Source organism: Sturnira hondurensis, unplaced genomic scaffold (genome assembly GCF_014824575.4).
Source record: "Sturnira hondurensis isolate 20B ecotype Veracruz unplaced genomic scaffold, ASM1482457v3 Scaffold0001221, whole genome shotgun sequence".
NCBI classification, from domain to species: Eukaryota; Metazoa; Chordata; class Mammalia; order Chiroptera; family Phyllostomidae; genus Sturnira; species Sturnira hondurensis.
In genome coordinates this window covers 1,874,011-2,350,376 of record NW_028073852.1, presented here as the reverse complement: position 1 = coordinate 2,350,376, position 476,366 = coordinate 1,874,011, and the positions used below count along the sequence as shown (strand labels likewise).

At 62.3% G+C, this 476,366-nt stretch overlaps 9 protein-coding genes and 4 long non-coding RNA genes across 25 annotated transcripts; 4 read left to right on the top strand and 9 right to left on the bottom strand.

The window, feature by feature from the left end:
- Positions 1–7,550: 7,550 nt before the first annotated feature.
- On the bottom strand, positions 7,551–38,922 carry USP36 (ubiquitin specific peptidase 36). Of its 2 annotated transcripts, XM_037064312.1 has the most exons (22): positions 38,830–38,913; positions 38,281–38,314; positions 36,536–36,694; positions 34,630–34,893; positions 33,889–34,110; positions 29,762–29,872; positions 29,060–29,162; positions 24,310–24,377; positions 23,759–23,829; positions 23,154–23,236; positions 22,222–22,333; positions 19,835–19,975; positions 19,380–19,480; positions 16,600–16,738; positions 14,344–14,997; positions 13,631–13,761; positions 11,385–11,918; positions 10,875–11,038; positions 10,576–10,677; positions 9,955–10,070; positions 9,512–9,673; positions 7,551–9,332 (listed from the first exon to the last, which is right to left on the bottom strand). In XM_037064312.1, exons 4-21 carry the CDS (start codon positions 34,880–34,882, stop codon positions 9,542–9,544), a joined length of 3,237 nt encoding a protein of 1,078 aa, XP_036920207.1. In that variant the 5' UTR covers positions 34,883–34,893; positions 36,536–36,694; positions 38,281–38,314; positions 38,830–38,913; the 3' UTR covers positions 7,551–9,332; positions 9,512–9,541. The 2 variants fall into 2 exon arrangements, with proteins under 2 accessions (XP_036920207.1, XP_036920216.1); XM_037064321.1 differs by lacking the exons at positions 36,536–36,694; positions 38,281–38,314 and having other exon boundaries at positions 38,830–38,922.
- Positions 38,923–39,172: 250 nt separating this feature from the next.
- LOC119003251 (uncharacterized) lies at positions 39,173–41,112 on the top strand. Of its 2 annotated transcripts, none has more exons than XR_005069914.1 (3): positions 39,173–39,339; positions 40,498–40,566; positions 40,907–41,112. It is a non-coding gene; the product is annotated as an uncharacterized LOC119003251 (long non-coding RNA). The 2 variants fall into 2 exon arrangements; XR_005069913.1 differs by having other exon boundaries at positions 40,493–40,566.
- Positions 41,113–45,255: 4,143 nt separating this feature from the next.
- On the bottom strand, positions 45,256–84,639 carry TIMP2 (TIMP metallopeptidase inhibitor 2). The gene is made up of 5 exons (XM_037064299.1): positions 84,199–84,639; positions 56,660–56,760; positions 56,001–56,109; positions 49,214–49,338; positions 45,256–48,028 (listed from the first exon to the last, which is right to left on the bottom strand). The coding sequence occupies exons 1-5, from the start codon at positions 84,326–84,328 to the stop codon at positions 47,831–47,833; spliced, it is 663 nt and encodes a 220-aa protein (XP_036920194.1). The 5' UTR covers positions 84,329–84,639; the 3' UTR covers positions 45,256–47,830.
- Positions 84,640–106,669: 22,030 nt separating this feature from the next.
- On the bottom strand, positions 106,670–114,209 carry LGALS3BP (galectin 3 binding protein). 3 transcript variants are annotated; one of them, XM_037064266.1, is made up of 6 exons: positions 114,104–114,209; positions 112,660–112,835; positions 111,964–112,152; positions 111,210–111,341; positions 109,711–109,963; positions 106,670–108,069 (listed from the first exon to the last, which is right to left on the bottom strand). In XM_037064266.1, exons 2-6 carry the CDS (start codon positions 112,712–112,714, stop codon positions 106,992–106,994), a joined length of 1,707 nt encoding a protein of 568 aa, XP_036920161.1. In that variant the 5' UTR covers positions 112,715–112,835; positions 114,104–114,209; the 3' UTR covers positions 106,670–106,991. The 3 variants fall into 3 exon arrangements, with proteins under 3 accessions (XP_036920161.1, XP_036920181.1, XP_036920172.1); XM_037064286.1 differs by having other exon boundaries at positions 111,964–112,155; positions 112,663–112,835; XM_037064277.1 differs by lacking the exon at positions 114,104–114,209 and having other exon boundaries at positions 112,660–112,894.
- A 6,172-nt stretch (positions 114,210–120,381) lies between these two features.
- Positions 120,382–128,817, bottom strand: CANT1 (calcium activated nucleotidase 1). Of its 2 annotated transcripts, none has more exons than XM_037064202.1 (4): positions 128,711–128,817; positions 122,822–123,472; positions 121,415–121,618; positions 120,382–120,851 (listed from the first exon to the last, which is right to left on the bottom strand). In XM_037064202.1, the coding sequence occupies exons 2-4, from the start codon at positions 123,408–123,410 to the stop codon at positions 120,481–120,483; spliced, it is 1,164 nt and encodes a 387-aa protein (XP_036920097.1). In that variant the 5' UTR covers positions 123,411–123,472; positions 128,711–128,817; the 3' UTR covers positions 120,382–120,480. The 2 variants fall into 2 exon arrangements, with proteins under 2 accessions (XP_036920097.1, XP_036920092.1); XM_037064197.1 differs by lacking the exon at positions 128,711–128,817 and adding an exon at positions 126,421–126,566.
- A 522-nt stretch (positions 128,818–129,339) lies between these two features.
- LOC118999613 (uncharacterized) lies at positions 129,340–132,493 on the bottom strand. The gene is made up of 3 exons (XR_005069150.1): positions 132,357–132,493; positions 131,685–131,845; positions 129,340–129,454 (listed from the first exon to the last, which is right to left on the bottom strand). It is a non-coding gene; the product is annotated as an uncharacterized LOC118999613 (long non-coding RNA).
- Positions 132,494–133,733: 1,240 nt separating this feature from the next.
- On the bottom strand, positions 133,734–135,269 carry LOC118999578 (uncharacterized). Its single transcript, XM_037064208.1, has 2 exons — positions 134,646–135,269; positions 133,734–134,365 (listed from the first exon to the last, which is right to left on the bottom strand). Exons 1-2 carry the CDS (start codon positions 135,227–135,229, stop codon positions 133,960–133,962), a joined length of 990 nt encoding a protein of 329 aa, XP_036920103.1. The 5' UTR covers positions 135,230–135,269; the 3' UTR covers positions 133,734–133,959.
- Positions 134,958–152,523, top strand: C1QTNF1 (C1q and TNF related 1). Of its 4 annotated transcripts, none has more exons than XM_037064219.1 (4): positions 134,958–135,050; positions 148,071–148,235; positions 150,357–150,493; positions 151,010–152,523. In XM_037064219.1, exons 2-4 carry the CDS (start codon positions 148,087–148,089, stop codon positions 151,558–151,560), a joined length of 837 nt encoding a protein of 278 aa, XP_036920114.1. In that variant the 5' UTR covers positions 134,958–135,050; positions 148,071–148,086; the 3' UTR covers positions 151,561–152,523. The 4 variants fall into 4 exon arrangements, with proteins under 4 accessions (XP_036920114.1, XP_036920116.1, XP_036920127.1 ...); XM_037064221.1 differs by having other exon boundaries at positions 134,967–135,050; positions 148,074–148,235; XM_037064232.1 differs by lacking the exon at positions 134,958–135,050 and adding an exon at positions 140,893–140,983 and having other exon boundaries at positions 148,074–148,235.
- Positions 137,799–138,158, bottom strand: LOC118999615 (uncharacterized). The gene is made up of 2 exons (XR_005069151.1): positions 137,973–138,158; positions 137,799–137,847 (listed from the first exon to the last, which is right to left on the bottom strand). It is a non-coding gene; the product is annotated as an uncharacterized LOC118999615 (long non-coding RNA).
- A 10,989-nt stretch (positions 152,524–163,512) lies between the features above and the next one.
- ENGASE (endo-beta-N-acetylglucosaminidase) lies at positions 163,513–172,114 on the top strand. 3 transcript variants are annotated; one of them, XM_037064189.1, is made up of 14 exons: positions 163,513–163,722; positions 165,310–165,377; positions 165,528–165,729; positions 166,489–166,637; positions 167,082–167,239; positions 167,729–167,877; positions 167,960–168,125; positions 168,827–168,930; positions 169,144–169,252; positions 169,455–169,645; positions 170,184–170,329; positions 170,755–170,860; positions 171,191–171,305; positions 171,447–172,114. In XM_037064189.1, the coding sequence occupies exons 1-14, from the start codon at positions 163,622–163,624 to the stop codon at positions 171,864–171,866; spliced, it is 2,184 nt and encodes a 727-aa protein (XP_036920084.1). In that variant the 5' UTR covers positions 163,513–163,621; the 3' UTR covers positions 171,867–172,114. The 3 variants fall into 3 exon arrangements, with proteins under 3 accessions (XP_036920084.1, XP_036920082.1, XP_036920091.1); XM_037064187.1 differs by having other exon boundaries at positions 170,752–170,860; XM_037064196.1 differs by lacking the exon at positions 163,513–163,722 and having other exon boundaries at positions 165,307–165,377; positions 165,532–165,729; positions 170,752–170,860.
- A 2,040-nt stretch (positions 172,115–174,154) lies between these two features.
- On the bottom strand, positions 174,155–420,057 carry RBFOX3 (RNA binding fox-1 homolog 3). The gene is made up of 15 exons (XM_037064176.1): positions 419,653–420,057; positions 360,027–360,165; positions 303,287–303,386; positions 265,081–265,120; positions 193,235–193,489; positions 187,693–187,830; positions 185,938–185,991; positions 185,093–185,185; positions 183,583–183,643; positions 181,625–181,678; positions 181,303–181,435; positions 180,674–180,713; positions 180,245–180,309; positions 179,141–179,219; positions 174,155–175,480 (listed from the first exon to the last, which is right to left on the bottom strand). The coding sequence occupies exons 5-15, from the start codon at positions 193,454–193,456 to the stop codon at positions 175,478–175,480; spliced, it is 942 nt and encodes a 313-aa protein (XP_036920071.1). The 5' UTR covers positions 193,457–193,489; positions 265,081–265,120; positions 303,287–303,386; positions 360,027–360,165; positions 419,653–420,057; the 3' UTR covers positions 174,155–175,477.
- A 31,233-nt stretch (positions 420,058–451,290) lies between these two features.
- On the top strand, positions 451,291–470,056 carry ENPP7 (ectonucleotide pyrophosphatase/phosphodiesterase 7). 3 transcript variants are annotated; one of them, XM_037064147.1, is made up of 9 exons: positions 451,291–451,543; positions 452,777–452,922; positions 454,505–455,131; positions 455,804–456,031; positions 456,140–456,167; positions 456,302–456,385; positions 456,781–456,869; positions 460,658–460,672; positions 470,047–470,056. In XM_037064147.1, the coding sequence occupies exons 1-7, from the start codon at positions 451,291–451,293 to the stop codon at positions 456,861–456,863; spliced, it is 1,449 nt and encodes a 482-aa protein (XP_036920042.1). In that variant the 3' UTR covers positions 456,864–456,869; positions 460,658–460,672; positions 470,047–470,056. The 3 variants fall into 3 exon arrangements, with proteins under 3 accessions (XP_036920042.1, XP_036920050.1, XP_036920032.1); XM_037064155.1 differs by lacking the exons at positions 460,658–460,672; positions 470,047–470,056 and having other exon boundaries at positions 455,804–456,025; positions 456,134–456,167; positions 456,781–456,893; XM_037064137.1 differs by lacking the exons at positions 460,658–460,672; positions 470,047–470,056 and having other exon boundaries at positions 456,781–456,893.
- On the bottom strand, positions 460,944–461,579 carry LOC118999518 (uncharacterized). Its single transcript, XR_005069117.1, has 2 exons — positions 461,509–461,579; positions 460,944–461,107 (listed from the first exon to the last, which is right to left on the bottom strand). It is a non-coding gene; the product is annotated as an uncharacterized LOC118999518 (long non-coding RNA).
- Positions 470,057–476,366: the final 6,310 nt, after the last annotated feature.

Sequence of the window (476,366 nt, the reverse complement as noted above, 5' to 3'; positions counted from 1 at the left end):
AACTTCTTCAGGGGAAGGTTTTCACCAAGCCCTGCCCATTCTGGGCGAACACACCTTTGAAGTGCCAGGCGTAACACCCCTCCAGGCAATACCCCTTCCAGAGAGCGCCTGATGGGAACTGCCCTGTAGTCTCACCTCCACCTCGCTTCCTCCCACCCCCATGGAAAGTAAAACCCCTTACTCCCCTCCTTTCAAATGCGTACATGAAGCTGCAAAACTTATCCCGGGAAGCATTTGAAATCTTATAAAACTTCTACAGGCTTGGGCATTCTTACGTCGACACAGGTTCATAATTGTATATTCAGCCGTTCAGTAAGTATTGGTTAGGGGGTGCCAGGCACTGTTCAAGGTACTGGGGACACAGCAGCAAAGGGCGCAGCAGGAGAGCCCCGCCCTTGAGGGGCTTCCACCCACGGACTGTCCCTAGCAGGGTTCAGAAGGGACTGGCACCCACACTGTCTCTGGGAGGGGAGCTGCTGCCAGGGAAACAGGATCCGGAGAGACTTCATGACATAACCTTCCCCATGGTTAGGGGTTGAATGGTGTCCCCCACCAAAGAGGTTGAAGCCCAAATCCTCAGTAGCTGTGAATTGTGATCTTAGTTGGAAGCTGGGTCTTGGCTGATGTGATCAAGTTCGGATGAGGTCATGAAGGTGGCCCTAAGCCAGTCACTAGTGTCTTTATAAGCAGAGGAGATTAGGGCCCTGGCTGGGTAGCTTGGTTGGTTAGAGCATCGTCCAATACACCAAGGTTGCAGGTTCGATCCCCGGTCAGGGCACCTATGTGAAGCAACAAGTGGAGTATCATATCAATGTTTCTCTCTCATCCTTCCTCTCTTTCTCTGAAAGTCAATAAATAAAAACTTTAAAAAGAGATTAGCAAACAGGAACACAGAGAAGGTGGCCATGTGAAGACACGCGCGGAAATTGGAGTGGTGCAGTCACGAGCCAGGAGACACGAGGAGTCACCAGAAGCTGGAAGGGGCAGGAAGGACCCCACCCCCCAGAACCTCCAGAGGAGGGCGGCCTCACCCACACCTGGGTTGCAGACCAAGGGCCTCCGGAACTCGGAGAGAACCATTCCTGCTGATATTTACTTATTTTTTAAAAAAGATCTTATTTACTTTAAAGAGAGGGAGAAAGAGAGAGAAACGTCAATGTGCGAGAGAAACATTGATTGGTTGCCTCTTGTAGGCACCCCAACTGAGGACAAGGCCTGCGACCCAGCCACCCTCCCTGACGGGGAATCGATCCAGTGACCTTAGGCTTTTCGGGTGGATGCTCAGCCCACTAAGCCCCAACAGCCAGGGCCATTCCTGTTTGTTTGTTTGTTTGTTTGTTTTAATAGTTTTCTTTAATTCTTTTTTAAAAGTTTATTTATTTATCTTTAGAGGGGAAGGGAAGGAGAGAAGGAGAGAAATATCAATGTATGGTTGCCTCTCGTGAGTCCCCTGCTAGGAACTGGCCTGCAACCCAGGCATGTGCCCTGACTGGGAATCGAACTGCGATCGTCTGATTCACAGGCCCGTGCTCAGTCCACTGAGCTGCACCAGCCAGGGCCATTCCTGTTGTTTTAAGCCACCCAATCTGTGGAATTTTGTCAGCGCAACTTCAAGAAATACGTGACATTTAAATTCTATAGCCGTGTGCCTGTATTACTATTTTAAGTTAATTTAAATAAACATTGTAGAGCGAACTTTACTTCACTGTAGGACTTCACGGTTTCCTTCATAGTCTCCCTCATGCTGCTTCCTGTCTGGTTCTTTTTTCTAGAACAAATGTTTTCATTTTCTCGCCTTTCTCCACCCCCATCAGAATCAGGGATGGGGGCGGGTGCCAAGCGAGAGGCACAGCTGAAGTCCTAGGGAGAAGGGGAAGGACACGTCCCCTCCCCACAGGAGCACCGACAGACACGCCCCCACTCCCCAAGTGTAGGAGACCGTTCTTCGTGGTGTGGGCCCAGCTCCCACTCGGAGATGCATAGGACCCATGCCCACGGACAGGTTCTCTGTGGGGAATCAGGCCTGCATTGCACCTAGGCCACTTTGAGTCTTGCTTTTTGCTAAAAACTCCCTCACCCGGGTTTGTGATCAACATTTACTGCAAAGTAACTTCCTAAAATCCGTGCTAAACCTTCCAAGGGTGAGTGTAACCCGTTCAACCACTTTTGCCTTTTCATTCGCAAATATCCCTCTTCTGCGATGTAATTATCGGCATTGGCTCCTTTGTTGTCTGTAAAAGGCAACCAACCACCTAAAGCAACCTGTGCCTGGTAAATGAGGACATCATGTAATGTGCCGAGAAACCCAATAAAGGCGGTCATGGCAAGGGCTACGGCTTTTGTTCCCCTTGAGAGAAAAGCCGTGTTGTCCCTTTTCCTCCACCGGACTCAGCAGTCCGAGTGAATGTCTCATTCCATCCGTAATGATGCAGACACTGCGGGCCGATGTCCGCATCACCCGAGGATGAGGAACAGGTGAGGGAGAGAAGCACGGAGGGCGAATGTGGAGAGGCTCAGGTCCACATGCTGCTGAGGCCGGCAGGGCTGACTCATTCCTCCAGATGACTTCTGCTTCCCAGAAGAATGTCTTCGCCAGGCCTGCCAGCCACCACCTGCCCAATTGTCGTGCTACCTGAGACCAGGATGAGAGAGTGACAAGGCAGGGCAGCGCCTGTTCTGGAAGCCCAGGCGCAGTGGGCCGACCCCAGCGTCAGGCTGCCACTGGATGCAGGCGCCCTCAGTAGGTACCAGGCGGTACGGAGCCGCGGCCTGCAAGCTGCACCCTGTAGGGCCGTGGCGCTCAGGGGAAGACAGTGCTTCTCGTGAGCAGGAAGAAACCGCAAACTGAATGGCTGACACAGGCCGGGATTGGGGCATTGTCTCGCTTTGAAAGCCCCCAGATTTTATTTTGCTAAAGCTTGCAATTTCTTCCCTGTGTGAGTGGCACTTAAAATCTGTTTGTAATGGAACTTGATTGTATCCAGCTGTCACCAACTGTTCTTGTGCCGCCCGACAGACAGCTGGCCACGTGCCACGTGGTTCAGGCTCTCTTCAAACAGAGGAGCGGAAAGAAAGCAAGGGTAGGGGGTCTCATGGGGTCTGGCTCAGAGCAGGCGACGTCGGGGGCAGCTGGTGCGAGGAGAATTTCCAAGGCAGTGCCATTGATGCAGGGGAGGGGGGAAGGGTGGCGTTCTCTGAGCGGAGTCCAAAGCCACTGCCTGACACAGCTTTTCCAGTTTGCTCATTCAGCAAAGGTTTCCTGGGTGCCTGTGAGCACTGGGCCCTGCGGGGACTGTGGCCAGTGGTCCCTGCTGCCAGCGGGAGGTGTCCAACTGTGGTCAGAAACCAGCAGACAAATGCCCGTAAAAGGGGAGAAAAGGGACAAAAAAATGATTACGGATCATTTCTAATACCGTAGGAGCCACACAAAGGTGCATCTCCACAGTCCGAACAGCCAGCATGGGACGACACAGGAGACACCTTCATCCCACACACAGCCGTGAGGAAGCCCGCGGTTATGGAGACCTGTGCATTTCTTACACGCAGTTCCCAGCAGGTACTTGGCCCGCTCTTCGGCTCTGCGTGCTGACATCTGGGCCAACCACAGTAAGAAGCCACCTAAACACGTACAATCTGCCGAAGGGACTGCCCTTCTGTGGCCGTGCTGCCTGCATGAGACAGGCTGGGTAGAAGGACTGAGTCCCACCCCTCCTTCCAATCCTTCCAATCACCGTCCTGCTGAGGGAGACCGACAGGGGGAGACAGCAGTGGACACAGGTAGGCCCAGCCGCCGCGCGGGGATGAGGTGGTCACACTGGCGTCAGTGTGCCGCAGAAGTGGCGTGGCCGACCCGAGTGCCCACAGCTAAATCATGGCGGCCCCCAACAGGAACGCAGGCCTTCACCCCCCGTCTGGCCCTCTGTCCCCAGTAAGTCCTGATCCCCTGGCCGGCCGGGCTCCACCTTCTTCCTTGTGCAGCGAACAGCAGGCCGCAGCTTCTCCTCGAGGAAGCCGCCGCCCGAGCAGAGGCTGTGTCCAGAGCAAACACGCTCCTCACCTGGGCACGGGGCCAGGGCCTCTGTCCTCCGCTCCCAGGTGCCTCCCAAGGGTGGCAGGACACTGCCGGACGGCTGCCCAGAGGCCTTCGGGGGCGTTCATGGCAGGGGAGGCAGAGGGGTCCACCTTGCCAAATGCCACTGGACAGGCCATGCGCGGACAGGCGGTGGGGGAAGCTGACATCGGGGCTGCTTTGATTAGGGCTTCTTCTTGTCTTCACAGATGGTCCGGGTGCCAGGACAGCGGGGCAGAGAGCAGGGTCACTGGGGGTTAGAGAGCCCGTGAGGAGGCTGCTCAAGCCCAGGAGGACCAAGAGCCAGGCGGTGGGGCAGGCAAGACCAGGGACTTCGAGAGAGCAGGGTAGAAAGATGGGACCCTCATCACTAACGTGGGGGAGTCCCAGCCACAGAGGGACACGAGGAGCAGGACACAGGGCCAGGTGGACAGACAGGGACACCGAGCAGCCCACGCACTGGCCAGGAGGACACACTGACCGGTCAGCAGGGGACACTGATGGGCCCTGCCTGCCTCTGCAGGTCCTTGGAGCCGCGGGTTCAACATTTAGAGACAGAAAGAGATCAGAGTCCTTCTGGGACAGGCGTGAACAGTGCCACATCCCGAAAAGAATGATCAGGCCCATGCCGGTCAGATCTGGGACTTGGGCCACTGGGTGGAGCGATGAGGGGGGAGGCGGCTGAGGACACCGCGGAAGGTGCGGAAGGAGCACCCTGAAGCTGACCTGAGGGCGGGGACCCCACATTCAAGAACTTTTTCAGGGTGGCAGACACTGGAACTGACTCACGAGAGAAGACGGGATCACCCCTGAGCAAGGCCCCCCAAGGAAGAGGGCCAGGAGCTCAGGCTGGGGGACCAGCCAGACATGGGCTGCCTCTTCCAAGCCCACAGGAGAGGTCCCCACCCCTGTACATTGGACATCCTTCCCAAGTTCCTGCCCCCTCTGACCACTCCCTGTGAGTGACACCCCAGCAGCGGCAGGGTCTCCGCCCACTGGGAACACGTTAGAAATTCACATTCCTGGGCCCTGCCGGGCCTGCTGAATCAAATGTCTGGGGGTGGGTGGAGCCCAGCGTGGGCTGAGGGACAGGCCAGTGCAGGGGACTGGCCACAAGGTCCCCAAGCTCAAGGGAAACCCACAATGCCGAGGACCGACCAAGTGCTGGCACCATCTCTCCCCTACAGCCACCAAGGAGACGGCCACTGCCTGTCTACCCCGTTTTACCTGTGTCCTGTCTACTCCAGGGCTGTCCAGGCCACGGGGACTCGGCAGGGACTGCGTCCTAGCCTTCCTCACTCCACTGCACCTCCAGCCTTTAACTGAAGGTCATGTTCTCTGCTACAGGGGCCCCGATGTGGGGCCCAGAGCTAGATGAAGGCCCAGCTGGCTCTCTGGGTGTCCAGACGCCTGGACTTTCTGTGTTTTAAGAATTTTATCTATTTACTCTCAGTGAGAGGGGGAGGGAGGGAGACAGGGAAACAGCAATGTGCAAGAGGTACATTGACCTTGTCACCCCCTGACTGCCGAGCACGCCCCACCCCCCACACTGGGGACCTGGCCCACAACCCAGGCATGTGCCCTGACTGGGAATCGAACCAGCGACCCTTCCTTCCGCAGGCTGGAGTTCAGTCCAACTGAGCCGCGCCAGCCAGGGCTGGCCTTTTTCTTCATCAGAAACTCGGAGCTCACAGCCACCTGCTGCTCACACCTGCGGTTCTGCCCGGGTTCCCTGTCTGATGTAACACAAAACACCTCGGGCGTGGCTGAATTCTTGCCCCGGAATCCGAACCCGTCACACACCCAGTGCCCTCCCTGATTCCAGAGGCCTGTCACCGGCCTCTCTGGTGCTACTGGGCCCTACCACTCAAGCCCTGCCCAGGCTGGAGGCCACCTCCCCCAGCCCTGACCTTTCCATCCCACCTGCTCCCCCCACTCCTGGATCGTACCTCCGGCCAATCAGTGGCCTGGCCTCCACGGCTGCAGCTAGTGCCAGTGGTGCCTGTCTGGGCTGCAGCCTGGAACGCGTGTCCACCAGCCGGTTTGACAGGTCACCCTCACCTGGCTTCGCTCCACCGCCACCTCCCAAGCCTTCCTGTACGCCACCACTGGCCTCATGCCAAAAAGCAAATCAGCCCAAACAGCCCTGCTGAAAATAAGGTGGGAACTCGCTGCATCTCCACAGAGGCCCAGTGATGTGGTCCGAGCCAAACGATCCACCGAAACACACCTGTCTGTGCCTCCGGTCTGGCGACAGACAGGGCCGCTCCAGTGAGCCTGGCTGGCTGGTGCCTGCCTGCATCTCTGCACTCTTCAAAGCGTCACTTCACTCACCACTTTCGAGGCCACACCCGAAAGCGGGTCCTGGCCTGGAGACCATGGGCCCCTTGCGTCTGTACCCTGTCCCAGCACTTTGGAAAACCAGCGACATTAAGAGCTATGGTCATGCCTGGACGATGCCGGCCGGGTGCAGGGCCCTGCCCCTACGCGTGGGGTCTTGGAGCCCCAGGCAACCCGTTCCACCTGACTGGGGCAGGCACCTGGCCTGTGGCCACCAGAAGCCCCACCCGGCCCCGCCGGGCACGGCTCTGGATGGGGTCCTGTGCCGCTCCACCTCACACAGCAGCTCCTCACTCCACTGTCCTCGTTTTGAGCTGTCTGATCACACCCCCTGGTGACAAGAGTCCCTGGATTTGAAGGTGGGGGGGCCACCGGCGGGAAGGGGCCACAGGACTGGGGCAACGGAATGGCCAGTGCGGCTGCTGTGTGTCACCCACTCACGGGTGCTGCTTCTCTGGGCCCTGCGTGACCTCCTGGGACACGAGCTCCCAGCCAGACCCTGGACCCCCCCAGCAGAGACGGCCATGCCAGACTGGAGCTGCAAGCTCCACGTGAGTCCAAGTTATATTCCTGCGTGGCTAGAACACTCCAGAACACACGGAAACCAAGGCGCCTCCGCCTGCCCCAAGCCCCAGGCGGCTGGGCTGCCCTTGAAGGGCAGGGGCACGGGTGTGCGCCGGCCAGCCGGCCTTCCTCTCTCCATCACACAGGTCGGGCAGGAGGGGCCACACTGGGGCCTGTGTCACTCTTGCCAACCATGAGGGACACATGCAGCTTTGAGAAACTTATTATTTCTCCCTCGTCTTTGCCTGCAGAAACCGAAACAGGTTTTGGCAGAAGGAAATCCAAGCGCGCCTCGGAGCAACACCGCTGCAACCAGCCCCACCTGCTGGAGCCCCCCACCCCTCCGCGAACTTCAGCGAGTATGTTATTCACAGTTGAATAAATCTCCTTCCCCTCAATTAACTCAAAGCTGCTTAAACTTTCCCACTGGAGAGCCCAGGGCGCCCTCCCCCACCCCCATCACGGATGGGTCAGGGGATGTGCAGCCCGCTGGTCATTGTAACTGGGGAGGGCAGTTTGGGGCTGGCGTGCACCTTTTTAAAAATCAGAGGAAAAGAAACAAAGACACAGGCAGGACTCACAAAAACTCGGTATTTTATTGCACCGAGATCTTGGCCACAGCAGGGTCTGCTCAGCCCCCAAGTGAAGGTGCAGAGCGTGGGGGCACAGCCTGCACACAGCTGCGGGACAGGGGACAGGGGACAGGGGACAGGGGGAGGAGGCCCCTCCCACAGGCCCGGCCCCCACTCTGAGCTGAAGATTAAATGGAATCCAGACCCTAAGTCAGCCGAGTCGCCACGGTAATAAAAGCTGTAGTTATTTACACACGTGTTCACTTGTGTCTGTGTCGCCCACAGTTGCAACTGGGTCTCTCGGCCACCCTTTCCTGTCCATGTGGCTGACGACACCGTGGGAGGGGCAGGCCCACCTCTGAAGGCCGTAAAGGCTGTGGAAAGCCAAGGCCGGGGCTCGGCATGGCCCACAGGATAACGACACACTTCCTCAGGAAAAGGTTTCACAATGACGTGGCCGAGGAGGAAGGGACTGGTTCCCAGGAGGGCGGGGAGCACGGGGAGGGGTGGGGGCAGTCCAGGAGACAGCAGGACCTTTCCCTCCACGCTGGACAGTGCAGAGCAACCCGGCCGGGAAATCAAGGCCTACGTAGTGGAGGCCTGCACCTCGAGAGGGACAGAGCCCTGCCCACAAAGGCACCTGTCTCCCCTCCAGCAGGGACAAATGACAAAGCACGGGGCACCGGGGGGCCTGTCTCCCACCAGGCGGGGCTGACAGGCAGAGACCAGGCTCCTGAGAAAGGGCCAAGGCTCCCGGCAGCGCCCGCACAGCCCTGCTTGTCCTGCCCTGGGCTGGCGTGGTCATCCTCACCTTCTCAGGAAGAACTGCCCCATGAAAAAGTGAACACACCTCCTGTATAAAAATGCAACACTTTTCCACTACCACGGAGACCCCACAGCAAGGGCAAGGCTGTGGGGAGGAGGGCTGCTGGGCCACACCAGGGCACCGGCCGGCCTCAGGCCAAGGAAGATGACCGTGAGGACGGTTCCACGTGGCCCACGGTCCAGCGCGGTGCACGACGTGCCCCGAGGAAGGGGGAGGACACGGCAGCCGAGGATTTCCCGTAATCGTTGGTTTGCAAGTCCGCAGGCAAGGCTCACCAGACAGGGAGGTGCTTCCTGGGGTCACACAGCTGCCCAAAGTCAAAAGCACGTGCACAACGGGGCGTGCGAAGCACTGCTGACAGGCTCACGGGCTCCGCAGGCTCCATCGGAGTGACGGGTGCAGTGAAGCAGTGAGGGAGGAGTCCGCCCCAACACCCCCACCTGGATAAAGACCCCCGGCTGCCATGGCTGCAGGGGGGGTTCCGGAAAGGCCCTCAGAGCAAGCAGCAGCCGGGCGAGCAGACGCATCAGCATGGCGGTCCAAGGCCCCAGCCCGCCCCAAACAGGAACCTGCTCCCAGGACAGGGTCCAGCTCCCTGCAAGGGCCAGAGGCGCTAGCCGGCCGGGCTCGGGCTGGTTTCCGCGGGTGGACAGGTAAGGCATACAGACAGGGCCCTGCCTAAGGGACAGGGAGGGCGGCAGCGCCAGCCACCAGGAGCAGAGTGCAGTCACCACCCTCCCTGGCTCTCCCCAACAGCCCGGACCAGACGCCCCATCCAGGCTCCCCGAGGTGCTGCTGCTGGCCCCACACGTGGCTGTGTGCTTTGTCACGGGCGTGCTGTGCTGCCAGGGGTCCTGACCGCAGGGGCTGGGTCTCTGTGTGCGTCCCCCTGCAGCAGCTCCCAGCGCGGGCACCCAGCCGCGGAGTCAGCTCCCAGGAACGGAGGCCGGTGTCCATGAGTCTGCGGGGCAAACGGTGCTCCTGAGAAAGGCCACGGGGGGCCCTGCACCCGCCCTCCCCGCACCACCCAGCAGGGGGCCATGCGGGGCCTCAGCCGGAGCTGGAAACCACAGGGCTATGCTCAGTGAGCAACCGCTGTGCGTGCGCTCCGCACCCCAGGCCACCTGCACACACACTCACACCCGAACTGACCACCTGGAGAGCAGCAGTTCAGCGGCGGTAGCTGAGGCTGGCAGCCTTGGCTGGGTGAGTCGCAGACCAAAAGTTCCGTCTGTTCTGAAGCTTCTGGAAGGCATTGAAGTTTCTCTTCTTCTCTCTCTTGAACTTCTTAATTTTCTTTTCCTACATTGAGAATCACACGTATTGCAAATACCACAAAGGGCTGTCCCTGGTCCCAGAGCTACTGTGTGCAACAAGACTCACCCCTCATGTGGCCTGTGGGAACCCCGCGTCACTGATGAAGGGGTGACCAGGGACCCAGGTGCTGCCCGTGGCTGCACAGCCTGTGGACTCGGCCACCAGGCTTCAGTCTGGCCCTCGGCCACTTCCAACTCCCCAAAAGGCCAAGCCCCCTCTGCCCCGGGCTCCCCAGGACTCTGGCACGCGGCCACAGTCAGACCCACCTTCCCACGGTCGAACTCCTCGTCCCAGCTGTCGGTCACGGCGGAGGCGCGGGCCAGCCTGCTGTCTCGAATGGCGTCCAGACTGATGGCCGACACTGCGCCGTTCCAGGTCAGCACTGCAAGATGCGCACCCGTTGGCCCCATGGGTTTCCAGCCACCCCGCCCACCTTTCCATCTTTGCAACAGTAGAGTGTGCAGGGGGACGGTGGTTAGCAAATCACATAGGTTTCGAGTGTGTGATTCTGCAAGCCACCATCTGCTTACTGTGCCGTGTGCCCGCCGCCCAAAGTCACAGCTCCTGTCACCCTTCCTCACCCCCCATGAAGTGCCCTTGTTTAAACCCGTGCCCTCACTTAACAAAGACCTCTTGTTCTCTCGCAGAGGGCTTCCCTGCCCCCCCCAGCAAGGTGTGCAGTCTGCGCTCTCCCGCCCTGGGCCCCGGGGGAAGCCCCTCGGGACCTTTCCGCAGACAGACCCGCGGTGCCACTCCCGACCCTGCGAGGCAGCCGCGGGGCAGAGACCTCTCAGTCCTCCCTCGTGCCTGTGGGGCGCCGGGCTCGCGCGCACAGCCTCCTCCAACCCTCACGCCCAGCAGGCCCGAGGTCCAGCCCCCAAACGCACCTTTCTTCCCGTAGGCCTGGCCCAACGAGCACCCGAGCAGCTCCCGGAGCACGTCGCCGCTGCGCTCTGGGTGGCAGGACACCAGGGGGGGCTGTCGCAGCCCTGCAAGCAGGGGCACTTGGATGTGCACCAAGGCCCCACCAGGAAAGACCCACCCCTGCACTCAGAGCAGCCCCACAGCTCCCTGGCCCCACAAGAGGCTGGGCCCTCGGGTCCCTAAGAGGTGACAACCCGCAGCACCTGCCTCCTGAAAGTGCCAAGCTGCTCGCAGCCCCCCCCCCACTGCCCAGTGCACAAACCTGAGAGGTCCCCAGGGCCCCTCTGCCTCTCATCCCCCCCGCCTTCCGGGGGCTCCTCCTCCGCTACTTCCTGCCGAGACTGCGGCTTCCCTCTCCTCCTTTTCTTTCTCCTCGGAGATGCTGCAGTGGTCCCCGGCTCAGGGACCTCCGAGGGAGAGCAGCTCCTGGGGGGTCAGCATGAGCCGTCAGCTCCCCCAGAAACGAGGGTGAGACTCCCTCCTCCCCGAAACGCTCGGGTCCCCACCCTGCAGTCACCCCACAAAGTGCCACCCCGAACCTGGCCTGTGGGACGAAGCCTGCTGGCCGTCCACGCCACAGCCAAGCATAAGGACGCTGGAGACCCTGGCGGAGGCGAGTCCCGCAAACTGGGTGATGCAATCACACAGCCAGTGGGCCGGGTCAGCGACCACCCACCCACAGTGCCAGCAGGTGAGGAGGGCTTCGGTTCACCTGGGCACGGGCGGGGCCTTGTTGGTGGGAAGGCGGGGCTGTCTGGCTCCTGGCTCTCACCTGGGCCGAGGTGGGTGCTGGGGAAGGCAGGCTCCGCGGCCAGCACCCCGCACTCCCTTCCGCTGCCTCTTCTTGCTCGAGGGGGGGCTGTCTGTCCTGTGTCCCGCTTGCCAGCCGTTCACAAGGCCCTGGCCATTCACTGGCTGCTGTCCATCCTCTCCCTCCAATCCCGCCGCAGGCGGCTCTGCCCAACATTCCTTCCTGCGCTCGGGGCTCCAGTGCTGCCCCTCCAGCGGGGGGCAGGCGTCTGAGTCCTCTGGGCGCTTCCTCTTCCTCCTCTTCCTCTTCCCGGGAGGGGCCACCGCTGCCTTCCCCATCTCTGAGCCCTGCCCCCGAATCTCTGCCAGGCGACTCCGCTTCTTCTTCGAGAGGTTCTGGGGGGACTCGCTGGCCCCTGGCAGCTGGTGTGGAAGGGCCTGGAAGCCCCCGTTGACCTGAGGCAGGGGAGCAGAGGTGGGCGTCCGGAGAGGCTCAGGGCTGCTGGGCTGTGTCGCAGAGCGGGGGCCGAGGGGTGGCTTCAGATGGCTGGGTGACCTGGGAGCAGGTGGAACAGGCCTGTGAGGACGCTCACGCAGTGGGGACAGCTATTCTGAGACGCAGCCTGACCTCAGCCCCCGCCCTCCAGCTGAGGTCTCCCCGGTAAACCCCAGTAGGTTAGAGAAGACAGGCAAAGGACACAGTTTGGGTCTACTGAACGTCAAGGTGAACGAATGTCATTGCACACCTCTTTGTTTCTCGTCACTGGGCTGTTCAAAATGTCTTTGCAGACTCCAGTGTTTTCAAGTTTCAATACCAGTATGTCAAAAGGGAAGGCTTTGCTGAGCAATGAATTTCCAACCCTCAAACCTCGAGACGGTCAGGCATGGGCAGGGAGCCCACCGAGGAAGGCCAGCATAGGCCCGCACATTGTCCGCTGTGGCCATGTCCCAAAACGCCACGTCCAGGAGAACCGGGGAAACCGATTCACAGGCGGGGCACACAGCAGGATGAGTGAGGAACGGCGGCCCCCGTCTTGCTCACGATGGGACCCGGGAAAGGCCCACTTTCCGCCCTGAGATCTCACCCGCCAGTGACCGGCCAGAACGCCTGTCTCACAAGATCTCCGAGTAAACGGGGCCATTATCATCACCGTCTAAACCAGAACAAGCTGTGGTGGCCACGCAGACTGCACTGTGTCTTGCTTTCTGGGGCCAAAAGTCAAGGTCTAAATAGCCAATAAATGCCTTAAGTATTTCTGCAATGTGCAAAAATACTGTGCTAGAGACCTGGCTGAAAGGGCTCAGTGGACTGAGCACTGACTGGCCTGCAAACCAAAAGGTCGCTGGTTTGATTCCTAGTCAGGGCACATGCCAGGGTTGTGGGCCAGGTCCCCGTAGGGGGCCCTTGAAAGAGGCCAATGTTTCTCTCCCTTTCTTTTTCCCTCCCTCTCATCTCTCTAAAAATAGATTAATAAATGTTTTTTTAAAACTCTCCTATGACAGAAACAGTAAGTGTGAGCCGAGGCAGGGGCGCACACCCGTACCCAGGGCCCATACTAACCTCACCCAAACCTCCTCATCCCTCGTGCCCCCTCCCTCCCACCCTTCCCGGCTGCCTGAGGCCTCCGGCAGTCCCGTGAGACAGCCTCTTTCTTACCCACGACTCTTGGCCTCCCATCACTCAACATGCCAGGACAAAGGTGAGCACTGTGGGTCTACCAGGCCAGGAGGGGACCTGACTAGCCAGGGAGGGCGTCCACTGGGGGCCGGAGCTCCGGCAGCACCCACGGAACTGCACCCCTGCTTGAGATGCCAGCTCGAAGCAGACGGTGCCAGGGATGGTCCCCACCTGAGAAGGCCCCAGGGAGCCAGGAGACAGACCCTGCCCCACTCAGAGATGCGCCCCGGCTCAAAGGCCCCAGAGTCCATTCGGGGTCTGTCTGGAGCTCCAGCCCTTCTCTCCTCCAGGCCCTGTCGGGGTAGGGGAAGGGACACAGGACGGTTCCACTCCCAGCACACCGGTCAGCACGGGCGTGCAGCGGGCAGACGGAAAAGGAACACGAAAACACAAAACCCGGGCCTGAGGAGACCACACCGCCTCCGAGCAGCTGGCGCCCCCTGACCAGGCGGAGCCCGAGAGCCGGGCACACAGCGTCCTGTCCCTGTCCAGCCGCCAGCGCCGGCCTTCCGGGGAGCAGGCCGTCGAGCGAGCGCGCGGGCACCACGGGAGAGAGAGGCGCCGGCCCCCGGGGCCGAGCCCGCGCTTACCTGCTGGGACCGGCAGGCCGGGTGCAGGCAACGGCGGGGAGAGTGGCTTTCCTGGGGTAGGTGAAGTCGGAGGGCGGTGGGAAGGGGGGTGCGCGGCGGTCAGTGCCGGGGGCCCTCCGCAGGGTGCTGGCCTGCAGTTATTGACATAAATAAAAACTTGGTGGTCTAAAAGAGGTTGCCGTGAGGAGGGGAAATCAATGTAAAATAAATAAATAAAACAAACAAATGAAAGAGTCCAGAAAGCAGAATGAGGGGAGAGAAGGAGAAAAGGAGGGGTGAGGGGTGGGGATGGTAGAAGAAGAATCAGAAGTGTTTTTGGTTAGAAACAAAAAGGAAACGAGGAAGGAAATTCCAACAAAACCCGAGCACGGCCGTCCCACCACGGAGCTTGGCGCCGCACACGGGGGCTGCGGTCCTGTCCTGAGGACGCCCCGGGCCTGGCGCTCCCCACGGGGCCGGCCCCACCCCAGGCCCTCCCTCCGCGGGTCCCCATTTCCTCCACAGACGGGCGGGGGGTCCTGCTGCCCACCCCACGCCCCGTCAGTGTCCCCGCACCTGCGCGGGGACAGCAGGAACTGGAGGGCCCTGAACCCCCTCATCCCCAGACGCCACCCGGGAAGGCCCCAAACAGCCCGACCCTCCAGGGGCCGGTGTCCCGCTCCCCAATCCACAGCCTCCTGACAACGGGGGAGGCGAGACGCCCCCACACCCACCTTCTTGGCAGAAAGGGCCAGTTTCTTGGCTGGTGGAGGAGACATGGCGGGCTCCATGGCGATGTTGCTCAGGATGGGGGACCGTGGCTTCGCCACCTTAGAGTCATCCCCCGTCGGCTGTGCTCTGGGGGGGCTGGCCATGGGGGTCCTTCCCTGAGAATCACTGAGGCGGGCAGCCCCGCTCCGGGGGGCCGAGGGGGGCCGGGGAGGGTCGCTGCTGGCTGAGTGATCGGGGCTGGAACTGCTGGAGTCCCCCGTGTCGAGGGCGGTGGCTCTGAGCCCGTGCCCGTTGACAGGGGTTGTGGCCAGCAGCTTGGGTGAGGTAGAGAGGCCAGCGCCCCTGCTGTCCCAGGAGCTCGGCCTGCGGCTGTCGTGCCTGCCGCCGCTCTGGGCACTGGCACTGTGGGTCCCCTGAGACGTTCTGAGGTGGGGCTGCTGGGGAGCTGACTTCTTGACCTTCTTTCCAGGCTCGTCCAGAATGGTCGGCTGGGGTGTGGGTGTTTTGGAAAGTCGGGGGGAAGGGGACCCCAAGGGCGGCTTTGGAGGAACGTGTCCATTCTGAGGCTTCAGGCCTGACAGGTTCCCGTTCCTGGACACGGGCACACCCGTCTCTTCGGTGGTCTGCAGCTTCCTCACCGTTGCCGGGTCCGGTCTCTGAAAGACAGCAAAGCAGGGGAGGCGGTCGGCCACTGGCGTTCTCCGGGCAGGAGGGTGTCGAGCACAAGGACACTCACGGGCACGCTGGGATGACACTGACACTTCTTTGAACTATTTCACTTACGGTGCACACCTCCATGTAAGTGTGTGCCTTTAGCATCACCTTTACCATGACAGCAGTGTGTTTCCATCAAGGCCGAGAAGCACAAAAACGCGTAAAGAAACAAAAATTGGGCAGGTTCCATCACTTGAACGTAACCACTGATGAACAACTGGCATGTTCTCTCCTTCCAGGGTCTGGTCACACGGGGCACCAGTCGGTCTCACCCGAGCCCCACGTGACGCCCTCAGTGACCACCAACTGCAGTGCCTGCCACCTCCCGTCTCATGGTAACAGGAACTCACTAAGCTCCCTCCCCAGGTGTCCCCGAAGTTAGAAGAACCACAAGGGGCACCTCGTCCTCCCCTCCACGGACTCACTGCAGTTGAGACAGACCTTCCACGCCAGCAGCTCGGTGTTCAAAAAAGCCCCGCCCCGCCCCGCCCCCAGGCCCCTGCTTAAAGACTATTGTTAGGAATGGAACCACCGGGTGTCCTGCTCGAGAGCTGAGACCCGTGCCTGCTCACAGCGCTCGCCATGCTGCAGGCTCACCAGTGAGGGTTTCTTTCTCAAAACATTTGACAAGGGGATAGGCTCCCATCCCCTCGACACTGGTGTCCTCTGCACCGGCGACAGAGTGATTTTAAGTCACTTGAATGAGTCCTTCATGTCACTCGATATGAAGAACTTTGTTAGTAAAACTGAGCTCAGCTTTTTTAGTAGAAAATGTCAAATACACGCAAAAATAACTGCAGGGGTATTTCCTAACTGCTAACATTTTGCTGCATTAGCATCCCTCTCTCTCTCAATATATATATATATATTTTTTTTCCTCTAGCCGTTTGAGTGAATTTTAGACGTGATACCTTTTCGCCCGAAGTGCATCTGGGTGGACCCCCGAGAGTAAGGGCGTTCTCCTAACACAGCCACGAAGTAACAACTAAATCGGGGGTCAGCACTGGTACAAACCACTCACACTCCCAGTGTCGCAGCGTGAGGGCAGCCCTGGCAGGGTGGCCCGGTGGGTCAGGGCGCTGTCCCCTACCCCAAAGGTTGTGGGTTTGGTCCCTGGGCAGGGCACAGGCCTAGGCTGCCGGTTTGATCCTCCATTGAGGTGCCTACAGGGGGCAACCGATGGAGGTTTCTCTCTCTCTCTCTAAAAATCAACAAACATGTTCTCAAGTGAAGACTTTTAATGAAGAGAGAGGGGAAAAAAGTGAGGATAAAACACTTTTTTCCAGGTGCTTGCTCAGCGAACCTATCACTGTGCTTCTGCATGGCAGCTGGTCTGAGATGGGGACACACTGTGACTCAGTCTTGATTTGCTGGGTCATCACTGTCCCCCCTCCTGCTCAGCCGGTGTCAGCTGATAAACAGCTTAAGAGAGAACCTGGAGAGAGCAGACAGTCTGCCCCTCCCACCCCGGGGCCAGGCCCCACCCACGGAGACCGGGGGCCCCACCCTCCCTGAGCAACAAACCCGTCCCGTCGATGAACTACCTTTGCCGTCAGCGGGGACGAGCCAGCCCCATTGCTCACGCTCCTCTTGCCGTGGTCCGGAAGGACGCCAGGGCGGCCAGCAAGGGCAGAGCCCGCCCTGGAAATGGGGCCCTCGGAGCCCTTCCTGGAGCCCGGAACCCTGCGCAGAGAGAACACGGGCCGGGCTGCCTCACACGGCACATTGCAGAGTCGCCGTGAGAAGGGGTCAAAACAGACGACAGTCAAGGTTACAAGTCTGTTTAAAAAAAGGGCGGGCGGACTTCCGGCCAAGACGGAGGTGTAGGCGGAAATACTGCCTTCTCGCACAACCAAATTTAAGGCCAATAAAGATTTAGAAACAAAAACACAACTAGAACAGACAGAAAATTGACCTATAGTGAACGAAGTCCAGTCCGACAACAATGAACCATTCAGCCAGAACCATTCATCCAGACCAATGAGAGGGGCAGAGTCGGTGGCCAGGGGAGAGGGTCCCGACAGGAAAAGGCGGTGGTTGGCAGACCCAGGCGCGGGGAGGAAACCAGCAGACCCAGTGAGACACACAAGGCGGCTGGCTGACGGCGGACACACATTCACACACCGGTAAGCCCGGCAAAAAACGGGCACAAGAAAGACTGTGCAATGCGGGGCCCCATCGATGGGAAACAAAGCCTAAAAGCACCAACTGAGAAAACTTTCAGGGGTTGAGGTGCCGGGAGAGACTCCCAGCCTCACAGGAGAGTTCGTTGGAGGGACCCACAGGGCCCTAGAATGTACACAAGCCCACCCACCCGGACACCAGCACCAGAAGGGCCCAGATTGCTTGGGGGAAGAGGCAGAGGGGACCAAAATCCGAGAGAGAGCAGAGCAAGTGCCACTGTTCCCTCTCTGACCCCGCCCCCACATACAGTGTCACAACCCAGAAACTGGGTTGCCCCCCACTGGTGAACACCTAAGGCTCCGCCCCTCATACATAACAGGTACGACCAGACCAAAAAATTATGCCTCAAATGGAAGAACAGATCAAAGCCCCAGAGCCAATACTTTAAAGAGATCAAGAAATTGCCAACCTATCAGATGCACAGTTCAAAACACTGATGATCAGGATGCTCACAGAACTCGTTGATTCTGGTCACAAACTACATGAAAAAATGAAGGCTACACTAAGTGAAATGAAGCAAAATGCGCAGAGAACCAATCGTGATGGGAAGAAAATTGGGACACAAGTCAATGGAGTGGACCAGAAGGAAGAAACAACAAAACAGAAAAGAAGGAAGAAACAAGAATTCAAAAAAATGAGGAGAGGCTTAGGAACCTCCAGGACATCTTTAAACGTTCCAACATCCGAATTATAGGGGTACCAGAAGGGGAAGAGGAACAGCCACGAGTGGAAAACATATTTGAACAAATAATAAAGGAGAACTTCCCCAGTCTGGCAAAGGAGATAGGCTTCCAGGAAATCCAGGAAACTCAGAGAGTCCCAAAGAAGTTGGACCCAAGAAGGAACACACCGAGGCACATCATAATTACATTAGCCAAGACTAAAATGAAGGAGAGAACTCTAGAAGCAGCAAGAGATAATGGGAGACAGTCACCTACAAAGGAGTACCCATCAGACTGTCAGCTGATTTCTCAAAAGAGACCTTACAGGCAAGAAGGGGCTGGGAAGAAGTATTCCAAGTCATGAAATCCAAAGACCTACATCCAAGATTGCTCTATCCAGCAAAGCTTTCATTTAGAATGGAAGGAAAGATAAAGTGCTTCTCAGATAAGGTCAAATTCAAGGAGTTCATCATCACCAAGCCCTTATTATATGAAATGTTAAAGGGACTTATCTAAGAAAAAGAATATAAAAGATATGAACAGTGAAAGGACAGCAAACTCAGTTATTAACAACCACACCTCAAACAAAAGCAAACCAAGAGGACAGCTAGATCAGGAGCAGAACCTTAGAAATGAAGATCACATGGAAGGTTAGCAACAGGGGAGTGGGAGGAGGAGAAGGGGGAGAAGGTACAGAGAATAAGTAGCATAGATGGTAGGTAGAAAATAGACAGGGGGAGGGCAAGAATAGTAGGGGAAATATAGAATCTAAAGAACTTGAGACACCTGTACATAAAGGGGGGGAATGGTAGGGGAGGGGTGTGCAGGGTGGAGGGGAATGAAGGGGGGAAATAGGACAACTGTAATGGCATAATCAATAAAAATATACTAATAAATAAGTAAATAAATAAATAAAGGGAGGGGATGGGGGGTGAGAAACGCAGCCAGAAAGAACCTTGACCTTCCTAACGCGCCTCTGAAACCCTACGCGACCCTCAAACCCGCGACATGGGCTTGGCTAAGCAGGGAGCAGATCGCAGTAGGAGCTTCCAGATCGGAGTCTCCACGCTGTCGCCGGTGGGCCAGATGCGCCTGACAGGCTCCTCCAGAGTCAGCAGCAGGGGCGCGGAGCCGCGGAAAAGCCTCCAGTCTCCGGGCTCTCCAGCCCCCAGGTCGGTGAGGACCAGCCCCAAGAACAGGCACCATCCAAAGGAGCCCTGCTGCAGCGCCGACCCCTGCACCCCCCGCCCCCCCACTGAGCTGCCTCTCTGCCCACAGTGGAAGTGTCTGTCGGCCAGCCCGGGTCTCCGCTCGGGGGCACTAAGAGAATAGGTGACTTCCCCATTCCATTCAGTCACCTCAACGGGGGGCGCTGTGGCTTTCACTCAACAGCCAGGACACCAACCTCGCCCACAGCTGGTGGGACTGGGAGGCCTGGCTGCTGGGTGGGGCGGAGGGGCAAGGCGGGGCGTGCCTACCGCAGGTAGAAGAGCACGTAGGCCTGCTGGTTCAGGACCACCTTGATGTTGCTGGAGTGCACCAGGGAGTCGTTCATCTGGTACCACTGCCCGTTGCTGGCCTGGAGCAGCGCAGGTGGGGGCGGACAGAACAAACACGGAACGCTGCAGAGCCTTCCCAAAGAGGAAGGACAAACCTGCTGCTGATCGCCACCCCCGCCCCCGTGTGTGTGTGTGTGTGTGTGTGTGTGTGTGTGTGTGTGTGAGTGACACTGGCTGGTTGACTGGCGACGAAACACCTAATGCTGTCCAGCTCCGACGTGACCCCGTGGTGTGCTCTGGGTGCCCTTCCACCCGTGCCGGGAACCGAGCTTTCCCTTCCGTGGGGCATTTTGGCCGCTCTGGTCAGCGGGGCATCCCCCACCGAGGCCCTCGCTCCGGGCAGAGCCGCCCGCCAACCTCCCCACGCGCCGCACCTTCACGTAGCAGTAGTAGTGCCCGGCGTGGCAGCTGTAGCCCGAGTGCACCAGGACGGCGTAGAGCCCGTACAGGACAGGCTCGCCGCTGCTCTGCGACATGTACGGGCGCACGTTCAGGAATTCCGGATAGCCCACATCCTGTTCGAAAAGACAAGCAGGCGGCGATTAACATCCACCCGCGAGCAGGAGGGCCTACTTGCCCTCTGTCCCTACTGGGGACAATGCCTGACTCGGGTGCCCTCACCACCTGGGGCTACCGGGCACGCGGCCATGTAGGGGGTCTCCCTCAGGCCACCCTGAGAGACCGGGGCAGGGAGTGCCGTTTTCCTGAGTGAGGAGAGTGACTGACTCCCCGCCCTGCCCGCCTCCCACAGGGCCAGCACTGGGCCCAGGGAGGAGAGGAGGGTCGCAGGTTCGGATCTGCTGGAGCCAAGGTGCTGCCTCCACAGAGCCAGGGGCTGCAGTGAGTGACTGAAGCCAGTGGACCGGAACACAGGTCACGCCAAACTTATTTCAGAAACTGGCAGTTTTTCATGGGAAGGTATTTTTTAAAAAGATTTTATTTATTTATCTTTAAAGGGGAAGGGAAGGAGACAGGGAGAGTAATAGCAATCTATGGTTGCCTCTCGTGAGTCCCCTGCTGGGAACTGGCCTGCAACCCAGGCATGTGCCCTGACTGGGAATCGAACCCTGATCGTCTAGTTCACAGGCCCACGCTCAATCCACTGAGCTACACCAGCCAGGGCGTGGAAGGTATTTTTTTTATTATCTTTCAGTAAATGGCAGGAGAGAGCCGCCTGCGCACCTGCTGATACACGCGTAGGCTTCTTTCTTTTACCACAGCACGATTCACATGGTGCGCAGTGCACGGCTCTCGGGTGCACGGTGGGATGAGAGTTCACACATGCATTCTGTGACCCACATTCCTATCACGAGGAGCCATCGATCCAAAAAGTCCCCGTGTCCTTCTTGGTGCCCTAATCTTGACCCTCCGGATTGACTTTTGCCAGCACGGACTCGTCCTGCTGGTCTGACCTTCAGCTGGCTAGCAGCGCACGTCGCTCGCCCCGGCCTCTTTACACCAACACGGCGTCTGTGGCTCTGACCTGCTCATTGTTCCCCTGGTGCCGCCCGACTCCCAACCCCAGAAGCCAGGACACACCCTAAGCTCTCGAGCGAGTGCCAGGGGCCCCAGGGCCAACTCGCCATGCTTCTCAAACTGTGCTCCGACAGAAAAATGGTCCCACCTGCTCCTCGGGCAAGTCCACGAGTCCCTCACTCACTGTTGGGTGGGTGTACTGTTTCCCACCCACCCTGTGTGCCCAGCAGGGCACAGTGCCAAGTGAGCTCATAACTACTCGGAAAACAAAGGACTGAATGACTTCCCAGACAAGTAGTTTTATACAATTCTTCACAATAAATTCCCCTCTGGGAGCCAAAATGCTACAGAGCTTTGTAAAGGCTCCGAGAAGGCCTGCAACCAAAAAGAATTATCGGCATTTCCAAAACTCAGCCGAGCTGAGAACGCTCTTTTTCAAAGCACAGTGTCCCCACTGCATGGAATATTGGTTAAGGACATGCTGGTCAGGCCAGCCCCCCACCGCCAGCACCACAGGCCGTGTGACAGTCCAGTAACTGGGCACAGAGCCCTAGCCTGCTGTGCAGCAGGACGAACGTTAAAATGCCACCGTGTCGCCCTGGCTGGTGTAGCTCAGTGGATCGAGCGCAGGCCTGTGAACCACACGACCACAGTTCGATTCCCAGTCAGGGCACATGCCTGGGTTGCAGGCCAGTTCCCAGCAGGGGACTCACAAGAGGCAACCATACATTGATGTTTCTCTCCTTCCCTTCCCCTCTAAAGATAAATAAAATCTTTAAAAAAAAATGCCACAGTGTGAAAGGTAAATCTCACTCCGCATTTCACAAAAGCTATATTACGTGAGTATGCCTGTTTCAGAGACAAATGGGGCGTGGAGGATCAGAACTACACAGTCCCACATTCATTTATTTATTCCGCTTTAAAAAATGTTGCATTTGTTTATTCTTAGAGAGTAAGGGAGGGAGAAATAGAGGGAGAGAAACACCAATGTGTGGTTGCCTCTCACATGTGCTCTGACTGGGGACTGAGCCAAAAACCCAGGCATGTGCCCTGACCGGGAATTGAACCTGCGACTTTCACTTTGCGGGATGACACCCACCCCACTGAGCCGCACCAGTCTGGGCCATTACACTTCAGGAAACCTGGACCTTCCACGTCAGGAACACCCCAAGCACAGGCAGAGGTTGGGCACAAAAACCTAGTAAGATGTGGTTCTTGAACTTGACTGTGTGTGGCGATCACGTGGGAAGTTCGCAGCCATGCAGCCCCCTCGGCGGACACCCACCTTGGTGATCTTGCCGCCGCTGAAGTTGGCGAAGCGCTTGAGGGAGAGGGTCAAGACATTGGAGGCCCTGTGGACAGTGAAGCGCTTGCTGGCGGGCACCTTCTTCTTGCACCTGAGAGAGGAGGGTGGGGGTGGCAGCTCATGTCCAGGGGGCTGTCCTCACACCACTGTGCGGCAACCCCAGGTCGTCATAAATGCCACCTGTGCCTCCTGCAGCCCCCGCTGCCACAGGGGACGAAGGACACCCCCAGCTGGGAGCTGAGACGCACGAGCAGGGACTTGAGGCTCACGCTGCGGACGAGAACAAGGGCGAGCGGGGCAGCGGCAGGGCAGCCGGGTGAGCAGGGCCGCCCTGCACGGGAAGCCGGCCCGGGAGATGCCGGGCGAGGGCAGGCGGAGGGACGGACAGCTCCCAGGGTGCCGGGGATGGGCGGGGGCTAGGGCAGTGTGTGTGCACCGAATGGTCAACCCAGGAGGCGGCCCTACAGAACCTATTCCTTATGGCTTTCGAATGACCTACACATAGAGCTCCCGGCAGGCCCACACCGAGGCGGCCCAACCCCCACCAGGTGGGATCAGGCTGCACCTGCTGCTGTGGGAAAGTGCTGAGGACACTCGGGAGCCAGAGGCTGCGGAACGAGGTCACCTCAGCGGTGGCCGCATGCACGCCCCTCTGCGCCCGGTGTCCTCAGCCCAGGGCCTGCTCCGTGCCTAGAACAGCCCCGGGAGCACTGGGGAAGTGTCGGCCATGGAGACCACCGCCCGCACTTCTCTGCGTCCTGGACTTTTGGATGGAAGGAGTGCAAACGGAACAGAGGAGTGGGGGCTGGGTCACCTCCGAGGGAGGTGGCCGGGAGCAGGGTCAGGTCAGGTGACTTTCTGGTTCTCTCAGGCTACCCTGGTCTTTTGGCCACGAGCGAAATGAAACTTACTTGGCACACATGTAGGCGTTCTCCCCACTCAGGACATCAGGCTTCACGAACAGCTCCAGAGCACGCACGATGTTCGCAGCTTGCTGAGGAGGGCGGAAATGAGCACCAGAACACGCAGCGGAGGCAGGCTCCCTCCAGATCGCCAGATGGGAGGCCTTTTTCAGGCCGAGGCAGCAAATCACGGCACTCGAGTAAAAACTGGCCCTCGAGCTGCCGCCTTCCGGGACTCAAACCCCTTGCCCAGGAACAGGGGAACCGGCTGTCCCCCGGGGGACAGTCCTCATTCCACCCCCATGGAAGAGGATTTGGCAGGAGGCTAGGTCTGCTCCGAGTCTCAGGCTGCCGGGAGCTCTGCCGGCTACAGGCACAGCCCGGGCCCCACCCAGCCTCAGGACACAACCACACTTCACTTTTTAAATGGGGGAGACATGCACGGAAAAAGGGCCAGAGGGAACGATGTGACAACGGCCGTTCCCACTCTGAGGCACAAGTGCTCTAAGTATCTTTGCCTCGTCTGTTTGGATCCCGTGCCCTTGCGGGGGGCTGAGGTTTGGGGTGGTCATGCCCCGCCCGGGGCCTCCTGCACACGCCACGGTGCTCCGTACCCGGATCTCCAGCGCCACGTCCAGGTAGGGGTCGTAGGTGTCCGAGACGCCCTTGCACACCGAACATGTCACTGCCGCGGAACAGAGAGGGGTGGGCGGCTGTGGCCAGCTCCGCCCGCTGACCCGAGTGTCCCTGGCTGCCGCCCAGGTGTCAGAGTCCTAGAACTGGGAGGTCCTCTCAGCAAATAGCCCCCTGAGACCCTGACACCCGGTGAGAGAGTTCACAAGCAGATGCACGTCAAACCCAGTGTGGCCCAGAGACGGGGCCCCGCCTGGGCTGCCCCGTGAAGGACAAAGGTCCCATGCCTGAGGGACTGAGGGAGTTGGGGGACAAACCATGCCACCCTCTCTCCACACACGCCTGATGCTTTGCTGAAAACTTCTCCCAGGAGTGGCGTGCCCTTCAGGCAAAGCACGGGGCCAGGACGCAGCTTGGAGGCCAGGCCCCAGGCCTGGGGGCCACCAGGGGGCTTCCCACCGGGAGAGAGCCCGCCCAGGTGCCTACTCTCAGCCCGCCCCGTCAGCCTTTCGCCTGGGAAGCCCCCACTCACCACGCGATCTCAGGTAGCCTCCGAAAATCTGATGGACTAGGGTAGTGGCCTGCGTCTGCCGGTCCAACCTGGGAAGGAGGCCTCGAGGCTTCAGGCGAAGGACAGGCCACGGCAAAGCAGGGCCAGCACCCCACCCACGCCCCTTCCATCTGGCCACCAGCTCAGCCTGGGCCTGGTGCACAGAGCCCGGAGCCCACAGAGCCCGGAGCCCGGAGTGGGCCCCCCTCCATGGCCAGGAGCCTGGCGAGCTCAAGCTGAGTCTCAGCAGGACCCCTGCAGTGCCTGGTGGTCTCCCCACAACCACCCCCTTAAGCCTTCGGGATCTCCTCCATCCCTTTGAGAAGATGACCTCACCCCCTCCCCCTGTCCACTCACTGGCATCAGACCTGAGGGTTACCTCCACCTCTTGACTGGCCACACCAGCCTCTTTTCTGGGACAAAATTCCACTTTAGTAAGACAGCAGCGGTCCCAGGTGTGGGCTCAGGGTCAGGCAAACCTGCCTTTGAATCCCCCAGCCAGCTTATGAACTACAGGACGCGGAGCACAGCCCTGGAGCACAGCCCTGGGACACCACTGATCTTTGTGTGAGGAAGCTTCTGGAAGCAGCACACCACACGGCCTCTGTTTCTGGCTTTCACTTGCAGCCCACTGAACCCACCCACCGGGTTCCTCAGAGCCACCATGACCCCCCAGGACACTGGTGCAGTCGGGTTTAGCGACTCCCCAGGGAGCTTTGCAGCAGCGCACAGTGTGGCCCACCCCCCACCGGGACAAGTGTCCCCCCCACTGGCACCTGCCCCTCTCTGCAGACCCCTCTAGGGACTCCCGAGCTGGGGCTCCTCTCCGTGTGCATGCCGTCCAGAGGGCTCTGCACACCCACGGGCACATGCACGCACCACGGCCTCTGCTCCCCGTGGAGTGCGCCGAGGGCACCTGTCCCACCCTCCCGTCCGGTGCACGTGACTCCGATGGCAGGGCCACTAGATCCAGGCCCTTTGCCGGGGAAACAACTCCAGAACACATGGGGGATGGACGGAGTCCCCACATTCTCACTTGGCAAAGCCAGGAAATGAAAAATGAATGGCCACCACCTACTATCGCCACCACTCGTCAGAAGGGACACTGAACTCCAGCAACTGGCAAGGCCAACAAGGCCACGAGCGGCCGAAGGGCGGCCCCCGTGATGCAGCCGCTGCCAGGTCGCCCGACAACGCGGGCTGGAGCAAGAGTGTAGAGAGCCACCGAGCCCCCTCTCAGGACAGCCTGGCCAGAGACGCGCCGACGCAGCATCGTCGGAGGCAGATGCCGGGGCCAGCTCCCAGCAAACAGCCTTATGATCCCACGGCAGCCGCTGTGCAGGCTCAGGGTAGGTCCAGAGAAAACTGAGCAAGGGAGGGATGGGGACTGGGGGGGGCCGGCGACCAGAGGGGGCCGGCGCGTCACAGCAAGCCCCCCCCCCCCCCCCCCCGGCCCCACGCTGCACTGAAACCCACAGAGTGCGTGGCTCTGAGACTCTGGGCACCAAGACGCAGCCGGGGAGGCGGCCTGGAGATGGTGGCTCTCGGGCAGAGGCGGGCAGGTGGGCTCCCGGGGAAACTGGGTAGCGAAGGGCAAGAAAAGTAAAGGGGAACTCGGGTCTGAAAAGCCATGAAAATACGCTGCCATCCAGCCTGCTGCCTTCACGACGGAGTGCACTTCCCCGGGCTGGCAGGAGGGGGCGCCTGGGCTAACAGCTGGGCCAGCCCCCAAATCCACCAGACAAATGAGAACAGCCTGAAAAACCAGAAGCAAACACCTCATTGGATGAAAACCCTGAAAACAAGCACAGAGCAGAAGGAGCAACACAAAACTCCAAGCGGAGGCTCGAGCATTTGGGGAGATGAAAAATGACCAAGAACAAAACATCTTAAAACTAGAAATAAAAGAAGAAAAAAGAGAAAGTTAGCCCCAATTGGTGTGGCTCAGTGGACTGAGCACCCGCCTGTGAACCAGGGGATCCTGGGTTCAATTCCCACTGAGGGCACAGGCCTGGGTTGCCGGCAGGTCCCGAGCTGGGGACTTGAGAGGCAACCACACAGTTTCTCTCCTCTCTTTCTCCTCGCCTTCCCTTCTCTAGTAATAAACAAAATCTTCTCTAAAAAAAAAGAGAGAGAAAGTTAATTGAACTCAGGAAACGTGTGGGGAAAACAGCCAGCTCAGACACGAGGGCCGAAGCACTCACTAGCTGCCCGGTGGAGAAGAGACCCGGATGACAGCTCAGGGATGGGCTGTGGGGAGGCGGCAGCGGCCAGGCCCGGGGCCGCTGCGGACGGGATGCAGGTGCGGGCAGGCAGACGGCGAGGCCTGAATGCGGTAGCGCCCGGTCAAACCACACACAGAACTGGCACACAAGAAACACCCCCAGGCTGGGCCCAGTGTGAGAGTCGCTTTCCAATCAGCGGCAATGCCAGCAGAGCAAGGTCACCTTCCCTGGTGACGGAGGACGGACCATGTAAAGTTCGCAAAGAAGCCAGGTCGGGGGCGCGTCCCACAGCCCGACGGCGTCTGCCTGGCTTACTGCTGAGCGTCTCCAGGGCCGAGCTGATGGGGGCGCAGTGGGGAGGGGCGGGCCTCAGCCGCCTGCCATAGAGCTGCCCGGTGGGGACGCTCTCCCGTCCACAGAGTCCCACTTGGCCTTCAGCAGTCACCCCCTGTCCCTGGCCAGCTGCCTGGTATCCGGGAGAAGTGGCCAGCGGCAACCGGCTCTGGCCATTTCTAGTGAAGCCACTGGACTGTGAAGAACAGAATCAGGTCCTGAAGGCCTCTGAGCCAAACATCGAATGCTAACATCACACAGCCAGGAGCTGGGACTGGCCTCGGGCTGGGGGACCAAGGCAGCCCAGCCCGGTATGGGGTGGGCTGTGGGCTGACCTGGAAGCAGAGGGAGGGCCCGATGTGGGGGGAACATGGACAAATCTTGTCTGTTTCAACAAAATAAGAAACAATGGGATCAAGAATTAGGAGTAAACAGGTCCTCCTAAATACCGAAATACACGAGCAGAGACAAATCACGCAGAGAAGGAAACACAGCCAACACGCTTCACGCAGTTATCGTAAAGCAAAACAAAACAGCCAAGCCAACACCATCAGTCACGACGACCCCCATGAAGGGGCTGAACCTGCTGATGGAAGAGGCAGGCTTCTGGACTGGCCCACAAGCCAGCCAGACTCTCCTCAGCCAGGAGCACCGCACTCCACAACGGGGCGGACAGAGGCCAAGCTCGAAGCATTGCCTGGGCCACAGGAGGGCGCCTGCGACACCAGCAGCTGCCAGTCTCCAGGAGACCTGGGGGCTGAGACTGCCTAACCGCTGCCTTCACAGGGCGGGCAGCAACTCCGGGAAGTGCGGGGGACGGGCCGAGACCAGGGGACACGCAGCAGCGGATTGGCCACCCGGGGCTCACAGACAGACGCACAGAGAACTCAGGCCCAGCCCGGGCACGCCCTGTCACAGCCTCCCAGAGAACGTGCTCCGGGAGGTCACCAGGAGGCCCCAGGAGCAGAAATACAACACTCGGCTCGCAAGTTCGAAGGGACAAAGCAGAAGGGCCTCCCACCCGCCCACTGAACCGCACACGTCAGTCTGTGCGGAGCTCACACCTGTGCCCGTCTCTTCTCTCCCTCACTGCAGACCAGTACAAGTTTCCTCATGAATGGGCCTCAGCAAGAGTCCACCCCCCTGCACAGGGCCCAGTCACGCCTGGCTCACCCGACAGGACCCCCATAGCTCCAGCAGCGCCTGCACCCTGCATGCACCATGCATGGCTCACCACATCTACCTACTGCTGGAACCACAAACCTAGACCCCTCCCCGTGCTCAGCCCAAACCCCAAACTCACCCATCCCACCCTTCTCCTCTTCCCTCCCCGATTCTCCTGCCTCCAGAGAGGCCGGCTCAGGGGCCTGGCACAGGGTCAGGGCTAGTCAGGTCCTGAGAGCTCCCAGGTGGCTCCGCCCACTGCACAGCCGGGCTGCACCCACCTGCAGAACAGGAAGTCACACCCCTACCCCACCTGCCTCTGTGGGCCTGCCGGCCCAGCCACATTCCCCGGGAGGCCTCCTGCTGCCGGAGAGCTCGGAGCCCCTGGGGTGTGGGAAGGACCCTGGGCACAGCTCCTTGGATCCCTCCACAGCACCGGGGAGCCAGAACCGCCCAGCTCAAGCCCTGCTCCCAGCCTCGGACTCCGGCACGGGCCACGGAACGGGACGCGGTTCCTGCTTGTTTGTTTTGTCTGAACCCACAGGCCCAGGCATGATACAAACGCCTTGGTGACTGACTGTTTCACAAAAGGTCCCAAAGTTGTTAATGTGTCACAAGCTTTCAAATGTGAAATTAGGAAACGTCACTGGATGGACTGATGCCTCAAAAATGACCCACTCCCTACCCACAAACATTCCCGCACGTTTTCCCACGCTCTCCCAGAGGCATCTGGCCCCTTCTGCCTGTCCTCTGCACCAGACCAACAGGGCAGTTTCAAGAAGATGGGGAACCTCCATGGTGAAGGCCCCAGATCAGCTGAAGCCACCGCCCGACTGGGGTGTGGGGACAAAGTGTGGCCACCCCGCCCTGGGCTTGGGGCAGGGGCCGGAGGCGCCTTCCCCGGGGAAAACATGCACCCTTGCTGCACTCCGGCAGGTGCAGGGACCCCAGGCAGAGGCTGAGGGCCAGCGGCGCCCTCAACGTGGATGGGTGGCGAGGGAGGCACGTACTTGGCACAGCCGCCCAGGCAGGCCCTCTGCATGGCGTCCACGGTGTACCGCAGGAACTCGTGTGCGTCCTCCTGGCTGCCGAAGCGGAAGTGCCGGGCAATTTCTGCGGAGGGAGGGGGCGGCGGTCAGACGGGAGGGGGCCTCTGCAAAGGGCTGGGGAGGGGAAGAGCTCCGAGCAATGATGGCCCCTCCCGGCTCCTGGGGCAGAGATTTCTGCAGTGACACAGAGGGCTCCGACCCTCTGCACCCAGCAGCGGGCACGGATGCCCCAGGATGCCCCGCACTGAGACTCGGAATCCACCACCCACCGGTGTTCCCAGAGCCAGCACAACACTGAGGGGTTAATGCTGCACCCCATGTGAGTCCCCAGCACCAGCCACCTCTCTGCTCTGCTGGGTGGGAGGGACGCCCGACCTGGACAGCATGGGGTCACCAGCAGGGGAGGCCTCCCACGGCCCAGCTCTCCTCCTGCTCACAGGCCCATGCAAAGCCCCCCTGCCCCCAGCCTGGCTGACCCCACTCTACAGCCGTTCCCATGGACTCTGGCCACAGCAGTCAGGAAAGCACAACCCCTAGCTGTGCACTGCCAACGGCACCCACCAGGTCACCATCCTGCGAGGCCTCCGGGCGTGTCCCCCTCCTCCACCGCCCCCTCCCCTGTCCCGCTGTGGAGCCAATGGGCAGGAGTTTGGACCCACTTACTTCTCAGGTCTCGGATGAAGGACACGGGTTTGATGGCGTTGCCGCTGTTGGCAAAGGCCTGGACAATGTGGTTCTGCATGACGCACAGCATACAGAAGCCTCCTTGGTGGCCTGAGAGAGGGACAGGTGGTGACGTGAGGGCACCCCTCCCACATGACAGAGAGAGGGAGCTGGGAGGGCTCGGGGAGCCAGAGGCCCAGGACAAGCAGACAAGCGCAGTGCAGGGTGCCCGCCAGCTAGGGATACCACCCTCCTGTCCCTACTGCCAGAGACCTCGCTATCCCGGACAGCCCTGTGGCTGTGTCCTCATGTGCATCTGGGACCTGTCCCGGAGGGCAGTGTGTCCCGCAGTGCTGAGGACACGGCTGTCTTGCACACGGCATGGCCTTTGCAGGCAGACACCACTCCTAACACCGAGTCAACACTCATGGCCGCTCTGCCTGGCGGCAGCTCCGGTTACCCGGTCCCCTAGACCCACCTCGACACCAGCGACGGAGCGGCGGCACACGTGAGCCAATCCTGTGATCCACCCACTCGGGGTCCCTGGAGGGGCCAGGCCCTCAGTAACAAAGGAGACGGTGGGTGCCAGGGGCTGGGGGGGGGGGGCAGTGAGTGTTCCTCGGGGACAACTGCACAGCAGCGTGAACATGCTGCATGCCGCGTGCACTTGGACACGGGACTCAGCGTGGGCCGTGTGTTTCCATGTCTTTAATGTAACGTGTGTGCGCTGACCGCGCCATGAAGAGCTTTACTTTCCTAACGAAACACACTAACCAGTGTCTGTACAAAAACGAAACACACTAACCAGTGTGTGTACAAAAACGAAACACACTAACCAGTGTCTGTACAAAAACGAAACACACTAACCAGTGTCTGTACGAAGTGCCCCCCAGGAAGGACGCCCACAACTGCATGCTTGGCCGCCTTCACCAGCAGGCGGGCTCCGGGCTTCCCGCTCAGAGCCCTCCCGACCCTTCCAAACACACCCTTCCGCTACATCTGCTGTGAACCAGAGCAGTGGGGGGTGGGGGAGGCGCAAGGTCAGGCAGGGCGTGCATGGCACCGAAGATAACCTGGGCCCCCAGGGCTGGACGCCGCTGTGGACGTGGCTGCCGCCTGCGCCTGTCCTTGCCGTGTGAGGTGCTGCCGCCTACAGCCTGGGAAGCGCCATTTTCAAACAGGCCGAGGAGCACTTCCAGCCAGCACTGCTCAAAACAGGGCTTCCCAAACCCCTGGTGACACACAGTCCTAGTTATGAATGTGTCAGGGTGAGGCAGGTCACGGAGGTCTCCTTCCGCCACCTGGGGTCGCCAGGGCCCCTCGGCTCCCACGCTGGCACCTCACAGACCGCTGCTTCCATGGGCTCCTGGTTTCCCCACAACGGCGCTTCTCTACAGACCCGCTGGGCAGCCCACTGTTTCTAAGGCAACGTCAGGCTGTTCCCCAAAGCACAGAGGGTCCTCAGTGGGCTCTGAGACTTCAAGCAAAACACGCAACTAAACCAGGCTCGCCGGAGGCCAAGGGCGACCTGCCTGGGCTGTGCCCGTTCAACCCAGGGGGACCCAGAAGGTCTCCCTGGTCCGTGCCCTCCAGCCCACCCCCACGCCAGGCACCACCACTGGGCGCGGCGTCCCACCAGGGTCATCGGCACCAGGGGACTGGTGAGGGCATGCATCTCTCCCAATGCTTCTTGGCCTCCAGGGGTTTCCTCTTCAGGAAGCTGCCTGTCCACGATTTTTATCTATTTTTAAATTACTCATTGTCTTCTCCTCGTCCGTTCTGTGGTTCTTCACTTATTCCTGGCACTTGTGCTTGGTTTCTGCGCCCCAGGTCTTGCCACCCACCCTGGGGCTCCCCGCTGGCCTTTTAATTTGAAGAATTCTTCACAAACACAAGTTCTCGACGACGAGCCCTGGCTGGCGTAGCTCAGTGGATTGAGCGTGGGGCTGTGAAGCAAAGGGTCGCCGGTTCGATTCCCAGTCAGGGACACATGAGAGGCAACCACACACTGGTTGCCACTCTCTCTTCCACCCTCTCTCCTTCCTTTCACCTCTCTCTAAAAACAAATACACAAAATATTTTTTTAAAAAAAGTTCTCGATGACGAGGGGGCAGTGGAGGGCACCAGCGTCTTCAGGCGTGGCCAGCGCTGAGTCCCCGCCCAGGGTCCCACGAAGTTTACCCACAGTCGTCACCTTGGATGCCAGGTTCCCGGTCCTTTGTGCGAGCGTGTGCCACGGAACGGGGACTCTATATTGTTCTTACATGTGAACCCAAGTGGGTTTTTTAAGTTCTGTTTATTTGAAATGGAGACTCACATATCGCGTACGTGAAAACTGGCAGGTCAACACCACATTTCCAAACACATGCCCCTGGGGTCTCCGTATGTTCCATGAGTTGTGTCTCTCCGTGACCCGACACAACCACGCGACCATTTCTCCACTGTCACAGGAAGACCTTGGAGTTGGGGCCCTTCTTCAGAAGTGTCGTGGTGGTCCTTGGTCCTTCACTTTTCTTTGCCATCTAGACGTGAGAGCCGGCTGCAGCCACGTTAACGACATTCGCTACATTCGGTGGGGGGAACCAAAGCCTGCACGCCCGCGAGCCCTCTGCGGCACCTGCCTCCGGGCAGGCAGGTGATCCCGGACATCTGTCGGTGAGGGTGAATTTAGGTCTCTATACTTCGTATCGTTTTTGTGGCTTCTAGAAATTGTTTTATAGCAACTTCTTCACCTGTTCTGTGCAGAGAAATCTAATTACTTTGTGTGTATCGATGTCACCGATCCCGTAGGGCGGCCCACTTTCTAACCTGTCTACAGATGCCTTCGCTTGTCTGTGCAGGAGCGTGACAAGAGCGTCACCCCTCCGGCCGGGGCCGGCCGTCTCGGAAGGAAGTGGTGACCACGGCATCCTCGGTTCACCGCTCAGGTTAAAGGGCAAGCTTCCAATACTTTTCTACTTAGATGCTGTCCTGCGGGTTTTCCTGTATCAAGAAAAACTCCCTTCTGTTGCTGCTTGGCTGGGGGTTTGGCCAAAAGTGCTTTCTGGCTTCTACTTCCAGGCGACTCCTCTATCGCTCTGTTAAGATGGTAACAGTCACTCAGACGGTGAAGTGGGCGCCCACTCACAGGAACACACTATGCACCCAGCCGGCCCTGTGCAGCCCATGTGGTTCAGGTAAGGCCAGCAGCGTTAGGAGGGGGACAGCGTGGCCCCCGTGCAGATCGGGCATGGGAAGTCCCAGGAGGCCAGGCGGCGTCCTCACGGACGCGGCACTGGAGGCAGACCCAGCAGGCGGCCCCATGCTGTGTTCTCAAGCACCATGCTGCACCCACCCCACCCCACCCCACCCACGGGTGGACCCTGGGACGCTCTGCGGTGGAGCACCCTGGCGCTCCTAAGACAAACACACTTTGCTCACGGTGCTTGAAAGGCTATTGAATTGGCTGGTGTTTTGCGCAATCTGTGCTCGTGAGTAAGAGGAGACTGTGATCCCTTCTTCTCACCTGCGCTGTTCTCAGCCTCCAGCTGAACCTCTGGAACACGCAGGGCTGCTCTTTCCCGCTCCCGGGAGAGTGTGTGAGCCACGGCAACCATCTCGTGCTTAAAAATCTCATAAACTCACCCGCAAACCATCTCAGTCTGGGTTTTCTTCATGGGGAGACTCTGAACAACCAATTTACTCTCTTTGTTGATAAAACACTGGAATAGTAGGTGTATAAAATGATGGAGACATGTACAGGGCGGAGCAGAAAGAGGTTCACAGTTGTGCACACGCCAACGGTTTTACTCTCGTACTGTCCCCTGTTGACGACTGTGCAGCTCCCCCACACACGCTGCGAACCTGCACTGCCCCCTCTGTGTGTGTGGGTGTCCTAGGAGAACCCTGCTTTCTGTCTAGGAGCAGTGTTCCGGGAAGAACACTGCCCCACCCTGAGTGGGTGGCTCATTCTCACGGCCTGCCGCAGCGGGCACACTGAAGTTCAGTTTTCAGTGGTTACCAGGCGTCCTGAACTTCACCCTGAGTTCCGTCCAGGCCGTGCGTGGCAATGCCGCCTGCGCATGGGTTTGTGTCGGCAGCCGGCTGCAGCCCCGGGGACGCAGAGCCCACCCCCGGCAGCCACTCACAGTTGCGTGCGTGCTCCCTGGAGAGCAGGTAGTTGGCCAGCGGCGGCGTGTAGGTCAAGCACTGCACGGTGGAGTTCAGGAAGCACGTGTTGCCCAGGTTGTGCAGCCCGGCACCCACACGGTAGACGCGCTCCCACTTCAGGGACAGCCGCTCCACAGGGAACAGCACTTTCTGAGGGGCGGGGACACCGTCACCACCGCTGTCACACTGGTGCTCGCTGCCTGGGAGATGGGAACAAAGTGGAGACAGCAGCAGTCTAGGTGGGGCAGACCACAGACGCACACCGCGCACGCACCCGTCTGGGCATGGCCCCCGAGGCCGACTGGTGTCCCATCTCCCGGAAGTGTGCCAAGGCCCAGCAGAAGGCTCGCCGTCCCACGGACCCTGCAGACTGCGTGGGCCTGGGATTCGGGGCCCCTCCACGGCTGAGGGGGGAGAGACTCAGGGGGCCCTATGTGGCCCGCCCGCTTCTTTCCTGTTTCCAAGCCCCCGCTGGACCTGGTTAAATACACGCGCGCCCAGGGAATCTAAGGACACGGATCCCTCTTGGACCAACCCCACATCATCACTTCCACAACTCAACCCACGGACCGCACACACTCAACCCACGGACTGCACACGGAACCCACGGTTCTCCGACCACACTCCACTCCCGCCCCTCCTGCCCGGTCAGTGTTCCATCCGCCTACTCCGTCAACACGCAGCGTGGCCCTCTCCGCCAGCAAACGACGCACCCATACCCTGTCTCCTGGCCGGTGGCTCCTCCGCACTCTTGTGGCGGCCGGCTCCCTCCGCTTTGGGGTTCAGCAACACGTATTTGCTCTTCAAGGACTCCAGCTGGTAGGAGAAGCTCTTGCTGGCCGGCTCAAACTCGATCTTCTGTAAAAGGACCTTCTTGGCCGAGGCAGCCAGGAGCCTCCCCAGCTCCCCATCGTCGGCCGAGTCCTTGCGGCCGGGTTTCAGGGCTTCCTTCAACTTATCGACGATTGGCATGGTGCGCGTCACTGCCGGGACAAGAGGGGACACAGAGCAATGAATGACCAGGCCCCAGGGACAAGGCGCTTCTCGGAAAAGCCCCACTCTGGTCTCTATGGACACCAGCCACATGCAAGCTTCCCTGGGTGGCTGCCAAGCCTAGGGCGCATGAGATGTGAGGGGCCCTCGGTGGCCACTGCAGCCCTTGGGGCTCCTCTCAAAAGGAGGGGCTGCCTCCCCCAGCGCACCAGACAGACGGGGGCCCAGAGCTCAGGTGGCCTTGGGGCACGCATCTCCCCCACAAGTGACTGTGGACTTTGTGCCAGGTGCAACTTCCTCTCCAAAGGTGCCCATGGGGTCCCAACTCAAAGCCAGGGACACCAGTTCTCATGAGACCCTAGGTCACACATCCGAATCCACGTGACAAGGAGTTAAACATGGCAGGTCAGAGGGACACGCCTGTCTGCCCAGATCCACATTCTCCGAATGGAAGGCCGCGGGCCACACAGGACCACTGAACACGTGGAAGGCGGCTGCACCAAACTGACGTGCTGCGTCCTAACGTGCACACAGGATGCGGAAGACTCGGCGTGAGAATGCCGACGCCCAGCAAGTCTCAGGTTGCTGACATGGCCCTTTACGGGTGCAGCTCCAGTGAATGAAGACAGACTGCGGGCCCACCCTGCGCCTGCAATTACACCTGGAGGTGCGCAGGGGGCGGGGCTTGTGTGGGTCACCTGCGGAGGAGGCACGGAGCCACGGAGCCGGAGCCGGGGCCCAACAGCAAACGCAAGATGCCTCGACAGAAGCAAAGTGACAGCACGGCCCCGGACTCTGGCACATGGCCGCCTGTATGCTCCGGGTACGTGCACCGTGCCCTCCACTGGTCTCTCAGTCCTTGCGGAGCAGAGACAAAAACTGTGCCCCAGGTGGGCGTGATGTCCGTGGGCACAAGCAGCCCTGGGCAAGGGTGGACACTGGGGGGGCAGCCACAGAAGTTGTAACAAACAGGAAACCCATCGCCTCTGATGGCTAAGTCATGTGGACCACCTCTCCCCCCCACCCCCGCCTCTCCCCTCACACCCCAGGGGAAGCTGGCAGCTCCCTGAATCACTGTGGGAGAAACACGCCCCTTACACCGGTCGCTCCTGTCAGAAGAACGGTGCCCCCTACAGGGCCCCAGCGGCCACAGCAGCACCAGCGAGTCGGGTGCGCCCCAAACCCCGCTCCAGGGAAGGGCCCGGCGGTTTATCGCTGTTAAGCATGATTTCATACATGGGCCAAGTCTCTGTCTAGCAACACATCTGCAGAGCACAGACTTGTAACACTTATGTCTTTAAATACTTTTTTAAACCTTTACTCGAGGACATGTTTTTTTATCGCTTTTAGAGAGAGAGGAAGGAAGGGAGAGGAGAGTGAAAGAGAAACACAGATTGGTTGCCTCCCAGATGTTCCTTGACTGGGGATCAAACCCACAACCTTCTGGTGTACAGGATGGCGCTCCAACCAACTGAGCCACCTGGCCTGGGCATAAAACTCATTTTTGAAGAAGCACCTCTTCTTTGAATTGAGGAAACAAAAGCAGGTCTCTTTGAGGGAACCGACGAAGAGTCAGCACACCGAAAAACGGAGGCTGGGTCACAGGCAGGAGCCAGAGCCCATGAGGCTCACCTGGGACGTGTGACCCTGGGCACGCCCCTGCTGCAGCATGGGGTCAGGTCCTCGGCCAGATGGGGCCGGGTACAGCTGAGCTCGCAAACACGCGTGCTCGTCTCTGGCTCGTTAAACCACGGAAGCTGCAAGCGTGCTGTCTGGGACAGGAGTCAGAACCTGTGGGATAAAGGGCACCCGTGAGGCTGGCTCTCTTCCCACTGTCTTATCAGCGCCACCCGGAGGTGCGGTGTGGAGCAGGAAGGCCAAACACCAATAGGGAACAGTCTGCCCCAGGGCTGGGGAACAGTGGCAGCGTGGACCCAGAAGAGGTGGGAGGGGAGCTGAGTAACCAGCTACAAACCAGTTATCGGCGTGATATGAAAACACGCTGCCTGCCCTACCTGTAAACTTTTGTGTTAGTGACAAGACCAGGGAAGGTGGGAACGCCCTCCCCCCAACCACGTTTTCCAGGCAGCTCCAGTCCAAACGGCACTCCAACGAGAAAGAGGCAATTGAGAATGACCTCCCGCTTTCAGATCTCATGAACCACTGGACCACCCTCCCCCCAAAAAAAACGTAATCGAAGGGAAAATGAGCATCGCCAAACTTTCTCTTTGCTCAGCATGGACTTGTCCCTTTGATCACCGCCTGCGATCACCGTGATCACAGAAAACTGAGGCGCTTTAAAACCTTTCAGTGCGAAGATGTTTGGACACTCACACGTGGAGAGATGGGCTTGGTGGATGCCTTGTCCCCTTACTTGGTGTCAACAATGACTGCTTTGCAGGGCCGTCCCAACTCCTCTCCTGTCCCCACAGGACTTCACAGCAAGTTTCAGGTACGTCCTGTGCCTCACATCCCTGAGCACAAGCTCATCACCACCAAACACAGGGAACCCCCCCCCGCCCCCCAGTGTCCCTGCTGCAGTGAGACTCGCACGGCAGTGGGGACAGGCAGTGGGGACAGGCGAGCACTTCACCCTCGACCGACGTGAAGGGCGAGTGCCTGGGAACCGAGCAGCCAGAGGACGAACAGAACTCGAACAGAAGTCGGGAGACCCAACCCAATTAACCCCGAGTAACTCAAAGAGCACCCATCCCATAGCCCACCTCTCCCAGTGGAGTCAGATTTTGGACAAACATCATTTTTCCAGTTCTGATGGAAAGCTCAACCTCCACATCATCAGCTTCCCCTGGCACAGTAAGCAATCATGTAAAAATGATTTCTGAGGTGTGGGAACACAGAAAAGGATGTCCTCCTACCGCCAGCACTTCCTCCGATGTGCAGGCTCCACAAACACGCTTCAAAACCGGGGAAGGAGGCGCTCAGGTGTCCCCCGCTCCAGTAAGGCTCCTCTCCTCCGCGTCCCTTTCCACCCCCGGAGTGCTCGGACACGGCGCCCTCGAAAAGAACGCCACTCTGTGCAAGCGCACTGGCTTTCCCACCACCGAGCCACTGCACTGAGACTCACAGGGTCAACCACGTGCAGGCGGGGAGGGGCCTCGGAGGGACCTGGCTGGGCCTCCCCGGGGCGCCGGTAGGGGGGCCTCCAGGCTCTACCGCAGAGCACCAGTGCCCGGCAAGCTGCGCGTGCCTCTCCTCCGAGGCCCGATTCTCGCATTCCTTACAGAAAGTCTCTTTCTGAGGATGCTACTCTAGCTAAGACCGTAGGGGAGACCCAACAGTACTTCATCCAAGCAACGGTACTTTAAACACCCACATGCCCCGTGACCGCAACGACGACCATGAGGAAGGTTACCTACCTTCTCCAAGGAGGAGCCTTCTCCATATCGCTTACTAAAGGTAAACAAATTCGGTCTCAGCTCTGCTGCCCAACAGAACAGAGCCCCCAATTTTGACTTAAACCATTTCAGAGCAAGGCCAGATCCTGCGTAAAGGATGCTTCTGTGCCTAACGACTGTGCCCCACAGCGACGCAGGCCACTGCCTCCTGCCCGCCTGGGCTCCTGTGGGGCAGCTCTCCCTTCCACCTCGGCTCGGGGTTCGCGGGGGGCCGCAGAGTGGACCAAGGGCCTCCCCGCGGATGGCGCAGCCCCGGGCTCTGCCCGTGGACCCGGGAGCCCTCACGGACACGCGCCTACGTTTCCCCGCGGACCCCCGAGCCTCTCGCGGACCGGGCGGCCCTAGACCCTCCCCGTGGACCCGGGAGCCCTCACGGACACGCGCCCACGTTTCCCGGGATCGTCCCCCGGGTACGCCCGCGACGGGCCGCAGTTTCCAGCGCAGCAGGCCTAGCGGGGACGCGCAGCCTTCCCTTGACTCTAGCACCACCCAAACTCGGCCCCATCCTACCGGGCCCTGGGCTAGCCCGTTGCAGCCCGCGGCGCTGGCGTCTGCTCGGCTCGGGCCCCGCACACTCACCATCCGGGCCCTTAGCGCTTCACACACGTGTCACGGCGACACTTAAAGGTACCGCAGCCCGCTGCCCGTGCTGCAGAACGCAAAAAGTTCCGGAGAGCTTTAAGAGGAGGGGCTAGTTTCAGCCCCACTCCCTGGGCCCGCCCACAGCTTTACGCACCGGAAACGTCACTTCTCCATCCTGCGGCCGCGCCATCCTACGCGATGGCGCAGGCACGCATAGCAGAAGCCCCGCCCCCGGCCGGGCTGGTTCCCGCAGAACACGCGAGACTCTCACTTCCGGGTCCGGCGCGCGCAGGGCGCGGGGGGCTTCCCCGCCTGGGGCTGTGTGCGGTTGCCCCTCAGTCTCACTGCTTTCGGGCAGTGATACGAAGGGCTGGGCCTCATCAGGGCCTTCAGTGACCGAGACAGGCCGGCGCGATGCGGACAGCCTGCCCAGGAAAGGTGGGGGTGCGAGCGAGCCCTGGGCAAACTCCCTGACCTTTCTTCCTCCAAAAGGTCATCCCGTGACGACTGCTTAAGGCGTTGGTTGAGAGAATGCAAATACGCACTGCTTTTGCAATACTGAATATTGTATAAAGATACCCGTTTTCCTTGAAGCAGCTTCATTGGCCTCGGGCAGGTGGAGAGAGCAGTTCCTAGCCTGACCTCTGGTGGTATTCTCAGAGAAGCAGAGGGTGGGAATAAACGCTTTTCCCGAAAGGCGAAACTTGTGTACACAGCCCTATGTGCTGTGTCTATCTTCAGGTCCCTCTGTGGTCCTTCAGGTGGGGAGTGGGGACGGAGGGAGGAGTGTCCTTGGAACAGCCTGCACCATGTAATCGGTGTTTTTTGGAAAAGCGAATGAGCAGAAACAAACCCTTAGGAGCCAGCCTTTCTCCCCTATCTGAGAGCCCTTGGTGTGAATCGTCCCTGCGGCGTGAGACAGCGATTCAAACAGGCAGTCTTCACTATTCCGGGCCTGATGCAATGTGTGAATGAGTGATTAAAGAGTGGGGGGCAGAGAGGAGAGGGTGCAACTGGCGGAAGTGAGTAACTCCGGTTTTATTCTAACTATGTCCTAAGTAGGATTTTTTTTGGACACTTTAACTGCGGGCCTCAGTTTCCTCCTCTGAAATAATGATAATGTTCAGCATCTCTTTAATTCTGGTAACAAAACCGACAGCATTTACTACCTTGCTGAGGAATACCCAGCTGGCCCCTTTACCCGCACAGTCAGACTTGATCCTCCTGGCAAACCTACCAAACGATATGGTTTGCATCTTACAGATGCAGAACTTGAGTGTGCAAGATCCCAACAAACAGGTGGTGGTGATCTGAGGGTTTGACGCAGGTGTCTGAAGGCTCCAAGTTCACACCGTTACCTCCGGCTCTGAGGGTTAACCTGGAAGTTCTTAGGAGATGTCAAGGAAATAGCCTGAAAGGCCTGCAAGCTGCTTGGGAACATTATTTCCTAGGCGTTGGGAGGGGCCTTTGGCAGCCACCCTCCCTCGTTCACATGGGCCCACGTGAAAGTCCTTCCTAAAGGGCTCAAGCTGAGAGGTCGCTTGAAAAATGCACGTTAAAACCACCATGAGGTCTGCTCCATTCCCTCTAGAACAGCTGAAATGAAAAGACCGGATGTTGGAGAGAACGGGGAGCTCAGAGACCCTCCGTCAGACCGCTGCGCCGGTAAGATGAAACAACCATTTGGAAGCTGACGTGCAGGTTTCTTTGAAGCAACAGCTGTACTTACCGTGAGAGCACATCCAGTGCTACTGTCACCGCCACAATGGGGGCGGGGGCTGGCACGCGCCAGACGTGCAGAGGCGGCCCTCTGGCCCTACCTGTGGAGTCAGGGCTCCGGGACGTGCCTCCTGGACAGCCCCCTGGAGGTCCCCGGAGCACCCCACACTCACCATGCCCAGAAACAGCGCCGCCCCGCCCTCCCCACACCACCGCTCCATTTCTGCCCACGCGGCTGTGGCGCTGGCGCTCAGGGCAAACGCTTTCCCTTTTCATCTCTTTCCAGGCCGCCTCGTGCGTGAACCAGTGTCCAGGCTGCCTGGCCGCTCGGGCACACTGGCCAGACTGAGGGCAGAGGAGAGCAGAAGCAGGGCCATCCCTTCCCCTCTGCTGAGAGGGGTGTTTCTGGCACCGGCCCGAGCCTCTCCCCACGGCCCCTTCCCGGCCTTCAGGGGGCATCTGCTGCCTCTGTCCCACCATCCTGGAGGTGCGAACAGCTTCCTGTGTGCCCTGGTTGGCTGGTGAGGGAGTTTCTTCTGTTAAGCAAAAACAAAACTGAACTGAACTTCCAAAGCTGAAAGTCTTGAAAAAAGTTTTATTGAGCCAAAAATGCAAGGCGAAAAGACTGGTCTTGGGGCATGGAGTGCAAACCGCCAGCTGCCCAGCCAGGTGGAAAAAACAAGCATTTTTCCTCTTGAGGCAGGGGGAGGAGGGAGGAAGATGTGAGCTGGCTGAAAGAATTTGGCGACAGGCTAACGTAGGCAAATGGGTGGGAGGGGTGAAGTGGAGCCAGCCCGGGCAGCAGAGTCTGCAGAAGGTCATCTGCTATGTGACACAGCCGGCCAGAAAGCCCCGTGTGCACAGCAAGCAGAGGGGCCTGGAGTTCAAGGGCTAAGGAAGCCCGTGGGGATGGCGCCCGGACGTTAATTTGAAGTTCCAGCAGATGGAGGAGGAGTGTGGCTGCGCCTCTGTCAGCTGGTCCCCAGCCAGGAACAGACTGACAAGTCCTCTTGGTCCCTCTCTAGCTGCTGTGGTATAGTTCAGAGTATCTCAGAATGTCCCCCCCGTGTCTCTTGCCAGGATGTGGCCACCCTCAGCCCGAACCCCGCTGTAAAGGCTGTCCAGGGTGGGTGTGGACCTGGACTGATAGGGACAGAAACCACAGCAGCTACTGCCTGCCCAGCCAGCACTTCGGGCTCCTGTCCCCTCACTGCCCATGTAGGTCATCACGGAGCACATTCTGCTCCTTCTACCTCACATGTTCCTGACACCGTTCCCTCCCTTTCATCCAGCTAGAGCTCCCTGCGTCCTCTGCTGTGTTATTAAATGGAACCACACCCCTGGATGCTGACGGGAAAGCCAAGCTCCTCTGCTTGGTCTCTAATGGCCCCGGGGGCTGGCCCCTGCCTGCCTTTCTCCCCTCATCCCCAGGCACTCCCTGCCCTGCCCTGGATCCCAAGTGCCCCCCAGGCCCCAATCAGGCTGTGTCTGCCCCACGCTCAGGTTTGCCTTTGGCCTAAAATTCCCTTTCCCACTCACCCTTCAGCCAGGTGATTCCACCTCTGGAATCACCCCCTTCCAAGAAGTCTTCCTGGATTTCCTCTATCGCTGCCATAGGCTGGTACTGCTCTGGGCTGGCCTGCACATCCCACTTAGACATTCAGTGGGAACATTCCCTGCACTTCTTCCTCTCTGACCACAATTCTTAAGGGCCAGCACTGCATCTCATTCACCTGTCTGTGAGTGTCAGGCAGGTGTCCCCACTGGATGGGAGACATGCGACCCGAGCCCCGTCTGCACAAGAGGCTCTGTCATCCTCAGCCTTGCTGAGGAAGGAGGGCAGGAAGGTGGGGTGCTGAAGAGCTGGGCCTAAGAGTCTGCCCCTGCCTGGGTTCAAACCCCAGCTGCAGGGCCCGTCTGGGCAACCAAGTGACTCCCTCCCATGGCCTGGTTTCCTTGTCTATCAAGCGAGGGAGATGAGGACCGATTCGGCAGGGCTGGCAAGGGCTCCAGGAGATGGTGCATGTCACACTCGGGACACCAGTCTCACCCTGCAGCGAGTGTTCACAGCGCCCAGGACTGCAAGCCCTCCTGGGATGACTTCCTCAGCAGAGGCCTGTGGAGTTTGGGAGCAGAGTCTCCTGTGGGGGGGCCGAGGGGTGCAGATCGTGAAAGGAGAGGGGCAGGACCTGCATGCACAGAACGGCTACCCCGGCGGACCCGAGACTGGTCTCCTCGGGAAGCCTGCTCATCACATACATGTCTGGGAACCTTGATTTTGGGAGGGGGCCCCCAATCCCGGCTCACAGGCCCCCGTGTTTGTGACGCTGGACACAGGCTTTCCTTCTGGGGGTCAGGACTGTGCTATATGCTAAGCAGGGGGCGTCTGCCTGTGTGACCAGCGCCCCATCACAACCTGGGGCCAAGTCTCTGACCTGCTCCCTTGGTGGGATCTTGCTCCTGGCCCTACCTGCGCCCCTGACCCCACTTGAAGGGGCAGAGCAAGATGCGACCGGCCCAAGGACAGCGCTTATGGCTTCCTCAATTTCGGAGTCACGCACGCAGCGTGTTGCCTCTGCGCCCCTCCTGGACCCCATCCTCGAGTGCTCCTAACACCCGCCCTCTCCCTGTGACCCCCACCTGGCCAACACCCCTGCCCCAGTCTGCAGACTCGATTGTGATCTTTCTCGTGTCTGTGTCTGAGAAATATTTCTCCCAGTTGTTTCCGCATGGAAGCGTGCAGGGTTAGCTCATGTTTCTGAAATGTCGCACCCACCCCCCACAATCAGCTTGGTTTGGGGAGGAGAAAATCTGCTATTACGACTCAATTGTTTGCCCAAATCAAAGCACCGCCTCTCACCCCAAGGTAGTTGGCTGGGGCTGGGGGTGGGGGGGTGCGGCGCGTGTGACCAGGTACGTTGCAGGTTGGCTCAAAGCTCGAACCCAGACTGGCGGTCGGCCTGGTCACGAGCTTCGAAGTCTTAATGCAAAACCTATGGCAACAACAAAGTGCCTGTCATAAAACTGACCCCAGCAGAGTACACGGTAGTCCCCTGTCTGGGTCCCATTTTTTACAGAAAAAGTTTGATCAGGTAAACACATCCGTTAGTAATGAGGGGGAAAGACGGCGCTCCCCAGAGTTCGCAGTATTCCAGCCAGTCCGGGTGGCCCTCCCTCCCTCCCCCAGCCCCGTGTCTGTGAGGAGTTCCAGCGAGACAGCTGGCTGTCCTCCACTGTCCCGTGCTGTCCTCTACTGTCCCAGTCACCACTCTTTCACAGAATGAGCAAAAACCGAGTGGGGAGGAAGTGTCGCGTGGACTCCCTAACACCCTGGTCACCCGGGATGTGGGTCTCCACACCAATCCCTCTGTTTGCAAAGATCAGGAAAATTCAGGGAGTTGCTGACACCGGCTCATGGGCGCATAAAGACAGACATACCATCCTCTCATTTGGGTGCGTGTTTGCAAAAGTTCCATCTGAAAAATCCACGTCTGACCTGAGTACAGGAAGTAAGTGAAAGGTGCAGCACCCATGCAGGCACGCAGTTCGCAGCCACCCCAAATGCGGCCTGCGGCCTGGACGGGCACGGATGCCAAATGAGGTCACTTGCCTGACACCTCGCGTTTTGGTCTTATTTTTCTCAGAGGCCGCTGTGAGCCATTCCCCCCGCCCCCGTATGCGTCACCGTGCAGGAAAACAATTGAGTGTCCCTGCAGTCATTAAGTGGATGGCGGGTGATGCGGCAGGACACAGACATTGGGGATGCCGTCCTACTAACTCTCGCTGCTTCAGAACGGCATTGGAGAGTCTGTCCTTGCAGGTGAGGCCAATTCTGCACAAAACGGGAACCCAATCCTCGGGGTATCCCCGGAGGAACAGATTCTACCCACAGGCCAGGGTTCAACTAGATCACGCAAGAATTTTCACATGGTGACTTGCGATATACGACACCTGGTTCAAGTTGAAATCACGATGGAGTGACCTCTCCCAGCACGGGAGGAAATGTGGGGGAGGGAGGGAAGCCCACATAACAGGAGTGACCCCGGGGGGCAGGTGCCACACACGCCCCTTCGTGGATCTCCGTTCAAACCAGTACAGCACTAAGGTCAGCGGCAGCGCAACCCTGACCAGATGTTCAAGGACAGCTGTGGGCTCGCCTTCATCTCTCTGGTGGGGCAAGTCGTTGGGGATGTTTTTAAAACAGTTTTTAGTTTTCAGACACAGGTGCTGAAGCATTTAAAGGTGTACCTGTACTGTGTCTGGAACATTCCCTGCCCAATAATCTCGGGCAGGGGGGTGGGGTGCAGAGGGAAGGCACAGGCGTGCATCCTCACTGTGGGAGATGCAGGGTGGGTGCCAGGCTCTGCTGGGGGGTGTGTGTGTGTGTGTGCGCGCGCGCAGAATGAAAAGGGCCCCTCCCCATGCTATCGTCTGCCAGTTTAGGAAAGTCCTGTTCACACCGCCTGCCTGTCTCCGCCACACCCTGCGCTGGCCTCGGATTCCCAGGCCAGGCCCTCTCGGGGGCGGAGCGCTTCCCTGCCCCTCCCCCAGGGCGGAGCCTCCTCGCGTAGAGGTTCCACTAGAAAGCAGGGGCCCTGGACAACGGACGCAGCCACACAGCGAGGGCCAAGGCTGTTCGGTAATACTGTTTATTGTCCACTGACCGAGCGACTGCTCCAGAATGATACAAAGCATCAGAGACATGCGCAGTCTGCTTGTCGACGCTGAGCGTCTCGCACGGTTCCCAGCACAGGGAGGTCTCAGACTTGGTGTTCCAGCAAAAACACATCGCCCCAGATTTTTAAAAATCCAAACAAAACAAACAAAACCCACAAAGCTTTAAATTATGGCAGCAAGCCCTGGCATTTCTTATTACTTATAAAGCAAAGGTTTGAAAATAACTACAATGTAAACTTGATTGTAAATATCTCCAGTCGCTTGCGTAAAGACAACGGAGGGAGGGAAGAGAAGCGCACTCAGTGTCTAACGTAAATTCACAACGCCGCGTGCAGAGCCTTCTTCCACCACATGGACACCGCGGCTGTGCACGGCGATGGGGGTCCCACTGGCCTTGTCCCTCGGCCGCCCCTGGGCGCTTCCTCGCGGCTTTTTCCTGCTCAGCCTGGCTAACAGACCAATGTGTGTGGATTAAATTACAAAGGCCGTCTTTCAGAACCAGACCTCGAGGTCCTTTTCTCTGCGATACCTTGAACCAGAGAAGAGATGGGAGGCGGAAACAGCAACAATCACTCAAAAGAACTCAGGGCAAGAGCTGGAGGAACCGCCGCCCTAGGCTGGGGCCATGCCACACTTTCCACGCTGGGGCCCAGGCTGCCACCGGCAGGAACCGCGAAAGGAAAGTGCAAGTCTATCACCTACCGAGGGTAATAAAAGACACAGCACAAGTATGATTACAACTGATGTCAGAGACCAACCGAAGCATCGGAAACATCAGCAGAAACAGGAGTAAATGTTACATTTTGGATAACACCATACAGGAAGCCGACGGGAGGGGCGGCCGGAGCACTCCGAGGGCCGGTGTCCTGCTCACACTGCAGCCGCGCGGTCTGGCCCCAACCACACTTCACAGACTTCCTACCACTGCGCATGGCAGATGCCTGCGCCCTAGAACGTGGGCTGGTCCCTGGCTCTTCTCGTCTGCCCTGGGAAGGGAAGTCATCAGGGTCTACACTGACCAGGTCCCAGCTGGGCACAGGGCTGCATACCACTTGGGGGTCAGGGGTCTTGCAGGCGCCCCGGGGTCCCTGCAGAAGAGGGCAGGCTTGGAGGGCAGTGACTTTGGAAGCGGTTTGCGGGGGTACCCTCATAGGCCAGCAGGCCGGCCTCCGTTTAGTGGTGCCTGTGTGTGCACGCACATGTGTGTGTGTGCCTGATAGTCACCACACACTCCAAACAGCTGGGCCTTACAAGGAGGATTGAAAAGGAGATTCAAACTCTGTTCTTACTGAGCAGTCTCTGCCTATCTTAACCCCAACGTTGCCAGCAGCCGAAAATTGCTCTCGGGCAACAGAAAGGTCCCCAAGCTCCCTAGGAAAGAGGTTTCTTAACGGAGACATCTTGGTGTGGTGAGGGCCACCAGCAGAGGCCAGTGCACCTGCGGGGCGGGTCCGTGCGCCGTCTCAGAAGCCATCTTTAGCAAAATGAGACGGATGCCTCTTAAAGCCAACAACCGCGTCCTGGGGGCCCAGGAGGAAAGGAATTTCACCGAAGCCACCTGTGCCGAAATTCGTCCCTCCCTGGGTGGGACTTCACAGGACACTTAGCTAACTTCCCGCCTGGAAACCCAGGCCCAGGGACTGCCAGTCTGGGGGGGGGGGGCACAGCAGGACCCGGCTTTTGAAGTCCCCAGGGCACGCACAGAGGCCACACGCTCTGCCCTGCAAAGCCTGGTCTCAGCATCAATGCCAGGGCGAGGGAGCAGGAGCAGGAGTGACTTCGGGAGCTCAAGACTAAGCTGCAAGGGCAGCCACTTGTGCCCCAGAGCACCTGTCCCCCTAAGGGTTGGGGAATGTGTGTGTGGGCGGGGTGGGGGCTGCAATGACTCGGCTGCAGTGGGAGTGGTGACATCCCAGAGGGAGGTGCCCCCTGGATTCTGTGGATGAGCAAGAGTCACTGGGGCTCCCTGGGGAACAAGCTGCTCCTGGGGCACAGGAGTCGCAGGTGTGGAGTCCGGTCAGCCCAGGGGTGCCAGGGGCGGGGGACGGGCACCCTAGGGCCAGTGGTGTGGACACTGCAGGAAACGAGGGACATGCCCCTGTCAAGATGAAGGGGCCTGGTAGGCCTGCTACACAGTCTTGCAATGACCCTCGAGTTTCTGCAAAATGCACATCCCCAGGCTCTGCCCTGCCCAGGCCAGGGTATGGGGGTGCCCACGAAGTGCCGCCCGCCCCAGAGTTGGTGCAGTGCCAAGGCCGGGCCTGGGAGGAAGCCCTCGTCCTGGCCCTGCCCGCAGCCCGGGACCGAGACTGAGATGCTCGGAGCCCCGGCTGGCGCCACCGTGCAGGACGGGCCTGTCCCTCTGGGGCCACAGCGGAGTGTGCAGGGAACAGGGCGGGGCGGAGACGACACTGACTTAGACCCGCTGGGAGGACCGCTTTATTCATGCTATTTCCAGGAGGGGGTGTCAGAGCTGGACCAGTCTGCACTCTCGGAGGCTCTTCAGTCGGCCGCGCGGGGCGCCGTGGCGCGCCTACGGGTCCTCGATGTCCAGGAACTCCTGCTTGGGCGGCGCCGCCCCGCGGTACCACGCACAGGAGCCGTCGTTCCTCTTGATGCAGGCGAAGAACTTGGCCTGGTGCCCACTGATGCTCTTCTCCGTGACCCAGTCCATCCACAGGCACTCGTCCAGGGAGGAGATGTAGCAGGGGATCATGGGGCAGCGTGTGATCTGGGGAGAGGGGTGTGCAGCGGGGCTCAGTGGGGACCGGGGCCACGAGGGGGCACGCCCCGGACCCAGCAAAGCACCGGCACGGGCGGCCAAAGGCACTTTGTTGAGTGGATGACCACAGGAGGGCGGCAGGGGGAGCCGGGAGGGCACGGAGTGGAAACCAGGACACCCTGTGCGCCCCCGGCCACTGCAGGCGCTGCTCCACTGCGGGCCTTCTGGTCTACCTTCTCGGAGCACAGCAAGTGATGTGGCCCCGCCCACCCTCCCGGAGTGAGAGTAGGGATCAGCACAAAGGGCCCGAGTTTCCTGCAGAGAGCTGGCAGGGAAGGATAAGCTGCGTCCCGCTCCCTCCCAAGGCCACTTGGGCTGGGGCGGCGGGGTCAGGAAGCAGCATTTGGGCTGAGGAAGCTGGGTCTACAGGAGGAGGGAAGCTCCAAGCCCACGTGAAGAGCTTGTTTTTGATTTGGTGTTGGGCGCAGAGGCGTCTGCTCAGCATATGTCTGCTCAGCGTACGTGGGGCTGTAGGTCAGTATCCCGTCTCCAATGAGCGAAGGGCTGGGCTGGGGACGGGCGGAGGGCCACACCCTTAGTGCTGAGCACCACCGGCCTCGCCCAGGGCCTCCCAGACCCTCGCTCACGCGCTGCGGTGAGGCAGGGGGGCGCCCGGCACCCAGCAGCATGTCCTGGGATAGGCAGGGTGGGGACGCCAAGTCGGCTCACCTCCCATGTGTACACAAGGGCTGATGACACCCTTACCGGGCTGCTTCTAAGAGCTCTGTAAGACGGGGCCTGGGGTTCCTGGCGTTCTCGGCACACAGGCCCCACCTTCACAAGGACCCTTCACAGAGGACCCCTTCACAAGGAAGGGGCCAGGGCGCTGGCTAGAGGGTAACACATGGACTCTTACCCAGCACAGGCTTTACCCTGCACTGGCGTGGGAAGTGCGCACGGCCACAGTCTCCCCACAAAGTCCTTCCACAAGAGGGCTCCCCTTCCTAGAAGCCCTGGGCCCCTGCCCAGACGGGGCCCCTGCCCAGACGGGGCCCGGGGCTCTGCCCCCACCAGACAGCCCGGGCTGAGTTGGGCCCCTGTGTATTGAGTGGCCCCACAGAGCCGGGCACCGAACTCTGCAGCCCACCCAGAGGCAGCGGGGACGGGGTGAAGCCCAGAAGGAGGGCGGCTTACCTTGCACTCACAGCCCATCTGGTACCTGTGGTTCAGGCTCTTCTTCTGGGTGGTGCTCAGGGTGTCCCAGGGCACGATGAAGTCACAAAGGGTGACGTGCATCTTGCCATCCCCCTCGGCCTTTCCTGAGGAGAGACAGGGATTCCCGAGCTCAGGGTGGGTCCTGGCTACCTTCATGCTCCTGCTGGCCTGCTGCACCAGGTGCCGCTCGGGCATGGGAGGTTTGGTTCCAACGACACCGGGTGCTAGGGCCAGGTTGTGTCCCCCAGATTCGCAGGGTGGAGCCCTGGCCCCGGCAGCTCAGGAGGTGATGACAGTGTGTAGGGACAGGCCTTTAAAGAGGCAAATTTGTTAAAATAAAGTCACACAGACAGGACCAAATCCAGGCCTTAAGAGCCGACCAGGACACAGGCACACACAGAAGGATGACCCTGTGGGGACACGGGGAGAGAACAGCTGTCTACACACCAAGGAGAGAGGCCTCAGGGGAAACCAACCCTGCCAACACCCTGACCTTGACTTCCAGCCTCCAGGACTGCGAGGGAACAACGTCTGTGTGTAAGCTGCCCGGGCTATAGTATTTATCGCAGCAGCCCGAGCTGACGAAGATGCCACGGATTCCTTATTCTGCGTGTGGAAGAAGGCGGGCTCCCTGCAGGACACTTAGAAGAGGCGCGAGAACTGAAGAGCAGACACCGCCCACTCCCTTACGTAGCTGAGGTGGTGATACATTTCCCTCCCACCTTCTCTCCCACCCACGTACTGATGTGAAAGGTCACGTCACGGGTGGGCAGGGTGTACTGTCTCCTGTTTTATCGTTCAGCAACTCTTTGTTCACAAGCTTTTCCTCCACTGGATGTGGGACTTGGAGTTCCGGGGTTTCCCGTGACTGCTCGCAGAGGCCCGTGCAGGCGGAAGCACGGTGGCCTGACCCCCTGCGCTGGGCAGAGGGCGGGAAGCTCTCTCTCTCTCACACTCGTGCTCTGTTTTCACGGGTCCTTAGTTTTGAGAACTCTGTCTCTCCTTGAATCCATTCGGACTCTGTATGACATGTCAGGAGAGGAAATGGACCGAGAAGCAGGACGACTCCTACAGCAGTGATTCTGCGCCCTAACAACTGAAAAAGAGAAGCATTCGGTGGCCTTCACACTTCCAAATTAGATATTTGACTTTTCCCCCTAGACCTGTAGCCATTTCCTGTGAGTTCAGGGCATCTGTGGAAGGCGCACCACCGGGCAGATGGCAGTAACTCACCCTCCGCCCTGGTCCCCTCCGGTACTTCCTACCTGCAGTGCGCTGCGCACCGCCCCACCCCCGCCGCCGGCTCTGCTTCCCTAACTCCCAGAGTCACGGCTACGGTCTCCTGGGCCGGCCTCAGTGCCCACAGCCCGTGGGCCCTTGTCCTTCTCACACATCTTGCCCCCTCGCCACATCCTAAGTACAGGCTCCCGGCTGTGTCTTAGTCCTTTGCTAGCCACAGCTCCTCGCACATAGTAATTGCTCCATAAAAGTTCCCTGACAGCGACTGTGGCATCTGGTCCGACAATTTGCTTCATTATCTCCGTTCTCCATTTTGAGCTTTTCACCACCAATTCAAGCTTCGGCAGACAGGAGGCAAAGGCAGGGCGAGGACGTGGAGCACAAACCGCATCCTTTCAACCGTCTGCTCGCGGGGCTAACGTGACCTCTGGAGGTCGTGTGCAGGTGCGGGGGCGTCTCAGAGCGTGAAAAGGAGACCCCTCACGGGACAGGGAACTAACACCTGCCTGGGCGTGCGGGACGAGGGTATCTGTTACAGCGTTCTACTCATGCCTGCCTTGGAGGAAAGCGAAGTCGTTCTTGGATACAGACAGGGATTAACTAAAATTTGTAACTGAGGATGGCATGTTTATTTTTCCTTTTGGAGGAGAGGGCCATAGAAGAAAATTACAGGGCTGACTTTCTAAGAACGCCCCAACAGGAGTGCCCGACTCACCACGGGAAGGTGACTCATCGCCCTCGAGCCGGTGGGCTGCCTCGAGCCGCCGGGTCACTCCCAGCCCCGTGATTTCTGGTTAGCCTGTCCTGACTCTGGGAGAAAAACATGTAGAACCTGTGCTTTAGAAAGTCCACACAGGGTTCGACCCAGGGCCGTTACCAAGCCCAGAAAAGAAGTTAGATCGGAAAGGTTCCTTCAGACTGGGTGAGTCAGCCGCGTCAGCCGCGCCTCGGGACCAGTGTGTCCATGAACTGAGATGCGTGCATGTCGGTTGCTGGCTTCCAATATCACACGTGAAGTTGGCCGAGGGGACAAGTCCAGTTATCGAGTGAATGCGTCTTCCGGCGTCTTGAATCTGACGGCACACGTAGCTACAGCTTGGCGGTTCGGTCACCCAAAATGTGGGTGTCACACTTATAGGAATAATGAATTGTCTTCTCATTCAGACTGGGGACAATAGGTTCGTGTGTGGGGACAGCACAGGACACAGACATGTGACAGAGACAAGTGGAAATTCTTAGGCTTTCTGTACTTGGTTCTCACGGCTTCTTTTGGACACAGAAACCCCACTTTCAGACGGAGGACTGAGCAAAACAGATCCTCCTACTGTGTCCCCCAAAAGAAAGAAAACAAAGGGACCCCCAGCCAAGGGGTCACCACCAAGTGGCGACACCACTTCTGCCCTCGGCACTTGTCCCGGACCCACACTTTCCGGGCGGGCCTGCGGGTTCCTCACGGGCTCTGAGGTGTGTGGGACAAGGACAGACTGAGCCACCCACTTAGTGCGAACACAGCAACAGGGCATGCTGGGACCACCTCCCGAGCCCCTGGGCGAGAGGCCTCTGGGCGAGAGGCCTCTGGGCGAGAGGCGGGCCTGACGGACCAGAGAGGGCCCTGAATACGGACATAACTGCCTCTGTAGGGGAGGTGCGGGGCCTCGGCCTGGGCCTGGCCCCTGAGTGGGCGCTGGCAGCTGCCTGGCCCTGCGGCCTTCGACCCGGAGCCTCGAAGGTTCTCGTTAGAAGCTGGCTCTCAGTCCTGCCTACACCCCGAACTTTTCCGGAAAGCTTTAAAGACGCTGCCACCGGGGCCCCACTCCTGAGATGCTGCTGGAATTTGGGTGCGGTAGGGCCCGCGCATCAGGAGCTTTGCTGGGTGGTTCGGGCGGAGGGCCCCGGCCAGGTGTGGGGCCGTGAGACTGTGACAACCCGGACAGAATGAACGAGGTAGCAGAGGGGGGGACCCCGCAGCCAGGCTGACCGGAGGCTACCTTCTGGCGGCACCATGCCTGGCCGTGAGACCCAGGCCGCGGTGTGCAGAGGAATGCCCGCTGGCTGGCGTCGCGGGGAGGGAAACCTGGAATCCACGGTGTGGACACTCCCGCCCAAGCCGGTTTTAAGCTGCCAGCGCGACGTCCACTGAAATTTAACAGTCAGTGTGTGGAAGTGGGCTCGGCGCCCACTCTGTGTCTGGGGTGTGTGGCCGCACCGCCCTGCCCCTCAGCCTTCCCACCTGGAGATGGGGGGTCACAGCGGCGCCCTCCTCACCGAGGGGTGCTGAGGGTTAAACAGACTCAGCAGAAAAGGCACCCGGACGGCATCAATGCCAGGAAAGGGGCACTCTGATCTCGAGTCACGGCGGGTGGTGAAGCCTGTCGCAGATGCCAGACCTGCAGCCCCTGGTGACAGATGGGACCCCAGCCCTTCCTCCTTCAGGGCTTCCGCAGAGCTGCAATTTGGCCAGGCAGCCCCTAGAGGGCGGTGTGGGGGGCTGTCGTTTCACAGGGGCCGGTCCTCACTGACCAGCACAGAGGACAAGGAGAAGCCGAGCCCTGGATTTGCTGCGGCAACAAGTTCCTAGCCCCGTGGAAGTTCTGTCTCCTTCCTCTTCTCTGCAGATCGTAGTTTTCTCCTCATAAGAGTAATAGGTGCGGTAATTTGCAAAACTGAGCCAACACAGGAAGAGAAAAGAGGAGACATAAGTGGTGATAAGACGCAGGCTGAGTTCCGCCCACACTGTTTCAGGCACGTGCTGAGCGTCCCTGCCGACCCCTGGCGGGTCGCCGCACCTGCACCGGCGCGCTGGCAACCCCCTGCCTTTGCCCCTCCCGTGTTCCTGCGGTGGCGCAGTCAGGGGTCAGGGCTCTGCCTCCCGACGAAGTCCTTCTCTCCGCCGGGCGTCACTCTCCTTACAGAAATAGTCGTCGCTGAGACCGGAAGACGGAGCGGAAAGGCAGCTGCTCCGGAACGCAGTCTGGCAGTCCCCCGAGCGATTAGACACAGTCGCCATATGTCTCGCAGTTCCACTCCCGGGCATCTGCCCAGGGGGGTGGAAACGCACACGTCCACACAAAGGCTTGTGCGGGAGTGTCCACGGCGACACCGTTCGCACTCGAGGGGAGGTGGAAGCCGCCCCACGTCCACGAAACGCCCGATGGGGAGACACGGTGCAGCGCGCCCACTCAACGGTGGGATGTTCTCTGGCTAGAAAAAGGCATGACGTTCTGACACCCGACACAACGCACAGGGACTTTAAACACAGAGCAGCGACCGAAGCTGGACACAGAGGGCCACGTGCCAAACCACGTGACCCCGCAGTGTGAAGGTCTGGAACAGGGGCTTCGCAGGGTCAGGGCGCCGGTGGGTGGTTGCTGAGAGCCGGGGTGGGGGTGGGGAGGAGGCTGGGCACAACAGCGAAGGGCACAACGTTTCCTGACTGGTGACAGGCACACACCCCTGGGTCAAGGCCAAAAAGCACTGAGTCACACATCGCCAATGGGCAGACTGCACAATGTGTGAATTTTATCTCGGGAAAACTGTTATCGAGCAGCTGTCGGAAAGCGTAGGATGTTCAGAGGTGCCCATAAAAGAAGGGTAAAAACCTCCCATCACCCCAGAGGGGAGGAGCCAGAGCCCCGATGTAGCAGCAAAGCCACCACGGAGGCAGGTGCGGGCGTGAGCACCTGGGGGAGGGCAGGAGGGATGACCCGAGGCCGCATCCCAGAAGTCTCCCTCTCGCAGGCACCGGCAGGCACTCGGCCAAGGTCAGCCCCTCCTCCTGACACTACATCAGAGTCCTTGCACCTGCAGGGGTCTGTCCCTCTTTGCCCGTGACAGGCACTCACTGAAGCTCCATTGCCGAAACACAAAACTTGTCCTGTCTTCCCTAACCTCTTCCCCTGTGCCTGCCCTGCCGTGCGGCCGAGGGTAGGCACTAAGGGCACCCGCTGAATATGCGCCGAATCTCAAATACTCTCAGTGCAGCAAGGCGGGGAAAGGCACGGACACCCTACACAGAAGGAAACCGAGTCGTGGAGATTTGGATTTGGAGTTCGTTTACACGGTTGAACTTATACTGTGGAGCAGAACACGGTGCCTGTCTCTTCCTTGTGCTTGAGGCTGGATCCGACCCCACTCTCCCCGGGAGGGGCCAGGAGTGGTCCTCGCTGACCAACACAGCGCCAGCCAGGCCGGGGCCACCAGCCACACAAGGCTGTTCGCAGGACACTTAAACCAATGGACACGAAGTCACATCAGAGCCCAGGTCTTCACAAGGCAGCACACAGCACTTGCGCCCGCCCTGGGAGCTCTGTTGGGCCAGCAGGTCCCGAGTCCGGGCGGCTCTGCCCCCAGGGGACATTTGGTGACGTCTGGAGACCCCACAACTTGGGGGGAGACGATATGGCAGTTAGCAGGTGGAGGCCCAGGACGCAGGTCAGGGTCCTGCGCTGCACAGACAGCCCACGAGAGGAAGGTCCACAGACTGAGGTGAGCCCCCCGCCATTCCCGGGGCACAGCCTGGGGCAGGCAGCAGGGGCAGGAGAAAGAAGCGAAGGGAAATGCTTCCGTTTAAGAATCTGGTATAAACGAAGCAGGTGTGACAGTGACCCAGGGGGTCCACCGGACAGTGGAACATGCTTCTGCCCTACAGAGGCAGGAATCCCGGCCCCCGCTGAAGCGCAGAGGGACCCGGAGTGACGCTGGCCAGATTCCAGAGGACAAACCCTGCGGATCCCACTTAGAAGCGTCAGATTCACAGAGACAGAAAGTAGGCGGTGGGTGCCGGGGGTTGGGGGAGGGGCAGGGAGTGGTGTTTCGTGGGGACAGAGCTTCCGTTCGGAAGTTAAAGTTCTGGAGGTGGCATTGGTGGTGGTCGCACAACAGTGTTGATGCGCCTGATGCCACTGAACTGTGCGCTCAAAAACGGTGAGCCCTGGCTGGTGTAGCTCAGTGGATTGAGCGCGGGCCTGCGAACCACACGATCGCGGTTCGATTCCCAGTCAGGGCACATGCCTGGGTTGCAGGGCAGTTCCCAGCAGGGGACACAGATAAAGATAAATAAATAAAATCTTTTAAAAAAAACGCAACCTAGAATGGACCATTAACCGTGTATTTTACCACAATAGAAACAGAGATGCGAACACAGGAGCTGGGAAGGGGCGTGCGTGCTGACACACAAGGAAACCCTCGTCTGCAGCTCTCAGACACGGCCGCAGCTCTCCCTCCCGCCTCCTGCCTGCCGGGGTCTGCCCAGCACCCCCGCAGCCTCCCTTTCAAGAACCAAAGGCCAATCCTGCAGCGTGCCCCCCACCGAGCTCAGATCCCCTGCCAGTCACTGTTTCTTCCCACCAAGCCCCCCTACCCACCCCCCCCGCCCCGCTGCAGCAGCAAGGCAATGCCCCCGGAAGGAGGGCAGGTGAAGGTGCACCAGGAATTCTGGGAAAAGGCAGGGGTGCGGAGGCTCCCCACTGGCCGCTCCCCCCCCTCCGCACCTCCTTGTCCGCACCCACGCACGCACGCACGCACGCACCTGCAATGAGGTACTCCTTCTTCCCTCCGACGTCCAGTGAGACCCCGCAGATGGCGGAGGAGGGGGCCGTGTAGATAAACTCGATGTCCTTGTCGGGTCCCTTGAACATCTGGAGGACAAGGAAGAGGAAAGGTAAGCGGAGGGCCTGTGCAGCCAGCGGGGTCCGTTCTGCCCAGGACTGGCCGGGGGTCCCACCTGCACTGAGACAGGGGCAGGAGACCCACATGCCAACCGCACGGCAACGCTCAGCAGCTGCTCAGCAGCGCTTAGTGTGGCGCTGTCCGCAGGCTGGGGAGACACCGCCGCCCAGAGGGACCCCTCTTGGACACCACTGTACTCTCCATGCTACCAACCAGGTCATTTCAGAACCTCTGCGAGGGGCCGTGTGTCTCTGGTGACTGTGCCCATCACAGAGGACCGCTGCCTTCGAACCCCACCCCATGAGAGCACGGGCCCAGAGGGGCATCACAGAACGTTCTGCAGACACCCCTACTGTCTGCTCCAAGGATGGCTGGACTGTGTCCAGGAACCCAGTGGCAGCCCAGGACGGGGGTGGGGGAACACTGCCTCGTGGTGTCGGCCTTTGGGGACCCAGCCCCACCCCCCGCCCTCCCACAGCTCGGCCTGCCCAGGGGCAGCCCAGCGACCGGCCCCCTTACCTTGATCTGCTTGATCTCGTACTCGATCCTCTTGATGGGGTTGCCGTAGATGTCATTGCCCGAACCCACCTCCTTCTCACCGACCACCTTGGCCCTGATCACTGCAACGCAGAGAGACGCAGAGGTGAGCTGAGCCTCCAAGCCTCCGTCCTGGCTCCAAGAACAGGGGACGGGCAGGAGGCGAGGGGCACAAGGACTGAGGCCCCAGCAGAGTCCTGGACGCTGCACTGGAGCCGAGCGGGCAGGCCAAGCAGTAGCACCGAGACACCTCCCGGCTCCTGGGCGGTTCAGCACAGGGCCCAGCAGACCCCTAGGCCCGCTGCCGGTTTTGGGGTGGACACTGACTGGAACAAAGCCCGCTGTGGCCCCTGGGGCTGAGTGCCTTGGGGCCTTCCCATGCTCTCCCAGGTGCCCGCCTTGGTGGCTGGGGGAGAGGGGAGCAAACAGACCAGCCTGGGGCCCGGTCATGAGTTCGGATGCCGAGACTCTCCCGTCTGCCACCCATCTGCCACCCACTGGAGAAGGCCTTTCCAGGACGAACTAGAGGGCTAGGGGCCCACCTCCCAGGGGCCCCGTCCCATGTAGGTCTGGGGGCTTGAATCTAAAAGCTCTCCCCTGGTCCACTGCCTTCCTCATCTGTCCTAAATGGGTCCGAGAAAAATGCCCTTCGGACGGGTCTTTGGAATAACATTCTGTCTCGAGCAATGGAAGGGGCAGAGCATTTTAACCGAAAGGGTGCTGACTGGGTGTGGGAGCAGTCACCTGGCCCAAGGGACACCGTCCAGGAAGGAGGCCAGGAGGAAGGACGATCCTGGGCCAGGACGCAGGACGATGGGCAGGGGAAGAGGCCAGACCACCCCCCCAGCCCCTCACAGGGCCGGGCCCCTCGCTCCACCTGGTCGCCTGAAGGCAGCCCATGCCACGGTTCGCACCGCCTGGGCACAGCCGCCCCCTTCCCCTCAGAGGCTCGCCAGCTGGTGCCACAGCTGTTTTAATGGCTTTAAAAGCTCTGCCTTGCAAACTGCACCTGTGCAATCTGGGGAAGTGTCCCCCTGGTGTGGATGTGAGGGAAATTAGAAATAAGGAGCAGACAGCTCCCCGCTGAAGGGAGCTACCTCCATCCCTCCTGCCGCCCCAAGCAGGCAGCTCGGGTCTCAGGAGCCACTGGCCACGGTGGCCTGTCCCCACAGAGCAGGGAGGCCCAGGCACCTGGGTCTGTCCTCTGTGCCCACCGCCCTGGACCCCAGAGGGGCCCTTTGAACCTCGGCCTGGCACCAGAGCCCCCCACCAGGGCCCCAGCACGCCCGCCCAGGCCAAAGCCAGTCGTTTCCTCTGTTGGAGCTGAGTCATGACCGGTCCAGGCCACAGGTTCCTGTTTCCCAGACCAAGCCAGGCCCCTACCTGCAAAGTCACATCTAGGAAGCGCCACCCGGTGGGCCACCCCCGAACAGTGGGCTCTGCTCTTGGTCGCAGGTCACCCCGTTTCCCACGCCCGCTCCCACCCCCAACGCCAGGCATCTTTTCATAGTCCCATCCCTTCCGGCTCAGCCACGTCGGCTGCTTGCTGCTCTGTCTGAACTAGGAGATGCTCTGCAACCTGGTGCCAACCACGGCTATGCCAGCTGCCCCGGTGGCCCCCACTCTGCAGTTCCACCGGTCGGCAACGTTCCCCCAAGCCTGGGCCTACCCCGGGCTGTCCCCACCTCTGGACACAAAGCTCCCTCCTATGTGCCTCCCTTTCCACACTGCCGGGAGAACATCTCATTCTTCAAAACCTGGCTAGAATCACCCTTCCCCGTCCCTCCCCACCCGGGAAACGCCGCCCTGTGGCAGGCCCTGCACTGCTCGGCCTCCCCGCAGAGCGCACGTGTCCACCTGCCTGCTCAGGGGCCTGGTGCCCCCAACAGGCCCGGGTCAGCTCCTGTCCAGACGGGAGGAAACGTGTGCTGGACCTGCGGCAGGTGGGTCAGTGGCCGGGGGAGGGTTGTCCAGGGTCCTTCTCACCACCTGCCTAACCTGCACCTGGTGGCCGCCACACCGCACCCACAAGGGTTTCTGCCGATCCGTCATTGTAGCAGAGTCACCACCTTCAGTTTTCTGTGGCATCGTCACCAGCTCATGATGCGAACGAACGGGGGGGTGGCTGGGGGCAGCCAGAGGAGACAACGTGCTGGAAGGGACAAAGCCGCCGGCCGAGCAGGGCACACCCGGCTCTGCACCCTCGTCAGGACTCTCGGGACCTGCTCTCCAGAGGCCCGCTGCCCGGCAGTCGCCTGAGACACAGCGGGGGTGCGACAGGAGCCACCTCGCGGTGGCCGGAAGAGCGGCAGCAGGGAGGCTCTGGGGCACTGGCTGCGCTTTGGCCTGTGCGTTTGTTCTTCTCCCGCAGCGGCCCCTGGCGCACCCAGGCGGTCCGAGGATCGCCGGAAAGGGGCCCCACACACCGCGTGGGCTCAGAGAAGGCCACCGTCCTTGCTGAGATGAAGCCCTGCGTCTGAAACGCTGACACGACCCCCGGTGCCTGCCTCTGTGGGGCGGGGTGAGGACGGGGTTCATGGTGTGTGTGACACGCAGGTGACGTGCAGCCATGTCTAGTTCAGGCCGACAAAACGGAACAGACTGTGGAGGGGACCGAGGAGACCTCTCCCTCCCCAAGTGACAGCTGGGTCCCACTCGCCTCATTCCAGTCGGCTCATACCCAAGTCTGGGTTCCTCACAGCTCCGGGACAGAGCGCTTACTTTGGGGGCTACAGACCACGCCCCTGCTTTCTGCAAACTGTCAGCCCAGGAGAGGATGTGGGTCAGCAGGACCCCAGCTCAGCTGGTCCGAGCGGAACAAGAATTCAGATTCTCCGGGGTCTCCCTGAACCCTGCGTAGGAACCTCCTCCCCACTTTGTAAAATGAGAGCTAACGGGAGTCGAGTTAGACAGAGAAGGGCCAGTTCTAGGGAAACCACCCCGAATGCATCAACACCTTCCAGCCACAAAGGAGAGGGCTGGCCACACGTCCTGATGGTGCCAGGAATCGGCCATCTGGGGTCAGCACTCTGGGTGGGGAGCGCACATGCAAAGCTTTGGAAACGGACTCATCCCAGCCTGAGGATCCCGCGGGCAATGGGAGGAGGTTGATGAAGGAGTGAGGGAAGGCAGGGGTGGCGTCACGCTGGCCCCCAGCCAGCTCTGACCCTTGCCTCCCAGATGGTCTTCTACACAGAACTCAGAGCTCGGGTGAGGCTGCCTCTCAAGGGCACACCGGACAAGCACAGGCCCCGCACGTGGTCCCGAGGCTGCAAGAGGGGAGGTGTGGGTGGTTCTGCAGTCACAGACCCCGGGAGCACCCAAGTCGGGCAGGACGACCGGTGATGGACAGAACATGAGCAGTGCTGTTTCCAGCTGCCAGCAGTGGGTGGGAAGGGAGACAAGGAGAGCCCTCCAGTAACACTCGGCGTGTCCTGCACCCAAGGTGCCCGGCGTCCCCGGGAGCTCCAGGGTGGAGTCCTCACGGGGTCTCAGGATGCTTATAGAACGGGGCTGGGAAAAGCACAGGGACGCGAAGAACCTTCTGGGAAGAAGTCAGAATCCAAGTCAGATCCAGACACATGTCCACTGAACACCAACTGTGCGTTGGGTCTGGTGTTGGGGCCCGGGGTGGTGGATGGGCTCCTGTCCTGCCCCCCACCCCTGCCCCAGAAGCGGCTGCTCTGCCCCACCAGCCCCCACCACCCCACTGCAGGAGCAGTGAGTCTGTACAGGTTTGGGTTCTGCTTTGCTCCCTGGAACGATGGCCTCTCCCTGGGCTGCTCACATTTTGTTTTTCCTTCCTTCCCTTCTGCTGCTCACACAACATCTGGGTTTGAGATCAAGGGTAAGCCACTGGCTGATGCACTCGCCGCCAGACGTCCGCTACTGGAACGCACAACCACCCCCTCCACTCAAAGCACACGCAACCACAGCCCCGCCCCCACCCTGGGCCGAGGACACCACATGAAGTCACTTCCCCCAACTAGGAGCCTGCAAAAACAATCCCCCATGCAGCAGCCAGATCGGGGATGGAAAAGAACAGGGCGGGTGGAAAGTGGAGACCACGGACGGCGGTCCAAGGAACCCAGGCTCCGTTTAGACTGCGGGAGGCAATGACCGCCCCGGGAAAACCCAGCGGGGGTCCAGACGGCCCGCTGCTGTCCTGAGGGGTGGAGACTGTGAGGGCCCTTGCTGGAAACCTCAGGTGTCCCCAGCACATGATGTGGCCTGGGCCAGCTCAGGCCGAGATTCATGTCTCCCTGCCCGCCTGACACCCACCCACATGGCTGAGCCCTGCCCTGTCTGGGGTCGTTCCAGGGGAGCCGCAGAGACGAAACACAGGCTGTGCGGCTCGCTTCAGTGTCTTTATTGTCCCACCACAGGCCCAGCTGCTCTGGGGGGACCCCACGTGACATTCACAGGAGTGGGCCCGAGGGACTTTCCTGGCAGGCACGTGCTCCCAACCCCCAGGCCAGGTGAACCTGTGAGTGTGGATGGGTGACTCCCAGTCACGCCCTGCCCCCAGGCCCGCAGCACGCCTGGCTCCCAGCCCCCACGGCCTGCAGAACCAGGGCTGCTGGTGGAGGAAACAGTCACGTTCACCCAGACCACGTGCGAGAGCCCCGGGATTCGGAAAACACCCGTCTCACGGAAGGCCTCGGATCATCTGAGCCCGGCGGGCTCGCTGACTCAGCCCGGGGGGGCTGGCCCAGCGCCCCAGTGTCAGCGCCGGCACCATCCCCGCCCAGCCCACCTCCTGTGGCCTCCAGTTCGGACCCAGGAGGCGCAGGTGGGCAGGGACAGGGTGCTTTTGAGTCTTGGTCTCAGTCCTTTGGAAAATTCCCACAGGTCACAGCAGGGAGGGGGACAAAGGCACCTGTGATGGCCGGCACATTTGCCAAAGCCCCTGCTGGCCCTTGTCTGAGTGGGGGGCTGTCCTGACGCCGCGACTGGAACAATGGGCGGCCGGGAGCGCTGGGGGCCTCAGTTCGAGAGCAGGGGCAGCTATGTGCGGTCACAGGGTTCACCGGCCGTGGAGAAGGACCGCATGCTTCTTAGCTGCAATGGTGCAGACATGCTTTGCCCATCCTGAGGTCCATTCTGTGACTCCAGGCAGATGACTCAACAACCAGTCCAGAGAGCTTCTGAAAGCAGTGACTTTCTCCCGCAGGAGACCCAGCATGGGGGGGGACCCCGGGCTCCCTGGGGGTGCCCAGCTCTGCTGGGGTCCACACTGCTGTCTGCACCCCAGAGCAGGGGAGCATGGCCATTCCTGCCCTATGACCGGAGAGCCACCGGAGTCCCCAACAGCCTGCAACCAGCTCCCACGGGTGATGCTGGGGAGGGGGGCCCCCACCCCTGGATTACTGAGGGTCTCTGCTCACAGGTCACTAAATCACCTCTGGGGCTCTGGGGGCTCAGCAAAGCCGGCTTCTCCCCTTCCCAATGGGACTGAGCCTGCCCTGTGAGCCAGTGGGCTGACCTCACTGTCTGGAAGGGCTGGCAGCCTGGAAAGGTGCGCATGGTGCACACGGACCTGCCCTGATCCCGGGTCCGAGGCCGTGCCCCTGAACTGCACGAGGAGACCAGTGCAGAGGGGCAGCCGGGGAGAGGTCACGGGGAACGAGTGCCGTCAGAGCTGGCCCCCAGCCTGGCAGTCGGTGGGAGTGTCCGGCCCCACTGTCTGCCCGGCCCTCACCCCTTCCCAGGTGCCCTAGTGCACGTGTCCAGGGGGCTGTCCCTGGGCACTCAGCTCAGCCTCCCCGGCCTCCACGCTGGGCCCCTCGGTCAGTGATGGCACAGACCTCCTCCAAGTCCACTCCTTTTAGGGAAATGAGAAAAAAAAGAGGGCTGTCACTTAGTAATTAAAAACAGCCCTGTGCTGTTGGGGGGAGCCCAGGGCTTCCTGTGTCCCTGCAGGGGCTGTGAGAGACCAGACCCACCTCCGGTCCCTGCAAACCTCCCGTTCCCAGGAACCAGCTGCTGTCCCTGTGCAGGGGCAGGGCTGTGCCGTGAAAGCAGGACTCGGCCAGCGGGACTCAGGCCCCAGCTAGAGATGCTCAGAGCAGATGGGCTTTGGAGTCAAGGGTCAGGCAGGTGGGTGATGGGGTGCAGCCCCTCCCTGGACCATGCCGCCCATGTGCCAGGGACCTAGGGGTTTGCCAGGCCTGTTGGGTGCTGTTGAAGATTCTAGCGCGTGCACACGTGAGCTGCTGTCCACTGGATGCCCGTCTCCATGGAGACCAGCTCTCCCATCTCCATTTCCTGTCCATTTGCTCCCCACCCCCGACCTGAAGCAGGAGGGGCGGGTCTCCGCCCAGCGCCGGCTCTGCCGAGTGAGGCGGCAGCTCTACCCCCACCGCCCTCGCTGCCCTCCCGGATCCTGGCACGACCTGGCGCCGGCCCCGGTGCCCTCCTCCCGGCTCCATGCAGGCCCAGCGGGATCTCATGCCAGAACCCTTGGTCACACAGTCCCAAAGCCTTGGCCTCGGCCCTTCCCATTCACGTGCCGCTGAATCACTTGAAAAAAATGTGCCCGGTCCTGGGAGGGTTTGCTGAGAACAGTGCGGCTTTGTGGAGGGGCCGCTGCTCTCACTTCCTGCGCCGAGGCCAGAGGGGCAGCCATGCTCAGCCCGGCAGACGCTGAGCCAGAGCCAGAGCCCACGAGCGGCAGGGAGGGGGCCTGGACAGGCACTGAGGGGTGACCCTGAGGCCCCTCTACCCTCCCCACCCACGGGCTGTGGGAGGGTCCCAGAGAGGCTGGGCGGGGGGGGGGGGGGGCTGGTGATAANTGGGGGGGGGGGGGGGGGGGGGGTGCTGCCCNAATCACTTGAAAAAAATGTGCCCGGTCCTGGGAGGGTTTGCTGAGAACAGTGCGGCTTTGTGGAGGGGCCGCTGCTCTCACTTCCTGCGCCGAGGCCAGAGGGGCAGCCATGCTCAGCCCGGCAGACGCTGAGCCAGAGCCAGAGCCCACGAGCGGCAGGGAGGGGGCCTGGACAGGCACTGAGGGGTGACCCTGAGGCCCTTCTACCCTCCCCACCCACGGGCTGTGGGAGGGTCCAAGAGAGGCTGGGCGGGGGGGGGGGGGGAGGCTGCTGAAAACCCAGGGGCAACACACCACGCCCACGCTGCTGCCCGTGGGCTGAGGCCTCGGGCAGGGCTGACACCCGGCAGCACCAACTGTGGGTGGGATTCGGAGACCAGCGGTCTCTGGACGGACCCCCATCTGCTGCGCTTCTCAGTCAGGAGGCAGAAACGGGGAGGAGAGGCTGGAATCTCATTGTCCACGGAGGAGAAAACCCGCGCGATGCAGGACCCACAGACGGGCCCTTGGAGCTGCCCCGGGCAGTGCTGGGTGTCGGGTTGGCCCTGGGCTCTCCAGGCCAGCAGGGCAGAGCCCAGACCGCCCCCTCATGGAGGACTGGAGGAGGCTGCAGGCAGCAGGTGGGATGCCGTCCACGGCCGGCAGCCTCTTCCCGGTCCCTGGAAGGACTACTGAGGACCTCCAGACTTTGAAAACCTGTTTTCCCATTATCTTACATTTCTGGGATGCTGGACGTCACCACACACTATGACCATGCACCTGGCCAGGTCGGGGAGGGGACAGGTGCGACAGCCTGCCAAGCAGCACAGGGAACGCAGGGTCACGTCCTAAAGCAGACAATGCCCTCGAACCCAGAAGGTGCAGGAGAGGCCCTGCCATCACGGGGTGAACTGCTGTCCCTCACGCTCCTGTCCTGGCGCCACTAGACACCAGTAGCCTGCACCTGCCTCCGGACTGTGGACGTCAGCGGCACCCGCAGCCAACGTTGCTGTCCCCGACAAACTCCTTGGACAGACAGGGTGACCCATGTGCCACCACATGGGCTGCAGACACCTTCCCGAGTCCCCAAGGTCTGGGCAGAAGACAGAGCTGCAAGGAAGTGACCACGCAAGGAAGGTTCTAGTAAATGCAGAGTGAGATGGGAAGACAGAAGCTGCCCAGATGTGGAAGCAGAAGCGTGACACCTGTGGACAGCCCTAGAAGTCACGGGAAGGCGACCCGTCGGGGAGGGCCTGAGAGGCGCTTCCTGGGACCCAGCCGTGTGTCCGGGGTCCCTGCAGCCACCGGGGCTCTGTGGAAACCTCCCAGGCATTGCTCCCCAGGACCCTTGGCACCATGGTCCCACCGCGCCCAAGTGACCAACAGGAGCAAAGGGAGGCCCCTCACAGAGATGAGAGTCACGGTGACATCCCCTGGAGGACCGTTTTAGGGGGGCAGGTCCTGGGGGGCTGTTCCACCCTCCACCCCAACTGGCCTGGGCAAAGAAGCACCTGGTGCCCCCTTAGCCTTCAGTGGGCAGGTGGGAAAGGGCGTGGCACTGTCCTCGTGCCAGGGGACAGTGTAGGTGTGACTGTCCGGGCAGAGGTGAGTCACCCTGTGAGATGTCTCGCCGCCCATCCCCCACACCTACTTTTAGCTCGCGAGCAGCCCAGGCGGGGCAGCTCCTCACCCAGAACCCGTGGGCCACAGACAGCCTTTCCGATCGGACATGGAAACAGCTCCTCCAAGACAGCCCCCAGGGCGAGACGGGAGGACTTCGTCACTCGGTGCCGGCGTCCCCAGTGGCTCTAAACCCGGGGATCCCACAGCACCCTCCTGGCCCGAGGTGACCCCACAGTGGCAGACAGGAGTGGCAGGTGGCCTTGTAACACAGGCTGAGCATCAGCCAAAAGCCAGCACCCCCGCCCCCGGTCATCGTCGTAACACCAGCCCTCTGGGGGACACCTGCCATCGAACTGCTGGGCCACTCCGCCACCTGCCCCATGCCGTTCTGGGAGCAGGTGCCACGTGGCGCCCAGGCTGGCGGCCCTGGCTCTGCGTTCAGAGGAAAACCATGGACGGACAGTGGAGGCCCACAACGAGAGCTGCCGGAGGGCTCCTCACCCAGCCACTGACTCAAGAGCCCACACCGCCGTAGGGTGGGCTGCTACGGCCCCGGCATGTTCGAGGGTTCTCAGTTCCCCTCAGGGACACGCCACTGGTCAGTCCCCCACATCTCCCTACGTAGCCCACACCACCCCGTCCATTACACATCCCCCACGACCCCCAGGGGAACCTCAGTCCCCTGAGTCCCACGTGCAGGTCCCAGCTTGGTGCCCAAGCCTCCCAAAGTCACGGCTGATATGCAGCCTTTTGACCCAAACGCCCTCGGGATGTGTCCTCTTTCTGGGGACAGACACAAAGCAGCAGCCAGGCGGCCACGGATCTGCAGCCACAGGATGACACGTCGCCACAGCAAAAGCAGGAACGGGGGCCCAGGCTCGACGGGGTGGACGGGGCCCACGGAGGGTTGCTGAAACACACGTGAGGTCACACCCCATCCTCTTCACAGGGTTCAAACCCAAGCAAAACCCGAGGAGACAGTGCTTCGGGGCGTGTGTGTGTCTACACCGACATCCACGTCCAGCTGTGGGGAAGCAGGGCGACCCCAAAGGGGATTGGGCGAGCACACAGTTGCTCACTACTTTGTCTACAAAACAGGCATAAAGGAGACTGTTCCGGAGGCAAGAACGCGAGCGCATCTGGACTGAGGACAGCGTGCTCCATCTCCCGGGAGTGCCAATCCAGGGCTCCCCTAACTGTGGCTCAGGGCCCAGGCCCGTCCCCACCCATTTTTGCCAACAAAAGCTTCTTGCGCCTCAGCCACGCCCACTCATTTACATGTCTGTGCTGTGGGGAGTGGTGGGGACTGCGGCTTGCAGAGCCTATCCGGTTCTTTGCAGAATAAGTTTGTCTCCCTCTGTCCCGGTCCCATGCAATTGGCAGATAAAACCCTACCCAGTGCGGGGTCTCCATGGCCACCCAATGAGAGGTAGGCTGGGGTGGGACAGCCACCACTGGCAGCCGCAGAGGGTCACCGACTGGGGATGAGATGCTGAGGACCATTTCCCTGCCTGTCCCCTCCCCTCCTCCTCCTTTCTCTTTCTTCCTCTTCTTTTTCTCTCTCTTCCCTCCCCACCTCCCCCTCCTCCTCTCCTCCCCCCACTTACCAGTATCAGTTGGGGAATACTACTGAGCAATGTCCTATCAAACAGCGTTGGTTCGAAAGGCTAAGAGGGTGTCAGGGAAACCTCTCCCTGGGTGCCTCCTCCAGTGGCTGAGCAGCCTGACCCTGGATGCCCCTGCAAGCCCAGCGTTTATTGGCCTGAAACACCTGAAGGGCTGAATCTACCTGGACTTCCCATCTGTGCTTGTGGCTCGGGGACGGGCACCTGCACTGCCCCGGCCAGACCTGTCACTGCACCCACGGGGGTCCCCCGTACCTGCGTGAAGGAGCCCTGCCGAGTGGGGCCGAGTTTTGAAGGCAAGACAAGGGAGCGGGCGAGGGGCCCAGTGGCGCAAACACGGACCTCACACACCGGGCCCCGGTTCCGGCACCGGCCCCGGGCTGTATTGACCTCGGCTGGACGTGCGCCTCTAACACACGCTCTGAAACTCCTGCAAGCGTTTCCGGGCTTCTTCGAGAAACTGCTTGTGCAACTTGTTCTGCTCTGAAATTTGCTCTTGCCAGTCATGGGTCATCTGACTGTGCCCGCTGTCATCGTCACTGGTGCTGCTGGTGGCCGGGGGGGAAGCGGGACAGCGCTCGCGTGCCCTTTCCTCCTCCTGGTCCGGAGAGGAGGCAGCCTGGCTCGGAGCCGGCCACGCTCTCATCTCGGGCCCACGCTCGGCCTGGCCACGGGCTTCCAAGCACACCTCTGGGGCCTCAAGCCATTCCAGCTGCGCTGGTCTTCTCTGCCCCGTCTTCTGCTGCTGCCTCGAGGCCACCGGGCCGGCTCTGTGCGCCCGGCCCTGCGGGTCACACTGCAGGGGGGGTGTGCCCAGTCTGGGCAGCCTGTTTTTGGACGCTGTGCGGCCCCAGGGCGGGCTCTCCCCACCGACCAGTGCTCCTGCCTTGGGGGATGACGGGGCCTTTGAGCCCTCGAACGTGAGCCTGACCATCTTCCGAGAGGCGTGGTTCTCCAGCTTGCTCAGTGCCGTCTGCAGGTTGGTTCTGGGTGACGTGTGGCTGGCGTCCCCCTCAGCCACACGCGCGGCCCCTCTGCCAAGCCCCAGCTCCATCTCCACATCCGCCGCCCACTTCTCCCTCCATGCCTCCCCTCGGCACCCGTGCAGCTCTGAGGAGCCCCGTTCTTCAGGGGGGCTCGCCTCCCACCCCGGCCTGGACTCGAGGTGCAGGCTCAGGTGTCTTTTCAGCTTTCTGTTCATATTAAACAACTCCTCAAAGGCTGACTCCAGCTCTCTCTGCCACCTGCTCTTGCCACTGGGCTGGCACAGGGATGCCAGGGGTGAGGCTTCCCCCCCGTAGGTCCAGCCGACTGGACTGGACAGCTGTGCCAGACTGTCCACCTGAGCTTGGGGACATGGACCCAGACAGTTGCTTTCCAGGCCTGGAGCCAGACAAGCCGTCCTCCCTAGCTGCCTCCTCCGGGGCCAGGGGATGTCCTCCTCCCTTTCCCCCAGGAGCACGGCCCCACCCGCCGCAGTCCGGAGCCTTCCTGCAGCCAGGCCTCTGCTCACCCAAGGGTCGGCAGGACGGCAACCACCGTGGTTCTTCCTGGAAGACCCCCCAGTCCCCCGATGCTTCTCAGGACGGCCCGGGGGCGGATGCGGCCAGCAGGTGCCTTTGCCAGCCCCCTTCCTTTCCACGCCCACCACTGTCCTCCGGAACTTGGTGCGACAGGGCTTCGGCCTGACCAGGTCTCCTCTGCGACACTTCTCTCCTCTGCCGGGCGCTCTCTGCTTCTCCCAGGCCCTGGGCTGCCCCGTGGCCCCTCGTCGGGCCGGCCCCTCTGAGTCACGTTTACATTCCTTGGCCCAGCCTCCTCCTGCCACTCCTAACAGGTGGGCTAAATGCAGGCTTCCCAGGCCCGGAGCGCGCTGGTGAGGGGCCCCCCACCCCTCTGCCCACAGCTCCTCGGACAAACGCTGGGGCCGCTGGCTTTTCCACTGCTTGAGGTCCCGTCTTCGACGCAGAGCAAGGCCTCCCTCCTCTCCGGCCTGCAGCATTCTCTGCCTCTGCCTGCACAGCCAGGCCGCGTCCTCGGGGTCCGGAGTCGGGCGAGCGGCTCTCTCCGCGCGCCTTTTCATGGCAGAGACCCCAGCAGACGAAGCTTCGAGGCAAGCCGGTGGGAGCCGAGGGCACAAGGGGCCGAGAAGCCACAGGTGCCAAGGCTGTTCCACGTCACGCCTTCAAGGGCAGGAGGACACCCGCCGCTGGCCGGAGAGTGAGCAAGGCCCTGGGGACAAGGCACAGGGGCCGAGTGAGGGCCAGACTCAAATGCATCCCTGTGCCCTCTCCCTCCACACCCGCCCCCAGCGCCCGTCCCCCACCTCCCGGTCTCCGCCTCGCACACCTTTAACAAGGCCCTGAAGGGCCGCTGTCTGCAGCGGGGGACACCGGTCAGGCCTGCAGACACAACCAGAGAGGGAGATGCTCCTGACGTCTCGCGGGCGGAGGCCAGGGGTGGCGCCGGACACTCCGCTGGGCAGGGCGGCCCGCGGCGTCGCGATCCCGGCAGGTATCTGGCCCGAATGTCAACGGTGCCCAGGCGAGACCCTGCCCCGAACAGACACGTGCAGGCTCAGGCTGGGGGTGAAGGGGTGCAAGTGACGGGCAGGGTGCACACTCATACGTGAACTGACAAATGCAAGAGGGACTGAGTGCAGGGGTTTGCTAAGCAGGGTGTGTGTGCAGGCAGGGGAGGTCTGTGTGGGGGAGGCTTGGCAGGGAGGTGCATGGGTGCACGCCTGTGCAAGCCGTGTGTGTGTGTGCACACTCGGTACTAGAATCCAATGCAAACCAATCAGAGAGCCGCTATTACTTCTGTGTTCACGCCCCCCAACTCTTCCCTTGCGTGATCATCAGAGGAATCTTTGGGCCATCAGCAAGGGACGGGGCTCTGGCCTGCCCAGGGCACCTGCTGCTGAGGTCAGAGACCGCCAGCTTGTGGGCCACGGAGCGACCCCCGGGGCCAGCTGCAGTCCGTGGTGCTGCCCCTCCCCAGTCCCACCCGGTCTGCGCGGAGCCGGGCTAAGCCCAGGAGCCCAGAGCCCGGCGCAGGCAGCGGCGGCACCTTGTCTACAGAACCGCCACCGTGAGCTGGGCAGCTCCACTCAGGGCACTTGTGTAGAGTCACCTGTGCCGTAAGGAGCTATGATCGCCCTGTGTTCACAGGTGGGGAAACTGAGGCAGGGAGCAATGGAGAACCTGGCCACACAGCCCGCAGGTGGCAGAGACAGGCCCCCTGCCACTCGGGTCGACACGCACAGAGGCTGTGAGCAACGGCGGCCGGTCTCACTGGGAAACTCCCAGTCTGCCCAGCGCCCTGGCGAAGCACAGAGGGGCCAGAACGTGGGCACACCACACTCGGCGACCGGAGTTTCTGACAGAGGCGCCGAGGCCGCCGAATGGGGGAAGCGCAGGTGGACATCCACGCACAGAAAAGATGAATTCAGGCCCTTATGTGACCACAGACAACATCGTCCACCCAAGGACTAACCCGAAGGGGTCAGAGCCCTTAGTCCAAGGTCTACTACTATAGATGCTGGGAAGGAAAGGAGGTGCGCCTTCATGACCCTGGCCTCGGCAAAGGCTTCTCAGAGGCAGCACAGGAAGCACAAGCAGTAAGAGAAATGGGTAAACTGGGCACCACCAAAATCAAACACCTCTGAGTTTCGAAAGCCATCGCGAACAAGCCAGACCACGAGGCACAGGGAGGAAGGGGACAGCAGCAGGTCGCGCACCCCGCGAAAGGCCCGCGTCCAGGCCGCACCCCGCACTTCCAGCTCCGCCGGGAGGGGACGAGCAGCCCCATTCAGACATGGCGCAGGGTCCAAGCCCTGGCCAGCGTGGCTCCTTCGGTTAGAGGGCCGCCCCATCCCACACACAGGAAGGTCACGGGTTCAATTCCTGGTCAGGGCACATGCCTAGGTTACAGCTTCGATCCCCAGTTGGGGTCACCTCCCTCAGAGAGACTCGGGTCACCCCCCCCCCCGAGACCCAGGTTCCCGTCAGAGAGTGGGGAAAGGAACGGCACTCACGCCCCGGCTTGGGACGCAGGACAGCGAGAGGGCACCATGGGTGCAGGCCGCCCCAGGCCCACGGGCCTGCCATCCGGTCTCTGCAGTAACCAGTGGCCCATCCACAGACAAGCTCACCTCACCCTGTTTTCTTCACACTCGCCACCTGGTTGGGCCAAACACCCGTGAACTCACATGCTGCCCCGGACCTTTGTGGGGGGAGCTCCGGGGGGTGGGGGGATAAGGTGCAGCTGGTCCGAGCACCACCCTCTGAGCAGTGCAGCCGGGCATCGGGCTCTGCCCTGTGCCTGTGCCCTGATTGGCCCCCCTGGCCAGCTGCACCCCCTGCACCGAGAGCCTCCCAGCCAGGCCCCACACCCACGCCTGGCCCTCCTCCAGCACAGAGGCTCCAGGCACCGCTGTAGTTCAGCTGCATCACCTCAGGCCCTATGCCAGCAAGTCTCCACGCATGTGCACAGGCCCCTGCACCCTGATCACCGGAACTGCTCAGTAAATGCAGACTCCAGGGCCCTGCCCAGGACTGGTCCTATCCCAGGGTCTGCAGGGGAACCCAGGACAGTGCTCAGCTAACCAGCCACCACCAGGGGCAGTCCCTGGACTGGGGCGGGGATGGTCCTGCCCGCACGTCGCGGTCTGACTCCCCGCACCCAGCAGCACGCAGCTGCCAGACCCCCTGCCTTCCACATGCCTGCACCCAGGGCCAGGCAGCACCCGGCACCCAGACTCCTCTTCCTCGACTGGACACCCCCAATCCCACCCACGAATCCCCAGCCAGGCCTGGGTCCTCCTCCCTCCACCCGTACCCCCTGACCTCTGTCCTGACCCCCGCAGAACAGGGCAACTGCACTGGCCTCAACCCAAGGCCCAAAGACTCAGCGTCCAGGTGGCACGGGGTGGTGTTTTTTTCCTGTGAAACATACAAAAATAGCTATAAAAGGGCTCCCATTGGCTGGCGGGGCCAGAGAGAGCACATTTCCATATAATTAAAGCTCACTTTCATATGTCAAGTTCATTGCCCCTGTCTCTGCCTCCCAGGAGTCCGCCGAGCAGACAGTGTCTGGCCTTTCTGGGGAACTGGGGGTCACCTTTAGGGCTGCAACACAGGGAACTGCCGGAGGATTTAAGACGTATGGGGGTAGGGAAGCCGTAGAGGACAGAGTCCCCCTAAGCCAAATGGCGCCAGAATGTAATCTGGGTTCTCAAGGTCGGCCTTTGGTAGCTTCCCGTGTCCTCCTGGGTGTGACTCTGTCTGGGGCCAGTCCGGTAGCACCCACCCTTGTCTCTTGGGGCTCCCCAGCTGCCCCAGACTGGCACCCATACTGAGTGGCCTGTTGCAGCTGCACACAGGAGTGACGGAGCCTGGGCACGGCGCCCGTCCCCAACTCAGCTCTGGGAGTGTGGAATCGGACACCCGCAGGGCACGGTCACCCCTGGGAGCCCGGCCCCAGCCATGCTGCCGGAAGGTGGCCCGCCAGCTCAGACCTGCAGCAGGCCACACTCATGCCAGCTCCAAGGAGCCCAAGGTCACAGGGAGGCGCCCCCAAGTCAGAGGTGAGCCCCCAGGCCCAACCGCACAGGTGCAAAGTAGGGAACTGGGGCACAAAGCAGCAAGCTGACAAGGGGCTGGGGCTGCTGAACCCAGAGCTGGCAGACGTGCGGCCATAGGAAGAGCCCCCGCGATCTTCACCTGAGTTGTCAGGAATGCCTTGTAGAACGAGTGGGGGCACAGTCCGGTCCAGCCCAGGCTACGCCAGTCAGACCTCACTAGACACCCCAGGCCCCCGAGGTGCCGACACCTGAGAAGCACCCGCCACTTCCCTCCACACGGGACGAAGTAACTCAGCGCGTCCCAGGAGCGACGCCCCGGCCCGTGGGGACGCTCGGCCAACATGCAAGGACCACGCAGCGCGAGACAAAGGATGGGTCCCACACGCAAGGGGCTGACAGCCAGCCGCGTGTCAGGACTTTCACAAGGCAAGAGGGGCGGACATCCAGCAACACTCAACTAGACAACGTCACAGGAGAAAAGTCCCAACATCAAAACACAGCCACACAGTGCCTAGCAGTTAACAGGAAATACACACTGGATGATACACCAATCACCTAAACGTCTAAATAAGGACACACCTGACAGACGGAAGCTGTGTCTCCCCAATCGGGGGCGGGAGGACGGCATGGTAAGGACAGGAGGAGGGGCTGCAGCCCCAGGGTCCGGATGACTGACGCTGAGAACACAAACAAGAAAACCTGGCATAGGAAGAAAAATCCTAAAGAACCCAGACTGTTTTAAGGGGGGCCGGCAGGTGGCAGAAAAGTCTGGGACAGCACGCCGGGATGGTCAAGAGTGTTAACTGTGTGACCTGGCGTTTCCTAACTCGGGGAGCCTCAGTTTGCTCCCCTGTAGCACAGGAATGATGGCAGCAACACCCGCCTACACAGATGCCAGCGCTCATCGCCATCACAAACACCCAGACGCCCAGCACGCCGTTTGAGAAAGACGGTGGTACTTACCGTGCGTGTCTCCAGATGACGGAGCTAGACCACCGAGGGTGCATCACAGAGAGGCAGGAATCGGTGGGATAGAAAGGAGCACTTCCTACGGGGTTGTGTTGAAATCATTGAGCTGACTTGGTAGGTACTGAGACACCCATCACTGGAGGCATCCAAGCCAAGCCCAGATAAAACAAACATCAGAAACATTCTTAAACTCCTTTTCTCTGAATTCTAGCCTCTAAAAATACACTTTGTGACACCCAGGGCCTTGGCTTTCGTCCACTGCTTGACTCCCAGCTAAGTTTCCAAGTGGCGGGCAGTCATAAGCCTCTGGGCTATGGACAGGCTGCATCGGAACTGCCTGGATGGGGGTAGTCATGGTAGAACACAAGCCTGGCCAGCACCCCCCCCCCCCGCAGATTTTCCACCTCCGATTTGGGCGGGGCTCATGAGTGTGTCTGTGTCCCCATCTCCTAATGCACAGACAGGGCCGGGACCATTCTGCGAGGCCCAGGCAGCGGGGCAGCCAGCCTCGCGTGACAAGCACAGGCTTGCCACGTCTCCATTATCCCCTGGGCCCGCTGCACAAAGACACACAGGAGGCACAGACTCCACACTCAGGGAGACACCGGGCTGCCAGGTGGGCGGCTCATGGCTCATGGCTTCCTAAATGTCCTCGGCCGTATTAGTCATCAGCGTCCCCCAGACCTTAGGGAGCCCAGGAATGCCGCCTGGGTCAGGGTCCCCACTACCTGCAGCTGTCTTGCTGCACGATGGCTCCCCTCCCCCTCCCCCCTCCAAGCAGCCACATCCGCCCCTAACGCCAGGCCACCACCCTTCCAGATCAGGGAGTTCAGAGAGTCCCGGGGCTCAGGCCCCTGCAAGTCCGCCTCCCGGATGGGCGACCTGGAGGCCCTCATCGGCCCACTTCCTACAGGCCGCCCCAGCTGGCACAGACAGCAGCCCTCCCCACAAGACGGCGGCAGGGGCACAACGGGAGCCTCGTCCCCGGCCCCCTGCCTGGGTCTGCGGGGGCCCGCTGACCGAGGTCCAAGGTCGGCTGGACCTGCAGCTCCTGCCTCTACCAGCAGCCAGCGTCTGCCCAGCTGGTGACCTGTGGCAGGCCGCTGCCATGGCGACGACAGAGCTGCTGTGCTGTGACCTCAGAGCAGGGGTGAAGACAGGGGCGGTGACGAGCCAGCCAAGGCCGAGCACCTGTCAGGGCGCCTCCAGTGGGTCCACTGGGCCCCAGGACACAGCTCCAACAGCTAGGGTGCTGGGCGAAGGGACAGCCGACACTGGGCAGCATGCTGGTCCCAGGGCGTGCCGGAGGAGAGCCCTGCCTCGAGCAAGTCCCCCCCACCCCGGCTGGCAACAGTGTCCCTCCTCTTGTAAGCTGTCACACATCCAGGGCAGGGCTCCCCAACAAGGCCTGCCACCCCTTCTCCCATGGGGAGAGCCTCTGTCCCCACTCGGGTCAGGGACATGTGCTCCTCTGGACGCCACCGTCGGGCACAGCCAAGGGAGGAAGAGGTCAGGAGGAACCCTGGCCCGGGCCACTGTTGTCACACCAAATAAGAAACACACCCGCCCTCGTCTCTGACCATGAAGAGCCGTCATTAGTGGGAACAGGATGTGGCCCCGAGAAGTCAAGGCAACCCGTCTCGTGGTCTGGTTTCCTGAGAGGCAACGGCGGGCACGTGGCGACTGTGGGCATCCTGGGGAGCCCAAGTTTCAGAAGAGCGGTCCTGGAACTTCGTCTGGGGCAGGAAGGGCCCTTGGCAAGGTCATTCGGCCCCTGACCCGGTATGGGCAGGGGGCATCCCTCCCATGGAGGTCTCAGGTGAAGCCTGTCCCCCACACTGTTCCGCGTGCCTCTTCCGGGCCCTGGAGACACTGAGTCTGCACCGCTCTTCCCCCAGAGAGAGCCCCCTCCGATCCCTCAGCCTCTAGTGTGGTCTCCAGGAGCAAGCTGGGGTGGGAGGGGGCAGGGAACAAGGCTGTTTCTGGACTGGAGACATTTCTCCCCACGCTGCTTCCGGGTCCCCATTGTCTGCAGTGACAGCCCACACAGGTGCCCCCTCCACGGTCGCCCCCTGAGGTGCCACCGCTCATGCCCAGCATCGGGCGTCTGGGCCCACGCCTCTCCTTGCTGCACTCAGACCCCCTCTTGGCAAACTCTAAATGCCAGCTATCCCTGCGGCTCATCGCAGAGGGAGTCGGGAGAAAGAAGGTCTGATTTCCACTCACTGATCCGAACGGTCTACACGTCCGACAAACTCCACACCGCTGCGCCCGGCAGAGTGTGTGAAGCTGCGGTTTACCCGCCCCTCCCCAGCTGCTGTCCTGGAATGGGCATTTCGGACGTGTCCCTGAGGTTGACAAGACGAGACAAACATCCCAGCGGCAGAATGCCTGGGTGTGTCCTTACCTCTTTCTCTCAGAAAAACCCCCAGATACAGAATTCCCAAATTCAGAGGGGAGACTGCTTGCTAAAGCCCTTGATGGGTGCCGCCAAAATGCCTTCTAAATTGCGCAGGTTCCAACAACACATACCTGTCATCAGGCCTGCCAAGGACACGGAGCTCTCGACCAGATGGAACACACAGGAAATCTGGAATGTGACGTCCAATCCCGTTTCCAGTGCCGGAGCCAGGCGCTGCTCCTGACACCCCGGGCACCAGCCCTCAGCCTCGCGACCTTGGGCGCATCACAAGCTGTTCCCGGCCAGCAAACAGAGGACCCCTGCCTGCCCGCCCCCGAGTCCTAGGGAACGTGACCGTTCCGCACTGCAAAGCCCAGACAATCGACACCAAGAGAGAGTCGGTGCCTCTTTGCCTGGTGGTGTTTTTGTTGTTGTTGTTGTTTTGGTTTCTGGTTTTTATCCCTGCTTTCCAGAGCTGGTGCCTGAAAAGCACAGAGCACCCTAGGCTTGTTCCTTCATCCCCGCCGGGGTCCACTGGCCAAGGGGCCCAGTGTCCCAGCTGAGAATCGGGGACTGGTGGTGCCCGTCAAAGCTCCGCCCTAGCGCCACCCCACCTAAGAGCTGGTTTCTGCCCGGCAGGGTCAGGCTGGCCCCCGTGTCCCAGAGACGCTGGAGGGTCAGAGGTGAACCGTGAGCAGGGCTGGAGAAGAGCCCCCGGGAGAGAAGCCTGCGTGTCTGGGAAGCCGTGTGTCCCCACAGCCGCCCTGCTGCAGGGTGGACCCAGTCCTGACACACACGCTCTGCTCTGACCAGATACAGACCCGGAGCCCACAGGTGACCGTCACGTGACCACAAAATGACCCTCCAGTCGGCTCCGGGGGCAAATGAAGCGCTGCCTCTCAAAGGCGCCTGAGACCCCAGCCCCTGAGACCCCAGCCCCTGCCCGGGGGGTTGCAGCTGGGACGCCCAGCAGCCACGTGGCTGTGAGTAAACCCTCCACCACCGGAGCGGCCAGGGCGTGGCTGGAACACGCCACGTGCAGATCGTGGACAGTAAGAATCCTACTCAGGGCCGGGGTAGGACTGATCACTACTGCGCCACGCCCCTCACGTCATGTGGCCCGTGCGGAAAGCCCCCCACGTCCCTGAATTCAGGGGCGGAGGGAAGAAAGGCCGCAGACAGAAGCCAGGCTGGCACAAGCCAGGCTGGCACGTTGCAGGCGGGACAGAGAACAGCGCCGGCTGGGAACACAGCAGGGAGGCCCAGCTCCCTGCCCCTCGTACGGACTGCTCTTAACGAGCCCTGGGTACAGCGGCCACAGGTCTCTCAGATCTCCGTCCAGCATCTCAAAATTCTACCTGGGCGGGGCGCGACTGACTTCCCCAAAGCACCTCCCGGGCTATGCATACTTGACGCATTCCCTGAAATTTACTCAGTGTTGGCTGTGGCACGGCCACGAGAAGGTCAATCCTGCTGACACAGAGGAGGACACCGAGGGCCACAGTGGCCCAGAGTCGGGGCTCAGGACCAGTTCTGGCTGGCTCCAAAGCCCGGGCTCCTCCTCCCAGTACCTTCCTCCCTGTGGGTCCTTTCTCCCTGAAATGCCAGGCCATCGCTCACCCTGCCCTCACTCCGTGCAGGCACAGTTGTCCAAGTGCTTTCTAACCAGGGCCTCTGACAGACCGGAGCGGCCCCAGGCTTTGCCGAGTCTGTGAGGGTGCCCTGCCCTGACTGGGGTGCCAGGAACGCCACCTCCCAGCCCCTGGGCTCAGGGTCACAGGCTGAGAAAAGGTGGGCAGAGCTGACAGGGGACTTAAGAATTGGAAAATTTTAGCTTAAGTGATGGCTAATAGGCTTAGTAATCAACGCAGGTAAAAGCTTTGTTCCAAGAACTGAAGGTGGGACCCACCGGACTCCAGGAGACCTCCAGCAGTGCCCCCTTGGAGCCTGGAGAGGGCTGCACGCAACCCGGGATGATAACTGAGCCACTGGGCTCCAGGGTGAGGTGACCTCTGCCGGGGGCACAGCTTAAGACCACTGCCCAGGTGAAGAATGATGGAGTTTTCTTTTTCAACTCAACTCCTCCCTGAATTTCAAAACCCTGGTTTATTCCCAATCCACCCTTGTAGGCCAACTATAGAAACCCTGGCCTGGAAAGAGAAGGGAAGATGGTCTGTCAGGGTGCGAACCCGCCATCTTCTCAGACCGCCGGCCATCTGAGTAAAGCGCCCACAGAGATTCAATCACTGTGTTTACTGGGTTTGGTGGTGACGGGCAGCCCAGACGCCGGTGTCTCTCCTGGTTTCGGAGCCACTGCAGTTTGGGGTCAGTCTGCAGGCGGACACCCACCCACAGGCACCACTTGGCCCGGAGCGGCCCTGCTGTGAAGGAGGGATGGGGAACCAGGTGCAGAGTGACCCCGCCGCCCAGAAAGCTCGCACGTGCCGCGTCCTCCTGCCGCAGCCCAGGGGTCAGCAGAGTTTTCCTCCAGGACCGGAGAGCACCTGGCCAGGCCCTGTGGCCTGTGCTGCAGCTGGATACCGCTGCCGCAGCCTAAGAGCAGCTGTGGACTCCGTCGGGGGAGGCTCGGCTGCTCCCGGCAGAACCTGGTTTACCGAGATAGGGTGCGGGGCGGCTGGCCTGCCAAGCCCCGGAGGGCCGGCGAAGTCTCCCCGAGGCAGCCATGGCGTGCCTCTGGGTGTTGGCAACCCCGGAGGACCCAGCCCCGCTGGGAAGGACTCGGCAGAGAAGCACCTCCCAAGCCTCATCTCAAACACACAGATAGCCTCGCCACGTGTCCCCCTGGATGTTGCTCAGTCGTGGCAGCTGCGGTGGTGCACCCCTCTGTGAAAACCGCTGAAGTGCAGAGCCACACGCGTGCCAACGGCACCTCGTAAAGCCCATCAGAAGCCCAGCCTGTCTCCCATCGGGGACAAGCCCCCACCCATCTCCCCATCCCCGTCCCTGAGGCCTTAAATGATGACGAGGCTCACAGGTGCGGCACAGAACGTTTAGAAAACGCGGATGAACAGAGGGAAAGAAGACCACCCCTGCTGAGAGGCGGGTGGGCCATCCTTCCAGACCCCCCTCCGTCCCGCCCTTCGACTGTGCCTCTGCAACACGCACCCGGAAGGGGTGCAACCACCTGGAGGAGCCAGGGACTTGGCCCACGACCAGGACTGAGCCCGTGCTGGAAACCGGCGGCCATTCAGGCCGAAGCTGGGCTTTTCGCTCTGAACACTTTTCTGGGTCACAAACAGCCATCGACGCCACCGTTTAAAAGGCCTGCTCACCATTCTGCTGCCAGGACAGAGCGTAATTTACTGAGCTCCTCTCCAATGGATGGGAAACCCTCACGAGCAAGGCCAGCCCTCAGGCACCCCCCCAACCCTGTGGGCCCCCACCCTTCACCCATCCGAGCAGTGGACCACCCTCCTCTCTGACATTTTAAAACCTGTTCTTACTCTGTTCGCTAACAGGGCAACACTGAGCAGGTCACTTCCTCACCCAGGCCTCTGCCTGCTCATCCGTGAAACAGGGACAGCAGTGGAGAACTAACCGAGCTGACATTGGAATGTGCAGAGTGCAGCCCCAAGCCCTTGGCGCTGAGCGTGACAGCTGTGGTTGCTGTCCTCACTGACAGCAGTGCTGGCTGTCCCAGCCCCAGCTGCTTCTTGGCATCCCTCTCAGTGATATCAAGACCCCCTGAGCATCCCCGTGACAGCCACACTGTCCCCCAAGGCTGTGTGAGGACCACAGGTCCAGCACAGGGTCTCGGGGATGGTCCACTGATAAGGCAGAGCCCCGACATTTGGTCCCAACCGCCCTCTCGGGTCTCCCCATTCTCAGCCCTCCACTCTGGCCTCTTCTGGACCCAGAACTCCCCCTCGCCTTTGCCTAGGCGGTCCCTCCCCGGAGCACACCTGGGCACACACATGCTGTCCCCACTAACACTGCACTGGGACGCAGCCTCAGACCTGGGGTTCTTCATGCACCCCAGCCTTGTTCCCCAACTCTGCTTTCCCTTTTTTCAAAGACCTTCCTACCCACTCGCCCTGGGTCCCTGTTTGGGGTGCACATTGGGACGTGGAGGAAGTGTCCAGGATGGACACCTGCGTCCAGCTCCTAGCAGAGAGGAGCCTGTGACATTTATACCACCTCATCATCACTGCTTACTGCCCCCATCTTCCCCCTCCTCTCATCTCCTCCAAGCTCCCTCCCCCTCCTGCTGGTCTTTCGTCCCCCAAGCTGCCGAGGCCCTCCAGGCATCTCTCTCAGCTATTTCATAACCCAAGGGGTTCCTGGCCCCACAGTCCCTCGGGCATCGGAGCAGGGGGTCTGCCTCAGGACTAGGGCGGCTGCAGGCCCCCCTCCCCGGTAAGCCTAGAAGCCCTGTGTTATCCAGGTGCCCAGATGTCACCACAGGTCCTCATCCGTGGGATTTGCCTGGCCACCCAGCAGACAGCAGAGAACAGGCAGGGACCAAGGCCACGCGCGGCTCACGCACCACCGACCAGGGCTGGACAGAACACCCTGAAGGACAGAGCTGCACCCGCTCCTCAGACCACAGACAGGGAGGGCATGGCAGGGGGGAGGGCTCCCATCCAGCACCTGCCACGCCCGCCGCACGGCCTCCCTGCCCCCAACACAGCTCTTTCCTCCTCCGGCCTCCCAACCCCGGGAGCTGCCAGCAATTCACCGCCAGGCTCTCTCTTGGGAGACTGCATTCTCATAAGGACACTGCCCAAAACTGAGCCCGAGAGCCCCAGTCCCTTGCACGGCCCCTCCCCAGCCTCCCACCCAAACCCTGTGTCTGCAGACTCCAAGAACGCATGCCACAGTGGGTCGTGGTTCCTTCATTAATTATTTGCGCAAAGCACACTGCACCTGACGGACTCTATACCTCGCCCAGCGGGGGTGGGGCCTGGGGGTCCTGCCCACGTGGACCCTGACCCAGGCAGGTTACACCCACTCCCCTCGTGAAGGCAGGGATACTGCTGCTGCTTCCTCATAGCCCTGGGGCAGAGCCGGCATCTCCGTAAAGATCAAGCCCAGGATGCACAAAACACAGACCGATTATGCGCTCAGCAGGCAGGCGGCCACCTCACCCGCCCCGTGCACTGGAGGTCCGACTCAACGCAGAGGACTCTCGTTTGCCTTGCTCTTCCTGAGCATGTGTCAGGGGACGGCAGGGCTGTCCTTGAGTGCTTGTGTGTCTTCCGGGTAGCACTGTATGGCCCCCATCGGTGCATGCAGAGAGCTGGCTGTTTGCCCTGGCAGCCGGCCCTTCTCCACCTGGTGCTGGAGACCAGCAGGGGGTTTGCAGAAAGCAGTATGTGGAGGCGGGGACATCCTGAGAAAGATGGCACCACAGGTGCCCTCGTGGGGCAACATGGCTTTGGGCATCGCTACCCAGACCAGAGGGGGCATTTTATTCTCCAGCAACTGGCCTGGGCACCAGGCCCCTCGGTGGGCAGGGCAGCTGCGGGCTTTCTGCGCTGTGGCCCTGCCTGGTCATCGGCACCATGGAGAGCAAAGGACTCCATCGGCAGAGGGAGGCGCCAGCAACACATCCAAGCAGCTGCCTGCCTGTCCCCCTTTCGTGGAAAGGACGGAGCAGGGGCTCCCAGGAGTCCAGACCTCCTCTTACCTCCTCCCCTTCATTGGAAATATCACAACTTCAAATCGACTCTTTGCAGACCACAGTTCCAACCCCCCCCCCCAGGCACCAGGGCGAGGAGGGGGCTCCCAGAGACCCTCACACGAACGAGGGCAGAGAGCTGCTTCTCAAGCCGTCGCCTCTGGCAGATACCAAGCGCGTTAACAAACCCGAGACCCGCCGACCGTGAAAGACACCGGTATGCCACATTAGAGGCCAGCCTCCAGCATCCCCACAGACACCAGGCCACCACCCTTCCCCAGACCCCTGGGCCACTGCTCTGGTGGCGCAAAATCATCTGCGGGGCTTTGAACTCTGCCAAACCGAGGGCTGGGCCACACCCCCTGCAGCTGCAAAAGCAGCTGGCCCTGAGTGACTTTTGAAAGGCCCCAGGCAATTCTGCTCTCGGCCAGAGTGGTGAACCAGATGAAGTCATGAACCTGTCCCACTCGGAGCAGAGGTGACAGGGAAAGGCCACCGCCTTCCTGTGAGGTTCCCTCCAGGCCGTCCAGGGCCGGCACGGCGATGTCCGGCACTGTCTCCCTCCAAGCCGACTGAGCACAGCAGGGCTGCGTGTGGGACAGACAGGGCAGCCCGGCTCCAACTGCACCCTCCTAAAATTCTGTCCAGCCAGACCTGGGAACGAGGCCTTATTTGGAAACGGGGCCTTTGCTGATGCAACTCAGTTAGGATGAGGTCGTGTGGGATGTGGGTGGGCCCTCGTCCAATGAGAGGTATCCCTAAAGGAAGAGGGGAATCTGGACACACGCACACACCGGGGAGAAAGCAATGTGGGGACAGAGCTGAGACTGGCATGCCGTGTCTATCAGGCAAGGATAGCCAAGGACGGCCGAGGCCCCACAAGCGGGAGGGAGGCCTGGGCAGGATTATCCCTCGAAGCCTCCAGGAGCCAGCCCTGCGCACACCTGGAATTTGGACTTCACACCTGAACCGTGAGAGGGTCGGTCCCTGCTGTCCTCCCCCCCCAGTGCTGGGCCATTTGTTCCTGCAACCCCAGGGGGCTCTGCCCAGCAACTCTGGCATCTGCAGGCCCCACTGGGCCTCTGGGCAGGGATGCGGTTAATAGTTTTGGCCGATTTTGATGCGATAATTTGGACACAAAAACCAGGAGGTCCAAGCAGAGGACAGAGCAGCACACAAAGCACGAAGGAGACTCCAGGCCTCCTGACACTCCCTGACCTTGACCCCTGGCTGCCCTCCATCCAAACCCAAAGCAGAAACAGCCCCGCCCCTACTGACCCTGAACAAGCACCAAGCGGTGGCAGGGCAGCGCTAACCAGTGGCCCAAGGCCCAGCCCCTTCCCACTCACTGCTGCCAGCCTGGCCTGGGGCTCTCAGGACCCGTGATGCCTCCTGGCCTCAGTGGGATTCTGCCCCAGAACTCGCTGGTCAGAGGCTGATCCTGGCTCCTCCCAAGCAGGAGCCCCTCCTCCCCGCTCCAATCACTCCAAGCACCAAGAGACCTTCCCCCAACTCCTCAAGCGGGCCCGCAAGCCCCATGCACAGGTGGCCGGAGCCATGTGATGCCCACAGGTAGGAGCACCTTGGGCAGAGGCAGCTTAAAGAGCCAACTGGGGTGCAGCAAGGAGCCACGGGGACTGGGGAGCCCGGGGCCAGGGCTGACAACGAACCCAGAAACTGCAGGTGAGGGCACCCCCTCCCCGCAGCTGGCTGTCAACAGGATGCTGGGCTGGCTGAGAGGCAGGAGCAGAAACTGCACCTGTTGAGAAGCCCGAGGGCCTGCACAGGCCCACCTGTGGTGCTGCTGTCCTTCTGGTTAACCCGAACTTCCCCGGGAAACCTGGCTGGCCTTTGCCAGGGCTGTTGAGGCCTCCAAGTGCATGGAAACCTCTGGGTGCCAGCTGGTCCTGCCCACTCCTGCTGCCCTTCCGTGGACCAGAACAAACAACTGGGCTCCTCCGTGGACCAGAACAAACAACTGGGCTCCTCCTCCTTCGCTCACTCCCACCTCTGCAGGGCAAGGGGCCCTGCGGGTAACAGACATTACCTGCTTAGGGATCCTTAGTAGCCACACAGCCTGCACCCCTCCCCGCCCCTTCCAGTCCCCAAAGTGCCCAGTTCTGGTGGATGTCCCGAAAAAGTAGTCACCAGCACCAAGCCACTCAAAGACCCGCCTTCCTGTCCCGCCCTGTATTCAATGCCTCCTGAGCCTCACACGGAGCGAGAAGCCGGCCCTGGGGCTCTGCAGACCTGGCTCTGCAGACCTTTCTGAGCATCCCCTCTGAGCCCAGCGCCTACGCGGGGAGGGAAGCGTCCATCTGACCCCACTCAATCCAACGAGCCCCCAAACAGGGCTGGTGGGAGAGGCCTAGATAGAGAAGCCATTCCCCACCCGGCCCCACGCCCAGAGGAGCCCAACTGCCAAATCACACGGGAAAGTTTCTTCCTGGGGTCCCCGGCCCTCCAGCCCACCGAGGCCAAGGCTCCCCTCCACTCACACGCGCTGTGTCCCCCACTCTCTCCGCCTCCCACCCCCGCCCCGCGCTGGTATCCCAGGGCCCTCTGCCTGCCAAAACCCAATCCGTTCGCTGGCTCCCTTTTCTGGGGCTGGAGCTGCAGCGGAATTTCGGTGGAATTTTGAGGTCGAGAAGCATCTCGGCAGAGAAGGAAAGAAAGGGCGTGGAGGAGGGGGAAAGAAAGTGCGATTTTGGCGTCAACTTGCAGGACTGGAGAAGGCGCCGTGGGCCGGGGGTTACGGGCTGGGTCCCTCCGCAAGAGGCCGGCGGGCGGGGCGCCTGAGCACCCTCGAGGGGTCCCGCACTGCCCGCGGGAGCCGTGGGCACCCACAGGGCCGGGGCGGCCGTCGTCCTTACCTACGTCTGCATTGCAAAACGCCTGTTGCGGGTGCACCGGGGAGCAGCTGCAGGCGTCGGCCCCGCGGAGCAGCGTCCCCAACAGCAGGAGGCAGAACGCGAGCCGCAGGATGCGGGCCGCGGCGCCCATGGCGGGCGGGGGGCGCGGGCCGGGGGCGCGGGCTCGGGGCTCGGCCGCCGCCGCCTGAGTTCGGGGCGCTCCCCTCTGGGCGGGCTGAGGCGCGCGGTCTCGCTGCGCTCCCGGGCGCGCCCTCCGCACCGGCCCCGCACTCGCACACACAAACTTTCTCGGGCTGTGTCCGAAGGTGGTGGTGGAGGCGGCGGCGGGGGAGAAGCTGACGCGCGGAGAAGAAAGCGGTGGGAGGCGGCGAGGCGAGCGCGCGCGGCCCGTGTCCCGGTTCCTCCACAGCCTTCTATGGATGTGTGCGCCGCGGCCTCGGCCCGAGCCGGCCTTTTATAGTGCTCGGAGGACGTCGGGCTCCGCCGGCGGCCAATGGGGCCCAGGGAGCTTCGGAGGCCCCGCCCCCGCGCCTCCCGCGCCTCCCCGGCCCTCCCCCAACCCCGCTTTTGTTGTGCCCAGCGTGGGGGCTCGCCGCCGCGCACCTGGCTTCCCAGCGGCCCAGGCCGCACCCCAGTTGCCTCCCAAATCGCCAGAGGTTGGGGCAGGGGTGATAGGGGCGGACAGCGCCCAGTGGGTCTTGACTCAGGACTTGGAGGTGCCCACCCCATCCACCACCTCTTCCCCTTCCCCTCCAGCTTGGTATGGGAGGTATACACTACCCCGTTCCCTGCCGCCCCTGGGGTCCCCTGGGATCCCCTGGGATTGAGCAAAAGGGGTGTGAGCTTCAGGGCAGAGGTCACCCTGCCTCATGGGTGTCGACCTTGTGAAACTTGCCAAGGATTCCTTTTTCAAACGGAGGCCTTTTAAGTGCACTTAGTCAGTTTACTGACAGAGGGGGAGTGGTTACAATGAACAAAACAAGATTTTATATAAACTGGCCATATTTTTGACCAGCCAACAAGAGCCAGAGGGGTGGGCCCAAGAGCTTGGGAGGCAGTCGGATTGGAGGAAGGCATTGGCGGGGCTTGGCTCACAGTTCCCTCCCTTATCCCACAAATGTGGGAGCTGAAGGACTCTTCCCGAAATTCTCCTGTGTTCCAGAAGGGGTCGAGTACCTTCGAGGTGTGGCGTACGATGAGGTGTGACCCCGGGGACCCTGTCTGCCTGTCACTGAGCCTGCCCAAGCCCCTCTGCGGTGGGCAGTCACACGCAGGACCTCCTTCTTGCCTGCAGGACACTTCTAGTCGAGTGGGGAGGTGGAAAGGGAAGAGAATGACACAATTAAAGACTGACTGCCTGCTAAACTCCGCGGGGCTGACGAGATGTGAAACTGGAATCTACTGAAGGAGCGGAAGACTGTTTCCTTCTGCTTCTGGGCGCTTCAAAACAGACAACTGGGAGAAAAGTTAACAGGGAAGGATGTTTCGGCCTCCGGACACACCCACACTCACCTTCTCGGCTTTCGCTCCTACGGAGTAGTGTCACACGCTCTCTGCTTAGCGCCAGAGGGTGTAGTAAGGGACCAGAATTCAGGGAAAGGGCTGTAGCTCCGATCTGGCTCCAGGCGGAGGCCAGGGTCACACGCCCTGCCTGGCAAGACCGAAGAAGGCAGGAGGGCGTGGGCCTGGGAGCTCTGGTGGTGGTCGTCGCAGACCCCGCCCCCGTGTGCTTTCTGAACACAGCCTGCTGGACCCAGATCCCAGCAGGACAGACAGGAGGATGGGCCCTCAGACCACACTCCCAGGCCACTGCTTCCCACCAGGAGCACTCACCTTGACCGCTCCGCCGCAGACTTCCCCTCACAGAGCCCAGCAGGGCCGGCCACACCCCGCCCTGCCTGCACACCCCCAGCGAGCCCCTCCTGGGCTTGGCTTGGCGGAGTCCACCTCTTCCAGGGTGAGGAGGAAGTGTTGGCGCCTCCTCCAGCCCGCCCCTCCTGTGGTAAACAGAGTCAGGATGACCTCACAGGCCTGGGCAGGCGGCCCTGCCAGCCAGGCTGTCCATGGAGTTCAAGAGGAGCTCCGGAAACGCCTCCTCCTGGCGGCTCACTCGCCCAGTTGGGAGAAGCTCCGCTTCCTCCTGAGCCCCCAGTGTTCTCTCCCTGGAGGCAGCTAGAGGGGCACTGAAGCCCCCACACTGCTTCCGGCAGGTTCCGGAGAGCCAGATGTTCCACATGGGTGTGAAGCTGGCCCCACACACGCAGGGAGCTAGGCCCGAAAGAATGGGCATGTTTTGGGCAGGTGGGGGGTGGGGGGCATCCACGTGTCTGGCTGTCCTGAGGTTTCTGTGATTTGTGATGAGCGGTCCTGACTTGAAGGTCACAACCGCCCCCCCCCAACTCTGGGCATCAGACTCGTGGCCACAGAACTCAGGTGGTGCTACCAGCCCAGTATCTGTCCCCAGCGTCCCCGGGCGGGGCTGTGAGCCATAGGACATCCTGAAGGGGACCGGAGGGGCTATGAATGACCCAGCCGTCTGTCCCGTGAAGATGGGCCACAGTGCGCCACACAGCCCAGGAAGCACCTTCACGAGCAGCGCTGGGGATTCTACAGCACATTTCAATTTTCGTTCCATTTCATTAATTTTATTATTGTTTTTATCCTCACCCGGGAACATGCTTACTGATTTTAGAGAGACGGGGGAAGGGAGGAAAGAATTGTCATTCGATTGCCTCTCGTACGCGCCCTGACCACAACCCAGGCTGTGCCCTGACCGGTAATCGAACTCGTGACCTTTTGGTTTACAGGATGACACTCCAACCAGCTGAGCCAGAGCTCCTTAATTTTGTTATTAATTCGCTTTGGCCAGGGCTGGCCTCTTAGCCTCGGCACCAGTAACCTCTGGGCCAGAGCATTTCTGGCCAGAGTCGTGCTATGCTCTGTAGGGTGTTGAGCAACATCTCTGGCCCCCGCCCTCCAGATGCCGATAACGTCGCCTCCCAGTGGTGACGGCTCACGCAAGTCCAGTTGTGGCGCAACCTCTCCCCGCTGGGGCGGGGCCGGGGAGGGGAAGCCAAGCCGTCCTGGCTGACCGGCCTACGGGATAAAAATCTTGGGGCGTGAGAAAAGCAGAACACAGAGACATAAGTAAGTTTTTGTGCATCTCAGCCTGTGTCCTGGACACACCCGTGTGTCCACATTGGGTCTCAGGGGAGACGAGGAATGGTAAAAAGATTGTTTTTTAAAAAAGGGTCCATGAGTAAAGAGCATGCATAGTATTTCATTCATGGTGAATTAAACATACGCACAGCCCCCGCTGGTGTGGTCAGTGGGTGGGAGTATCGCCCCATAAATGGAACAAACGGTCCCAAGTCCAGTTCCCAGTTGGGGCACATGCCTAGGCTGTGGGTTTGGTCACTGGTCAGGGCACATGAGAGGCAACCAATCCACGTTTCTCTCTCAGATTGATGTTTCTCTCCCTCCCCCGCCTCTCAAATCAGTAAACATGTCATAGAGTGAGAATTCAAAAAATTAAACACACCCATGGATCTACAGAGGTGTATCAAAAGGTGTTCACCAGTTAAGTGGGTGAGCCCTGGTTGGTGTAACTCAGTGGACTGAGTGCCGGCCTGTGAACCAAAGGGTTGCCGGTTCGATTCCCAGTCCGGGCACACGCCTGGGTTGCGGGCCAGGTCCCCAGCAGCGGGCAGGTGAGAAGCAACCACACACTGATGTTCCTTTCCCTCCCTTTCTCCCTCCCTTCCCCTCTCTCTAAAATAAATAAAATCTTTTTTAAAAAGTTAGTGGGTGACTCCAGATGGTGGGAGCTTAGGTGGCAGGACAGCGGGCAGCCGCACTGCTGCTCGGGCAGGGAAGGCCACCTCAGGCCACAGCCCAGTCCCAGAGAAGACCGTGCCTGGGGCCCGAAGAAGGGGGCTGCCCGCCCTCCCAGCCAGCGCTATGAAATCCGGCTCCCGCGGCAGCTCCTCAGGCCCCTCGACCACCTGCCTGCCCACGCCTCGTGCCCCCATCGGGCTTCCTTTTGCTGCTTGGGTGGCTGTCCTTTATACCGTCCCTAGAGCCTCTTTCAGAAGGTGGGGCTTGGCCTCTCTGCTGCCTGCCTAGGCACCTGCCACCTCCCCTCCCCTCTCCAACCAGGCAGGCACACCTCAGGGGAAGGCGGCTTTCAGTCGGGGTCTCCTCCTTGCAAACCTGTCTGGACATTAACCCCTGCTCCCTGACATGCCAGGCCCAGGCAGCCATCCCCACTCCAGCCACGATATCCTGACCCAGGCCACTGTCACTCCGGCAAGAAGGGAGGGAGCGAAGCTGTCCTGGGGGCCAACGGGGAGCCCTTGGAGTCATCAGCCCTCAGCCTGAGGGGACAGGCACATGGGAGCCCAGACAGCAGGGCTGAAGAGTGCCCAAACACCTCCTTGCCGGGGTTGGGGGCAGGGAAGCCTTGCGGACCTTGGTCCACGTGGACTGGGACAGGACACTGCTCCTCCTCCCTGGGACACAAGGGGCCCTGTCCTGCGTGGCCCCCCTTTCAGGCGTGCAAGAGGGTTCACGATTCCCATGGGGGCGCCCTGTGCTCTGCCTTCCTCCCCAATTCCCACTCCCTACCAGCCCGCCTCCCACGCTCCCACACTGGACTCTCCCTGGACCCTCCTCTGGACCCCACTCCTGCGGAGAACAAAGGAATCGAGAGCCACAAGCGGGGGCTCCTTGCTGGCCGCTGCTGAGCGTTTTCTCATGCCCAGGCTATTTCCTCTTGGCCCTGGGCATGTGGTCATGTGCTTCCTTCATGGGCGGGTTGGGGAGCGGCGCCAGGGAGCGGAGATGGGAACCCAGGGCTCCTCCATCCTGGGCTTCCAGGAAGCAGCCTCAGCTGGCTTCTGCGGACCAGGGGGTGGCCAGGGGTGAGAGGCGAGGCACCTGGGGCAAAGGCTGCCCAGCGTGGCAGGACTTTGTGGAGGCTGAGCTCCCCTGGTTTCAGGTTCCCCTCCTTGGGAGCTGAGCGGCAGGAAGCTCAGGTTTCCCACCCGCCCTGCCGTTCTCCTCTTCCTTGGGTGTTGGGAGTGACGGCCCTTGGCCATGATGTCATCGCCTAATCCAAACAGAAGGGGCTGGCTTGGCGGTGCTGGCTGGCGGCCCCTGCTGAGTGCTGCGGTACATTTCGTTTCAAGGCTATGATTAAGGCAGTGCCCGAGAATATCTTCTCTCTCCTTCCCGCTCCCCAGTCCTGTTTTCCTTTCTCTCCTTCTTCCAGGTCTTCTTCCCCCCTCCCCCTCTCTCCCATTTCTCTCTTCCCTGAGATGCTTCAGGGATCACGAGGTCAGCCCCAGTGCCAGCAGCCCCAAGCTCCTCCGATCCCCAGTCCAGGTTCTTGTCCCCTTCAGATGCCAAGCCGCCTCCCTCTCGGCCCAGCACTGTGACGGGCTGTGGAGCCCATGGGACACGGATCAGCCCCTAGACGTCATCCTGTGGAGTGTGGGGAGGGGGCGAGGGACAGAGCTCCTGAAGGTCCTCCTTCATCCTGGGGCTGAAATGCCAGACAACAGGAAAAGCGTGGTTAGGGGCTGGCTCTGGTCATCATGAAAGAGATCAGAAGGCAGCAGAGCCCTGAGAAGTCAAGGACAAGCTCGCTCCTCGGAAAATGACTTGCCAGGCCCCGGCCACCACGTGCAGCTGGTTCCGGAGTCTGGGCGCTGGTGCACAGACCCCCTGTGTTTGGCACTGCGCTCACTCCTCGGCATGCAGGCAGCGGCCCTGTTCTACAAGGGGGGCCGGAAGGCGGGGGCCTGCTCTCTGGGGACCGTGTCTCCCCAGCCCGCCCAGCTCCTAGGGACAGTGGGGCCCTGCGTGCCGTCAGTCCTACCCCAATTTGCTGTTTGTCTCCTCTTCCGTGGAGTCCCTGGTTCTGTCCTGGAACTCCTGGGCCCTGGGAACAAGGCTGACGGCTGTCGCTGGGTCCTCTACTTTGCTTCCCCTCACAGACATTGCCTGGGTGCCCACGGGGTCCCCTGCCACATTCCAGGTGGAGTCCGACTGTGGCCTGGCTCCTTGGGGAAGGCGGGGGTACCCTCTGTGTCCTTGAGTCTAGCTGGCATCCCCTGCCTTCCCCACTGTGGGACACAGGGCCCTCTCCAGCCCTCCTTCCACGTGGAGCCTGGGTGTGGCAGAAACCCCCCTCACCTAGCCCCAGGCAGCCAGCCAAAGGTGGGTCACTGTTGACTTCTGTCCCAGGAGGTGCCCAGCTATGTCCATGTAGAGATAGGGTGGTGGGCTGGGATGGGAGTAAAAGACAGAAAACTGTACTTGAACAATAATTAAATAAATGGGGGGGGCAGGGAGAGAGAGAGATAGGAAGTGCCCCTCAGTGGCCCCAGGCTGGATTTTCCCTTGTGACGAGTGTGTGTCTCACCATATGGTCTTTCCTGTAAGTCAACCCTCGGTCCTCATTCGGGTGATTTGGCCCAGGCCTCAGAGACCAAGAGTGCAGGACCGCCTGCACGACCATCAGCCCCACAGATGTCGCTGGCACCAAGGGATAAGAGCGAGTGAACACAGGGAGCTAGGCTACTCATTTAGCTTTTATGAGGGGGATCCCGCAAAACTAGAATTATCTTCTGGAGGGTGCACCCCTCGTAGTACAGGCTTCCCCCACTAGCTGAGTGTTCTGGGAATCCAACTGGATGAGTGCGCCAGCTGGCATGGTTGTGAGAGGCTGAGTTCGGCTGCAGTGAAATTTTTTTTAAGACTCTTTCCACGCACGCCTTTGCCCATTTTGTAATGGGTGATTTATGAGTGCACCCGCCCACACCATGCTGAGCGTTCAGCAGCTTTGACCAAAAACGGCATGACCCCCATGTCCTATCCTCCCTATTCACCAGTCTCGTCGGGAGCGACTTCTTTTTTTTTCCCCAGATGAAAAAGTCCTTAAAGGGAAACATTTTTGCTGATGGGAAAGAGACGAGACCAAAAACAGCCAAGGCACTAAAAGGCACCCAATCAAGGAGCTGAGACCACTTTGAGCCGTGGGAAAACACATCCCGGCAGGTGTATTGCAGCAAATGGAGACGTTTAAACATGTGAGCATAAAACGACACACTTTTTATAAATAAATTCTGGGTTTGGGGGCTCCTCCGCCGCCGCCCCTGTATTCATGAAGATTCAATCCAAGTCCGCCACACTAACCTAACAAAAACAATAATCACTCAGAAACGATCAGCAATAACATCACACAAAAGAACTGGGGGATACCGAACCCGAGTCCTGAGAGTCCAGATGAGGTCCAGTCCGGGGGGGGGGGGGGGGGGGGGCGCNGGGGGGGGGGGGGGGGGGGGGGGGGGGCGGCCCAAGTCCTGCGAGCGGGAGGGAGAGGGCGGCCCCCGGAGAGCTCTTTCTCGCCACAGGCTGGCTCGCCCTCCGGAGGCATCGTCCATGGCTTGACGCCCTCTGCTTTCAGGCTTCGTGTGGTTGCAAAGTCCTGCTGATCTTGCACAATTTCTCGTAAACACGTTTTTCTTAATTGGGGTAAGCACATGTTGTTTTCCTCGGTCCCGATTGGTGCGTGTTGCAGGCATCGGCTCTGATAGGCGCGCGCTGACGTCAGCCCCGAGAGGCACGTGGTGTCAGAATCGCCCTCTGAGACGGTGGCGTTACCTATCAGAGAAGCACGTGTGGGCTGTCACGCTGCACTGCACACGCCAAGGGCCTGTGTCACCCCCGGGTCACGGCTCTACTGCGCATGCTCTAAACACGGCTTCGTGTTCTGCTCCCACGCTGCTTGCTTTCACAGTTACCGTTTTCCTATCTGTCTTCCCGGTGACTTGGAGGGAACGCGGTGGCCCCTTCCCTCCACAGCTGACTGCAGTGAGGGTGCCTGGTGCAGGGCACCTGAGAGGCCAGGGTCAGGGGAGCGGCCTGGCATAGGTGAGACCTGAGGTCGTGGGCACTGGCTGCGTGAGGCCTAGACGTGGGCGGGCCAGCCGTCTGGGATGGGGGCAGGGCCCAGCCGTCCACATGGCCAGTCTGAAGGTGAGTGGTGGTGACGAGGCAGGCAGCAGCTGTTGCGGTGACTCACTGCTGGGTCCGGTGATTGGAAACACATGTCCCCAAGAGGCGCATTTGTTACCGCGAGCCCAGGGTTCTCGGACCACATGGAAGTCTGCAGGGAGAGCGCCCGTGGGGAACGCTGCAGGGGGCCTTCCTGTCTGCCGCTCGGCTCCTCGATCCTGTCATGTTCCTACCTGCTGCCTTTAAAAACAACTTTTGGTTATGAAAGTTGGTGAACGTGTTCACAAGGAGAGGGAAGAGTACACCACCCACCCCCGACCCCTGTATAACTTCGAGGTGACTGACGCCCCCAGGTTCTTTCTATCCACACCAGCCCCTACCGGGTGATTCTGCGGCAGACGCGGGACCTTGCAGTTCCGATGTAAATGGTGAAAGAACATTTTCTTGGAGGTTTACCTTCTCCTCTGCCTGGCACGACGCCCTGTCTGAAGGTTTATCTTAGCATGAGACCTTCTCCCCTGCCCTTCCCTTCTTCCCCACAAGCAGCACCCAGAGTGAGGCATCGGCCTGGCGCCGGCTGGGTGACTCGGGCACAGTCACTCAGCCTCCCGTCTCCGCGTCCTGGTTTCAGAGGCGGGGTCCCTCCAGGAGTGCGTCCAGAGGAGCTCATAAGAAGAAGGTGTGTCACCGTCAGGTCCCGACGATAGTGCTGACGAAGGGGCCAAGAACCAAAGCAGGTCATCCTGCTGGAAGCTTCTGCAGCCAGGATTCAAACCCAGATCTGCCAGACCCCAAACTTGTTACCTTTCCCACCTGCCACATGCCCAGTCAGCACAGTCTCCGGGTGCACCGAACCACGGCTGCCCAGTGACGTTTGGTCACGAACTTGGAGGTCCCCCCACCCCTGAGACACCAGGTTTGGAGGAGAGGTCCAGTCCCAGGGACACACTTTCTCTAATAAGTCCAGGTCCTAGCGAGTGAGCAGCAAAAGGGGGCCTCCCAACCCCCAGGAAGGGGGCGGTGAGCAGGGGCGGATGAAGGCTGACCTTCCCACCTGGGGTCAGGTGCCCTTGGTGTGACCCAGTCTGGACCTCCAGGTTGTGGGGAGCAAACACCCGGATGAGGCAGTTTTATGAAACTGGGTGTTATTTAAAGGGTTCGGGGAAGGCGTGTCACTCATGCACACAAACTCTGCCTGGACGCGGGATGCGGGAATCCCTCAGGCTAATTCCGCCCTTAGCCCCTCTCCCCACCCCCCACCTCCCATGACTCCTCTCAGCCCTCACCCTCTGCCTGTTTCCTCTCCCTGCTCTCTCCGAATTTCCACAGCGCTGCTGGCCCTTTCAGTTCCAACGCCCTCAGCCGGGTCCTCCTCCTCCAGGCTCGCCCCTTGCGGGTGCAGCTCAGATGGACCAGAGGCTGTGTGTGGCCTCCGGCACTAGCTGGGCAGTCAGGGCCTGGGGTCGGGAGGACAGGCTTGCTCAGAGGGGTGTGGGAATGGACACCCCTTGAAAACAGTGTCCCCCAAAAGAAGACAGGTGAAGTGAGGGTACAGTTGGGCCCTCAACTTCCTGCCAGGGAGACCCTTCAGCAGTGGGAGAAGGCCGTCAGGGTCTTGGCGCTGAGGGCTGGCCACACCCCTTGGCCTGATGGCCATCGGCTTCAGAGAGGTTTGGTCCACTAGGAGGGTCCTGTGGGGCCCCATCTCCCAGGACCATGATGCCTCGAACCTTGGTGGGAGACAGAACCCTGTTCAGGGCCCTGTGGTCCTAACCCTGGCCCTGTCCGTGACCATGTGTCCTGGCAGCTGCAGAGGGCAGTGGCCACTCCAGGCTCGGACGTCACCTGGAAGGCATGTCTGGGGCTGCTACTCTCTAGTCCGCTGCCAAAGAAAATATTTTCTGCAGGTTTCTTTCGAGCTGAGAGCGAAAACACGGCACCAGGCAGGAGGAGTGGGGGAGGGAGGCCTCCCTCTCTCCAAGAGTCTGGAAGACACAGGGACAACACGGCTCAGGCCCAGTGGGGCCGGGTGGGCGGCGGTCCGGGGTGGCCCAGGCCCGGGGCCGGGGCAGGCCATGGGGAGGTTGGCAAAGTGCACGCTCTAAATAGGCAGACGAGGTGACTGCGGCCGAGCCTGTACACTCCCTGCGAGGGACACTCCAGAAACGACCTCTTCAGGGGGCCACCATGAGCTCCAGCTGAAAGTCAGTGAACAGAGAAAGGACAAAACCTTCTACAAAGTGCAGGAGCCAGGGTGAGTTCCGAACGTTCGGATAAACAAGAAGAAAAAATGTAACCAACACTCGGACAGACAGAGCCACGTTAATACACGCTCATCTACCGTCCAGTTTTTAACTGTGCACAGCTCACACACACAAAGCCAGTAACACTGTATGCATGTGCTGTTCTGTAGCTTGCCCTTTTTTAAAAACAAAAAAACCAAGAAGGTACCTGAGCATTTTCATGTCACTGAATCCTTCCCTACAACACTGGTTTGACATCTGCATGGGGTTCTGATACCGGCTGTCCCCAGGAGGCAGGGTGAAGTTGCCAAAGGCAGCTCCAGGCTTCATGGTCCTCATAGCTCCCGGTCCCCCAGAGCAAGCAGGTGTCCTTAGCCGTTACTATGGCAAAATACTCGAGGAAGGCTCTGATTGGTCAGGTGTGGATCCTAAGCCCCTCTTTGAACCAATCATTGTAGCCAGAAGGATTGAGGGCTTTGATTGGCCAGGCCCGAGCCACATGCCTATCCTGTAGCCAAGAGGAGGCTGAGGGAAGGGATGCTGAGCAGAGGGGAAGCATGCAGTCCCCAGACTGCAGACCCATGGGAGCTCTATACATTCCTGTGGAAGGAATGTCCAACCAGACAGTGGGGCTGAGCCTACGGCCCAGGAGGCGTTGCCCTAACGCCGAAGAGGCTTGCAATGTCGGGGAGACCCCCAAATACACAAAATCCAGTTAAAGAAGCACTACACGCCCCCAAAATGCAATAAACACAACAGGAGGACTTTGCTGCAGGAAGGGCCTGGGTTCAAGTCCCATTTCCACTGTGACGTTGGCCATCTCTCTACTTCTCTGGTGTTGAGCTCTGTCAGCCACAGAGCAGAATAGTGGTGCCTAGCACACGCATGAGAGCATGGTGAGAATTCCACCTGCTGCCAGAAGCAGAGCCCCATTCAGAGCACCTAGCGGGTGTCCGGCTGGCACACAGTAGGTGCTTGGCAGATGGTAGTTATTGTTATGAGTACTAGTATCTGCAACGAAGAGAGAGATTCTGATGCATAGAACGGCTGCTTGGGAGAGGCTTCAGTGTGGACAGCAGGTTCTCCATAGTGAAAGGTGGAAACGGCCAGACACCCAACAGAGGGTGGCCGGATAAATGGAATGCACTCCCTCCGTTGCGGGGGACTGTCACTCGGCCAACAGAATGAAGTTCTGGGTGGCTTTGGTGCATCAAGATGTTTACCGAGGTGATGGTGGCAAGTCCTAAGCAAGGTTTGACAACCTCCCAAAGGCCAGCCCAGGCTCCAGGAGAAGGCACGTAGAGAGCCGCTCCCAGAATGACCGCACAACTGGTCCCCCTGGCGCTGCCCGGGAGCGTCGCCAGCCCAGGCTGTCACCTCACACAGCTCAACCGCAAAGAGTGGTGGCCTTGAGATTCTCACTCGGGGCTCAGACCCAACACCTCTGCTGATTCCCTCGACTGACAGGTGTGACGCTGATTTTCCCGCTCCGGCAGGGAACCCCACAGGCTCCAGCTGCTCGGGGGTGCGTGCGGGTCTCTGACACGCCCCTCACAGGACACCATGGGCGTCTTGCTAGACAGGGCGTAGGGGACATTTTCTTCAAGCACAACGTATTCACAGGGGAGGGCACAGGTCTAAGAGTCAAGCTCGATACACCGATGCAAAGTGAACACGGCGGCGTGACCACCATCCAGAGCGAGAAACGAAACATCACCGGCACCCGGAACAGCACTCCCCACAGCATCCCCACCAGTCACTGCCCAGGTTAGACCTCGGTCCTGACCGCCGGCACGGGAGGGCTGCTTTGCCCGCCTCCGGGCTGGGTCAGACCACCCCAAACACACGCCAGCATTTCAAAACCTGTCCGGTCACTTTTGCAAAGACGGCTTTACTTACATAAAATCACGGTCACGGCTTAGTTGGGTTAAGGCATTACTTCCTCGCCAACGGGTCATCCGCATTCATCTGTACGGGGGTGGCCACCGCAGAGGAAGGGTGACTCGGTGGCAGGCATCTTGTCTGTCAAATCGCTCAGCCTCCCAGAATTGGTCCTGACAGTCCCCTCTGCTGGGGAAGCAACCGGAGCAGAACTGAGAACAGGCAAAATGGAAGGGCAGGTTCCGGTTAGCCAGGGCGGACGTGCCAAGCCCCGTGGGCGGCAGTGAGCGAGGAAACCGCAGCGCACTGACGGCCAGGCACAGCCGGCAGAGCCCCCTCCCTGAGTGGACACTCTCTGGGACTCCAGTTTTGGGGTCCCTGGGGTGAGATGTTTAAATCATTCTTCTTGGTTACACTTGTCAAGCTAGTGTTTTATTTTCCGTGAAAAGCAAACCAAATAGGGGTTCAACTTCAGAACAAGAGCCAGTTTTCTGGAAAGATGGCTATGTGTTCTTCACTGGGCCCATTTCTCGCCGACGGGGGAAGGTGGGTGACCCCCATTCTGAGTCCGGCCCTAGAACTGGGCAGCAGCACCGTGGGCCCGGGGGAGAGAACCTGGGCGCCCATGCCCTGCGTTGGGGGGCAGGCTGCAGGGCGACCTGGCTGGATGTGCTCTTCCCAGAAGCGCTCTGAGAACACACGGCTCTCACTTTCCCGAGGCTTTCTGCCGCCCTGCTCAGCGAGAAACCGAGTGTGCCAAACCTCCGTGATGGGGCTGGCGAGTGGGAGGGTGTTTGACTTCTGAGACGTTAACCTTGAACAAAGAAAACAAGAGGGACTGCGTGTCTCGGGCTGAAGGCTTTTACCGTAACGAGGCCGAGTTTGCTGCCAGGAAATACGCTGATGGCGTCAGAACACCGAGGCGCGCCTCCTTCCGGCTGCTCCCCGCTGCCCCCGGCCGGCCCACGCGGTCTTTCTGTCCACGGTTGTGCCCAGGACACCTCCACGGCCTGGCTGTCCTGGCAGATAGGGACTTCCTTGCCTTTCTTCTCGTCTTTTTTCCACCAAAGCCGTGTCTTGTGGGGAGTCACTGCAACACGGGTGGTGTGTTTGGGCTTTGAAAACAAGAGACAGTGAATGAACCCCAGCAGGTAGGGAAGCAGAGAAGGCAGGGCGGTTACGATATAAACACATAGAAGTCCTGGAAGGATAGCTGCACCTGTTCTCATTTATGTTCTCTCCAGGTAGGATTCGAAACACAGTGTCACCTGCTGCGCCGAGCACTGAGGGGACAGAAATGTCAGAGGCCTGGTCCCTGCTCCTAAGCCACTTGTTTAATCAGGGAGACGGGTGTGCAGACCATCCCTACCATAAAATAGGAAAAATTGATATTTTCTACAATAACCTCCTATACTGGTTAAGATATCACAAGTAACTTTGGCCCTGGCTGGTGTGACTCAGTGGACTGAGTACCGGCCTGGGAACCACAGGGCCACTGAATCGATTCCCAGTCAGGGCACACGCCCGAGGTGTGGGCCAGGCCCCCACTAGGGGGCACAGGAAAGAGGCAACTGCACATTGATGTTTCTCTCCTCTTTCTCCCTCCCTTCTCCCCTCTAAAAATAAATAAATAAAATCTTTAAAAAATATTATACTTATCTTTGCACAAAACACACACAGTCTCTAACGGTAAACTTAAGAGTCCTCAGGGAGGACCAATTTGCTATCAAGGCCCTCCCCTCCTTCATGCATCTGCTTGTCTCTCAAACTGGGCTGCCTCATGGCCACAAAACGGCTGCCAGTGCAGCCAGTGCACCCAGGCTCCATGTTGGCCCATTCAAGCTTCCTTCTTCAGCCTCCCACCAAGTCCTGGACTTTGCTATGGAGTGGTTAGTAGTGTAACCATCTGGAAATGGGTCCTCCACGCCCTGATTGAGCTGCCCCCACGGATGATGTCATGTGGAATGAGGGTAACTGTTCTTGGTGAGTCCTGCTCAAATTGCGGACATATGTGCAAAATAAAAGATTTCATTATTAAGTTTGGGGGCAATTTGATATACAGAAATGGATAACTACAACAAGACTTCTGGAAAAGAGGTTCAGTCTGCCTTTTAAATGCATGGGATGTAGCTGGAGCCCCCGCAGCCATTTTGGCACCATGCGGGAAGCCAGTGTGAGAATGAAGCTGGTGCTACAGGAGGGAGAAAGGTCAGGTGGCCCTGAACCTGGTCCTCCAGACATGGCTGAGCTGCCGGCTCCACTGCCCACGAAGCCCACCCAGCGTCTCTACCTCCCGGCTGACACGAACGAAGCCAATGCCTTCGAAGTCTGAGCCTTTCTCAACTGAATTTGCTACTCACCCCACCCCCCCAAAGCATCCCGACCCACGTGTCTGCTCTCACTAACAGGGGCACTCGTGTGGTTCCAAGGGGAGGGAAACCCCTCCATCAGGGACACTGGAGGAGCGACTGTGGCCGCTCTGTGGGACTGGCCTGGGGAGGGCCGGGAGAGGGCCGGCCCCATGGTATGCTGCCGCAAAACCTTCAGGAAGCCAGGGCGAGGGTCCGGGTAGGGGGTGTGGAGAAAGGCACTGCTGAGTGGCTGTCCCCAGGTGCCACGCTCAGCACTACACGGGATAGAAAGAGGTGCTGGACGCCACCCTGCTGGGGAAAGGACTGCAGGAGCAATCTAGCTATTGGGAGTGACTTTCCCTCCCCTGCCCTCTCCTCCGCTCTGCTCCCACAGACCTGGAACCTTCCCCGCCCATTGTCCCCAACTGTCTGGCTGCACAGAGGGCCTAGGGGTGGGGGATGTGGGAGCTTCTAGGCCCAGGTGGCGCGGCAGCAGCACAGCTAGTCCGCAGTCCACCGCCTGGAACGCATGCCTCTCCCTGTTTCTGCCCGTCCTTCTCGGCTGGTCCCCACCCGGGCTGACCTCAGCCCATCCCACCCTGCAGGCCAGCGAGGCCGGCCCTCCCCCACCTCCCTTCTCACAGCTGGTAGTTGTTACAGGCCCGCAGATGTTTACCAAGGGGAGGCTCTGCATCTTCCCTCCTCTGGCACGCAGATTCTTAAAGGGGCCCGGCTGGTTTTCCTCCTCCCGGGCCTCAGGGCCCCTCCCCCCTGGATCCTTCCTGGGGGGCATTCTTGTATGGAGAGCAGGTGTCAGGATGGAAGTGGCTGGGGACAGCAGGCTGACAATTGCCTTGGCGGGTGGCTGGCCCCTGGAGCTGTGGTGGCTGGACCGCCCTGAGGGGCTCCTTTCCCTCCTGGGACAGTGTTTACCCCTCACCCCGAGCAAGCTCAGGCCAGGCCCATTTCTGGGGGACACCATGCTCAGGTTCTCCCGACCAGACCCTCCCCTGGCGGGTGAATAAACACAGACACCCCGAGGTGTGGGCTGCCTGCAGCCCAGAAACACCCCCTGTGCAAAAATAAAGTCCTCCTTCAAAGAGTGAAGCCTTCAGGCATTTTCAGAAAGTCTCCTCCCTGCAAGAGACCAGGTGGGCTGCCTCTGCACAGGGGGGCTGGCCAGCCCGCGGGGTGGTCAATGACAGACAAGTCCTCCTCACCGTTTTCCAGGCCGGGCCCCTGAGGAGGGCAGCCGGCGCCTGCACGGGCCTGCTCCCTGCTCACCCTCCCGGACCCCAGTCAAGGCAAAGCCTTAGGATTGTGGCAAAGCCGGAATCCCGAATGTGCGACATTGCCTGGAACAGGGAGGGGCTGGGGAAAGCTGGTGGCAGGCAAGAGCTCCGCAGTGACCACGAAAAAGGAATCAGCCCCCTGCCCAAGGCTGATGTTTGTCCTCCACCCCAAATTCACGGTCCAAAGCTGCCCCCTGGATGATGCTGTTAGGAGGTGGGGCCTCGGGGAGATGAGTAGGTCATGGGGGTGGAGCCCCCACAAATGGGGTTAGTGCCCTTGTTAAAGGGACCCAGAGAGCTCTTTCTCCCCTTCCACCCCGGGAGGGCACAGCGGAAAAAGACAGCCGTGTGCACTAGTGCCCCACCAGACACCGGGGCTCTCGACCCTCAACCCCCAGACTCCAGAACCGCGAGGACTATATTTTTGCGGTCCATCAGCTCTTAGTCCGAAGTGCTGTGACGGCAACCCGGGCGGAAGAAGACATACCCTGGCCATCAGGACAAGAGGGACCGTGGCCTGTGCAAGCCGACCTCCAGGCGTCCCATCGGGCAGTACAGCCTCTGGAGAGAGGGCGTGGTATCAGGACCCACTTTACAGAGGCCGAGCTGAGACTCAGAAAGGCAGAACCTCCCCCTGAAGGTCACACCGCAAGGACGCAGGGGCCAGGCCCGGAGGTGGCTGTAAACTGTCTGTCACCATCTTTGGTACCGGACCCACCTTGAACTCACGGGTCAGTCACCTTCTCTGTGTGTGGCTGCAGAGTGAGCAAGCAGCAGCTGTGGCCCAGGGGATGCTGCAGGGGGAGCAGGGACTCAGCTTTGGTGGAGGTGCTTTCCAACAGGTAGGGCATGGGAGGGAGGGCGTGGGAGGGCGGGCTCGCCTAAGGCCTCCCTGGGGAACTGTGTCCCTCCTCCGGCAGGAGTGGGAGCGGCCCCAAAGCACCGTGGGGAGGCGAGGAGAAAGCCACCCGCCCCAGGAGATGGCCAAGGTCAGAAGCAGCCCTGGTTACCATCGCCACCCCCTAAGTCTTTGTGTTGTCAAGGCAACGCTCCTCCCCGGGCTACCCAAGCCCATATGGGGTCTGCTGGGATTGAAGCGCAGCTTCTTGCACGTGGCTTCTTAGGCTGAGCTGGGGGCTGGTCTAATGGAGAACAGCTGCTCACACACCACACACACACACACACACACACACACACACACACACGGAACCCTAAGGGGCCGTCCTCGCTGGCCACCCCCTGCCCAGCCTCCCTGCCCCCACGCGAGGTTCTGGGGGAAAGAGGCCTTGTGACGACGTCCCCCATGTTTGGAGCACCCCTTGCCCAGACACCTGCCTTCTCCCACCCAGCCACCTCCCTCCTCGGGGTGGAGTCCAGGGAGCCAGCACGGAGAGGACCCCAGAATGGGGGGGGGGCTGTGGTATTGCGATGCCATAAAAAACGCGCGTTAGGTTTTTTTCTTCCTGGTTGCTGGTGCAAGAGCTTCTAAACCTTCCAGAATTTTCTGAGTGATAGGGGTGAGTGCGGCATCCTTTGGTCTGGGTGCCTCCCCGCCTGCGACCACACCTGAGTTTATGCTAATGAGGGACCCTGGGAGGGTTCAGGCCAGCTGCCAGAGGGCCAGACCGGTGTTAAGGAGTTTGGAACCTTCAGCCCTACCCCTGACCTCGGGGGCAGCCAGTGACGCTTTGTGCCCCCGGAGTGAATGGGGTTCCTGGGGCTCGCCTGCACCCTCCCGCGCCCCCCACCCGCCACTCCCCACACCTCCCCCTGGGCATCTCTTCTATGTGGCTGTTTCTGCATGGAATCCTTTTTATGTCAGACTGCCGATACTAAGTCAAGGGTTTCCCTGAGTTCTGGGGTCGTTTTGGCAAATGACGAGGCCTGGGAGGGGGCTGTGGGAGCCGCCCTGGGCTCGCCCTTGGCGTCGCAGGTGGGGTAGTCCTGTGGGAGGAAGCGATCAGCGGAGGGATCAGCGTCCGAGAGCTGGGCAGTGGTGCTGGGAACGACGCCCCAGACGGGGTGTCAGGAGGCAGAAAAGCTCTCCTTCGTGTTGGAAGCGCTGCGCCTGCGCAGGAGCGGACCGCGGGCTTCGAGCGCTCGAGGGTCCTGGGGCTCTGAGAACGCAGGCTCTGACTCTGTGGGCCCGGGGCCCGGAGAATTTGCATCACCCGCGAGTTCCCTCGGCGTGCTGACGCTGCCCACCGGGGACCCCACTTCGAGAACCACAGGCTCACAACGTCTGAGCCGCAGCCGCCCTAAGCTGGTCCGTCGTCTCAAAGCTTCCGGCTCCCTCCAGTTTCCACTCCAAACGGGGTCGCGGGGGTGAGGCTGCACACAGAGGTCTGTGCCGACCTCTGGTTTGAACACACCGGCAGACTTCCCTGACTTCCCTGCACCAAGGCGGGAGGGCCGACCCGTTCTGCTCTGAGAGGCGCATTCGCTGATCCGACCTCCGCAGTGTGAGCATTCGGTGCAGTGCGGGCAGAGACCCGAGCAGGGCAGGCCACGCCCTGTGCGCGCTTTATTACAAGGGACGTGCGGAGTGTGTCTCAGGCCGGGGCGAGGCACCTGACTCGGCAGCAAAAACAAAAAGGCGTTTCTAGAGCCCTTGATTTCCCCCAAATGCGCGCGGGCGGGGGGGAGGGGGGCAGCAGCCCTGGCCCTGCTGGGAGCTGGTCAGCTGGTCAGAAACTCAGCTGTTCGAGTTCCTTTGAGCAACAACCCCAAGATCAGGGCTCCTCCCGAGTGGAGAGACTTGGAGGATGCATAGGAATTAACCTTGTGAAGAGGAGGAGAAAGAACGTTCCAGAAAAAGAGGTTGTGTGCCGTTCTAAGTACAAAAAGGGTTCCTCTGTTAGGGACACTCTGGCTGTTCACCCCTAAACTGAGGTGACCCACCCTGCGGTTTGCCAGGTTAGGGCCCTTCAGAGAGTCCCAGGGAGTGGTGGGGGCTCCTCTCACTGGTGACACTGAGGGGTTGTTTTGCTAAAATTCCAAGAACAGATTTGCTTTTTGTTACATCAGCCCCGGCTTCCATACCAGCTGTGGAGCCAGGGCAGAGTTGGGGACAAGGTGGTGCCCAGGTGGGCCCTGTAAACAGGTGGTGGCCCAGCAGGTCACCTTGACTCCTGAGGTCTGGCCCTGGACCTGTGAGGGAGTGGGTCTGGGTGGGTGTAGCCCCCGGTCTGTGGTGACTGGCGACGGCAGCCCTGGGACGTCCCCCCGCAGCCCCTCCTGCTCCTCCCCTGCAGACAGGCCTGGCATCCGTGCAGCCCTGGTTTGGAGGTGGCGGTACAGGCTGGGGACCTGGACCCGTGCCCCGGCAGATTTGAGGCTGCATCTAGGGCTGGGTGAGGGTCTGGGGGGCTGCAAGCTCCGGTGAGGTGGGCATGGGCAGCTCGCGCCTGGCTGTCCTGCTGAGCGAGTTCCCATCAGAAGCCAAGTGGGGCTGCAGAGACTCGACCGCACTCTTCCTGCCTAACGCTGGGCCGTGCCCTGGGGCCCCAGTCCTGGGGCCCCTCTCCCCTCTGGACCGACCGACCTGCCTCCCCAAGGCCCCGTAGTCCCGCCAGGTCAGCAGCTCTCCCCTTGCCCAGCCCCCGTCCTGGACACCTCCCTCCTTTTCTCTCTTGAGACCACAGCCCACGGGGGTCACCATGGCCAACACCAGGGCTGCGTCCTCCCAGCCACTCTCCTTCCCACTATGCGCCATGCCATCCTTCCTGCCGCTGCCAGTCATGATCTTCTCTCCTGCAGGCAGAGACCCCAGGCCTCTGGCTCCTGCCCAGCTCACCCCAGGGGCCTCCACGGGAGCCTCTGCCCGGCTGGTCTCGTGCACACCTGGGCGGGCACCCGGGCGGGGGCGGGGGATTGTGAGGCGCAGACAGTGGGGCACAGGGATGGGGAGCCCGAGGCAGCTCCACATTCTTTCCAGCGTTTTGCAACCACCACAGGCTTGGCTGCCGGCTCCTGGAACTCCCGCCCCCACCCCCGTGACGTCCTTTCAGAAGATCCGCTGCTGCCACATCTAACCTTTTCGGTCCAGCTCTCACGGAGGCCCAGGGCTGGCCACCCTCTCTCAGGGGCACATGGGTGCAGCACAACAAAGTCACCTCAAATTCCAGGCATTTCACGGAACCACAAGCGTGTCAGTGGCCAAAACCTGGGTGTGGGGTCAGAGCGGCACAGAGAGGCATTTGAAGGGCTCTTGGGTCCTGAGGGGCATAGTGTTTTCAGTGCCAGAGTCCCTGCGGGTCCCATCCCCCAACAGGGGCCCTGACATGGGTCCCGTGCTCCTCACCCCAACCACGTGCCCCCCAAACCAGTAACTGTGGCTGAGAAAATGGGGCTCCTGTGGCCCCTTCCTGGCCTCTCCCAGGGGTACTCACCATGCAGAGTAGGGGACCTGCAGACAGAAGGGGCCAGGCGGAGAGTGAGGGACAGGCAGCTCTGGGGGGAGGACGAAGACAGGCGTCTCGGGGTGGTCACAGGGGCTGGGGACAGCCCTAGGGCCGTTCCCCAGAAGGCCCCTCCTGCAGCACCAGCTCTCACCGGTGGGCGTCAGGAGGCTGCTCTGGGGGCGTCACTCTGCCCCTGCTCCAGACACAAGGGCCTGCTCTGCGGGCTCTCCAGGTGGCCTTGGTGGCAGGAGGGAGGCTTTGCAAGGGCCCCCCGGGCCTCACGGCCGAGCAGCTGCTCTCTGACGTCCGTGCCTCAGCCCCCACCTGGCACCTTGTGAAGGGACTGGAACCTGGCACCAGGTGGGGCAGCCATGGCGACCCTTCAGCTAAGGAATCGACATTTACTGATGGTTTAGAGGGGTCCTCCTCATCCCCCACACTGCCCCTGCTCATCACTCGAGACACACAGTGGCATATGGATAGGAAGGTTGGGACAAATTCTAGGGTGACAGCGACCTGCGTCTCATGACACGGCACTGCCCGTCAGCTGGCCCTGGAACACCTTGTACCAGTTACTGCCACCCCCCCCAACAAACAAACACCCCACCCAAACCCGCCTTTCCGTCAGAGGCGCTGGCCCAGTTCCTGGCCAGTCCAGCCGTGGCCTGGAGCACCAGAGCGGGGCGTGGGGCAAAGGCGTGATTCCGGTCCCTGAAACTCCAAGCTCTGCTAGTTTAGGGGGTTTGACATCCAACAGGGAATGTCTCCACCAAGAGGCCCAGGCCACGCCCCGGCGTGGGGCTCCTCGCACCCTTGGGTGAGGAAGGACGGATCGAGGGCTGTGCTGTGCTGGGCCAGCCTGACCCTGACCCTGACCCTGACCCTGACCCTCGGGGAAAGTAGCCGCCACTCAAGGGCCAGGTGCGGGGACAGAGCTCAAGACGCCTCGGGGAGGCTCCTCAAAACAGAGCCAAGGCCCCCCCCCCCCAGGGCTGCAGCGTCCCCGCAGGGAGCCAAGGCCCTGCGCGGTCGGGAGGAAGGTGCCGGTTCCCGACCGGCCTGTCTTTGCCGCTGAGGGGCTGGTTGCAGGCTGGGACCACACACCGGGTGGAGAGGCAGTGCCCAGGCCCTCAGCACATCTGCATTCTGCCCACGGTGCCGCCTCCGCTGTGTCTGCTGGGTGTGTATGGGAGCGTCTCCTTTCTGCTTTCTACCCGAGACAGCGGTGTTGGGGGTGGGCAGCAGCGCAACTCAAATAAAGTGACTTAAAACCCCTGTCCACAGGTTTGCCATGGAAGTGGCCGCGATGGTGGGCGTGGAGCTGGGCACGGAGTCTGAGGCTGGGGCCTGGGGCCCGCTCTGGGGAGGGTGGAGCTGCACTGGGGGGCGGGGGAGGGGAACGAGGTGTGTCTGCCTTTGTTTCTGCGTGCCCCTGGGAAAGGAAAGTGTGTGTGCGGCAGGCTCCCTGCCTTCCCTGCTGCCTAGGTCCCAGCCGCCCTCCCACTGGGTGGGCTGTGTGCCGCCTCCGCTTCCGGCCGGACCACTCCAGAAGCTTGTTTTCTGAGCCTCTGGCCCAGGGCGGCAGGCAGGCCTGTGGCGTGAGCTGGGCCACTGGGACGCTCCGGCCTGGGACCCTGTGCTGGGTGTTCATCGTGAAGGAACAGGGACAGTTGGGAAGGCCTCCCCTGCCCTCGGCGAGGCGGCCTTCGGCACCGCGAAGCTAACAGTGTTACTCTAACGGGACGTCCCCACAGGACCCCAGGGGCGGGTCACCCTGCCTGTGTTTGCCTCAATTCCGAGGGTCACGGTTACATTTTTACACGACCTTTCCCCCCCCACCTACCCCGTTGCAGGTTTCTTATTCGCAGTCAAGTGCCTCGCTGATGGGCATCTAAGTTGTTCCCAAGTTTTCACCTTTCCAAAGAACACTGACGGGACAGTCCTCGTCCCTCATCTGTGTGCACGGGCAAGGATTTACGGAGCAAACGTCCGCACGCCTGCCGTTCCTTCCACCTGGAGCAGGCCCTCCCCCCCTTTCCGGACACCGGCTGCTGCTTACGCCTCTGCACACAGTCCAGGGTGACTCGGTGCTGGCCTGCGCCCCCCACCCTCACCCTACCCCCGAAGTCACCCCACTTGGAAATACCTAGGGCGTGTCTCCTTGTGATCGCTCGCCTTGCCCTCTCTGTGAGGACAGGGGCCCCTGGGGCCCAGCACACCCAACACCTGGGCGCGGAAGGGCCTCCAGAGCCCCTTCTGTATGAACGAGAGAGCCTGGGGACCATGACGTGGTTTTAATGATCGATTGTCGAAAGGAACAACAGAGGACCCAGCGAGCGAAAAGCAGCGTGGGAAGTCCAGGGGCCACTCCGCTCCCGTCCTGGGGCTTCCCAACTGGCAGCAGGCAGGGCGGCAGGAGGGCGGGGGTTCCTGGCAGGCTCCGCCATTTCGGTTATGCTCAGAGAGATCAGCGGAGGCAGGGGGCCCCCTGGAGGCCAGTCGTGGGATGGAGGTGGGAGAGGAAGGAGCTGGGCTGGGCTCTCTGGGCGGGGCCTCACTCCTCCTTCCCGCTGTCTGTGGGGGCAGGGGGCAGCCTCCCATCTAGTTCAGGCTGGAGGAGTTGGTCAGGTAGAAGGGGCGGACGACCACTCGGAAGCTGCGGAAGGGCCCTTCCGGGCAGGGGAAGAAGGAGGCTGCCCTGGAGCCGTTGCCGTCCAGGACACTGGGGATCAGGGCCTTCCTGTCCCAGAAGTCGGTGACGTCGGCCACGAAGCGCCCCCCGCAGAGCATCAGGGCTTTGTTGTCGTAGCCGATGGTGGGGTCCGAGTAGCCCGAGTTGGAGAGGCCCAGGACGGGGACCTCGTCGGAGGAGCAAGAGAACCCGTAGTCCCAGCAGCTCTGGACGGTGGGCAGGTAGGAGGGGGACCAGGAGACTCGGTGGGCCTGGAAGAGGAAGCTGGGGTGCGCGGGGGTCTTGAAGGAGTCATGCTGGTTATACCGGTAGCTGTAGGAGCGGTAATAATCGTAGCTGTCGGTGTCTTGGGGGCTCTTCTCCAAGGACGAGCTCCAGGTGGCCGAGGTGTAGAGGCGGGGCTGGTAGGCGTCCTCCGTGAGGTTCAGCCCCCCTTGCTGCGCCAGCAGCCGCAGGGGCACCGTGTGGAACTGCAGGGCCTGCAGGAGCCGCGACTGGAAGAGCGCCCGGTGGCCCCAGTACAGGCTCAGGTTGAACTGCAGCTGGAAGAGGTCCTCCGGCGGCATCATGGGGAAGCGGACCTTCTCCAGCAGCCCCTCCACGTCCCTGCGGCTGGCCCCCGTCTCCTGGCTCCAGGCGTCCACGGCCGTCAGCAGGGCCACCTCGCTGGTCACGGCCAGCTCGCTCCTGGAGAGCAGGTCGCGGAGCAGGGCCGTGGGGACGCGCAGCCAGGCCTCGGCCCCCGTGAGGGCCTCAAAGTTCCAGGCCAGGAACTGCACGCACAGGCCCTCCAGCACGGGGTCCCGGGAGGCCAGCGCGTAGGTGTAGAGGTCCAGGGCGGTCAGGAAGGAGGGGTCCTTGGGGAGGAGGACGGCGAAGAGGCTGGAGCAGTGGTGCTGCAGCCGCTTGGCCCCGAAGGCGGAGGCCAGCTTGTGGAAACACTTCACGGTGGACAGGGAGATGTCCACCCTCCGGGAATAGAAGTACCTGTGGGGGCGGGGCGGTGGGGAGAGCTGAGAGCCTGGCTCCACCCTGCCCCCACAGGACAGCAGGTGCACCAGGGGCGGTGGGCCCGCTCCCCAACACGACCATCCCCTCCGTGTTTGCCAACAACCGGCTGACATGCGGGGTGCTGGCCATTTCAAGAGGCATTCGGTCCTCATCCTCCACTCAATTTGCTTCCTGGGCCAACACACATTCTGATCTTGAGTTCACTTAGTATCACAGGCAACAACGAGGAGGCAGATCCCAGGGCCCTGGAGGCTGACGCTTCACCTGTCGGCGTACAGAGGGTCCCCACCTCCTGGTCTCCACCCGCTGCATCACCACGGACATCGTTGCTGTCATGCTCACTCGTGGTGTGAGCTCTGCAGGGTCTGGGGTGCCAGGACCTGCTGGCCATCCAGGGCACTGGGGTCATCCTGTCCACCCTTCTGCCATCACACCCCGGGACAGACTCCGTAAGCCCCGTGCTGGGAGCCCATGGACACCCCTCCACCCCCAGCACTCCCCAGGGCCCAGTGCTGATGCTGGAGGCATGCCCCTGCCCCTCCCAGCCTTCACTGTTGCCCCGCCCCCCGCCCGCACACGGTGAGGCCCTGCCGTGCCTGCCCTCGGCCCTCGCCCACTTGCACGGTAGCCCCTGACCGAGGCCTGCAGGGGGCTACTGTCCCTCCCAGGACAGTTCCAGGACAGTGGCTTGGGGCCCAAGCCTTCTGGGCACTGACCACCACTTTCATCAGCAATATGCCCCACTGAGGACCCTGCAAAGGCGGGTTGACAAAGGGACAGGGGAACAGTGCAGAATGTTTTTGTCACTGCTTCTTAACTCTCACTTTGGGCCTGAGAGGCTGCTGGCAGCGGTGCAGCCCCCCCAGCTGGTCCCCCATCCCCAGGGCTCCTGCCTGCTGTGCAGCCTCCGGCAGGCACCCAAGGGGTGGGAGTAGGGGTCCCAACTGTCCCTTGACCCTGAAAATACCCTGAAAGGCAGAAAAAGAGGACCAAAGGCTGGGATGGGGGTGTTAGTGACCCTGAGAAACCACAGAAACTGGCAGAGAGCCAGGTCACCGGCTGAGGAATCAATGGCGCTGCCGAGCATGGCCGTGGGGCGAGGGGAGGGAGCGTCTGCGGGCTGGCCCCGGTGGGGAGGGGCCTCCTGAGGCCCTCTGGGGCCCAGATAGGACGCCCAGCTCACCACAGCCTCTCTGCCTTGGCAGAGAAAGGGGAGAGAGAGAGAAAGAGAGTGCATCCCCCCGAGCTTTGCGGAAGGGCAGACACCCTGGGCCCAGAAGGCTGGCTGGGCCCCTGCCTCATTCTCAGATTGTCCTAGAAATAAATCCCATTGGGATGGCACAGCCTAGCGACCAGACTTGTACACTCGGCTGGAAAGAAACCACTCTGATCTGTTTCAATTGCCATCATCTCCTCCTGGAGATGGAAAGCTGGGTAAGTCATAAGGAGGAAGAACAGTTTTTACTACATGCAACTTTGCTAAGTCCATGATTTCAAAGCACATCTCCTAGGAGACCCCCCTCGTGGTGACAGAGTGGACACTGGAAAGCAGGGCCATCTGGCCCGGAGCCCTGGGGACACTGCCCAGTGCCAAGTCCTGGCCCCGACGGTGCTCACCTGACAAAGTCTCTGACGACAGGCAGGCACTCGATGTCCACCTCCATGGTGACCAGGCTGCCTGGCTCCTTCCACAAGCCCTGGGCCTCGGGGTTGCTGGCCAGGATCAGCCTGTGGGCGCACATGCGCAGCTGCTCGGCGTCCTGGGTCTTCACTATGATGGACAGGTCGCAGCCCCTCTGGCTGTCAAAGATCCCCTCGAGAGCTGCGGGGAGCTCGCTGGACAGGTCAAGGGTGTGGACGTCTCTGGTTTCTAAGGAGGGGCAGAGGGAAGGCACCACGCTCGGGGCAAAGCTCGCGGACCTGCGGCGGGCCTGTCCCTTGCTTCCTTGCTCTGTGACCCGGAAGTACTTTTCCTCCCTGGAGTCAGTTTCTTCCCTTAAATTGTGGCCTGACCTGCCTTATCTACTCAGAAAGGCTCCTCGGGAGATGAGGGAAGGCTGCCCTGGAAGACAGGATGACCTGGCCCTACGTGGCCCAGGGTCCTTCAACCAACCCGTCAGACACCCCGGGTTAACTCATCTGCTCCCCATATTCGGGCAGCCCCTCCAGGTGGGGGATTTGAAGCTGCTGACTTCCAGAGGCCAAGTCCCCCGGCTTTTAAAATCCCAGCCAATCAATCGATCGCTCTGATGTGACCACAACCTTCTCCCCGGCGTGAGGGTCTGAGACCCAAGGCCAGGACTGCGGGTCCTCAGCAGGCTCCTCGAGGGGCCGAGGTGGTTAGAGGGGAAGAGCCCCCCTACCCCCTCCCGAAGCCTCCTGGCAACTACACCCCTCTGCTTCGCCTCTGCCCACACAGGTTTAGACCAGTCCTGACCTTCAAGCCAGGTGGGCCCAGCGCCCCCTTCCTCCTCACCCGCCCCTGACTCTCAGGCTTCTTAGGGGTCCCACCGCAGCTGCTTCCTGTCCTGCACCCCACCCAGCTTGAGCCTCCACTTCACTGGACCTGGACGTCCTGACTTCCCCTGGGGGGCCCCCACCCCCTGCCTCCGCCTCAAGGATGCACATGTTTCCCAGGTCCCCTGTGCCCGTCCAGGAAGAAGCCACCGGTGGGCATGAGAGACAAAGACCAGCCCTAACACTCAGACTGGGGGCTGATACCCAGAGCAGCCTGGGCCCCTGCAGGTGGCTGGGCTGCCTGTCACCAGGCCCCTCCCCCAGGAAGAAATGCCCCAGCACATTCGGCGTGCGGTCGGCAGGTGAGGCGCTGCGTAACCACAGGCTTCAGATGGCAGTGTAAGAGAGACTGAAATCTGTGGACGCCACTCACTGCCCGACGGTCGGGGCCCATGGAGCATCTCTGAGCAGGTCCTGGGAAGGGCTGTGAGGCTGGGCTCTGCAGGCTTTCCACCCTCTCCTGCAGGCGGGTGTCACTGCCGAGCCTGTGTGCAGGTGTGTGATGGGCCTGGAGGGCTCCCTGGAGGGGCGGGGATCGGCGTGACACTTTCCAGGGGCCCCGCACTTTGGGGGCCCAGAGCGGGGTGAGCCCAGCGCACCGTTGCTGCAGATGACGCCAGCGTCCTGGCTGTGCCGGCACATGCTCGTCAGCCAGCCCAGGGATGAGCAGTTGGCCAGTGAGGGCTCTGTCCCTGTGCACTGCACTTCGTCCAGCATGACAGGGCCGGTTCCTGCGGGGACAGTAAGGACAGACACTGGAGGGCGGCCCCGAGACCACACCGCTGCCCGGAGGAGCCTGGCAGACAGGCTTGCAGACTGCACCGTGCAGGCACGGACGCCCCTCGGGGCCCCGAGCCCCCAGGCACTCTGCTCTGCCCCCTGGTCTTTGACGAGGAAAGAGCGGTGACAACCTCAGTAGTGTTGCTACCGTGACACTGCGCCATGAGCTGGCCTTCCTTCTGATGAAGTCTGCCTGCCTCACGGACAGTAACTTACCCACAATCTCGGTTATGCCCCTTCTTTGAGACTCGTGGCCACCGTGCCCGGGGCTACCTTCCCACCCACAGATTTCCCTTCTGGGGTTAGTGGCTTCAAGACGGTAAAGGCCCAGCGTGGGGCTTCCGGGCTGAGGGGAAGGGCTGAGGCTGCTCCCCGCAGTGATGCACCCTGGAGCCCGGTCCCAGCTATGGGCAGGGTGTGTGTGAGCTGGGCGGCAGCCCCTTCCCAGCCCTGGGCTTCGTGTGGCTCAGGCTGTCTGCCAGTGTGGAGGGAGAGGGGACCCTTATTATGGCCCCGGGGGTGGTCCCCCCATGGGACCAGCTGCTTGGGAAGAATGGGGGTCGGCAGGCCTACCTGGCCCAAAGGCGGCTTGGCCCAGGGCATCAGTGGCGTTCTTAAATCCCAGGGCTCGGCAGACGACGCTGGCATCCAGCAGGTCCCACAGGTTGTCACACACAGTCCCCCACTGGCCTTGGTAGAAGATCTCCACTCGGCCCTGGTTGGTGGCTTTCCCATCGGCCAGCCGCATGTCACCATCGTTCATGCCTGCAGGGCCCCCAGGGAGCACAAAGGTCAGCCTGGGGGTGGCCATACACCAGGCAAGGGCTGCTGGAGGGGCATGCGGGTGCTGGGGGCACAGGGTCCCCAGAAACCCAGGGAGGATATGCAAGGTGCTGGGAGAAAGTGGGTCCCAGCATCACCATGTGCTTCCAGGACTCTGCCTGCTGCCCCCCTGGCTGCCCCTGCTGGAGCCGACAGGTCATAAGGCGATTCGCACGCAGCTGGGGCAGCAGGCCTCCGAGGGTCCTCCAGGAGGAGCAAGGCCTCCAGGCCTCAGGGGTGAAGAGCAGGTGGACAGGCGCCCAGGGCACCAACCTCAAGTCCCCCGGGGTTTCCTTGGTGACCCCCAGAAGGTAAAGCCACACGACTTGGGACAACTGAGACGTCAAGCAGGGGAGGGATCCCGAGCTGACCCCAGGGACCTGTGCCAGGCAGAACGCTGCCTCCATCTTCTGCAAGGAGGCCAGAAAGACCGCGGGCGGCTCAGCTCACCTTGAGTCCCTGCGACCAGCAGCCACATCCAGAGGAGCCGAGGGAGGGCCATGGCCCCTCTCACCGCAGCAGGAGATGGTGGAGAGGGAGGTGGCAGAGCTGGACGGCCCTCAGACAGGCCTGCCCCCTCCAGTGCTCGTGATGCTGTCGACGGGGCAGAGGACGGTGGGCGGCTGGGGGTGCGGGAGGGGGGTGAGTGCCCAGATGAAGGGGGGGTGGAAGTGTCCCCAGGCAGCAAGGACAGAGGACATAGGAGCCCTCCTCAGAAGACCAGGCCCTGGGCGTGGCTGAGGGTTGGGGCAGCTGAGTGGCCAGGGCTCTATCTGCAGGGAAAAGCCCGGCAGGAGCTCAGTGCTGATAAAGAAGGGTGGGGAGCAAGAGCAGGGAGGAGGCCACGGAACCCGACCAGGAGACCAGGGGTGTCAGGGGGCTGGGCAGTTGGGACAGCTGCCAGGCTGGCTTGTGGGGGGAGGGTGGGGGAGTGAGAGGGGCTGAGGCTCGTGTGATAGGGGCAGGAAGCGGATGGGGAGGACGAGCCCCCCAGCTCGGGGTGGACCTGGCACACCACCAAGGTCAGAGTCCTTAAGAGGTAGAGGCAGGAAGAGGCTTCGGGGTCAGCCGGTGGGAGGGAGTGGGGGGGGCTCCCAGTTTTCATCCTCAGTGCCCCCTTTCTGCCCCAGCCTGCTCCCGGCCCTCGCGGAGCCCCCCACTGGGAGGGGCCAGTCACTGGTCCTCTGGTTTTAGTAGAAATCCTGTGACCAGGGACAACTTTCTGAGGCCCAGCAAACAGCGGACAAGGCCTGGGTGGCCCCGGGGCAACCGCCTGGCCCTCTGGCACGCAGACTTGGTTCACGTGTTCCTGGCGGTCCCTGGGTCAGGACCGCTCACATGTTCGAGGCTCATGGAGTCCTTCCTGTGACCTTGGGCAGCTGCCTGGTGAAGCCCACCTTACAAGCGCACGGGCTGGAGCTGTCACCAGCTCCTGTCACATGGCTGGTGACGGCAGGGGCGAGGGTGGCCAGCTGTCTGGCGTGCTGGGGCCTGTCCTGGTGTTAGCGCTACAGGTGCCATATTTTGGGACACGCTCTCTCAGCCCCAGGTGAACCAGACCGTGTGCTGCCCTCTGCACCCCCCTGGCAACTGCAGCCACCAGGTCCACCCCCTGGGACAGGCACACAGGGCCCCGGACAATTGGCCAGACAAGCACCGACACACTGTGCGCACATGTCCCTGCCTCGGGGCACCTCTGTGCAGGTCAGGAAAAAGGGCTGGTCCACTGGGAAGCGCAGCCTGCAGGAGTCCCAGGGACAGGCGTGGGCTGGGTACCCCGCGCGCTGGTACCCGGGTGCCGTGGGGAGGCCCCGTGGGCTTGGCCCCCATCGCGTGGCACTGTGAAGGGGGAGGAAGAGCGTCCTTCCCGGGAGCGAGGGGCACAGCTCACCTGGGGGCCGTGAGGGCCGTGGTCCGGGCCCACCTTTCTGCCTCAGGCTCTCTGCAGACTGCCCTCCAGCCCGGAAAGCCCGCGGGCAGCCTGGGCCGGGGATGCTTCAGGAAACAGGCTAGTTTCGATTACCAGCAACCACGTGACATAGGTTTCTTCTTGGGTTGGCTGCCCACCAGCCCTGCACACTCCCTCCCCCCCCTCTCCGCTCTGATGGCGGGTGATGGTGTTGGCAGCCGCCCAAGGAGGCCGTCTGGTTGACTCCTCCCCAGAGCAGGACGGCTGACAGCCACTGTGGAATAATGTAAACAGCCGGCCACCCCAAGGCAGCCCAGGGCAGGAAGCAGAGCAGAGGGGAGGCAGGCGGGGCGGCGAGGCCGCGGGCTCCCACCTAGCACATCGGGCCAGCAGGCTGGATGCCGCTGGGACGGCGGCTCACTGGCGAGTCGGCCCCACTCCAAGCTCCTGACATGCCTCCGTTCATGCAGGGGCCATGGTCGGTGAGGCTGCAGGGTGCCGTCCGGGTGGGGGCCCCCGAGATGTAAGGCAGCACACCCAGGTCACTGTCCCCATGTCTCACCCCCCGGGTGGGGCAGGGGCCAGATCCCCAGGGCACACAGGCTGTTCTGCCCACCTCCCACCATTCCTTCCCCCCCAACAGAAAGGCAGCACCTTGGCTGCTGCTTGGGGAAGCATTGCTCTCTCCCTCCCAGGCCCTGCGGTCCCCCTGGTGTGAGCCGGGTCGGGTGGCCCGGAGCCCTGCAGGTCCCTTGGCTGCACGCTGGTGTCAGGAGGGGCTGAGCCAGCCAGCCAGCGTCAGCTGCAGATCCATGGAGGGTCGCTGCAGGGAGCAGACGGCCTGGAGCTGCAGGCGCCGCAGTGTCCCAGACTGTGTCCCTGACTGTGTCCCAGGCTGTCCCCAACTGCACCCCATGGAAAATCCTGGGTGGGGGAGCCATCGAGGGCAGAACTGAGGAAGGGACACCAGGCCCCGAGGCTGCCCCTGGGTGCAGCTGGCCGGGGGTCGCAGTCAAGCCCTGGCTTCCAGGTTAAACGGGTAGTCGGGGTCCTGTGCTGCTGCCGTCACTTGGCCTCCCAAGGGTCAGGTTGTCCCCAGCCCACTGAGTCAGTGGCTCTCCAGCTGGTCTACAGGACAGTCACCTGGGAGTTTTACGAGTTCTGCCCAGTGCCCAGACCGTGAAGTCACGCTCTCTGGAGTGGGCACGATGTCCTCCCGAGCCCCTGCCCCAGACCCTGTGGTGTATAGGGACACCTTGCCCTGCCCCCGGCCACAAAGCCCATGCTTCCTTCCGGTTTTGGAGTTCTAGCTCTTAGGCGTCGATCTGTGGTTCACTCTGAGTCACCTTTGTGGGTGGCGGGGGACGAGAGTTCCCACCGTTTGCTGTCCTGTTACAGAGCAGAGTTGGCCCGAGCCTTGCTCAAAGGCCGCCTTTGCCCCTCCCACTCACCCGGCCCTGGTCACGTGCGGGCCTGTTCCCGGCCCCCTGCTTGTTCGGGGTGTGTGTCCGTCTATGCGGACGCCTCGTTCTACATCTAGAAGCCAGACAGCGCGAGTCCTTCAACCTCGTTTCTTTCTCAAAACATACTTCCCGTCCACGAGGACCGGTTACGATGTTCCACTCATTGGGACCTTTGTTATTTCTTTCGTTTGTGTTTCCCAGTTTCAGCACGTAGATCAGGCACATACGTTGTTAGGTTCGTATCTGTTTCATGTTTATGTGCTATTGTAGATGAAATTGTTTTAAACATGTTCCATTTCCAGCTGTTCACGGCGGCTACACAGAAATACAGTTAATCTCTGTGTGCGTACGGTGTATCCCACCGCTCGGCCAAACTCAGCTGTTAGTTCTAGTGGTTATTTTTTTGAGGGTTTCGTAGGGTTTTCTACCCAGCCAGCCCTGTCACTGGCAAATGAAGACAGTCAGACTGTTTTGGAATCCAAGGGACTCTTCCTCTTTCTCTCCCGGTCCCCCCGTCTGGCGCCCCCAGCAGGATGGCCGGGGAGTGAGCGGTGGAAGCGACCCTGTACCAGTTTGCCGGCCTCCTGGAGGTGGGCAGCGGTTTCAGAACAAAAGTGGGTGGTGGGGGGTGGCAGGAGCGGGCGTCCGGCCGAGGCCCCACTTTGGGGGATGCAGGTTTTCCCCACCGAGTTCCCTTCTTCAGGTCCGAGTTCCTCTCATCCCCACTGGGGTGAAGTCGTTGTCTGTTTCTCAATCGGGACTGTGTGCTGGGCTTTATCACACGTTTTTTCTGTAGCTTTTGAGATTATGATATGGGTTTTCCTTTTTAGCCAGAAATATGGTGATTATATTGGTTTTAGGACACAAGGCGAACAGTGTACGAGGGCCGCCCAGACGGCACCAGCCACGCAATGTGAAAAACAGACACATTCGTTGAAGAAGATACTGGAAACACTGTACACAGGACAAGGACGCCTCAGTCCCCTCCAGAGTGGGCACCTTGGGACCTCACACAGTTCTCCCTGCGCCATCAGCTGCCCCGTCCTCTTTGCCTGAATCCCAACTATGGTCTGAAATCTCTTCCCTCTCAAAGGGGATTTTAGTTTTGGAAGAAACCAGAAGTCACAGGGCACTGAATCTGGACTGTAGGGGAGCTGAGTCACCTGGGCGACTTGGTGTTTTGCCAAAAACCCTGCACGAGGTGGGACGCGTGAGCGGGCGTGTTGCGATGCAGCTGCAGGTCGCCCGTTGCCTGCAGCTGCTGAGTCAGCCAAATCGTTTTCCGCCGAGGACTTTACAGCCTGACATAAAATCCAATGCAGATGCGTTGCTCTACTTGCTCCGCCACCTTGACCATGACGGCCACACAGCGCCCATGCCCACTCAACAGTGTCTACCGCCCCCACTGACCAGTGCAGCGGAGCCGTCACTGCTCACACACGCCCACTCCAGCCCACCCCCCTCCACTGCCAGCTTACACGGATGTCATGCAAACCGTTCTCATTATACTAACGATGGTGGGCTTTTTCCAGACAGACCTCGTGCTCTGGAATAAACCACACTTGGCCGTGAGGAGCTTTCACCTTCGGGCACTGCTGGACCCGGCGGGCCAAACAGCTGCCTGTGTTGGTGAGGGCGCGGCCCACCTCTGCCCTCGCCCGCTGTGGCGCCAGGCTAGCGGTGCCCCCGCGACCGAGCTGGGAGTGTTCCCAATGCCCTGAACTGTGACGGGTCTGTGTTGTCTCAGCTTCGCTTCTTGCTCGCAGGTTTGGTGTGCTTCACCAGCAAAGCCACTGGGCTTGGGGTTTTCTTTGTGTGAAAGAAGGTATTTGAGTTTTGCTTTACTCAACTCTCTGAACAATTTTGTTAAGGGATAATTTACCTTCAAATTTACCAACTTAAACTGCGCAAGAGGACAAGATGAACACTCGGAAAGCAGTTAGCCTTTCGGTATTCTTTCTGCATGCTGGCCCCGGGCATGCAAGGGCAAGCCATTGCCTGTGCGAGCCTGTGCGAGCCAGGACTCGATGCCAGATCCCGGGGGCTCCGAGTGTGGGCCCCCCTTCTGCGCCCCCCTCCTGGAACCGCCTGGAACCCCCTGTCCTCCTGCTCAGCCCAGGGACACCATCCAGGCCTCTGTGCTTGCCCTCCCTGCTGTGCTGGACGTCGCCGGTCCCCTCCCCGGCTGTCCTGCTCAGGCCCCCAGCAGGCTCTAAATGCAGGCCACCTCAGGGGGCTTCAGGGAAGGGGCTGTTGGCTGCTTTCCCTCTGGGGAGCATGCCCCCCTCCTTCCCCAGGCTCAGACGCTGGCCTTCCCCTCTCCTAGGCTCCCAAGGCCCTGCTTTTGCTTCTGTGACTTGTTTCCCGAGTGCGTTGGTTCCACAGCTCGCTTCCATTCCCCTGTAACTGTCTAAATACAGTTTCTCTTATAACTTGAAAAAAGGGAAGAAACTACTCACAAAATGAGGGGCCTGCAGCCATGACCCCCAGGCAGAGGGGCCAGGGCCAGACACCGCCTTGGGGACAGGGGTGGGCTCCCAGCTCACCTGCTCCCTCCTGCCTCCCAGAGGCTGTGGTGAGGTTCACTCGGGCCAGCCGAGTGAACGGCTGGGGGACACCGAGCAGGGCAGGGACAGAGGAGTGGGTCTAAGGGTCAGGAGGAAGACAGGGACACTGGCCTCTGTGACACTGCTCTCTCCTGGTCTCCTCATCCTCATGGCCATTTCTGCTCCAGCTCAGGCCCCTGCGGAAGCGGTCCCTCCCTGCAGGGTCCCCTCGGCTCCATATTGGGACTTCCTAGGACTCTGTGTGCCCTCTGGGCACAGTGGTTCCCACTGGCTCAGTAGACCTCCTGGGCCCTCTCCCGGAACTCCAGCTGCCCCCCTGGTCTCCCAGGGACAGGGGACGACGATCCAGCCCCTCAGGTGTGTGGAAGAACGCCGCGTCCCCCACAGCTCTGCTGCTGCCTCCCTTCCACGCAGGAGGGCATCGAGGTTGAGAAGTCAGGTCACCTGGCTGAGTCCCACAGCTGGCAAGGGCCCGAGCCAGGATGGGGGCTCGGGAGTGGCGTCAGAGCCCACACTCTTACCCACGGTGGCCCAAAGAGCGCCTCCAGGAAAAGCTGGACTCGGTGACTCAGTTTCCAGGAAGGCTCCCCTGGTCTGCGCAGGCGGCTGCCCCAGGGACTCTGTGGCACCGAGCCCAGACCCGACGCCCTTCAGTGAGGGGTCTCCCGTCCCCCGTGCCCGCAGAGCCTGGGTGGGAAGCCAACACAGACCAGACAGAACTCACAGCCCCGCGCTTTATTGTTCACGGGACTGCGGCTCCGGCCAGGCGCTCAGGCATCGTGGTCACAGTGGTGAACGTGGTGGGCAGGGCGGGCGGGAGGGCGGCTTGGCCTGGCTGAGGCATCAACATTAATGTCTCAGAAAGGTCTCAGCTTGGTGACTGTCCCCAGTCCTCCAACCCTCCTAATTTTGCCTCTGCACTTTCAGATGCATGCAATGCTAACAATGCCATGGCCGCGGATCCAGGGAGTGGGCTAGGCAGCCTGCTGGGCGCCGTCCAGAAAGACGCATCCAGGCAGCCCCATTTGGATGTGCGGCGGATGGCGGCCTGTGCTCTGCTCTCGCCGTCTGCTTGGCTGCAGGAGACACAGAGGCCCAGCCCTGCGAGGCGGAGCCCACCCCACCGGGGTTCCCTCCCAGCAGCTGTGTTCAAGGTCCAGAGGGGAGACGTCTGCACTGCAGGCCCCTGGAGGGCTGGGACAGGCCCTGCACTCTCCGGGGGTGTGGCAGCTTCCGGGCAGGAGGCCCTCCTCCGCCTGGGTCCTGGCCGACCTCTGTCCCATGCCCTCTGGAGAGACCACAGGAACCAAAACAAGCCAGAGTTTGTGGGGGGTTTCCTGGGCACTGAGGCCCCAAAACTCCCAGCAGGAAGAGAAGTAAAGGGCAGGGAGAGAGCACAGGGCCTGGCAGGCCTCGTCCCGCCTCTGGGCAGAGGCACCCAGCTCCCAGGCTCTCACTCAGGTCAGGCAAGGTTTTACCTTCGCACCCCCTGGCCAAGGGCTCACAGGTGCCAAAACACCTGCTTTATGCCTGCAGCCACCTAACCCCACTTCCCTCGTGTGCGAACCAATTTGCGAACCTCGGACCTGGCTCCTTGTGATAAGATTTGGTGATTCCCTTCTATTCGCAAAGAAATTGCTTTAATTAAATAAGTTAATAATTAAAACTTCAAAGAGCTATGGAGCCATAGAATTTTCCTGCAGGGAGAAAATGGAACCAACCTCATGAAATCAAGACTGTTTGCTCTGAGGCGTGGGGAAAAACCGGTGGGCTAGAGACCCCGCGACATCCTGGGGGCGGGGCGAGTTCCCAGAGGCCCGCCTTCCCTCACAGCCCAGCAAGGTCCCAAAGTGAGGTTCGTGGGGAAGGAGGACGCGGAGGTGACCCGGAGTCCCCGAGGCGCGGGTGCACTTCAGAGTGACTGCGGTGTTCCCAGAGGGGCGCAGTGCTCGACACTGACACGCAGCGCGGGGGCTCAAAACTGTTTACTGAACGAGAACAAAGGCAAGGAAGGGAGGGAGGTCAGACGGAGGGAGGGCAGGGCCCACACCACGGTGCCCGCAGTGACCAGCCTCCGCCGCCAGGCGGCAGCACAGAGGGCCGTGCGGCTGCAGGGGACCGCCCCGCTCTGGCAAGTCCCCACTCGGCTGCGCACGCTGCCCGCTGGGGAGGCCCCTGAACCGGACGCACAGCTCGGAGTCCCGGAGAGAAAAAGAGCAAACACAGGCCAGAAAAGGGCAGCCCTCTGCGTTTTATAAAACCTGAGTCCCGGTGCACAGCAGCTTCCACCATCCACCCCTGGCCTTGTCTGATGTCTTAATTTTTTAATTTAAATAAATTCTATTCCTTCGAACTTCACACCGCCGACCTTGGTCTCCGGCAGAAGGATGCGCCCGTCGAGCGTGAAGGCCATGATGTAGGTGGCGACGTTGCCACTGTCCTCCTCGGACTTGAGGGCCACGATGACCTGGTCGTCGGTGTTGGGGACGAACTTGAAGGAGGAGAAGCCGTGCGTGGGCACGACCTCGCCGACGCGGCGGACGGAGATGTCCGTGAAGTCCGGGCTGGCGCTCAGCAGCAGGTTGGTGCCCCTGTGCTGGTCGTCCTGCTCGCTGTAGCGCTCGAGGCTGGCGCGGCGCGGCAGGAAGAACCAGCGCTGCAGCGTGTCGCTCCAACAGGCAGACTCGTGGATGAGGTAGCCTGGGGGCACACGGCAGGCCCTCAGGGCGGTGGTGGGTGGGGATCGGCCCCTGCGAGCACTGTCGGCCGTCACCACCCAGCTTTCCTGTGGGTCCCCCTTTGCACTATTCCCGCCCAGAGAGTCAGGGATGGACAGGGCCTGTGGAGGCTCTCCTGCCTCTGGGCCCTAGTCCCCTGGAGCTGCTGAGAAGCCACTGCCATTAGGTCTGTCTGCCCTCTCCGCTGCCCTGGCACTGGTCAGAGCATGCAGAGTGCCCAGGGCAGGGCGCCAGAGGGACCAGCGAGGCTGACCTGGGACTGGGTGGGCAGTGCCTCTGCTCTCCCACTGGAGGAGGAGGGGCCTGTGTGGGGATCCTCGGTCACGGCCCCCCAAGCCCAAGGCAAGCCAGGCTGCCTGAGCATCCTGACTCCATATTGCAAACCATGACTCTCGGGAGGCAATGGGAAAACCCGGCCCTGGAGGACAGCAGTGACTGCGCTGTCCGAGGTGGGCGGCAGGGCCGTGAGTGGGGGCAGGTCGATGGGAACCAGGCTGCTAATGCCCCTGGGCCCGCAGCTCTCACCTGGTGGGTGGATCCCAGCGGCGGCACGCAGGGCGTTGTAGCTGGACACCCAGTTCTCGTGGTCCACGCTGCCCCGGAAGCCCACCACCTTCACCCACTCCGGGTTCTCATTCACCACCTCCCCCGTGGTGGTGGTCCACTCCTTGCCCAGGCCACCCACGTAGAGATGCTCGTCCTTTACCGCCAGCCACTCAGCTTTGAAGCCTGCAGACACGAGGTGGAGAGGGCGGCCTGAGAACGTCGCCGGCCCTGTGTGGGGCCTGGCACCCTGGGTGGCAGGGGTCACCGTGCTGGACTTCACTCGGGGCAGTGACCAGAGAGCAGACAGGACAAGCCAGCTTGAGCTCCACCCCCAGAGGGCCAGCAGCCAGCCACCCCCTTCAGAGCAGACCCCACGACCATTCACGCAGGGCAGCCGGCACCTGCCGCCTGCCTGTGGTGCCCGCTTCACTTCCTCGCTCCCTGATCTCCAGGGGCCATCACGCTGGCCTCTGGCCACTCAGCCCAGAACAGCTCTGCTGGGACATCCAGGTGAACCAACGTGAACCACCTCTGCCACTGGTGCCCGCTGCCCTCGGCTCTGGGAGGCCCAGCCTGCCTCTGATCAGTGCCCTCTGGCCCTGACAGTCCCATCTCTCCAGTGCCCCCTTCCACCTTGGACAGTGCAGTGGACTGGAGCTTTCTGGGAGGCTCCAGCCCACAGCAACTGCGGGCACACGGCAGCTTCGGTTGGCTCTGCCCCTGCGCCGCCACCCGGCTGCCTGCTGTCAGAGGCCCTGGTCCGCTGGACTCCCTCCCGGTTGGCTCCTGCCCACTGATGGCAGGGACCCTTTCTTGCGAACAGCAGGGCTGTGGGCCCAGCGTCCACCTGTGTGGGGCCCTGGCTCACACGGCCGCCCCCCCCGACTGGCTGGGCTCCTGGAAAGGAGGGCAGGGCGGGGCGCGTGACCCTCCTCCGCAGACACAGTCCAGAGGCAGCAGTGTGACCCCGAGCCCTGAGGGAAGGCCCCCAGAGGGTGTGACCCCAGCGTGCTCTTAAGACACCTTCTAGGACAGGAAAAGGAACTGCCCCCCCACTCACACACACACACACCGTTGAGAGGAGCCCAGGGCGGCTCGCAGCAGCCCTGAGACCTGCCCGGGGAGAGCGCCCTGTCCCACCAGGGATGGGCTCACATGCCTGGAAACTGCTCTGGTCTGGGCTCTGCCAGGCCGTCTCCCTGGGCCGTGGGGCTGTGGAGCTGTGGGGCCGTGGGCAGGGTCGGGGGCACACGCTCAGGAACCATCCCTCCTGGAAGCATGAAGGCTCTTCTCCAAGCAGTGCAGCTTGGCCAGTGACAGCCACCCTCCACCAGAGCCTGGCCCTGCCCCTCCGCCAGACCCAGGACACGGCGCCGGCCCACTCACCTTTGCCCGTGGTCCCGTCGCCGTCGGGCAGGATCACCCAGGGCACGGCCTTGGTGCCCTCGATCTGGTAGACGACCCCCGTCCGGTCGTCCACAGAGTAGAGTTTCCCGTTGAAGACGATCAGGTCGGATAGCTCCATGCCCCGCCCCTTTTCTGCCAGGTGGGACTCCAGGACCCTGTGGCCTTTGTCCCACTCCACAGCCACCTTGTCCCCACTGTCGGACAGGGTCAGGTAGCCCTTTTTTAGGTAACTGAACCAGGTGTTTTCCTCCTTGGCCTTCGACTCTGTGTCCAGGTCGGCGATGAGCGCGATGCGGTACCGGGTCCCGCCCGGCGCCCTCTGTGGGGCGGACAGGGGGTAGGTGTCATTGTACCGCTCAGCGGGCATCTGGCTGAGCCGCAGGTGGGGGGCGCTGGGCGCCGGTGGCCGGCCTGGGGCTGGGCGGTGGGCATACAGCAGCCAGAGGAGGGCAGCGCCCACGAAGGACGGCAGGATCACCTTCCAGCGGGGGCGGAAGCGGGGGTCCGCGGCCTTGGTCATGGACGCCAGCACGGGAAGGCCCCCCACTCCTACCCAGAGGGTGTGCATAGACTCACTCCATTCCGGGGGTGGGGGGTCCAGCAGGTGTGGGAAGGAAGAGCCAGCGGGACCTGTGCACCCAGGGAGGGGAGAGAGGTCACGCCTGGGAGACACAGTGCCTTCTAAAGAGGGGCCAGCCGGCCGGAAGGCCACCTGCCCAGCGTCAATGGCGCTGCCACAACATGGTGGCCACAGTTCCCTCCTGGGCCTAACTGAGCCCTGACCCCCAGAGGGATGTCCCTGTCCCCTCCCTCGAAGCGAGATGAGACGCCATCCAGAGCCAGACGATGGTGGCCCTGCCCGGCTGCAGGGACCGGAGCCCCGCAGACGCACTCTGCCATCTCAGGGGAGGGGGTGGGCCTGCGATTCCATCAAATGCCACCCCAGCTGGGACGTCCTCCCTGCAGCTCCGCTCCTGATGCACCCTCCAGCCCTCCCCGGGCCTGTGCCCACCTGCCCCCCCCAGCTCTCACACAGACGTCCGCAGTCTGGTCTGCGTCCGGCTCCCACGACAGTGCACGGGGTGCCTGCTCTGCCCCCTCCCCCATCAGGTTTCTGCACTCTCCATTGAGAACGTGAAATGAGTCCCAGCCAAACAGGTGTGGTTCTGTGTGGAGCAACACCTGTCCTCTGGCACCTCCCTGCAAATGCTAGGAACTGCGGGCCGGAGTCCAACAGCCCCGGCCACCTGGAGCCCGGCGCGTCAGCGGGCTGGCTCCAAGGTCAGCAGCTCCCCTGGCTCAGCCCCTGCTTGTCCTCGGTGCAGTGCCACCGTTAGGTGGCGACCCCCAGGAATGACAGCCCCCGGCGTGGCCACGGCCACGGTGGCTTCAGGCCAGCGTCTTGCTCTGGGGCAGCCACCGTGCCAGAGTGGACTCAGGAGATCACCGCCCGAGGTGGCTCTGGCTCTGTCCTTCAGCCTGAGAACCTGCCCAAGCAGGACCACTGGGCACAACTGCCTCCTCCCCAGGACAACCCAGGCGGGATGTCAGGGGCAGAGGCTCGCCACCGCTGGTGGTAGCCGGGCAGGGTGAGGGCATCTGGAGGCTCCATGCCACCCCAGGCCACAGGTGTGTGCCCTGGCGCTGGGTCCGAGAGTGGGAACCATAGCAAGCCCACTGGGAAGCCAGCCCCGCCCCCTGCTTCTGGGCAGATTTCAGGTTTGGCCACAGGCTCGGGTGTAGGAAAGCTGCCTCTCAGGAGCAGGCGAGGCGTGTGGGACCCGCTGCCCGCAGGGCGCCCCTCCCCCAGGAAGGGCTCCGTGTGGTCGCAGAGCTGGTGGCTGTGGCCTTCACGCTGGCAGATGGAGTCCCGGCCCCATCAGAGCTGCCTGGCATCCAGCTCGGCCCCAGTCCCCACTGAGCTCTGTCCCACGCCCCCTCAGCCCCGTTCACAGCTCTGCCTGGCCTTCTAAGGCGCGCCCTAGATGTACGATTTCAACCCAAGTCTTCCTGCCCCCCAAACCGACCGACCTGCCCCCAAATCTCCGCCTTATCCACAGCTGCCCATGCCAAAACTCTCACCAAAACCCTCGGAGACAATCTGTCTGGCAGTCACATTGCCCCTGAGTGCAAGTTAAGAGCCGTCACTGCCTCCCAAGCCCAGGAGGCCCAGCCTTGCCCTCCTTCCCCAGCCCAACCCCATCACAGGCCCTGTGGCTCTGTCCGCTGGTCCCCGCACGCTCCCATGGCCCCTTCTCACCAAGGGCCGGGTGGACGGAGGGCCTCCCTTAGCTCAGTGCTGCCTCACGCTCACCCCCGCAGCCACCACCCTGCTAGGCGAGTCCACGGGACCGAGTCACGGGCTCTCACCGCCCCCATCCCCCCCAGCACTGAGACCTCACCCCTCTCCAGCAAGCAGCCCCTCTCCCTGCAGGGCTGGCTCTCCCACCCTCATGGTTGCCTCACCCTCCCTCTCCAGGTTTTTTTAAATGTCAGTGCCTCAGAAAGAGGTGCCGCAGTCATAGGTGACCATAGTCACAATCGAGAGGCTAAGGGATGTTTGATGACAGAGCAGGAAAAGGCAGGTGACCACAGAGACAGAGATTGGGGGGGGGGACGCGCCACCACCCAGAAGCTGGAAGTAGCAGGGACAGACCGTCCCCCAGAGCCTTTGGAGGGAACACAGTCCTGCTGACACCGTCACTCCAGCCGAGGGGACAGTCCTGGGCTCTGGGCCTCCAGAGGGACGAGAGTGACGGTGCTCTTCTCGGCCGCCCAGTCTGCGGCACCTCCCAAGCCCTGTCCTGGTGCCGCCTGTCGGGACGTGGCTCCGTGACAGCAGTAGGCGCTCCCCGTGGACTCTGAGCTCCTGGGGGGCAAGGCCCTGCGGGGTCTGGGGCGGGACACTGGGCGGTTCCTTTCTGTTTGTTTAAGAAAAGAAGGGCAGCTTGGGGACAGTGGCTTGAGGACAGCGAGGCTCCCCGGGCCTCCAGGAGACCCCTTCACTCCACCTTCTGAACACCTTCCCTCTGGGCTGTGCCCACAGGACTGACTCCGACTTAGCAGAAAAGGACATTTCCAGTCGGACGCCCACCACCCCAGGCCAGCTCCACACCTCCGGCAGATGGGGCGCTGCCCGCTGGAGGCCTCGGGCAGAGCGAGAGTTTGTGCTTTTACTTAAAAAACAAACACACAAGAACAAAACCTGCCAGGCACACCCCCCAACGGAGGGGGGCACGGGCGGGATGGACGGAGCCGGCCCCAGCAGCGGCCCACCCTCCCCCCCACTCCTCGGTTCCTGCTCTCGCTTTGCTGTCGTGACTTTGTCGGCAGGAAAATGAGGTCAAGGTGCCTGCCCCCCTAAAGCGCCCTGGGCTCGCAGGCAGCCAGGCCCAGCCGCACAGGTGAGTTCTCTCCCTGCCGGACACCCCCCGGCCCAGCGCCCCCGCTGCTTCCTGCTCCAGCAGCCGCACTGCAGGGCCACCTCCCTGCAGGGAGGTCTGGAGACCTGGGCGGGGCAGGCAGGGGCAGCCCCTCCACCTTCAGTTACCAGTGAAGACAGGCGCAGACACCCCTACCTTCCCGGGCCATCCTCGGGCCTGCCACCAGACTACCCAAGGCTCAGACGAAAGGGGACGGCATAACCGACCACCTACAGCAAGAGGGCGGCCTTCTCAGGTGGCCTTCAGGAACAATCCGCACAGGCGGCAGGACAAACAGGCTTATGGGGCTCCTCCCTTCCAGGATCTGGGAGGGCGGGCACAGCTCACAGATCGAGGAAAGGACCCCCCCAACCCTATGTTCCCCGCCTCCGGGACAAACGGCCCTCCCCTCGCAGGCCCCCTTCCCTGCCCCTTAGGAAGGCAGGCGTCCGGCTGTGGTCCCGGCCGAGCTGGCCGCCAAGGTGCACCTCCTGCTCCTGGAGGAGAGAACCCGACCCCTTGGCCTCCATGACTCTCGGGAGGCCCAGGCCGCTGCCCGCGCTGTGGGAATGCTCTCCGGGTCCCGCTCTCCGGGCATGCTCTCCGGGACAAAAGTCCTCACAACGGGGCAACGCCTTGTCTTCACACCGCCCGCCTTGGGGCCCTGTGCACCCCCCCCCGCCCCGCCCCCTCCCCCGCCCCACGTCTGAGATAGTCTGGTTTTGAAAGAAAAAACACTCGTTCCCAGCCGACCCCTTATGGTTGCCACGACAATCACCACACTGCTGGCCGGGGACTCTGAGGGAGGCGGCCAAGTGCGTTTGTGGGAACCTGCGTGCCCACCCTAAAGTGGCAACCTGTCTGCCCACGAGTGGGGGGCAGACACAGTGCTAGAGCAAGACCTGGGCCCACTGCACCCAGGTATCCTTGCTCCTCAGGGCTTGGAGGCCTGGCGGACTAGGTGCACGGTGGGGCCAGCCGCCAGCGCCCTCCAGGATCAGCAGCTTAAACCAACACGCTGACTGAGCTGCCGTGAGAACAGGGCGTGAACTACCGCACATCTGGGGTGCGGCGGCTTTAGGGGGAAGAAAGGAGACTTGTAGTGCATGGGAGACATCAAATGATCGCATCAATTGTGAGGTGCACCAATTGCACCTCTGGTGGGGGTCATGTGGGGACAGGGGGTGGCACCTGCACACCCGGAATGTGACTTCCTGCACCACCCTGTGATGGACAGAACGTTGCGGTGGGGTCAGGTGGGTGTGCAAAAGGGCAAGAGTGAGGAGAGGAGGCCCTGTCCGCAGGCCCCGTGGGGACTCTGACAGTGCCTGGACACGCTTCACCTCGGGCTCCCCCAGGGGATGTGCTGGGCTGGCTGCCAGGGACAGGACACCTCCAGGAAGTCCGGAGGGGAGCAGGCTGGCCGGCTAACGTGCCTGTCAGCAGGCGGGCAGGGCCTGAATAGAAGGCTCATTGAGGCTAGGAGGGAGGGGCCCGGGAAGCCACCGGCTGCTCTGGAAGAAGCCCCACCTTGTCCACAGGCTCTGCCTGGACTTTTCCTTCTACTGAGAGGCCCATGGGTGGGGCCGGGGGCTGGCAGAGGGTCTGCAGCGCTGCTCCCCTCACAGGACCCCTGCTGTGTGGCTCAGCTCCAGTCGGGTGCTGGCCCTAACCCTGAAGAGCCCAAGCAAGACCCACTGCACGCCAGCAGGCGTGCTCCCGAACGCAGGCTTTGCTGAGAACATAGAAAAGCCGCCAAGCACAGGCTGCAACCAGGCAGGGACAAGGACGGGCGCTGGTGTGCAAAGGGACACTGCTCTCCTAGGGGGCCCTAGGGTGCTTGGGAGAAAGGGGAGTGAGTGCAGGTGCGAGGGGCCCACCAAGCCGGGGACTCAGAGGACGAAGAAAGTCTCCAAAGAGCAGGGTGAGAAAGGAGGTGCTGGTCCCCAGGGATGAAAGGATCCCATCCAGGCAGAGGGGTAAGGGAGGGCAGAGTGGAGAGTACTTTGGGTGCAAAAAGAAGGAAAGTGGGCTGTGCTGAGGGAAAGGAGAGGAAGGCTGGGCTGCTGCAGATATGCAAAGTGCCCATCGGATAGGGGGGGCACGCTAAGGGGGCAAGAGGCGCCCCCACCCCTCACAGGTCGGAGAAGGGGTACTGAAATCAGAGGGGGCGGCAAAGGGCTGTCCTCAGGGTTAGGTGTCCCACCCTACACAAGTCCATCAGGGTCAGAGGGCGCGGGAGTCCTCAAGTCGGGGGGGGGGGCTGTCCGCCACTAGTAGGAAGAAGGGGACAGGTCCTCAGAGTCAGAGGCGGGTGGCCCACTGCAGTCACAGGGAGAGCCGATCTGCGGATCTGGGGCCCTATCGGTCACATGGTGGGAGGCGGGAGCTGGGCGCGGGACGCGGCAAGGTCGGAAGGCGGCAGCAGACGGGCGCAGTCACTCACCCGGTGCGGACTGGCTCCGGGGCCCGCAGACAGCGCGGGCCTCGCTGCAGGCAGGGCCGTGTCCGAGCGGGCGCCGACTTCCGCCCGGCGCGCTCGCCACGCCTCCGGGCAACACGCTCCCGGCAGCCTCTGCTCTGCGGCCGCGCACCCGAGGCTGAAGGGCCTGCTGGGAGTTGTAGTTTTTGTTGTTCATCCAGCGGGTCTGAGGCAGGCGGCAGGGAGTTAAGGGTTGCCTAACCCACGGGCCGCTAACCCCGCATTAATCAGGAACGTCAGCAGAGCAGAAAGGGGAGCGGGACAGGGGTCGAGACTACTCAGGAGGGATGTTATAATTCCTCCAGCTGAAATGATAGTGCCTCTTGCCTGGGTCCTTTTTTGACACCCTCATTCTCAGACACCCCCTCCCCCTTGGGTCTTCCAAGCGCCCTTCTCGGAATATAGATCAGTTTGCAAAGCCAAGGTCAGGGCACAGGTCTGTCCGCTGGAGCGCCCTGGGCGGAAGTTCCCTTGACTCAGCAGTCAACAAAGCCCTCCCCAAATAAGGTTCCCTGATTCATCCCGTTTCTCCAGCGCCCGAGCTGTTTTAATGGAATATGGTGAAGACAGGCATTCCTGCCTCTCACCCCCAAGTGTGGCCACGGTGCTCCTGTTAGAAATCTTGGGGAAAAGCCTGGTCGTGTTGGGTGTCACACAGGAGACTTCCGCGCGCGTGCAAACATCTCTGGGTCTCTCAGGAGCCTTTTACTAAAGTAGCAGATGCACAGAAAATTTTCTAATTATGTAAATGGCGAAATTATGTTTCTCCCTGTTTACAGTGAGAAACCCTCCCTCCCTGTTCTGCCTTCCCTCCCCAGAGGCAATCACTGGTACCAGTTTCTTGTGGTTATTCTTACAGACATTTGGTGACACACAAACAAATCATAAATACATATATTACATCACCTTCTAAAAACCAGATGGAAAGGTGCTGGACGCCCAGTTCTGCATTGGCGCTGGGGCGGGGTGGGGAAGAGGACAAACCTTTGCCGAAATTAATTTATGTTTCCCATCATGCTGAAGTGAGTTCCCACCACACACCGTATATTACTATCATTGTTGTCAATCACTCAAACGTTCATTTACTAAGATACCTAGATCTTTATATGCTTTCCAGCTTAAAAAAATAAAACCTTGAGAGCTCTCAGGTGCTCCTCCTGGCTCCCAACTGCCTTTCACCCTGGGAGGTGCCCACAACCCTGAACGAGGTGACTCTGAACAGTGTACGTGCCTATAATAACTTTTACAAAAATGAAACAAAACTGTGTGCAGCGGAAGCGAGATCCTGTTGCCCCACAGGGTGGGGTGTGTTAATATCAGGTGTACCAGTTTTACCAGCCCGTTGGCCCAGGTGTCTCCTCGCTGCCCGATCACCGAACAGGGTGCGCCCTCCTGACATGCTTGGTCACGTGCGTCCCTTCTTCCTCGCACGCCGGACACCTGTCTCCCCGCTGTGTCTACGGAATAGCCCGTCCCCTCCCCATCCATAGGCGTGCAGCGCCCGTTGGATAATAGCTGAAGTTTCCCAGCACGCGCCTCCGCCTGGGGGCTTCGGTTGTGTTGGGTCGGTGATAGTTCATATCTGCTCCAGTACCACTGTCCGCATTAGTCCCTCTTTGTAACAAACCTTCACAGGTTGTGGGCCCCCGCACCCACCCCCGTGGCATCCTGACATCCCAGCCACCTGCCTTTTGGGGTTTTAAACGGAATTGTTTTCGGTCTGGAGGGAGGTCGGGCGAGGATTGAGGTTTTCATGGCTCTTCCACCGAAGAACACAGTTTGCCTTTCCATTTACTCGGGTCTTTCAATAATGTTTGTAATTTTTCACCTCCCAGTGTAGCTTGCTCCACCTGGTCCTTTCCACCTCGGCTCCTGCATTCTCTGAGGAGCGGTGGTCCCACTACATGGAGGGACTGTCCCTCGTTTTCCCTGGCCCTCGATGCCCTTTCAGGGCATCTGCGATCCTTCTGCATTATGGCAAGGCCTTGGACACGTCCTTGGACTTGTGCTGTGGACACAGCTGTAAGTGTGTCTGTGGGACGAAGCCCTGGAGGAAAGAGGACTGTCAAAGGGTGTCACATCCCCCCGTGAGCCAGCTTCCGGACACTCGGGGCTGTGAAATGTGCTCCTCACTGTCAACAGTGACTCAGCGGTCATGGACTTCCCGGTGACTTTCGTTCTCCGAGTCTTCTTTGCGTCCTGGAAGACCTCGCCAGGGCCTTCTCTCGCCGGAAGTCCCCTTCTCTTGTTTGCGGCTCTGCGTAAAAGACCAGCGATGCTTTGCTGGAGTTACTCATTCACGCGGTTACTCACCCACTCATTCACTGCACAGTCCAGGGCTTAGTCTCGCGCCGTCCGCCAGGGGGCCCTCCCACTGTATTTATTCAAGAAAACTGCCTAACCCGCCCGTCCCTGCCCATCTCCGTCTTCACTGAAAGTCCTAAAAAGGCCTTCCCCTAAGAGGGGCAGAAAAGCTGAGAGATGGAGAAACCGAGCCACAGGCACCACATGGCCTGACTGGAGTCAGGGAGCACGTGAATGGCGACAGTGACCTGCAAATGTGGTCTCTCCCCCAGGGCTGCCCGACTTTGCGCGAAGCGTGCAGAGGGGACGTCCTTGGACAGGCTTGCGCCCCTCGGACGGGGGTCTTCTGCTGGCGCGAGGCGCGGGACTCAGGACATCAGCCTGTTCCGTCTCTGCCGCCGCCAGTCCCCATCCCCACCTGCCCCAAACCTCCGGGACCACGGGTGCCGCTGTCCAGGAGCAGCGAGTAGGGGCCAGCGGCCAGGGAGGCTGGGCCTGGCTGCCAAATTTCCATCTCGGCTCCTTCTCCGAAGCTCCGCGGAGGCTGTCCCACCCCCGCCCCTTGGCAGCGGGACCCGCTATCTGAGCCTGCCAGTGGCTGCCCTTCGGGAAGGAATTCAGAAGTTTGCCATACCAGCCTCTGCCCCTGGGGGGCCACTGCGCAGCCCGGCCCGAAATAGCTGGGAGAGGCAGGCCACTCGGTCACGGTGGGAAAACTCCCGGGGCCGCTAAGGTCGGGCGGTGCTTATCTGGAACTGAGCGTCTCACAGACTGGGACCAAGGTCACATAGTTTTCTGCAACGATGAGAAAACAGACATGCCCAGGGAGAGAGAAGGAACTGGCAAACCCGAGGGACACTGGGTGTGCTCCCCCCGCGATTCCGGGAATGTTCTTCCCCCCGGGTCTCGGGGCTTTACGTCCCATGCACCGCCCTTTTCCTGGGAATTCTCCGGCCGACCCTGGGGTTTGGCCCAGGCCCCGGGTGCGGGAGGTGTGAGCTCCTAGGGAATTCCAGACCTGGGGGGGGGGGGGCGGGACTTCATCCTTCTGCTCAGCCCTGGCCTCTGACCCGTCGGAGGCTGATGAAACCTCCCCCAGGCCCCGCGCCGGCTTTGGCTGTCCCTGCGGCTGCTGTTTGTTCTGCTGCGTTTTGCCCTGACTCCTGCCCCACTGCTGGTCAGGACTCTGTCCAAGGGGAAGGCATTTGCGGAGCCGCTCGGCGCGCCGCGGCCGGCCGCGGAAGGGAGCCGAGCTGTCCGCGAGGCTGCCTGTGGCCGGCGAAGTTTCCCCATCTTTCCTGCTCACCATTTTAAAGCAGTAAACGAAGTTGATGTCAAAGGGCGTTTAGGGACCTGGCCAGCTCTGCGTTCGGGTGACGCATTCTATTTCCTTTACCAAAGGCGGACTTGCATTTTTCAGGAGCCTCGCCGGGGGCCTCTCTCTCTGCCTGTTTGCCTGTCGTCCTGAGATGGGGGCCGTGATAGCGCTACCCAAATGTCCTCAGACCCCGTGCCCCGTTCCCTCGAACTTCCCCTGAGCCCTTTGGCCCTCCTGGATGCCCTGGGGAGCCCTGGAGCTCGAGCCCCACTTCATTCCCTCCCCCAGGTTCTGCTTCAGGAAAGCCTGGAACCCCACCTCTAATCTCCTGGGAGCTGTGGGGGCTGCACCCCGGTGGAGGGAGGGAAGAAGACGCGGTTACGGTGAGGACGCGGGGGCTCCGCCTGGGCTCCAGCAACCCCTCCTCAACAGCGTGAGCGAACCCTCCCCAGGGGCCTCCAACCCGCTGCCCTTGGGCCCACACGGCCCAACAGAAAATCATAAATTTACTTAAACGTTTTGAGGTGCTTTTTCGTGTGTGATTATGTGTTGTGATCTATTTAATATGTGGCCCAAGACAACTCTTCTTCCAGTGTGGCCCAGAGAGGCCAAAAGGTCAGACACCCCTGCCTCCAAACCCCCCAAATACAAGAAGCTCTGACACCCTGGTTTGCCCCTAAACTTGGCACAAACTGCATGCCACCGTGTGACTCGGGCTGTGAGAGAGTGGCCCTTTCTGACCCAGCACAGGAAATGCAAGCCGCTTGACGGAGGATCCTCAAGCGTCCCGGGACAAAGGTCCTGCCTCTCTTGAGGTGTCTGTCCCCTGGCCTCCCCACTGCAAAGGCTCTTTGAGGACAGGGTCCCAGGGGAAGGCGGGCCCCTGTGCCGGGCCTGGGTCGTGTCGACGGGAATGTCCCTTCTGTCCTGCACCGGACGAAGATGGGCTTGCCTCTGGGTCACCCCGGGACGACGGTCTGGCCCAGCCTCAGACCCGGGCCAGGGACTGAGAGCAAGTCTCCAGCTTTCTAACACTTGGGAAAGAGCGGCAATGCTGGGCTTGTGGCTGCTGCATCTTGCCAGAGAGCCCGTGAACTTCGCCAGACCCACTCGGGGCGGGACCGTCTCCTTGGCTGGCACGAGCGGGAGGCAGCTGCTGGGTCTCTACGGAGGGGTCACTAGGCTCTCACGCCCAGAACGCCCCCTCTTCTCCCATTCCCCCATCCTCAGCCTGCCCTGGCAGGAAGGGGTGCCTGGCGGGTGTCAGGCACGAACACCCGCTCTGGATGTCCTTCAGGGAACAGAGGCGGGAAGGGTGTTCCAGGGCGGGGGGAGGGAGCTGCAGACTCCTTGTTTTACCCCAAACATCCCAAACCAGCATCCCAGGCTTTACCCCCACCCCCACCCCCCGTCCAGGTGTGGCCAGAGGGAAAGGCCCTGAGTGGAGGGAACAGAAAGGGCAGGTGTGACGTCAGAGTTGGTGGGAGAGGGTGTGGGAGCAAGGGTTTTGAAAGAAGCAGCAAAGAAAGAAAGCTGTTATCACACCAGAGCTTTGTTTCTCTGGCCAGATCCTATCTGTTCTCGTGACATGCTAAGAGGCCAGAACAAGCCGGTCTGGGGCTTGTTTGGGGATGGAGACCAGCCCGTGGGGGGCGCAGTTCCTGGGGGCCCCGGGGGCAGCTAGAGGGCCTCGAGGTGGGGCTGAGGGACTTGCTGAGAAAGAACTTGGGTACAAGATGGACAGAATGTCCGACTCTCCTCCCAGGGAACGAGACTGGGAAATGCTTCCCGCCCCCCCCCCAGCTCCCCCCCCAGCACACACAGTGAGCTCCGGGAAACCTGACCCCCAGCGAGGGGTTTCCAACCTTGGGAGCTGGTGGAAGCAACAACCATCGACCATCGTTGTCCCAAAGGCACGCATGCGACCCTGCACTCTGCTTCCGGAGTTCACAGACGTCCCCAAAACTTCTGTGGCCCCTGGACCCCAGGTCGAAGCCCTGGTCGAAGGCGTGCCGCAGGTCAGCCACCGCCTAGGGACTCCATCCAGCCTAGTTGGCTACAGATGCCCCCCGAGCTCCTCGCATCCCAGCCCCCTGCTAGCAGACGACTTGGGCCTCCCAGCGCTCCTTGTCCTGGGCTCCCAGCCACCCCACACCTGGGCAGACTTCCAGACACCTGGAGTGGCCACCCCAGTCCCAGCGGCCCCCCAGGGGCAGGGGTCCAGGAGGAAGACAGCGAGGCCCTTCCTCCCCGCCCCCCCCCTCCCCGGGCACACACACAGTTAATCCTTGGAGGCTGCTGTTTGGATAGAATGCACAGGGAGCTTGGGAGGCTGCGGGCCACGCACATCTGGCTGGGCTTTGCTCCCTGCGCGTCCATCCTGCTTTCTTCAGCTCTTCCTTTGCTTTCGAGAACCCCTGTTTCCGCTTCTGGCCAGAGAGAGAGAGAGAGAGGGAGACTGGGAGCAGAGGAGACCAAGGTGCTGGGACGGGACTGGCTGCTGCCTGCTCGGGTCTCTCCCTTTCCGGGCCTTCTCCCTGGAGGGCTTTTTCCTTCTTCCCTGCTCTCTCCCTCGACAAGTCTGTTCTGCCCCGACCCGGCCCGGGGGTGGCTCCGCCGAGAGATGCTGTAGGAGGCAGTGCTGGGAGAGCCCGGAGGCCGAGGGGAGGACGCCAGCTGGAGGTAGGTGGCCGGATGGGGACCCGGCCGGGTGGGACCCAGCGCTGCCCCGCTCCTTCTTGTGGCTTCAGCCAGAGCAGAGCAGACACCTTGGCTGCTGGCGGGCCAGGAGCCCAGTGGGAGGGGCCCCCGGTGGCACCGTGGCAAAGGGCAGAGAGCCTGGGAGTGGTGGCGAGAGGCATTTGGCGCCCGTCCTTCCGCAGCAGGGGGAGGGCTGAGCCCCGGCTCCCTCTGTGGCAGGGGCAGGGGCTCTGTGGGGACAGACACAGTCAGGAGCCCCTGAAATGTTTGTGGGGCGTTTCTCCTGCTTCACTCCTGCCTGGCACTTTTCTGAGGGTGTGACAGGGAACAGTACCCGAGGCTCCCCCCGACCTGTGGGGAGCCCCCCTGCCCCGCCTACATCAGCTGGCAGCCCGGCTTGCTCAGTCCTGCCTGTGGCCCACCTGGACCCCACGCGGGCCAGGAAACGCCGACTCCAGGCTTGGTGTTCCTGGAAGGGGTCCCTTTTCTAGGGACACTTCCAGCTGCTGTCCACACTGCTGAGAGTGGCCCCTGGTCTGGGGCCAAGTCCCTGAGCCGCCCCGAGCCCCTGGACGGCACACGCCTCTGTGTGCTGACCTCCTGTGTCCTGCTCTGCTCTTCCGGGGCGCCCGGTCGGTGCAGGGGTGCCCCCCACCTGTCCTGGGCACCCGCGCGCTGTCCACCTGGGCCCCGGACAGTGCCAATTCCTGGGCAGCCCCCCTGTGTTTTGTGGACACCTGCAGCCCTGCTGGCCCACGGGAACAGGGAGGCAGCCGCCCGAGGGGACTCCTTTCTGTCTCTTCTGTCACTTAGTTCCTGAGAGCACAGGCAGCTGGGCACCCTCGGAGCATTGAAAATGAGCATCCTGAGAAACTGAATTTTCTCAACCTCTGGCCAAGTCCTGGGCCCTGCGGGGAGGATGTGAAGTCCTCAGAGACTGTGAGGCCTTTTCTTTTTAGAGTGGAGGGAAGCGCACAGCCAGCCCCTAGGCAGGGCCACAGACAGACACACTTGACTGTGGTGTGTGCTACAGGGAGGGGCCTGCTGTGGCCAGGAAGGGCCTCCTTCCAAGGCCTGCTCAGTGGCCCTGCCCACGGGAGAGAAGGGAGAAAATGTGGGTGCAGCAGAGATGGTGGGGGGTGCAGACAGTGGACCTGACCCCTCTCCCCCCTCCTCCCCCCTCTCCCTCCTGCCCTGAGAGCTGAGCGGATGACCCCAGCAATAGCTACGGTGACAAAAATAATGGCAGCCGTGGGTGTGAGCGTGAGTGTGTGTGTGTGTTACCCGCAAGCAGGCCCAGAGCAAATGGCAATTCTGAACAATTCCAGCCATGGTGCTTTCAGCCCCGAGAAGCTCAGAGAGGATCACATGTGGCCCAGAGGGGACCAGGGATGCAGGCTTGCATCTCTGTGCCCAGGGAAGGGCTGGGACCGGCTCGAGGACGCACAGCTGGCCAGGCTGAGGTTGGGTCCCCAAGCTTCTCGTGTCCCAATTTCCGCCCTCCCCCAGCTGCCCCCAGAGAGAGTGCTGGCACAGGAAGGCAGCCAGGTTCTGCTTCCCAGGGACCCTTGCGCTCTCTTCTTGCTCGCTCTCTCCTCTCTCCATCTCGAGGCTCTCGCAAAGCCACGCAAAGCACTCCTGGTACCCAGCGGGTCAGGGAGACACAGGAGGCCGTGGGTGGGCTCCACCAGCTGGAGGACGCTGCTGCGTGTCCGGGGCAGGTGCAGCCAGGCCGAGAGGGGCGCCTCACAGGTGGAGGGTGAGAGAGCTGACGTGGCCCCGGGGAGGGCGCAGGCGCCTCCCGCCTGTGACGGCAGGGCCCGTGCGGGGCGCCAGCACAGCATAATTTCTCTGGAATATGCTTCTTTCTGTTGTTCTCCCTGGTGCTACTCCCTCAACCACCCTGGCTGTAATGAGCATGACTCACAAACCAAACATTCTGGCATTGAACTTCACCCATCAAAACAAAGATGAAAAGAATCTCCTGGATCTGGTGGTGCCGCCGGGCGTCCTCTCAGGGAAGGAAAGGAGCTTGTCCTTGCGCTCTCGTCTTTGGGGGCCGGAGAATTGTGGGGGCCCCTGTCCCTGGGGCTGAGGTGGCTGTGGCTTCAGGGCCTTTGGGGAGGGCTGGCGGTGACAACTTGCAAAGGAAAGGAAGGCCGAGAGGTTCCAGTCCCCGGCTCTGCCTGCCAGGCCACGAAGGAGAGCAGCCTCGTCTCCGCCCAGAGGACCCCGGGGCGTTTGACCGAGGATGACAGCCCCCGGCCCAAATTCATCATGGCGCAACTACCATGGGGGCCGGGGGTTACTTATTTATGTTTTCCCTGTTCAGATCTGCCTCCTTGAAAAGTCCAATGAGACGAGGTGCTTCCCCGGCCCCTCCCACAGTGCGAGGGATTCTCAGCCACTGGAGAATGAGTGGACCAGACCCGTCAAAGCCCGAATGGGGCGCTTCCTTCCCCTCCCCAGGGCAGTCCCCAGAGCCTGTACGGTGAGGCCCAGAGGTTGGGGCTCTCAGGAACCCGCCGGGGTGTGTCCTGGGGTGCTTGGCCTGCCAGGGCCAGGTTGCATTTTGAACCCACAGACGTGCCCAAGCCCGACAGATGGGCCGTTCCCTCTTCCCATAGCCCGAGGCCAGACTTCTGTGCTGTAGCCTCAGACCCTCACCTTCCTGTCCCTCAGGGACGCGCCTGGTGGTGCGAGTAGCCGCAGGGGCTCATGAGCCCTTTCGGGACATCGGTAGCTCTGGGTCCTTGTCACCAGTGCAACTGAGAGAGGCCTGTAGAATGAGAGACAGGCATGGCTCTTGGCCTCCACTGCAGCCCCCGTCCTTGCCCACGCTTGCTTTCCAGAGCTGGGCTCAGAGCCGGGTAAACGTGGGCGCTGGAGGCCCCCACTATCCACCTGGGCTGTTCCTGGCCTGTCCCAGAGGCCCCTGGAATCAACCCCTTCTCAACTGTGGACAGGGCTGGCCCGGTCCAACTGGGGCGTCCCGCTCGGTCTGGGATGGTTGTGCGGACGGCTGGGAGCCAGGTGGGGCCCAGCGCCTTCCTGTCAACCTGGCTCCTGCAGCAATTTTCCTGGAAATGAGCAGAGCGGAGCAGGAGGCTCCGGGCAGGCAGGGAGCACAGGAACCAGGCCGACAGGCAGGGCGGGTGTGGGGGCCGGGGAGCTTCGTGAACTGAAGTGCCCGGTACCCCGGGCTGGGTCCGGCCTTGCTGGGGGCCATGGCCACAGCCACTCAGGAAAGCCACTCTCGGTGGAGGGCCCCGGGCTCTTTCCTTGGGTTACACCCTGGCCCCAGGGAGGCCCCCTAGTTCCAGGCCACCCCCTGCCTGGGGGACCAGGGAGAGAAAAGGACCTTACCTGGGAAAGCTGCCAGCCCTGGTGGCTTCGCGGGTGGATGCTGTGGGGCTGGCCCTGCCCCTCTACCCTGGGGGGTCTCTGGGGCTGCTCTCTGGGGCTGAGGCCCGGGACGTGCTTGGAAACATGTGGGCCGTTTCTCCCTGCGAACAGTCAAGTGGGAGCTGGTGAGAGATGGCGGGATCGGGGTGGGCTGGAGGTGGCCGTGGGGCTCTTGGATCTACAGGCACCAGGACGCCTCTCCCCCGTGAAGGTACCGTTGTGAGCCTGGGCTGAGGAGGTACCTGTGGGGGGGCAGGGTCCGGTGCCTGCCCCCTTTCTGTCCCATTCCCCAGTCTCCTGCTTCCTGTCCCCTCCGCAGGCACCCCTGCTGGGGGTCCACTCTGCTAGGGGAGACCCCCAACAGCGCTCTGATCAGCTTCTGCCATCGGAGGACGTTGGCGGTGGGACAAAGCCATCACCACCCTTGCACAGCCTGCTCCTTCCCCTCCTCCCATCACCAGCGTGAGTTCTGTCCCCCCTGCAGAGGCAGCGAGGGCCCTGGAAATGCACATTCGACGGCCATGCCGCCGACACCCCTGACATTTTGAGGGGTACTCTTGGCGATGCTATGCCTCAGTCCGAAGGACTGAAACCCCAGTGACCGGCGTCCCTAGAAAAACCGGAGCACCTGGCAGGGAGTGGGCACTCAGTAGCCCGCTGGTCGAGTGAAAAACGAAGGGACGAGCACAGGGCCCAGCTGGCGGGAAGCTGCTCACGGCCAGCGCACAGCTGCTGCTCCAGGTGGAGTGAGGCTGGCAGAGGGCGCCGCCCACCCGCAGGTGGTCTGGGAGCCCACCCTCCCTGCCACCGTTCTGGAGTCGCTCGAGGGGAAGCGTCAGACACCCCTGGGTCCCACCTGAGCTGCAGCCCCTCCCCCTTGTGGGGCCGGAGTTCCTTCACTCTGGACCCAGTTGCTCACCGGAGAAACTGAAGGTCGTCACAGTGAGAAATGTGATGAAAGCAGCGTGCCCAGGGCCAGGCCCTGCCCCTAGTCGGAGCAGGGCCTTGGGGTCTGCTAGAAGGAATCTCTCAGACGAGGGGGTGGCGCCTGGCCATCGACTCCCGTGGCCGTTCTGCCGAGCTCCTGACGCCAGCTGCCAACGCTTAGCTGCAGGGCCAGTCTCGGGGCCACAGCCAGCTTCCTGCAGCAGCAGGTGCCCCCGCCGAGTGCCGTGCCAGGGACAGGACGAACGTCCCTGCTTCCAGAGGCCGTGTCCTCTCCAGCTGGGCATCAGCCCCGGGCTGGTGTGCGCTCCACACGGCCCCACGTGGGCCACGAGGTTGCCTCAGCGCCCGAAGCCCCTCCCTCCTGCACGTGGGGTCAGATTCCCTGGAACAAACAAGATGCTCCCTTAGTCCCAGGGCGGGGCTTGTTTGTCGTTTTCCTAAGTGGAAAATAATGTGGATTTAATGGGCAGAAACACGCGGCTGTCACAGGGCTGAAGCCCAGAGCAGCCCGGGTGAGCGCACGGCACCCACCGGGTTTCCATCGCCCAGCGGGGCTGGCCGTTAGCAGCCAGGTGGGTGGTCTCGGGTCTCTGTTGTGGAGTGTGTGTTTGTGCAAACACGTAGTTACACGAGCGAGAGTTTGCAGCTGGCCCTTCACTCTTCGCCTCTCCAAGTCGGTAAATAGGTCCTGTGTTTACAGAGGTCCTGTGTTTACAGAGGGCACCAAGGGGTGCTGCGGGCAGAGCAGCCCCCCACCCCACCCCGCACCGGCGTCACTCACCGACTTACCGAAGTGCGTGGCCTGGCCCGCAGCAATGCCCACCCTGCACCAGCCGCGGACAAGGGCAGAGGCCTTGGCGTCTGCACCCAACTCCGCCTGGTTTTCAGCTGCTCTTTGTCTGGGGGACACGCCCTGGTTCCTTCAGCCACACCGTGTCCGAGGGGTGTACGGGCGGATTTCGGCCTTGGCTGATGGAGGCGGGGGGCTGAGCCCTCTCCCCATCCTGGGATTTTTCTGAGTGCAGAGGAGAAGGCATTTGCGGAAGGGGCGGCTCAGTGGCTGCACCAGCATTCCATGTTCCTGTGGCATCTCACAGTGTGCCTGGCGTCCCTCTGTCCCCTCCCCATCCCCCAGGTCACCCACCCTGAATGAGGGAGAGGTTTGCGCAGGCTGGCTGGAGGCCGGAGCACCGTGCGTGGGATCCTGGAGGCATCTCGGATGGATGGCCATTCTGCTCCTTGGGGACCCCAGAGACCAGTCTGTACTGGACGCCAGGGAGGGGACTTCCCAGAGCGGGTGGCATGGGGCTGGAGTCTGAAGAGCATGTTCAGTGAAGGAGGTGGCAGGGGACAGAGTACTTGGCCACATGACTGTGCTGGGGACTTCCAGGGGCTCCAGATGGCTGGCGTGAAGGGCACGTGTCCGGGGAGGGGAGGACAATGGGGCCAGAGGTGAGGCAGGACCCAGAAGGAGAAACTTGGGGTTGAGAAGTTCCTTTATTTGCGAGGGCCTCCTTCCAAGCCGAAGTTTTTCGGATCCGCCGCTTTGAAAGCCGCCTCTGGTGAGGACTTGGGAGGCCTGACGGGAGGTGGGAGATGGCAAGGAGCAGAGGAAGAATCAGCGGGTGGATCGGAGGGGAGACCCATGGGAGGGTCAGAGCTGACAGGTGGGGCACCGACCTGCATGAGCGAGAGCTGTGGGGGCAGGTACGGTGGGCGCTGGGGAGTAGGATGGTGAGTTAGCCAGCGTCCGCGGGCCTGTGACTGAGCGGAGACATGGCCACCCGAGGGCTGGGGACCTGGGTCCAGCGCAGAGCTCCCCGGCAGGGCCTTTTGCACAGAGGGCGCGTTCTGCCCACCGGGCCATCTAGGAGGGTCCGAGAACATCTCCATCTTGTTTAGTGCAGCTCCTTTAGCCCCATGGGCTCGCGGCTGCTGCTTCGGGGGGCACAGACCCGGGGCTCGCAAGCAGGTGGGGCGGGGACAAACACAGAGGAGCTGTCCAGCGCCATCACGCGGGAAGTGACAGGCAGGGAGGGTGTTTGGGGAGCGAAGCTGGGCGCCGAGGACGGAGACTGGAAAGCCCCTGTCGCTGAGGGGGCATTGGGGGTGCCAGACGAAGAGGCCATGGTCAGCACATGGGCGGTCAGTCCATGGTGCTCGCAGACGACGGAGGCAGAGCAGGCTGGACGTCCAGGGACGTCGGCAATCTCAGCCCCAGCAGGCTGGGCCAGGCCGGGCTGGGCCCAAGGGCTGATAGGGCGCTGAGCTGAGTGATATCTTTGGCCTGGACGCCAGCTGGCGTGGGACAGAGGTCCGTCTTCCGTCAAGCTTCCTCTGCAGATGGCCACACAGTGCTAGGGTGATGTCCAGGCCCCAGGAAACCAAAGACGCTGGTTTCTGAGAGGATGGGGTGGTGGGGTGCAGGCCCTGGAACCCCAGGTTCTTTCCTCCCTGTCTTGGGAGTGGTCAGCAACCTGAGACTGTCTCGGCTGAGGGGCCGAGGGCTGGGCAGGCCACCGGCAGAGCGGGCTCATGGGGCAGCCCGGGCCGTCACTCCTCTTCTCTCTCTCTCGGTTGTCCGAGCTGCAGCCAGCCTGCTGCCGGGGCCTGCAGCTGGGAGGTGACGCGGGGACAGTGCCCAGTCAAGGGAATCTTTGTTTGCACGGGGACGGACCGGGAGCTGAGGGGCTGGGCCGGCTGGCCAGGCTGTGGAGACCTGGCGCCCTGTTTGCAGGGTCTGGGCCGGAACTTCCACTGAGTCCTCTCTCTGCTCCAGGTGAGCCATTCCTGGCCGTGAGTGGCCCGAGGAGAGGATGGAGATTTTAGGGGGCGGGGGAAGTCTTGGCCCCTGGTTCCTCCACTGTTTCGTCCCAAGACAGACCTCACTGCTGCGTGGGGAGAGGAAGCCCCTCCTTGTCACTGGACAGCCCCATCTCTATGCCTGGCCACGGGCCTTGAGGGTAAACAAACAAACACCCAAACCGTAAAAAGTAAACCCTCCCTCCTCGAAGCCGGAGAGCAGCTTCCTGGAGAAAGAAAGCGGGGAGTGGCTATGTGTGTGATGGCGCCGGGCGCCCGACTCGGCACTGCCCCCTCCGGCTGCCCGACCCGAGTTCCTTGGATGAGGGGTCCCCTCCTGCCCTGGCCCTCGGACTACAAGCCTCGGGGGGAGGGAGGAGGGTCTGAGACCAGCTGCAGACGGGGAAATTCCACGTGGAAGGGGATCCAGAATCGGTGATCAAGTGCCGCCTGCCCCCTGCCTGTTGTCGGCGCTCGGTCAGTGGACACCAAGTGGGACAACCAGGGCCAGAGGGACACCCCAATGTGATACCTTCTCCTTCCTGGGCACCTGGGCTGTCAGACTAGAGGGGGTGGCTCAGGTTTCCACCCCAGGTCAGAGGGTAGTGGGGAGGGGCAGGGGGCAGGAGCAGGGGTGTGGTTGGGGGGCAGCCAATGCCGTGTGAAACAAGGAGCCACTGGATGCTTAGCCTTGACCTAGAAGGTCAAGGTCAATTGCACCTTGACCTAGAAGACCTCAGGTCGGGGAGAAGGTCCTGCCTGAGGCCGAGCTTCCCTGGGAGATGCAGGTAAAATTTGGTGTGTGGGGGGATGTCCAGGCCCTAGAAAGGCCAGAGGCATTTGTGTTGGGTGGACTGAGGTGTGGGACGCAGGCAGAGCTTGGGGCACGGGCCGGTGGCAGGAAGAAGAGACCTTCAGGAGACAGTGCAGAGGGCCGGTGGCTGAGATGACATCGTGGGCGCAAGAGAGGAAGGAGCCGGAATGAGTCCCAGGTTTCCGGCTGCCCTCCATGGCTGCCCCCTCCTTCCTCCCCGGCTGGCCCCACTCTGCAAGGACAGCTGTCCGGGACAGCTCTCTGCCATGACGGGAAAGCTCCTCTCCTGCCCGCCTCTCCGACATGGTTGCCGCCGGCCGTGTGCAGCTATTGAGAGCTTGGGACCCGGCCAGTGTGACGGAGGAGCGGAAGTGTGGGTTTTGGTGAATTTTCGTTTGCAATGCAATAGCCGCACATGGCTTGTGGCCATCCCACGAGACAGCACCAGCCTGGACTCAAGGTTTGCCGCTCCGAGGGGGGCCATCAGCGTTGGGGGGGCGTGGCTGTCTCTTTCGCTGGACGGCGGGCGATCCTTGGGAGATCACGAGCAGTCACTGGCTCCTGACGCCACACTGTGCCACGTGAAGTGAGGGCATCAGGCGAGCCAACGCCCAAGCTGGATTCTCTGCCGAGGGGACACTGGCGAGCTGCACCGGCAGCTGACTCGTCTCCACACCGTTGCTAATCCAGGGAGATTCTAGGCTTTCTCCCTCTTGGAACAGCTGGCTGCCTGACAAAGCCTGAGGAAGAAGGGAAGCATGTTTGTGAAATGCTTCCGTCAAATGGCACTGGGCCGGGCGTGGCACCAAGACAGACTGCAAACATGTGGTGCCTGAGCTCTGGGAGGTGACTGTCAGACCCGGGTGGGACTGTGTGGACATGGGCGGGGCCAGCGCCGATGGGATAGGACCACCTGCTGGGAGCAGGACACTTGGCTGGGTCTGTGCGTACCATCTCCTTAAAGTGTGCGCCCTGGCCCAGGCGGGTCTGGGAAGGCACAGAAACTGTTAGCTGGAAAGCGTTCTCAGGCGTCCGCCCTTCTCCAGATCCCGTTGTTGACCCCATTGCCCCTCCTGGTCACCCTCCTCCTGTGATGGGAGCTGGGGGCTGGTGGGAAAGGTGGAGGAGAGGAGGGCAGAAGGGCTAGAGGTTGAAGAGGCGGGTGGGAGGGCAAAGACGTTCACGGGATTGCCGTGGAATCTGGCACATGAACTTCTTCACAGGGTTTGGGAGAGGCCCGCCTGGAGCTTGAGTCATGTTGGAATTGACCTCAGATGCCTTGACCGCGAGGCGGCCTGGAGGCTGGACCACATGGGTCCAGATTCCCCGAAGGGGGGGGCCCTTCCCCGACCTGCTCTGCTGAGCAGGGCGCGTTCTCAGAGCCACCTTCCTGGGGGCGACCTCTCCCCGGGTGGGGGCCAACTTTGGTGCAGATGGCCCATGGTGGCCTGGGGCCAAGTTGGACGTTGGGCAATTCTGGGATTCAAGGACAGAGTGTGGCGGCGCCGGCGCTGCTGCCGGACTGGGCGAAATGGCCCTGAAGGTATTTTTGCGGAAGGAAAGGCCTTGTTCTGGGTTTGCTTTGGCTTCCAACGAGGAGGTTCCTGGGGAGGCCCTCCAGCCCCTGCTGCCCCCGCTCTGCCTACCCCTCGCCTGTGTCTGGCTCTTGGCTGGGCTGTCACCGGCTTCCACCCCACTGACACCGTCACCCCCAAGCCAGCGGCGCCCCGGTCCCCACCTCCTCCGATCAAGGTACAGAAAACCCCTTTTCCAGACTAGGAAGAGATGCGCCAGCCTGCAAAATGGCGGTCGATGGGGGGTGGAGCACCGATTCTCGAGGAGGAAGGGGCGGGTTTCTGCTTCCCAGGGGGACACGTGGCAAGCGCTGGAGGTGTTCTGGAGGTCGCAGTGGGGGGGGGGCGTGCTGATGGCATCTGGTGGGGGGGCCAGGGACGCTGCTGAACACCCCACAGCGGAGGGGACAGCCACCGCAGCCAAGAACGGCCCCGCCCCCACGTCCGCGGTGCGAGGCTGAGACATCCCACAGACAGACGCCCGAGGGAGCTTCCACTTCCTTTCATTGTTTCCTGCTTTTCCAAAATGAATTAGTTTCCCGTCTCCCAAAAAAGTTTAAAGAAAAGAAAGCCTCTTGGCTTTTTAAGGGCCGCAGGCTCGACATTACAAAGAAACAAGTAATTATTAAGGTGCCAAGGGAAAATAGGAAGTGCAGACACAGGGAAATCCACCAATTCGGAGAATTCAGTTCGACAAATTCTCGCGGAGCAGCAGCCTAGTTCCGGTGCTGCAGGGCGCTGGGCCGGCCCAGGGCGAACTGAGGGTGACGGGGGCTCCTTCGAGGAGGTACCACGGGCTGTGCAGAACCCCACGGCCGGCCGAGCCTGGCTGACGAGGCAACCCGAAAAGCGAGTGTGAGGAGGAGGAGGGAGAGGGCCGGCCAGGTGAGGGTCCAGGAAGACTGCGGGGAATGTGAGGCTCCTCCGAAAGCTGGGTCTCCCAGACCTGACAACAGTTTGATGGGATCTGAGTTCAGACGCCCCCGCCCTGCCCTGCACCTCCTACCCCGCTTCTCTGGCACTTAAAAATTGGTCAGTCTTATGCTAATCAACTCCTCACCTCTGTTTCCTCGATTGTGAATTGGGTGTGATGACGAATGCACATTGCCCCCTGAGTGGAGTTGCCGCAGGTTCCCCCGAAGCCTGTGATGAGGTCAGGCGATTACTGAGGACGAGCTTGCAGAGCGAACCCTGATACCGGGGCAGAGTCTGCGCCCCCAGCTGCCTGCCTGCCCAGCAGTGCCCTTGCCCACGGTCGTGGGTCCTGCTCGCCCGGTTGTTAGAAGGAGAGAGGAGGAGACAGGGTGCTTCTGGTGGGGGTAGGGGGGACAGGGCAGCTGGCAGCTGGACCTGTGCCAGGCATTGGGGGTGTGGCTGTAACCTGGCCTGTGAGTGGTCCTCAGACCGGCTGAGTGGGCAGCATCCGGGGCCCTTTTGAAAATGCAGAGGCTCACAGCCCTGCCCCAGACCCCCTGGGGCAGAATCTGCATTTTGACAAGATTTCCCGGGTGGTGTGTGTGTGTGTTAAAATTCGAGGGGCAGGGAGTTGGAACACCGGTTGAGGGGTGCTCTGTGTGCAGCTGCAGGGGAGGGAGGAGGAGGGCCGGGTGCACCCTGCCAAGGAGCCAAGAAATGAGGGGTAGGTGGGTAGGTTTGCGGACGGACTGAGTTCTAACAGTCACTTTATACTCAGATGCACGCACATCCACGCTGCCTTGGTCTTGAGTCAGGGCTGCTCCAAGCAGGCTTGGTCATTGGGAAGGTCTCTGGGCCCGGCTGCTTGGTTGGTAGAGAACTTGGAGGTGGGGGCCCCAGCTAATCCCCTGCAGTGGAGGGGTGGGGGTCATGCAGAGGTGTGGGTGACTTCGAAGAAGGGGAGTTGGGGGGGCAGCCTTGCCGACCCTGAGTCTGGTGGGTCACCTCTGTGTTCTCTGCCGCAGGCGCTGGTTTCCAATCTCAGCACCCACCCCGCATCCTCCTGACTCGGCAGGGGGTCTCTGCAGAGCTGTAACGGCCCCCAGTATGTGGCATAGAAGGCAGAGCCGCGCCCCCAGCAGCCCGGTGGAGAGGGTGGGAGGAGGGGGCCCACGGCTTCCCAGAAGGAGCCTTCCTCTGGGTGGAAAGTCACTTGCAAAAACAGTAATCTGCCTCAGTGGTTCGGTTCCCCGAAGCGTCGCCGTGGAGTGAAAGGAAAGACCAGATGGGGGACTTGGGAGGTTGTTGCCTGCTCGTCCCACTGGCCTCTCAGTCACTGCCTGACCCCCCACCCCCGACAGGGCTGCGGGTTTCTCACGGGGCAGCGGAGGTGGCTGGCCTCAGCCCTAGAGGTCCTCTGAAGTGTCAGACGGTGAGCACGGTGAGGACTGACCGCTGTTAGCTGGGGGGACGCCCCAGCTGCAAACCAGGGGTGTCCTGTCTGTTTTAGGCCCAAGCACTGCTGGGCCTGGGCCTGACATGCTCTCTACATTACCGTATTTTGCCATGTATAACACACACTAATGTTTCTTGGCCCGACCTTTCAGAGAAAAAAATCTTTCATTTAAATTTTTAATTCAATTTTTAATTTACTTATATTTAGAAGCAAAATCATTATCATATCCAGAGTATTATTTTGCATATGGATATCATTGCTACTTAGAGTTCCACTTTTAATGCATAAGCATAAATAAAAGAATTAAAAAACCGTTAAATAGGTACAGAACTCACACTACCGATGCATAATGCACATCCTTATTTTTCCCTCAAAAATTTAGGCAAAAAAAGTGCGCATTATACACAGCAAAATACAGTAGATGCAGCAGGACGCTCACTGGTGCGCCCCCTGGTGGCCGCAGGGCAACGTGTAGCCACCTGCCTCCCGGCTCATTTTCACAGCGCAGACTGGGCAGAGTCACTGGACAGTGACCACACAAACTCGTCGGGATTTTGCTCATTGTCCACTAGGGACAATAAGTGACCATTCCTGGAACCCAGGAGCTGAGAGGTCTGTTCCTAGGAGGCTAGGTGGGCTGCGTGCACGTGGGTTGCGTGAGTGCGTGCGACTGTGTTGAGAGTGTGCATGTGCCGAAGTGTGCGAGTGTGAGTGTGGATGTGAATGTGCGTGTACAGAGGGTGTGTGTCAAATGCACATGTGTCAAATGCACATGGCAGTGTATTTGAGTAGGTGTGTCAAGTGTGTACATGCTTGTGTGAGTGTGCACATGTAAGTGTGTGCGGGTGTGTCTGTGCGTGTGGGTGTGCCCTGAGGCTTGTGTGTGTGTTGTGTGTGAACATGTGCATTGCATATGTGAGTGTGTTGCCTGTGTGAGTGTGCGAGAGCGTGTGTGTGTGTGTGGCTGCCCCCCTGCAGGAGCTGTGGCTGGGATACCTCCCAGTGCCGTGTGCCTGGAGGACGCCTGGCTCCTCCTTGGTTTCCCGGTGGAGCCCCCGCCCACGCGCACTCTCCGGGGCCTCTCCCAGCAGGGCACAGCGGACGATGGGCTCCCGTGGACCCGGACGTGCGCTGGCGTGCTGCCTGCTGCTGGCCTTCGCCTGTGGGCCGGCGCTGGGCCACCTGACGCCTGACCTGCGGGACCCGCGGGAGCTGGAGGGGACCCAGGAGCCGCTGCTGGACCACACTGACAGGTGAGGCTGCCCGAGCGGCTGCTGGAGGTCCAGGATTGCTGGACGGAGCCCGGGGTCCAGGCGGCCTGGGGTCCGGGGTGGCGCTGCCCCTCGGGGTGCATCTTGGCTGAGGGGCTGCCCTCACGGAAGCTGGGAGGGCTGGCGGGCAAGCCCTCCCCCCTCCCTGCCCCGGGCACTGCATCCGAGCCTGACAGGAATGACGCAGCCCCATCTGACCCTCGAGGAATGTGGATCTGGGTGGAGCTTTGCAGCCTCACCTTCGACTAAAGGGCACAGCAAGCCCCCCACCCAGGCTCCGGTGCCTCCATTCCTGCTTGGTCCTCTAAGGAGGTCTGCTGAGCTCCCAGGACATGGGAGCAGGGACGAGGCCGGACCCAGAGCTGGGCCCGACGACCCTGACCTCTGGGTCACGTTGCAAGATGGGGCAGGAGGGCTGACACCCGCTGACAGGAACAGCATTCCCGGAAAAGTTATGGAATTTCTCTGGACAGCAGTTGCGATGCAGATGGCGGGTTATCTGGGATGTTTTGTAGGGACACACAGAATGCTTGGGATTCCTCATGAAACTGTCATGCATCAAATGTGAGGTCCAAGACACCCGGGTGACAGCCTAATGCCAGTTTTCTCTTTCTTCATTATTTTCGAGCCCTGGGCTGACTTGATACCCAAGCCTTTGGGCTGTCCTCAGTGGAACCACACAGGATTCCGCGGTCTGCCACTCCCCCCCGCCCAGCCTCCTCTCCCTCCTTGTTTTCATTCAGCAAACACGGACTGAGTGCCTGCCGCTGTCCTGGCTGTCTGCTAGGCACAGTCCCTGGCCTCCAGCAGCTCTGAGGCTGTGGTGGGGGCAGTGAGGGGGCCCCATGACGCTGGGGGAGAAAAGCAGAGGGGCGCCTGTGTCTTGAAGGACACATGGAGGCCTCCCAGGTGCAGAAGGAGGCAAGGCCACCCCTGCAGCCAGGACAGCACACACACAGGTGTGACCCTGCAGTACCGGCAGCGTGAGGGCTCTGAGCTGGGGTGGAAGGATCGGGAGCTGGAGGGTGGGGATTGGGAGAAGCGAAGAGTCTGGGGGGGAAGGGTCTGTCCCAAGCTTCTCTGACCTTCCCATGGGGAGAAGCTCCCCACCACGGCTCCCTCTCATGGGGGGGTCCTGGAGAGGTTCATGCTCAGTGGAGTTCTGGAAAGAATACTGAGGGGCGGGGATGCGTCGTCATGGGGGTGACGCATTCCAGGGGAGAAGCCACCACGGCAGTGGCCCACGAGAAGGGACGAGGGCCCAAGGGCACCAGCTCTGGAGGCACCTGAGCGTGGCTGGGGCTGTGTCCTCAGACCTCCACCCTCCTTGGAAGGCAGCAGCAAAGCCAGAGAAGCATCCAAAATGTGGCTGAGAGTCCTGTTGGGGATGACCGGTGGTGCTAGGAAGCTTTGGAAAGAAAGGATTCTAGTGGCAAAGTGACAGTGACAGGCCACACCACAGAGCTTGTGGAATCTCTGGGTGGAGACTCCTGGCGAGAGTGGGGGGTGCAGAGTCCATCTGGGAGACCGGGGCTTTTGGGTGGGGGAATTTAGGGTGTTGACACCCACTTCTTGGACTGCCTGGGTTTGCAAGCAGGAGTGGGGTTAGATGAGGAGCTGGCCGGTTGAGAGGGGCTGTGCCACCCCCAAGCGGTCCCGCTGCAGCCCCAGAGCCTGGGTGCAGAGCCCTGAGTGAGCGTGCGAGCAATGCAGCACGTTGCCACAAGGGGGCAGCACGCGGCCGTCACCCTCCACCAGGCCCAGGAGTCCGTCTTCCAACGTCAGGTTGTAAACAGTGTCTCCAACGCCTGCGGCAGAAAGGGACCCCAGAGATGCAGTCGAACCCTCTCATTCCCAGCGAGGCGGCCTCACGGGGCACCTTCTGGAACCCTGGATGCACGAAGGGAACGGCCTGTCGCGGCAGCATCTCACGCGTCCGAAGACCTCCTCCTGCGGGGCCCTTCCACCGTGGCCATCGGTGCCACGTCTGTTCCCATCCCTGCTGATGGCTGTTACGAGAGGGCAGGGGGCTCGGCTCCTCGGAGGGTCCCGCAACGGCTCCGACAGCACGGGGCTCTCACTGTCACGTCTCTGTTCCCTTAGGGCCGAAGAGGAGCGTAAGTACAGCCCCCGGCCGGACGAGGAGCCCCCCGCTACTCAGTGCTACCGATGCTGTGACCCTGGCACCCCCGTGTACCCCGCGGTGCCGGTGCCGCAGATCAACATCACCATTCTGAAAGGTCAGGGCCCTCCCCCGGGGGCGGGCCTGCCGCATCCCCGTAGGGTGGGTGGTGGGGGCCTTGGGGTGCAGGGCAGAGGCAGACTGTCCTCACAGGGGTGAGAAAAGGAAATAAGAGGGGAGCTTGGACCTCGCCTACCTGTGTCCCCAGGACAGGCCCCTGGGGTCTGTGTTTGGAGGCTCTGTGCCGCCCCGCCCCCAGCCATCTGCACGTGGAGGCCCCACCCACAGCAGGTAACTGGGTGCGGCCTGCCCGCAAAGCCGTGCTGGGGGGAGTGGCGCCGGTCGGGGTCCCAGCGCCCCCCCAACGACGGCAGTCCTCCACTTTCACCGAGTGGGCCCCAGCTTGGGCGCCGCGCCTGCTGTTTGGACGGCCTCTGTGTTCCCTATTCTGGGCAGGTGTGGGGGGGGGGCGCTTTCCAGAAGGAAAAAGAATGATTGCTTCCGATTGAAAATAGAACCCCCCCTGGGGCTGGGTCTGCTTGCTTGACGCCCCGTGACTTCCTGTCCCTTTCAGGTGAGAAGGGTGACCGGGGACTCCGAGGCCTGCAGGGGAAATACGGCAAGACGGGTGCGGCAGGCGTCCGGGGCCACGTGGGGCCCAAAGGGCAGAAAGGCTCCGTGGGGGCCCCCGGGGACCGGTGCAAGACCTACTACGCGGCCTTCTCGGTGGGCCGGAAGAAGCCCCTGCACAGCAACGACTACTACCAGACGGTCATCTTCGACACGGAGTTCGTGAACCTCTACGGCCACTTCAACATGTTCACCGGCCGGTTCTACTGCTACGTGCCCGGCATCTACTTTTTCAGCCTCAACGTGCACACCTGGAACCAGAAGGAGACGTACCTGCACGTCATGAAGAACGAGGAGGAGGCGGTGATCCTGTACGCGCAGGTGAGCGACCGCAGCATCATGCAGAGCCAGAGCCTGATGCTGGAGCTGCGGGACCAGGACGAGGTGTGGGTGCGCCTCTTCAAGGGCGAGCGCGAGAATGCCATCTTCAGCGACGAGTTCGACACCTACATCACCTTCAGTGGCTACCTGGTCAAGCACGCCGCGGAGCCCTAGCCGCCCGCCGGCGGCCCCGCCACCCCCACTCCCTCCCCACGCCCACAGTCCCTCGTCCGGCACCAGGCCGACTCCCCCAGCTCTTCCCCCAATCTGGGTTACCCGGGTCCCCACGTCCCCAGCCTGGCATTCGGCAGGAGGCCCTTCACAGGAAGGGGAGGGGAAATGGCCGTGTGGTTCCAGGTCTTGCTGTCTCTGGAGACAGAATCGAGGGGGTGGGGGGTCTCTGTGGGGAGCAAAGCTCAGTAGCCCCGAGGCAGAGCCACACACCCTGGCATGGCCTCCATGCCTGTCACCCCAGCATCAGCTTCTGTCCCTCCTCTCAGACCCGTCGCCCACGGGAGGCAGCAGGCCTCTACCACCCATGACGATTAGATGACATGTCCTCGGACCGTGCCCCTCCCCCCAGCACATGGTCTCAGACTCCTCTGTCCCAGAGGGCTCAGCCTCCAGTCCCCCTGAGGCCCTCCCCCAGGCCTGCGACCAGCTCCTAACAACCACCACACAGGAGCAGGGGAGAGCCGGAGGGGCTGGAAGGCTCCCCTCTGCCTGTCTCAGGGCTTCTGTGGTGCTCAGTCCCTGACGCCGGGGAGAAGGCACGTCCCAACGAGTGGGGTCAGAGTCCCCTCTCCAGGGTGGGTGGGCTGCTGCCGGGACTGGTGCTGTGGCCTGCGGTCGACTTTGGCCTGGCAGCCCTTCCTGCCTCTCAGGAACGCCCCGGGCTGGTCACTCTCCTGCCTGCCTGAGCCCCTCCAGGAGGCTTCCCTCCCACCACCAGGTGGCCTTGTCCTTGGCGGGTGCCTCTGCCCGCCCTGGGCCTGGCCGCAACACGCCCCACCCCCTGAAGGTCTTCTGCCGGTCAGATGCTGGGACCTGTGCCCCATGGGGGCGCCTGCTGCCGCTTCCCGCTGTCCTGATGTGCTCTCAGAAAACATTAAACTTGGAACTGAGTTTCAGCATCAAGGAGGCCTCCTCCGTCTGGTCTCTGAGCCCGTGGGTCCCCGCCCCCAAGCCCCACCCACTGTCTGGGGGAGGCCCCAGGGCCTTGGAACCCCTGAGGCGCAGGTTGGGCCTGAACTGCCTCTTTCTTCCTGGGACACGTTTCCTGGGCTCGGTCTGTGTCTAAGGGTCAGGCGGGATGTGGATGTGGGCAGCTGTGTCCGCTGCCTGGGGCTGCTGTGACAGACCTCCGGGAGCCCGACGGGGTCCCGGGATGCAGATGAACTGTCTCACAGCTCTATCGGCCAGAAGTGCAAAACCCAGGTGGGGGCCGGGGGCCTCCCCGCCCAACCCCCCAGGCCTGTAGGGGAGGGTCCCCCCTTGCTTCTCCCAGGTTCTGGGGGCCCTGTGGGTTGTGGCTGCATCCCTCCAGTCTCTGCCTGGGTCAGTCCTCACATGGCCTTCTCTGTCTCTCTCTAATGTCCCCTCTTTTAAGGACACCGGGCATGGATGTAGGGCCTGCCCTCACCTGGGATAATCTTTCAAGATCCTTAAGTTAATCATGTCTGCAAAGACCTTATTTCCAAATAAGGTCCCATTCACAGGTGCAGGGGACACAAGTCAGCCCACGTGCAGGACCTGCGGCTCGGACACAGGCCCCCTCCCTAAGCCCCGTTCAGGCCTGAGCGGTGAAGGGCAGCGGCTCCTCTCCTTCACTTGCCAGCTGGGCCCGAGGCCAGGGCCCTCATCCGGCGGGCAGCAGGCGGCCCAGGACCTGCCTGCTCCTTCTGGGGCCGGGCCGGCTCGAGCTGACCCCGCAGTCCCCCTGTCTGGAGGACAAAGGGCGTCTCGGGCCTCCACAGGGGCTGCTTCCTGCACGGCAGGGAGCAGACGGAGTGTAAGCCCCGCAGGTGCCTGGGGAGAATGTGTCGGCTTCGCCCAGGGGTCCACCAGCTCCCTCTTCCAGGGACAGTGACATGGATCGTGTGACCCCTGTCCCACTGCTGGCCATGCCGGCGTGGGACTGGAGGCCATGCTTGTTCTGGGGCACACCCGCAGCCCCTCTAGGTGCCCCTCACCTTTGGGGCTCTCCCCGTGCCCCCTGCGCCATCTTCCACCTGCATCCTGCCGGCATTCCCTCCCTGCTTGCTCCGTCTCCACGCACCCCCACTCCTGCTTCTCCGTGGGCAGCCCTCGTGCTCAGCACTGGGGACATCAACATGAGTGAGGCATGGCACTTGCTTCCAGAGGACTTTCTGGGACTTTGGCGGCCACGCGGACACCGGCCCCCTCAGGAGAGCGGTGTGCTGGGCACCGAGTGGTCTGCGCCCTCTGGCCCCTCCGCGGCGCCTGACTTTCACAGGCTCCTTCCCCGTGTCCTGGCCCCGCTGGGAAAGAACCGACTGAGCAGCAGTCCCCCGGGGAAAGGCCTGACGGACTCAGTCGCCGCACAAACATCGGTGTTTAGGCAGAAGGCCTTGCAGATGGCCGGTGACTCAGTCACAGGGAACGGCTGCTTACGTTAGAACTCTCGAGAGTCTCTGTGACAAGGGTGGGAGCAGTGGGGAAGGTGCTCCCGTCCTCGGGGGTCACTGTGGCTGTGTGTCCGTGCTCGGCGTCATTTCCTATGAGGCTCCCCGGAAGCGGAGGGCACAGTGGCCGGATGGCGAGCTTGTTGTATTGCATCAGAGTAGCTGGGACAAAGTGGGACCTTCTTGCCCAGACCACGAGAAAACTGGAAAGTGACAGGAAGAAGGAAAACCAGATGGAGAAGGGTGGGGTCGGACCCCGACCTCAGACCACGGACGAAGACAAGCTTGAACTGGCTCGAAGGCCCAAATAGGGGGGCTGTCGCTATAAAATCCTTAGGGAAAAGCCTGGGCATGAATGACCGTGACCTTGAATTTCCTAGGCAAGAATTTCCTAGCTATGACCTCACAGGCACCAGCCGCAAATGACAGGAATGACAGTTGAGTGAGACATCACTGAAATTCCAGACTTGCTTTAAAGGCACCATTACAAAATCGAGAAGGCAACACAGAACAGGAGAAGGTATTTGCAATCGACCATCTGATAAGGGTTGTATCTAGAACGTATAGAGAACTCTTGCAACTCAAAAATAAAGAGACGGCTCAATTCAAAGTGGACGATGGTTCTCAATAAACCTTTCTGCCAGGAGGGGACACAAATGACCAATAAATGGCCAGTGAGAAGATGCTCAACAGCATCAGTCACCAGGAAGATGCAGCGAAACCACAATGAGGTACCATGTCACGACCAGTAGGGTGGCATCGCCGAGGTGACCAGGGTTGGCAAGGGTGTGGGGAGACCCGGGCTCCCAGACACTGCTGGTGGGGAGGTGAGCTGGGGCAGCTGCGGAGGAAATCGGGTCGGGGCCCCCCCAAAACGTGAGACAGGGCTGCGGACACCCAGGTGCAGACCCCGAGAAGCACAACACGCCCCCGCGCGCACTGGAAGGTGAAAGCTCCCTGCAGCACTGTTCACAACAAACAGAATGTGGAGCTGCCCCCACATCTGTCAGCTGATGGACAGACGGACGGACAAACCTGGCCCCTCCATAGAGGGAATGACACTCCGCAATGAAGAAGGACAGACCCCCGCTGCACCCTGGACAACCTCCGAAACGTCACGTTCAGCAAAGGGTGCCCGTGGCCAAGGGCTGCACAGGGTTTGATTCGAAGTGAGGGGCCGGGACAGGCTGACCGCAGCCCTGGAAAGGGGGTGGGCGGGCTCCAGGGCAGGGCAGGAGCGGGCGAGTGCGCATGGAGTGCTGAAAGGCGCCAGGCTCTTTTCGGAGGGGTGCAAATGCCCTAGAGTTGGCTGTGGCGGCGGCCGTGCGGCTCTGTGGATGGACTGAGAGCCACCCGCTCCCACGCTGTACGTGGACCAACTGCGAGGTATGTAAATTGTATCTCAGGAAAGTCGTTACAAAAAAAAAACAAGCCGCAGGCAGCACCCTGAGCAGCACCCACCCCGATCTGCCTCCTGCTCCAACAGCGTCTGCCCTGCACAGACCCAGGGCCACCCCTCCCACCTCCTTTCCTGTCACCCCCTTCACAACCACCGGGGCCACCCTCGGCCTCCGAGACCAGCCAACGCCGGTTTTTGACCTTAACCCCCGACTGCTGAGCAACCGTGAGCTCCCCGGTTTGTCAGAATTATTGCACCCGGGGGCCCACCCACGGCCTGGCCTGCCTGCATCTGCCGGCTGCCCACACCCACCTCTCTCTGGGCTCTGCGTCCACCGGGAGGCTGTGGCCCTGGAAGCAGGGGGGGCACTTCTTCCCCGAGGTGGCCCAGGAGGTGCCCAGCGGCTCTTGAGGATGTAAAACTGACGAGGCGGCTGCACCCTCTCCCAGGACATGCAGAGGCCGTCCCACAACCAGGGGGCGACACTCAGGACGCCAGGGAAGCCACCGGGGTCCCGGGGACCTGCGCCGGGCCCTCGTGCTGCCCGCGAGACCCCGCAGCTCCGGGACTTCCTGGGGAGCCACATCCTGGGTGACAGGTGAACCTCATCGAGAAGATGGGCGACCGCCTGGCTCCCTCCGCAGGCTGCCCGTCCCCCGGGCCGGGCCACTGTCTCTTCCACGGGCTCCCCTCCAGCACCACGGGAGCCTGTGGCGCCCAGAGGCCCCTCCGTGTCCCCTGGTGTTTGGCTCCTGCCTGAGCCTCTTCCTGAAACCACGAGGCAGCCTTTTAACCAGTCTGGAGCCTCTCCCTGGTGTGGATGAACGGGAAACAAAGCCTTTTGCAGGAAAAAAAAAAACAACCAAAAAGGCACACAAATGCCTTGCCCTGCTCCGCTGAGGTCTGGGGCGTTCGGGAGCTCTGGAAGGTCGACCGCTGGAGCCAGTCTGGTGATTCTAGGCCAGGCTGAGGATGGGGCCAGGGGCCGTGAGGCGACCTGGGGGTGTCAGGGTTGGTCCTTCCCAGAGCATGACTGGAAGGAGTGCACGCCAGAAGGTGGCGGAGCGGTGTATTTGAAAGGCTGGAGAAGAATAACCACCAATCTCAAGCTCTAGTCTTGAAAATATTGTTAAAAGTGCAAACATTTTCAAGCAAACAAAAATCGGGAGTTCGTCACTGGGAAACCTGCTCTATATGACAGAGAGGGCATGTAAAAATGAAGACAAGCCACCGAAATGGTAAATTGGCTGGTCATTCTGTGTGAATGTTGCCTGCGCGAAAACACAAGCGACGTCTCGGGAAACATGAGCTCGGGACTTCCTTGGACCCGTGAACACAGAGTCACCACGTGACCCAGCAGGCCCGCCCTGGGGGCGGAGCCAGGAGAAAGCAAAGCGGACGCCCGCACGGAAACTGGTGCCCGAGGACCCAGGGCAGCGAGGTGGCATTTATGTGAGGAGCGGGAAGTCCACAGAGACCGGAGGCCGATGGGCGGTCGCCCTGCGCCGGGTGGGGGGCGGGCATCTGCCTGGACTGACGAAGTGCTCAGAAACGGCACTGAGGTGGCCCTCCTCTGCGAACGTATTGGACACGGAGTGCCGCGCTCCAAATGGCTGAGCCGCGGTATATTTTAATTGTACCTCGATAAAGCCATTCTGAAAAGAAAGGAGGGAAACCAGAGTACAGACTGAGGAACAAAACCAGAAAGCATTGAGGAAAACAATACATTTAAAACCCAATCTACCAGTGATTGCATTCAGTGTAAATGGATGGACTAATTGCTCCAATTAAAAGGCAAAGATTATTATACAAAACTAAAAAAAGCCCTGGCTGGTGTAGCTGGATTGAGCGCGGGCCTGTGAACCAGAGGATAACGGTTCGATTCCCAGTCAGGGCACAGGCCTGGGTTGCAGGCCAGTTCCCAGCAGGGGACGCATGAGAAACACATTGGTGTTTCTCTCCCTCTCTCCTTCCCTTCCCCTCTAAAGATAAATAAATAAAATCTAAAAAAAGAAAAGACCCAACTATTTACAAGGCAGTAACTAAACCATTGGAATATAAAACGATTGAAAGTAAGACAGTAGAAAGAGGTCCTCACCCTGCAATATTGACTGAAATAATGGCGAACGAGGTCACAGTTAACACAGAAAGCACTGGGAGCCACGGGGCAGTTTCAGGATGGTCCCTGGGTCAGGTCCCCAGGAAGACACCGGCCTGCACGCGCCTCGTGGCTCAGCCAAGGGGGTCCCCGAAGGCAAACGTGGGGCACTCAACAGACTGAACACCTTAACCAACCCCACCACTAACTGGTAGGTGAATCATATTTTCATCCATCAATATATGCATAGAGGATTTGAACAGAATGGTTTTAAAAAACCTAACTTAAGCCCTGACTGGTGTGGCCCAGTGGATTGAGCGTGGGCCTGCAAACCAGAGGATCAAGGTTCGATTCCCAGTCAGGGCACATGCCTGGGTTGCAGGCCAGTTCCCAGCAGGGTTGCATGGGAGGCAACAATTGATATTTCTCAATGGTTGAAATTCATTGAGAAATAGGGGTGAAATATATTGAGAAATATCAATGTATTGTATTTCTCAATGGGGGTGAAATACATGGATAGTTCTCTCCCTCTCTCTTTCCCTTCCCCTCTAAAGATAAAAAAGTAAAATCTTAAAAAAAAAACAAAAAAAAAACCCAACTTAATGGTCACACACAGAACACTGCCTGAAGAATTCACAGTCTTCGGGTGAGCCTGGACTATTTCCTAAAAACTGATGATATCTTAACCATACGGAGAGTTTTACTGTCAAAGGGCAGAATGACACAGCATTTATTCTCTGAGTACATGCAGTTATGCTAAAAATCAGTGACAAAAATTAAATTAAGGCTTGGAAGTTAAGAAATATACTCTTCAATAACACAAGGATTAAAAAAATCAATCACAAGACACCCTGGCTGGTGTGGCTCAGTGGATTGAGCGCCGGTCTGCGAACCAAAGGGTCGATGGTTCGATTCCCAGTCAGGGCACATGCCTGGGTTTCGGGCCAGATCCCCAGTAGGGGGCGTGAGAGGCAACCACATGTTGATGTTTCTTTCCTCTCTTTCTCTCTCCCTTCTCCACTCTCTAAAAATAAATAAAATCTTTAAAAAAGACAACTTACAGTATTAATTTAGGAGGAAAGGGAGGATCCAAATCGTCTTAAAAGTATAAAATAGAATCTGGCATTAAAAAGCTTTCCGCAAAATAAACTTCCAGGCTCAGCTCATTTGATGAGTAAACTTTACCCAATATTTGTGGAAAAAATAACCCTGATCTTGTACACACTCTTCTAGAAAGAGGAAAAGGGAACATTTACTGACTTGGTTTTGCCACAATCTCATCCAAAACCCGATGAGAAGATGGCAAAAAAGGAAAACTGGAGGCCACCTCACTTGGGAACATGGAAAAAAGTCCTACACGCCCCATGGGCCATGACGGGAAAATCTTCCTAAAAACTGCAGAATGACCGGGGTCCATGTGAGAAAAATAAAGCCAGACCCCGACGCTAAAACAAAAATAACTCTGGGGGAGCTGCAGATGGGAGGGCGAAAGGCAGCCGGACTCTGAAGCATGCCAGAGGACGGAATATTCCGTACTCTCCTGACTTCGCAGTAAGAAAAGACATTTTGAAAAAGATACACACGTACTAACCCTAAGAGAAAAGGCGGGGGAATTCGACTGCAGCCGCACTGCGGACTGTTTGGGTCTGAGAGGAGACAACAGAAATTACGGGCTTCGTGGAAGTGCCCGCATAGAAACCTGGGGGCGCAGTGGGTGATTCCAGGGGCAGATGTGGCCCCTCAGCGCCCTTCAGAACAACACAACATAGGGTTAAATGTAAGAGAACCCAACGGCCCCGTTTTGAGACCAGGAAAAGGACAGCAAAACATTGTACATCCAAAGAAAATAAGGGGAGAGAAAATGAAAGCCACAGAAAGACACAGGAAACACACAAAAACCAACAGAGTCCAGTGCTGGTGTTTTGAAAAGGCAAATAAGACAGACAGTCCTTCACCAAAAAAAACGTCAGGAAGAAAGGAAAGAGGACACAAATAAACAACTCAGAATCGGAGGGAGGCAGACCCACGAGATTAGACGCAGCCGAAGACCTCAACGAAACACACCCTCCTGTAGGAAAAACACTCATTAGCGACGCTGGCCCAGGAAGAGAGGCAGAAAATCTGAAGGGGTCGTGAGCCAAAACGGAAGATGGGATATTGAAGATCTACCCTCAAAAGGCCTCTGGAAGTTTTACAGGTGAAAACAACAAGGAAATAAATAAAAGAAAAGCAAAGACAACGGAACAATTCTTCACTAGAAACCAGGCGAATATCTTCACAACCACAAAGTGGGCACAGCTTTCGTAGGCAGGAGAGAAGAGCAAAACCTGAGAGGGCGCTGTCCGTAAACTTGGCCCCGCCAGAACCCGTCACGCCTGCACCGCCCAGGGCCTCGGGAGAGTCCCCGGGTACCCAGCACGCGTGCCGGCTTCACGTGAGGAGGTGTGAGGCCAGACCCAGGGCGTAACCCCACACACTTCAGTGAGAAGCGGCCACACCGTAGAATGAAAGCCCCTGAAAGGTTGTCGCAGAAGAAATAAGCCATTTCTACGTGGCCAAACGACACTTCCCAACAGCAGGGAGACACCTCCGTGCACCCAGCAGGCGGGGGCAGAATCGTAAAGCTCAGTAACGTCAGTGCTGGGGAGGCCTTGGGGTAACCGCGCTGACCCCAAGCTGGGGAGCACAGCTGGGGAGTCCCCCTGGTTGACAGCTAGTGGCTAACGGTAATCACCCCCCCGAAACTGAAAATGTGGGGGTGATTACCGTTAGCCACTCTACTCCCGTTTCTCTCTGTAAAGGAAAAAAAAAAACATGTACCCAAGAAGGTTCATACAAAGATGTCCATTTTAACATTTAAAAAACAAATGTTTGCTATTTAAATATCTCCGATAGGTCTATGGGTAAGTAGACTGTGATGTGTTAAAATGATAGCAGATTAAATAAGAGTAAAAATGAACAAAGTATAGCCATATAAATCAATGTGTCTTCATTTTTAAAAAAATTAATTAGTTGATTTTTAAAAAAGATTTTATTTATCTTTAGAGGGGAAGGGAAGGAGAGAGGGAGAGAAATATCAATGTGTGGTTGCCTTTCGTGCGTCCCCTGCTGGGAACTGGCCTGCAACCCAGGCATGTGGCCGGACTGGGAATCGAACTGCGATCGTGTGGTTTGCAGGCCCGTGCTCAATCCACTGAGCTACACCAGCCAGGGCTGTGTCTTCATTTTTAAAAATATTGCTGGGCAAAAAGCAAGAAATAATTGCAAAAAAAACCAGAATAATTTAAGCAATATGATACCTTTTTTAAAAATAAGTTTTTAAAAAAGATTTTATTTATTTACTTTTCAGAGAGAGTCGAAGGGAGGGAGAAAGAGAGGGAGAAAAACATCATTGTGTGAGGGATACATCAATTGGTTGCCTCTCATAGGCCCCCATTTGGGGAACTTGGGCCGCAACCCAGGCCTGTGCCCTGACTGGGAATTAACCCTATGACCCTTTGGTGTGGAGGCGGGCACTGAGCCCACTGAGCCACACCAGGCAGGGTGGTACTGTTTTTATAAACACAAACAAGGCTGCGTATTTTCAGGTACATACACGTGTGTAAAGTATTCTAAAACACTGGAGGGGCGCGAGCCAGACCGCTGGTGTCGGGGTGATTAACTGGTCTCTGAGGACAGGGAGGAGGCAAGGACACCAAGAGGGAGGTGGCAAGACACTGACTGTGTCTGCAGAGCTTTAAATAATTAAGAGGAGGAAATGAATGTGCTGTGTGTGCAGTTAAAGGAGTAATACAGGGACCCAGCAAGGGCCGGCGTCCTGGGCTTGCCACTTGTCATGGAGGTCTGGCATTTATCGGGGAGGTTCGCCACTTGCTGCGAAGGAGCAGGTCTGCGGTCACAGGTGGAGGATGTGCAGGGTGTCGGGCAGGTGCCCGGGCACAGCCGCAGGGGGTGTGAAGGGGCATCTGCGGGAGCCCACGGCCAGCCCAGCACTCTGTCCTTCATGAAGCCTTTGTGGGGCACTTACAAAAGTCTAAGACATTTCAAAAGTCTTAGAAGTGATGTCTGCTCGCACCCTAGCTGGTCTGAGGCATCTCTTTGAGGGAAAGAAAAGGGAGCTGTATCGTAGGAGGAATGCACCGAGAGAGAGTACGCTACGAAGATTGTGTCCCAAATGATAGCAGGCTATTGTTTTGAGAAGTTTTTCTAAACCCCCGTATTCCCCATCATAGCTAGATAAGCACCCAAACAGTATTGGCTTAAATCAGACTGGAGACTAGTTTCCTTACATTAGAGGCCGCACACACAGTCCAGGGCAGCGCAGGGATCTGTGCTCTCAGGCACCCGGGCCTCCTCTCCTTGTTGCTCAGTGATCTCCCCATGTGGCTTCCACCTAATAACCTCAAATGGCTGCTGTGGTTCCCACCATCATATCTTCGCTCCCACCTGGCAGCCAGCAGGAAGCAGGAAACACAAAGTGGAGGGCATGTCCTTCTGTTTTGCAGGCACACCCAGACTCACTCATGTCACTTCCATTCTTGTCTGGCAAAGCAGGCCTGGCTACCATGTCAATTCTCAGCTGTCAGGGCTGCTGGGGACATTGTCATCTGGGCAGTCAGCAGGGGCCATAGGGCCCAACTCCTCCCTGCCCGGGGAAGGTGTGCAGGGTGACCGTGTCTCCCTGCTCTCCTAGGTCAGAGGCCAGCCTTCTGAGAGGAGCAAAGGACAGAGGCCCTGGCCTATTTTTCCCCTGCAGAGACCAAGCCGGCCCTGAGGGCCACCTAAGTCTAAGAAGGTTTTCGTTCTGAGGATGAAATGTTTACTTACTTACTTTTACCTCCAAGCCGCCTGCGAGCCTCCCGACCACCTGGTTGGATGCAGAGCAGGTGATGATGACTCCACACCCTCTGTGGCCCACCGAGCGCCGCCGGCGTGGGCTCGGGACCCAGGTCTTCGTGATCTCTGTCCTCCCCGGTGTCACTGTCTCCTGCGCCTCCCTGACCCTGACCAGTGTTCCCGGCAGTGCGGCAGGGCGCCATTCCACAGCCTTAGTCATCTTCCCACCCTCGGGGTTTATGGAAGCTTGGGGCCTCATAAGGTTCCGAGTCTACAACGATAATAAAGACACCCACTCCACTTGGCGTGGGCAACAGCTGCGGACCAGCTGGGACACTCCCAGATGCACAGAGAGGCGTTGGGTGAGGAGAGAGTGAGCCGGCCCACGCTTGGCTTCATGGGGCCCAGCCTCAGTCTGGCCTCCCAGGCCCTGTCCTCCTGGCTGCTCAGGCCACCTCCTGTCACCTTCACTGTGTCCAAGATGCCAGAGATGTGCCATCTCTGAGACACCTCCAGGCCTGGGGCCCTAGGGGGCCCTGCAGAGCACAGGTTTGGAGGTGTAGAAAAATGGGCGCTGCAGTGGAAAGCTGTGCATGGTAGACTTGCCGCACACCCTTGCTGGTCTGTGTTCTGGCTGCTCAGTGTCATTTTCACAGTGTGCAAACTGACCTGTCCAGGGGTTTGGGACCCTCTGAGACCCCACTCTGTGGAAAAACAGCCTCTAGTTACATAATTATTTCAATACTTTTGATCTATAATTGGGTCACTATATCAATGGTCTTTTGAACAGGTTATGACATGGCTGGGTCCTTTGCTAATGAATAGGATAAAATCTTTAACACTTGTCCACATGCATATCTAAATGAGAACCACGATTTCACCTTTTTGAGAGTGATCTGTGACTAGGGGTTGGAAGAACTGAGTTTTGACCTAACTTCTGGGGCTTACAGACCTCGTGACCTTCGGGAGACTCTCATCTGAAAAAGGAAGCTTGTGAGGGCTGGAGAGTTCTTAAAACAAGCTCAGCGTACCCTGGCTGAGACTCCACCCCGCCCCCGCCCCGCCCCCGTCCCGCCCCACTCAACGAGGCCCCGCCCCTCCGTACAAAGTCTGGGCTGCGAGCGCACCGTCCCACAGCTCCAGCTCCCCGCGGCCTGGGCCCAGTTGAAACCTGGCATCCGCGCCGCGCCGTCTCATTGGCTGGTTGCAGAGCGGTCCCTGGGACTGCGATTGGCTGTCGGGCGAGCCGGCAGCGTCATGGAGGCGCCTCGGGCTCGGCGTGAGCCCCGGCGTGATCCCCGGTCCCGGGAATCTCCGGTCAGCGAGGATCTTCGGAAACGCCGGCGGCGGCGGAGGAGGTGTGCGGGGGCGGGGCAGGCGAGCCTGGCGGCCCTGTTTTGCCGGGGCCCGGAGGGCGGGCAGGGAGGCGCGGGTGCAGGACCGGGCCCCGGACCCCACACCACACCGCCTGTCGGCCGCAGTCGCCGCCTCGGCAGCCAGTCCTCCCCGGGAGAGACCGCCCTGTGCAGCAGCAGGCGCCCACAGGGTCTCGGAACCCAGGCGCGACCCCCGAGGCAGCCAGACCCTCGGCAGTCTCCTCCGTGCAATGACTTGTAAAGCCAGCCTCCCCGGCCGTGGGTCTAGGCAGAGAATCCTAGCGTGGCATTTGAAATCGGGGTGGCCGGTGCCACTAGGGTTGTTGATACAGTGATGTGCACGCCGGGCTGGGAGAGGCGGTGCGGGGAGCAGGGACTGTGACCTGGATCTCTGGGGAGGAAGGGGTGGTGCCCGGAGTGGAGACTGTGACCTGGATTTTGGGGGAGGAGGGAGATTTCCGTGGGTGGAGAAGGGAGACAGGGTGATCTAGTTTGAGGGGTCAGAAAGGGCAAAGGCACAAAGACCTGAAACATGTGAGAAGGTGGCAGTTCTGGGCCGGAGCTTCGTTCCCGTTCCCCGTTGGGGCGTTTGCTTACCTGGGCTGTAAGGCACGTGCGCAAACGTGGCCACCTTCTGGAAAGAGCACGTGCAGCTTTGATTTTAAACCCCATGAAGTGAGACGGGTGGGTGTTTCAGACGGGACAGACGGCACGAGGAGGGCGGTGCCCTGAAACTGGAAGAAGAGCTGTGTGGGCCGGCCGCATTTCCCCGGGAATCTGTCCGCTGGGGGCCCGGATCCCCGGAAGGTCCAGCTCCGTCTTCTGGCATGGCAGACCCTGGAGAGGGAGCTCTGCCCAGAGAAACGGAAAGTGGAAGTGGGGTGTTGACAGGCGATTCACTTCTGCTGACAGACAGGTGGCCTTGGAGGCCGGGAGCTAGAGATTCACACCTCTGAAGCCTGGGGCGTGAATGGCAGCTTCTTACTGATGCTCTAAAAATAGTAGCCATCACTTTTAAGAATGAAAGCGGTTTAATTTTTTATCCAGCTTTTCCCAACTTAACGTCCCAAAGGCGTTCTGTTTCCTAGAGGGACCCTCCACGACAGCCCCATGTTGCGCCCACAGCCGCCCTCCCCCGGGGAGTCAGGGCTCTGCAGAACACACTGGGGAAGCGAGGACGGGGCAAGGAGCGTACCCCTGCTCCCTTAGGCCCTTAAACTGCCTGGTTCTTTGCGCCGCCCGGCTCCTGGGCTACACCAAAGCCAATGAGGTGTAGATCTGGTCTCTCCGGGGCGATGTTTGGGTGGCTGTTTCAGAGGCTTGGTGTTTGCCCCCAGCGGGAGGGGTAGCGGCCCCCTGACGGTCCAGGCAGAGGCCCAGCCTGTCGCTTGCACAAGCTGCTGTGTGTACTTGGCCTGCTGCATGCTCCCACGGTCTGCATTAAAAAGCGTAAGCCAAAGAATGTCTGCCCCCACGTGCGTAGATGGGGCCTGGTCCACTTGCTTCTGCCCGTTCTTTCTCTTTACCTTTTTCTTTAGAAAAAAAATTTGAAACTTCCTCTTTGCTTAGAATCCAGGAGGATCAAGAGGAAGCCGTCTTTCATGAAGTTGTCAGTTTCACCCCGGATCCTTTGCCGGGTAAGAGGCCGAGGTGCTCGGCACTGTCTCCGAGTTCACTCTGGGGGCTTCCTGGCGGCACTACCCACTTCCTGCCTCAAGCTCTCTCTCAGTTATTGTTAGAGGGTCATTAATTATCCCATACTTGTCACTGCTTCCTTTTCTGACCAGTTAGATATTATGACAAGGACACCACCACTCCCATCAGCTTTTACTTATCCTCACTGGAGGAACTCTTGGCGTGGACACCCAACGTGGAGGACGGCTTTAACGTGGCCATGGGCCCCGCCCAGTGTCGGCAGCCCCCCCTGAGCAGTCAGCGGCCTCGGACCTTGCTGTGCCACGACATGATGGGCGGGTACCTGGATGACAAGTGAGGACACGGGGGGCACCACCCACTTTCATTTTGTGCTTGTTTTCCGTGGGTGGACAGGCCGGAGCAGGGGTGCTGCATGGCCGAAAGGGCCCTGGGTGGGGTGCTCAGGCCTGGGTGCCTCATCTGGAAAATGGGGAGGGGGCAGCCACACCCCACCCAGTCAGCTCTGAGACCCTCGGATTCCGCCTGCGCCTGAATCTGGCGGGTTGGTCAGGACACGGCAGCAGCTTCCAGAAACTCGGCTCTTCTACTTCTTGCCGCTGCTTCCTTACTGGAGCTCTGACTGCACCTCAGCCTGTCTGGCCCACGCCCCGCCAGGGGCATTTCCCCCAGGGCTGCTGCTGTATCAGCTCACAGATCTCCTATGACTGGTGAACGCCCTTGGACACAGCAGCTGTGGGCAGGCCTGTGTCATAGGTGGCTGAGGAGATCTCGGAGCCTTCCGTGCGGGGACGCTGCCCTGCAGGAGTTGCGCACTCGGAGCAGAGCGCATTGCCTGGAGCCCGTACTCTTTCCTTCTTTGGGGTTCCTCTGGGCACTGGCTCTGACAGAGGGCCTGCCGGGCCCGGTGGACACATTTCCCTAGACACCGATCCTCCCAGTCGCAGCACGGTAGTGCAGCCTGCCTCGTGCCCCAGTATCTGCGTGGCGCCTGGCGCGTGCAGGCTTTTGGTTGGTGTGGGCGGACGGGACCTGGAGGTCACCATGGCTTCCTGCTGCTTCACGGGTTCTGACCTGGCTGTGTTTCTCCACCAGGTTCGTTCAGGGCTCGGCGGCCCCGAGTGCCTATGTCTTCTACCACTGGCAGTACATCGACATCTTTGTGTACTTCAGCCACCACATGGTCACCGTCCCCCCGGTGGGCTGGACCAATGCCGCCCACAAGCACGGGGTCTGCGTGCTGGGTAAGGGCCAAGGGTGCATCTCTGGCCCAGCCAGTACCTGCCAGGTGACTCAGCCACAACAGGGCTGGGCTCTGCTTCCAGTGAGCATTGCCTGGGAGCTGCCTTGGTAGGCTAGTGACCGTCACTCCCTGGAAAGGACAGTGACTGTCTTCAGCTTTGTGGGCCATGGGTCACTGCTGAGCTGCTGATGAGACGGCAGCCCCCATAGGCAACAGGGAAGCAAGCCAGTGACGGCCGTGCCGCAGGACAGTCACGTTAACAGGAAGGGATGGCTGCTGACCCCTCCGGCCTTTGCCGGCATCCGGCCCTCTGCTGGCCTGTGTGTGCTGACTGCAGCCGGGCCCTGCCCCAGGGGGTCTGACTCACAGCCGGTCACAGGGATGCTTCGGACAACGCTGCAGAGCCGGGAGCCCATGCCGGACCTCTTCGCTGTCCCTCCCTCAGGTACTTTCATCACCGAGTGGAAGCCAGGTGGACAGCAGTGCGAAGCCTTCCTGGCCGGAGACGACCGCACGTACCAGGCAGTGGCGGACCAGCTGGTCCTGATGGCCCAGTTCTTGCACTTCGATGGCTGGCTGGTCAACATTGAGAACACTCTGAGCGTGAGCACGGCCTTTCTTGTGCTGCTAGTCCTGCCCAGGCCTTGCCGCTGTGGGCTGTCCCTCCACTGTGTCCCCGTCCTCCTCGCCTGCACCCAGGCCCACTTCCTGTGGCGGCAGCTGGAGCCACCCCTCGCTGCCCAGGCAGAGCCGGCTCCCCCTCTGCGCCGCCTGGGGAAGGAGCTTCCCCAGCACTGTGTCCAGAAACTAGGGTGGCTGAGCTCTGCCGCTGGCTCCTTCCACCTCCTCTGTGTTGCTTGGCTTGGGCGGCCGGTGGGGCTTCTTCTCATGGCATGTGATGTTTTCCTGACCTCTGCGTCTGTGCCCTTCCTGCTTCAGAAAGGGCATCTGGCTGGAACTTGCCTTGGTGGCTGTGGTCGAGGGGCTTCCAGGGCCCCGGCCGGCTGTTTTGGTGGGATCGGGTGTCCTGTCCGCGCTGCCAGGCACCCCTGGGTCTCACCGAGGGTCCCCTCTCTGTCTGCCTGTCTGCAGCCAGCTGCTGTGGGGAACATGCCCCGGTTCCTTCAGTACCTGACCACTCAGCTGCACCGGCAGGTCCCTGGCGGCCTGGTGCTCTGGTACGACAGTGTGGTGACCAGCGGGCAGCTCAAATGGCAGGACGAGCTGAACGAACGCAACAGGTGAGCCTGCAGGGCGGGCAGCGCTGTCTCCCCGGCTGCCCCGGGGAAGGGGCAGGCCCTCATGCACCCTTGCCGCCCGCAGGGTGTTCTTCGATTCCTGCGACGGCATCTTCACCAACTACAACTGGGGGGAGGAGCACCTGGAGCGCATGCGGGGCCAGGCCGGGGAGCGCCTGGCCGACGTCTACGTGGGCGTGGACGTGTTCGCCCGGGGGAACGTCGTGGGGGGCCGCTTTGACACCAACAAGGTGGGCGGCGGCCTCCGCGCCTCCCGCGTGGCCCTGTTTGCTGTGGGCCTTGCCTTCCCGTTGCACCTCGAGGGAAAGGCAGGCGGCAGTTACTCTTCACAGGGTGGGGAAACCGAGGCACCGCGCGACATCGGTGACCCAAGGCCAAGCTGCTCGCTAACGCCCTGACTTGCACCCATTTCTTCGGTCAGGCGGTACTTTCTATGGAGGTGCTAACACGTCCTTTAACCGGCAGCTCGGCCGAAGGACCCAAGTGAAGCGCCCCCCAGGGCAGGGGCCACTGGTGTGAAAACCAGTGAGGGTTTCCGGCCAGAGGGGTCACGTGGGCGGCGACAAGAGACGGGGGCGGGGCACCGGCTATGGGATAAATGGGGAGTCAGTCTGCCTCTTCCTGGCTGCCGTGGGGACGTTCTCACTAACGAATTGAGTGAAAGTGAGTAAATTCATCCAATAACTGAAGCTTCTCTCCACGCCCCGTGAGTCTGATAACGTAATGGGAGGTGTAGTGAGAGACAGGTACCCCATGAGCACCCCGCCTGTGGACCTCCTGCTCCCTAGGCCAGTGTAGCGCCCACTTCTGGTCGTCTGTGGCGCTACAGGGCGCGAACCTGAAAGCTGAGTAGGGCTGGGCAGGAGGGGGCAGCTCCAGCCCCTCCCTGGCCTCCCGAAGCACCCAGAGTCCTTGCCTGCTGTCTCCCCAGTCGCTGGAGCTGATCCGGAAGCACGGGCTCTCAGCGGCCCTGTTTGCGCCCGGCTGGGTGTACGAGTGTCTGGAGAAGGCGGACTTCTTCCAGAACCAGGACCGGTGAGTCCTGCCCTGCGCAGGGCCGCGCGCGGGGCTCCCCGACCTTGCTGCCCCCCCCGGGGGAGGGTCCCGGAGACCAGACGCTGCCTCACATTCGGGCCCAGGGCTGCAGTTCTAGAGGGGGTGTGCACGAGCCCTGTGTCTGGCAGTGAGCCCGGGGCGACGGGTCCCCACCCTGGACTTCAGCCGCAGCTTCCACGTGTTTCTCTGCAGGTTCTGGAGTTTGCTGACTCGCTATCTGCCCATGCACAGCGTCTGCTCCTTGCCCTTTGTCACTTCCTTCTGCCTGGGCATGGGGACTCGCAGAGTCCGCTATGGGCAGGTGTGTGTGTCCCCACACCGGGTGACTGGGGCTGTGGGGCTCCTGACAGAGCCACGTGGTGGTGAAGAGGCTGCCCTTTCCCTGCGTCTTGGGGTCTCCCCTGGGACAGGTGGCAGGGGCCTGGGCATCTGCGAGGGGACGGTGGTGGTTCCCCTCCTCCTGTCAGGTCGCGCTGGCCTCCAACCTGGCATTTGTTCTCCAGGAGGAGGCCGTGGGGCCCTGGTACCACCTCGGCGCCCAGGAACTCCAGCCTTTGTTTGGAGAGCACAGGCTGGAAGGGGATGGACGGGGCTGGGTGAAGACGCAGGTCTGCTTGGCCGATGCCTGGAATGGGGGCAGCTCCCTGCTCATCCGGGGGGTGATCCCTCCCGAGGTCAGACACGTGGCTGTGAGGTAGGTGTGTGAGTGAGGAGGAGCCAGGTGGGGGTCCCAGTGCCTCCCATTGTCAGAGCCAACCCGCCTAACCGGGCAGAGGGGCGCAGGGGCCAGAGGGGGATGGGATGGGACCGAGCCTCGATGTATTGCTGTAAAGAGCACCTAACACACTTTGCCATGTGAACCGGTTTTGCGTGTACAGTACAGTAGTGTGAACCTTGCATGCTGGTGTGCAAACAATTTCTAGCCTCCGTCTCGCAGAACTGCGACGGCCCTATTGGAGGCCGCCCACATCCACTTTCCGTTGCTGTGGTTTTGACGAGGGCAGCTTCCTCGTGTGGGCAGGATTTCGGAACTGAGACTTTCGGCCAGGAGGGGATCAGGCCTTGGGGGAAGGCCGTCCCCAGCTCGGGCAGGACCTGGGTGGGGTTAGCCCCTGCCTCCCACGCGCCCTTTCCTGGAGGGAGAGCGTGGCCGTGCGGCCTGGAGCCCCCCACCGCCTGGGGGTTTCTCAGCAGTTTCTCTGTGGTCTTATCATGGGACCATCCTCTTCCAGGTTATTCTCCCTGCAGGTCCCCATGCCGCCCAAAATCTTCCTCTCCCTGGTGTATAAGCTGGAGGAGACAGCCAAGGTCAGCGTTGCTCTGGAGCTCACCGCAGGGGACGAGGGCAGCTGTGACATCGGCATCTCCACATTGAATGGTGAGGGGCGGCCTGGGTCCTGCCTGCCTCCCAGGCCTCCCCTTCACGGGACATCTCGGGGAGGGGGAGTCCCACCTGGGGCCCGGGGCGTGTGAGGTGGTCACTGAGGTCCAGCTCTCAGCCAAAACCTCTGCCCCATGGCCCCCTTGGGGAGGGGCCTCCCGCTGGCCATGGCATTGACAGGCAGGACATCCCCCCGGTCAGGGAGAGGCCAGGAGGCCCAGGCAGCGGCCTTTCTTGGGTATCTGTCTGCATTCTTGCATTCCTCTCCTCCACTGGGGTCTTCTTCCCCTGAGGCCTCCGCCTGCCCTGGCAGGTCACGGTGCCTGTGGCCACAGGGAGTCTTGCCCAGACCCTGGGCCAGGGCCCCCTGCTCTGCTGTGGGTTGTCCTCTCTCTTAAGTCCCGTGTCTCCTCCCCCAGCAGAAACAGGCTCCAGGCACAGTCCCCGACCTCTCCGGGTGCCTCCTGCCAAGCTGGCCAGATGGACAGCCCGCTGTGGCCAGCAGCTCGCTGGGGGCTGGGTCCAGCGGTGAGTCCCTGTTCTTCCCATGGAGCCCCCCACAGGGCAGCCGTAATGTGGTGGGCGCTTGTGGAGTGAGCGATCCTCTGCTGAGAAACCCCAGAACTGGAGGGTTGGCAGGGGCCCGGTCTGGCCACCCAAGTTCTAGGTAGCCCCCAGACGCAAGCCCAGGACACCCCCTGGTGGCGGCCATGGTTGTGCCCAGGTCCAGGGTCCTCACTGACCCAGGGGCCCATTGGGGGATGGGTCTGCCTTCCCGCTGTGGCTCCGGGCCCCCGAACACCCAGCTTGGATGGTTCAGTGCCGAAACGGCCCCATGACTGGCCTGTTTGCCTCCAGCTGCTACGAGCTGAGCCTGCGAGACTGTCTCCTGAGGGACCTCTTCATGAGCTTCACCCTGCCTCCGGGCAGCCAGGACGAGGAGAGCTTCACCTGCCGCCTGGGGGAGGTCCAGGTCAGGCGTCCACAGGACACCTCGTGGGGGCTCGGCCGAGGCGGCCGTCCTGTCTCCGGCTCAGGGAGGTGGGGTGGGGGTGCTCAGGGCGCTCCCCGGAACCCCTGTGGGCTCCCTGCTGAGCCTTCTCTCTCCCGCCAGGTGGTGGATGCGTACAGCCTCCTGAGCCCTCTGCCCCGGGTGCAGGGCGTCTCCGTGTCTCGGACCTGCTGGCAGCAGGCGGCCCCTGAGGGGGCAGGCCCTCAGCCTGGGCTGCGGCTCAGCTGTACTCTGCACTGGTCCTACCCCCTGACCCACGTCCAGTGCTTTCGGATCCACTGTTGCCGAGGGACAGGAGGTGGCCCCTCTGGTGGGGGGCCACCGGGACTGGAGAAGCCCACGTTCCTGGGCCTGGCTTTTGTCAACCAGTACCGCGTGGTGGACCTGGTGGTGGCAGAGGCTGGGCCGGGCCAGGAGGGCCGAGTGGAGTTCCTGGTGGAGCCCGACCCCAGGGAGGGGTTCCTGGTGCCCCAGGCCGAGTGGGGCAGGGTGGCCGTGCTATACTCCTTGCCCAGCACCTGAGTGGACACTCAGACCAGCTCCCTCGCTCGGCAGAGGCCCGGGGTGCTGTGGCTTTTGGGGCGGGGGACACTGGGAACAGGGGAGCTGAGGAATCGGTTTGCTGGCGGATGATCCCCTGAGGTGCGTGGACCCCCCACCCCCGGCCTTTGTCCAGTCCCTCTTGGTACTACACAGTTCCCAGGGAAAAGTGAAAGGTTTTGGGAAAGTGGAGTCCAGCAAATTCCATAAAGGGCATTTCCTAGTAGGCTTGTGCTCAGAATGGCGACCTTTCATTCCGCAGATGGAACAGTTAGGAACAAGCTTAAATGAGTGGGGAGGCTTCGCAGCAAGACCCCAGGGACATTTCTGAGGGTGCAGGCTCCCAGCAGAGGCCCGGTGGGGTGCAGGGATGGGGGGGGGGGGCGGGTGTTGCAGGGTGCTCTTTGGAGATGGTGCCTGCTTCCCGGCCTGCCTTGTGTTGTGCTTTCCCCATTTACTGTCCCCTGGGCTGGGCCCACGTCCTGATGCGTCGCTCTGGGCTGGTGGCAATGGGTGAACCTGGTATGTGGGCTGGGCCCAGCCTCCTCAGTGAGCGAGGGTCCAGGCTTGGAGAGCAGCAGGCCCAGTAAGGCCTGGGGGCAGCCCAGCCCCCCTCTACCACTCGGGGGCTCCCTAAGTGGGTGCTTGCAGGGGGCCTCCTTGTGTGCCGGCAGCAGCCTCCACGTGGCAGCCCTGCCTCCCTCCTGTCTCCCGGCACCTTCCTCGCTCCCTCTGAGTGTTGGGGGTGGCCACAGCTCCTTTCCAGGAGGAGTGACAGTGAGCTGGGGATGGGTCCTCCAGCCACACTGCCCCCCTGGTGACAGCTGGGCCACTGTGGTGGCCCCCCGAAGAGCCACCCCCCTCAACCTGCTTCTCTCCAGTGCCTGAGGGGGGACAAAGGCCTTGTGTCTCTTGTTCTTGGGACCGCTCACTCAGGACTTCCAGGCTAGTGATGAGATTACTTCCCCATCTCTATCGTCCTGGGCCTCTGCTGCAAGACAGTGGGTGGTGCTAGGGGCCAGGACCCTGTGGTCACCTCCCAGCGGCCATGGGTCCCAGCTCCCAGTCAGTAGACTGGACTCTGTGCTGTAGTGAGGGCAGGAGACCACCAGGTGGCAGTGCAGTTGTGGCTCCACCAATGGGCTTTGGAACAAGTGCCGGGTAGGCTAGCAAAATAAGCCTAGCAAAATAAGCCTCGGGGACACACGTGGAGGGGCTTCCGGGGCGACGACACTGGCCTCCACCTCCACCTTCCCTACCTACCTTCCCAGGTGCCCACGCTCCTCTTCCACAGCACAACACGGCAACCTCACGTTCCCCGTCTTTCCTAATCAGGAACGTTGACTTTCCACGCCCCGCATGGGCGGCACCGCCAGCGGGGGAGCAGGGAGGACCTCCAGCAGGCCAGGAAGCTGCCGCGGCGGCCCGGCTTCTGTAGGCCCCGCCAGGCCCTGCCGCGCGTCGAGCCGGTCTCTTGTCCTGACCCGTCCAGGGGCTCCTGGGCTGTGGGCGCCAGTGGGTGGGCCGGCAGGGCGCCCAAAGTGGGCAACGCAGCTGGAACTTAATTCACGAAGGCCCCTCCTTTCTAAATTGCCAGTTGCCCCGGATATTTTATGCAGAGGAGGGAAAATTTATAGTGGCCATTATTTTCTCATAGTCTGGTGAGCAAGCAATTAGAAGGGGGCTCAGCAGAGCACAGGATGGTGGAGGCAAGCCATCCTGCTCCCTGGGAGCAGGGCCCCCAGCCCCACTGCCAGTCAGGGCTCGTGTGCAGTGGAATTAATACGTCGGCGTTTAAGCCTGTGTCCCGCTCCACCCCACAGGTGTAATTGCTCTGAAATAAATTGCCCAACCCTATGAAAATGAACTGAAGTCTGAGGCCCCGTCCCAACCCCCGAGCCCAAGGCTTTTAAGTTCTTAGTTTGCAGTCTGCTGCTTCCCCCTCCCCTTCCAGGGTGGTGGGATGGCGGACACGCTTCTCCATGCCAGCCCTCCAGGAACGGGGCTTCCCAGTGGCTGGAGCCCTGAGGCAGCTCCTCAGATCAAAGCTTGGGGGTCAAACCTGTGGAGCTGGTGCTGGGGGCTGGTAGTCCCCCAAGACACCGACAGTGGCCCCCACTGCCACCCACTCCCAGGTCACCCAGCCTGAGGCCAGACAGGGCTATGGCGGCACAGGCAGGAGAGGATGGAGGGTTAGAATCTCTCCAGATTCCCCTCTGGTGCCCTCCACCCTCTGCGCCGGGAGCTACCAAATCAGAGAGTTGTCCTGGTTTGAAGAAAGAAATCTTTATTAATAATCTTAATAATAATACTGTCGATTTGAATGGTCACACCTGGGAAGCATACAGAATGGTAAGAAAGGAAGTCAGAGCCTGGCTGCAGTCCTGGGGGGCCGGGGTGGGGCGGACGCGGCTGCTGTGAGAAAAGGGCCCAGCGGCAGGGGCTCTGGACGGGACGGCGTGGGCGGGCTCTGTACACCGGACATAGAAAAGGAGACTCGCTTCGGGAGCTGATGCAGAATACAAAGTGAGGTGTCGGCCTTTCCTGTCTGGGTTTCAGGAGACAGTGGTAGAGCCACGTCGGGAACCTGGGTTTTTCTGGTATTTTTTGCTGCTGTCCCGACTCCGGCTACCTGCCTGGCCAGGGGCTTTCCCTGTTACCTGCTGGCCAAAGGCCCTCCGGCCAGGCTGCCCCACTCTCCCCATTCCGGCCTGGCCTCCAGACCCCCAGGCTCTGACTCCCAACCCCGAAGTGCAGGGGGACACTGGACTGTCCCAGCAGGTCCCCTGAGGTCAGCTGTTCCTCCCACAGACCAGGCTCAGGGCACCCTCCAGACAGGGAACTGGCAACCACCAGTCAGGGACCAAGTCCTTGGCCTCGAGTCCTTCACTGTCACGTTCTCAGGTCCTGGCTGGGTAGCCCAGGGGCCCCCTTGCGTGGAGGGATTCGTGCCTGGGGGCCCCCTAGTTCTGGAACCACATCAGCCCTTGGTGTTGGGGTCGGACCCCGGGGCTGCTGGCTGCACAGTCTCAGTGGCCCGCGAAGCCTTCCCCAGGCGTGCAGGACACGGGCGTTGGAGGCGTGGCATGAAGGGAGCTGGGGCCCAGGGAGCGCGGCACAGGGTGAGTGGACACGGCCGAAGCCAGAGCCCTGGGAATGAGAAGCTGCCCCCCTCCCCGTGCCCGCCCCGCCCAGCTGCCCTCTCCACTGGCACAGTTGGCTGGCAACAGAGGTCAAGTCCTGCTGGCCTGCTATTCCCCGTGAGGCCCGAGGCCCCTCCTCCTCCGGCCCCACACTGCCTTGGGAGTGGGGGCCGGGAAAGGAAGACTGAATAGAAAACGGAGGTCCCCCTCTGGCTTGCCCCCTGCCCCATCGGGAGGGGTGCAGCGGCCATCTCTGCCGGGCAGGGGGCTGCTCCTCACTGCGGTTCCCGGGCACGTGAGACCTGGAGGTGGTGGATGCATCTTGGTTTGGTTGGCTTTGTGTTGCTTGGATCTTAACATCTTTTTTTGTTGGGTTTTTTGTTTTGTGATTTTTTTGTTTGTTTTTTTGTTTTTGCCCTTCGCGGTCCGAGACGGAGACAGCAGAAGCTCTCACTACAACAGAAACAGAAAGCACATGCAGTTCCGAGGAAGTGCCTGCAGGACAGGGGGGTGGGATGCGCCCTGCAGTCCCGGCACCCCCCCCCCGCCCCCGGGCACCGTCCCCCCAACCCAGCTCTCCGGACCCATCGTGTGGAGTGAGCTGCAGTTACAGGGGATGCGTGTCCTCCGGGGCCGAGGGTGGCAGACAGGTTGACAGGTGGAAGGTGGAGGTCAAGACGGGGTGGAGGGAGGCGGCTGAGAAAGTGACGCTCTGGGCAGTGGGTGGGTCCGCCCCCCCAGCCGCGTGGAGCCCATGCCCCGGCTGGCAGGCACCTACACCCAGCTGGCTGTTGGCCCCTGGAAGCCCAGCTCTGGCACCTGTAGAAGCCCGCTTGGGCTTCTTGGCCCCTGCCACTGCTCCCTGTAACGAAGGCGCCTGGTCTGCCTGGGTGGGCCGTTCCAGAAGCTCCCCTGGCTGCAGCCCCCTGGCCAGCACCTCCCCCCAGAGCCCTTCAGACCTGAAAGCCTGTGAGGGCCTGGGGGCAGAGCTAAGCACACGGTGCCCTCTAGGTGAGCAGGCGACACCGGGACGCTGTCCCGCCCTCCAGGTCCGGGCGAGCCTACCCCCACTCCTGCCCTCCAGCCAGGTCTCCTCCCTGAGACAGGCCCCAGCCCCGGAGGGGAAGGAGGTGTCGTGGCTATGGCTACGGTACAAACACCGAGGCCAGGCCAGCTGGGACCCTGCCTCACGGGGCCGTGGGGCACTGCAAGGGACACAGAAGTCAGGCACCGGGCTGCCTAGTGGGGACATTTCTTCCTGCACTTTGGTTTCTTGCAACAGAGGCTGGCGTGGCTCCTGCAGACGGGCAGGAAATGTCAATAACATTTTATCAGCAACGTTAGTTTTGGCTAGACTGCCAAACGGCATGGACGCCACCCCTGTGACTTGCTATGTGACGGCAGCCCTGTGGAGGCCGTGACCCTGCCGACGGCGGGGAGACCCNGGGGGCAGAGCTAAGCACACGGTGCCCTCTAGGTGAGCAGGCGACACCGGGACGCTGTCCCGCCCTCCAGGTCCGGGCGAGCCTACCCCCACTCCTGCCCTCCAGCCAGGTCTCCTCCCTGAGACAGGCCCCAGCCCCGGAGGGGAAGGAGGTGTCGTGGCTATGGCTACGGTACAAACACCGAGGCCAGGCCAGCTGGGACCCTGCCTCAGGGGGCCGTGGGGCACTGCAAGGGACACAGAAGTCAGGCACCAGGCTGCCTAGTGGGGACATTTCTTCCTGCACTTTGGTTTCTTGCAACAGAGGCTGGCGCGGCTCCTGCAGACGGGCAGGAAATGTCAATAACATTTTATCAGCAACGTTAGTTTTGGCTAGACTGCCAAACGGCATGGACGCCACCCCTGTGACTAGCTGTGTGACGGCAGCCCTGTGGAGGCCGTGACCCTGCCGACGGCGGGGAGATCCTGGCCCCCAGCACCCTGGGGAGGCTGGCTGGGAAGGCTTCCCGGGCCACGCTGCTTCTGTGGCTCTGCAGACCCCAGGGACAGCGAGGGGGCCACCCGAGAGGGTGCGGCTCTATCTCTAGCTCTCCAGGAGAACCCTCTGCCCGGCCTAGCCCCTGCCCCTGGGTGCACACCGTACCTGAAATGGCTTAGGGGGTGGGGCGGGCACAAGGTCAACAAAGCCAAAATGGGGGCCGAGGTTTCAGACACACAGGGGTAACCAGGGTCAGAGACGCGCGCCACTGGGAGGGGGCAGCTGGCTGGAGGTAAAGCCTGTGGAGTTGGGCGGCGCCCTGTGCTCCTGGCGGCTGTGCCTGGCTTTGGACTGCTGGGTCTGGGTGTGCTAGACAGTCTGTGAATGCGGTTAGGGGCCGGGCCTCTTGCGAGTAGGGGGTGAAGCGGCTGCACCCTCCTCGGCAGAGGCTAGCCTGCAACGTCAAAGATGAAGAACAGCCAGTCAGTACCGCCTTTGTGTGTGTGTGTGGGGGGGGGGGGAAGCAAAAAGAAAAAAAAAAAAGGAAAACTGAAAAGAGAAACAGCTGACTCCTGCTGTTTCTTCCCCCACCAGGGTCTGCCCGGGGGGCGAGTGGGTGTGGTGGGTGTGACCACAGGAAGGGCCCTGGCCTACTTCCCAGGTCCCGGTGGGCTCGGGGCTGGGGGCTGGGGTCTGCGGCCACCCTGCTTCTGGATGACCGGGTGTCAGAGGTCGCCTGGGGCCTCTTTGGGCTCAGGCCTGGCCCATCACTGCCCCTTCTTCCTCTGGGGAGGAGTGAGCGAGAGACCCGCCTCCTGGGCGCCCCTGGGGCTGCCGTGGGGCAGGGCTGAGCACCTCTGATCACAGAGGTCCCGGGCCTTGGCTCCATCGGGACGGGCTGTGCCTGCCCGCCCGGCTCTGGGAGCATTCTGTGGCCACCGGGTCCGCTCCTCTGTCCCTCAGGGGGACAGCTCCTGGGCACTCTTGCTTCCCCTCCGGCTCTGGGTCAGGGAGGCCCTGGCAGGAACCTCCTACCCACCCACCAGTTTTGCCAGAAAAGGCAAGAGGACAGCGCCAGAGAAAAAGGTCCGGGGGAATAGGAAATCTTAAAAATAATAAAACATACGAGGGAACCCTCTGTGCATTAACGCAAGCCTTCAGCTAGCAGCTTCGTGGACGGTGGAGCTGATCCCGGAGCCAAGGGGCCCGTGAGCCGCAAGCCGCAGGTTTGGGGCCTCCATCTGGGAGGGGTTGTGGGTCCCCCAGAGGCCTGATCCCTGTGGCTACCAGCGGTTACCATGGGCTGCTTGGGGTATCTGAGGCTTGTTAAACATCAAAAAAGACAAAACAAAAATCAGGAGGAAGCAAAACCAAAGGAAATGGGGAAAAATCCGTATTGACTCAGAACCTCCTCCCTGCTTACCCCACCAGCCGCGAAAACTGTTTTCATCTTTGAAGCTGGATGTCAAGCTAGTGAAAAACTGATGTGAACAGCCCCTGGGGTTGGGGGGCAGGGTGGGCCCAGGAAGCAGACCGCGGGGTGCAGAGTGAGCTGGGCCGTGTGTGCTGATGGCTGGCCGCACACACACACACAGACACGCAGGGGCACCAGGGGGCCCCCACGGCTCCCCGAAGCCCACCAAGGAGGCTGGGAGGGCAGCCCCACCTCTGGGAGCCAGAGCATGGGTGACAGACAGCCAGTGGCCCTCCTTCCCCACCTCCACAGGGGAAGAGGCACGGCCGGGGGCAACAAGGCACAGAGGGACCATGGCACAGACACACCCACGAGGGGGAGTGGGCCCTGCCTGCCTCGGAAGCTCTGCTGGGACGTTCTGTGGGTGTTCCCGTGGGAAGGGAGGGCCTGGGCAGGCTGCAGGCACTGGCCCCGAAGGCTGAGCCCTTCCACGGTGCTGCCCAGAGGGAGGACCAGACAGTGTCGCTGGGCAGCTGACCGTCCATCTGACTGGGCGGACCTGCCTCCTCCTAACTCCACGAAGGCGCACAGGGGCTAGTCCCCGTCCCCTCCACCCCCAGCTCAAATCCAGGCCTTGGTACCTCCAGCCATCAGGCCCGAGGCCCTGGTCTGAGGTTGGAGTGGTTCCCCTGAGGGCCTGCCCACCCATCCCGGCCACAGCGCGGCACCCTCGTCCTCCTGGCAGGGGCCAAAGGCCGGGCCACCTGGCCTCCTTACCATGGTTCCAATGCTGTAGGTCGCTGCGGGGCCGAGGGTGTGGTGGTAGGGGTCCGCAGCGGCGTAGACTCGGCCGTAACTGGGGAGACAGCACAGGGAGGGGTGCAGGGCGAAGGGGCAGGTGAGGGTGGCAGCAGGTCTCCCGCCTCTTCCCAGACATTTCCTGAGCATCCTCCCTCCAGGCCCCTCCCCCGAACATCACCCTGCTGCCCTTCCCGCCTGTTCGGAAAGAAGTGTCTGGAACACAGCTGGCCACCCTCTTAATACATCCACTGTGCTGATCCGACGGGGGCCGGGGGAACCTGTTCTCCCAGGTGCCACGTGGAAGAGAAAAGGTCCTCACAGGGCTCGTTTGGAGGGGAAAAAACCCTGATCCCCAGAAAGAATAGGGCAGAGCTCAGGAAGGGGTTCAGATCCCGGAGACGTGCAGGACGGCGGGGACTTCGTCCCTGGAGGCGGGTGGCACAGTGTCCCCTGGATGATCTTCGTCTCAGTTTACTTTGTGTGTGAAACACCAGCTTCTGAGGGGACAGGGCCGGGCTGCGGGGCCTGCCCTGCTCCTGACAAAGCCTGGGCGACCGAGGCCCTGTCGGAGGTGTGGGTCCCGGAGGGGGCATGCCGCCTGCCACTGGGAGGGCGGGCCCGGTGTCCCTGGGCCGGAGCCAGCCCCCGGGCCGCTCCTGGGGCCCCCAGGACCCGACCACAAAACACACGCTGCTCTCCCATGTCCCGGGAGCCGCCCTCCCCAGCCTTGTCACACCCCTGCGAGGAGGCGGGTGGGCTCCGGGGGCCCTTCCTCTTTGGTGCCAGAGGGCCTCAGATCTGGGGGCACCGAGAATGGCAGGGACTCCAGATTACCTGCCCCCTTGGGGCCTCCAGAGCAGCGGGGGAGGAGCCGTCTGCTACCTGAGAACCAGGGGTCCACAGCCTCCCCATCATGCAAGCAGGAAATGATTACAGAAGTTGGGGGGCCTGCTGTTTTGGGGTCTCCGAGCCCATTCAGACCTGCTCTCCTCTATCCAGACCCTGCACCCCCCAGGAGGAGGTGGCCCCAGGCCTCCTGTCCATCACTCCCCTGCCTCAGACCCGCTGTCCCCGCTGTACCTGTCACTGTAGGCTGCTGCTGCCGCTGCGGCCGGTTGAGCGTATCTGTAGGCTGCATAACCTCCCTACAGGGTGGGGGTGGGGGAGAGACGCACAGGGGCTTAGCAGGGAGGCGCAGCCTCTCAACCTGCACCCGCGGCCCCAGGGATGTGGGGGAGCCACGCACTGCCCCCTCACACAACGCTCTGCACAATAGGCGGGGCCTGCCTTTGGCCCACGGGGCTGCCGGGAGACCCCTCGCTGCTACCCCCAGCGGGGGCTCCATGACCCAGCTCTGGCTGTGCAGGGTCCCCAAGGGTGCAGTGCTGCCGCCCCTCAACCCCCCTGTGGGTTCTGAGAACAGGAGTTGGGGGGACCGTCGGGGACACGCTGGCTCTTCCTGCCAACAGCCAAGCCCGGGGCCACCCCCGCCCCCGGGGCCGCACTTACGTAAATCTCAGCACCGTAAAAGCCGTCCTGATACACGACCCTGGAAGCAAACGGACAAGAGAGTGGTGGGAACGCTGGGGAGGTGGGGTAGGCCGGCTCCGGCGTCTGCTGAGGAGGGAGCGGGCAGGGTGCCGGCCCTGCCCACGGGACTGGCATTTTAACGAGCGTTCGCTCCAGCGCCCTGTTTCGGTATAACAATAGGGTAACACCCTTGCTGGTCGGCTCCTTTCCCCCCCCTCCCGCGAACCCAGGGGCCCTTCTCACCCCCCTCCCCCCACTCCACCCCAGGCTGTGTCCCCCCCTCCCGTCGGAGGAGGATGCAGCCCCAGGGAAATGGTCCAGCGAGGGCTTGGAGAAGGCCTCCACTGCACCCCAGGGCCAACCAGGGTCCCGTGAAAGCACCGGCGGGGGCTGTAAATGGCCCCTAAATGCAATGGCCTTCGGTCCCCCACGGCAGAGTGGGGCACTGCATATGGCGAGGAAAATGCAGTGCCAAGGTGTGGGGGTTCCCACAGGCCCCGGCATTTCTGGAAAGGCTGCCCGAACCATCCCGCTGTCCCAAGGCCCCCACCCCACACTCCCCAGGGCCTTCTCCATGCTTTCCTCCCCGAGCGCCCGCCCGTACTCACGCTCCATAAGTTGGGATGGGGGGCGGGGGCGGCGCAGCCCGAAACGTGTTGTACACGGCCCGGCCCCGGCCCCGTAGGTGTGCGCCTCTGTAGGCAAGGGCCGTGCCTGTGGTGGGGTAGGGGAACCCCGTCACTGCAGGAAAGGGGGCGAGAAAGGGGGCCAGGTGAGTGTGGGCTGGACAGCCCGGCCTGGGAGCAGCCACACCCACCGGCCGGACCTGCTGGACCCCAACCACACCGCCCGGCCACGCCCACAGACCACGCCCTGGCCACGCCCAGACCACACCCTGGCCACGCCCGGTTCACCCCTCCCGGCCTTTACCTGCATAGAATTCAGGCCCGTAGACTGCGCCTACCACAGGGTTGAGCTTCCAGCCTAGAACAGAAGCAAAGATTCCAGTCACCGTCTTCCCCATCCTCTCCCCACCGCACACTACACCTGTACACTGGGGAGCCCCCTCTCCCCCTGGGGGCAAGACCCCTTGCCTCGGTGGTCTGGGGGGGGGTGCTTCACGGGGAGGGGGCTAATCGCAGGGGCTGCCCACCCACCCGCCTGGGTGTGGTCTAGATTCTCCCCAGAATTGCGGCCCTTCCCAGCCTGCCCCGGGCCTCCCATGACAGGGGCACCTGTCCCAGCACACTGGGGCTCCCTGGGGTCCCCGATGTCTGCGGGAGAATGAAGAAGGGAAAGTGGGGCGTGTTATGTAAATGTGGGCATGCCCCCAGCTGGTTCGAAGGGTTCCGGAAGCTCGACAGAACCCAGTCGAGGGAGGGCTGTCTCCTGTGGGCCCCTGGCTGCCTTCCCCGACGGTCAGAGGCTGCCCAACGGAAGCTCCGCCCCTGCCTGGAGCCCCCTCCCACCTCCTGCGAGTGTCCTGGGACCAGCTCCCACTGTGCCTGCCCCCAGAGCAGCCAGTGGAAGGCGCCTGGGGAGGAAGGGCCTTTGGATTCTGTTTATGGGGCAGGATCTGCTGAGCCCTCTCCCTCGTGCGACTCGCTCCGAGCCCACCCACTGCGGTAGGGGGTGGGTAGCCCACCCACCATTGCACAGATGAGGACGTGGGGCTCAGAGGGGCAGCAGCCTCGCACCACAGAGCTGGTGTGTGGCAGGGCCAGACCCCAATTCCTGGCCACTCCCTCTCTCCAGACTGGCTGCTCTGGGGCCAGCCTTCCTCTCCTCTCCCACCAGGGGCCCCGGTGCACAGTCCAAGGCCTCTGGGCTGGACCCCAGCGGGCTTCGGGTTGGCTCTGGCCCCAGGGGTCAGGACAGGGTGCCCCTCCCCACTCTCTCCACGAGCCAGCGACCTGCCTTCCGTCACCGGCTCTGGGACGCCACTGCAGAGATGTCTATGCCTGATTGCTACTGCTGGGGTCGGAAACCCACACACCTCAGGGAAGGGACTCCCCACCTCCTGGGACGACCCCCACTGGTCTCGGTGAGAAGCTTCCTTGGAGCCGAGTCCCGGCGGCAGCGACCCGAGCCCACCTCCCCCGGCTTCTGCCCCAGCGGCTCTCCGGGTTCACCCTGGGAGGTTGGGCTGCTGCCTCACACGGCCCGGCACCTCCACCCGCCCACTCTGGGGTCCCGGAGCCTCTGTCTGTCCCTCTACCTGTCAGTCTCGGCCCATTGCAACTGTCGGGGCCCCCAGATGAGAGGCAGCCCAAGACCCGCCTGGGTGGCCCCTTCTTCCTTCTGTAAACAGTAACACTAACACCAGGTCAAACTAGGGGAAACTTCGGCGAGTTCCCCTCCACTTCTCCCAGCTGCCTGTGCTCGGCCCCAGCTGTCGCGTCCTCAAAGAGGACAGGCCCATCTGCTCACGGTCAGGTTGGCAGAGAACTGCTTGGCTGACACACACAATGGGCCAGCAGGACTTCCTCTGGTGGCCACAACCTCTCAGCATCTCCGAGACCCCGGGGGGACTGTCCCTGCCTTCACCATCACTCACTAAATATGGAGCGTCTCCCGGGAGCCCAGGTCCTCCTTAGTGCTTAGAAATAGGAAACAATCAGGAAGCAGCCACCACCCCACTGTGCCCACAGCCTGTCCGCGTGGTCTCTGGGTGCCGTGCGAGCTCAGGAAAGCCTGGGAGTCTCTCCAGCTGGGTGCCCGGGGGTGGGCCTCCCCAGCTTTCCTGCTGGCCAACTTGGCTGCTTCTGACAGGAGTGCTGGGGCCCGGGGGGGCCCGGAGCATTCATGAAGGTCAGCCCCCAGCAGCCCGGGATCCGTCCAGGCCTCTGTCAGCCCCTGCAGCCTCCCCGGGGTCCTGGGCCCCTTACCGTTGGTGTAGGGGTTTGAAGTCTTCTTGTTGGTCATGACCCTGGCTGTGGCGTTATTGACCTGCCCAGAAAGAGGGAGTGAGAGGGTGAGGGGAGCCTCGGGCCCCTGGGGGCCATGGGCCGCCCCAGTCCTTCCCTGCACTTCTCCATGGCCCCCTTGGGGTGGGGGGAGACGGGGGGTCGAAAGGGAGGGCCTGGGGCACCCAGGCCGAGGCGCAGGACAGCCCCCGCCCGCAGCCTGGCCTGCGAGCTGGCCTGCTCTCCAGCCTGGCCTCCTCTCCTGGCTGTGCCACCCGCCTCCGGGAAGCCTTGGTCATTGCCGCTCCCAGCACGGGCTGCAGCCTGGCCTGGCCCCAGACCCGGGCCCTCGGCTCAGGCGCTATGTCCAGACTCGCTGGCTCCTGACCTCCCCTGGCAGTTCCACAAACCAAGCCCCAGGCTCTCTCTGGCAACCCAATGTCACCGGAGAAGCTGCTCTCAGGCCAGCTACAAGAACTGCCCCCAAGACGGTCTCCAGCCTGGGCGGCTGTAGGCAGATGCCCCCTAGCTGCAGGCACTGAACTGTCGGCCAGTCTGCCCCATCCCCGAGGCCAGAGCTTTCTGAGGGGGGCCCTGTGCCCACGGGGACAGGCCAGTGAGGGAGGGGCAGGTGGGGACCGAGGGGGTGGGTCCTACTCTCCAGACCTGAGCCCAGGGCACTGGACGGGGTGGCAGAAGGAGGAGACGACCTCTAGCAGAAGGGAGCAGGGGCGGGGCAGGGGTGGAAGGGGAGGGGCCCAGTGTCAGCCCCTAGGGCCTTGAGTGCCACTGGGTGCTGGGCTGGAGCCTGGCCAAGGTCAGTGCCTCCAGTACTTCCCCCTTCGGAAACCCTCCCCATGACCCCTCCCTGCCCTTCCTGTGGGCTGGGACAGCTGCTGACCCTGCCCTCTGAACCACCCCTGGCTGCCCTACTGTGGGGTAGCCCAGCCCCCAGACAGCCCCGAGCCACAGCCCTGGTGAGGGACAGGGAGGAGCAGGGATGTTGGGGGCCTTGCCTCCTCTTCCTGCTGCTCCCCTGGGCAGGGTCCCATTCTAGGCCCTGGCCACTTGCTGCTGGCCCTGTGCGGGTGAGGCGGAGGGGAAGCTGCGGTTGGCAGCATCGGGTGGGGAGGAGTACTGGGCCCTCCCAGCGGCAGGCCAGCGGAGGATGGCCGTGGTCCTCAAAGCTGCCAGGCCTCGCACACGTGATTTCTGGGGTCCTCCCAGTGTCTGTCTGCTCCCTCAGTTGTGGGGCTCTTTTTCAGGAAGGAGAGAGGAAGCAGGGCCGGGGGGTGGGGTCCTGGGGTGGGCTTGAAATGTAGACCCACAAGGTGGCATGTGACAGGCTGGGGCTCTGGCCTCTGTGCGGCCCTGCCCGGCCCCTGCCCAGCCCGCCCCAGGGACCCCGGCCTGGCGCTCACAGGACAGCAGGGGACCTGGGGTGGGGGCTGGGGTGGCGGGCGCCCCTGCCCCGGCACACTTATCTGAGCACCTCAATTTTCCGTCCCTCTACGATCGTCCCATTCAGCTTCTCCCGGGCTCGGTCAGCATCTGAGCTAGTTTCAAAAGTTACAAACCCAAAGCCCTGTGAGCAGAGAGGGACAGACATGGAGAGAAAGACACAGGATGAGAAAAAGAGAAAAAAGGAGGTACGGGTCGGGGCAGGGGGAGGGGGAGAAGGGAGGAGAAAGAGATGGGGGTGGGAGTCAAGTCAACGGAACTGGAGGAGACTCAGGCAGTCCCGAGGCCTGTCCTGGGAGGTCCGTCCTGGGGCCACCAGCGGGCACCCAGGAGGGGCGTGGCCCCAGGTGGGGGCAGCCTTTGGCTTGGCCTGGTGGGCCTGAGCTCACCAGCCGGCCTCTCCAAGGGGAACAGGTCAAAGCTACAGGAGACACTGGCCCTGCCAGGGTCCGGGGCTGTCGCCCTCACTGAAGGTTGGGTTAGAGGGCCTGAGCGGGGCAGCCTGGTTGGGTGGGGCAGTGTCTTCCAGAGCAGAGAGCAGGGCCCATCTCAGCTGGGGCGCCTGCCGCCCCACAGCCCCACCCCCAGCCTCAGGGCTGACTCCCAGGCAGGCCCTGCCCCCAGGAAGGAGAAGGACCGGGGAGTCCCGGCACACAGAGAGGTCCTGGCAGCTCAGAGAGAAAGAGGCGTCGGCAGCAGCAGCAACCACAACACAGAGAGTGGGGGAGGGGGCGGAGGAGGGGAGTACAAGCACCCGTGTCACTCAGGGGTCCTCGGGCTCGAAGCTCTCCAGGAAGGAAACGCACATGTCACACGTTAGCCTGGCGGGACCTACAGCCGGCGCTGTAATGGTGGCGGCCTCTGGGCGGCACCCACCTTGGAGCCCCGCTCGTTAAAAATGATCTCCACGTCTAAAATTTTTCCGAATTGCTGCGGAGACAGAGAGGGGCGGGGGGACAGGAGATGGCGGCGGGTTAAGGCAGCCTGCTCCCCGGGAGACCCCGCACCAGGGCGGAGTCTGGCCCTCCGTCCCGGCCCCTCCGCCAGGGCAGGGACAGGACAGGCTGTCCGCGCAGCGTGAGGGGACAGAGGCACCTTCCCCACCTCCTGGCAAAGAGAGCTTTCTCTGCCAGGATGTCAGGCTCTGCCACAGGCTGCTGACAGGCCCCCCGATCCACACTAGAGGGAAAAGACCTTTCCACAGGTGGGTGCTGAGGGGGGCAGGAGCCCCTGGAAGAGAGAGCGCCCAGAAGGCCTCCGTGGGTCGGTGGCCTGTGCCGGGTGGGGCCGGACCCCAGGCCCTGCCTGAACAGGACACACTGGCACTGGCCTGGGACACATGGGGTGGCCCCGTCCTTCTCACCAGCTCACAAGACTGACAAACTGTGACCAGGCCCCCAAAATGCCAGTGAGCTCCTGAAGGGCCCGTCCCGGGGCCTCCGGATTATACACAGGTGGGGCTCCCCTTCACCCTGAAATATCCCAGAGGTGGGTGTCACAGGGCAGCAAGGTGGCATGCAGCCAGCCAGCAGTGCCGTCCCCACCCTGCGGGAGAGAGGAAGGTGGTGCCCCGGTGGGGGGGCTGGGGGGGGTGGGCACATGTAGATGCTGGGTGAGGTGATGGGTCCCGTAGGGCCCGGGATACCCGCCACCCGGCGGGGCCCCAGGCTCCAGGGGTCCGGGCCCAGATGATTCTCAGTCCTACCAGCTTCCCACCAAGTCTAACCCCAAATCCAAAGGCCCCCGAGGAGGGGAGTGGATATCCAGGGCAAGGTCAGGCGTGGGTGCTGGGCCTGTCCCCGACGAACCCACCTGAGGTGGGGGTGGCGTGGGGGGCTCAGGGTCCCGGGCCCACCTCGCTCGTGGCAGAGGTCGGGGGGGATGCAGGGCAGGCAGGAGGGACAGTTCGGAGTGACGGAGGGTGGGGGGCAGCAACACAGGTCGGCGCGTGTGTCCTCCGTGGTGGGCGGTCGGGACCCAGGGGCTGCCCTGCTCGGGGCCACGCACCTGGCTGCTGCCCACCTGCCCGTCCACATTGTGGCCCAGCACCCAGTGTGCGTTGGCGCCTGCCAGGGGGTCAGTCAAGTGACAGGATAAAGTGATCAAAGGACTACAGGGGTCCCTGCCGGCAGCCTCTCACAGCGCCTGGCTGAGGCCCTGCGGCGCGGAACCCGGAACAGGCCGAGGAGCCAGGTGGGACGTGGCCTGGCACCTGTCCTGCCCACGGTGTGCTCTCCGGGAGCCCCCACGCTGGCACGGAGAGGCTGAGTGCCGCCCCAAGGCACATGGCAGTGGTGGCGGGGGTGGGGCAGGGGCTGGGGGGCTGCTGGGCGGCCAGGAGGCCACCCTTCCAGGTGTCCTGAGGAGCCCAGATGGCCTGGGCCCCTCGCCGCAAATTGATGACCTGACAGGCACCGGCCTTGGCCTCCCTGTGGAGCCTGAGGGACAGGCGGGCTGATGTCTGGAGGGGGTGCAGGGGTGGCACCCTGCCACTGTGCCACCCTCATCCCTCCCTCCTACCCCATGGGCTCAGGCCAGAGCCGGCTGGACCAGGAAGCAGGAGGCAGTCGGGGCGTGAAACCAGGGGAGCCACTGTGGGCCCGGGCCGGGAGGGGGGCCGCGCACACTCACCCCGAACATTTGCCGCAGGTCGGGGTCCCTGAACCGGAAGGGGATGTTGGAGACGTGAAGCCTCTTGGGCTGCTGCTTCTCTGTGGGGTCGGAGGGGTGGAGGGGCTGGCTGTCCGTCTGTGCCGCCTCGTCTGTCTGCTGTGGGGAGACGGCCTGGATGTGAGGGGCCCCCTCAGCCACCACCCTGTGGAGGGGCTTGTGTACAGACCAGGCCCTCCCAGCCCCTCGGACCCACCTCCCTTCCGGGGGCAGAGCTGCCAAGGTGTCTGGGCGAACAGCACGCGGCACAGCAGCGCCACCTGCAGACCCCCGCCTGAGCTGCGCCCAGGAAAACCAGCGCAGGGCCAGGCCTCCCTCGCCTGCTGTGCCCCCACTCCTCCACGAGGCCGAGGACTGACCACAGTCCCTTGACTCCGTGGACTGTCTGGTTCTCGAGCTCCCGGGTTTGCCCTTTTGCCTGACAGGGGCCCTTCTGGCTTCCAAGGCCTGATGAGAAAGTGGACATTTCGGAATGCACCGCCAGGCGCACACACCTACATGTAGGGGTACTGCCCCCACCCTGCGGCCACGAGGGGGCTGCCTCAAATTCTAGCCCCTCGCTGCTGCTGGGCACTTCAGCGGCCACTCCCTCTAAGGCTCCAGGTGACCAAGATCCGTCCTTCACAGCTGGTCCCCGTTTTGCACCCGAACATGGTTTCAACAGGGGGCCTCCTGGGGGCTCTGGGGCCAGGAAGCAAAGCTGCTGCTGAGGAGGCCCCGCCCCCCGCAGCTCCCCAGGAGGACGGACCGGGACGAGGCCCCGAGGTGGCGCGAGGTTGGGGTACTGAGCGGGTGGCCTGTGCCTGGGTCCATCCCTGCCGAATCCCAGTGCGGAAGGTCGTCAGCAGGTGCTCCGTCAACGCCGGCTCGGTGACCAGTGGCTGCTGACTGAGGTGTCCCAACAGCTTGCCATGAGCTGCTGCCACGGCCCGAGGCCACCTGTATGCCAGTCACAGCGCAGAACTGCCGAATGCCAGCCCTGCTCCAGGACGTGTGCCCAGGAGCAGCCCTCTGGCGAGGCAGGGCGGAGCCCTAGTGTCCAGGAGCTGTGCTCAGAGGGGACGGGGGGGGGGGCGGTGGCCAGAAGCCCGGTTCCCTGCCACAGGTTCCCTCGGCCCCCAGGTCCCCTGGTGGGCGGCGAGCACGGCACCGTGAGGATAACGAGTTGAGAACGCCACATTTGCTCCCTCCTTCCCTTCCCGGCTCCATTCTGGCTCCTCTCCAGGGTCCTCTTGAAATCAAGGCCCCAGCACACTGCTCAGACTTGCCCCCGAGTCGCAGGGTCAGCGCCCAGGCCACGACCCCCACAGCGGGCAGGGGGGCCCTGGCTGTCTCGAGGCCACGCGGAGCCTTCCTGCTGTCTGAAGGGAGGGAAGGGCAGGTCCTCGAGCCTGTGCTGGAACTTGCGAGAGTGGGCGGCTGTGGTCTCCCGTGTGTCCTGAGGAGCAGAGGCGGGGGGCTGGCAGCAAGAGGTGGGAGGCCGCTTTCTGGTGGGCATCTGTCACTGGCAGCCAGAGGAGTGCTGACCAGTACAAGCCCCGCCCCCTCGGGGCCGGACAGGGTGAGGCCGCTGTGCTCGAGGCTGAGAAAATGGAGTCCCCTGGGCGGAGGCTGGCCCAGGGCCACCTGCTGGCTAGTGGCCAGGGTCCCTCTCTGAACTCCAGAGCAGCTGTCTTCAGAGGCCATCCTTTCCAGGGCTCAGCCATGAGGCCTCTGCCCAGGCTCCAGGGCAGCAGGTGCCACAGGAGAGGGCTGCCGAGCGGGACCCAGGACATGAGCCGGGGACACTCGGGAGAGGCCCGGAGGGCTGTAGGAGCTTCCTGTCCACACGTCTCCTAGACTCTGCGTTCCGTGTTGAGAAGCGAGTGCCCGGCATGGGGTTGAAGCCGCCGTCCCTTCGAGGCCTGCGTCACCCAGGCGGCCACCCCTCGCAGCAGCTTCGGTGCCAGCAGGTACATGTCCTTGGAGCCCTCTGTCCGGCTGTGGAACGGACGTGTGCCCAGAGGTGGGCCGCTGGAGATGCAGGCTCTGTTCTGTGGGGATCAGCAAGGGCCGCCTCGAGGGGCCATCTCCTGACGTGCCCTCTGCCCAGCCTCCTGCCCCAGGTCCCCTGCTGTCCTCCTGCCTTGGTGCCACTGTTTCTTGCAGAGAGCAAGCCTGCACTAAGCCCCCGAGGACTCATCCAGGCATCAGCGATTCCTGCCGAGGTCTGGGGACCGCCCTCTAGCTACCGAAAAGTGTGGCTTTTCACACAGCGCTCAGGGTGGGCCGGGTGCCCTCTGTCACTGTCACACACCCCCACAGCCCCTGAATTCCATAAGCCCACACCCTCTCCGCTGCTCCTGGGCACTGGATGGGGAATCCAGGTGGGAGAGGGACATGCAATGCTGACTTCAGGCCAGCAGAGGGCAGTGGCTAACCCAGCCTGGAGGCCCGGCTGGTAGAGGAGAGAGGGGAGCCCTACGTGGGGAGTGGGGGGAAGGGCCAGAAGAGACTGAGCTCACCAGGTGTGAACAAGATTCAGATTCCCCCCAAACCCTAAGGGGAGCCACTGGGGTTCGGGGTGGGGGAGTGCTGTGCAGACGGAGCCACGGGTGGGGCCAGGACACCAGTGAGGAGGGCGCCCTTGGCCCGGAGCGCAGCTGCACGGAAGCAGATAAATGGGCTCAATGACTGTAAAACTGCGAGATACGCCGAGAAGCCCCAGTGTGACGGCACGCCGGCCACCCGGGGGGAGACAGAGGCCTTCTCACCATTTATCACACTGGCCCAGGCAGCCCGGCCGCCCTTCCGGGGGCTCCCCGCACCGCACGCCCTCGCCATTTTTTAAGCCTTCAGTGCGTGAAGGCAGGCAAACACGAAACCACGCCAGTGACGCAAGGTGACCCCTTCCCTCCCGAGGCGGTCTCAGCAGCTTTGCTTCCGCGTCCCTGCATCACCTTGGCCTTCACCCCCACCCCCACCCCCACCTTTCCAAGGCGGGGCGCGGCCGTGGTGGGCTCGGATGGACCCCAGATGCTGCCCTCCCCATCCTCCAGGAGCCTGAAGCTCCCTTCACCCAGCAATGGGACCCCGCGGCAGATGAGGAGCTGCGCCCTGTTGCTGGCAGGCTTGCTGATGGCGGACTAGCTGAAGCAGGCCTTGCAAACCTCCTGTCTCTGCAGCAGCAGCGCACCCCCCGCCCCTGCTCCTTCAAAAGCTCCTGGATTCTTGTGCGATGGCTGTCGGCCGATTGCCGGACACGCTCACCCCCGTGAGTGGGCGGGACGTCAGCCTCGGAGGAGGCCTTTTCTGCCTGCAGCCTCCAGCCCTCGGTTGAGGAAGGCTTGTTTCACACGGGGCACTGGGCAGCCCCCTCCTTGGGCAGAGTGTGTGTCCACTGTGGGCTCTTTCTGAACGACGCCACCTGCTGGTCTCAGCTGCCACCGCACTGGTTCCGTGGGTGCCGCTGGTGTCCTCTGTTTGCACCCCACCAGCCGGAGGCCCATGGCAGGGCCTCCCCTGGGTCTGGAGTAGGGGCAGACTCATCGCCTCTTCTGCCTGTCCGACCCGGAGCTCAGGGCTGCCAGCTAGGCCAAGGCGGCAAGGCAACACAGGAGTCAGTACTCCAGGACCAGAGCGCTCACACCCTCGGCGGCAGCTGACGTCTCACGGGGCAGCTACTGGCCTTTGGCTGCCTGGTGACTTCCGTCTGCAGTGCTCATCTGGCCCAGGGCCTCCAGAAGAGCATCCTGTCCTGGTCCCCAGATGGGGGTCTGCAGACCCTGACCCTTCGCAGGACCTGAGGAGCCCCGGGCTGAAGGAAGGTTGCTCAGGCTGCCGCCCCCCGGGCTGGTGCTGGGCCAGAGCAGTGGGCCTCTCACCCCCTCAGTGGGGATTGCTCTTGGGGACGCTGGGTCCCCTCAGGGGCCTTGGGCTCTCAAAGCCACAGAGGCCGCAACTGGCCCTTTCAACTTTTGTGTCCTTGGTTGGTGGGACCCGGTGGCCGTTGCGGGGTAGGGCTGGTCACTGCTTCATGTACCCGGTGCCCAGTGCACAGCAGGTGCCCCCCAGATGTCTGGTGATTGACGGCAGGGGCCCTGCTGTGGAGGAGGCCTTGGGCTCCTTCTGCGGTGTCGGCACCGGCTGTCATGCATCTGATCCCCTTGTCTCCTAGTGATGAATCCCTGGCTCACTTGAGTCGGTGAGCAGTCATGAGGCCTGACCAGATGCCCCCTGACGGCTGACATCCCTCAGAGCGGCTGCCATCGCTCGCGGCGGGTCCCTCCTCTGGCTGTGCTCACCTCTTCTCCGAGCACGCACAGGCCACGATTGGCGTACCAAACCATGTGCAGGGCAGGGGGAGGTCTGGCTGTTCCCAGGTCTGTGACCCACACACTCGGCTTTGTCCATCTGTAGGAGCTCTGGGGGCGTCTCCAGGAGACGCCGCACCAGGGACGGCAGCGCACAGGAGTCTCATGGCTTGGTGCAGACTCGGGCCGGGAGGAAGGGCCTGGCCGAGCCCCGAATGAGGGTCTGTCCAGTCCAGCCCCAGGGCTGGCTGGGCTCTCGCCCCAGAGGGCGCGGATGGTGCTGCCCACACAGGGAGGGCGGAGACATGTGGAACCGTGTAGCACCTTGGGAGCCAGACTGGATTAGGGGAGGGCGGCCGGGGGGGGGGGCTCGGTCGGGGTGCACCCACCAGGAGCCACCAGGGCACTGCCTCTCCTGCGCAGCTCAGAGCAGCTGGCCCCTCGCCCAGCTTGGCCAGCCAGCCCTGGGGACGAGCCAGCAGGGATGACTGCATGACCCCCTGGCTCCAGCTTAGCGGTGGGGGTGGGCACCTCAGGAATGCACTGAGGAGCGAGGGAAGGGTCAGGGCGGCCGGTCTCCTGGAGGGCTGGCCCCGGGGCATGGCCACTCCTCACCACACTCCTTCTGATCGGGAAAGTGCAGGGCTCAGCCCTTTTCCCTCAGAGCTGCACTATTACAACCACATAATTGAAGCTATCTGATTGGAGGGCAGCCAAGCAGGTAGGTTACAAGTGATTAGAAGTGATAGGAATGCCTGCCACAGAGGCGGCTCTGCGGCCCTGGCCCCCTCGCCCGCTGCCAGCCCTGCCGCTTGCCCCCGCGACACCGGGGGAGCCCAGGCTGCCAGCCCAGCTTTGGCCATTTCCCTTGCTTCCCATGAACAGGTCACTGGCAGCCGGGGACACGCTCTGTCTCCCAGGTGAGGTGACAGCTGGGCTGAAGTCTGGCTCAGGGAGCGGAGTTGGGGGGCGGCTGCAGGTGGTGGGCCTGCTTCAGGCCCGGTGGCTGCCCACCCCACTGTGCCTGGCTGAGCAGGTGCCACCAGAAAGATGCTTGGTGTCAGGGGTGAGCAGCTGCAGGTGGGTGGGACGATGGCTGGGACCCCCACTATGGACCCTGACTCTCCACCCACAGGCTCGCCTTGCCACCCTGAGCCATCCCTGGCGGGGGGCCCTGCTTCCTGAAGCCTCGGGTCTCGGGGGCTCCTTACCGGCACGGTCTGGGCCCCGGTGATGGGCTGCGTGCTGGCCTCGGGGCCCGGCTGCTCGGGGTGGGTCTGTGCTGGTGTGTACAGGGTCATGCCGTGCTCCGGGGGAACAGGGGTCTGGCCTGAGTAGTCCTGCGTGGGGTGCGGTGGGGGTGGGGCATACTCGGCGGGGATGCCGTTCTGCGGTGGTGGGGGGTACTGGGCGGGGGGGTAGGGCTGGGCCATCGCTTCGGGCGGAGCCGTGGCGTCCTGGCTGCCCTGTGGAGAGAGAGAGAGAGAGAAGGCCAGTCAGACTCCCGGGGAGACCCAGCCCGGCTCCCATCTCTAGCCACTCCCTGCAATCTGGGTGCTGTGGGGACCAACAGTGAAGGGCATGAAAAGCAGTCCTAGAGAATGTCCCTCAGCCCCAGGGGAGGGACTGGGGTCCCCTGTGGTGTTGGGGGGAAGGTGGGCTGGGGTGCGTTCTGGCTTTTCCCACTGGGTGTCCTTCACTGTAGACGCACACCGAGGGCTGGCTGGCAGCAGCCCCTCTGGGCCGGCGAGGCACTTGCCAGCCTTCTGAGTGTGTCTGCAGGGGACAGCCCTGACTCTGGAGCGGTGGGGGCTGCTTCCTCACTGCGTGGAAGGGTCCTTTGCAGGCGTGGGCAATCTGACACGCAGGGCTGCTCTCCCCTAGTCCCGTGGAGGGGGCGCTCCGCGGGTGCTCCCCCGGTCCTCCGCCACGATCACCGGGCACGCTGGGTGTCTGTGTCCTGGTCTGTCTCCCCCGCCCCAAGACGGGCACTCCTCTGGAGAGCGTGCTGGACCCGCTCTAGGCACAGCCTCCACCCGGTCACTACTTACCCACCTAATGACTATGCACTGGGGGACAGGGGTCGTGACAGGCAGCCCCTGCCTCTGCAGGGTCTGCAGTCCAGTGGGGGAGGGGAGGGACCGTCAGACAGTGACCTCAAAGTCAAGTCAGTTGTTAGAGTGAAAGGTGCCCGGAGAGGCCTGGCCACAGGGGGCGACGGTGAGTCAAAGACCCTGCCAGGCCCTCTGCCACCGGCCCCAGCCTTGCCCCCTCCATGTAGATGGAGGTCTGAGGTCAACGCTGTGTCCAGGGCCCAGCCCCGCCCCCCCCCGCTTCCCCAACCCCCCAATGCCAGCCTCCATGGTCTCAGTGCCTGACACCCCTAACTTCTCCTGTCCTTCTCCTTGGTGAGGTCACCGGGTCCCCTCCCTCTCTGCAGAAACTGGGGCAGCGTCTGTGCTCCTCATAATGGGAGGGAAACCCGGTGTGCATGCACACATGAAGACACGCCCACAGCGCCCAGGTGTGGGAGCGAGGCAGGCCCAGAGGGCGGGAGGGTGGTGAGGAGGGAGGGGCAGGAGAACCAGGAGGGGACTGTGGGACCGCCAGGGCACGGCGAGAGGCGGCTCACGGAATCAATGGACAGATAAGTATTTGATTAGAACCTTCGCTAACTCCCATCTTCCCGGCGCCCCTCCTCCGACCCTCCTCCCCTCCTCCTCCCCTCCTCCCCGGCTTGGAGAAAGGGAGGTTCTTCTCCCCGAGGATCCCTTCTCACCCACCCGCCCTTTCCCACGCCCCCCTTCCCCGGGGCCCATCTGGGCTGAGTGACGGCTGCTGATCCCTCTCACTGCAGTGGATCCCGGCTGCACGCAGCGCCCCCCTCTGGCAGGGAGCCTGGGACACAAAGGTGGGGTCGCCTGGCGCTGCGAGGGTGAGGTGGGACAGCGAGGGCCACCAGTGGCACGCCCACGGTCGGCCCCTCTGAGCACACAGCGTTCTCTGCTTTTCGGACACGAGCTCCTTCCATCCCTCCAGCCCATGAGGCGGACATTGCTCCTGCCTCGTTTCATGGCTAACCGGACCTCGGTGACTTATCAGGCCAGGCCTGGAGCAACCGGGAACCTGGCCCCCTGCCCCACTGACACAACCGGGGCCCTTCACAGCAGGGTCCTGAGAGGGGCGCAGCATGCACAGGGGGTTCCAACCCCCCTCTGAGCCAGCGGGGGGGTCCTAGGTGCCTATTTATCCACCGAATGGGTTTCCCCGACGGCAAGTAGTCCTGTGCGATGGACAGTGGAATGGGTGAGCCGGTGAAAAGCGGATGGATGGACACACAGGTGGAAAGTAAGTGGGTGGACAGATGGACAGATGGATAAATGGATAAACGGATGGGTAGATGGATGGACAGACAGACGAATGGACAGGTAGGTAGATGGATGGATGGAGAGATGGACAGACAGATGGAGGGATGGACAAATGGATGGAGGAGTAGATGGACGGATGGGTAAAGCTGAACGGCCACGCCCGAGTCACACACCCACCGCCCCCTGCACACCTGTCCCTCCCCTGCCATGTGTTCACCTGGCAGAACCACTGAGACCCGGCCCTGCACTAGAGAGGCCTCCCTCCACGGCCCAGGCGGCTGGAGAAAAACACGGTCACCCTGAACGAGGATCACTGCGCACTCCCCTCAGCTCTCACACCCGGACGACGGCTCCAGCTCCGTCTCCTCCTCGTCAGCCCCCGGACTCGCTCCGCCACCCTCGCCCTCTCCAATTGCCGGGCCTCCTCATGCGGCTGTAGCGGCTGGGAGGGAGTGTCCGGCTCACCAGCTCGCCTGCCTGCCTCGTTGCCTGTCCTCTGCCTTCCCTCCTGTCCCTGGAGACGAGCGTCCCTGTTCCTATCTGGGCCCAGTCACTTCCACTGCAGAACGGGGACCAGTCAGTTCTTCCCGCCCATGCTGGCAGCTCGCACCCCGGCTGCCGTCTGCCCCTGCGGGGCCCCACCGCTCCACAGCCCGCAAACCCGTTCACGCACGCCCTGCAGAACCATACTTCTCGCACAGGCTGCCTGGAACCGTGGCCCCCGACCGCCCACCTCCTGTGCTCTCCCTCCCACGGGGGGCTGCTTCCCGGGCGCCCTTCGCGCCATCAAGGCCTCCACCTCGAAGGGCCGTGGACACAGAAGGGGGGTGCCTGACTAGAGTGTGGGGATGAGAGAAGACGTCCCGGGGATGTGTGTGAGTGGCCGGCCATGGCGCTGTGGGTGCCTCTGCCCAGTGTCTGCCATAGGCTGGGCCAGCCCCGCTCTGCCCCGAGCCTGAGAGGTGGCCGGCGTGGACCAGGTCCAGTGCTCTCCCCCGTGGCCCTGCTCTGCCCACTCCCACGGCAGCACTGTGCATGGTCTCCTTGAAAGTAAGCGAGAGTCGCTCTATCCCGGGGCAGGGGGCCCCTGGTGACCTGTTGGATTCCGATGACAGTGACACGGGATGACGGACAGACTTGTCCTCCCCAGGGACAGACAGGGAGGGCTCAGGACAGGATGGGCCGGCCAGCCTCTCTGGGAAGCCCCATTGCTCACAGCCTCCTCTCCGCTCCTGCACCCCAGCAAGCCCGCCCCTGGCACCAGGACCCCGAGTGCTGGCCCAGCACCTCCCCGGGCTCCGCCACAGCTGGTCAGTGGAAGGGGACAGGGACCCATCTGCTCGGAGGCGGGGCTGGGTGGGAGGACCCTCCGCCTTCAAGACCTGCAGCGAGGATCCCCCCCCGAAAGTGTCTCAGTGTCCCACACGACAGGCTCAGCCTTTGTTCCTGTGTCCCCTGCCAATGTGTCCCCTCCTGCAGGGTGAGGGGCCCTTGTGCGTGGGGGACAGTCAGGCAGGATGGGGGCCGCTGAAGGAGAAAGCTGAAGCAGAGTGTGCAGCCCACAGAGCCCTGCCCCGCGCTCCGGCCCCTCTGCTCACAGCCCCTCTGGGATGGTCAGGCCGATAGCCTCTCAGACGGTGCACGGGGGTGGCAGGGGTGGCAGGGGTGGGGTGATGGGGGTGCCGCATACGAGGTCCTGACTGCTACCAGTCCCGCCGCCGTGTCTGGCTGGGTTTGGTTGGGTGTCGGGGGAAGTGTCCAGCTGTGACTCTGGGCCGTGGGCAGAAACCGCCTGAGTTTTCTGAGCATCTCCACAGAGAATGAGCCCGACCCTGGTCATAGGAGACGTGTGACACTTGGGAGCCCAGGACAGAGCCTCGGAGAACGTCCGTCCACCGGATGGAGGAGGAAGCTGGCACCTGGGAGGCTGACGTGGCCCAGCCGCCCTGCAGGGGAGCGCGGGCATGGCCGGTGTGCTTGGGGCTGTGCCCGTGCGAGGGGGCGCCGAGGCCTGTCTGAACTCGGTGCCCGATGTGCACGGCGCGGCGCTGCAGCACCGGGCTCCAGCTCTCTGGGGCGCACCCACGAGCAGCCACCACTGTGTTTGGCTTGGGCTGCCATCGTGATGTCCTGGGCCACCAGCTAATGACAAGAGGGCCACCCTGGCAGGGAGCGCACAGGCGGGCAAGTCCTGCGGCTGGCGCCCTCGCCACGTGACTCTCAGCGGGGCTCCCTGCGTGCACCGGCGGAGGCGCCAAGAGGAAAGAAACGGTCACAACACAGTTCTCGAGGACCTGCTGGGGCCACCCAGGGGGAGGTCCTGGTGGGGAGGCTGGAGGGCGGCAGCCATAGCGTGGCCCCCCGCACCCCCCCCCCCGGGGCTCCGGCCTGCTGACTCGGTTGCTTCCTTAGCCCAGAAACAAGACACCTGCCCAGCTCAGTCCGCAGGTCCCAGGTGCTGGGAGGCCATCGCTGCCCAGCGCGGCGCCCTGAGGAGGAGGCCGGTCCTAGCCAGCAGAGGGCGAGTCCAGAGGCGGGGAGGCAGGCCCAGCCCCCTGACCTCCCCGAAAGACCCTCCCTGTCAGATGCCAGCCTGCGCCCCAGAAAGATGGGCAGAAAGACTCCCCGCTGCTGGACAACCTCAAGCCTCCCTTACGGGTTCTTCACAAGATCACCCCGAAGGTGTGCAGGGTTCGGGGGGCCTGCAGGTGAGCACTTCAAGGAGACCGGGGCGTGGTCTTTGGAAGCAGGGGCCCTGGTCCAAACGCCTCAGGGCAGAGCCAGGCTGCTGTCACGGAGCAGGGAACTGGGGTGTGAAGGCAGGGCCTCAGCACCGGAGCCTGCTGGAACATTCCAGAGCCTCAGCAGTGGCGGTGGCGCTGGGACCATGACAGCCCCCAGGGCAAGGGGCTCACCACTGAGTCTCGGCACCTGCTGTGGCTCAGACACTCAGCAGCTGCTCGGGAAATGCTGACTGTCATTGTGGCCACCACAGGCTGACGGCTACGGAGAGCCCGGCCCCGTGTTCCGGCAATACAGATGCGACATTTCCAGTCAGTGTCAACCCTGAGGACTGCATTCTGCTCCTGCCCCCCCCCCCGAAAGCAGCTTGGTGGGCATTCCTTGCCCACCTGCACGCGGCTGACCTGGGCTGGGAGGCTGCCGCCGACTGCAACCGCCGGACGCCGCCTGGGGCTGGGGTCGCCCCAGTCGGGCTCCCTGCACCCCCTGTGGCAGGGAGGAGAGGCCGAGGACAGGAGAAAGGGGGTGGCCGGAGGGACCAGACCTGCAGGGCAGCGGGTGGCTCCAGGAAGGGAGGCCCCAAAGCTGGGGGGCGAGAACCCACCTGCCCCTCCTGCCCCATCCCACGCACTCTGTCCCTGGCAGCCAGTTGAATCTCTTTTGTTAATTAGGGCTGTCAGACGGCTTGTCAACCCCTCAGGACTTTGTTCCTTCGGGGACTGTCAGGTCAACTGTTCTGCAGCCGTTGGCCCTCAGGCCCCGCCCCTCCTATATGAAGGCCTGGGGCCGGGTCAGCCCGGGGGACCTGGGGTGACGTCTGCTCCCGTCCGAGACCTAGAGGGGCTTCATGGGACATCCTGGCAGAGCCCTGTATGTGGGCANCCAGACCTGCAGGGCAGCGGGTGGCTCCAGGAAGGGAGGCCCCAAAGCTGGGGGGCGAGAACCCACCTGCCCCTCCTGCCCCATCCCACGCACTCTGTCCCTGGCAGCCAGTTGAATCTCTTTTGTTAATTAGGGCTGTCAGACGGCTTGTCAACCCCTCAGGACTTTGTTCCTTCGGGGACTGTCAGGTCAACTGTTCTGCAGCTGTTGGCCCTCAGGCCCCGCCCCTCCTGTATGAAGGCCTGGGGCCGGGCCAGCCCGGGGGACCTGGGGTGACGTCTGCTCCCGTCCAAGACCTAGAGGGGCTTCATGGGACATCCTGGCAGAGCCCTGTGTGTGGGCAGGACCCTGAGCCACTCAAGTTCACGATCCCACACTGAGTCCCAGGCTCTGTGGCTCCTGTGATGAGGAGCTGGGTTCCTACCACCCATCACGTCCCTTCACCCGCAACGCAAGTGTCCGCCCACCTCTTCTCTCTGGGCCACAGCCTCTCACGTCCCCCGCAGCGCCTCGTGCCTCTCCCACATCGGCGTGGGGCACTCGGGTGACAGTGGGCATGCGACCAATCTCTTGACAGCTTCCGCCCGCAAGACCCCACGGTGGAAGGACCACCCAAGACCCTGCTACCAGCAGAGACCTCACAAACCGGCCCTGGGCCTGGTCACTCCCCGCGAGAGTGAAGAAGTCCCGGGGGTTTCACAAGCTTTTCTCTCCCGACAGATGGACGTCCACGGCGACGGCCTTCTCCGGGCCTCTGTGTGGTGTCTGCCCGGCGTGCAATGCCTTTTGCTGAGAAGGGGTCCCTGTGCCTCCGCAGAGGCTAAGGGGGTCAAAGCACAGGGCACAGTGAGAACCTCAGTCCCCTAGGGCCTTCAGCTCTCGCCACCAACCTACGGATCAATGTCCCCCCCCCAACACAGCCCGCCAGAGCCCATCCCTCCGAGACTCCGCCCCTTCCTGCCCTGGAGGCGGTGCACAGATCGCTGCTTAAAGCCCCAGAAGAGGGAACGGGCTTTGTGCCATGGAGCCCCGCCCCCCGCCCCCCACGCTCACTGTGCGTACAGAGATGCTGAGGTGCGAAAACCCTGTTTTCCCGCCAGCCTCGCCTCCACCCGGCTCTCCTTCCTGCCTGGAGGAGTCAGCAAGGAGCTGCCCGGCTGATGGGGCTGGGGGCACCGGGGGTGTTGGTGAGCTGTTTGCTGAGCACCTACTATGTCCAGGGCACCACAGGGCAAAGCCAGGCCAGGCTCTGCACGGAGATTCGCTGTGGGAAGGGGCCTCTGCCCTCTTCCCACCGAACCTTGTCCTGGGGGTGCCAGACACCTCCTCTGAGAAGCCTTCCAGGCTCTTGCAAACCCCCTGGATGTCCACTTGACTGGACTCCTCCCCTGTCCCTCTCCAAGGCTCTCGGAGACACGGCTGAGTTCGTAAGCAGGTGTGTGCATGTGCACACACAGTATCTCAGGGGACCGGAGGACATCAGGGCCCCACTCCGTGGGGACGGAGGGAACATCGCCAGGGCCAAAGCTGCCTCCCAGGGCCTGGCGAGGACAACACCGGGGGACGGCGGTCAGGGTGACCTGCAGGGGGAGGAGTGCTGAGAACCACCCCCTCCCAGCGCCATCCCGACAGTGAGCATTGGACAGCGGCCCCCAGGTGGCCCTTGTGCCCCAGGACCCGCCTCTGCCACCCAGGGTCTGCCGCGGCACATTCATTAAGGAACATCAGCACCACTAATGGCCCGTGACCTCCATTTGGCAAATGGAGCAGGGGATTGAGCTCGGTGCCCAGGACACGAGGTGGGCAGGCGGGGGTGGGGGCGGGCACCGGGACGCACCCTTGGGTGCAGCCCACGGTCTGTGCCCCGTGGCCTCAGGCCCCAGACGTCCCGTCTCCCTCCCACAGTGCCCTGTGGCTGCGGCCGTGGGAGGCAGACTCTCATGAAAATCGGTGGAATGTAATTAGGGAGGTGAATTTTCTGGCAGAGAAGATTACATAACTGTCCCGCAGTCAGGGCCGGGGCTGCTGGGGCGGTGTGGATTCACCCTCAGGCGGGACAACCCCCCGGCGGCCCCTCTTCCTCCGGGCTGTTCTGGAGCAGGTGGTTTGGGGGTGTGCCCGGTGGGGGCCCTGTCCTCACACAGCGCCCCCTGGCAATGACAGTCACGTGCGGCTGCCCTGCGGTTGGGCGCAGCAGGGTTTGGACATGTGGTCCGTGGGTCAGTGGCACCCGCGCCTTGGGAGCATTAGGGACACAGGTTCCAGGGCCCTCCCGACCTGCTGACCAGAGTCTGCGACACCGAGAATGGCCCCTGCTGGTCACCAACCACAGACGCCTCAGAGGGGGCCTGCGTGTCTGCTGACAGAGTGGGAGTGAGACCCCTGGGCCCGGGGCCCTGGCTGGGTTTGCCAGCACCCGCAGGGCAGAGCCTCCATGGGGTGGGGATGCCAGGGGGCTCCCCTTGGCCCTGCAGGAGCCCCGGGGAGGAGCCGTTCCATCCAGAGCCTGCAAGATGGGCAGCAAGGGCCTGGTGACCGGGAGCTGGGAGGAATAGTCCTACTGTGGGCCTGGGCCTGGGAGGACGATAGCTCAGGGGTGTCAGGAGATAGTGGCCATGGGCGAGTGTGCATGGGGGAGCCCAGAGGGACAGCATGGAGGGGCTTGCCCTGGAGTCCACAGAAGGGTAGTCTGGGCAGCTCCAGTAATGGGGCCGAGCTGAGCCTCTGGCCCATGCCAGTGGGACGCTGAGTGCAGGCCTGAGAACTATGCGGGGTGACCCTGTCCAGCCCTGCAGACAGCGAGGTGGGGACGCCCTGTATGCCCAGTGGGGGAGACCCTGCTGCTGCCGACAGCCCTGGCTGCTGCCTCCCCTCCCGTGGGGCCCCACCTGCCTTGGGCCACCCCACATCTGTCCCAGGACACGCAGGACGCTACCTGGAAGGCCGGACCCCCAGTCTCACAAAAGGCCCCTCCCACGGCAGCAGTGCTGCCAATGGGGGCGTCCAGGCAAAGTGCTGGGCCCCCCATTACCCTAGTGCCCTGGGGCATGGGGGCCCCCTTGTCTGTCTCCATCCCCCCATAGAGTCCCTTGCTTGTGACCCTCTCCCCAGGACCAGGACCAGTTTCACATGTATCCCCAAACCCCGAGGTCTGGCATCAGGCCCTGCTCTGTCCCTGTGGCTGAGGCAGGAGTGACACGCAGGCAGGGAGCCCTGGGGCTGGAGGACCTGCATGCAGGCCTTCGGCCCCCAGACCCAGGGCACCAACGCCTGCTAAGAGCTGGGGGCAGGTGGCTCTACACCCATGGTCACTGGGGTCCAGCCCAGGGCCCCTGCTCTGCTTCCTCCGAGTGACGGTGGTCTGGGCGTTCTGCCACTGTCAGGGCACCTCTGCAGCCGTGAGCAGCCCTCACCCGGGGACCCACCTGCCGCCTGCTTCTGCACCCCCTCTTCCCTGCCCGTGTTGCCCCAGGGGGTAACTCTGCCTTCGCCCCACTGTGTCTGTTCTGCCCAGTGCCACCCGATAGTCCCTGTGGTCGGTACTCGGCCAGCAGCCGGCCATTGTCCACCCAACCCGAGCCACCTCCTCTGGGCCTCTCCGAGGCAGAGAGCCATCCTGGCCCAGTGGGGGTGTCCCCGCTGCACCCCTGCACCAGGAGGCGGCTGACGAGGCCAGCTCAGGAACTGGACAGATGCGACGACCGCCCTGTCGGGTACTGGGGGCTGCTGCCCGGGGAGGAGATAGGACAAGGATGGCGCAAACGGGGACAGGCCCTGGGCTGAGAGGAGGGAAGCCTGCGGGTGGTCAGGCCTTGGTCATGGGGCAGAACCTGTACTGAGGAGGCTGGTCCTTCCGGACCGCTGGTCCAGGATGTCCTAGGCAGCCTCTGCCAGGCTCACCCAGCCCTGTTCACCCGGCAGCTGGGCCTGTGCTGTCAGAGCAGGGGATGGGTGATGGGACCGTGTGATGGGACCCTCAGCACCATTGCTAGGGGACAGTGTTCTCAGCCAGGGCCTCTGCAGCCTCGGTGTGAGCAGGTGCCCGGCCCACGCCTGTCCTGGCAGCCAGGACCACGCCATGCCAGTCGCCTGGGCCGGCGCCGTCAATCAGGAGGTGCACTCAGGGCTGACGGCCACTTCCTGGGAGACAATGGGCAGGGCTGTCCTTGCGGCAGCCCGGAACCCCAAGTGGGCAATTCTCTAATGCACTGAAAAGCAGAGGCCCTCGGGTGTCCTTGAGTGGGGACACCCAGGGACCCTGCCCCTCACCAACAGGCCACTGAGCTCCACCCTGGGGCCTCCTGCAGGTTTAACAGGGACTCCTCCCCCTCGTCACCCAAGGCACCACAGACTGCTCTGACCACCAGCTGTCTGGCCCAGGATGTGCTGAGGTGTTTGCACATGCGTGCACACCCACTCCCCATGCTCACACACTCGCACATGCACATCCTGTGCACACTCACATGCATTCCCTGTGCACAAGTGTTCACACACAGGCTTTTGCAAACGCCCACAACCACATGTGCTCACCCCGTCCCAGGTACGCCCGCACACGCCGCCCAGCGCAGAGCAGCCTCAGCCCTTTGGGGACCAGGGCAGGTCGCTCTCTCTGTGGGGACACCTAGGCTCTGCCCACTGGTGCTGGTGGCGCCCCCTGGAGCCGTGGCGGCCCAAACTGCCCCCCTGTACTGCCACGGGTCCCTGTGGTGCGGCAGCTGTGCCCCAGCCGCCCCTCACCCCACCCCCGTCTCTGGACCCTGCCTCCACAGGACCCAGCACTCAGCCCCCACCCACGCAGGCCTCGTGTCCCCCCAGCCTGCCTGCCACCCTGGCCTCAGCACCTCGCCCCAGGCTGCTGGCTCTGGGCCCGTGGGCACGGGGGAGGGCTGGGCCGGCGGGGGAGGCAGGCCGGCTCCGCTTCCCACTTGGCACCCGCCTGGCTCATGGAAGAGGCGAGCGTGGACCTAATCTTCAGCTGATTAAATGTCCCTCATTAATGAGTTTCTTTAATTAATGAAGTTTTTGGGTCTGCTCCACTTGCTTTATTCCCGCCACACTCTGCCTCCTCAGCACAAAGCGGACCGTTTCCTCCCGGGTGATCGAGGGCGCCGTGGCCCTTCCTGCCGACGCTGCACTTTGCTGATTGTGCCTGTCAACTGGGGGCTGACAGCTCCATTTTTAAACATTTCTTCTCCAGGAGCCGTGTGCACACGCGTGCTCGCACACGCAGACGGGGCCGTGGCCCCAGTACCCGCTGTCTAGGTCATGGCCGGCATGCGTGTGCCGGCACACACACACATACACTCAGGGCACACTCACATGGCCGTGTCCTCTCTGGGGGACCAGGGTGCACATGACCGAGCACATGCTTTCACCTGTAGGACCCTCGTGGGTAGGCAACACACCTGTACACCTGTGTGCAACACACCACAACACAGTGCAGGCCCTCACTCCGTGCACGCTCACTCCTGAGGCCACGCACGCCCACACACCACGTCGCACATGTGCAGCTGCTGTGTGCACCCCATGCAACCCTCGCCCACGTGTGCACACAGAGCCCACGCCTTCACAATCCCGCCCTGCCACACGCTCACAACACGTCCACATTCTCACCACCCATGAGCTTCACAAACACCCCCGAACACAAACAGCCAGCCAACCCAGGCCAGGAGGGTGCAACTGGAAACCCACGTCAGGTGTGCCCTCCACGGAGGACCGCCGGAGACTGGTCCCCGGTCCACCTGCAGCCCAGGGCACGGGCTGGCGGCTGCTCGGCGGCCCGCCCTGCCCTGACCAGGCGCCCGCTCGGGGCTCCAGGGCCTGGGGGGCGATTTACTCACTTCCACAGGCTCATGAAAACCTCCCCGAATTAAAACTGTTTATCTTCTCCTGCTGACCAGGGCAAGTCTGTGCCCCTGACGTGGGGTGGGCGGGGCCCCTGCTCCACAGCCAGGCAGGGGGACAAGTCACCCTCTGGACTTCCCCATGGGCGGGGCTGGGACTCGGCTGTGACAACCAGGTGAAAACAGCTGACCGTCCCCTATGACAGAGATGGACCTCCCAGGCCAGGCACCAGCCGCAGAGGCTGAGGCCTGGGCGGGGCCGGTGCCCGGCCGTGACGACGCCTGTGTGGCCTGAGGACGTCGTACTGAGTCCTTATCCTAGTCGGACAAGGTGGCCCTAGTGGGGGGTCTGGGATACTGCCTGCAGCGACTGGCTTGAAGGCCACTGGGGACAAAGGTCTGTACTTAGGGCTGGGGGGGAAGCCCAGCGCCCTGCAGGTGGCTCGGGAGAAAACAGGCCACCCGGCCAGAGAGGACTCGACGGATGGCCGAGGAGCAGCAGCCACTGTGGGGTGGGAGTCGGGTCAGGAGGGTCAAAGACACCCTATTCTGTACTAAATGAGGGGAATGAGTGAGCTGACCACCGGTGCAATGAAATCAGCTAAAAGACCCCTAACAACCCAGGAAGTCAGAGTTGGGGTCAGTGAGACCATCTGTGGCCTGGGAGGACCTGGGGACCCATCTACGACTGCAAGTCACCTGGAGGCCGGGGCTGGGAGGCCCAAGAGCTGGTGGCAGAAGACAGAGAACCTGCCCGGGGGGCCAGGGGGCTCTCCCTACCAACCGATCTTGAAACCACAGGGAGGAGATGAACAGCCATGGTTTGTTTTCTTGTTTTACAGAGCCTCAGAGAGGCCTGAGGTCACAGGGCCAACCAGCAGGTTGGGGGGCAGGGGGTGGGGTGGGGGGGGCTGTGCACTCGGGGTCTCAGTGCAGCAGAGCCACCGCCTGTGCCCGGCCGGAGCTCCCCCACCTTCCTGACCTCCTGTTCCCTGTCTGTAAGGCAGGTGTTGGAGCAGAGCCCACCTGGGCGGGCGGGTGAGCCCGGAGGTGTCATTGTGGGTGAGCACCGAGCAGGCACGCTGCTGCGCGAATGCCCTGAACTGGGAGCGCACCCCCAAACCCCGCATGTTCATAACAGCTGTGCTGCCCAGACAGGCCAGGGGGCCCTGAGGGTCAGCGCGCCTGCCTCCGAGGACAGGGGAGGACTCGCACAGGACTCCCCTGGGGGCGGGGTCCACAGGTCTGGCGTCTCTGAGCACTTGGGGAGCGGGGAGGAGAGAAAACCGCGGTGCTCTTTTCCTTTTACGACGCTTTTGAAATACCGCCTGGGCCCAGGGAAATTAAATATCGCAGCTTTTAACTGGAGCCACACTGAAAACACAACCTGGCAGTAAATAAAAATTCGGTTCACCACCCTGACACTTTCATTTAAGAACCCTCCTCGTGCGCGCGCCTCATTTGTAATTATTCCCCAACACGGGGAAGGACGGGCCCCCCCCCCGGCCCGGTCCCCTCACTCCATCACCTCCCCCAGAGCTGGGCCGGCGGGTGACAGTGGCCCTGTCCAAAAGGCAGGAGGGTCTGAATGTGGCTCATTATGATTGAGATTAAACTGAAAAATCAATCTTTAATTGAATGTATTCTTTAAGCAGGCCCTGTTGCCCTTGGCTGAGCACTAATGGAATTTCCATCCCAAGCCGCCCCTTCTCGGCGGACACCCCTCCCCGCCCTCTGGACCCCCGCAGAGCTGACCGGGCTGCTGGTCACCCCCCTGGGGCTGCAACCCGCCTCAGCTCCACCCCGGGCTTTGGGCAGCGCCAAGGTGGCCGAGACCATCCTTGAAGGGACGGAGGGGTGGGGAGGGGTGAGCTGGCTGAGAGCTTGCCTCCCCCACCCAGACTGGCCAACAGGGACACCTGGGGTCTTTTGAAGAGGCCAAGAGTGGCCACCTCCTGACTCAGCCAGGGGCCCTCACAGAGGGAGGTCTGCACTGGCTGGGCGAAGGGACAGGTTCCCATGGGGCTCTGGAACCTCACCAGGGGACAAGTACGAGGACAGGGGACAGGAGGCTCCCAGGGACCCTGCAGGCCCCCTTTCCTGCATCTCTGCGAGAGGCTCCTCCGGGTGTCCCACAGAGCCTGGACCCCAAGACAAGCACTGAAATCGAGGGGCCAGGGGTGCGGCTGGCGGGCAGACCTGGAGTGAAGCGGCCCCTGGCCGTGTCTACAGGGGAATTGACATGGTGCTTCCTGGGACCTGCTACCACCAAAGGAACAAGACCCCTTTGCTGTTTTAGGGCAGCTGGCTGGGCCGGAGGCGGCCCGAGCCCTGAGACACGGTCCCTGCGCCTACACCTTGGCGAGTCCCCCTCCGAGTCACTCAGAGGCTCCAAGTCTGAGGAGTGCGCCCACCCATGTTCTCGCGTCCCGTCTCCTGCGTGAGGCTGGGCGAATCCACACTCAGCTCTCCGATCTCAGCGGAAGGTCACCAAACCAAGGCCTAGGTGCTACCTGGCGCTGGAAAGCCAGGGAAACACTCGGACTCCCGAGGAAAACAGCCCAGAAACCCCAAGCAGGGTCTGGGGCCCCAGTGCGAGGCTGTGTGACTCGCCCATGAAGGGGCACCCACTTTTCCCGGGGCCCGGCTGAGATTCCGATTCGGCAGAGTGGGGCAGACCTGACCTTCCCCACTTCACAAGAGGCCCCAGGGACGTGGCGGTCACCCCTGAGTTAACCAGGGAAGTTCTCCAAAGGCCCAGGAGCTGTCCAGAGGGTCACAGTGTGTGACCCAGTCTGAGGCTTGGACAAGGGTCCCTGGCGGCATCAGGGGCCCCGGCTCCCCGGCACTCTGCGACACTGGCCCTGTGCTGCCTGAACTGTGTAGGACAGGCCCGGCCGTTCTCACTGGGGACAGCTTTGCCCGCTTGGGGCCTGCTCAGCACTGGCCCTTCGTAGGGCGATGGCCGGGGACGCCCCTCCCACTTCCCTGAGGCCAGTTCCGGTTTGGGCAGCCTGTGCGCGACCCTGTCACCTCCTGTCACTGAGCCCAGTCACTGCTGACACTGGGCTAGGCCGTCCTGTGGGGCCGTCCTGGCTGTCGCTGCAGCAGGTGGAGCGGAAGCCCCCACCCCCACCCACCGGGTGCCAGCGGCACCTCCAGGCTGTGGGGATCAAAACCGTCTCCCGACACTGTCCAATGTCCCTGGGACACTCGGGGAGTTCTCTCGCTGCCCCGGGCCCCACGCCAAAACCGCAGAGTGGCTCCCATGGCGGCCTCGACGGACGGCGAGCAGAGAGTGAGTTCCCCCCTTACAGCTGCACTGAACTTCGGGGATGCCGTGACTGTCCTCCTCGGCACTGGCTGCACTTGAACCCACACCCAGGGCGTCCGCAGCCCCACGGCCGCCCCCTCCAGCAAAGCACGGTCAGAGCAAGCCCCAATCAGAGGGGCCAGACCCTTGAGGGGGAGACCTGGCCCCACGAGGGCCACCCTGGACCCAGCACCCTGGGGGGTCCCTGCCCTCCGTGTGACTGCGGACATGGGTGCCAGCACCTGTCTGAGCCTGATAAGGTCCAGGGCCCGTCTTCGTCTCTGGGCACGGAGGGGGTGGCCATGGTTTTGGTGGAAACGGTGAAGCGCACAGGGGGCGTCTGGGGACCCCGGGGTAGGAGGGTGCATTGGGCCTGGGGAGGGGGGAGGAGTTGGTGCAGGGCCCACACCTGCAGGTGCCGGAGCAGGCGAGTGTTTCGGCACTCCGGGGACTCACACCAGCCCGGTGGAGGCGTTTACAGAAGCCAAAACCGAGGCATGGAGACCATATGTGGCTTGGGGACGTCACAGCTGGGATTGGAGCCCAAAGTGCCTGTAGCGGCGGTCGAGGTGCTCAGGCTGGTCCCGCCTCTTCAGTGGGAGTGTCCTGGGGGGCCACTTCTGCAACCCGCCCAGGAGAGTGGTACATTGGTGAGACCCAGGCGGGAGGGGCACTTGGGGCCACCAGCCAGCCACTGACTCGACCCCAGCTCTGTGTCTGCCAGGGGCCGCGCCGGCCACCCACGTGGGTGCCTGGGCCGCGTCCCTGGCCTGTGATGAGGCAGCAGCCTGTCCTGGGCTCCAACAAGCCCTTGGACCCAGCCTCCCTCTCATGCTGACGGTGGTCAACACGAAACACGGCTGCGGAGGGAGATGACTCCCTGAAAAGGGACGGACTGATCCCCACCATCTCTCAAGGAATCACTGACCTGTGAATATTTCATTACCCAAAATGCTGTGCCGTCCATACAAAGCAGGCGCCGCTGCCGCAGAACCCGCGAGCCTGGCGGGGGCTTGGGGGGGCTCTCCGGGGGACCAGCCCCTGCCTGGGCCCCAGTCGGACAGCCCCTCCAGCTGTGACCCCCAGGCAGTCCTAAGCACCAAAAGGGACGGAGGCCAGAGGCCTGGCCACAGCCAGGGTGGCCTCTTTCCATCAGGGAGTACTGACCACCGACGCTCCTGGCCACGTGCCCCTGACTTCCATCTCCAGAGCCCCCCAGCCCAGACCGGGAGCCCGGTTCTGGCCGGGGTCCCTCCTGAGCCTCAGTTCTCTCTGGTCTCAGGCGGGTCTGGTCTAGACCCTTCCAGAAGCTCATGCTGACCTGTTCTCAGTCTCCGAGGCCCCAGGGGTGGGGGAGAAGGGCTTGGCCACGTGACTGCCAAGCCTTCTCCCTCTCCCGGGGAGGGAAGCTGGACCTGCCACAGGAGAAGAGCCCCGGCCCCTCCGCCATGGACGCCTTCTGTGGGCTTCTTAACCTCACTGAGCCCTGACTTGCTCGTCCGAAAAGAGGCCAAAACTCAGAGCTACCGGACACGTGACCAAGGGTGAAATGACGGGAAATCTGATCCCCGCGCCCGTGTGAACCAGGAGTCGGCCAACTGGAAGTGATCTCAATGGAGCACACTGGCTTTCCCAGGGACCCAGAGGATGGGGTGGGCCCCAAGGTGCACCGACACCTCGGAGGGCCCCGCAGGCTGGGATCCCTGGAGGACGGGAAAGACAGGGACCACCAGCTCCTGGATTTGTAAGACCGTGGCGGGCGGCAGGGACAGCTTGGGGCTTTCTCCAGGAATTTCGAGGAGCTGAAAAAACGTTCCTTTCAGAAACACTAACAAGAACCATCCCCCCACCCATGCTGCTCTGGGCTCAGGGAGGGTGGGCCCCAAAGCTGGCCTGCAGACACCAGCGGGTGACAGGGCACCACCACATTTAAGGCACCAAAAGAGTCGCTTCAGGGCCTCGAGGCTCCCCAGCCCCCAACAGGCTGCCAGGGTGCGAGAGGGCTTTGCTGTTGTCGCCGAGGGGCTGGTGTTTCCAAACTGAGGGCGCTGCGAAGGAGGTACAGCCCCCCTACCCGGGTCCTTCCTGGGGTGGGAGCGGGGGACGGGGTGCGGGGTGGGGCGTGAGCTCCAGGGGTCCTGGCCCCGCCCCCTTCCTGGTGGGTCCGCGCTCAGACGCTGTGGGGGGGGCGGGGGGAAGCAGGGCAAGAGGACCGCGGCAGCGGGGACCCAGGGCCTCTGCCTGAGGAGCCGGGGCAGCGAGGCGTGTGAGGCACGGGGAGGCAGGACCTAGGGGCGTCGGTGGAAAATTCCTGCAGAACATCGCACCAGCCTCCTTCCCTGCCGGCGGGCAGCCCCCGCACTCTCGGAAGGCTGCGGTGCCCGATGGCTCATGGAGCTTTCTCCCGCCCTGCGGGACGCCCAGCCCCAGCCCCAGCCCCCCCCCTGGGGCAGTGAGCGGGGTCCGGAGCCGCGGATCCCGCAGCGCGAACAGGGCAGGACAGCCGCCATGTCACTGTGCCCTGAGCTCCCACGGTGCATCTCTGCAGGCCTGACCACCGCAGGACGAGGGCGCCACCACGGTGGTGGGGAGCCCACTTTCTCAGGGAGGGCACAGCAGGGGAGGCAATCCCAGGTGCTGGGCACCCTGCCCCCTGATTTCGGATGAGGGCGCTCTTTCTGTGTTTCACATCCCAGAAGGGCCTGCACGCCTCTGCACACTGCACACTGGGGAGCCACCCCCAGACGGAGGCCTGGGGAGACAGGGGAGGCAGGAGACCCCGAAGGAGGCGGAGGGGAAGGAAGCAGGCGAAGGCTGGATGGGCAGCAAGGTGGAGGGGAGGCAGGGGGCTGGGGCAGCAGCTATGGAACCGGGGAAAGTGTGTGGAGTAGTGAAGGGATAGGGGGCGCGAGGCAGAGCCAGCTGAGCCCAAGGCCCCTGTCTGGGGCGCAGACTCCGGGCTCACTGTCTGTGGGAGAGACCGGTCCCGCTTCCATGACAGCCACCCCGGCCCTGAACTATTGAGTGTGCGCAGCACTCTCACTGCCAGCCTGTGCCTGCTTGGGGACAGTCCTGCCCTCCCTCTGAGGAGGGAGGGACATGAGGGTGCCCCCTCGAGGCTGGGGGGCTGCTGCCCCACACAGCACCCCTGCTTACTCTGCCTGCCCAGTGGCTGAGTCAGCATCTCACCTTCACTTCCCGCCCCTGCCCCGAGTCCCTCCCATTATGCAGAGTGGAGCTCATTCCAATTCTGGAGCAGGCTGGGGTGCGGGGACACAGCAGGCGATGAAGGACCAGAAACAGCAGACACCCTATTTCCCTGCACTCAGTCTGGCTTAGAGGTGCCAAGGGTGAGGTCAGGGAGGCAAGGGGTGTGGGCCTTCTAGAATGTGGAAGGAGCCTCCTGCCTAGCTGAAAGAATTTCAAAGTTCCCCCAGCTGGGAAACTGTCTTTCTCTGCAAGAAGCACGTTTTCAGAGCCCCTGGGATCCCTGTGGACAAGTGCTTCTCAGGAGCAGAGCCCAGAGAGGCACAGGGGCTTGCCTGAAGACACACAGCAGTTACGAGCACAGCGACCAGGCTCCTGCATTTCCTGGGCGCTACGTAAAACTGCCCAACAGTTTCACCTCGGTCTTTGAAGAAAAACAATGGCACCCCCCTGGCCTGCAAAGCTCTGCTGGCCACACTCCTGCGCCCCTCGCCAACCCTGCTTGGTGCTCCAGGCTCCAGGCTCCGGGGTCTCCTTCTGGTTCTCTGAACACACCAAGCTCCCTTTGCCTTGGAGCCTCCGTACGTGCTATTCCTTGTTTCAGCAATGCTGTTCCCCTCACTCACTCCAGGCCCAGCTCCTGCCAGGCCTTCTGCTGAAAAGCCACATGCACACCCACACTCACACACAGGTGGGCGGCACGTCCAGCCTCCCTTCTCCCAGGCCCATGGTGTTCTGTCTGTGCCCCCTGGCCCCTGGGACAGCCCCCGGGGCCTCAGAATTTGTGGGAGAGGAGGCCGCTGGGCCAGGTTCTCGGAGGGCCAGGAGTGGAGGTGCGGCAGACGGACATGAACCGCAGCGCCCCTCCCCGGGGCCCTCTGCCGAATACAGATTTCACTCTGAATACTCAGCCCATAACAGAGGGTGTGGCTGCCCCCGAGAAGCTGAGGACCCACCCCAGGACCCCAAACCCCCATGATTCACCCCAGGAACCACTGAACTCCACAGCACCAGTCCGATCCCTCCTCCTCGGGCAAGCCCAGCTCAGCAGAGGGGCCGACTCGGCCCACCCTCACACAGGAGGTCCCGAGCAGTGGGCTCCCAGCCCCATCAGATGGACACCTCGGAGAGAAGCCAGCATGAAATATTCATGCAGTAAATGGTGCAGTTTTGTCTGCATTCAGCCAACTTCATGTATATTTCAGAGTATTATGAAATGATAATGTGTGCCGGGGCCGGGGGCGGGGGGGGCAGGGCTGGGGTGGGGGGTGGGACACGGGGCAGGGCTGTGTGTGGGGGAGAGACAAGGGCAGGGCATGGGGCATTCTGGGGTGGAGAAGGAGAGGGCTGGGGGAAAGGACACCCCCAAGCCCCGTCCTTCGGGAGAGCAGACAAAGATGACCAACTTGGAACAGGGTGCAGAAGAGAATGGGGTGGGAGGGGGAATACGCCCCAGCTCCAAGGCGGGGCCATGGGCGCCCCTGAAGGCTGCAGAACCGCAGGGAGCCCCCCCCCTGGGCAGAGGCTCCCAGGCACCCTCCTGTCCTGCCGACTCCCCGCCCCTCGCCTCTCCCCTCCGCCGGCCAGAAAGCTCGGGTTTCAGCCGATTCAGCACTGGCTGCTCTGGGGGACTTTGAGCGGCTCTGCAAAGAGGCCCCCGCAGCCCTGTGGGCTCCCATCGCTCCACGCTGCTCCCATCCTGGCGAGCGGACACCGAGCCCAGCCCGGCCCGGTCCTCCTCTGGCCACGAGTCTGACACGGCGGCTGCGCTGGCGACTGGCCTGCTCGGGGTAGGGGCTGCGGGTCAGGCGTCTCAAGGGAGCTGCAGAGTTCACCGAGGGAGAGAACCAAGTGTTCTCTGGCCTCTGGGCCAGGGCTCAGGTTCAGGTCCCTCCAAGGCTGCCCTGGTCTCTGTTCTTCATCCAGTCAGGGCCGGTCTCCCAGGGTCACCGGCCAGAAGAGGAGCCCCTGGCTGTGTTCTTCATCCAGTCAGGGCCGGTCTCCCAGGGTCACCGGCCAGAAGAGGAGCCCCTGGCTGGGAGACTCCCATTCCAAGGGGCAGGAACCCCAGAGGACCGGTGTCCTGTGCCCTGCTGAGGGCAGGCGACCCTCCCCTGAGCCACTCCCCCGACTCCTTTTCCACTTCCCCAGCTGGGCAGGCCTAGGGCACTGAGGTCCGCTGGACCTGGGGTTGACAAACTGGAGCCCGCAGGACAAGGCTGGCCCACTGCTCGTTTGTGTAAATAAAGTTTTATTGGCACCTGGCCACACCTGTGCACTTGCCCACTCTCTATGGCTGTGTCCCTGCAAGGGAGCCAGGCACTGGGACGGGTACTGGCGGGGGCTTGGCCTGACCTTTCACCAGACTGACTCGCAGACGCCCGGCCCCACTTGGGCCCGTGGATCTAATGGGTTTGCTGGCCCCCGGAGCTGGACCGCAGGACTAGGTGCACCGGCTTGCTGGATCCTCTGCCTCTGTGGATGGGAATGGGCCCTCCGATGGAATCGGGGAGAACTCGGTGCATGTGGAGCGAGTGTGGACTCTGTGCCCTTGGCTGGTGGCACCTGCCTGCACCGTGGGCACCAGGTGAGAATGAGTTTCAGTCCTGGCCACAGAGCCACATTGTCTGGTCGTCAGCCTCCCCTTCGAGGGTGGCCTCCTCCCCTTCTATGTGGGCTGCGGAGGGGAGGGAGGAGCAGAGGGGCACCAGCCCCTGCAGGGCCTCCGGGACCGGGGGAGACCCCACCTTGCCACGAACAGTCCCCCCGCCCCCCCCTCGCCGTCTCGAGTCCAACTGAGGCCTGTTTTCCACCCCACCCCCCATGTGCCTGACCTCACGCTCTTCCTCTGCTCCGTCCTGGGCTGGACGGGCTGCTGTCCATCAGCACCTGGGCCCTGTCCAGCCTGCAGCTGGCCCTTGCAGCCTGAGAGTCGACGGACTCCAGACCAGCAGCCTTTCCGCTGGCCCTCGGCCGACGGTGTCCCTCCCTGTGCCACCAGCAGTCTCCTTCTCCTCTACAGGCCCTGAGAGGCCACCAAGCCCCCGTTCGCCCATCCCGCACCCAGGGACGGCAAGGTTCCCCCGGGGACCCGATTCAAGTGCAGGTGCTGACTCCACCTGGGCTGACAAACCAAACTCAGACTGAGAACTGGCTGGTGGTCACGTAATGCAGCACGGTGACCTCTGCGGACCCCGTGACTCAGGCTGTGCTGGAGCCAGCCCTCCCGTGTCCCCAAGAGCCCCACGAGAGCCATCCCCCAAGGGAGGCCGCCCAGCGGCAGGGCAGAGGCCGGGCAGGAGCGGTCCCATCCAGGCGGCCGTCCTGGGTCCCAACTGTCCACCTGCCGTCCCACCGGAGGCCGAATGCAGCCATGCCTCCTCCGGCTCGGCTCGCTCTGGCCCCGACTGTCAAGGGCACCGCCACCCAGCCCTGGGCTGCTGTCGCCGTCATTGCCGGTTACGTGATCGCATGACAGAGGACCTCACTCCCATGAGGTCCCCTCACTCCCGTGACCCACGGTGAGCAGATAAAGCTGGGGGATGGGGAGCACAACACGGCACCAGGTGGGGGGAAACTGTGTGCCTCCCTCGGCCAGGGTGGCCCCAGCACATGTGAGGGACAGGCCCCGGCACGTCCGCACCCGAGTCCCACAGACAGACGGCCAGCCCATGAGCACAGGGTGGGCACGCAGACCTCGGGCCGCCGGGCTCAGCGCCGGAGGAACCCTCCTCCGTCTCCTGGGCGAGCCGAGGCCTAGCGTCTGCCTGGGCAGCCCCCAGAGGCAGTGACCCTGGAGCCAGGCTGCCCACTCACCCTCAGAGCCTGCGGGCCACCCCTCTCGCACCAGAGACCTGTCTGGTCTGAGAAGGATGAGAAAGGGGCGGCCGCAGGGCCGGGGCTGAGACGCCCTCCCTCATCCTTCTGTAGCGAGCGCCTCCCGGGCTGGGCACGCAGCAGACACGTCAGGCCTGTGCCCTGCGGGGGTCCCCTGTCACTCAGGCAGGTGCTTCTGCAGACAACCTGACGCTATGAAAAGACAGAGGATGCATCCTGACCAGCGTGGGGTCACCCAGCCTGGGGCACTCAGGGTGGCTGCCCGGAGGTGGCTCAGCCAGAGCCTTGAAGTGACATAGGAAGGGGTCAACACAGGGGCCGAGAGAGTCCAGTCATGGAGGCTGGGTCTGCAGATGCTGTGCTCCTGGACCCGAGTGCGAGGCCAGAGTAGGGGGTGCCCCAAGGAGCCCCAAGAAGCAGAGAGAGGCCTGGACATGCCCGGTGGCCTGGTTCGTGCCCCACACCTGTTCCACGTGTCTGTACAGAACCGCCCAGTCCACAGCCTGGTGTGACCTCATCCCTTTGAGATAGGGGTCCTTCTGAACCTGACACCTCTCTGGGGGTGCGAGGGGGACATGTGGTTTCCCCCCAAAGCCTGAGTTTGCTCCTGCAGCTGCAGGGACAGCCCCTCCTCCACCCCCCCCCATGGGGTTGGGAGGCCAGGGCCTCCTGCAGGGTGGGCAGTGGTCACAGCATCACAACCCAAAGCTGCCCAAGGACACCAAGCTGCCACATGGCGGACCCTTTCCGGCTGGAGACACGAGGCAGACTGTAGCGAGCTCTCAGCCTCCTCCCCCATGGCCCCCACCCAGAACCGGGTGCCGGCAAGACCAGGGCCCACCTCACCGCTGCGTCTGCTGCCTGTAACCTCCAGGCCCATTAAACCAGCTGCGCAAACCTGGCTTCACCTCGAAGAGCCCGGCATAATGGGGCATTAGAACGGAATTGAATTTCCCTTTAATTACAATGGCACACAGGCATTGTTTAATTTGTAACCGGGAGTTAATGTGGTTTTCCCCTCCTGCAATCGGAGGGCTGTCTGCCCATGCATGTTCTTACCACAGGGACAGGACGGGCACAGGGGCGGGGGTCCCGCCTGGGGCCTACCCCGCGTGGTGCTGACACCCGACACGCCAGCCTCCCGCCCCGCCTCCCGCCTGCCCCCGGCCAAGCCCACCGCACGCGGGATGTCCGTGTGGCCGTCACATGTCGCTCGGCTCACACATGCATGAACTGTCCTAATAGGCAGACAGGGGCATAATTTTTCCTCTAGTTACATATTCAGCACTTCTGAGAAAATGAGATTTTAGTAATTCAATTGGACTGAGAAGAAGGGCTATAATAAAATGAAATTTGTAACAATCGTGCAGTTAAATTAGTTAAATGGAGAGGAAGGAGCCGTGGAAAATTGACCCCGCGATCTCCTAAGGACCAATCAGACATTTGAACTGAGTTGTGCTAACAAAGCCCTGGGTGTTGAGGGCGGTGAGGTGTGGGGGCTGGGGGGTCTACAGGCGTGGCGGGGACCGAGGGACGGGCAGGCCGGCAGGCAGAGAGCAGGCTGGGAGGACCGTGCAAGGCGGGAGGGAGGGGGAGCGGCGCCGGGAAATGCAGGTGGCGGGGATGGAAAATCCCAGCAGCGCACTCTCTGGATCTGGCGGTCCCCAAACTGCAGTGTCTGAGAGCGTCCCCTGGTGTCACCTGCAGTAGGAGTCAACCAGGGGACCTAGGCTTGTGCAAGAGAGCTGGTGGTGCCCCCGTGAAAGGGGCTGGCGGGGGGACGGCAACCCGGCACGGAGCAGCTGCAGCTGGCCGTGCGAGAGAAGCACCTTCCCCTCCTGCCCAGCCCACCTGCGGCTGCCTCTCCCCCACCTGCCGCCCCCTCAGAGCCTCTGCGACGCCTGATCGGGAGTCAGAGGCGTCCTGGACGCAGGCGGTGGCCAGCTGCTTCTGTAAAACAGAGCTGCTGCCTGTCCCTAACGCGGGGACACTGAGTTTCAAGGGGGGAGCAGCAGACCCGCCCGGGCCTTTCTGGGGCAAGGCCACCTGGCTCGGCCCTCGGGTGGGAGCTGGGTGTCACTACCAGGTGCTGACACAGGGCTTTAGGAGACCCCAGGTCCCTGAAGCAGGGCTGTGAGTCTGCGCTGCAGGATGGGGCGTCCTGCCAACCCTCTTTCTGCCTGGAACCAGATCTCTCTGTCATCGGAAATGCCACCACCCAGAGAAACACCCCACTTGGAGGGCCCAGGTGGGGCGGCGAGTTGCTGGGACCTGAGAGCAACGGCAGGGGGTTTGAGGAGGAGAAAGGGGGCCCACCGAGCCAGCCTGAGGGTGCAGCCCCTCCCTGCTGGTGCCCACACAGTGCTGGGCCCCACCGGTTTGGGAGAGGGGGCTCCGCTGGCCAGCCGGTGGGGTCTGCCTCCCGTCCAGACCATGCGAAAGCCTTGCAGACAGGGTGCCCCACTTTCGCCAGGGCCCACCAGATGCAGGCCCGGCTCCCGCGTTCACCGTTCCCCACCCGGGTTCTGTGAGCAGCTCCCAGCCAGATGGCATCCAGACAGGCTGGCCGCAGCCCACTCTGCCCAGGCCTCCTCCGGGCCTCTGTGCAAGTCGGACCCTTGTGCTGAGCCATGCAAACGGGCGGGGGTGCCCCAGTCGGACCTGCCCCTGCCCCTGGGCACGTTCCGTTCTAGAATGTCAGCAGCAGCAGCTTCCCGCTCCCCTCTGCCGACAGGGCCCCTGTGAGGCCATTGTCCCTGCAGCTGGGACGGCCGAGGGGAGATCCATGAGGAGCTGTGGGCATCAGGAACCCTCCCGTCTGGCTCTGGTGGGGGGGCGCGGGGGCGGGAAGGAAAGGGAAAGAGCAGGCCAGGAGTGGGGGCGTGGCTGGCAACCCTCAGGTGGCCCACGGCCCTGCAGGTACGGGGACAGGGGCAGGGACTGCCAGGAGAGAGCGGGTGGGGGTGAGGGATGTCCAAGGGAGGTCTGGTGGGGAGGGCGGACAGGACGGTTCTGGCCTCAGGACCTCGTGNAGGGGAGATCCATGAGGAGCTGTGGGCATCAGGAACCCTCCCGTCTGGCTCTGGTGGGGGGGCGCGGGGGCGGGAAGGGAAGGGAAAGAGCAGGCCAGGAGTGGGGGCGTGGCTGGCAACCCTCAGGTGGCCCACGGCCCTGCAGGTACGGGGACAGGGGCAGGGACTGCCAGGGGAGAGCGGGTGGGGGTGAGGGATGTCCAAGGGAGGTCTGGTGGGGAGGGCGGACAGGACGGTTCTGGCCTCAGGACCTCGTGTGCAGCCCCGGCCCAGCTCCTATGGGGCCGTCCCGTGTACCCAAGACCCGTGAGCCGGCCAGCCCTGCGTCCCCAGAAGGGAAGGCAGGTGGCTGGGGGCATGCCCACCGCAGGACAGCGGGCAGGGGCTCTCTCAGCCGGCCAGATGCCCTTCTGGGGGCGGGGGTCTCCGTTCCCGGAGTGAGGAGGAAGGAGCTCCGGAGTAAACCTCTTGGCTGTCTTTGGGAACGGTCACCTTTGCAGAGGAACACGGCACCACCAGCGGCCTGCAGGGCAGGGTCAAAACACAGCTGGTGCCTTGGCCACGGGACGGGAGCCACGGTAGTGGGGGTGGGGGGTTCGTGGGGTCAGGGTTCCACAGGGTTGGGGGCGGGAGAGCCAGGCGGGAGCCGAGCAGACAGAGTGGGCCGGGCACACCCTAGCGCTCTGGTTCCTCCTCTCCCAGCCTCCGTCTCCCTCTAGGGACCCAGCGCCCCCCTCATCTTCCGCGCTTGGCGCCAGGAGCAAACGAGCGTAATCCACCGAGGGAAAGGCTGGCCGCACCCTCCTCTTCCTGGAGCCGGAACTAAGTGTATCTCCCACATGGGCCCCAAACCCCCCCCCACGGCAGCTGCAGCCAGACCCCGGGGCTCGGCGGCTCTCGCCTCCCAGGCCGAGGCAGACCACTCACATCTCTCTCCTTGTTTCATCTCCCTATAGGGGGGGTGAAGAGAAAGCCACAGAAAGAGAAGAAGGGGGAGAAAAATCCAAGTTTCTCATTCAAAAGTTAATTAGTCTAATTAGGTCCTAATTAAGAGCCCCCAACACCATGCAGCTCACAAATGAACTGCGGTCTCCCATCCCCCGTGGTTCGTGTTGCAGGTGGCAAGGGGAGGCCTGGTGGGGGCTCTGAAGACAGTGGGGGGCACGGGTGGGGTCCCCCGTCTCAGGGGGCAGGCACGATTCCCCAACTCAGGCCTTCCCAGGGTGCCGTGGGTGCATCTTCTTGCGCCATCCCCATCCGGGCCCGTTCGCCGGCTCCGAGGGCTGCAGGAATTCTGGTTTGCACTCAGGATACCCCCTGCCCCTTCCAGGTTCTGTGGGCTTCCAAAAGATAGGGGAGGTCAGAGGTCACTAGGGGCTGAGTCCTGGCTTGGGGAGGAATCACACCCTGTAGGCCCCAGATTTACAGGCAGGGAAACTGAGGCCAGGGGAGATGGGGGAAGCGTTGCAGGTCTCCCTACCCAGCTTGCCCAGAGCTGCAGTGGGACTCAGGCACCACGGGTCACAGGCCTGGGCTTTATCCCCGTCCCTGTCCTGTTCCTCACAGACAGGGGCCGCACCAAGACCGAATCCAGACAGGACGCAGGATACCCAGCTCCAAGCAGACGCGCCGGGGGGGGGGGGGGCTGCCTTTCTGCATTCTTGGGGTCTCTCGCCCCAGCCACCCCCAGACAGGGTGCCGTACAGGCCTGCGGAGGGGCCTGCACTCAGGAAAGGGGGCCAAGGCAGGTGCCAGTGGGCCTGCCAGGAGGTGCTGGCCACCCCGGGCTGGGGTGTCGCAGTGGGCCCAGCAAAGGGGCCGCGGGAAGGGCTGGAGGGAATGATTTCTGAAGCAAGGTCAAAAGAATTCAGTAGGCTTAGCTCCCGGCCATGGAGTGTGGGTGGGGGACCCTGAAGCCACCCACGGGGAGCGGAGCCAGGCTGCGGAAAGGGGCGAGGGGGCTCCCAGGGGGAACTGGAAAGTCGCTGTGCGCTGTGCCTTCCAGTGGGTGGATTTCACAGCCTGCAAATTATTCCTCAATGACGTTGTTAAAAATAGTAAGGAGAAGAGACTGCAGTATCTGCCCTGTGGGGGCCCAGAAACACTCTCGGAAAGTGACCACGGGGACACCCAAGGAGCCGCGCTCCGGGCAGCGGCATGAGCGGGTCCCCCGGCCCGGCTGCCCACGAGGGGGGGTCTGGCTATGGCCACCTGGACAAGATGGGCACATGGCTCCCCGTCTTAGCCCCTCTGTGCCTCAGTTTTCCTCTCCTGTAAAATGGGCTGGTGGCCCGCATCTGGGGACGCGGGGGACTCACAGGAGAGAACAGTGCCAAGCACAAGGCGGCGCCTCCTCCCACCCGCTCTCTGGGGTCTCCAGCAAGAGCCCTCTGGGGAGGTGCTGACCCGCGGGACCACGGTGCTCAGGTGGGGCGGCTGCTAGTGATGCAGGGCCCCGGCAGCCTCCCGTGGGCCAATGGGCACTTTCATGGCCACTGCAGGCATGACAAGGCCCTGAGTCCCCCTTATAAACAACTGCACAGGCCCCTAAGCCCAAGCCTCCTGCCCTCTCCCAAACCCTGCGTGGTGCCCCCCAAATCCGCTCACAGCCCGGGCCGGGGTCTGCCTGCCCACCACGGGGAGGCCCCTCAGCAGGTGCCTGTCTCCTCACACTGTCTCCTGCCTGGTTTCCGATTCTAGATTCTGCCACTCACCCCTGACCACCCTGGAGCCAGGGCCTGGGCGGAGGGGCACAGGGGCCTTGTGAAGCTGCTTCCTGGCTGCGGGGTCCCCAGAAAGTCTGTTGCAGCACCCCGCTGCCCTGCGCACGGATGACACAGAGCCCCCCAAAGGCCCCAGCAATTTCCAAGGGGGAGAGAGGAGGGGGAGATGCAAAGGTGACCCCATCTGACTGAGGGGGGTGGGGTCCCTGGCTGGACGTGAGCCACAGGGCCACTGGGGTGGAGGTCAGAGCTGGACGCTCCGGTGCAGGGTGACATCCAGCCCCTCGGGGCACTGACCACTCTGTCCCCTGACCTCCCCCCACCGTCTGGGCCCCAAGGAGTGTGCAGGGCAGGGCACATGCGGTCAGGGCCTCCGTGCACACGCTCGTTCTGAATACTTGGAAATCGCATATTACACCCATTTGCATGAGCGTGGGTTCACATTGTTAATTTGCTTAGCAGAGTGTTTAAGATACACTGCGCATCGAGTGACCTTGTTTTGGCGATTCCCTCCCTGGATTTACTGTGTCTGGTGCCTTAAACAACCGGAGAGGCAGCCTCCGCCAGGCTGACCCTGTCCCAGGCCTGGGCTGGCCCCCACACTGCCATTCACACCCCAGAATGAGGCGCTGCTGTCCCCACGGACCCGCGGGGACACTGAGGCCCAGGATGGAGAAGTGCCAGGTCCCCGAGCAAGTGAGGGGCAGGCCCAGCCTGCCTGCTGCCGGACGCCCTGCCGGCCACGACCAGGGCACCAGGGTGGGAGAGGGTGGAGGACGGGCGTGCCCACCTCCAGCCCCGGGGAACAGGGCGGAGGAGGGGGCCCGGCAGGGACAGACTGCTGTGGCTTCCTCTGCCACCTGTCTGGTGGGAACATGAGCCGGTGGCCAGCTCACGTGCCTAGCTCCCTGGTCCCAGTCCCAGGCCACACCGGTGCTGTGGGCAGAAGTGCCAGCCCGGAGGGCCACCCCTCTGTGCCCACAGTCCCAAGCTCTTAGCCACCCTGTGCAGGGTTGGACGCGCCGCCAGACAGACACACCTGCCCCTTGAGAACCCACTGCCCGGAATGCTCTCGCCAGGCCACCTGCTGGGCCCTGGGACCCGGTTGCGTGGAGCTGGGGCCACCCAGTGTCACTTTCTGTGTGGGGACGAGAGCCCAGAGAAGCTGGGCCCTGCAGGAGGGGTGGAGGCAGCAGCTGCCTGCTGGCCTCAGGGGTTGGGGAGGGCACCCCCTCTGCTCAGGGCCCGGTGCTCAGTGGGCAGCCTCTCCCCACCCTCGGCCGGGCGGGGCGCGGAGGGAGGTGCCGGGGTAGCCACCAGGAGACAACACGGAAAAAGGTCAGGGGCCACCCCGGGCCGCCGGGGGTCCTTCTCCTCCTCCCCGGCCCACACCCGTCGCCACACGCAGGGCAGACAAACCTCTCCCATGAGGCCCCCTGCACGTCACACCAGCCTAGGCAAGAAACACTGGAGGCCGCGTGCGGTGTGAGTCCACATTCGTGGAACGGCCGGGACAGCTGAGTCCACAGAGACAGACCGGTGGTGGCCGGAGGCTGGGTGGGAGGGGGGGCGACGGCTTTGTGCCTGTGGAGTTTTTAGGGGGGAGGAAACCGTTCTGGAATAGATAGCAGGGTGGTCACACAGCGCTGTGAACAGACTAAAACCCGTTGGAGCTGTACACTTGACAAGAGTGTCTTTCACGGTTTGTGAGTTACACTTCAATGAAAAAAACCCACAGACACAAACTGCGTAGTTAGGAAGGAGAGAAGGAAGGGGGGCAGGAAACCGGGTCACACCTGACGGACCCGTCACTCCCCACCGGCCCCCTGAGCCCCTTTCTCCTGGGTCCCCTTCCCCGCCTGCCCCGAGCCTAGAATTGCCCCGCCCCTCCTCCGTGAGGCCCACCCAGGTGTGACAGGTGAGCAGATGCTTTCTCTGCCTGTGACCCCCCCCCCTGCTCCCGTGGATGTTCCTGGACCCCGCGCCCAGGACCCCTCAGGAGGCACATCCGAAGGGCCACCTGCCTCTGCCCTGGCCCCCTCCGCCATGCACCCCTCTGGCCATGTGTTTCTGAGAACGGCTTGGGGACACCAGGGCAGGGGGCAGTGCCCGTCTGGACCGGGGGTTGGGGGGGGGCTCCTGTCCCATCTACCTCACAAAGGAGCTTCTGGAGCTTTTATTTTGGGGACAGTAGGACCCAGGGGGGTTGCCTCAGGCCATGGCTGAGCTTAGCCCAGATGTTAAGGGAGAACAAGAGGTGAACAAGGGGCTAAGTCTCCAGAAGGGTGCAGCCAGACGGGCGCTCACCCTGGCCCGGCGGAGAGGCCGGGAAGGAGGCTGGAGGAGGGAGTGGGACCCGGGGTGCTCAGCTGGGTTGCAGCCAGGCCTGGCGCCTGCAGGGAGCTCCGGGCCAGCAGGGAAGGGGGGCCTTTCTCCGCCAAGGAGCCGGGGCCTGGGGCTTCCAAGAGCCGAACGCATGGCACTGGGGTCAGGGCCGTGGCCACCAGAGCCACTCGCCCATCACGAGTCAGTCCCCACCGTGAGCCAGAGATCACCGATTCCACAGGGACCCCTTCCTGTCCGGGGGGGACCGCTCTCCTGCCAAAGCTTCTCCGTGCACCCCACCTGATCCCCACAGCCCGCCCCGGGTCAGGCCCTTTCACCCCTCACCCAGGCCCCTGTCCTGGCCGTTCCCTGGCCTGTGGCCCCCTTTTCCATCCAGTTGAGTCTTTCTGACCTACAGAGCTGGTCACTGCCCTGCTCCAAGACCCTGCAGGGTCCCCGCTGCCCACTGAAAAAAGTCCGAATTCCTCAGCTCAGACTCCGAAACATCCCGGCCGTCACCCTCCCTCACGCCCCAGGTGCCAGGTAGTCCAGGAATCTGCCCTGAGCCCACTCAACTCTGTCTCCTCACGTAAACTGCTGTCTCCCCGAGGACTGTCCCGCCCACAGCCCCCTGCCGCAGGGCACAGCCCCGCCCACACCAGGCAGTGCTGGCTCCCCCAGCTGCCCTTCCCACAGCCCCGCAGGAACTGGCCTCACTCCTCCCAGACCGAGCTGTCCCTGCAGCCGCCGCCGGCCCGGTGGGACCCTGGGCGTCTGAAATGCGGCCGGTCAGTCCGACGTGGGATGAGAGTGGATGTTGCAGAGTGGGTTTCAGAGACTCAGCATGAAAAAAGAAAGTCAGATATCCCCTTTGCGTTTCGCGTGATTAAGGGTAGCTCTGACAACGTTCTGGGTTGGGTGGAATAACGTGTCCGTGACCTGTTTCCTTTCACTTCCAGAAGCAAGGCTACTGGGACACCCGGTGTCCCGTACGATCCCCACTGCACCTCGACAACCAGGGCTGCTCTGGGCCGGGGGAGGGTCCACTTTTCCCGGGAATATCTGGGCTTTGCAGGCCACGCAGTCTCTGTCGCCGGGGTGGGGTGGAGGCCGCCACAGAGGGCACGTGAGTGAGCGAATGCGGCCGTGTGCCAAGAAAACTTTTTATAAAAACGGATGGTTCAGCTTAATGATCCCGGCAGATCCCCGGCTTCCAGACTTTTGTCAAATGTATTTTTACAAAGGGGGAGGGTGCAGATCGACCCCAGGCACCGACCTTCACGTCCCCAAATGCGGACGAGGAAAGGGGGAATGGCAGTTACCGCTTTCCCGAGATCAAACTCGGTTTGAGACGCAGAATCCCAGCGGCTTACCTTCCTGAAGGAGACGCCGCATTTATGTTCTGAGCGTCCCCACTGTGCCGTGGGGCCGGCCCCTGCCCTCCGAGGCCGTGCCGGGGCTCTGAGACCCTCTCCGCAGGCGGGGCCCCAAGGCCACCCCAACCACAGCCCCCCGAAGCACAGCAGGTCCTAGAGGGGTGACGCGCCTCCTGCCACCTGCTGGTCTGTGCTGATCCTGATGCAGCAGGTCGGGGGGCCCGAGCATCCGTGGTCTCGCTGGCTCCAGTCTGCAGATGTTGCTCTGTGCGCAGAATTTTCTGCGATGGTGGGAATGTTCTAGACCTCCCCAGCTTGTTTCTCACGCCCCCAGTGAGCCCCGGCACCATGGCACAGCGGGAAAACTCAGGCGTGTGGCACGTGCAGAATTTATACCAGACTTCAGAGACCTAGCATGAAGCCGAGATTGCGAACCAATGGAGTAATAACATCCTGCCGATCACAGGGACGGTAACGTTTGGGAGGGACTGGGTTAAATACACTCTTGGAATTCATCTCATCTGCTTCTGCTCACCCCTTTTTCAAGTGGCTCTGAGAAAATGTGAACTTTCCCACTGGCTGGCACTACATTTTTGTTTGACGCACCACATCAACCCACAGCTGGGCCTGCCCGCTGGTACGGGAGCCACCCCCAGGCCCCCCAGCACCCACGGGCAACCCATCCTGGCCGTCCAGGGGCACCTGCCCAAGTCCGAGTCCCAGCTCCACCCAGTCTCCTGCCAGAACTGGACCGGCTCCCCCAGGGCAGGGGGATGCCAAGGACCACGCTCGGCAGGGCGGGCGACATGGAAGTGGGTGCTGCTGGTCTGGAGTAAACGTCGTTTGTACCATAAACGCAGCCCCCGCCGGAACCAACAGCGATTGGCCGGGCGGGCGGTGGGCCGAGGAGGGGCTGGCAGCCTGGGGAGGAAGTCAGGGGTGACTGGAAAAGCAGAGAGAAAATGAACACGGGGGAAAGTAGGCCAGGAGGGGAGGCAGGAGAGGCGTAGCAGCACGGAACATTCTAGGGGCAGCAACAGACTGGAAGGCAGAAGAGGGAGGCTGAGGGTTGGCTGGGAAGCACAGAGGCGAGTGCTGGAGATGAGGACCCCGGGGTCCCCAGAGGCCCAGGGCACCGGCCATGCCCTGCCCCTGAGGAGCAGGGGGCCCGTCTGCAGGTCCACTACGCCGCACTGCTTCCCGGGGTCTGTGTTGGAACGGGCTCCAGATCACAGACGGTCCCGCACGGCCAGGAACACGTGGCCCCTCTGTCCACAGGACCCCACCTTAGCTGGCCGGGGCCTTGCGGGCCTCCTGTCCTTCCCCAGGAAACTGATATTCTGCTCCGGCTGCCTGCCGGTGGACGTCCCCAGGACTGAGGGAAGGAGGCAGAGGGCACTCGGGCTGGGATCTGGGCCTGGCCTCCTCCGAGGACAGTGACCGTTTGCCATTCCCAAGCTGTGTGGCTCAGCTGCTGCCCCGCTGGTACAGTGGGCGGTGGGCACCTGGCTGTGCCCAGGGGCGGAGGGAGGCCACAGGCACTGTGTCTGCTGGCTGTGGGAGAGCCATGCTCTGCCTACATGGCAACCAAACCCCTGTCTTCAAGAGGGACAGGCAGGACGAGCTTTCTCTGTGTTCCACAAAACCCCAGGGTCCCCAAGCAGGTGGGCCCACTTCCCCGACTCCCTGGGGCCCTGGGGTTGGGGGGGACGATGGCTGAGCCGACAACCCCGAGTGTGTGGTTCTGGGAGGTGGGGGGTATGACTCCAGCCTTAGTCACCAGCCACGGCTCTGAGAGACGGATGCAGGCCTCCTCAGCAGACTCCGGCCCTGCTGACACCGTCCTGGGAGAACCAGCTGCTCCCCGCCCGCTGGGAGGACAACGAGACTGGCCCGCCCTTCCCCACCCTGAGGCAGGCACGCAGGTCAGGCTCAGAGTTGCTCCAGGACCGGCTGCACACACCCCGGGCAGCTGGGGGTCCGAGGCAACTCCCTGATGATCGGACATTGGGGCCTCAACACGGGCCCCCTGCCGCCCCTGCGCTGAGTGGCCCTCCGTCCGGGCCCAGGGATGGTGGCTCAGCCACCACACCGGGCCGTTCTCACCACCTGCTCCCTGCTCCGGGGGCCACAGGGAAGCCACTCATCCCTCGGGACAGGATACAGGGCAGGCCGCTTCCACTTCCCGGAACCCAGGACCACCCTGGGGCGTGGGGAGGGGTTGGGGGACACTGGGTACGCGTTCTGTGACGGGGCTGAGCGAGTGCAAGTCGCGGGAGGGCCACCGTGGAGTCACTGTTCCTTTGCACGGGGCCTAGGATGAGGCCGGAGGACGTAACACCCGTGTTTTCCTCGGCGGGATGGGAGGTGGTCTTGAACCTGGCTACCGGGCTCCTTCCGGGCTCTGCTCACTAGCAGCTTGACAAGTTAGCACGTTACTGACCCTCTCTGTGCCTCAGTTTCCCCAACTATAAAGTGTGCCTGGACCCTCAGCAGATTCCAGAAGAAACACGAGCCACCAAGGAGCAGACGGCCGGGAAGAACCACCAGAATAACCGAGTAGCTTCGGCAGCGCAAACCGTGCCAGGGCGGTGTGGCTCGGGGGGAGGCTGGGCGGCTCGGGGCACAGGCGGCTGACACAGTGCTGGTTCTCCGGGGTTCCCGCGGGGTGGGGAGCTCCTGGAGCAGGGGTGTCTGTTTAGAATGAGGGTCATGGGGCCTCAGCTACTGGCCAGGGTGAATTCTCCATTTCACAGGGTCATTTTAAGGACGCAGCTTGGGTGCGAATGAACCAGACCTCAACAGCGTGTACTGCTGGAGACGAGGGTGGACAAGCTGTGTCCTGTCCCTGTCCCTTTGCCAGCTAGGGTGTGCTCACACCCTGTACTCGGTGGCCATTGCGTCCCCAGAGCCAGCGCGTCTCTGCCAGGGTTCCTGCAGCCACACCTCGGCCACACGCGTGGCGTGCGTGCTCACGGAAGGCATCTGCCACGGTAACTGATTCTTAGTACTAGCCCGCAGATGAGCAGCTTTGCCGCCCCTCGGAGAATGACTGTTAACGGGGGCAGAGCTTCCTCGTGAATCTCAGAACAGACCCAGAGCCTCCGGGCCCCATACTCCCAGGGGCTCCTTCCGCCTCTGCTGGCTCCAAGGCACAGCCCATCCTGCACCCTGAAACTGGAGGGACACCCCACGGCCTCCCAGACACCTTCCTGGACGGCCACCAGGGCTACCTGTGACTTCACCTTGATTGAGAACACACAGCTGACAAGAGAGACGGCACCGGAAACACAGCCCCCACAGCCCAGGGGCTCGCTCCTCCCCAGCACCCCCTTCTACAGAATGAAGGCACCTGCTCTGCTCCCCTGTAGTGATTTCCCGGCTCTGCTGCCGCGTAGCGATAAGTCTCTTTTATAGGGCAGCGCCGCCTCATCACAAGTCATTACCACAACAAACCCCATGTCGTGGGCTTGGGGCTTTCCTCCACCGGGGTTCAGACGGGGCCCCACCAGGCATCACACTGATGGCCTGGACGTCCAGACGAGGTCCTCCCTGCCCTGAAAGGTGACCACTACCAGCCCCACCCCTCGCTTCCTGTGTCCCACCCCAGAATCCCCCCCAGGGCCAGGTGTGGGGCAACCAAGGCACTGGGGGGCCCTGGAAGGGGCCCAGGTACCCATAGGGAGCTGGGCTCGTGGGGACACCAAGGCCAGGCCTTGCGAGGTGTACCCTGAGTGAGGTGTCAGACCCCATGCTGCAGCTGGATGTCTCCTGGTGTGGGGGACCTGAAGTTGTCCCGCCTGTGGTTCAAACTCCGAAAAACATCAGCACCACCGAGTGGCTGAGAGGGCCACTCGGCAACGAGCGCCTCTACCTAATCGCAGGCTCGCCACGTCTCAGGGGCCCCGGCCCCAATCTGGGCGCCTTCAGGGTCCAGCCCTTGCAGCAGGAAAAGGTGGAGGCTTTCGCAGACAGGATGGAATTCCATTGGTTCAGGTTTTTCCCCCAGATTTCCAAACCCAGGTGGCTTCCAAAGCAGGCCTACCGGAGCCCCGCAAACTACATCTCTCGTCCTGCTTGACTCCCGGCTCCAGCTGGCAAACGTGCTGTTGAGGCCTGACCCCTGAGACCGAAGGCACAGCCTACCTACGGCACGGGGGCCACCGGCCATGGGAGCCTGCCGGGGACGGGGCGAGGATGGGGTGGGGAGCCCCACTCAGGAGGCCTGGCTGGGTGTCACCCCAGGCCCCTCCTCACGTGGCCTTCCCTTCCAGGGGACACAAGAGCCTCCGTCTCTTTCCAGATGTGGTTTGGGACAAACCAAGTCCCGCCCCAAACACCTGGCATCAGCCCTGCACCAGGGCTACCTGTGGTCCTGCAAAGCTGTGCCCCTCGCAGGGCCAGGAAGTGGCTGCATTCTGAATCTTTCCCATCCTGCTGGGACCCATGGTGCCCTACAGACAGCTGCCAAGGAAACTGGGTGCTTCTGGGCCTGGCCCGATGGCCACGCTCTCGCTGTTCCCGTGAGGACTGCTCTGCTCGATGCCCATTTGGGGACGGGATGGCTGCAAACGCTGCCCACTGGGGATGCGTTCCCCCAGCCCTGCGGGGGCTGGGGTGCCTTCCCCAAGGGTCATGGGGGTACCTGCACCACAGCCGTGAGCTCTGGTGTGACTCCATCAGGACAGCGCCACTGTCCATCCGGCGTTTTGTGAAGGCTGGGGCTTCTCCATCGGGACTCAGGCCTCTCCCCCAGCCTGGGAGGACAGCAGGGTTTTGCCTCTTCCCAGAGGAAGTGAATGGACTTGCCTAAGACAACACAGCCAACACGCTGCGGGTTAGCCTCCAGTCCTATTTGGGGCCTGGGATGCCTTCCTGCGGCCCAGGCGTTCCTGCCGGGGTGGGAGTGGGGGGGTGGTCCGTCCTTGCTCCAGGGAGAAGGTTGCTTCGCTTCACCTGGGACCTGGTAAGACCTGCCATCCTCAGGCCCCACCCCTGAGATGCCCACCTGATTCCTGCGGTCACAGACATTTGGGAGGTGCTGGGAAGCCAGCCTGCGACATGCACCCCGACCATCTGCAACCCACACGAGGACGGGGGGGTTCTGGGAGCCGGCCCTGGCCCAGGCCTGCACGCCTGCCCGCCCCTCCGTCGCTCTCACTGCCACTGAGCCGTGTCCAGGACTGCCAAACGTCACAGGGGGTCATAAGGATGGTGAGGCAGAGGGCCAAGGGCTCAGGATGGCAGGGCACTCCCGGCCACCTCCTGCTCCTGACTGTCACGCAGGCCCCCGAACCTTCCTCCGCAGTTGCTGACATGTTTGGCAATTCTGCTGTGTGGATCCTCATGAGAGCCAACCCGAGCGCCCAGCAGCTCTGGGGCTGGGGTCCTAGCTCAGCTCTGAGGCCCGCTTTGCCCAAAGCTCCTTCCTGGGCTCTCTGGGAAGCCCCAGGGGCACGAAAAAGACAAGGCCCCACCATCCAAAGGCCCAGCCTCACCTGGAACCTCTCACTGTCTCTCAGGAGCACGCACTTCTGTGTCCCTCCCCCCCAACGTCCACAAGGGGGAGGTGCAGGGGGCTGGGCCCACTTAGACCACCAGGCCCAGCCTGGCCCGGCCTGGCCTGACCATGGGCCTTGGGGGCACCCCTAGCTTCCATCTCCACACCCGCCCAGGGGACAGACCAGGCCCTATGGGAGCCTTCCCGCTGGGTCCAGCAGCCCCAGGACGGCCAGCCTGAGGCTCTCTGGCCTCGCCGTCCTCCTCCTTCAAACACCGGGCCCTCCAGCAGCCTCCAGGCCCCTGCCGACTCACGCAGAAGTTGAGGGCGCTGAAGATAAGGGAGGCAGCCTCACAGCCCAGCAGGGAGGGAGGGACCTAGGACAGGCCGGGAGGGATGGGCCGCCAGGGAACTGCAGCCCCCACAGGCTCCGGCTGATGTGGCACCGGAAACGCAGACCCGAGAGGCCAAGGGGCCTAGGGGCGGCAAAGGAATCCTTGGTTACCCCCAGCACAGGCCCAGGACCGCACTGACTCCGCACTGGGTGGGAGGGCAGGGCCCCCGCCCCCCACACCAGGGCCGGCGGGCAGGTAGCTGCCATGCTCTGTGCGCCCCTCCCGGCGGAGCATCCTGGGGATGTGGGCGCTCGGAGTCGCTGGGTTTCCTGCCCTCCTCACCAGCCGAGCTTCCTGCGCAGCCTCGCAGCTTGCAAAAGTCTGGCCCCAGCCCCCTTCTCGCCGGAGCTCTCCCGGGCCTCCCTCACCAGCCCCACCAGGCGGGTGGCCCGCCTCCCCGGAGGCCCAACGCGCAGTTCCCGCTGCAGCAGCGCTCGGTGTCCCCACCTCCGCCGCCGCCTCCGTCCATCCCCAGGCTTTCCCGACTCAGCTGGAGAGAGGCCCTGCTCCCCGCCACGCACCCTCCCGTAGCGAAGTTCCCTAAAGTGACCAGGGCACTGAGAACCCCCTCCTCCTCCCCTCGGGCTTCCCCTGAGACTCCTGGCCCGCGCCGCCNCCCGGGCCTCCCTCACCAGCCCCACCAGGCGGGTGGCCCGCCTCCCCGGAGGCCCAACGCGCAGTTCCCGCTGCAGCAGCGCTCGGTGTCCCCACCTCCGCCGCCGCCTCCGTCCATCCCCAGGCTTTCCCGACTCAGCTGGAGAGGGGCCCTGCTCCCCGCCACGCACCCTCCCGTAGCGAAGTTCCCTAAAGTGACCAGGGCGCTGAGAACCCCCTCCTCCTCCCCTCGGGCTTCCCCTGAGACTCCTGGCCCGCGCCGCCCCCTCCTGCGCCTTCGGAAAAGTTGCGAGAGACGCCCGAAACTATGGCCCCCAGCCCTGCGCTGTTCGAGCCCCTGGCGACCCGGTGCTGGGCCGTTGCTGCGTAGGGGCGCAGCTTCCCCCAGCGGGCCCGGGCGCCATGACTCGGGGAGCGCAGCGAAGCCCCAGCTCGACAAGGAGGCGGCTAAGTGCGGGTGTGGGCAGCGGCGCGGGGCCGCACGTGCGCAGGGCTGGGGGCCGGACAAGCCGAGCCGGGGGCCGCTTACCTGTGGGAGGTAGAGGAAGGCGGGTGGGCAGGGCATAGCGTGCGGGAGCATGCTGCCGGAACTGGACAGCAGGAGGCAGCCGGAGTTCGCCATGGAGCACCGCATGGGGCGGCGGGGGGCGCCCGGCGGCCGAGGCGGCTCTGCGCTCGCTGCGCGGCTCGCACCCTCGGCGCGTCCCTCCGCGTGTGCGCGCGCCCTGCCTCCTTGGCGCCCTCTCGGTCTCCTCCTCCTCCTCTTCCTCCTCCGGCCGCCCCCTCCCCCTCGTGGCGCTCCTTAAGATTGAGGCATGGAAGGAAAGCCGAGCGCCTCTGCCGGGTGCTCCCCTGTCCGGGCGGGGATGCTGAAGAGAGCGCGAGAATATGGCAAGAAAGGATATATGCGCGAGAAAATGGAAGAGGGGGCGCGGGGGAGGGAGTCAGTCACTTTGGAGCCACCGGCGCCCTGTCTGCAAAGAGTGGTGCGTGTGTGCGGGTGTGCGCGTGTGCGCGCGAGTGTAGCGGTGGGAGGGGGAGTCCCTGGCGTACTCCAACATCCAACGGAGCCCCGCGCGGAGGGAAGAGAATCCGGAACGACGGCACCACAGCTGATCCCACACTTAACCCCTCGCCCGCTGGCGGCCAGCACTCGCACTCCCCTACGCGCCGCGCGACCCCCCTTCTCCCCGAACCAGGCACTGCCTCCCTTAGGGGTCCGGAATCTGCCTTTGCCCCCCGCTCTGTGCGCCCGCCCCTGGGTAGAGTGTCTCCTCGGCTCTTTGGAGACCGGAAGGCGCTGGATCCCGCTTGGCGTTGGGAGAATCGCGGAGGGAGGCCGGCCTGGTGGCGGGGATGTCGGTGATGTAATGAGGACATCTACGCAGAGGCTTCCGCGCCGGCAGCGCTTCTCCCGCTCTCCGGGGCTCGGAAACCGGCTGGAGCCCCTGGGGATCAATCTTGCCTTCTGTGGGCCCCAGACCCCCTTGAGGCCTCCTACCTGCCACAGGCACATGGTCTTGTGGATACTTGATATGAGGATGGGTCAAGGGGCACAGGCTACAAAACGTCCGCCCCCTTCCTGCCCCCAAAACACACTGGACCTTATGTGCGCACATCCCCGGAACAGGAACGCACAGGAACCCGCCCCCTGCCAGTCAGCTCTGGCACTGGTCTCCGCTGTGTCTCTGCAGCACCACGGTGATGGGGTGTGTGTATGTGTGTGTGCCCCCATAAACCTGCAGCTTCGCCAGCCACACTCACACCCCTGGGCCTGCCACGAAGTGACACCCCACCAGGAGCAGCTCCAGTGAGCCTGGCCATGAGGGGGACTGACTGCCACTCTCGGTGGTTGGAGGCAGAGCCAGGAGGAGGACACCTGCAATCACTGTCCCCGCTCACATGAGCTTCTCCTGGGACAGGGCGAACCACAGATGCCCGGTGGCCATCCTGGACAGTCCTGTCCCACCCGAAGGCTCCTGTGATGCCCTCCCTCTCACTATGGAGGGGGCAGGGCAGGGCGGGCTGGTGATAGGAAGACCACCGGCCTGGGCCTCACGTGGGGGCCTCACGGGGGTCAAGGTGGAGAGCTGACCCCCCTTGCTAGGTGGGAGGTGCCCCGGGGGGCGGCCCTGGCACACACTAAGGGAGGGACACTTGACTGAGGACTTGATGGAGGCCTCTCCCTGCCTCCAGGCTGATGGGTTATTAATTCGGTCTCCTCAGAGAGGTGACCCCACAGCCTAGGACACGGGTGGCAGGGCCAGGCACCAAGGCCCAGGGGTCCAGGGCAGCAGCACTCGGCTGGGCACAGGCTCTGCAGACAGCGCTCCTGGGGGGTGTGGCCCCTGGACAGCCCAGCCCCGGCACCAGACGCACAGCCTGCCCCCCTCCCCATTTCAGAAGCACCTCTGCCCCCCCGCCCCCCGCCCACCTGCCTTCTCCCAGCCCCCCTCAGCCACGGCTGCTCCTCCACTGGAGTCATAGAACATTCTCCTTGGCCCTGGGCTCCCACTCGGCCCTGCCTGTGAACTGCTCATCACTCCCTGCCAGCTGTCACCACATAGCTACCAAGGTCAAGGCTTTATTTACCCCTCTGTCAGAGGACTGCCAAGCACACCCTGAACAGGGCCCAACACTCAGCTTGTCCTCACTGAGAACCCACCGGGTGCAGACACCCTCCCGGGCACTGGAGCTGCAGAAAGGAACCTCTCTATCCTGGAGTGAGCGTGCCGTCTGGTGGGGCAACCAACCCAGCAAACCAAGACTACAGCCTGCTGTGCTGAGACTTCTGGCTGCCCAGGGGAACAAGGGCTCAGACCCCGGGTCCAGGCAGGGGAGGTTTCCCAGAGGGACCCTGAGCTCAGCTCCTCGCCCCGAAGAAGCTGGGGTGGTGGCCAATGCCAGGCTGGTTTGGGCTCCTGGTCATCTGTGGGCCTCTCAACAGAGCCGCCTGCCTTCAAGCCCCATCGGCAAGAGCGTCGGGCCAGGGAGCATCCAGACACCCGCCTCCACTGGCCAGCGAATCAGCCCCAGGCTCCGGGGAGACTGGGGACAGCTCGGTGGGCAGGAAAGGAGACCTCCCGGGAAAGGGCCTGAGCAGCGTGTGTCGGGCTTAGTTCTCAGGACGGGGCTGCCTGTCTACGGCTTCCGTGGCGTGTCCTGGACTCAGGACTCTGAGGGGAGCCAGGTGCACAGCGGCACGCCGAGGGAGGCCGAGGCCCACGGCGTATCTTTAACGGGTCCTTCCCTGTCAGGAATCTCGCCCTCCTCACCTGGACCCCTGGTGCCTGGCACACGAGTGGCACCTTAGACGGTGGGGCACAGTCAGCCCTCTGGAGCCCCGGTGTGTCCTGGGCCAGGGTGGGCGACCCTGAGCGGCGGGTGGGGGTGCCCGGGCCCGGGGCTCTGCTGCCCCTGCTTCTGGGGTACAGGCAGGCTGTGCGCTGGGGAGAGCTGTCAGTCAGCACTAATATTCACTACTTAAAAAAAGAGCTGGGGAAAAAAATATCCCGTTCACCCTGAATCTGAGAAGGGCCTTGTTAGGGAGGCAGGAACTGAGCTGTAATTATTTCTGCGCTCCTGGGCACCGCTATAAATACCAGGCAAGGAGGCACCTCCAATGGTCCAGATGGTTCTAAGGCTTCGGCGAGCTCGTGGGTCCTTCCTGCCCCCACCCCGTGTCACCTTCCCCAGCAGAGGCCCTGCTGAGTGCAGGCGCTGCCCCCGCCACCCCTGGAAGGGCGAGGCCTGACTTCCCCACTGGCCCTGAGCGAGCCCACCTCGGAGACCCAGGCTGGTGCAGCCTGCCCCCCCCCGCCCCCCCCCCGCAGTCTCTGGTGCCTGCCTCCGGGACAGGAGACCTCCGGGAAGAGCAGGTGCAGAGAGTGTGTCAGGTGGCCTGTGGTTTTACTGTGAGGTGGGCAATTCTGTGGCCCGAATCTGGGGAGTGTTGCCCATGACGACACCTCGGCCCCTCCCTTTGGAGCCCCCAAGCCTGCACAGGAACACTCCTCAGTGGAAGACGGGGAGCTGTGGGGTCCGTCGGGGGAGGCTGGTGGGGGCTGAGTCACTCAGGGTCCCGGCCCTCTCTCCCCTTTGCAGAGTGCAGGCTGGCCCCCTGAGGTCAAGCTGTGTAGAGAGCACAGTGTGGAGCTGGCCACCAAGTCTGTGGATGCCGTGCCCTGTGCTTCTGCAGGGCCAGGCCACCCTGCGCCGACTCGAGGGTATTTGGCTAGGGGTGAGCACTGGGGGACCGGGGGACGGGGAGTGGCAGGATCGTGAGTGGGGTCTCCACCAGGGGTGTGGGCTAGGGTGGGCAGCCCCTAGTGTGTGTCTGAGGGCTGCGGGATGACCGAAGGCCAACCGCGACACCCACATCAGCGACAGAACACTCCCGGGAGCTCAGGCCCCCATTCCACGGTGGAGGGGCCGGCGGTGCCGGCAGGAGAGAGCCCCCAGTGCAGGGCTGCTCTCGACGCCTGGAGGAGGAGACACTGCCCACCTGAGGACAGGAGGGCTTTGGCCTGCTCAGAAAACGTAAGAGCCCCTCAGGTCCCCGAAGGTGGTGGCTCCCCTATCTTGAGCGCGGGGGCTGTTTTGTCGACACTCTGGTATGTCTGATTCTCCCAGGCCAGCAGGGACGTTGGCGGGGCCCTGCAAGGAGAATCAGAAGACAGTGCGCGAGAGGGCTGCCCTGGCTGACCGGCCACGCGGGAGGCATCCAGCCAAGGGCCCGCCCGCACTGGCCAGGCCAGACCTGCGAGGAGGGGGTGCCGGGGGTGCTCCCACCCTTGGGACCCTCTGCATTCCCAGGCTACCGAGTGCTCATCGACGCAGAGGGAAAGCCAGGCCGGCCCAGGCTGCCAGGGCTGGCACCCACGGTCCGGCTGGGTGGGGGCCTCCCACCTGCGGACGCAGCCCCCCAGCCCAGCCAACACCACCGCAAAAGTGAAAATCCGGCGAGCAAAGGAAGTTTATTTATCTGTTTAATTAAGAGGTGTTTGCCAGCCACATTCGGGTCCATCCGTCTCACTTACAACCATGTCCTGGCAAAATTAAACATAATAAATACAGGCAGACTGAAAGGAAAGGGCGCGCCCGAGATCTATGCATAGACCCGGAGCCGCTCAGGCCGCAGCCATGGGTGCATCTCCCCTCGTGGCCCAGGGGCCAGCGGGGGCGGGCACTGGAGAAGGGTTGTGGGCACTGGCGCACCTTGCTCTCCCACTTGGCACGGGTGCCAAGCTTTGTTTATTTTCAACCGGCCCCCAGGACGCCTCCTCGTTCGGAGACAGCACAGAGCTCAGCACAGAGCGAAACGCCACCTCTGAGGCCCGCCAGCGCGAGCCTGGCCAGCTCGGCCCGGGCTGGGGCCCTGCGGCTGCCACCTTGGGCAGCCCTCTGCAGGCTCTCCCTGCGCCTGGACTAGGGGCTCCTGGCGAGAAGGCAGCACGGCGAGAGGGCCTGCAGAGACAGCCCTGAGTTCTCTGGTGCCAGCCATGGCCAGGCCGCCATTCAGGATCCCGGCCCTGAACCCACAGAAACCAGGGGAGGAAGGCAGGGGCGACTTCTCTTTATTCTTTCCAAAGCCTCAAGAGACTGTTTGGTTAAGCTGCCCGGGGATGGGCGTGCGCGAGGGGAAGAGCTGGCGCTGTGTGGTTGTCATCGATCGCTGGCTGGAGCAGCCCCTCGCCCTCGCTCAGTGCCCTCCCGGGCTTTTCGGGGTGGCTGAGCGTGCCTCACCTCCCTGGGTCCTCCAAGGTGGAGGGGGAAGGTGGAACGATGTCTGTGGGGTATCTGAGGGCACTTCTGCGGTGCCAGAGGCGGCCCCAGGCCCCACAGGAGCGAGGGGCGGGGTTCAGGCTGCAGGACGAGCCTGGCTTGCAGACTCATGGGGTTTTGTTTTCCTTCCTTCCTCCCCGAGGGCTGGGGGTCGGCGGGCTGGTGCGCTCCTGTGGGCGTCTCCGTCGTGGGCCGGCGGCTCCCTCTCCTCACAGGACAGACCCAGAACCAGACCTGTTTGCGTCATCGTCCTGCGCAATCGCGTGGGCATTTCCGAATCACACCTGCCACTCGGTCTGTAGGGCAATTATCTCGAATTTCCTCTTTCCCGGTAGGCAGGAGGTTGAGAGAACACAGTAGGGCTGCTGAGCCGGGCGGTGGGGCCTAGGGGAGAAGCTGCCGAGGGCCGGACAAAGCCCCTCTGAGCGGCTCCTGGCTGATGTACCAGGCGGCCCTCGATCTCCAGGCTCCTCACCCCACGCCCGGAGCCTGGCCCACCTGCATGTCTGCTTGGCGCCCTGTGCCAAGACCACAAGTGACTACAGAAAAGAAAGCGTCCCGAGAGGCCCAGGAAGTCAGTACATGTGCTCGGAGATGGAGATTCAAGCTGTGACTAGCTCACAGATGAAATGCCCTTGGACGGCCAGGTCCCCAGGGCAGACGTGACAGATGGCAGCCTCGGCTCACACCAGGGCTCCAGTTACAGCTTTATCGCCAGCAGAGGGGGTGGGGCCAAGGAAAGCCCACACAACTCACTGCTGCGAGGCCCACTGGGGGGCAGCTCCCCCGAGCCCCGAAATTGACCTTGACACTCCCTGCGGGCTGCACCTCAGCACCAGGGACAGTACCAGCCACTCGCTCCTTTCGGGTCACCCCTCAGCCCGCAGGGGACAGGAGCCCTGGTGGCTCACCGGGAAGGGAATCTGGGATCACAGTGTCCAGCGCTGTGCCTTCTAGCTGGCAGCACAAGCCTTTGGGGACAGGTGCCGTCCTTTTTTTTTTCTTTTCTGGAAGCACTTTGCTGAGCGAGACCCTGACAACTCTCTGGGGAGCCCATTCAGGTTTTTATCAGCCTGACTGTCAAGAAATTCTGCCTCGTGTCTCACACAAACCATTTCCACCTTCATTTTATTTGGAGGAGAAAAGCCTTGAAGGGGTGCCGAGGACCAGGAGCTGGAGGCACAGCGGCGGGGGTCACCCCGGAACCCGCTGAACAAAGCTGGTGCTCCAGGGCAGGGGTCTAGCAGAAAGGGAGGGACGTATACAGGACGCTGCGGCAGCCCGGGACTCTCCCGTCGCTGTGACCGGCATGAGTGTGTGTCAGGTTCACTTAGAACTGAACTGAGGAAACCAAGTGTCCAGGGTCCCTGGGCAGGGAGCCATGGGAAGCTTGGCTGTCGCACCCCCCGGGGAAGCACGGAGCTGGCGGGGGCAGGGGTGGCAAGGACCCGTGGCCGTGTGTCTTCTCTCTTTAGGGAGAAGGCAGCCACGGAAATAGGAGGCCTTTTTATTCTGCCATGGGTCAACACAAGTCTTACTTAACAGGGAAACCGAGGTCCCTTCCTTCAGCCCTGGGTGAGAAGAGGCCACCCAGGGACAGACTCAGGGAAACCCTGTGGAGAGAGAGCGACGATCAGGGGGTAGCCTGGGCCCCAGGATATGAAAGGCACATCCCTCCCAACTTCTCTGGATCAAGTGTCTGCCGACCGCCGCGGCCCTGGTGCCCGGCAAGCGGGAAGGCAGCCTCCACGCCTCTGGAAAACCAACGCCATGGGACTGACACTCAGCGCTTCCCCTGCTCCTTCATGGCCCCTAAAACCGAAGCATCAGCTCATTAAAAGCTCATTAGGAGCCCGAGGCAATGACGCCCAGAGAGACAGTGCTGTCCTGGCAAAGTTCAGGGTCCGGGGGAGGCGGGGGCACCGTGTCCCGTGGCCAGGGCCGGCTGCAGACAGGAGCTGAGCGATGAATGGGGAGGTGGCGGGCGGTGGGCGGCTCTTCCAGTGGAACCTGGTGGGAACTGAGCTTGTCCCAGGACTCACAGGGACAGGAGGCCAAGGAACATTTACCTGCTGCATCACCTCCCCACGCCCCCAGATAGGAGCTCCTTTTGGGGGTTGTGAGGGCAGTGAGCCTGGGCAAGAAGGAGAGAGGGGCAGACAGGACCCCGGCCTGCATCGGGGCTGCCTGGCCGCTGCAGGGGTCACACTTGGGGGAGCCGCATGAATGGCTGCCCGCTGTGAGCACGATGCCGCTGTGAACGCGTGCTGCCATGTCTCACAGATCCCTCTAGACTGCCGAGGGCAGGGGAAGTAGGATGTCTCCGGTGGAAGTGCCAAGACAAGTACGGCCCAAACAGGAGGCCATTCCTGAGTCCCCACGGGGGGGGGTGGTGGTGGGGGGGTGGCCCCTGTTCCTGCCCGCTCTGGCTCCTGGGGAGGGGAGAGCCCTCTCTTTCCTGCCTGACTCTCGCACTGGGGTCCTGCACTGAGTTGGCCTCAACGTGACTCTCCAGTTCCAAGGTGTGGGGTTTCTGAGAATGCCCTGGCAGGGAGGTCTGGGGAGAGCTGGGGGCCCACTGGGGGCCCTGCGCTGCTCCCAGCTACCACCAGCCTCTCCTCCCGCGGAGAGTTGCTGCATTAGGATGGCGGAGCCGTCGGTTCCTTTTCTTACTTCCCTAGGATGCTGTGGCTTTGACTCCTGCTTGATTAATATACAGCCAATGGAGGCTGTATTTAAGGCAGCTTTAATTCTCTCAGGTCACCAAACTCGGGAGCAGCAAAGCTGCGAGGAGCCAGACCCGCAATAGATCAAACACAGGGACCTTCAAATCGCTCTGTGGCCCAATTTCTCATCACTGCCTCTGCCTGATAACCCTCCCAGCCTGGAGCCAAGGTCTCCCTTTCCCGAGGGTGGGGCAGGGACTGGACGCGGACGTCCACGGCTGAAGCCCTCCCGGCAGCCGGGAAGGAGAGCGGGAAGGACTCAGCACTTCAGCGCTGCGTGATCAGGCCTTTCAGCACCACGGACAGCTCCCGCCAGCCTCCGCGTCCAGGCGGCGCTCCGCCGCCTTCCCAGCCAAAACCGGATGGCGGTGGAGGACCTCGCTGCCTCGCTGGAGGTGGCCAGTGGCTAGCCCTGCGGACGGCCAGCTTAGACCAAAAGATGCCCCCCAGCGGACGCGGCCCCTGCTCACCAGCAGTCTCTGGCTTGGCTTCCCCAATCCAGCTTTCTCCTCCTCTGACCCCCGAGACCTCCCTGGAGAGGAGTGGGCTGCTCGTGGGACTGCCTGGCTGGTCCCCGGCTGGTCCCTGGTGCCCTCAGCTTCTGTGGGTCCAACAATTTCCCTTCTGGCTCAAGCTTACCCCCCAGCCCCCAACGTGCCTCATTAGCATCTCCTGAAAGGCAGGCTAATTTCTCTGCGGAGCACCTGGGTGTTCGCTGGCTTGGTGGGGGGCGGGGGCTGGGGGGAGGGACGCCGGTGCGGCTGCCATTTCCTCCGAAGCATCTTTCACAGACCTGGTCCGTGTTGCAATCCGGAGAGGCACCGCGGAGCAGCACAAAGCGGGGAGATTACACTCGGAAGCTGCACTTGTAAATTACCTCCCCGTGGGGGCGGGGAGCGCGCCTGCCCGGGAGAACCCAGCGCACAAAGCCACTCTCCTTTAAGAGCAGGATCTTCTCGGCTCCGACTCTGATCCATCCTTGGTGCCGCCAGCACCCCATATATTAGGAAGAAACGTTTGCATCGCGCTGGACGGAAGCCCCGGGCCTGCCCCCCTCCCCGCCCCGCCCCCGCACTGGCCCCTGTGCTTTTTTATTAGGATGGCCTCCAGGCCCAGCCCCACTGGACGTCTTCCCCCTGGCCTGCCTCTATCCACTTAAATACCTCATCTATAAATGTTCGCATTATTGCTACAGTTTCTAAGAGAAGGGTGCAGCGGTTAGAAATTAACAGCACATTTATAGGAATTCTATATGGCAATTACAGAATCATAATGAATCGGCCGCCACTTGGCTGAATGTGGGTGATTGGAAATCCGCGTGGGCAGACCAGCACGTTTACGGCGCTGGGATTGCATTTTTGAGAGTAAATGCCACGGAGAGGGGCCGTGGAGCCTGGATCTGGCTGGGCTCTTCTGCAGGGGACAGAGTGGCCTGTGGTCTGTTCGGAGGCGGTTAAGTGGGTGGCCAGTCACCGGTGGGGGCAGGCAGGTGTTCTGGACGAGGGGGCAGGACAGGGAGGAGGGCGGATGCCATCACCAGCAGAGCAGGAGGGATCACAGAGACGGGGGTGGACAGAGGTGCCCTGGACATACCTGCCATTCTCCCTGTCCAGCGGGTCAGTTCTCCTCACAAAAAAAAAAAGAGGTGAAGACGGCCCCACTCTGTGCGTGCTTCCCTGCCACAGCTGCTGCGGCAGAGGTGGACTTGGGCGGCTGCCTCCTCCTCATCTCTGCAGGACCCTGTCGTCCGGGTGGCCCACGGGGGGTTGTGATGAGGAAACTCTGACTCGGAGAAAGGGAGTTCCTCCAGGAACCCAGGCACAGCTGCCCCCTGCTTCTTCCAGAGTTTTCTCTAGGCCGGGTGCTCTCCGGCCCTGTGTGTGCGAAACGCAAGCTGGATTTTGAAGGCTCGGTGCAACAGAGTGTAAAATGATTTGTGTGTGTTTCAGATGTATCGGGTTAAACACAGCACACCGTTCCAATCCATCTCGTCGGCTCCTTCTTCCCCTCTCACGTGGCTGTGGTGGTGAGAGGCCCGCGCAGGCACGTGGTGCGCAGGCACTGGGCCTGCACTGCGTGGCTGGGGGCTCCAGAACCAGGGTGGTCTTCACCCTCCACACCATCCACTCACTGTCATCACCACTGCTTGTGGCTTGTGACAGTGCCTGGCTTTGGTGGCCTCTCAAGAAGGGACACAGAAGGCACAGCCATCTGAGTCTGTTCTCACAGTGGGGCCCAGGGAACACACCCCTGCGCTGGAGGGAAGCTCACACCGACCTGCGTTGACCTCAGGGGTCAGGCAGTGGGTCTGTCCGTGCGGCGGGGTGTCTGTCTGCTCTGTCCCAAGTCTGGGACTGGGGCTCCTGCTGGAGCAGGATGAGGCCACCAGCGCTGTGAGCACCACCCAGCTCGTGGCCTGCACACGTCTGCCTCCTGATCCGCCCGGGAGAAAGCGTCCCAGCCAACTCCCGATGCTCTCGGCTCTCCTGCATTTGGCTCCCGGGTGCGTTATTGATTTTCGTCCTCAGTGCAGGGTGAGAGGCCCTGGAGATTTCCGTTCCAGCGACCCAGGGCACGGCAGCAGCAATTACTGCCATCCTCACAGTGCTGTGGGCAGACCGGGTCTCCGGCACCCAGGCTGCATCCAGCCCTCCCAAAGGCGGGGGGGTGGGGAGGAGGAAGGGGGAGGGTGCTGGCCATTCTCCCCATCCCATGGGAGGGAGAGGCGGAGAAGGGCCCCAGGGCGAACCCCAGACCCAAGGCCCTCGGCCTGAGTCCTCACCCTGTCCTCACCCTGCTCTGCGTGAGGCACAGAAACTGGGTGAGCTTGCTGGAAGGCGGCAGTCCCATGCCTTCTGCCCCCCGATGCCCGCATGTCCTCATTTCCACGACCCTCCAGAGCAGGAAGTGGGGCGTACTCCGGGTTCAACGCCATCTCCCAGGACGGGACAGTGCCTCCCCCTCAGGGGGTGTGGGGGTCAGATGTCTTGGATACGGAGATGCTGGCTTTCAGCGGGTGCGCAATGAACCATGTTAATTCAATAAATATGTACGGAGAGCCTGCAAACGCCAGGCTCTGGTAGGCCCCTGCTCTCTGCAGTGGCCAAACGAGGCAGCCCGTGTGGTTCCCTCTCTGTGTGGCCAGGTGGACGGTTGGCCCTGCTCTCCCAGGCCTCTACAGCGAGTTCAGCTAGCTCTCAATTGTCTAAGCAAACGGAGTGGAACGTCCCCCCACCCCCGCCCAGACGGTTCCGAAGGTGCGGAGAGTCCACAGATAATTCCTGTTGGAATGTGGAATGCCTGACGTTTACTTGCGGGTCGCTGATCACTGTGCTCCCGGCTTGTGCCCTGGCTTGCCTGCGTTCTCAGACCCCACAGGCGTTAGTGGTGAGGGGTGGGCCCTGCAAGGATGCCGGGACCACCGGCCACAGGTCACTGCCGGGGGTGGATGGACGGACGCCCTTTGAGAACGAAGCCGTGGGCGTTGGGGCTCCTTCTGGATAGTCTCCTGTGGGAGGAAGGGCAGAGGACGCCTGCACATCGAGGTGCTGCCGGCGTGGGGGTCTGGGCGCGGGCGGGCGGAGCGGAGGCCTGGGGGCGGAGCTGGCTCCGCTGAGCTGCGTGTGCTGCCCCCGGGAGGCGGAAGCGGAGGCGCGTACCCGCCGGCAGCCCTCCCTCGGGGGCGCGCGCACTTTCTTCTCTGCGTCTCTGGGCTCCTCTCGCTGGGTCTCTCCCTCCGTGTCTGTCTGTCTCTGTGTGTGAGTCTCTCCAGCTCTTTCGATTCCTTCCTCCGCTGGTTCCACTTCTGTCTCAAGCACTGCCATCCCCAGGGCAAACCAGGAGACAGATATTTCTTTCAACAGGCACGTCTTCCATGCAGCTGGGGATGTCTAGAATTGTGAGCTTCGTGGCCTCTAATAAAAGGGGCGGAAGTAGACGCCCCTTTTTATGGCCACCCTGTCCCCCGCCTTGGGCAGGGAGGGGAGGCGAGGACACAGCAAACGCATCTTTCTGTGCCCTGTCTCTTCCGCGCCTCCCACCACACTTACTCGTCTCTGGGAGGGGGTCCTGCCCCTACACCCGGCAACGGAGGCGGCGTGGGCTGTGACGGGTCTGACTGCCTCAGCAAGCCATCTCAGGGTCTCGCTCCGAGTCAGGAGGGTGTGGGGGTGGCCGTCACCCGCCAAGCGCTGGGGGGGGGACGCTCGCTCATTCTCTGCACAGGACCAGGCCGCAAGGCCAACCCTCCGAGGGGCCGTGCTCCCCCCATGCACGTGGGGCAGGGCTTTAGCACAGGTGCTCCAGGGGTGGGGGCAGGACTTGGGGGGCCCTTCCAGTTCTCAAGGGCCTCAGTGCTAAGGCCACCATGAGACACTGGCACCTGCGTCCCGAGTGCCAGCTCCTGACACATATGGGCACATGACACCCCATGTCCCTCACACGACCTGCAAGACAGACAGGGGGCAGTCAACGAGACAGAGAAGTTAAGGGACCCTGCTGTCCAGCCTCTGGCCTCTCCACTGTGGTTTTAGGGACACCACAGTCCCTGCAGACCTCCGAGCTCCCCGAAGGCCAGGGAGCTGCCGTTTCCGGGGGTAAGATGCAGACCCCCTCCCGCCAACACGCTGAGCCCAGGAAGCTGAAAATCACCGACAGCCGTGCTGTGAGACTGTCAACCGAGAGCTGGTTTCAGGGAGACAGTGGGCCAGTGGGGCTGTCCCCAGGAACAAGTGCCACGTGGGACTTCATTCCCAGGGTGACTGTGACCCACCTTGGCTTCTCTGAAGGCAGAGGCAGGGTGACAAAGGGATCAGAAAAGAAACAGGAGTGGCCGCTGCGGCAGCCCAGCATGGGCTGCTCGGGGGTGAGCTGGCCACGCCATCCAAAGGGGCCCCACACCTGCCCTGCCTTCTCTCCATCTCCACCCCTACCCCTGACACGCAGCTACCACGCTGAGCGGCGCTCTCCAAGAAGGGAAATCAGCTCACTGGGAGTCCAGGGGCAGGAGAGGGCTGGCCATCTGTCAGCAGTGGACTGACAGACGCCAATGACCTCTACGGCTGGAACAGGCGACCTGGAACAGCCTGGTTGGGTCCCAGTTCTGAAAGTAATGAGATGCTCCTAAGTGACACCCTAAAGCTCTGATTAGCATTAAACAGGAGTGAAACCCCAGCTCCTCCCCCCACATTCGGGGCACGGTGGCAGCCCCAGGACCAGAGGCCGAGAGAAAGCACCCCCATGGGGGGGGAACGGTTCCCTCAGCAGGGTCCCTGAGGACTGCCCCGTCTCAGCTGCCCACCTGCAGGACAACGAGAACAGGACCCTCCCGAACTAGTGCCTAGACCCGGGGGGCGGGGCAGGGGCCCGAGCTGCCAGCCTGGTGGGAAGGCTGAGGGGCACTGGAGCCCCTGTGGGGTCACGAGTGCATGGGACGTGTGCTCTTTGCCTCGGCCAATCCTAGAGGGTCAGAGGGTGGGTTCCAGGGGCAGCCACACCCCCTCCCAGTTGGCAGATGTCATGGGATCGACTGTGCTCCTCACATTACCCTGAGTCTAAGAGCATGTACAAGGACAGGAGGAAGCCATCCCCGCAGACAGGACAACCGCGTGGGGGCTGCCTCGGCGCAGGCTGAGCAGGTGGGGTGCACCGGGGGCAGAGCTGTGGGGCTTCCACAGGGGGCCCGAGGAGGGCTGCCTGGGCTGGCCGGGCTGCCGGGGTTCACGGAGCTCATCTGTGGGGAACCGTCGGAGCCAGGAAAGATTTGCTGGGCTGGTGGAAGCCCACGTGTCCAGTCAATAATAAAAACCAAAAGGGGACACTGCACAGAGAACGCACCGTCTCTGGGGAAGGGATGAAACCCCAAACCGACCAGAGGGCTGGCTCTGAGCCCCCGGTGATGCAGAGGCAGATCCTGAGGTTCCTTCTTCAGGCCAAGGGGGAGGCCAAGGCCACAGAAAGCCCTGGCCCCAGAGTCTCTGGAAGGGGCAGCTGGGCCAGCCCCACCCCCACGGCCTCAGCATCCCCAGCTCTTCCAGTCCCCATTCGCACCCACTCCCCTCTCCCCGAGAGGCCGCCTCTCCCCTCCGTGCGGTTCTTCCCACCAGTCAAACAGCCACCCTGACCCAGTTCCGCCGTCTCAGCGGGAGCCCTTCCCTCCCGCCAGGCGCCCTCTCCTGCCGCCCAGGGCTGGACAGACGTCCTGGCCTGGCCCCAAAGTTAGGGGCCGAGAGAGGGGTGCTGGGTACTTCAAAAGGGAAAGTGGGGGAGGTCGTGAAGTCCGACGGGTGGGAGGAGGGGAATCAGGATGTCCTGCTTCCCGCAACACCAGCGACGCCAAACCCTGATGCAGAAACCCAAGCTTCCTGCCCTGAGAGCACGGTGGCCTAAGGGTGCCCGGGCTGCTGTCCCTGGTGCTGAACCTGCCTGGTGACAGTGAGGGGCCGCTCTCAACTGTGGGCTCCGGGGCTTCTGTCCATTCGACCCCGAGATTCCCACTGCCTCTCTCTCCCCACCCCCAGCACGTGTAAAACGCTTCAGCAAGTCTATCGCATTTTTACAGTATGACCCCCTCCTGCCCTTGGAGATGTTGGGGGCGGAGCCCCTTCCCCCACCTCGGGCTGCGCTCACCTCTCCACCCCTCACCCCTGCTCCTCCCCGCACGAGGCCTCTCCCCTGCACTTCCTGGTCTCCCCTCGCGGCTGGGGGAGACCCACGAGGAGCCCGGGGCAGATGAGTGCAAACAGCCTTGAAAGTTACTTCAGCCTTGCATCCCTCACCCTGCAGCTCGTCACCACCTCCTCGGCAGCGGCTGTCTCATCCTCCTCCCCCCCTTTGCTCAGGGCTGTCACCTCTGGGTGATGACACATGTCTCTGCAACATCAGTCGTCATCACGGGGAGCATGCCCAGGGTCCCCTGGGTGCTTGTGGAGACACGGCCAAGGGGCTCTTGGCACCAGGGTGGGGGTGAGCCCACAGAGGGGCAGCTCTGGGGATGGGAGGGCAGAGCACAGCCCCTGGGGCTCATCTGAGACCCCCTGTGCTCCTCCCTGCCTGGCAATCTGCCTGGACCGCTTGTCCCAGCAAACAGGAGACGCTGAGGACTGGAGCGCCTCGAGAGGGGCGGTAGCCCTGAGAACACGCGCAGGGACTGCAAACCCCTTTCCCTGGGGTGGAGCTTATAGCTCTCAAGCTTCCCCCTCCATCTTAGGGGGTCTGCACACCCCCGTGCTGTGCGTATCGGCGCTCCAGTGCCTGGCACAGGACAGCAGCTCCAACCAGGGACCTGCAGCAGACCACCCAGTGAGAGCCCAGGCCTCTGTCACCCCCCTGCTCCACCGCCACCCACCTCCCCCTCCGGCTTCGCCTCGTGGCTGTGGGAGGCTGTGAGCTGACGGAGCCTCCCCCTGGTGCACGGAAGATCGCTTCCTGTCTGCCTGGGGTTCGCTGCTGCTGCTGCTGCGGGGAGACCTGTGGAGCCCACTCAGTCGCCTGGCAGGCCAAGTTCAAAGGCCACAGTGCTGCCACAGACAAGACAGACAAGCGGCCAATGAGGGCACCGCTTGGCTTGTAGAACCAGAGAGAAGTCAAGTGCCTGTGAGCAGCAGGCTGTCCTCAGCCACCACAAGGGACGCTGGAGCACCTGGAGGCCACACAGCCTTGGGTCCAGGTCTAGGGCTGTGCTCAGGCCAGAGGCCGCTGGCTGCGGGAGGCCCCGAGGGCTCTGCGCCGCCACTTCAGTGCCTGCAGCAGGAGCCCCATCTCCTGCCCCACCGGGACCTGGGGCATCCCAGGTCGTCACCACCTCCTCGGCAGTGGCTGTCTCATCCTCCTCCCCCCCTTTTCTCAGGGCTGTCACCTCTGGGTGATACACCAGGGAACTTTGTACCTGGGCCGGGGGGTGTACACAGACCTGGAAGGCAGCGGACACACGGTCAGAGACCCCCCTGGAGGGGAGTTTACTGGAAGCCAGGGGCACAGGACGTCCTGACTCAGGTCCATCCCACAGTGGGTCCCTCGGGCTTGCAGACAGACACCCGTGGCTTGTTCCATCGTTTCTGAGCACAGGACACGGACGAGTGCACTCAGCACCAGGCGGAGCCCTCATGGGGCTCCCTGACTGGGGGCGGGGGCCGTGGGACCCAGTGAGATGGGAGCGAGGCGGGGGTGGAGGTTCCCACTGCTCTGTCAGGGCCCACTGGGCCCCGGTAGACCCGGGCGCGCTCCCGCAGGTGTCCCGGAACCCACCCACACCGCCTCTCTGACATGGAACTCGCTGGGACAAGGGAAAGGCACTCTGCCCAGCCCCAGCGGTACCGGGGGGTGGGGGTGGGTAAAAGCTCTCTGCTTTCACGCAGGCAGGACAGTGACACACACTTGTCAGCCATTGGTCCCCTGCTCGTTATCGCGACAGTCTGCAGGGTCCACGGTCGTTTTGACCTTGCGGAGAACACCAAGCTCAGGCTCCACGCCAAGCGGACCGTGGCCGGGGCCTACCAGGTGCAGGGTGCCAGGCTAAGAGAAGAGACCCCGGCAGATGCAGACTGGTCTGGCCAGCAAGGCGCCCACTGTCCAGGGCATTCGGAGCCTCTGCTTGAGGCTTCCATCAAGGCCACATGCTGCGCCCTGTTCCCCTTCGCCTGAGAGGCGCCCCACGTTCGCCAACTCAGGAATATGCCCTGGACTGGCTCTCCTCTCTCCCCACGTCCGCTGTCCCTCAGACCACGTCCCAGAATGAGCCTCTGGCCCTGGTCCTGAGCTCTGCTTTTGGGTGAAAAAAATCTAGATGAGGACAGCCAAGTTGTGAGATCTGGAGCTGCTTAGCCCAACAAAAAGAGCCACACAACGTTTTTCTTCTCTGATTTCTCTGATAGTGTTAGTTATTTTAAAATATTTGTTGGTTTGAAAGTACCTCCTAATATTATAATCAGTAGGGTTTTTCTTTAGTTCACAGAACAGAGCCCGGTATGGAAAAACAACCGTCTGGGATCAAAGGACGTCAGTGGGCCCAGGGAAGGGTTGGCCAGTCTCAGGGGCAGCGTGGCTCCTTCCCGTGTCGCTGGACCTGAGACTCTGGGCCCCTAGTTCAGCCCCGCTCTGGGCCAGACCCAGGTGGCCCCTTCTCAACACTCACCTCTAGGGGGGCCTGGCTGCTCCCCACAAGGAGCGGGGGGGCTCTTGAAAACTCAGCCCAGAAGCTTCCAGGTCACTGCCTCTGACTGGCCTAGAGCTGGGACCCGGGGTCCACGGGCTGTGTGGTCAGCCCACAGGACAAAGGGCACCGGCCAGAGGTAGGGCAGTTTGGGAAAAGTTCTCTTCTCGTGGGTCATGGGCCCCTCTCCCCCTTCCTGCCCCCAGCCTGAGCCAGGCCCCCCTTTGTAGGGGGGGCCATCTGTCCAGTCTCAGTGCTGCCCTCTGCAGGGCATCTGATTTCATGGAACTTTCCCCGGGGTCACTTGGAGATGCAGGGTCCCCCCAGCAGCCGCTGGCGCCACTCTCAGACACAGAAGCAGGTGGCTGGGAGCTGCATCTGGAGGGCCGAAGCAGAATGCGGGGTGAGCGGGCAAGTGCGGCACGGGCCCTGGGAGGCAGGCGGCAGAGGCAGGGCTCCCAGAGGCCAGGGGGGCCGGGCAGACGCCCAGCTGCAGGAGAGGACGGAGGCTCAGAAGAGGGTGACACGAACCCCAGTCAGGCGAGCGAGAAGCCTGCTCCGACCCCGAGGGCTGCGGTGGCCCAGGGGGACCAGCACCCTGCAAGTCCCTCTACAGAGTGGAGAACAGAGAACTGGCCCTTCGCCCTGGGGCCACTCTTCCTGCCATCTCCTCCTGTCCCTGGTGTGGTGGCCGAGGGTCCTGAGGTGGGGCTGTGCCCTTTGGTGTTCACCGATTCCCAAAATGGAGCAGGACCCCCAAGGCGAGGGGTGCTGGCTGGCCGTCTCCGAAGGCCCCCGGGGCTCAGAACCTGAGGGGCCCGGCCAGGGAACACCTGGTCCCGCGTCCCTGTGCCTGCTGTGAGGCTGGCACAGCCTGGGTGCCCCACGCAGGTGCCTGGCGTGGGAAGGAGTAGATGTCAGAGTTAACGGAGCGCTTGGCAAGGCCGTGGAGCAGTCCTCGGCGAGCTTGGCCGTCTAGCCACCCTGGGTTCTGGTGAAGGCGTTTGAGACATCCTGCCCAAGGTAGAGCAGAAATATCGGGAATGCGGAGCTGGGACTGGAAACCCTTGGGCACGGCCCTGCCGGAGGCTGGGGACCCCGCATTCTGCATGCCAGGGTGCCCAGGGGCCTCCAAGTATGGGCTCTCCTTCTCTGTCTCCCTGGTCTCTCCCCTCTGTTCATTTCCAGCTCCTTTGGATCTAGCCAGCCTCACCCTCTCTTGAAAAAACAATTATTTATGTAGTTGTACAATTAATCAATGCCTTGCTTCTGTCTTTTAAAATAACGCGGGTTCTGAGCTGGAGGCCGTGGGAGCCCCGCTGGCCTCACTGGCTGTTGCAGGAGGCGGCGGTGCGGCTCCGGTGGTTCCCACACCCCTCCGTTCTCACCCCTTCTCCGCCTGCAGCTCCAGGGAAAGCCTCCCTTAGTCCCTGCGGAGTCGCTCCCGCCAAAGTCAGCTGGCACGACCGTGACCGAGTGGACACAGTGGAGCCCAGACGGCTCTGTGGCCCCCCAGGTGGGACGCCGGTCCCTCCTGACGGCCTGGCCGTCTTCATCACACCCACGTCAGCCACAGCCGTCCCCGCCGGCAGCCTGAGACCCTGACGCCTGCAAACAAAAGCGGCTCCCCGAGCTCACTGGCATCAGCAATGGGGGGCCCCGGGGGCGGTCCCCAACCCATGGCAGGCTTCCCGCCTTTGGACGATTTCCAGCTTCCAGCCGGTTCCTCCACGTGGCGTCTTTGGAACAGCAGTCAGCTGTTGGCCTGCTCACAGACCGCCAGTCCCAGGCAAGTGGAGTGGAGGAGCCTCGAGGGACGATGCCTGACCAGGGGACGCCCCAACCTGGTGCCTGGGCAAGAACCGTTCCAGGCCGTGCCTCCACGCTCCGGGTGGCCCACGCACCCCTGACCTTGCTCCCGCCCTGCGCACCAGGCATCACGCGCATCCCGGCCTGGGCTGCCCTATTCCCAGCGTCCAGCACAAGGATCTGCATGTAGCATTTGCTCAATAAAATAAGTAAAAGGAAAGTGCCCGTGGACACGCAGCGAGACCTTGCGGAGGCAGGGCTGCTGCGGCCAGAGAAGGACGGCATTGCCGCTTGCGTGGACGGTGCATTGAGAGCCCTGCTTCGAACAGGAGGGGCCCCCGTGGCTGCCCTGGCTGCCACGACCCTCAACGTGCCCGGGGCTGGGGCCCTGGAAGGAGACCGATCTCTCGTCTGTGGCCTCATCTGACCTTTAGGTGACTGTAGTTTTCACCTTGCAGTCAGGTGTCCTGCGGTGGCTTATGATGATGTTTCAAAGACACCCTCCCTGTGTCTTGTCCTCCCTGTGTCTTGTCCTCCGACCCACCAGGTTTGAAGGCCGTGTGACGTCCCATGGAGTGGCGGCCACACGACCCACCTGGCCGTGCCCAGACAGCTGGACAGGTGGAATCTAGCCAGCAGGGCCCTTTCTCCTGCTATAAATAACTTCGTACTTCAGCCTTTTTCTTCCTTTGCACCATTTCCTGAGGAAATGGCCCCAGGCGTGGGACGACGGAGCCAACGGGCCCATACGGCTCCTCTCCGTTCCGCCAGGCTGCCCCTCGGGAAGATGGGGCCAGGGAGGTGCTGTGTGAGCCAGGGGGTGTGTGGGATGGAGCTTGCAGCCTGGGCTTCTGGGTGCCATCAGGACGCCCATTCTGGGAGGCTGTCCTGCCCTGCTCCAGGAGCAGCCGGCGGGACTGGGAGGAGGTGGCCCCAGAAACACAGGTTTTCCGGCAGGCGGGGGAGGTGGGGATGGGGGCACGTTGTCCCCTCCCAGGAGCAGGGCGCTGTGGCTGCAGCTGGGGCAGGGTGGGGCAGCAGGAGAAGATGCTCCTCTCAGCGCGGTGGGGCCCCCGCTGGCGACGCTGCCTGGCCAACCGCCGAGGCCACGTCTCCCCCACCCTCCAGAGCAGCCAGTTCCAAGTCCCCACTGCTGACAAGCCAAAGCCAGAGGGAGATAAATGGAAGGGTCCTTAACCCCAGCTTCTTCCCATAATTAAGTTTTAAAGTTACGATTAGCTGAACCCTGGTTTCCCTGAGCTATGGGATTGGCTCCAGGTGAACACCAGCGTGTGGCCCCAGGGTCTCGGGGACAGCCCACCGCCCAGCCACAGGGCCCCAGAGCAGGCCCCTGGCGGGGGCAGGTTGGGCAGACGCCCTGAGGTGGGTCCTCAGCCTCCAGCAGGGCCGTGCCCAAGGGTCTCCAGTCCCAGCTCCGCATTCCCGATATTTCTGCTCTGCCTTGGGCAGGATGTCTCAAACGCCTTCACCAGAACCCAGCGTGGCTAGACGGCCAAGCTCGCCGAGGACTGCTCCACGGCCTTGCCGAGCGCTCCGTTAACTCTGACATCTACTCCTTCCCACGACAGGCACCTGTGTGGGGCACCCAGGCTGTGCCAGCCTCACAGCAGGCACAGGGACGCGGGACCGGGGGCTCCCTGGCCGGGCCCCTCAGGTTCTGAGCCCCGGGGGCCTTCGGAGATGGCCAGCCAGCACCCCTCGCCTTGGGGGTCCTGCTCCATTTTGGGAATCGGTGAACACCAAAGGGCACAGCCCCACCTCAGGACCCTCGGCCACCACACCAGGGACAGGAGGAGATGGCAGGAGAGTGGCCCCAGGGCGAAGGGCCAGCTCTCTGTTCTCCACTCTGTAGAGGGACTTGCAGGGTGCTGGTCCCCCTGGGCCACCGCAGCCCTCGGGGTCGGAGCAGGCTTCTCGCTCGCCTGACTGGGGTTCGTGTCACCCTCTTCTGAGCCTCCGTCCTCTCCTGCAGCTGGGCGTCTGCCCGGCCCCCCTGGCCTCTGGGAGCCCTGCCTCTGCCGCCTGCCTCCCAGGGCCCGTGCCACACTTGCCCGCTCACCCCGCATTCTGCTTCGGCCCTCCAGATGCAGCTCCCAGCCACCTGCTTCTGTGTCTGAGAGTGGCGCCAACGGCTGCTGGGGGGACCCTGGGCACCCTCAGCCTGACACACGGCAGGCAACCTAGCAGCTGCAATCAGGGGGTGTCAGAATTCTTCTCTGAGAGCCCAAGGCCCTCCCGTCCCAGCTCATCCCAGGGCTTTCAAACAGCGGGTTTTAGGGCCCTGACGTGTTGCCCCCCAGGCCACGTGTGGGGCCATCTCCTATAGCATCGCCACGCACCATTTGGACACGGCTGCCCAGTTCTTGCTGGCGTGAATGAGCACTTTGCTTAATGATTTGTAATAAAAGCAGGCATCATCTTGGAGGTTCAAGTGTGGGGGAGCAGGCCCAGCGTCTGCCCGAGGAGAACGAGTGGGGGTGCTGGGGCAGAGGGGGCTGGCTTCCAGACTCCTGGGGCTGCCCATCCGGAGAGCCCAGAAGAGCAGAGGCTGGGGACCCAGGGCCCCCAGACCCCAGGCCCAGGGGAGGAAGACCCCAAACCCTCACTGGAAGGCTCTTACGTGAACCGACACAGTATTAGCTGCAGTTTGGACAGCTCCAACCAACCCAGGGGAAACTTTCAAAACACAGTTTATAGAGAACCTCGCCCAGTCCTGTTTGCTCTTTATGTCTCCAGCAACCGCTGCTAATTTGGAGACCGTTTGCCTTGGCATCTCTGCCTGCTGCCAGTCGATCATGGAGCCGCCCACTGGCCCAGGCTGAGGGGCAGGGTGACATGAGCCCTGTTCCTGGTCCCTGGTCTTCTTTCTCTTGTGCAGGAGCGAAGGTCCAACCATGCCCCTCCGAGTGCTCACACACCTGGGCCACCTCTCTGTCCCCACAACATCGGTCTGGCCCCTGGGTCTGCGGTACGCTGGGGAGCCCATTTCCCCGAGGTCTAGCTCCCCGGACAATGGGAGAGAGGTGCTCGCCCCTGGGCTGCTCCTCCCACCGAGGCCCTGGGACTCTGGCCTGGCCCGTGGGTGCCCGGTGCAGCCCCGCGTGGAGCCCAGCAGAGCTGGGCCGGGGAGAGAGGCCAGGGGCCCTCTGTCTGCTGACCTGCAGCCCCATCAGCCCAGAGACGCACTGCCCCTCTGGCCCTGTGCCCTGCCTCTGAAAAGGGGCTCCAGAAAGTTCCCTGTTCACACTCAGACAACGATACCTCCAATGCCCCCTCGCAAAGTCGTGTCCTGGCGTGGGAAGATGCGTGGTCAACTGGGGGTGGGTGGGGAGGACGACCGACCGGATGGAGTGGGGAGCCCTGCGGAGCTCCTGGGCCGGAGGCGCCCCCCCACAATCGGACCAGGCCCCACCCTGCCTGTGGAGACAGACTCCCTCATTCATTCCAGCGCGCAAAATTCCTGGAGCTGTGGGAATGTGGCAGTCACAGTGTGGGCTGAAACGAGAGCTAAAGGAGACCCAGTCAGGGCCCTGGAGGGGCCGCCGGTGGAGAGGAGATGGCAGAGTAAATGAGTGATGACAGCACCCCTAGCCAAGTGCAAGGAGATGCAGAGGAGGGAACAATTTCCCACTGTGGGGTGGTCAGGGAGGGCTTCCTGGAGGTGGTGACATCAACGCTGCCTCTTCCTGACATGCTGCAGTCTCTCATGTCTTCTGACCCACAGGCTCACTGTGAAGGTAAGGTGGGAGCCAGCTGGGGAAGGTGGGGTGGGTGGGAGGGGGCTGTTTTAGGAGGAACAGGCCAGGGGGAGGGGGAACCACGCAGATGTCAGGGTTAACTCAGGAGCAGCTCAGCCAGGCCAGACCGCAGGGCATGTGGGACGTGCAGAGGCTGCAGGGGTGAGGCTGGGGCTAAGCAGGCCAGATCTTGACCAACTTCGAACTTTGCGCTTGAGGCTAAGAATGTTGGACCTGATGGGGCAGGCAGTGCTGGGGGCGGGGGTAGGGCCAGGCAGGGCCTGAGCGGGGAGGGGCCTGAAGTGCACTGGGAGTGGGATGGGCAAGAGTGAGGGGCAGCTCTGTGGGTGCAGGTGGGCAGGCCATGCTGGCTGGCACTCACGGGACGAAGGAGGGAGAGCTGGTCAGGAGACGCAGGAGTTTTTGGTATGCTGAGTGCATGGCTCGTTGGATAGTGGGGGACAGCAGGGGACAGCAGAGGGACAGCAGGGGGACAGGAAGGGGACCTGGTGTGACCAGGGCCGGTGTCCCCACAGGGGTGCTGGTGGGAGCTGACATCTCAGGTGCGGTCTCCCAGACTGGGCTGGGGGCCACTGCTCAGGGAGGGGGACCTGGGAGAGGAGACCCAGAGGAGGGGTTGGCCTGGTGCAGCCCTGCAGTTTCTCCGGCTGCGAGGCCCTGCCGGAAGTGGGAAGTGGGGCCAGTGGGGGGGGGGGCAAGATGGAGAGGCTCCCCAACAGGTTCCCCGTTTCAGCCCCAGTGGCTCAGCGGGGGAACACTCCAGGCACACTCCCCAGGGTCTGGCGGGACGGGTTCCAGGAGGTGAGACCCCCCAGAGGAGCCGGCAGGATGAGCCTCCTACCCTGCCCCCACCCCAGTCCCCACCCCAGGTTATGAGGCCCAGACCAGAAAGATGCACCACCAGGGTCTGTCACCCAGGCCACAGCAGGGACAGGGGACTGGCCTGTGACCGCCAGGCTGGTGCCCACAGAGTTGAGATGCAGAGAGGAACCCTTCTGTTCGGCCCATGCGCTCTGTCCCTGGGGCAGTGGCCCTGGGGCTGGCCCTGAAGCAGAGGAAGGACTGTGCAGAGCAAAGGCGTGGGCACCAGGGGGACAGCAGGGCGCTGGTGGCAAAGGGCAGAGGCCTGGGGCACCTGGGCACATCGGGCCCCAGTTCTGCCGAGTGACTGTGGGTTCCCAAGGCTCTGAGCAGCAGGCCTGAGATGACGACAGTCCTGACTTCCGGTGGCCTTTGGTCCCTTCCCTGCGGCTGCCTCCTGCCCACCCCCTGCCTGGCCCGCTGCCCAGGATGAGCCCTACAGGCGCCAACTCTGGGTCGGACCCCCTGGAGGTGAGACTGGCTGTGGCCCTGCAGGGACAGGCTGTGGTGGGTCTGGAAGTGCCTCTCCATCCCGAGGCCCAGGGCCTGCAGGTGGTGGCCGGGCCCAGGGCAGGTTCTTCCACCCCCCGCTCCCCGGAGAAAAGCGCAGTTCCCACAGATTTCCAAGCCACCGCCGCCGACGGGTCCAGGATCCACACAGACAGACACACACCTAGCATTTCGCTCACCCAGCTCAGCCCATCGTCGCTGGAAAGACAGCTCTTCCACTCCCACAGCGGGGGCCCTTCCTGCCTCGGCCTTCCCATGGGAGCACGGCCCCCCATCTCCCTCGGCATTCTCTCCCCCGAGGTGCAGGGGCAGGAAGGAAGGAGGGAGGGGCTCCGCCCGACTGGGGCACTTCCTCTCCCCAGCGCCCCCAGCTTCCTGTGTTTCCAGGCCCAGAGCTCTGGGGCCCACGTTTTGTTCCCCATTATTCTTTCCGGGATCCAGGGGGAGGGAGGAAGGGAGCAGATAAGATGCAGGTGGGGGCTGGGGAGGCTGGGGGTGCAGACCGGAGAGAACCACCTGAAGTTTGCACTATCAGCTGCCAGGGAATCTGCGGAAGGTTCTTCCCACAGCCAGCTGCGCAGGGGAGTGGTGGGAGGAGGACTGTAGTGCGCCCCATGCAGGGCATTCCTGAGCCTTTGCAGCCCCCACCCCCGTGGTCCATGCCCACGGAGGCCACTTCGGGGAGTGTGGCTCACAGGCAGCCCGAACTTCCTGTCTGGGGACAGACCTGTCCCTGCAGCTGCCTGCTGGTGCAGACTGAGGAGAGGCGCTGAGGGACACACACGCTCAGGCACCGGGTGGGCTCACTGCGCTCTGCCACATTCCCACCCAGATTTGCCCGGAGCCGGGAAAGCATCTCAGCTGTCCACGCTTGGTACTTACCCAAAAATACACCATCATTTCGGAACTGCAGCTCCGAGGCCGGCTCCGGACTCGGCCGTGGGGAGGCCGGGGGGAGGAGCCCCGATGGGGCAGTGGCGCGATGGGGCAGTGGCGCGGGGGCAGGTTGGTGCTCCGGTCCCTGGCCTCCACGGAGCTCAGTTTACTGGCACTTGCAGCGGTCTCAGAAGTGCCTCACCCCCTCTCCCTCCCTCCTCCGGTCGGGTCCTCCCCTCCTGTGCTCTCCTCTCCGGTCAGTTCCCAGATGCCGCTCAGCGCCTGCTCCCTCCCCGCCGGCCCATCTGCGGGGCCCTGCCCGCACTGCCGGTGCCTGCACTATACCGTCCGGCTCTCTGCTCAGAGCTGAGCTTCAAATCCCGGCACCCAGTGCTCCCCACGCCAGGCATGGAGGCCCCCACGGTGTGTGTGGGGGGCCCGAAGGCAACACCTCTCAGTTTAATGGACCTCATGGGTGGGGAGGGGAGACAGACCCTTCGGCTAGAAAATCAGAGTGGGGGGTAGAGCAGAAAAGGGCTCAGAGCACGGAAGGAGGGAGCCGGCAGGGACCCAGCAGCAGGAGACCGGCCTGAGACCCCAGCCCTGCGTTTGGGAGGGGCTGCAGGGAGGGGGGTGTTGGCTCCCAGCCAAGCCAAGATGAGGCACCACCTCCGCCTGCCAGGTCAGGTGTGCAGAGGCGGGCTGGGGTGCAGCGGGGACACTGGGGGCATGTCTGTGTCCCGCATGTCGCCTGCCTCGGCGTTTCCCAGGCTACCCCCATCAACCCCTGTGCCATTGGGGTGAGACCTGGCGACCGTGTGCTGCAGGCAGCCGGCCTTCTCGGCTTGCTGCTCAACCCTGTCGGGAGCTGGCCGCCCCAGCCAGCTGGCTTCAAGCCAGTGCTGCCCATGGGCCCCAAGACAGCTAGGGACCCCGGCCCCAGGCCAGGCAAGAGGCCCCTCCGCCCGTCAGCCTGAATGCCAGACGCACCCAGTCTGTCACCTGGTCTTTGAAGGAGCGAAAGGAAACTATTCTTTCTAACGCCCTTAAGATTTATTCCAGTGAGGGAAACTGAGGCTGGATATGGGGATGGTAGCCGTATACACTGAAGAGTGACAGCAGATGTCGAGTATCCTGTCCCCCTCGGGCATGGGCTGGTGGCCAGAGGGACATATGTGCTGGTGTCTTCAGGCGGGGGGAGGACAGGAACCACATCTGATGAGCCCAGCACTTCCTGTCTGCAGGGTGGCCGTCAGCCCGGGCAGCCCTTCCCACCCTGCTGAGGCCAGCCATGGCCATGGTGGGGACACAGGAAGGCTCACGACTGGCCTTGGTGGGGGCCACCCCATCTGTGCCCCATCACCCTACCCCAAGGGGCCCTGGCTGAGCCGGGACAAGGGCAGGATGGGGAAGGCTGGCGTGGGCTTTAGCGCGGAGAGCCTCTGGCTGAGCGCCCTGGCTCCCCTCCAAGGCCCCGTCTGTGGCTCCGCGGCTGGGGGAGCCCAAAGGAGGTGCCAGGACAGAGGGAGTGAAGTCAGACTCCGAGCCTCTGGGGTTGGCATGGAGGCTGGTGGGCGTGGGGAGGGGCGGGAGGCAGGGGGCAGAGGGCAAGGGCGTGTGCCCATGTGGCGTGTTCTGCGACTGCCTCCCACAAGCCCGGCAAGCCCCGAACGTCGGAGGATGACGAAGGAGGTGCTCCACAGGCCCGGCTCCCAAGGGCCCGAGGAGCTTCGTGGCCCCCAGGGTGCCAAGGAGCCGGCAGACCCGGCCCTGCCGTTTACAGCCCTGCTCTGGGCTTCAGTTTCCGCCTTTCTAACGGAGGAGGGGACATCAGCCCTGGCCCCGGCCTGTTTCCACCATCAAGTGGGACTGGTCAGACGGTCAGTGAGAGCGTGAGTAGCAAAGCAGGCCTCGCCCCCTGGCACCCCCGGCAGTGACCCTGAAACAAGACATCGGAGCTGTGCCTCCCTGCACCTCCGAGGAAGGCCTGGCACCCTGCGCTTTTCAAAACCCAGAGCTTCAAGGACAGTGGGTGATCGGTGTCCCTGGGCCCCCCTCCCCCAGGTTCTGGGATGTCCCTCTCCAGGTCCTGGCTGAGAAGAGTGAGCAGCCACAGCCCGTGGATACAGAGCTCAGGTCTTGGACTTGGCCACAGGTCCCCCGGGTGTGTCCAGAGAACCCCAGGAAGCTGGGCCTTGGGCTCAGACAGCCCATCACAGACAGTCCTGGGGGCCCACCCTCCCTTTCCTCCCCACCCCGCTGGCTCCGACGGCCTCACCGCTTCAGTCGGATATGCCATCCCCACCCTAGGCAGCCAGCAGGCAGCCCCCAGAGGTCAGGGGCCGGCCAAACCGGTCAGGCACACAGCAAATGCCCGTAAATGTCGACGGGGGCTGGAGGGAGTTCAAAGGCACCGAGCACACTGAGCTGCCTTTCAGGGAGCAGCCTCCTCACAGAGACAAGGAAGCCATCGCTGCCATGGGCTGTGGCCTGCTGACCAGTCAAGCGCCCGTGAGCTCAGGTCTGGAAGGCATGGGGTGCAGGGGTTGCCTTCCCACAGCGGCTCTGGGAGGCGCGAGTGGGGCAACCTGCCCCCCACTGTTTATGCTGCTCGCCCCTCACTCTGTCTGCCAGGACCTGGCAATGCGTCTAGCAGCTCCCATGCATGAGCTGTATGTCTCCCGACACCATCTCAACTCCCAGGGGGCCGCGCCACCAGCCTCTCTAGAAAAACTGGCTCAGGTGGCCGGGCCTCCTGGGCACCTGCTGTAAAAACGTGTGCCCAGGCGCTCACACGTGGCAATGCAGGGGCCTGCAGACACGTAGCTGCATGCATACCTGAGGCACGCACAGCCCCCCCACACCCGCATACATGGGCACACGTACCCCCACGTACATGCCAACTCTGCCCCCGAATGTGCACCAATGTGGCACACGTGTCGGAGCGACCCCCAATTGGCAGGCCACTCCCGCACATGCCCCAGAGGCCTTCAGTTGGCGGCTGCACGGGGATCCCCAGGGCCCCAGCAGGGAGATGTGGCCCCGCACCTGAGTCGGGGGGTGTCGTCTGCCACCAACTCGACCCACGGCCCTGCAGACGGGGGTGTGAGATGTGGAGAGGACACGGCATCCTCCAATCGGAACGCCAGCAGTCATAAATAAATAATGGAGCAGGAGGAGGAGAGGGCTGGGCCGGGAGCAGGTCCCCCACCGGGGGCTGGGGGGCTGGGGAGGGATCCCACGGGCTGCAGGGACTCCGCTGGACGGTGGACACATTCCCCGCCCAGCGGCTCCACACTGCCTCCAGCGCAGCAGTAAAGCAAAACCGTGCTCTCAATAATTCAGCAGCAGGAGAGGGGCCAAGGGAGGAGAACCCACCTCAGCACTGAGAGGGCGGGAGGGAGGGAGCGCGGGTAGCGGGCGGGGAGGGAAGGCGGTGGGGGGAACTCGGCCCCCCTCGCACCTGGCGGGCTCTGTGTCCTGATTTAAAGCAGGGCTGGCAGACTCTCCTTCCCGAGCCGGCGGCCCTCCCTCCCCACAGAAGAAACCCCTCTGCAGACTTCCAGGTGAGGAGGGAATGCGGGCGCCCCTCCGTCACCAGCCGGCTGCCATGGCCGGAAAGTTTTTCCATGGGACAGCCCCTGACACCCGCCTCCGGGATTCCTCTCGCTGAATCTTCGCTGACCTGAGGCCACGCCAGGTGGGCTGTGTGTGTCCTCAGAGGGTCCAGTGCCTGGACCCTCCGGGGACACACATATACAACTGGATTTCAGGGACAGCCGCCCATGTCTAGGGTGTCCGCACCTCCAGCTTGCCCGGGACACGCCTGGTTTGCGCCACAGTCAGGAACAGCACCTCCAGTTTGGCCGACCCATGATTTGGTCACTGTTACGGATCTACAAAGTCACATGTTGAAATACCCTCCTAGTGATGGAGTGTGGAAGGGAGGCCTTCCGGAGGGCGGGCCCAGGATACAATTAGTGCCCTTGTGGGGAGGAACCCTGAGGGGCCTGGCTTCCGGCCACGTGGGGACAGGGCGGGGCCTGCGACCCGCAGGAGGGCGCTTGCCTGGACTCCGCCCTGCCCGCACCACCATGCCCGCACCGGGTGGTCGGGCTTCCAGCCTGCAGAGCCGTCAGAGACGAACTTCTGTTGGCCAAAGCCCCAGCCCCTCAGGTGCGTGCGCTGTGCTGTCTGTCGCAGCGGCCCGAGTGCCCGAAGACTGCCCCCCTAATTATGCTGAACTCAGTGTCAATTAAACCTCTGCTGGAGCGGATGGGAAACACCACCGTGTCTGAGCCACCAAAGGAGACAAAACCCGCCCCGCCCTGTGGAACTCCCCTGTGAAGTCGAAGACCACCTGGCCCCTGTCAGCCTCGCGATCAAAAGGAATCAGGCTCCGGCAGCCTGGAGGGCCAGGGCACGCGCCTGCCTGCCTGCCCTCCCGCCCTGCAGGCCAACGTCGGGGAGACCGGGCAGTTTCTCCTTGTTGCCGCTGCTGGCCCAGGCCTTCCCAGCACGGGTTTTGTCTCACGCAGATGCCGGGCTTCACCATTTCCCTCCTCCCCCCAGCCTGCCCGTGCTGCTGCCGGCACGTGCCGTGAGCAAGCTGTCCCCCCAGAGCCGGTGGGGCGGCGGCGGAGTCTTCGAGAGAGATGCGTGTCTTGCTCTCTGCGCCGTGACCCATCTCCGCTCCCCGAAACCGGATGATAAATTACTCTGGCCGAGCAGAACACGCCTGGACAAGCCTCCTCTCCAACTGTAATTAATACCCCGGGGAAACACAGACCGGGGCTTACGCTCTCACACACACACATGCACACGGGCCCTGCCGTCCTCCCAACCCAGCTCAGGTGCCTCCCGTCCTGCTGCTTCTGTGGGCGGCGCCGACCACCCCGCTGGGGAGACCCTGAAGACCCCACGCAGGCGGCGTGGGGGCCCCTTTCCCGTCCTTGGGATGCAGAATTAACCGTTCTGGAGCCGACTTTTCGGCAAGCTGGTGCCATGGAGCGTACCCTCAGAGGAAGTGGCTGTGGGTCTGGGTGACTTCTTGGTGGTCAATATTTGGGGGCACCTCCCCCCACCCTTCTTCTCCCCACCAGGACAGCCTGGCTGACACACTAGGCCAGCCACACCTGTGAGCAGGTATCAGGGCACTCCTGGTGCCTGACACTCCTGAAAAAGCTGTGCAATGAGTCACATGGTCCACGAAGCAGGACGGCCGACCACCCTGACAACGGACATGCTCTCTCAGGGGACAGGAGAGCCGTACCGGGCCAGGAAGGATCCAGTCCCTGTGTTGTGTCCTGGCCAGTCAGCCCCTTCGGTGTGGCAGGTGGAGGCACGGATGGGAAGGGCTCGGGAGCTCAAGATCCAGCCAGACAGGGACGCCTCCCAGTCCCTGGAGCAACGGGTCGAACGCTCTGGGGTCTCGCCTCGGCAGTGGGATCATGAGACCTGGATGGAGCACGGCCCAGTCCCATGTAATAAATCTCAGACATGAGATCAGCGAGGACAAAGGGGCTTCACTGCATCCCAGAACACAGTAGGACAACAGTTAGAGAAGTGAGAGTACCCAGCGCCCGACAAGGTAGAACGCACGATGTCCAGCACCCAACCAAAAGCACACGAGAAGCAGGGAAACGCCCCCAACGTGAGGAGGCAAAGGAACCCTCTGAAACTGACCCGGAACCGAGGCACAGTCAGAGTTAGCAGAGGAGGCCGGCGGGCACCACCATCGCCGTTTCGCTTGTTCCGGAAGTTAAGTGGGGACGGGGGAGGCCTGAAACAGCATGCCTGTGGAACCTGTAGACACGAAAGTCCAACGTCCGAGGCGAAAAAGTGCCTGGGACAGGGTCAGTGGTGGAGTCAACGTTGCAAGTCCATGAAATGTCAGCGGACTTGAAGACACAAATGGATCATTTTCTCTATTCTGAAGACCCAAACAGAGAAAAACAAGAACAAAAAGCAATTTAAGAAGTAGAAAAGAACATCTGTGAGCCGTGGGAGGACTTAGAGTCGCCTCCCGCCGGGTGTGGGCTCGGGAGCCCCTGAAGGTGGCGGGGAACGGAGGGACGTCTGGGAAAAAACGGGTGAAGTGTCTCCGAACCTGATGAAAACAGCGAACCCGGCGATCCAAAAGGCTCAGCAAGCCCTTGGAACGTGAAGAAAGCCACACCTCCACAAAGCGTAATCAGACTGCTCAAAATGAGTAACAACGAGAAAACATTCCCACTCAAGCACGTGATTTGTGTTCAGTAAAAACATAAAGAAACTCCCGAGGCAGCAACTCAACAATAAGAAGACGAACGACCCAATAAACACGCACCGAAAGGTTTGAACAGACACGTCACCCAAGAAGCTGTGTGGACACCAAACAGCCCGTGGAGCCATGCTCACCGTCCCTCGTCGTCGGGAGAACGCGCACCAGCACACGGCACTCGGGCGGAATGGCTGAAACTGTGGAGACGGCAGCCCCCAGAGTCGGCGAGGACGCAGACCCGGCTTCCCACACCGGGCGGTGGCGGGAGCGGGGGAGTGGTGCCACCACTTCGGAAACAGAGTTTGGCATTGGCTTAGAAAGCTAAACGTTCTTACCACAGGACCCAGCCGCCTCACAGCCGGGCGCTTCGCCCCAAGAAAGGGCAGCAGGCGGCCGGGAGCAGGCCTGGGTGCGAGCATTCTGTGCGGCTTCCTCAGTGACAGCCCCAAACTGGACACAACCCAAACCCCGTCCCAGGAGAGAACGGGAGACAGACTCCAGTGCGTTCCTAGCACAGAAACAACCGAGCAGAAACGGGAAGGAGCTGTGGACGGACCCGGACCCGGAGGACTCCGGGAACAGCGATGCTGAGTGAAGGCGAGCGACTGGAGCAAAAGGAGTGTGTGCGGCCGATCTGTGCATACGGAGCTCCTGGGAAGGCGACCGTTCCACAGGGACAGAGGCCGATCGGGGCTGGCCTGGGACGCGGGGGTTGGGTCCAAGGGACAGGAAACTGTGGGGTGACAGACGCCTCAGTGTCTTGATGGGGCAACGATGTCGCAGGTACGTCATAATTTATCCGATTGTACACTCTGAGCTGTGTGCAGGGGGCTGCACGAGCGCTGTAGCCCCTCACAAGCTGTCTGAAAACACCAATGCACAAAATCCGCGCCAGCCCGTCCCTGCGTCACTCCTTATAGCACAGGGGACATCTTTATCCCACAGACGCATGGGCCGAGGGCCCCTGGGGCTGCCTCCCAGGAAATAGAGCTCACTTTACAAAGAGGGCGTGGTGCCAGCTGCGATGCGTGAAGCCCCCTTGTGGTTCAGAGTGCTTGGATCAGAGCGGGCCACCAACGCACGCTGTCTGCGCTTCCTTTGTCCCCTTGAACAGTGGCAGAGACGGGAGGGCCACTCCCTGGGGACCCTGTCCTGCATCGCCCGCTGTGGGCGCCCGCAGCCACCTGCAGTGGCCCCCAGAGCTCTGCCTCGTGTTCCCAGTGAGCAGGGCCTGAGTGTCCTCTGCACACAGCCCCTCGTGGCCCTGTGGTGAACAGCTTCCAGGTCAATGCCCACTTCTGAGCCCGGGGGAGCATGCAACAGAAACAATACAAAAGACGTCACCAAAGTCTCCAGGGTCTGGCCCAGGAAGAGGCCGGGCGCCCCACCCAACAGGCTGTTTGGGCACACATGGCCCAGAGACCCCGGAGCCCGGAGGAGAAGGCCTCCGGGCACCTGAGTTCCAAAAACACTGCACTTTCTAATTCGTTCCAACAAACACACATCGGTCCTTTGACACGTTTTTCCCCAAAGTACAACTGCAAGTGAATCTATGAGGAAGATCAGGGGCCACAGGGGACAGCGGGTTGGCTTCGAGGAGCACAGGCAGGGACGGCTCAGGCCAGAGAGGCCCAGTCCCCCGTGAGGGTCAGCACTGGCGACAGAGCCGCCGTCCACTGCCCCCTCCCCGAGGAGACTCGGCCTCAGCGGGAGTCTGACCACCCGACCCAGCTGGACCAGGGACCCAGGCTGCCCTTGAGTTCTGATGGCCTTGTAGTTCCGGGGTGCGCACCTGGGCACTGAGTACCTGGCGCGGGGGGCGGGGCAGGAGGGTGGAGGAGGGGCAGAGGCCAACAGGGAACCCGCCCACACTGCCTCTCTGTCTGCAGATGCACCCCTGTCCCTTTATTTCCCCCCATGCCCCTCCGGCCCCCAGGCTCGCCTTCCTGCACAGGCTGGGCTGGCCCACTGAGGGCCTCGGACCAGACGCCTGACGGTGCTAAGCGAGCCAAACCTTTGCCCCATCTTCCCCTGCGAATGGGACCCCCAGGAACCATGCATTCACTGTCAACATCCCCCCAGATGTCCAACGTACTGGCATCTGTCCAAAACTTCTCAGGAGAGAAAAAGAGGAAGTCCCTTACCTTTTATTCAGCCAATGTCCCCCGAGGCACTGCGGGTTCCCTAGGAAGAGAAAAAGAGGAACAGAGTTATGGTCAGCGCGGCCACCACACAGCAGGCTGCGGGCCTCCCTGTGCTTGCCGAGGGGTCAGGTCAGGGCTCCTCTCCCCGGGAGACCCGCCTCTCGAGCTGTCCGCACAGGGTGCGGCCGGGGTTGGGGGGGGATCGCATTTTACTCAGTAGGCAAACACAGAGGGGAAGAGGACACCCAGGCTTGTCACCCAGGTTTGCCAGCTCGTTTCCTCTGGAACGCGGGATTGTCCTTGGCCCCAAACTCGAGTGACCCCTTTGCTCTTCCTCCCCATCAGTTTTGAGGTGACCTTCTCGTGGGGACTTAGCAGGCTGCGGACGGTGGCGTTCAGTCTCCAATCGGCCACCCTTTAGGGCTTGTTCCCAGGGGTCATCACATAAATTGCACATAAATCAAAGGGGGAGCAAGCGATGTTGCTCACCGAGAAGCAGCCCCCAAACCTTAAATGCAGTGTTTTGGGGTTCTCACAGACTCAGGGAGCAGCTTGGGGCCGACGCCGCCTGGCAGGGACCAGGCATCCAGGTGTTTCACAGCCCAGGGACCTGGGGCCAGAGAGACTGAGGCACCTGCCCGAAGTCACAGCGCTGATTTGGGGACAGGGACAGGGATCGCACACAGGTGTCTGGACCCCATCCTGCCCTTTTCTCGCAGGGCCCGAGGAGATCAGAAGTGTGTGTGTGGGCGCACACACGCACTCTGTCTGGACTTCAGTTTCCCTTATTCAGTTCACTCGTGCTCCACAACCTTAGGTTCACAGGTCTGCCGCATCTTTTTTACTGTGGTGAAATACGCATAATGCAAAACGTACCGTTTGAACCACGTTCGAGTGTACAGTCCAGTGGCAGTGAGGACAGGCACATTGCTGGGCGACCCGCACCACCACTCTCTGGTTCTTAAACTTTCTTATCACACCGAAAGGAGACTGCGGACTTGTGAAGCAGTCGCCCCCGCCTGCCCACCCCCCCGCACTGTGTCGGTTTTTGAGCGTAGCGTGAACAGGACACAGAAAGGGCCTGTTTCTTGAGGTGCAGGAAAGTCACCCTCACTGTCACCATCGACGTCACCCTCAAGAGCAGGTTGCTGCCATCACAGATTTTGCACCTTTTCATGTGCCAGGCACTTAGGGACAACGACCTTGTTCACCCTCACACTCCTGAGAGGCGGGCGTTGTTCCGACCACCCCGGTTTTCCAGGAGAAAACACTGAGTCCAGGGTGGGTGAACAAGGGGCGCCTCTGGGGACGGGGCAGCCAGATTTCCAGGGGCGGTGTCCATGGCTCGGGACCCCCTTCCCCACGGTTGGGGGCAGTGAGGATGAGAACCTGCAGGCTGGCAGTCTGCACAAATCCCCTCCCCCCATGCCTACCTGATAGTTTATACCCACCACCGTTACCAGCTGACTTGCAGTTTTTCCTTCTTGTTGACTTTTTTCTTGGTTTCTTTTCTTATAGTGAGTTTTCCTTCCAACTCAATTCAACTTAGCTCCCTGGAAATCAACCCAGCCAGCCCCAGGGAGCAGCCACGCAGCAGGGACTGCGGATCCCTGTCGGGCCAGGCAGGGGGCCGGCTGCTGCCTGGATGCCTCTGCCTTCTGCTCCCCCCTCCCCCCCCACACACAGGCAGGGGACAGGAGAGCCCTGAGGTCCTGATCCCAATGCCTGATTCCCCTAAACGGTCCCAAGTGTCCTTTCTTGGTCAGAGCAAAATATTCGGTGTGAAAACAGGGGGCACTGTGCTCTGTGTAAGGCGGGGTACTGGGGGGCCAGGACCATGTCCACCTCCCAAGAGCCTCTGCTTCGGAGAAGGCCCAGGACCTCAGGTCGGGCAGAAGGGCTGGGCGAGCCCGATGCCCCCACTGTGCCTGGCACTGGAGGTCCAGCCTGTTCTAGGGCTTCAGGCCAGCAGGCCCCCACACTTCCTGGACCGGGCTGCCGGAGGCCCAGCCGGCCTGGGCTGGAGCTTGCCTGGCGTGTTCCAGAGGAACAGTGACTCTCCCCTCCTCCTTCCTGTCCCCAGCATCCCCCACACTCCCTTTGTCCACCTGGCACACTGGCCCGCTGCCCAGTGGGGGGGAGGGGAGGAGGCTCCCAGGGTTCACTCCACAGGCACAGCTGAGTGCCTCCGCCTGTCCCTCCGACTGTGGGCAGGTGGGCAGGCCGGTGGGGCAGGAGGAAGCCGGGGGCTGATTCTTGGTCTGCCCACCAGCAAACATGGCTCCCAGCTGCACCGGGGACAACCCATCATGGTGACTTTTGCTGCCATGATCAGGTTTCTGGAGCTCAGCTCTTGAGGCATGGGCACTGGCGTTGAGTGTCCCTGGGGAGGACACTTCGGCAAGCACCAAGCCCAGCGAGATGCACTCACCAAGCTAGGGGTGGGGGCTCTGCCCAGACCACCCTCTGACGCCACAGCCTGGAGGGGAGTCTGCTGAGTGGCCAGACCGCAGCCCGCCCCGGGCAGGGCTTGCTGGGGAGGGAGCCACCCGGGGCAGTGCGGGTCTCCATCGGCTATGGTGGGAACCCCCATTGTCTGGCTCTAGTCACCTCCCCCCCCCATGGTGACCTCCACGGGTGCAGGTGTGTCTTAGAGGCCTGGTACCCCAGAGCCAGCTGGGGCCAACGCAACGGGGGACTGGAAGTTCGCAGAAGGAGTGAATTGGCCAGGAAACGTTTGCCTGGAGGGATGGGAACCCGACTCCTGTTTGGAAGAGCGGACTTGGGTCTTCCCAGAGTGACATTCACTCCTGGGGACCCTGGTCCCCTAGCAGGCCCTTTCTTACAGCCTCCCTGACGCTCAGTCCTCCTGGGCACCACAGTCCCCAGCTCGCACCCCCGACCCAGCCCCCTCCGAGGCCCAGAGCCTTGCACGCTTCTGTACGACCCTCCTCCGGAGCCTGCTTCCGTCCATATACCACTCCATCCAGTGACAGAGGCCTCCCCCTTCGACCCTGTTCTCTTCTGTCCACAAAACGCTCTGTTCTTCAGACAGTAACCCGCCGCCGGCCGCACTGCCGTGGGATGAGAGGCGCACGCTCGTTTGGAAAGCCCATTTTCAGTGTGGGCCGCGCGGAACGACTTGCCAGAAAAACGCGCCTACGGCGGGGACCCAGACCACCCCCTCGGCAGCGGCTCTTCGTTTCCACCGCACGAGGCAGCTGGGCTTTCTCCCTGGTCGGTCGGTGCTGAGTTCCCTGACTGTGCAGCGGGGACGGAAAGGCACGGCGGAGGTGGACCGCGCAGCCCTCCTTCACAACCCGAGCACATTTATTTGGTGCCTCGCAAGTTGACGCCGTGCAGTCGTCCTCGCCGGGAAGGATCTTGGGGCCCCTTGGGCACGGGACATGCTGCCCTAGGGAACAGGCTGAGCGGATCTAGCCCCGCCCCATGGAGGCCCCGCCCCTGCCACGGAGGCCCCGCCCCTGTGGAGGCCAAGTGGAGGGCACTAGGCAGCTTTAAAAGCCTGCCTGGCCAGCTCTTGAGTTACCGCTTCGTGCTCTCTCTCTAAGGGGAACTGGAGGTGAAGGGCGCAATTTTATACATAAAAAATTAACCGTGGGTGGCTTAAACACGATATTTGATAGTGATCGTGACAGCAGAACCACTTCGATTTCAAGGGCTTTTTTTCCCTTTCTCCTGGAAAGAAATTCACCTCTGGAGGGCAGAGCAGAGGAGGGGAGGGGACGTGATTTCAGGCTCTGGCCTCCAGCCCGAGGGAGGGACTCTAAATAATAATAACAAAAAAGTCAACATTTCAGCGCTTTGCAGCCCCCAGTGTGTGGGACTTGGCTGGGGCGGCCCAGGGACTTGACCCACTGGGGGGCCTTTGTCCCACCCTTGCCTGCGCCCCTCTGGCCCGGGCCCTGTGCGCCCGGTTCCCAGGCCTCGGGGCCCCTTCTTCCCCCTGCTCGCGGACCCTCCGACCTGGCCCTCCCAGAGCTGACCTTCCTAGTGCCAACTGGGGGCCGCGGGGGGCCGCAGCTGCTGACCACGTGCAGAGCACTGCGTGACCCCTGGGGTCACACGGATGGACCCTGACGACCACCCCAGGAAAACTGCTCTTTCCTGTTTGGGGTTCTTGTTTGTTTGAGTTCTTGTTGTTGTAAAATACATGTATCAAAAATTCCCAATTTTCACCATTTCTGGGAGTGCAGTTCAGGGCGTCAAGCACGTTCAGTTACCAGGCCGCCGTTGCCACCGCCCACCTCCAGGACTTTCTCCTCTTCTTAGAGTCACACCGTCCCCACTCAGCACCAACTCCCCACCCCCAGCCCCCAGCCCTGGCGCACGAGATGCTTCAACTTTCTGTCCCTGTGCGTTTGATGACTCTGGGGACCCCCTAGGAGTGGAGCGGCGCAGGGCTTCGACCTGGTGTGGCTGGCTTATTTCGCTGAGCACAGCGCCCTCCAGCGGGCGTCGGAATTCCCTCTGCTTCCAGGGATGAGCAACGCTGTGCCTCGCGGATGGGCCGCACCGCGTGCGCCCTCGGCTGCCCCACATCCGGGTTCTAGGCCACTCTTTAAGGCCACGGGAACCATCTGACTGGCCACCTTCCCATTTGGCTGTGGCCGCCAGCAAGTCCGGGAGAAGGACCCTGGCCCGGCCCCACGGCCGCCGCAGTCCCGAGCTCCAGAGCCGTGCGCCTGCCGGCCTTTTCCTGTCCCCGATCTCCCACCCATGGATGCGATCCCTTTTATTTTATGTGGTGGTGGCCGTGAACGCAAAACTGCCTCAGGAAGACACTGGGGACACACTGCCCAGGCTCACCTAGAGCTGTTCCCCCCGTAGCTCACTAGGCAGTGTGCCCCCCTCCCCCAGAGAGCACAGGACATTACAACTTGCTGGTCGCCGTTCGTTTGTTCGATCGTTCATTCATTCACTCAACAAACACTTCATGTGTCCGGCTGGAGGGGCACAGGGCCGCCGTCCCGCCCACTTTGGCCTCCTGGTCATCTTCCTGCTGGCGTCTGATTGCACTGAGGGGGCTGTTCCTTCTCTTGCAAACCAAAGGGCCCCCCAGGCCTCTCCTGGTGGGCAGCCCTCCTGGAGCCCCCGCCCCGAATGCCAAGTTCTCCTCAACACTCAGCTGAAACAGGGCTCAGGGGTGGCAACATCTGGGGGGCCATCCAGTCTCCACTTGGCCGCCGTCCCTCCTGCTTCTTTAACAGCTGACCGCCGCTGCGGACGGAGAGGCAGCCCGGACAGCGTTCTAGAGCCACCGCTGAGATGTGTGTCCTTGGCCGTGAGACCTTAAGGCCCATCCGCGTCTCTCATAGAGTGTCTCCTGAACCGTGAAGCTGGACCACCTCTGGAGGTGGGGACACGGCCCTGGGCAGAGGCAGTGGGTGGGATGCTGCCGGTTGACACTGCCCAGGAGTGACAGAGCTGCACCAGTTTGGGGGTGCGGGGGTCAGAGAGGGCGGGGCACTGAGGCGACACACAGGACAGGCAGCACCACGCAGCACGCAGACGATCGGCATGCTGGCTTCTTAGAAGAGCGCATTTTGCCATCAATAATTTAGACACGCCCTTTCTCCTCTGGGAAATGGGCAAAATCTCATTTCCTGAGCAAATCCCCTAAGAAGGCAACCTGTTCATTCCTCTAAGACTCTCAGAAATCTGTCTCCATCCACCTCCTCGCAAAATAAAAGCAGGTAGGAGGCCAAGAGGGCTGGAGGCGGGTGCTGGGAAAGCTGCCTGCGAAGTCAGGAGCCGGTGAGAGGTGCCGGCGGAATCCCGACTCCCAGGACCGTGGGGAGGCCCAGCCCGCCCCTTCTGCCTCCCCTGCTGGCCTCTGCGAAGGAGCCGACTCACAGAGAGCAGGGCTGTGCTGTTTGCATTCAACACAGCACCCGGAAAATCGCTAGGAGAAACAGAGAAACGCACTGCAGAGATTTCCATTTTGGGAAAAATCGTGGGTCGGGGTATGTGTGGCTTCTGCCAGCCCCTCTCCCAGGGAGGAGGAGACCCTGGGAGAAGGCAGGGGGTTAATGCACCACGTGGGCCTGCCTGGCACGGTCATCGCACCTCCTGGGAGCTACGCACCCTCCAAGCACCTTGGGTCACTCATCTGCAAAGTGATAACCGTACCTTCCTCTTGGTGCCCTTGTGAGGACTAAAGGGGGTGAGGACTCAGTGTGATGCCTCGCCTGTTTTGGGGAGGGTTTCACCCAGTCAAGGTGTAAAGGGTGGGGGTGAATCTTAAAGCCGGACCAAGATGGACTCTGTTCATTGAACCTGTGCTGTGTTCTCTGAGGGTTGGAAATGACCAGTCATTTTGGTGTCTTATCACACCCGACTAAGACAAACCCTGTGTCCCCCTACCAGGGGTGCCCAAGCTTGTGGTGTCTCTGGGCTGCACTGGAAGAAGTCTTGGGCCACACATTAAATCCATTGCGATGTGTGGTAAAAAAAAAAAAATCTCATCACGTTTTAAGTAAATTTGCAATTTTGTGCGGGGCCACGTTCATAGCCATTCTGGGCTGTGTGCGGCCCGCAGGCCACAGGTTGGACACCCCTGCAGCACCCATCCTTCTCCCTGCCTCGATGCACCTCCCGCTGTCCTCTTGCAGGGGGCCCCTGGGTTTAAGGGGTGACATCGAGTGCTTCCCCCGGGGGAGGGGGCGCAGCCACAGCTGAGACGCTGCCGGCTCAGCCTGGAGCCACCTGACTAAGCCTGCTACCTCTCGGCCCTGACCTCTGGGGACGAACACACCTCTGCTCACGTTATTGGTTCCCGAGCCTTCTGCTACAGACGGCCTCGGGAGCAAAGGGGGAGCACGGGCTCCCAGCACACCCAAGTCCTGGCCAGCATCTGCCCGAGATGCCGCCGACTCGCGGCTCATTTGCAGATTGTGGCTGTATCGGCAGGTCGGCTTATTTAATGACAGGTCTCGCTGTTTTCTGTTAGCACCGAGAGTCTTTGCTGAGACGGAAAACATGATAAATGGTGAATGTGTTTGCGCTCACAGCCCCGAGGCCCTGAGGCTGACGGTTGGGACTCTAAATAATAATAACAAAAATGGCTTTTGTCATAGGAGGGGTCCCCACGAGCCCAGTTAAGCTGGTGCATCGCGCGGTGTGGACAGACGTGTCGGGGCGTGTGTACCGGCTTCCGTGCTGGCCGGGTGCCCGCTGCGGTGGATTGGCGCGTCCGCACGGAGAGGCTTATGCTCTCAGCCGGCTCTTGGACGGCATCTGACTTAGGAAAACAACAGAGCGAAGGAAGGCGTCCCCCGAGAGGCCCCCTGGACACCCACCCCACCCTGGGTCCCCGTGCTTCCTGGCTGCTGGCTCAGCCTCCTCAGCCGGCCCCCGGCCCCAGGCTGCCCTCCGCGTGTCCCCTTGTCCTCCTCCTAACAGGGCCCAGACCACCTGCTCCGTGCCTCGGCTCCGCCCACCATCCGTCCTCCAAGAATCCCCACATGGAGGCCGCCAGCCGTGTGTCCAGGCCCCTCTGGACCCCATGCTCTGGTCACCTGCTCTAGGGTCACTGCCAACTCTACGTGCAGGACAGAGACCTGGCAGTCACCCCTCCTGAGACGCCCCCAGGCCCTACAGTTCCTTCTTCAGCCCATGGCACTGACGTGGGTCTGGCGCCCCAGGCCCTGAACCTCCCGGCATCCTCTCTTGTCCCCTCCCTCGTCCCTGGTAACCTACCCAAATTGTCCCCCCGAGTGCCATCCATTCTCCCTCCGCAACACCTTTGCACCTGAGTGACCCTCTCCACCCCCAGCTGGCCAAGGCCCTTCCTCTCCCCAGAGCTCCAAGCACCCTCCGACTTGCTCTTGGCCAGGTGGGACCGCTGCGTGGCAGCCCCGTCACATGCCGGGACATCAGCCCGTGGGCTCAGGGACGGTGCAGGACCTCGGCCACTCATACCTGGTGCCAACTCGCCTCCCCACCCCTGCCGCCCCGTAGCCCCCGCCCCACAGATCTGCTCTCTGGCCAGAGAGAGAATCTTCTGGTTCCCCAATGTCCCTGCTCATGCTTTGGGGTCTTCCCTCCCCCACCCCCCCTGCCTGGAAAGACCAACTCTCTCAGGTGCTCGTGTTCTTCAGGAGCAGGAGGCAGCGCGCACCCAGCCTCTCCAACACGGCGCAGGCACAAGGCATTCATTCAGGGAGCTGGGCTGAAGCTCTCAAAACCCGCGCAGACCCCAGTTCCTCCCTCCCGGGGCCCCGCCCTCCCAGAGGGGGAGACCCCAGACCTTCTTCCTCCACCACACCCTGCGCTCCTGGAGCTGGGAGCTCAGCGGCGCTGCTCTCCCTGCGGCCTGGGCCTCGGGGTGGGGTCGGGCTGCCAACCAGCCACGGGGTGCCGTAGGGGAAGGGAGCGGGGAACCGGGGACACCGACGTGTGGGACAGGCCCAAGCAGGACCTGGCGGGGCTGACAGACACCNCTGAGACGCCCCCAGGCCCTACAGTTCCTTCTTCAGCCCATGGCACTGACGTGGGTCTGGCGCCCCAGGCCCTGAACCTCCCGGCATCCTCTCTTGTCCCCTCCCTCGTCCCTGGTAACCTACCCAAATTGTCCCCCCGAGTGCCATCCATTCTCCCTCCGCAACACCTTTGCACCTGAGTGACCCTCTCCACCCCCAGCTGGCCAAGGCCCTTCCTCTCCCCAGAGCTCCAAGCACCCTCCGACTTGCTCTTGGCCAGGTGGGACCGCTGCGTGGCAGCCCCGTCACATGCCGGGACATCAGCCCGTGGGCTCAGGGACGGTGCAGGACCTCGGCCACTCATACCTGGTGCCAACTCGCCTCCCCACCCCTGCCGCCCCGTAGCCCCCGCCCCACAGATCTGCTCTCTGGCCAGAGAGAGAATCTTCTGGTTCCCCAATGTACCTGCTCATGCTTTGGGGTCTTCCCTCCCCCACCCCCCTTGCCTGGAAAGACCAACTCTCTCAGGTGCTCATGTTCTTCAGGAGCAGGAGGCAGCGCGCACCCAGCCTCTCCAACACGGCGCAGGCACAAGGCATTCATTCAGGGAGCTGGGCTGAAGCTCTCAAAACCCGCACAGACCCCAGTTCCTCCCTCCCGGGGCCCCGCCCTCCCAGAGGGGGAGACCCCAGGCCTTCTTCCTCCACCACACCCTGCGCTCCTGGAGCTGGGAGCTCAGCAGCGCTGCTCTCCCTGCGGCCTGGGCCTCGGGGTGGGGTCGGGCTGCCAACCAGCCATGGGGTGCTGTAGGGGAAGGGAGCGGGGAACCGGGGACACCGACGTGTGGGACAGGCCCAAGCAGGACCTGGCGGGGCTGACAGACACCCCGGACGGTGACCCTATGTCTCCTCCTGACCAGCCCCAAGCGTTTCCCAAAGACCGTTAAAGCCCAGGGCAGCCAGCTTCCTCCTTCCCTAAGTGCCCCGCCCCCCGCCCCACCCCCATGGGAGCCAGGGGGCACGAGGAATTATTTAACTTTTAATTACAGTCACTTAACAAGATTATCCAGCTGAGGTTAAAGAAGTCTGTCTCCCACGTGAAAAAAAGCCCTCTCGTTATCTATTTATATCCAGTATATACATAACCAGAAACGAATATTTCTTTATGGACCATTAGAGATTTAATGTTTAATTTATAGCCACTTTCTCTGGCGGGGTGTCCAGGCACAATGTCAACATTTTTAATTAAATGAAATTTCTTTTTATCGCAAAGAAGGTGATCTATTTTAAAAGCCACATCTGAATCAGTTGGCCGCAGCCCTGGGAAGCGGCACCTCTGGGAGGGGGCGGGGAGGAGGGCGCAGCCCTGGAATGCCAGGTCGCAGGCCGGGCGGTGGAGTCCGGCTGGGGGGCAGCTGCTGCCGGGCAGGTCCGGCGGTGTGGCCAATCTCTGGAGGCTCCTGGCAGTTTGCTGGGCACCTACTACGTGCCAGCCGCTGTCCCAGTGGGTGGGCAGGCCGACGTGCCTTTGTCCTCACTGTGTCAGGCAGGGCGTGGCTGTGGAGGACACAGCCGTGACGGGGGAGCCCCCGTATGAGGCTGCACAGCAGAAGGGGGTGGACGAGGAGCTCGCATGTGAGTCGGGCCGGATCCCCAGACCCACGTGGCCCGCGGAGACGGCGTGGGAGGGCCATCAGTTCTCCTCGGGGAGGAGAGCGCAGCCCCAGACGCGGCGTGGTTTTGAGCAGGCAGTGGGCGCTCACACGGCCAGGGCGGCTGCGCCTGCACAGGAGGAGCCGGCTTCGCTCAGGCGTGGCGCTGCGAACCTGGGATCTGGGGGGCTGCTCTTGCTGGAACAGGGTCTTTGGACGGGGCATGGAGTGGCAGCTGTCACCAACCCCAGCAGGTGGGCTGCGCTAGCCCGGTCAGCTCGGTCAAGTTCAAGGTAGTCCAGTGTCAGCCTGCTGGTTCAGGGTTCACGCTTAGACTGTCAAGGTCTTGGGAGGCCTCAGGACAGTCACTTCCCAGGATGCAGAGTCGGCAAAGCGTGTGTGACTTCGTCTTGGTTTCCCCTCGAGTCCCCTCTCCCAGTGGAAGGAGGTCGTCGGCCCCTGGGCTGGCAGGGTGGCATCAGGGTGCCCCTCTGGACTGCTGGCTGGATGACAGAGCAGAGGGCAGGGACTCCCCACGCTGCTCCCACCCCCGTGAGAACTTCTCTTCCTCAGGAGAAAGGGGCGGGGGGCGGATGACACAGCGGCGTCCACCCAGAGACTTTCTCCTCCCCACGGCCACGGCTCCTGGATTTACATTAGGGCTGCGGCGGGTCGGAGTAAATGGAGCAGGTTTGCAATTAGTTTTCCAAGTACTTATCTCATTAAAGTAAATGAATTATTGATTTGGTGACACTCCTGCTTTTAGTGAGTGGCGCGGGGCCATCCTCGCCGTGCGCCTTGGCTCCGGGAGCCGGTGGCCGGCACCAGCAAACTCGCTCTGTGCAGGGCCTGTGTTTGTGTTTGCTTTTTTAATTTTAATATTTCCTTCTCGTTATTTAGCTCTGTAATTAGAGTGGGTTCACATGAGAAGTGAAGGGCCGGTTTATGGGAACAGAAGCTCCAGGGACAGTGGGCTCGCCTCCCTGCCAGGAGGGGCAGACTGACGGAGGCGGAGGGAGAGGGGGAGCAGGGAGCGGAGCCCCCCTTGGGGCGGGGGAGGGGCGGAAGGTGCCGCCGTTGCCAGCCCGTCCACCAGGGCCTTTTCTCCCGGCCCTGGAAGCTCACGGCATTGAGAGGTTCTCCCCAGATTCCTAGAGGACAGTCGCCAGGAGTTTGCGGGGTGCCAGGACCTCAAGCCCCAGGTTGGACCCGCCAAGGGGGACAGCTGGGTTGGCAGCTGAGCCCGTACTTGGCTGTGGGGGGCAGAGGGGCAGGAGCCCTGGTCAGAAGCAGAGGCGGAAGGTCTGGAGCCGGCCTGGACTGGGTGTCAACCTGGGCTGCGTCCCTGCCTCCCGGAGTGCATGGCAGGGGCTTCCTGCCCTGGGGTCCTCTGGGGAGGAGGCTGTAGGAGGGGGAAGGGAGCCCCCTGGGGGTGCTGTCCCTGAGCCTTCGGGCCGGGAGGCCAAGCCAAGTGCTGGCCTCGGAACTCGAGGTCCCAGCCCCGTGGGCGCTGACTCAGCGTCTTCCAGAGTCCTCCTCCCCAGCCTCCATCTCGGCGGAAGATGGAGCGGCCCATTAAAGGCCGCTGGCTCACGCTGGCCACACTTCTGGCCACCTCTGGTTTCCACCCCAGCTCAAGTGCACACGGCCTTGCCCCCGAGTGCAGCTGGTGGGGACAGCGCTCTGGGGCGCAGAGTAGGGGGGCATGGGCTGCATCCTGCAAGGCTCCTTCTTTGAACGGCCGTGGCAGGACAGATGGTAAAGTGCCTGCATGTCACTCCCAGTGTCACGAGTGTCTGACCCCTGGCTGGGTGGGGCCTCACAGGCGGGTGTGTGGCTCCGTCACCCCGGACTCCCCTCTGGCACTGCTCTGTGCTCCTCTTGCCCCACCCCCAACACGCACTCTCGCGTGACCACTGCCGGTGCCCTGCCGGGTCAGGACCAGGACCAGACTGGCTGGGAGGGATGAGGGCTTGGGCAGGACCCGCCAGAAAGTCCTGGGGAGAGGTCAATTCGGGGGTGGGTCGGCTAAGGCGGGGAGGGGTCAGGCGGCTGAGCAGTGGGGCGGGGAGGTCGGCAGAGTCCACAGCAGGCTCGCCCAAAAGGCATCGACTCTCTGGCCCGCTGACCATTTCTGCTCAGTGAGCGCGGACAGCCCCGGGGTCACAGGGCTGGTCCAGGCCCTTCCTAGAGCTACAGCAGGGGTGCTCGGAGCCCGGGGGCAGGTGTTACCCCACCCCCACATCCCCCACAAGGGCAGCTATCTCCCCAGAATGGCCAGCCTGTGTGAGACTCCGAGTGGCCATGACCCAGACCATCCAATACATCCAGCTGTCTGGCCCAGACCCTGTCCCCATACACAGGAGGGACCCACCCAGGACACCTGAGCCTCACCTGGGATGTCACAGCCTCTCTCGTGAACATCAACTTACCGAATGATTCCCAGGAGCCCCCGGGGCCTGGGTGCCAGGGACCCAACAGAGAGAGACCCCGAAACCAGGCAGCCGGGCCACTTCCTTGCGCCACAGACGGCCTGGGAAACGTGGGGGCACGTGGCAGGGAGAGGGCTGCCCCAAGCTGGGCCAAGGCTCCACGGGGCAGGGGGCCCAAGTGGCCACAGGCTCAGGGAGGGAGCAAACTTTCCAAGCCGGGCAGCCTTGGGGCCAACCCCCAAGAGCCCCGGCCGATGGCTCCAAAGAGTTCATCAGCGGGAGGAGGCTGCCAGCTGAGCTGGTGGCTGCTGGGGGCGGTGACAGGAGCCAGATGGATTACCCCGACCTCAGCCCTTTGGCTGAGCTATGAGTGTCAGAGGCTGGAGACCTGAGCAAGCAGGTGAACCCTCGCCCTCCTGTCCCCGCCAGCACCCGGGGCGGAGGTCACTCTGAGAAGTTGACTGAGGCCCGAGCGCAAAGCCGCCCTTGGGCAAGGTCTCTGGACAGCGAGGCCTTGGCCACAAAGCACCCACTCTGACCATTTTCTCATCCCTTCGTCTCAGGGGTCCTGGCTGCTGCAGCCGGGTGAGCAGCCCAGTGGGACAGGGGAGCCCTGAAAGTGAGGCTGGTGCAGGTGGGGCGTCAGCTGCCACACCCTGAGAGCGTGCCCTTGGCTTGGGTAAGGGGACATGTCCTGGGCTAAGGAGGCACTCCAGAGTCTCAAGGGCCGTCCCCTGGTGGGCCTTCCCCGCACTGTGACCCGCGGGCTTGGAAAGGGTTACAGCTCTGGAAATGTTCCGGCTGGAGTGAGGACCGCAGCAGAGTCGAACTGTTTTGCGGTTTCTTTCCTGCGTCTCTCCCAGCTCAGCATTTTGGAAGGGGGCCAGCACCTTTAAGGAGCAATCCAAGCGAATGTGGGGATTTTATAGGCACTTTGTAAATTCTGTGGCTCTTTAAATTTATGTTATTTGCTTGGAGCCTGGAAAGGCACACAAACTTGCCTCGACTTGGGCCGGGTTCTCCGGGTTCCTAGCAGGGCCCTGTGCCCACCGGAGGACCCGCAGGCTCTACAGCAGCCCTGCCCGTAGCTGCCGGGGGAAGGCCTGGGGCAGAGCCGCTGTGAGTCCCTGTGAGCTCCCGCTGCCTTCCTTCCAGGCTGCTCAGGTCGGGTCCACCTGGGGGACAGACCGAGGACCCCAAACGCTGCCCTCCCCCTGCCTAGAATGAACGCTCCGGGAGATGCAGACAGTCCGATTGTCGCCCACACCTCCAGTGCCTAGAACGGTGCCCCACACACGGTGGAGCCAGTTTTGTAGGATGAACGTACACTCGGTACTCTTCGGGTAGGGGGTGCGGGTGGTGGTCCCCACAAAATGTGTCCCAGGAGACCTGGGCGCAGGGGTGCACACAGGGAGGAGCCACGTGAAGACAGGCCCAGGCAGAGATGGGGCAACGTGGCCACAAAGCTCCTGGGCCGCTGGAGGCTGGAAGGAGCCTCCGCTACAGACATGGAGGACAGGGGTGGGGGTGGGGGGCAGCGGCCCTGCCCACACCTTGCTTTCAGACTTCTGGTCCCCAGAACTGCAAGAGGGGAAGTCCCTGTTGTAAGCCACCCAGCTGGTGACAATCTGCTACAGCAGCCACTGGAAACCCGCGCACTGAGCCAAGGCTAACCCTGCAAAGGCCGCTTCTCCGAGGGCCTTCCCCAGCCCGCCCCGCCCCGCCTCGGGGCCCTACTCCCCAGCCCTCTGCAAATCTGACCCCACAGACAGCTCTGCAGCTGGTGATTACGCGCACACCTCTGGAGTGGGCAAGCTCTCAGGACAGGCGGGGCTGACAGTCACTGCTGCCCTGGGGGACCCTTGTCCAGGAGATGGCAGATCGGTGGCAGTAAGTAACAACGGCAGTGAACCCACAGAGCAGACGGCCACCCAGTTCTCCTGGACCAAGCAAGGGCCCTTCGCCCGTAGGAAGGCTCCCAGCAGAAGCAGATCCCTGGGTGGATGTGAAGCTGTTGAACTGAATGGCGGTTTCCTCCCCGCAGCCGGCCCTGGGGGAGACGACTGTTCACTGCCCTCCGTTCTGGGGAGCCACTGGCCCCGGGTCTCAGAGCCTCTCACTTAACGAGGGCTTCGGCTGCAGCTGCCCTATCTGTTCTCCCTGGTCCCCTTCCCAAAGCGTCTCTCAGGAGCAACTCATCAAAAGCGTTTTGAAAGCTCGGGTAAATGATGTCTGCTGGGTTGCCGGGATGCCTGCCATTCCAGGAACTTTCCAGAGCGCACTAGTGCACCAGCGAGTTCCAGAGCCCGGTTTCCTTTCAGACTCCAGGGCAGGGCAACCTCATTGCCCCCCAGCACACGGCTGTGTCACTCCCAGGGTGCCCCAGGCCGATGTCAGCCACTTTCCAATTCCCCGAACGGCTCGAGTCCCGAATCCCTTTCAAGAGCCCCTCTGTTTTTCCCTTCCTACCTCCACTAGGTGCATCCGCTCCCTTCCGGAGACCGCCTGCCTGGGGCGCCACAGGGAAGCCTGTGAACTGCTTCCCCGGGGGCCGCGGGCGGCCACGACAGCCTGTCGCCCCCAGGAAGGGCACGTGCACCGAGCCTCCCGCTGACTCCAGAGAGGTGACTCTGGGACTGGCCGGAGGTGGGGGCGTCCGCAGAGCTCAATGTCCAGATTGCTGAGCCAGCAGGAACTTGAAGTTGCTGTCACACACTGTCAGTGAGCACCGGAGCAGTGTCCCCGGAGAGTCGTCTCCAGCGGGGTCCCTGTCTGTGAGGACTTCCGTTGGGGTGCCCCCTGCCCCTGCAGTGCTGACTTTCGTGTGGCTGTGGGAAGCGCCTGGGACAGCCCAGGGGGCAGGAGCAACCAGCTGACCTGGCAGCCCAGACACGCTGGCTGCCCTCCTCTCTCTCGAGGACACCTTGGCCCTTTAAGGGACGTGTCCTGAGCATCTGGCCAGCGTCTTGTCTTGCTGTCCTCGGTTTCTGGTGGTGGCCTGCAAAGCTGGCCTCAGCCCGGGGACTTCATGGTTTGGTGGGACTGACTCTTCTGGCCGTTTCCTTAAGGGACATTCGGCATCCCTGGTGTCCCAGCTGGATGGCTGTGTCCCAGCTCTGTGTCCAGAGAGCCACACTGGCGAGTCACTTCACCCTTCGGGCCTTGTTGCTGTGTGTCTAAGCTAATGGAGTTGGAATGGGCACCTCCAAGGTCTCTGGGCTCTGAAACCTGTGCCCCAAGTCACCTGTCCCTCTGTGACTCCTTTTTGGGGAAGACGCCTTGTCTCATGGTCTTGGTGCTTGGGACCTTGGGCCCTGGAGAAGCCTGGGAAAGGCCAGGTGCGCAAGCCCAGAGGCACCTGGCAGATGAGGTGGAGGAGAAACTGGGGTGCCTGAGAGCAGCCACGGGCCCTGGTGGGTCTGGGGCCCGCCCACGCGGGGTCCTAACACTCTCCCCACGTCTTCCCTCCCCCCGGTTATAGGCTCGACCTGGACGCATCATGGACCCCCCGGCTCCAGGTGGCGTCTATCCTTCCTTCTCTCCACCGCCCCGTCATCCATTCTTCTCTCCCTATTCTTGGAAAGCCGGGAAACGCAAGTTCTTGCGCATGTGAGTTACAAAAGGATGAACGCTTGCATTCCCTGCTTCTGGGTCAGGGGGTGCACAGGCCCCCGCCCGGCCGCTGGGTGACCCCAGTGTCCCCAGTACCTCTCCTGACATCCGGTCCCAGAAACCTCCCCTGGCAGGAAGTCCTTCCCCGGAAACACTGAAATGTGCCCCCGATGGTTTCCCCATTGGCCTTAGCTCTGCCCTCTGGACCACAAAGGTCAAGTTCAACCCTTTTCTCCGAGATACACCCCTGGCCTTTCATCCAGATGGGAGCTGGCTGCTTGTCTTCCCCTGTCCCTGTTCCTGCAAGGTCAGGAGTGTCGTGGCCCCCGGAGCTCACCCCTGCAGCCTCTGAGCCCGCCCTCCTCCGCCTCCTCGAGGACCGGGAACCAGCCTGCTCCTCTGTGACCGGAACCGCTGGCTACGCCCTGGTCCACCTCTCCTCCTCCTCAGTCGGCCCCGCTGGGCACCAGGCCACACCCCCAGCCTGGCCGACTCTAGCCACTGTGATGACCCATTCAATGGTCCCCGCTACTTGCACAGGCCCACCCCCAGCCAGGAGCCCCCAGGGCAGGGGCACAGAGGGACACCTGGTTTCTGGGGCTCTGCTTCCAGGAGGTAGGAGGGACTCCCCTGGGGGCTAGGGGCCAAGCAACAGACTGGTGACAGATGGCTGCTGTCCTGGCAAGGCGCCCCTGACCCACCGGGGCTGGGCATTAAGGGCTGGCTGGCTGAGTGGGCAGGGGCTCTCTGGCCTGTGACATCAGGTCCAGAATGGTCTCTGAGCTTGTCTGCTGTGGCTTGGGCTGAGCTCGCCACAGCTGGCAGGCAAAGCCACCAGCAGAGACCGGAGGCTGAGGGCCGCCTCACTTGTGTCCTTTTTCGTTGGTCGTGGAATGGGCAGGGCCNACGCCCTGGCCCACCTCTCCTCCTCCTCAGTCGGCCCCGCTGGGCACCAGGCCACACCCCCAGCCTGGCCGACTCTAGCCACTGTGATGACCCATTCAGTGGCCCCTGCTACCTGCATAGGCCCACCCCCAACCAGAAGCCCCCAGGGCAGGGGCACAGAGGGACACCTGGTTTCTGGGGCTCTGCTTCCAGGAGGTAGGAGGGACTCCCCTGGGGGCTAGGGGCCGAGCAACAGACTGGTGACAGATGGCTGCTGTCCCTGGCAAGGCGCCCCTGACCCACCGGGGCTGGGCATTAAGGGCTGGCTGGCTGAGTGGGCAGGGGCTCTCTGGCCTGTGACATCGGGTCCAGAATGGTCTCTGAGCTTGTCTGCTGTGGCTTGGGCTGAGCTCGCCACAGCTGGCAGGCAAAGCCACCAGCAGAGAGCGGAAGCTGAGGGCCGCCTCACTTGTGTCCTTTTTCGTTGGTCATGGAATGGGCAAGGCCAGGAGATGTCTGTGTTCAGAGCACCTGCCTAGAACCCCGCATGGCAAGAACCTTCCGGCTCGCTGGGCTGCTGGGCCCTGGGAGGGGCAGCAGGAGGGCCGGCTGTGGTGGCCAGGGCACAGGCGGTGGCCACAAGAGGACTGAGGCTGACTGCAAAGTCCCGGCCCTGGAAACTGGCTTCAGAGCACAAACAGTTCAGGTGAGAGGTCCAGAGACTGACAGAGGGAGGCTGTGGGGTCCCACACCTCCAAGAGCAGAGAGAGCCCCCCCCACCGGCCAGGGAGCTGACCCCGGTCCCGGCCAGTGGGGAGCTGACCCCGGTCTCCCAGCCACGCAGCCTTCCGGTGGACCTATCTCTTCCAGGGCTGGTGACTCAGCACAGGTGTGCCCCAGATTAGCGTCCAGCGCCATGGTGGCCTTGAGAAGGGACAGTCGGGTGTCAGCAGGACTGCTGAGCTGGGGGGTTTCATCCCTGCTGACCCCAGCTTTCCTCACCAGCCCTGGGAGGTGGGTGGCACCGGGGCACCCCCATCCCTACCCCCCAATCCCCTGACGGCTGTCCCTGCTCCCAGGCTGCCTTGGAGAAAAGAGGGTCTCCATCCCCCTCCTCAGAAAAGCCAAGGGCCCAGTTCTTGTGCCCAAGTATGGAGACTGGACCCCAGCGCAGAGCCACGAGCATCACCCTACGACGTGGCTCCAGTGCCTGCCACGTACCGCCTGTTCCCACAGGGTGCAGCTTGACGTCACACCTTCCTGACCCCACCTCCAGCTGCTCCAGGCTGCGGGAGCCCCGTTGTCCCCGGGGTCCTCCTGGGAAGTCAGCGGGGGCCTCTTCCTGCCTGTGTGTGGTGGGCATGGCCCCTGCACCGTCTGGCCTGAACCTCAGCTCGGAGCTCTGCCAATGGCAGCCCTCGTGCTGCAGACACTACTCAACAGAGCCCCATCCCTGCCTGGACGACAGTCACAACCCCGGCCCTGGGGCAGGTGGCCCACAGCTGCTTGGCTGGAACGGGAGTAGGGGGCTAGCTGTCCCTAGCTGGCCCAGCCCCTCTGGGACGGATGAGGAGGCAGAAGCCTGGGGAGAGCAGGGCCAACCCAGGTCACAGGGCCACTCAGTGCATGGCCACCCCCTAGGCCCCTCCAGGCACTGTCACGTCAAGAAGAGGTGGCACCTTGAACCTCTGGCTCTGAGGGAGCGTTTTTTACGATGGCCGTAGCTGCCTTCACACGTCCTCCCGTGCATTTCTCACAGACAGCGCCTGCAATGCTCTGAGCTACTTATATGGCCATTGCACAGATGAGGAAACTGAGGCTCAGGGGGCAGAGCTGGGGCAAGAGTCCTGCTCTACCAAGACGTGGCCCACACTGCGCGAGGGGGGAGATGAAGGGTGGCGTGGGGCGGCTGCTGAGGGGCAGGAGGGTGTGAGAGATGGCCCCAGATCTCGGGACTGAACAGGAAAAAGACACGGAATTGAGTTGGCAGGACACCTGTGTCTCTGCTCCTCCAGGTTGGGCACTGTGGACGTGAGACCGGGCACAGCAGTCACGGAGAGAGCTGCAGAGCGCTCGGCCTGTCTACTTCCTCTTCTGACACCTGGGTCCTGGGACCTCGATTACGCTGCTACAGGCTTGGGGGTGGAGCCTGCATCTGTCCCACAGCCAGGACACAGAGCTGGTGCGGCGGGTCCTTGGGGACGCTGTGGGCGGAGCCAATGAGGGAGTACACCATCCTCTGGACACGTCTGGTGGCCTTGGGGACTGACTCTAGTCATCTGACCCGGGCCTCCCGTGCGCATGTGACCACAACCTGGCAGGGTTCGGTGTGGGGGGCGGGGACGGGTGTCTGCAGGGCCTGGACCCGGGGGGGCCCTAGTGGCTGTGTGGCCAGCGCTGGCGCAACCCTCCCGAGTCCATTGTGGCCCTGCCCAGCGACCAGCACCTTGGAGGATTGTTCTGGGAGGGTTCACACCGAGTGGTCATGGGCTAACTGCCCTCCTCCAGGGCTCTCAACACACCAAAGGGCGTTAAAATCAGTAAGTGGCCTCCAGCGGTCTTGGAGTAAATGCACGTACAAGCTTCCGCCCGCCTGGCCAAGCCCACCGCCCCTCGCGGGGCCCGCCAGGCCCTGAGGAGGGGAGCCATCGCCAGGGAAATAAACAGCCACTGGGCTGAAACAGTCGCGTCGACGCAGGCACGACCCATTAATTCAATTGTCGTTGAGCTGGTCCATGGACTTTGCTGAGACAAATACATCCGGAAAGGAAACAGGAGTGGGGCGGGGGCATCGGGAGAACGGCTTGGGGCCGAGGTCGAGCTCCTGCTTCATTTGTTTCTTAGGATAGTGCTGACCCAACACCCCCACAGCCCATGACGGACCCGCAGTCTGGAGGGGGACACCTGGGACACGGGAGGTGGGGGGGCTTCCCCACAAGCACACGGAGGGGAAGGCGACCGGAGACAGGGAGTGCAGGGTGGGCGGGTTCCACGCTGTGTCGGCTGAATGAAGTTGGACAGCTTCCAAGGGGCGATGTTTCCCCCCCAAGGAGATGCGCAGAGGCATTTCCTCTCAGAGAACAGCTCTTTTCTGCTCTCGGGAGCTCAATTTCCCTCGGAAAGAAAAATGGCTGAGTGGCTGGGACCAGTGGCCTGGGACCAGGCTGGTCTGCTGGCCTGGCGCATTCCACGTGGATTCAGCTGAAAGCCGGGCTCGCCCGGGCCAGAGCGGAGAAGAGCAGAGAGGTGTGGAGGCCAGAGGGTCCCCCCACTGCCTGGGTGTGTGGCCGCTGGTATGGGTGCTGAGCCGGGGAGGCTGTCTCGCCTGGGGGCTCCTGCCAAACATCACTGGCTGCCTGGCCCCGCCTGGGGGATCCAGCAGGGAGGGGAGGGTGGCCCGCACCTGCTGCCCAGGCCTCTGCCCCCACCTCCTTCCAGAGCTCGTTCCCAGAGGCACCCAAGCCCGTTGACTGAAACAAGCCGTGCGTGAGCCGGGGGGGCGGTGGGGGGGACCCTGCCCTGACCCTTGGTAGCTGTGTGGTGTGGGCGTGTCCCAGGCCAGTTCCCCCGACAGGTGACAGAGCTTCCCAGGCTGCCGTTTCCTGCCTCAGCAGGTGCCCCAGACCCACATCCTCACACCTTTTCTAGTCCGCCCCTGCTGGGCCACTGGGTGGCTTTCTGGTCCCTCTCTCTGTGCCGAGAACAGGAAAGGGTGGGGACGTAAAGCCACCGGACCCAGGCCGCCTGCGTGTGAGAACAGAGGCTAGAGAGGGAGCTCACCCCGCTGACCAGCCCGCCTGGGGCCTCGGTGCCCAGCAAAGGGGGCGCCGCAACCCGAGGACACCGGGTCCTGGTCCCTCCGCAGGCACCAGGAGACTGAGCTAAGCAAGGCCTCGGGTGGGGTGGTTCAGCTGACCTTGTACCCAGAGGCACCGAGCCCTGCCCCCACAAACAGCATCCCCTCCCCCCAGGAGACCCCAGGGTGTGCAGTGTCTGTGCGGAGGGAAGGAAATTGGTTTCTGTTGACTTGGGGGAGGGGGTGGGCCAGCAGGGGTGCAGCGCCCCTTTGTACCCCGGTTCAGTGGTCCCCCTCTCTGCTCTCTGGGGGCTCTGTGCCATGCTGGGCAAAACCCACAAGGTGGAAGCCCCACAACCGGAACCCTGGGCAGGGTCAGCTCTGCCAATGGGAGACCTGGGGAACAGCAGGTACCTGGGCCAAGCCAGGTCCCCCAGATCCCTTCCCACTGTGAGAACCAGCGACGCTCAGGTGTGTTCTGCGCCGCCGCAGTGAGGGTGGGCGGGGAGCAGAAAAGGGGAAGGAAGCCCCTGCTGGGGGGCAGGCCTCGCCGTGCCCTCCCATCTGCTCTGGGAAGCCCCCCGGGGGGGCAGGGCTTGCGGACCACTAGCTGCCTCTCCGTTCCTCGGAGCTACAAACTTCTGTGGTGGGGTCACTCGGGGGCAGGAGAAGCCTCCATGCTTCATGGCACCTGTGTCCAGGGGGTCTCTGCTCACGTGCTCACATGCTCACGGCAGGCGGAAACAGCCCCACATCCGCCCGTGGCGGAGCGGATCAACGAAGCTCGGTCCATCCCTGCAGCAGGACCTCACTCGGGCCCAGGGGACGAGGCACCCGCACCCGCTGCTGCCTGCAGGGACCCTGGACGTGTGGTGGTGGGAGAGGCCAGACCACACGCGGCGTGTGAAATTGCACGGTAGTTCAGTCCACAGGGGCAGAACACCGACCGGGGCTTGAGGGGGGCTGGGGGCTGCCTGACGGGCACGGGGTTTCCTGTTGGGGCAATAAGCATGTTGGGGGACTAGGCTGTGAATGCCACTTTAAAATGGCTAACGTTGCATCATGTGAATTTCACGTCAATGGTTTTTTTTAAAAAAGTGAACTGAAAGAGGAAATGCTCTGTAGAAATCAGACCGAGACACAGAAGGGGAGGATGGGCGGCGGGGGTCTGGGGCAGGGGTCTCGGATTTTTCCAGCCCGGTGACATTCTCACATCTCCATCTGGCCAGGAATAGGGGGCAATCGGCATTTTTGGTTTTTTGCCTTCTGCGGCTCCTTCCCCTCCCCGTGCTTGCAGGCATCAGCAACTCTGGTGCGCCCCAACTTGCTGACACCACTCGGCAATCTGCTCAGCTCTAAGAGGCGGAGACACCGGATCCACATGCCAGCATGGACATTCTCCTGGGTGGGCGTTCACCACGACATGCCAAGGGGCCGCCTGGGAAGGCCACGCCCAGGGGAGCCCCGGAAGCCACGCCTGGTCCCTGTGCACGTCTGCCAGACCTCCCTCAGCCCTGCCACCTGGCACTGGGTACAGCTTGGGGAGCATCTGTCCTTGGACCCCAGGCAGGTGTTTCCACCTGTTGACCAGCTTCCCTGCCTGCAGGTATCTCGGACCTAACACGTTTAAACCAAACAAATCCCTGACAGCCCGCCTCTCCTGACCTGCTGCTTCCGAGACTTTCCTCGAGCTACCTCCACTTGCTCAGACCCATGGCTTCCTCTCGCACCACCTGCCCGATCCACTTGGGGGTCCACCCTCGAAACAGATCGTGACCTCCACGCACCCCCACTTCCACGGTGACCACCGTGGGCCGAGCAAGACCTCCCACTTGGCCCAGTGCTCCTGCCCTGGCCCGTGACTCCCCATCTATTTGAAACAGCCCGATTGCTTTCCCCGAGAGCTGGGTCGCTCCACTGGGTCACACCACGGCCTTGCTGTGACCAGTTCCCAGAGGCCTGTTTCACTCAGTCTGAACAAAGACAAGGTCCTCAGCCCATCCCCTGCTCTGTCCCGTCCTGCCCCCTCGCCCATTCTGTTCCAGCAGGTAGGGCTCTCCCTGTGCCACCCACTCCTCGCCTGATCCCACCTCCGCGCATTCCCCACCCTCCCCACCCCTGCCCGGCTCCCAACAGCGCAGCACCTAGCGACAAGCCTGGCCCCTCTCCGCGCCCGGGAGCCCCCAGACCCGTCCTCCGTGTCTTGTTCTCCGAACCCTCAGCCCCTAGAGGGGTGCCCAACAGGAGTGGGGAATCAGCAAACAAGCAGAACTGATCGAAAGGGAATTGGAAAAGGTCTCCGGGCACCGCGGGCCTCCTGGGAGCATGGGCGAGTACACGGACACCCTCAAAGCAGAGAGGGGCAGCACTGTGCCCGTCTGTCGACCGAAGCGAGTCCTCCAGGACACTGGCTGTCCCACCCTGTCCCCCACCCCAGGCCCAGGTCCTTGAAAGGGCGGTCTCACACCCACAACCACTGCTTCCCCCACTCGCCTGCCTGCTGCCTGGCCTCCAGCCCCCCACTCTGCTCCAACTGCGGTTGCGAGACTGCCCAGCCTCAGCCCTCATCCATGGCACCTCTCGCATTACGGCCCCTCCACCACCCCGGAAGCCCCACCCTCCACACTGTGTTTGATGGCCCGTCCCAGTCCTGTTTCCTGGGCCCATCTTCACCTCCCTGGTCTCCCCAGTCCAGGGCTACACCTGACCAGATGGCCTTATTCTCCTCCCGGTTTCAGGTCCCCTGCACGCACTGACCCCACGCTGGTACGTGAGGCCCAGCAGCTTCCCTGATGCCGGGGTTCACCAGCTGTGGGAGGGCAGAAGACAGGAGCCACGCCTTGTGAAAGAGCAGCACAGATAGAGCAACTGGCTGGTGCCGTTCGGGAGGAAGGCGTGGGGAAGGCTGGTGCCGTGGGGAGCAAGGCGAGGAGGGGTCTGGGACGGGGCGGGTGCCGGGAGGGTGTCCACCCTGGGAGACAGCTGGAGAACCAGCCATGAGCCCCTCCCTGCTACCCGCACGCCTGGGAAATGATGCCACCAGAACCCCCAATCCCCGTCTCTCTGCCCCCCCACACCCCCGAAAGAAACCTTCTCTGGAGGCCAAGGAAGGGCCCACACTTCTCTGGAGGCCTGGCGCAGCCTCTCCGCCCACGTCGTTGGGGTCTCCAGCCCACGCTGGCACTTTCAGTGGAGGGGCGGGGGAGCGGGAGCCTTCTGGCTCCAACCTGGAGGCTCCGACCGCCCCCCTCGGGGCTCTGAAGCTGAAGCCAAGGGGAGGACAAGGGTGCAGTAAGTACCCCTTCCTGAAGTCCGGATCCCGCCTCTCCCCGGAGGTTAGCGCAGGTGCCAAGGCCAGTTTCACGGACCGCCAGCCGTGAGACTCAGCAGCCTCGCTGACCTGCGGAAGCCAGACAGCAGAGCCCCCGCCACCCGGAGGCGAGGACCCCAATCACACCCTTTCTGTGGAGCCCACGGTTTCCCGTGTCCTTCCTCACAGTGGGGGTGACAGTCCAAGGGGAGGGACTGTTCACCCCCAGGTACAATTTTGACCCCCTGACCCAGCTTCTGGGCTCAGAGGACAGGCCCCCGGACCCCGCTTTGAGGTCATCTGTGAAGTTGCTCCCAGCTCTCAGCCTCTGGTTTGGAGCTTCCCCCAGGAAGGGTTGTATTTTATCTTTATGTGTCAGGATTTATATAAAAAGGGGATAGTTCAACTCGAAGCGTAATGAGTTGGAAGAACAGCTCTCTAGTGGCTTACTCCTGCGAACACGGCATCAGTAACATTGATTGCTAAAAATAACCAATAACAGTGGGCGGGGGTGGGTGGCCAGGGACGGCGCAACCCGGTGAGGAAGCCCGGAGAGCAGGCGCTAATCACAGGTGCTTCCAGCAGGTGAGGCCCTGTAGGTGTCCAGGCAGCGTGCGTAGGAGGGGCAAGCACCCAGGGGTGCCAGGGCCTTCGGAGGCACTAGAGGCCAGCGGGGGGTGGGGGTGAGCCTCAGTTTCCTCACCCAGAAAACAGACATTTGTGATTCTCGCACTGAGCCAGTTTCATAGGACTCTCGAGGGGACGCCAGTCCATGGCTCACAGGCAGGTCTCAGCCTCCAGCCGGGCACCTAGGAAGCAGTTCCATAGGCACCGGTCACCGCCAAGCCCACCCCTGACACAGTCACAGCAGGCATTCTGGCCCCAGCGGTTAGCAGTGGGGTCTGGGGGTGACGCAAGTGACTCCAGCGGAGGGCCTGCGGAGGCAGGGCCCCTGGGAGGTCAGGGATGTTCAGGACTAAGGTTTGCCCCAATCAGAGAAGCTATGGTTTTGGACAGGCAGATGGACAAGTATAGATTCGGCGCATCTCATTTCCTTCCAGAGACTTCGTCTCTTCCTGGTGCCTGGTGGGGGAGAGGCTGCCCCGTACCTGCAAAATCAAGCCTCCCAGGGCCTCGGCGCTGGTTACTCTGCCCCTGATGCTGCTGGCCATCTTCCCCCGAAACAGCCGGTGTGCTCGGGGAGGGACTCCGCAGGGCAGGTCGGCTCCGCCAGTGCGGCTTTCCGGACGGATTCACTTGCCCACCCCCTCCTTGGGCTTCCCACCCCTCCCTGGGGGAGGTCCGGAGAAGAAAATCGAATTAAAAACAGGCTGTGGGAGGGACGGACACGGTCCAGCCGCCAGCCTGCCATTCAGGGGAGGGCCGTTTGGCTGGTCCGAGCCACGTCCGAGTGAGTGGAGAAGAAACACGTGTTTTAAAATGAGAGGCATGAATGTGTCCCTGGTGGCCGGGCATTCGAGCGTCTGGTCACCGAGTTCCCTCTGTAGGCTGTTTTCTGTCTCGCCAGTGCCCTGGGTGTGTGGGAAGAGCCTCGGCTCTCCCTGCGGGGCCTCAGCCTGGGTTCTGGGGTGGCTTTACTGGCTGAGCGGGAGCGTGGGAAACAAGAAAGTCGCTGTGAGGCTGCAGGAAGTGGGCTGGCTGGGGACTTGCCAGTAAACCTAGGAGGCACCTGCAGCCTCTGCTTCGAGGCGGGGGGTTGCTGACAGGCCAAGCCATTGCTCTAGGGGTGGGGGACACGCACCTCTGTGCAAGAGGGAGGGCTCAGGGCAGACCCGGCGCCCTGTGCCATCTGCTCACCCCCTCCAACCGAAGAGGCCCTGCTGCCTCCGTGGCAGGCCCGCAGCGCCAGGACAGCCCACTGCCCCAGGGGCAGCCCCACTTGACTTCAGGGGTGTCCTCTGAAGCCTTCCTGCCTCAATCTCTGCTGTCAGGATGTCCCTGTCCTCACGGAGCACGGCGGGAACTCAGCCCTTTCCGCTTACATTTATGTCACTCCCCAGCCCCTGTCTGGGGACCCCCGATAGCCCCTCCTTGGTCAGGAGGAAGAAGGGGACTGTCTCGGTGGGCTGGCTCCAGAAGGCTGGGCAGCGTGCGACTTAGCCAGTCTGACGTGGACACAGCCACAGAGTGAAAACTTGACTTTGGCAAGGCTCAAGTGTCCCTGTGGGCTGGGGATGCACTCGGGCCACAGCTAGTGCCCCATGGAGACCCAGCGCCCAGCCCCCACCCTCGGTGGGCGGCTTTCACCGGCCACCTGCGTTCCGGGGTTGCTCCGAGCTGTCAGACTCTCCCAAAGATCACACCAACGTCCCGGGCACCTGTCTCACAGCCCGAGGAAGCTACAGGCACCAACAACACCAGACTGAGCAGAGGCCAGGCGCATGCCTGTCGGGGGGTGGTGAGCAGGACAGAGCGCAGACAAGGGGCTCCCAGGGGCGTGGTGGGACGGCCACACCCTCTCACTAGGCCAGAGCTCCATGGTCCACGCCCCACTGCACGACACCAACCCGGTAAATCGGAGACGGTCACCCCCAGCACGGCCTGAATTACGCCAACACCATTAGCACGTGGACGCTGCTGATAAATACTGGATGAAGGAAGGAATTCGGGTGGTCGTCTGGAGCGGTAACATTCACATCCACACGCTCGGCACCGTGCACACGCACACAGCCACGCACTGCCCCCGAAGCCATCGGTGCCGCCGAGGGTAACGCCGGGAGCGCCTGCTGCCTAATGAGGGAACAGCGGAGTGCCAAGCGTTCGGAACAGATCCTTCGCTTTCTGTCCTCCGCTCAAGGCCGCCACCAGAGGCCTCTGACTGTTGTGTTCTGACTCCGCTGACGCGAAGGGGTGCCGGGCGGGGGACCACCCGCCCCCTCTACATCAGGAAGGTTAAGAAGCAAACAGACTCCAGTTTAGAATGCAGCCTTTCTTTTGGGAGTGAGGAGGAAAGACGGCTCTTCCCCGAGGGCCTCGCTTTGGCTTCACGGGGCTTTAGTTCGGCCCTCGACCTCCACCCTCCTGTAAAGAGGCCTGGGAAGCGCTGGCTGGGCTGGGACATGAGAGGTGAAGGTCTCAGAAGCCTCGTCTTTTTACAACGAAGCTACGATTAACGCCTTGTGTTTATATTAAATTCCGCAGGTTTTCAAAGCCACTTACAGGTATTGCCTCATCTGATCCTGCGACAGCCCCCAGGGGTCGGTAAGGCAGGTCTCACCATCCCCATTTAACAGGCGAGGAAACCGAGGACCCAGGGAGGCAGGGACATGCCCAAAGTCATGTGGGGGTCAGCAGGACATGTCCCAGGTTCTTGTCTGTGGCTCCCCCCAAGTCACCCTTTCGTCCGTTCATCTGCTGCCTTGGGGGATGACAGAGACGCCAGAGGACAACCGGTGACAGTGCCGGGAGCCAGACGCAGGGGACACACAGGGAGGGACACGGGAGGGTGCCCTGGCCATTGGGTTTCAGCCCAGGGCTGTTCCAGGACGAGGCGACGGAACAGGGCTGACCGGGAAGCAATGTCCTAGTCTCAGACACAGTCACCCACACGGCCACCAGGACAGGTGAACAGTCCCGGTGCAGGCCGCTGGGCTGTCCGCTGGGCTGTCTGCCCACCGTCGCCGCATGACTGGCTTGTTTAGTTAGGAAAGCGAGGCAAAATGGACTAGTTCTGGACTCGTCCACAAGTCACCGCGTGGACTTAACAGTTTCCCCATGCTGGGGGCCCCTGGGCAGAATCATGCGCTGGAGGGCAGTTTAGCAGATTAGACCAGACACACTTGTCACCAAATCCTGCCACAAACAGCTGTGCCCCACTCCAGTAGACGCCCTCACTTCTCAGAGAAACGGGGAGAGACATGGGGTGTGGAGGACAAGAGTTCAGCACCACGGACAGCAGGTGTGGGCGCTTAGGGCGGTCAGGCACCTCCCAAGTTCGCTGCCTGGGGGCTGGTGGCCCGGCCTCCACTTCTTCCCGGAGCACCTGGGGCTCACTTATCACCTGGGACCAGCAGCCAGGGCTTAGGAAGGCTTCTGTCACTGCTGACCTGTCTCCCTCACATCTGAAACTGGATCACTTGTCACTGGTTTTCTTCCATCTCCACCTAACCCTCTGCCGGAGTAATGTCCTCGAGTTTTGTTCGTAGGGAGGCAGAGTCGCCCCTGGAGGTGGTGACGCCAAGGTCTTTCATGGAAGTGACCGGCGCCCAGCTCAGCCCCACGTCCCACGAGACAGCGCTGTGCCTGAGCCTTGCTTTCCGGCAGCACAAGGTCCTCACCAGGGGCTCGGGTGAGACAGAGGGGCCACCTCGGAAGTGCTCAGCACGGGGATCTTCTCGAGGCCTCGATCTTCCGTGCCGGTGGTGGGGCTGGCGAGGTGAGCAGTGTGCGGCTGAGTCCTGCCGCGTGTGTGCACGAAAGCCACCACGCTACAAAGGCGTTCGGGGCTGTTCTGCCTGCCCACAGCAGATTTTCCAGATCCTGGCAATTGGAGCATGTTAAGGACCAGCTACAGCTGCCAGGTCTGATTTCTTAAATCAAGATTCGTCTCGTGGGGAGGGCAGGAGGGGAAAACTAATGCGCAGCCTGGCAAGGTGGGGAAGATATGGAGCGGGAGGGGGCCCTTCTGCCTGGCTTCTCTGTGCATTGCGGATGGGAGCCAGTTCCTTTCCCGCAAGTGAGTCCCAGCTCAGGGGAGGGGGTGCTGCCCGTGGGTGCCCTGCAATGAGCTTTGCCAAACTCCAGGCTGGAAACTGCAGGGTCTCCGTGTCAGGGGTGGTGCTGAGCGAGGATGTCAGGAGCTGTTGGCTTATGTTTTGTGTTCATCGTTTTTCTCCAAGTGTTCAGTCATTCTTGCCACTTCACACTGGGTTTCCCGCCCTGCCCCCCGCCCCTGACCTCTCCGTTGCACAGGACCCCACAGGGAAACCGTGGGCTGTGAAGCTGCCCCGGGCGTGACCTGCCTTCCCACACCCTGGCTGAGGGCCGTGGAAGGTGCGTGCGTGAGGACAGCCACAGGTCTGGGTGGACCAGGCAACATTCCTTTATCAGACTGTTGGGGAGTGCAGGGCGTGTCTGTCTGTCTGTCTGTCTATCTGTTGGGGCGGGGCAGTGGGGAAGCACAGCTATTTGTAAATAATCCTCAATTAATGAGCTGTTGCCTAATAAATGAGCCCGCCTCATTGCCAGGTGGGGCAGCCATCTCCACCTTCCCACTTTCCCATTACAGCTTGGGGGGTGCGTGAGGGGCTGGGAAGCAAGCGGAGGGACAGGAAGGGGTTGGGGGCGAGGCTGAAACGAGGTGACTCAGAGACTTGCGTTGAGTTTAACACCAGCTCCTTCCACAGACGGCCAACACAGCCGGATCCCTCAGCTCCGAATTACGGGGCTCCCGGTGCACGGGCTTCCACGGAAAATACAAAAGAACTTCTCAAAAAATGACCTGCCTTCAGCAAGATATTTTTTAAAATGCAACACGGCCCCCACCCCCGAAAGTCACCATTGTCAACACACACACATACACACAACCTGACTTTGATTTTCCCACTCGCTCTAGGGCAGTCAGTCCTGTTATGTAATGGGCGCGGGGAGCCAGAGTCGTGCCGAGTTTCATTCCTCTTAGGGCCGACTTTACGCCGGTTACACAGGCACTCGATTCGGGTTGAGAGAGTGTCAGGAAGAGGAGCTCCCTGGAGAAGGGCCCAGCCCCCAGACCTGGAAGAAGACAGGTCCTCCGTGTGTCCCCTGCCCAGGGAGCTGGGCTCCCAGGACAGTGCCCGAGGACGACGTTGGGCCCTGGCCAGGCGCTGCGCCTCTTCAAGAGCCACGTCGCCCTCAGCCCCCCTCCTCCTCCTCCTGCAAACTCAGCAGGATGGTGCCCGGCTCCCCCAGGCACCAGGCCGGACCTTCTCAGGCTCTGCTGTGGGCTGCATTGCGTTCCCCAAATTCAAGAGGCGGAGCCACCCCCGTGTCCCCCGAGAGGTGGTGGACAAACTCAGACGTGGTCTGTAGCAAGCTCTGTGATGGAACCCCACCCAGCCGGCTACAGAAGGACAGATCCTGCGTGACCCCACGTAAGTACGTGAGGTCCCTAGCGGAGTCACATCCCTGGAGACAGAAAGTAGACAGTGGGTGCCAGGGGCTGGGGGGATGAGCATTTCACGGGGACAGAGTTTCTGTTTCTTGAGAGGAGCGTTCCTGGGACGGGTGGGAGTGACGGCTGTGCCACCGTGCGGATGCCCCTGATGTCACGTGACGGTTCACGCAGAAATGGCTGAAACCGTACACTTTGTTCTGTGTGGTTTTTCCCCCACAATTAGACATCAGTTTGAAGGAGATGCACAGGCCCACCGAGCTCTGAGCTGCCGCCGTGCACCAGGCTCTGCCCTGGCTCCTTCACACGCAGCCGGGTTTCTGCCCCGCTGTCCACAGCCCTGCTGGCAGGTCGTTACCGCCCCTCCCCTCAGACACAGCCTGGAGGTTAAGTTCATGGGTCAGGTCTCCTGCTAATCAGAGGCAGAGCCAGGGTTCAAACTGGGTGTTCCTGGCACCTGGTGGACACCCCGAAACCAGCTGCCCAGAGGGTGACTGAATGGGTGATGGCAACCCCCTAGCTCGACCCCTGGTGAACCTGCCCTGGTTTCCCTGGTTTTTGTCCACCGAGAAGCGCGAGGCAAGGGCTTTGAAAGCAAAGTGACGATACGGTACCGAAAACACACCTGAGCGAGGGCTGTGTGGGAGGGACGGAGCATCTCGGACCTGGAGAGAGGATCGTGCAGGCACGAAACGCCGCTGAATCACTCGATTTTGAGCCAGGCGCACTTCAACGCCATAAATTATTCAAGGCGATACATCCCTGAAACCGAATACAAACGTACCAGAAATGTGTTTACCGCCGGGTTATTTGGTATCAGGCTATGTAAACCCACACACACATGCTTCGCCTATGGCCAGACCTTGGCCAGCTCCTCCGCGGGGTCTGGAGGGGGCTGTAGGCCTGGGGGGCAGCCAGACGGACTGGTCAGGGCAAAGGTGCTCTTAGGGAAGCTTGCAGGGCCCCATCACTGGGTGCCCCACCGTGCACCCGGGCACCGAGCCTGTGGACACGAACCCGCAGGCTGGGGCTGGGAGGTTTCAGACCTGGCTTCATTAAATGTTTCCTAAGTTCCCTTCGAAGGCTTATATGTCTCATTAAATAATAAGTCCTACATCTGGGGACACCGAGCTTCCTCGCCCTACCAACATCTATTTCCCGTTATCAGTTACAGAGAACAGACAGCTTATTCCCCAGCAATGGCTGGTGGAGCAGGTCACCCATTAGAGAGATGTGATTAGCAGTGCATTAAATTAACATTCCCTTTCAGGAGACAATGGAGAGAAACCTCCAAATACTGTGTGTCTATGGACAAGGGGGGACCCCAAAACCTGGAACTATCTTCTGGAGGGCGCGCCCCTCATAGTACAGGCTTCCCCTGCTAGCTGAGTGTTCTGGGAACCCATCTGCATCAGTGCGCCAGCTGGTGTTGTTGTGAGAGGCTGCGTTTGGCTTCAGTGACTTTTTTGGGAAGACTCTTTCAACACATTAGCTCATTTTGGAATGGGTGATTTACGAGCACGCCCACCCACACTGCACTGAGTGCTCAGCAGCTTTGGACCAAAACCAGCATGACCCTGTGCCCCATCCTCCCTATTCACCCAGTCTTGCCCCAAGTGACATTTTTTTGTTTTCCCCGGTGATAAACATCTTGAAAGGGAAACATTTTGCTGAAGTGGCAAGAGGAAAAACAGCCAAAGCACCAACAGGCACCAAAATCAAGGTGTTCAAACCGTTCTGAGCAGTGGAGATCCGCTCCGACGGGGGTGTTGCATCGAATGGGGGTGTTTGAAGTGACTGAAGTTCAACCATGTGAGAATGAGTACACATTTCTTGTTATTTTTTGCACTTTGAATTTTTTAAAGATTTTATTTACTTATCTTTAGAGGGGAAGAGAAGGAGAGAGGGAGAGAAATATCAATGTGTGGTTGCCTCTCATGTGCCCCCTGCTGGGAACTGGCCTGCAACCCAGGCATGTGCCCTGACTGGGAATCGAACCGCAATCATTTGGTTTGCAGGCTCGCGCGCAATCCACTGAGCTACACCAGGCAGGACTGAATTTTTTTATTTTTAATTATATTTTATTGATTATGCTTTACAGTTGTCCTGATTTCCTCCCCTTTGCCCCCTCCACCCCGCCCCCCACTCCCTCAGGCACTTCCCACACCACTGTTCATGTCCACAGGTCATACGTGTAAGTTCGTTGGCTCCATTTCCTACACCGTACTTTACGTCCCCGCGGCTATTCTGTGACCACCTATTTGTACTTCTGAATCCCGACTCCTCTCCACCCATTCCTCCCATCCCCCTCCCATCTGGCAACCACCAAACTGCTCTCTGTATCCACGATTCTGCCTGTTCTTCTCGTCTGCTCAGTTTGTTTTTAGATTCAACCGTTGATAGATATGTGTTTATTGCCTTTCTGTTGTTCATAGTTTTGATCTTCTTTTTCTTAAATAAGTCCCTTTAACATTTGGTATTATAATGGCTTGGTGATAATGAATTCCTTTAGTTTTCTCTTGTCTGGGAAGCTCTTTATCTGCCCTTAAAGTCTAAATGGTATCTTTGCTGGGTCGAGCAATCTTGGCTGTAGGTCCCTGCTCTCCATGACTTCAAATATTTCTTGCCAGTCCCTTCCAGCCTGCAAAGTCTCCTTGGAGAAATCGGCTGACAGCCTCACTGGCACTCTCCTTTAGGTAACTACCTGCTTTTCTTGTGCTGCCTTCAAGATTCTCTCTTTATTTTGAACCTTTGACATTTTAATTATGATGTGTTTGCAGTGGGCCTCTTTGTGTCTATCTTGTTCGGGACTCACTGAATGCACAATTCTTTTTTTTAAACTATTTTGAAATAATATTTTAGTTTTTTTAAAGATTTTATTTATTCATTTTTAGAGGGGAAGAGAAGGAGAGAAATATCAACGTGTGGTGGCCTCTCGTGTGCCCCGCACTGGGGACCTGGCCCACAACCCAGGCCTGTGCCCTGACTGAGAATCAAACTGGCCACACTTTGGTTTGCAGCCTGCACTCAATCCACCGAGCTATACAAGCCAGGGCTGAATGCACAATTCTTTATATTAAATAAATTCTGTTTTGGGGGGGAGTTCCTCCTTGTATGAGTGCATGTGCATTGCATGTACACACATGCGTGCGTGTGCTGACATGTTTGCGTGCCCCCACACATTCTGTTGACGTGTGAAGGAGCCCTAGGAAGGAAGGGACAGGACGCGTAGCCAGCACCCCTCCCCCTGGCCTGCAGTGAGGTTGTTTCGTTGTAGCACACTGGGGCACGCGCTGTAGCACAGTGTGTGCTACAGAACACTGGGGCATGCTGTAGCACAGTGTGTGCTACAGAACACTGGGGCATGCGCTGTATGTAGCACAGGGTGTGCTACAGAACACTGGGGCATGCGCTGTAGCACAGTGTGTACTACAGAACACTGGGGCATGCTGTAGCACAGTGTGTGCTACAGAACACTGGGGCACGCGCTGTAGCACAGGGTGTGCTATAGAACACTGGGGCACCGCTGTAGCACAGGGTGTGCTACAGAACACTGGGGCACGCGCTGTAGCACAGGGTGTGCTACAGAACACTGGGGCACCGCTGTAGCACTGTGTGTACTACAGAACACTGTGGCACGCGCTGTAGCACAGTGTGTGCTACAGAACACTGGGGCATGCTGTAGCACAGTGTGTGCTACAGAACACTGGGGCACCGCTGTAGCACCGTGTGTACTACAGAACACTGTGGCACGCGCTGTAGCACCGTGTGTGCTACAGAACACTGGGGCATGCTGTAGCACAGTGTGTGCTACAGAACACTGGGGCATGCGCTGTAGCACAGTGTGTACTACAGAACACTGCAGCATGCTGTAGCACAGGGTGTACTACAGAACACTGCGGCATGCTGTAGCACAGTGTGTGCTATAGAACACTGCGACATGCTGTAGCACGCCGTGGCACTCTGTGTCACAGTGTAGTGTGCTGTGGCATGCTCCAGCGCTGAGGGAGCCCATTTCTCAGAGACGCTCACTGGAAGGTGCAACTGCGGATGCCTGTATAAGCAAATAATCATCTTCTAATTCCTGTTTGAGAAATGAATCCTCTTAAAGCACAACATCGAGTTTTGGAAACAGGGTTAGTGGCTGACACCTGTTTTTAGTGCTTGGAAACGTACCTGATGGGGTCCGTTCAGTGAACGATGGCACTTCCGTGCACTGAAATAATATTCAATCATTAACTACGAGGCGGACGTCAACACAGAAATACGTCCCTGCAAACGCTGTTCCGCTACAACCAGACCCAGGCTACACACCCATAAACACTGTGTGACCCCACTTTTGTGAAACGCTGTGCATCCTCTTACATGGAGACACCTGTCTGCAAGGTGACAGACGCTGAGCTCAGTGTGGGTTGCAGTGTGTTCTTCCTCCATTTTTCTCGTCTGTGACCCTCCAGCACCTGCCGCTTAAGGAACAAGTCCTAGGGCTCTGACAGAGCGTTTTCCATGGCGGGGCCCTCAGCCTGCAGCAACGAGGTCACCCTGGTGTCTGGAATCGTGTTCTGGGGACCCTGCAGTCACACACTCTTTTGTCTGAGGAGACAGATCCCAGCTCCTGGCCTCTTTCTGGGGCTCCTCTCTTGACAGGCCCCACACTCATTCCTCATGCCCTGAGCCAGCCCCACGCTGGCCTCGCTGTCAGCCGTGCTGAGTCAGCAGCGCCGGTGGGGGACGAGGCCCAGCCAGGGCAGCAGGCGCAGGTCTGGCTGTTGTTACCCCATCATCAGCCTCTCCCCAGGCAGGCAGGGCTCTGGGCCTCTGAGCTCACTCACGTCTCCAGGGCCATGTGGGCCCCTGTGAAACCGGTGCACGCCTCACCGGTTTGGTCCCAGGTAGGCCAGGCGGCCAGGACTGCTAATCCTGGACAAAGCCACCTCGATCTGGTGGCTTGGAAATAATGAGACCATCCCTGAGAGGTCCTTGGTGGTGGGCCTGGGGCAAATCGTGGGACTTTCAGCGACAACCCTCCTGCTGGGAGTCAGACCAAACAGTCCCCGGGTCTGTGGCAGTCTCTGGTGTGACCCAGAGTGACCGGCTGCTCTGACAGGAGCTGGGGTACAATGACACCTTCTCCCTGCTCCCCCACATTTCAGGGATTTGGGGGCAGAAAATTCTGGCCAGCTTGGACCCCTGTCCCCAACCCTGTCCCCCCAACGCCACAGCTCAACTCCATGAAAGGCCTGCTAAGCAAGGACACTGGCAGCTCCGAGGACAGCAGTGGCCTCGGCCCCCACCCCTGGGGCTCCCACCTCGAGACCCCCCACCCCCGTCCTGCACGAGTCCCTGTACGAGAAGGCTGGTTGGGGCTGGCCCTCCTGCAGCCAGACCCATCCCTTCTTCAAGGCGGCGGACAGACAAACTGCGTCTGCACAGCTGGCATTGAGCAAAGGGTCAGAAGACGTGAGTCCATGCCCAGCCCTGGTCCCCTGGTCCCCAGGGGCCTCACCTGCCGAGCGAAGGTTCACACCACAGTGGGTGTGAGCACACACACAGTGACAGAGTCCCTGAGTTCTGGGCTCCCCCGTCAGGAGCCCTACAACGCAGTAGCGCCTCCTCCCCACATCTCACGTTGGAGCAGCAGGCAGTGGGGGGCCAGCGGGCTGGCCGCTGTTGCCCATTGCCCAGCACGGCTTGTCCCAGAGCGCGGGGTCAGCGGCAAGATGGCCTCACTGGGCCCTGCTGTGATGCCATCACTCGGGGGAAGGGACACTGGGCCACCACTTTAGTCCTGTCTCTCGTCCATTATTGTTTTCTGTTCCGCCCGCCCCCAATTCCCCAAAACAGACACAGACGAGAAACCCTAGAAATGTCCACAAAACAACCAGAAAAGCAGAGACGCCATGCTGTTGACGGGAAAGCGCTTTCGTGGGTCTCCGCGTCCTGACAAAGGCGCGAGCCCATCCCCTCACCTGCCCGCCCTGGACACAGCACTGCACCGCGCTCAGCGGCCACCCATCCCGGGCGGGCACCTTGAACTGAGCAGATGCAGGGAGCACACTTCTGCCCCCTGGCCTGTCTGCCTCCCACTCCCACTCAGCCTCCGACAGACCAGCGCGGGGCTGCGTCTTGCAGCTTGGCCAGGGGCCGTCTCACGTGGAGACCTGCAGTGCCACGGCCACCGGGCAGCGCCCGGAAGGGGGACTCGGCCCGGCACCCCGGGAGAACTTTCTGAGCCAGGCCCGCGTGCAGTGGGCTGCTGCGGCCACACACCAGCTGTGAGCCTCCATCCTGCCAGTCGGGGCTGAGGGCAGCGACCTCTCGCACCTGCTCCCCACGGAAGAAGGACAGATCTCAGAGTGTCCCCTCTCAGCCCCACGGCGACAGTAAACCAGGCAGGGACTGAACCATCCCCAGTAGGAGGTGCTCAACCTGGTAAAACCTGCCAGCCCTGGGCCGGCTTACACACCCGCGCAGAACGCCAACCACGGCTTCACACAGCGACACCCTCACGACTCCGCGGTGAGCAGAGCCTGGCCACTCGCTCCGGGCCCCGGGCTNTGTGAGCTTCCATCCTGCCAGTTGGGGCTGAGGGCAGCGACCTCTTGCACCTGCTCCCCACGGAAGAAGGACAGATCTCAGAGTGTCCCCTCTCAGCCCCACGGCGACAGTAAACCAGGCAGGGACTGAACCATCCCCAGTAGGAGGTGCTCAACCTGGTAAAACCTGCCAGCCCTGGGCCGGCTTACACACCCAAGCAGAACGCCAACCACGGCTTCACACAGCGACACCCTCACGACTCCGCCATGAGCAGAGCCTGGCCACTCGCTCCGGGCCCCGGGCTCCGCCCTTCGTGCACACCTGCTTCTGACTCAGGTTGAACTGTTCCTGCCACAGGGCCCAAGGTGGGGCAGACAGGGGTGGGGAGGGAGGGCTCCTTCGCCGAGACCAACCCTGAAGCCTCTTCCCCTGTTCTCCTCTGTGCGCAGGAGGAGGTACAGCAGGTTGGGAATGGAGCCCAGGGAGAAAGGGTAGGGAGGGAGGGGTGAGACGGGGAAGACCAGGGCCCCCACCACCCACGTGCTGAAAGGCCACACCCATGCCTCCTCGGTCCTCCAGGGAAGCCTGGAGCCCCGCTGGTCCTGCTGGGACCTGCCAGCTGGGCACTGGCCTCGGGGAGGAGCAGGAGAGGGGGGGTGGAGGGCGCCGCGCCCCATCCCGTCAGCCACACTCTTGGAGAGTCTGGGACAGAGTTTGGCCCCAAGCCCTCTTGAGGGACTTTTCTTTGATATTTATTAACCCACTTTCTCTCTTGGCATTCTTTCGAAGCAAGGAGGGGACCTCAGCCAAGGCTAGGAATAGGCCAGACCATCCCTGGGGAGGGAGCTCACACCCACAGCGCAGGTGCCAAGCATAATGAGGTTTTCTCCGTCCACCTAAATAGAGGCTGCGCCCGGCCGGAGCGGGGGCGGCCTCGGGGAGCAGAGCACGCTCCTGCCCGACGCCGCCAGCCCTGACACCTGGGCGGAGGTCTTCGCCTCTGCGCCCCAGCCGGACCCCCTCCGGTGGTCACGCGGAGTGACCGGCCTGGGTCAGATCTGGTGGGAGACACCGAGGACGCGGGGGAGGGATTCGCGAAAATGGCACGTAGGGTAAATGACTCCCGTAAACAGAGAGTTTAATAAAAAGGCAGTGAGGGGATTTATGGGCAACCAAGGATAATTAAAATTATTTATCTACTCACCTCCCTCGCTGGCTGATTGGTCTATTAATTATCCATCGTACACTCGCTGATTTGCATTTTAGTGAAGGGGCAGGGGAAGGGCAAGGGAAAAGCACATAGGTCCGGGAACCAAGGGGGGCCAGGTGAGGACGCCCTCTTTCCCAGCAGGGCCCCCCACATGCCTCCCGGCCACATTCCTGCCCCCGCTGGGCCTCTGAGAAGTCCCGGTCTCCGGGGTACTCACCTGTTCACGGAGCGGCTCCCAGGACGGCCCCCCAGGGGCCTGCAGACCACAGGAGGGAACCCGGCAGAGCCTTCCCCGGCGGTTCGGACTTAACGCCGCACTGCGAAGAGAAGACAGGAGAACAAAACCACTTCAGTCCCGGCTGTCTGGGGGCCTCAGCGCCTGCTCTCCCGCACAATTAAAAATATCACAGGACGGACTGCCATGGGAACGGTGCCTTTGAACGCGGCACACGAGAAGGCATCAGGCGCCCCCCGCTCACCACTCGCGGGAACAGACGCCCAGCTCTGCCACCCACTATCTGCGCCGGGACTCGCGCTGTTGGGATGGGTGTGGGGACACCAGGGACGGGCACCCGCGGGCCCTGGGGCGCGACCGGCCCTGGAAAGACCCACCGAGGGAGGCCCGAGCTCTCCTCTCCCGTCCGTGGAGCCCTGTTGGGACTAAAGCGCAGCCTCACCCCATGACCAGTCCGGGGTCCCCAGCACCCTGCTGGGTTCCAGGGGTGAGGGGCCGACCGTGGCTCCCCGACCTGCGGCAGGTGCACCTCGCCGTTCGTCTAGAGGCTTAACCTCTCCCATCAGAGCCCGTCGGCCTCCCCTCACCAGCTGAGGGCGCCAATTCCTCAAAACACTACCCATCTGCCTGCTCTACCTGCGTAATCCACGTACGGCCTACCTGAGTACCGCAGGACACACGGCTGTGTGTTTGTAGGGGGACCGACAGGCCCTATGGGTCCAGTGGCCCCGAGAGCCCTGCTGATTCGGGGTCTCCCCGACCGCCAGTCCATGCGCAGAACCATAAGTGCCATTGTCTGCCTCATCCCCACCCCGCAGGGCTCTGCCCAGCACAGAGTCCCTGCTCTGGGGGAGTGGCCCGGCCCCCACAGTGACATCGCAGAGATGGGAAAGGAGGCAGGGAGGGGCCGGCCATCGGCTTGGGAACAGGGACCGCACGGTCACAAGCGAGGAGCGCGCCACGGCCCCCACCCCCAAGACTCTGTGCAGAGATGCCCTGTCCTCAACTGAACTTCTGAAGTTTGGGCCTCAAGACTCGTTTCTCACTGGGAGACCCCCACTCCCTGACACAGCAGGACCGTCGTCACCCACCCCTCCCCGTCCGCCCGTCGCTTCTCAGTTCCGAGGATGTGTCACTAACTGCAGAGCGAAAGGCCCAGTGGGCAGGCTGCTGTGCCGGGGCGAACAGCTCTCAGAGTTGGCTCCGGGGTGCGTGCGCAGCGAGGCGGGCCGCACCCCAGCAGCCACAGCGGCCCGGATGAGCACACCAGGGAGAGCCCCAAGGGACATCAAAGCGGGTGGGGGGCCAGGGAGGGAAGGAGGAAAGCCCAGGAGTCGAGTGGACTTTGTGAAGGGGAGGGGAGTGGAGATCCTCGGTGGTGCGGAGAACAAAGGGCAGCGAGCATGTCCTGGGTCCCGGCCGGGCAAGGACACAAAGGGACCACAAGGACCTCAGCCACAGAACCTTGGATGGGGAGCAGAGGGCGGACGGTCACGTTCAGGGCCAGTGTGAGGGCCGGTGCAGGCGTTATGGGGCCCTCAGGAGACAGGACCCTTCCCGGGATGGGAACAGGCCCCAGCCCCCGCCCCAGGCAGCACACGAGGGTTGGGCCACGAAACCCTCGGCCCCTCTGGACCCAGGGAGACCTCAGGGGTCCGCATGGCAGATGCATGTAAGTGTCTAAGGCCTAACAACCTGGGCGAGGGGGGCCGCCCCAGGGCCCCCCATCCCTGGAGCCCACAAGAGGATGGGGGTGGGAACAGAAGTCCAGGAGCTCAGGGTAATAAAGTCTCCGAGAACCTTTCTGTGCTGTGGCTCATTAGCCCTCCCAGTGACGCTGGAGGGAAACTGAGGCACGGAACACCCGAAATCCTTCCCGTAGGCAGAGCCCCAACCCGAGCCCAGGGTCCCTGGGTCCACAGCCCGGGGCCTGACCACCATGCTGTCCTCACTCTCGGGGAGGTCAGCCAGTGGGGTGACTCAGTTTCCCCACCCGCGATGTGAGCACTAGCACAGCCCTGGGAAACCCCCAGCATCCCTAGTCCGGCAGGGTCATCAACGGGGAAGCAGCAGGTTGGGCTGGGGACGCTGGACCTCATGCCAGGGGCTTTCAGGAAAGCGTCAGAGGAGGCCCCTTGGCGCCTCCCGAGAATCCCAGGACAGCCTGGGGGGCCCAGGGCCCTGTTCCACGCGTCACTCATTCACTGACTCATTCCCCACCTGGGTCGTCACCCCAGAGGCCGCCCCCCTCCCCACGTCTGGGTTTGGGCAGCGGAGGTGCCTGTGAAGGTGCCGGTCTCCGGGCAGATCGCACACAGTCACACTTCCGGCGTTACAAGCTAATAAACAGTGTGCGATCAAACTCCAGGTCATTACTTGAGGAAAGGGACCCCTCTGTGGTCGACAGCGACCATTTCAAACCAATTAAAAGAAGCCCAGCATCTCTGTGGGCGGCCACCGCGCCCGCCACCCCGGAGGTCCCCGGGGGCCCGTGTGCGCCTCGAGCAAGATACAGGCAATGTTAATGGAGATGCTTAAACGCCACGCCAAGGGGACTCTGGTAAATAAGGCCACGCGGAAGGGGCTGGAGGGGCCTCCTGAGCTAACCCTGGAGGAAGCTTCAATAAAAGTGAGATTGGATTGAAAACAATTCACACTGCAAGGGGTGGGTCTGCTGGCGGGGCCGGAGAGTCTGCAGGGGACGAAGCCTCTTACTCCGGTTAGTTTCTTTGCTGAAATGGGCTGGCTGCTGGCACCAGAACCCGCCACGGCCGCCGCGCCCGGCGAGCAGCCAGAGGAACCGGGGTGGAATTTTCCGAGTCAAAATAGAAGAGGGCTGGGGTGCCCCACAAAGGAGGGGGTGGGGTGATTTAGGGCTAGTGGAGGTTGGGGGGCTAGGCCAGCGCTGGGGGGGTGGTGCTGGGGCTGCAGAGCAGGGGCGGCTGCGTGGTGGGTTCCCAGCTACCCGGCAGCTGCTCTGAGTTCTGCCGCATCCCGTTTGGGGGAGGTCAGCTGCCGCCCCGGAACAGATGAGGCTCAGAGAACCCCGCCGGCACCCGGTCGGGGAGGGGGTGGCGCCGAGGCCAGGGCTGCCTGCGTGTGGCTCACAGCGCTGCCTGCACAATCGGAGGGCCCACGAGAGCGAGGAGAGGAGAAAGGGTGACCCCCCAGGCCACCCCGGCCGGGGGCCCTGCACACCTGCCTCCTTCAACTTCACCTGACAACTGAAATGACAAGCCTCGTGCCAGCTGGGCCTGTCAGGTTTAGCCAATGAAGTGAGCAGACACCAGGCAACGCTTGCCGTTCAAACAGCACGCGAGAGCCCACACGTTCCTCATGAGCGCACCGTGCGGTATTTGGGGCCTGCTCGCACTAATGCTTACTCGTGGTTTCTCTGGAACTGCCATCGAACCAGGGGCCGTGTTTTCACTTGGCAAGCCTGGCTCCTAGCTGCCTGCTGCCCAACGTAAACACACACGCACATACACGCACATGCACACACGGGGACACCATGCATGGGCACAAACTGGCACGCACCTCCTTCACAGGAAAGGACGAGGCTAAGTCTTCCCAGCACTGGCTGGGCGCCCGGCCCCTCCCCTTGCCCCTCCCCCTGCCCTCTCCCAGTACCCGGCCCCCGCCACAGCTGCGGCATTGCACAGACAACGGGCTGCCCCTCACCCGAGGCTGCCCAGTCCGCATGCAGCCCGGCTGAAGCTGCGGATCCAGGCCGTTGGCATTCTGACCTCTGCGCTTTTCCCACCAAACCAGACCCAATGCATCGCATTTCAGATGTTCATTTCCAAACAAAATGGCCACGAGGAAGTCACTATTGATTTTGCCGTCAAGTCCAAGGACAAGCCTGGAGGCCCCCTGCTCGGGCTGCGGTGGCCGGAACGAGAGGGGGCTGGAGCCTCGCGAGGGCTCTGGCCACAGGGCCCGCCCGGCCGGCGTGGGGGCGAGCGCAGCCGGTTCCCACTCTGAGGGCAGCGTTCTCCTGGCCGTCAAGTCCCGAGCCAGTGTGCAAAACACACCAGGCCCTATGCAGGACGTTCTAGAAAAGGGGGCTTTTCTCCCTGGACACCCAGCGGGGCACCACACCTGTGCCTTCGTGGGCTGAGAAGGTGAAGCTGAGACTGCAGACTGGCCAGGCGCCCCGGCCCCAGGCCTCGCCTTAACAACTCCTTACTTCTCAGGCACACGCTTGCTGTGTGGTTAGAGTCACAATCTTTAAAACAATGAAACTAAAAAGAGCTGCCATTCCCGAGGAGTTCCAGGGAGTCTCGGGGCGGCCTGCCTCACCATCCCCCAGGGCCAGCCTCTTGGCAGGGGGGAGATTGGGTCCGGCTGGGGAATCTTGCCCTTTAATTTGACAAGAGACTTGTCACATCACACACCGCCTTCCGGGTCTCACCCAGGAGACTGGTGACGACTCGGTAGGAGCAGAAGTGAAGTTCATCATTTTGTCCCTTCAGGAAAAGCCCCCCTGCTTTACAAAGCCTCATGGACGGGAAAAGCCCCTGGCACACCACGGGTGCGTCCTCACCTCTCCGGCTGTTGGCCAAGTTTCTGAGTAGACAGAGCTCCTGCCTGGGCTGCCGGCAGGGCCCTGGTGAGGATGGCAGCTACTTCCTGCCGAGGGTGAGACGGCAGCGTCCTGGTCCTGATGGTGGCCCGGGTGTCAACGGCTTGTCCAGTAGCCCAGGGATGGAGGAAGCCCCGAGGAAGGGGAGGAGGCCAGCTTATGCCCCTCAAAACTACGGGGGACCAGGCGGGCCTGATTGCCAGTTCCCACACTACCTTCCCAGGCTGCAGGGCTCCCTGAGGCCCGGTGCCTGCCCAGCCCCATGGTCACTGGATTGAAAATGCTGTGTGTGACAGTCACCTAGCATGGGCACGTCCCGCAGATCTGCTCTCGTGTCCTGTAATATCAAGATCTCGATGAGGCTCCAGGGTGTGTGGAGTTGATCTCTGGGAGCTGCATGCCTGTGGTGTCTGCACTGTCGGCGCTGCAGCCCAGAGTGGTCTCGGCCACGGTCACTGCAGGCCCTCATCTCAGGGAGCCCGGGGGCCGCCACTGGCATCTCTCGGCCCCACGCGGGGCGGTGGTGCAGCAGCACTTCTCAGCAAGAGAAGCCTCAAAACGGCGGCCTCCAACAGACACTGGACACCCCAGGCCGCGCCTGCTCGCTCGCCCACCTGGACTCCTCCCCGACCCCCCTGCTGGGGGCGGGCGGGGGCTGGTGCCTCACTGTCCTCCTGTGCCTAGGGCTACAGGGACTGCAGAAGAGGCAGGTCCCCTGCGTGGTTCTCCTGGGCCCCTGCCAGTGAGGACCGTTTGCTGAGAGCTGGCGAGAGAGGCGTGCCCTGCCCTTGGCCAGCGGTGCGTGGCGCGATGCACCTACGTGAACCCAGAGCAGGTTGACTACAGAGGGAGTGAGACCAATCGCTTGGGCAGACGGCACGCGGCAGGATGAAACAGGAACTCAGGGTGTCGCAATCCCGCCACCCTCTCTGGCTGCCCTGCAGGGGACAGGGCTGGGAGAAGAGGGGGCTCTGTAGGGGCTGGCTGAGGGGCTTGGTGGTGTCGCACCCGGGAGGGGCTGCCTGGAAGCGTGTCCTCTGCATCTAGCACGACCCGCCATGGCCAATGGCAGCCCTGGAGCTGGCTGACATTGGCAGATGATGGAGGGCCGCTGCTTTAACTTCCAGTACTTGCGTGCTCCACTCTGGGGGCCCCTGGTGGTCCCCGGGAAGGCTCTGAGGTGACTCCATTTTCAAGGGTTCATGAGGAGATTCACCAGGCCCCCCCGGACTGCTCCCCCTTCTTAGAGGAGGGGTGTGCAGCTCACCTCCCTCCTCCGAGGGGCAGCGGACAAGCTGGCTGGTGTCTGGCCTGTGACGTCTCCCCCTCCCCCCTCCCCAGCTCCGCTGCTCAGAAAGCCTCCCCATCTGGAGTCGGAGGAGCGGTTCCTGCAGACGGGTGGGGGGCCGTGGTGGGGAGGCAGGCAGCCTTCTGCCGCAGCCAGCCACAGGACACCACCTGGCAGGTGAGCCCCACCTGCAGGAGGCAGACGCTCATTCATCAACCTTGTGGCCCGGCCCTCGCTTCTGCTCCTCTGAGCAAGGAGAGCAGACGGGCAAGGGCTGGGCGGCCATTCAGTGCTGCCCGTGGGCCCAGGCGGGGTTCCCAGCCCCCGAGACTGCCCTCTGGCTGTCCAGGGCTTTATTTAGGCCAGTGAGCAGGGCAAGAAGAAAGACAGGCGTGCCGGTGAGGGCTCCCACGTGTGGGAGGAGGAGTGTGGTCAGCACACTGGACAGATGCAAGGCCCTCAGCAGTGCCACCGAGGCCTGGGCCAACCCCCGACCCGGGGGCCACACCCTCACGGTTCCCACGGTGCACGACTTCACAGGAGGGGCCGGGGGGGCTGCTGTCACCTGAGCCTCTCCTCGGAAGACAGTGACAGGAATTCCACAGGTGGGGCTAGCATCCTCGGCCCGGGCGGGGCAGGAATCTGGGGGACAGCGTGGTCCCTTTCATCAAAGCTCACAGCGTTAGCCTCTGAGGGACGCACCCAAGGGGCCCACTGAGACTGGGGACTCCCCTTACCCTGAGATGTCGCTGCCCTGCCACCGGCAGCCCCACCCACGTGGCCCCTAGACCTTGGGGTGGAGGTAGCGCCTTAGAAAGGTTGCAGGAGACCCTCCCCTCCCCAGGATGTCACCACCTGCTGTCCCTCGAAAACAAAAACGGAAAGAAGAGCAGAAGTGTGACCACAGCTCTGCGCTCCCCCTTCGGCGCCTCCCTGCTCCGAGCTCCAACCTCGAGGAGATTTATGGCGCGTCCCCTCCCGAATCCCCCGGCGGCCGGACTGCGCAGGCTCCACCGTGGAGCGTCCACCGCCGCGGGTGCAGTCGGATCCGTGCGCGTGCAGGAGAAAGGGCCGCGGAGGGAAAGCCCGCCCGGGAGCTGCCCAGCGCCGGGCTCTGCGTGATGGACGATTATGGACCATCTGCACTTTCAGAGAGGGGCAGATTTATGAGCGGCAGGGACGGCTCGAAGGGGGCCCATCGCCGTAACTCACTGCCCTCTCCGGAGGCGCTCTCATCCGGCGGCCTGTGCTCCTGCCGAAGCCCCGGGCAAGACCAGCAAGAGGGGGCATCAGTGATGGTTTTCTGGTGTGGTTCTCCNAGGGGGGGGGGGGGCTGCTGTCACCTGAGCCTCTCCTCGGAAGACAGTGACAGGAATTCCACAGGTGGGGCTAGCATCCTCGGCCCGGGCGGGGCAGGAATCTGGGGGACAGCGTGGTCCCTTTCATCAAAGCTCACAGCGTTAGCCTCTGAGGGACGCACCCAAGGGGCCCACTGAGACTGGGGACTCCCCTTACCCTGAGATGTCGCTGCCCTGCCACCGGCAGCCCCACCCACGTGGCCCCTAGACCTTGGGGTGGAGGTAGCGCCTTAGAAAGGTCGCAGGAGACCCTCCCCTCCCCAGGATGTCACCACCTGCTGTCCCTCGAAAACAAAAACGGAAAGAAGAGCAGAAGTGTGACCACAGCTCCGCGCTCCCCCTTCGGCGCCTCCCTGCTCCGAGCTCCAACCTCGAGGAGATTTATGGCGCGTCCCCTCCCGAATCCCCCGGCGGCCGGACTGCGCAGGCTCCGCCGCGGAGCGTCCACCGCCGCGGGCGCAGTCGGATCCCTGCGCGTGCAGGAGAAAGGGCCGCGGAGGGAAAGCCCGCCCGAGAGCTGCCCGGCGCCGGGCTCTGCGTGATGGACGATTATGGACCATCTGCACTTTCAGAGAGGGGCAGATTTACGAGCGGCAGGGACGGCTCGGAGAGGGCCCATCGCCGTAACTCACTGCCCTCTCCGGAGGCGCTCTCATCGGTGGGCCTGTGCTCCTGCCGAAGCCCCGGGCAAGACCAGCAAGAGGGGGCATCAGTGATGGTTTTCTGGGGTGGTTCTCCCCCCCGCCCAGGGCAGGGCTGTCACAGGTGTTGGGGGCAAGGGCACGAGGGGCCCTCTGCCTGGCCGCGCAGGGTCCCCATCGCCACACCCTAGTGCTCCCGGCCTGCCCCGGGGTGCCTTCTGCAACGGGTGCTGAGCGGGTAGAGCCTGCCGCAAGTCCCTCCCTTCTCCGCCCGGGCCCGCATCCAGCCAAGACCGCTGACAACCGGAATCCTGCAGAGGATGCGGCGAACACGTCCGAGTGTTCCCAGAAGGCCGTGCGGTGTGGCACCTGTGCGCCCCTGCAAGGGGCCCTCAGGGCAGGCCGGCCGGGGTCAGGTGCCGCACCGGGGTCAGGTGCCGCACCGGAGGCTGCCTGCGCGGGAATCTTTTCTTGTTTCTCAGGTGCGAGACTGAGGCCCCCCCGGGCGAGTGGCAGGGCCGGGCTTCCAGCCCAGGTCCTTCTGACCCTCTCTGGCTGCTGCCCCCAGGCCCAGATGGCCACACAGAGGGAGCCTGTCCCCCTGCCAGAGGTGGCCGGCCCTCTCCCCACAGGGACCCAGCAGGGACTCAGGACACTTGTCCAGCGGGCCCCCGCCCCTGATACGGCCCTGGGATGAAGCAGCAAACAGGGAGCTCCAAAGCTCTGACCCCCTGGCCCCCACCCCCACCTAATCCCGCCACAGCCCCCGCAGCAGAAAAAAACTGGTTTTCTTGTCACTGCCTGGAAGACAAGAAAACAGAGGCCTGGCGAGGTCAGGGTGCTTTGAGGCCGCACAGCTGACCAGGTGGAGTCGGGCCGCCCGTGCCCCTGCTCTGTGCCCAGGGCCGCCTCGCCTGCCCTCCTGGGGGCTGCTCGGGGCACAGCCGCCCTGGAGAATTTCCCTCCCCGGGACCTGTCACTCCGAGACAGGGACCGGGGACCCGAGAGGCGATGCCCAGTGCCATAGCCTGGACCCGGCTGATGAGGGCCCTGGAGTTGGGTCTTAACTGGGCTGCCACTGAGAACCTCGAAAGTTCAGTGAAATGGTTTCGTATTGCTTTTATTTACTTTACCTTTCTTTAAAAACTCCAGTCCTACTTGCCTCACCTTGGGAGCTCACCTGTGACTTTTCACCTGGGAAAGCTCTGGTGCTCTCCCCACCCGCTCCCTCCCAGTCACTCCCTCACTGGCACCAACCTGCAGAATGGGACCCCGCCTCACCTAGGCTGAGCTGAGACGTTAGGGCTCGGAAGGCAGCCGGGAGAGGAAGGAGGTGGGCGGGCTGCACGCAGGCCTGAGCAGGACGCAGGCTCCACCTCCTGGGTGTTTGTGGGGGGAGGGGGTGGGGGCTTGGTAGGGGGTGAGGCCGGATTGGAGAGCATCGGGCGAACACCCCTGTTTTGTAAACCAGCCCTGCCTCTGGCCCTGCAGAACCGGCTTCTCACTGCTGGGCGGGCCACACCGCTCATCACAGCAGGTGAGGGGGCCCCTCTCCCTCTGGACCTGCGTGTCCAGTGGATGGCCGATCCCAGAGACAGTTTGCAGCGGAGCCATCTGGTTGTGGTGGGTTCGGAGCCCCCGGAAGGCGGCCGGTGTGAGGAATGGAATTTTCCGGGTTAATTCATGGAAGCTCAGTCGGCCACGGTTTCAGAGAGCCTGGCTCTGGACGGCGAGCTGCCAGGACAGCCTCGGGCCTCGGGCTGCCTGAGCCCACTGGCGGCTGGCTGAGTGCAGGTCTTGACAAGACCCTCCTGTCCCACAGCTTCGAAACCTGAGCAGGCTCCTGGCCCCTGCCCCGTGGGAGGGAGTGCCTCTCATCTGCCTCTAGCCTCAGACATTTGGCTTCACCGTGAAAACACCACAGACTTGTGAAATTAAATTCTCGAGGTGGACGGAGAAGCCTGGGGATCGCTGTCACAGCCCAGGCACGGGGAGGGAGCTTATGCGGCAAAAGGCCCGGGCCCTGGCCCTGGGGCTGCCCCATGTGGGGTGGGGAAGGACAGGGTGGGGGGGTGGGAAGCTGAGCCAGCAGTCGCCTGGGGCACAGGCCGTGGCTGGAGAGGAGCAGGGAGAAGTCAGAGCTGCAGGGGACCCTGCAGGGGACCCCTCCCTGTCCCCTCCCCTCCAGCTTGGACCTCCCCATGGAGCAAGTGAGAGTTTTCCGACTCTTATTTCCAGGCCCTCTCTGCTCGCTGTGGAGACCAAGCCCCCTCCCCCTTTATGACTACCACTACCTCTTCATTAGTGCTGGATAGAGTGTAGCCCCCCACAACTATCCCTGGGGCTCCCTGAAAGGGCCGTCTCCCCAGACCCGCCCTCCACCCGGAGGAGCCCCTGCCGGCGATGGTCAGTCTCAGGTCCCTCCGTGCTCCCAGGGAGGACTCTGGTGCCAGGGGTCTCTCACCATCCCTGCCCCTCGAGCATCAGAGCCAACCCAGCATGTTGAAGGCAGTGTGGCCAAAGCCGCCCTGGACCTGCCCACTCTCCCAGAGCCTCCGCTCCCCTGGGCTGCGTGCGACCTCCAGGCAAACAGCCCCACTAGGCCCCCCAGGCGGTGGGGCGCGCCCCTGTGGAAGGGCAGCCTTTCACCCCCCCCCGCCCGCCCACTGTGCGGCTGTCCTGGGCTCCGTGCCTCCGCCTGCTGAGTGCCCTGCTGCCTGGGGGCCCAGGCAGTTGCTACACCCCTGTCACCTGCCCACCCTCCAGGTCTCTGCTGACACTGGCCGTTCTCAGGGCAGCCCTCCAGCCCAGGCACACCTGTGACCCCCTGCACGCCCCATGCACGCCTTGCCATTTACCATTCTCTGGTGTTTCTATTCATTTCGTGTCTGTCCACTGTCTGTCCACCCCCCTGGACCAGGCACTGCTGTCTCCCTCCTGCTCTGCCCGCAGCGCTCAGCACAGCCCCAAATTCAGCACGAGCTCAGCAAGGCTGGGTCGCCTGACTCAGAAACGGGTGAGGGGAGCCGTGGTGGCCCATCCCTGCGGGGGCCGTGGGGCCAGGGAATGGAGGCCAGCAGGGTTTCCTTCCCTGAGTCCAAGCGTCACGTGACAGGCACACTCTGTGTTTGCCGCTTCTCCTTCATCCTTCGAAAGTGGGGTGGAGGGGTCGGACCTGGTTCGCCCTCCCCGATGGCTCCCTCCCCTCCCTACAGGATGGTTACTGGGGGTACTGCTAACAGCCCACCCTGTTGACGAGGGGGCTTCCGGGCCGACCTCCCCACTTCACGTCCCCAAATGGGGTCATTCTGCTTCACGGCGTCGCTTTCTCACAAACTCCCACGGGTGGACCACGGGACCTTGTGGGGGACGGAGCCTTTTTCTCAGGTGGAAACGCACTGAGTGGCATGAAGGGAACGTAGGGCAGGGGAGCGGTGCTGGCGTGGGGGAGGGGCAGGGGGAGGGGAGGGAAGGGCCCTGTCTGGACCTGGCCCGCCCGGAGGAGAATGTGGCACCCACGGGAGTGCTGGTTGCGGGAGCGCGTGCCCTGCTTCCGAACGCACGAAGCGCTTCTGTCTGCGGAGCCCGTGGAGCGCTGTTTGCAGGCGCTTCCTCTCTGCTTGGCCCCCCCCTTCTCTCCACCTGAACCCAAGCCCAGGGGCCCTGCGGGCTGCAGAGGAGGCTGGGCCCTCCCCCACGGCTCCCTGGACGCTGCGGGCTGCGCAGCGAGCCAGGCTCCCGCCGGACCACGGATTTCAAGCACGATGGAAACGAGAAAGCTGAATATGCCCGAGTGCGCTATTTATTTTTAAATCACGGTTCTGGGGAGTGCAGGAAAATTCCAGCGCCGCGCAGTGCCCGACAGGCCACCCAGCACCAGTTATATAACCCGTGCGCCGGGCGGCCTCCCGCCCTCTGCCGCCTGGCTCCCGCCCAGCTCCACTTGTCCCTGAGTCAGTAAACTGCCCCCTCCCTCCCAGCCCACACTGCAGTGTGAACTGGGGGATACAGCTTTGGGGGGCTGCCCCAGCCGGGCTCCAGACTCGAGCGCTCTGCCTTCTTGACTTTCTGTGAGAGCTGGCGCAATATGCCTGTCTAGTCTGCGGCCCAAACGTCCCTGTCATCTGGCAGGGAGCTCTGTCCCCACCCCCACCCCCGGGCGTGGGGGGGGCCAGCCACACCCAACCTGGGGCAGGTGACTCCAGCCACTGCGGGCACTGGGACCCCTCTCCAGCAGGACACGAGCTGGCTCACCACCAAACGAGGACGTGTTCGTGACTTCCACGCCACCGTATGGAGACATAGTACAGTGCTAGGTTTGAACAGCGATTTAAAAAATACCAACTGGTTTCCTGAAACGTGATCAAAGGGAGGAAGACTAGGTCGGGAATCGGCTGAGAGGGCGGTGCTCACAGGTGTTAAAACAGCAGCGAGTGTGTGTCAGCTGGGCTCCCAGGCCTGGCCACCACTCTGGTCACGGTTGTGCCTCCGGCCTGGCTGAGGGGCCCTCCACCACTCGCCTCTGGGAGAAGCTAGTACCTGCAGTGTTCACCCAGGTGCTCAGAATGGAGGCGTGGCCGTGACACCCTGCCCTGGACCAGCCCACCTCGGCCCCAGACGCTTCCACACACAGCCGCCACGAACAGACACAGCCACCCCACAGCTGCCCTAGAAAACCACACGCACGCCCCAAAGCGCGAAGGCAGCGGGCTAGAGACGATGCAATGCGGGGGCGGTGTGCGTGGGTGTGCATCTGTGCGTGTGTGCACGTGGGCACACGACCTCTAAACCAAGAGGGGGCCGCTTGCCTGCAACCTGACCCAGACAAAACAAAACAAAAACAAAACTCTCACTAAGACACTTTTAAAACTACGAAAGATACTTAAAGCCATGTGTTGAATTTGAAAGAATTAAGAGGGGGAAGAATATAGTTTTTTTTCACTTGCTGTTTTCCAATTTGATAAAAGTATTTAGCGACTTCCAGTCAGGATGGCACAGAGGTAAGAAGGCTCGCCTCCCCACACAACCACATCAAAACTACAACCAAACTGTAGAGCAACCCTCACTTGGAACCGTCAGAAATCGGGCCGAATGGAAGTCTGACAGCTGTGGAATTGAAGAAACGACACCTGGCCAGATGGGTAGGAGGGGTGGAGACGCAGAAAGAGGCTGGTGCCACACCCACACGTGGTGGGTACAAATTCAGGAGCCATGTCTCGGGAGTGAGCGGTCCCAGCCCAAGGTTCCAGTGCTGGGGAGATAAGTCCCCATAATTTCTAGCTATAAAAACCAGCGGGGACCGAGTTGGTGGAAGAAACTTCTGGAGCCCCAGGCAGTTCCCCTTAAAGAACCCACACACAGACTTACTCAGACTCACACCCTCTGAGCTCCAGCTCTGGGGCAGCAGCTTGAAAGGCACCAGTGACGCACAGGGAGGAACCGAAGTTCCGGCATCAAGGCGGGAGCTGGGGGACAGTTTTCTCCCAGACAAAAGGCAGGCGGGGCCCATTGTTCCTTTTCTGAACCTCCCCCATGGTGTCAGTAGGCGGGTGCCGTATCTAAGACTCCATCAACCGTGCTAACCCTCTTTGCTCCACCTGAAGATGCCCTGAGACTCTGTGTTCCCCTGAGGCTGGTGGTCAGTGGTCACAGCCAGTCCTTGCCGCTGACTGGCCTGGGTAAATCCCTCCCACTGCCCCGCCAACAGCAACCGAGGCTCAGCTACAAGAGGAGGGTGCACTCAGCCCGCACAAAGGGTGCACTGTGAGTACCCAGAGCTTGGGTGACAGGGGAGGCTGTGCCACTGGACCCTACAGGACACCTACTACATTAGGCCACGCGACCAAGACACGAAGTCAAAGCAGTTTTGTTTCTACCTAATACACAGAAACAAACCCAGGGAGGCTGCCAAAATAGAGAGGCAGAGAAACATGGCCCAAATGAAGGGACAGGACAAAACTCCAGAAACAGAGCTACACAAAAGGGAGGTAAGCAACCTAGCAGATGCAGAGTTCAAAACCCTGGTTATAAGGATGCTCAAGGAAATTAATTAGTGGGGACCTCAGCAGCCTAAAAAATATCTGGTCAGAAACAGAGGTTCACTAATTGAAATACAGAACAATTTACAGGGAAACAACAGTAGGGTGGATGAAGCCGAGAATCAAATCAATGATTTGGAACATGAGGAGACAAACAAACAAACAAAAGCGATCAGAACATCTGAAGAAAAAGAATCTGAAAAAACAAAAATAGAGTAAGCAGCCTCTGGGAGTGTAACAGGGTGCAGCCAAGGGGGGGGGTGGGGCAAGCAGGGATTTGTAATGGGGCCCGGACCTCAGTGTCCAGGAAATATTAGAAAAATATATACATATGATGTCCCCGTCCCCACAAGGGGGATGGGACGCATGGAGCAGGGCCATTGAGAGCTGTTGTGCAAAGCAGCAGCTTTGCAGCTAACCTCTGGCAGGGTCATTTAACATACGTATAACCTTTCACTGGTTTCACGGATATGTTAAATAGCTGTGGCCACGCTTTGAGCCAGGGGGATGGGAGTGACTTCCACCCAAGATGTAACTGGGAGGCAACTCCCCCTGGTTACAGGGCCTGCGTGAGAGCTGGGAGGTGATTGGCTCCACGCCACAGGGCCACAGGGCTGTTCTGTAACAGAACTTCAGGTGTTCAATATTCACGTCATAGGGGTGTCAGAAGGAGAAGAGAAAGAAATTGGAAATCTGAAAAAATGACCAAAGAAAACTTCCCTAATTTGGTGAAGGAAATAGACATACAACTGCAGAAGCACAGAGTCCCAAACGAGATGAACCCAAAGAGGCGACTCCAAGACTCATGGTAATTAAAATGTCAAAGGTTAAAGATAAAGAGAGAATCTTAAAAGCAGCAAGAGAAAAGCATTAGTTACCTACAGGGGAGGTCCCCTAGGACCGTCAGCTGATTTCTCTTTCTCAAAAGAAACTTAGCAGGCTGGAAGGGATTGGCAAGAAATACTCAGAGTCATGACCCAGCAAAGCTATCATACAGAATCAAGGGGCAGATAAAGAGCTTCCCAGACAAGAACAACTAATGGATTCCTCATCACCCAACCATTATTATATGAAGTATTACAAGGACTTATTTAAGAACAGAAGATCAAAACTATGAACAACAAAAATGGCAATAAATCCATATCTATCAACAGTTGAATCTAAAAACAAACTGAGCAAACGAGAAGAACAGGCAGAATCGTGGATACAGAGAGCAGTTTGGTGGTTGCCAGATGGGAGGGGGATGGGAGGAATGGGTGGAGAGGAGTCGGGATTCAGAAGTACAAATAGGTGGTCACAGAATAGCCACGGGGATGTAAAGTGCGGTGTAGGAAATGGAACAGCCCACGAACTCACACGTATGACCCGTGGACATGAACAGTGGTGTGGGGAGTGCCTGAGGGAGTGGGGGCGGGGTGGAGGGGGCAAAGGGAGAAAATGTGGGGCAGTGTAATAGCTTAATCAATAAAATATAGCCCTGCCTGGTGCAGCTCAGTGGATTGAGCACGGGCCTGTGAACCAGACGATCGAGGTTCGATTCCCAGTCAGGGCACATGCCTGGGCTGTGGGCCAGTTCCCAGCAGGGGACGCATGAGAAGCAACCATACATTGATGTTTCTCTTCCTCTCTTCTTCCCTTCCCCTCTAAAGACAAATAAATACAAATAAAATAAAATATAATATAATTTAAAAAGTAAAAGAAACTTAAATTGTTACCAAAAAAAGTATTTAGAGACTCGTCTCATTTTAACACTTGCTAAATCAAGGGTTTTTTTCCTTCTGTATTGTAGCAACTTCCACTCGCCAGATCCCAAACGAGTCTTTTCCTCCATCTGGGATTCAAGGACAGACCAAGGCGGGGAGTTCGGAGCTGAACCGTGTCCCCTCCCACTGGGTGGGCGGCTCTGTTGGCGTGACCTGCCCCCACACTCAGCACCCCACCTCCGCCACAAAATTGGCTCTGATCCCCCTGGTCTTCGCGGCTCCCTTTTGGGGTTCCGATCACACGTGGTTTCCACCACGAGGTTCGGCCCCGAATCATGGGTCAGGCCCACTCCTCACCAAGGCTCAGGGGACACTCGGAGACCAGGAAAGGGTCTCCCTGCTGCCCACCTCTCCCACCCCGCCCAGAGCCCCGAGGACCTTGCCCAGGGTGCCGGAAACCCCCAGAAACGGGCCGTCTCTTTAGACCCGGCCGACACATTGTCAGTCCATCCCCAACCCTTTCAGCAGCTTCGGGTTCTGAGAAAACTGAGGTTCAGATGAACTAGGTGGGCTGCAACTCACCCCAAATTCACCTCTTAACATGAGGCTTGGGGCAAGGGGGGCTGGCTGACTGCCGGGACCTCCCCCAGGGCTGCCAGATGTAGCAAATAAAAATGCAGATGCCCAGTGAGGTGTGGATTTCAAATGACCAACAAAGACTTCTTAGTACAAGTCTATGTCAGACACTAAAATGTATTTGTTACTTCTCTGCACGTCAGATTGAGCTGTATTTCATGCAGCAGCGTCCTGTCCCTCCCTCCCCCAAGGAAAGGTGTTTGCTGTGGCTGCCCGAGGTGAGGGCCGCCCTGCAGGGGAGGGGCACCCTCCACCCCAGCCGGCCGGCCCACTGAGCCTGGCGTCCTGGCTGACGCCCCCGGGCGGACGTGGAGTCCCGGCTCCCCCGATGGACTGGATCCCAGCAGGTTCTGCCGGGTTGAACCACCCACTGCATCGGGCTCTTCGGGGGTGGGGGTGCCGTTGTTATTTCTTGATTTCTTTCATGTGGGCAGCCAGTGGGCTGCTGAGTGGGTGTCGCATTCTCCCTCGACCTTCCTGACCCCACGCACCTCAGCTGATCAGTGTTTTAGGCGCGCTGAGCCCGAGAAGCCCAGTGTTTAAGGGTGCTGCACGCGTCGAAGGGGTGCGCTTGCAGACACACTGGCAGAGGCCCTGAGCACTAAGCAGACATTCGGACAACCCCACAAAGGCAGCAAGCCGGGGAGCTGGGAAACCCACTGGCCAGTCCGCCTCAGCGGCCAGGCCCCCTGTGACCGCCTGGGCACCGCCGAAGACTGCAACCCGGCCACCGCGAGGGCGCTGCTGGCGCCTCCTTGCCGGCCTGGACAGTGCCTGGCCCGGGGCTCTCCTGGGTCGGGCTCTGTGAGGGTGCCAGCGCCGGACCAGGAGGTGGGGAGCCCCCCCCCCGCCCAGGCCGCATCCCCAGGGAACAAGATTCAGAGACACAGCGGGATGGGCTGGCCGCCGAGGGTTCCTGGCTGGGACTCGAAGGCCCTGCTACAAAATCAAACCGTTTCCGAGTCTCAAGGAAAAAGCCGGGAGGTTCCCTTCCACCATCTGTGTTCATTTGTAGGGTCACTGGTGTCGGCAATTTAGGCAGCGTTGAATTCTGTCACGGCGCCCTCGGAACTCGGCCGTGGAGACTCAGAAACGTGATCACAAATGTTAATTGAGAAAAATCGCTCTGGATCAAATGCCTCGACTTTTTTTAAAAGAAACAAATTATGTGGGGGGGGGGCGGCGGCCACGTGAGTTTTAAATTGGCTGTGGTGAAATGGAGGCGTGATGGCCCACGGACTGGTGCATGGTGGGCGACCGCCGGGAGCAGGCGGCCTGTCTGGGTTGTCCCTGCGGTCTGCATGTCGGCTTTCGGCCACTGAGATGCATTTCTCGGGGGAAGGCAAGGACACGGGCAAAGGGACAGACATCCCCCCTGACATCAGCAGACACCCACATTTGGCCCCGCAGGTTTGGAAGAGAGTAACCACAGTGCTGTCCAACCCACCCCGCCCCTCTCATTGGACACCGCCCCGCAGACAGTGGGTCCCGTCCCCCCGCCTGCCCTCTCCCCGCTTTTTCTGCGGTCAATGCACAGACCGCCTGCCGACGGTGGCCGGTGATGTCACCAGTGGGCTCAGCCGACGACCCGCCCCTTCAGCTCCCACAGGCTGACTCCCTCCGCCTTGCCCCTCCCGCCCTGCAGACGTCCCCAGGCGATGGGCAGACCCCAAGGCCTCAGCACACCCCCCTGCCCAGTCGGGTCAGGAGGGTCCCCAGGACGCCCCCAACCCCCTCGGCCACCATCTCCTGTCACCAGAGCCCAGCGGGCCTCGGTGCCCCAGCTGGGAGGGGGCCTCGATGCCAGGGGCCCTGCTCCCTGCGTCCTCCCTCTCGCACCCTGCGCCCCCCTTGGTGGCTGGTGCCCCCGTGTCTGGTTGCCTCGCTCACCTATTTATCCCCAGAGGCAGGGCGAGTGGGGGTGCGGCTGCTTCCCGCCATTTCCTCCTGATTCAGTCATCTTTATACAGCTCGCGAGGCATATGCAGATTTCTGTTTCTTTATTTGTTCATTAAAACTTCAATAAAAACATTATAAAAATGTCTTATTTGGGTGGTTAATGGCCACTTCCACCGTAACATGCAAGAGGCACCGGCTGTCCTTCGAGGGTCCCCGAGTCCGTAAATAATGCGGCCACCCCAGATGCAGTTCCCTGCAGTGTGCTCAGTGGTTGGGGCACAGAGGCGGCCAACAACGCGTCACTCCCTCCAAGGGGACCTGCTCTGTCACCAGCCTGCTCTCCCGCCAAGCCAAGCGGCATCTCACCCTGGAACATTCCGCACTGAGACGGTCCACAGGCAAAGGTTCACTGTGGACGTGCTCCTGCCTCCCGCCACCTGACCGGGGCACTGGGCGTGGGCTCTCAGCGGGCAGGTGGGAGGCCTGGGTCCCAGAGCTCCGGCTCCCGGAGGGCGGGGCCCCACGCGTTCCTGCTGCGTTCTGAGGTCACACGTCAGCCGACAGCCCCCCACCACCTCCCTCCTCCCTTCCCGCCTCCACGCCCCCCCAACTCTGTCTGGAGGAAACAAGGCCCAGAGAGGACAGGACTGGCCAAGGTCCCGGCCGCTGGTCTGGCTGACCTCGGGCACTCGGGCTGTCCGGGGACAGGAGGCACTGCCTGGAGCCCCTGCATGGCTCGCAGCAGGCCGGCGGGAGCCTGTCACCTCCGCACCGCGCACTGGAGGAGCAGTTTCCTCTGGTTCCCCTGGGGACACATGAGGCAGAGTGGCCAGACCAGGCCAGGGGGCGGGAGGGGAAGCTCTGCAGGCCCCAAGGACAACTGGCACCTGTGAGTTCACCGGGCCTGGTGTCCCCTCCGCTGAAGCCCTCAGGCCACCTGGAGGGACACACCTGGGAGAGGGCAGTGCCCCCTTCCCTCCTCCAGGGGAGCCAGGATTGGGGGGGGACTCTGTGATGAGCTCTAAGCACCTGCTGGGGACAGGTGTTCGGGAGCAGGCCCCAGGGGGAGGAGGGGCTCTGAAGAGGGAGGGGCCTCAGGCAGGTGACAGGAGAGGAGCCGCCAGCTTCACCCTCGGGTGGGTGGGGGGTGGACAGCAGGCGGAGGGTGGGCAGGGGTTGCCTCTGCTCTGGGGTAGGAAGGGCCCAGCCCTCTCCTGAGGACCCATTCCCGTGCAGAAACGGGGCTCTGTAACAGAGGAGAACGAAGAAAACTCATTAAGCTAATTGGTTGCTGCGGGAGCCATAGCCAGCAAATGGAAGCTGGAGGGGGTGGGGCTTTTAACCTTTTGCTTTAATTTAAATTGAGCTGAGTGAATACTATCTGGCTGCCCCTGGGCACGTTTGTGCCAGCAAGGGGTCATGCGTCAGCCAGGGGTCACACACACGTGTGCAAGGGGTCTCTCACACACACACACACACACACACACACACGAGTGCAAGGGTCTCACGCACACGCGCCGTCTGCCTCTCTGGTGTCACAGGCCGCTTGCGTTCTCCTGGTCAGGAGCGCCTGCCTTAAGCGCACGTGGCCCGACACACAGGAGTCGGAGAATCGTGCTTTGCAACCGGCCCGATCCCTGGGAAGGACTTCTGGCCAGGTTTGCGCGAAGTCGGAGCCTCTCCCGGTGCCGCACACGGGACTCAGTTCAAAGAAACGGTTCCCAGGCCACATTCCACAGCCCCGACCCCTCCCTCCTGGGGGCCCCCCCCGTCCCCCAGACCCCTGCCTTGAGAGACACCCTGGTGCCCTCGGTGGTGTCATTTCTCGGGGGTCGGGGACCCAGCTCTCCAGACCCTGGCCACTCGGTCCAGATGAGGGTCCCCTTGCCCCCTGGAGATGACAGAGACAGCGGAGGAAAAAGGTTCCAGCATCTACAACGGGCCCCGCCCTGCAGAGTCTGGGGCAGGACTGGGTGCCAGAGGGGAGACTCTGCACCCCCCCCAGAAACCGTGGGCCTAGGTGTGGGGTGCAGGGTGGGGGCACGGGCAGAATACACACCCGAGCACACACTCACAGCCTCTCACACGCGTGCTCCTCTCTCTGCCCGCTGGGGGCCCTCAGGTGTGTGGAAAGTCCCCCGGCTCGCCATGTGGGTGAAGTGACCCCCGTGAGGGGGCCTGGAGTGACGCCCTGGAAACCACAGACCCAGGACGACACTCATGCTCCAGAGAGGATCATGGAACCCCTGCCAGTGCCCCTGGCAAGACACCCGGTCCCCAACCAATGCCGCACCCGGCCCCCAGGTCCCTGCTGTGGTTTCAGCCCACAGGGCAGCTGGACACCTGGGGTGCGGCCCTGCCCCAGCCGAGTGACCCCGACAAGCAGCGTGACCTCTCCAGCCCGTGTCTCCTGAACCGCACAGCGAGGCAGCGCCGAGCTCTCTTTGCAGTGCAGGCCCGGTGGGTCACTCTGCGGGGGAACTCTGCAGACCCCCTCTGTGGGTCCCTGCAGAGAGCCAGGCAGTGAGGCGAGGGTTTGGATGAACGCAGTGGCTGGGGTAGGTGGCGGTGGGGTGCCAAGGCCAGCAGGACCCCGTCTTGGTTCTCACCGGGGAGACCGGCACAGCCAACAGGGGAAACCGCTGGGCCCTGGGGGACAGGAACCCTTGCCCCCAACGCACACCCCAAGCCCAGTGCTCAGCTGAATTCCTTCAAAACTACTGTCAGGGAGATGGCACTCCCCCATGAACACACTGGCTCGATTAAGTTACCCACGGTGGCCTTGGTGGCCCGGCCTGGGGTGCGTTCACTGCAGTCAGGAGCTGGGCTGAGCGGCCGGAGCAGCTGGGCATGGGGCGGGGGAGGGACACGTGGGGACAGACGGCGGCAGGTGAGGAGGGCCCACTCAGAGCAGGGCCCTGGATGTCCAGCCTCTGTTGTTCCTCCACCCCCAGGACCACCCAAGCCCGGAGAAATCAGGGTGCCCACCCACCGGCCCACGGTCCACGGGTCCATTCCCACGCCCTGGGGCCCATCATCAGGAGCTTTCTCGTGACCGCAGTGGCCTCGAGCCCAGGTCCTGGTCCCCCTCGCCCAGCCCCCTCCCCAAACCTCGAGCCCACACCTGCCCCCCCACCAGGGTTCCACGGAGGTGAAAGCCACCTGCCCTCCCACCAGGTTGTTCAGGTGTGGGCGTGTTTTGTGTCGTTTTCCTGACGGTTTTAAAGAGATCCTGTGGGGTGGTGGGTGGGGGCCCTGAGTCAGCACAAAATACTTCCCGTCCCGTAAAACGCATTTCCCTGACTGGGCTCAAGCCTTCAGCACACGGCTGGGGTTGTCGGTGCGTGTCTGTGCACACTCGGACACGGGTGCACAGAGATGGGGACGCAGGTGTGCGGAGATGGGGACGCAGGTGCATGGACACGGAGACACAGGCACAGACACGGGTGCACCCCTGGTCCCCGTCAAGGCCTCTGTCTAGATACTAAGTCGCAGTGAAACACACTGTCACTGACTGTGTGACCCACAGAAAGAAGGCCAGAGCACCCCAATCTGCAAAATCGCCTGCTTTCCTCAAAGGGGTCTGGCAGGGAGTCTGGTCACCCTCAGGCTGGTGGCCTCTGCTCCCTGTGCCCCTGGGCAAAGGGCTCCTGTCCAGGTCACCCCAACCTCAGGAAGAACACTGGGCCTGACCGTTCCAGGCCCTAGGCCGGACTCACAGGGTGCTGAGTTCTCAGGGTGGGCAGCCCCTCACCTGCATCAATCCCAGGGCAGCCCCTGCCCCCCCGCCACGTGACAACCGCCCCCCATGCGCTGGGCTGGCAGGTCACAGCCAGGACTGCGGTCTCTCTGCCCGGCCTCGGGGACAGACGCCTCGGACCAGCTGCCGGCGCCCCAGAGAGGACGAGGTCTTGATCGGAGAGGCCCACGTGCCGACCCTACCCCTTCACTCTTACTTCGTTTCATCGCACGAGTCTCAAAAGACGTTTCTGTGTTCACACCTTCCCCGGTCCTGCAGGCTCTGTAGGAAGCCTGCGCAGCGCTGGCGAGCAGACAAGCGCCCCTGTGAGGGAGGCCGAAGACCTGGGTGTGTGAGCAGGGACCCCGGCTCCATCCCTGCCCCGGGGGTGGGGGGGCCCCGGATGGTCCCGTTTGCTCCCCTCCGAGACACGTCAGGTCTCGTTCCGAGACATGTCCTGACTTCAGGCTCCCAATAGCCTTCCGCCCCCCACCCCCCGTGTGCGACCTCACTCCCCCTCGATCACCCTCCCAGGAGTCCTCAGGCCCACAGGGGTCAGGGCTCGAGTCTTGGGCAAGTGGCCTCCAGAAGTGGTCTCGGTCTCCTCCCTCCTGTCCCCTGCACTCTCTTGCCCTGTCACTCAGCCGCCCCTCTGTTCGAATTCTTGCCTTTGCCTCAACTGGAGCCCCTGTGCCACCCCACCCTCGACAACCCCTTCCTCTCCTCTCCCGACCCCTCCGAGGGCGCCTGTAACTCCCCCGACAACGACGCCGAGCAGTCCGTCTGCAGCCAGCACCCCGTGCCCCCGCCACCGCTGAGCGCGTTTGCAGCACGCAAGGCAGGTCTCACAGCAGAAGGATTTAATTGCATGTCAAAATTAAATCTCTTTTGATGAAGAACAATTCAGCTACTGCTCTGACTAATCAAATTAACAAAGTCTTTTTTGATTTTCAATTATCTCCTTCCAAGGCACACTTTATCCCAGGCTCCGCGACGCACTCACAATGCGGTCCCTCACCTGGACGCGCTGACCTTGCCCGAGCGGCTCCCCGCGCCCCCCACCCCGGGGGAGAGTGCAGGCCCTGCGGCTGCCAGGAGCCTGAAATGGGCAGCTCAGAGCAGGGAGGGGCGGGCCGGGGAGATGCCCCCTGGGAGATGCCCCCGGGAGAGTGGGACAGAGCCCCGTGAGGCTGGAGCCCGGGGGGCACAGAGGCTGGACGCCAGCAGCCCCATCCCCCCCACTTTGCCACACGCCCTCCAGGCCCCCCCACACCCACCTCGATGGGCACACACGTCTCCTGGGACCGTCTGCCAGGACCCGCGGTGACCGAGAGTCGTATTCGCTTCTTCCTCTGGACACACATTGCCTGACAAAAACACACCAGTACCCACACCGCGGTGGCCAGGCTGGACCGTGGCACGCTCTGGACCGTGACCCCCGGAGGCTGGGTCAGGAGGGCGTCTCGGTGCCTGTATTCTCATCGGCGGGCCAGGCTTGGTGTCCAGTGGTGAATAAATGCTTGTTGTACGAATCAACGCACTGACCATCGCAGGTGTGGCTTGTTTTTGCAGGGGGCTGGGGGTGGGGGGTAGGGAAGGACTCTCCTTTCAAGGAATTAGTCCCCTCTGTCCCCATTTCCCAAACTCTGGGGCCCCAGCGAGCCCCCCACACAGGCCTCCTGGTTCTCCTTTCCGTCCCCAGACCTGCGTGTCCCTCCCAGGACTCCCTGGCACCAGGAGGGGTCACTTGGGGATGCAGACGGCAGAGCCGGGCACAGACTTTGCCTGGAAGAGCAGCCGCCAGGCCCCCACTCACAGTCCTGTCCTCTTCCGGACACTTGTCACCCCCTTACGGGTACGACGTCAGGTGACAGCCCCCCGCACGTCTTCCTCGGCATCCCGGGAAGGGCCCAGGAAGACCATCACGTACAGGACTGGCACCACACGGGACTGCGGGGGGCCACGCGTCCTTGGGCCGCTCTGGACACACATGGCCTCCAGATTCGCTCCCTCTGAGGTCGCTGCTGGGAGGGAGGCCAGTAACAGGGCTGCCGGACACCTGAGGGCGGACTCCGAAACACGCACAGACACAGGTGGCCTGCAGGGAGGGGCAGCGCCAGGCCTTCCTGCTGTTCGGGGTGCGGGGGGCTTCAGACCACGCAGGTCTGGGGGCTCGGCCCTCCCTGTCTGTGTCCCACCAGCCAGGCTCCAGGCCAGGCTCCATCTTGCCCACATGATGGGGGCGGTGCTTTCCTGGGGCACACGACCTGCTGGCTGGGGAAGCGAACCCTCTGTAGCCCGCCCTCCCCTCCCCCAGCAGAGACCCTCCCCAACAGGCCCTGGTCACTGCACACACGCGTGTACCCGCCTCGGAAGCGGGGTCCTTGCAGACACTCTCAGGAGCCACCTGCCCACAGCAGCCCCCGCGGGCCCCTACGCATTTCTGTCTCCTCCATGCTCCCTGCACCCGGAGGCCAAGGGAACGGGGGTGCTGCCGCCCAGGGGTCCTCAGGCACATGAGAGCGGACCCCAGGTCAGAGGGAGCAGGGGCCGGGGCCACACAGTGCAGGCTCAGAGTCGCTCGGAGCTCGTACTGAGGCTCGGAGGTGCACAGGCCAAGGTCGGCCCTTCCGAGTGGCCGGTGGCAATGAACTTACAACGGCTTGGCTGCCAGTGCCGTGCGGAGCCAGGTGGGCGCATTTCTAAATCAGCGAGATTCATTCTCTCTCTCTCTCTGTCTCTCTCTGTGTGTCTCTCTCTCACACACACACACACACACACACACACACACACGGCACCAGCCCCCGCCCCCAGGGCTGCAGGATCTGATTACAGACGAGGAAGGGAAGGAGCCGTTCGGGGAGCTTGGCAGCACCAAGCCACAGACCCCAGGCCTCCCACTGAGCCCTTGCCAGCCCCTCTCGAGAGCCCAGTGCCACCAGCCTCTCCGAGTGGTCTCTGGCCTTGTGGTCCCCACCCTCCCTGTGTGGCTGGGAAGGACCAAGGGGGCCCCCATCCCTGCCCCCTGGGCTGACAGTCGGCCACGTTGGTGAAAGGGGAAAGTTAGGTGCCTTCGGCCTCTGCACACAGGCTGTTTTGGTCAGAGACTCCGCCACGCCCCCCCCCCCCCCCCCCCCCCCCCNAGACTCCGCCACACGCCCCCCCCCCCCCCACACACAAAACCCTGGGCTTTCCCAACAGAGAAGCGGTGATCGCTGGACCCCAGGGCCGAAGGCACACACTTCCCTGGAAAACCCCGAGGGAGGGCTGGTGGCTGCCCCACCTGCGGAAAGCGCCCCGTGCAATCAGGGGCCCAGCCAGGGCTGAGGTCCCGGGTGGCCTGGGGGCCCCACTGACCTGTGATGGAGGGTCAGACGGGGCTCAGAGCCCCGCCAGCCCGGGTCCTTGGAGCAGAGAAGCTGCTGGAGGGATGTCACTCTCCAACCTGGGGAATCGCCGCTCCCAGCCCCTCGTTTCAGGGGCTCAGTGCCCCCATCCCGGAACCCCCACGTGAGGCCCGTAGGGTTGGGAGTTGTGGATCAGGGCTGCGTGGCTCGGGGCAGGTGAGACACCAGGATGTTCTGACCAGGCCCCCTCCCTCACTCTGGCCCGGACAGAGGGCAGGGCCTTGGCTGCAGCTGGGCCCAAGCCCCCGTCACCTGCCCCATCACCAGCCCCATCACCAGGAGGCCCGGCACACCTCTGGTGTGAACCGCTCTTATTCCCGAGAGCAATGTGGGGGAACCTTTGAGGTCCTGGGACCCCCGTCTCTGCCCCTCCTCTCCCTTCCTGTCTTCCTGCCTCCCCACCTGAGTCCCGCAGGCTCTTCCCCCAAAGCCTCTGGTGCCGTCTCCTCTAACGTCCTGCTCCCACCTGAGCCTCACACGCCCCGGCCGGGGGTCCGTACTCTCTTCCAGGCAGCTCTCGGCCTGGCTCCCTTCTCTCTGACATGCCCGGAGTCGTTACCCCAAAGTGCCACTGCATCACACGACCCCTCCCCGGCTTCCACCGCCAGAGGCTTTGTCATCACTGAGGAGGAAACCCATGCTCCCCAGCCCCTGGCCCTGACACTTGGCCACAAGCCACACCTGGGGGACAGAGCCAGGGCTTTGGTCCACTTTCCCCGGTGCGGGGGTGGGGAGGCTGGGCAGGTTACCAGCTCCTCCAAGCCTCGGTTTCCTCATCTCAACAATGGGTGTTCTAACCCCTTCTTGCTGCTACTCATGTCTTGTCTGCTTGACCAGACTGGCACCATCGTTCTCCACTGGTGGCAGCCACATGGGGCTGTGAGCCATGCACATGTGTCCACACACGTGTGTGTGTGTGTGTGTGTGTGTGTGTGTGTGTTAGAACGGGGAGATGTGGGGCACAGGCTCTGCGTGACCGCAAGTGCATGCTTTTGGGGCCACCAAGCTCCCTCCTGCACCTCAGTACCTTCATCTGTAAAAGAAGGGGTCAGAGGGAAGCCCCCTGCCCACCCCCCTTCCTGGATCCTAAGGTCACCAGGCAGGTGGCAGGTGGTTTTCCAGAAGACACGTGCTGCCACCTGGTGGAAGAAACACACATGGCAATGCTCCCCACCGGGGGGCCCCTTGATCCTGGGCTTCCTGCTGTCATGGCAACGGCGCTGACCCTGCACAAGGTGTTGGCCTCAGTTGGTTTACTTGTCCACTGGCCTCCTCCTCCTCCTTCCACATCCTCCGTCTCAGTCCCGGGGGACGGGTGTGGCAGAGTGACGGAGATAGCTGAGGCAGCCTGGCCAACCCACCGCCTTTCTCCTCGTCACTGGTCCCTGACTTTGAACTCAGGCAGCAGGGGCAGTGGCTCTGTGCAGAGATGTTGCAGCCTCGCGGCTGGAGACCCCGCCTCGGCCCCTGGCTCCCTGTGCCACCCAGCAAGCCACTCGACTCTGTGCGTCCCCGAGGTTGCCGTGAAACCCCGAGACCAGGGGGGGCTTGGAGGGGGCAGCTCCCGCCGCCATGCCCGTGGTGGCCGCTGCGGCCCCTCCCCTGTAGGCCCCACCCAGACTGGCCCTGCCTCCCACCCGGCGTGGGTCACGACATCAGGGGCTGGGGGGCCTGGCACTCCTGGCAGGAGCATTCGGAAGCCTTGTGCCCGGCGCCTCCCTCTCTCTGCCGAGCGCCCGGCAACGCACAACGCGGGGGGCAGGGGGGACACACTCCCGGGCTTGTCACAGAGCTTTGGCTCCGGTTCTCTGTTGTTTGCTGAGCGTGGCCCCACCGGCGTGACGGGCTGGCGTGACGGGCTGGCGTGACGGTGCGTCATTGTGCCTCTGGGCTCCTGAGGTGAGCGCACACACTTCCTTTCCAAAACCTAGAGTGCCAGGCAGCGGTGCCCATAAAATGTGCGATTCAGAGGCGCCGTCAGGTGCAAGGGGACCGAGCGGCAGTTTTCTCCAAAGCCGGCCTCGGCTTTCCCCATCCGTCCAGGTGTCACCCCTGAGGCCCACTGCCCGAAGCCAGGGGGAGAAGGCCTGGCCGCGCGTGCCTCTTCCACTGCCAGCACACCCACCAGCCCACCTGACTGGCTCGTTAGGAGACAAAGTGGTCAGCGGTCACCCCCTGCCAGGGGGGAGAGGCCAGCGGACAGGCCAGGTGAGCATCCCTGCATCCTTGGCAGGACCCCTCTCCCTTCACTGCGGTTCACGTCGCCCCCTGGTGGTGCTGGCCGGCACTGCAGAGCCAGCTGGGGGGGTGGGAGGGGGGCTCAGGGACTCAGGCAAGGGCTGGGCCACCCACCTGCCTGCCTGCACCCCGTCGCAGAACCCTCAGCCCTCCACCTGTGGAACCTGGGGCCCCAGCCCTGAGTGGAAACACCAAAGGCGCAGGATGCAAAACCACGAGTGTCCAGAGGGACACCCCTGCCATGCATGGGGGCCCTCCCAGTGCAGGTGGGCTCCTCGGCCACCTGGAGGCAGAGCCTGATGTGACTGGTGCTGGCCCTACCCGCAGCTGCCAGGCCCGCACGGGGCCCTCCTCAGCCGCCTGCTCCTCAAACACAGACCCTGAGACACATGTATAAAGGACACAGACTGGACACAGGTGCTCAGGGCCACCAGACAGGGCCACGCCAAATGGCCGTGTCCCGACTCCTCAGGCCGTGACAGGGCCTCCTTCCTCCAAACCGCTCTGCATGCAGGCAGCACCGTCTCTCGAGGGCCAGGCCCTGTGTGTCCGCACTGGTCGTCGGGTGGTCGTGACCCAAGGTGACTGGCGGCCTTACAAGAAGAGGGGAATGCATGTGAAGACAAGACACAGAGGGGAGAAGGCTGTGTAGGGACAGAGGGACAGAGGTGGGGACCGGAGGGATGTGGCCACAAGCCCAGGAGCACCGGGGATTACCAGCAGACACCAGAAGCCGGGGTGGGGGCGGTGGTAAAGAAGATTTCTACCCCGAGCCTCAGAGGGAGCTGGCCCCGGGACCCCGCATGTCAGATGTTCGGCCTCCAGGCCTGCGACAGGGCGGCCTATTGTTTCAAGGCCCACGGCTTGGACACTCACACGGGGTTGCGGGGAGTAACACTACCCTCACATTCCAGATGGGGACACGGAAACCCGGGGAGGCTCGGGGTGTTTGCCCGCGCTCCCTGGGCCAGGAACGCGTGACAGGGCTGGCCAGAGCGAGGGTACACTCAGTTCTCCTGAGGACTTCCTGCTGGGACTGCGGTGGCCTCCCGGGGGTTGTGTGACTGTCTGTCCTCACTGCACTGGTTCAGTGGGAGCCCTAGTAGCCGCGATGGCCACCCCAGGACAACCCCACATGGGGGCTCTGCCAGTGTCCAGCCGGCTGGGAAATCCCGGTGGCCACAAGGAGGAAGTGTGTGGATGGACCCAGTGGCACCCAGGACAAGAGCCAGCCCGATCTCTGAGTTTCCATCAGACGCCCACTTGGCTTTCTGGGGGACGCAGGCTTGAGCCCCTCCCTGGGCAAGCAGCCCACTGGTATGAGAATCTTCGCTATTTTTACAACGTCGCCTTCTCTCCAGCACCAGCTCCCAGGACACAGAAATCGGTCACCTGCACTCAGAAGTCCTGAGACCTCCGGGTCCACCAAGCCCTCGTCCGGACCCACAGGTGCTCGCGCAGCCCTGCCAGTGACCAGGGATCCCCACTGTGGTTGATGTGACCAGGGGTATGAGGACCGGAGCAGGGGGTTCTGGGAACGAGGGGTGGAGTAGGGAAGTGTGACTGTGAAGGGGTCAACCACGGGCCCCAAACTCCAGCTGGCGGACCTGGGGCTGCCTAGGCCATGGAGGGAGGTGGGTTGGTGGGCACCAGGAAGGGGTAAAGGGTACGGAGCACCAGAAGCCTCGGACAGACGGACGGCTGTGGGGGTTACCCGGAGACTAGGCAGGCATCGTGGGATGCGGGCGTCCCAATTCTCTGAGTCCCTGAGCTGAGTGTGACACCCCACCTGGCCACGTCACAGGCAGGCGAGTCCGGCGTGTGGCAGCCGCCCCACAGACACCTGTTGGGAAAGCCCAGGACCCCCACCAGCCGCATCGCAGCCCTGACCTTGCCCACCACCAAGGCCAAAGTCAAAGTGCCCGCACTCTCGAGCAGGCCAGATGCCCCACCAACTGCCCCGATGCCTCCACACGAAGAGGCCAAAGTCTCCTCGGTGCCAAGGAGACCTCCACAGAGGCAGAAAAACCCGTATTTCGGAGCAGAGTCAGGGGCCGGGCGTGGTTGCTCTCACACCTGCCGCTAGAACACCTCTTTAAGTGCCGTTTTCACAGCTGTCCCCCGACTGGGTTCGCCCCTCGCTGGTTCCAGGATGACGGCGATTCACAGGGCAGATGGTTCCCAGGAGCCCACACTTCCCACGTGGAAGTTCCAACCAAGATAAAAAACTAGGGGACCATCCTCCTTGTGGTGGCTCGCCTGCGCCACCAGGTGGCCAAGCCTGAGTACTACCGCTCAAAACAGGTAGCTAACTTGTAACTAAAATAGGGAGAAATTTGCAAAGGACCGTGAGAAAAACCAGTGGGTCCCAAAGAAAAGACTCCTCCCCGGACCGCGGGCGCACGCCGCCAGCCAATCACTGAGCTGGTCACGGACTCCGCCTTGAGAGAGTCAACCAAACGCAGGCTTTTCCCCACGTTGATTAGTAATTTTGTGTGACTCAGGCCCCACTGGGACGTGTCCAGTCTCCCCCCACCCCCCGCAGGAGGAAGGGCCGGCTTGCAGGGCTGTACCTGGGGAGGCTGTCTTGGGGCCCCACAGGTGTCCAGGTGTGGCCGCGGCTGGTGGCTGCAAAGGCCCAAAGGGCGGAGGTCTTGGCCCCACAGAGACTCAGAAGATGTCATTTGTGTGAGGACCTCTCACTGACACTACCCTGGACCACCGCGGGGCCCAATCTCACGGTGGGGACAGAGGAAGGTGGGGGACATGCGACACATGCAGGCCACGTGACGACAGAGGCAGGCATCAAGGCCATGTCTACAAGCCCAGGACCAACCCCCCCGTCTGGGGGTTGGCACCTGGCAACCCCCAGACACCAGGGAAGGCGGGAAGGGCCCTCCCCGAGACCCTCAGAGGGAGCGTGGCCCTGCCCGCACCTTGACCTCAGAATCTTGGCATCCAAAACTGAGAGATGATACCTTTCTGTTGTTTTAAGATGCCCAGTGTGGGGTCATTTGTTTGGTTAGCCCCCGGAAACCCTGAAAAGCACCCCTTGGGTGATACCTTCTGTGTGACCTGGAAGCGAGGTGCCTGAGAAAGAGCAGAAGCAGGTGGCACCTCTGTCCCTGCCATGAAGTCTGGGGGAGGCCTTATGTCCTGGGGGCTGTGCAGTGTGTCCTGGGCTGCAGGGCGTGTCCTGGGGGCTGCGGAGTGCACCCTGCAGCCTGCCCTGCTCAGCAGAGAGCAGCCTCAGGGGAGAGGTCGGGAGAGGTCGGGACAGGACGGGGGAGGCGGGGCACACTTGGCAGCTGCTCAGGCTGCGTTCGCACCTCCTTTGCCAGAGCAGGGAAAACAAACGACCTGAGAACCAAATGAGAAACGGCGATTCATTAGCCCTGATGTGCGATGATGGCTTAATTATTTTTCTAACTGGGGAAAGCGCTTTCTGACAGCAGGTGCAAATGAGTTCTCCACCGCTATACAGAGCGACAGCCCGGGACGGGCAGGGAACGGGAACCTAATCGCACTGGGGTTCTGGAGAAATAAACAGAGCGGGGAGTTTGCGTGCGCGGGCGGGACAGGGTGTGGGGGAGGCCCACAGGGAGGCGGGTGCAGAGGGGCAGCGCCGGAGAAGGGGGTCTGGGGCCTGGATGGATCTGGCTGCCACATCCTTGTCTGTGACAGGGGAGGCCAGACCAGGGGACCAGCAGAGGACGGCCGAGGGCCAGGGGTGGGACGGGGCCAGGAAGCACCTTCCACGGGAGTGCCGTGCAGGTTTGGGGCCACAGCCCCAGGTCGGAGGGGGTGCATCACTGGCTCTGACCTGGACCCGGCTCACTCAGCCTCTCTGAGCCTCAGGTGGCTCATCTCCAACACAGGGACACAGGAAGGCCCCACCCTGCAGGGTGTCACAGGGCTGCCACAAGGGGACATGTGCACAGCTCCCTCTGACAGTCTCCCCAGGATGGGCAATCCCCCCGGGGTAGAGGCTGCCCCTCCTCCTGTCGTTTAAGGGGCCGGTGCACAGCCAGGAGCCCCGCCCCACCCCACCCCACCCCAGGGCAACAGCCTGGCTAGGAGGGGAGCAGCGGGGTCCTTCCTGCCCCCCCACAGACCCCCACCCTTGCCCCCATCAGTGGAAATCCGGACGCCCGCCTGTGTGTCCTGCAGGGTCCCCTGTTTGAAGACCTGGTGGCCATCCCCCAGGTGCCAGACCGTCATTCCAGAGGCCCTCAGCTGTTAAGGCCAGAGGGGCCCAGGCCCCCAGGCAGGGCCACCAACCCCGTCAGTCCCTGTGGGAGGCAGACTCATGTCCTTATAGAAAGACACGCCAGTGCTCCTGGGCCGTGGGAGGTCCCACGAGACGATGGCCATGTGCCAGTCAGGAGAGGCCTGTCCCAAGAAACCGGACCTTGCAGTCAGCAAAACTGCGGGAGACCAGCCCGCAGTCCCAGCCGCCCGGCCTGAGCTGGGCGGGGCAGCGGAACAACTCTGAACACCCCCCGGCTGCCCGCCACACCTGGGGTCTTCTCTGGGGGAAATGAGGTGCAGGCTGGGCTTTCCAGAAGCCCACGGAAGCCACCGAGGGCGGAGATGTGAGGGGAGGGTGTGTGTGAGTGTTCATGAGGTGGCGGAGCGGCCTGGGAGCCGGGGGCGCCAGGCCCGTGCATACACACAGGTATGTAGCACCAGCCAAAACACAAACCTCTCCGTGAGCGCGTGAACGCCTCTGTGAGATGACGAAGGTTCTGGCGAGTCCACCCTGCTGTTAGACCGAGTTACGCGGGTGGGGAGGGCAGGGCGGGGGCTTCTGTTCGCATCTGATGTGCGTGCGCGTGGTTGGCACCTTCTCGGAGCCGGTCCTGCCCTCCCCCCGAGAAGCACGCCGGGTCTCTGGAGAGATGGGATGAAAACCCGCAATCACTCACAGTGTGAGATGTCAGTGCGGCCCCACGTTGGCCGAGACTCCAGCCAGAAGGCAGCAGGTGCCGCAGGGCCTGGGGGCCTTGGCGAAGGGGGCCCTTCTAGAGGAGGGCAAAGGAGGGGCGGAGGTGCCCCCGCAGGAAGGAGCGCCACCTGCAGGCTCTGCGTGGGCAACGGAGGCGGCGGGCCCTGGCCCTTTACGGCTCACGGCAGACAAACACCCGCTGCGCGCCAGGCCTGGGGTCTGGGCCGACCACAGAAGTCAGGCAGGGTCCCTCCCCAGGCCCCGTGTGTGCAGCGGGTGTGTGCAGGGCCGCCCACCTGTGCGGCGAGGTGAGCAGGGACTGCGGGGACCGGCTGCCGTGCCTGCTGTGGCCGTGGCTGTCATTCCATCGTCACTCTCAAGGTGGTGAGGGGGCCCCACCCAGAGCCCCCCAAAGGACACCAGGGCAAGTCCACCTGCCCGGAGGGGGGTGGGGACGCAGCACAGCGCAGGGCTCCGAGCCAGGCTCCCCCCGGCCACAGGTCACTCGGCGGCTGTAGAGCCCACGACCTCCAAAGCCACAGGCTCCACAGTCCGCGGATCAGGCCTCCCTGGCCGAGGGTGCCTGGGCAGGGCGCTCAGGTGGCCCCAGGCGGAAGGCGGCCCGGGTCAGCTTCTGTTCGGGGAAGCAGGCCCTTAACACGCCTTCCGGCCCTGAAGCCCAGTCCGCCGGAATAACGATGACGGCCTGGCCCGAGCTGATACATGACGAATCTCGTTCCACTCCAGTGAATGGTTTCTCTGTCAAATGATGTTGTGATTTTATTGACATCCACATAACGGGAAACTAACCATTTGGAAGTGCACGGGTCAGCCGCATTGAGCACGTTCGCCAGGTGGCGCGGCCCCGATATCTTTCTAGAAACGTCCAAACGTTTCCTTCACGTAGAACTTTTCCCCATTACCTGCCCCAATTCCCTGTCCTGTCCCGTTGCCCCCCTGCCCCCGGTGACAGCGAACCCACTTCCCGTCTCCACGGATCTGCCTGTTGTGGGGTGGGCGTCCTGCCGAGAGCACGGGGACCCCCAGGCCCCTGCGCACCCCAAGCCTCAGGCTCCCCCAGGCCCATTCCCGCCAGCAGCTCCGCCACACCCAGGAAAGCAAGCCGCCCCTCCAGGCCCTTCCCCCGCTCCCAGGAAACAGGAAACCAGACGTGTGTGCGCAAGGTTCTGCTGCTTCAACCAGACGGGGGACGGCGGGCGACCTGCCCAGAAATGCCACTTGCAGATGGAATTTTAAAAAGACAAGAGAGACCAAAACCAAAAGCCAAAGTCAGCCTGACTGTTGTCCCCCTCTGTGTCCCCAGGGGTGAGCGCCCCTGGCTGTAACGGCTTTGCTCTCTCCACTCAGAGACCCCAAGCACGGGATGGCCGGCCACCGCCCGAGAGCCGCTGCCCCGGGAAGGCGTCGGGAACCCCGCGTGGCGCCCAAGTGGGTGTGAGAGGCGTGGCCACGATGCCCTGCTCCCAGGGGCCCACGAACAGGACAGCTCGGGAGTCTATAGGAAGCCATGGGGCACCCGGTGCCCACCCCCGCCCAGAAGTAAGGACCATGGGCTCCAGTCTCCCCCATGGCCAGGACGCACCCTGAGTGTGGCAAGTCCAAGGCCTGTGGGGAGAACCCCGACCAGAGACCAGACAGCAGCGTCCTCCCCCGCGGCAGGGCCACACCTGGGCGGTGGGCGTCCAGTGGGAGGATGCTGGGCCTGTGGCCTGGGATGCACTCACACGGGCCTGGCCAGCCTGCGCCACCCCCCTAGGGCTTGGCCAGTGGCCGCTCACACCGGCTTCCACGGGGCCCACAGCTGCCAGGCCATCTGTGGCTCAGCCGGCGGCTCTACGCCCATTGCCCTCAGCCAGTGGCCCTGCTGGCCTCGGGGGCGCTGGAGGTGGGGACACTGGGACCTGCCCAGCTGCCCCGAGCAAGGAGGACACTTAGGTATGGTGGGCTCGGAGGGGCCCTCTGAAGCTGGGCTGAAACAGGAGCGGGCGAGACGGCGTCCCTGGGGTGGGGCACAGGGGCTCCGGCTGGGGGTGGGCCACCGCAGGGAGCACTGGAACCCGTGCAGGTCCACCTGGGTAGCAGCAGCCTCGCAGCCCCTCACCCCCTGGTTCCCAAGACCTCGCTCCTGGCCACACCAGGGACCGGCCAGCAGAGTTTTCTAATAAAATGCAAATCAGCAATTGCCTTGCTGAAAGAAGGCAAGGGGGGGAAAATCACTGTAAACAAAACCTCTGTCGCCATGGAGACCATTAAAAATAGCTTGCCCACCCTACCCCCTTTCTCACGGGTAGCGTGCAGCTGAGTTCCTCCACGCCGCATTATTATTACTTTTTAATTAAGAATAATTTCTTACTTTCCATAGGAAGATGGATTGAGGCACAGAACTTTCCACAAAGCCCCCCTTTCACCGTGCGAAGGAGAGCAGGCCTGCACGCTGCCTGTTTACGCCAGTCAGCCCTGCCCCGCCAGCCTCTGCGACTGTCCGTCTGTCTGTCTGTCTGCCCCACGGGGCCATGCCATGGATTCCGAGGGACAGGATCGCCAGGCTCCACGGAGAGCAGCACCTGAGCCCTCTGAGTGCCAGAAGGGGGCGGGAGCGTCCCCCAGGCAGCGAGTGTGACTTCCCTCCTCCTCGCATGCCCCCACCAGTGTGCACAGGTGTGCATGCACAGGTGTGCGTGCGGGCAATCCCGTGCTTCTGGCGAGACTCTTCTAAGATTGTTCCCCCCTTGGGAGGCCTCTCCCCATGTCAAGAGGAGGCCCTGTCTGTCCCCCGACCCATCACTCCCCAGGAGCCCCGTGGGAGGGACACTGCCACCCCCCCCACTGTCCACTCCCACCCTCCTCTTGCCAGTGGCACCAGAGGGCACAGGCAGGAGGTGAGGGGCAGACGAGGAGACGCTGCTGGAGGACCTGGGAAGACGGCCTGAAGCCCCACAGGCCAGTCCTGACCACGCCGAGCTCCATGTGTCTTTGTCCCCCCCAGTCTGCCTTCTGGGACCGCCACCCTATCCTTGGCCACCACCCCCACAGGTGCCTCGTGTCACAGGCCCAGCTCCTGGGGACAGTCTGTCGCTTCTGCCCTACCCCTCAGGCAGGACCAGAGCAAGGGGCAGGAGAAGGGAGCCGAGGGGAAAGGACGGGTCAGCGTGGAACCCTGTCCCCTGTCTCCTGCTGAGAGGCCTGCCAGCTTTTCCCTGGGAATCTAAGCCTCCACTTCTTTTTAAACGGCCACTCACAGAGGCTGTGGTCAGGGACCACCTTCTGCTCTGAATTCGGTGACACCATCCCCCAAGTGACCCCTGTCCAGACCCACGACCCTCTGTAGATGACGCCCCCTGGCCAGTCCAGCGAATTCCCAGACGAGGAGGCCCCCAGTGTACAGAGCTACTGCCTGGTCCCCCCCAACCCCCCAAGACCTCCCCCCACAGACCATCCCTCCGGCTGGGGGCACCGTCACCATCTCTCCGGGAGCAGCCACTGGGCACACCCACCCATATACACTCATACGCACGCTTGCAGGCACACTCACATGCACGCACACTCACACACGCATGCACCCACTCAGCCACAGAGCGAGAGCTCCCAGCAACCTCTGACCCTTGCACAGACACCGCAAGGGGGCGGTGGGCGGGCGCCCGAGGGAGGTCACCCTTGGTCCCAGTCGTTCTGGGGATGGCTGCTGCGGCCACCCTGGGACCACGGGAGGCTCCGCTCCACGCTGAGTCGTGGTCCCATCCTGGTCCTTGAGCCTTCCCTGGGGGGAGAGGGACAGAGAGGCAAATGGGGATGGGGACCCGCACAGCAGCAGAAAGAGACAGGTCCCAGGGCGAATGAGCATTTGGGGCAGCAGGAGGGGCCTGGGCAGGTGTGCTGGCCGTGTGGGGCTGCTGTGGCTGCACCACTGGGTCCCCACGCAGCGGACCCGGCCACAGGGACCACCTCGCCGGTGCCCCCCACCCCCCGACATCATCACCAGCAGCATCCCGCAGGGCAGGCAGTCTCCCTCCCAGGCACCCGCCTTGAGCCAGGTGAGACCCCGACACCCACTCCAAGAGTCCCGCCACACGGGGACAGGGCTGCACCACACCAGTGACGCACAGAGGCTGGGACACTTGGTGTCATGTAGGGGTCACATGCCAGGTGGCACACTGGGGCTTCCCTCAGGCTCTGTCGGCCTCCAGAGCCCACGATCCCGGCATCTTTCTCCCTCAGTTTCTACCCGGCCCAGGCCCCTGGGAGACGCTTGACCTTGCCCTGGGTGCTAGGCCTTGGGAAGGGAGGGTGAGAGACGCAGGAAGCGGGGCTCCGGAGCACCCCGATGGCCCCATCTGGTGCCACCAGATGGCCCCAACAGGAGGCGCCCGAGATGGGATCCCTGGGCCTCACCCCGGCCTCCGATGCCCCTCAGCCCCACGTGGGGTGTCAGGCAGCCTCTCTGTCTGCACAAACAGTGTCCAGTGTCAGCCATGGCCCCGGGCGCAGGGGGGCCCTCGGTTCCCCAGCAGCAGGGACATCTGAGGAGACCAGGCCCCCTGCAATGTCTTTCAGGGAAAAATCCGGGCAAAGAAAAAGTGGAAAATGACGACTCCCCCATGTGCCTGACGCCCCTCCCCGTGGTGGGAAATGGGAAACCCCGGGGACACTGAAGGGGTCTCCCCAGCCCACAACTGACTTAACTGTCCCTGCCTCGTCTCCGAATCAGAAAGGCAGTTTCGAAATCAAACAACTTTGAAAGCTCCTCCGTCCCTGGAGCGTCAGTGTGATTTCTCCTGGGCCTGCGTCCCACTCTCTCACCGGCCCACAGGCTCCCTGGCCAGAGCAGCGGCCTGCGGCCAGGGCCGGAGGGGACGCGGGCCCAGAGTGCGGGGTTCCCGGCACCGCGGTGGCCATCCGCCGGTGGACTCCCTTTTGCCAGAAACAAGGCTGGAAGTGTGGGGACAGAGACGAGCTAGTGTCTGCCTCTGCCGCTGGGGGACAGCTGGGAGCTTCCCGGATCCAAGAGAGAGCAGCTCTCTACCTCGAAGTACAAAACTCGAGGGCAGCCCGAGACCACGACACAAGTGTCGGTCAGCACACGGAAACGGCGCTGCGTCGGCGTCCAGGGCCCCGGTGACAAGCGCGGAGGAGGGGGACATGTGCCAACACAGGAGCTGTCCACAGCACCGGAGGAGCGAACACCGAACGCTGCCCACAGGGGAGGTGTGGCTCCCGGGAGGCTCCGGTCACCACGCGTCTGTCCGCCCACAGACACGGGCTACCTTGGCCGGTTTCAGAGCTCAGCGCAGGGGCATCGCGGAGCACATCCCGGTTCTGTGCGGCCCCCACCACCAGCCCCCTCCCCAGGACACTTTCCACCTGGTGAAGCCGAAACTCCACCCCCGGGAAACGCTCCCTCCCCACCCTCCCCACCTCCCCTCCACCTTCCGTCCCAGAGGATCTGACCCTCTAGGCCCCACCCACCGGTGGGGTCACGCAGCAGGGGTCCTTCTGGGTCTGGCTGACGTCACCGAGCACACTGTCCTGGGGTCCGTCCATGCCGGAGTCAGGTTTCCCTCCTCTTCAGGCTGGACGACGTCCCATCACGAGGAGGGGTCATACTTCCTTTACCCGTCACCTGCCCACGACGCTTGGGCACTGGACACACAGGGGCTGTGACCACGGGCACATGCGTCCCCTGCAGAAGCTTGTCACCATAGGGGTGCCGTTTTCACAGATATAGACCCCTGCCCGAGCACCACTCCTTGCGCCCTGAAGCTGACCTGGCTCGCAGAGCGGCTGCTGACCCACGGCCCGGACGCCCAGGACACCCAGGACACCCAGGACTCTGGGCGTCAGCGCACGTTTGCGGAAGCGTGCATTCCTTCTCAAACTGTCACCAACGGTCCTTGATGGGTGCCCAACCGGCTGGCTAAAAAGAATTGCCATATTTGTCTGACGTGGGAACACTGGACAGTGAGTCCATTTGTTAATGATGTCTCCCTCCTCCCCAGGCACGCCGGCATCGCAGGCCCCCTGTCTGGGATGTGGAGGTCCCAGACTCATTCACTGATGAGGAGCCAGGGAGACGCCCGGAGGCAGGGAAGGAAGGAAATGGAAAAGGAAGCTCGGCACCAGCTCTCACCAGGAGGCCTGAGCACCAGACCCCAGAGCTCCGCCCGCCTGCCCCGCCTCCCAGGAAGACGAGGGCAGGCCCAGGACGGCAGGGCTGCGTCCTCGGCCTGAGTGTGGAAAGGACACCCTTACCCACAGTTACAGCACGGGAGCGGTCAGTCAGGACTTCCTCCGGCCCCCCTGCCCCCTGCATTACCCAACCAGCCCCATTCTGCCTCCTGCCCAGCACACATGCCAGGTCACCCCACAGGAGATGGACACCTTCGACCTGAGGGTCCAGCTGAGGTTGCCAAGCTGCCTGTCGGGATGACCCTCGGGTGCAACCTGAGAATCGCTGCCCTGTCTACACTAGCCCCCAACACCGGCCCCCACCTCCCGCCGACCTTCTGTGTCCCACCTGCCCTGTGACCCAGGACCTCTGAGCCCGGCTGGCAGGTCTCAGGTCCACCGCCCAGGGAGCCGCCCCAGGGAAGGTGTCCAGGCACGGCCCTGCTTGTCCACGCCCCAGTGTCCTTCTGCCGGGACACTGGGCTTGGCTGCCTGACTTGCCGTGACCACTGGGAAGTTTGCTGAGGGCCCCCTGGGAGTCGCTGGGCTCTTGATGAGTGGGACCCCACGCACATGCAGAGCCCACCTGGAGCAAGGTGCCAGGCTCAGCCCGTCCATAGCCAGGAGCAGAAGCACCGGCCTCGATCGGGCGACACTCAGCCAACCTGCAGACACATGGAGCAGACGCCAGCCCTAGGGGACACACGGGACCCTGATCGCATGACCACGAATGACCACAGAAGTGAGTGTGGCATTGATTTCGGGGCACCAGCACAGTCAGCAAACAGGCAGTTTCGCAAACGGAGGCCACAGCTGCGAAGGCCTTGGTGTGGCTTTGACGAGTGAGGAGCATCCTGGTAGCCGCTCTGCTGCCTATCAGCAGGGTGTCGTGCAGGGGTTTTAGGATTTGAGGGCTGGAGGGGCGGGGGCGGGACTCCAGCGTCCTCTCAGAAGGGGCTGGACCAAGCTGCTGGCCACTGCAGGACCAGGTCTGCTTGCAGGACGCCGACTCTTCCTTGTGGAGAGAGACTGGAAGGCGTCCCCCTGGGGAAGCCAGGCCGAGGGCAGGAGCGTGTTCTTTCGTGGACCGTGTAGGGTAGGAAGGGTAGAAGGGCAGGAAGCAGCTCGGACACCCAGAAACCACAAGCCCGGTCAGAGCTGGGCACTGCAGGGCAGAGGGGGCTGCAGCCTCGCAGAGCCGAGCACCCAGAAGGTGATGAGCTCGCCCCCACCTCCTCAGGACCGTGTAGGACAGGAAGGGCAGGAAGCAGCTCTGCCGCGGGCTGACGCCCTTGGGAGCGCCCAGCCCGGGTGGCGTCTCCGGCGTCCCTGGTTCTGGCTGGATGACTCTGTCCAGCAGATTAGCCGAGAGGGCAAAGGGGCCCCGGCATCTCGTGTACCTTACTTAGGAAAGAGTGGATTAGATTCACATTGCTTCCGAGCCAAGTTACTCTGAACTTGAGGGCGACCGCATCGTGCTTTGGAATGTTGATAAGGAGAGACCTGTTTCCTGTGAGGTGGGGCTTTGGGCCATGGGGACGGCGGGCACGCTGGGGCCCTGGAGGAAGCCGTGAGACTCAGAGGACTGTCCAGCTCCAAGCAGATCGGGTCCAAGCAAGGGAGGAATGCACGTTCTAATGGGAAAGGGCACCGAGGAGGGTGTGCACCTGAGTCTCTCTTCTGCAAAAGGAGAGGAAGGCTCCCCGAGTGTGTATCCGCTGGAGACCCCATAGTGGGCCCCGCAGCTGCGTCAGACCAGCCTCCTCCATCCGGCGAGGTGCAGGGGGGCATTGACAATAGCCACTTTCCGAGAGGCGATGTGTTCCTCACTGCCCCGCCCTCCAGGGCTAGGAGGACGGAGAGGAGAAGGCTTCTCCTGAAGCCTGGTCTGGGTAAGACTTGCCCCTGCCTTTGACCTCTCTGGTTGCGAGAGGAAACTGACTCTCAGCTCAGAACCCCCTTCTCCTGGGGAACGGCTTATCGCAAAGGACTCCAGCCTCAGGCCCACTTTGCGGCCTTGGGCGGGTGGTGTCCCCTCTGCAGAGGCCTCAGTCCACCTCTCCGTAGAAGGAAGCGGGCGACAGCACCCACCCCATCAGGGCAGTGAGGGGATGAACGGGCCGATTCCAGGGAAAAGCTTAGCGTGGCACCCGGCACACCAGAGGCACGGTGGCCCCTGCCGGTGGCCCCTGGCCCCCTCGGCCCTGCTGGGTGTCAGCCCCCACGCGCCTTGTGGCTGCTTACAGGGCTCAGCGCAGCTCGTCCTCGCTGCCCATGGCTCGTCCCAAGGCCTTCAGGTCCCGAGTGCCTTCTCTCTGCCACCTCCTCCCACACCCGGCTCTGTGTACTCGGGGAACGCAGAACAATTTTAACGCTGTTCTAAGCCAAACATAATTAGGAAGGTAAAGCCGTAACAACAGCCAAGTCACAGAAAGCACCCCACACCCGGGGAACTGTCACTGGGAGAAGCCTGGGGTCCCAAAGCACCGAAGCACAAATGGAACAATCCTGCCACCCCCCTCTCCCTGCGCCCGCCCAGCAGCCCGCACAGTGGCAGCCCTGGCCCCTGGGGCCGACTCGAGCTCTCTAGGCTCGGAGGGGACACACGGCAGGTGGGCTCTCCCAGGAAGGTGGGCAACAGCTCGCTTGGCAGGCAGCTGCTAGGGACCCGCCACGTGTGGACACCGCGGGACGCTGTGGAGGACCGCCGGCCCGGGGTGCTGGGCACGCCCGGCAGCGGCAAACCTCCGCACCGGGCGAGTGGGAGGGAGGAGTCACTCTGAGGCACGTAGGTGGCCTTGGGCGGGCCTGGAGGAGGAGTGGGGGCGGGGGGCGGGGACTTGGGGGGCAGGGCCAGGATGGAGGTCTGGGGGCCCAGGGTCCCCGCCAAATCCAGCCTCTGTCCTGACTGGAAGCTGCTGGTCCGCCTGTGCAGGTCAAGGTCTTGGGTGCCCTTTCCCCCAACTCCCCCACTCCCATCCAGGGCCCTGTGGTGCTTTTGCCTCCCAGGGGATGGGGACAGAAGAAGGAGGGTCCTCGCTGAAGCCACTGTCCACTGCCCTTGCAGAGAAACCCCGTGAGACACGGCGTCCCCAGGAGCCAAGTCGACATGGCCGGTTTGCCATTCTCATGACTTCTGCCCCAGGCTGGCCTGGCTCCCCTCCTTAACAGGGACCCCCAGAAGCACTGGGCGTTGGGGCCCCCGCCCTCCCCCCCACATGCCCCCCGGAGTCGGGTGTCCTTGTGCCCGGAGGTCTGACACGCCCTCGGCCGGCTCCCTCGGCCAGGACTGACAGCTGCCGTGTGGATGCTGCTCACTCGGGCTGCTGCCGGGCACGGGGTGCTCTGCCCACCCTGCTCTCCCCTTCCCTCCTGCGACTCCCCCAGAATCCTAAAGAGATGATTAAATAAGTAATGAGCGCAGGGAGGCAGCGCCGGGCGAGAAAGCCCGCGGCGCCTCGGAGCAGAAGCTGCCAATCACTGTCGCCCTCCGTCCCACACCGGGTGCCAGGCTCAGGGGGCCCAGGGGGGCTGGTTCTCCAAGATCGCCTGAGCAGCCCAAACACCGGGATCCCCAAACACCCCCTCCCAGGAAGAGACAGGGCTGCACCCCCTGCAACCAGGTCTCCCGGCATGGGGGGGGGGGTCTTCAGAAGGCGTTTGTCCCATCACTTGCCCCTCGGCACACACGTGTGCACACACACCCCGCACAAGCAGACTCCGGGTCAGGTACGGTCCTTCATCCCCCAAGGCGCTCACCTCCTGTCCTCTTCCCAACGAGGATGTCACCTCTCCTCCCGGAGGGCTGCTATGGGGCAGGGGCAGAGAGGGGGCAGGTGGGGGGCACGGAGTGGGGGTGGAGCTGGGAGGGCCCGGCCTGGTGCTGGCCCCACCAGGAAAGGGATCAGGGGATGGGGGTGGGNATCACTTGCCCCTCGGCACACACGTGTGCACACACACCCCGCACAAGCAGACTCCGGGTCAGGTACGGTCCTTCATCCCCCAAGGCGCTCACCTCCTGTCCTCTTCCCATCGAGGCTGTCACCTCTCCTCCCGGAGGGCTGCTATGGGGCAGGGGCAGAGAGGGGGCAGGTGGGGGGCACGGAGTGGGGGTGGAGCTGGGAGGGCCCGGCCTGGTGCTGGCCCCACCAGGAAAGGGATCAGGGGATGGGGGTGGGCAGGCCTGCCGCTCCGGAGTTCGGTCGTCTGGGTTGGCGCCAGAGCTGGGGAAATCTCTTTCTTCCCGGCTTCTTTGCCAATTCCCGATCCCCGTGATTTTAATTTTACGGTTCACATTTTCCCCCAGCAGAACCCTGGGATGACAAGGTAGAAAGTCTGCCCTGATTAACTGTCCCTCCGGCGCACAGGCAGGCCCGTGTGATAAATAGCAGGAATAAAGCTGAGAGAGGCGAGTGGCGGGCCCGGCTGTAAATCCCGCGCCGATGGGCCCGAGATGAGCCGGTTATTTTATGGAGGGGCAGTGCGGCTGGAAGCTGAGGGGCTCGCAGGCCTGCAGGGGGCCCAGGCCCCTCCCCATCTGGCCCAGATGCCCCACCCGCTGCCCTGCAGTGGCTATTGTTTAAGGAAGACAGAGTGGAACCGCTCCATTGTGCCATTGATTTTTAATAAGAGCAGGTAACAGGCTGCACAGCGGGCACTCACGTCCCTTCCCCTCCCCTGAGCCCAGCAGCCCCCCTGGGGGCTCGGTCTAACGGGCAGCAGTAATGGCCGGTGTTGGCAGGCCCGGACCTGGGGTCCAAGAGCTTTCCAGGAGGCCTGGACACTCTGCCATCTTTCCACACGTGTGTACAAACACACAGTGCACACAGCACCCTTGCAAGTGCAAAAGCACGCATGTGTATATGAACACACATGTGCCCGCACACGGACCATACCGTGCACACACCACATGATGTGTACACACACACAGAGCACCCAGCATGCTCGCTCACATTGCAAATGTGTGCACACAGGCACTCAAGTGCACGCCACCCACACACTTGGCTTGCCGCACGCTTATGTGCAAACATGCATGCTCACACTGCATGCACATGCACGCACATGCACACCCACGCAAACCCACGTGCACACATCGGGTTCGCTGGTGATGAGGGCTGAGTGAGCCTGAGCTCCCCTCCGGGCCGACTCTGGTGTCTGGCGCCCTGGAGGCTGATTCAAACAGGCCGGGCACTCCAGGGGCAGACGGACCTGAGTGTGGGGGCTGGGAGCCAGGGCCTCGAGGGGAAAGGCTGGCAGGACCGGAAGCATGTCCCCAAGACATCACACTCTGTGTTTCCTTCGGGGTCCATGAAGAAAACCAGCACTGAATGACAGCTGGAGCTGAACAGAGCGGGCCGTGGGGACTTGTCACTCGCCACCCGGCTCCCTGCTATGCGCCACCCCCACCCCCGCCCTGAGAGCCCAGCCCCCCAGCCCTCTCTTCTCCCTGGCCAGTCCCACCCCTCTCTTCAGTCACAGGCGACTCAGCCCACCTCTCGGTGAGTCAGCAGGGGCTACCCCAGTCACCCCAGCCCAGTCCGACGAGCAGAAACCCTTCAGAAGCCTCTGACTCCTTCCACCCAGAGAGAGTTCACGATGTCCCACAGCTGCCCATCAAGACGTGTTTCTTCATTGGATTATGGATGAGCGCCCCCACGCGTACATCACAACCTCACACAGATGCACCTTTGGGTTTGACCCCCCCCCGTAGGCCCAATGGGGCCTCCCCCGTGACAGGCACTGCCTACTGGGCCCTGGGTGTGTGCTGTGCGCACACACACAGCCTTGCACACTCACACCAATGGCCAAGGTTGGCCAGGCAGGAGTGGGCTTCAGAGTTCAGGTCAGGGTGGGCCGCCCCACCCCCGCCATGTTCGGCACACTTCCAGAGCCCGGCCAGCCCGCTTGTTAACTCTTCACTGGTTAGCTAATCACAGCTCACCCCACTCCCACTGCCGGGGGACGCTGGGCAGTGGGCTGACCAGCCTGGAGGCAGCGAACGGGGCCTGCAGGAGGCAGGAGGAGACGATGCAGAAGGTCAGGAAGGCTCTGACACCCCCCGGGGCCGCTGTGAAAGGGGAGGCGCGTGTGTGCTGAAAACCCCGTGGGGAAGGGCTCCAGGCTCCAGGCTGAGAGCCGCCCCTGGAGGGCAGGCCGTCTCATGCCCTGCAGCGGGCAGGGAGGGACAGCCACTTCCGGTCTCCGCTCTCTCAGCCCCCATCCTGGCTGTGAACAGAGGCCTGGGTTGGAAAGAGAGACAGGGTACAGGGAGATTGGGGGACCGTGAAGACCACGGGAACAACTCACAAAGTGTGAGCACAACTGTGCCCACACAACAGCGCCCATCCCAGGTGTGGGTCCCAGGAGGGTGACTTGGGACAGGGAGTCACTCCAGATTCCAAAAGGAATTCCCAGTTCATCGGGATCTATGGCCCCGAGGAAGAGGAAGGCGCCCCAGGGGCTAGCGGGATAAAGGCAGGACCCTCCACCCCACCCGGAGGCAGCAGAGGCCCTGCAGGCCTGCGGGGACATACTGGCTCTCAGGTGTAGTAACCAAGACAGCCCGTCCCCAGTGCCCAGGCCCCAAAAGGAGGGAAGAGGCAAACCCTGGATAAGGAAGTAATTTCGAGAAGTAGCGCCTCCTTTCGGGAAAGCACAGCCAGGACTCGGGTGCCGGAGGGCTCCCCTGCAGCCGCACCTTCTTCCCAAATGTCTGCCCGCAGCTGCACCGAGCCCGGACAGCAGCACGCGGCGCTGCCAGACCGCAGGAATTAGGGGACATACTGATGTCCACACGCACCGTTTGCAAGACGTTCAACAGGAACACCTGCGCGGCAAGTGCGAGCGGAGGATGGGAAGTTTGGTGGTGGGCGTTTCAGGCCCGGTTGGTGCAGTCCGGCCTGACTTCCGGGGATGGTTGGTGGGGGCAGCGGCAGACCGGCCACTGGCTCTGGGGCCAGCTTAGGAGCGTGCCAGCCCCTCGGACGCGCCATTCCTGAGACAAGCAGGAAGTGGGCAGAGCCTGTGTTCAGCTCCTCCCGAAACCTCACCCCTCAACCCACCCACCCGGCTCAGCGTACAGAGCGCCCCGGTGCCAGCCTCACGAGAGGGAGGCCACCACCCGCCATCCAGCGGGAAGGGGGTGCCATCGCAGGAAGAGGCCCTCGGCTGGAAGAGTGCCCGTGGCACCGGAGTCCACGGAGACTCGCTGCGCACTGCCAGCCGGGAGATGCCAGACACACCCTTCAATGTCCCCAAACCTTCTGAGCCCCCGGAGTGCAGTTGGGGCTTCACGCCCATTCTCCACCGGCCCCACCAGCTGTGGGAGGTCCCCTCGCAGCTGCTCTGAAGCTGCTGTTTATGTGGAGGTGCTGAGGGGGCAGGCAAGCCGAGTCCCGATCAGCAGGGGAAGCTCTCCTTCCAGGTCCAGCCCCCCGGGAGACCTGGCATCCTCCCGCCCTGTGGTGGCTCCCAAGACCAATCAGGAGGGGCGCAGGCTGGTGTGGGGGTGCAGGCTGGTGTGGGGATGCAGGCTGGTGTGGGGGTGCAGGCTGGTGGAGGGGTGCATGCTGGTGGGGGTGCAGGCTGGTGGGGGTGCAGGCTGGTGTGGGGGTGCAGGCTGATGCAGGGGTGCAGGCTGGTGTGGGGGTGCAGGTGAGGCATATGGAGCCACACACACATCTGCAGACACATACCCACACACCTGCCCACACCTGAGCACATCCACACTCGGGCACATGTGTGCACCCACACACCTCTTACGCAGACTCCCACACACATGTGCACACACCTGTCCAACTCCAAGCAGGCTCCTCACATGCCCCTGGTGCAGCCCCCAGGTCAGGCTAGCCCACAGGGCTTTGGGGAACAGTGGTGTCCCCTCTGTGGGGCCAGGCACTTAGAGGCTGTGTTACCCAGGAGGGCCAGTGGGTGTGTGGGTGGGGAGAGGAGCAGCAGGCTGACCGCTTAGGACCCTGTTGCCCCGCCCTCTACTGCCAGGCCCTGTGTTGGTCCTGGAAGGAGGAGCTATGGGGACCAGGGTGGGCAGAGCCCAGAGGGTGATGGTGCGGGCGACCCCCCTCCTGGGAAGGAAGACGTGCCTAGGGGCAGACCGTGCTCCGGGCAGGAGGACACTGGGTGGAGGGTGGAGCCACCACAGAGCCGTCCTGCGTTCCTGGGGAGGTCACATCCACTGCCCCCTCCCTACCCCAGTTCTAGAGACTTCCAGACTTGCCCAGGATGGCCACATTTCTAAAGGCTGAGAAAAGGGCTCCTCAACACGGGGCAGGTATCGGGACCCCTGTTCCCTGAGGGTGGGACGTTGGGATTGTGTTGGCGGTTGCTTTGGGGTGCGTTCTCCTCTGTGGGCACAAGCAGTAACAGCTACCCCACTCGGCACGCTCACCGAGGGCTGGAAGGCACCGGCTGCACGAGGCCCACACGCGGGACCCTGGGGATGGAGTCCCTGGAAAACCACTTCACAGTGGTCCTCAGCCAGCGGCCACCAGGGGACACTGGGCCGAGCCTGGAGGCGCTCTTGTGCCACACCTGGGGGGGGGCTGAGGCCAGGGGTGCGGCTCCGCGCCCTGCGGTGCCCAGGGCGCCCCCACCACACAGAGCGTGTCCTGCCCCCACGTCAACAGCGCCGAGGTGGAGAAGCCCCAACACGGAGTTAAGACAGTTTCCGGAGTGGAAGATGCAGGCCATCGACAAAGAGTGACATTCCGGGACGGGGAGGGGGGCAGGGGCACTACGTTTCCAAGACGAGGACACGACCTGACACACTGGCCACCGTACTGAAAAGCCCCGAAGGACTTCTCAGTGGAAGGTCTGACCCCAGCCTCTTCGTAGCGCTTGGCCGGCCCCCACACAGCGGGGGGAGGGGGGAAGGGCGAAGCCTCGCTCAGCGTTCTGCTGCTGCGCTGGGCCATCGCACCACGGGGACCACCCGGGCCTCCACCACCACAGGCTGCTCTGCAAACCCAGTCCCCCCTGGTTTGACCCTGAGGTCCTGGCAGCCGCCAGTTATGGGAACTCGACTTCTGCTTTGCTGGACTCCAACCAGAGAATCCAGGTGGCGGCACTTCGCAGAGTCCGAGACCCCGCAGTGAGCCGGTGACTTTACAAACCGCCCCCACCCCTGCCCTACCAGGCACTGAGTTTATTTCCTCTCCTCCGCGCCACTGAGCCCTCAGGTTTGGGGAGGGCACCACCACGTACAATGGTGAGTACGAGAACAGGGACACAGGTGAGCCTGGCAGAGCGGGGGTCTCGGCCCCCAGAGAGGCCGCCAGGCTGCCTGGGGCCCCTGAGAGGTCCCGGTCCATCTGCCGGGCATTCAGAGAACTGGCACCATTTCCCCACAGGCATCTGCTGGCAGGAGGCGTGAGCCGTGCTGACATGGGGCGGGTGGGGGCTGGGGCGTCAGGGGGAGAGGCCACCGCGAATTGGTTCCCATGTGCTGGGGAGGGAGGGAGGGAGGAGCAGGAGGGAGACGTCTCTTTTTATAGCAAACAAACTGGTTTCCTCTAAGAAGCCAAAAAGGAGACAAGAGAGAGAAAGAGCGATGAGGATTTGCTCCTGCCCATTGCCGGGGCCGTCTCTTGCGTGGTCGGCCCGAGGACAAAGGCCAGAGCAGGCCACCTTCCAGGGCCCCTTGGGCAGCTGAGGACGAGGCCGGCCAGGCCGCTGGGCCCCCGGGGATGCACCGGGCACAAGACCCACCCGTGCCTGACTCACTCCCACTCTTCGCAGAGTCCCGAGGAAGCTGGACGGTCACTACCCCGATTTCCCAGCCCCGGGGCTCAGCCTGTTCGTTAGGCCACTGGGTAGCGGGGTAGCGGGAGAGGGGGCAGGGCTGGCCCAGCTCCAAGTCCCCGCCCACCATGCTGTCGAGGGGGAGCAGAAGGCCTAGTGCCAGGAGTGAGGCTGGAGCAGAAGGCTCCCTGCGTCTCTCTCCCTCAGTCCCCTTCCTTGTCACCCTCAGCTGCCCCCTGGTTCCCCAAACCCCAGCCTGGTCCCGCCCTCCCAGGCCAGGCCGCCACACACACACACACACACACACACACACACACGAGCTGGGACTGGGGCCTTTCCTCCTCCTTTTGTTCACGCCAGGGAGAAACCCACGCCGCCGCTACTCAGAGAGAGCGCCATCCCATAATACGCAGTGCGAACTATTTATAACCCTGAAAAACATCTTTATTATTATTTTTCTCCCCTCCAGAAGCAGCCGCGCACAGAGCTGTGAGGTCCACGCCGCGCGGCCCGCAGGGCGGCGGGCCGGGCGCTCCCTCCGGCCCTGCCCCAGGAGCAGATGGCACGTGGGCGCGAGGTACCAGCCTCCTGGCAATCGGAACATCTGTTCCCGTTAGAAAATGCTAATTGCCATCAATCAGGACAGCACCTCCCCACATTTACATGCAAGTGCACACGCAGAAAAAATCTAGATTTCTCCGGGCGCCACGCTCCCTGCATGTTAACTAGCAGGGGCCGCCGAGGCCAGCACCTCCCCCGGAGGGCTCCCCCTGGGCCGCTCCAGCCTCCCCGACCTGCCCTTGGACCCAGCCCCGGAAGGGTGGCCCTCAGGGCGCGTCCGCCCGGTGGCCGCTGGTCCACTCACCTCAGGGCACATTCCCCTGTGGTCGTGGCCACTCGCCTGCTCGCCCCGGGCTGGGCGTGGGGTTGGCTGTCCACACAGGCTGCCCACTGTGGCCTGGACTTGCAGCTCCCCTCCCTATTAGGGTGGGGCGACCCACCTCTGAGCCAGATCTCTCGGGTGTCCCCGCGTCTTCTAGGAACGACGGGTCCGAACTCCCAGGCCAGCGGTCTGCTCCGTTTCCAAATCTGAAGGGTGCTCCCGCAGCTTCCCGCCCCAGGGGCGCGGAGGCCCCGGGCGGCCCCTCCAGGGGGCTGCTGCCCCTCGCTCGGCCTCTCCAGCGCGCCCTGCATCCGCTGGGACCCTGCCCTGGTCCAGCCTCCCCCGCTCTGCCCCTGGGGAACTTCACCTGACACAGCCCACCCCTCCCTAGACCCTGGGGATCTGGGACAGTCCTGGGTGAGGAGGGGAGGGAGTCACCCTTTTAAAAAAATGGTGTTTTTTTTTTCATTTTGAAATCACTGAAGATTCGCGAGAAACTGCAGAACTGGCACAGAGAGTTCCCATGCTCCCTTCTGGTCCAGGCCAAACTGTGTCTTCCTGGCGTTCGTGGAGGTGCCGGAGCTTGACCCCTGACCCCCAGAGGGAGGCTGAGCTCAGACAGAGGGTCTTTAAGGGGAGACTGAGCTTAAAAGAGGGCTCAGGGTGGCTCTGATCCAGCAGGACTGGTGTCTTCACGAGAGGAGGCAGTCAGGACCCAAGGCGGAGCAGCCAGGCCGCCAACACCCAGACCCCAACTCCCGGTCTCCAGGACCATAAGAACAGGTTTCTGCCGACCAATCCGGCTGAAGCAGACAGCCGCAAACATCCTGCCTTTCCACAGCACTACAGGGTCATGGCACTGCCGGGTCCCCGCCAACCGGGACCCTGCTTCANCTGCCCTGGTCCAGCCTCCCCCGCTCTGCCCCTGGGGAACTTCACCTGACACAGCCCACCCCTCCCTAGACCCTGGGGATCTGGGACAGTCCTGGGTGAGGAGGGGAGGGAGTCACCCTTTTAAAAAAATGGTGTTTTTTTTTTCATTTTGAAATCACTGAAGATTCGCGAGAAACTGCAGAACTGGCACAGAGAGTTCCCATGCTCCCTTCTGGTCCAGGCCAAACTGTGTCTTCCTGGCGTTCGTGGAGGTGCCGGAGCTTGACCCCTGACCCCCAGAGGGAGTCTGAGCTCAGACAGAGGGTCTTTAAGGGGAGACTGAGCTTAAAAGAGGGCTCAGGGTGGCTCTGATCCAGCAGGACTGGTGTCGTCATGAGAGGAGGCAGTGGGGACCCAAGGCGGAGCAGCCAGGCCACCAACACCCAGACCCCGACTCCCGGTCTCCAGGACGATAAGAACAGGTTTCTGCCGGCCAATCCGGCTGAAGCAGACAGCCGCAAACATCCTGCCTTTCCACAGCACTACAGGGTCACGGCACTGCCGGGTCCCCACCAACCGGGACCGTGCTTCAGGACCCTGCCAGCGCCGGCGCGCATCCCAGCTTCACCAGCCCTGCGGCTCGACCTTGGCCCCCCCACACACACCGTCAGCGCCTCCCACACCATCTGTGGTGACGGGCTCATTTTATTCCTAACTCACCGTGGATCTATCGCTTGGGGTGTTTGAAAGGAATGATCGGGAAAACAGAATCAAAAAGCCTTACCAAACACATATCAATTTCTTTTTTTAAGATTTTACTTGTTTATTTTTAGAGAGAAGAGAAGGGAGGGAGAAAGAAAGGAAGAGAAACATCAATGTGTGGCTGCCTCTCACACACCCTCTACTGGGAACCTGGCCTGAAACCCAGGCCTGTGCCCTGACTGGGAATTGAACCGGTGACGCTTTGGTTTGCAGGCCGGCACTCAATCCGCTGAGCCACACCAGCCAGGGCCAAACTCCAATTTCTTATTATTAGATTCCACAAATATAAAACAACCCTTTCAATTTGCTGTGAAAGACCCTAAGCGCCCACTCTCAGCCTCTTGCACCTCGCTCAGGGGTGGGCGACGTCGGCTCCTGAGAGTTTCTGGCACAGGAGACACGCGTCTGGAGTCCCCGTCAGCCGCAGAGAGGCCCCGCGGTTCATGCTCTGGGCGGCCGTGTGCTGACCCCTCCCCTCCGGCCGTGCCCCCCGCACCCCCACAGGGCTGTGCCGAGGCACAGGGCGGCCCACATCAGCCTCGAGAGAACCTCGGACCAACGACCCCGCCCCCCCAGGTCACCATCCCAGGGCGCCGGCTGGGCCCGACTCCAAGCCCCCAACAGAGCTGCAGAGACTCTGAAGCTCACAGATGTGGCCCCCATGTCTTTGGGGTGTGTTCCGTGATCTTCGGTGAACTTGGGGTACCTTCTGAGTACTTCCAGGTCCTTCCCTAGCGATGACTTCCTGACTCAGCCCCTCGCAGCCGCAGGCGGCCACACCCCGCCAGCTTCCTGCCTCCCAGCCGGTCCTCGGCATCGCCGGAGACGCAAGGTCACTCAAAACACCATCTGTCNCAGATGTGGCCCCCATGTCTTTGGGGTGTGTTCCGTGATCTTCGGTGAACTTGGGGTACCTTCTGAGTACTTCCAGGTCCTTCCCTAGCGATGACTTCCTGACTCAGCCCCTCGCAGCCGCAGGCGGCCACACCCCGCCAGCTTCCTGCCTCCCAGCCGGTCCTCGGCATCGCCGGAGACGGAGACGCAAGGTCACTCAAAACACCATCTGTCCCCGCTCCACCTCCAGTCCCATCCCAAGGAAAACGAGAAAAATGATTCTGTTCCGCCTCCCCACGTTGTCTGCCCACCCCCCCCCCGCCCCGACCACACACAAAACCTTGACCTCTGCTGCTAAATTAATTTTCGGTCCTGCGGCGTTTGCTGACACTCCTGTTCTCTCCTTTGCCCACAGAACACAGATGTCTTTGAAAGCACCAGACCTGGGAATTCTCAGCCCACCCTTGCAAATAAGATAAAAAATAATTTTCCGTCAATCCACACAAATCCTCGCTGTCCGTTTGCCCTTTAAGCGAGGTTCACCTCCAGCCCGTGTGCCCACGTCAGACAACAAAAGGACCCGATGCAGGCGGAGCGGCTGGCCGGGTGCCCGTCTGGCCGAGAGGCCAGCGAGACCAGCGCCCGCCTCTGGGCGACAGCGGCGCGCCCACCCTCCCGGCCGTTCGGGAGTGGCCCACTGATACCACAGCCAGAGGACACGTGTACACGTGCGTGGAAAGCGCTCCTGTTTCTCTGCCCAGGACATCTCCTGTGAGTCCCAGTTCCTCCCAGTGGCTGCCCGAGACCGGGGCCCTGTTTGGTGCACACAGGTCAACACAGTGTCCTAAAGCCGGCCCTCCCCCTGCGCCAGCCGCTGCTGGCTGCTGTGGATGGTGACGGTCATCGACTAGTGAGGCCCAGAGACGAGGCCCTCATCAGGGCAGCGCCCACCTCCCGGGAAAGGGGTCGTCCCCAGGATATGCCATTTGTGCCTTTCTCCAGCACCCTCATGCCCTCCGCCCCCAATTCTGGGAGCCCACACCCACACCCGAGCCCCGGGTCTGACCAATGTCCCCCCCATGGCCTGCCCCTCCAAACACAGACCCATCATGACGCTGACCTCCAGGTGCCTGACCCAGTGCCCCCCTTCCCGCCTTCCCCGGGGGCTCTGCCTCACCTCCTCAGGCCCTGCCCGACTTCCTCCACCGTTCCTTCCAGCCTCTCCATCCCACCCCGCTCCGCGTCAGCTCGAAAACACCCCTCCCCCACAGCAGGACAGAAGCGTGTGCCTGGCTTGCCTCACGAACTGCTTATTTTTAGGGTTCAATTGGGGGTCTCTTGTTTCATTCTTAGTTGGCTCTCAAGGCTGATCTCGGCACTGGGATTGTGGGGCGGGGGTGGGGGACAGCAAACCAGTGGGGGACCCAGCAGAAGGACCTCAGATCTCCGCCTGCTTCGACAGCCCCAGCTCTCGTTCCTGCCCCACGGGCAGCTACGCTCCCAGCATTGTCCCCAAGTGACTGACAACAGGCGAACAATTCTTAAGTGTGTCCCAGCACCCAGGGAGGTTGGTACCAGGGCAGGGGCCACAGGAGGTGAGCGATGGGAGCATGAGGAGGTCACCATCCCCCCCTCTCCCCGTCTTTCTCTCCCACAGTCTGGAAGGCCGGTGTGGGCAGAACCTCGTCCTGCAAAAGCAGGTGCTGAAGTCCGGATCCCAGGACCTGCGGTGCCACGTGACAGGACCCAGGCCTGTGCGATGGGACAGGTTCCGATGAGGCCCTCCGGCAGCACCCGTGGCTGGTGTCCTTGCCACAGACATGTGCAGAAGGGACACAGCCACGTGACAAGGAGGCAGGCTGGGAGGATGCCTCTAGGAGCCGGGATTAGACACCGAGGTTCATAGGCGACCCCCAGAACCCGGGGGAGCACAGCCGTGCTGCCACCGGGGCTCAGACGCCTCAGAACCAGGAGAACAAATCTCACTGTTTTAGGCCCCGGTCCCCGGTCCCTCATGGCAGCCCACCCCCGACACTCCCACCCAATGCCTGAGTCTGGGGCCCTGCCCACGGTTGCCCAGCCTGCGCCGACTCTGGGCCCCTGCGGTGGCTGGGGGGGCCGGGAGGGGCCCCGATGAACACCTCGGATTCCCGCTCTCTCCTCACAGGCCTGTCTGGGAGCAGCCAGCAGCCGCATCTGGAAACTCTTCTCCCCCAATTGTCCCTAATGCCCCAACACACTGAGTGACGGATGGGCTCTAATCGGGCTCACACCAGGGCCAACAGGAGGTTTCATCCTTCCACCAACAACCGCAGGGCACAGACACGGACGGCGAAGAGGCCAAAAGCAGATGGCAGGAAATGTCACCAATGCCACCGAGGTTTGTGACACATGTCTGGCACAGACAGAAGGGAATGCGGGGGCAAACCCAGCGCCGGTCCACGAGGGATGTTAGAGGGCCTGGGAGGTTCTAGCCACAGCGAAACCCGGGCTGGCCCTTCCCCAAATCCTTACTGGAAATGGGGGGGGGAGGGGACGAGATTAAAGCTGATCTCCACATCCTTTCCCAAATCTTCATATACACTGAACGGCAGACGAGGAAGCACGGGTGTCTCTAGAAGGACCCACATCTCCAAAGGCTGGTTCAAGCTACAGCCGGACACCCCGGTGTCAGGTGCAGGAGGCATCGAGGTGCCCGGGGGGAGGAAGGAGCCCCACGGCACCTCTCGGGTGGGTGGGTGTCTGTCCCCTGTCCCACCAGTGGCAGGCAGGGTGCCCAGGCGTGGCAGGGATGCACCAGCTGCCACTGTCCCGGAGAACCCTCCCCTCAGCTCCGTGTCACTAGAGCCCCGCCGCCCAGCCCCCACCCCCGGAAGCGGGGGTCTCAGGCTCCAGAAAGCTCTGGGCGCACCAACGCCACTCCTGCGGTCAGCCTGGGCTTCAGCTCGGCCCCAAGGGTGCCTGTGATGGATCCCAGTTTAACAGGTTTTAAAAAGAAGCAGACGAGAGCCCGGCGTGATGGATGGTGCGGGAAGCGCACTGGTTCGGGATGATTTATGGGAAGTCCCCCCGTTGCCACTTGTGGGTCCACCCCCGAGGGGGGAGCCAGGGGAGCCGGACCGGTTCTAACGTTAGGGCCGGGGCAGCCCCTCCGGGTGCCCTCTGCCCAGCTACGACTCACTCATGCCAGCCCCGACTCAAGGGCAGAGGCCCCGGCCTTGGTCACACGCTGTGCCCTGGACAAGGCCAGTTTTGAAGCAGGTGACAAACACGCATCACTCACGGCACAGTGAGGTCCCGGGAGGACCCACACATAGAGCATGAGCTTTAGGGTGGGTCTGATGGACGGGACGCTTTCCAAGGCAGAGAGGTTGGCGGGGCCAGGCTCCTGAGCTGGGGGAGCCCACTTCCTCCCACACCCTCCCGGCCCCCTTCCTGTCTGCACTGACCCCCAGCCAGCGAGGCCACCTCCGCAGTGAGGGGGCCGCACCGAAGAGTCCTGCGTGGCACGTGGTGTGGACAGGGCTCCCCATTGGGCAGAAGCTCCCCCGGGTCCCCCTGCAGCTCTCCTGGGACACGCCTGCTCCCGGACACCGCAGGGCCCTCCAGAGGCTCCCATCATTCCTCACACAGAACCCCGAATCCCTCCCCCGCCTGAGGCTTCTGAATTCAGCCCAACACGCCTGCATCTCCCTCTCCTCCCTGCTCAGCCACTCAGCGGCAGACCGGCCTTCCGGCAGCTTCCCTGACTGGCCTGCGCCCTGGTCTCTTTGTCCACAAGTCTCCATGGCATCGTTTGCCCGGCCAGGTCAGGGGCCAGCACGCAGGCCTGAGGGATGGGGACACCAGACCGCACTAGATCTCACAGCGGTGCCCGCCATGAAGGATGTGCCTGGTGTTTGGCCCCAGGTCCCGGGAGGTGACCTGCACAACCTTTGGAATTCCCAGAGGGTTGGAGCGTCTTGTATTTATGACAAGTCCCTGTTGTGACACCTGGCTTTGTACCGACCAGGAGGCTGAGGGTGGACCCGAAGCGGGTCCGAGGTCGGGGTGATGCAGCGACTGGGCCTTTCCCCCAGGGGCAGGGGCGGGGGCGGGTTGGCGCCAGGGTCAGTCACGTGACCCAGGATGCACTACAGCCCAGTGAAACGCCAGTCACCTGAAGCTGGGGACTGTAGCGGCTGGTGGACACAGGCATGTATGTGCTGGGACGGCGACCTGCCCCGACTCCCCAGGGCCAGAGGGAGGCTCCACTCCCAGAGCCTCCGTGACCTCGCCCCACGTGGGGCCTTTGTCAAGAAGTCACACTCACGGGGGCAGCGCTTTCCCGAGTTCCTCGGTCTTTTTAGCAAATTACCGAAAATGAGGAGGTCACGGGAACCCTCGAGTTCACACCAGTCGGTCCCAAGTGCAAGGGGCCTGGAGACTCGGGTGGGCCAGTCTCTAGGGGACAAGGCCCTCAGCCAGGCGGCCGGACCCCAGTTGGTGAGTAGCCGAGTGGAAGCGCAGCCCACGCACTCAAGGTGGGGACGGGACAGCAACCAGGTCCCCTCAAGCCAGACGAGGGCGTCACGGGGCCCCAGGGAAACCCGGGCAGCGGGACACGGGACCCACTGTGCAGAGGAGGGCCCGGCCCCCACCTTGGCCTCTCCGGCCTTGTGCGCGGGCACCGGGCATCAGACCCTGCGCCCGGCCACCTCCTTCCCAGCTTCGCTCCTCCACAGCCAGGCCGCGGGTCTCCGGGCACAGAGAGCGGCCGTCCTCACAGGGTCCCCCCAACGCATCCTGGGCGCCTGCCGGTTCTCCCCTGAAGCCACGAAGCCCCGTGACCTGTGAACTAACGCCAGCAGACTACGTCCCTGCCGCCACTGTGTGAAATAAAGTCCCCACAGCACAAAGGTTCCCGCCACGAACGCGGACTCCGAGGCAGGTGCCGGGCATATGGCCTTACCTGGCCGGGGCAGGTGTGGCCTGCTTCCCTGAGGCGGGAGGCCCCGCTGGGGCTCCTCCTGGGACTGCCTTGGGGTGGACGGCGGCTGGGGACAGGAAAAGCTTCAGGGTCTCGGGGATGAAAGGAAGATTCCGCCGACCTGACGGGAAAGGAGAGAAAACTGTCAGATGCCTTGGACGCAGGCGTCTTTGTTTTTGACACAAAACGAAACTCGCGTTCGTGAACGAGAGAAGCGAGGGCAGCGGCGGAGGCACCTTCCGGGGGTGCCAGCTGCCTCCACCTCCGTTCTCCATCGCCCCCCATCCTGCCTCCGTCTCTGCCTCCCCCACATGTCAGCTAATCCCCACCACTGGGGTCCACAGTGGGGCCCGAGAGCCCAACTCGCTCTTCCTCCCACCAGCACGGAGCGTCCCGTCTCGGACGTCCGGATTGCGGGCCAAAAAGGCCCACAGAGGTGGGGCCGGGCTGGCGCAGGACAGCCAGCTCCACCGGGCAGACAGCTCAGCAGTGTTCTCAGCACTCAGGACAGTGCAGCTGCTAACAGTCCTCGGTGGCCGCCTCTGAGCTGCCAGATGAAGTGTGGGGGGCCCTGAAGCAGGCAGAGAGTGTGTGGAAACCGGGCAGAGGTGCACGGAGGAGGGGACAGCAGGCCCAGAGCCTGGCGAAGAGAGAGGCCCAGGCACTCCCGTGGACCCGCTGAGTCCCGGAACTTTCCGCAGAAATGGCTGCGCATCCCTCAGTCGGGGGACAGCTGTACGGGTGTGCACCTTGCTCCCAGCCCCTAGGACCTGTGCATCCACAGCATGTGGAGCCTCTCGGTTTTTACAGGAGAAACAAAACCACCCCTTGGGCTGGCGGTGATCTTGCGGCAAAGTCCCTCTCACGTCCCCAAGGCCACCGAGCAGCTGCAGAGCCCTTTGGTGGGCCAGGGTCAGCGAAAGCAGCCCAATCAATATGTCTGGGGGGGGCAGCAACAATCAGCGAAACGACACCACAGGCATCTCATGTTCGGGGCAGGGAGACCTGCCCCGGGGGGCGTCCACCAGCAGTGGCTGGAAGGCCACGGCCGTCTGTCCATCCACCCATCCATCCGTCAGTCCATCCCTCCACCCTCCGGAGGAGAAGGCCCAGAGCAGGGTTGGGGGCTAGAGGGCAAGCCTACCAAGACTGAAAGTGGGGTGTCTGGGAGTGTGGCCTTGGGAGTCAGCACGCCTCCACCGACAGGACATCCTGGCCCCCTCCCCATCGCTGGGTGACTTACTCAACCCTTCCCAGCCTCAGTTTGCTCCCCCATAAACTGGGGCCGTCATAACCCTCATGTCAGGTTGCTGTGAGGGACAAGGAAGACCTTGCGAACAGAACACCCCGCTTTGTGACTGGTCCGTGGTGAGCCCAAAATATTCAATGGTTACCATCGTCGCCACTGTCCCGGGCGGCGGCGGCACCCACGGCGGCGGCACACGTACACCAGACTCTGCTCCCCAGAGCCTCCCGCTCCTTCCCGGGACTCTGCCGCTGCTCCCGCTGGTTTGGCCCTAAAGTCCGTATGGTGTTTTTCCATAAAATAAAAGACGCGTTTTTCATTTTCACCAATAACCTTATTGATTTGGATATTTTGAGTATGCCAGCTATCTCCTGTGTAGTATGACATTGATTGTTCTTAATTAATGTCTTGATTTGATTGCTATCAACAGGTCCACCCGACCGTGGAGCATCGTCCAGCGAGAAATCTCCAGCATGAAACTTCGCAAACCATTTCTGACACGTTCCATCAGTCACAGCACCTTCCCCATACACTGCACAGATCTTTGTCTGCATTTCAGTTGTGTTTTTACCTTTCTTGAAATAATAAAGCATTATATGCCCAAAAATGTCGTATACTCTCTTCCATCTGCAATATTAAAGTGGCTACACGAAAATTCACCAATTTGGGTGTTTTTTTTTTAACGCACGCCGACAGGACAGCTGCCACAGCGCAATCCAACCAACCTGCTTCGAATGAAGTTGGGGACAACAAGCACCACTAGAGCCACCCCGCGGAAAAAACGAGCGAACTTCTTGGCCAGTGCTGCACGGAAAAGGCAGAGTCCCACCCTGGGAGCCGGGCTCAGCCCCGAGACCCGCATGGTCCATAGAAAGTGGCAGAAGGGGTGGAAAGACGTTTCCCAGCTTCGGCCAGAAGAAGCCTGTGATGTCCCCACTCATCCGCACATTCCTCTGCCCGTGCCTGGTCGGGCCCTGGTCCCCGCACAGGGAGGAAAGCCACACGGGGCCAAGCTGCCCAAGCCCCACCAGCCCTGAGCAGAGCCCCGAGGGAGGGCCCCAGACCTGGGAGCCCTGGAGGGAGATGCCCGCTGCTGTGAGCCGCTGGCTCTGGAGGTGGCTGCGGAGGCTGGCCGAGGACGGACACGTCTCCTCCCTGGTCCTTGCTCTGTATCAGGAGACCTGTGACGCTGGGGGACGTCTCCCCAGCAAAGCCAGGGCAGGAAGGCCCCCAGGAGCAGATCGAGTGAAGCCTCAGTTCCCCACCTTCAGCCCAGCTCCCTCCCTGGAGACGGGAAGCGACCTCACAACTCAGGTCACTGAGGGTCCCTCAGCACCGCTTGGACCTGCGGGCGCCAGCCCAGCTGTCTGTCTGCCTCTGCCTGCTGGTGAGTCCAGGCCACACCCTCCTTTCCGGGGTTCCCGGGGCGGGCTCTCGGCAGTGGGAAGTCCTGACTGCAGCCTTACCTGCAGGCCTGTTGGGACTCCACCCAGTGCACCCCCCGTAAGTCAGTTCCTACTCAGGCCCGTGCCGAGGGGCTCCGAGGTCGACCTCCCGTGGTCACAACAACACAACCCAAACTGCGTCAGACCTCAACGGTGTCACCCTGGTCGGGGCAGCCGACGCAGCCATGAGACCGGTTGGCAGCGCGGCCTGGCCCACACCAGCTGCCCGCGAGTCAGAGCGGCCAGGTCAGGGGCTGGCCCAGGCCGCCTGCCACACCTCCACCTGGTGCTGTCCCGGGCCCCTCACCCTGATGGTCCAGAGACGGGGCGTCTGCAGCCCTCAGACCATTGTCCTGCCTGGGAACCCTCGGGGACGTCCGATGACTCCAGGGAACCAGACCCGCGGGGGACAGGCCACTCTTGATTCTCAGTCCTGTCCGCTGACCGCCCCGGTCACCCATAGCTATGCGGTTCACCCTGTGAGGGGGCTGAGGACTCACCCGGCCCAGCCCCCGCTCTCTACGGAATCCGAGATTTCACCATCGCAGACGCCAGGCAATATCCTGAATTTGCATAACGTGCCCTTCTCCTCCTAAACTGCTGATCTGCATCCCGGGGGCGCACATGCCCCGCCAGGAACCCGGCCCTCAAAGCCTCACAGTCAACGGGCTTCCAGTTGGGCGGGGCACCGCTGGTCACAGAGCGTTTGTAAACTGGCCGTCCGGTCGCTGGGAGTCACGCTTAGGAGCCACCCTGCCGGCCTGAGGCCGGGCTGGGCAAGCGCCTAACCCCGCACCCCCCCTTCGTGGGAGAGCCCGGGGGGTGCCCACCTGGCTCCCAGAGCCCCCGTGGGGTGAACCGCCATGGCCACCCTGTCCCTGTCCTGCTGCCCTTCTGCCCCACGCTGCTCGCCCTCCAACACCCTCCGAGGGCGCGCCTCTCGGAGGGCCCCACTGAGACCCTGCACGGCCGGGAGGCCAGGGGCCTGAGGCGTCTGGGACTCGGTGGGCTGAGGAGGCGACAGGGAGCTCGGGCAGGCCTGGGGGCTGCCGACGGGCACCGCTGCCGTCTGCTAAGGGCTGGCAGGACGTCAGGAGCAGCGCGGGGTGCTTTGCCTGCGCGTCGCTGTGACTCCACAGACCAAGGGCCGTCCTGCCTCAGCCCTGCTTTATGGCCAAGGGTTCGGGGGCCAGGGCCAAGAGAGTGTCGGCCAAGGTCCCACCCCCGAGGGGAGGCAGAGGGCGGACTCGGTCCCAGGTGCTCCCCTGCCCCTCTGTCCTCCAAAGCAGACTCATGAACGCTTATGGCAGACTCTCCGAAGTCCCCAGGTCCACAGAGGGAGGGAGCCGAGAGGGAGCAGGTATTTGGGGAGGGACAGAAGCCCAGGTGAGGAAGGGCGGGGCAGAGACCCTGGCTCCCTGCCGACGCTGCCCAGCACCTGCACCCTGAGGCGGACCTGCAGAACCGTGTGGGACCGGAGGTCGGGAGGTCAGGAGTAGAAGGGACCTGAGGGTGCCCGTTCCCTGCCCGGTGGAACTGGTGGCAGGACCCTTCTGAGGACAGGGAAACGGCGCAGGACTCTCCAGTGCTGGGCTCCCGAGATCACTGAGTCATAAACCGTGGAGCTGGTGAGCAGCGGCCATGTGGCCATCTGTGGGGGGTTGGGAGGCAGGTGACAGCTGGGCAGTGCTGGCCCGGGCGGCCTCCGGGTCCCGGCCCATCCTTGGCTTCCCGGTGTTGTCTGGTTTCTCAAGGGAAAGCCAGGCGGCCCGTGTGCCAGCGGCACGACCCCAGCCCACAGGGCGGCTCCGTCAGCAGCCAGCGGCCGAGCCCCAGTCACAGGAGAGAGGCCGAGTTGAGGGCAGTGAGGGCAGAGGCACGGAGCTGGACCCTGTCCCTCACCCTGCCGTGTGTCACAGGTCGAGAAGCTGGGGGCAGGGCCAGGGATCGGGCCAGCTCTGCAGGCCTTGGCAGGACAAAGCCTCAGGTCACAGAGGAGACCTGGCAGGGCGAGCAAGCGAGAGCAGCGCCGTGTCCATTCCGTGTCTGGTCTGCTGTGGCCCCACCCCGCCCCCAGGAAGCCCTCAGTGGGTGCGAGGGACACGCTTGAGGTACCCAAAGCGTTTCTGTTCCCTGTGCCCAGTTCCTGACGCCAACTCCCTCTGGCCTCCTTTACACCTCGAGGCAGAATGGCTTCTGGGGCCTCCAGAGCCTGGCGGGGCCTCCTCCCCACCACCCCGTCGGCAGGAGCCCGGGCACGGCCCCTTCCTTTCTCCAGTGCCAGGCAGTGAGCGTGGGGAGCGTCCCGGTCAGAGCAGGGGCCCAGGTCCCTGGGCTTCCACTGAGCTGGCCCCTCCGGCCCACTCCGAGCCTCAGTTTCCCCAGCTGTAAGGACGGCAGGGCACTAGTTAACCAGCAAAATCCCTTCCAATCCTGTTGGGCTCAAAAACCTAGAAAAGAAGGCATTGCTGGACAATTTCTAACAAGCACCTGTCACTTTGACGATTGGAGAAAACCAAACTTCACCAGGAAAGCAGACAAAAGGGGCACCTACAAAATCGCCTTCAGGCCCCAGGGGGACCCACTTGGCCCCACACAGCCTGGGAATGGCCAGAGGCTGGCCTGTCGGTCAGCCCGCCAAGGTCCCATCAGCGGACAGAGCAGCAGGACTGCCTGGTGTGGACAGAGGTCGAGCCCGTCCTGCACGCAGGGTGACCAGGCCACAGGCAGGGCCCACGGCCCCCCAGCCTGCGGGGGACTCAGCTTTGGACCCCGGGACCCTGGCCGGCCACGCCCAGCCCGCGCCCTCTGCGGGGCGCACCGTGTGTCCACGGCCGGTCTGCCAAGCTCACAGGACACGCGGGAGAGCACGAGGCGCAGGGCCACTGCTGGCAGCCGGCCACCCCACCCTCGGACGGCGTGCTCATTTCTATGCGCCGTCAGTCCCGCCACATCCCGCGACCTTGGCGTTTGGGGGCCACAGGATAAGGACGCGTGAGTGCACAGCGCCCCCCGCCAGACGCATCAATTAACTTTCCCAGCGCAGAGTCGGGGCTGTAATTACAGCGAGTGATTAACGGGCCGAGGTCGCCTGTCTCCCGGGAGCAGATTAACAGCAGAGGCTGGGAGAGCGGGCTCACCTCCGAGCCGCCGCTGCCTCCTAAACAGGGCTGGCGCCCCAGGAGCTGGTGATTAATGGAGGGGAGGAGAGTGGGGACATTTCCCTGGCACCTGTCACCGAGCCACCAGGCGTGGGGGAGGGAGGGCAGCCGGGCCTGCGCAGGGCACCTGGGAGCCCCAGGCAGGGGCAGGCCTCACTCCCCCTCCCCCAGGCCCAAGTGTGAGGCTGCTGGACTCGGCCCCTCCCAGGCAGAGGCTCCTGCAGGACTGTCATCCTGCAAGGGCACCAGGTTAAGTGGGACTCCTACTTGGCCAGCAGAGGGAGCCAAGGAGCCTGGGGCGGGGCAGGGCACCCTCCTGAGGATGGGGGGGAGGGGGGCAGTGGGCAGGACCCAGGGGGAGGGGTGTCTGCAGGAACTTGGGTATTCCGACATCCACGCGGATGAAACGGCCCAAGTGTGTGCTGTGGACCGACATGCAGCTCGATGCGTGGCCCATTCGTCCATGTCTAACCCCCGTGTTTTGTGCTGGGATGCAGGCTGTCTGGGGACAAAGCCCAGGAGGCCCTCAGCCTTGTGGGGAAGGTGGGCACGGAGACTCAGTCAAAGCTCGGGGCTCCGAGAGCGGCAGGGCCTGCACGGCGTGGCTGGAGGCGGACGCGGGTCTGCCCTTGTGGGACGGGGCCAGGCGGAAGGGTGGGAGGGACTAGTCCTTTTCCAGGTTGAGGGACTAGTTACTTGAGGGACTAGTCCTTTTCCAGGTCCCCCGCTGTGCACCCCTGACCAGGGCTGGACACACCACAGTGTCCCCTGAGGCTGAGGCCCCGGCTGTATCCTCAAGGACTGGGGTGGGCAGAGCCCGGGGGAGACTGTATGGCAGAAGGTCCCCAGCACTGTGGATCCCTGTGGCCACCTGGTGAGGGGAAGGGGCGGCGAGCTCAGGCTGGTCGAACGGCAACACACAACAGGCTTGGTGCCAGCCCCTCTGGAGGGACTGTGGGCAGAACTCTGACCCCCTGTGACCCCATGCCCCCCCCCCCTGCAGATGGGGGCACCAGCCTCTCTCTTCACAGGTCTCTTGTGAGGGTGAAACGGAGCTGGCTTCATGCCTGGGGCCAGACTGACCGCAGCTCATGGCCCGGAGGAGCCCGCACCCTGCTTGAGTGTCAAAGTCACGGGTCACCCACAGAGGGGGCCACGGGGGCCCTGGCCCCCAGCACACTCCTGACGCGACATGGGCAGGGGGTGGGGAGGCTCCAGGAACTTGGACAAGAAGCTTAGAGCAGCTACGCGGGGCGTGGACTCCAGCCCTTTCCAAACACGTTCACGAAAACCTCGCCAGAACAACCCGTGCCGTCACCCGTGGAAAGAGAAACACCCCGTGGTGTGGCCATACTGTGGCTGCTACCAGCCTTGAAAAGACAGGAAACCTGACGCCCGCGACGGCGTGGATGGACCCACGGGACCCTGTGCTCGGGGACAGCAGCCAGACGCCGAGGGGCAAATCTTACGTGATCCCACTCAGTGAGGTCCCAGGAGGGGTCGGATCCATGGGGACAGGAAGAGGACGTGGGTGCCAGAGGCGTGTGGTCAGCACAAGCCTGGAGACCCCTTGGAAGAGGGGCAGTGGAGACCCCTCCTGCCCGGCCGCCTCGTCCCTCCACACCTCCAAAGGGGCAGGGCCGGGAAAGCCGCTGAGCTGGTGCCCGGGGGAGCTTATCACCAGGTCAGCGCCCACGGCAACCCCAGAGAACTTCCATGTCTGGAGACACATCGAATCGCCCTCGTCCTTCCCAGGGTCCCACCAGCAGTGGCTCCAGGGGCTCCTCTGCTACGCCCGACCCGGGACCACGCCCCCTGCCGGCCCAGTCCCAAGGGACTTCCTCCCGGGCAGGCGCAAACCCCGCAGCCTCCAGTAATTACGGGGCAATGAGACCATCAGGTGTAATTAAACAGTGTCCACAGGCAGACCCTGCCCCCCGTCCCCGAGACTGCTAAATAAATTACCCCGAAGGCAGCACAGGTTGAGCTATGGAAACAATTAAACAGAAATTAAATCTAATTCATCGATGCTCCCAGCTCCGAGTGGATCATGTCGGCTTTCCTCTCTCTCTCCTCTCTCCGGCTCCTCGTGAGGACGATTATGGGGAATTAATCACGGGGCAAGGCAATGAGAGTGATCCATCACCCACACGAGGGCCCCGACTGGCCGAAAGGAATCTCTCGCGGTGGCCGGGGAGCGGAGGGACAAAGCCGTTTGGGAGAAAGGAGAGGCCGGGGAAGGGGGCAGTCGGCTGAAGGCCGATCGGCGGCTGGGCGAGGACGGCTTCCCCGCCCCGTCCCGGGGGCAGCCAGCTGGAAGGAGGGGGAAAGAGCCCCGTGTCCTGGGGCTGGCCAGACACAGACCTCCGAGGCCCCCAGCCCCCCAGGGAAAAGCATGGTAAGGGTCCCCGGGAGCCCAGGTGGGGGTTTGTGGGGGCATCTGTGGACATCCGTGGTTTTCCCCAACTACAGCAGGCAGGGCTGGGGGGTTGGGGAGGGCCTGGAAGGAGGACCTGCCAGAATCAGCCAGACCCCCACCACCCCATCTCTACAAACTGGGGGTGCCACCGCCTGCCCTGACTCCACTCCGTCCCCTCCCTATCCACATGAGCGTGGCGTGAGCAGGACCTCGGGCTGGCGCTGGCCCAGGGAGCCAGGTTCCTGGTTCCTGCTTTTGAGAGAAACAGTTTGGACATTGCTTTCCTGCCATGTGGAGGGTGGAGGGCGCACACAGAACTTTTCCTCCAGCGGGGGAGGGCCCCGGGGCCGGTGGGTCCCCCCGAAGGCCTGGGGACTGCGCCCCCAAAACGGAGGCTTTGGAAGTAAACCCAGCAGGTCAGGATTTGGGGGCGAGCTGGGCTCTGCGTGTGGCACACGAACAGGAAGGGGCAAAGGCCACCCCTATGCCGCTCCTCTCCTGAGGGGCGCACAGCCCACCAGGCAGATGGGACGGTCCTAGGGGGCTGCGCCCCCCACCCCGCAGCTGCCCCAGGGCTCACTCTCCACACCCGCCGTTGCCAACGCCCACTCGTCCCAGAACGGGCCCGACGGTGCAGCCCACCCAGCAGGTGCCCGGCCCCTTCCTTCGCCCAGGAACTGGTGGGGGAACAGAGCCCCTCACAGGTGGGAAGGAGCAGGAGGGGCGGGGCCGGTCTCCTGGGACTCAGCCCCTTCTTCCGCATCTCTCCGCCGTCCCCCCACACCGGCTCCCCACGCTGAGAACAGGGGGTGGCTGCCCTCCCCTGAGTGGTCTTCCCGTCGACCTCTACAGCCCCCCATTGCCAGAGTCAGTGGGGCCTGTGAGGGGAAAGGTCGACCTCACCCTGAAAGGACTCGGCCCTCATCTCTGGCTCCCGGAGTCACCGCGGAGCCTTCGAAAAGGCCTGACCGGTAAGAGAGCCTGCCCCGAGTCCTGCAGGGCGACGGGAAGTGGGCTAGGACCGGCACTGCCTCCCAAGGGCAGGGCCCACCCGGTCCTAGCTTTCATCCTTGTCTCCTCTGGGCACAGGCTCAGCTGGCGTGGCCACCAGGCTCTGCCCGGGGCAGACTGAGGGGTCAGGCAGGCCTGGGCACCGAGGCCAGTCCCCATCAGCGGGCCAGATAGGAGGAGCAGAGTGTCTCCGAGACCACGCTGGGGACAAGGAGGGCGTGGCAGGCTGAGACATGAAATGAGCCCGCCCTGCCTGGGTACACGAGCCCAGCCCAGGGCCAGAGCCAGGGATGCTAATTCAATCCCCGATGCTCGCTCCTGGAGCCGGTGCACACACCCCCCATCCCCCGCCAGATGCCGCCTGCAGCCAGCTTCCCTCCACCCAACTCCAGCCCTGGGACACGGGCTTGAGAGTGATTAATGTCCTCTGCCACTCGAGCCTGGCACCTGGGACTGGGGGCTGCTGGCACCATGCCACCTGGAGGCCAGCACCTGCCACTCGGCCACGGCGGCCCAGAGTGAGGGCAGGGTTAGCGTCCGGCTCCCCTCCAGACCGGGCTTCTTCACCTTGAAGCCTCACGGGGTTGTAAGTCGTCCCCACAGGACTAGCCACAGGAACTGCGGGCCGGAGAACAGGGTGGCAGGGCCAGGCCTTTGCTCAAAGTTCAAGACAGGACAGCACTGTGTGGCTTTGTGGATGGCCATGGGTGAAGCTGGCCCTGTCCCCACTGTCAGGGCCTCTTAGTCACCAAAACAAAAGTCTCCACACACACAGAGGCAGGTCACACTCAGAAAAGACAGGGCTCGCCAGTGGACAGCCAAGACCTGCTGTCCTGCCGCTCTCCCAGACCAGCATCTGCACCCAGGGGTGAGGTGCACACATGCTCACACGTGCTCACACATATACACCCACACAGACAGATGCACACATTCTGAGCCTCCCCCGTGGACACTCGGGAGAGCACCTCGCCCAGCTCAGAGCCGCTGCTGAGGTCGGGCAGCGGATGTCCCAGGGGAAGCCACAGGGATCACTCCCCCAAAGTGGGCCAGCAGGCCGGCTCAGCCCCCCTGCCCGGTGTGTTGACCAGGTGCCAAAATGCAGGGAGCGAGGCCAGGCGAGGGGGCCACCTGCCAGGGGAGTGAGATGGCCTGGTGGGTGCGCTCCCTAAATACAGCTTTGTGACAGTCGTCCTAGTGAACCCTTCCAGACTGGCGGCTGCCTGTGCGTCGGCCCTGCACCAGGGAGGGACGACGAGGAGATCCAGCATCCCAGTGACCCCTCCCCGGGTCTCCACTGCCCCAGCCTCTTGCTCCCTTCCCGCCTCGTGCCACCAAGGAAACGGCTTGGTGCACCTCCGGAGTCACAGGGGGTTTCATGACCTCAGGGACAGGGATGAGCTGGAGGGCTGGGCCCGGCCCCCAAGACCTCTGCCTCAATTTTCCCTCCTGGGCCCCAGGTTCCCCCTCGTTAACCCCAGGGACTTGGGCTAAATGGTCCCCAGGCCCCTGTTTTATGATGGGAGAGACCCCGGATTCTGGAGAGTTCTGAGCAAGTAACATGACCCCGTGCCCCATCTGGATAAGACGGGACTTCGAGAGAAGGGTGTGGCAGCCAGTACTGACAAACGCTCCCAGCATTACCATGGACAGGCAGCCCGCTGCGTCTGCGGGAGCCTCTCTCACCGGGAGGAGAGGGCCGGCATTCTCCGTCAGTTGAAGGGAAGGGGTCCCCTGCTGGGAGCACTGGCCGGAACTCGGGGCAATGTGGTCGTCACCAGCGGCTCTTCTGAGCTTGGGTGTGTGTGACAGGAACCCCTTTTCTTGTTCAAGTACATGGCTGATGTGTGTGAATCTCGCATCAGAAGGGACGAAAACTCATTTTCAGTTAGGATTTTGAGACAACCTCTTGAGATGACAGGCAAAACCCAGGGACGGCCCCACCCAGAGTGGGACTCACTGACTGACTGCCCGGCTGCGAAGCCCAGGGGACGTGGCTGGGTGGTTAGGACAAGCCAGCTGCTGAAACACCTGCCCCATCTCACCCCCATCACCGTAAGGTCAGCCGGCCCCAAAGGGACTCGGGGCTCCGGCCGCTTCCAAATTGGGATTCCGTGGTCTGAACCCAGTTGGGGTTCTGTGGGGCCAAGGCCCCACAGTCACCCTGAAATCAGTGAGCCACAACCAGCCAGGGCTCCACAGTCACCCTGAAATCAGTGAGCCACCCACAAGGGGACAGGAGTCAGGAGAGGGGGTTCCACCCCCAGTCCTCAGCACCTTGCCTGGGGTGGCGGAAATCACTTCCAACTCATCACACAGCTCGTGATGAGGCTGGACTGTGGTACTGGGCCAAGTGACTTCCTTTCCAAAGGAGAGGTGGCCTGAGACCGTCACACATACACTGTGTCCCCTCCCCCACGGTGTCAGGCCCCAGGGAGTTAACACGGTGCCATGTCCCTCCTCGACAGGCACTGAGGGCGAAGGCAGGACAGTGGCCTAGATGCCCAGCCAGGCAGTGGCCCCCACCCACTACGAAACCCGGTCCCAGGGAGGGAGTGTGGGCTCGTCAGACAGCAAAGCGGAGGGTGTGGGACGGGCAGGTGGAAGAGCAGCGCAGGCGGTGAGGGCGGGAGTGGGGCGGCGGCTGGGTCCTGCTGGGCCAGGCAGGTGGCTGGACAGGAGGTGGACAGGGACCCCAGTGCTGTTGCCCTGCACGTGTGGCACCAGGGGTCTCGGCCCAGGCGGCCCAGGCACGTCCGTTCTCTGCAGGGGCTTCGTGTGGGCCAGACTCTCCTCCCCTCCCCCTGTACCTGAGACAGTGAGAGAGCCGGGGTGGGAGAGTGTCGGGAATGGGCACCGAGGACCCACCAAGGCCGACCCGGGGCACCCACCCCGCCCCCCGCACCAGTCCCAGGGCCCCAGATTAGGCCCTTCTCCCCGCCCTGCGCCGTCGCCCCTTCCCTCCACCCACCCCCCCACCTCCGGACACTTCTGTGGTGGGACCGCCCATCTGCTGCTGAGGACACAGAGCTCACCCCACCTCCTCCCTGCCCAGGTTTGGAAGCCCCCTTGCTGGTAACGACACTCTTCTCTTCCTCCCCTTCCCCTATTGCCCTCTGGGAGAGAGAAGAGCCGGGTCTCCGGAAACGTCCACCCTGCCCTTGCATGAAGGAAACCCACCACCCTGAAGTCGGAACACTACAGGGGAAAAGGCAGGGTGGCCGGGCCCGTGGCGCCTGGCGTTCCCGCGCCTCTTCTCCTCTCTCCTGCTCCCCGTCCCACCAGCAGGGACTCCCCACACAGCGGGAGCTGTCCTCCTCGATACCAGGGCCTCCGTTTCCCCACGGCGTGAGTTTCTACCCGCAGGCCCTGCGTGCAGCCTTCCAGGCCCTGCAAATGGCGCCTTATGCAAATCCGGGCCGCCTCCATCTGTACCGACACTCCCCGCTTCCCTTTAATAACCTGTTTCCGGGGGTGCGGCGCGCACAGCAGATGATCAGACGTTATTTTTGTAAACCCAGTTGGTCCCGGAGTGCTGGCAGCCGCAATGGTAGAAGTGCCGGCCGGGACCGTGTCTGGGCCGGGGACCGCGTCTGGGCGGGCCTTCGCCCGCAGGCAGCCCCTCCATGACTCTGGCTGGGTGAGGGCCCGGGGGGTGCCCAGGACGGGGAGGGGTACGGCCCTTGGACTCCCACCCTTTCCACGGGCTGAGTGTTTGCAGCAGGTTGAACCGTGTCCCCCGTTGAAAGATAAGTGGGGTCCTGAGCCCTGGTGTCATGTTCGGAAACGGGGTTCGCGGACAGGATGACAATGAGCATTAAAATGAGGCCGTGCTGCAGCGGGAGGGCGGGGGGGCGCGTGCTGATCCAGTGTTGTGAACGCCCGTACGAAACAAGCAGGGGTCACAGAGACACGCAGGGGACAATGGAGGCAGAGACTGGGGTGTCACAGCTAGGATCTCCGAGGACCGCTGGCCACCAGGAGCAGGAGGGGCAAGGGAAGCCCAGCCCTGACCCTCCCGCCAGAGGCCAGGTCCCCATCCCCGCAGCCAGAGGACCCACGACCCACAGCCCCGCCCCCTCCGAGGCCTCCCAGTGCCTCGCTCCCCTCCCCGACCTGCGACCTCACAGGTGCTGGTGTAACTGAGGCAGCAGCTATTTTTAACGCCCACTGCACCCTCCCTCCCCGCTTCAGGGCCCCAGGGGAGGCGCTCAGCACGCACCTGGCAGAAGGCAGGCAGGAGCACTAAGTTCCTGCCTTGGGTAACAGCGTGAGCAGGTGTGGGCAAGGCAGGAACGCTTCGCTGGGCATCAGCTCCCGGAGCTTGCTCCTAGGACCCCGAGACCCCGGAAGATCTGAGTCACAGCCACAGAGACCATCTGGCCCACGTGCCTGAAACACTGACTCCCCGGCCTTGATCGAAAGAGACTGTGGGCCCTGCTCCAAACACACCCCTGAGTGGGGGCTGGTCCGCCCTCGAGCCAAGCCTGGACGGGCTGATTTTTTATTGGATGCTCAGCCATTGAGCCGGCGGTCTCTACTGGCGGTTCTTTCTTTCCCCTCACCCTCTATCAGGCCACACAGTCCCGGGACCTCGGGGACAAGTGATACTGTGTCCTGGCCCTCAAGGTGCCCGTGGCAGAGCTGGGGAACGGGCATAAAGCCCAGGGGCAATATTTATTACAGGACAACCCACCTCCGGCTCCTTGGGAGAAGAACCGGCAGGGTCCTTCCTAGAAGGTGCGGCACAGAGAGCGAACACCAGGGTGTGCGAAGTCTCCGCACCCCACTTCTCAGCCCCCAACACTGACTGCTTGCACACAGGACGGGGGTCCCGCACAGAGGGCCTGCCACAGCAGGTGGCCCAGGGAGCAGGCGGCCGCTGGCTCTCCCTCCAGTGCAGGCGTCTCGGCACCTAAGGAGCTGCACTTTTGAGCAATGGTGAAGGACAAGCCCCTGTGAATTTAGAACGCGTGGCGGCTGGTTGTTTTCCAGATTCATCTGAGCGCATGGGGCGGGGGCAGGAGACGGAATAACCACGGCGCCCCAGCCCACGCCGGCGCTGGCAGAAGCTGCCATCTTCCCAGCGGATAAAGGTCCCACCCAGCCCCGAAGGCCACCCCTTCACCACGTCCCCACCAGGGGGACCGAGGCCCCCGCCCTCCAGCACCCCCTTCCCTTTCTCACATTTGGCTAAAAATATAGCCTCTTTAGCAGCAAACACACCCACTTCCCCCAGAACAGAAGCTTCCTGGGAACCCAGACAAGGGCTACCTCTCGCGGAGCCCAGATGGGTTCCTGAAAATTTGTGTCAGACCGGTTTTTGTCAGTCCGGTCACGTTCCTGGCGACTCGCCTCACCTCCAAGACGCTGCGGCCCGGCCAGCAGCCACCCAGCCAGCCCCATCGCACTCACAACACCGGGCCAGTGGTGGGCTGAGCAAAGGCCAGATTAAGGGAGGGGGTCCCAGCTGGAAGACAGAAGTACGGCCAGGATCGGGGGCTGGGGGAGACTCAGTTTCTCCGTTGCCACTTCTGAAACATGCTGACCCTTACGGCACGCTGGGGCAGCCTGCCCACCACGCAGCCACGCTGGAGGCCGGACCCTGCAGAGCCCGGCCCCGGCCAGCACGGAGTGGGTGGCGCCTCTCCAAGCAGGACACGCCTGTTGGCCGGTGTCGGGGGAACAGAGGACCGAGGGCATTGTGAGCGAGGGGGCGGCAAACCCACCCATCAGGCAGGGTCCCCAGGTCATTTCATCCTTCGGGAGGGAAAACCAGCGTGAGCTCCGCCCAGCCCAGGGTCCGGGTGGCGGGGACGGCGGGTCTCAGGGCGGCGCCTGGGGACGGAGCACAGGAGCTACGCAGGGTAGGAGGGCGCCCGGCGCCCCCACGGTCAGGGAGGCTGAGCAGCCTTCGGCAAGATCCGTGGTTGTGAATTTGTCCTTATTATAAAATAAAAACATCCACTGGAGAAAATTTAGAAACTACACATATGCAAAAAAGAAAGAATTTAAAATCGCCCATAATCCCACTAACCCGAAATAACTCCTGTGAAGGTGTCGAGCGCACTTGCCCGCCCAGCCTGGCCAGCGCGAAGCGCGCGTGGGTGCCATGTCCCGCGGGCTCCGGCCGCACGCTCTGCTCTGTACCTGTTTCCACTCTGGCTCGTCCCCTGCTGGGCCTCAGGTCTCCCTCTCCCACCTCGTTTCCTGGGGGCCGAACTGCCCACAGCACACGGGAAGGACAGTGAGGGGCGGGCGAGGAAAGTTTCACGGCACGGGGCATTGCCATTTGGCATCGTACAGGAGAAGGCCCTTCGTAAACAGCTTGGCTTTGAGTACAGAGAATTCTGGTTGAAAAAAGTGAGGTTTTTTTACTCTTTCGTCCAAATTCTGCAATATCAAAACACCAAGACTGTCACCTGACCTGAGGACATGACACCCCGAAGAGAGCGCCCCTCAGCAGGAGACATCTTCCTTGGGATCAGAGTCCCAGCTCTGGAGGACTCCCCCCCGCCCACCCATGGCCCGACATGCTCCCTCACAGCTCGTGTGTCGACGCCCTCACCCCCGATGGGGTGGTATTCGGAGATGAGTCCTCTGGGAGGTGATGAGGGTGAGGTGAGGTCAGAGGTCGGGAGAGTGGGGCCCCCACGATGGGATTAGTGCCCTTCTAAGAAGGGACAGGCACTCTCTGGCCCTCTCTCTCCGACATTCGAGGGCATGGCGGGAACACAGTGGGAAGGCAGCTGTCCGCAGGCCGGGAGGCGGACCCTCACCAGAACCCGGCCACGCCAGCACCCTGGTCTCCGACTTCTGGCCTCCAGAGCCGCGAGCAGACGATCTCTGGAGCGTGAGGCACCAGGTCTGCGGCCATCTGCCCTGTGCTGGGACCGCCGGGGCTTCCAGATGGAGCAAAGAGAGGCCCGAGGCGCTCAGTGAAGTTTGAATTTCAGACGAACGGCAAAGTTCCTGATGCAAGTATGTCCCGTGCGACGTCCGGCACGTGCAGGCACCAACCGTCCTGGGCTGTCCGTCTGAAACCCAGACCTAACCGGGGCTCATGCGGCAGCCCCACTCACGGGGCAGGGCGGGCCAGGGCAGCTCCGGTCGGCCTCCTCTCGTTCCCGAGGAAACCCTCCACAGCTACGACGACGCCTTTGTCTCCCGGTGACAGCACGCGCATGCACGTGCGCACGCACGCACGCACGCACGCATATGTGCACACGTGTTCTGACCGTGGCTGCTCACCCGCTAAGGGGACATCCTTGTGCTTGGCTTTACCACTGGGAGCTCCGGGAGCAGGGCTGGCCAGTCGGCCAGGTACGTGGAGGCAGCCAGCCGCCTCAGGGAGACGAGTCTGTGGAGGACCAGGGGCTCTGCAGAGAGGGGACAGGCCCCTCTTCAAGGGGTGTGGCTTCCAGCTTCCAGCCCATGTGCTGTGCAGTGTCACTTCTTGGCCGTGACTGGCATCTGGCACAGTCCTCGAGCCGCCCAGCGCCCCCCCTGCCCTCCTCTTGCCCAACGCCGTGCTCACCCGACGCCACATGCCACGGAGCTGCCTAAGCCACGGGCAGGCCGTCTCGGATCCCGTCCCACACTGTCCACTTGCCGTCACAGTGAGCAGACCCCAGGGCCAAGGACGCGGGGCTGGCATGGGGCAACTTTGGCCACAGTGCACCGACTCAGAGTCCTCGAGCTCCGGTGTGTCTCCCGTGGCCAAAGAGGCCAGCGGGTGTCCCAGAGGGACCCCTAAGCCTTTCTGACTTCGGGTCCATCCAGCCCCCAGCCCGCTATTCCCACTTGTGCCTCCACTGCCCCCCCTTGCCCACAGCCAGAGGGCGCGACTGCCAGCGTGGGGCGGTCTCGGCCGCCCCCGGAGGCCCGGGCTCTGCAGACTCAGGTCCCCTCTGCTGGAACCGCTGATTAACCCGTGGGGTGTCGAGTTCCGCGTGTCGGAAGCCACAGAGGAGAGGCTGGTGTCGCAGCCCACAGGGGTCTCTGTCCGTTACGCCACAGAATCTCTGCTCTAACCAGCTCCGGCTGAATCGGGGCCGAGCCACGGAACCGAGAGAGCCGAAGCCCCGGCCTTCCAATTCCAGCACCGGGGAAAGAATTTACACATTTCATAATGGCCTTCTACCCCATAATGAACAGGAAAAATAAATTAGATTCCACGCTCAGGGTATATTTATGCGGTTTCATTATGTGGCTGTGAGCGAGCCTGGTTTTCACCGAGATAAAAACGAGCTCTCAGAAACACTCACGCTAAATAAACGGAGTGATTTAGTAGCGTAACGGGCAGCTCGGGAGAGGGACTGAAGGACAATGACACAAATGGGGACATAAAAGGAGAGGGACTTGTGACACAGCGCCCTCTGCACACGCCAGCAGCAGCTTCCGGAGCCTGCCGCCCGCGGCGGGGGCTCTGCCCGGCCGTCAAGGGCCAGCCGCTCGGCTCTCTGTGCTCCAGGTGGCTCAAGGTGGCAGAGGGGACACAGGCTGCCCCTCTTGGCAGAGGGCTGGTGACATGGCAAAGCCATAGCAGCTCTGCCTGCCAGTCTGCAGAAAACCTGACCCCGGAGCCCCAGACACAGCGGTCAGTGCCTGGGGGCTATGCCTTGAGCTTCAGCGGACGGATCCAGGGTCTTACCCTTCACGTCCCGACACCAACCTTTCCCCTGCTTTCCAGAGGTCCCTCTCCGTTCTCTCTCTGCTTCCATGCCAGGGTTACCTGACACTCCAATGCCCACGGGGCAGCCTCCAGGGCCCCCACGTGCGGGTTGTCAGGCCCGGACGTTAGCATTTCTCTTTACGGAAACGGAAGCTGGTTCCCGCGGCCTTTGACCTCTCCCTGCTGGACACTCTTTGGCGCGCTGTTTACCGAGGCCTCTGCACGAGAGGCCTTTTCTGGGCTGGGTTGTCGTGGAGATTAGCAAAGTAATGGACGCGTTTTCGTTTTCTAATGGCTACTGACGAAGCTGGAGGGCGATGCCTGAAAACCCTGGCCAGCCGGGACGGACTCGGGGACTTCTCAAACGTGGCCCTCGCCAGTGGCACTTCCTGAGTTGTCCCCTTTGGCCTCACAAAAGGTCTCCCGGAGCCTCATGCGGGCACATTCCACACACGGCCCATATATGAGCACAGTGGCTGCTGGACTGGGGTCCTGAGGGCAGCTCCGGAGGGACCCTCGCACCCCAAGGGCCTGGGCTTGCACCAGCCTGCGCACGCGTGCTGTCATGGCCACCACGTGGGGGGCTTTACATCGTCCAGTCGTCACCCTTTAATGGGTTTTGTTAAAACCGGGCGCAGTTAACTTTAATGCTACACTTCATGGAACCCATACGTCCACAGCACTGGCCTGTCCACCTGCAGCCCCGTCCACGTGAGACATTGGGAACAAGCCGCTTTCTCGCTTGGTCGGTGCGCTCAGTCCTGCACATGGGTGTGTGTTCTGGACCAGCCACGCCCGGGTGCCCGTCCCCACGCGGGACTGGGCCACCCTCTGGGACAAGGCAGGGACTCCCTTGTACAGAGCTCCACGTCCCAACTGTCTCCTTCGGGAGCAGCGATGGCCTAAAGACGGCCCTGTGGTGGCCGCACAAAACGCGGCGCGAGGCAGGCGACCGGGGCAGGAGCACCCAACGCTCAGAGAGAGATCTCTGCAGCTTCCACGAGGAGGGATTTTCCAAAGCCCCCACGAGACTGCGATAAAAGCCACCGCCTCCGGGGCTTCGCAAGCACCATCTGTGTCAGGAACGGAGCCAGTCCCGGGGGGGGGGGGCACATTCCCTCCCCGAGCTCTGGGAGGCAAGGACATCCGTGCTGTGTTTCCCTGCAGCCCACGGGTGCGGGTGGGGCTTCCTGAGCCGCACAGGGAGTCCAGGATAAACGAGGAGCTGAAACATCGGTGTCTGTGCACCTGAGGGTAGACCACCCTCTCCCAACAAAGGGCCTACGTGGGACCAAAGGGGGGCTGATGCCCCCACTTCACACCTGGGGGGACTTGGGCCACTCAACACAGTGAGACACCACGCCCCCCCTGCAACATTCCCCCTTTCGCGGTGCCCCAAGGACACCCACTAAACAGACAAGCCGATAGGTAAATAAACAAACCAACGGAGACAAAACGAGCCAGGAAGATGCGTCGAGAATCTCCCCACCACCACTCTGGTCACGGGTGCAGAGCCCACCAATGAGCTCATTTGTGCGGGCAGGGCTGGCCCCACGACACCGCCTGACCTCAACTTCGGCCCAGGGAAAATTCAGAGCGACTGGTCAACCGGGAAAGGCCCGCAGACAGGGAGCGAGGGAGGCTCAGACCCCGCCTTGGCCCCGCCCACCGAGTCTGGGGGCTCCTTCCTGTGAGCCAGGGCTGGGGTCAGGTCCCCAGGGTCTCCAGCTGTCACCCTCACAGTGGCTCTATGAGCAGGTGAGGGCGCCATTCCTGAAACTGGTTGGCGTGCTCCATGGACCCAGCCAAGGCCAGTCTAAGCTTCGGGGCCACTGCTCGGGGACTCACCCCACCTGGGGGTCAGACCGAGCCCGGTCTCTAAGGGGCGGCAGCAGCTGGCCCCGGGCAGGCTGCAAGGCTCGGCCGGGGTCCGTGGGGACGGCTGGTGTCCGGGGAAGGCAGTGCCAGAGGCATGTGTGTCACCAGGGGCGGGGGCTGATTTGCAGAAAGAGGGGCGGCAAGGAGCCGAGAGAGGTCAGGTGCTCCGCCGAGCCCAGAAGTCCGGGCTCCTGTCTGAGCACCTTCACGCCCCACGCCGCCCAACTTCCCTGCCAACCACGACACCCCGATGTCCACCTCTGGGCGGCACCTGTCACGACACAGCCACCAGGCTCCCGGCCGCTGTCCTTGAGGGTCCTGCGGGCAGCCTGCTTCCTCAGCTCCAGCGGCGTCCCGAGCCACCCCCTCGACGCACTTACATAACTCGGTCCTTCCTTCCCCCCACGCAGCACCGTCCTCCGTGTCCCCCACCTTCTAGACATGGGGGTGCAGCATCTGCTCGCACCCCTCTCTGAGAGAACACCGCCCCCCACGCCCGCACCCCAAACTCGAACGTGTCACCTCCCCCAAGCAGCGAGGAATAAAAAGGAACAAGAAATGAAAACATGCCGCCGCCCCCCACATCATGAAGGAGACAAAAAACAGACCCTACAATGAAAACGTCTCCTTCTAGAAAGACGGCAACAAGCCCTGGGGCCGGGGCGCAGCGCGGGAATGGACGAGGACCGCTCCACCCGTCCCTCTCCGGGCCGAAATCGTCTCTCGTATTTCTCACTTTTAAAAGGAGGAAGGGGAGGAGGCCGCCCTGCGGTGGCCCCTGCCCTGATGCCCCGGCTCTGATGCCCCCGGCGCTCGCGTGAGGTCAGGCGTCAGGACTCAGCGCTGGGAAGCGCCTGGCCCAGGGCTCCCCGCCCCTCACGCCCTGCCTTCCGAGCCACACGAGATGGAAAAGAAAGCGGCACTGTGTTCGGTTTGGGGTCAAGAGGCCAAATTTGCCTTGTTGGACCGCCCGTGTGATGGGGACTCTGGGGGGCACAACCCACAGCTGCTCCAGGACCACCACCTGCCCTCCGGTGCCCTTGCCCCGGCCCCCGCACCCTTACCGGGTCCCCCCACCCTGGCGCCACTGAGCCCTGGGGGGGGGGGGCAGGACACAGAGGGCCCCGGCCTCCTGCCAGCCAGCGGACCCCTCGGTGCCTGCTCCCCTCCCACACACCCCCACCTTGAGAACAAGGAGCTCTTTCCCCGGTTAGATGATCTATCCCTGTATCCTGTCCTCTGCCTGGCCCCACCACTGGGACCTCGGCTCCCTCCTCCATGGTGCCCGCCGGTCCTGTGTCCCCACTGCCCTGGTCCCAGCCCCCAGGGCCAGTCACAGCCAGAAGTCTGGTTCGGCCTCTGGGCACACACACTCACGCTCGCCCTCCCGCACGCTCAGCTCCCTGGACAGTCTCTGGAGGTTCGTAGTGGGGTGCATAAGGTTCCCTTTCACAATTCCATATAGTTCATTGGAAAGACAGTGTGTGTGTGTGTGTGTGAGTGTGTGTGGAGACACACGTGTGTGCATGCACATTTGTGTGCACATGCACTGCACGCAGAAACTGCCACACGACTCCTGAGATAAATCCCAAGTGCATGGATGCGTCTCAGAGCCGTGCGCAGAGACAGAGGCAGTGCACGCCCCTTGGTAGGCTGCAGGCGGACTCCGAAACCCAGCTTCGGTCGGCGCCTCCACAGCCTGCGCCCTGGATCTGCAGCCCCCGGCCACCGTCTGAGCCCTGGGGACCCACCAGGGAGGCCAGGGAGGCGTGGCCCTGGGCCGTTCTCCTGCCAGGCAGAGGGACCGAGCTCGCCCACCCAGAAAGGAGGCGCCTCTCTGTGGCAGGGGCTTCCAGAAGGTCCCCTTCGGCTGCTTGAAGGCCAGCCCCGTTCACAGCAGTGGGCCGACACCCTCCATCAGATGCAGTGCTGTCGCCGAGGCCCCGCGCCGAGCACCGCCTGCACCGAGCCCCGAATCCCGGACTCCTGAGAGGGCTAGACCGACCACTGTCCACAGCCCCGCCACGCCCTCCCTGCGCACCAAGCGCTGCATGTCCCTGTCCCTCCCACCTGGAGCTCCTGGCCATCCCCTCCTCCCGGTCAAGAGTCACTGCCGGCAGGCTTCCCGCTCGGGCTGGTGGAGGTGGGCACTGTCTTCTCCCATGTGGGATGGGCAAGGGAGAGCAACAGGCAGATGGAGACGACAGGGGACCATGGCCGGGCAGGGGACGGACGCCCCTGCTGCGCCACCCACGCTCAGTCGGGCGGATCCTAAGCATCTGCACGTCCCGAAGCTCCGGTGAGGACCAGGACCTGCGGCCACCCTNGCTCGCCCACCCAGAAAGGAGGCGCCTCTCTGTGGCAGGGGCTTCCAGAAGGTCCCCTTCGGCTGCTTGAAGGCCAGCCCCGTTCACAGCAGTGGGCCGACACCCTCCATCAGATGCAGTGCTGTCGCCGAGGCCCCGCGCCGAGCACCGCCTGCACCGAGCCCCGAATCCCGGACTCCTGAGAGGGCTAGACCGACCACTGTCCACAGCCCCGCCACGCCCTCCCTGCGCACCAAGCGCTGCATGTCCCTGTCCCTCCCACCTGGAGCTCCTGGCCATCCCCTCCTCCTGGTCAAGAGTCACTGCCGGCAGGCTTCCCGCTCGGGGCTGGTGGAGGTGGGCACTGTCTTCTCCCATGTGGGATGGGCAAGGGAGAGCAACAGGCAGATGGAGACGGCAGGGGACCATGGCCGGGCAGGGGACGGACGCCCCTGCTGCGCCACCCACGCTCAGTCGGGCAGATCCTAAGCATCTGCACGTCCCGAAGCTCCGGTGAGGACCAGGACCTGCGGCCACCCTCCCCACTGCCAGGGCCTCGTTTGGAGGAGGCCGCGCCAGGGCCGGCTGGCTCCCCGGACCCTGGAGGACAGCGGCTCCCCTCTCGCGCACTGCAGCCGGGACGGCCTGCGGCCCGTCCCGAAAGCTCCCAGAAACCTGTTTCCAGGCAGAGCTTCGCTGAGGGCGGGCAGCCACCACCTGCACACGAGGGGGCGGCACCCTGGCTGGGACCCACAGCGAGAGCAAGTGCTTCCCCCGAGGCTGAGTGAGGAGGCCCGGTGGGCGGCCGATGGGGTCTCTGACCCTGACCGCGCCACTCGGCCCAGAGGCCAGGCAGGGGGTTGCGGGGAAGAGCGCTCGAACCCGGGACATGAGAGGGTCAGAGGGCGCCCTGCCCTGAGCATTGCCGTGAAAGCTGGGCCCACGGGACGAATGTTCCTGGAGGCAGGGTCTCAGAGCCAGACTGCCCCACAGCGCCGGCTCCGTACCCAGCCGGACAGAGGGACAGCGGGACAAGTGGACCGAGGTGAGCCAGGCCAACACAGCAGAACAGCTGGAGTCCCAGAGGCCGGGGTGGAAAGTTCCAAAGGCAAGCCTGAGTGCTTGTGACAAGGAGGCGTGACTCACACGCACCCAGCACCCAGCCCACGCCCCCGAGACTCACTCAGTAGATGCCGACAGAGGTGGTTCCGCACCCCGTAACCGTGCGGGGGGCTGAAGGAGCTGTGGGTGGTGGAAGGGTAACGAAGGGGTGAGTCAGAATCCGCAGCGCAGAGGCACGCGAGTGGGTCTCAGCAAACACGGGTGGCAGGGGGAGCTGTGAGGGCACCTGCAGGGGCGGACGGAGGACACTGGGCCGCGAGGCCGGGTCAGTGGAGAAGGCACGGCCACCGAAAGGGCTCATGCCCACTTGCCATCCTTGTGAGCATGACAAATCAAAAGCTGGAAGGAGAAGGCTGGCAAAGTATTTACTGACAAAAGGCAAAACAGGAAAATATTTGATGAGTATGCCGCCCAGAAATAACCCCACTGGGAAATCCACTTCCTCCCGCAGGCGGGGCCGGTGGGGAAGGCCAGACCGGGGTGGGGGCCAGTGCGCCTGCAGGGGGCGGAGTTCTCCCGGCCCGGCTCCACCCCTTCAGAGAACCCAGGGAACTGAACTGGGGAAGCGTGGCCCCGGTGCAGCAGGGGAGGCCAACCTCCAGACGTGCTGACCACGGCAGGCGCAGTCCGTCCACTGTCCTCACCAGGCAGTCCCCAGGGAATGGGGCAGGGGCACCCAGCACAGAGACCAGGCCCGACTCTGGCTGCAGGCCCCCCTCCCCGCACTGCCCCATCACCGACAGCTGGCCAAGCGTCGCCACAGCGGCACAGAAGAAAGTCTCCATGGGAAATCGGACTGGATCGGCAGCGACGTGGGCAGCCGCCGAAAGGGAGATTCGAGAACATAAGCCACAGCGTACCCCAGGTGCCATCCCGTATCAGGCAGGAAGGGGGTCTCGGGGGAGGCCACCAGGCCTCCACAGGCCCCAGGTTTGTTTACGATCCGAACCAGTGATCTGGAAGACAGCGAGCGCATCACCCGCTGGGTCTGCTGGGAGATGGGCCGGCCAGTGGGCGCGGCTGCGGTGCTGGGACGGGGTGGGGACAGAAACAGCCCATGGGGAAGGTCAGTGGCTTCCAAGGAAGCTGAGGTTCAGCTTGAAGAAAGACCTCAAGTGCTTGAGTCCGAGAGAGAAGGAGAAACCCGGCATGGAACAGAGGAGACTCAGGGGAGGTCCGGCGGCCACAGGGGGGACCACCACAGGGTCCAGGCTGGACACGCTGAGAGGTAGCCTGCGGGAAAAGTTAGAGCTAGCTGTGACTGTGACGGCAGACTCCCTGTCCCTGGAGGCCACGCACCCACCCAAGGGCCCTGAAGCACGTGGACCACAGCAGAGAGTTCTGGGAGAGGGGCCCGGCTGGGAGCAGAGCGAGCCAGCGTGTGGGCGAGAGCCCGTGGAGCACCCTGGCTCAGCTGCCCATCTGACGTGCAGGGACCCTCTGGAAGGTCAGCATGGCTATCATAAGGTGGGGTAGCTGGGGGGCACGGGGTTCAGGGGGACAGGAGGGGCCGACTCGCCCTAACAGGACTCTGTCGGGTCTGTGGCTGAGTGAGATGTCCCCGTCAGAACATGTCTAGAAGGTTGATTCCAGCGATGCAGCCACCACCCCCACCCCTGCCCCCCGGCGGCATTTTCACCGCTCGGGAGGAAAACAAAGTCGTCACCCGAACACATTTGGAAATTTACTGAAGCAGCCATGTCACGCTGTCTTGTGGGAACGGGGTTAGTCAGCCAGTTAACACGCAGCCCCAGTGTCCCCAGCTGCGGAGGCACGGGCCTGCTGGGAACAGCCACGAGGAGAGCACCGGCGGGAGGTGGCGGGGAGAGGGTCCGAGCAGGAAGGGCTCCAGCAAAGGGCAGCGAGGAGGGCGCGCGGGCAGGAGCAGATTCCTCAGGGTAGGGCCACTGAGGCCAAGAAACTGTCAGGCTGGACATGGGCACCAACCCCACCTGCCACCATCACTGGGGCCTCTCACCTCGGGGCCCTGGGAAGTGGGCGAGGCTGGCCTCAGGCCTGGCAGCCAGCTGTCTGCTCCAAGCCTCAGGTGGGCAGCAGTGCCCAGATGACCTCTACTCTCCAGCAAATACCTCGTGTTCTCACGGGAGTTGACCTCCTAGAGGTTTGTCTGGTTTGTTTTCCACTGCTGTGTATCTGGTGCCTAAAATACTACCCAGCACATATTAGAGGCTTAATAATCATTTGTAGGATGGAGGGATGGACGGATGATGGGCGGGTGGATGGGTGGATGGATGGAGGGATGGATAATGCATGGAGTGTTATCTCTGCTGTGGCTTCAACGTTTCCTCAAACACCAGGTCCCAGGTGGCTGTCCCTGCACCATCACTCCCCACCTCAGCCTCAGGGGACCCCGTGAAGAAGCAGCGAAGGCTGAAAGTGTCGCTGGAGGGTCTCTGAGCCTGAGCGAAGCATGCGATAGGCTGCAAGTGCTGCTGGAGGAGACGCAGGAGGCGAAGAAAGCCCCACCCGGCTTTTCCAGCATTAAATAAAATAATGTGTGTGGGGCCCATTGAAATCCGCACAGCAGCGGACACAGGGGCAGGCAGCCTGCTGACATGCTGGGGTCTCCACCGCTGCATCCCGTTTTCCCCACGCCGAGGCCCTACAAGGGGGGAAAGGTGACTGCCCCATGGGGAAACTGAGGCCACATATCTGGCCAGAAGCGAAGCCTCCGGGCTGTGCCCTAGACGCACCCATGCTGAGCAGCGGGGGGCAGCGAAGCCACACTGCTCGCTCCACCCCGAAACGCAAGTGGGCAGCCCCCAGCAGCCCCCGAAGAGGGGAGGGGGGGCAGAGGACTAAGGTCCCCTGTGACCTGCACTGGCAAATCCATCCGTGAATTCAAGTCCCTCCCGGAGAGCGGAGGGGCGATGGCGTCCGATGGCTCCTGGACTCCTTTTCTGTTTCGTGCCCCTGGGGGAGGAGTGCAGGGAGGCCGGGACCCTGGGGACCAGGACGGGACGCCCTCCTCCGCGTCCCCGGCTTCCCCATCAGCAGGAGGCCCGGCGGGCAGCCCTCCCCAACGTTCACCTCCCCTCTCGGGGACTTGAGTCTTCCCCGTCGTCACCCTCTCCCCTTCAGAAATCCGGAGAATCGTGTCGAGTGGAGCTGGAGATGACATTGCATCTGCCTGGGTATAAATAATTTACTGCTGGGTGGTCAGAGAGAATTTAATTAGTTCTCGTCCTCCTGACAGAATCGGCCCACCGCCGCTGAAAACACTTCACTCCGAATCAGTCTGAAAGAGGCCAACAAGGCAGTGCTAATTTTACACACACGGCGTCCCCCGCAGCTTCTGAAAATACGATCGCGGCGCGGAACGCCGCCACCCAGGCTGCGAGGCCGCCGCCGTCGCCGCTGCCACCACCCCACTGTGGGGACGGTGGGCACCGTGTTCGGCACGGGGCCAGGGCCCTGCAGCCGTCCATTCCCAGTCTTCCCCCTCCCGGCCACCAGATGGAAGGATGGGGGACCCCAGTGACCTGATCCATGGGTGAGTGGGCCCAGGTGAGGCGCTCCCCGCCCCAGGTGGTATCCCAGCAGGGAAGACCCAGCCGAGTCGCCAGCCTGGCCCCGCAGTGCCCCCGCAGGGGCTCCGCCTAGGCCACACAGGCGGGAAGGAGGGGTGAGGAGGCCTGGTTCTGGACCGGCAGGGCCGTCTGAGATGAAGCAGGTCGCAGAAAACAAGCGGCGGATCAATGAGCCACAAAACCCACCGCAACAGCAGGAGGCTCTAGCACGTGGGGAGCGTCGTCAGTGAGTCTTGGGGGGAAATCGGAGTCTCCAAGAAACGTTCAGGGAGAAGGAAGGGGGTGAGCCAGCCAACGGCGGGCGGCCTCAGGTGTGGAGCACACTGACCCCGGCAGGACCCGTGGGGAAGGAGACGCGCCCATGGGTCCCAGCTCCCCGCCCCCCAGCGGTCAGCACCCTCGTTGACGAGGGCAGACACCCCCAGCCTCTCTGTCCCACTGACCCTCAGAGGACACGCGATTTCACAGCGAGACCTGACCAGGCGCCTGCCCCACCACCTCCTGCCAGCACTGCGGCTGGCGGGTTTCGACGTCTCCGCTCCTGTGACCAGGAAGGGCACCCGTTGTCCGCCCCGGGCGGATCTGACCCCAGCGCTGTTCAATCCACCGCATGCCGCAGACAGTGCAGGGTGTCCTCCCATCACACGGGGGCTGCTTTACGGAGCTTTTCCTCTTGCCCTGAGACCAGTACACCCTCCGGCCTCCTCTCTGACCCCCACCCTCGTCACCGGCGCGGAGGTCAGGGCACAGAGCGGGCCCGCTCTCCGCCCGCCCGACCAGCACTCGCTCCCCGGCACAGACCAGGACCTTCACCAGCACCAGTCTCATCTCTGCTGGGCAAGACCCGGGCCGGACCTGAGGGAGCAGTGCCCTCGCGGTCCCCAAAATCGATCTTCGTAGAGACGAGGGAAGCTGAGACCCAGACACGCAGAAGAAGGGCATCTAGGCTAAATGACCGCTAACCACGTCCCGACCCCCACTTCACCCTCCCTGTGATGTGTCCCTTGGCACCCCATCCCCAACGCTCAGTCCCAGTGCAGACGGGGCCCGGGGCTTTCTTGAGAAGGCTGGCACCTCCCCCAGGTTACCCGGGGAAGGGGGAATGACCAGCATGCAAGCAGCCAGGCACGCCAGGTCTCTTGCTCCCCCGCACCTGCCTGTTTACCGTCGCCGCCGCACCTGACCTCATCCAGCCATCCCTGCTCCTGAGGAACCAAGCAGCCCCGGGGGGGGGGGGGGGGGGGGCAGTAGCCAGCTGTCTCGGGAGTTGTGGGGATGCCTGTGCTCCTTGAACCAGAAACTCTGCCTCTAGGGACGGATCCAGAGGAACCACCAGAGGCAGAGGTCTAGGCTCACGTACAAGGAAGCTAATCACAGGGGCTCTCCATGGTCACGACGGGGAGGAGGAGGCTGGAAGACGCCCGAGCGGCGGGCAGTCCAGGAAGGAGGGGACAGATTAGGAACCTGAAGGACGTCCGTCCGGCGGACAAGTCAGCAGCCAGTCCAGACCGTGGCTTTGGCTAAAAGCCAGGAGCAGCCCTCGCTGTACAGCATCCAAAGGAAACAGGACACAGACGAGATGGAAACGCCGGCCTCAATCGGCTCCAAAATGTTTCTGAAACGATGAGCAGGAAATGCACCGAAACGGGAGGTGCTCGTCTCCGGGCGGGAAGATTTCAGTCCCGGCTAATTTTTGGTTCCTATAATTATACTCATCGGTGCTTTCTCTATTTTTTACAAAGAGAAAATGTTTACTATAATCATAAAAAATATTTTTAAGTAGCAAAGAATACATTTTTTTCCAGCTGTGGAATTAATTCATTATGGAAACTTAGCCAGGTCTTCAAACGCCTTCTTGTAAAAAAATATTTTTTTTAAATTTATTTATTCTTTGAGAGAGAGGGGAAGGCAAGGAGAAAAGGAGGAAGCGAGGGAAAAAGGGATGTCTATCAGTTGCCTGTTGTGCACCCCCTACTGGAGACCAGGCTCAAAACCCAGGCATGTGCCCTGACTGGGAATCGAACCGGTGACCTTTCAGTTCACAGGCCAGCGCTCAATCCACTGAGCCATACTGGGCAGGGCTCAAAGTCCTTTTAGAGTGAGGCACAGAGACCTGAGGATGGAACCCCAGCCACGCTTTGTCTGAGAAAGGACAGAACAGAGTAACTTCCTTTCTTCTAGGAAAAGCACTTCTATTAATACCACCAAATGCCACCTGGGTTTCCAATGTGGCCCTGCCCCGCTGCCGGCTCCCGCGTCGGCTTGCCACACCCTGCGTCGGCCGCCACCTAGGCTTCCTCCTCGTTCTCAACGCTGCACGGCTGGGAGAGCTTCGCCACTCAGACCCAGACCCAGCCCTCTCCACCTACCCCTGGGCGAGTCGCCCTTTCGCTCTGACTGCTGTGTTCAGACCCTGGGACGATCCACGAGACGCGCCCGCCACTGCTCCCCGCTTCCGGTCGTCCTCAAACTGAATAACTCCGCCACCTGTCCTGAGTCACCCGCCACCATAATGAGCTGCCTCCCGAGCAGCACGATGGTGACGACAGAGCCCTTGGGCACGCGGCTAGAAACCCCTCTGTGTCCCATCCACTTGTTAATCAGCCCCCTCGTGCTGTTCCCGCCATCGTGTGGGTGTGGAGTGAGGACGTGTGGAGAGGCTGTCGCGGTGGGGGGGAGCCCTGCCACGTGGGGTCTGAAATCTCCACCGAAAGAAGTGGCCGGAGCCAGGGTCCTCCTCCTCCTCCACAGCCCCCCTACCCCCGCTCCCACACCGCCCCCAGGCTGCACTGGCCAGCCTGTGAGCCTGGGGGCGGGGCGGCCCTCCACCGAAGGGCAGGGGCCACGGGTCAGGGCGCACCACCCGCTGAGAACCGCTCCGGGGAGGGCTGCCCAAGGCAGGGCTGACACCCCGTATGTGGCACCAGGGGCAGCCGGTCCCAGCCCCGCTTCTCAGGGAGGCGGCTGCCTGCCACCCGCTTGGCCTCCTGTTGGGCACGGTGCCTGGCTCGCGTGCGCCTCGGTTTCCTTTCCTTATAAAACGTAGCCACTCCACGTCCACCTCGTCGGGCCGTCGGGAGGACTGGCCACGGCCCTGACTGTCCCCAGGTGTCCTCACAAGGGCTGCATCTCTGGGCCCGCTCTGTGGCAGCGCTGGCCCTGCTGGGTCCACAGACGCCTCCTCTTTTCTTCCAATTCGATGAACTCGGAACTTGAAAATCAGTTGGAGACTCATACACGAGAACGCACCCGGCCTTTCCCTCCGAGCTCTCTATTAAGGGAAGCTGGCCACCCGAATCAATGACGCAAAGCCCGGGGGCCGCTCGGCAGCTCCGGGGCTGCCTGGGCCGGGCCTCTGTGTGGCAGTCGCGCTGCACACGTTTCTGCCGTGGCCCATCGGTTTCCTCCTTTAACTCCCCGACCTGCGTTTCCTCCCATGGGTCCAGGGGCGCCTGCCGCCAGCATTGCACCAGCTCTTCTGCTGCCCAGGGTGAGCTTCCGAGGGTGTCTGGGTGAGTGGGGAGTGCGGATGGGGAAAAGATCGGTGGGTGATGAATAAGTAAACGGATGGATGGGTGGATGGACGGACAGACGGACAGACGGATGGGCAGGCACCCCCGCTGGCTCCGTGGTGACGGGCACAGCAGCGGTGTAAGAATTCCGGAGCAGACCAGGCTCCCTGCCTCTCAAAAGCCGTCCACAGGACAGGGATGGTTCCCCTGCAACAGCGACAATGACCGCTGCCCCCAAGCCCTCCCGCCCCTCTCTCCAGGCCCCACCCCGGGACCCTGAGCCCACAGGCGAGGGCTGGGGCCGAGTGCAAGCCCCCCAGCGCCCAGGGGCAGCTCATGAACCCCGCTGCTCTGCACGGCTTCCTGCAGCGTGAGTCGCTGCTAAAAAAATAAACAGCCTGTGGTGTCTGAAGGAGGATGCAGAAACCTGTAAATCACAGATAAGAGACCGACTGCAGGAGGAGGAGGGGCCCTGGGGGAGGTACCTTTCATAAGATGAGGGGCAAGAGCGGAGAGCTTGGAGGAAGCCCACCCTGGCCCGCTGGCTGCGTTCGGGCCGCCCCCGCCCCTCTGGGCCTGGTTGTCACTAGCTCCTCGGAAAGGGTGCTTCTCCCCTCTTACCTTCGGACCCACAATCTCTGACTGCGTCCGTCAGGTGTCGAGGTTCTTAAGGACCCCCAGGCACCTCTGAGTGCTCCACAGAAGCGGGCATCGTGGTTTCTCAGTACACGCCCCCAAACCAGGGACAGCAGAGTGCCCCTGTCTCAGAACAAAAGACAAACCGTGGTCCCCCCGTAAAACGGGCCCCAGTGACGTGCAGGCCCAGGAATCTCGGTTCCCATAGGACCAGCCGAGGACGGGCCTCGCCCCTCCCCGCCACATCTGCCCCTCCTGGGGGCTCGCTCCTCGCCACTGCCCCCGGCCTTCCTCGTGGCCGGGCGCCTTCACCCCGCCCAGAGCAGGCATTTGGAGTCTCCGTGTGGACTCCCGCGCTCTCTCTTCCACCGAGGAAACCCCAGTTGAAACTGAAGTGTATTAGAATAATTTTATCAGGTTGTATTAAGCCCGGAGCCTGATGTATAGTTTTAATTAAGTCTGAAGTCTCCGACCCAGAATCTCATCTTATCTGGCTGCCTCGTATCAGGTGACGCCGCTGATCACCAGGGTCCGGGACACGCAGCCAACAACGGATGTCCGTGAACCCAATGTGCAGGGCCAGGCTTCCCCCCCAACCACCGCCCGTCCCTCGGAGCCGGCTGGTTGAAGGGCCCTCGCTGCCGGGCTGCCCAGCCACGGGCGGCAGCCCGGCCCAAGAAGAACCGAAACTCACAGAGTCCGAGGGGCAGTAGAAAGCCCCCCGCCATCACCGGATGGATAGGACAAGCCCAGATCCTGGGTCCCCAGGCAGCAGGTGGCTCATCCTTCCAAAACACGTCTCTTCAGCACCTACTGGAAGCTGGGACAGCAGAACCGACATTGAAGGCGTCCTCCCCACCCTCCCGTCTCCAGCCTGCACCCCCCTCCAAACAGCATGGTTTACAAAAAGGCAGAGTCTCTCACACCAGCCCCTGCCTCAAAAAAAGAAAATCCTAAATTGATGTAATCAGCTGATCGCATCAACAGACACTTCCTGGGACCCAGAGGCTGATGGCACTGCCCTGGTCCCCTGTGGCCACCGCAGCCCGTGGTGTGTGTGGCACCCCTGCACGGTGGCCCCCCGGGGTGTTCAGCTGCATCAGTGAGGTGCGGGTCACAGGGTTGGGGTCCGGCAGGGGTGGGGCGGAGTCCAGCTCAGCAGCCCTCAGGAAGGGGACCAGTGGTGCACACCCTCACCCCCGTCAGCTTGTGTGTTAGGGTGACAGAGCAGTGAGGGATGGCAGCAGTCCTATCACGTGATGGCCCCCAGCAGGTCTCAGGGCTTCTGAGGGCTTTTGCACCATGGCAAAGGCCTAGGCAGGAGCCACGCATGGGTGCAGACACACGGAGGGGGCCGCCACCCACCACAGGGAGCTCGGTCCTCACCAGGGTGCCCTCCCAGTGTCCCTCGCCGCCACACCTCCACCCCTCGCGGGGCTGCCAGACATCACAAATAAACAGGCGGCAGCGCCCGTGAGACTGGAATTCCAGAGGGACTGCGAAAGCCTTCAGGGCAGGTACACACGCCCAGGCCACATTTGGGACGCACCGAGCCTAGACAGTTACTGTCTCTCTGAAATTCAAGTTTACCAGGGAGTCCTGGATTTTATCTGAAGACCCCTCACCCCATGGCAGGCGACCTCTCTCTCCCTGGGCCAGAGTTGCCGGCCCTCTTTCTGCCCCTCCCTCCATGGAAGGCTCCCAGGGGAGCAGGCAGGCCCCCCAAGAGCTCACCCTACTTCCCTGAGCGCCAGGAACACTTCCTCACAGCCGGAGAGGCTGGGAAGGGGGGAAAGGCAGCGGCCAGGAATAAGAGGTGGTGGCGTCCTGGCCACACCTGCTCCTGGGCTGTGGCAACACCGAAGTGCGACCTGAGCTTTGGATTCCTCCAGAGATGCGGATGGGGGGCGCTGCCCATGGGGAGGGCTGGGAGAAGAGAGGCCCTCTGGTGCCAGGCACCAGCTCGATGCCATCCCCCCACCTGCAAGGTAAGGACAGGCACCCACCCCTTTAACAGGCCGGGCCCCGGCCAGCCCACGGCTGTGGCCACTCGTGTGACTAACTGCAGCCGAAGCACATGGGGGGGGGGGGTTTCCAATGCAGTGACTCACGCCCAGATGCATTCAGAAACCTCCAGTGGAGTCTAAGTGGTTATTTCCGCCCTCTGTCTTCCTCTGGAAGATTCCTGTCCCTCCCCTCCCCCCATCACCTGACTCCCAGCCCGTCCTGAACCTGCCAGAGCGGAGGGGACCGGGCACCCGCTGGAGGAAGGCAGCGTCTGCTTCCGCACTGGGCGAAGGACGGTGCCTCCGGGGACAAATACAGCAAGGAGCTGGGAGGCCAGCCGGGGAGAGAAGGCAGCAGCCCGGCCTCTGCACCCTGTGCCCTCCGGGGGGCAGCTAAGGGCTCTGGGAATTGGGGTGAGCAGGCAAGCGATCCAAAGGGAGGAATTTGGGGAACTAAAGAAAAACCAATCATGTGATCACTTGAGGGTTTACTGAGCAGCTACTACCCTGGCGACGGAAAAGCAGCGGAGGCCCAGATGGCAAGACGCCTGCCTCCCTGTGACCCACAGACTCCTCACACTGTCGCATGTCCCCAGAGCCACACCGGGACCTTGCTGGGGTGGCAGCGCTGGTCAACAGGCTGGGGCAGGGCCTCCGTGCTGTGCCCACCTGCTCACAGGTGGGCGGGTAAACCCAAGGACCAAGGACCCCAGGCGGAGGATCCCTCCACGGGGAGCGCACACAGAATGCTTGGGCGTACCCCCAAGGAGCTTTGAAAAGTGAGGCCCCCCCCCACACACACACACACACATACAGAGGCTCGGACCCAGGGTCTGCTGCCCCCGCCGAGCGCTGCTGGTCCACGGAGAGGAACCCATCCAGCGGCGCACAGGAATCTCCGTGACACAGGCACAGCTGTGGGAAGCAGTGGAGGACACACTGCAGGGGACGGGATGGGGGGCTCTGGCGTCTGGGCATCCATGGGGGGGAGTCGGGAGAAGGGGAGAGAAAGTCAACCCCGTCTGCAGAGGCCCTGAGACCCAGAGGGTCCAGAGTGAGAGAAACGCAGGAGAGAGGTTGGCAGCGCAGGGCGGGGCCTCAGGGGTGGGGAGGGGGGAGGGGGGGCTCAGACCACCTTCCAGAGGCTCAGGAGTGGCAGGACCAGGGTCACCCTGCAGAAACATGACTAGGGTCTGCTCAAGTCAGAGGCACACCTACCAGGACGAGAAAGAAGAGACCGGTTTAACCCTGTCACTCGCCTTCGAAAAGAGCAGTCTCAACGAGGCTAAAAACTGGACAACCGGGGCAGCTCGGCCTCAGCGCCAAGACAGGGCCGGGTCCCTTCCAACCCCTGGGGACGAGAGGAGCCCCCACCCAGGCAAGTCTGGCCGTGGCTCCGCCCCGGCTGTTCACAGCTGGCCCCACCCCGGAGGTCTGCAGACCATTTCTCAGTGTCCTGTGCTCCAACCAGACCTACCCTGTCCCATCAGGCTGAAACCCCCAGACAGAGCCCGGCTCCCGAGAGGACGTCACCTGTCCTGTCAGGGGCCTAGGACGCTGTGACAGCCAGTTGTCTGTGTCCACTGGGCCAGGCCACCCAGAGATTCGACCCACCGCTGACCCAGGTGTGGCTTTGAAGAGAGCATGTGACGGACGGCTCACATCTGTGACCGGTTGACTTCCAAACAGGAGACGCCGGCTGAGGCGGGCAGTGGGCCTTGCACAACCCGTTGAAGGCCGCCCCTGGGGTTTTCCAAAGCCCTGCCCCGGTCTCCCGCCTGCCAGCTCACCCCAGGAGCTTGCCAGACCCCGTGACGGAGTGAGCAAAGTCCTCCAAACAAACCTCTAAACACAGGTAAAGACGACCACGCAGACCAGCAGAGGACGTGGAGGAGGAGGCACCCGAGGGTCCTGTCTCTCGGGGGCGCTGACGGATGCAGCCGCCCCCGTTCTGGCCCAGGTGCCTCCTGCCGCCTCTCAGCTGAGCATCGTGTGCTCCGCCCGAGCACCTGCTTCTGTGTGGTGCAGCGGGGTTCGTGGCTGCCCCAGCGTGGGTCCCGCGGGCCTGACCAGGGTGGAGGGCCCACCCAAACCTGCAGGGCCCACCCAGCCCACTGGCGGCCGGCGACGGGAAAGCAACAGCACCCCCACCAGGAACGGAAAGGCCCCACGGTAGGCCCCGCCGAGGCCCCTCACTCCAAACCCGAGAGACGGCCTTGGCTCTGACGAGGACAGAGAGCGCAGGAAGTGGTGGGGTTCCGACTCCCACCATTTAAACACCCAGAAAAGTCAGATCTCCCAACAGTTCTGGCTGGAACCAAAACGCAGGACGTGAGAGGCCCATTTGAGAACCTGGGGGAGGGCAAGGTCCTTGAAGAAGGACCTTGAGGCCCAGTGGGGCGCACCGGCCTCATCAGGGAAGCTGCGCGGCTCTGAAGGGGGGAGGCAGGGCGGGGTCTTCATGGGCCCCAGGGGACTCGGGGAGGAACGCCTTCCAAAAAACGTCTTAGAGCTTCATGGTCTGAAACTTACCATCCGACTCGAAGATGCAAACCCAATGTATGACCATTTTAATGCTATTACAGGGCGGGAGTAGGGGCCTCTTCTTTTTCTAGAGTGGAGGCCCCTGGATGAGAAGCAGAAGCTTCCAAAAGGACAGTGTCCAAGGTGACCGGCACCATTGGCCAGTGAGGGTGCCAGTGTCCGCACCTGCCGCGTGGCTGATCCTTTCTACCCAGTTCAGAACCAGCTCCCGCTCCTGGAGCAGCTGCTCGGCCCGCCTCCTCCCTGGAAAACCCTGGGAGGGGGCGCGGGGGGGTGTCAGGGAGGACGGGGTACGGTGCTCTCCAGACCCAAGTAGCATCGGGCTGCAGAACCCTCCCCGTCAATGCCCTGACCGATGGCAGGCCCAGGTCCCTGGCTCTGGCCCACTGCCAAGGGGTGGCTCTGCGGGGGCAGACCTAGTGTGGGAGGCACTGCCCACGGGCTCCAAAAATAAGCATCCGCTCAGCTTGGGACCCTGCTGCCCCTGCACCTGGCCCCAGCCCGCCCTCACTTCCCGCGGCCAGGAGGCCAGCCTGCCAAAGGGGCAGGAGGCGGAGGCTGGAGGGGGGAGGGAGCAGCAGGAATGTGTCCAGCTGAAAGGGCCATTTGGGGGGCTCCCCTCTCCTCTCCCGCGTCCACGGGGCCTTCCTTCGGCGATGCCAGCGCAACTTCGAAGTCTAAAGGAATGAGCAGCTCTGTAACCACAGCAGCTCTGGAGAGTGATGAGGCGCAGTCCTGTCCTCGGATAACTCGTAGGCTGCCAGGGACGGGGAGCAGACAGATGGCCAGGACGAGAGCAAGCGAACATGCGGAGGCGGACAGCGAGGGCGAGCACCAGCGCCCACGTCTCCAGGCCCCGGGCAGGGGCACCTGCCCTTCCCCCCTGTGTGGTCGCAGTCCGGGAGGTGGCTGCGGGGCGCATGCACACTGGACAGTCCTGTCCCTGGAGGCACAGGATGAAGGCTGCCACTCACCAGCCCCCCGGAACCCTGGCTGGGCCACGACCCAGCCCGTCGAAGCCTGTTCCCCGTGCCCCACAGAGACTGGTCGGCAAGACGTCACCTGAGTTCACCTGGTTCACAGGACGAGGAACCCCCTGGCCTGTCTGTAAAAAGTAAAACTCGGCACCTTCAAAACGCAGACCTAGTAGCTGCAGCTCCTTCTAGAAAAATCAGAGGTGCAGGCAGCTGGCGTGGGATGTGCTTGGTGTGTGGGTCAGAGCCAAGGGCGGAGATCGTTCCAGAACCCCGCTGTTCTCCTGGCGCAGGACCTGTGCCCACGGCGGGCCAAGGGGCTCACCACCCCCACGCACCCGGCTGCACAACTGCAGCCACACTGGCCGCAGACTCACTGGGTTATTGCAGCCGCCAGAAGCTGTGGGCAGGGGGAGGGGTGGGCTGCATGGGAGCCCCGCCTCCAGCCGCCCCAGCCGCCCCATCTTTCTGCCACGCCAAGTGCCTGCCCCAGGGCTCTGCCCCATGAGCTTCTGTGGGTCTCCTCTCCCTGTCGCGGTAGCAGCGGCCGGCCGTGGCACCCCCGCTCGCATCCTGCCCTGCCCCACGGTGTCTCTCTCCGGCCAGCGCCTGCCTGTCTCTGTGGGCTCTGGAGACCCCGCCTCCTCCTGCCACACCAGAGGTGCAGCCACGCCGGCTCCCTGTTCCTGCTTGCAGCCTCGGACACGTGTGCAGCCTCGGACAGGCGTGCAGCCCCAGCTGCTGGGCAAACGCCCCATCGCACCCCCCAGAAAAGCCCACGGGAGAGAAGGTGTGATGGGGCGTCCACGCGGGAGGGAAGCCCGTTAGCCTCAAGGTCCCCTCAAACAAGAACATTTCCACACGCAGCCTTGGGGTCAGCGTGGGGCAGGGCAAAGGTTGGGGGCGAGACCCCGAAGGAAAGGGGGAGGACAGGCTCTAAGAAGGGGCCGGCTGGCTGGCTCCCGGCTGCAGCAGGCTGGCCCGGAGTCTGAGTGGCCATCAGGAACCGGGTGGCCAGGCCCACGCCCGGCCTCGGAGCTGTCCTGGACAGCCATTTCCTGCCCTTCCTCCTCGGCGTCCGCTTCTCGAGACAGGAGCCAGGGGGCCACAGCGCCTTTGGCCTCAAGGGCACGCTTGCCCTGACGCCCTCCCGGTCTTAGTCCGACAAACCTGCCGACCGTGTCATGCCCTGCGGCCCCGTCTCCTCGATGTCCTCCCGGCGGCCTGCCCAGTGCTCCGTCCACACCTGGGCCCACCTGGCTCACCCCCCGAAATGGCCTGGGGCCACTTCCACTGCCCCCTCCTCACTCTCGCGTTGCCACCTCCTCCTTCGGCCCTTCTCTTGGATGACGGCAACTCTGTCCCTCAGTCCGCCACCGAGCAGCATCCCACGGCACACACAGAAGAGTGCATCCTGTTACCAGGCAACCCTGTCCCCACAGGAGTGCCACCCCGGCCACAGAGCAGGACCGGTCAGTAGGCGCCTGATGAGCTGAGCCCGAGGTGCTGCCATCACAGGGACGCACGGCGCCGGGAGGGGCTGGAACGAGAGGTCACGGTGCCTTTGACGGCACAGGTTTTCCACGCTCCCACCACAATCCGTCACCACCGCCCGCCTCGCACCAAGGCTGACAGACTGGCCACTCTCGGCAATGCGGCCGGTGGGCGCGGCCGGCGGGCACCACACAGAGGAGCGAGGGCGGAGCAGACCACGCCCTCCACCCTGATCTTCTCCGGGGGAGCGGCAGGCTCACCTAGGGGCCCCACACCAGCGTCTGAGTCGGTCAAGAGGCCCCACGAGGAGCTCACGTTGAGGGGAGGGGGTGCCCGGTGTCTAGGGTCAAAAACGAGCCGGCCCCAAGGACGCCAGCCCAAGGCTGACTCTAAGTGAACGGATTCCTGCACCCAGATTCCGCTGGGCTTCCAAATCAGGAAGGAAGCTCTGTGCCCAGGCTCAGAATTACGGCCCGTCTCCAGGGGCCACCCTTGCCCTGCGCCCCCATCACAGCCGACCCCAGTGCGGGAGGCCAGGCCATGCTGCAGCCTCGGGCACCAGACACCTGGACGGGAACCGGTGAACTGAGCGGCAAGACCATCAGAGCCACAGATCCTTCACCTGCTCCATCCCCACACTTGCAGGCGCGCCAGGGTCAGAGCAATGTCCCCAAGGGAGGCCTGGGGCCCCCCGGCTGCCCCCACCGGGCCGCAGATGCCCCCAGACCATATGGAATAGAGGATGGAACTTCCAGCCGGTTTCCCCTTGAGAGGGGAGGGCTCTTCTTGTGCCCACAACCTGGGGGGGGGCACAGAACCTGGGGGGCACAGAGGCCTGCTCCCGCCCGGGACCTGGTGGGGGAGCACCTCTTACCGGTCCAAACAGCTGGGAGGCTGGACCCAGAGGGACGTGGCCCGGTGTCCACTGACGCTGCCCTGGAGCCTGGCCACACCCAGGAACCTCTCTTAATGAGCTGCGCTGGCACAGAGGCCAGGTTGCCCCGTGGCTAGAGCCCACCACACACATGCGTGTATGTGTTCATGGGTCTGTGTGCGCATGTGCACAAATGTGTGCATGTGTGTACACAGGTGTGGGTGCATGTACGCAGACAGCACTGTGTGTGATGTGCAGGTATGTGCGTGGGTGTTTCTGTGCAGTGTGTGTGTGTGTCTGGCCTTGGAAAAGGGGGCGTAAGCCCCGCTTCCCTGTGTGGCCCCTCAGCCCCTTGGTCCTTCGCTGGTGCCTGGGGGAATGCAGCACACCCTTCTCTTCTGGATAAAACTCCGCAGAGGATGCACTTTGCTGGAGGGACCTGAGTCACTAGCAGCCCTTCCACGTGACTGCCATGTGGGATGTGGCGAGACGTGGCTCCTGAGGGACCGGTCACTCTCCAGTCCTGCCTCAGCCACAGCCACAGACCACCGAGACTTGCTCGTGCCCCACCTTGGGCAGGGCTTCCCGGGGCCGAGCTGCCGTGGGCACCGCAGGGGCCAGGCAGCACCCCATTCCTAAGGGTCCTTGTCAGGGGATGAGCACCCCGTCAACCCCCCAGGCCCTACAGAAAGGGGACAGACACACCCCGGGCCGAGGAGGCAGGGACTCGAGGCCTCTTCCTCCCCTGACAAACCCAACCTCCCAAGCCTCAGTTTCCTCCTGGGGAGGCGGGGCCAATAACACCTGTTCACTGGGCTGTTTTGAAGACCCGAGGAGCCAGTGTGAGCCGAAGTCCCTGGCACGGTCTCTCACCTGCCCCTGCCATCTGCCGAGCCGTCCAGGAGAGGAGCCACAGTGCCTCCTGGAGACACCGTGACGACTATGACCGGCAGGTCTTGGCTTTACAGAAGACAGCCGGCCCACGGAGACTGCCTGGGGTTGTGGTCAGCTACAGGGAAACCTACCAGGGGAACGGGATAAAGCCAACTGGGACCCGTGGGGGTGGCAAGCAAGGAAGGCTTCCTGAAAGAAGCACCATGGAACTCAGCTCTGAAGACTGGATTGGCGTCGATGACAAAGCAAAGGGGGAGGGGAAAAGTGAGCACTCCTAGCAGAGGGAAGCCCGTGCAAAGGTCCCGAGGCACCGAGGAGTGCAGCCTTCCTGAGGAATGAGGTGGGAGCCCAGGAGGAGGGCGGCTTGGAGGGTGGCTGCTGAGGTCAGCTGGGGGACCCTCTAAGGGTGTGCATCTGACCCAGCCCAGCGGAAAGCCGCTGAAGCATTTCAGGCTGAGAATCAGGATGGCTGCGTGTGTGTTTGTCTAAGATGTCCTGCCTCCCCCACCCCAGCGCCTTCCCCATGCAGCCTGACAAGGTTAGTGGACGCAAGGGGCCACCGGGCGAGGCTGGAGAAGCTGGTGCCTGCAGGACTAGCCCAGCCAGAGAAGGGGGCGGAGGTGGCCCGGGGTGTCCAGGCTTGCACCGGAGTCACCATCCTCTGCCACAGAGAGGCCTGAGTTGGGGGCGGGGTGTCCTATCCATGGGGACCTGCCGAGTCTGAGGAGGGCACGGGAAAGACCTAGAGGGTGGAGAACGTGCGGAGAAGCCTGCCTGAGACAGGACATGCAGCGAGCTCCTGGCCCAGGGACAGCAGAGAGAGGGGCCCAGGGAGGAAGGAACCCCGATAGTAAAGGGCCTGTATGGAGGGCAAGCCCAGGAAGGCATGCACAGGTATGCACAGGAGGCCCCGAAAGGGAAAGCAATGTCAGGACAGGCTCTGTGCAGGCTGAGACCTGCTAGGACTGTGTGCAGACCAGCCTGGACCTGGGCCTCTGAGAGTCTCACAGGGATCACCCCCCCCAGGGCCCACACCCTGGTCCCTGCAGACCAGTCTCCCACCACCAGGCTTTGCCTTCCAGGCTGGGCTGAGGCCACCATCCCCACACTGGCCCTTCAAGACTGATCTGGAAGATGCCCCTGGCTGTGCACAGCTCCATGTAAACTTACCCTTGGCAACAGGACCTCACAGTTCCTCCCACAAAGCTGGGGGAGGGGGTCTGTTTCCTCAGCCCTGGAGTCAGGACTGGCCTCCTGGAAGGTTGGCCAAAGATGCCCCGATGCGCCCGTGTGCCAGCTCAACGCCTGGGGCGCGACACGCATGCTCACTTCCACTTCCTGCCTTAGAAACCAGTCAGAGCTAGCCTTCCAGGGACGAGAGTCCATGGGAGGCGCCAACCAGTCACCAAGTTCAGCCCACCTCCAGCCCACCCACCTGCGGACCACAGATGCAGGATGGAACCCAGCAGAGACCCGTCAGACATGGCCCCAGTCGGCAGAAGTGCCCCACTAACCTGGGCCCACTCACGAGCTAGGAGAAACACTGTTCTTTCAAGCGCCTGAGTTCTGGGACTTGCTTGTTACGCAGCAGGGGCTGACGGATACTCTCTCCTCCCCAGAGGCACTAAGGTGCTCTGCATGGCTACCCTGCCCCTCAGGGTTAGACAGAGCCCCACAGGGGCAGGTGGCTAGGGCCACTCTGGGAGGGTTTATCATTGGTTTCCGTGCTGGGATCTTTGGTTTAAATTTTTTTTTTCTTTTAATGTTTTCAATCCGAAGTGAACGGAGCCGTGCGGCACATCCCCGGGAGTGCTCAGAAGCCCCCAGAGAGGCGTTCTTGTTTGCGCAGAGTATGCCTGCTCCTGCCGCCTTTCAGGCGCGGCGCCTCTACAGCGGCGCCGGGCCCCTGATGGGAGGGCAGCGGCGACGATGCGGCCACGATGCCCCCGTCAGGCTCTGCATCTGCCTGTGTGCGAGGCCCTGATTCTCATCTCAGTGCCGAACACAAATAAACGAAACTTATTTAAAATACTGGGAAAATCCCATGCTGGAGGGCAATTTTTTGCCCCCTTTTGTGGCTGCAGATGGAGAGATGGACCCTGGCAAGGCTGTCTGAAATCCACTCAACAACTGGCCGGCCCCAGAAACCCCGTGGCAGGTGCGTGCAAGCCACAGAGACGGGCAGAATCCAGAACGCCCAGGCTTGGGGGCACCCCCTCTCCAAGGTTCCCTGCAGCCCCGAGGTCGAGGAGACTCCAGGGGGGGCGCAGGGCCAGAGCGGTGTGGCCTACGCAACCCTCGGCGACAGCCTGTGGTTCTTTGCAAGAGGCACCGCCAGGGGCTCCCCTCTGTAACCCTCACCTGGAGCCATCTGACCAGTCCTTCCGCTCGGGAGAGGCAGGGGGGCGATAACCACAGTGTCGTGACCAGGAGAACACCACCCGTGGACTGTCACCTACCAGCCTGCAGGGCCACCCAGCCGGATGCCCCAACCCAGGGCTGGGGAAGCCACCTGCTCTGGAGGAGGCCGGCCCTGGAGCTGCCTCCACCAGCACCAGTCAGGTGCCACGTGCGGAAGCCCACCTGGACGCCACCGAAGCCCACCCTTTGGTCTCCTCACACATCGCGTTTTTACAAGAACCGCTGTGTTTTGGACACGGGGACCACCCCTTGAGGAACATGGCTGTAGAAGGAGCCCGGGTGCCCACAGAGAGGACGGACAGTCGGCAGGAAATTCCAGGATCCTGGGGCAGGTCCTACTGCGGGGCAGGTCCCACTGGGGGGCAGGGGAGAGGCTGCGGGAGCAGAGAGGAAGGTGCCCCTGGAGGGAAGGAGGCAGGCCTGCCCTGGGGAGAGGGGCTGTAGGAGCCTGGTCTCCAAGCACAGACAGGAGTTAGCAGGCAGCAGGGGGGCAGGGCTGTGCACACCTGGCTCTGGTGCCCACAGCAGCGTTCCAGAACCATGCTCTCCGGCCTCCCTCGGGCCCTTCTTCACGGTCCTTCTCCTTCCCTGGCTGCTGACCCTTCCTCCCAGGCACTCTCCCTGCAAGGCCTTCAGGGCTTCGCCTCTCCACGTGGGCCCCAGACTCCTCGGGACAGGCTTGGTGTGGCGCCCTCCCCAGGTCGCCCCAGGTCCCCGCACAGCGTCCGGGCAGCGCATGGGCAGCCTTGGTTCCTTCTGGCAGTGTGAGGGGGGCCTGTCCCGGGCCTCTGCAGGCAAGTCGCTCTGTGGTGTCCCTGGCTCGCGGGAGCGTCACTGCAGTCCCACGGCCTTGTGCTGTGTCTCCCCATTGCCCTCCCTGGGCAGGTTGGTGCCCGAATCTCCCGGTGTCAGAGGACTCGAGTCATGGGGGAGGGGGCCCCCCAGTGACCTCATTTTAACCCGTTCATCCCCATAAACCTCTCTCTCCAAACACTGCACACTCTGAGGTGCTGGGGGAGGACTTCAACGTGCCGTTTGGGGGGCATGCCACTGTGTCCCCACAAGCCCCCCACTCCGCTGCACCCACCTGTCTGAGGCGGGCGGGGAGGAGCCACGGATCCCTCCCAGGGGCCCGAGGACGGCAGTGAGTGCAGACAGCTGTGAGCCCTGATGCCAGCTCGGGCTGTCCGCCGTCCTGCAGGCCCAAGGCCCGGGGCCGGGTGGGGACGGGGCCAGTTTCCCGGTGGGCACCAGTGTTGGACACAGGGGCTCTGACCGTGAGCATGGACACGCCTGTGCGAGGGTTCTGTGAAGTGACAGCTTCTGAGAAAGAAGCCCTGGGATTACAAAAGGAGAGGAGTGGGATGCAACTGGGAGGGGGCCGCTCCCTCCCCTCCCCTCCCTGGGACTCTCCCAGAAGGTGGGGCACCGCAGCCCCCAAGAACCTGGGGAGAGAAACCCACCATTCGGGGCTGCTCCCCTTCCCCTCAATGTCTCCCCTTCACCCCAACTGCCCGCTCCTGTATAACTGCCCTCCCCCTGCACTGCCCCCCTCCACACTCCTCCTTCCCCTCCTGGTCTGTCTGTGCGGGACAGGGACCCTAGGGACCAGCCCCGGGGGGTGACAGGCCCGTCCTGTCTGGAGGAGGGTGGGTATGAGGGAGGAGGGGCCCGCAGCGCAGGCAGCAGCCGCACACCAAGCCAGGAGGCCTGCGCGTAACTGCCCTGTAAGAGGCACATGAGTGCTCCTGCAGAGCTGGAAACTCATTCCTCACACGCATAAGCTTCCAAAAATTGCCATCCGTTCGTTGCCAAGTTTGGGGCTGTTATGTCCTCCCCAACCCCCTCCCGCTTTTGTTTAATGGCCCGAGATGCAAACCGCCTTCCCGGGGGCCTTCTGGGTCTGGAGCATCGGTCTGCAGAAGCCCACCTCACCTGGGCCCTGAGAAAGGAGAACACCCCCCCAAGAAGGAAACCTGAAGGTCAAGGATACAAGGAAGGTCGTTTCGGGTGCAGGGCCCTGAGAGTGCCACAGGGATGGGGCCCTGTGTGCCGGCCTCACCAGGAGGCCTTGTCCCCACTCCCTGGTGTCCAGATAGCCCTTTCTCACCAGAGGGGGACACAGGGACAGCCACGCAGCTCTCACTGTGACCCACGTCATCAGAGGGCTAAACGGCCTCCGCCCCAACCCTCCAAGAACTCACCGACGAACCCCTTCAGACCAGAGCAGCTCAGGGAGGGGCGGACTGGCCAGAAATCCCAGGGCCCCGACCCAGGAGCGGCTTCTGAAGACTCCCGTTCTGGAAAGAGGGAGCTGTCCCCGCCCCTTCAGCCATGTGTGTCCCCAGGCCCAGCTGGACCCCACCTTGCTGTCCCAGGACCCAGATCCAGGATTGGAGGGGAAGAATCCCACCCTGAAAGGCGGGTCCAGAGCTCTGAGCAGCTGGCATTCGCCTCAGGGTGGGGCAGCCAGGCCGAGCTCCGGGGTCCCTGGAAGGAGCCCAAGTGCCCGGGGCTTCTCGCCTCACAGCCCAGAACACTGGGAGCAACCACTCTGTGCTTCCACAGTCCTGGGGCGGGGCCAGCCGGCCGATGACCAATGCCGGCACCCAAAGGAAGAACCCTGGGCCGGGCTCCACCCGTTGGAGAGGCAAAGACACCCGCCTCCCGCCTCATCGGGCCACCCATGCTCATTAAGCACCTACTGTGTGCCTGTCTCTGCCAAGGTGATGAAGCAGCACGTTGGCTGCAAAGGCCCCAGACCGTTCTCCTTCCTCCTGAACTCCGGCCTGAACAGGGCAGGTCTTCCGTGCCGCCGGGCTAAGGGCCCCTGCAGACAGGGGCCAATCCCCTGTGGGCAGTGAGCCCAGGAAGCTGGAGGGCAGGGTGGGGAGCCTGGGACAGAGCGGCAAGGACAGCTGTGTGTGTGTGTGTGTGTGTGTGTGTGTGTGTGTGTGTGACATTGCTGGACTGGCCACCCTGTGGGCCACTGGGACTCAATACAGGGGGATCCTCTGGGGACTCCCACACCCTGTCCCTGTCCCTGTCCCTGGGAAGGCAGGAAGGCTAGGGGGCTGCATCAGCTCCCCACACCTCTGTCTGCTCTGTGAGCAGCCTGAGCCGCTGGCCCCCCAGAGGCAGCTGCAGGCAGAGCTCGGGTTCCAGGGCAGGAGCCGTGGGCGTGCCCAGGAGCTGACCACCGCCACTGCCCCGCCCCCACTCTGCTCTTTTTTTCTTTAAAGTCTTATTTATTTATTTTTAGAGGGGGGGAAGGGAGGGAGAAAGAGAGGGAGAGAAACATCCATGTGCAATAGAAACATCAATCAGTCGCCTCTCGTTCGGGCTGAGACAGAGCCCTGGGTACCAGGTGCGCTGGCCAGACGGGAACCGGCCTCCCCTCACCCCTCACCCCTCGCGGTGTGGCACGACGCCTGCCCCCGAGCTGCGCCGGTCAGGGCCACGCTTTTTCCTTTAAGCCGGTTCTGTTTTTTGAGGAGGCCCCGGGGTGCCTGCCGCACATGCGTGCCGGGTTCCTATTCCATCCCTTCAAGGAGGCCTTTTCCGAGAACCCACAATCCCCCGTGGCCTCAATCTTGCAAAGATCACTTTCTTCACACTGTTAGGCCTTAATTCTAATAAGCCTCCCCATTTACTACAGAACCAGGTCACATTGCCTCCACATGGCCAGAGGATCTTTCCTCGGGGACAGGGGGGAGCGCGGGGGAGCGCAGAAGTGAGAGGGACCGCACCGGGTGCCGGAACCCGGAGAGGAAGCCCCCTTTCGCTCGGTGGAGGTCTACTACGACTGGATTCCTGGGGCCCAGCGAGTCCGGATCGCTTTCTGTGGCTCTGTGGTTCGACTGTGTCTCTGCCAGTCTTCGTTCTGTGTCTCGGTTTTCAGATGACCCGTGCGAGAAGGGGAAGCAATGGGGCCAGACGGTCGTGCCCGGCCCACATGCAGGTCCCGGGCCGGCGGGCCGTCTGCTACCGCCCACCTGCTACCGCCCACACACGAGCCCCTGCGGACCCGCTCCAGTCCCAGGCTGGCCAACGCAATGGGAACCACAGGACCCGCAGGCTCCAGGACAGAAACCAGAACCCGTCCATGAAACACACCCCTTCCTCCTCACCCCTCCTGCTGCCTCCCCCAGAATTAGCTGTTTTCAGGTTCAGGGGGATGTGGACGGGGAGATGGAACTGAGGAAAAAGAAGCCATCTCTACCTGCCTCTCTGGACAAAGGACCGCCCCCTCACACTTTCCTGAAACATGTATTAAGCACCTACTACATGCTGGAGACGTGTGAGACTCAGCCCCTCTCTGCCACGGCTGGTTGTCAGAAGCAGAGCCGTGAGCTAAGGGCTGAGACGGTGCCAGAATGCCCCCTAGTCCGGTGAGAGCTCTCTGAGAACGTGGGTGTGTGTCCAGGATCAAGGCCTTCATTCTAGAAGGTTCTGCGTATGGAGCTGTGGGACGGGCCCCCCAAAACACCCAGGCCACAGGGAAAACAGAGAAAGAAAGAGACCACTGTCTTCAGACTCCAGGACGTTCTCTGGAAGATTCTCTCCCTTGCTGTTCACCAGCCCCTCTCCGAGCCCTGTCCTGCTGCCCACCATCTGCATGGGTGTTTACACCCGGGCACCCCAGGGTGTGGAACAAGCACAGCAAAGGCACATACCACCCCAGGCCACCGCTGGGCCCTCGGGCACTGAGCCAGCAAGCCTCGCCACCCCTGCTCCTGTCCCTGAGTTCATGCGACCCCATGGTGCCCCTCTGGGAAGGCAGTGTGGGCACAGCCAACTGTTTAAATATAAAATTCAAGTCAATGCACCGTCTAATAAAGGTGCCTTTGGTGTCAAGGTCATTGTTCAAACTTCGGTGCCAAAGAGCCCCGGTGCCCAGGCTCAGGTGCTGGCGTGGGGGCCGCTCACCCAGCAAGCGCATGCCGAGCCCCCACTGCGTCCTGGGCACTGTCTTAGCCCTGAGAACACAGGACACGGATGAGACCACGCGCATGTGTTCGCGTGTTTCCACCTTAAAACTCCCAGACTGTCCCGCAGCCCCCGCTTCCACGCCCACCTGAAACAGTGGCACAGAACCCACCCTTGGAACAGACTGGTCTTAACCCGTCCCCGGGTGGGGGCTGAGCAGCGGGCGGGGGGCGAGGGACTCAAAGAAGTGGAGTGCCAGCCGCCGGCAGGAGAGGGCAGGTGCTCGGAAGGATGGCCCTGGCACCGCGCGCGGAGCCGGCCGCCAAGTCACGAGGGGCTCGCGTGTGTTCCAACAGTCCTCCTGGAGGGAGAGCAAGGTGGCGGCCCTGGCCCGCGGACAGCAGATTCTTGGATCCCACAAAGTATGATTGTGGAGGCCAATCTGCCAGCGGAGAAGTGTGCAGCACATGCTAAATATAAATAATACGGCTCGTCTGCCGTTGCCAGTTACCCAGTTTCCTTCTGCCTGCCATTAGCATCAATAACCACGAGCTGACACCCCTGTTAGATGGCTACCCTGGACCCCAAAGGATGCAGCCAGCCTCAGAGTCACACGTCCAGAGGAATCTCAGGCTGCCTTCCAGAACCATCTAGCACCTCCTGGAACAATCCGGTACCACACCTTCCAGAACAGACCGGCACTTTCCAGACTAATCTACCACGTTCCAGGAAGAGTCCGGCACCTTCTCAGGCATTCTCACGGCCTTGCATCTACGTTTCCCTCCAAGACCCACACAGAGGGTGGGACACACCTGAGACCCTCCCCCTTTGAGGAGCATCCCACTGGCTCTGGTGGCCGACTCGGGTTCTGGGAGACAGCGGCTCGGAGTCCAAGGCTCGCAGCCCGGCTGCAGGGAAGAGGCCGGGGTGGCGGGATACACAGCACGACCCAGCCCGTCGTGTTGGGGAGGCCACAGCGGCTTCCCCGTCCCTCTGGCTGCCCCAGGGCTCAGAAACCCACACAGGCCCCACGCCCGCTGGCCAGCAGGTTGGGGGGGTGGCTGACGAGGCCCCCCGGCCACACGCTGCCAACTGTCAGGACCCCCAAACACTACCTGGGAGCCTACCGTGGGTTAGGGCTGCGTGTTCGCGGGGAGCAGGGCCCTGCTTCGGAGCATGTGCAGCCTGGTACCCACCAGGACCTGCGGTCACCTGCTGGGACCTGAAGTTCCTGCGTTTTCCTTGTCGGGCGGATCACAGCCCCCAGGAAGGTGCTAGAAAGACAGGATGCTGACTGTCAGGCCGAGGGAGCCAGGAGGAGGGGCCTCGGAGGACGGCTTCTCATGTCCTTCACGTGACAGAGTGCACGTGTGTCCCAAATGCCCCTGCCCTGGGCACATGCAGCTCTGCCCATGCCCGTGGGAAATTCCAGAACCTCCTCTTCGCCTTCACCATCCACCTTAACTGGCCAAGCAGGAGAGACACGGGTCACCCCGCCTTGGCATCCCACCATCGAGAAGGGATTTGGGGGGAGACCCCAGGGCCCCTGGGCTCACTCACCCCAAATGTTTCCTCAGGAAAGCACCTGCCCTGAAGTCATGAGCTCGTGAATCGGCCAAGCAGGCGAGGTTGCCTTCCACCTGGGAAGAGCAAGGCTGGCTCAAAGGTGAGGCGTCGGGTGCAGCCACCCCAGCCAGGCCATGCCGCAGGGACGCAGGGTCCCCCGGGGACCACCTAGGGCCAGCCAGCAAAGCAGGGGACGAGGCGAGACCCTCGTACAGGAGGGCTTTCTGCTCCTGGCCAGGCTCATGCGAAGGAAACCAGAGCCCGAGACAAGCCCTCTGGGGTCCCCACGGCCAACCCCTGGCCACGGGCTCCAGTGCCAGGCCCTCCTGTCACGAGAGTGCCCAGCACCCAGAGTTTACTGCCCGATTTCAGTCCCCATGTCCACCGTCACTTACTCAGGGCCCCACGCGGCCTGTCCTGGCTCCTGCCTTCTGTGGGGACAGAAGGTGACCTCACCCCCTGGTCAGCAGGGAGCAGACACCCCCCAGCTCACCAGGCCTCGGGGGCCTGACACAGAAACAGCCCGCTGCCACACCAAACCTCAGAGAAAAGCCGTCAGACCCCATGGCAGGCGGTGACAGGGTACAGGGTGCCCTGGTCTCTCCTCTTTCGAGCCGGTGATCTGGCCCCGTGGTTGCCAAGCCTGCACCATGGGCTCCCTGGGGCCCCCACACAGCCCCGCAGAGGGCCAGCAGACACCTCCACCCACTCCGGGGACCCCTCTCTGCACACAGAGGAGCCCGGACAGGAGGGATCCATCTGGCTTCCCTCTCCTGCCTCGACCCCCCTTTTTCCCCCTGAACATCTGGATTCTCCCCCAAACGCCCGCGAGGGTGCTCCGTGCATAGCAGGTCTGGGCCCGGGCTCTCGGCCACCGGGCGTGGGGCCGCTCCTGGCGGCGGCGGCCCTCCCACACGTGGCTGGGCACAAGCAGGTGCCCCGGAGGGGGACGGCGCAGACGCGGGGCCTGAGCACACACATGCGCACACGCGCGTGCCCCTCCTGTTAAGGACTCCGGGTGGTGCATTCTCTGTTCTCCGGCTATAATTACTTTCGCGTGGGAGACAGATTCTGTCTCCAGGATCTGAGAAACGCTCTCCTGGAACATCGCAGGCTACGGTCCCAGGAAGCCTTGCGGCGCCCCAGCCCTCCCGCCCGCACCCAGCACGCGGCTGAGGCCACGCACGGAGGGTTGAGGGCCGGCTCCCAGCCACCCCACTCCGGGCAAGTACCCAGGGAACTCGGCCCGCAGGTAACCATGGCAACCTCACGAAGTTTGAAAAACATAAGTTTGTGAGTTGCTGGCTGCTATCTGGTGCTTGAGTTGGTTGAGGTCTTCCCTTCCTTCTTTAGACGAGAAGGTCTCTGAGTAACCCCTTGGGAGTTTTGGGCACAGGGTCCCAGGCACGGCCCGAAACCCCTAAACTACCTTCCGATGAGGGAGGGGTATCTCGTCTGGGCGCCAGCACCCAGGCCCTGGTCTGTCCTTCGGGGGGGGGGCTGCTCTCCGTGAGGAACAGTGTGCCTCCTACGGGTGCCCCTCTCAGCGCCCCCCTGCCCAGCAGTCCGAGCAGGGCAGCCCAGCTCCCTCGGAATCCCGACCGGGTCCCGAGACACCGCCTACATGGGTCCCAGTCAGGGGAGAAGGCCGGGCAGCCCCAGCAGACCCCCACCCCCACACACAGGTTCACATTCACACACGTGTAAACGCCACTGCCCCACAGACAAGGCAGGCCCCCGCACACCGGCCCGCCCTGCTGGCTGCAGTGTGGGCCTGGTTCGCCACACACTCGAGACAGGCGTGCTGAGAGCGCTCGGCGCCGCCACCGGGCTCCGTGTCACAGCTGTGGTGCCAAAGGGCTGGGCACACAGCTGGGGGGAAAGGAATGTTTCTTTTTTAAGGCAGAAAATCCTAAACGGCCCTTTCAGCCTGTGGCGCACGTAATTGTAGTATCGGAGTTCAGGACAGGCCTGGCGTGCGGCTGGCTCAGCACCCGCAATGCCGGGGGGAGCGGCCGCACGGGTGGAAGCCGGACCCCGCAGGGAGGTGGGAGGGTGGGGAAGGAGGTGGGGCGCCGCGGGAAGGAAAGAGCGTTTCCAGGAGTGACACGGGCCCACCCGGGTCACACCATCCGTGAGACAGAAGGAGGGCCCCGGAGCGCCAGGCATCACGTCCCCACAAAGACGGAGTCTCCTTGAGGAAACTGCCAGACTCGCAGGCCGAGGCCCTCAGACAGACGCAGGACCCACGGCGGAGGGGGGCCCGGGGCTGGGCCGGCGTCCGGCTCCAACGCCCAGCAGCCCGACCCACAGTGTGCAGGTCCGACCCGCAGAGCAGCCCCGGGGAGTCCGAGAGCTGTGCACACCTGGCGGCACACACAGGCACACGTCTACCGTGCAAGCACGCACACGCACATGCAGACACGTGCGTGCACACACACACACTCACTAGTCTCAGGCCGGGGCCGCCACGCAGGGCCTTCAGCATCCCCCTGGCCAGGCAGAGCAGGAGGGAAGCACAGACCTCCCCTCCTCACTGCTCTGAGTTCATCTCTTCTCCGAGGCGACGGAGGAGGGGCCAGGCCGGTGGGGTCAGGGAGGGGGACAGAGTGAGCGGGGCAGAGAGCTGCAGCCTCAAGGGAAGCGGCCGTGGGCGTGGGTGCACCGGGCACCCTGGGCTGGCCCCCCCTTGGGCCTGTCTGTTCACCTGCCTCCCGGGCCCAGCTCCCCAGCAGCCTGACTCCAGTGGAGGGGGCCAGACCCTGGGGCATGAAACCACAGCCCGAGAGGACTCCTCTGGGGCTGGAATGGCCTCTCCCCACCCAGTCCTCACCGGGTTGGGAGACAGGGCCTCAGCTGGGGACACAGTGACCTCTCTGTGCTAGACAGGCACAAAGGCCAGACGGTGGCACTGGCCCCGGAGGCTGGGCCCCGGCCCCGGCCCCAAAGGACACTGCCTTCCCTCCAGCAGACTTAACACTCTCTGGGATTTTAGTGCACACGAACGCATTTCAAAGTGGAGAACATCACAGTTATGATTATTACCGAAAGACTTCCTTTATAACCCTCATTTTCTAGCGCTCATTACTTTCTGAAAAATTATCCTTGGGGTTCCAAATTCCCAAGACTGGCCTTAGGAGTTTTCTTCTTAGGATTTGAGCAAAACACACGATCGCGGCCACAGCGAGAAGAGAAGCAATTAGTTCCCACTCTGTCTCCATGGTGACTGGTCACAAGGAGAGACTACCCCCGGGGCGGGTGAGGCGGAGGCCGCACGGCGACCAGGTGAACCCCCAGCAGCCGAGGGCCCAGGTTCGGTTCTGCCCCTCCGTTCCATACAGAGTCCAGTGTTAAAGGGGGCTTCAGGTTCAGGGAGGGGAAAGCCCCCACGGATGTTCCCTTTCCTGCTGGAACAGGGACCCATTGGGAAGCGGGTGCTGATCTTTGCCGTGTTCTCCACGCGCGGGCGGAGCTGGACCTGTGCTTCCCAACACCAGGGTGGCCGTGCGGGAGAGCCGGGTCCCAGCCCTGGGGGTGCCGGGGAGCCCGGAGACAGCAGGTTCCCCGTGCCTTCTCCTTCCTTCACTGTCCCAGGCCGCTCGGCCCACGAGAAAAGAAAACGGCCCATCGGAAAGCGGTCCGGGTCGCCACACCGGGGCTTTCGCAGGTAGGAGGAGGGTGAAGGCTTCCCCATCAAACACACCACGCTGCAGCTCCCCGCCGTTTCCCTGGTGACCAGCAGTGGGTGAAAGTTCACAGCTACCTGTGTCCCACACGGAATTCTGGGATGCTGAGGCTGGGTAGGGGTTGGCGGTCTGGGGTGCTGGTTATAATACGACACCACAGAAAACAATACTTCTCGCCTTAAATTTCCCCAGCACTTGTCTTTTCTGCTACAGTCCCAAACTAGTTGACTGACGCAGCCCCTGAGAGGGAGGCGGCGGGCACCCCCGGGCTCTGGCTCCAGCTCGCCTGTCCCTGCAGCGGGGACCCCAGCCAGGCCTAGGACCCCAGCCAGGCCTAGCAGTGTCACGGCGGTCCCTCAGATGACGTGGGGGGGGGAGGCGTGTTCCAGACAGAGGCGCACACTGTGCGCTCACTTCTCGTGGGTTTCAGAGCCGTTTCGGTGTGTCAGGCGCCAAGTCCTGAGAGCCAAACGCATCTCCGTGCTGAAGGCAGGTGGGGGACAGGCGCTCAGGTGGAGAGCAAGCAGCACGGGGGCCTCTCCAGGCTCAGAGGCGTCCAGACGGGGGTCCTCCTGAGGGGTTCCCCTGACATCCCTCCAGGAGTGGGGGCATGGGCGGGGTCACCAACTATCCAGGGTCCCTCCACCCTTTGGGTAGCAACTGCTGGGCCCACAGCTCCACAGACAGGCCCTCCCTGGTGCCCTTCTGCCTGGCCGGAGGGTGCTCCTCCGGCCAGGGGACCTCCCAGACCACCGGGGGAGGGCCCCTCCCCTACGGAGCAGGGCTGAGGCAGCTCCCCTCTGGAGGCTGGCCGCCCGATCTGGAACCGTTTTAAAGCAGCGCCATGTTCTCCTGGCCACGGGAAACAGAGCAGAACCCACGTCCTTACCACTGACGCCAGGCCTGTCCCCCGACAGATGGACTGTGCAGGGAGGGGTGGTGCCCACCACCACTGCTGTGTACCTACTGTGTGCCAGCTCTTTGCACACGCTCCCTCCCCGCTGCTCCGCTGAGTGAGCCGAGGGCTGCCCGGGGCCAGGGTTGAGAAGCCTCCATCGCCTCCCAGACAACGCACTGCCGTCAGCTCTCGGCCTCACCGCGCCCTGCCCACAGGTCTGGAGCAAGGTAACCGATGCCCGGCCCGGGTCAGAGCTGCCTCCTGCTGCACTGGGCATCTGTATTCAGCCTGGTCCTGCGGGGACAGCCAGGGTGAGCAGTCTTGGGAAGCTCCCTTAATAAGGACACAGAGTGAAGGTGCAGACCAGACCCCCAGGGAGAAGAGGGGACACGGGGGGCGCTGCTAGATGTGGGAGTCCCCACAGGCACTTGGACGCAGCCCCAGCTGGGAGATCGTTCTGGTCTCCCTTCACTTCTTGGCGCTCAAGGTGAGGGGAGACCGCGGTGTGTGCACCGGGACTGTGAGCGCGATAAGTCATCTGAACATGCCCAGGCGACCCCTGCAGGTTGGAAAGCCCTTTCTGCCCAAAAATGGGTGCGGGGGATCCCAGCAGGAGTTTGATTGCAAGGTGCTCAGAAGCTCCTTAAACAGAAGCTCCCAGAAGAGCAGGAGCCCAGTAGAACGGCCGCCCCCTCACACTCCGGGAGGGTTTGCAACGAACAACCCAGGTTCGGTGGGAAGCTGTTCATTCCTGAGCGCCCCGGGTGCTTGCACACCTCTGTATCTCCCTCCCAGTGCTGTGCACCTCTTCCAACGTAGATCGTAGGTCAGCGCCCTGTCCTCTGGCGTGAGCAGAGGCCCCGTTTGGCACAAAAAGGCCTCACGGCCAAGAACGGTGGGCTCCTGGGTGTCCTCATCGTCCTCGCCGGAAAGTGCACTGTCCTGAGATGCGGCACCCAGCCCAGGGCCCGGCACTTGCCTGGCACCCAAACACAGGGACCTCAGGGGGATGGGGCGGACCCAGACCCCAGGGGGCCACCTTCCCACCCTCGTCACCCCTTGGTCTCACTGGGTGTTGCAAGCAAGGGGTCATTGGTGGGCAGGGCTGCTGTGCTCCCTCTGTCCACGGTGGGTGGGGGGAGGCTCTGAGTGGGCCGTGAGCTTGTGCATCAGCACCCTGGTGGGGGGGCTCTTCTCGGGGGGCCTGGACTCCTTTCCGCTTGTCTGTCTTGGTGGAGGGAGACTTCTGACATGAGACAAGATGCTTTGGACAAGTAAAGGATCGCGGGGATTCNCCCAGTAGAACGGCCGCCCCCTCACACTCCGGGAGGGTTTGCAACGAACAACCCAGGTTCGGTGGGAAGCTGTTCATTCCTGAGCGCCCCGGGTGCTTGCACACCTCTGTATCTCCCTCCCAGTGCTGTGCACCTCTTCCAACGTAGATCGTAGGTCAGCGCCCTGTCCTCTGGCGTGAGCAGAGGCCCCGTTTGGCACAAAAAGGCCTCACGGCCAAGAACGGTGGGCTCCTGGGTGTCCTCATCGTCCTCGCCGGAAAGCGCACTGTCCTGAGATGCGGCACCCAGCCCAGGGCCCGGCACTTGCCTGGCGCCCAGACACAGGGACCTCAGGGGGATGGGGCGGACCCAGACCCCAGGGGGCCACCTTCCCGCCCTCGTCACCCCTTGGTCTCACTGGGTGTTGCAAGCAAGGGGTCATTGGTGGGCAGGGCTGCTGTGCTCCCTCTGTCCACGGTGGGTGGGGGGAGGCTCTGAGTGGGCCGTGAGCTTGTGCATCAGCACCCTGGTGGGGGGGCTCTTCTCGGGGGGCTCCTTCTCGGGGGGCTCCTGGACTCCTTTCCGCTTGTCTGTCTTGGTGGAGGGAGACTTCTGACATGAGACAAGATGCTTTGGACAAGTAAAGGAGCGCGGGGATTCTCCGCTCTTCCAGACAAACCACACATGTTAAGCTCTCCTCCAGCCCTCCCCGCCACCCCAGAGGAACTTGGTGAAACTGCAGGGCCTGGCTGGTGGCAGGTGTCTGTCCCCAGGCAATTTTCCGAAGGGGCTACTACAGCCCATACGCCTGAGTGCCCGCCCCTCCCCCAGTTTGCAGTCGTGGCCGAGGCTCACGCTGGACCAGGGGGGTGGGCTGGCTACCCTGTGCCCGGCAAACTCCTGGCAGAGACTGTGCCCATGGGGCTGTTGGTCAGGGATGAGTCCGGGAGGGAGCCTGGCAGTCCTTCACCCATGCCTCTGTTATTCCAGAATCTCGGGAGAAAGCTCTCTGGAAACCATGAACCAAAGCCACATGGTGAAATTATCTAAAAGTGTGTATTATTCTCCCTCCTTTCGGCTGCTAGAAGCATGCTCTGGCTTTAAACAGTCAAACCTTCCAGGAAAGAAACCTTCCAACACGCGTTGCTCTTGGCCCACAGAGGACACCACGGACCCCAAAGGCCTCGTGCACCCAACTTGAGCTGACAAGTTACAACCCAGCGCCCAGGTGGGGTCCCAGGGAACCAGCCCTGAGCCTCGCCGGGAGGGCGGAGTCTAGAAGAGGTCGCTGCCACACAGCGAGCACGTCTTTGGGCCCCTACATTGGAAATGAGATCGACAACCCTCCCCGGCGCCCCGGGGGGCCGGCCCTGCTCCACGCAGGCTCTGCGGCACCTTGCGGTGTGCGGTGGACGTCTACACCGTGAGCTTGCCCCCGGCTGCTGGAGGAAACGCTTTCTGATAAAGCAACAGGTTTTAGGCTCTTTGTGATCTCAAGTCACCTTCTCAGGCACGTTCCGCCCTCCTGGCAGGTGTTACAGAAACTGCGAGGGCAAACGAGTTCACGCTCACAGGAACGGGACTTTCATGGGCCGCTCAGCCCGTGTGCTGAGGCAGCTGTCTCAGTGAGGCTGCTCCCCTTCCTGCCGGGGGTCCCCAACCCAGAACCAGCCCCACGGTGGCCTCGGGGACTAGTGCCTGCCACGGTGAGCTGGGACCCCCTCCCTCTCACCGGTGTCCCAGGGCACACAGCACTCTGAGGGTAGGGACGGGGAGGGCAGGGCAGGGCAGGGGAGGGGCGGACAGTGAGAGACAGAGGGACGTAGAAGCAGAATGTTCTAAATACAACAGACGGGATGGCTCGGAGAGGAAGCTACCGCAGAGAGGCGGCAGAAGGGAAGGGGCTGGGGCCTCCGGAACGCTCCGCGGACCCGTGGGAAGGCCGGCTGCCCTGCGGAGGAAGGCTGTGCCGAGGGACCATGGCCAGTCAGGAAGACAAAGGTGTGTGAGGGGCGGGCTGGGGACCCCGGGACCTCGGGCTGCAGGTGCCTGAGGGGGAGCGTCCCTGTTCGTGGGGGGGCGAGTTTCCAGATGGTTTTTCCCCTTCGCTCATTCAAAAATAAAAAATTCCTCGCCCCTTGTCGGCTGCACATCAGGTTCCATACGTCTTTGTAACAGAGGATCGAGCAGGGGTGTGGAGGTAGACAGACAGACAGACAGAGAGCCGCCCAAACCTGCAGGAAGCGGGGCCCAAGGACTGGAGGAGCTGAGCCCCGGGCCACCACCACTGCCACGACATTTCAGTTGCGAGTCGGGCACTGGGGTGGCCTCTGCACATTTCTCCAGGCTGCTTGCGAACGGCCCCCCCGCCGCCATGACCCACCAGGCACCTCTGGGTGGGACGGGGAGTCCCTTTCCCACGTACATGCCTTCCCTCCTGACTGCACAAGCCTCAGGTAACACTGTGTGCCCAGGACAGAGGCGAGGGGTACATCGGCCCGCATCCCTGCGTCCAGGGGCACGCCTTCAATGCCAACCTGTCACAGGGCAGTGGGGCCCAGGTTATGGTGGCATGGGGGGTGGTGTCAGAGAAGGCTGCTGGCCCGGCTGGCCAGGACCCGGCAAAGCTCCAGGATGGTCTGAGGTGCGAGGAGGAGGGCAGGCTGCAGGGCCCCAGCCCCATCCTCTAGTTGAGCCTCAGCCTCAGTTCTGCGGAAGGGCAGTGACTACACCCCGCACCCACCCTCTGTGGCTCCTGCCCCAGGGCCCTGGGCGGGGAAGGCCCCCAGTAGTCAGTCAGAGGCCAGACCTGTCCGGACTTTCCTGGGCTCCCCACTTCCCCCGTGACCTGAGGTGACCCTAGGCTCCAGGGTGGACACAGGCCTCTCTAAGCCCCAGCTGCCCAGAGGGTGGGTCCCAGGGACCTGTAAGACCTCTTTTGTGGGGCGGGGGCTGGCTGCTGGGGCTCACACCAGAAAACCCAGCTGCTCAAGTACAAAGCGCCCATGCAGGGCCGGCCAGCCCTCCTCGCCCACAGAGCTGCGTCACCAGGCCCAGGCTGTCGGCCTGAGTGTCCCCTCCACGGCGCCTCTGTGGCCAAACCCCTCAGGGCTTCCCACACTGGGGGGCAGTCCTGCCCCTCCCAGAAGCTCCCAAACAGGAATGAGGGGTGAAGCCTGGTGTCTGGTGCCCACCACAAGGAGGCCTCCAGTCTCCAGAGAGGGATGGGGGTGGCAGCCTTGGTCCCCAGCGCAGAAGCCAGCTGCGCCCACGCGCCTGGAGGCAGGGAAGGAGGCAGAGGCCCGGCCGGACAGGGCCCCAGGAAACCCCCCTTGTTCCCCAGGGCTCTGGGAAGGGTGTCCCACCGACCCAAACCCCACTTTCTCCAGGCGTCGCTGGGACTTTTCTCCCCCGACCCCTTCACGAACCTGGAGGGTCTGGTTTAACGATTGTAACCGCCCTGTTAACGACGCAGCCTAATGAAGATATCGGCCCAAATCCGCCATGCGCACTTAATGAGCAGGTTCTGTCGCAATGTTTATACTTTTTAACATTCTTTTTTGCAGTGCAGTAAAACCAAAGCTGGCTTCCGGCTCAGAGAACTCATTAAGGGCGACCCCACCCCATCGGCCAGTGCCGCTCAGCTGCTAAGTGACCCCGGCCCCAGCGGGCTGCGATTCAGCAAGAAATTAGCGACCTGGCGCGCCAAAGAAGCGACTTAACCCGGGGGGCAAAAGCTCGCCAGCAGGACGGAGACCCACGTTCCTGTCACTTGCCTCCACCACGGGGTGTCTCGCGCTGTGCATCAGGATGAGCGGCGCTGGGGGAGCCCTTTTTTAAAGTGACCGACAAAGAATAAACCTAGTCCTTCCCCAAAGCTCTGGCACCTTGGGGTTTCTCGCCACCCCACTGGCCCCGTGGCCCACTGGGACCCGCGGCGGAGGAGTGCCAGCCTCCCAGGAACATCCCCACCCGCCCCCAGCATGAGACCAGATCCCCGCTAGGGACAGGCCGGGGTCCCGATGTCCTTCCGCACTCGGCGGGGGCCGAGCTCGAGTCCCTTCGCAGAAGGAGAGGACAGTGCGAAGAGGTGCACTGCGAGCCTCCGCGCGGGGGAGGCGGCGACCCTCAGCCTTGCACGAGCTGGTGGGGCCTCGAGAGACAGCCTCCCGCCAGGGGGGCACGCCCCACCTACACCCCCCCCCCCCGAGATCCCGGCCGGGGCCTCCTGGGGCCGCCGGGGCAGAAAGTTTGAACCAGGGCTGTGCCTGGGCCCCTGGCGCCGGCGTCCCCAGCAGGGCTGCACTAACCCCTGGGGACGCCAGCGCCCCAAAGAAGCGGACTGGGCTCTGAATGGAGCCTGCCTGACGCCGCTTCGCAGACGCTGTTCCCGGAGGGCTCTGCGCTGCCTGCCCCTGCGCTCCAGCCTCCGCACCGCAGGAGGCCCGCCCGGCCCTCTCCAGGGGGCCCGAGGCGCGCCCCCCTCCCTCCTCCCCGAAACTCCTTTGGGTCGTTAACTCCTCCGAGAACCCTCCGCCGAACCCTCCGCCGGGTGGCCTCGGACCGCGCTCCCTCCCAGGTATGGGTGCCGGAAAGAAAGCGCACGGCGTCCCCTAGGGTCCCTGCTGCCACCCACTCTGTCTCGGCCGGTCCCCTGGACTCGACCCGCGGGGCTGGGATCCCGTCTGCCTCAGCCTCCCCCCGCCGGGGAGTTCCCTGCGCCGCCGGGCGTTGTGCTGCCTCCGCCGCCGCTGCCGCCACGCAGCGCAAGGGAGTCCTGGCGTCTCCATGGAGCCCGAAACCGCCTTCGCATTCACAAAATCGCCCCACCGGCCTCCCGCTGGGCCACGTGCCCGGACCCCAGCCAGGAGGGACGGGCGACCATAGCAGAGGCCCTGCGCCTGAGAGTGCCTCCCTTCCCCACACAGCCTCGGATGGCTCTGCCTGCCCTCTGCAGCCCCCGCCTCCCCCGGGGGTCCTGTGGGCCCCTCCCAGGCCCGTGCCACCCCGCAGCCCCGAGCTGGCTGTCACACGGTGGTAACCACCGCCGTAAGGCTGAGCAAGCGGGCGCCAAGGGCCAGGCTACTCACGGGCTCAGCGCTCCCCGAGGCAGGTGATGGGGGCCTGGCGGCCATGCCCCAGCTGCATCCTGGCCGGGCGGACTGCAGCGTCCCGGGGCCACGCAAGCACAGGCCGGCCCGCAGCGAGGGGCTCGTGGGGCCGGGCTCCAGCAGCTCCAGCGGCAGCGGGGGCTGCCGCGTCTCCTCCGAGAGCGCGCGAGCGGCCGGGGCTGGGGCCGAGCCGGCCGCTGTCCTAGGAGGCTCTGCGGGCTCCGGAGCTCTGTGCTCTGCACTCGCTCGTCCCTCTCTGCCTCTCTCTGTCTCTCCCTCTCTCTCCTCCCCTTTTCTCTCTCCCTCTCCCTGGTTCCTCTGGCTCGCTTGGCTGGAGCGAGGAGACAGCAGGAGCACGCGGCGCAGGCAGGCGGCTGGGGCGGTGCGCGCAGAGCGCTGCAAGGGAGGGGGCTCCTGCAGCGCGAGGCGGGGCGGGCGCCTGGGTGGGGAGGGTGGCTGGCTGCGCCCTGCGCACAGCGCCCAGGCGGCCCGCAGAGCCCCAGCAGCAGGGCGGTGGGCAGGGCGAGAGAGGGTCCGTGAGCGCCGCCCTCCGGTCTAGAACCCTGCCTCAGCGCCCTTCCTCCGAGCAGCCCTCCCAGGATCCCGGTCCTGCCATCTGCCTGCCCCCGGCCCAGGAAGGGCACCATCAGCGATCCCGATAAATAGAACTCCAGATGGGGGGCGGGGGCTTCCCCACGCCTCTGCTTCCCCTTTGCCCACATGCGCCCATCCATTGCTAGGTAGGGCCTGGCCTTGGGGGCCCCGCCTTGCTAAGGACAGGGCCCACCGAGTCCCCGGGGCCTTTGTCCAAGTTGCCAACCCAACTGATTTAAACATTTCTACCCCTGTGGGAGAGGAGTTTAGAATTTGCCTAAAATTAGAAGAGCAAGCAAGCCCTCACCTCGGGGAGGGGCCCTGGTGCGGGATCCGGAAGAGGGGCCGAAAGCAAGCCAAGGCCAAGGGCCCTTGGGGGCCAGGTGGTCCACAGTGGCTGGCATTCAGCACCAAAGGCAGGCCACACAGCCTGGACGGTCCCAAACAGAATAGCAGGTTGGGCGGGGCCTCGGTCCTGTTTCTAAGCAAAAGACCGACAGACGACGCGGTGCCCAGAGCCTACCACCAACAAGCCGGGAGGTGTGGGGGTGGGGTGGGCCGCACCCTGCAAGACGCCCTCAGTCCAAAAATATGGGAAGCTGGCCCCAGGTCGAGTTTATGTCTGACGTTGCTGCTGTAGTGGTGATGTCCCTCCTCGTCCCTGCCCGTCCTGCTTTTCTGCCCCAGGCAAGAAGCTTGACATGGAGTCTGGGGGTTGGCAGGGGCCCGGAAGGTTCTCGGGCAGTAAAGGGAGGGACACAAACCCGGCTCAGCAGAGGCCTTCGAAGCGCAGGAGGCCGGACAGCGGGCGGGGCCGCTGGCCATTCCGGAGGTCCATGCTCCTCATCCCCCCGCCCTCGGCCTGTCTGGGCCGCCGACCCCTCTCGGCCAGCGGGGACCGTGCCACGTCATTTCCAGCGAGCTGCTCGGCCCAGCAGCTGCACACCAGATAAATGCCTCGTCTCCGCTCGCGACTGGGCTTCCTGCGGCCCCATGTTCGAAATGGCACTGGTTCTCTCCACCCTCTGCAGTCAGATCCTCAATGGAGGCGGAGCCCCCCACTCCCCATGGACCCCCTGTCTCCCTCCAGCAGGCTTCTTGCTTCCCAAGTGGAGGCAGGGGCGCTGAGGAGCCGTATTCTTGGGTCATCCCAGCAAAGCTCCCTGAAGATTGCAACACACCACCCTCCCAAACCCCACCAGGACCAGCCAGGGGTCAGCACACAGTAGGTCCACTCCAACTCCGTGGGAGGGGGTGGTGAGCTTGGCATCTGTGGCCTCAGGACCTGCAGATCCGACCCCCTCAGGGGACAGGCCTCGGAGAATGTGCCCTTCTAGCCAGAAAGCGGGCCCGGGGCAGCCTGTGTGTCTGCGTCTTAGGGCCAAGCGGGAAGCTCATAAAACCATCCTCTATGAAGAGAACTTTACAAACCTTGGATCTGAAATTATTTTTTTAAGCGAGAACATGGGGGAGGATCTGGGAACCGTCCTTTGCAATAGCAATTAGGAAAGGAATGAAAGGAGACCTCGTTCCTGAAATGACGGCTGAACACACCCAGCTAGTTCGCTCCCCCTGAGAAGCCCACTGGAGCCACCAGAAGGGATTTTTTAAAGCTATAAACCCCAGGGACCTGGAGACCAGGGAAAGGAAGGCACAAAGTACGGGTCCAGGAAAAGAAGGGACAAGCAGAGCTGAGTCCCGACCCTGCCGGGGTGGGGGCCGAGCAGCAGAATCTCCAAGGGCTAGGGAGTGGGGGGCAGGTACCCACGGAGGCGGGTGGACAGCTCAGAGCAGCGGAGCCCCCCATCCCAGATGGTGGCCCACCCCGGGTCACTGCGTGGGGCCGCCCCGGAGGGGTGTTGTCGGAGGGGGTGACTCAGGGCCCCTGGGCCTGAGGCACCTGACACATGGTGACAGAGGGGATGTCCCGCACTGTGAAGACTTAGAAACCTACCAAAGATGTAACTTTGCTGTTTCCCAGCAGACAGCAAGGACAATCTCCCGCTGGGGAAGGCCCAGGGAACAAGCCCACCCAGCTCCGAAGGGCTACCCGGCGATGTGAGTAGACAGGCCCCGGTCCCAGATCCCAGAGGAGAGCCGTGAAGAGAAAGGGTGTCCGCACCACCCCAGTGGGGGCACAGGAAGGGGGAAGCATTTGAAATAGCCACGTTTAATATCCTCAGAGACAGCGGAGAAGACTCTGCATCCATGAACCACGCGCGAGATGCTATTTTAAGGAGAACATTTAGAGAACACAAAGGGGCTGGGAGATTAAAAGCGTGAGAACAGAAAGAAACTCCTCACCAGAAAGGGCGGAAGACAGACGCGAGGGAACGTCCCAGAATTCAAAGCAGAACGACGACCGGAGGAGAAGGGAGAGAGGGTGAAAGATTAGACAACGGGTTCTGTGTGTTTAATTCAAACGATGTTTTAATCCAAGAAATTTCCCCAGAAGGAGAGGGTCCACGCAACGGTGGACAATGACTCTGCATTAAGGCGTGTTATCGCAACTAACGAAATCCAGGGGACACGTGTCCAGGTCCGTAATCACAGACGCGCAGGGGTGAGAATGGGCTTCAGCACTCCCAGCGGGGACAGGACGGCGGATGGCCCGCAGAGCCTCCGAGGTGCCTCGGGGGGAATGTCTCAGCCCCAGAGCCCCTCTCGGAGCCCAGGGAACAGCGAGAGTGAGATGAAGACACCGGCACCCGCGACATCTCCGAGAAACTTCCTTCCCAGGCACTGTTTCCCCGAAGCTGCTGACGGACGTGCCCCAATCTGGCACAACCAGGCAGACACGCCGGCTGCTGTGAAAAGGGGGGAGAGGCGGGGATCCACGGGTGGGGGCAGGGAGGTCACAGAGGGCCTTTTAGAGTGGGGTGCTAACTGTCCACCTGTCCAGCACATGACCTGCCCAGGGCGGTGGCTGCCGCCGGGCCTTCCAGCACTGCCCTTCCCGCCGGGCTTTCCACCACCAGACAAGCCCAGTCCAGATTCTCATCTGCACTTGGCCTGCTCAGGCCGGGGCGGGGGGCACGGCCTGCTTTCTTCTCCACACCTGCCACCTGGACAAGCTGAAGAGACTCACGTCACCCCTCAGAAGTGTCCTACTTTGTCCCCCTAGAAGGAGAAGGGTACCCACGGGGAGCCACAAAACAGAAAACAGACGGCAGCCCGCCCCCCACCCACCCAACCTGATGGACATCCCCGCTGGGGTAGGGCCTCAGTTCTCCGGGGTGCCCTCGCTGGGCGCCTTTCCTGTGGCTTCCAGGGACCAGCGTCTCGGTCTCTTGGAACCAGGGGATTCACACACCCCTGAACTCTTGGGCCACCAAGGCCAGACTTCGGCCCCAAGGCTGTGCCCCAGGTCTTCTCCCAGGCTCCTCCATCTGGGAGAGGTCGCCGTGGCCAGCTCTTCACACGTCACCCTGTGCCTGAGCAGACGGCAGCACAGCAATAAAATGCAGAAAACTAGGCGCCAAGGGACTTGTCTCTCCTGGTCTGTCTGTCATGGCCACATCAGGGCTGCAGACGGCCAAGGGCAGGCTGCCCGGAGAGTGTATTTGCCGCTCATCACTGGGCTTCCTTGTTCGGTCACGAAAACACATCATGTTGTCACTGCCCCCAACCCGGGGCTGGCTGCCCACTGCGCGTGTCTGGCGTTTCCCCTTCGGCCGCCGCAGGACACCGTGCAGAGTGCCGCCCTATCCCATGACTTCCACGTGAGGCCAAGGGACGGGCTACCAGAACGACCATCCGCCTCCTCGTGCGCCAAGCACGGGGCAGGCGTGCCCGAGCTCCCACCCTGCAGGGCTCTGGGGCTGGGGCTCTCCAGACTCCGTGAAGTACAGGTCACAGTGGAGCCACGGCGGTCAGGGGAGGTCCTGAGGCCCCACTGGCCCAGGCCTCACCTCTGGTCAGAGCTGGGGGAGGGGCGCCCCCGCACCGAGCACCATCCAACCCGAAAACCAGGTCCGGTCACACTGTCCCCAGACATGGCACCCGCCCCTGCCGTCGTCTGCCCTTTGTCCCCAGGAGACCCCCTCCCCCAACACCCACAGACACGGGATCAGCAGGGGCCGGAGTCACCAGACAAACTAGCCTGTGGTCCCTCTTGGTGCATTCTGTCGTGTAGGCAGGTGGTCCTGCTGTCCACTCCCTTTCTAGAACATTCTTCCTTCTCCTCCACCACAGCAAGGCCCCCAAGGCCACTCTCCGTGCCTCTGTCTCCCGGAGACTCCGACCTCGGCCCTCTCACATCACTCTCGAGGGTCTTGCCGCTACAAACACCACTGTGCCATTTCAGAGCTGGAAAAGAGAAAAAGCCCTTTCATGCAGCCCCAGTTTACAGATGAGAAAACCGAGGCCCCAGCATCCTGGTCTCCCACCAAGGCAGGCCCCTCCAGGCCTAGAACCCGCTCTGGGACTGCGGGCAGGGGCCCCGCCCCTGGCGCACCACCCCATCCCCCAAGCAGGGGAGCAGGTGGGTGCATCTGCCATGTCTCCCACACACTTCCAGACTCGATGTTTCATTGAAAAGCAGGCAGCCCTGCATCGGCCCCAGGCGCTTGCAGATAGGGGGCATTTCTCTCCTCCAGAGGGGGGTGAGCCACTCGCAAAGCGTCCCGTCCCTCCTCCCACGTGGATGGGAAATGTCAGAGGGAGACCCAGGCTGCTCAGGGTCCCACGCCCACATCACGTGCACCGCGCTGTCTTTGGGCTGCCTTCGCTCCGCGGCGGCGTCTGGGGAGCGGAGGCAGCCTGGAAATGTGTGAGGGGAGCGAGCAGAGGGCCCCCGGGCTTCTACAACCCGGGGCAGCGGCAGGAGCCTGGAGCCTCCCACGGCAGGTGCCCCGGTCCGTTTGGGGGCCGGTGGGCTCTTCCCGGCCTTCGAGGGCTCACGTGCCTTGAGTGGGACTCAGGCCACATCTTTGAGCTCAGCCTGTGGTTGCCCAATAATACCCACCCAGAAAACAAATTAAAAATAGGAAAAACCCATCCAAGTCGAGTGTCTGCCGAGGCTGCTGTCAGATTGCTAGGCAACCCCAGGCAATCCTGGGGGAAGGAGGTCTGTGCGAGGCTGGTTCGCAGAAGCAGCGCCTGCAGCCTCCTGCGCGCGTGCTCGGCGGGCTGCCAGCGGAGCCACGGCCAGAGGGGAGGCGCCTCCGAGGACCGGGCACGCGCTGCCTGGGCAGGCGGGCTTTCCGGGGGACAGAGAAGACGCCAGGGTGTCCACCGGATGAGACAGCTGGACACATTCAGGAAAACGCATCCGATTTCTCCATGTTTTCCAACATCCAGGTGTTCAGAATCGTGGGGGCCGTATACCTGGATCTTCACCGCCCCCCCCCGCCCCCCCTCCAGTTTTCTTCATCATCTTCAGTAAGAGGTGAAAGTGAGGATGGGCTAGAAAGCTGAAGACAGAGAAACAAGAGATGGGCGCGTGGCAAGAGTCAGGCAGAGGAGTCGGCAAGGGGGAGCTGGAGAACCGGGCGGGGGCGGGCGCTTCGAGCCGTGGCGGGCGGATGCACGAGCTGCACCCCCACAGCCTAGCCCACGCCGCAGTCACGCAGAAACGCCGTGGAGGTTAAAACACCGGGTACGGCCAGCCCCAGCAGGTATGGCTCAGCCAGTCGGAGCGCCGTCTCGTAACCAAAAGGTCTCGGGTTTGATTCCCGGTCAGAGCACATCGCCTGGGCCGCAGGTTCGGTCCCCGGGAGGTGGCCAATTGATGCTTCTCTCTCAAGTCAATGTTTGTCTCTCTCCCTTCCTCGCTCTGAAAACCAAGGACCAAAATATCCTCAGGTGAGGATTAAAAAGCAAAAATAAAGCCTTCACCGTGACCATAAATGCTTTTAAAAGGAAAAGGCAGGGGATGTGACATCATAAACAACAACTCTCCGTTTGACACTAGGGTTCAGAAGACGAGGGGGTGGGGCCCAGAGCCCTCCACTTACTCTGTGTGGCTCGGGGAGCACTGGGCCGAGGCCCCAGGATGCCCGCACTGCCTGGGCTACCACAGCCCAGGGTGGGGCATCAGACAGCCGGGATCAGTCCTCTCGCCGTCCTGGAGTCCGGAAGTCCAAGGCCAAGGGGTGTGGAAGACCACGCTGCCTCCAGAAGCTTCTGGGGGCTCCGGCCATCCTGGGCTCGTAGATGCACCCCTCCAGCCTCTGCTCTGTCTCCACGTGGCCATTCCCATGGGTGGGCATCTATGCCCAAACTTCCCTCTTCCTTTAGAGACACCCATCACTGGACCAGGGCCCACCCACATCCCCCAGGACCTCGTCCTAACTGGGTCATATCTGCAAGGAGGTTATTTCCAAAACAGGTCCAATCCTGAGGTTCTGGGTGGATCTGAAATTGGGGGGACACCATTCAACCCCCTACATGGGGACGCAGAGATGAGCTTCAGAGCAGGCCGGCGCTCAGGCCATCCCCTGGCCATCCCCTGGCCATCCCCGGGCCAGCCTGGCCCTCTGGAGGGAAATGGCATACAGCCTGACAGGGAGCTGCCCAGGGCGCCATGCAAGGCACTCCCACTGCCCACCTCTTCCTCGGGGACAGCCTGCCCCACTGAAAACCGTCCTCCCCGACAGCAGCCGGATATCAGCTGTCATCTCCTGCAGCCAAATTTCATGGGATCCACAGGGGTCCCGGAGCCCTCCCCGAGCCCGGAAGCAGCCCCGCCCGTGGAGAAGCCTGGCCATGCTCCCCCAACACCTCCATCCCCACTCGACCTCGGGTGGCCCCCGCTCCCCCAGTGCCACTTCTGAACACCAAAGAGAGGGACATGAAGACTGATGTGACCAAACAGGCAGGGCCTCCGGGAGGTGACTCACAAAAGGAGACTTAAAAAGGATCCGGAAGTCGGGAAAGTATCGCAGCTCCCTGGCCACCAAAGTCATGCACTGGAAACAAAAACACGCTTCTGCTTTCACAGCCCGTGGGGATCCGGCACCGCTGGCTGCGGCTGGCGATGGGGGGCTGGTGGGAGCGGCCTTCCGATCAGGCGCTAGTGGGGCCTGCGGAGCCCGAGACATCTTGGGGGGGGAGCAGGCGGGCCCCCGGGTAGACAGCTTTGAAAGTGGGTTTAACCTTTACCTCGGCGATTGCACAGGTAGCAATTCACCCTAAGCAGACACCTGGGAACCAGTGTGGAGATTTATCTGGAAGGGTTTGTGCACTGGAGTATCTGCTGTGGTTTGTGCACTGGAGTATCTGCTGCGTCACTGCCCACAAAAGATTGAGAAGGAGCTGCGCGTCCGACTCCGGGTGCTGGGGAAACGCCTGTGCTCTCATGGAAAACCCGCCGGGGAGCGTGCGAAGCGCCACCGCAAGGGGCCGTGAGCCCACGATCGTGAGGTCTGCCGACAGACTGCGCAACACAACGCAACACCGTCCCGGGCCGCGCCGGCAGGGCCCACAGGGGTGGCCTCCGTGCGTGTGGACAACGGGGTCATTTATGATCACTCTCTTTGGGGTGTTACTGGGCACTGTCGGCTGCCTGCAGAGGGACCCGCACTGTGTCTGTTGTCGGGAAACACGTAAGGAAGACTTTAGAAATCCGATCAGGAATGCTGCGCGGGCTGTCGGTCGTGCAGTGTGCCAGCCTGCTGGGGAGGGCGAGGCGGGGCAGCGGCTGCCTGGCACGGCCCCTGGGGGTTTGCAGGTTCTCCCGGCGCTGCCCCGGCAGCTGGTGGGGCCCTCGGGAAGAGCGCGGTGGCCGCGCGGCCGCACCTCCGCTGTGTGCCGGGCGCCTCCGCGCATGGATGGGAAACCAGGCTGACCGGATGCAGATAAATCATCCGGCCAATCAGGCAGGGGCGCTGCTGTGCTGCTGTTTCCACTTGCGGCCCAGGAGCCAGACTCGAACCACACGACGTGGAAACGACCAGGGGCGGCCTTCTCTGTTCCGGCAGGACACGTCCGGGAGCATGGCGGGCGTTCCCACCTGCGCCCGCTCGTTTCCAGATTGAGTTGCACATGGACTTGTCCGTGTCCTGCTCTGGGGGCTCTCCGTGCCCAGGTTTGTTATTTTAAACTCAAGTTCTGGAGTTTAATATCATCATTACAAAGTCAATATTCTTAAAAGCTCACACTTCCCGAGAGGGTAGAAGAAAAGAAACAATGTTTGTGGAGTGCCCGTGCGGGGCTGGGTGCCTAGCGAGCACTTTCCTCTCTGACCATCATCGGCGCAAGGCCGGGAGTCGGGGCTCGTGGCCGCAGCTCCCAGGGAGGAAAGTGAGGCTCTGCGGGTCTGAACGAGGCGGACCCAGCCAGCCGTCTCAGACACCCACCTGTGCAGCCTCACGGCCCATGAGGACCGGAGGGGCCCAAACTCCACTCGGACCCCAAAGTGCGTGCCCCCGGAAGGCGACTCGCCATGTGCCCGGGCCGCCCCGAGGAACAGGGACGCCGCAGCTGGGGAACAGGGGCGACAGCTCAGCCACGCGTAACCGCAGGCACCGGGGCCCCTTCCTCGTGGATACGTCTCGGAAACCAGCAGTCAGTCCTACGGGAGAGCCGGCGCTAATTAAATTTACTGGGATCACTGAGGAGGAAATTATTTAATATTCTGAACAGATTTAATATTTGACAGCGTGGAGGCCCTGATTCGTCACGGATGGCTCTCTGCATCCGGGCTACACTTGGTGGGACCCACCTACCAGCTGGGCGCCGGGCACCCGTTGGGGACAGGCAGCAGCCACCCCCGCGGCCCCAGCGTCCAGAGCAGCGGTGGACGGCACGGAGGGTCCCGGAGCAAGGACGGACCTTACGGCCAGCAACGACAGGCATCTTGGGACGGCCTGAGACAAAGGGACAGCCCCGTGAGGGTCCTGAGGGACACCTGAAGGGTGCTCTCCCCGTGGCCATGATGGACCCGGCCTGGCGCCCACCGGACAGGCTGGTGCGAGGCTGCCCTGAGTGATGGAGGCCTTCGCATGGCCCGGGGCACCCACCCGCCAGACAGAATAACACAGGGTCGGCCTGGTCCCCACTGAATCCCGGGGCCTGGGGCAAAACAGGGGCTGGAGAAACACCCGCGGGTGGCCGAGCAGAAGAACGGAAGGACAGGAAAACCTTAAGGTCCCGTGTGATGGGGCTTTGAAAGTTTGACAACAGCCTGGCTTTGACATGCTACAGAGACGGGTGGAAAACGCCGTGTAATCGGGGGCATGGCCAGGGGTGTTGCTGAGAAAAGATGTCCCTCACACAGCTTTTGGGTCATGAGGACATGTGGCCCAGCACATTGCGTCCACAGAAAGCGAACTTCCCAGCCAGGTGGCCAGCCCAAAAGAGCGCAGAATTCAGAGGAGAGCCGGGGCAGGGCGGGGGGCGCTGGGGGGGGGGCGGGCGGTGCTGGTGGGTCGGTGGGTTCCTTCTCCTGCACCCACCGTCCCAGCGCATAGCCCACAGCCTTGCTGGGCGGACCCCATGGGGAGGCAGTCGGGTGGGCCGGGAGCGGTGGGGGAGGGGAGCCGTGGGGTCAGACAGGTCTGCAAAGCCAAAGCCGAGGTTCAAATGCCAGGCTAAGTAGTTCCACAGGTGATGGGGAGCCACGGAATGTCCCTGAGCAGGGGCGGGCCAAGGAAACAGCCCTGCTTTCAGGGAAGGGGCAGCAGTGGAGTTTGCGGGCAGGAACCTGGGGGCGGCGGTCCAGCTGCAGGTAAGGAGCACCTGGGCCACCAGTGGGGGAGGCCCCGCAGGAGGGGCCCAATGCACGTGGTGGGGGGCCCACTACACACGTCACAGGCACCAGGATGAAGGGCCGGCGCGGCCTGGGAGCCCCCCCTTTCACTCTTGGGGAGCTGCATCCAGCTGGACATGCTGGCCTCCGGGCTGCAGGCTGCGCTGCCTCCCGACCCAAGCCAACGGGCAGCTCACACAGAACAGAGGGAAGGTGTGGGCGGAGCCGCGCGTCCCCAGCTGCCCCACCCCCTAGCCCTCCGGGACCCTTTCCTCCTGCAGGTGGGACACTGGGGGAAGAACCGGAGCACAGATCCGATCCAACAATGGCTTCATCCACGGAGGGTTGGGGGAACTTGACAAATGAGCCCCCCAAGAAAAGCACGGCCCATGGGGTAAAGTGGGGGTGCCAGGTGGGGCAGCAGGACACCCTGGGGCCAAGGCTCAGGCCCCACCTTTGTGGACACAGGGCTCACCTACAACTGGGAGGCCTCTTCCGCTGTCCTGGGGGACCCAGCTCTGTCCTCAGGCGCCTGTCGCTGAAAGCCTCACCCTCCCCCCCCACCACCACTGCAGGTCTGTGCTCTTGGCCGCCGGAGGGGAGGGGTGGGAAGTGGTTTGGGAGGTGGAGAGGAAGGGTGAGGGGGAGGCAGGGGGCAGAGGGGAGTGCACACAGCATGGAAACCTTGGGGAGACAGCAGGGCTTTCACACTGCCCCACCCCCCACACTGTTACCACCACACACACAGACTCCGGCTGGCACTGAACCCCGACATTCTTCTGCCCTGGAACACTTCGGGGCTGCTGTAAAAATTCTCAGGAGTGAACACAGGGGTCACGACCAGCAGCCCAAGTGGCTGCCGAGCTGGGAGCGCACTGTCTCCCTGGCTTTGGCCAAGAGGCCATAACTCCCCGGGGCGGTACTGGCCCAGGGCCACGCGAAGGGGCCCCTCCGGGGACACAGGCCACGTGTCCAGGACAGAGCCCCTCGCGATTGCCAGAGCCCAGGACTTAGAGGAGCAGGACACGAGGTGAGAACATTCTGTTCTCCCGTAAACACGACAAACGAGGCCTTTTGGCTGCAGGGACCCCACCGCCGGCAGTGCGGGGACAGATTTACTCGACTCCCGGGCTTGTTTTTTATAGGTGGAGAATTCACTGCTGTAGAAGGGAAGGACTCACGCACCCATAAAAGAAGGAAGACCGAGGGGGACCTGGAAGGCAGTCAGGAGGCGCTGCAGCTTACACTGGGCAGCAGGACACCTCCTCCCGCCCCCCTTGGTCCTGCGTCCCACACCGACACCCCTGTGCCAGGGCCCGCCGCACCGCCCCCCGCCCGCGGGCTGCTCCGGGCTCCAGGGTGAGCAAAGGCAGCAGTAACCCTGGGCCGCACACGCGTTCCCCAAGGCCGGGCTGTGCGACGGGCCTCCTGCAGCCAGCTCTTGGCCGGGGGGTGAGGACTGCAAGCAGACAAAACTGCCCCCTGCGGGGAAGGGGCAGTCAGGAAGGGGCGGACACACTGGCCTGCTGCCCTCCCCCGCAGGGCGGACAGTGTTGGCCACCACGGGGTCTCAGAGTAGCGATTCTAGGAGCTTAAGTCGCGTCTTCGAGCAGCCGACGGAAATGCCAGGCTGTCTTTTTTCAGGTGAAATCCACAAACACAAAATTAACGATTTTAAAGTGTACGACTGAGTAGCATTTAGTGTTCTTCGGCCACCACCCCGGTCTAGTTCCGGAAGGTTCCCATCACCCAGCAGGAAACCCGCACCCATCCAGCAGTTTCTCCCCGCCCCCCCTCCCTGCCCCCCTCCCTGGCAACCACCCATCTGCTCCGTCTCCGTGGATTTGCCTGCTCTGGACACTCACACACGGGAACCGTGCCGTCTGGCCCTTTGTGTGCGCCTTCGCATCTCTGCCTGTAAGTAAGTCTCTGAGGTCCCTCCAAGCCGGCAGAGGCTCTCGGGGCTTCGTCGCGTCTTGTGGCGGAGGAATAGGGGCCCATCCTGGTCGCTGATGCCCCCCTGACCCCCCCACAGCTTCTCAAAAACCATAGACGTGGACCCAGGGGAGCGCCAGGCTCACACCTTCCACTTCCCCTGAAAGCAGCAGAATGAATGTGGAGGCCCAGGCGAGAGACCCAGGCGAGGGCCGGCGGGCGGAGGGAAGGGAGGGAGGGGAAGGGCGGGGGGCCGTGGGCAGGTCTGCACCTCCAGGGCAGCGGCCCTGCAGGGACCCCTTTCTCCAGTGCGGTTTCTCGGCTTTACACCCGGAGCAGCAGCTGGCGAATGTCCCCACCACCCTGCATCCGCACCACCCTCGGGGCCACCCACCTGCTCGCTCTGGCCAGGCGGCTGGGTGCGTCTCCGGCCCATGGTTTCCTGACGGCAAACAAGCGCCGCTGGAGCCTCCTTCCCGCCCCTCCTCCCGCTTTGCCCGCGCCTGCCCCTCCCTGGACACCGGCGATGGAGAGCCCTGGGAAGTCCACCGGTGCCAGTCTGCTGACCTCCCCCTCCCTGCTGCCGCGCTCTCTCGGGAAGCTGTCCCCCACGCTCTCCTCCTTCCCCTCGAGGAGACCCAGCCGAAGTTCGCAGAGGAGGAGGTATTCCCACGTGGCTCTGGCTGACCCAGCACCATCTGCCACCAAGGCCACCCACGTCCCTGTGCAGGCCACAGGCGCTGGGCCGACCTCCGGGGTCCCCGCCCAGACACAGCCTACGTGTCCGTCCCTCTGCTAGACTCTTCTGTGGCCGCTCCTGGTGGCTGAGCAGTGGTTGGGGACCCTGACCTAGGACCTCACAGGTCAGACTGACCGGGTTGGGGTCACGCCAAATGTCCACGTGGAGGCCCCCACGGAGGACTTCCAGGGGAGAAGCAGATTAAGTTGGGGGAGCCCTGGTGAGGGGTGGAAATTGGGTAACAGGCCAGAGCCAGATGCTCAGAGAAGCCCCTTGCTCTCGCCCCTCCGTCTACCCTCTCCAGACCCCCAGACCCCCACCCCACTCCCTGGGGGCTCCCCCACCCCACCCAGGCCACAGCGCAAAGAAGGAAAGCCAGTGACCAGAGGAGGGTGTCCTGCCTGGGTCACTGGCCAGCTTGCTGCCACCCCATTTCCTTCCCCAGTCACCAGGGCACCTCCAGTAATGAGTGGCTAGGTTTTAATGAAACATCAAGGGCTGCTAATTAGTTAAATGACTTGTCTTGGGGAGGAATCGGGGCTGTCAGGCCCCACGAAGGAGCCTGGGAGATCACGGGGGACGCCACGGCCTCGCGCTCCCCCCGCCCGCGTGTCCCTGACTCCATCACCAAAGACGCCTCTGACAGGCCCATTCCGACGGGTCTGAGTGTGGAGACGCCCTGGGCAGCCGAAGCACCGCACGTGGAATCCAGTCACCTTTCTGTCAGGTTTCAGCCTCTTAATGTGGCTGAGAGCCTCCTCCCACAGGGACACGGTCTCCGTCTCCACAGCGGGGCTGTCCTGGGTGAGGCTGCCCCTGGCCAGGCGTTGGGGGGCTCGACCCCGGGGGGACTTCCAAGCCAAGAGCAGAGAGCGGAGCCCAGCCCTCGCCAGCGTGCGCCCACAGTTCCCACTACGCTGAGCAGCGGAGGCCCGATTCTGGAACCAGAATTGCAGTCACGTGGAGCCTGCTCCGGACAAAGGACGCCCACAGCCACCCCGCACGTTCGAGGGGCTGCACACGGGCCCAGCGCAGGGCACGCGGCACTGACCGCCACCTGTTCCACGTCACCTGGGCAGCGACCGGAGGATGGATGCGGTGATGTCGGTTCATCGCCCCCAACAAGTTCTGTAAGTCGGGTTCTGCAGAACCACGCACAGTTCCCCAAAGAGTCCTCAGCCGGGCTCAGAGCCCAGCGGTGACCAGAGACGCGGGACCCCAAACCCAGGCAGGCCTGGGCTCGGGAAGGGGGCCGCGCACAAGTGTGGGTGAGGAGGCAGAGAAGCCGAACCCAGGTGCACGGCTGCTGGGGGTGCAAACCAGGCCACCACGGCGGGGGGCGAGTTGGCAGCCCCCCGAAAAGCTAAACGCAGAATTGCTCTAAGATCCAGCAACGCCACCCCCAGCCAGGTACCCCAAAGAATGGAACAGGCCCCCCAAAATCACCTGTTCATGCATGTTCTCCCAGCAGCAGCCTTTCGGCTGCCGTCAAGGCGGGCACCACCCTAATGTCCGCGGCAGGTGCTGGGCCAGTGCAGGGGGGAGATGCTCGAGAGGGGGTGTCATCCACCCACAGGGAGGGGTGGAGGGCCAACACCCACCACAGTGTGGGCGGGCCTCAAACACACCCTTGTGAGGGACAGAACCGGACCCAAGAGACCGCATTCAGCCTCATTTCATTTCAGTAGACCATCCGGAAGCGGCTGGAGGAGAGGGACCACCTGCCAACAGCCCCGGGCTGCCTTCCGCGGGGAGGAGGCCTTTCGGACACAGAGGCGTGGGCTGCACAACTCGGGGAAGGTATGAACGGCCCACCTGGAAATGGTGAGTCTTACGTTACGAGACTCTCACCTCAGTAAAAGTGTCCATCAGCCTCCCAAATTTAAACACGGCGTTCTGGAGAGCGCCTATTAAACCTACCGGGACTTCAATTTTGTGTTGTGACGGAAGACACTGCGCTCAGGTAGAACAATAAAGCCGCTCGTGCCACACTGGGTGTGCGAGGGGGAACGGTCGTCACAAACCAAGCAAGGGACACAGGCACGTCCGCCCGGAGGGGCAGAGGCTCGCTGGGCACGGCGCTGGCCCTGACTCATTTTCCCGCCTGTCCTCCTGGGCTCCATCACTGGTGGCTGCCGCACTCTGACTAACCCCAGTGATGACTCCTAGTACCATCACCCTTTTCCTTAAGAAATCATTCACCTTCAGCCTTGGCTGGGGTGGCTCAGTGGATTTGGACCCTGAGAACCAAAAGGTCACTGGTTTGAGTCCCAGTCAGGGCAGATGCCTGGGTTGCGGGCCAGGTCCCCAGTAGGGGGCACACAAGAGGCAACCACACATTGATGTTTCTCTTCCTCGCCTTCACTTCCTCCTTAACAATAAATAAAAAAAGTCTAAAAAGAGAAAGAACTCATTCCCCTTCCCCTGGGGGCAAGGGCTGGGGGCCCTGGCGTCTGCCTGGGATGGAAACTTTCACAGCAACTGGCCCCAGGGACCGGCAGCCTCCTCCGTGGGGGGCCCTGGAAGGAGGGTCCAAAGCGGGGATTCCAGGTGAGTGGGATTCGGAGGCAGGGCTTCCCGGGGAACTATGTGGGGCTGGGGGGGGAAGGCTGAGCAACGTCACAGCGTCACCACATCACCAGGAGGCTGCTCCCAGGGGCCACCAGTGCGGGGCCCACCATGGGCCAGCCCTTCTCCCTCTGATCTCTGGAGACCACCCTCCAGGAGCGGCTGCTGCCAAGGGGTGGGTGCCTCTCCCGGGCGGGGCTCCAACAGCACCCACTCCAGCAAGCACCCTCCCTCTCCTGCTCCTCCCACCCAATGGCCCTGAAAACCACAGCACAGGGAACGGTGTGGGCACAGACCTCGCCTGGGCCTGAGAGCCCGCAGCGGACCCAGCCCCGCCCGGGGCCTCTGGCCAGTGCCTCTTGGTGGAGCCACAAAGGCAGGAGGAGGCGGGGGTCATCTGCACCCCCCAGGATCTTTGGGAAGGCAGCGTGGGTCCCCACAGTCCAGCGGTGCAGACGGGGACGACAATAACCCAAAGGCAGCCCATGCAGCAGCAGGCATTTGTTTCATTTTGTTTCAGGTGGGTCATCTTATGTGCGTGGGCAGGAAGGAAATGCACTCCTTCCCCGTGGAGCAGGTGTGGCCCTCATCGGTGACTCTGGCTCGGCTCGAGAGCCCTGCTGTGACCTGACCGGGAATGGCCGCCGGGAGCAGTGTGCAGTTCTTCCAACTCGTCACCACCACTCGGGCAAACAGTCTGTACAGATTTTTCGTGGCAGCCGTGGCTTCCTCTTGCCTTGATCACGTCCACATCAGACTCAGGGTGGACTGAGATCGAGCCACCGAGACAACAAGAGCCACAAAGAAGGGTGTGCAGGGCATCAGTGCAGCCGGCCGCCGGTCCGGCAGATGGGAGCGCACCCGAGTCACCGGGGGCAGGCAGAAGGTTCCGGAGACGTCCTCCAGCGGCGGCAGCCGGCCTGGTTGGCAGTTAATGAGCCCTAATTAACATGTTGATGGGGCTGTGTGGTGTTTACATTCGGAACCTCTTCACGGGGAAGGTTGCTGCTGGTGTTGGGTTAATGGTACGCAGGTTGGAAGGGGGCCTTCGGGAAGCGGAGGTGGGGGGGCTGCTTCCCTCCCCGCCGCGGCCTGTTCTGTCGGGAAGGGCGCTGGGACCGCAGGGCTGGTCTCCTGCTCCCGACCTCCTGCGCTCCGCCAGCCCCAAACCCTTGTCTGGGCCAGGGCCCCAGTGCACACCTGGCCCCTCTTCCTGCTGTGCTGGGCTCACATGCTGTGAGGCCCAAGCCCCCAGCCATCCTCCTTGCCTCCTGTCACTCATCTGTCCTGTCACCTGCCTCGGGCCCACCCTCCACCAGGGGGATCTGGGAAGGAGGTTCCCAAGGGACCAACCACTCAGACCGGTCCCCTGCAGAGGACCCGACAACCGAGGCACCAGAACCATGTGACACCTCAGCACCTGCACCCCCGTGGGCCTAGGGCCCCGCCAAAATGCTGCAGGCATCTTGGGGAACGGTAGGCACTGCAGTCACCCCAGAGGGGAGCTGGTTCCCGAGTCCCATGGCGATTCAGGAGCAGGCCCAAGAAAAAGGGGCGTGACCGAGGGGGGAGAATGTCCAGGGCACCTCCTCGGGGGCCGCCAGGGTTTGCATGGCTGGTTCCCCTGTGCCTTCCTCCCCACGCACTCCCCAGAACGCCCTCCAGCCTGCCTGTTGACCCCACACCGTGGGCGTCTCGGCTGCTGAGGACACGTGACCACGGAGGGACAGGCTTGCGCTGGGGCCGCGGAGAACACAGGGCTGCCTCCAACCTGGGGCTTCTGCCCGGGGGAGCTCAGAGACCCCCGCTGGCCAGAACCCTCCGCTGCTTCCACAGCCACGTGGCCCTGGCTGGCTCGGATGGCCTTGGAACCAACAGGTCGCCAGTCTGATTCCCGGTCAGGGCGCGTGCCTGGGCTGCGGTCCGTCCCCAGTTCAGGGCACGCGAGAGGCAACCAGTCAACGTTCCTCTCACACGTTGATGTCTCTCTCCTTTCCCCCCTCCCTTCTCCTCTTTCTAAACAAAGTTTGTTAAAGTTGCGTGGCTGGCAACAGGCCCCCCAAGAACGGATGAACCCTAACATGCAACGGAAACTTTTCCGGTGCTTCCAGAGCTTGGGCCTAGAGCTAAAGGGACCATCACGTTGGAGCAGGGTCGGGAACGTGCGCGTCAGGAGGGAGCGAGGCTGAGGGAGGGCTGCAATAGGAAGACGGAGGGCTTCCTCCTCTCCGGCGGCCACGCCTCCAAGCAGCTCCCTCCCAGTCCCCTCCACCTGGGGACACAGTGGTCACCCATTAGGCAGCCACCACCTGGGGTCTCACTGTGCACCCCGCAGTCCTCTGTCACCCCCGGGAGGAAGGTGCTGTCATGGCGTCTCTTTCCAGGTGGGGAAACTGAGGCCCGGCGCTGTTTTGTGAGGCATGGGGCCAGGGCCAGGGGGAGGGGCGGGTGGGACTTGAACGCTGCCCTCTCCAGTCTGGCCTCCAGTGCCCCGTGGCCACAGTGTCCGCGTGAGCAAGATGTCTTATTGACATCGTGAGCAAGCAAAGGATGTCTTATTGTCCCAGCGTGGCGTCTTTCCATTGCTGTTCTTTCTAACTCCCTGCCTTCTCTGAGGAAGCCCAGGTGCCCGCCCTCTCGCAATGTCCCCTCGGCCCAGGGACATCGGCCTGGAGAGTCGGGCGTGGCCCAGCCCCATCCACAAGCTCCTGGGTCTGCAGCTGGACCCAGGAGGCATGGGCCCTGGGGGGCGGTGGGGGCGGTGGGGGCGGCCGGGGAGCCAGCCCCTTTCCGTCAATGAAACGCCACTGTCCCATCCAAGGGTGAATCTTTACCTCAAAATGTGGAGCAGAATGAGACCTAAGAAATGATTTCCTGCTGGTTAGAGTCAGGGCAGGGACCAGGTCCGACCCGCATTTCGGGGCCACAGCTGCGTGTGGCAGAGCCTGGAGCCCGCCTTGGACAGGGCCTGCCACCGTGGGCACCTGAATCCCCATCTAAGTCGGGCAGAGGGGCTCCGAGAGCCAGGGGCCAGCACTGTGCTTCCTGAAATGAGCAGGTGGGTCTGGCCGATGTGAGATGCTCATCCCAGAGGACACAGTGGGTAGGAGCCGCCCAGTGCTGACGGTCTCCCCTCCGGGTGGCCGCCAGCGCCCTTCCCAAACCTGCTCCCGGGAACTCTGGCCCTGTTCACATTCTCACGCTCCCGTCTCTCTGTACTCACCCCTCCCCGCCTGCCTGTCGGGGACCCAGTGCCCCACCCCCCCGGGTCAAGTGACTTTGGGTGAGTCACTTGGTCACAGGGTCTCAAAGACCTGGTCTGACAGGGAGGGATGGACCCATCTCTGAGGTGGTGCCCGGCTCTGACTCACTGGGTGGGCCTCCACCCCGGGGCCAGCCCTCCCCGGCAGGTGGCCTCTCTCTCTCCTCCCCCTGCCTCTTCGCTCTCCTTCTCCCCTCCCTGGCATTCTCTTCCGGGCTCCATTCTCCCACTGCCCCAGGGCCCTCAGGACCCGGCGCGGCTCCAGGAAAGGCTGGCGTGAACAGAAGATGAAGCCGTGACCCATTACTCCAAAGGCGAACTAGCGTGAGCACGTGCCATGAGGCCGGCTGATGTGGTTCTCAAGTGGGGTCCCCAGGAGCACCGGACAGTTAGGGTTCGGGTTCTCAGGCCCCACCCAAGCCTCTCCAGGGCGGGGAGGCAGTAGGGGGCCCAGCGAGTAGTGCAGGGTCCCAGGTGACGGGGGGGGGGGGGGGGGGGGGGGGNGGGGGGGGGGGGGGGGGGGGGGGGGCGGTAAAGTAGACAGATGGCTGCTGGGTGAGGTAGGGGAAGTCCAGGGCCACGCCCCCAGGCCACGCCCCCAGGCCACGCCAGGCGTTGTACCCTGAGTCTTGAGTTATTGACATTGACAAGTCACGTGATGACCAAGTTCAGGCACCAGGGGTTCACACAGTGGCACATCCAACCTGGTCGGGGGGCGGAGGGTGGGGACAGAGAGTCTGGGATTTAGATTTAAGTCCCAGCCACTCACCCTCACAAGGACCCTCCTACTTCCACCCAGACCTGCCCACCTTCCCTGGCTGGCCCTGCCCACACGAGGCTGTGTTTTCTCCCCACTCCTCCCCCACCTCCCCCCATCCAGGGGCCTGACAGGGTAGCGTGTGGCTTGTCAGCCTTCCTTTCTCAGGCCGGGGAACCCCAGCCACACCCGAGGCAGAGAGGCCGTGTGTGGCAGGGGCCAGGTAGCAGCCCTGAAGCCGGGCGCCCCTACCGCTCCCGTTGCTGAGGCCCTGAGACCCATTTCATGCACTGGAATCAGGGCTGGGGGTGCGGGGACCTTGCGGGGGTGGTGTTTGGGGTGGGGAACCTGGCTGTGGTCGGCCCTGCACTGGCCTGTGTCCTTTAGGGGCCAGTGGTTTCCCTGGCCTGCTCCTCAGGGAAGGCCGTCCAGCTTTCCCAGGAAGAGGGGTTGGTTCGCCACAGGCCAAAGACCAGCGTGGGCAGTCGAGGGCCTGCAGCCCCAGTGGGGAGCCCCCGCCTGTCCCACCTGGCCCTGGCCCCCCGGCCCCGCTGGCACCACCTTTGGGCCTCCCCCACCCCCAGGGCCTGTGACAGTGCTCCCCGAGGGACCGGCCCTGCCCTGGAGCCTTCAGCAGCATCTGCCCTCCCAGGTCAGGTTAGGGTAGAACATCTGTGGGTGGGAGCTGGGGGCCCAAGGTCAAGGGGGAGCCCAGGAAATGACACAACACCCCTGCCTCCCCTCCTCTGAGGCTTCTCACGGATATTCCCCTTATTTGTGGAGGGACTAGAAGTGAGGGGACAGGGCTTGGGGAAGGGGACAAGGCTCAGGGAGGGGCAGGAAGGGCTGATGGGAAAGGTAGGGCACGGAGGGGGGGGCAGGCAGTCGGGGTGGTGGGGGCTGACGCAGCACCCATGGGGCCACAGGCACAGAAAGGGGGCACCCGACCAAGCCGCCCCCCACCTACAGACCCCGCCGGCCACAGTCCTTGGCCATGGGCAGAGCACAGGACCAGGCTGGCGGTGGACGCGGGCCCAGACAGGAGAGGCCGGGCAGCGCAGACAACGGTGACTGGCAACCGCTCCGGTCAGACACAGCACCCTGCGCCCCCTGCTGGCCACGGGAGGAACGCTGGTGGGTGGGCAGGGGGCCCTGCAGAGCCGTAAGCCACGCTCAGCGGGAGTCCTGAGTGACCTTTGGAAGGCAACCTTGACCTGTCACACGCTCCCCATCTCGCCCTGCTGCCCCCACAGCCAGTTCAATCCTGCGCACCCCCCCCCCCCGCCCCAGCGAATGCACTGACCTCCTCTGAAGGACGCCCCGCCCTGCCCCCCACCAACCGGGAAGAGTCTGAGGGGCGGAGAACAGCAGCGAGCGGCGGGCACGCGTGACTGCAAAGGTTTCCTTTGTAACCGGTTAAAAAGAAGAAGATATTTTTGGCTTCTCATTATCAACATAGGAACACACCATGGTACATTCGCCCAGAATCCTCAGGCCTCAGATTGCCAGCCGCCGGGGCAGGACACCCAAGGCCTTGAACCCATTGTCCCCAGCGGCCCCTCCCTCGCCCGCCCCCCCACTGGGAGCCTCCCACCCACCCTCCGCCCCCTCCTCTGAGAAGCTGCCCTGACCCCCAGCCAGGCGCTGGGCCCTCTGCGGCCCTCATCCTGGGGCCTTCCTGTACCATCAGGGCTGGCCATGGCTGACAGTGGGTCACAGCCCACACTCACTGTCCCAAAGGCCTCTTTGCAGCACCTCCTCTGCTTCAGGTGGCCTGGGCACCCCGGGGCCTGGGGGGAACCCCTGGCTCTGTGATCAGAGGCCATGTGCGGGCTGCTAAGAGGGGGCTACCAGCCCCAGACCAGCTCTGGGCCCCGAGTTCCAGGGGCCGAGGGTCCCAGCAGGACACAGGCAGGCCTGGTCCAAAGCCTCCCCTGGGCCTCACCCCAACTTAGCCCCAGGTGGATGAGAAACGTCCCACCAGGGGCTTAGAGCAGATGGGGCAGGCTCCGGCCCCCTGCCCGCCCGCCACCTGTCCTGCCAGTCCGCCGCTAGGCCTGGGCCGCCCTCCTCCTGCAGCGCCATCTGCCGGCCCGCCTGGCCTTCCTCCCGACTGCACGAGGGCCCCCGGGCGGGGGGGGGGGGCTCTGAGGCAGGAGCCAGAGCCAGACCTTGCTGGCTCCCACCAGCCCCATCTGGCACCCCTGCAGGGAAGGGGACAGTGGGAGCTGGCCAGGGCACTGCCAAGGGCAGGGCCAGCCCCTTCGGCCCAGGGAAGGCAGAGAAAGAAGGCAGGGAGCAGGGGGTTCACCCTTGTCCGGGCATCCCTGCTCCAAGGCCTTGACTGCCAGCCCTCCCCCTGCCTGCCCTCCAGACTCAGCTAACTCCTCCCTGGCTGGCAGCCCCTCGGGGCCCCTGGGCACAGCCCTGCACGCTCACCCAGCACGGGACCCCCAGGGCCTGAGAAGAAAGTCCCTTCCGTGCGGGGCCCCAGGGTGGGCTGGTGAAGGGACAGGGACATCAGGAGCCCAGCTCCTCCTCAGAGGCCCAGCAGCCAAGTCTCGGCCCCGCCATCTGCTCAGAAGGAAACTGGTGCTGAGGTGATGGCCTGCCTTTGGGGGCCCACCTTGGGCCCAGTGCAGCTGGGGCCCCTGGGAGACAGCAGATGCACCCATGCACGTGGGTGGGAGCATGCTGGCAAATGCAGGCAAATGCACCTAGGGGTCAAGGTGACCCCATGAGACCCCAGCCTTCGGCTGCCTCGGGTCCCCCTGGCTCATGGAAGAGCCCGCCCCACCCTGGCCCCTCCTCCCGCACAGCGCCTCCAGGGTGAATCAGGCAGTGAGTTCCACTCGGTGAGAGGTGCTGGCTCCTCCCAAAGGGCAGGGAGGGGGGTGCCCCCTCCATCCACATGAACCTGAGCACGGGGCCTCCTGCTCTGCCGCAGGGTCAGCCCTCGGGTGTGGCTGGGCCCTTCCCAGTGGGTCAGACACAGAGGCGGCCCGCAGGCGGTCAGCCCCGTCTGTTCCCACAGGTCCCACTCTGCAACCTGCGCTGGGCAGCCTGCAAGACTGCACCCAGCAAAGAGGGTGTCCAGGGGCCAGGGCCTCCCAAGGTTGCTGCGTCCCCGCCCTATCCCAGCAAGCAGCCATCAGAGCCTCCCCCGACCCCTCACCCCAGCACAACCCTCCTGCAGGACCCCCAGGAAGAGAGGGACGCCTCCCTGCCCTGGCACGCCACACCTCCCTGCCCGGCCCAGAGCCTGCAATGCCCAGAGAGCCCACCAACTCAGCCAGCCCTCCGGCGACGCCCAGCTGTCCCCCCAGCCTTGGTCCCACGGTGACCTGGTCAGGGAGAGTGCAGACACCCAAGCGAGCATCTGTTCTCGTAGATGCAGAGCCCATGTCCTGACCCGGGTCAGTGGGTGGGGGAGGAGAGAGACTCTGGAGCCCAGACCGCTGCAGTGGGCACCACCGCTAGCCAGAGCTTGTGGGTGCTGAGGACAGCACCACCAAACCCAGCCCCCACCCCCCTCCCCTGCGTACCCTGGAGGGTGTGACAGTGGGACTACGTGGGAACAGACTGTGGAAGACCCCAGGCACCTCTGAGACCAGAGCTGGCAGGTTCATGGCTGGACGGCGCCACCTGGTGGGTGGACTGGAGACTGCAAAAGCCCGGCAGGGGGTTGACTCCGGTCGGGAACTTTCATCCTTCCCCTTGGCCCAGCAGGGCCCGTGGAGGAGATCCGAACCCCTGCCCTCTAATCCAGCTCTGCTCGGACACGGCTGATGACCAGAGCGCCCAGCTGAGGAGGGAAAGGAGCCCCCACAGAAAGGGCTTCTCTTTCTGGAGCCCCACCCCGCAGCTGGCACACCCGTCGCCCTCTGTCCAAGGGAGCCGCCCTCCCTCCTGTCACTGGCGTGACCACACTGCTGGCCGGCCATCTCCGGGTCGGGGAAACTCAGCAGTCCCTGGCCCAAGACAGGCAGGTGGGGCGTAAAGAGAAGAGAGGGGGCTTCTGGCTGGAACGGACGAAACATGTGACACAGAGAAATTCACAGAAAAGGGCGACGGACAAGACCCCCCCGGGAAACCCAGTGGGGGAACCTGCACCCTACTTTGAACACCGCTGATTAAAAGGAATCGAGGACTCCCTGTTGGAACTGTGTCCCAGGGCCCCCCTCCCCCAGGCAACGCCGGTGAATAGGGCGGTTTCTCTTTAGCGGAGAATTCAAGCTACTCGTCACGAAGGGCCACCGCCAGGAGACGGCCATTTGGCAAGCTCTTCCGAAATGGTTACATCTCTCACAGTCGTGGATGGATGGGGCTGTTGATGAGAGATGTCGCAGGCACCCCGGGGTGTAGCCACCTGAGCCCACTGACCAGCTTAGCATCTCCCTGTGTCTCCCCGAAACAGGCCCGCCCCCAAAGGCTTCTGGCAAAAGATGAGCCCGAATCAAAGTTCCATTTCCAGGAAATGGGGCGTAACGTCGTGACCCAGGATGAGGCGGCCGGGTCCAGGAAGTGGGGACAGTCCCTGTCATGGGATTCATCACGGGCAGCTTTTCATGCCGACACAGAGCTGCTGACTTAGCTCCCTCTTATCTTTCCTCTTATCTTCCCGGTTTAGATGTGGTTGGCAAACACCCTTCTCATGGACAAAGTGCTGTCTCCAGCCCCCGAAGGCCATCCTTCCAGCCCCGCCAGCGCCCCGAGAGCCAGACCCCCACACCTCCCACGGTCAGGCTGGCTTCTCAACTCCAAGTGCCAGCCAGCGGGCACCGTTTCCTCCCTGCCCCACAATCAGGAGCCTGTGGTGGTTAGATTTCCGTCCATGTCCCCAATCCCCTAGACAGTAGCACCTAGGGCCCCCCTTCCTAGGGCCATCCACCTTCACAGTGTAGATGCCAGGCACATGCTTGCTGAACAGCGCCCCCCAGAAACAGGGCAGGCTGAGACAGAGCACGCTGCTGGGGTGCCACTACCCATCCGTGGCGCAGAGGCCAGGTTAAGGATGCTAGCTGTGTGGCCAGGACTCTTCAGGAAGGTCGGGGGGCTGAGCATGAGGACATCCACACTCTCCACACCCCCATCAGACCTGGGTGGGTCCTGGTGCCTTGGAGAGCATGTTCTTTCTTCTGTATACGGCCCCCGCTCACCCCACGCACCGGCAGGGGCCGCCGAGCATCCTGCTGGTTCAGCCACTTCATGGTGACGGGAGGGCCAGCAGGAAAGGCCAGGGGGGGTGGCTGTGGGTCCACGTGAGGTGATCGATCACCTGCCCAAGGACCTTCACTGCACAGAAGGGACGTTGTCCCTGGGCCCAGATAGGGGTGAAGAGCTGGGAGGGGTGGGCCTGGCGGTGACAAGCTGGCTGTCCCTTATCCACCCAACATGGCCAAAGGTAGTCCCTTATCCGTGTGGACATGTCCCTTGCCCACTGTCCTTTGTCCATTATCTCGACATAAACCCACCCAGGCAGCTATAAACCAGACAGCTGTGGAGATAGCAGGTCCTCCTCCCACCTACGGGGGGGGGGGGTTCCCGTGATAGCAGCCCCAGTAAACACAGCCATTATCGGCCATCTTCCCGCCACCCCGCCAGCCACCTTCGGACCTCCGAGACCGGGGGTCCCCACCCCACCAAGAGGTCACGTGCTTGCCCTGCAGCCAGGCCCCTTGCCACCACCGGCCCTCGGCTCCCTCCCGGCAGAGCCCGGCCCGAAGCCACAGGGGAGAGGCCGCCGCCCCAACGTGCCCAGGGCCCACTCCCCAGGGAGACGCCGGGCCCACGCCCTGAACACCCCTGCGGACTACAGCTGGCGACCAGCGCCCAGCCAGGCCGAGGCCCGAGAAGATGACAGCAAGAACGGTCCCACCCAAAACAGTGATGCGGCAAACGACAATGACAGTGCAGGGCAGAAGGGGAGACCTGAGGGACAAGCTGTGTGGGGACAAGGGGCCTGCCTGTGACACGACTTGCCGGAAGGCTGGCAGCGAGCCTCGGGCTCCTTCCTGGGATGAAGGTCAACCAAATGCAGGACAGGGATCCCACAGACCTGCGGGCCAGCCGCAGAGGGAAGGTCCCGGGTGCCCCCGCTCACCGTGTGCGGGACGCAGACCCACAAACTCGTAACTGCAGAGAAGGTTCAGCAGAAGACACAGAGCAAATGGGGACCCGCTCCTTGGGGGCAGGGGCGGGGCTGGCCCCTCCTCTGGTGTGCTAACAAGTGGCACCCAGGGACAGGAGCAGGCTCTAGAAACCTCAGTGGAAGCTTTCCCCAGGTGACAGTTTTAGGAGTAACACTAGCAAATGGAGAGGCCGTGTCACTCAAGGGCTGAGATGCTGGGCCAAGCGGGCAGCAAAAGGCAGCCCCTCCTGTCCGCCCCCTCCCTCCCCCACACACACTTCTGTGTCTCCAAGTCTCCCCACCAGCTCTGGTTCCAACTTCCTCCTTTCTCCCCAATGGTGGTCAAGCCCACTGACCCCAGGAACCAGTCTGCAGGGGCCCCAGGGACGGACTCACCCTCAGGGCCGTCCCTAACCCCAGGACACACCTACTCTTTGAGACAAACCGTCCCCACCACCCAAAACCCACATCCCTAGCCTTCCCACCCACCCCCATCCTGGAGTCTGGAATGGGGTAGCCACAGCCCCCAGGACCCCCACAACTCTGCCCCGGAGGGAGCAGAGGGAGCGGAGGGAGGGAGGAGCGCACGTCCCCTGTGACCCGCAGCACGCAATCCTGTTAAAATATTAATCCGCACTTAGCCGGCCTGAGGCGAGGTGACTGTGGAGATAAAGTCCCTGAGAAGGACTGAAAGTCCAGGGCAGCTGATAAGCAGACCTGGTGCTACTAAAACCTGCCGTCACAAAGGCCAGATCAGGCCCTGATCACCAGTCAACCACCAGCAGGCGGGTGCCAGCCTCAGCGGACCTAGGGGGGCTCATGGAGGGGTCCCCTAACCTCTCCAGGAGAGAGAGGAGGGAGGCTGAGTCTGTCGTCTCTGCTGTCCCCACAGTGGCCCTTTGGGAAGAACCACTGTCTTTGGGGCAGCCTGTAGCAGGAGCACCCCCCGCTGCCCTTCCCACGGTGTCCGGCCCAGGGCTGCACTGGGGGTGGGGGGACACAGGGAGGTGTCCCTGCTGCAGATCAGAGGAGAGGCCGGGTCAGTCAGGGCCATGGCCATGGCAGGGCCCTGCTGACGCCACCCGCACAGGCTCTCATCTGGGCACTCAAGGGTCAGTAAATCGCCTACTGCGCACGGGGCCCTGTGCCTGGAGATGAAGGTACAGAGTCACTCCCAGCCTCATGGGAGACCCAAAAACCTGTGTGTGGCATTTGTTCGTCCCAGGCTATGAGTGAGAACAGTGGCACTGACAGGGAGGCTGGCCTTAAGGAGGACAGTGCCTGGCACATCCCTGTCCCCAGCAGAAACCGGCCCAGGGCTGGGCAGGCGGGTCTCCGCAGCCTGGGCCCCATGCATGGCTCAGCTGCATCGGCTCACATGTTCCTGTACATGAAGCAAATCCCTCAGCCAGGGCCGAGGAGGCCTCTGGGTCCCGTCCTGTGGGGCCCTGAGGACCCTGAGTGAGAAAAGTGGCAGACGAGCAGCTGAGCGCTTCCCACCCTAACCCTAAACCTCACCCTAACCCTAACCCTAAACCTCATCCTAGCCTTCGGACCTGACCCACCACGGAGCGTGGTCTGCCTGGGACACTGCCCCAGGGAGGGCCCGGCCCTGCCTCGGGCCGCAGGTCCCCGACTCAGCTGGGGAGCCCACAGCTTCAGGGACAGCTGAAGTGATGACTTGCACATATGTCACCAGCACCCCAGTGTTGAGGAACATGCCCAGCACCCAGCTGGTTCCTAGGATCGCCAACAGAAGGACCCAGGGCTCCTTGGGGAAGGGCCAACTGGGGCAGAGAGCGGACGAGAGCAGCCTGGAGTGTCCTGAAGTGCCAGCAAGCAGGGAACCAAACAACGAGGAGGCGTGAAAGGGGTACAGGAGCCCCTGAGAGCCCCGGGGCGGCCAAGGCGGGGCAGCTCGAGCAACAAGGTAAATAAAGTAAAGCTGGGCTGCAGCCCCAGACACAGAACAAACAGCCCTGAGTCCGTCCTGATGAACGTGACTGAACAGACCCACAGATGCGGAGAAGACGCACCTCTCCTGACGAATTCCAAATGGTTCCCACTCGGGCTCTGCCCCCAGGATGTGCGACGGGACCGAGCCTTCCCCAGGTGCAGACGGCGCACATTGACCTGCCTTCCGAGAGGCAGAGTGTGAACAGGGAGGTCAGGAGAGTTACAGGGTAGGACAATGGCAGCCGTCACCCGGGCCAGGGGACCGAGGTCACGGCAACAGTGACGAGCCACAGTGATGGCTGGTGCCCTGCTGGGCTGTGATGAAAGGGTGCCTGATCCCAGGACCCCAGACTGAGTAAGAGAAAACCACCAGATAACCCCAACCGAGGGACAGTCTGCAACACGCCTGGCCACCACTCCTGCAAACTGCTCGTGTCATCAAAACAAGGCCACTCTGGGAAAAGGTCGCAGCCAAGAAGAACACAAGGGGACGCGGTGACTCAGCAGAACGAGGATCCGGACCCAGCAAGGACAGCGGCCTGCGCAGTGAGACCTGAGCTGATGCTCACTTATCGGTGGTGGCTCGTACTCTGCGCGCCTGCTCAGCTCGTGGCCCGGCGTCGTCCATGCGGCCTGGGCCACACGGGAACGCTCTATCTTTGCAGTTTATCCCTGAACCTAACACTGTTCTAACATGGCTTATTTTTTTAATATTTTGCCTAATCAGGAAGTACCACAGATACTTGCATCAATGTCCCCTCTCCACATTCATTCATTGACCAATGTGCACCGAGCACACGCTGTGGACTGGCACTGCACTGGGCTCCGGGGTCGGCAGTGAGCAGCCCTGGGGGCTCAAGGAGGCCTGGGCTGCCTTCCCCCTGAAGGGCAGCCAGCGAGCAGGTTAAGTGCAGAAAGCCACGAGGGCAAACATATGCGATGAGAGTCTAGAGAAAACAGGTGCCAGACACACACCTCCAAAAACACACGCAGTGAAGCCCACAAAGGGCTGGCGGAGCGCAGACCGCCCCGCCCCCGCCCGTCACAGGTGGGCGTCTGGGGTGGGGACGGGGAGAGGAAGTTGGGACACGGGAAACCTCCTCGCCTCTGCGACTCGATACTTTAGAATCTCACTGCACACCAATGAGGCTGCCCAAAAGGAACAAAAAAGTAAAACCTAATGAAGGCAATGGAGTAGAGGAAATACGGGACAATTACCTGCCTCCCCCACTCCCGGGAGCAAGCTGACAGTGGGAACTCACCTCTCTAGATGTGAGCCCCGAGGAAATAAACTGCGACTAAAAGAAAAAAGCAGTGGCACCGAGATACCCACAGCTGCGCCAGTAACAAGAGGAAAGAAGTGCCCCACAGCCCCAAGCCCACGATCAGATCCTCAGTGGTGGTAAAGCCAGGGCGTCTAGATGCCCAAGGTTCCAAGTGAAGGACCGGCCTCCGGGTCCATGTTCTCCCAGCTCCTCCACTCACTGGGTGACCATCCACGGCTCCCTGCCTCAGGCTCCCCACGCGCGTGGGGAGGGTGTCACGAACTCCTGCCTTCAAGAGCTCCTGCTGGCAGGCGATGGGGGGTACCGGCGGCGTTTGCACTACCGCACTGGGGGAAAGGGACCTGACGCAGGCTGCGCTAAGGAGCCCCGAGGGGAGAGGGGCGCAGATCTTCCCTGCGGCCCAGGCCGGACCTGGGCCGGCGGGAGGGTGAGCAGGAGGCATCCCCAGTCCGACGGGCCCCAAGGGGCAGTCCAGGGACAGCGTGGGGTCCTGCACGGCAGCCCACATGCCCCTGCCCAAGACCAGCTCCGTCTCATCCCTGAACCACCGGGCAGCCCCCGCCCGCCCCGCCCCCATCCCCGGGGCCCCTCGTGCCCTCGCAGCAGCCGGCACGCCAAGCCCCTCCCGCCAAAACCCAGCAGCCATCCTCCTCTCGTTGCCTCTGCCTGCGTCCCGCTGACAGTGACACAGACCCCGACACTGTGCTGACTGTCCTCTCGGGGCTGCCGGCAGGGCCGAGCTGTCCTGGGCTCTTCTAAGGGCCCTCGCGAGGGGCCGGGGGCGGGGGCGGGGGGCGCGGGGTAGTATGGGGGAGGGGCGGGTGGTGGAAAAAAGGAGCCTCTGAGCTCCAGGCAACAAAGCCGGGGAATGAAGGAGGCGGTTGCCACGTGACATTTTCCTTTGGGCCCATTGGTCAGGGTGTGGTCACATGGCCGGGTCTCATTGTCAGGAATGCTGGGAAATGTAGTCTTTATTCTTGGCCGCCATCTTGCTTCAGAGATAATACATTTTAAGTTAGATTACATTTTATTTTAGATATTAGATTTTATTAGCATAAAGCCCAGCCTCCTCCGTGACCCGCCCCCAGGCCTCAAGCTGGAACACTCCCCTCCTCCACTGTTTCCAGTCCTCGCCCCTCCGGTGGCCTCCCCTCTGACCTCCCGATCTTTGGGGACACCATAGCCCACCTGCTGCTCAGGCGGGAATTGGACGTACCCCTGGCTTGTTCCTTTTCCGTCTCCACCACGAGCAATCTGGGGGAGGCCCCCAAATTCCCTTCCCCACTGCCATTCCCACAGCCCCCACCCTGGTCTGGGCCACCAGCGCCTCCCCTGGGGACAGCAGCAGTCACCTCCCCGCCCAGCACCCAGCATCCATTCCTGCCTCCTGCCGACCCTCAGCCTACAAATGGGTCAGCGAGTCTTTTAACTGTCCGATCAGTCGGTGCCACTGCCTCGCAGAAAAGCCCCCAGAATGAAGTATGGGGGACCGTGCACCAAGGACCTGGAGCACCGTGCCCCGCCCCACCTTGCTGCCGCCAGCTCACCCGAGCCCAGAACCCCGGCCTCGACCCCGGCATCTCCCTCCGGCCCGACACCCTCTCGGGAGGCCCTGCCCCCACCCATCACGTGCTGTGCTCTCAGCCCCACAGGCCCTCATCCAGCGCCTCTGCTGCGTTTGCTTTGGGTAACCCTCTCTCTCACTGTCCCGCTCGTTTGCCAGTTTTGTGGGGCGTGTACCAGCGACCAGGTCTATCTCCTCCACCACGGGGTCCCCAGAACTTAGCAGAGGGCCTGGTCCACAGAACGGGCTTCACAGGGCAGGCAGGATGATTAACCAATGTCGCCCCAATCCGTTTAACTTTTACAAAAAGGTTGGTAAAGGGGAGACCGAGTCCCAGAGACGGAGGGAGGGAGGGACAGAGGTTGTAACAGACAGAGCTGCACACGCACTAAACTCAGGGTCCCTCTCACACCTGTGAGGATCGCCCTGAGCACAGGTGACAAGGGAGCTCCTCTTCTGACCACCGCGCCGGCCAACGAGACTGCCCACACCCGTGTGCCTCTCCAAGAACCCCCAGGGCCCGAGGAGGAAGGCACAGCAGGACTGGCCCGGTGGCGGAGTGGTTCCACCCACCCCATCCCAGGAGGCTGCTCGCCCGGGGCAGGAAGGGAAGAGGCGCTCCCTGGGCCGGGGCACCCCACGGACAAGGCCAACCCAGGGCTGAGCTGCAGGCCCTCAGCTCCCAGGCCCCGGCCCTGGCAGGCCAGAGGCCCACATACCCCAAAGGCCACCCGAATTAGAGGCGCTGGGGTCACAGTGAGCAGGGCACAGGGACGGAGAGTTGCCACAAAGCCAGGGTGGACACCGGGCCACCCGAGGGGATGGACCCCTCCTCCTCTCCTAGCCTACAGGAGCTGTGCCACCTCTGGCCTGGCCCTGGCCTGGCACCTGCCTTTATTGACTGTGCACGAGGGGAGGAGCACAATCAATAAAGGCGGGTGCCAGGCGAGGGCCAGGCCAGAGGTGCCACAGGCCAGGTGACAAGCCCTCGGACACAGGTAAGTGCACAGTCTCATTTTTAAAGACACCCAGGATAAGGCCGGCCCTGGCAACCCTGGGACTTTGCTCTGCTCCTTGCAGGCTTGTGCCTGGTGCTTGCACTCCTGGGGGAGCCGTCATGAGACCCTCGGCCGTCATGAGACCCTCGGCCGTCCTCCTGGCTGTTGCTCTGGCCGCCCTCCTGGCTCCTGGGGCCGGGCTGCCCGTGGGCCGGCGGGGCCCCCGGAACAAGCTGCTCCTGGTGTCCTTCGACGGTTTCCGCTGGGACTACGACCAGGATGTGGAGACCCCCAACCTGGACACCATGGCGCTGGACGGCGTGAAAGCCCGCTACATGACCCCAGCCTTCGTGACTATGACCAGCCCTTGTCACTTCACCCTGGTCACTGGTGAGCACAGGGCTCTGGCTGGGCCTGGGGGTCGGGGGGGGGGGGGACCAGAGGAACCAGGGCACACACACCGCCCTGTCCCATGGGGCACCATGTGGAGACAAAGGGGAGAGAGAGCAGGGCCCAGGGCATCGTCAGCAGGCCTCCCTGTGGGCCAAACAGATAGCGGGCAAAGGCACGCAGGCAGTGGGCTCTTTTTAAATGGCGACCACAGCCAGGGTGACAACCCAGGAGGCCTTCTGGAGGAGACGGATGTGGCTGGGATTCGGAAAGTCCCGAGGGTGAACCTAGGCTCCTGCAGCCTCAGGGGCTCACCCCGCCCCACCCCCAACTGCCCGTGAACAAGACTCCTGACTGAGGCTGGTCCTGCCTCTCCCAGCCTCAGCCACCCAGCTGTCCCTCGGCTTAGGGCCCCATCCCTGCACCTTCGTCACATGGCCATCTCCCCTGTGTCCCTCTTTCTTTTTTTTTATTAAAGCTTTTATTTACTTTTAGAGAGAAGGGAAGGGAGTAAGAAAGAGAGGGAGAGAAACAGCAATAGGTCGCCTCTCGTGAGCCCCAAATGGGCAGGTGGGGGGGACCGGCACGCACCCCAGCCGTGGGCCCAACCGGGGGAATCTCTTCTCCTTTAAGGAGCACGGCCACTGGGTTGAAGGCCCCCCCATCCAGAAGGCCCTCCTCTTAAGGTCGCCCACCACAGCTGCGACGACCTTATTTGCAAACAAGACCAGGTTCTGGGACGCTGGAGCCGTGGCTTTGCAGGACACTATTCCGTGCAGACGGCTCATCCTCACAGGATGGTCGCTGTGGCCTGGGCCCCCAACGGCCCCACACACACCAACGTCAGCACCCGCTGTCCCATCACCATTTAACTTAACATGTCACAAAGGGGCAGGGCAGGCAGAGGACACCCACTGCACGGCCTCTCCTCTTGGATCTCCTGAACTCACACGTGTGCGTTTCCCAAGGAAAGCGTAAATTTAAAAAGACACCTCACGGACCTCTGCTTGGCCTACTTCAGTGCTGGCCTAGGATGCTAATTCCCAGTCGGATGGTAAACTTATTTCCTCAGTCCCCTCCGGAGGGCCACTCAGGTCGTGCCAGCCTTTTGCCAAAACCAGCGAGGCTGCCGGTGACCCGAGCCCTGTGAGCAGCAGGGCAGAGAGCGTGGGCCGCCGTGACTGTGTGGGACAAAGCCTGCCCTGAGTCCCCTCTGCCACCTCTCCCCCACAGGCAAGTACGTCGAGAACCACGGCGTGGTGCACAACATGTTCTACGACACTGCCACCGACATGAAGCTGCCCTACTACACCACGCTGGGCCTCAGGAAGTGGTGGGACAATGGCAGCATACCCATCTGGATCACGGCCCAGAGGCAGGTAAAGCCGCCTTCACACCCCCTCGGACGGCAGTGGGGACAGGCCGTGACCGCAAGAGCCCCGAGGCAGGCCCGGTCCCGGCCCTGGGAGCCCTGGCACAGAGCCCAGGGAGGTGCTCCCCACCGGGGCTGGGCAATCACCAGGACCTGCCGGCAGCTCCACAGCCCTGCCGGCTCCTCTCTGGAGCCCAGGGACCAGCAGGGCTGGCCCCTCTGCTCAGCTGGAGAGGAAACTGCACCTTTGGGCCCTTTGGTGCTGGGGAGGGGAGCTGTACGGGGAAAGAACCCCACTCTACAGCAGAGCAGGGAAGGAGGAGACAGCCCCGTCCCGCCCCCTCCTGCAGCCCCCTCAGGGCTGGGCAGCTAAATTCTGGGGACCAAGAGGACGGGGGAGGTGGGGTGCACTGTCAGCCCAGGAATTCCACCACCCTGCAGCGTTCCGGGGGCTTCCTGGCCCCACACACATGGCTTCCGGTCAGCCAGGTCACGGGAAGGGCACCGTTCAGCTGCCGCCCCAGCCCCGGGAGGAGCTGCCCGAGGCCGAGCTCATTCCCAGAAGGTAGAAGCTGACAACTCGGCCTGGGGGCCTGGCAGGCAGACGGGCACCTGTAGGCAGATGGCTGGGAGGACGGTGGCCCCGTACGTGAAGCAGCAGGTGGTGGGTGGAAAGACAGACAGACGAGTGACCAAGGTGAAGGCTGGAAGGGGCAGGAGGTGGGACGGGGCAGCCGGGCAATAACACAGGCCTGGGTGTACACGCAGCAGGGAGAGGCAGGGCTGCAGCCAGGAAGGGGGGGCAGTGCCATCTCATCGCAGAGACCGGCGGCCCTGGGGCCCTGAGGACTCGGAGCATCTGGGGACACTTGTCCACCCCTTATCTCCTTAGTGCTGAGTTCACTGCACGCCTGCTCTCTCCTCTATAAAATCCTTATCAGCCCCAGATAAGAGCTATGGAACTTTTCTCAGCCAGGGCTCGCCCTGGCTGGTGTGGCTCGGCAGATTGAGTGCCCGCCTGCAAACCAAAGGGTCACTGGTTCAATTCCCAGTCTGGGCGCATGCCTGAGTTGTGGGCCAGGTCCCAGGTTCAGGGTGTGTAAGAGGCAACTGGTTGGTGTTTCTCACATCGATGTTTCTCTCCCTCTCTCCTCCCTTCCCCTCTCTCAAAAAATAAATAAATATAATCTTGTAAAACTAATAGTAGTAATAAAAAGTAAAAAGGCCTGTGGCAGCGGTCGGGAGCAGGGACGGGTCGGGGGTGGACAGAAGCCAGACCCGAAGGGCCATGTGTCGGCCGCCCCGGGTCAGGTGGGAGCAGGCGGGCAGTGCCGGCGTGCCTTCCCCGCAGGGCTTGAGGACCGGCTCCTTCTTCTACCCTGGTGGGAACGTCACCTACCAAGGCATGNAAATAAATAAATATAATCTTGTAAAACTAATAGTAGTAATAAAAAGTAAAAAGGCCTGTGGCAGCGGTTGGGAGCAGGGACGGGTCGGGGGTGGACAGAAGCCAGACCCGAAGGGCCATGTGTCGGCCGCCCCGGGTCAGGTGGGAGCAGGCGGGCAGTGCCGGCGTGCCTTCCCCGCAGGGCTTGAGGACCGGCTCCTTCTTCTACCCTGGCGGGAACGTCACCTACCAAGGCACGGCCGTGACGCTGAGCCGGAAGGAAGGCATCCTGCACGACTACAAGAACGAGAAGGAGTGGAGAGCCAACGTGGACACGGTGATGAGGTGGTTCACGGACGAGGGCCTGGACCTGGTCACCCTCTACTTCGGGGAGCCGGACTCCACGGGCCACAGGTACGGCCCCGACTCCCAGCAGAGGAAGGACATGGTGATGCAGGTGGACAGGACGGTGGGCTACCTCCGGGACAGTATCAGGCGCAGCGGCCTGGAGAGCAGCCTCAACCTGATTGTCACGTCTGATCACGGCATGACCACCGTCAACAAGAAGGCCAGCGACCCGGTGGAGCTCCGCAAGATCACCAACTTCACCTTCGAGGACATCCAGTTCTACCTGCTGGACTACGGCCCCAACGGGATGCTGCTCCCCAAGGAGGGGAAGCTGGAGGCCGTCTACGAGGCCCTCAAGGACGCCCACCCCAAACTCCACGTCTACAAGAAGGAGTCCTTCCCTAAGTCCTTCCACTACGCCAACAACCCCAGGATCACGCCCCTGCTCATGTACAGCGACCCTGGCTACGTCATCCACGGGGTGAGCTGAGCGGCCCGCAGGACTCGGGGCTGCTGGGTCTCCCTCCGCCCCTCCAGAAGGCACCCCTGTTTCTGGCAAGTCCCCAGTTTGAGGGGCACTGACCACCGAAGGGACACAGTCACCACTATGCACTGGGAGCATGTGTGCATGTACCTGTGTGTGGGTACACGAATGTGTGTGTGTGTGCATGTGTCCGTGCACGTTTGCATGTGTGTTCGCCAGTAGGGGGATTATGAGAAGATCAGTCACGAGAGTGACAGAGACAAGGCAGCGAGGAGCCCGGTCTCCCCCCCAGCAGAGGGAGTGCTGAAGGGGCAGGCGGGCACAGAGGGTGGTGGGGCAGGCTGGCTGCTGCGGGGGGGGGGGGGGGGGGGGGGGGGGGGGGGGGGGCGCGGCAACCTCCACCCCCACACCCCCGCTGCCATTTACTGGCCCCCCCCCCTGTTCATGTCCCCAGATCTTTGGAGGGGCTCTCGTGAGCCACTGATCTGTTGAGGCTCAGAATGCAGGGCACTGGAGGCCCAGAGTCCGCGCTGTACCCCCACCACCCCACCCCCGTGTGCACCCCTTCGGGCAGCCTCTGCCCTGCTGCTGGGGCGTCGCTGAAAAGAGAGGGTGGTGGGCGGAGCCCACACGCACTCCGACGCCCCGCCCCTGCCGCCCCCCCCCCAGAAAGTGAACCTGCAGTCCAACAACGGGGAGCACGGGTTTGACAACGGGGATATCAGCATGAAGACCATCTTCCGCGCTGTGGGCCCCAGCTTCAGGAGGGGCTTGGAGGTGGAGCCCTTTGAGAGTGTCCACGTGTACGAGCTGCTATGCAAGCTGCTGGACATCGTGCCCGAGGCCAATGACGGGGCCCTCAGCACCCTGCTGCCCACGCTCACGCCCGAGGCCGCCAGCACCCCGCCGCCCACGCTCACGCCCAAGGCCGCCAGCACCCCGTCACCCAGGCTCACGCCCGAGGCCGCCAGCACCCCGTCACCCAGGCTCACGCCCAAGGCCACCAGCACCCCGTCACCCACACCCCAGGCAGGTGAGGCGCTGCCCTCCACCCAGCCCCTCTCTGCCACCGGGTGGCTGCAGGTGAAGGCGCCTGCACCACTGGGGACGGGGCGCCCCTGCCGGGCTCCAGGGGCTGCCTACTCTCTCCCTGTCCCTGGCTTCTAGGAACATCGGGAGTCCCTGGCACACTCTCCACACCTGGCACCGCGCGGAGCACATCGCATGTTACCAGTGCAGGAGGAAGAACAGGTGGGCCTGGGCACGTTTACGACGGGAGACTGAGGGCCAGGGGTGGGTGGTCTGCCCTGGGGACAAGTCTTTTGGGGTGACACCTCCTCGGGGCTCCTGGTCCCATGGAACCTGGGCTCCCATGTGGTCACTTGAGGGGGTCCTTCCTGGAGTCATCTCCTGCCACCCTCTCCCCTGCCACCCCCTCCCCACTCTGACCCACCTCAGGGGCAAAGGTAGCCTGGGAGCTGGACCCATGGGGCCTGTGTCTGGGGCCGGGGAACAGGGAGGGGTGCTGAGACAGGAACTCAGGGACTTGCAGGGGCGGTCTCGAGCTCCTCACCGACCCTGGAGGAATGGGGGGGTGACATGCCCCCACTTCCCCCTCCCTGAGTCTTCCGCCTTTCCTTCCTCAGGGCCTGCCCGCCTGCCTGGCGGCTGCCCCGCCCTGACAACAGGGATGCTGCTGGCCACAGTGCTTCTGGCCCAGGCCGCATAATGCCCAGTGCACAAGGTCAGAGCCCACGAGGTGGAGGGAGGGCGGGCCTATCTGAGCCCCGTGGACCTGGGCCATGCCCCACCAAGAAGGGTCAGTCCCAGACCTGGGCAGCCCCTTGGAGCCTTTCTCCTCAGGCGTGACAACCAGAAAACAATCTAGAAGCTGTGGTGGGCGGGGTTCCTGAACACTAGGGGAGCCAGCTCCTAGGACTCAGCTTGCTGAGGACAGGCCCCTCCATCTGCCCTGCGACGTCCCAGCCTCTGGCCCAAGGAGGGGCCAGTCGTTCTTTCTAGCAGTGCCCAGCAGAGGCCCACTCCGTGCTGGGCCCTCACCTGGGCTCTGCCGGCACACAGTGAACCAGAGCCGGGCCTCAGCCCCGGGGCTGCCATTAGGGGCCCGGAGAGCAGATAAGACACAGGAGACAGAAGCACGGAGGACTGGGCTGTAAACAGGGGCAGGGCGGGGTGGGCTCTCTGGGGACACGGATTTGGGGTGAGCATGATGAGGAGCCTGCCAGCCAAGCCCTGGCGGTAAAAGTCCAGGGAGGAAGGGCAAGCGAGAGGTCCCTGGGGGGCGGGGGGCTGGCTGCTGGGGGCTCTGGACGGGAAAGAAGCCTGGTGTACTCAGGGAGCGAGGGCAGGCGCAGGGCACGCTTGCCAGGGGACCGAGTGGGGAGGTGGCCCTCTGGGCAGGGGGTAGCCCCACTGAGGTGACACGGGGGCGTGCCACGGTCTGACGTGGAAAGTTAAATGAACAGAGGCACCTGGGCAGATGCTTAGGAACAGAGCAGGTGCAGACAATTGGGAGGTCACTCGGAGGTGGGGGCCCAACATCTCGGTGGCAGGGTGGAAGGACAGAGAGCACAGATTCAAGGGACCTTTCGGGGCTGGACGGGGAGGACGGACCCCCTCACTGAGCTTCGAGGAGGCCCGGGCGGCACCACCGGAGAACAGACGGGTCACCTCGCTCACTGCCCACCACTTCCTGCTCCCACAGTCCCTGCCTCCTCCCAGACCCACCCTCTTGCCCCGCCCTCTTCCAGGCTCACCAAGAAGTGTCAGAAGCTGCCTGCCAGGCCTTGAGCCTGCCCTCCTGCTGTGATGGACTGGACACCACAGACCTTGTCCCCCAGCGACCGGGGACAGCGCTTGGCGTGCTGCCTCAGTGACCCCATAGCCCCAGCCTGAGTCTGAGTTCTGCAAACACACACCTACCTTCTGGAGCATCCTTCCAGCCCTGCCCTCTCCCTCTGAAGGAGGGTCGGGTGCTGGTGCCCTGCCCTCCTACCAGGGCCTCCAGTCTTGGAGGGGGGCCAGGGCAGGCAGGGGGCAGGCTTTGCCCCTCGAGCTCTGGCTAGGAAGCACCCGGAGGGGAATAAAGGACAAGCCTGGTGGTCATGAAGCCACCCTGGCCACCATGGGTGCCACTCTCCAAAACCTGCCGGCTCCCTTCAATCTCACCCGGTGGCGCCGATAATAAGTACCCAGTTGCTTGTGTCAAAAACAAACCCATTCGTTCTGGTTGTGGGAGCCTGGGGGGGGGGGTGGGATGGGGAGTAGGCCCTGGGTGGACCACCAGGGAGGGCTGTGTGTTAAAAGGAAAAAGGGTTGGGGGAGGGAAGGCTGTTCTTGAAATGATGGGAAACCAGAGTCTCTAAGCCACACTGTTCAGAAGAAAAAGAAAAAAAAGGTGAAAATAGAGCAAATAGTAAACCGCCATTGGTGGGGAAGGGGGGAGAAGGGCCTGTGTGTTTGACTAGGAATGAAACATACCCCTGCAGGACTGGACAGAGAACAGGCGTCGACTGGCCTCACAGAGGGGACTGGGCGGCCAGGCCAGGGGCACTGTCAGGTCCAACCCACGCAGGAGGGGCTCATGCACACACTGAGTCGTCAGGGCTCGCCTTCCGACCAGTTCCCAGGTAGCTCTGCTTCTGCGTGAGTGAGTGAATGAATGCGTGAGTGAATGAGTGAACACATGAATGAATGAAACAAAGGAACAAGACTGGTGTAGCCCAGCCTCCCCATGTTGCCCTGGGAAAGAACTGGCTGATGGAGGTGGGAGGGGAGCTCGGGTATCTCCAAGTTCAAGCCCGGAGGCACCGGGCCAGCCCTTTCCTGCAGAGGGCTATGTGCTGACCCAATCAGGCCTCTTCTCCCGAGAGCCCAGCCAGCTCCCCACCCAGGTCCTCTCCCCTCCACGGGCTCCCTCTGATCCACTAGCAGTCTGTTCCCTTGTCCCAAGTCCCAGCAGTGGGTCTCAGCCCAGGCCCCTTCAGAACAGGCAGTCCCCCTCTGAGCGGGCCCCTAAGGGGGCTGGCAGCACCTTCACACCCAGTAGCAGGAGGCCCTCTGCTTTGCACATGGCTGGGGGCGTGCAGGCAGCAGGAATCTTTGGGCCCCAGGCCTACGAAGGACCCCAGTGACGTCCTGGCCAAGCAGCAGGGACCAAGGAGGGCGGTGCTCCTGAACTCGGACTGGGTTCCTCACCATGCGCCTCCCCTCTCCCAAGCTCACAGTCCCCAGGTGCCCACCACATACCCCCAGCCCTGCCTCCCGGAGCTGCAGGAGCATCTGTTGCCATGGTTACCCACTCTCAGCCGGGGCCAGTGGCCAGAGGTTCTGTGAAGTCCTCTGATCCCTAACCTGGGGGCTCAGGAGGGACCAGATATAGAGCCCCCACCCAGGGCACACTCACACTGTAACTATGCACATTCATCTCACGTGCGCCGGCCGGCACAGTGCATCACACACACACACCATGAACACACACACACACACTCCCCACACACACCTCAAGCACCACAGGTGCTGACACATGGCACATGCCCCACTCACACAGCACTCCGCATCCCGGCCACGGGCGCCATGAGTACACGGACAGTGCACAGCTGTCCGCGCACCCTGCTTGCCCGATGTGGGAGGATGCGTGCGTGGAAGAGGGCCCCAGCCCTGCCCCCTGTGGGCACTCACAGGCAGCGTCCCCAGCAGGTGGCGCCCCGGCTGCAATTGTGCAGTGGGCGGGGGCGCCTCCTCCTGTGACCAGAGGACCAGGGGTCCCTTGGTCCTCCGCACCCGGACCCTGCAGCATCACTTCAGGGCCCGGGCAGTCCCCTGGAGCCTGCACCCCTAGACTGGACAGTCAGCGTCGGGACGTGGCAGCGTCAGCGGCCACCCGGAGTCCACCAAGTGAGCACCACATGCGCTTTCCTGAGGCCCCGGCATCCATCCAGGCGGCCACTGCAGGGCGGGGGGGGGAGGGGGGGGGGAGACCGGGTGCGAATGTCCCTATGTCTGCCAGGGTGTTCCCAGGAGGGCTGGCAAGGGGCTGGACCTCTGGCCCTGACCTCGGAGTCGCCCCTCCGCCCCACACTGCAGGAGGGTACAGGTCGGGGCCTTGGGGTACGGGGAGGACCTGACCACTCCAATGCCCTGAGTGGGGAGGAGGTCAGGCTCCGTGGTCAGAATTCTTTCCATCTGGAGAACCCACTTAATCAATTTTTTTTGTTCTGCTTTTGGTGATAAATCACTGTGGTTTGTGGCTTGAATCTCAAGGACATAAGCAAGACTGTCCCCTTCCCGTGAATCCAAGGCCCCCCCCACACCACCGTTGCATCCCACTACGGACAAGGAGCATCTGAGGATCAGAGCCTCAGCCCCGCCCATGCGCAAGGACCACCTGCCTTCCTCTTCGTGACCCAGCTGCGCGGGAAAGGGAGCTCTGGTGTAGCAGAAACGGGAGGCCTCGGGGGTAACACATCCCATGAACTCAAAGTCTGTCTCGTGAAAAGCGAGAGTCCTCCAGACCCCGTGCCCTGCTCGGTGCAGACACGAGGAGACACCAGCCCGGGGACCGGCCCCACCACCTCCGGGTCCGCAGTCTTACGTTCCCGACGCATCCCCTCCGTGAAATAATCAGTAAGGCAAGGTCACCGCGAGCAGGGTCCGCGCTCGGCCCAGAACGGAGCCGGAGGCTCGGACTCCAGGCTGGCGGGGCGCGCGTCTCCGCAGCTTCGCCCAGCAAGACCGCTAGTCACGGCACCAAACCCAAACCACGACGAAGCAAAACGAATTCACTCGGGACGGTTTTCAAAATGTTCAGCATTAGTTAAGGAGGATAACACTCCGGCCAACAAATTTTGGGGCCGCTCCACCCACGGGCTCACGCCGGCGCGACCACTCACATCCGGCCTCCTTCCTGCTGGCTGGGAACGGGGAATCCTCGGTTTCCGCAGGTTTGCGAGGCTGCAGAACAAAGGACAAGGGAGTGCGCCGCGGATTAGGCACTTTCTGGCGACGGTCGCGTCCGCCGGCCTCTCCCGGGCCCCCGCAGACCCTCGCAAAGTTGCTGCTGCCCTCGCCCCGGGGCCCGGCGCGTCCCGGAGAAGGTCCCAGGCAAGGGTCCCGCAAACCTTGGCTACGAGGCGCGGAGAGCGCGCCCCCGGCCCCTATGGGGAAGACAGACGTTCTGCGTCCGCGGAACGCGGGGACCAACAGCGACCCCCGCGCTCCCTCCGCGATCCCCTGAAATGCCGGCCTCCACAGCACTCCGTCCTCCTTCCCCGCACCCTCTACCCAGGCGGGGTTCCACCCATTTCATCCAGCAGTGGATTACTTCGCATTACCCGCCCCTATTCCCCGCGTACCGCCCAAGAGGCAATGACAGCCGGCGGCAATAAATGAAAAGGACACAAAAAATAAACTTCCGTTTCCTGGCAGTAGAACCCGCCCCCAGAGGAGGCCGCATACGGTGTCCGCAAAGGGTCCAGCCGTCTGCAGGCGATCTCTTTTCCATTGCCGCAGTACCACTGCCCCCTTCTGGCCTGGGTTAATAGTGCAGTGCCTCGAACGTGAAGAATGGGCGCCTCCCTTCTCCGCTCCGTGCCCTTTTCAACCCCTCACCCCCTCGGCTTCGCTCGATTTCATTTTTGGATCCATTGTAAAGACCTAACACTTACCGTATTTTACCGTGTATAATGTGCACTTTCTGCCCACATTTTTGCAGGGAAAAATAGGATGCGCATTATACATGGGTAGTACTAATTCGGTACCTACAAAAATGTTTTTGATTCTTTTACTCATGCGTATTCCTTAAAAGTGTAGCTCTAGAAAGCAATAGCGATATCCGTTGCAAACTAATAGCCTGGGATATGATCATCGGTTCTGTTTTTAAATATCAGTAAGTAAAAAATTGAATTAAAAATTAAAAAAAGATTTTTTCCCCTTAAAGTTTGGGCCAAAAACGTGGGTGCACATTATACACGGCAAAATGCAGTATATCCACTGGTGTCATGAGACCTGTGCCTTGGGCATCTCTACAGAGATCTCCTTTATTTTTGTTCTATTCTAAAGATTTTATTTATTTATTCTCAGACAGAGAGGATGGGAGGAAGAGAGAGAAACATCAATGTGTAGTTGCCTCTCGCTCGCCCCCTACTGGGGACCTGGCCTGCAACCCAGGCCTGTGCCCCAACTGGGAATCGAACCGGCAACCCTTTGGTGTGCAGGCTGGTGCTCAGTCCTCTGAACCACACCAACCAGGGCCAGAGATTTTCTCTTTTAAATAAAATGACGAAGGGATGCCATTCACTTTCGTGCCACCGTCTGCCCAGTGAGCCTGTGACCTTGTTAAACACGACGCCCTTTTACTCTTCTGAGCATTTGTCCCCAGGCCTGGAATTACTGCAGAGCGAGAGTATAACCGGACTGATGCCTCCGGCAGCCCCAGGCAGGAGACAACCCGGGAGCAAACTGCAGCCTCTGGTTCCGCTGCCCCCGCAGCCCAGGGGCCCCAGGACGGCAGACCCCACCCTTTTCTAATCCAATTATAATCCAATAAAAGCTCGAAGCTCCACCTTGCCCCTCAGTGCTGGCGTCTGTGCCCACACCAGCCCCTCTCCTCCCTTGGAGAGTGAGTAGAAACTTGACTCTGCACTGGCTTCTCTTAGTGAATTCTCTCACAGCCCAAGTCGCGGACCACCCTAACATGTTGGTGGTCGTTCGGGGATATTCTCTATTTCTCCCCCTCCCCCAGCCTCCTGAGACTTGCAGCCAGGGGAGCAGTGGGCAGGGGAAGCTGGGCCCAGGCTAACCCCTAACCCTGTCTCTCCGAGGTTGGGGGAGAGGGTCCTAACTTTCCCCCCCGCGTCTCCAGGCTCTGCAGACAGCCTCCTCTGCATCGGCCTTCGTGGCCAGCAAGGACAGGTCTCTCTGGAGCTCAGGACGAAAACATCCTATCGAAGGTGATAACTCGTCCCCTCGTCTCATTGTCCCAAACCCCAGGGCTGTGTCCATCACTTTCCCAGGGGGTTGGCTGGGAGGGACCCCTCCAACCGCCTCCCTGCTGGGTTCAATCCGCTCTCAGAAGGGAGGGTGCTCAGCCCTGGCCGCAGCCTCTAGGTTGTTTGAGTTGGGGATGCTCTTCTCAAACCTCCCGCGTCCCCTCCCCAGTTGTTCTCATCCCTGAGATGCCCTTTTCCGGGTTCTCACCAGTACCCGGCCCCGGGATTCCCCATCCAGTTGTCTGTCTGCTTAAGAACTTGGAGGTTCTGGGGCTTCCCAACCTCCGGCCCAAGCACTGGACTTTCTACTGCGACACGGCCTGGCCTCGATACAAACCAGGACGGGACCCACCACCACGGCCCGAGAATGTCTCGCTCCATTACCGCATCTTCCCATTTATGTGAATCTTCCTGGCCCACCATCCCAGCCTCCCTCCTCACCTTCAAAGCCCAGACAAAACCTCATCAGGACACGGGGTCAATGCACATCAGCTCAGGTCACTGGGAACCAGGGGGAGCTTTTGCTTAGGGAGGATGCGGAGGCCCCACCGGGCTGGAGGCCAAGCCTGAGGGGCAGAAGTGGGGGGGCCCACCTGGGAAAGAAGGTGGAGAAGCGCCGTGGCCTTCCAGTTCGGGGCTCGTCTCCCTCCAAAGTGTGAACCACGATCGAACTACTAGCGTTGCTCTTGTACGGCGGAGGCGCACAGGCCAAGAAGCAGCATCATTCCCTAGCTGAGCTCATTCTTCCAAACCAACCTCAGAACTGCCCACTTGCTGCGGGTATAAAATGAATTCTTTCCTTTCTGTGCCTTTCCACTGGGAAGGAACTCTGGGTGCAGCCTAGGGTCAGGCTGGCCTGGCAGAGGGTGGCAGAGTTATTCTTCTTTGGGTGTTCTAGAGGGAAGAGGCTCTGAGGCAGAAGCCTGCTGTTCTTCCAAAATTGTGTAGCTTTTGTATCTCATGTTGCCTTGGTCTGAAAACGAACCCTAAAGAACATAGGTGGCGAACACAAGGCCCACGGGCTAAATCCAGCCCTCCACCTTGTTTCTACCCGGCAGCAGCGCTGAGCTCCTTGCCCCTGGTTAAGGAGCAGTTGCATTTACACAGTCCTAAAATTACATTCGGTCTTTTGAAGGCCACCTCGAGGCTGATGTGGCCCCCAGCGAAAACGAGTTTGACGCCCCTGCTATAAAAATAAGATAAGTAAAAATTAACAGGGAATGCTAGGAGAACTCAGGTGTCAGAGTTTAGCCTCAATTGATAGGCTTAAGTGACTATCGGAAACTGTCATTCCGAACTTGCGAAGCTTTTGAATAAAGACTGCTTCCCTTCATCACCGCGGCTTTCCCTCTAGAGTTTTGCCTCAAGGGTGGCAGCCGGGCAAACACCAGCTGCTGTTCTGTAACAAAACTACCCCGACTCTTTTTTAAAAAATATTTTATTTATTTATCTTTAGAGGGGAAGGGAAGGAGAGAGGGAGACAACTATCAATGTGTGGTTGCCTCTCATGGGTGCCCTGCTGTGAACTGGCCTGCAACCCAGGCATGTGCCCTGACTGGGAATCGAACCTTGATCCTTTGGTTCACAGGCCCGAGCTCCATCCACTGAGCTACACCAGCCAGGGCCTGAATTTACTAAATTCTTTACCCTCACTCAAATCAGTTCCTTGATGCATCTGCCTAACCCCCTGCCCGGCCCCTGCCACCTCAAGCTATGCCAGCCAGGGCAGCACTACCCCGACTCTTGTCAACAGACGATCAGAGGCCGAAGTGCAGACAGCCGTTGGAATACTACGCAGCCGTGAAGAGGGATCCTCCCAGATGAGTGCTGAGTGCAACAAGCCACCCAGGACAGAGAACGCATTGCCCGATTCCATTTTGTGAGATTCTGAAAAAAGGCAAATTAATCTATGGTGGAAGAAGCCCGAATAGAGAGGACCTCTCAGGGGGCCGGGGGGATCTGAGTGGATACTCCGCAGATATGCACACACATGAACATAGACTCAGCGACTGCCTTGAAATCTGTCCTGTTCAACACATCCCATCTCAACTTTATAGCGTCTTTACCCTATGCTGCTTTGTATGTACAAAAAACACAATATATAAAAAAATTTAAAAGGCAAGCTCTAAATACATTTTTGCCATAAACTATCCTATTTTATATCAATGAAACCACAATATATAAAAATACATTTTAAAACACGTTTAATATATTAAAAGACAAAATATAAATATAGTCTAAACTTAGCATATATAAATTTTGTATATATGGAAAATACAAGACTAGACTCCTGAAAGAGTAAACTGCCCCCACCCCGACCCTGGACATACCAACAGGTCCCCTCGCTCGGGGGGGACCTGACCTTGGGAGGAATCCACACCCCTTCCCAGGGTCACCTCCCCCTCCCGGCACCTGGCCACCAGGGTCAGGGCCAGTGGCACCTCTCAAAACTTGCGCCTGAGAAACTGTAGGGTGGAAAAGAAACTCTAGGGCCACTGTGCTTCCAGAGGCCCCGTCCAGGGCTGGCCTCGCCTAGGAGGGAGTCACCACAACCCCAGCCGCACGGCTGAGTGACCGTAGCCCGAGGGAGAGGGCTCCAGGGGCTCCTCCTTGGCTCCCCGCAGAGGGACCGGGTTTCCTGCGGCTGACCACAGTGGGGGAGACTGGGCGAGCTCGGACGACCCAGGCAAGGCCCAGCTGTGTGAAGACAAAACCTGCGTTTGCAGCTGGTGGCCTGGCAGCTGCAAAGCTGGTCCCCACGGGGCCGGGCTGGAGGTGCCCGCGGCTGCCCCGGGAGCCGGGTACCCCGTGGGGTGGCAGAGTGGTGTTCTTCCGGGGTCTCTCTGGTCGGCTCATCCGGGAGTCTGCCGGTGTGACCCAGGAGGAAATAGCAAAGCCGAGGAAGCGGAAAGGCAGAAGGGCTCCGGGGAGACAGCGCAGCGCCCCCTCCAGGACGGGCCTCTGGGCTCCTGCCGCCCGATGCTGGCTGCTGCTTTCTGAGTCGAAGCCACCAGTGTCTCAGGCTCAGGGACAGACACCGGGGAAGGTGAGGGCCATTCAGCAGGTTGTCCTCCTGGCCGCCTGGTTCAGCCGGAAGCCAGAGCCTTGCTGTGACCCTCGGGGGCTGCGCCCAGAGTGTGTCCTCTTCTGGAAGTGGAGGTGTGCTGCTGGCAGGCGGAGGGCACCCCTGCCCACCCCCACCCGGATGCCAGGTGGCCCCAAGTGCTCCACCAAGAGGGACACCAGAGGGACAGACGCAGAGGGGAACTGTGACCAGAAAACTGACCGGCTTTGGTCCATGAGAACCTTAAAACACCACCTGAGCCGGAGCTGCCTCAAAGTATCTTGGCTCAGGTTCAAAAAGTATGGTAGCCGGGGACCCACCCCCCAGATTGCTCAAGATGCTTTGGTTTCAGCCCAGAAAGCCCCTCCTGCTGGGTGTATTCGCTCCCTCAGGGCGGCCATCACAAAGCGCCGCTGTGTGGACAGGGCGACACAGCCTAAATCTCCCCTCTCCTGGTTCAGGCAGCCACTGGTCTGGGTAAAGCCCAAGCAGCAGCCAGGCCGCGTTCCCACTGAAGACAGAGAGCCAGGCCTCCCCTTGCCTCCCCCAGGGCTGCCCTCCTGTGTGACAACCGCACAGGGGTGGGGGCAGCCCACACAGCGTGGTCCCATTTCTCCAGTGTCACCGCGTTTCTGCTTTCCGGAGGTAGGGCTTACCTACAGCAAAACACACCCGTTCTGACGTGGGCCCCATCCGTTCTGGAAAATGCACAGGGCCGCCCAGCCGCCGCTGTGATGAGGTGTGAGAGCACGGGGCGGGGGGGGGGGGGGGGACGCGCCAGAGCGGGGGTCCCCCGGGTCCCCACAGATGCCTTCCATACTCGTGTCCTTACGTAGCCGACACGCCTTCATGGAGCCGAGGTTAGGCGCACCTATTTCCAGGCAGAGCTGGAGCGCACGAACACAGAGCCACTCTGTGCGCGGAGTTCCGGAATCTGCTTCTCTTTAACTTGACGTCTTTGCCGTGGCAAAAAAAATATTCTGCGTTTTTATGGCAAGACGGCGTTCCCTGGCTTGGCTGTCCCGAGAGAGAAGCAAAGGCAGCCCCCGGGGACAGTGAAGGAAACTCCTGGTGCAGTCGGGGGGCCACCTCGGGGCAGCCTGGCCAGCCCCCCCAACGCCCGTCCCGGCGCCCCGACCTCTGCGGCCCCAGACCTGCTCCCCGCGCCGGTCCTTTTCCAAAATGTCACAGGAAGGGCGGCCCACAGCACGCAGTCCTTCGTGTCTGGCTGCTCCCCCTGACCACAGCGCTTGCAGACGCGCCTGCGTGGCCGTTTCATCAGTCGCCACTCCCTTTCTGCTGCCGCGCCGCTGTCCCTGCGTGGCCCTCGGCACCTCACCGCCCGTGGCCCGGCGGCTGGCGGGCGCCTCTGCTCCGGCTGCTGCGAATGGAGCTGCGGTGAGCGCTTGTGTGCGAGCTCCCCGCGAGCATGTGTTTTCGATTCCCACGGAGAGAGACCTAGGGGCGTCTGGGCCATCCGGTGACTGAGCAGGTAGCTCTTTTTTTTTTTTTTAAAGATTTTATTTGTCTTTATTTTTAGAGCGAGGGAAAGGGAGAGAGAAAGAGAGGGAGAGAAACATCAATGCGTGGTTGCCTCTCCAGCGCCCCCTACTGGGGACCTGGCCTGCAACCCAGGCACGTGCCCTGACTGGGAATCGAACCCTTCCAGTTCACAGGCTGGCACTCAGTCCCCTGAGCCACACCAGCCGGGACGCGTGTAGCCTTTAAGAAACTGAGAAACTAATTCGCAGACTGGCAGCGTGTGCGGTTCCTGATCCCGCACGTCCTCCCCAGCACCAGCATGGGCGGTCTCCCAGTCCCACCTACCTACTCCTGCAAAGGTGTGCTCTGAAGTCAGCGGTCCCCAACCCCGGTCCCAGCGGCACCAGGGAACGGTTTCGTGGAAGACAATTATTCCGCAGACCAGGGCAGGGGGATGGTTTCGGGACGGTTCAAGGGCATCACATCCAAGCTCACCTCCTGCCGTGCCACCCAGTTCCTAACCAGCAGTCCGTGTCCTGGAGGTTGGGGACCCCAGCCCTAGTTGTTTCAGAGCTCTGATTGGAGCACTGGGGGGAGTAGGAGGGGCCATGGGAGGAGTTTGCCAGGCCGCGGTAAGCAGTCTAGGACGGGATTGGCTGAGAAGCTGGATGCCTCCAGAGTGCGTGGAATTATGGGTGAGAAGATTTGAAATAAAAGAAGCGTCCTGGGGCTCCGGGGTCAGGGGATGGCTATTGGCTCTCTCTTCTTCCTGGCGGATGCCTGGGTGACCGCAGTGCAGCTGCCTGCCTTTCCCAACGGGCAGTTTTTTTGGATGGGAAGGAACTCCGGGTGCAGCCTGGGATGGGGTTAGCCTGGCAGAGGGTGGCAGGGTCGTTGTCCTTTGGGCGTTCTAGAGTGGACAGGCTCTGGGGCAGAAGCCTGACCTTCTCCCAAAATTGTGTAGCTTTTGTATCTCATGTTGTCTTAGCTGGTGAACTAACCCTATAGAAATAAGATAACTGAAAACAGGGAAAGCTAGGGGAAGCCAGGTGTTAGAGCTTCGCCTTAACTGACAGGTGTAAGTGATCAGAGCTGCGACCCGACGACAGGCTTAGTGACGGCTCTGGGTCCTCTCTCACCAAACGTCTGCCTCTGGAGCTTTGCCTGGCGGCTGGCAGTGGGCAGCAGGCAGCAGGGGCGGGCGGCGGGACCCCTGCTGCCACTCGGTGACACAATGAGCAACGAGGGGGAGTATCTCCGAGGGGCGCGATGACATCCTCACATCTGCTCTGCTTCCGAGATGAGTCTGTTCAGATTCCTCCCCCACCCGCCCTCCCTACTCACCCTTGTTTATTTTTTTAAAAGATTTTTTTTTAAAGATTTTATTTATTTATCTTTAGAGGGGAAGGAGAGAGGGAGAGAAACATCAATGTATGGGTTGCCTTTTATGCATCCCCTGCTGGGAACTGGCCTGCAGGGAACATGCCTGCAACCCAGGTATGTGCCCTGACTGGGAATCGAACTGCGATCCTCTGGTTCGCAGGCCTGTGCTCAATCCACTGAGCTACACCAGCCAGGGCTTTTAAAAGATTTTATGTATTTATCTTTAGAGGGGGAGGGGAGGAGAGAGGAGAGAAGCATCAATGTATGGTTGCTTCTTCTGAGTCCCCTGAGTCCCCTGCTGGGAACTGGCCTGCAACCCAGGCATGTGCCCTGCCTGGGAATCGAACTGTGATCGTCTGGTTCGCAGGCCCGCGCTCAATCCACTGAGCTACACCAGCCAGGGCTTCAGCCTTGTTTATTGGTCTTCTGTTCCTTTACATCGTGATCAGAGAATGGGTCCGTCTGGCTTCCACTTTTGGAATGTGGCACCCTTTGTGGCCTGGAACCTCCGCGAGTCATCCAGATGTTTGGCGGGAAGGTGAGAGGAAGCCCAGTCTCGGGTGGACGGAGGGAGCAGACACCTGGCTCAGACCAGCTCGCCAAGGAGGCGTCCCAGCGAGGAAGGCCCCCTGGGTCCTGACACTTGGGCTGGGTCCCAGGCGTGTCTCTCTCTCTCTCTCTCTCTCTCTCTCTCTCTCTCTCTCTCTCTCTCTCTCTCTCTCTCGGCGTTCCCCCGTTTCCTGTCCTCTCCTCCAACTCACCTGGCCTCTCTCCCTGTGCTGCTCTTGGGTCTCAGAGGAGGTGCATGTATCCCAGGGCAGAGTGTGGGGCTTGTTGGAAACCCTTCACCTTAGCGAGCTCAGAGGAGGCAACTCTCTCCCGCTCCTCGGGCAGACGTCCAGCGAGGGCTGTAGCCGCCCCAGCACAGGCACAGCCACATGGAGAGGGCGAGGGGCAGCACCCCGAAAGTGGAGCCAGGAAGCCAAAGACACGGGTACAGGCCATCCCGGAAACAAGCAACAATGCCAACAGTGAGACAGCATGGGTGGCCCCCTGTGGCCCCTCTGCGCCCGCTGGCCCTGGCTTCTTAGAGAGGTGCGTCCGGGTCTCCCCTCCTCTCGGTCCCCCACCCACCAGTTATCACTTCCTGCCCCTTAAGGCCGCCCTTCTGGCACTCAACTTGAGGACAGGAAAGTCCAACAGGCCATCTAACTATTATCCAGATGGGACAGCCACCCTGGCCGGTGTGGCTCAGCTGGTTGGGTGACCTCCCACAAAATGGGAGGTCGCCGGTTCAATTCCCGGTCCCAGCACAAGCCCAGGTTACAGGTCCCATCCCAGGTCAGGGCGTGTGTGAGAGACAACTGATTGATGTTTCTCTCTCTTCTTCCCTCCCTTCCCCTCTCTAAACATAAATATATTTTGTTAAAAAAACCTGCGAACCATAGGATCGCGGTTCGATTCCCAGTCAGGGCACATGTCTAGGTTGCAGGCCAGTTCCCAGCAGGGGATGCACGAAAGGCAACCATACATTGATGTTTCTCTCCCCCTCTCCTTCCCCTCTAAAGATAAATAAATAAATAAATAATCTTTAAAAAAAAAAAGACACGACAGCTTTTGCTGTCCTGTTTCATGATTGTTTAATTATTTTTCCAAAAAGATAGAAACCAGCACCTCTTCCCTTTACCAGCCAGAAAGACTTCCTCACCCACCCACCCAAATTTGGGGGTCTGGGTCCAGACATGTTGACTATAGAGCAATGTGCGCTCCTGGCAGAGGGTCTGCAAAATACCGACCACTGTAAGAAGAAAAGAAAAAATTCATTTTAATCTCACATCCAGGGACAAAACTTTGGTTTTTTTTCTTTCCACTCTTTATTCCATGTACAGACGTGCTGGTGCATTCAGGTATTTGTATAATACGGAGACAACACTGCTTGGTTCATTTAACAGCCTACACAGTTCCTCCTGTCATTTAAAAAGGCCTTCCGAAGCTTGGATTTTAAGGGTTCCACGAACTACTTCCTGTGTATCTGCCACAGAAAACGAGCTGGTGAAGAAATGAACTTGTAGGTGGTGGAGCACGGCCCGGAGCCCACGCTGGTCCCACTGGCCTCCTGGCCTCTCTTGCCCCTCCCCCACCGCACCTCGTCCCTCCCAGGCCCCCCCCACCCGCCCCGGCCCCCGCCCCCGGCCCCGCCTTGCGGTGGCCCGCAGCGCCTTCTCCACTCCTTCACCAGTGCCTGGGCCGCTGTGCTCCGAGCCCTCAGTACTGGGGTGTGGGGGGCCCACCGCAGTGTGCCAGCCAGGCCGGCTGCCTGGCCTCTCGGAGCTCACAAGGACAGACCACCCCGCGCTGCTCGCGGTGCTCCCGGACCGCCCCCCCCAGGGGCTGTCAGCTTGCTTCTCTGTTGAGATGGTTTTGATGACGCCAAGTCCTTAGTCTTCCCCCTACAAATGTAAGCGTTGGCCTGTGAGCTAAATCCTTAATTCCATTGCGGGGATTGAGGGTGCTGACATCTTAAAAACAGCAAATCTCCCAGTCCATAAACAGTCTTCTTTATTTACTCACTTAGTTTTAATTTTTATTTCTTGATTTTAGAGAGAAAGAGAAACGTTGATTTGGTTGCTTCACTAACACATTCGTTGGTCGATTCTTGTATGTGCACTGAGAATCGAACCCACAACCTTGGAGAATAGGGACTTTATTTCAATCTCCTTTCATTTCTCTCAGCAACAAAGAAATCGGAATGTATTAAAGAGAGACCAGGGCCTACATGTTTTTATGACAGGAAATGTGTATAATACTTGAGTTTTAAAAATAGATTAAACAAAGATCAAAGTAGTCCATGAGCTTAAAAGCAGGGTAACTCAGGAGACATCACTTTACATGGACGGATACACACATGAGGAGAAAGATTTCAAACAGTCCACAAAGCCATAAATTGATCATTCAAACCCTCTTCACTGGCCCCCGAAAGAGGACCGCCGTGGCCTGTGTCTTGTGGGTCACCCTGGACGACCTGTGTGCAGCTGCTGGCACAGAAATCCCTTCTGGGCGTGCAGAGAAAATGCCATTTGTATCTGCAGTGGGCTGACGGGGGCCCCAGAGACACGCGTCTAAGTTTTTACCCCCGCACCTGCCCTGCGTGTACCTGTGTGCAGCTCCAGAGGTGGCTCCTGCCCCCACCCGGCACTCGTGGGAAATGGCAGGTGTGATTAGGGACCTCAAGACGTGATCATCCCGCGTTCAGGAAGGACCCTGCGTCCAATGACCGGGGTCTCTGTAGGGAAGGGAGAGGGACAGCGAAGACACAGCGACACAGCAGGGGCACAGGGAGGAAGACCACCTGAGGGTGGAGGTGGAGAATGGAATGGCCCTGTGCCCGGGGGGCGCCCAGGGCGGCGGGCAACCACCTGCCGAAGCCACAACAGGCGAAGAGGGGGAAGAATTCTCCCCCAGCGCCTTTGCAGGGAGCATGGCCCTGCCAACAGCTGGATTTCAGACTCCAGGGCTGTAAGAAAGTAACTTTCTGGCCATGGCTGGTGTGGCTCAGTGGATTGACCCCTGGCCTGTGAACCAAAAGTTCCCCAGTTCGATTCCCAGTCAGGGCACATGCCTGGGTTGCAGGCCAGGCCCCCAGTGGGGGCGCGTGTGAGAGGCAACTGATCGATGTATCTCTCATACATGAATGTTTCTCTCCCTCTCTTTCTCCCTCCCTTCCCCTCTCTCTAAAAAATAAATACAATCTTTTTTAAAAAAAAAGAACATATAAATTTCTGCTGTTCTAAGTCGCCCAGAGAAACTGGAAATGGTGATGCAGATAGAAGGCCCCCTCGCTTCTGTGGCCACAGCGCGTACAATGTAGAGCTTCAGCCCCAAAGAGGAAGGTCTTATACCAAAGCGCCCCTCCAGACGGGGCCCTGCCGTCAGCGCCGTGTGGTTGAGGAACCCAGTGAAGACACGTGCCCACGCTGAGTTAAACCGAGGGCATTGCAGCCGGATCCTGTCTCTGCAGTCGTCACGGGCGCCTCTTCTGCAGAGGCCTTCATCTCTCTCAACACCCAGGGCGCAGAAAAGCTGGCTTTTAACACAAACACTGTTCACCGCAGGGAGAGCCGAACACCGGACCAACCCACCAGCCGCGGGTGGTTTCGACCGTGGGGAGCTAGGCTGCTGGGACAGGAGGGGCCGAGAGAGGGAAATGTCTCCCTGTGTATCTCTGGAACCTCTGCATTTTCCCTCCACCCCCGGGCCTTCCCCTCTGTCCTCTCGGAGCTGACAGCCACAAAGGCTGACGGTGGCGTGGAGCAGAGCTCAGAGGCGTCGGGGCTGGGGGGCTGGTGAGACGCTGCCCTGCAGGATCGGGAGCCAGGAGGCAGCCAGCGCAGCCACCCACTGGCCACCCTGTGCTCCCCGGCGAAGGGGGGTCTTCTCGGTCCCTCCTGGTGCCGGGTTCCCTGACTCCAAACGCAATTCCTCCGATTATGACCGAAATCTCTGCCTACCAGGAGCAGGAAAAGGAGCTTTTAAAAATGTACCCTTTGGACTTACCTTCATGCTCTCTCAGCCAAAAGCAGCAAGATTAAATAGGAAACAAAACCCTTTTGTTTTGTGTGCTCTGAATGACGTTTCTTTGTTTGGGTTCTTTTATCTAAGAAGGAGCCCTGCGAAGGAAGGGATTCTCCACGTAGCTCTCAAAGCCAAGCCTCACTCGTGAAGCCCCCAGGGGTTTATCTTCGGCGCCCCCGAGGGTCTCTAGGGGCCGCCCGAGAAGGCCGCCCACCCGCAGGAGGGACAGGTGGCAAACCGGGGAACATGCACTCATTCGGCACTTCGAACCCCCAGACCAAGGACTGGTGTTTAAGTAAGTTTCCCTCCAGAGTTCAGAACTTTGTTAAAGATAAGTTACTTTTAAGTTTGTGAAAATAATGCATTTCACACTGACAAAAACCACGCTCACAAAATCACGGGACGCTCTCACAAGCCCACAGCCGGGACTTGAGAGGACGCAGCTGCGCAATGTGGAGCGGGCGTGACTCACAGGTGTCCGACACCCACCGAGCCAGCTCAGCCCCTGGCGAGGTCAGAAGTGCCTGGGATGAACTTCTCATTCCTGGGGGGCTGAGAATGTGGGGACAGAGGCCACCCTGTCCAACCAGTGTGGGAGTGAGGACCAGAGCCGCCCCTCAGGGGACAGTTGGCAGCAGGTCACAGAAAGATTGGACCCACATACCCTTTCACGGGCATCTGGGCATGCTCTCCTTCAGGTCACACGCAGGGGGCGGCACACACGCAAAAGCGACGGATGCTCACAGGCACCGTTTCTATTGTCAAACCCGCCATCATGGATAAAAAAATGTTTGCGAAGTTAATGAACGACACCTTCTAAAATAACAGCCCTGGGCAATGGAGCTTGCCCCCAGCAGCTGTGATCTGGCCTCCAGGACAACACCTTAATAGGTTTGCTTGGTTGCCGGTTTCCCACCCCGTTAACAACGCTCCTTAACCCCTCCTGCCCCCAGGATCCAAAGGTGATCCAGCCCTTACAGGCCTTTAGGGTCTGGCAGTACCCTAAACTCCTGGAGGCAGGTCACAGGCGTTTAGAGGGCTTCTGCGGACTCAGTCCACCCTGGGAGGCCTACCGAGTGCCAACCCCTCACCCTGCCAGGCACAGGTGGGAAACACCAGGAACCAGCTCTGGGACCTGAGGCGGTTTAGGATTCCTCTCCCTCGTGTAAGCGAGAGCCGGGACAGGCTGCCCTTCGTAAGAAGTTCCAAAGAGTGCCCACCGCACAGAGCCTCTTGGGTCTCCTGGGTCAGGACCTCCGGGACGGGGTCAGTGTGTGCGTGCCCGGGGAGGTCCCGGGCAAATGGACAGCTGGAGAACGTCTGCCAGCACCCGACCTGGGCTGTTTTCCCTTGGGTTCTGATACAGACACACCGAGTCACAGGTGTCTGACGTTTATCCATCCCACCTTCGGAATGGGCACGGGTAACACTAGGAGCCTGCAATCCACACCCCCGTCTTGCAAATGCAAAGGGACCTGGGCGGGGACAGAACCTCCCATTAAACACTGGAGACTGTGCCACTTGTTCGGTATCCTGACTCGATCGCAGGCAGACCTTTGCAGGTGCATCGGGTGGAGGTAGGGTCCGCGGCCCCTCAGCCAGCCGGGACGGCAGCGAGGAGGCAGAGGCGCTAGGGGCTGTCCTGAAACTGTTGTGAGGCGTGACTGGCGTTCAGCTTCACTGCCAAAGCCGGCAGATGGAGGGACTGGCTTCATCTCAATTCCTGTGGCTTGGGAGGGACACCGTCATGTCATTTTTTGCCTTGGTAGTATCTTCGATCTTCAGTCCACGAGAGCAGCATAAAAACGCTGATCTCTTCTCGGCAGTCTTTCAGACGTTAACGAGCTAATATTTGCATAGAAACTGGCGCTAAATGAAGTACTTAGCCTGAACGTACTCCTCCATGCCCGTACTTTTAATCTTTGGGGGGCATTTTAAAAACTTGTGCGTGTTTAAGTATTTCCCCACACAGTAAAGCACACCTGGACGTGTAGGCACTCTACTTATGTCCCGGGATTGATGTAAGGAACTGCGTTACTTTTCCTTAAAATGTTTAGCGTGTATGCCTTGCGTCCCTGTAAGTCTGGGCTGTCTAGCTCACGTGGTGCTTTAAATTTACAATTCAATAAAATTAAAAATTCAATTTCTCTGTAGCACTGGCCACAGTTCAAGTGCTCACTGGCCACAAATGGCTGGTGGGTAATGGATGTGTTACTGAACAGCAATTGGGGTCCTGCTGCCCGCCACCACCCTCCAGGCAAAACTCCAGGGGGCAAAGGTTCGGGGAAAATGGAAAGGGGTCTATTCAAAAGCTTCACAATTTTGGAATAACAGCTTTCCACACGCATTAGTCACTTAAGCCTGTCAATTAAGGCTGAACGCTTTAACTCTTTAGTCTCAGCTTTAATCACTTAAACCTATTAATTAAGACGAAACTTTTTAACACCTGAGTTCTTCTATTATTCCCCATTAGTATTTAATTATCTTATTTCTATAGGGTTAGTTCACAAGCTAAGACAACATGAGGTACAAAAGCTACATAAGCTTCTGCCCCAGAGCCTGTCCACTCTAGAACGCCCAAAGGAGAAGGACCCTGCCACCCTCTGCCAGGCTAACCCCATCCCAGGCTGCACCCGGAGTTCCTTCCCATCCAAAAAACTGCCCGTTGGGAAAGGCAGGCAGCTGCAGGGTGGTCATCCAGGCATCCGCCAGGAAGGTGAGA

Excerpts from the sequence above, each read along its gene's own strand:
- C1QTNF1 (XM_037064219.1), top strand. The coding sequence starts at position 148,087 with ATGGGCTCCCGTGGACCCGGACGTGCGCTGGCGTGCTGCCTGCTGCTG. Across the intron at positions 148,236-150,356 it reads CTGCTGGACCACACTGACAG|GGCCGAAGAGGAGCGTAAGT; the intron begins GTGAGGCTGCCC and ends CTGTTCCCTTAG. Across the intron at positions 150,494-151,009 it reads CAACATCACCATTCTGAAAG|GTGAGAAGGGTGACCGGGGA; the intron begins GTCAGGGCCCTC and ends TGTCCCTTTCAG.
- USP36 (XM_037064321.1), bottom strand. The coding sequence starts at position 34,882 with ATGCCAATCGTCGATAAGTTGAAGGAAGCCCTGAAACCCGGCCGCAAG. Across the intron at positions 19,481-19,834 it reads ACTACTACTGCTACGTGAAG|GCCAGCAACGGGCAGTGGTA; the intron begins GTGCGGCGCGTG and ends GCGCTGCTCCAG. Across the intron at positions 13,762-14,343 it reads TGGCCCTTTCTGCCAAGAAG|GCCAGCACCCTGCGGAGGGC; the intron begins GTGGGTGTGGGG and ends CAATAACTGCAG.
- LOC118999578 (XM_037064208.1), bottom strand. The coding sequence starts at position 135,229 with ATGCCTCTCGCCACCACTCCCAGGCTCTCTGCCCTTTGCCACGGTGCC. Across the intron at positions 134,366-134,645 it reads AGCCTCCAAGGATTAACTGT|GGCTTCGACCTGGGGTCCAG; the intron begins GTGTGTGCCCGG and ends GCCTTCGACCAG.
- TIMP2 (XM_037064299.1), bottom strand. The coding sequence starts at position 84,328 with ATGGGCGCCGCGGCCCGCATCCTGCGGCTCGCGTTCTGCCTCCTGCTG. Across the intron at positions 56,110-56,659 it reads ACGAGATCAAGCAGATCAAG|ATGTTCAAGGGACCCGACAA; the intron begins GTAAGGGGGCCG and ends CTTGTCCTCCAG. Across the intron at positions 48,029-49,213 it reads AGATGGGCTGTGAGTGCAAG|ATCACACGCTGCCCCATGAT; the intron begins GTAAGCCGCCCT and ends CCCTCTCCCCAG.
- ENGASE (XM_037064187.1), top strand. The coding sequence starts at position 163,622 with ATGGAGGCGCCTCGGGCTCGGCGTGAGCCCCGGCGTGATCCCCGGTCC. Across the intron at positions 166,638-167,081 it reads GCACGGGGTCTGCGTGCTGG|GTACTTTCATCACCGAGTGG; the intron begins GTAAGGGCCAAG and ends TCCCTCCCTCAG. Across the intron at positions 168,931-169,143 it reads TTCTTCCAGAACCAGGACCG|GTTCTGGAGTTTGCTGACTC; the intron begins GTGAGTCCTGCC and ends GTTTCTCTGCAG.
- LGALS3BP (XM_037064266.1), bottom strand. The coding sequence starts at position 112,714 with ATGGCCCTCCCTCGGCTCCTCTGGATGTGGCTGCTGGTCGCAGGGACT. Across the intron at positions 112,153-112,659 it reads GGTCGCAGGGACTCAAGGTG|TGAACGATGGTGACATGCGG; the intron begins AGCTGAGCCGCC and ends GCCCTGCAGGCA. Across the intron at positions 108,070-109,710 it reads GTCGTCAGAGACTTTGTCAG|GTACTTCTATTCCCGGAGGG; the intron begins GTGAGCACCGTC and ends CCGCCCCCACAG.
- RBFOX3 (XM_037064176.1), bottom strand. The coding sequence starts at position 193,456 with ATGGCCCAGCCCTACCCCCCCGCCCAGTACCCCCCACCACCGCAGAAC. Across the intron at positions 187,831-193,234 it reads CCGGGGCCCAGACCGTGCCG|CAGACAGACGAGGCGGCACA; the intron begins GTAAGGAGCCCC and ends GTCTCCCCACAG. Across the intron at positions 185,992-187,692 it reads ACCTGCGGCAAATGTTCGGG|CAATTCGGAAAAATTTTAGA; the intron begins GTGAGTGTGCGC and ends CTGTCTCCGCAG.
- CANT1 (XM_037064197.1), bottom strand. Across the intron at positions 121,619-122,821 it reads CGACGGGACCACGGGCAAAG|GCTTCAAAGCTGAGTGGCTG; the intron begins GTGAGTGGGCCG and ends TCGTGTCTGCAG. Across the intron at positions 120,852-121,414 it reads CGCTGGGATCCACCCACCAG|GCTACCTCATCCACGAGTCT; the intron begins GTGAGAGCTGCG and ends GTGTGCCCCCAG.
- ENPP7 (XM_037064147.1), top strand. The coding sequence starts at position 451,291 with ATGAGACCCTCGGCCGTCCTCCTGGCTGTTGCTCTGGCCGCCCTCCTG. Across the intron at positions 452,923-454,504 it reads GGATCACGGCCCAGAGGCAG|GGCTTGAGGACCGGCTCCTT; the intron begins GTAAAGCCGCCT and ends CCTTCCCCGCAG. Across the intron at positions 455,132-455,803 it reads CTGGCTACGTCATCCACGGG|AAAGTGAACCTGCAGTCCAA; the intron begins GTGAGCTGAGCG and ends CCCCCCCCCCAG.